This window comes from Mesoplodon bidens (assembly GCF_964165515.1).
Source record: "Mesoplodon bidens genome assembly, chromosome: 13".
NCBI lineage: Eukaryota > Metazoa > Chordata > Mammalia > Artiodactyla > Ziphiidae > Mesoplodon > Mesoplodon bidens.
Genome location: NC_138169.1, coordinates 43,156,940 through 43,733,655, shown reverse-complemented (window position 1 = coordinate 43,733,655; position 576,716 = coordinate 43,156,940). Strand labels below are relative to the sequence as shown.

At 39.6% G+C, this 576,716-nt stretch overlaps 2 protein-coding genes, 1 long non-coding RNA gene and 1 pseudogene across 6 annotated transcripts; all 4 read left to right on the top strand.

The window, feature by feature from the left end:
- The first annotated feature begins 118,105 nt into the window (after positions 1 to 118,105).
- Positions 118,106 to 362,001, top strand: CHST9 (carbohydrate sulfotransferase 9). Its single transcript, XM_081253337.1, has 5 exons — positions 118,106 to 118,229; positions 162,494 to 162,701; positions 238,801 to 238,839; positions 338,919 to 338,956; positions 360,837 to 362,001. Exons 2-5 carry the CDS (start codon positions 162,581 to 162,583, stop codon positions 361,923 to 361,925), a joined length of 1,287 nt encoding a protein of 428 aa, XP_081109463.1. The 5' UTR covers positions 118,106 to 118,229; positions 162,494 to 162,580; the 3' UTR covers positions 361,926 to 362,001.
- LOC308627332 lies at positions 157,167 to 493,599 on the top strand. Its single transcript, XR_014017393.1, has 2 exons — positions 157,167 to 157,308; positions 493,507 to 493,599. It is a non-coding gene; the product is annotated as an uncharacterized lncRNA (long non-coding RNA).
- Positions 391,332 to 409,664, top strand: AQP4 (aquaporin 4; the record flags this gene model as incomplete). 3 transcript variants are annotated; one of them, XM_081253355.1, is made up of 5 exons in its annotated part: positions 391,332 to 391,405; positions 403,586 to 404,000; positions 404,897 to 405,061; positions 405,346 to 405,426; positions 409,386 to 409,664. In XM_081253355.1, 5 exons carry the CDS (start codon positions 391,332 to 391,334, stop codon positions 409,662 to 409,664), a joined length of 1,014 nt encoding a protein of 337 aa, XP_081109481.1. The 3 variants fall into 3 exon arrangements, with proteins under 3 accessions (XP_081109481.1, XP_081109482.1, XP_081109483.1); XM_081253356.1 differs by lacking the exon at positions 391,332 to 391,405 and adding an exon at positions 400,423 to 400,454; XM_081253357.1 differs by lacking the exons at positions 391,332 to 391,405; positions 405,346 to 405,426 and adding an exon at positions 400,423 to 400,454.
- Positions 493,600 to 553,539: 59,940 nt separating the features above from the next.
- On the top strand, positions 553,540 to 554,876 carry LOC308626728 (S-adenosylmethionine decarboxylase proenzyme-like; annotated as a pseudogene). The gene is made up of 2 exons: positions 553,540 to 553,989; positions 554,350 to 554,876. The product of its transcript is annotated as an S-adenosylmethionine decarboxylase proenzyme-like (transcript).
- Positions 554,877 to 576,716: the final 21,840 nt, after the last annotated feature.

Here is a 576,716-nt window from a genome sequence, read left to right as displayed (position 1 = left end):
AAATATACCGGTGACACTTAAGGATCTGTAATATATTGTGAAAGGAGAACTAACTCAGTCTTTTTAAGTTTCTCTCACTCTTATCTTGGGATAGTCCAAATGACCAACTTATTGCAAAATAAAGCAAGCTTCTGGACATCTTCAAAGCCTGGAGTTTCATGAAAAATGTAAGTTCCACTATGGGTTGGGAAAATCTTATGAGGTTGTGTCATTTAACTGAATTCTCTCTATATTTGAAAATTTCTAACATACACTGTCTTTGCAGCATAGTATTAGACCTCAGCCTTGCCACTGCCTTTCAAGTTATATTTCTATTAACCATTAGCAGATGTGATTTTGGATTTAATGTCAAAAGAGAAATAGGATCTCTTCCTAGCTCCTGTGCCCACAGTTTTCAGCATTCTTAGAAGATACATTTAACAAAAAATGCCTTATATACATGTGGCGATGCTGTTATCTTGCTTAGCACAGTGGTATTCATTCCTTGACATCTATAGCCCTTCACAGAATAATTCAAGTTTCTGGGTAGATCTGTGTAAAGGGGAAAAGAACCCTCTGCTTTGGAACCATCCACTCAATCCAGACCAGATAGGGACACAGCCTAAGAGAACTGCATTTTGGCTAAAGGATGTGACTCTGTAACTACCCTTGGCTCAGAAGAACTCCAGAGGAGCTGATTACAGCTGGCTGTAGTCCTTGAAAATGAGAATGTTTCCCTTATTCTTGGAGATGAATAAAAACAACAATGACCAACTTTCATTGAGTATTTATTTTAGGCTAGACAATGTTCTGGCAATAATTTATACGTAACCACTCATTTAATCCTTCACAACAGCACTAAGGATTTGTTGTTATTATTATCCCTATTTCATAGGTGAGGAAACTGAGGTATAGACTCAGAGACAGCAGTGAAAATTAATTGTATTTCTATATAGTAGGAAAAAACAATTGAAAATAAAATAATACCATTTAAAATGGTATCATAAAAAATATTAGGAATATTTTGACAAAAATATGCAAGATCTCTATAGTGAAAGATATAAAATATAGCTGAGAAAAATTAAAAACCTGAATAAAGAGGGAAAGATACCCCATGTTCATGGATTGAAACACTCCATATTTTAAGATGTCAATTTAAAAGATTGATCTATGAGTTAAAATTTATCATAATTCCAAAAGGATCTTTTGTAGAAATTAAAACAATGATTCTAAAATTTATGTCAAAATACAGAAGACCTAGGATAGCCAAATCTATAAGACCTGAATTGGAAAACTAACACTCTCTGATTTCAAGGTTTACTACAAACCCACAGTAATCATAACAATGTTGTTCTAGCATAGGGATAGTAAAACAAAACTCAATGAAACAAAATAGAGATTTCAGATAGAAACCCACACATACACAGTCGATTAATTTTCTACAAGGCACCAAGGCAATTCAATGAAAAAGATAGAATCTGAGAGTAGGGTCTGGTCTTGTGATTGCAACTGTGACTAAAATAGGACTCACTATATCAGCATTTGAAGGGGAGAAACACCAGTTAACTCCCTGGGCATAAGGCAGATTTAGCTCAGATTAGAACCCAGGTCTTCTTGATGCCATAGCTCATGCTTTTTACCACTGTGCTCTACTGCATCCGAAGATGGCCTTGCAATTTGGAGTTGTTACTGAATTATAATACTGCTCACTGGAAACAAATAACTTTGTCATAGATTTCACTTACTAAAAATATTTAGGGCTTTCCTGGTGGCGCAGTGGTTGAGAGTCCGCCTGCCGATGCAGGGGACACAGGTTCGTGCCCCGGTCCGGGAAGATCCCGCATGCCGCAGAGCGGCTAGGCCCGTGAGCCATGGCCACTGAGCCTGTGCGTCCGGAGCCTGTGCTCCACAACGGGGGAGAGGCCACAACAGTGAGAGGCCCGCGTACCACGAAAAAAAAAATTTAATAACTGCTCTCATTCCTTGTCACAAAACAAAGCCACAATATAGGCATTAAAAAAATAGCGAAACACTATCTAGGATATGACACTGCCTAATATCCTCTCCATGTGATAAAAAATATGTGTGCCTGTGCTTTCTTTGGTATTTAATTCCATACTATATATTCATACTGTAGATAGGGTCTTAAATGTAAGATTTTACAATGGGAGACATGCACAAACCAGAATTTTCATATTTGTTCTTTTGGGGGGAGGGGTCCCATTTGTTTTGTTTATTGTAAAACAATGCAGTCATCACATGCATAATCAGTGACATGTTTATAAGAACTAAAATGGGTACACAGACATCAACTTTATTCTTTGTCTGTATAAAACAAATTTCCCCGTCAGCACTAGGTAACTAGTTTTTTTTTTTTACACTAAGCAAAATTCTCTGGAGACTTATCCAAGTTGCTGGGTATATCAAGACTTTGTCCTTTTTATTGATCAATAGTGTTCCATGGTACAGATGTTCCATAGTTTGTTTAACCATTCACCCATCAAAGGACATCTGGTTGTTCCTAGTTTTTGGTTATTGTGAATAATGTTGCTATGAACATTAGTGTACAGGTTTTGTGAGAACATAAATTTTTATCTCTCTGTGCTAAATGCCCAAAAGTGTAGTTGCCGGATTATATGGTAAGCACATTTTTTTTGTGTGAGAAACTGTTGCATTCTTTTCCAGAGTGGCTGTTTCACATTCCCATCAGTATTATCTGAGTGATCCAGGTTCCCCTCATCCTCACCAGTTTTTGGTGTAATCACAGTCATTCTGATAGGTGAGTAATGATACCTCATTGCGTCTACCCAAAGACTTGTACACAGAGGAGCGTGCATTTCCCTAATGGCTAATAGTGTTGAACATTTTTTTTAACATCTTTATTGGAGTATAATTGCTTTACAATGGTGTGTTAGTTTCTGCTTTATAACAAAGTGAATCAGTTATACATATACATATATCCCCATATCTTTTCCCTCTTGCGTCTCCCTCCCTCCATATGCTCATTTGCCATCTGTATATCCTCAATGTCTCTTCATGTCTTTTGCCCGTTTTCTAATTGGATATTTGGTTTTTACTGTTTAATTTTTTGAGTTCTTTATATATTTTAAATCCTAGTCCTTTGTTGGAGATATGGTATGCAAATATTTTCCTCTCAATCTGTAGCTTGTGTTTTCATCCACTTAACAGAGTCTTTTGCACAGCATTTATTTTTATTTTGATAGGTTCAATTTATCATTTTTCCTTTTAAGGATTGTGCTTTTGGTGTCATGTCTAAGATCTCTTTGCCTAGATCTAGCTCCCGAAGATATTCTTGTATTTTTTCCCAAAAGTTTCATAGTTTTACATTTTACTTTTAAGCCCATGATTCATTTTCAGTTAATTTTTGCCTATGGATGTCCAATTGCTCCAGCACCATTAATTGAAAAGGCTCTCCTACTCTATTGAATTGCTTTTGCATCTCTGGCAGAAGTTAGTTAAGGGAATTTTTGTGGGGGTCAGTTTCTGGGCTCTCTAATCTGTTCCATTGATCTATGTGTCTATACCTTCACCAATATCATACTGCCTTGACTATATAAGTCTTCAAATCAGTTAGATTGATTCCTCCTACTTTATTCTTGTTATTCAAATTTGTTTTTGTTCTTCTAGACCCTATGCCTTTCACTATAGACTTTAGAATAAGCTAGTCTATACCTATAAAAAAAATCTTCCTGAGATTTTTTTTTTTTTTTTTTTTTTTTTTTTTAAAGCGAATTCTCAGATCCTACCCCAGCTCCACTGACTTAGGAATTCTGGGGCAGGACATGGCACTATGTGTTTTTTTAAATTTATTTATTTATTTATTTATTTAGGGCTGTGTTGGGTCTTCGTTTCTGTGTGAGGGCTTTCTCTAGTTGTGGCAAGCGGGGGCCACTCTTCATCACGGTGCGCGGGCCTCTCACCATCGCGGCCTCTCTTGTTGCGGAGCACAGGCTCCAGACGCGCAGGCTCAGTAGTTGTGGCTCACGGGCCTACTTGCTCCGCGGCATGTGGGATCTTCCCAGACCAGGGCTCGAACCCGTGTCCCCTGCATTGGCAGGCAGATTCTCAACCACTGCGCCACCAGGGAAGCCCCCTGAGATTTTGATAGGAATTGCATTCAACCTATAGATCAATTGGGGTTAACTGACATGTTTATAATATTGACTCTTCCAATCCATGAATGCAGTATATCTTTCCAGTTATTTAGATTTCTTATTTATTTCATCATCACCTTGTCATTTCTATGATACAGATCCCGGAGAAATTATAAATTATATTGTGTTTTGAATTTCAAGTTCTACACATTCCTTGTTAGTATATAGAAATGTGATTGGTTTTTTTTTTGCATGTGTTGATCTTATCACCTGTGACATTTTTGAACTAACATTAATTCCAGGAGGTTTTTTGTGGATTATTAAGAATTTTCTACATAAACAATCATTACATTTCCAAATAGAGATGGTTTTATTTCTTCCTTTCTGATCTGGATAATTTACTTCCTTTTTTGCCTATTGTTCTGGCTAAGATTTCTAGTACAATGTGAATAAGAATGATGGGAGTGGGCATCTTTGCCTTGTTCCTGATCTCAAAGAAAAAGTATTCAGTCTTTCACCACTGAGTATAATGTTAGCTGTAGATTTAAGTGATGTTCTTTATCGAGAGTCCCCTCTAGTCTTAGTTTGCAGATAATTTTTTGTTTTTGGCCACACTGCGAGGTTTATAGGATCTTAGTTCCCCGACCAGGGATTGAACCTGGGCCCTGGTAGTGAAAGCACTGAGTCCTAACCACTGGACCAACAGGAAACTCCCAAGAATTTCTTTTTTTAATCATGAAAGCAGGTTGAATTTTGTCAAATGCTTTTTCTGTATCAGTTGCTATGATCATGTGATTTTTCTTCTTTAGTCTGCTAATGGTGGATTATATTAATTTTTTCAAATATTGAACCAGCCCTGAGATGACCCCCACTTGGTGATCGTATATAGTTTTTTTTATATATATTGCTGAATTCTGTTTTTGTGCTATATTCATGAGGGATATTGACCTTTAGTTTTCTTCTTATTTATATGTATTTATGGTACTGCTTTATCTGGTTTTGGCATCAGTTTAATACTAGCTTCATAAAATGAACTGAAAAGTCACACCCCTCTGCTATTTCCCGGAAAGGATTGTATAAAATTTGTGTTGATTCTTCTTTAAATGTTTGGTTGGATTCTCCACTGAAATTCTCACTGTGTAAAGATTGTTCTACTCGAACATAACTATTTTTAATAGAGGCAATAGGCCTTTGCAATGTTGGAGTATCTCTCTTTTTAGCAGTTGTGGGTCAAAATAAGAAGGAGCCAAGTGCATTGGGTGTCTTCCGACTGTTTCAAAGGGTGAGAGTTTATGAGTTCCAAAAGGTGTGGATCTGAGATTTAGAAGGACCAACAGCAGTGCTTTTGGCCAAGGTATTTGGAAGACCTCAACAAATTTTTCCAATTTAGTCTTAATAATGTCATTTGTGTTGGACTAAACAAGAGAATTGAGGGTGGCAGGCACAGTGAAATTGTTTTAAAAATCAACCAAAGAGCACAGACTTGTCAAAGTACCTGGCCAATAAAATGAATTCCTCCATCACTATGAAATTTGAGAGGAGTTCCCAAGGTAGGGATAATCTTTTCCAAAAAGATTTTAGCCACAAAAGAGGCAGTAGCCTGTCTGCAAGGGAAAGCTTCACTCTATTATGAAAATATACAGACCATGACTAAAATATATTTATAACTATGAGACAGAGGAATTTGTATGAAATCCATTTGCCAGACTTCAAATGGTCCACTAGGCAGTTTTAAATGGCCAGGAGCTGTTATACAGGCTTCTCATGGTTGCACTTCAGACAAGGGTCAACGGTGTTTCCTGTGTTTCTGGGTGAGTACCCCAAGGGCACTTCCTTCCTTTTCTGATATTAAAAAGGGGGGAATGTGATAAATGGGATGTCCAAGGGCAGGTGGGTTCATCAAAATCTCCTTTAAGACCTTGAAGACTATGTCATCTGTTTCTTCCTATAAAATTAGCATGGGGTTATTATAGTGTTGAGTAAAGCATATAGAGGTTTGACCATAAGAGAAAAAGTTGGAATAGATGGAGAGATATACCATGTTCTTGGATTGGAAGAATCAACATTGTGAAAATGACTATACTACCCAAAGCAATCTACAGATTCAATGCAATCCCTATCAAACTACCACTGGCATTTTTCACAGAGCTAGAACAAAAAATTTCACAATTTTTATGGAAACACAAAGGACCCCGAATAGCCAAAGCAATCTTGAGAACGAAAAATGGAACTGGAGGAATCAGGTTCCCTGACTTCAGACTATACTACAAAGCTACAGTAATCAATATAGTATGGTACTGGCACAAAAACAGAGCTATAGATGAATGGAACAGGATAGAAAGCCCAGAGATAAACCCACGCACATATGGTCACCTTATCTTTGATAAAGGAAGCAAGAATATACAGTGGAGAAAAGACAGCCTCTTCAATAATTGGTGCTGGGAAAACTGGACAGCTACAGGTAAAAGAATGAAATTAGAACACTTCCTAACACCATACACAAAAATAAACTCAAAATAGATTAAAGACCTAAGTGTAAGGGCAGACACTCTCAAACTCTTAAAGGAAAACATAGACAGAACACTCTGTGACATAAATCACAGCAAGATCCTTTTTGACCCGTCTCCTAGAGAAATGGAAATAAAAACAAAAATAAACAAATAGGACCTAATGAAACTTAAAGGCTTTTGCACAGCGAAGGAAACCATAAACAAGACCAAAAGAGGACGCTCAGAATGGGAGAAAATATTTGCAAATGAAGCAACTGACAAAGTATTAATCTCTATAACTTACAAGCAACTCATGCAGCTCAATATCAAAAAAGCAAAAACCCAATCCAAAAATGGGCAGAAGACCTAAATAGACATTTCTCCAAAGAAGATGTACAGATTGACAACAAACACATGAAAGAATGCTCAACATCATTAATCATTAGAGAAACGCAAATCAAAACTACAATGAGATATCATCTCACACCGGTCAGAATGGCCATCATCAAAATATCTAGAAACAATAAATGCTGGAGAGGGTGTGGAGAAAAGGGAACACTCTTGCACTGTTGGTGGGAATGTAAATTGATACAGCCACTATGGAGAATAGTATGGAGGTTCCTTAATCGACTAAAAATAGAACTACCATACGACCCAGCAATCCCACTACTGGGCATATACCCTGAGAAAACCATAATTCAAAAAGAGTCATGTACCAAAATGTTCATTGCAGCTCTGTTTACAATAGCCAGGACATGGAAGCAACCTAAGTGTCCATCGACAGATGAATGGATAAAGAAGATGTGGCACATATATACAATGGAATATTACTCAGCCATAAAAAGAAATGAAATTAAGTTATTTGTAGTGAGGTGTATGGACCCAGAGTCTGTCATACAGAGTGAAGTAAGTCAGAAAGAGAAAAACAAATACCATATGCTAACACATATATATGGAATCTAAGAAAAAAAAAGGTCATGAAGAACCTAGGGGCAAGACGGGAATAAAGACACAGACCTACTAGAGAATGGACTTGAGGATATGGAGAGGAGGAAAGGTAAGCTGTGACAAAGTGAGAGTGGCATGGACATATATACACTACCAAACATAAAATAGATAGCTAGTGGGAAGCAGCCACATAGCACAGGGACATCCGCTTGGTGCTTTGTGACCACCTAGAGGGGTGGAATAGGGAGGGTGGGTGGGAGGGAGGGAGACTCAAGAGGGAAGAGATATGGGAACATATGTATATGTATAGCTGATTCACTTTGTTATAAAGCAAGAAACTAACACACCATTGTAAAGCAATTATACTCCAATAAAGATGTTAAAAAAAAAGAGAAAAAGTTGGAATTCAATTTCTTTTTCTTTTTTTAATTTAATTTTATTTATTTTTATACAGCAGGTTCTTATTAGTTATCTATTTTATACATACTAGTGTATACATGTCAATCCCAATCTCCCAGTTCATCCCACTCCCACCCCCACGCCCACCCCGCTTTCCTCTGTTGGTTTCCATACCTTTGTTCTCTACATCTGTGTCTCAATTTCTGCCTTGCAGATCGGTTCATCTGTACCATTTTTCTAGATTCCACATATATGTGTTAATAAATGATATTTGTTTTTCTCTTTCTGACTTACTTCACTCTGTATGACAGTCTCTAGAAATGAACCAATTTCTCTACATAATGAACCAATCCACATCTCTACAAATGAACCAATTTCATTCCGTTTTATGGCTGAATAATATTCCATTGTATATATATACCACATCTTCTTTATCCATTCGTCTGTCAGTGGACATTTAGGTTGCTTCCCTGAACTGGCTATTGTAAATAGTGCTGCAATGAACATTGTGGTACATGACTCTTTTTTTTTTTAATGGATCTTTATTGGAGTATAATTGCTTCACAATACTGTGTTAGTTTCTGTTGCACAACAAAGTGAATCAGCTGTATTCATACACATGTCCCCATATCCCCTCCCTCTGGAGCCTCCCTCCCATCCTCTCTATCCCACCCCTCTAGGTCATCACAAAGCAGCGAGCCGATCTCCCTGTGCTATGCTGCTGCTTCCCACCAGCCAACTATTTTACATTCGGTAGTGTATATATGTCAATGCTACTCTCACTTTGCCCCAGCTTCGCCCTCCCATCCCATGTCCTCAAGTCCATTTTCTATGTCTACCTCTTTATTCCTGCCCTGCAACTAGATTCATCAGTACCATTTTTTTTTAGATTCCATATATATGCGTTACCATATGGTATTTGTTTTTCTCTTTCTGACTTACTTCACTCTGTATGACAGACTCTAGGTCCATCCACCTCACTACAAATAACTCAATTTCATTTCTTTTTATGGCTGAGTAATATTCCATTGTATATGTGTGCCACATCTTCTTTATCCATTCATCTGTCCATGGACATTTAGGTTGGTTCCCAGTCCTGGCTATTTTAAATAGTGCTGCAATGAGCATTGTGGTACATGTCTCTTTTTGAATTATGGTTTTCTCAGGGTATATGCCCAGTAGTGGGATTGCTGAGTCATATGGTAGTTCTATTTTTACTTTTCTAAGGAACCTCCATACTATTCTCCATAGTGGCTGTATCAATTTACATTCCCACCAACAGTGCAGGAGGGTTCCTTTTTCACCACCCCCTTTCCAGCATTTATTGTTTCTAGATTTTTTGATAATGGCCATTCTGACCAGCAGGAGGTGATACCTCATTGTAATTTTGATTTGAATCTCTCTAATATTTAGCAATGTTGAGCAGCTTTTCATATGCCTCTTGGCCATCTGTATGTCTTCTTTGGAGAATATCTATTTAGGTCTTCTGCCCATTTTTTAACTGGATTGTTTGTTTTTTTGATATTGAGATCCATGAGGTGTTTGTATATTTTGGAGATTAATCTTTTGTCTGTTGCTTCATTTGCAAATATTTTCTCCCATTCTGAAGGTTGTCTTTTTGTCTTGTTTATGGTTTCCTTTGCTGTGCAAAAGCTTTTAAGTCCCATGTGTTTATTTTTGTTTTTATTTTCGTTACCCTAAGAGGTGGGTCAAAAAAGATCTTGCTGTGGTTTATGTCAAAGAGTGTTTATCCTATGTTTTCCTCTAAGAGTTTTATAGTGTCTGATCTTACATTTAAGTCTTAAATCCATTTGGAATTTATTTTTGTGTATGGTGTTAAGTAGTGTTCTATTTTCATTCTTTTACATGTAGCTGTCCAGTTTTCCCAGCACCACTTATTAAAGAGGCTGTCTTTTCTCCATTGTGTGTTCTTGCCTCCTTTGTCATAAATTAGCTGCCCATATGTGCATGGGTTTATCTCTGGGCATTCTGTCCTGTACCATTGATCTATATTTCTGTTTTTGTGGCACTACCATACTGTCTTGATTACTGTAGCTTTGTGGTATAGTTTGAAGTCAGAGAGTCTGATTCCTCCAACTCCGTTTTTCTTTCTCAAGATTGGCTATTCAGTGTCTTTTTTGTTTCCATATGAATTGTAAGATTTTTTGTTCTAATTCTGTGAAGAATGCCATTGGTAATTTGATAGGGATTGCACTGAATTTGTAGATTGCTTTGGGTAGTATAGTCATTTTCACAATATTGATTCTTCTAATCCAAGAAGATGGTATATTTCTCAATCTGTTTATGTCATCTTTGATTTCTTTCATCAGTGTCTTATAGTTTTCTGAGTATAAGTATTTCACCTCCTTAGGCAGGTTTATTCCTAGGTATTTTGTTCTTTTTGTTGCAGTGGTAAATAGGAGTGTTGCAATGGTAAATAGGAGTGTTTCCTTAATTTCTCTTTTTGATTTTTCATTGTTGGTGTATAAGAATGCAAGAGATTTCTGTGTATTGGTTTTGTATCCTGCAACCTTACCAAATTCATTGATTAGCTCTAGTAGTTTTCTGGTGGCATCTTTAGGATTATCTATGTATAGTATCATGTCATCCGCAAAGAGTGTCATTTTTACTTCTTCTTTTCCAATTTGTATTCCTTTTATATCTTTTTCTTCTCTGATTGCTGTAGCTGGGACTTCCAAAACTATGTTAAATAAAAGTGGCAAGAGTGGACATCCTTGTCTTCTTCCTGATCTTAGTGGAAATGCTTTCAGTTCTTCACGACAGAGTATCAGTCTTGCTGTGGGTTTGTCATACATGGTGTTTATTATGTTGAGGTAGGTTCCCTCTATGCCCATTTTCTGGACAGGTTTTATCATAAATCAGTGTTGAACTTTGTCAAAAGTTTTTTCTGCATCTATTGAGATGATTATATGGTTTTTATTCCTTAATTTGTTAATGTGGTGTATCACATTGATTGATTTTTGTATACTGAAGAATCCTTGCATCCCTGGGATAAATCCCACTTGATCGTGGTGCATGATCCTTTTAATTTGCAGTAGGATTCTGTTTGCTAGTATTTTGTTGAGGATTTTTGCATCTTTGTTCATCAGTGATATTGGTCTATAATTTTCTTTTTTGTGATATCTTTTTCTGGTTTTGGTATCAGGGTGATGGTGGCTTCATAGAATTAATTTGGGAGTGTTTCTCCCTCTGAAGTTTTTTGGAAGAGTTTGAGAAGGATTGGTTTTAGCTCTTCTCTAAATGTTTGATAAAATTCTCCTGTGAAGCCCTCTGGTCCTGGACTTTTGTTTATTGGAAGATTTTTAATTACAGTTTCAGTTTCATTACTTGTGATATGTCTGTTTATATTTTCTAATTCTTCCTGGTTCAGTCTTAGAAAATTGTACCTTTCCAAGAATTTGTCCATTTCTTCGTGGTTGTCCATTTTGTTGGCATATATTTGTTTGTAGTAGTCTCTTATAATCCTTTGTATTTCTGCAGTGTCAGTTGTGATTTCTCCTTTTTTATTTCTAATTTTACTGATTTGCATCCTCTCCCGTTTTTTCTGGATGAGTCTGCCTCAGGGTTTATCAATTTTGTTTATTTTCTTAAAGAACCAGCTTTTAGGGCCTCCCTGGTGGTGCAGTGGTTGAGAGTCCGCCTGCCGATGCAGGGGATACGGGTTCGTGCCCCGGTCTGGGAGGATCCCATATGCCGCGGAGCGGCTGGGCCCGTGAGCCATGGCCGCTGGGCCTGCGCATCCGGAGCCTGTGCTCCGCAACGGGAGAGGCCACAAGAGTGAGAGGCCCGCATACCGCAAAAAGAAAAAAAAAAAAAAAAAAAAAGAACCAGCTTTTAGTTTTATTGATCTTTGCTATTGTTTTCATCTTTTCTATTTCGTTTATTTCTGCTCTGATCTTTATGATTTCTTTCCTTCTACTGACTTCAGGTTTTCTTTTTTCTTCTTTCTCTAGTTGTTTTAAGTGCGGGGTTAGATTGTTTATTTGAGATTTTTCTTGTTTCTTGAGATGAGACTGTATTGCTATAAACTTCCCTCTTAGAACTGCTTTTGCTGTGTCCCATAGGTTTTGGGTCATTGTGTTTTTGTTGTCTTTTGTTTCTATGTATTTTTTGATTTCCTGTTTGATTTCTTCAGTGATCTCTTGGTTATTTAGTAGCGCATTGTTTAGCTTCCATGTATTTGTGCTTTTTACAGTTTTTTTTCCTGTAATTGATTTCCAGCCTCATAACATTGTGGTCAGAAAAGAGGCTTGATACGATTTAATTTTCTTAAATTTTCTGACACTTGATTTGTGACCCAAGAGGTGATGTATACTGGAGAATGTTCCATGTGCACTTGAGAAGAAAGTGTACTCTGCCACCTTTGGGTGGAATGTTCCATAAATATCAATTAAATCTATCTGTTCTATTGTGTCATTTAAAGCTTGTGTTTACTGATTTATTTTTTGTTTGGGTGATCTGTCCTTTGGTGTAAATGGGGTGTTAAAGTCCCTACTATTGTTGTGTTAGTGTCAGTTTCTCCTTTCACAGTTGTTAGCATTTGCCTTATGTATTGAGGTGCTCCAATGTTTGGTGCATAAACATTTATAATTGTTATATCTTCTTCTTGGATTGATCCCTTGATCATTAGGTAGTGTCCTTCCTTGTCTCTTGTAATGTTGTTTATTTTAAAGCCTGTTTTATCTGATATGAATATTGCTACTCCAGCTTTCTTTTGATTTCCATTTGCATGGAATATCTTTTTCCATCCCCTCACTTTCAGTCAGTATGTGTCCCTAGGTCTAAAGTGGATCTCTTGTAGACAGCATATATATGGGTCTTTTCTTGTATCCATTCAGAGAGACTGTGTCATTTGGTTGGAATGTTTAATCCATTCACATTTAAGGTAATTATCAATATGTATCTTCTTATTACGATTTTCTTAATTGTTTGGGGTTTGTTTTTGTAGGTCCTTTTCTTCTCTTGTGTTTCCCAGTTAGAGAAGTTCCTTTAGCATTTGTTGTAGAGATGGTTTGGTGGTGCTGAATTCTATTAGCTTTTGCTTGTCTGTAAAGCTTTTGATTCCTCATCAAATCTGAATGTGATCCTTGCCAGGTAGAGTAATCTTGGTTGCAGGTCCTTCCCTTTTGTCACTTTAAATGTATCATGCCACTCCCTTCTGGCTTGTAGAGTTCCTGCTGAGAAATCAGCTGTTAACCTTATGGGAGCTCCCTTGTATATTATTTGTCATTTTTCCCTTTTTGCTTTTAATGATTTTTCTTTGTGTTTAATTTTTGTCATTTTGATTACTGTATGTCTCAGCGTGTTTCTCCTTGGGCTTATCCTGCCTGGGACTCTCTGCACTTCCTGGACTTGGGTGGCTATTTCCTTTCCCATTTAAGGAAGCTTTCGAATATAGTCTCTTCAAATAATTTCTCGGGTCCTTTCCCTCTCTCTTCTCTTTCTGGGACCCCTATAATGTCAGTGTTGGTGGGTTTAATGTTGTCTCTTATACTGTCTTCATTTCTTTCATTCTTCTTTCTTTATTCTGTTCCACATCAGAGAATTCCACCATTCTGTCTTACAGGTCACTTATCCATTCTTCTGCCTCAGTTATTCTGCTTTTGATTCCTTCTAGTGTATTTTTCATTTTAATTATTGTATTGTTCATCTCTGTTTGTTTGTTTTTAATTCTTCTAGGTCTTCGTTAAGCATTTCTTGCATCTTCTCGATCTTTGCCTCCATTCTCTTTCCGTGGTCCTGGATCATCTTCACTATCATTATTCTGAATTCTTTTTCTGGAAGGTTGCCTATCTCTACTTCATTTACTTGTTTTTCTGGGGTTTTATTTTGTTCCTTCATCTGGTACATAATCCTCTGCCTTTTCTTTTTGTCTAATATTCTGTGAATGTTTTTCGTTCCACAGGCTGCAGGATTGTAATTCTTCTTGTTTCTGCTGTCTACCCTCTGGTGGATGAGGCTACCTAAGAGGGTTGTGCAAGCATCCTGATGGGAGGGACTGGTGGTGGGTAGAGCTGAGTGTTGCTCTGGTGTGCAGAGCTCAGTAAAACTTTAATCCACTTGTCTGCTGATGGGTGGGGCTGAGTTCCCTCCTTTTTGGTTGTTTGGCCTGAGGCGACCCAGCACTGGAGCCTACAGGCCCTTTGGTGGGGCTAATGGTGGGCTCCAGGAGGGCTGACACCAAGAAGTACTTCCCAGAACTTCTGCTGCCAGTGTACTTGTCCCCACATTGAGACACAGCTGCCCCCCCGCCTCTGCAGGAGACCCTCCAACACTAGCAGGTAGGTCTGGTTCAGTCTCCTATGGGGTCACTGCTCCTTCCCCCTGGGTCCTGATGTGCACACTACTTTGTGTGTGCCCTCCAAGAGTGGAGTCTCTGTTTCCCCCAGTCCTGTCAAAGTCCTGCAATCAAATCCCACTAGCCTTGAAAGTCTGATTCTCTAGGAATTCCTCCTCCCGTTGTGGGACCCCCAGTTTGGGAAACCTGACGTGGCGCTCAGAACCTTCACTCTAGTGGGTGGACTTTTGTGGTATAATTGTTCTCCAGTTTGTGAGTCACCCACGCAGTGGTTATGGGATTTGATTTTATTGTGATTGTGCCCCTCGTACCATCTCATTGAGGCTTCTCCTTTGTCTTTGGATGTGGGGTATCATCTTTGGTGAGGTCCAATGTCTTCCTGTCAGTGATTGTTCAGCAGTTAGTTGTGATTCTGGTGCTCTCGCAAGAGGGAGTGAGTGCACATTCTTCTACTCTGCCATCTTGAACCAACCAAACTCTGGAATTCAATTTTGACAATAACCAACTAATCTGAGAAAACCTAACAGTTGGCACTTAGTTTTGGGTTTTGGGAAACTCACCCCATGAAATCTGTCTGTATCTAGGTGTAGTCCTTGTTCTCATCTCAGAAGCCCTATATGTTGAATCTAAGTTTGGGCACCCTGCAATTTTTCTTTGGTGAACTTAAGTCCCTTTAAGAGGAAAAACTTTAGCAAGTGTCTTCTTGTTCAGAGGCTTGAGAAGAAAAGCAAGGAGCAAATCCTCTACATATTGCAACAAGTTAGAACCTTTAGAGAACTTTGTATCCTCCAGATCAGCCTTTAGAATTTGTGAGAAGTAAGAAGGACTCTTCAGTAAAACCCTGAGGCATTACTATCCAGGTGAATTATTTTTCTTCACAAGTGAGGGTGAAAAGGTATTGGCTGTCTTCATCAGTGGGAATACTAAAGAAGACATGGCATAAATCAATTACAGTAAAGAATTTACTTTAGGTAGAAATGGATGTAAGTAGCACATGAGTTAGGAACAAACAACAGAGTGTCAAGGGATAATAGTGTTACTTATTGCTCGGTGGTCCTGAACAAATCTCCACCCTTACCCTTAGGTTTTCTCCCTGGTAAAGTAGGAATATTACAGGGGTAGTATCAGAAAAACTAAACCTTTAAAAAGACCTTGAATAAAGCCTGGAGAGCTTCAAATGCAAAGATGATGTGAGCTTGGATCCAGGAGAAAGACGTACCTTCAAACCCTGGGGTTAGTGAGAAAGCAGTGAGCAACAGTGGGCTCAGTTGTGGGTACCACACCTTTTTGCTCACTAGCCCCAAAGCTGTGAGGGGTCTTCTCTGGTTCCCATATAGGCCACCAAAATGTTGACCTGAAATAAATAGACTGCCAGATATTTCTCCTACAAAGATGGATTTATTCAGGGTCAGCAGAGAATTACAATTTGAAGTCTGCAACCACTGCGAGCCACATGAAAGTTCCTGCACAAGGAAAGGAGAACACTTTTACAGGGAGGAAAAGGACGTCCAGAGGGTATAGTCAGAAAAGAGTCTGTGGCTTTTCATTGGCTGAATCCTTGCCAGGAAAGAAGAGGAGTGTTTCTTCTTCCTGTTGGGCTCCGCTATGATCGCAGGTCATGAGAGTGCCCCCTTCTGGTCTCTCAACTTCTGTTTAACTGAGGTTTCTGTTTATTAATTTTTATAATAGCATTTCCTTATTATTCTTTTGATGTCTGCAAAATGTCTAGTGACATCTCCTGTTTCATTCTTGATATTATTAATCTGTGTCTTCTCTTATTTTTCTTTGTCAGTCTTGCTAGAGGTTTGTCAATTTTAGAGTCTTTTCAAAGAACCAGCTCTTTGCTTCATTGTTTTTATATTTTTGCTGTTGTTTTCAATTTCATTGATTTCTAGTGTTGCCTTTATTATCTCCACCCCCCTTGCTTGTTTTGAGTTTATTTTGCACTTTTTTTTTAGGTTCTTGAAGTAGAAGCTCAGATTATTTATTTGAGAACTTTCCTCTTATCTTTCTAGTGTACATATTTGTGCTATAAATTTTCTTCTCAGCACTGCTTTTGCTGTGTCCCACAAACTTTGATATGTTGTATTTTCATTTTTATTCTCTCTAATGTATTTTTTACCTTCCCCTGAGACTTCCTCTTTGACCCATGGATTATTTATGTGTGCTGTCTTGTTTCCAAGTGTTGGAGATATTCCTGTTATCTTTTTTCTAGTTTGATGCCATTGTGATAACAGAACACACTGTATGATTTCAAATTTTTTAAGTTTGTTCAGGTTTGTTTATGGCTTAGGGTGCAGTCTATGTTGGTACATGTCCTGTGGACAATTGAAAGAATGTGTAGTCTGCTGTTCTTGTGTGGAATATTCTATAAATGCCAATTAGATGCTGCAGGTTGATGGTGTTGTTGAGTTCATTTTTATTTGCTGATTTTGTCTAGTTTTTTCCATCAAAACTCAAAGAGAGAAATTGAAGTTTCTAACTATAATTGTTTATTTGTCTATTGTTCTTTTCAGTTCTATCAATTTTTGCAACACATATTTTGTGGCTCTGTTATTTGGTGCATACACATTTAGGATTGCATGTTCTCTTGCAAACCTATGAACTATAGGCTTATATAATAAGGAAACTACAAGTTATCTTGTAGTACAAGTAACTACACTACAGTTAATGTGGAGACATATGTGTCCTTGTTCAAGCAGGTGCTCAGAGGTCAGTAATAAGACCTGGAAGATGACAGGGAAGTCTGACTTTCATTTCATGCTGCCAAAAGGAACACAAAGTGGAATTCAGTAGGATTTTTGTCAAACTCTACTCATACTGTTCAGTTGATGCTCCTCATGCACTTGAAAAAGTGATTATCTCTGCAAGCACTGATGTTGAAGCACGGCGTCCTTTAACTGCTGTCTTTGTAAGGGCCATGAGGGAAAATGACATCCCCACAGTTGAAGCCTCCCATCTTCCTGAATGGACTTGATAATAGCACTTTCAGACACTCGGGAAAGACACTAATAGTGGGGCCTTGAACTGGAAGGAGGGAGAATCCCCAGGAGTTGGACCTGAAATTTGAGCCAGAGGCAAACACAGAAATTGCCCATTTGTGGAGGTGGCCCAGCCTTAGCCCTAGAAGTATGCCAGGAGGTGGGCACAGAGGTACACTATAGAGGAGCCTAAACATGGGGTAAGTATCTGATAGTAGCCACATCTAAAAACAGAGGCAAGTTCTACTCATTTTCTCTATTACTACCAGTGTATGCATGGGAAATTTCAACTACAGCTTTGATTGTACACTATTGTAGAAAATCAGCATATATGTCTGACTGAAATTTGGGCAGAATGAAAAAGGGTATGAATCCCAGTCACCCAAGGTCAGAATGTCACTTCACTTTTAGGGTTGATCTGGGACAAAGTAAACCTAAAGGAAATGATCTAAGCATAAATTGGATATTATATATTTCTGACTGCAGTAAGGAGGGAGGCAGTTATTGCAAAGGTAACATGGAAGGTGTCCTTGGGAAGCAATGTAAATAAGGAAAAAACTGGGTTAGCAGAAATAGAAGACATACTGCTCTCTTTGGGTAACACAGCTTTTGTAAAAAAAAAAATCATCAAGTATCTTTCAAATTTCATATAATGGTGGGAAATAATTTTCTCTCCTTTTAAGATGAAAGCCGTTTTATTGATTTACTTATCTGATACTTTAAATAGATCACTAGACTCTGCAGAAAAATTTAAGAGTCACAAGAAGTTCAAAAGTAAAAGGTTAACTAGCCATGGGAAGAAACCAAAGTGGAAATACCTCAAAAGCTGTAGCAAAAAAGCAGTGGCAACTGTTAAACTCTCCAAATGATGAGCATTCTACCCTTTTACCATAAATAATTCTTCTAACCAGCATTTTTCATAACTGTCCTTCATTGTAGAGAATGGAACATAATTTGGTATCAAATTTTGCTTTTGATAATGTACAATAGAACTGATTATTGTCTGCCTAATTCCAAAAAGTAAAGCAGAGAGGCTCTTTCAGAATTTGACAGTTGAGCTGGCTTTGTCTGGACTAAATATCTCCTGTGTGTGGAGAGGAGTGAAGACTTTTATGAATGCAAATGAATGACAGTATTGTTAGAGTATAAGAGTATCAACCATGTGTAGAGGGGATAAAAATAGAATGTAGAAGCCCCTGGCAGCAATCTCAGTCTCAGAATGAGGAAAATACAAAGAAAAGTGTGCAAATATGGGTGCTTTATACTAATAAAATATAGATTTGGTTAAAATTTTATAATGCATGTACTGCATAATGTCACCACTGCACCATTTATATAGTGTGTAGAACTTATAATTCTTCAAGACATAGACAGGATTCCGTTTTTGCATATGCTGTGCCTTATGCATAGAATATTCTTTCCCTGCACCTTTAGTTGGTTGAGAACTGTTCATATGTCCAGAGTATTTCCAGTGTCTTCTTCCAAGAATACCATCTGAGAGATTGAATATACACACAGACAGTGGCCAGATCATATATAACAATAGAACTATAACTCACAAGGTCTTCAGTAACCAGCCCAGGAAGCCAAACAATAATTTCTTAGCAACGGCTCCAAAACGATCAGGACATAGGCAGTGATTGCCAGCTTCCCTATTTTTTTGCCCTGCTTCCAACTTAGGACCAACAAGGTAAAGCCAAACATGCTCCCCAAACCAATCACATAGGATGTTCAGTTTCTAGTTAGCCAACCTCTAGCTTTCCCATGACAACAGCCTCTAGTCAGAACATACCTGAAACCTTCCCTTTTTTCACACCACTTCTCTCTCTGCCTTTGAGTCTCTGCCAAACGCAAATGATTGTGCTTGATGCCTTTGCTTTAACAAGCTCAGAATAAATAGCTTTTTTTGTCCTCATTCAATGATTTATTTATTTCCATATGTCCCTGCTTTTATCTTCCTAACATCAGTGTCAAAGGATTTAATTTCGAGTTATTGATACTTTCACAAATATGTCTGGCTTATGTCATAGGACTATAACGTCTCTCAATTTAATAAAGATTCAGTAAAAATTCAACAGATTGTGGAGCTGGTCTGTATCGTCATCAGAGATATTTTAGTTTTCAGCATAATATGCTGTACATCTTTTGTTAGATATATAGGTAAGCATTTCAACTTTTGGTGCTATTGCATATAGTCCTGTCTGTTAAATTTACAATACCAATTGTTCATTACTGGTATATAGAAATATAATTGATTTTTGTAATTTACTTATGTCCTGTGACCTTTCTAAACTCACTAAGTATTAACTCAAGAGGAGTTAAAACATATTCACACAAAAACCTGCATGTGATGCTTTGTTCATAATTGCCAAAAACTGGAAACAACCCAATTTCACTTCAACTGGTAAATGGACAAAAAAAATTATGATACATCCATACAATGGAATACTATTAAACAATAAAGTAACAGACATTCAATAATGTGGATGAATCTCACATGTATTATGCTAAGTGAAAGAAACCAGAATCAAAAGGCTTCAAATACATGATTTCATTTATGTGATACTCTAGAAAAGGCAAAACTATAGGTAGGGGGAACAGATCAATGGTTGCCATGGGTTACTGGCTGGGAAGAGATTGACTGCAAAGAAGCAGCCAGAGGACATGTTTTGGAGTTGATGAAACCATTCTGTACCTTGATCATGATGTGATTATGGGACTGTATGCATTTGTCAATGCTCATAGAATTTTACAACAAAAACGTGAATTTTAGTGTATTAAATTTAAAAATCAATTAACTGTGTATTTTTTTCTTAATCTATTCATAGGAATGTAGGACAAAGAACGAGGGAGATATTTCACTATATTGGGTTCCACTCTTGGTCAACTTAAATCATTTAGTCTAGATGCCATGTATAAGAGCCATAGACAAAATAAGAAGTTTCTGGTTAGAGTCTCCAGGATGTTGAAAATGATCCCCATTCTGTGCTTCTTATGGAACATTTTCTAATAATCAACTTTGGGCAAAAGGAAGGATCTGTCCTGAGAGGTAGAGTTCTCTATCACTGACAATGATCAAATAACTCAACCTGAACAACCACTCTGTGGGAATTCTGGAGAGAGGGGAATTGAAGAACTCCAAACCCTGAGATTCCAATATTCTATCAAAATAAGATAAGTGGGTTGTAAAGATAGATGTGAATCCCTGATACATGTAAAGGAAATGTTGAAAACAAGAGTGCTGGGCTTGCCTGAACCATTGAAAAATTGCATTTATTCAAGTTTTTTTTTCACATTTTGTTTTATTTTATTTTATTTTATTTTATTTATTTATTTATTTTAACATCTTTATTGGAGTATAATTGCTTTACACTGTTGTGTTAGTTGCTGCTGTATAACAGAGTGAATCAGCTATACATATACATATATCCCCATATTCCCTCCCTCTTGCATCTCCCTCCCACCCTCCATATCCCACCCCTCTAGGTGGTCGCAAAGCACTGAGCTGATCTCCCTGTGCTATGCAGCTGCTTCCCACTAGCTATCCATTTTACATTTGGTAGTGTATATATGTCAGTGCTACTCTCTCACTTCTTCCCAGCTTACCCTTCCCCCTCCCCATGTCATCAAGTCTATTCTCTTCATCTATGTCTTTATTCCTGTCCTGCCCCTAGGTTCATCAGAATCATTTTTTTTTTTTTTTAGATTCCATATATATGTGTTAGCATACGGTATTTGTTTTTCCGTTTCTGACTTACTTCACTCTGTATGACAGACTCTCAGTCCATCCACCTCATTACAAATAACTCAATTTTGTTTCTTTTTATGGCTGAGTAATATTCCATCGTATATATGTGCCACATTTTTTTCATCCATTCATCTGTCGATGGACACTTAGGTTGCTTCCATGTCCTGGCTATTGTAAATAGTGCCACAGTGAACATTGTGGTACATGACTCTTTTTGAATTATGGTTTTATAACTTTTATATATAAAACTTTTTGAAATTTAAGTCACTAAAGTTTTTCTGATGTTTTTAAGCTTGCATATGTCTGCTTCATGTATTGTTATATCCGTAATCCTATTTAGTGTTATCATTCCATTAGCTATTCAATATGTGTGTGTGTGTGTGTTTGTGTGTGTGTGTGTGTATTATCTTTTTTTTTTTTTTTTTTTGGCTGCACTGTGTGGCATGTGGATCTTCCCCGACCAGGGATTGAACCCGTACCCCCTGCCAGGGACACAGAGTCTTAACCACTGGACCACCAGGGAAGTCCTGGATATTATTGAATTTAGTTTTAATTTATTCAAAATACATTCAAATAGTTTTATATTTCTGTATAGGAAAAAAAACACTCCATTTTAAAGATGAAACTTAAGTTTTAGTGGCTAACTTAACTATAAAACTCAAGATAGCCAGTTGCCCACCTACACTGGATTAATATATCTGTCTCTCATGATATATACAGATGAATAAGTAAATAAAACCTGTATTTCTCATTATTCTTTACTTCCCTAAAAATTTTTATACAATTTTTAAAGGTTATTTTCCATTTACAGTTATTACAAAATATTGGCTCTATTCCCCGTGGTATACAGTACACCCTTGAGCCCATCTTACACCCAAGAGTTTGTACCTCCCACTCCCTCATCCCTATATTTCTCCCCCTTCCCACTGGTAACCACTCGTTTGTTCTATCTGTGAGTCTCCTTCTTTTTTGTTATATTCAGTAGTTTGTTGTATTTTTTAGATTCCACATATAAGTGATATCATACAGCATTTGTCTTTCTCTGTCTGATTTATGTCACTTAGCATAATGCCCTCTAAGTCCATCCACATTGCTATAAATGGCAAAATTTTCATTCTTTTTTATGGTTGAGTAATATTCTACTGTATATAAATACATATACCACACCTTCTTTATGCATTCATCTGTCAATGGACACTTAGGTTATTTCCATATCTTGGCAATTCTAAATAATGCTGCTATGAACATTGGGGTGCATGTAACTTTTCAAACTAGTGTTCTTTACTTCTTATTATGGGTAAATGGACCTATAAAGATCTATAAGGACAAAATAAATGGGCAATCATCAATGTTTTAGGGACATGGAAATAAATTAACTTGTGCATGGAAGGTGTTTTAACAGAGATAGGCAGAAATACCCATAATTCTGAAGAAATTCTTCCCACTGTCTTTTATATATGTAGGCACTTTGCTAGCTGGGATTGGGCTTGGCAGAGGTAAATTGAGAGAAGTTATCCAGAACATTCTTTAAATAAAAGGCAAGATTTAGATTAGATTCAAGATTCATCATTGTTCTCTATGTATGTCTCTCTGTTAGTGAACATGTGTAAGTGCACTCTTAGATGCACTTATTTCCACTTATGTTTCTCTGTGAACATCATACATGTAGACATGTGAATAATTATGATGTAATGTACACTTTTCTCCAGATTCCCACAACTTTGACTATGTCAACCATCAACTGTAAATAGTTCAGTAAAGGATTTCTTAATTATAGATGTATCGAATTCTACAACATAGCTTTGTGAGTTGTGTTACTTTTGCAAGTTAGATATTCCTTGAAGTTCCTATCAATAAAATATCCCTCCAAAATAAAAGTACGTTCTGTGATCTAACATCTAATATTTTTCAGATCATTACCCTTAAGAAAAAATTAGAAACTTCTTCTTATAGGAAGTAAATTTAGTGCCTGATTCCTAAATCATTTGAGTTGCTTGTAGAAAGTATATGCAAAGTTTTGAAATGCCTTAGCTTTGCTGAAATGGATCAGAAAGGTCATGGGCAGTAAGACGATCCACCAGGGTAGCAGCACAGATAATAGCTCATGTGTGCAAAGCAGTCCTTTGCTGTGCAAGATGATAGTGTGCGACCACATACACTTCAGTTGAGTTTTTAACAACAACAAAAATCTCAAAGCAGTCTAGGCTATAGATTTAATAGCCAGTTGGAGTTATGCAAGCTTCAAGAAGAAGAAAATGGGTTTCCTCTCTCTCTAATTATTGTACTAGTTAGCTCAGAGAGCCATACGATTCATGAAAAACTGAAATATCATTGTGGTAGGTTGAATAGTGTCCCCCAAATAGTCATGTCTGCCTAGGACTTCAGAATATGACCTTGGTTGGAAATAGGGTCTTTGCAGATGTGATTAAATTATGGAGAGAGATGAGCTCTTGTTAAATTATGGTGGGCCCCTAACCCAATGAGATTTTCTCTACGAGAGGCAGGAAGGAACACACAGAATAGAAGATCATTTGAAGCCAGGGGTAGGCAGACTTTGGAGTAGCATACAAGCCAAGGAATGCCTGGGGCCACCAGAAGCTGGAAGAGGTAAAGAACCGACTTTTCCTTAGAGCCCTCAGAGGGAGCACAGCCCTACGGATGCCTTGATCTCAGATTTTCGCCTCCAGAATTGTGAGAGAATAAATCTCCGTTGTTTTAAGACATCACATTTTCGATAATTTGTTATGGAAACACTAGGAAACTAAGAAAAATTTGAAATCTATTTGGGCTCATTTTCATCATTGTGCATATATCTTTAATTTTTTGAACCTTTTCATTATTCTGTATGTATCTTTTTTATATTGAATATTCAGATGCCAAACTTTATAAGCAGTTTTCACGTTATTTCCATCCCTATTTTACTGAAAGGCTATTTTAGATTAACTTGAATTTCCTTCAACAAATTGCTTTCATTTTTAATTGGCCAAAATGACCCAGCCACTTCTAAGGTAGAATAATCAAGATAAGTGGATGAATCAATATTTCAGAATGAGAAAAATGCTCCCTACAGGAAAGGTTCTTTTTTTCATACTTTTCATTCCTAGACTGGGTTGACAGATTTCATTTATTTAATATAAAACGTGAACATAAACACGTTGTTATTCTCTAAATGTCTTACCCTTCACATTTAGGTTTTTTTTTTTTTAACTTGCGGATGGGTGCTATCTATTTAATTCAGTTAAATTAGCATGTTATACTTGATTGATTAATTAAACCTTGATTCAGCAATTTTGTTACCTTTTTTTCAGGGATACTTTTACTGTCACTCTTAAGAACAGAAAAGCTCTCAATGTGAGAAAACTCTCCAAGTACTTAAGCAGCATGAAAACCTTTGTTGATAATTGTAACCAACTGATGTTTTACATGGAGAAACTGACACCCATCAAGATTGGCCTTTATTGTTCTAAATTCTCTCAGAAGAAAAATGCACAAAAACTTTTAAATCTACTCATGTGGGTCCACAGACACCTTGAAACTCTAGGTATAGTTCTTAAAAAAATATAAAGGACCTAGAGAAATAGATCCTTTCATTTCTGTAACTTTATGAGTAAAAATTTGAAACGGAATTGCCCAGAATAATTTCTCCGAAACCAAAGTTGAAACTCAGTTAGGAACCAACAAAGAGATTAAATCGCTCTGGTATTTTCTGGTAATAAATAGTTGAAAGACAGCTGGTTATAAAAAGACTTGTAAAGCAGAAACTTGAAGAATGATCATTTCAAACAAAGTTTCTTTTTGTCTGGGTGACATGGAGTGGTCATGGCTTATGGGTCCACTGTGGTCAGTCATTTAGAATGAATTCTTCCTACTTAATCGCTTCTCTGATTGCTTGATTGTTGTTATTGTTTGCACTGCAGTGTCTTTACTCCAACAAGTAAGATGTCATTTCCTTCTTTATTCATGTTGGCATGGATCTTCTGGAGTGGAATGTCATCCTGGCACACAGTCACTGCTGCCTAACAGAGATATGTGGCATTTATAAAGCCTTTCTAATACACAGGGTTACTTATCCAAATTGTGCACCATCTGGGTTAATACAAATAAAGTTGTAATAAATCATTCATCACAATGTGAAATTTTATATAAATTCACATGAATTGTTTTTTTTAACTTACCACATGGATGTTCCCCAGCAGATCTATGGCTCTATAAATCCAAGGAAGTTTATTTGCTAATAATCCCATGATTACAGCTTTGTTTGTTAGTTGCTTTATGCCCCACATAAAATTGTCATTTTTTTACTGTTGGCAAGAGACCCTTGATTCAAAACCGTTTAATATGGTGCCTTTTGTGCAGATGGGTTTCGTCCATCCACTGTGCTCCATCATGTCTAAATTCCAGGGCAATAGCATTTTGACAATATGCCTAGTGATAAAAAAAACTATGTTATTTCAGGTGCATTTCACCTTTACACAAGTGTGATATATACATATTCCTACTTCCTTCCTCCTAAAATAAAAGACATTTAAAAAACTTGAACGCAAAGGATTTTTGACTTTCCCAAATATCTTCCAAGAGAAAGCCAATGGCAATACTTCATATACAAAGGGAGTAAACAAGAAAAGACAGGAGGCTTGGAAAAAGGGGGCAACAAGTCCCTTCCAACTCTGCTGAATTGGGAAGGAATTAACAGGAGCCTTCTGTTTCAATGCCTTTCTCTTCCAACCACCTGAGTTCACAGAAAGCCTCTCCTACGCCATTCAGGATCCCTGCTGAATACTGAGCTTGAATGGATCTGGAAGAAAAAGATGCTGAAAGACAAATGAACAAAGGCACCTCAACACAGGGTTCTTGGGTGGTTCCCCTACTCTTATCATACTTCGGAGAAATTACTTGTTTTATGTCAGTCTTCCCCACTAGACTATAAACTTTAGTCTTTGGAACAGAGTATGTTGAGCACATGAAGCAAAAACAACAAAAGCTATTTATCTAAAGTTGCAGAGGGTGAATTTGTTATTAAAGGAAACGGGAATCTCAGGTAACACAATTGCAAGGTGTTCCTTATGAGAATCTCAAAATCTCTTCTCTTATGGCCCATAAGATGTCTCATCCTTGTTTCATATCTCTGTGTCTGCTTCCTTCTCTCAACCCTCAAGAGAAGTAGGGCAAATATTATCACATCCGTTTATAGATGTCAAAGGTCAGAAGATAGCTGCTGAAATTAGAACCTAAATTTTTTTTAATTTCAGCTCTGTGCTCCTATTTTTACCTTGTAGCGTCAAATTCTGCTGTGTACTCTTCAGCTGGTCAAGGAGTGAGTGATCTTAACCCAGTGATCCTCAAACATTTTGGCGCCAGGGACTGGTTTCTATGGAAAACAGTTTCTCCAAGGAGGGAGGGGAGATGGTTCAGGCGGTAATGCAGGCGATGGGGAGTGGCTGATGAAGCTTCACTCCTCGCCTGCCACTCCTCTCCTGCGTGCGGCCCATTCCTAACAGGCCACGGACAGGGGGTTGGGGACCCCTGTCTTAACCCCAACAAGCTGCACTTTTCTCTCTGTGAAATTATGGTAAATAACACTTGCCTTTTACATCTATAATGTTAGCATTATCAAAAATATATATAAAGTATATATATAGATAGATATTCTAAATCAAAATGTCTAGACAAATTCTTTGCTATTACATTTTTCAACAGATTTTTGAATTCCTCGCACCTTTCTCTATCCACCCTCCCACCTTTCCATCTCAAATCTGGAGAAAGTAAAGTTTTTCCACATCTGATTTCTATCTAATATATCGTTACTTAGCAGCAGACCTTAACTATGATATTCATTAAGAGCAGATGATAAGATGTAAACTGTGTTTAAATGAATTCCTTCCATTTAAAGTATATGGAAGATTTATGCTATTTTCACAAGTCAGCAGTCTTTATAATGAATCCTTAAAATAGTGATTTGTACCTTGCAAGTCAACAGATACAGTTATAATGGCATGTTGATTATCTCCAGAATTTCAAAATGCCTACCTAAAATCATGCATGTATCCATGTATGTATAGCAAATCTGTATAGGCTAAGTGTCAAGTTTCCATGTTTATAGGACTTATATTAAATGGTCCCTAATTAATTTCATGAGAAATTGAATTAATTAGTTAATAATTACAATTTCTTTGATAAACAAAATATTTTTTAAAACAGGGAGCCCATGAAGAAACAAAATGAAAGCATCTCTTGATAGTACAAAGTTGGAAAAATTCTGCATTCCAGCTTCCAAAATAAATTGGTTCTTAGCTGAAGTGGATGTGTCCTGGGAGGAGGAAACTGACATTCAGCACCATGCCACTGGCGTGGTCCACACTGTGGGAGCCCCTTCAGAGTGGAATGCTACCCATGAACTGCTTCATGGGTAAAATGTATCAATACATTGTGTAGGGTGAAAAACTGGGAAGCTAAATGTGAATGTGCCCCCAGACAGGAGGGGAATATGTTCTGGTTGGATAGTGACCCCCCCAAAATCCCTGTGTACCTAAAACCTCAGAATGTGACCTTGTTTGGAAATACGATCTTTGCAAATGTAATTAGTTAAGATGAGGTCATACTGGCATAGGGTGGGCCCTAAATCCAGTGATTGGTGTTTTCATAAGAGATTCAGAGACAGACACACAAGGAAGAAGGCCCTGTGAAGATGGAAACAGATTTTGGAGTGATGTGTCCATAAGCCAAGGAATGCCAGGGTTGCTGGCAACCACTAGAAGCTAGAAAATGGCAATGAAGGATTTTTCCTTACAGTTTTCAGAGAGAGCATGACCCCACCAATACCTTGATTTCATACTTCTAGCCTTCAGAACTGTGAGAATAAGTTTCTGTTGTTTTAAGCTACCCAGTTTTTGTGGTATTTATTATGGAAGCCCTAGGAAATTAATGCAGAGGGTTGAAGGATTTTTGAAAATGATTATGCTTACTGATTAACAAGCCCTACTCCTCTACTTGGACCCACATTGCAAGGCAGGTGTTTTTCCCCAGTTGTTTTCTTTGCTTCTTGTCAGGCTTAAATTTTCCAGAGTCAAGCAGTGAACCCTAATTCTGCATACAAATTAAAGTTAGTTGCCCAAACATTATAGTACAATTTTCCAAAGAAATTAATTTACTTAGCTCCTTGATTTGTTTACACTCAGAGCATCTGAGTCATTTTCTTGTGTAAGTAAAATGACGTATTTATGTACGACTCTCTGTGTGTGTGTGTATATTTATGCATGTTGTACACAGGAACATTATTTACTTTTTTCCAGATTGAACACTTCCTAATGTGTTAGAGTTTCCAATAAGACAACTGCCATCAGTTAAACAGCCATTAAATTGAGAAAGACTAACTTCAGCAAAAATTTATTGATGTTCATTATCGAAGAACAATAAACGCCATAAATGTTACATAAATGCCACAATGCAGTTCATGATTTCTTTTTGTTGTTGATGTGTTTCTTTTTATTCCAGCTTTATTGAGATATAATTGACATGTAATATTGTGTAGGTTTAAGATGTACAATGAAATGATTTGTAATGTGTATATATGCAAATGATTACCACAATAAAGTTAGTTAACACATCTATCACCTCATGTAGTTACAATTTTTTGTGGGTGGTGAGAACTTTTAGGATGTACTCTCTTAGCAACTTTGAAATATACAATACAGTATTCTTAACTGTATCACTGTGCTATACATTACATTTTAAAGCTGGAATTTTGTAACCTTTGACTACCTTCATCCATTTCTCCTCCCACCCCTGGTAAATACCAGTCTACTCTCCGTTTCTATGAGTTCAGTTATTTTAGATTCCACATATAAGTGATATCATGTAGTATTTGTCCTTCTCTGACTTATCTTACTCAGCTAATATCCTCAAGGTCCATCCACATTTTCGTACATGACAAGATTTCCTTCTTTTTTATGACAATAATATTGCACTGTATATAAATACATATAACAATTTCTATATCCATCCGTCAGTGGACGCTTATGTTGTATCCATACCTTGGCTATTGTGAATAATGCTGAAGTGAACGTGCGACTGCAGATATCTCTTTAAGATACTGATTTTATTTCTTTGGGATATATAATCAGAAGTGGAACTGCTGGAATATGTGGTAGTTACAATTTTAAATTTTTGGATGAACTTCCATGGTTATCTATAAAGGCTGAACCAATTTATATTCCACCAACAGTGCACAAGAGTTCCCTTTTCTCTACACCGTCACCAATGCTTATTAATGCTTATCTTTTTGATCATAGCCATTCTAAAAAGAGTGAGGTGATTGTGGTTTTTATGTGCATTTTCCTGATGACTAGTGATGTTGAGCACCTTTTTATGTACCTGTTGGCCATTTGGATGTCTTCTTTCCACGCTACGGCAGAAAAAATACAAGATGAGCTGAGAACATCTTGTTCTGACACAAATTAAGTGCTCAAGGAATTATGGAGATACATCAAAAGGACACAGTAGCCAGACTGAAGGGGCTCCCATTGATCAAATCTTCGAGAAGTTGAGCATCAAATTAAATAATAATAGTAAAGATTGTAACCCACTGACTGAAGTAAGAATGCATGAGTCCATACTAGTATAAATAAATTATAAATAAATAAATAAATGGTTTGGCGAAGGAGAGATATTTACCTATTCTCAAATTATTTACTCACAGAATAATTTCACAAAGGAGGACCCTGATAGGCATTACCATAATAAAGTGATCAAAGTTAGCATCACCAGAAATAGGACTTAGAGAAGTCACATTCCATCTGATAGAACACACTGAGAGGAAGAAGCATCACTTGTACATTATCAATATGCAAAACTGAATCAAATCGTGAGGAAGACCCCATAAGGAACATTCCACAAAATAATTAGGCCTACAGCCTTCTAGAAAGTCAAGGTCATGAAAGTCAAGGGAAAATGAAAGAACTGATCAAGAATCATGGAGACTAAAAAGCCATGATAATGTAATGCTAAGCTTGATTCTGGACTGGATCCTTTTTTGCTGTAACTGACATTATTGAGATAAAAGGATAAATGTGAATTTGGTCTGAGCATTCTATGGTAGTAAGGTTACTTTCCTGATTATGATCATTTGATTGTTAATCGTGTTATTTAAGAGAATGATCTAGAGTATTTGGTGGTTAAAGACATCATGTTGACAATTTACCCTCAAACGATTCAGAAAAAAACCTTCTTTAGACTGAACTTGAAACTTTTCTGTAGGTTTGTGATTATTTTTTTAAAAAAACAAACACTACTGCATTATTTCTGAGAATAAAAATGATAAAGTAGAGATTTTGCTTAGATGCCAAAAATAGCTTGGTCTAGGATCTGGTCCTGAGTTCTATAGACCAAAAATGTCCATATGTAAATGTATTCAGAAGTGATCTTTGTATTGGAGGGGCAAACTCATATTAATCAAATTCACAAGAGGAGACAGTATAAATCACTATGCAAAATCTTTTTTTTTCTGCATAAATGGCCAAGAATTCTTTTTAAACTTTTAAAATTTTGTACTGTATTTTTTAATTTTTATTTTGTATTGGAGTATAGTTGATTTACAATGTTGTGTTAGTTTCAGGTGTACAGCAAAGTGATTTAGTTATACATATACATGTATCTATTCTTTTTTGGATTCTTTTCCCATATGGGTTACTACCGAGTATTGAATAAAGTTCCTGGTGCTATATAATAGATCCTTGTTGATTATTTTACATATAGTAGTATGTATATGTTAACCCCAACCTCTTACTTTATCCCTCCCCCTCCACATTTCCCTCTGGTAATCATAAGTTTGTTTTCTAGTCTGTGAGTCTGTTTCTGTTTTGTAAATAAGTTCATTTGTATCATTTTTTAGATTCCACATATAAGTGGTATCATATGATATTTGTCTTTATCTGACTTACTTCACTTAGTATTATAATATCTAGGTCCATCCACGTTGCTGTAAATGGCATTATTTCATTCTATTTTTATGGCTGAGTAATATTCCATTGTATATATGTACCACATCTTTATCCATTCATCTGTCAATGGACATTTAGGTTGATTCCATGTCTTGTCTATTGTAAATAGTGCTGCAATGAAAGTTGGGGTGCATGTATTTTTTGAAGTATGGTTTTCCACAGATATATGCCCAAGAGTGGGATTGCTGGATCATATGGTAGCTCTATGTTTAGTATTTTTAAGGAACCTCCATACTATTCTCCATAGTGGTTGAACCAATTTACATTCCCACCAACAGTGTAGGAGGGTTCCCTTTTCTCCACACCCTCTCCAGCATTTATTGTTTGTAGACTTTTTGACGATGGACATTCTGACTGGTGTGAGGTGATACCTCATTGTAGTTTTGATTTGCAGTTTTCTAATAATTAACAACATTGAGCCTCTTTTCATGTGTTTTTTGACCATCCATATGACTTCTTTGGAGAAATGTCTATTTAGATTTTCTGTCCATTTTTTGATTGGGTGACTTTTATTTTATGTGTGTGTATGTGTGTGTTTGTGTGTGTGTGTGTGTGTGTGTGTGTGAGTTTTTGTTTTGATATTGAGCTGCATGAGCTGTTTGTATATTTTGGAGATTAATCCCTTGTTGGTTGCTTCATTTGCAAATATTTTCTTCCATTCTGTGAGTTGTGTTTTCATTTTGTTTACGGTTTCTTTGCTGTGCAAAAGCTTTTAAGTTTCATTAGATCTCATTGTTTATTTTTGTTTCTGTTTTCATTACTCTAGGAGGAGGATCCAAAAAGATATTGCTACGATTTATGTCATAGAGTGTTCTGCCTATGTTTTCCTCTGAGAGTTTTATAGTGTCTGGCCTTACATTTAGGTCTTTAATCTATTTTGAGTTTATTTTTGTGTATGGTGTTAGGGAATGTTCTAATTTCATTCTTTTACATGTAGCTGTCCAGTTTTCCCAGCACCACTTATTGAAGAGGCTGTCTTTTCTCCATTGTATATTCTTGCCTCCACTGTTGTAGATTAATTGACCATAGTTGTGTTGGTTTATTTCTGGGCTTTCTATCCTGTTCCACTGGTCTATAAGTCTGCCTTTGTGCCAGTACCATACTGTTTTGATAACTGTCGCTTTATAGTGTAGTCTGAAGTCAGGGAGCCTGATTACTCCAGCTCTGTTTTTCTTTCTCAAGGTTGCTTTGGCTATTCAGGGTCCTTCATGTTTCCACACAAATTTTAAGGGGTTTTTGTTCTAGATCTGCAAAAAATGCCATTGGTGGTTTGATAGGGATTACATTTAACCTGTAGATTACCTTGGGTAGTGTAATCATTTTGACAATATTGATTCTCCCAATCCAAGGACATGGTATATCTTTCCATCTGTTTGTGTCATCTTCAACTTCTTTCATCATCATCTTATAGTTTTCAGAGTACAGTTCTTTTGCCTCCTTAGGTAGGTTTGTTCTGGTGCAAAATCATTTGATCACAATTTTTAAAATATATAATGTCCAAGGGGAATCAACCACTCAAAATCATTGGTGGACTATCATCTTCCTGCAAGGAAAATATTTAATGGAATTTCTAAGTAAATCAGAAGACAATGTTGGGGAAACATGGAGCAAGAGTTAAAGGATGGTTAATGGCTAATATCATCAAACTATTATAAACATCTAAATATTTTTCCATTATGTATAGAAGTCCTGGGCTTTGAAGTCAAAAAGACTTGAATTGAAATTCTAGTTTCAGACTTTATGTGTTCTTGAGCAAATTAATTAACCTTTAGAAGTCAGTTTCCTCACTCAAAAAGTGAAGACTGTAACTTTGCAAGACTAATTTGAGGATTGAATAAACTAATGCACGTAAAGCATTTAGCACACAGTTTATACTAAACAAGTGTTAAGTTTTGGTTACTATTCTTATTTTGCCAGCTAAGTGTGCTGAATAACTGCACTGAAAGGCAGAGGCCCTTGTTCTTCTAAGAACCTTGGAAATATACTAGTAAATTCTTATTCATTGTCTTACTATTTCCAACCAACCTGATAATGTTCCACCCTGGGTTAACTCAGCATTTCTGCAGACTGGGTGAAATGCTATTGATAATCTAAAACTTTACAAAAAAATACAGCCATTCTTTTATAAGATGCCTAATGAAATGCCTGGAACATGTTAGAGGCTTAATGAATATTTGATGAATGAATAACTCCATGAATAAAAGATAGCCATGAATAGAATCTGGATGTCTTCAAAAGTCCTCAGTACTCACATATAGATTGTCAATTAGGATAGATTATGTTTATAGTTGTCTAACCTTAGTCATTACACAGAGTGTTTTTCTTAATTTCATTCTCAAATTATACTCTTAAAGTTTTAGAGTTACCTTGAAGGTGTGAGATAATTTTTGGAAATACAGTTGTAAAACTTATCCAAAAGATTCTATTCTGGGCAACTCATTCTCTGGTAATACCAATGCATGAGATGTTTCCCTACTAAAATGCAGGCCCAAGGTATACAACAGCATTGTTGATGCCTAATAATTTAATGCCATTTCCAATAATGCCCAAATTATTTCATATGTTGTTCATCGAATATACTCTATAGTATAACTTCCATTTGGGGTAAAGTATCATGTTCAATTGACATTTATAGATTCCATTGTGATTAACATTTGTCCATAATAACAAAAGAGGAAGAAAGCATTATGATTAAGAAATGCTCATATACAAATTTCTAGGTGTTAAGAAGAGTTAAAGGATATCACTTTTAACTGCTTTAAAATATAACTGATATCTATAGTAAATATGGTTTTAAACTATAGTATTTTTTCCCCAAAAAATACCCCCATTTTCCTTTTGAGAAATTGGTGTCAGATCCCTGAGCTTCTTTTCCTTTGTCTCAATCCTGTTCTACTTTCTAAGCTAAAAGGAAAGAGGGCAGGAGAGGTAATGTCAGAGAGTCCGATGATGATAAGTTTTTCTGAGTGATGGGACACAGCTAATTTGTACATCATTGTTCCTGGGGCCACACCTGAACAATGCAGTTTTTTAGAGCTCCCCCTGAAATCTCCTCTTCAGCAAGATGAGTGGTTTAACTAGCTCTAAAGAGCTACACCTGGTAGCCTTAGTTCAGCCTCCCATCAAACCACCTTCCATTTCCTCAGAAATCCCAATAAGGCTCCTGGGCTTGAAAGTCATCCATCTTTTGCTTTTGGAAGGACTAAAGCTCTCAGGGTCTCCTACGAACAGGTTTTAAGAAGCAAGGAAAGAAATCCATTTTTTTCCTCCTACAAACGGGAACATCTGGGAATAGACGCTGTGCATCTGACAAGAGAAATGACATCACAGAAGTGTTGTTCTTTTGACTCATTTTTAGTCACTTTGCATAGCATAAGTAACAGTTGTTTATCATCTCATGGACACTTCAACAGACGCTAATTTGTGATGCTAATTAATATCACTACCAGTAACCGTAAGCTCTGTGCCTTGCAGCTGGTATTGGCTAGGGGCAGAAAAGCAACATCTGCATGGAAATATTTATTTATTCAGTAGATTTTCTAGAACCCATCACCAGCATCCTTTCCCACAAAAGTGAAAACCTCCAATAGCATAAATCATTTGCAGGTTGTGATATTAAACTGAACAATTGCTCCGACTCCTAAAAGAACAATTGCTCCGACTCCTAAAATAACAGTTGCCTTATTATTGGAAGCAGCTTAAAGTAAAAAAGCAGAATGTGACTCCCACTTTCCCCCCTCCAGAGGCCTACCTCCTGTCAGAATGCACCAGAATCATGGAAGCCTGTATTGTTTCAAATCAGGCATCAAATAGAGTCTAAGTGTCCTATTAACTAGCACACCCACCATTTGTCATTGGCACAAAAGGAAAAGTTTTTTTTTTCAATTAATTATATAAATAAAGAAAGGAATTGCCATAAACTGAATGATACCTTTTTCTTCAATTTTTAGATATTTTCTCCCCTCCTGCAATCTCCTTTAATAATTTCCCGCTATGAATATTGCATGCCCTTCTTCAGTTAATTATTTATGTTGATGAAACATGGCACTTACTGTGCCTTCTAGGATTCCAGTTGAACCTGATTCTGTGCTAGCTAGGCACAGAGAGGAATTAGAGCTCACAGAGGACTTTGGTTTGTAGAAAATCTTGTAGCTATGAAATTCAACATTCACAATCCATTTTTTTGTCTTACAGGATCATTCCATCTGTCACCACCATTGCCATCCTCTGAATGTCATTTCATATATTTCAAAAACCACTTGCAACTCTCATAATAGAGGCCACCAGTCAAATTTCAAAAGTCCAGCCTCCTCTAGACCTACTTACCAACTTATATTGATTCAAGACTACAGAGACTCAAAGTTTAAGAATCTTTTTTGTTTTTAGCATAAAACTCTTTTTCAGAAAGAATCTCTGGTTATCAGAAATACTTCGTTCCTTCTAGAAGCAGTCTTCCCCAAATCATGAACCAGTTTTAGAAAAAAAGGAAACCTGGTTCTTTACTTATTGAGAGGGAAAATTTGGAGGGAACCTATCTGGAAGACTATTGTCTCCATGACTTCTCTTCATAATGTATCTATTAACAAAAAGCTAGATTGATTTCTGGGGAGTTTGAAGTCTAGTTTTCTCATAAAATGCAATAAAGAATGAAATGGCTAAAGATGACCTTCATAAAAAATAGAAGCTATTTCACTCATTGTAAACTGAATTTCTAGATACTGTAAGAATTATTGACAGGGATGGATGGGTTGGGTGCCCCTTTTAAGAAAACAAATACAAAGGCAGAAGAAACCTGGGTGTGTGTGTGTCTTTATATGCTTAAAAGAATATGAAGGGCAATAGTTTTTTTTTTAATTAAAGTATAGTTGATGTACAATATTATATAAGTTACAGGCGTACAATATAGTGATTCACAATTTTTAAAGGCTATACTCCATTTATAGTTATAAAATTCCCTCTGTTATACAATATATCCTTGTAGCTTATCTTATACGTAAGAGTTTACCACTTAATCCCCTCCCCCTGTACTGCCTCTCCCCCTTCCCTCTCTCCACTGGTAACCACCAGTCTGTTCTCTATATCTGTGAGTGAAAAACAGTAGTTTTAAGGAGCTTTATAAAAATATAAGGAAAAATGAATGCAATAAAAGGGGAAATTGCTCTCGACCTGCTGAAGCAATAGAGATAGTCTTAATTTTTTAAAATTTGCTTTTCATTGTTCAGATTTTTTTCAAAATTAAATGTTAACATTTATTTTTTTAAAAAGAAAAGGAATACAAAATTACATACAAAGCGAATAATATTTAGAGTGAGACAAAATCACAACAAAATATAAATTTTAAAAAATTAAGAAATAAATAGTACCAAAAACCAAAATAACACGTTATTAATTAATGACCTGATACACCTCTATAGTATTTTTTTTTTGTTTTTTTTTTGCAGTACGCGGACTTCTCACTGTTGTGGCCTCTCCCGTTGCAGAGCACAGGCTCCGGATGCGCAGGCTCAGTGGCCATGGCTCACGGGCCCAGCCACTTCGCAGCATGTGGGATCTTCCCGGACCGGGGCACGAACCCGTGTCCCCTGCATCGGCAGGCGGACTCTCAACCACTGCGCCGCCAGGGAAGCCCCCGATATAGTATTTTTATTTCTTACATTTTGGGGGCTACATGCTCTTTGATTACCTCTTTATACAACATGCTTTTTTAATAGGTAACTTAGTTTTCCTCTAGCATGAGTAATGGACATTTATTTATGATGACAATTTTAAAACATTTCTTTCAGTTCCAAACTTGTTTAGTAATGTCAATGTACATTTTTATGATTGCTTTCAAATTTGAGACAATCCCTGATAAATATCATATTTGTGAGCTGTACAATTTGGAAGAATTTGCCATGGACAAACTTCTGCTTCTGCTTCTGCTTCTTCTCCTCTATTATCCAAACGTTTCTGCTGCAGAGTATCAGCATATGGGAGGATAAAAATATTACTACACCAGCACAATTAATATTAGCTTAACTACAAACAAAAAAGACTGTGAACCAACTAAGTATATCCCACTAAAGCCAGTGGAAATGTATCCTCAACTCTACTTTTATTTAGTAAGGCTCTCTAAATGTCTATGGCCTTTCAGTGACACTCCATAAGAGTGAGAGGTCCTGAAACGTGATGTCATGAGCTTAGTAGTAAATGATAAATCTCTGATTATTGCCTTGGGAAGAAAGGAAAAATGGATATTAATGTTAACAAAATACAAACATTTTATGAGTATGGCCTTCTGGTGGACAAATATGGGAGATGCTATGATACTCAGTATTTGAAACCCAGACAATGCTGCATTAATAATGGAAGATAAAGATTTTTAACATACTGTGTTAAACAGTAATTAAGGAACTGATGCCACATTTACTTTTTCAGTATTTTCAGGTGACCGGAACAAATTTTTTAATGCATCTAGGGTACTGGCTGAATTATCAAAATGCTATATATGATTGGATTGATGAATTTGAGAAACAGAACAAGTTTGCAAGCAATTTCTAAAAATTGCTTAAGAAAGCAAGCAATTCTGAGAATTCTAATTGATTCTAATACAATTAACAAAAAGCAATTTCTAAGTTTACAAGCAATGGAAATAGTGTTTTATCTTTGTCCCATCTATTTCTCATATGAAGGGTATTTCTGAAAAAGTCTTTTTCTAAAGGATCCCTTCCAGTTTTCTAAACTTGGTTCCTTTGTACTCTAGATGGAGCACTTAGCCTTCTGCTTTCACTTTTTGTTTCATCAAGGCTGAAATACAGTCATGGAGGAGTCGGGAAAGGCTTTTTTTTTTTTTTTTTTAAGTTTATTTATTTATTTTTTTAATTAGTTTCTGCTTTATAACAAAGTGAATCAGTCATACATATACATCTGTTCCCACATCCCTTCCCTCATGCATCTCCCTCCCTCCCACCCTCCCCATCCCACCCCTCCAGGCGGTCACAAAGCACCGAGCTGATCTCCCTGTGCTCTGCGGCTGCTTCCCACTATCTATCTACCTTACGTTTGGTAGTGTATACACGTCCATGCCTCTCTTTCGCCTTGTCACAGCCCACCCTTCCCCCTCCCCATATCCTCAAGTCCATTCTCAAGTAGGTCTGCGTCTTCATTCCCGTTTTGCCCCTAGGTTCTTCATGACATTTTTTTTTTTTAAATTCCGTATATATGTGTTAGCATACGGTATTTGTCTTTCTCTTTCTGACTAACTTCACTCTGTATGACAGACTCTTGGCCAACTTATCTTTGATAAAGGAGGCAGGAATGTACAGTGGAGAAAGGCTTTCTTTAGAAAGCTTTATTGATAGTTCCAAAATAAGGAAGGGATTCCAACTCTTCCATACAAAATGGCTCCTTCTATCCAAAGAGCCATGTTTGTGTGTTTTAATGATTACATTTCCAAAGCTGATTGGTCTCCTGGTTTCTGGTTCATAAGTAAAGAACGAGCATGTTGCTTAGTTTCTCATTATCTGAAGTAGTTCAAGGACATTTCTTAATAAGGGTTAAAAAACAATCAAGAGTGAAGTTGGCAAGCCTCATCATCATCAGCCTATGCAGTTGTTGTGCTTGTGCCCATGGCAATGTCCTATCAGTCCTAAATTTAATGCCATGGCTGAATGTGCCAGGAGCAATGATTTTCAGGGGTTTTGCAATGTTTCCATTCTTTCTTTCTTTCATTTAAATTGGATTTGTTACTGACTCACTGATACATTAAGTACCCTGTAAATTCCCAGTGATAATATGATTTTTTTGTTTCTGGGGACATTGAATAAAAGAAAAATCAGAGCACAGGTATCTAAACATTTTGCATTAACAAGCAAACCCAATATGATAAAAACACACAGCTTTCTAAATTCAACACTGTAAAGACTCTGTATAACCAGTGACCCATTTTACTAGGTAAAAATAAAAGATCTGGAAAAAAAAAGATTCCTATGACCATACTATAAAATAATATAGGATTTAAAATAATTATTAATGCATAGTCAAAATTTTACAGCTTTGTACGTGTTTTGTGCAAAAAGAATGATTTATTTCTGAAATATAAAAGTGGGATGAAAACTTTCCCTAGTGAAATTATTTTGTGATCGAGAGGACAAGTCAGCTTCACATGCAGTAAATTACAGTGGTAAGTACTGGGATTTATTCAACTCAGCTACATAATATACACCAACACCTTTTTGGAAAACAGGACTGAGAGGCAGCAAACTAGCCATGATCAGTGTGTTCTGCTCCCAAAAGTAAAATAGCCATGAGATTAGAAAAGAAGTTTCTCTCTTCCAGCTTTGAACGAAGCCAGGTTTGCCCTAAGTGTTTTCTATAAGGCTATGAATTCATTTATCTAAGGTAATTTCTGGCTAAGGTCAACTAAAAAACAATTCCTTTAAAATAAACTGATCATTGGGCTTCCCTGGTGGCGCAGTGGTTGAGAGTCCGCCTGCCGACGCAGGGTCGTGCCCCGGTCCGGGAAGATTCCACACGCCGCGGAGCGGCTGGGCCTGTGAGCCATGGCCGCTGAGCCTGCGCGTCTGGAGACTGCGCGTCCGGAGCCTGTGCTCCGCAACGGGAGAGGCCACCACAGTGAGAGGCCCGCGTACCGCAAAAAAACAAACAAACAAACAAACTGATCATTATTAGGAAAACTGAATGCCTTCCCTGACCTTCAAGGCATTGAAACTCATCCTCTGTGCCCATTTTTATCACCCCAATCATGGCCGTCTCATGGTACTTAACACTCAGGATTGTAATTGCCTGTCTGTCTCTCCTATCAGAGAAGGAGAGATCATTAAAGGCAGATGATGTACGTTGTTTATCTTTATTTCATCAGCGCAGGGCCCGTGGAAGGCACTTGTCAAATATTTATTGGATGGATGGATGGATGGATAGATAAAGACAGATGATAAATAAAAGTAAAATCATCCACAGATATTCTAGGTTTTGAAACCAAGTAATATTCATCTTTTTATAGACATAGCTGTACCTATATTTAAACAGTGATAAATAATTCCCAAAGAGCTTACAAGACTACATCTAAAACAAATAAGAAATTTCTGAAGCTTCTACTGTCAAAAAAGATCACTTTTAGGAAAGGTGATATAAAACAATGGTTCTAAATTCTACGACTAATAACAATAATAATCCATAACTCTTGTGGGCCTCCCATCCACTGACAGAGTAGTAATTGCTTCTCATGCATTTATTTCTCACAACTCTTATATACCTATTTGCTAATGGGTAAATCAAGGCAATAAAGAGGGTCTGTTACCTTCCTAAGGTCACAGAATAAGTGGAAGAATTACAGCTTGGATTCAGACACTCTGAATACAGACTTTGTGTGCTTAATCACTAGGCCACATTCTTCTCCTTAGGTAGTGAGACTGAAAGGGAAATATTGTCAAATATTATCAAATCTGACCCACAACATATTTTCTGGGTGTAAGCCTAAATTACTGACAATGAAAAGAGAATTATTTCCAGAAAATAGAAAAGTGCAAAGTTCAGTTATTTTCATTAATTGAATAATGAACTTGTTGAAATACCATGATATCACTTGATCCTACTTTATAGCACAGAGAATAGGTTTGTCTAAGAGTCTTTGTAGACTATAGTCCCTGTGCAAGGATCAAGAATGTTTTAGACCAGGGATGGCAAATGGTTTCCAACTTTTGTGCCAAAGTGTTCACTTCCTGGACGTGAATGCTGAGGCTAGTCTGGAGAAGCTCCCACTGTCGTTAGTACCGCCTGCCCTGAGTACACAGGAGCCCTGCCACTGGACACATGCCATTCATGTGCTGTCCTTCTCCTAGGAACACTGTTGGGATACATTTCTAGCACAGTGGCTCTTCAATCAGGTTGTACATCAGAATCACCTGTGGAGCTTTTACAACCTACACATACCAAGGAAAGACACTCCTTGACTTCTATAAACATACAGTTCTGGGAGGAAAAGTCATATAAGCAGGTTGTAAGGTACAACTGAAAACACAAAGTCTCTTCCCATGTCTTCATGAATTAGGTAACCACCTCAGAATAAAGACTTGAAAACACTTCTAGTTGAATTCAGACCTGCCTATGCATTTAAGTATTTTAGCCCTTTCAGGTAGCAATGCAATATGTAATTTGATAGAAATATTGGGAGCACATATATGTACAGTCTTCATAGGAATTAATTTTTAAAAGGTGTTGTTTTAAATATATAAATTATTAGCAAATGAAAAAATAAAAGCAAGAAAGGAAAAAAGTAAACATAGGGTCCAAAATGGTTGTTGTGACTAACTAGTGATGTCTTCAAAATCTTTCTGGAATCTAGTTTGTTGGCTGCAACTAAAGAGATAAAAACAATACAACTGAAGGAGTCAACTCTTTATATTGTATTTCCATTTCAAATGGCAAAAACTCCACGTTTTCCCTAGTGAAATATTTTAAATGAAAGTTCTTTCGGTAACTGCAGAAGCACTAAAAGAATTGTAGTTACATGAAAGATGTGTTTGAGAATAAGGAAAGGGAAAAATACTGAAGAATCTTGAAAGTTACTCTTCCCTTTTACCACCATGCCAAAATAATAGAGTTCTGAAATATTAACATGTGAAGGGTAATCTCTGAGACCTTTTGCCACTTCCTAAAATGAAGAAAGGTTGCATACATTTTTGTCTTGCTGCTATGAATAATAAGAAGCCATGGGATTCCTTGTAGCAATCCTGGAATAATTATGAAACAGCTGATTAAGTTCAAAGTTAGCATGGAAACCTGTTCTTTTAAAAGTCTTTCATAATCTGTCTCTAGAGGGAGATAATTCTAACAAATTTGAATTAATCCATAGATAATGGCAAGACTATTGTCCACTATTATGTGTCTATATATGAGATATGCATACTGCATGGATTCTAAGATTTCACAGTAAAATAACTCAGGGCCAGATTACAGAAGGGATTAATTGTAAATAGTACAAGTTATGACAATCACCCCCAGAAAGGGATTAATCAACTTCAAACACAAAACTTGACCTAACAATAACAGTATAACCATAGATAATTCTTTGGAGAGTGGATTTTTAAAATGCAGGTCACACAATGATCCCTTTATAGATCCAATAAAACATTTTTAAAATTACCCTATCTGGTATCATTATAAAGTATAATCAGGTCCCAGTATTATCATTACTACTGAAGCCTATAGTAGAATTAATTGTTCTTCATTTCAAGTCAAAAATAGGCTTTTTATCAAGAAACCTAAATTAAAGCCTTCAAAAAGTTTCCATTTTGAATAGTTAAGCACATTATTAGTAATTGGGATGTAAGCACTCATTCATTTTATCTTTTGTTCATGCCTGGTTTCTATTCTTTCAGTTTTGAATCCATATTTGTTCTACACATATAGCCAAAGTACAGAAAATAATGGGGCTTTCTGCATATGGGGTTACATTGTTCCTAAGGTGTGTGGACAAATGATAATAAAATAAGTTTGTACTTTATATAAAAATAAATTAAGGTTTAAAATTTTTTAGCAATACTTACATACGTGTATATGTATATCTATACATATATATAATAAAAGTTACCAACTGAACAATTTTTAAGTGTGCAATTCAATAGTTAAGTATAGTCATTGTTGTGCAGCCAATAGCCAGAACTCTTTTCATCTTGCAAAACTAAAACTCTATGTCCATTAAATAACAACTTCCCCTTCTCCCCTACCCCAGCCTCAGACAACAACAATTCTATTTTCTGTCTGTGAATTTGAGTTCTCTAGCTGTCTCATATAAGTGGAATATTACAATATTTGTCTTTTTGTGACCAGCTTTTTTCACTTACCATAGTGTCCGAGTTTCATCCAGGTTGTAGCATGTGTCAGAATTTCCTTCCATTTTAAGGCTGAATAATATTCCATTATTCCAAGTGCAGTGTATACTGCACTTGGTTTATCCATTCAGTCACTGATGGACACTTGGGTTGCTTCCTCCTTTGGGTTATTGTGAATACTGCTGTTATGAATATGGGTGTACAAATATTTCTTTGAGACCCTGCTTTCAATTCTTTTGGGTACATGCCCAGTAGTGGGATTGCGGGATCACACGGTAATTCTAACTTTTAATTTTTTTGAGGAACCGCCATACTGTTTTCCATAGTGGCTACGCCATTTACATCCCTACCAATAGTGCACAGGGTTCCAGTTCTTCTACATCCTCACCAATACTTGTTATTTTCTGTTTTTTTAAAAATATGAATTAGGCTTTACCTAGCAGCCTTAAATGTATTTCAAATGATCTATCTATTATACCTGCTAGGGCTGAAAATCTGAGCTTTTTACTTTCTATAGGAAAAGATTGTTAAAGTTGAAGATACAGAAAATGAAACTTTTCTAACAACTATGGATCAATGTTAAGTCCTGATCCCCTCCCCCTCAAAATATCTGACATATTCTTTGTACAAAGTATGCACTTAGGAAATAATTTTTTAAATAAATGAGATAAAATGTTTTAATTTCCCACAGAGTTTTAAAATCCAAGGTGAATTTCAAAATTCCTCAGGGTGAAGGACGCATACTTTTAGGTTATTACTCTATCCTCATCTGTCTAATGGACATTGCCTCACTTGGTAAACTATTTCTTTTGGTTGTTATGAGGATTAAATGAATAATCCAAAGCACCCAGAACAACCCATTATAAATTTAATAAATGTTAGCTATGATCATTTTTATAATTATTTAAATACTGTAAAAAGTAGCAACAAATTAGCAATTAAATGCAATTACATGTTTTTAGCAGTATATTAGGCACAGTGTTGAACATTGTCAAAGTACAAATAATAATTCATGCCTGAATAATATGGAAATATAGTTTAATTTCAAAGAAAAAAGATAAACACAAAAAAATGTAATGTATAATGCAAGGCAGGATTAAACCACTTCCATTTGAAACTCCCTTTCTTTAGCATCATGACTTTGTATAATTCTTCTTCTCGTAATACATCTTCCTCATTTCTTTCCAACCCCACCCGTGTATGATTTTTACCTCAGTCTTCTAGTCTTCTCTTTTTACCTGTTTTCTCCCTTGATGATTTTATCTGCTCTCATTTCACCACCATGGAGATGATCACAGCCTGAATATCTCTCCTTCAATGTTGCTGATTCATCTACCTGATGAACAATGACATACCAGTGCTATTTTGAAAGCAGATCTAAAACTCAAGTGCCTGTTTCAATTATTATTGTTACTGCTGCTCCTTGACGTAGTCCTGTCAAAATCCTGTAATTCTACTCCCTTATCTGCAGAACAAAATCTAGAAATCTTAGTCTGTGATTAAAAACCATTCACAATATGGCTTAAAATTAGTTTTTCTACTTTAGCTTCCCTATAAGTACTCTAAACTAAGTTACATATACTTGTTCTTGTAGAACTTACAGTTTTCTTTTTTATGCCTTGTGAATTGAGTTATCTTGTTGCTGAGTTGCCCTTTTCTTCATCTCCATCTTTTGAAATCCTATTCAAACACCAAGAGCCAGCTCAAACCCTGATTCCTGCACCCCAACCAAAAGGACAGTCTCTCCCCTCTGAACTTCACAGTTCACTGTACATAATGTACATCTATTCTGAGGTACCTGGTTTCTAGGTATATGTCAATATGCACTAGATTTCCAGTCGCTGACAATGACTTCATTGCCTAAGAGTCTCCCAAATGAATGAATGAATGTATAAATAAATAAATAAATAAATGGCTGAGTGAATGAATGAGTAAATGAATAAAAGTAAATGTAGATTTTTAAAGGAAAATTAACTTTGTAATTGTATACAATGTAAGAGAGTCCAGATTCAGGGAGTCACCCTAAAGACTGTTGTATTGTTACAAATATAAGATCCAAGCTGGAACTACCTCAGCAAACTGGATAAGTAAGTGATTTAAGCTACTAAAAAGATACTAATTTTTTAATTGTAGAATGTATGTCTCACATGGTACACTTATTATACTCAGCTGTCTTTGCGTATTTCATTTCGGAAATTATCTATTGTCTTAGACTAAGACCAGTGTCTTAGTCTGCTCAGGCTGCCATAACAAAACACCATAGACTGGGTAGCTTAAACAAAAGAATTTTTTTCTCATGGTTCTGGAGGCTGGAAATCCAAGATCAAGGTCCTGCAGAGGTTGAGTTTGGTTCCTGGTGAAACTTTCTTCCTGGCTTGTAGATGCCACGTTCTCAGTACATCCTCACCTGGTGGAGAGCAAGCTTTCTGCCCTCTTCTTCTAAGGGCCCTAATCCCATCATAAGTGCCTCACCCTCATCATCTCATCAGATCCTTATTACCTCCCAAAGGCCTTGTCTCCAAATACCATCACCCTGGAGGTTAGGGCTTCAACATATGAATTTGAGGGGATGCAATTCAGTCCACAGCAGCGGGGGAGGTGAGGAGATGTTTTACCTTTTAAACACATCTTTTCAACATTGTATTAGTCATAGAGAAATTTGGCAAATTACCAGAAAAACCTCTGAGAATTCCAGAACAAGTCACATTATTTTCCTGTTCAAACTTCCATGACTTCACCCACACATCAACAGGGAAAAAAAATACATATACATAGATATATACATATCTCATGACTTCCTTACTGATATAATTTGAGGTTCATAATGTTTTGACCAAGGTATGAAGTTCCCACTCTATCAGTCAATTCTCTAGTTACTACATCTTAAAACTTCCTGTTAAAATTTACTTACCCAAAGTCAGAAGCAGTGTGACCATGAAGCTAACGGCACTAGCTAAATGGCCCCTCACTTGCATGGATTACTTGGAGGGACACTGGCAATGTGTTACTGTGGTCTTATGTTTCAGTGAATTTTATAAAAATGATACTTTAAAAATTCTTTTACTTAAAGATAACCCCTAAAAGTCTATAAGCTTCAAGCCTCACAACACTTAGATAAGCCTCTGCATAAGAGGTGTAAAATAACTACAGAAGATTGGATCAGATTAACTAGACATCAAAAAGCATTCTGAGATGCAAGCTAGTTTGTGAGGAAAGCACACCTGTAAGGGACCGTTACTATAACCAAAAGTGGGGTCTGGCTACTCCCGGCTCAAAAGCCAATAAAGAGGCAAGGTTGGTGGAAAGGAAAGTTTGCTTTATTCTGGATGCTGGCAACAGGGGTGGGGGGAGAGAGGGGAGGGTGGACTCCTGTCCAAAGGCCGACTCTCCCCCTCCTCACTGACAACCAGTGGGCAAGAGCTTTTAGAGACGGAGGGGGCAACATGCAGAAACAGCAAGGTCAGCTCTGACAGTCATCTTGAAATTGGTCATCAGTGGTCTGATCAGTGTCATCTTGATTGTTTTAAGTACACTTGAGTCTTCAGTTCCAGGGTCAGTTTGTTCCCATTTCCTTGAGGCCAGTTCTCAGAATTGTGGCACCTTATGTCATGGCTAGCGTCTGGCCATCATGTAGTTAACTTCTTCCACCTGATGGAGGGTTTCAGTACCTACAAGACAGATCAAAGGATATGGCTCAACACATTATCTATAGCCCTTGAGAAGGAACTAAAAGTCCTTGACTTTGTTTACTATTATTGTTTTGTCCTGTTTGACTGTTTTCCTTTGCTTTTGTGTTTTTTTACTTCTCTGATTAAACTTATTCTTTGCCTAAAGTTTTTTCACAGACAAAAGGCAGGTGGAAGATGTGGTGGGGGGGGATGGACCATAAGGTCCTGCTCCATTTCATTACCACATAGGCCCCACAATGCTCCCACCTGTTTCATCTGACCCCAAGCACTATGAATGATTCACTATAATACTTCATTTAGTCTTTCAAGATGTTTTTTCTTACTGAAACTTACTTGGATCTGGTTTCCTAATCAGTGTCCTGCTTTGAGACCCCAATACTTGTATTCCTTGCTTATAAAATGAGGGTGAAGAGAAAACCTATTCTGTAGTGTTATTGTAAACATAAAATGATATGATATACATAGAAATGCTTTGTAAGCTATTCTTTCTATATGAATTTGAGGCCTTCCATGATCTGGTCCCATATGAATTTTCCAGTCCTGTATTCCACTAGAGCCCCTTGTTCTGGCCAAGTTAGATTACTCATACATCTCTGAACTCAGTTTGCAATTTTTGTTAGATCAATAACCATATCAGAGATTGAAAAAAAGCTGAGAATTATCTTAAACAAATAAGACCTCAGGGTCAGATCATTTTACCTATGAATTCTTTTAACTTCTTAAGTAACAAACAATCTATATGAACAGTTGACATCATAAAGAAAATCTTTTAAAAGACTCCAATTTATTTAATGAAGCTAGCAAAACCAGAGAACAAAAATACATCAGAATCTTCTTAAAATAAAAACAAACAAATAAATTGGGTTAATTTCACTTTTTACATTACTGCAACAATAAAAAATGCTAATAAGTAAAACTCAATATTCATTTAAACCATGTTTCTCAAAATTTGTTTTGTGCATCACGTGTTAGAATCATGGTGTGGAGGGGTTACTTCTAAAAATTCAAATTCTCAGCCTCACCCTACTGATTATGACCTACTGAATCAGAATCTCCAGGGGTGTCCATAGAATCTGCATTTTAGCATTTGTCCCAGGAGATTTTTTGCAAACTAAAGTAAAAAATACTACATTGACATAATCTGTCACAACCATGTAACATTTCTATCAATTAGAAATGCAAGAAATGATTAACATCGACACTTAGTGATGTAAAGATTTATTTCAATAAACCTCAAAAGAAAAAATCCACAGAATAGATGCTAAAATGGTAGTCAGTAAAATTCATTACCTATTCCTGTTTAAAAAAGAAAACATAAAACCAAGAACAGAAGAATGCATATCCTCAAAACGATAGAGAATAACCACTTTAAAGCAGTGTTTTTAAACAGAAAAAAAGAAACCAACATAAAAACAGTAGTGGGCTTTTTTAAACAAAAAACATTAGCAGCATTATTATTAATGAACTAAATAAGGGTATCAGAAACCTCCTGTATCACTTCACATAGTTCTAAAGTTCTGGTGTAGACATTAAGACATCAGAGGTAAAAAGAACCTTCATTGTTGGAAAGAGGGAAACCAATTATAATTATTTTCAGAAACCATTATTCCATCCACTGAAAATCCAAGAATACATACTGAAAAATATAAAGTGAGAATGTAATGTAGCTTTGGACCACCAAAAATAAAAAGAGTCTATGTACCAAAAATAATCAGTTAGAATATTCATTGATTTATTTAATGAACATTAACAGAACACCAGGAAAATCACCAAACAATTGAAGAATATATTGAATATAAAATTTATAGAAATAATAAAGGAAACAGCAAGCTTTAAAAGAGAATGGAATAGATAAATCCCAGGGAAATCTATAGAAGGAGAAATAAAAATGCTGACTAAGAGCCTGTGCTGAGGAGCACAGAGATGTCAGCTCACATCTTGCCTGGTGACCTTGAACTGACACTTAACCTCCCTCAACCAAAGGTCTCCCTGGCTCAGCAAATTCCCACCTACACAGCAAATCCTGTTATATTGTTTCAACCTGTCCTCTATCTGAGAACATTTGGATTGTTTATGATGTTTTTGACAAATAAAGCTTTAAAATTTTTAATTAGTTGGATCTCTAAATCTTTTTTATGTGTTTGCCTCTTGGCATTACTTTCCTTCACCCTCCTTGGAATCTTCTTTTTTTGGCTCCCTTCCTAGGTTATTTTGTCTGGGATGAGAAATCTTTATTTGTCTGTTCACTTTTCTCAAGAGAGGCTTTTCACCATCTCCTCTTCTAGTAAAGATATAAGTTTGCACTTTGTCAAATTAAAAGTCATATTTTTTTTATTGTGATAACCTATGGAAGGAGGGTTTAGGCTGAATAAGTAACTAAATGACAACTCCTGTTTTTAAAGTATTTATCAAACTCAAAGTCTCTCTCTCTCTCTTTCTCTCTCACACACACACACACACCCATAGGTTTATTTTCCTGAGCTTTTTTTTCACATCTATTTATGTTGCATAGACTATGAATTTTGTAAGATAACTCAAATCATTTTCAGAACAAGACAAAATAAAAATAAATAACAATATCAGAATATTCTGCCTGGAGAGAAGTGAGAAGCAGCTCTAGCTGTTATTATCAAGGGAATAACCTTGTAAAGTTTCATTACCACATAACTGTTTATCAAGAGATACAGATGAGCTCACTGGGAAGGTACTTCATCCGAATCGTGATGGGGCTGATAGCACTGATGCTGCTTCCCCTGGTCCTTTCCATGCCTTTTCCCCCTACCCTGCTATTATCTTTCAATCTTCTGAAGATTGACACAGGTCTGCACCAAGTCGCTTGCATGGAAGTCCTTTCTGAGACTAACTTTTATAGTCTTTTTAATATTCATCTTCTTTCCTTTTCTTATGCAAAGCTCTCCTTTATTCACAATTATCTAGTTCTGCATCCTAATTGTCAACTTTTTGATAGAAGAGTATTAATTCCTGTCTGATGCTATGATCACTGGTATCATCCTTAGCTACTCCTTCTGTGGTCCTTGTTATAGTAGGACATCACATGGGGGAAAGCTGGATCACCAGCTGCCCCATTAGGGCAGTCATACAGACATGTAAGCACATTGGAAATTGACATTGGAAGTGGGTCTTTTTGGTTTCAGTGTGCATCTTGTTATTGGAAGGGTCTTGTTATACAGCCCCTGAGCCTGACGTGTCAGGAAGGCATATGTGACAGAATTTGGAAGGAGGGAACATTCAGAGCTTTTGACCTGCTCACACCTGCTCAGGCTCCTCAGACCGGCCGTGACGACCACTGTGTCTCCATGGAGCTGAGGGAGGCGAGGAGAACTCTGAAAAGAACCGTGGTCTGTTCTGGCCGAGTGTATCACCCCTGCGCTAAGTAAACTCTCAAACTAAGCTGAATATGACTCTGAGTTCTAAATAAACTGCAGGCGTATGGTGCTTGGATGCTTGCATGCAATCCAGTGAAACAGAGAATAGCTTGTGACACTGGCCAATTCCTTTTTCTGTCCCCACAGCACAAGATTCTCTCAACGTCCCACTCGTCTGTCTAGGTGGGAAGCAGTCCGCTCCGGTTTCAAGTTCTAGCCCTGGCACTTACTAGCTCTGTGGCCTTAGGCAAGTCACTTAACCTCTCTGGGCTGGTTTCCTCCCTCCTGGGATTTTGTGAGACTTAGAACTGAGAGCACAGGTACAGAGCCTAGTACGGGGTCTGGCACATGAGCACTTAACACCTACGGGCTAATGTATTCATCACCAGCAGCAGCAGCATCTCTCCCTATAATCTACCCCTCCCGACTCACATAGCGAGATGCCTCTGGTGAAAGTTCTTCCCTCAGTGCCTCCCAGGAGCCTGTCCATCTCCTCTGAGACTCTCCGTGGTCACTGAGCCCTTATGTTTCACGTCTCTTTCACATCCCTCTCTCCCTGAGCCTCCCTTTCAGGCTTATAAACTTGTACTAGACTTTTCATCCTCAAACTAATATACAAAACAACAAAAATACTTCCTTGGCGCTTTCTCTGGTCACTGGCACCTTTCTCCCACCCTCCACAGCCAAGCCACTAAAAACAGGCAAATAGGCTTCACAGACTCCATGTTCTTCACTTTTATTTCCCTTCGATTGCGTCCGGCTTCCACTGCCACCGCGCCACCGAAATTGTCCTTTGCAAGGTCGCTACTGTAAGGTCAGATCTTAACAAACGGCATCGCGAAACAGAGGAAAGCTTCAAGTGAGCTTTATTAGGGGGCGCTCCCGGGCGAGGTTCACTGGTCCGAGAGAAAGGGGCCAGAGAAGTCGCACCCGGGCGAGGGTTGAGCAAGATTTTATGGAGGAAGAAGGGAAAAGGGTGTGGTGAATCTGGGAGGGCGCAGGGTATTCCTTATTTGGTGGTCTCTTCGGGTATCGTGGCAATACCTGGTGCCGGTTACATCAGTCTTGGGACCGCTAGTCCCGCCCCTCGAAAGGCAGGAAGACTGGGCCAGGTGGAAAGTCCCCAGGTCAGTTCCTGGAACTGGGTGGTCCGGAGAGTTTCGGTCTCATGCAACCTGTGAATCTGATTGCGTTCCCCTGCCTCGGGGGGGCCAGTTGGCCTTACAGCTACTAATTGACAACTTACCAAATTCCTATTTTCCAGTCCTTGTTTTTTTTTTTAATTTTTTGCTTTATAACAAATTTAATCAGTTATACATATACATATGTTTCCATATCCCCTCCCAGTCCTTGTTTGACCCAACTTCTCTGTAGCCCTTGCACCACCCTTCTCCAAAGCCATCTCTTCCTCTACTGTCTCTTCAGTCTGGTTTTCCTCCTCTCTCTCTGACGCTTTTGTTTTGACAGTTATTAGGTAACTCCTTTTCTCCACAGCCCTTAAATGTTAGGCTGCTCTAGCCCTTAGCTCTCATCTTTCCTGACTTTTCACACCCTCCGGGCAATGTCACCTACATCATCAAATCATGCCCCACCCCTGCCCTCTCTGAACTGGAAATGGCCTCAGATTTCATCCAGGTGTCTTTTCCCAACAGCAAAGCAATGTTTGCCGCTGTCCAATAAACACTTGCACGTGGATACCTCTGCTACCTCAACATCACCTTGTCATCCCTCCTGAATCCTTCTCTTCAGGTCTCTCTTGCTGAACGATACACTGTCACTTGCCACGAGTTCCACTCGAATTTAAACCCTTACCGTGGAGTCCTCAGATCTCAGCTCCAACATTGTTTCCTCAATGAAGCTTTCTCTGAACTCTAGCTTAGCCCATCGTCCTTACAGTCTCACTTTAAAAAAAGGAAAAGGTGGGGGGAGTTTTCCTTCTATTCAATAGCAGTTTACATTGAAAAGCGTGATTATTTAACTAATAAAAATCTTTCCAAACAGAGTTATAAAACTGAGGGCAAAATCCTGTCTTTTTTCACTAAACATTATAGTCTAATCCGTTAATATGGTGTCTGGAATAAAGTATCTGCTCAGATATATAAAGGATAAATGATTCAACCAAAGAGTCTAAGAATCTTCCCAGACTCATGTATTACAATGACTCCTGATAACCGGTTAGCTACCAAGTCCTGCTGATTTTATTCCCTAAATATTACTCAAAGTCTGTCTTATCTTTCCTAGTTCCTTTTCAAATGCTTTTATTTAATGTTTAAATTACTTTTCATCAATTTGGCAGCAGCCTCTTTATTATATAAGTGTTGTATTTAATTAAACAGATTCTGCATCAGACTGCCTGGGTTTATATCCTGGTTCTGCTATTTTCAAGCTATGTGACCTGCAAGTTACTTCACTTTTCAGTGCCTTCATTTCCTCATCTATGAAACAGAATCAGTAATAAAATTACCTCACATGACTCTTGTGAGCATTAAGTATTATATTATAAGTGATTCAAAGAGTCCCTAACCCATGGTAAACAATAAATTCCAGCTCTTATTTTTATTACTATTTCTTCTCTTGGTGTTGGCATTTCCAGAGTAACCTCAACAAGTTACTAGAAACTCTAAAATGCAAATTCCAGAATATGTCAATACCTGAACATCCTTTAAAGGCTCCTCATTAACTGAGGATGAGTTTATGTGTAGAAAGCTACATGAAATCTAATACTTAGATGATTTTGCTCAAAATATTACCTCTATCTGGCATTATTATCTCATTTCAGTCCATCTGGTGAAGTCCTACTTAAGTTTTAAAATTAGTTCAAGCATCTCCTCCTCCAAGAAGCCTACTTCTTCTATCCTACAAAAAATTTGGTATCTTTCTCCCCACTCAAATGGCGCCATGGTTCTTCTTCCATACAACACTAAACATGATTGTTCTGTAATGATCTGCTGACTTGGATACACCTTTTACTATCTGTGAATTTCCTTGAGGTCAGGAATTGTGCATATTCAGATGTGTATGTACAGATTTTGAATATGCCTGTCACAGAAACAGGGCTCAATAAATATCTGCTAATTGAATGAATAACTATTCACCATCAGCGTTAAGCATGTTGTTTTGTTAAGGGAATTATCCATATTATATACATGCCATTTCCTACTTGTAATTGAAATGATAGAAGACCACTTCAGGACGGTGAACACAGGAATCACTCTTTACACAGGTAACGGGTACATCCAGACCATAGGAACCTGTTCCAGTTAGATTTGTTTCCTTCTCTTTGCATTGTCATTTTTATATTTTGAAAAACAAAACAAAACAAACAAACAAACAAAAAAACCAAGCACCACTTCTCTCCCTCTCACCGTATATTTCTATTTTGAATTTTCATTTACTCTGTCACTTCTTCCTCGTTTCTTAGTAAGTTCTTCCTATCTGCCCCATCCATCTCTTAGAAACAATGCAGCCCCCAGCCTTCCATTCTTCCACAGGGGCCTCCCTGAATCTGTTCACCTCCTTGATCAAGAGACTAGTTGGGGAAAACAAGAATGTGTCTTTCGATTATCTCCAGGTCAGTGCTCAGTGTTGGAATCTGAGAAGACAAGAAGCAACTTGAAAGCTCTGATCCCTCATATTAAATATCTTCATAAAACTTGATCCTGCTACATAGGCACGTGTGTCCCTCACATAGCATATTCAATTCTCATAAAATTTCCTCCAATTAAAATCATAGAGTGGGGTGTGCTGTTGCTTAAGTCTTTTGAGTAATTATGACTTTTTATATTTATAACACATTTATAACATTTAATTACATTTTATAACAAATTTATAACATTTTGAAATGTCTTAACTATGTCAACATCCTCTCTGTAGGAGCATTGTCATCAAATCAGATAAATAGCACAAAAGCTAAGGTGAGAAAACTTTAACTCTCTGCTTTACAACTCCCGTCAGTTTTTTTTACCAGCATTATTTTAAAGGTTAGTCTGTACCAAGGGGTGTCGTTTCCAACTTTGACAGTTTTGCGCATTGCAGTGTTGCTAAAAAATTTATAATGGAAAATACTATTCTTACAACAATAACAATATAAATATACCCAGAGTTGAGAAGACATTAAGCGTATGATAAGAGAAACAAATGGGCGGAAGAATAGGTAGTCGGTCACATAGGACGCTTGTTCTGATTCAAAAAGATCATCACAAGTTTCTCCTCGGCCGCTCCAAGGAGAATAATCTTCATGCTTAATAAGAGAGATAGTAGTGAAAACAAGGGAGATATTAAATTATACTATATTTATATTTTTATTTCTTTTATTTGGGGCTTCTTATTTCACTGATGTTTACCCATCTAAATAGAGCCCTGCTATAAAAAATAATTTAATAGAAAGCAATATTCTGATTTAACCAGTAGGCTAAAACACAAGCCTTCCATTTTATCATGTTGACAATAGCCAATATAACAAAAACGCCATCTTCCCTATCTAGTTGAGAGCAGACTTGCACAAGAATGTTAAAGGTTGTGTTATTTACATAGCCCCAACTAGAAAAGCCCACCTGGCCATTAGTACTTCAATTGGGTAAAACAAAGTGTGGTATATTCATGCAATGGAATGCTGTTCAGAAATAAAATTAATGGATCACTGCTACACACCATGACATGAGGTTGGATATGGGAATCATGAATATACTAGTAAGAAAAAGAAGCCAGGGGTGGGATAGGGAGGGTGGGAGGGAGGGAGATACAAGAGGGAAGAGATATGGGAACATATGTATATGTATAACTGATTCACTTTGTTATAAAGCAGAAACTAACACACCATTGTAAAGCAATTATACTCCAATAAAGATGTTAAAAGAAAAGAAAAGAAAAAGAAGCCAGATGCAAAAGAGTACAAACTGTATGATTCCTTTTATTAAAAGTTCAAAAATAGGCAAAGCTAAGCTATGCTATTTATTTATTTTTAGTTTTTGGCTGTGCTGCATGGCTTGCAGGATCTTAGTTCCCTGACTAGGGATTGAACTTGGGCCCACGGCAGTGAAAGCACCGAGTCCTAAGCACTTGCCCACAAGGGAATTCCCTAAGCTATGGTATTTAAAGTCAAGATGGTCGTTGTCTTTGGGTAGGAGGGAATGGTGATTTGAGAGGCCAATGAGGGGGGCTTTTGGGAGACTGAGAATGTTCTATTGCTTGCTTGGGTCATGGTTACATAGTTATGTTTACTTTGTGATAGTTCTAATGAATATTCAGGAGGTGTGCATTTTTCTTTAACTTTGCTTTATTTCAATAAATAAGTTTAACACACACACACACAAAGTTCATTGCCTTATTTAAGAAAAACTTTGTTTCTTCAGTGATTTTTTTTTTTTGTTCAGTGGGTTGATTCATCAAGATTTCTTCCCAGAGATACATGGTGTTTTGAGAGAAGTAAAAGCAAAAGCAGCTTTGGAACTGAAAATTGAAATAATCTCAATCACTTTATTTTAAAAATCAACACTTCATTTGTTGGTTTTATGAAATTCCTCAAGTCTTTGAAGAAAGGAAGAGACACCTAGATGGCAAAGCCACAGCCATGGGCAAGATGTGAAATTTTATCAACTAATCATCTTTACAAGCAGCATCTTATTTTTAAAAAACATCAGTAAACACTTTGATACATTCTGTGGACACTGAATCAGCAGCACTGAGTCTCTTAATGATGTTTTTAACTGACTTGTGTTTTAGTGATATAAAGTCTGGTTAATTAAGGGATTGTATAAGGAACACATAAGAAAAACCATTTTAAAGCCTCTACTGAGTGTGCTGCAGTCTGTTGTTGAAAATATCGCTCATTAATTTGCTCAAGACACTTCTTGAGTGATGGAAATTTATTTTAAAGTTTAGTGCCAGGAAGTAAGTTGTTTCCCCTAAAAAGCTAATGTGTTTTTTTCAATGGAAATCAGGTGAATTCCTAAATTTCCCTTTCCTTTGATCTTCAGATAAGTAGAACCAGAGGGACTTATCTCCCTTGCATTCTACTTTCTCTGGACTGTTTACTACTTTTTATTCTGATTTGTATTTTTCTGTTCCTGATTTTATTTTTATTTTATTGTTTATATTTTGTGTAAGTTGAATCATAGATGGAAACGAGAGGACAAAAAAACATTTTTCTTATGAATATATAAACAGTCCCATTATTCACTTTTTGTGCAAAAGAGGGAAAAAATGTTTTTAATAGAAAACTCTCTGTAAAGAATACCCACATACAAGACAATAATACAGTAAATATCAAATAAATGAAACAGACTATAAAAGCTATCAGTTCAGAAAATGAAGTCCTCACAAGCACACTGAATTTGGTGAAGAAGAGGAGAAATTTGACCTGGGATCTCAAGGGCTTCTACAAAACAGATAAACAAGAAAGATTTAATATGACTCTGAATTGATTGATAACATTTGCAAGAGACACTTGTACTTTAAACTTTGTCACTAATTATTGAATGAAAGATATGACATATTTTTCCATGTTAGCAAAACGTATGTTGAACAATAAATATTTAGGAAACAGCTTAGCAATAGTAAAATTTAAATAAATGTTAGCTACTAATGAAACTATGAAAATCATAACTATTAGTATTATCAGTAATCCAACGGGAGAAATATTTTTCGTTAGGATAATGAAAGCAACTAAAATCTCTCCGAATGGACAATTGCCTGTTTCACCGATGGGTAAACACAGGCTGAAAATATGTTTTGTCTCTGTCTTTCCAAACTGCAGTAAATCAGAGTGTGTAGCTGGAATATTGGTCAAGACAATGGAGCTAATGGAGAAAAAAAACAATAAAACTGCCTTGAATCAAATCTGTGCCTCTTATAATCTAGTGATCTTGAATAAGGAAATCATCTAAAATGAAACCATTAATTTCTATCTATAGGGTTTGTAGGGTAATTACATATGATCATATGGATGAAGGATTTTTTGCATATATTAAAGGTGCCAGTGAGAGGATATGAATGTATCATAGAAGACAGAGTTTTATAAATGACAATACCAGAGAAATATAACTGCTGCACATGTGGAGAGGCTACTAAAACTGTCCCAGGTGAGGCAAAACCTTTTCTGCCGAGTTTAATGATCCAAAACTTGAGGGCAATGTTCATGCTGCTTGAACTTTGATAATTTCTTACTTGATTTTCAGTCTTTTTTGACCCATTAATGGCCTTTGTCACCCACCTTCAGTTTTGCCTCTCAGATTATGGACTTTACCTGCCAACTGCTTATGGAAAGCTTACATAAGCCCTTTGGGTTTTATTCATTCAACAAATATTTACTGAGTACCTAGTATATGTCCTGCAGTTTTCTGGGTATATAGCCAAGGACAAAACAAAATCCTTTTCATACAGAGTGTACATGCCAAGGAGCAGAATTTAATAATAAAAATATTTCACTCACACAACACCAAGGCTGCTGCAATTATGAAGCAATTTAAGAGATGTGAATAAATAGCACAATAATATCTAAGCACAATTAGATTTGAAACAAGTGGATTCATTATAGTTGGATGTGGAGGAATGATTAAAGCCTATTTCAGTAGATGTGAAAATAAAATGCCATCATAATAAAGCCTGGTAGATTGTGTATTCCAAAGGTGACTGCGTCAATTTATATTTTATCCCTAATATACCTCTTTTCGTGACATTGATTCTTGAATCTGGATGGACTTGTGTAACTGTCTTAATCAACAGAATGGGATGGAAAGGTTGCTGTGAGGCTTCCGATAATAATAGGGGACAAAAGATGGGTCACAAAGCAACCCCTGTCCCCAGTGGAGAGTCATTCCACGGCCCATTCTCCCCACATACAAACAAATGAGTTGAAGAACCATGATTCAGTCACTCCAGTTCAGGATTTGTTGTTAAATTTGATTTGCCCTTGGCAAATGGATTCTTACAATAAAAGGAGGGTCAAAATTAGTTTGCATTCACATGGGATAAACAACAGCACACATTCATGGTCATGCCTCACAGATCTTTGTCTCTATTGCTATTTGTCACAGTATAATTATGGCCTGGATTATCTGACACTTTCCAAGCAGTATCACATTTGTCCACTATACTGATGACATCATGTATAGCAAGTCCAATGAGAAAGAGGTGGCAAGTATTCTGGATTCATTAAAGAGATGCACGTGCTTCACAGTTTGGGGAAAAAAACCCTACAAAGATCAAGGTGCTTCTTGCGTCAATAGAATTGTTGGGGATCTAGTTGTCTGAGGCACTCTTAGGACATGCCCTAGAAATACAAGTTATTGCACCTTGCACCTCTTATCGCTAGGAAAGAAGCACATGTTTAGAGGCTTCTTTGTTTTGGAGCAAAGATATCCCATATTTGCAAATACTGGTTGAACACCTGTGTCAGGTGACACTGAAGGTTGTTGTATGTGAGTGGAGCTAGAGAAAGAAAGGGCTTGGTAACAGGACCAGCCTGTAATAGGTTCAACTCTGCCAGTTGGGCCATTTAACCCAGTAGATCTGAGGATACTTGAGGTATCTATGGTAGAGAAAGATGTCATATAGAGCTTCAGGCAAGCTCCAGTAGCAGAATTATAGCACAGACCCTATGGAATCACATCAGAGAAACTGAGAACCATTAAAAAGCGTTCCTAGAGGAAGAACTTCCAGAATAATGATTTCAGAAAATCTGCTCATCCATAAAGCCACAAGATCACTAGCAAAATTTTTTCAAAATCGGCTTTTTCAGAGCTTGGAAATTAACCAGAAACTTGCAAAACTCCAGGAGTATGTATTCAAGAAAAATGACAGAATCTTGGTAACAACAACAACAAATATCAGCTATGTGATATTTTAACTGGCTTATTGCCCATTCCAGTATCCTCAACACCACAGTAGCCTGGAAAATCAACAGCTTCAGAAGCACAATACTGTGAAAACCAGGCGCTCAGCAGCCGTTAGAGGGGGCAAAACAGATTTGCAATCTCCCTCCAAAATACTCTGTTTTCAGAAAATTGTCACTATTTGATCTGTCTGGAAGATTCCTAGAAAAGCCATATTCTCAGAGCTTGGCTTTATTTGACTTGATTCAGAGCTCAGGAGCAGCCCTATACCTGAGGCATTTGTCAAAAACAATCAGTGGCAATTGTTTAACATCATATCTGCCTGAGGCAATAATACCAGTTGGGACTAACAAGAGACTGCCTAAATAATTTGAAAGGAAAAGCTGATGAATGAGATGCCTTTAGAGGGCTTTGAAAAGCTCTAGCGTATTTCTGGGGATCTAAAAGACTATACACAGGTTCAAGGCTCTGCACCTGGCCAGGAAGTACTTAAGAAGACCTTATTCTCTCACCTCTGGCTGACTTTGCGGCTCTTCACAAGCAAGTAGTAAAGGCTAAGGCTTAATTGTAAACTGTCTGCTGTAGCATTGAAGCCATACCACCAAATTCAAAAGCCTTCAGCAAAGACTGGGAAACTTACTGGTTCAAGGCATTTAAGAAAATTTCTATCCAATCATTAGCTGACTACTAAGTTTACTAAGCTAACTAGGTTGAGACTTCAGTGGCCACACATAATAAAGAATGCACACTTGTCAATTTATCCAAGGAAAGTAACTAGAGAAATAAAAGTAACAACAAACCATGGGGAGATGAGTAATCTGGTTTCCAGAGCCATCACATTTTTTTTTTTTTTTTGGCTGCATTGCGCAGCATGGGGAACTTCCCTGACCAGGGATCAAACCCATGCCCCCAGCAGTGGAAGCACAGAGTCTTAACCACTGGACCACCAGGGAAGTCCTGTCACATTATATTATTTAAAATGTAGTTTTCAATAAAAAAGTATGAATCATGTAAAGAAATGAGAAATTTGGTCCCTATACAGGGGAAAAAAGCAATTAATAGACACTGGCATGGAGGAAGCACAGATGTTGGCCTTAATAGACAAGGACTTTCAACAGCTGTTATAAATATCCTTAAAGAACTAAATGAAACCATGACTGAAAATTAAAGGGAAGTACAAGAACATTATTGGACCAAATACAGAATATCAATGAAGATATAATAATTATCTTTTTTTAAAAAACAGAAATTTTGTAGTTGAAAAGTAAAATAACTGAAATTACTTGACCTGAGGTGTTAAATAGCAGATTTGAACTGGCTGAAGTGAATCAGTGAACTTAAAGATAGGTCAATTGAAATTATCCAATCTGAGGAACAGAAAGTAAAAGAATGAAGAAAAAAGAACAGAGCCTCAGTAATGTGTGAGATATCACCAAGTAAGTCAATGTACAAATAAATCGAAGACTGCAATAATCTGAATGTGTCCTCTCAAAATTCTGTTGAAATCCTAATACCCAATGTGATGTTATTATGAAATGGGGCTTTTGGAAAGTGCTTATGTCATAAAGGTGGAGCCCTCATGAACGGAATTAGTGTTATTATAAAAGAGACCCCACATAGATCCCTTGCCCCTTCCACCCTTGAGGACACAGTGAAAAAGTACCATCTATGAACCAGGAGCCATGCACTGTGGCTCGTGCCATGATCTTGGACTTCCCAGCCTCCAGAACTGTGAGAAATAAAATGCTCTTATTTATAAGCAGCCCAATCTAGATATTTTGTTATAGAAGCCCAACAGACTAAGACAAAGACCCAGAAAGAGAATAGAGAAAGGAAGGAGCAAGAAGAATATTTGAATAAATAATGACCAAAAACTTCTCAAATTTGACGTAAAGTATTAATCTAAACATGAAGTTCAAGCAAATCCAAGTAAAATAAGTTCAAAAAGATTCACATCTGGAAGTATTATCAAACTGTCAAAAGACAAAGACGGAGATCTTGAAAGCAGCAAAAGAAAAGTGACTCATCACAGAGAGCTACAATAAGATTAACAGGTGAATTTTTATCAAAAACTATGGATGCCAGAAGGCAATGGGATGTCATATTTAAAGTGCTGAAAGAGATGGACGACCAAAAATTCTATGTCAAGCAAAACTATTCTTCAAGAATGTAGAAGAAATGAAGACACACCCAAAGAAAAACTGAGAATTTGTTGATAGCAGATCTACACTACAAGAAATGCTAGAGTCCTTCACACTGAAATGAAAAGGTATTAAATAGATACTCACATACATGTGAAGAAATAAAGAATACCAAAAAAGGTTATTGACATAGGTAACTATAAAAGACGGTGTGAGTGTTTTTGTTCATAATGCTTTCCTCTTCCTATCTGACTTAAAAGACAACTTCATAAAGCAATAATTATAAACCTGTTGATGAACTTAAAATGTTAAAGATGTAATTTTTATGACAATAATAGATGAAGGAGGGAAAAGGAACAGAGAGACATTGGCTAAAAGTTTTTGTATGCTATTGAAATTAAGTTGGTATTAATTCAAAATACATTATTTTAAGATGTTAATATTAATTGTAATCTTCAGGGCCACAAGAAAATAACCCAAAAATATATTAAAAGAAAACATAAGGGAATTAAAATGGTACAGAAATGGAGAAATAGAGTAACATAGTGACATGAGACATAGAAAACAAATAGCAAAATAACAGATGTAAATCCCACTTTATCAGGTATTACATTAAACATAAGTAGACAAACACTTTAATCAAAAGGCAGAAATTGACAGAATGGATTTTAATAAATGATCCAACTGTATACTGTTTATAAGACATACTTCAGATTCAAAGATATAAATAGATTGAAAGTAAAGGGTGCAAAAGATATACCATGTAAGCAGAAACCAAAATAAAACTGTAGTGGCTCTATTAACATAAGAAAAAATAGACTTTAAGATAAAAATTGTTACTAGAGACAAAGAAGAATGTTTTATAATGATAAAAGTGTCAATCATTCAAGCAGGCATAACAATTAAAAACATATATGCGCCTGGTGGCGCAGTGGTTGAGAGTCCACCTGCTGATGCAGGGGACATGGGTTTGTGCCCCGGCCCGGGAAGATCCCACATGCCGCGGAGTGGCTAGGCCCATGAGCTATGGCCACTGAGCCTGCGTGTCCAGAGCCTGTGCGTCCGGAGCCTGTGCTCTGCAACAGGAGAGGCCACAACAGTGAGAGGCCCGCGTACCGCAAACAAACAAACAAACAAACAAAAAACCAAAAAATATATGCACCAAACAAGAAAAGTTCTAAAATACATAAAGCAAAAACAGACAGAAGTGAAGGAAGAAAAAAACAAATCAATATTAACAATTAAGAGACTTTAATACTCTACTTTCAATAACAGAAAAATCAACTAGGCAGACGATAAATAAATACAAGACTTAAACAACACTATAAACCAATTATACTTAACAGGCATCTATAGAACACTCCACCCAACAACAGCAGAGTACACATTATATATCATACAATAAAATATTGTTTGTACATAAAAAGGAATGAAGTACTAATACACACTACAGAATGGATAAACCTTGAAAAGTTTACACTTAGTGAAAGAAGGCAGACACATAGGCCACATATTATGTGGTTCCATTTACATGAAATTTCTAGAATAAGCAAATCCATGGAGACAAGAAAGAAAATTAGTGGTTGTCTAGACTTAGGGGACTTGGAGGGAATGAGAGGTGACTGCTAATGGGTATAAGTTTCTATTTGGTGATGTTGAAAATGTTCTAAAATCAGATAGTTGTGATGGTTGTCCAACTCTGTGAATGAACTAAAAAAACACTGAATTATACACTTCAAAGGGGTGATTAGAGTTTGTGAGTTATAAAAACCAGCTCCTAAAATGCTACTAGGCCATGATCAAAACTAAGCTTCTGACCACTGGATAGCAGAGGACCATGTGGCTGGAAGTTACCATTATGACCCATCAAGTAAAAGGTCAGATGAGCCCAGCAGCAATCCATTGGACTCTATGAGCCCTCCAGCATATGCTTCCTCTCACTCAGACAATTCTAGCTACTGCCACAGTTGAGTATCTGACTTGTCAGCAGCACAGAATAAGGCTGAACCCCAGAATCATACCATCCCTCAAGGAGACCACTGAGCCTCTTGGTGGCAAGTTGAGGAATGTTTTGAATTCAAGTGTTTCATGGGAACATCTCCTGGTACTTCCATATCTGTTTTTAACCAAACGGGCTTATGCAGACATCATAATCTGATAGAGCTCGCTAAACAGAGCCTATACCCCTCAGGAATGAAAGTCTGTGTCAACCCACCAGACAAGCTACCTGGACCAGCACATGTGCACATTGAAGAGAGGAGAATCTAGAATGGATGGAGAAGCAATGAAATGATACATGTCACTGACAGCAGGGTTTCTCAACCTCCATACTGTTGACACTTTGTGATGGATAATTCTCTGCTATGGGGCTGTCCCGTGCATGCCAGTAGCAACCTCCAGCTATAGCAACCAAAAATGTCTCCAGACATCGCCAAATATCCCTGAGTCGGGGTGGTGAGGGGGGGGGATCTTGTCATTGAGAACCAATGACTTACAGCCTAAGGAACAATGGCAGCTGCAGGGGTTCTATTTTGTCCAGCTAACCATCCCCTTTTATAAGTTTCACCAGAAAATATGAACCACCAGAACCCTAGAGAATCTGTGCCTGGATAGATGAACTTGGAGTGAGAAGCAAGCTGATCTAAGCAATGTCAGGGGTAAGCTATAGTGGTTGTTGTGGGTGTCCCAACCAGATCCCCTTTACCAACAGGTGCACCTCTCTTCCATTGCTGCTAGTGTTATGATAACTCAAAGGTGCACCCTTCTCTGCAGAATTTCCCTCTGCCAAATGGGAGTTCTGGTGCTGGAGAGACTACACCTCTACACCCCTCTGAGTGGAACTGACATGCATTTTGAGCTGCAGAGCTTCCTGGGGATATCAGACTGAAGTCAGTCCCCAGCTGAGATCTCTTTCCCCTCCTGATTTTTTCACTCTTCTGCTGAGAGCATTCAACCAATAAACCTCTTGACCAAGAATTTCCAACTCAGGCTCTGCTTCTTAGGACAAAAAAAATCATTTATTTAATGCCTGTTATGTGCCAGCATTTAACTTAGATTTTTTTCATTCTTAACGTCATTTAATCTTCAAGATAAGAGCTAAACATCATTAATCCTATTATACAAATGAGGAAAGCTCCAAGGAGTATGAGTTGTTCAAAGTTACACCCTAAAAATGGCAGAGCCACCATTTGAATCCATTTGAATTCATGACTTCTAAGACTATGTTCTTAACCAATAACTAGTCTATCTTTGAGGTTAAAAGGTGCTGAAGATATTTATAGTCTTCTCCTAGGTGGACTGCTCCTTTCCTTGCTGGAGGGATTCCAAGGTGTGTAAAAGACTATGGGCTTCCATTTTATGACTCACTTCACGCAAGGTTTGTGTTGGAGATATTCATTAAATGTTGAAAACCCCATTCCTCAGTATTGGATGATCTGTCCTCAGGCAAGAGGGTGTTTCTGAATTCCTATAAGGGAGTTCATATACTCTCTGGTTCTCTAGGGAGGAAAGGGACTTTGACATTCAGAATTAGCTTCTACAGCCCCATAGCACAGGGAGACCAGCTCGGTGCTTTGTGACCACCTAGAGGAGTGGGATAGGGTGGGTGGGATGGAGGGAGACGCAAGAGGGAAGAGATATGGGAACATATGTATATGTATAACTGATTCACTTTGTTTTAAGGCAGAAACTAACACACCATTGTAAAGCAATTATACTCCAATAAAGATGTTAAAAAAAAGAATTAGCTTCTATTTTGAAGAGTAGGGGGAGGATAATACGAGAAATTGCTTTCAAAGGCCACTTGCAATGGAAAATAAAAGTAAAAAAGCAACAGTAAATTGTGTCAACATATAACTTTATAATCTATTTTCTTTAATTATTTTAATAAGAACTTGAAAGTAAGACACATTGTACATAAATCCCCTGGCAGTTGAGTGAGAGCCAAAGGAATTATAAGCTTTAAAAAATAAGTTATCTGGGAATTAGCTCTAGGCTATATAGGCGTTTTGGTGTTGGAGAATATATTCCTTTCATCTAAAGAGAATTGTAATACACTTTTTTTTTTTTTTTTTTTTTTTTTTGCGGTACGCGGGCCTCTCACTGTTGTGGCCACTCCCGTTGCAGAGCACAAGCTCCGGACGCGCAGACTCAGCGGCCATGGCTCACGGGCCTAGCCGCTCCGTGGCATGTGGGATCTTCCCGGACCAGGGCACGAACCCGTGTCCCCTGCATCGGCAGGCGGACTCTCAACCACTGCACCACCAGGGAAGCCCCGATGTAATACACTTTTGCTTTAGTGAGAATTTGTGTTTAATCTATGCATTTAAAACAAAGAGAGACCACTAAACATTACCATGTTACCTTGGGTAGCTTTTGTTTTAATTGAAATACCACCAAGAGATATAAAGTCTTTAGCTAGCAGGGTATTTTGTTGTTGTGTTGGTGGTGGTGTTCTGTTTCGTTTTGTTTACCATTTATGATTTGGTGAATATTTTTAGCATTATATGTAATAGAATTGGTGAGGTATTATGGAAGAGAAAATAACAATCAAGGTCAACACAGAGATTCCCCATTTATAAGGCCAATTTATTTTGAGGAAAGTATTTTTCAGCAGTAGTGATTTTACAGATTTTTCTAGATTTTTCCAGATTTTCTTACTAGAAAACTGATACTTTTTCTATGAACCACATCATGGACCTATGAAAGCAAACACTGATGTAGTACATATAATCACAGTGGTGGGGGGAAGAACTTTAATTTACAAGGTCAATCTCTCCATGGCTGCAGATTTCCCAACTTTCTTCCTCTTTCCCTCCCTCCTTCCTTCAGCCTTACTACATACTCCTCAGGGTCACTGATGTTGGATGCCACAGCTCCTGCTATTAATGTCTTCCGTTCTCCACTGGTTACAAGACTTTCCAAACTCCCATCAATGAAAAAATTTTTTTTTAAAAATCAACAGAAAATGAGACATGAAGACATCAAAGTGTGACTTCTTTTCCATTCAGAAATCCTAATAATTTGAATGGAAAGGCAGAGAGTCAAGTCAGAACTGTAAATAATTTGGAACTTTCAGATTAATGCATTGCAATGCATAATTGCATATAGAAGATGGAGGAGAATAAAATGGGAAATGAAATATACAAAACCAGTTTGACTAGGAGAAGTTGTTCCAGGAAGAATAGATACCTAAGCAAAGCCACCTGCCCCAACTTATTTCTCCTCATAATTCTTGACATTTTTTTTTTAACCAGCACCTCCTTCCTTCTCCCAACGCCTGAATCTGAAACAACATTAGAACTGACACCAACAAGTATCTAAAAAATGGTACAGATGAACCAGTTTACAAGGCAGAAATAGAGACAGAGATGTAGAGAACAAATATATGGACACAAAGGGGGGAAAGTGGGGTCAGTGGGGAGTGGTGGGATGAATTGGGAGATTGGGATTGACATATATACACTAATATGTATAAAATAGATAACTAATAAGAACCTGCTGCATAAAAATTAAATAAAATAAAATTTTTAAAAAATGTGTTTTTTCTGTCTTTCTTGGTGTCTTGAATCATGGTTCTATAATTTGCTGGCTATGCTCTTGGAACAAGTTCTTTAAACAACCTAACTCCAGCATCCTCTGTAATAAATTTTATAAAGATGGGAGTGAAATAATAGAGCTAAAAGCCTAGCACAGTTCCAGACAAACTGTGGAGTTTTAGTAAGCTTTCTCTGTCTACCTGAAGTGCATATTTGCTTTCAATCATTCACACTTTATTGTGAATTAGTTTAATCAGAATGATTTCTTCTCTAATGCTTACTCTTATTGAAGAAATATGAGTTGTGGTAGAAGAACCTGAGGGAAAGCTTAATGTCCCTGCGAACAGCTAGAAGGTGCTGGATACTTGGAGGAGAAAGAGAGGGACTCTTGGAGGTGGGGAGCAAGGCAGAACAGAGTTACAGAATGGAAAGGGGAAATTTCATCTACTTTTGACTTTTTTGAGGCTAGAAATGGAGAGGAAATACATCCCTTCTAATCCTTCCCTGCTAAAAGCCCTCCTGCACTCAGAATCTAATATTTGGGCATTTCATTAATATCACTCTTTTTTTTTTTTTTTTGCGGTACGCGGGCCTCTCACTGCTGTGGCCCCTCCCACTGCGGAGCACAGGCTCCGGATGCGCAGGCCCAGCGGCCATGGCTCACTGGCCCAGCCGCTCCGCGGCATGTGGGATCCTCCCGGACCGGGGCACGAGCCCGTGTCCCCTGCATCGGCAGGCGGACTCTCAACCACTGCGCCACCAGGGAAACCCAATATCACTCTTTAGTTACACTTAGATTTTGTAAGTTTCTCTGAGCAATCTGATAAGGAGTCATCATCTTGGTGGAAAGAAGCATTTTTCTTTACAAATACCTGTTTTCCTAATAAAGTTTAGAGCATAACCTGTTCATAATTGGAAGCTGACTATAATTAACATAGAATATGATTAAAATCCATAACTCCAGCGCTGACACCATTAAGTGATAACTTCTGCATTTCACAAGTTTTTTTAGATTAATTGTATCGAGATTAGTTTTAATTTGGATTCTGTATGACTCATTCATGAACCATGGATATATTTGGTTACACTGAACAGCTTCCATCCTGTTTTTGAAATTATTAACTCTACCTTCAGAATCTAAGTGAAAAAGTATCTCACGTGTGTTTCAAATGTGACCACCAGGGCCTCCCTGGTGGCGCAGTGGTTGAGAGTCCGCCTGCCGATGCAGGGGATACGGGTTCGTGCCCCGGTCTGGGAGGATCCCATATGCCGCGGAGCGGCTGGGCCCGTGAGCCATGGCCGCTGGGCCTGCGCGTCCGGAGCCTGTGCTCTGCAACGGGAGAGGCCACAGGAGTGAGAGGCCCGCATACCGCAAAGAGAAAAAAAAAAAAAAAATGTGACCACCAAATAGTTTAGAAAATTGAAACAAATTATTCTGCCACTCCTCACCATTCTAAGGCTAAAACTGAATTAAAAATAGTAAGCAGGCCCCATGTCCTCATAACTACTCTAATTCTGAGGATAACATTTACTCTTGACATCATGCCCCAAGATGCTGAGAATAGAGTTCAATGTTTCCGCCCCACTGCCCATCTTCTCCATCACAATCCCATGGGAAGCAGGCAGATTCTCATATGATAGGACATTAAATAAAATAATCAGTAGTTGACAACCCATTTTCAATTTTTAAATGTCTTCTTCAGAATTCCTACCCTTTATAAGGTTTTTACTTTGTTCCTTCTCTGTTGCTGTCAAGAATCTAATTTTATGAAGAATCCTTGACAGTATTCATGTAATGTTGCAAATTCATTCAGTGATGGTAGAAATTTCATGGAACAGGTGCCAGCAGAACAAGCAAAGTGCCATCATTTATTGTCATTACATTTATAAGATACATGGAGCGTAAGGAGGAAAAAATCATTGCACCAAGTCCGGCAGAAGATTGAGACTTGTTGAGGTTCTGCAGAGTAAGAGTGCAACATCGGGTCACAGTCACAGTCAACTGAAACGTTCTCTCCCTTTGGGAACAACTGCACATGACATAAATTGAGCACTCTATTTTTTTTTTCAGCTATTAAATGAACTTGAAGAAACCTGGATTATTTAATTGTTTTGTTCCAGCGCCAAGGACTATGGAAGGACTATGGAAAATAAGAACACTGGAGGATGGGATAGCAATTCAGATTTTTTTTAAGGTTTTAAAAATATGACTCCATGGAATATACTAAATAGAAAATGATCTTGGTGGCGTGGATTTATTTTTTGTTGGCAACAAGATTTTATTTTAAACAGGGCACCTAGTGGCTTGGCATGCTGCCAATATTTGACAAAGTGGCCAACCAAATGGCACTGATGGGAGAAAACCTCCCTTAGACTAGGGAAAATAGATCTCAAAAAAAAAAAATAAGGCCTTTGAGTACAAAAGGGGAACATGAGCAGAAAACTAAAAGGGTCCGCAGGGGGGAAAAATTACTGAAAGATATAAGTATAAATCTTGCCTAAGCCCAAGGTAAACAGAATGCCCCAAAATCAGTTCAACACTTTACAGCAGCATCAATAGGAAACAGTCTAAAGTGAAGGAGAATATGAACACTCAGATTCTTTTTTGTTACATCTTAGTTCTGCTTTGGCTACCAACAAAACAGCTCTATTTATTCATTGTCAGTCTGTCAGTCAGTCAGTCATTGTCGATTTACATGTCGAACTTTGTGCTACACATCAAGAATGCAGTAGTAAACAAGAAAAAATACAACAGTGAAAGAAACAGAGACAGGAAGATGCAAGACTGGTTGTTAATGACACACTGAGAATAAATAGAGGATGCTGTGAGGTAGAAGAAAGCATACGAACCCTAAGTTTGGGGTGTCCGAAATGTTTTCTCAAAGGCAAATTAGTGAAGAATGGTCCAAGCATCTAGAAACACATGTGTAAAGGTACAAGAGACAGAAGGAAAGAGAAAGAGAGAGATGAAAGAGTGTATTATGGCCAGAGCTTTGAGTTTGGTGAGAAAAAGAGGCAGAAGAAAAAGCAAGAGATAAAGCAGTGCCAGGGTAGCTTGGAATTCTTTACTTGTAAGTCTCAAAAGCCAAATTCGAAAACAATTTTAGCAAGAAAAAAAAGAGAGGGGCTTCCCTGGTGGCGCAGTGGTTGAGAGTCCGCCTGCCAATGCAGGGGACATGGGTTTGTGCCCCGATCCGGGAAGATCCCACATGCCGCGGAGCGGCTGGGCCCGTGAGCCATGGCCGCTGAGCCTGCGCGTCCAAAGCCTGTGCTCCGCAACGGGAGAGGCCATAACAGTGAGAGGCCCGCATACCGCAAAAAAAAAAAAAAAAAGAGAGAGGAATCCATTAAAATTACGTTGGGGTATCTCATACATAAATCGAACAGTCATACTAGGGAAAGGGAAGGAATACATCTGGGTCTCAAACAACTAGTAGGAGAGTTGAATACCAGCGAAACTGTCTTTAGCTCTTGTCTCTGCTTTTTCTACTGGCTTTTTATTCTCATTGACTTGTCCAAATAGCTTTTGAGTTTTATTGTCTAGGATTCAAGTTTTAGAGATTGAAATTGATTCTGTGTCTTAGCTTCAGCTTCAGAAATTGGAGGGAAATCCATTGATACATCCATTCTTTTCTTCTTTTGGTTCATTCTTCTATGTGTCTACCAAGTTCCAGGCACTGTTTGATGTGCTGGGTTCATGTGATGAGCCCGACAGATAAATCCATGCTCTTATGGAGCTCACATTCTAGTGGGAGAAAAGAGCAAACTAATACATGAACAAAGCAACTTCAAGTAGTGCTGAGTGTCTGTAAAAAAATAAAACAGAAAGGTGATGAAGTGACGGTGTGAATGAGGGAGGGGGAGATGGGTGAGTATCACCAAGGAGGGGATGTTTGAATAGAGCCGAGTTGAACAAGTCAGCTTCTCAACAAGAGGCAGAGATTTTACACAGAGGAAACAGTAAGGTCCAAAAGAGGAGACATTTGGCACATTCAAGGAGCAAAACGAAGGCCTGTGAAACCAGGGTAGTGAATGAAGAGAAGGATGGTAGGTGATTGGTCACAGACAAAACCAGGGGCCAGAAAACGTACAAGCTTATGAGGCTTTGAAAAATCGATTTTATTCTGAGTGAACTAGAAAAGCATCATAGGCAGCAGGATGGGGAGAAAAAGCAAAAGCAGGAATACCAACTATAAAGCTCTTGCCGTAATTCAAGTGAAAGGCGTTGGTGGCTTAAACTATGGTAATATTAGTAGAAATGGAGAGAAGTGGAGAGATTTGTAAAACATTTTGGAAATAGAGCCAAAAAGGCTTGATGATGGATTGGATGTAAAAGGGCAAGGGAGAGCGAAAACACCTAGGTCTGGAGTTTAAGTGAGCAATGGGATGGGTGGTGATACCCATTGAAACCAAGGGCAGCGATCAGTTAGCTTCCTTAAACTATAACTTGCTTAATAAATAATATCCTGTAACCCGCCTTCACTGACCAAGCTCACTTTAATTATTCTTGCAAATTGCATACTCTCCAAGCTTCACATAATTTAGATAATCTATAACCAGACTTTTTAACTGTCCCCTATAGATAACACCTCTGATGTATGGGTTGTTATAGTAACGGTTGCCTAATTGGTTTTTAAGGATCATGGAGCTACTCTTGCCCAGTTCAAGCTGGTCGAGACCACCCACCATTCGACTGAAGCTGCACAAGTGTCCAATGGATGACCTTTTGACATCAGAGGGCCAAAAACCCCACCCTCATATCATGCTAACGTTGCCATTTGCTGAACATGTCACATGAAGAAGCACGTAACTCAGATATGCTGGTGCAGAGCAGCCATTGCCTCACCTTTTTCCTACCTCCAGTCACCTCCCCCTGCACCTCCAACCACTATAGTCTTTACCCATCAATATTCTAAGCCCCTCGCCTCCGGGGAGGCAGACCTGAGATTTGTTCTCCTATCTTCTCGCTTGACTGCCTTGTGAGTAAACCTTTCTCTGCTGCAGACCTCAGTTTCTTAGTGTTTGGCTTGCTGTGCATTGGCCAACAAACCTGGTTCAGTAATACTGTTTACTAAGATGGAAAATTCCAGAAGGTGAACAGGGTAGTTTTTAGGGGGTGGGCTGATAGATCTACCCCAGGAACCTAATAGCTGTGAGTGGATGTTCACATTTTCCTGTGAGTGCTAAATCTAAATTGATAGTAAGTACACCAGTTGGGGTAAGGGATGGGCAACAATTTACAAAAGAAGGGTGAGGAGCTGGCAAATACCTATGCCAAATAGAAATATATATATACACACACTGTACACATGTATGCATGTATATATACACATATATATTTGTTTATATACTCCATAGATACACACTTATATTATGGCTATCTACCTATCTATACAGATGTATATGACATGAATTCAGTTTGGACTATGGCAGGAGCATGGGTCATGTCAGAAGCAAAAGCAAAGGAGGTACAGACTCCTTTGAGTCCAGTGATGGAGCAATCCTACCCTCCCCCTCTGGCAGCTATTAGAGTTGGCAATTCACCCTTAACTCAGAAATTGTCAGCAGTGATGGGGGAAGGGGTGTTAGATGGAATAAATATATATTGAACACCTACTATGTGCTAAGTTGTGTGCTTACCCTTTCCTACCTGATTACAGGTAACTGAAAAGTTCTGTCCTTCACAGTTTTTAAAACATCTCCTGTCATCTGAAAACAAAACCAAAAAAACCAACCTAGCCAAAAAGATGGTTACCATTTCAAATCCTGAGGACTTGTCAGGAATGTCCTCCACAGTCAAATCTTTCTGCCTCATGCACCAAGGACATTTATAATTCTGACAAGACGTCTCTGTCTTTCAGAACATCCCTGCAGGAGGTTGTCAACTTTAAAAAAATGGTGCCCTAAATAGAAGGGGGAAAAGTAGTTAATGTGCTTGTTTTCATAAACTAAAGTTCATGGAGAAACTCTGGACTCCTTCCCAAACACCGCTGACAGACAGCTGGTGTGATATGTACTTCACGCAGGCACCTTTTATTTTCAAGAACATTTCTCTTCCTTAGAAATCGCTTTAACGAATACTCTCCTGATTGATCATTCTCTCTCCTTGTGATCCTTTTTGCATTGGTGTAATTCAGTTAGATGACATAAGGATTTCTATTTCTGCTTAATGCATAATAGATGTTCAACTGATGAGAGCAAATTGTTAAACTTGTGTGGTTAGTGTCACTTGCTTAGATTTAAATTTTTAAAATTTTATAAAAGCTGATTCCCCAATTACATATTTTATGCTCTATGCTATGTCATAAACATTGGAGATTTATAATTTCTGCCTATTTTGAATCTATAGATGTTAATCATCATTGTTCTTTCTGAAACTTTCCTGAAGCAGCCCGTGGTGGTAACCGAAGTACATCTATTTTGCATGCACTGATCTCTAGTGCTAGGTCAATGCCATACCAGAGAGAGCACTAAAATGATTTCTTTACCTGGAAGGAGCCAGGTAAGGATTAGTTCTTTCCTTAAATAATTTTGTAAACAGTTTTTTTCTTTCCTTATGACAAAAATATGATTTTGATCGTATTTTGGAATAGAATCTTGTCATTCCCAATGAAAGGAGCTTTTCTCAATATAAAAATAATAGATTATCACCATAAGAAACATGGAAAACATTAAATATGAAAATCTGTAAGTACAATTTGCACCTTGTCTCTTCTTTTTGAGGGTTTAGCACAAGTCTTCCTGGTCCCTATGCTTAGGAACAAACACAGTGGAACGCCACGGGATATATCACACCTGTCTTTTGACAGACAGACAACTGAGTAACTTGTACCTTTAAGTGTATTAACATTACAAAGCCATAACTCCTGTTTTGACAGCCAGGATTTGTAGCAGTCCACTTCAGTTGTCATATTAGGAGTTCATTTGTGACCTGACAGTCATGCCAGTGTTTAGTTTTTGTCAAGTTTGGATTGGCAAAGGGAAAGTATATCAAAACTCTATTAATAAAAGTGACAGCTGTTGACTTAAGAATGATTCTAATTTGTGATACATTTTGCTTATATAAAAATGTATAAATTAAAACATCTTTTTAAGAAAAAGTAAGATCATAGTAAGACTATATACTTAATAGTAAGCCTATAGTTAGTAACACTGATTCGTGTATTTGAAAGTTGCTAAGAGTAGATCTTTTTTTTTAAATTTATTTTATTTTATTTATTTTTGGCTGCGTTGGATCTTTCTTTGTTGCTGTGCGCGGGCTTTCTCTAGTTGCGGCGAGTGGGGGCTACTCTTCATTGTGGTGTGTGCGCTTCTCATCGCAGTGGCTTCTCTTGTTGTGGAGCACGGGCTCTAGGCGTGTGGACTTCAGTAGTTGCGGTTCGTGGGCTCAGTAGCTGTGGCTCGCGGGCTCTAGAGCACAGGCTCAGTAGTTGTGGCACACGGGATTAGAAGATGTGGGATCTTCCCGGACCAGGGATCAAACCTGTGTCCTCTGCATTGGCAGGCACATTCTTAACCACTGTGCCACCAGGGAAGCCCAAGAGTAGATCTTAAAAGTTCTCATCACAAGAAAAACATTTTGTAACTAGGTATAGTGAATCATGTTAACTAGACTTATTATGTTGATCATTTCACAATAGATACAAAAATGGAATCATTAGGTTTTACACCAGAAACTAATATAATGTTACATGTCAATTATATGTTAAAAAATAGTAAAGCAATAATAAATAAAATGAGATCTTTTTTTCAGACATGGAAAGGGGTAACAGAATGCGTGATATACATAGTCCCAAAATAGCAATTCCTTGCAAATATTAAATGGCTAAATGATTTAAGTATATTTTAAAGATTTTTTCTGTTTGGATTTGTGCATATTTATAATAATAAACATTTAATTTGTGTGAATTGTATGCATCTAGACTTGTGGCAATTCTGCATCAAGAGTTTTCATTCCACCATTTAAAAACAAACAACTGGGGAATCTATAACCATAGTTATAGAATCGTTATATCAAGGAAGCAGTAATAATACATTTAAAATACATTTAACTTTTTACTTTAACATACATGTTACTATTTAATGACCCATCTGTGAATTTGCCAGCCTTGAAACTACAGGGCAAGTTTTGTTCTGCAGCATTTGAATTAGCCTCTTCTGCTGTAATTGGCTTCTCCTACAGGGAGTGAAAATGAATTGTGCTCTGGAATGATAACCCCTCTCATGGATAACAGTGAGAACAACAAAAATGCTTTCAGGATTAGGTCACTGGGTAGGATGGTGCTTGGGGATTAAGACTGATATCTCATTGAAGGTGAAGGCAGGGGCTGGGGGTGGAGGGGCTCCTTCTCCAGCAGAATGCATTTGAATGAATATTTATCAAATACATGAATGCTATGTAGATGTTGTTTTTCTTGTTTTTGTTTCCTCTAGGTAGTTTGTATTTTTAGGAGCAGCACAGATAACAGTCATTTCTTAAATTTTCTTTGACTGATCATTGCTGATCTTCACCAGGAACACAAAGTGGGAACAAAAGAATAGTCATTATATTTGGTCATTCAGAATTTATGCACTAAAAACAGACTACCATCATGCCCAAAGCAGGAACAGGTTCACAAATTATCAGAGTGAAGCAGTTTGAAATTGGCATAACTGTAAGAGAACCTAAGTGTCAGCAGAAGCACCAAATACAAACGCTGCAGAAGGAAACTTTTCCTGTAGCCTGACACAGTCATGCACGGGTCACCGAACAGTAACAATGCACTAAAGTACAGTAGAAACTAACACAACATTATAAAACAGCTATACCCCAATAATTATAAAAAAGTTAACATGTTATTACTGGTTCCGTAAAACAACAGTGTTATAACTATAGCTCTATGTAGTTCTATAGCTTGGACATAAAAAAGAAAGAGAACGTACTTTATGTATTTCAGGAGGTAAGACTGGTAAAATAATTAAAAGTAAAAGAAGATGAGGAATAATGTGGAAGGATAATATCATTGTAGAATTCTATTCAGAATTCTATTACATTACTTAGAATTATATTCTATTGTATGTAATACATATATTCTATTGTACATATTCTCTGAGAATCCCATTTTATATAATTGGGTTTCAAAGCACATCTTAAGTTTTTCTCTTGTGTCGTAGAACCAATCTATCTATTTTCTCCCTGTCTGGGATATAACTACTCCAACACACAGCCTCTAGGCACTGCATAATACAGTGTTGTCACTGGATGTGCTGGCTTTGAAATGATACAGTCCAAATCCTGATTCTGCCACTTACTATGTATAACTTTGAGCAATTTCCTTAAAATTCTACTCAAGTCTCCTCATCTGTAAAAATGGGAATATGTAATAATACCCATAATTATATGTGATTATTATTACATGTAATATTATATGTGATTATTATTACATATAAAATTATATGTGATTAGCATTACATATAAAATTGCATGTAATTAGTGTTACATATAAGTAATATATCTAATAATAACTCTATACCTCCCAGCATTGTTGGGGAGATTAAATAATTAACATATCAAAAGGTTTAGAACCACTTAAACATATATTAAAAGCTCAGTGATTGTCCTTATTTTACAGAAATAATTGGGTGTTATTTTCATAGAATAAAGGAATGATTAAATTTTAAATTTATATATAATGCCTAGAAACACTGTTTATATTACAATACTTTTGGTAATACTTGGCCAACATTTTATGGTAGTTTTATACTGTAACTCCCTAATTTGACATTGTAGAATGCAGTATTTGACTTATTACTTCTGTCTATAAAGCAATGTTTGATGCTAATTGCCATTGGTAAAATAAGGATCAAAACCCACTCTCCAAAAGTTAATTACACTTAATGTAAAAGGTAACAGATTTGCAAAATGATAGGTCACATGGTGATTTCTATTGAATGAATAATTAAAAAAAAAAACCCAAAGTCTAATAAGATGAAAGAGTAAAGCTTTTTCCTACCAGTTAGTCCTCTTGAGTGTTCTCCTCTTTTTGAATGATTTCTGTTTATTTATATATTTAACCTGCTTAATCCACCACAAACTGTTTGGAGTACTTTTGTTTGTTTGTTTGTTTTTCCAGAACTACTCTTTTTTCCTTTTAATTTTTTTTTTATTGGAGTAAAATTGCTTTACAATGTTGTGTTTGTTTCTGCTGTACAATGAAGTGAATCAGCTATAGGTATACCTATATCCCTTCCCTCTTGGACCTCCCTCCCACCGTCCCCCATCCCACCCATCTAGGTCCTCACAGAGCACCGAGATGAGTTCCCTGTGCTACCTTTTGGAACATCTGAATCAATTTGCGTTCCCACTTACAAACAAGCCTGGAGTTACTTGTAGAGAAATGCCAAAGAGGGAAGCATGGTTCGTGGGCTCCTGGCAAAATATTTCACAGTATCACAATATGATGGTGCTACTGTCTTACACATTTTCACAAGGGTTATTTAAAATTAAGTCTTACAGCATTTACAAACTCATTACAATGGGGAAAAAAAGTCCTCTGTGGTTTTTAGAATTCTAAGATTAAAAGGGTCCTGCAGAAATTCATCCGTTGTTTAATAGAGGTATTAGTAAAAAGAAAAAAGTCCCTGTGTCAGAACACAATAATACTTTAAGAGATACATGAATCATACTGGTCACAAAATAATTTTAGTGTCAGATGCAGAGATCAGATCCAACCCCTTAATTTTATAAAGGAGGAAACAGAATCAGAGAGATTCAATAGCTTACCCAGAGTCACTCAGCTGGTTACTGAGAGGCCAGCCGTGTGTCAGTTTATTAAGAACATTTTATCACTACCTGGGTGACCTCCAGCAAATTATTCAACCTTCCTGAGCCCCCTTGTCCTCACTGGTATATTGAGTAAAACTTATAAATATGATAATTGAAAAGATTAGAATAATAGATTGCATGGGTAATGCACAGGCAAGCTTTAGTGTAGCCTCATGACCTCCCCAGTCGGGGGCGGGGTGGGGGGGGAGTCGGGTGGGGTGGAAGGGGAACATCCCTTGCCAAATAGAGAAATAAATGAGTGAAGGTGATCATCATCACTGCAGAAAAGGAACGCTGCACTCTGTCAGCAGAAAACGGCAGGGGGTAACTGGGATGGTGGGGCATGGGGGAGGTGTATGGAGTGACTCTAAAGCTTTGTATCCCCAAGAAACTAGACCCATTCACATTCTTTCAGCAGACACTGATTGATCACTTACTACTAGATGCTGGCAATACAGCACTGAGCAAAACAAAAATCCTTCCCTAGGGAGCTTGCATTTTGGTGAGGGGAGAGATAGACCAGAAGCAAATAACTAAGAAAATTAGATAACATGTTAAATTATGATAAGTGCTCTGGGGAAAACAAGACAGAGAAAGGTAATAAGGACTTACTGTGTCTGGGGAGGAGGCTGAGATGGATTTTAAACCAGATGGTCAAGGATCAGAAGGTTCCTTGAGCAAAACACTTTAGAAGTCATTGTTTTATATCGTATATTAACGCATATATGTGGAATCTAGAAAAATGGTACAGATGAACCATTTTGCAAGGCAGAAATGGAGACACAGATGTAGAGAAAAAACGTATGGACACCAAGGGGGGAAAGCAGCAGGGTGGTGGTGGTGGTGGGATGAGTTGGGAGATTGAGATTGACATGTATACACTAATATGTATAAAATAGATAACTAATAAGAACCTGCTGTATAAAAAAATAAATAAAATTCTAAAATTAAAAAAAAAAACAGAAGTCATTGTTTTACAAGGGAGTGAAAATCTCTCTCCGAAAGATGTAAAAATTCCTGACTTGCAATGTATTTAGAGTTTTATCTACAAAGGTGTTTATCACAGCCTTATTTATAATAGCAAGAAAATAGAAATAACATAAAGCTCCAACTGAAGAGTTTGTTGCATAAAATACAGATGAAAAAAATGACACAATATTTTAAAACTGTGTTTTGGAAGAAAATTTAAAAGCATGGGTATGTGCTCTATAGTTGCAAAAACATATATGCCATATGCTTCCTGATTTCTTCGGTATATTTTTCTCCAATTAGGAAAGAGGGCAATGGTATTCCATAAAATATTCATAATATTACTATCCCAGAGATGTGATAGAGATTTTCAATTTATTAAAACTTTTCTTATCTTTTTACATTTTGTACTAGAAACAAGTATTACTTCTATAAAAAAAATTAAAATAAACTAAAAAGCTCTAGAAACTAGAATGCTTACAAATGTCTTCATAAAGCATAGAAAGGATGCTTATCCAATTGAAAGTGACAATCTGAAGAGTTGAAATGGTGTAAGAAGAATCAAAATCACAAATTATTTTGACAGACCAAAACAAGGGCCAAAGACATCACGATGAACTTTATTAAAAATCATTTGAAATCTCCATTTGGGCTTTTAAAAAATCAATTTAAGAGTTACAGAGCTGGGGGATCCATCTGACAGCAGCTCACGCAAAGAAAGACCTGAGGGTGTTAATGACCACAAGCTCTACAGGAGTTCATAGTGTGACACAGCTGCTTAGAAGCTAATAAATTTTTCCATTAATTAATATGCTTCTGGAGTCAGCACAGGAGACATAATTGTCCCTGTTTCATCTACACTGGTCAGACAAAATCGGGCCCCCAGACTGAGGGAAATATTCCCACTGCATCTTGTTTTTCTCCTTTAGAGCCCTTGTCACACTTACGACCCACTAATTTAAGCAATGCTCACTTAATAATCTGTTGTCTCTGCTGTCCTGAAAGCTACCTGAAGACAGGGACAGTACTTTTATTATTTACTGCTTTATCTCCAATGTCTAATGTAGGCGCTCACAAAAAAAAAAAAAAAAAATTGCTTGCTGTTTTGAGTATTGTCAGTTCCAGTAACCTCATTTATTTATTCTATTTAACAGCACTTAATATCATGTCTATTTGTGCCAGGCATGAGTCTAAGACCTTTAGAGACAGATATTTCATTAATCTTCACTGCACCCAAGTGAAGCAGGTAGACAAGAACAATGAGTTACAGAGAGGTTAAGAAACATGCCCAGGCAGGTAAGGGGAAGAGCTGAAATCTGAACCCAGGCACCCTACACTCTGCTGACTTTCAAAAACAAAACTTTGAAAAAACTATGCCCTATCTGTATGAGGTCGACCAGGAAAAGGAGTCTAAAAAATATATCGTCTTGAAAGGTTTGAAAGAGATGGACCAATTCAGGCTAAAAACAAACAAATAAAAAACAGAGTTGATATGATCACTTGACTTTGAATTTAGAGCACTTCTATGCTTCTATGCAAAATAAGAAGTAATGATGAAAATTAATGAACTCTCCTATGTTGAGTATGAACCTGCAGATTCATGCTAGGGCAATCCCAGTTGATGCCTATGGTAGCAACACAATTATCAACAGCACCCTCTTTCACTCTCAAAAATGTTCCAATTTGGACAATCAGTTATTACACGGTCACCATGTTTATGGCTTAAAAGAAGGTTTCACATCATTTGTACATTTAATTTTTACAAAAGTCCTGGGTAGTTGGTATTAATATTAGTTTACTATTCCTCATTCTTCAGCCTGAAAAACACAGACTTGTTCCAAAATACTTCACCAGTTAGCAGCAGAGATGTGACTTGAACCAGATTGTCTGATTCAAACTCTACATGTTCTTCTCCATCTACTCTGCTGAGTAATTCAACTTGCTCTGTATTGCTACAGAGCTCAGAACTAGGACAAATAGATAGAGATCCCTAAGAAAAGATTTATCCCCAAATGAAGCACCATATGTATGTAACGTGCTTATATATTAGAAGAAAAAAACTGACTTAATGAATGAGCTGCCTGGTCAGTTGGAAATCTGACCGCTAGAAACTGCCCAAACCCAGGACTGAATGGGCAAGGGGCAAGTTTTTTACCAAGGGGACCTCCTGCACCAATAGGACCTTGAACCATTACACATGAGCATCTCAGAATGTGAGACATAGATTTTTGGAGGTAAATGAACCATTAGCGGGTCATGAAATGAATTTTGGCACTGCATGGACACAGCATTCCAAATCACCGACATACATAGTGAGACATTCCGATTCCCTTTTAAAAATTAATTAATTAATTAATTAATTTAACGTCTTTATTGGAGTATAATTGCCTTACAATGGTGTGTTAGTTTCTGCTCCCTTTTAAAAAAAAATATATATATATATATAATGTTGGGGGTAGGAGTTTTTTTATTGATTAATTTATTTATTTTTGCTGTGTTGGGTCTTCGTTTCTGTGTGAGGGCTTTCTCTAGTTGTGGCAAGCGGGGGCCACTCTTCATCGTGGTGCACGGGCCTCTCACTATCATGGCCTCTCTTGTTGTGGAGCACAGGCTCCAGACGCGCAGGCTCAGTAGGTGTGGCTCATGGGCCTAGTTGCTCTGCAGCGTGTGGGATCCTCCCCGACCAGGGCTTGAACCCGTGTCCCCTGCATTAGCAGGCAGATTCTCAACCGCTGCGCCACCAGGGAAGCCTTCTGCTCCCTTTTTAATTATAGTTTCAATCCTTCCATTGCTGCCAAGGGGAAAGCCTGAGTTGGTGCTAATACACTTTTAATGCTACTCAAACATGCTAACCCACCTTTCAACCAAGAGTGCAGTATATTTTGAGCCTTCAGAGGCAGTAATATCCATTTAACTAGATCTGATACCATTGTTCTACCTTCACTGAACTTATTCTGATTTTGGATTTCCTTTTATGGTAATGATATACATTTTTCTTTAAAAAATAAATCTAAGTGAATGTGGGTCAACCTAAATAAAAACATTAACTAATTTATATTAAAAGCTGTGGTAGGCAGAAAAACAGCCCCCTAAAGATGTCTATATCCTATTCACTAGAACCAATGGGTAGGTTATCTTACATGGCAAAAGGGATCTTACAGATGGGATTAAGGTTAAGAACCTTGAGATGGGGATGTTACTCTGGAATATCTGAGTGGGTCCAATCTAATTCACATGAGTCCTCAAAAGCAGACCACTTTTCTCAGCTGTGGATGGAAAGACACATGAGGACAGAAGTAGGATCAAAGAGATGGAATATTGCTATTCAGAAAGTGGAGGAATAAATGGTGCAGATGAACCGGTTTGCAAAGCAGAAAGAGACACACAGATGTAGAGAACAAACATATGGACACCAAGGGGGTAAAGTGGGTGTGTGGCAGGGTGGTGGTGGGATGAACTGGGAGATTGGGATTGACATGTATACACTGATACGTATGAAATAGAAAACTAATAAGAACCTGCAGTATAAAAAATAAATAAAATCCGAAAAAAAAAAAAAAGAAAGTGGAAGAAGGCAGACCATGAGCCAAGGAATGTGGTGGCCTCTAGAAGTTGGAAAATGCGAGGAAATGGATTATCCCCTAGGGTCTCCAGAAAGTAATGTAGCCCTGCCAAGCCTTGATTTTAGCCATGAGGTCCAGGTCCACCTTTTGACTTACAGAATTAAGACAACAAACTGGCCCTTCCAGTTCTGAGAGCCTCTGATAATATTCCATCACCTGTCAAATTTCTGTCCTTCCCAATAGCTAATTTGGTGTTTCCCGCCTTTTCATAGACATTCCAGGAAGAAATTTAAAAACAGAATTATTGAAGAGAAACAGAATCTTGTTTGGGAAAAGTAGTTTGTTTTTCAGGGATGCAGTGCTAGAGATGTAGGTATGACATTCTTACTTATGATCACATCATTTTTAGGTGGATTCCCTTGATGTTGAGAGCAATCTGCTTGTCCCAGATTAGTGAGTTTTATTATTCACACATTACAGTATTTTTCTTAAAAAATATTGGAACACTCAATTTATAGGTTAATTGAAGGAATTTTCTACACCAGTTGCTGTGAAAAGCAACCAAACAACTCATCCCAATAAAATGGAAGTTGAATTTGATGGCATGTGGTTAGTCCATGTTATACTGAAGAAGAAAACAATTATGATTAACCAAGTCTATTTGCTCCAAGTTGTTTTATTCTGCCATTTTGAAAATTCACAGCCTACAGACTCATGTTTGATTACAGTAATACCTAACCACTCCCCATTCACCATATTCTCCTTTGACTTGATTACACATGTTGAGATATATGAGGAGAAAAATAAGGAGAAAAATAAGAGTTAATCAAAGACAGAGGGAAATGTGAGCACTCCACATCGCATGATTGATTATACATTACACGTGTAATCTGTAAACTAATAAAGCAGGACGAATATAGCCAGTGAATACATAATCAGAGTCATTAAAAGAGAGCTTGTCATCTCATAATGTTAGTCAAACGCTATTTGACCAACTTGCTTCCAGCAAGTAATGGGGCAAATTGATATCAGCTAATCTTAAATCTAAAGAACAGCATATTCTAGAACTAGAGGGTTTTAAAAAAAATTTTCCTCTTTCTTAGGTTGAACTCATTTATCTTGAAGAAATGTATTTTCATGCTAATGTCAATGAAATAATACCCGAGAGCGGATTTGAAAATGGCAAGCTGTAATTTATCGTGGCTATGGAGGAGCGGAATGGCCACAATATCTCCAAAAATGCCTGTTATCAAATGGTTAGAAAAGTGTTGTGTAGACACCCCTCTGATTCATCATCTTCAGGCTACTAAAGTACCATACTTCACTGACATGCCACAAATTGAAATAAGAATGGAAAATTGATCTTCTTCTCCTGAAAAAAAATCTTAATTTAATCGATTTCCAGCTTAGTTTTAAGAAGAAAATATCATACTCTTATCCAAGAGTGATTTGGTTATGTATTAACCCTGACCCATGTTACAGGAAATATATTTTTGGGTTCTTTAACGAGTGATGACTGTTCACGTGATACAAAGCTAATTTTGAATTATTGTGCTTTCACCACTGAGAAGAATGTAAAATATCCTTTTTCTTTTTTTTAAATACATTTAATTCCTGACATAAGTAGGAATTCCTTTGAAGCCATTTGGTATTTGTTTTAAAGCAAAACTAATATTACCAGAATCCTGGGTTCTAGTAAATTGTTAATTAGTTGGTAATTAATATGGATTAATTTTAGCAATCCTACAAATTAATTACTTCTGGACTCTTTAATAAATTGAACTTTGTAAAGGATATATTTTATATCCATTGCTTCTTTCTAACATATCCCCAATTTCAAATAGAACTGAAAGAAACCTGATAAAATCACATAGCACTGTCCCATCCTCACCCAGTTTAAGTTATATTATAACATTAGACTTTTTGTTCCCTGGAAACAGGAGCTTAATGTCTAGAGTTAGAAGATAGGGACCACATTCCTTGTTTTACTGAAGCATTTTCAGTGAATAGTGTGCAAGAAACTGATGCATACAGTCATATATACTGTATATGACTTTAATAATGCCAGAGAAAAGTGTTTATTTTATATTTAAAGAGAAAAATTGAGTTGACTCTCAAGTGAGCATGTAAACATCTTCTCAAGTCCTATAATAAAGTAGCTGATTTTGGCTCAAAGACTGAAACTCAGTTTCCCTAGATGGCCACTTCTTTCATCCCACTTCTGTAAAATATATTTAGTTCCAGGAACGAAGCAATACTAGCTGGCATGGGGAAAATCTGATCCAAGCATATTTTTCTCTTTAAACATGAAATTGGGAAATATCTTAAATGTTGAGGTACTAATTAGAGTCAAGGGACCCTTTACACTAATTTCTAACTCTAATATCATAAGCCTGTCTCAATAACCAAGTTTTTTGAGCAGACAACACACAAATACTCAGACACACAGTATTTGATGTTTCTATTGATATTTACCCATTTTGAAGCTCAATACTCAAAGCCTTTTCCAGAAAAAAAATCTCGAAGTACTAATATCTTTGATATGACCATAAAACTCTTATAAGCCTTAGAGATATGTACTTATGCTCTTTTTTTAGTAGAAATCAATAATTGTGTTTTCAGTGAGGATAATAGATACATGGTACATTTGTAAACTATTAGCACTGTTCTAAAAAGGAAATAAATAAAGTCACAGTTTATTCCAAGACAGTATATTATTAGATCTTAATATTTAACTTTGCTCACCAAAATCGATTTGCTGTTGCTGTTGTTATGACTGCTTCCAGGTGGTTGTCTGCCTTAAAGAAATACACAAATTAGTCCAGGAATGTTCTACACCTAAACTATATTTGCTGATTTTATTTTTATTTTGAAGTGCATCATTTCATGAGGGCTCTGAAAACAATTACGTGGCTTCTCCTTGCCATGTGTCTCATTTCTCAAGATATCAGTCAACAGGGAAAGGAACGAGATGATTGGACCTTCTCGGTGGAGATGGCTCCTGCACTGATATTCTCCCCACACAGACTACTGAGCTGAAAGCTGGCTGCTTTTTTTATTGAAAAAAATATATTTCTTACCTTTTCCCTGGAGTCCTCCCCAGTTTTTATATTGAGAATTCCTCCTTTTGCCAGAAATGGGGTCCTGTGACGCAAAAGAGCCATGTTTTATCATCGGAGCAATTTTAACATTATGCTTCTTACACTGACTTTTGACAACTCTTTATTCAGACTTGAAGTGAACATTCCAAAATGCAGTATTTCCTCAAATATTTCAAATTTCTAAGGCTCATTCTATAATCCTTTACACTGGATTCTTCTTAAATTTGGAATCTCTAAAACCAGATCGACTGAGAATCCTTGAATGATTTCCTTATAGATCTGCTTTCTGCTTCCATGTGTAAAGCTGGGTGTCCTTTGGTAAAACAAATTTCCAAGCTTCAGTGTGTCCTGTGTCTGTTCCTCCCTAAAAGGAAAAAATCTTACCACAATGAGCTAATATTACAACAGCTCAGTGATTGAGTGCACAGTGGCTTCTAAAAATTTTTAATTTGGTTTGTTTTCCAGGTTTTGCTCAAACACGACATGTTGGATTTACCACATGCACCATCTTTACCAGGACTGTCCTGGTTCATAGTCTGAACAAGCAATAGCCTAAAAGGTGTGGCTTCAGGGACCCCAACATGACTGCCCTCCCATCACCAAAATATCCTTCTTTCTAGCACCTCACTGCCCAATTTCTTTATGACTGTCTGAAATACTTTTTAGCAGAGGATGAATTTTTTTCAACACACTGTAAAAAATAAGTTGGACATTTAAACACTCTTCCAAAGAATTGCAAATACCTTAAGAATTGGGTGCCTTCTTGTGTGTAGATTTTGATGGGAGACAAGATGTGAAGGCATAGAATACATATTACTTAGGTGAGAAACTGGCATTTCATGGATGAAAAGGGAGGCTAAGAGTGAAACTCATGGCCTGCTTCCTACCTTTGCTTATGGTCAATCCTTGTGATTTTAATTCTCCTAAAAAGAGCAATACTTGTCATAAGAGTTTTCTATGCTACTTATAGAAAATCCTTTATTCCCTTCTTTGGTAGCTAATTTCTGAGCACATGTAGAAATATTTTAACATTGGCGTTTCTATGTTCTGTTACAATTTAGAATGCTTCTTGCCTCTGTTTCATGGTCTTATTAGTATCACTTCTAGTAGTGGGATCCTTAAATAATTTAGAAGTCAAAGGGAAACTATTGCTTTACATGGGGTTCTAATAGAACTGTACCTCCAAAGAGCTATAATTTGTAAATCTTAAGATATTAATTACTATCACTATTGTTAATGATTTACACAATATAGACTAATTAATATTTATTCATCAGCAGTGTTCAAGTAAAAATACATGTATCCATCTCATGTTCCTAGAATATGCCTCATGCATTTTGAGTCTAAAATTCAGAAATGATATTGACAGCACATGAACCTTTAAAAATTAATATTTCATTTTAAATTTAACATAATCAATTATGAAAAACAGTTAATTTTTTTATTCATGGATTTCATGTTTTTATGATAGCATTTATATTCTTTTTTAAAAAATAGTTAAGATGTACTATTGTACTTTATTTATTTTTAAAAATTTATTTATTTAATTTATTTATTTTTGGCTGCATTGGGTCTTCGCTGCTGCGTGCGGGCTATCTCTAGTTGCGGTGTGTGGACTTCTCATTGCGGTGGCTTCTCTTGTTGCAGAGCAGGGGCTCTGGGCGTGCAAGCTTCAGTAGTTGTAGCATGTGGGCTCAGTAGTTGTGGTACACGGGCTTAGCTGCTCCGTGGCATGTGGGATCTTCCTGGACCAGGGCTCAAGCTGGTGTCCCCTGCATTGGCAGGTGGATTCTTAACCACTGCGCCACCAGGGAGGCCCCAACATTTATATTCTTAAACATCTAAAGTAGAACTCACTGATAAAGATCATCATAGATTTGGAGGCAGCAAACTGTGGCCTGCTGCCATTCAGCTGCTACCTGTTTTTGTAAGTCATGTTTTACCAAAACACAGCCACATCCATTTATTTATGTACTGTCTATGGTTGTGCTCCTACAGAAGAGTTGGGTAATTGTCACAGAGACCATATGGTCCTCAAAGCTGAAAATATTTGCTATCTGGACCTTTACAGAAAAAGTTTGCCAACTCCTGCTGTAGATTATCAAAACTTCATCAGTTTGAAAAATCTTTAGCAACTCAGGAAATTATTTCCCTGGTATCAAGGAAACAATAAAAGTTATACCTCCAGAAAAAGATAACTCAAAGTTAAGTGTTTGCCTAATGTAACATGATGCTATAAAAATAAAATAGTCCATAGTAAACATCTAGGATTTTGGACAATACCACAATTTGTTAGATTTCACTTTTCTGGAAATCACTTTTTAATATCTCAGGTGGATTATATGGTGACTCTAAATTTTGTCTTTTTAAAAATGTGATGGAAACTACCAGACAGGAGAGTATAGCGATTTCACATTTAGACAATCCTGTCTGATCCAAACACATAGCGATGACATATAAAATACAAAGAGAAAGTCAAATGTACATAACCACGATCAAAAAGAAGATAACATTGTTAAGGACTAGAAACAAAAATATGACTCATTCATAATAAAAATGATTATCATACTAATATAAAAGGTATTTAATAAAATAATGCTTAAACTTTAGAAGTATTCCAGTAAGAGTCAAGAAGACAAAGATTTCTCTTATATTCGTTTCTATTAAAAACTGTAAAAGATTTCTGAGACAATGAAATAAGCGATGAAAAAGAAATAAGCATAAATATTGGAAAGAAAGATACAGTTTGTTTCTCAAAAGATACTCATTTGCAAAGAAAATCCATAGGAACTAGAGAAATATAAGTGCTAATTAAACAAATCAATTGACCACAATTGTTAATTTAATTTACCAAATTTGTTAGAATTCACCAAAATTGTTAGAAACAAGATCAGCATATAAAAGTCAATGATATTCCTGTGCTCCATTAGAATTGGAAAATGTAATCAATTATAGCAAAAATAAAACTAAAAGGAACTTGGAAACAAATCTAAAAATGATAAAAGACTTTTTTTGAGAAAATTACAAAATATCATAGGACATAAAAGAAGATCTGGGAAAATATTGCATACTTAGGAATTGGAAATTTTGAATTTTAATATCTGATTTCACCTAAATTAATCTTTAAAGTAATTTCAATCAAAATTTTCACAGTCTTTTGCAAATTGGACAAGCTATCATAAAATTAAGGGAAAAGTGTAGAACATAAATTTAAAAATTTTAAGTATTTAAAGAAGAGAAGGAAAACAAAACTGTGTGCTGTGGGAAGTGGGAGAAGAGCTTGCCCTTAAAGATGAATAAGGTATATATTATAAAACTAGAGTAAAACAGAGTGTGTGGTATTGGCAGAGCAACAGATAAATAAACCAATGGAAGCACATAGAGTCCATGTATGCAAGGAAACTTGAAATATGATGTAGAGGGTGTAAAAATTATTAGGGAAAAGGATGAACTTTTCAGTAAACATTGTTGGCACAATGAAAATAATAATGAAAAATAAAGTTAGATTCTACCTCATATCGTATGGAAAATGTATTTTTTCAAATTTATTAAAGCCCTAAATATGAAAAGCAAATTTTAAGTCTTCAACATTTAAAACAATAATAAAGGAGAATTTTTATCACTTCAGGGTAAGAAAGACTTTCTTAAAAATCAGACAAAAATATCACAACCATAAAGGAAAAGATTGATAAATTTGACTAAATTAGAGGAAAACAAGACTATTCAAAAAGGTACCATAAATTAAGTGAAAACAAAACAGAAGGAAACAAACAAGTCATATACCTGAAGAAGATATTTGCAAAACATATAACCACCAAAGGATTTGTATCCAACATATATTAACCAAGCAAAACAAAACTCCTACACACTGCAGAATAATAATCAGTATTGAGGCTACTAAGTACAAAGAGCTTTATTTGGGTTCTTAAGAATTGCAGTTTGGGAGACACAGATTTGGGTAAAACCAAAAGAGTGTTCTGGGGAAGAAAAAGAGTCAGGGGCTTATAAGGGTAAGAGCCACAGGCTACTCAAGAATTACGATTGAACCTGATGCAACAAAGGAAATACTTGTCCTCAAGGGATAGGCTGTCACAAGTTATTTCAGGGTAAGGGTCATAAATATCTTGAGTTTCTGGAACATTAGACAGATGTTCTGGATGGGTATGTTAAAACAAGAAGTGGTCAAGGACTTCCCTGGTGATGCAGTGGTGAAGAATCCGCCTGCCAATGCAGGGGACACGGTTTCGAGCCCTGGTCCGGAAAGATCCCACATGCCCTGGAGCAACTAAGCCCGTGCACCACAACTACTGAGCCTGCGCTCTAGAGCCCGTGTGCCACAACTACTGAAGCCCCCGCGCCTAGAGCCCGTGCTCCGCAACAAGAGAAGCCACTGCAATGAGAAGCCTGCACACCGCAGCAAAGAGTAGCCCCCATCGCCACAACTAGAGAAAGGCTGCGCACAGCAACGAAGACCCCACACAGCCAAAAATAAATAAATTAAATAAATTAATAAAAAAAAATAAGTGGTCAAAGTTCAGAATCCATCTAGCCTGAGACATGCGTTAAGTCCTACTTCCTCGATGGCCTCCTGGCTCCATTTTAAGGAGCTCCCTTAGCAACACTGACTCCATTTTGATTTTCTTTTCATAACACCAATGAAAAAAAGTCCAACAACCTAGTAGAAAAGTGAGCATAGAATATGAACAGAAAACTTACATTCATGAAAATCTGAGTACCCAATGAATTTCTGAAAAGACGGTCAACCTAATTAGAAACTAGAAATAGGCAAATCAAAACAAGAGATTGTGTCATACCAATCACACTGGGAAAATTTTCAAAGTCTGATAGTACCAAGTGTTGGTGAGGCTTAACACAATGGAAATTCTTACACTGCTGGTAGGCACTTAAGTTGGAACCACTGCTTTGGAGGACAATTTGACAATATCCAATTAAAGAGAGAAAAGATTTATTTCCTTTGATTTGGACATTCAACTTCTAGAGTCCAGAGAAACTCAGGAACCAGTATACAAGGAGATTTATACAACAATGTTCAGAGCCCTTGTAAGAGCAAAAGAATTGGAAACTATCTAAACACCCCATCAACTAGAAAATAAATAGTGGTCTACTCACACAATGAAGTAGTTACTAGAGAAATTAATAAAGCATGTCTAAATCTTAATAATGTGGGGGGGGAAGGTCACATAACAATATGTAAAGTGTATCACTAATATAAAGTTTGGAAAGTACAAAACTGTAAATACCATTTATGAATGCTTGTTTCAATGAGCTTAGTAGTAACAACATAAAAGCATGCTTGGAAATGAAAAACGCATATTCAGAGCGACACTTCTCGTGGGGAGGTATGGAGCTGGGTAGGGGTACTCAGGTAGTTTCCACTTCATCTCAAATTTTTATCATTTTCAATCTTAAGAAAATTGTAATAACAAACATGTATTGAATAGTTATCATATGCCAGGCACTTCCCTAAGCTCTTGACATGTATTATTATAGTTAAAACTCATAAAAACGATGTGAGATATTATTATACTAATTTTATATTTGAGAAACTGAAGCACAGAGAAGTTAAGAAACTTACCCAAAGTTATACAGCAAGGAATTTATTTAGGTAATAGACCAGGGACTGCATCCAGGGAGTATTAGTTTGGCATCTGGACCCTTAATCACCATACTATACAGCCCTGCTGGCATGCAAATATGGGAAAACACTGATATTTGATAAAGCTAGAGTATGTGTGGTTTTTAAAAATTATATTACACTGTAATAATTTTATGACTTAGTAAACATTTTAGTTTGAAAAAAGTATATAAGTACTTTAAAAGAATTGTATTTATAAGAATAAGGGATCCCAGTCATTCAATCCAATTACAACCTTTTAAATCTAATAATAATAATAATGTGACAATAAATGATTTTGAATCTTCACTTACTTTATAAGCATTCTTTTTTTTTTTTTTGGTCTCCAAAATATTCCTAAGCAGAACTTCTTAAAAATAGGACTCAATAGTACCATTATGTGGAAACCAAATTTGGCTATTAATTCTTCTCTAAGGGAAGCCATTATGCTATTTTTGTGTTTGTATTCTCTTAATCACTACCATGACATTCAGAATTCTCTGCAGGAATGTACAAGAGCAGCTGTGAGGGGACTTTTGTGCTTAGGGAATTATAAATACATTCAATAATAGAGAAAGAAAAACAAGGAAATTGCCCATATACCTTAGTTTGTAATACGTTGCTTTCCCAATACCAGAAGCTAATTCACAGTATTCATAGGCTCTGAAAAACAACTAAGATATAAATTCTGTCCTGTTTACGTGAGATCTTTGTGAAGATAAACAGATAATCCTGATTTTGTTGATGGGAGTCTGAGTCTTAAAGTGTGGAAATGACCTGGCCCAGATAGACATTTTAGATGACCAGCAGATCCTTACAGGCAAAAGGAAAGAGTCTGGGGTGAAAATCAGACAACTGCTGGAACTTACAAAAAATTGTGAATAAATCAAGCTTGCTTCCAGGTCTGCCATGGCTCGTCTCCCTGGAAGCCATTCTATTCTTAAATAACTTTTTTCTAGATTAGCCATCAACGGATCCGCATCTGAGGAACATGGTTTTACTCTTGATCCAAAAAGACAAAGTCCATAATCCTAAATTCTAGCCTCAAAACCCAAAGAATAAAGCAGCAGACAGTAACAAGAGAAGTGATCGTGCCAAGGTTGGGGGGGTGTGGAAGGAAGGGAGTTGGTGAGGCTCCAACCCTTCCGCAGCCTATTTGTGGTCCCCTCCCCACGACTGTACCCACCAGTGTGATTTTGACCATGAATTCTGTCCTGTATGATTGGATAAAGACTTAATGGGGGAAATGAGTAATGATAGCAAAGCAAGTGATGTGCCTCTTTATCTGTAAATCCAGAGGTTAAATGTACTGTGATGCTTTTGCTTCCTACCCAGCAGAAGAAAAGCACTTCCCTAACTTTTCAGTTGCTGAGCCTTATCTGTTTGTTTTGAGAGTAAACGTGATATGTTTTTGATTTATGTCATTGAACTAACGCCAAATTGAACATCATTATTGTGACAACTTACAGGTAGATGCTATTTCATGCTGTCATTATTTTTGGATATTAAAAAAATACTTGCTTCTCATTCCTAGGCAACTCTAGAATACATTATTATTTTATTGATATATTAAATACGATCCATCCGAAAATATGGGAACTGTTATGTATATGCCAATTAAAGGTAAAACCAGAAACCCCTCTTCTCACCAGATTGCAATCCTCAATTCATCCCACTGGCCTACGAAACATATCTGACAACCAAAGCGGGTCCTATTTTAATACCCTTTCCTCTGTACAACAAAGTGATTTTCAGTAACAATCATGAAATGATCGATTTCAAATACATTTGACAAATGAACCAAAAATTTTACTTACTGAACTGAAATAATACATTTCACATTTTACATTTATTATTTCACTGTTTTACATTTTAAACATGAATGCTTTTGGGGAGGGGGAAGTTTCCTCCTCTACGCCTCTTGAGTTTTTGTGGCTGAACTAATACTAAAACTGACACAAGACAGATGAACAGGAGAAAAAGAAACACATTTTAATTTATGAGCATGGAGGTCTCATAGAAATAGGACCCAAGAAGTGGCCAAAGCAGGCAGCTCTTATACTTTTTAGACAAAGGAACAATACAATTGTGAGGAATTGACAGGACAAAGCAATTTAGGCTTTGGGTGCTCAATGAGTGAGGAGTTTAAACAGAGTCTGGGCTTGGGGTGGTAAATTAAAGAAGTAACAAGGTTTGTTGATAAGGGCTTTTCGCCTCAAATTCCCTATCTCTGGTGAAAAGAGTCTCCTTCTACCTCCAAATGCAGGGAGTGTACTTTTCACACGAGATTTATATCCTGCTTTCAGGGAGAGGAAGGTCAGAGTGTCCCTCTTGCATTGGCCATTTCTTGAGTAACTTTAATTCAAAATAATCAGTGTACTATTGGGGCACATTTTGGGGAGGCCCACCCTGAGCCCCAACATTGGTCACATAGAATGACAGAACTGAAATAACTCTAGTTCCATTTCTTCTTTATAATCTTCCCTGGGCTAGCATGTTTATTTCAAATCCACTGTTTAAATGCAGAAACATATAAAGAAATATATAAAGTACCACGAGGTTGGAGCCAGGATGCTGAACTGAATGCAGGTAGCTGAATCCCCACATATGGCGGATGGGAGCAACGGCTCAACAAATCAACCTCCATGTAGAATGCAGTGTTCACTAAAGGATCAGTAATAAAAACACCAAGAGCACCACAGTAATTATGGAGTAGCCCAACAAAAGATTTTTTCAGAGAGGAGTTTTTAGCACTAGCATGATGTAGAATTGTTGCCATGTGATAATAAGAAAGAAAAAAGAGAGGACAACTTTTGATCCATTTCATTATTGCTTTTAAATTTCCTACAACCAATTCACCTCGTTCTTGTCACCTCCACTGGGCCACCCTATGTTGACATTCTGGAGCCTGGACCACTCTTCTGAAAGCCAGAGCACTGGATGGCCATCACTGACCATGGAAATTTGTCATGAGAGGCCACATTGTCACTCTGGCTTTCATCCCTGATCTCTTTATTCACACCCATCTTTCTAAGAGAAATGCATAAAAATGGAATTGCCTGGCTTGGGGGAAGTAACCTCCCCAAAGGATCCTTTTCAGGTGAAGGGAGAGAAATGGTATTCATGGCACCAAGCCAGGTGACGAGGGCAACCTGGAATGAGGATGGAAGTGTTCTGTGCATGAATTGCTGCTCTAGAAACAAAATGGCTGGGACTGAGGTCTAATGGAGGAATACACTGTTCTTCTCTCCAGTAATGACTAGATAAAGTTGTTGTTTGAAAGTCTGACAATTAAATGCAGATAGAAATAATGCTATGTGGGAAAGGGACTAACATTTCTTGAGCACCTACTGTGTGTATCAGTACTCTCCTCACTTATCTTCTTTAATCCTCCTAGACATTATTTCTAGTCTATAGTATAAATATTTTGAAGGTTAGAAGAGGGAGTTTACACACATCAGAAGTTATCACTTCACTGTCCAACTTCTAGTACCAATTGTCTTCATTTGGACTCCTCCAGAAGCAAACCTTGAAATGAGGATGAGAGTGCATTTTAGAGTTTACTTAGGAAGTGATCTCAGGAAACTGGGAAAGGAGTGAAGAAGTGAAAGAGAAAAACGAAGGCAGAAAATAAAGGATGCTTTATCGAAGATGTCACCAGCTTCAGCAATATAGCTGAATTCCAGCGTAGAATTCACGCCTTGGTGTTCTATCTGAGGGGCTAGGGAGCTGGGATATTGACTCTGTAACCCTCTTCAGTGGTTGGCACAGGGCATTTGTTCTCTAGCACTTCTGACCTGCCCCTTGATGAAGCAGAGCAGTGATGCAGACAGATGCTGGCAGTTGGAAGTTGGTGGCTCTCGCTGAAGCAGTGAAGCCTAAGGAGCTAGGAGTGGGCAGCAACAGCATCTTCCAAAGGTACCAGAATTTTCAAGGACCTGACTTAACCCAATAAATCCTGGTCCCCTCGGAGGCTGGTGTGTATATATTTTTTTACCTTTTATTTTAGAAGTTACTTATTTACTTTTTTTTTTTTTTTTTTTTTTTGCGGTACGCGGTCCTCTCACCACTGCGGCCTCTCCCGCCGTGGAGCACAGGCTCCGGACGCGCAGGCCCAGCGGCCACGGCCCACAGGCCCAGCCTCTCCGCGGCATGCGGGATCCTCCCAGACCGGGGCACGGACCCGCGTCCCCTGCATCGGCAGGCGGACTCCCAACCACTGCGCCACCAGGGAAGCCCACTTATTTACTTTTTAAATATTAAATCTATCTACATGGTTCAAATATAAACTTAAAAAATTTAAATGGGGACACAGAGAAATGATTTCTCCCATTTCTCTCTTCAGATACCTATTTTCTAGCTCACTCCTTACAGGGTACCATTATTACTCATTTCATAGTTTCATATATATTCTTCCAGAGATTATATTAAATATAAATATATAGTCTACCTCCCTCCTGTTTGTACAAAAAGATAAAAATATGTATTTATATGTATTATATTTTTAAATTATTATTATTTATAAATATATATTTAGATAATGATATTAAATATATATATAAATATATCATTATTCTCTATCAGGTTTTTTCTACCTAACAATATGGTGGTTACCTTTCTGTATCAGTATTTCAGCATATCAGCTGCATAGTAATCCAACAGCTAGTTGAAAAATAATGCATTTAAGTAGTTTACTAAGAATAGACAATTAGTTTTCCATCATTTGTTATAACAAAGATTATTCTGGGAATAACTTTAAAGACAAGTCTTTTCACATATATGAAAGTGTATCTACATGGGTAAGTGTATCTATAAAATGAATTTCTAGAGGTAGAATTGCTGTGTCAAAGACAGTAGGTATTTTCAATTTTGATAACTATCGCCAAATTGTGCTTCTAAGAGTTTTAAGGAATTAAAGCTCTCTAAATATTTGAAGGAATTTTCTATTATCCCTCCTTTCTGTAAGGAAATCTTGACTTCTTTAAATTGGTGGGACAGCTGAGTTAACACTTCTAGAAAATATCCTTAGTCTCTAAAATACTCAATGACATTTTAAAATTATCAGTGGCATTCTTTATGCTAAAGAACCATCCAAGACAAAATTAAAATAATTTAGTTGCTACTGTGCATAAATATTTGACATGACCCTTGGGGGGAAAAAAGCATTCTATTTTTAGAGGATAAATATGGAAAAATTTGACAGCTTTTTCTTAGAAACAAAAGTCCATTTTGGCATGTCTGTTCTGACAGATCATGTGTTAGTTTGGTGGGATAAAACCATCTGTGTGAATCCTCATATTTTGAACAGCACCCATAATAAATACTGCAATTGGTAACAATTCTGAACAGAACCATTTCTTCATCAGGATTTGAGTTTAACAGCAACAATAACAAATCAGTTGCTATTTTGTTGCTGCCAAAGAATTATTTTCCATAAACTTAAGCATTCCAGAGACTTTTCTTTATGATGCTGTTGACATCATTGTCAGAATCTATCAAAAAGCAGGTGGCAAAAGGAAACTTTTAATGCGTTTTCTTTGATTTAGATGAGTCACCCTCACTAACCACTTCTTTCGGAAAAAGGAAATTATTTTTTTACACTCTCCTCAGGATGAAAAGATAGTCTATAGCATGCACACCAAAATCTTTCTCTTTCCACCTGCAAGACTGATTAATCTACAGCATAAAAAATGTAAATCTTTGGGGATCTTGTCACTTTTATGGTCTGTAGAAGATGAATTCAAGCAGGATTTCAATATTGCTTAGGCCTCTGGCCCCAAAATAATATAGCCGTGTCACCAGGGGAAAGTCTGAGGGAACAGGCTGTGCTATAATAGTTTACAGATTCATAAAAAGTATTGATCAAGCTTTGTCTCCTGTAGTTCTAAATAGAGTATTAAAGGATTTTATCTTCTAGACTAGAGCAGCCCAATAATGCTAAGCATGGCAATGAACAAAAGCATGAAAATCAAATACAACCAACAAACACAAAAGCATCTGGCTTTATGTTTAACTCAACAAGTTAATGGTGCAGTCCTGTAAAGCTTTTCCTTTTAATTAAATAATTAGCCCTTTTCTGAAGGACAGCTTTATGCTTGGCCACACTGGCTCTTTGTAAAAGCAGAGCTGACAGCCATGCCAAGGCAGAATAATTTGTACAGCTTCAACAAGATTCCAAAAAGCCATCCACCCACTTCCTTTCTGGTTAGAATCTCCTGTCCATTTCCCTAAATTTCTACTGGTGGATTGAGAAGTGAAATACTACTGACAACATCAACACAGCAATGGTGTTGACATTTCAACCTGGTTCCAATTCTCAAGTTCAAAGATAAGACAATTCTGGACTCATGTTTTCTGAAAAAGTCTTTCAACAAAGCACAGTAACGTTTAATTTTTATTTAATTTTCTGAAATTGTAACTCTGGGTTTTTTTCCCACAGGTAATGCAATGTAACTTTTGCCATTGACCCAGAAGTTCACTGCATTGCTAAGATTTTATTTCTCTTTGGTTAACTATCCTTTGAGTTTTAGAGGTTTTTGTAGATATTTTCTTTGGGTGGGAAGAGATCCAGATAAGAAGGTTAAAGTTCTCTCACCATTCTGTGACAAGAAAACGTCAGATATACGAGGGAGATATTTCAGATCATATAATATTTGAACTATTATAAATGGATATAAATTCTGTAAATAAATTTATAGTGTTAGTTATTGCAAAAATCCAGAAGTCTCTGATCCTCTTGATGTGGAAGAAAATAGAAAGACATCAGTCTACTTGCAAATATAACACCTAACACCTAATTTACAAAGATGTGTTTCCTCACATGAAGATAGTCTTGCAGAAGAGGGATGATTCTATAGTTTCTTCCTTCAGGAGGGATTGGTGAGTAGGGGAGGTCTGAGGTACTGGGAATTCTCTAGAAAAGGCACATCTCCTTATTGTTTTGTCAGTCAAAGACCTAAATCCTAATTGCTAAACAAGTTACTTGCATTTTTGCAACACTTACTATTCAATAGTGGTTAATGGGTATTTAAATGTTTCTCTGATTAAATTGGGAAAACAGTCTTCATTATAAATGAATTTCTGAAAGAGGCTTTCAACAGAGCATAGGGGCAGGTAGTGACAGCTTGTTTACCCCCACAGACGACAGAGATGTCATTTTTTTCAATAGTCATTTTATGGTAAATTCAGGTTATAGTTTTTATTTTATTGTTGATGAAACCAGGCTTCTTCCTGGGTCCACATGAAAGAATAATTTCTAACTACATTGAGCTCAGAGATTATCTTTTATCCTGAAGAAATAAATTTGCCATCAAATAATGCTTTTTTTTTTTTTTTTCTTTTGCGGTACGCGCGCCTCTCACTGTAGTGGCCTCTCCCGTTGCAGAGCACAGGCTCCGGACGCGCAGGCTCAGCGGCCATGGCTCACGGGCCCAGCCGCTCCGCGGCATGTGGGATCTTCCCGGACTGGGGCACGAACCCGTGGCCCCTGCATCGGCAGGCAGACTCTCAACCACTGCGCCACCAGGGAAGCCCAATGCATATATTTTTAATGGAAAAATAAATATTACTTCAAGAAATAAATCCTTCATTCTTAACGACATACTCTGAACTTCAGGTGAACAATGAATTAACAACATCCATAACTTTACTAACATAAAAAATTACCGTAAAGATGCTTAAACAGTGCAATAATGTGGTATACAGATTCCGTAGAAACATTTTGCTTCTTTCAATCAAGTTTTTAATCATTTCTATGAAAGTAGCTACAGAAATGAATATTTTTGAAAAGATAGCTTTTGAGTTGTAGATTGTACACACACTATATAAGAAGACATATAACCTGGATTAAGTTTCCTTTGCTGTAAAATGAGAAAGTTAAGCTAGAGATTTTCCAGGATTCATCTAATTCTATGACTAGTCTCATCACAAGAACATTCGCTATTATGCTTTATGGTCCAGGGACTTGTCTTGGATATCTCAGAGGAGAAGGTGTAGCTGTGTTCCTACTTGCCTTTTGGCCTTTGGAGGCAAAATTAATCAGGTCAAGGTCAGACCACTAGTTCCATAGGGGAATCCATGGTTCCACTGGAAATCTGCCTTGAGGAGGTTCTGTATTTTCTCATATTTCAGGAAGACATCTGTCCAACGCACAGATGTGTAGAAATCCAGAGCCCTGGGCACACATTCTCAAACCAGGCTTCTGACTTTCAATATCCCTCCCTTGACTGGCAGTGAACATTCTTGGAGGGGAAGGTAGGGAATTATGCACATAGTTTGTTGGCTGTCCATGGCTTCTTTTGAAATGTAATCACTAGCAGTGCACAGGGGGGACAAATGCCCATCAATGGACACCAAGGGCTCCTAGAACATGTCCAAAACTAAAAGAAATGTGATCTCCTGCTTCCAGGAAGTGCCATGAAGTGACAGCAGAAACTGCTAAAGGACTAGTAGTTCCAACAACTTCTTTCCACCTGCTGAGCATTTTGATATTTTAATTTATCCTACCTGCTTGGCTAGAATTTCTCTGGCGTAATCATTAGGAGTTGTTTAATTCTGTGGTTAGTTACTAATTTTATTACTTAAGTTTCGGAGAAGCATAGACCCGTTAGCCTGAGTTAGAAGTCACAGCCTTTTCAATGGGTTTGGATTTCTCTGAAGGTTACTTATGGATGGAGAGTTCCTTTTGTTTCATCCAACATCCTGACGACTTATGCTAAGCCACTTATGGGAAATACATATCATTCTGTGTGATTGCCCTCTCAGTAGCTAAAGCGAAGGCAAAAAGGGAAATATTTGATATGGTATTCATGTGTCCTTTTTGGTAATTATTATGATTTAATAGTAATTTTGACAAAAAGATTAATTTACTACTTGTTTTTTCTGGAATACTTTCTTTCTATAATAGACTAATTCCACACTGCTACAGATAACCTCTACCTGACCTGTAGCTTCTCCTTTTTACATATCCAAGTGAATCACTCTTTTACTGTTTAGACTGGAAAGTGGAGGAAACACAAAGATTTTTACTTTTACTTTGTTTCTTTTGCATCAGAAAATTAGTATTTGGTAGATACAGCAAATAAATAACAACAAAACAAAAAAATACATATATGTGAATATTAAACCTTAACAATCTAAAGTTACAGAAGATTAGAGTATAAAACCAAAACAATAATTTTAACGGAAGTTTGCAATTGTTTATTCTATTTAATAATTATAAAATATAACAATGCAAGACAAATTTATTTAGAATGCAGAATATATCACAGTGAAAATAGGGTCTTTTCTTTTAGCACATAAAATATTCCCTTCCAAAAGTGCAAAAGAATTCTAACTTAGAAGAGTTGCATAGGGTAAATTGGAAGCTAAATAGTTTAAAATATTTCAGCTTATATAATCAGGAGGGAAAAGATCTATGGCTGAAGAATGATCAATACCATTCAATGGATTATCAGAATCCTGAGTCATTTGTTCTGATACTTTATGTACATGCCAGCCTTTGTCAGTCAGCAAACATTTGTCAATAAATAGATTGCAAGAAAAAACAGAAAGAGAGAATAACAAACCTTGGTTTACTTTATTCATTCTACTTTCTGGCTTTACTCAAACTTCACTTTCATTGTTTCATAAAGGAAAATCCTTCCTTATCTTTCACCTGCCCTCACCTGTTCCATCTTTACATGACACATGGCACTCCTATGACTTGTCTTAAAATCCTGCAATCCTGCTTTGAAGTTAAAGAGAGACAGATAGAAAGAGACAGGGAGAGAGACTGCTTTTCTAAGACACTATATGGGGACTATATAGAGGAGTTTTAAGTATTTGATATAGGGATAAATTTTTGAAACAGTACATAAAGTATTGAAATAGGTGTTTTGTGTTTTGTTTTTATCCATCTATCTTCTTACCTTTAAAAAGTTTTTCTTTCTCTCTCCAAAACTAAAAGCTTAATTGAATTGAAGAAGCTTATGAGAAAAATAATAGGAGAAATAAGTTTTTCTTTGGAAATGGCCTCATGATTCCCATTTACTATTAATAGCATAAAAGAATTTAGCTCCTTAAGGGAACAAGCCATGCATGCCTATGTTTTTAGGATGGGCGTGGGATTTTTTTATGCACCATTCAGAGAAACATATGTCACTTTTTTTAAGATGTAAAGGTGTTTTATGGTGTGTGCCTGAGCTCTAATAATATCCAAAGAATTCAAGACAAGTAGAATGTCAAGACAATAAGTAACTAATTAATTACTTTAGGTATTTCTTAGATGTCTACTCTGTGCTATATTAATTTCTATAACAGCTCTCTCTGAGATAGTTAGCAAAGTTCTAATTTTCAGAGTAGAAAGCTAAACTTTATCTAATTTCACTCTTTCCATGAAACCATGCTGCTTTCCTAAATAAGCAAAACTTCAGCCTATGCAGAAGGATAGGGCAAAATATAGCCTGTGCCAGACCCAAACAGGGAAAAGACCTCCTTCATATAGCATTTTGCTGTGAGGGCACTTAGATATCTGTCCTCCTTGAGGTGCTATGTCTCTAGTGTAAATGATGGTTAGGCTCCCTGAGGTCACATAGCATTACCTTGCAAGAGATACTTGCCGGAAATTTTAAAAACGCATTAAAAGAAAATGCTGTTAGAAATTCAGTTCGCACTATGGACCATATAATTTACTCTCCAACTAAACTAAACATAATATCAGAGCCAGATCTCAGAAGGCAATAGTAAGATGCCCCTGAAACATGGGAATAGGTTGTTAATATGTAGCTGAGGAGACAACTGATCCAGTATCCATAAGTGTATCTATCATTTGTGACCAAGATTAATTGGTAAAAGAGGTTGCTGGAGCTTAATCAATGATATTAATCCATTATTAAAAAAAGGATGAGTCAGTAGAAGAAGGTTGTGTGCCTAGAATTCAGGAGGAAATTATAGTGGTGATAGATGAGGGAAGGGGAAATGAGAAAGCCTTAAAATTTGTATCCCAGTCTTCAATAATGGCCCAGTTAATATGATAAAAAAAAAAAGAAGAACGATGGGGATGATTTAGAAGAATAAAATAATAATAATAATAATGGCCCAGGAAAGAGGGCATCGTGATAAACCTGAGTCCATGATTCAGGCTATTTGTCAGGTGGATGCCTTTTTGATAAATCAACTCTCACAGCATGGTCCTGCACTAGCCACAGGGAGAGTGGCTAAATAAACCACTTGGCTTCTTTCCATAGTTACCAAACAACAGCCTGAAAATAATATGAATTACTTTGTATGCTTTCCTAGCTTTCAGTCTTATTCTGTCTGGGCAGCTATATTTCTTGTTGAAAATAAATAGAGTTACATTTGAGTTTTTACAGGCACACTGTCCTATCAACTCTCGATGCTTTAAAGAAAATAAAATTTCTGGATGTAAGCTCAGGACTAGTATAACTATGATCGTCATTTCAAATAATGCCATTCTGAAAGGTCTGACTTTATATGTCTGGTATATAAAGCATGATATATATATTTTCAGACCAACATTGTTCTTCCTCACCTATATCTTATGTGTCTTTGAAGCTCAGCCATCAGTCTACACCACATACCATCAGTCTATACCTCCTCTATCCCTTCTCATCGTTTCCTCCTGCTGATCTTCCAGAAATTTGGTGTTCAGCTGATAGCCTTCCTTTCAACCATACATTCTGCTGCAGCCTGACACAGTGCTCTTTGGATAAGAACGAGGCAAAACTAATGATCCAGGCTCAGTTTAAGGTACAGAAGAACTTTGCTTAAAAGAAAAATGTAACCAAGCAGTACAAAAATTGTAGGTGAGAGATATAGATGAGATGCTTTGGGTACCTGATGGAGAGCCAGGAACCTGCCTTAGGTTGGCTGGTTTGGGGGCTGCAAGGCTGGAGCAAAGAAGACACCAGCACTCACTCTACATCCATGGAAGACGTGGGGACTGTGTGTTCTAGTTCCCAATGTGTCAGCAGGATGGCTGTGGCGTGGCTTGCCACTTCATACACCCAACAGCCACTTCATTTCTAAATTGTGAGAAATAAAAGTACAGTCTGAGATTCCCCTATGGTTCCTGCTTTAGTCTTAGCCAGAGAGCATCCATTCAGGTGAGTGTAGGCTGAGCTCTTCTTACTGCAGTTGCAGCCTGATTTGGGAAGAATGTAGCTCTATTGGCACCTCCAGGGTTGAACTGATATAACACCAATGTGTCCCAATTTTCCCTTTTTCCAAAAGTTAATACAATACATAAGGACATTGATGTACCAACTAAACACCCTTAATATTGAGAATTAAATAGAAATTTACTCATCCAAAGCTGGAAAACGGCACGTATTACCCACAATGCGATTGCCAATCATGCTGCCTGAAGAATGGGATCACATAAGTAGTAAAAACAAACAAACAAACCTTCTCTGATTCACCTTATTAAAATGCCAGTTTTGATGGCCATTCAACTATTTCATATCTGGCCATTTGCTGTGCAGATTTTCAGTCCACCTGCTGTTTGTGGTAAGCAGAATTCTAAAACAGCTCACAAGATTCCTAGCCCCTGATATACACACACCATGTCCCAGTTATTTTTGAAACACTAATTGAGGTAATGCTGAGAAAGGGATTTTGCAGATATAATTAGTTCCAAAATGAGTTGACAATCAGATAAAAAGATTATCTAGGTGGGCCTGCCCTAATTTTATGAGCTCTTTAAATGTGACTCCAGAGGTCAGGTAGAGAGAGAAAGGGAAGTCACAGGGATTTGAAATGCAATAAGAAATCAACATGGAAGAGATTCTCTGATGCTGGCTTTAGAGATTAAGGGGACCACATGTAAGAAATGTGTGTATCCTTTAGGAACCAACAGTGGCCCCCAGTTGAGAGCCAGCAAGGAAATGGTGATCTCAGCCCACAGGGAACTGAATTCTGCCAATGGAAGTGGACCCTGAGCTCCAGATGAGAATGAAGCCAGGCCAACACCTTGTTATCAGCCTAGGGGACGCTGAGCCCAGAACCCAATGAGCCAGGCTCAGACTTCTGACCTACTGAACTGTCAGCTAATAAATGGGTATAGTACCAAGCTGGTAAATTTGTGGTAATTTGTTACACAGCCATAGAATATGGTTGAACTATTTTTTTCCTACCAATTTATCATGCAGATTCTATAGTTTGCCTTTCAGTTTACTTTTTAAAGCTATTGCCAGGAATTGAGTTCAAAACTGAATTCTACACGTGGAAGATGGTGGTAGAGTGAGAATGTAAGGAGAATATCTTGAGTCCACAGTATTTCCATATAAGACCTTATAGCTCTTATAATGATTCCTGAGAACTTCATTTTTAAAGGCAAGAGAAATCATGACCTAGTCTTTTCTGCAAAAATAAAATATAAACCAAGTTTTTAATTTATTAAATATACAAAAGCTTTCTCTGAAAGCTTTGGTAAAATGATTAGTTCATCATATGGTTCTAAGTATTTGGCCTATTTATATTTAACAATTTTTAAGCCGTATATTTCCTTTTCTAAAATATATAATATATTAACTATAATTCTGTATTATATGTATATTTGGGGTTAAAATTAACCATATAAGAAGTGGTCAGTGGAATGTTAATTTAGCACATAATATTATTTATTGTTGAAACTTTTCAATTCAGTGGGGAATATATATAAATACTTTTCTTTTTGGCCATGCTGCGCGGCTTGCCGGATCTTAATTCCCCGACCAGGGATCGAACCTGGGCTCCCTTTGATGCAACATGGAGTCCTAACCACTGGACTACCAGGGAATTCTTTCTGGGGAATATTTTAGATACTAATGTAGGTGAAGGCATATATAAGGAAAAACTGATATTACCAAGAATTAAGACAGTAATGAGCTAGTACTCCCAGGATATAACCATTGATGGCATAAATGTTCACGGATTAAAAAAAAATGAAAAAAATAAAGTCAAGAAAAATAAATGGTTTCTTCTACTAGTGTATGGAAAAAATAAATGTTAGTCACCAGTGTATTATGATAGTAAAAAAATAGAAGGATAATGTCATCAAGGACACAACACGTTATCCACTGATTAAACCCCTTTAGGGACAAATAAACACACAAAAATGAGCAGAATAAACTCTGAGAGAGAAAAAAATGTGGATGAAAACATAGTAACTACCTGCAAACATTTGAACATTAAACCGGAAATGGAGCTGTTTATCACTTCATGCCAGCTACAACTGAAAGATTATAGGAATTTACAAAGGAGCATTTTTTTTTTTTTTTTTTTTTTTTGCGGTACGCGGGCCTCTCACTGCTGTGGCCTCTCCCGTTGCGGAGCACAGGCTCCGGACGCGCAGGCTCAGCGGCCATGGCTCACGGACCCAGCCGCTCCGCGGCATGTGGGATCCTCCCCAACCGGGGCACGAACCCGCGTCCCCTGCATCAGCAGGCGGACTCTCAACCACTGCGCCACCAGGGAAGCCCTACAAAGGAATATTTTAATTTAATCTTATGTAAGTCTTCAGTAGATTAACTATTCTCTTTGGGATTTGAGGAACTTAATGATACAGATTTGCTTAGGCTGAATACCTTTATAATCCTAGTCAAATTCAGTGGTTTTTAGAAGTCTTTACTGCTGTCATATCTTAAACATCTCTAAAAATGTTATTTCCCTAAACACATTCTTTCCATTAAAAAATATTTTTGCGGATCTTTTATGTTTCTCATAACCCTTTTGGATATTTCTGGAACTAGGGCAATTTTTTTCAGGTCACCAAGGTGATAATCAGTGCAAAAACTTAGAAATTTAGTAAATAATATCCTAAAAAAAACAGATAATATATTTCTTTGTACCAAACACTGCTATCAATATCATTATCAAAAGAGAATGTAGTATCTTACTCATAGTTCAATGCATACTGGACTGCCTGAAAAGTAGATAAAGGAAAACATATTTATGTGCTAAGGATCATAAAGATAGCATCTGCAAGAATTTTTCACTTGTATTACAAGTGTGAAGAACTGTTAAGTTCATTACTGGAGTACCATACCAACTATAAGGGGTTGTTGAGAATTATTAATTTTTTTACATTGTTATGTGATTTTATTCTTGCTTAAGACTAGCATGATAAAGCGAAGTTGCAAACATATAACGGAAATCTATTATCACTAAAGGTAAATTATTTTTAAAAGGCAGATGATGAATTCACCCAACAGATATTTATTTGGGGCCAACTAATTGACAGGCCCCATTCAAATCACTATAAAAACTACGTCAATCTTCCATGAACTTTCTAACAATGGCAGTTTCAGCGATAACCAAAAGCTTGACTGAAATTCCTGAAAGGTTATGACAAGTTTGAAGTTCAACTTTTGTTGACAAGCTGAAGTTCAGTCTGATGTAGCACTACCTGCATCGCACTGGCAAGTTTCCTGTAGATTACATGTCTCCCTTTTCCTACTTTCCCCCATTCCCACTGCTAAGGCATTTGTTCAGGCCACTCTCATCTCTTGCCTAGATTAGTGCAATGGTCCCCTCCAGCCTTGAGCATTTTGCACCCTCTACCAGCGTGTGCTTTCTGGGGTGTTAGTCCCTTGCTTATTACCTCATTCTCCCCATTGCTTTTGGAATAAAGTTCAGATTCCTTAAAACAACACACAAGACCCCTGCTAACATTTGCCACCTCATATTCCTCACTCCACTGAGCTGCTTTTTGTTCTGCAAACACACCATGCTCTTTCTCAGCCCTGGACATCCTCCGATACCTTTTCTTTTGACAAAAAAGTCCCCCTTTCCTCATTCCCCCTCTTTGTTCCCAATCCTACTCTCCAAATATGAATTTAGTCACCACTTCTGGAACTTTCCTTGATGCTCCCTGACCACTCTCCCAAGGTTAGGTGACCCTCCAGTCTTCCTCCCTAGCATTTCTTACTAACACGGCTGCTTCCCTTTGCTCTCCCCCAGAAGACATTCATTTCCTAGAGACCCTGTCCTGTCACATCCCCTACACCAAACATGGTGCCAGGACCACAGTAGACATCCAATAAAGATGTTTAATGTGAGAAATAAATGACTGAATCAAATCATCAGGGTGGACTCTGCTTTCTTTTTTTTTTTTTTTTTTTTTTTTCTTTTTTTTTTCTTTTTGCGGTATGCGGGCCTCTCACTGTTGTGGCCTCTCCCGTTGCGGAGCACAGGCTCCGGACGCGCAGGCCCAGCGGCCATGGCTCACGGGCCCAGCCGCTCCGCGGCATATGGGATCCTCCCAGACCGGGGCACGAACCCGTATCCCCTGCATCAGCAGGCGGACTCTCAACCACTGCGCCACCAGGGAGGCCCAACTCTGCTTTCTTATCTGCTAAATAATGTGATCGAACTGGGAATAGATTTATCCTTTGGGAGGTAAGTCTGTCTAGGTACAGAGGAATCCAGGTAGGATGGCATACTAATGGGGAACACTGAGGAAAGTTGAATAAGTGGATGATTTACAAAGGTGTGGACAGCTTTTAAGAAGATCATCCAGGAAGACAGTAGAACCCCAGGGCTAGTGAAGAGGATTGAAGAGGTATGGAAGTATCACATTTAGGCCTAGAAAGGAGAAGGGACGGAATGGTCCTAGGGTCCAGAGGGTAGAGGGTTGGGTTGTGACCTTTGGAAGAATATTTTAGTGACCCCTTGACAACCTGGGAGGGGGGAGTCGAGGGTATAAGGCTCTTCTCCTCTCTTGGCTCTTCCTCTCTGACCTGTGCCAGCATCTCACTGGCAGAACCCAGCTGGAAGCCAGAGGACAAGGAGATCTGAAGATGTGGTCCATACATGCCTGCCCTCTGACACTGGGCAGGATGGGGAGGTGACATTTGGATGTGGAGCGGCAAACAGAAAATACCCACCACAGTGATCTAATATTTCAAGAGTTGACAAATAATAACAATGTTTAAACCGTGAATCGAGACAGTGAACTATTTAGGTGGGAAAAATTCTGCCAGATGGGAATAATTAGTAAATTACTGTAATTAGTAAATTTCAAATTAGTGATTAAATAAATAATAAAAATTATTTAATAATCTGACCTTATAATGTACAGGTTAAAGTGACTTTGCTCCATATACTCCTTTTCCACGATGCATGTTTCTAACCTTTTCATTCCTGGTCCAAACACCACATGGTAAGATAATTCCATCACTCTCTTGAAGTCTTCCTTGAAACCATTGCTATGCCCTTGCATTATAGAAAAACAGGGGTCTGTAGGTATCGCAGACTTTATTTAAATTGTTACAAGAAACTAGAGATGTTGAATAGGTCAGTTCAAAGGGGCAGACTATGGGATTCTGCACGTTTATATTGCATGAAAGTTGTGAGGTTCAAAGTTGAGTGGGGCTTAGTGAGGTTCAATCTGCATAAATAAAATTTTTATTATCTTTTCTTTTAATTTTCAGATTTCTTACCCTCTGTTATGGGCTGAATTATATCCTCCCCAAAACCTATAGGTTGAAGTTCTACCCTCAGGACTTCAGAATGTGCCTATATTTGCAGATAGGGTCTTTAAAGAGGTAATTAAGTTAAAATGAGGTCAGTAGGGTGAGCCTTAATCCAATAAGACTGGTGGTTCTTTTAAGAGAATATTAGGACACAGATACGGAGGGAAGACGATGGGAAGACATATGCAGAAGATGGCTACCTACAAGCCAAGGAGAGAGGACTTAGGAGCAACCAACCTTGCCAAACCTTGATCTTGGACTCCTAGCCTCCAGAATTGTGAGACACTACATATCAGTTTAAGCCAGCCAGCCTGTGGTACTTTGTTAAGGCAGCTCTAACAACACCCCCTCACCCCCCAGGCCACCATCACATCTCCTGCAATTTTTAAGCTGACAAATTTCCTGCATAACTCTAGGATTCATTTTCTCCCATGAATTATGTCACCTCAGGGTCTTGGACAGCCCACAATTTTATAACATGATTAAAGCAACAGCAAAATGGTGAAAAAAGATCTCAAATACCAGGAACACAGCCAACGTTCTTCAGGCCATGAGCTAGGGCCTGCTGTTTCCTGTCATCAGGGGGTCTGTGGGATCCAGTTCGTGGGTGTGCAGCACCAGCTGGGTACTTTTCTTTAACAAATAGTAAAACCAAGCAAGTCTCAGAGTTGCTATTTTTCAAGGTGTAAAAGCCCAGAGAGGTCCACAATTTCAGTGGGAATGCCAATGATAATGCTTGAAAGAGACCTGGAGAAATCTTCCCTTTTCAGATCACTTTAGCCAAATCAAAGATCCATTCATAATCATATGCAAAACCTCACCAGAATTAATTATAGGATTGATCCTAAATTTAACCATACACTTATATGGTGGTTTATGATTTTTGTTAAAGACGTAAGCTAGACACAAAAATAATTGACTTGCTATATTGTGTGTGCGTGTATGTGTGTGTGTGTCTCTGACATAAGGGGTTCTCATGTTATGATTAATAATCTATTTCCACACACTTAAAGGTAGGCCCACATAGAGAGCATTCTTCAAGGAGAAATTACTCTATTTTAAAAGATGTTTCAGTCCTTGAAACAATAATACAACCTCTGTGTTAATTCGAACTATTGTTTACTTACATCCACTATTAAGAAATACAAATCTGACTATTCTTAAAACCATTTGGCAGCTTCCCACCACACATAAAGAAAGTGTGAAGAACCTAGGGGTAAAACAGGAATAAAGACACAGACCTACTTGAGAATGGACTTGAGGATATGGGGAGGGGGAAGGGTAAGCTGTGACAAAGCGAGAGAGGCATGGACATATATACACTACCAAACGTAAGGTAGATAGCTAGTGGGAAGCAGCCGCATAGCACAGGGAGATCAGCTCGGTGCTTTGTGACCGACTGGAGGGGTGGGATAGGGAGGGTGGGAGGCAGGGAGACGCAAGAGGGAATCGATATGGGAACAGATGTATATGTATAACTGATTCACTTTGTTATAAAGCAGAAACTAATACAACATTGTGAAGCAATTATACTCCAATAATGTTGTAAAAAAAAAAAGAAAGAAAGAAAGAAAGTGTGAGTGCCTTATCATGTCCACGAGCTCTCTATGAACTGAGCTCTTTGATTTTTAGCCTTAGCTTATGAGGACTCATCCTGCCACCCACAGCCCATTTGGCTTTCTTTCTGTCCCCTAAATACACCAAACTCTTTCCCATCTCAGAGCGTTTGCACATTCTGATCCTTCTGCCCAGAAAACTGTTCCCAAGGGTTTTGACTTAATTTACTCCTTCTCATCTTTGAGGACTCAGCTCACACATCACCTTCTTTCTTGAACTTCTACCTCAGTGCCCTTTTCCCCCTATTAACTATCATATAACCGTTGTTATTTCCTTCATAGAAACTTTCAGTCTTACATATCATGTTTATTTATTTTGTGTACTTACTTAGTATCCTCTTCTTACTAGAGTGTAACTGGCATAAAGGCAGAGATCTTATTTTTCTTGTTTTCATACTTATCCAAAGAGGCAGCTGTGGACACAGGAGTTGCTCAATAAATATCTGATAAATAAACAGACAAAAGATATGGTTTCCAAATATACATGTGTGTAATATTATATGATCCTTGATGCTGTCAATCTCAGCCCATTTTTTTTCTTTTTCTTTTTCTTTTTTTTAAGATGTTGGGGGTAAGAGTTTATTAATTAATTAATTAATTTTTGCTGTGTTGGGTCTTCATTTCTGTGCGAGGGCTTTCTCTAGTTGTGGCAAGCGGGGGCCACTCTTCATCGCGGTGCGCGGGCCTCTCACTATCGCGGCCTCTCCTGTTGCGGAGCACAGGCTCCAGACGCGCAGGCTCAGTAGTTGTGGCTCACGGGCCTAGTTGCTCCGCGGCACGCGGGATCCTCCCAGACCAGGGCTCGAAACCGTGTCCCCTGCATTAGCAAGCAGATTCTCAACCACTGCGCCACCAGGGAAGCCCCTCAGCCCATTTTCTTTAAAATATTTTTCAGTGTTTAAAATTTTGAAGACAGCTTAAATAATGCTAGATTACTTGGTCTTTTCCATAAATCTTATTTTAAGTTTAACTTGATTCTGTCAATAAATAAATCATGCTTGCCTATAGTATGCCAGGCACTATACTTGGCACTTAATGTGACCATGTAGTGTTCCTTCCAATTCTCTTTCCATTTTTCAGAATTCTCAGAGATTATGAAGCTATCAGAGATTATGAACTATCAGAACAACTTATAAGAATCTTCCCAGAATTTGCTGACCCTCAGTACTTTTGCCTTTAAATTAGAGATAGTCAATACCAAGCCTCCACACCTCTAATTCTATTGGTATTGTAGTTCTATTTTCATTAACTTATGCTCCTAGCACCTCTTTGTATTTATACAGTGGATAAAAGTCATCAATGATGATGCCACATCCTATTTAGTCCTCTCTTTTATTTTCCTGCAGACAAGAAATATACAGCAGGAAAGAGATGGTTTGAGGAAAAGCATTTTTTCTCATGCAGGTACAATTTAAATTTTAAAATGAATGTTTAAAAGAGTCCAGTTTAATCTGCTGAAGAGACAGGCTACCTAAGGTAGGTAATGGTACCTATAAATATTTACTAGTTATTTCCATCAACAGACATGTTTTCTAAATATTCAAGAAAAGTAGGAAGGAATGACAAACACTGGGCTTCTCCTTTCCTCCCTAATGAGGCTTTTTCATTGCGTATAAGATCATTTCTTGGCTGCTCTCTGCTCATCCCACAGGCTCGAGCTATTCTGTGTTCACCATCTATGATAAGTCATTTCAACTAAAAGTAATACCTTTTTATTGCACTTAATCCAAAGGGTGATTTAAAAATTTATTCATAGAAAGGGAGTGCCTGTCAAACATTATTTTTACACATCGATTCCTGGTCTTTACCACATTTACAATAAAGTCGTCAAATTGAGCCATATTTGTTTCTATATCTTCCTGTAAAGTCTTTCCCCTCCTTCCTGCTTTTTTGTCACCTTGAAACACATTTCACTTTTCTCTCCCATGAAAGACTCCGGTGAGCATGAAAAACAGATATGGGCGAACGCCTACGCTGGGGAAGAAGATATTGGCACATCTAACCCGGAGGTAGAGACAGCGTTCCAAAGATAGTATACTGGTATTTTACTCCTTTGCTGTCAGTGGTGGTTGAAAAACAAATAATAGGTGAGTTTTATAGTTTCTGGACATGTGTATCATGTATAAGTGATTTAGTACTTCCTGAACTGCAGTCAAATATGTCTGAAAAATGCAGATTGAACATCTCTGTGCAGATTTGTTAAATAGTCCTTCCGATCAAAATGAAAAATAAACCATAAAGATGTATCAGATATGATGTTGTGAAAGCTTCTAAAAGGTGTCACTCGACACTGAAAAATTACATGGAATCAATAAGTATACTACAGACTTACTCTGTGCATGGAGAATTTTTCAAAATATTATCGGTGTTTTGAAATTAAGAATTAAAGTGCTCAGCACAGTGGCTAGAACACAGAATGTGGGCCAAGAGGAGAGAGAAAAGATGATGCAGGTAAGAGATTCTGAGGTAAGAGTGATATCATATCACTCAGGTATTTTTAATATTCTAACAATTAACTCATCAGTGCTTAAATCTATAATTCCCCATGAACTTAAATTTGACAACTTTTTGAGGGAGTTGCAAAAAGTCACATTCTTTCTTGGAAAGTTTATTCTTGGATGTTCCCATGTGTTAAGAAATATGTTGAAAGATGAATTTAAGCAAGAGACCATATCCAGAACTAGTTTACTTTTACCTTAGTACTAAGGTTCAAGTTACTTTCAAAATTATAAGCCAGAAATAGTGTCCTTTTTACCACTAGAAAAGGCAGTCTTTCAAGTTTTAAATCCCGCTGTCATTAGCTCTCACAAAGACAAAAGCAAGAAAATACATATCTAATCAATATTAACTTCTGTCTTCTCCTCTCTTCTAAGTACTATGAGAAAAAAATTTAATTCCTTTTTTAACACAAGCGAAAAAAAGACTTTTAAATATACTAAATACCCAAATAGTGTTAACAATAAATATGTGCTGACATAAGGTGAGATGTAAATAACTAATTAAATCACATGAGTTTAATGATACTAAGCTGAGCTGGTTCTGTTTTCAGCTATTTTGAGTATCAACCTCAGAAAATAATATTTGCAATACATATGCTACATTTTATGAGGCTACCAGATATAAGATTTCTTGAATTTTACACTAATTTTTCATTATATATGTTAGTTTCAAAAATCACTATTTACCTTCATTTTTACAAAAATTCTCTTGTTAACAGTATTCATTTTGAATGAACAGTCGACAAGAAGTTCTCAAAAAAAGCTAGGACAGTCACCACAGCCTGTGTCCCTCAGGGCTGAAATGATATTAGATTTGGTGAGGTGAACCGTATATCACAAATACTCCCAGCACTGGAAAAGGAAATATTTCATTGCATGGGAGAGGTGGATTTAGAATTACTCTCTGCCCTCAAATGCCATATTTTATCTTAGGATACATCATTGACATACTCTCTTGATTTCATCAAATCTCTTAAGAGCTTGCTTTCTTCCTTCAAATACGAACTCACACACACATATGCATACACATCATTGAATAAATATAATTCAAAGCGATTTCAATTTTGCCTTTTTCTAAACTCTCAGCGAATCTTTCTTTTTTTTTCCTATAGGCTTAGCATTTCTAAATTTAATGATATGTGATTTGAATTCATTAGCTTTCACCTTATTAAAAGGGATCATATCTCGTTAATTTTTGTATCCAAGGCACCAACAGAGAGTACCCACACTGACTAGACAGCCATGCTTGGTGAATTAATTAGCAAAATATTTGTCAAAGAAGGCTCCATCACTAGCCCACTTCTAGACACTGTTGAAACTTACAGTACAGAAGGCCCCTCATCAATTCAGGCCACTGCAAATGATTTTTTATTTTGACTTAGGGTCTTGAAATCATCTTCAAGATCACTTCATATCTTAACCAACCATATCAAAAACTGAACCCATTTCAGGAAATAAAAATGTATGTGTCCAAATATTGGTTTAGAGGAAAGCACTGCATTTTTCCAGTAAGTTGTTCGCATAGAATTTTCCCTATTCCAACCACCTATCAAAAACCATCAAAGCTGTAAAATAGAATTTCTTTATACAGAGGCACATTTATAGTTCCACATGTTGTATGTTTCTAATTTAGGTTTTTCTCCATATAAACACTGGCTTATAAGATTTTTATAAAACTTCATTGCTTAAGACTTAAAAGTGACTATTTGAAAAGGTTTTGTTTTTGTTATTTTTTAAAGGAAATTCATACTCTCTTAGTTTAAAAAATTATAGACATAACTTCCCTAGTGACTTTGATTTTCCTAAAATAACTGCAAGCTGTTCTTGTTCAACCAATCAATATATATTTATTGACTTGTTCTATTTACCAAGACTATTAGGTTCTAACTATTCTATTTGACCTTGAATCATTGCTTTACTTGGGCAGCAGAAAAATAATAAAATGGTAACACATCTTGTTTCACTTTTGTTTATAATTATCTTTTAGTTTTTCTGTTTGACCAATACTATCTTGTTCTCTATTTTAAAGTTTTTAATTCTTTAGGGATTGTAGTCCTTCCTCATTTACCATTAATCCTGTGTTTTGTCCCATCATGCAATTTTTTCCTTTTTCTTTTTCAGTATTCTTCTGGACACTTAATTTGTGCTTTAGTTATATACATCTGGTTCTTGATAATTTTTCTTAATTTTCGAAGAAAATAATTTCTTCCCTAAAAAGTGTTAAAGACAGAGCTCACAGAGCCAAATCTTTTTTATTTCCCCATCTCTCAATAATTTTGGGCAACCTCAAATAGCAGACTTTGCTTTACAGTGCTGGGTATAGCGGGAAGTAAATAAATCATTATGCTTCCAGACCCCTCCTAGTCTGTAAAGTTTTAATGCTTTGTCTTTGTCCTATTTATCCCTAATATTAAAATGATAAGATGTTTTCCTCTGAAACTTCAGAGAGGAAGTGCTACTTTGTACCATACCATATCCTGCATCCTGTAGATCAACGTTGGATAACCAGTACCACAGTCCTCTAGTGTGCTCTCATTTTTGTTTTGAATTTCTTCTACTGAAGAAAAGCCAACCCCAGGCTTTTATTTTCTAATTAGAGTTCACTTTGGATGTCACTATGCAGATCCATTGATATGTGAAGTTGAATAATCATCGGAATAGCTTGATCAAAATAAGTGATCTTGATCAGACATCAGGGAAGTTTTGAATTTGGAAGGATCATCAGGGACCATCCATTCCCATGACCTCATGCACTACAGGTGATAAAACTGAGCCCAGAGAGAAAAGACTTGCCCAACTTCGTGGAAGCAAATCCAGTTCTCCAGTACTCTTGCCATTTCATCTCACTAGACTAAGTTTTTTAAAAATGGTTTCCAACCTCTTTTTCCTTAAGAATTATTTTTATTCCCCTCCCCCAACCCGAAAAGTCTGGATAAAGTGGTTTCTGTCATCTATTACAAGAGTCCTGCCATTCTCTCCTCTGGTTCAGTGGGGTAGCTTGTGTTCTCTTGATCGTGAATCAACATAAATGATGTTCTTTGATTATTTTTCTTGTTTTACTCTTGTTCTGCAGAATAAGAGCAAGAAAAGTTAAAGGGAAATTACAATTGCTTCTGGCCTATCCTCTGTTGACTCATGTAAAAATACTTCTTTCCAGGTAAATACATCTCTGCTTTCCCTCAACAAAACAGCTGGAGCTATAAATAAGATGATTCAGAGGTATTTGTAACCCCCATATGGCCTTGTACATTGTGCTTAATGCATTTCAGCTGAATTATTATTTTGGCTATTTGTTAAGCCAAGTCATCATTTGAAACTGCATGGCTAAAGACAAGCACAAACTCAAAAATAGCAAGAACTATCCCGTAATAGTGTTGTACTTGTACCTTAAAGTAGCTTTTTTTTTGTGCATAGAGACACCGGAAAAATATCCTTCCCGACTCTTTTCCTACTCCTCTACCCGATCCTCCTCACACACAGCTTTCATAAACTATGAGCCCCTCACTTGGCTCATTCTTTATATTACTAGTTACACTATTCTCAAAGCAAGGTTTGCATTTCTTATACTTAATCCAATGATATCTACACTGTGTGTGTTTCACAAATAAACTTATGAATGATGAAGTCCTCTTTCTACAAAGGCACTCTTGTCAACGAACGTACCTTGGGATTTGATGCAGAAACTTCTTCTATGACTATAATTGTTACCAACCTACACATTAAAGGATCAGTGATCTGTAAGCTTCACACTTGCCCAGAAACAATCAATAGTTAAGCACTTTAAGAAATTCAAAGAACTAAACAAAAATTAATAGACTGGAGAGTTTAGAAACATGCTGTGAACCAATGTTTTAGGAATAATGCACTACGTAAAAATTAAACTAGTTTAATTACAAAATTTAAGAAGGTGCTATTTTCACTTATCCATGTAACTCTCTTACCATACCATAACCATGTAATCAAATGCCATGGGAAGATACATCTTATACCGATGCTTTGTATGCTTTTTAAGGTGATTCTTTGATCCTTTATTCATCAGTGTTGAAAATTCAATTTCCTTAGTCACTAAAATATTTTTAATGGGTTTGGACAGAGATTTAGAAATGGAAGACAGTTCACATTTCGAAGTGTTTGATTTTCTATAATAGACAAATGAAATAGATTCTAAAGACTGGAAAATTCCACAATGGACGGCAATGTCTAGAAGCACATCAATCACACAAATTCCATGAGAACTGGCCTGACTATGCCCAGTTTCCCCCATGAGCTACAAAAACTTTAAGAATTTAGAAACAACAGGGTTATAATGATATTCTTGCTTGACTCCTTCATTTTACAAATGAGAAGGTAGAGGCCATAGAAAAATTGTATGACTTGAAGTAGCCAAGAAGTAGAGTCCAGGTCTCCTGACCCCGGCTGGGATTTATTCACTGCTCAAGTGTAAAAGATGGTTACAACCCCAAGAGCTCATAGAATATGGAATGACACCCATGGGACCAAACCAAAAATGACTAAGTTAAATTGGTTAATTCATTCAATAAGCACTCATCAATTTCCAGTTAAATATAGCTCAGGGACACTACCTTGTTTCTTTAAAACTCCAACAGCAGAAAAAGAGGTTCATTCTAGTGGTGAATAAGGCCTTCAGTGCAGTATCCAAGTTAGCCGTTAATAACAAACCAGCAGACATACAAATTAAGATAATACTTGTGACAAAAATCAGGCTGTGTTTAAAAGAAACCAGAATCAGGCAAACAAGACCTATAATAGTATTTCTTCACGGAACCAGAGTTTATTACCACCAGATGTGTTCTTCCTAACCCACCTGTAAGAATAAGACCTACTGAAAACGTAAAAGGTTGATAACATCTCCGTTTGAAAAAATATATACTCTAATATAGCAATGAGGTAGGTTTAGACACTTACTACTTTTTTTTTTTTTTTTTGCGGTACACGGGCCTCTCACTGTTGTGGCCTCTCCCATTGAGGAGCACAGGCTCCGGACGCGCCGGCTCAGCGGCCATGGCTCACGGGCCTAGCCGCTCCGCGTCATGTGGGATCCTTCCGGACCGGGGAACGAACCCGCGTCCCCTGCATCGGCAGGCGGACTCCCAACCACTGCGCCACCAGGGAAACCCGACACTTACTACTTTTAAAAAAATTAGTTTTTCTTTGTTAACGCATAGAAACTACCTGAATGCAAAGTAAGTGATCAAGGGTTATGCTAATTTTGTTTGCCCTAGTCTGTTCAAATTCTTGCTAGTATAATATTTGGAACTAACGTTTAGATTTCAACGCAGTTTCCTTTAACGATAAGAAAAAAAAATCCGTCCTGACCTTGGTCTGCCAACTTCAGCTTGCTGGATTTTGAAATGTGTGGCCTGAGAGAGCTACAAGGTCTTGGATTATTGTACAGGGCTTTTTAAGGAAGTCTTTGCCTTACGCAAACCTGCTACCAAACTAGCCGGTGGCGCATATATCCTTACTGGAATTTACTGACCTATTATTTCATATACAGATAGAGATATAGGTATAGATATAGATCTATTTATATAATAATATATATAAATAATAGATAAATCTGTCTGTAAAGCAAAAAAAATTCTAAGACTTTGGAGTCAATGTTTGCTTGTCACAACCTACTAACCTATAGATTTGTCCATCAGGTGTTTCTAGAACACTTGGGAAAGAATCTGAGACAGGGCAGAGGTGAAGAAGAGAAGGTGACTTAGGAGACAAACGCCGGAGATCACCACTCCCTGGACCAGGAGTGGGTGGCACCAGAGCCCTAGGGCTGGGAGGGAGGGCGAGTGGCCAGCAGAGGTAAGGCCAGAGAGTGACAGCCAGAGAGCGACAAAGGCGGAGACGGGGAGGCCGGCGGGCGGGCGCGCGGCTGGGGGGAGTGAGGGGTTGGTGGGGGAACCGGGGGGCGGAGCAGCGGGGCGGGGCGGTGGCGGGAGCGGGAGCGGGAGCGGCCGGGAGCCCAGGCGGCGACGCAGCCCCAGTCGGGCGGACGGGCGAGGGTGAGCGCCGCGCTCAGCGCCTCTCCAGCTCCGGCACCGCGCTCCTGCCCACCGCGCGGCCCGCGGCGGGCGGAGTCCGCGAGAGTTTGCCCCGGAGCTCGTGGAAGTTTCCCGCCGAAGCTCCGCTCCTGTGAAAGCAGCCCCTGCCGGCACCCTCCGCTCCCCTAGCCGCTCGCCAGGTAACCGCCGGGGGTCGGGGCGTGGGGGAGGGGGTCCGGGATTGGAGGGGCCGAGATTGCGGGGGCGCCGCTTGCACCCTCGGTAGGAGAGGGGTCTGGGTGGGCGGGGAAGCGCGTCCTCACCTTTCCAGGTACTTCACCTCTGATGACTGACTGCAGAAGGCATCTTTCTTCTCTTTCTACCCTAATCCCCTCCCCCCCCCATTTGAACCCACTCCCGTTCACTTTATTGATTGTGCTGAGGGGAAAGGGGGTCCGGGAGATGGAGGGGGTGCGAAGACTTGGAGAGGGGCGGCGGAGGAGGACGGTTGCCTGAACTCGGGAGCTACCTGTGTTGGATTCCTGAGCCCCGGCGGGGAGGGGCACCCTGCACCCCAGGATTCTGGTGCCAGCCCCCACTCGGGGCAAGCCAGCCGAGGTTGGAAAGAAGACGCCAGGAGGAACGGTCTTGAGTTTCTGATGGCGGTTTATCCGGCCCTCCAGCGCGTTGGGCAGAAAGATGAGCATCTCCGCTGTGATGCCCCTTTTTGCATCGGTCCCAAACTCCGAGACCTCTCAGAGGCTCTTGCTGAGGATGCGGGCCACGTGGGAGGGAAGTGCGGAGACTCGGAGCCCAGGTTCCATCCGGGCCGGGCAGAGGGGTTGGGGGTGCCCTGGGGAGGGGGCCCGAGGTGGGTGGGAGAGAGTAGGAACTGCGTGGTTGCTTTGTGGCCGCAGCTGTTACTTTCACACGGTTACCTGCTCCCCGCTTCTGCCCCGTTTCAACATCCTGCCTATCAACGTGTTTCTGTTAGGAGGCTAAAAGGTGTTATGTTTGATGTCTGTCAGGAGTTATTTCCAACTAAGTTCACAGGAGCGATGCTGGAGCGGCCGCTGGTCCTCCCTTCTCTTCCTGCTGGTCCACCCCCAACTCCCTCCCATCAGCAAACCCGTCCTGAACAGTTCCCAGGGTTTTCAAAGAGACAGGAAGTAAATCATACAGAGTGTGTGCTTGTGTGACTTTTCCCCCATTATGTTATCACGAGCAAATCAAAACACTGTGGATGTTTAGTAGGACTCTCCTTTAACAGTTTTTATAGTAATTAAGAGTGTTATTTACCAGTATTTATTTTTCTTTAGTTTAACCCCAAACATTGCGTTAATCTCTCTGTATACAGTTTTATCTGTGTTTGTCACTATTCCATTGGGTTTAAAGGACATGGACTTATTTTAGACTGACATATATATATACACACCAAAATACAGTGTGACTGTAGTTAATATTTATCTGTCTTCCTAGTTCGGTGGTCTGGCACCTGCCAATTCCAATACATAATTATAGTACAATATGCCAGTCTACCAAATTGAGAATAAGGAGATTGTTATTGCTTTTCATGGGCGAGAGTACCCTGGACTACCAGATTTTATGATTGCTCAGAGGGTTTTTAAGGGCTTCAATCAGCATGAATCAGATACACAGAACAAAATTACAGTTCTTCCCCATGTATCCAAAAAAGGATACAATACCCGGGCCCTGGTAGTTGACTCATTATTGAGGAAAAATTTAAGGCCTCTCATCACACAGAAAACATTTTGATTGAATATAGTCAATAAGAAATAGCACACATTGAATGACTTGAGAAAACAAGAAGAATTTTCCTCTGGCCTCATTTGGGTTTTATCTCTTTTATTACAGTAGCATCCTCCAGCAAATGAGCCTTGCAGATAGTTGTTGGTCTGTGGTGACTACAACACCATATTTTTTAATACAGAGGCTTGGTGACAGTCCAAAACCATAAATGTTTTAAACCATTACCAACCATCTGTTCTCTCCCACTCAAAGCGTAATGTTTTATTTTCACAGGTATCAAGACATACATCCTCACTTTAAACATTTCCATGAACATCCCAAAAGCTGTAATGGTATCTGATCTTGACCCAAGTTCAGCAACTGTTGTGTTTGGCTTATTACACTATAAGCTCCTCTCCTTTTATTTTCAATGGAAAAAGAAATCAAAAAAGTTTTAAAGCCTTTGGCCAAGGCTGGTGTATACTCCAGTGAAATCTGATTGCTCTTTTTTCCCCCCATCTTTTTATTACCAGAGAAAAGCTGAGATTAGTGCAGCTGCAGGCTCCTCCTGATGGCATTCTTTCCCTTTCTTCCTGGTCACAAGGGTAGTGTTTGGTGCTCTGAAGCAGTGCATGAAACAGCCCTATGACTCCAGAAAATTAGTGTGGTTTCCAGAAGAATGTAACATCTTCCCAGGAAGAATTGACAAAATGGGAGACTAACCTAATATTTCAAACCCCAAATTAAGTAGACCTAAGACATACACATTCTTTCCCGCACAAGTATTGGGCATGCGTAATATAGGGTATTATATAGGATACGAATAAAATGTCTATCTACATAGTATCTTTATATTTGTGTTTGGGAATCTAGATGAATTTGTATGTAATCGGCAGATAGATACACACCCTTCATTTTGTTCATGTTGTCATTAAAGCAAGATTTGAGGTTTTGAGTCCTCCCCCCATCCAGAATGCTTTCCCATTTGGGAATGTCTGCTTTATCTGGAACTGCAATGTTAGGATATTTTTATCTCTTAAAATTAAGTCACATAATAAAAATATTGTTCCTTCAGTGTGGCCAGAGCATTGGGAAATTCTTTTTACTCAAATCTGGGTGTCCCAAAGCACTTACGTATTTTTAAGGAAAAAGATATTGGCAATCTTGCTCACACTTTGCAAATAATGGTTATGTACTTGAAGACTATCAAGAACCAAAGAAAGGTGGGGCTTCTCTCTTCTTACCTGTTACACTGCTTTATACTGCCCTTGCCTTGAAGGCACAAGATTCTCCTTACTTGCTGCCAGGATAGCATTGAAAAGAATGAACCTAAGCTATAGATAATTTTGAAAGTAAAGTTGCATTTTAAAATATGGTCTAATTTAAACCTTTGGAAAAACATAAGGATGCGATTTTTCTGTGTACTAAAAATGAATTATTGAGGGGAGACAGTTTCATCACGTATAGGAAGCACTCTGAATTATCCATGTTAATGAGAGGAATAGAGGCAAAGATAATCCAAAATCATGGTTATTTACGAAGTCATTTGTGTTTGTCTTTGGAATGTATTACGCGTTTGATTTGAAAACGATTTTCATTGTTAATTGTGGGCAAGTTGCCTTTCTAATTATTTTGTTTTGTTTAGGTTAATTTTTAAATGAGCTTGCATATCTCAAACACCAAAACTGATTTATGGGGCGGTGGGGCATGTGGGCAGCCTGCCCAGAAACGAGCTGGGTGACAGAAATGGCAAACCTGGTATGAAAACTTTGAAGTAAATTATATATAACTCCCAGAGAGGTAATCAAGACTGGATTCTATATCTACTTAATGAATTTGTGTTAAGGATTAGATGTGTTCCTGGAAAAATAAAACTCCTTCAATCAAAATTTGAGAAATTCAGTCCCACTTTGCATATGACAGAGGTGATTAATATGTTTTTTAAAAGATGATAGTGCGGGGTGCTTCTGAAAACCAAATAGGAATATTCTAACTTTTAAGTCTTTTTTTTGTTTGTTTGTTTGTTTTTGTCTTATTAAGTGGAAGATTTTAAGCATGAGGTTTTCCTAAAGCATACACATGTGTATGTGTTAAGGTGATACTCCTAAGCCTTATTTATATATGTATGTTCCAAAAGCAAAAATAGCAAGTTGCCATCAGAATAAGGGGTTTGGTCCATTTGCTTTCTGCACCTAGGCTCCAAATCAAGTTTTATCAAAAAGAAGCTCTCAAGTATCTATTGTTACCAAGGACCTGATTAGATAAAGTAGCTGAAGTTCAGTAGGGCTGCCAATTTAACAGATTTCTATTGTGTTTTTCAAAAGCTCCAGGGCAAAATTTGTTGTCGATGAAATAGTTACTTGGACAAGAAGTTGATTCACAGCATAGCACTTGCTCTTGAACACCTTGTCTGTGGTCAGTGTTCAGTTGTGTATAGATTTTGTTGAATTGTTTTTGCTGTGGACTATTAGAATTTAGAAGACCTCTGTGGAGAAGGTTAGAGCTACCAAAAATATATGATTGGAAAGGCAGAGAGATAAAGTCATTTTTACTTCAAGAATTCAAAGCAAAAAAGAAAACTGTGACTTTTACAACAGGGAGCAGGATGGTACTAGAAAAGTAGATGTCCCCTTCAGATTGGTGACTGTTCTCATAATAAATGTGCTCACTCCATAAAGTGTAGGGGGACTTCTTTTTTGAGGAAACATTTTAATTTTTTTATAAGACATGGCATTTTTAAAAGACTTGACTAGACTGAGTACTTAAAAATATATTGTGGTTGGAAATATAATTGCTACCCACAGGATATATTTTATATACATTTATTAAAGGAATCAGTTTCTTCTGATCAGCGCCTGTCTTAGAATCAAAATTATGCATTTTGTGATAGAGCTGGAAAGGACCTTAAAAGTAATTTATTCCAATGCCCTTATTTTACAGTTAAGGAAATGGGGGCCCACAGTGATCCCAGTGAGCTGCTAAAGGTCACACCGGTGGTTAGTGGCAGAGTAGATACTAGAAACCTGATCTGTGCGACTCCTTATGCAGCTCCCTTGACTTAAGTTGGGTAGCTGGATGGGGGAGTTAACTCTTCCTAGCCATGATGGTATCAACTGTACACGATAGTCATGAACTGAAGTGGTACAGAAGTACACGCAGGAGGCTTGTGATTTTTCTGTCTTCTGTCATTCACTGTCATTTGCTGTGGACCAAACTGTGGTTCTCAACCCTCTTAGACTCTGTCCTCTTCTTAATAACAAATATTTTGTGTCACCCTCTTAGTATCTTGAAATGTAATTCATCAATAATATAATCACTGAATATATTTGTCATGAAAAGGAACAATACAGTAAAAGTAATTTTTAGTACAATGTGCATTTCACTATGCTAATGTTTGGGGGTGACTTCACTGGAACACATAGTAAAGAAGTCAGAAGCTTGCTTGTGTGTACATACTCTATAACAAATAAATTTGGATTTAAGACAGGAATGTCAGAAGACATTCCATATAGGAAGTACAGGAAAATGAATGGAGAATAGACTAAAAGTAGTATTAGGATAATTACAGACCAGACATGTGTATTTGGAAAGAAGGAAATGATGGTCATCATTGTAGGGAAACTATGCCAAAGTCAAGTTATAGAAAGGCAGAGTGGAGAAAACGTGGAAATATGATATTTTGCAAATGAGAGAGTAAATACTATTAATATAGTCCCACCAAAATCCCCAAACTGCTTTATGCAGCATTTTCCTGTTGTTACTAATGTAAACTCAACTTCAAGGGACTCTGCAGGCTACCCACCATATCATCAATAATAACAAATCAAATATTTCCGTGATGGAACTTATTGACAGTGCTGATACTGCCTTTTTCAGTTTATTTTCTATTAATGTTGTAGTCTATTAAGTCTAGATTTAAGAGAAGGACTATACAAAATCGTTGAATTATTCCCCACAGCAACCTTGTTGTAAACCACTGGACTTTTTGGTGCAAATTCTTAGAAAATGCTTAGTTATGATTATATACCAGATTCTACAGGTTGATATTCATTATAGGTTTAGTTCAGGGGACACTGCATGTTGTTTGGGATATTTGGGAAAATTCTTCACCAAAAAAGCCACTAAAAACCAATAGAACTCCCCTCCCTTAATGATTGTGACAAACCTGAGCCTCCCCAGTCCTTTGCAAAATATTCTCTAGGGGCTGTCTGGCCCTGATGAGAGTCAGGGCTAGATAAGCAGGATTTCTTTTAAAAATTCTTATTTATTTATCTTTTATTAAAATATAGATGATTTACTATGTTGTGTTAGTAATAACCTATAAGGGAAAAGAATCTGAAAAAGAATAGATATAGATAGACAGGATTTTCATGTTGATGTGGGTTATTTTTCATGCCCCTATGCAATCCTTACTTCTTTTAAGTGGGACCATCCCACTTGTCCGTTGGTCTCTGCCTTCAGTGGACCATGATTACAAATTTCACTGCCCATCAAACTCAAGCTCATGTTCTGATCTTTTTCTCTTTCTCACCTTTATAAAAATTTTACTTCTTCCTTATTTCTCCTAGGAATCTATCTTTCATGGATGACTATGAGTGTTGACAAACTAATGTGCAAGCTGGATAATATTTTACTTCTCGCAGGCCTTAACCTTGTGCATATCTCCAGAAAGCATTGAAGGCTTTTATGTATAGAGACAATGTATACATGCACACATATGTATGTATATGCATGTATATGTATAGATGTACATGTTTTCTGTGTCTACGTCCATATATACATACATAATTTCAGGCACTGAAAAAACAGGAAAAGGAGGCATCAATTGAGATTATATCATCAATGCCCTTGAAATAGGCTTATGCAAAGAACTGCACGGGTCCAATACTGGAAGTTGCACCATGAAACATAATGTTGTGAAGTATGTTCATAGCAGAGGCCAAAATCTGTTACGAATGCAAATAAACTGTTATATTAGAATGTTTTTGTGTTACTTGAATTAAGTGTGTCCTATGCTGGCATATGGGAGTTGGAGGGGGAGAGGTATAGACAACTCTATTGTCTGTCTCAGATGTATGTATATAGTCTGTGCACTGTTGCCACCAACACACCAACAGCTCTTCTCTTTGCATAATATATAGTCTTTGCAGAGGGATTAGAGGATTTTGAAGATTGCCCATATACACAACCTATATATGGGCAAGAGAGTATATAGAGTATAGGATCCCAGAAGCAAGGAGGAAATTGAGAGCGAAACTCAAATTTTCTTACTTATAATGGTTTGTTTACTAGACCATAATGTAAGACCTGCTCTTGGGAACTGAGTTATTATAAAATGTCATTTCAGTATTAGCTACAGCAAGCATCTTGAATTTACCAAATTGTAAGGAAGACTTTTTCTTACATTACTTTCCACAGTGGGTCCACCTAAGATGTCTTTTATAACATCATATGACTTCCTCTTTTTTCTTATTCTTTTTAAAGAAAGAAGCTTTTTAATGTAAAATCTTTTTAAAATTTTATTTATTTATTTATTTTATTTTTGACTGCGTCGGGTCTTCGTTGCTGCGTTTGGACTTTCTCTAGTTGCAGCGAGCGGGGGCTGCCCTTCCTTGCGGTGCGTGGGCTTCTCATTGCGGCGGCTTCTCTTGTTGTGGAACACGGGCTCTAGGCTTATGGACTTCAGTAGTTGTGGTTTGCAATTAAGATTGAAGTCACAGTATGTCTGTGTGTGTGTGTGTTTGTGTGCGCGTATGGGAATAACCAGTTGCTTTGACATAATCATAAGGTTTTTGACATAGAAGAACATGTTTTACTCAATCAAGAGAGGCAGGTTTTATACAAAAAGGATGCAGCAATTGTACAGAACACAATTTGATCTATGATTGTTTTGCTGTATATTGTTCATCCTTACTGGAAGCTTCTTGGTCAATTGAATGGCCCAGCATTCAACCTCAGACTGATCCCAAACTTGATTTGGTCCACTTTTGTTACAATTTCTAATAAGAGTCTAGTGGGGCAATGGGAATTGAGGGAAGATAAAATTGAGGGGGTTGGATTGTGGAGGTGATAAGGAAAATAAGGAACTTCTTTCATTTGAGCAGCACAAAGATCTATATAGGCAGTGAAATTTTATTGGAATATCTGCCTTTTCTTGTTACGCTTTTTACTCTTGCATGGAATGGAGGCAAAGATTGTGAAAGCAAAGCCCTTCTTCCTCTTTGTACCGTTGACAATGCCACACAAGAGAAAACCTTCTTTGTCAGAATAAACAGATATGACACATTCCAGTCATAGTGCCTCCTTTTTCCATAGGACCTCAATACTCCCCTAAACTGAAATCTGAAACACTAAAGAATGTAGGTATGAAAGGGAAAAATGCACCCAGTTAGTGTAGTAATGTAGTAAAAGAAATGTCAGAAGCCTCTATTGGATACACATGAAAATGGAGAACGGAATAAGACAACTTTGTCAATTCAAATGAAGAACACAACTCTTACTACTGCATTAGTTTCAGGAGCGAGAAGCTCAAAGCTCACTTAGCTTTGTGATCATTTCTGTTGTCTTTTTTGTCACCAAGGGGGTTAGAGCTGTGATCCAAAGTTACAGGTTACTTTATGCAAATACAGTCTGTGAAGATTTAGATAAAATGATGATGTTGATCGTATACTTTAAAAAAGAAGTTTCAAAATTAAAATGTGGACACAAATTTTTAGAAACATATCTCTCAATAAATTTGACTTTTCCACAGCACCCTTGGACAGTAGATTAGAATGAGGGTAGTTTCCTCCCTCCCCCCCAAAATCAATTTTCTCAACGTATTAAGATATGCTTAGGTGTTAGTGACATTATTGGACTAAAAGTAGTAACTACCAACACTCTTTTACCTTCTAGTATTTGCACTTTATTTTCAATTAGGAATTTTTACCATCAGAGGATGAGATTCTATTACTGTGACAGGATTGGCATTCAGCTGGGTGCACTGATGTGGTCTTACTGGTTATTTGTGGCTGGAGCCCAAGTTGTACAGATTATTAAATACTTTAATATTAATTCTGTACTTACATGATCACTTTTGTGACTTCAATATGGATACATGCATAGCTCTCACTTGCTAAATGTGTGTGTGTGTATATATATATATATATGTATATCTCACTTGCTAAAATGTCTAGCAAAATCATATTTTCAGATTTTGCAGATCAGGAAATTATAACAGCATTTAGAATAGAAATGGATTTGCAAATTACTGAACTCTCAATTAGCAGAGGTTGTTCTTCTAGTACCTTAGAACTTTGGTTCACTTTGACTTTTCCCAACATACTTACACCACATACTGTCCAATAAGATTCCTTGAAATTACGGGTGTATGTTTTATTCAGAGCACTCTACAAAACATGATTATGGCTCAGAAAGTCTCTCTAAATTCTCCACTTGTAGATCCAGCTCTGTGCTTGGTATTTCTTCTTGTCAGTCTTAAACATCAAATGAAACATGTCAAAATCAAACTTGTGATCTCTGCCCATCTCACCTCAACCTCCAGGATTCCCCAGCTCCCAATCCAGATTTTATCTTTGACATTCCCTCTCCTTCCACCGCATATCAAAGCCCTCACCCTGTCACTGATGTTAGGCGTCTACCTTAGGGCATCACCTAAGTCTCAGCTTTCACCATCCATTGTATGAGGGCTACTACAGGGCTTTTATAACTCATCCTCTGACATCTGATGTTGCTCCCCCTCCAAATCCATCCTCCAATAAGGTGAGAGGAGCCTTTTCAAAATGCAAATATGACAACTATCACCCCTTCAGCTACACATGCCACTTAAATGGATTACCACTGCTTTAAGATAAAGACCAAAACTGTGCACCTGATTTTTTGAAACCCAGCGAGGCTCCTCCAGTCTCATCTCTTTTGGTAGCTCCAGTCCTTCCTTCTACTTCAGCTACCTTTCTTCCAGTTTCTCTGACTCTCCCTGCTCTCTCCCATCCTCACACCTGTAAACACAGGTACCCAAACATTGCCTAGTGAACTCTTAGTTAAACCTCAGATATCAACCCAAATGTCACTTCCTCAAATGAGCCATGTTGTCCCCCTAGACTGAGCCAAATTCCCTTATAATACACACACACACACACACACACACGCACACACACATCTTTGTATGCATACATGTGTCTGTACTTGGGTATCCATATCCCTTATCACAACTAGTTGCAGATTCACATTTATTTGTGTAACTGTTTAATTAATCCTAAGGGAGGGACCTGTCTAGTTTTCTTGGTCCTTATATTCCTGGAAGATACCATAGTTCCCACTCAGAGTGGGAGTGTAATAAGTATTTGTTGAATAAATGTTGATTTGGTCATCCTGTCTTTAACCCCAAATGTGCACATGCATACACATATACTACACACAAACACACACATCCACCCACACATTCTAAGATAGATAGATAAATAAATAAATAAATAAATAAATTACTTGGAAGTTACAAGGCCCCATTTTTTACTTTCTTTGTGACCTCTCCAAATATCACACTCCTCTTTCTTCAGTTTCTCTTCCCTATCAGTGATTCTTTCAGAGGTGACTTCAGCAGTGCTACATTTGCTTAGAGAGTAAGGTTGGTCTATTGAATTTTTTACCAAAAAAAAAAAAAAAAAAGTCCAGGCATTTCTTTACATTATTTCCTCTGACATGTGAAATCACTTGATAAATTCATGAATCTTAAAAGGCTTTACTATATCAGGGATTTATGCTGTGCTGTTTGTGCATATTTTGGCATTAGTTAGTGATCTAAGATTATACCATGTTAGAGAAAAAAAAAGAAAATCCTTTAGAAGTTTTCTATTCGTATGATTTCCATATAGAGATAAAAGTAATGAAGGAGAACAAATTAAAGTAAGAAAAATAGATGAATTTGAAAGAGTAACATAAAAATCTATGTTATAAATTAAAAGTCTATATTTTTAAGAATTGCACAAAGGCTTCAAACTATGGCTAAAAAAGTTAAGGAAGCGACCTATCATACTGACTGGCACTTACTATGTTCTAGGCACTATCCTAATTATTTGTTCCTGAATTCAAATTACTGCATTAAAATTGAGTTAGTCTCCTTTTTATTTAAAGCCTTCTTGGTTGAACTAGTGTAGGGGAGAATCTGCTAAGCCTGGCACATTTTGTGCCAGAAAACAAGGAATTGTTCAAAAGGTAGTGGAGACACATCAGAAAGACATAAGAGCCAGATTTCAGGGATACCCACTGGCCCAACTTGGGATCATTTGAACATAAAAAATAATAATGTATGTTATGGGTTACAGCACATTAATAAGAAGAGCATCCATGAGCCCATAGTGTGTGTAGTATGCAGACGGGGGCAGGTAGAAGGAAAAGCTCTGTTTCACTGAAGAGTACAAGCAAATGAATAAAAGAAAGGATAGAATTATAAAGTCACTTTTTGTGACTACTATTACAAAGGATAATCCACCACTGGGTGAATGGTTGATGGGGACAGGATAGTCACAGTAACTCTACATGTCAGCCCACAGATTGCCTATTAGTTACAAAGAGGGGAAGTCCCTTTACAGGGATAACCAAGTGACCACACTTGCCATCACCGATAGTGGACAAACTGACATCGTGTACCTCCTGATACACACGTGAAGTAGGATAATCCCCTCTGAAGTTATTTTGCCAGAAATGATTCTCCTGAATCTAATCTTGAGGAAACAATCAGACAGATCCAAATTGGTAGATATTCTTCAATATAACTCACCTGGACACTTCAAAAATGTCAATGTCACTAAAAATAATCCTGGAAAACTGTTCAGTATTAAAAGACTAGAAGAAATGGCAACTAACTGAAAGATATCCTTCCTGATTAGATTCTGGATGAGAAAAAAAAACTATAAAGGATAATATTGGGACAATTGGAAGGAATCTGGATATGGGCTATAGATCATGTACAGTATTACACCCATGTTAAATTTTCTAATCATATTGGAGTCATGTAGGAGAACGTGTTTTGGGAGAGATGATATACTTAAAAGTATTTAGAGATGAAGTCTCAGAATCTCTGCCATTTTCTTTCACGTGGTTTGGCAAAAAAAATTTTTTTTTAATATGGGAAAGAGAAAAAAAATGTGGCAAAATGTTAACAATTGTTTAATCTAGATAAAGATTGTATAATGTTACTGCTAATTTTCTGTAGGTGTTTTTCAAAATAAAAATTGGGTAAAACATTCTGTGATTTTAAACCAACTATCCAACAGTTGCAATCATTGTCACGTTGTATTGAAGTGAGCTTTTGCGCTTGAAAGTGGTTTCATTGGTCAATTAGTAAAGTGTCCTCTCCAGAGTATCTAAATATCTTCATCCAGCATTCCATAATACTCACTAATTTATATTTAAACACTTAAGAAAAAGCTATCCTTAAAAATTATGTTATAGGCAGTATAGGAGACAATACCTAATAGGATACTATTAGTAAATATTAGATGAAGTAATATTTTTCCCGTTGTTCAGTTATATATGAGAACTTTTCAACATGTGAAATTTTATAGGGAAATTAGGCAACTTGGTAATACGTTTTTTCTTCTTCCATGTCTTTGCCTAACATTTGGTGCTTGCCTATAAAACAAAGTGTAAGATTACTGATGATTTTCACAGAAAGATCTACAACATAGCAGAATGCAGTGTGCAGTGTAGAATAGATCTGGCCAAGGCTCCAATGAGATTTAGGATCCAGTGTGATTCTCAACTGTACATCGTCTAGAAGGCAGGCAAGCACTATCAGTACTTGTATATTAGAAACAAGTACTTAAAAGCCCAATACCATAGATTTACAAATATCAGAAAACAGAGCTCTCTGTTAGGTCAAAAGTGAGAGTCGATTCTATATGAAGCACAAAGTGAAAGAGATTAAATTTTTAAAAAGTTACAAAATTTGTAATAAAAAATTATCTCTTTGGAAAAATTTCAACTTCAAAATAAGTATTTAAAATACTCCTCCTACCATTTAAGTGTATGATATAGTATTTGCAGTCAGGTCCCTGTAAGAATACTTTGCATGAATACTTTTCTGATAACATTTAGGGCTGCTTCGATATGTACCTTTCACTTATCCAGAACAAGTGGAGCAGTGCTTCTCGATATATGATAAAAAAAGAACTTCTAGATCTTCTTGTATCTTAAGATACAATAAACCAAAGGTAAGATTATTAATAGAACTCTTTCCCCTTATATTTCATATGTTAGTTCATAAATTATTATAAATTATAATAAGAGAAGAGGTTTGAGTTTTTGAAAAATCTGAAAGAACCAGTTTCTTGATACTGCCAGGTTATACTGTCTTGAGGCTAAATTTCGCTATGTTAGGAAGTTAAACTTCATCTTCAGCTTATATTGAGACAGACAAGTAGTTTAAACTTGGAATTGTTTTTAATAAGGGAAAAATAGTAAATTATTATGGGGAGAGAGTGGTTCTTAAAAAAGTCTTGATTATCTTCAGATAAAGGTAATAATAGCTTTAGTTCTTATACCCATTGTCCCACTACACACACCTCTGCCCCAAGCTACTCATATACATGTCTACTTATACAATGGATACCCATACTACTGTAAGGGGGACAGAATTTTAAGACGTGAGAACTGGGTAAAATTGAATTTTGTGATCTCATTAATATATTTTAATATATTGTTAATATATTTTTATTTCATATTTTAAAAAAAATTTCTAAGACCATGAACAACGTAAGTTAAAAGTTTGAGTTTATAGCAATAGGAGAAGTGAACTTTCATATAGAATTTGGGTTTAAAAGTGAACAGCTATGTGAACAATTTGTGTAGGTAATTATTAGCTGGAAGCTGTTTGTACTCTAAGTTTATTGAATATACACATATGATAATAAGACTTTGCACAAATAGAACCTTTTGATAATAAATACATGTGAAAGATTGTGCCGTGGGGAATAATTCTAGATATTATAAGTATATGGAATTCCTTGCACACAGAATGCAGAACCCTCGACCAAGTATGTAACTATTTTTTCATTCATGAAAAATAGGTCATTTTACCTAAACTCTCAGAAAGGATCAGTGTAACAAACAATGGAAAATGGTGTTGTTCTATTTATACATATATCCCAAACAGCAATCACAGAAGAAGTAGCAAAGTGGAGCCCTGTATCCTGTCACCAGTAGTGAGCTAAACTACGCTCAAAATTACAGTTATCAGAAACAAATAAATACCTAATCATTACCTGAGAAGTCTCCCCTGTCATTGTGTATTGGAATCCCTGATTGTTCGCTTTTGTGGGATCTACTCACCTGCTTAGAAAAAGTACTTTAGCAGTAAAGTAAAATATAGAAGAGCTGAGTTCTTTTTATGAACCTTGTACATTTATAACACTTCATGGAACTGTACACTCCCCCAACAGTTTTACTGTATGCTAACAAAAATAAAATGAAGTATCCTTCCAGTTCCCTTCCCTCATTAAGATTTTTTGTTACATTTTTATTATTATGCCCTATTACCTATTTCCATATATAAATGAAATTAGTGCTCAGAATCAGTCCTTTCATGCCTGTTTCCTTTTCTGAGCTACCTTGATTTATTTCGTGGATTGCCAGATTTCACTATTAAGGAGTTTATTCTAGGAGGGCTCGTGTGCACTATACTTCCTGAATTTTTACTTGCCTGATCCTCATTCCCCACCCCCTTTTCCCTTGCCCAGCACGGATGTCTTTCCTCCATAAGCCATTTTCTGATTTGCTTTTCATTTTTCAAGGGGGCTGGCAATGTGGAATGGCAGGAGCTGGTGTAGTGGGCAGTCTGCAGCTCCAGTATGGGTCTTGTCTAGAATACCCTCTCTCACCATGCTTGTTCTACTTACCCTCGAGTTTAAACAGTCAAGCCCCTAACTCAATGTTGTGATTTAGCAATCATGGCTTTCCTCCCATTGTCTCCAATGGTACACTCAGCTGGGAGACCAGTCCATAGCTAGTAAAAGTAGAAGGTGGGTGTGTTATTTTCTCTAGCCTACCATCCCCAGTCATTCTGACTTTGAGTAGGGAAGTTTCACACTCCCTAGAACCTTCTTGTACCCTCAGTGTCACTGTGCCAATCTAAGGTTGGGGACAGCCTGTTGGGACTATGATATTATTTTTAGGAAAGTTTATATCCACCTCAAGGTTTGAGAGCATATGTGAATTCTCATCATCCTCTCGTTTCTCTCTAGATTTACAGAATTTAGCAGATATGCCATGCAGTTAGTGGTTTGAAGTTGTGGTTCTTTCCTCATTTAATTGAAGATGGAGTACTTTTTCACTAATTTTTAATAGACTTTATTTTTTAGAGCAGTTTTAGGTTCACAGAAATATTGAGTAGAAGATACAGAGGTTTCTCATATACCCTCTGTCCTCCCACCCCCAGCCTTCCTCGTTATCAACTTTCTCCACCAGAGTGGTACACTTGTTACAACTGATGAACCTACTTTGACACATCAACATCACCTGAAGTCCATAGTTTACATTATGGTTTACTCTTGTCCTGTATATTCTGTGGGTTTGGACAGATTTTAAATGACATGTATCCACCATTATAGTATCATACAGAGTGATTTCACTGCACTGGTGAAGGACATACCTCCCTCTCCTCCAACCCCTATCGACCATAGATCTTTTTACTTGTCTCGATACTTTTATCTTTCAACAATGTCACAAAATTGAAATATTACAGAATGTAGCTGTTTCACATTAGCTTCTTCCACTTAGTAGCATGCATTTAAGTTTCCTCCATGTCTTTTCATGGCTTGATAGTTCATGTCTTTTCAGCCCTGAATAGTGTTCCAGTGTCTGAGTGTACTACAGTTTATTTATCCATTCACCTGGTGAAGAACATCTTGGTTGCTTCCAAATTTTGGCAGCTGTGAATAAACCTGCTTTAAACATCCATGGGCACGTTTTTATGTAGACGTTAAGTTTTCAGTTCCTTTGGGTAAATGCCAAGGAGCATGATTGCTAGGTTGTATGTAAGGGTATATTTAGTTTTGTAAGAAACTATCAAACTGCATTCTGAAGTGATGGTATCATTTTGCATTCCTGCCAGCAGTGAATGAGAATACCTGTTGCTCCACATTCTCACCAGCCTTTGGTGTTGTCAATGTTCTGCACTTTAGCCATTCTGATAGGTGTATAGTGGTAACTCATTGTTTTAATCTGCATTTCCCTGATGACATATGATGTGGAGCATCTTTTCATATGCTTATTTGCCATCTGTATGTCTTCTTTGTTGAGGTGCCTGTTAAGATCTTTGGCCCTTTTTTTTTTTTTTTTTTTTTTTTTGCGGTACACAGGCCTCTCACTGTTGTGGCCTCTCCAGTTGCAGAGCACAGGCTCCGGATGCACAGGCTCAGTGGCCATGGCTCACGGGCCCAGCTGCTCCGTGTCTCTGGCCCATTTTTTAATTGTTTGCTCTCTTATTGTTGAGTTTTAAGAATTCTTTGTATATTTTAGATAAAAGTCTTTTATCAGATATATATTTTTTGAAAATATTTTATCCCAGTCTGTGACTTGTCTTTTCAGTCTCATGACAGTGTCATTTGCAGAGGAAAATTTTTTTAATTTTAATGAAATCCAACTTATTGATTCTTTCTTTCATGAATCATACATCTTGTGTTGGATCTAAAAGCCATCACCAAACCGAAGGTCACCTAGATTTTCTCAAGTTGTCTTCTAGGAGTTTTATAGTTTTACATTTTACATTTAAGTCTGTGATCCATTTTGAGTTAACTTTTGTGAGGGGAGTAATTTCTGTGTCTAGATTCATTTTTTTGCATGTCGATGTTCAGTTTATTCCAGCACCATTTGTTGAAGAGACTGTCTTTGCTTCATTATATTTCCTCTGCTTCTTTGTCAAAGAACAGTTGACTGTATTTATGGGGGTCTACTTCTGGGCTTTCTATTTTATTCCATTCACCAATTTAAAAAAATTGTTTTTCACCAATACCACAATGTCTTGATTACTGTATCTTTATATTATATTATGTCTTGAAGTTGGGTAATGTCACAGTTCTCCAACTTTGTTCTTCAATATTGTGTTAATTATTCTGGGTCTTTTGCCTCTCCATATAAACTTTAGAATGAATTTGTTGATATCCGCAACAAAATAACTTGCTGGGATTTTAATTGGAATTGCATTAATCCATAGGCAAGTTGGGAAGAACTGACATCTTGGCAGTGTTGAGTCTTCCTATCCATGGACATGGACTATCTCTCCGTTTATTTAGTTATTTATATTCTTTCATCAGAATTTTGCAGTTTTCTTCATATGAATCTTGCACATGTTTTGTTACCTAAGTATTTAATTGGGGGGTGCTAATGTAAATTGTATTCTGTTTTTAATTTCAAAGTCTACTTTTTCATTGCTGATATATAGTACAGCAATTGACTTTTGTATATTAACCTTGTCTCCAACGACCTTACTATAATCACTTATTAATTCCAGGAGAGTTTTTTTGGCAGTTCTTTCAGATTTTCTACATACACAATCATGTCATCTGTGAATAATGATGATTTTACTTCTTCCTTCCTAATCTGTATACCTTTTATTTCCTTTCCTTGTCTTACTGCGTTAAGCAGGACTTCCAGTATGATGTTGAAAAGCAGTGGTGAAAGGAGACATCCTTGCCTTGTTCCTGATCTTACTGGGAAAGCTTCAAGTTTCTAACTTATGTTAGCCATAGGTCTTGTGTATATTTCTTTATCAAGTTGAGGAAGTTCTTTATTCCTAGTTTACTGAGAATTTTTCGTCATGAATGAGTGTTGGAGTTTGCCAAATGCTTTTTCTGCATCTGTTGGTATGCTCTTGTGATATTTCTTTTTCCGTCTGTTTATATGATAGGTTGCATTAATTGATTTTTGACTGTTGAATCAGCCTTGCATACATGGGATGCATCCACTTGTCATGGAATATAATTATTTTTATACATTGTTGGATTTGATTTGCTAATATTTTGTTGAATATTTTTACATCTATGTTCATGAGAGATATTGGTCTGTAATTTTTTTGTAATGTCTTTGTTTAGTTTTGGTATTAGGTTAGTGCTGACCTCAGAGACTGAGGAAGAGATTATTTCCTCTACTTTTATCTTCTGAAAGATAATGTAGAGAACTGGTATAGTTTTTTCCTTTAATGTTTCGTAGAATTCACCAGTGAACCCATCTGAACCTGGTACTTTCTGTTTTGTAAGGTTATTAATTATTGATGCAATTTCTTTCGTGGATATAGACCTATTCATATGTCTATTTCTTCTTGTGTGAATTTTGACAGATTCTGTCTTTCAAAGAATTGGTCCATTTCCTCTAAGTTATCAAATTTGTAGGCATATAACTGTCCATAAGATTTCTTTATTATCCTTTGAATTTCCATGGAATGGGTACTGTTGTCCCCTCTTTTATTTCCAGTAATAGCAATATGTGTCCTCTCTTTTTTTCTTGATTAGTCTGGCTAGGGACTTATTGCTTTTTTTGGTTTTTTCAAAGAACCAGCTGTGGTTTTGTTGATTTTCTATCTTGATTTCTTGTTTTCAATTTCAAATCTAATTTTTATTATCTCTCTTCTTCTGCTTACCCCGGAATTTATTTGTTCTTCTTTTTCTAGTTTCTTAAGGTAGGAGCTTAGACAATTGATTTTAGATAAAATATGCATTCAATGTTATAAATTCCCCTCATCTCACAAATATTGATAAGTTATGATTTCATTTTCATTTAGTTCAAAATATTTTAAAATTACTTGAGATTTCTTCTTTGACACATGTGTTATTTACAGGTGTGTTGTTTAGTTTCCAAGTATTTCAGGATTTTCCAGATATCTTTCTGTTGTTGATTTCTGATTTGATTTCATTATGATCTGAGAGCAGACATTTTATGATTTCTAGTCTTTTAAACTTTTTAATGCCTGTTTTATGGCCTGGAATATTTGCTATCTTGGTGAATGTTTGTGTGAGTTTGAGAAGAGTGTGTATTTTTGCTGTTGTTGGATAAAGTAGCATAGAGGTCCATTATATCCAGTTGATGGATGGTATTGTTGAGTTCAACTATGTCTTTACTAATTTTCTGCCTGCTGGATTTGTCCATTTCTGATAGAGGGGTGTTGAGATCTCCAACTATAATAGCGGATTCATCTGTTTTTGTTACAGTTCTATCAATTTTTGCCTCCCATAGTTTGACACTCTCTTGTTAGACACATACACATTAAGATTTATGTCTTCTTAGAGAAATAACCCCTTTATCATTATGTAATGTTCCTATCTCTGATAACTTTCCTTGCTGTAAAGTCAAAAACAACCTAATTGAATCCTCTGCTTAAGGTTCCACAAGGCTGCAATCAAGTAGTTGGCTGGGCCCCATTTTTCATCTGAAGCCCAGGGTCTTCTTTCAGGCCCGTTGAGTTTATAGGCAGAATTCTGTTCCTTACAGCAATAGGTCTGAGAGCCTCAGCTCCTAGAGACCATCCCTCTCCAAAGGAAGTTCACAGCTAGCTTTTTGCCTCTTCAAGGCCAGTAGGAGAGCATCTCTAACTTCAGGGAAGTCCTGGACCCTCTTTTAAGTCAGGCCCACCCAGGATGCTTTTATTTTATTTTATTTTATTTTGGTTATCTTTTTCTTTGTGTACAACATGATGATTTGATGTACATATACATTGTGAGATGATTACCACAATCACATTAATTAGCATATCCATGATCTCGCATAGTTACCTGATGTGTGTGGTGAGAATACTAAGACATACTCTCTTTGCAAATTTCAAGTAAATAATACAATATTATTAATTATAGTCACCGTGCTCTATGTTAGGTCTCTAGAACTTATTTATCTTATAATTGAAGGCTTTTACCCTTTGGCCAGCAACTCCTCATTTCCTCAACTCCCTAGCCCTTTGTAACCACCATTCCATTCTCATTCTCTCTTAAATTCCACATATAAGTGAGATCATACAGTATTTGACTTCCTCTGTCTGGCTTATTTCACTTAGCATGGTATCCTCCAAGTTCATCTATGCTATAGCAAATGGCAGGATTTCCTTCTTTCTCATGGCTGAAGTAATCTCTTGTTTAATTAACTCAAACACAGTTGATTAAGGGCATTAATTAATTCTGAAGGTTTTTTTTTTTTTTACCTTTTTCATATACTATTCATTAAAATCAAATTACAGGTCTTCTCCACACTCAAGAGGAGGGGATCATGTAGGGCCAGGCCTGTTAGGGTTCACCTTAGAATTCTATCTGCCACAGAAATCTTGCATATTGACTTGCATATTTAATTTATTGTCTGGTGCCTTGACTTGGTGTTGTCATAAATACCTAAAATTCAATATGATCAAAACTGAGCTCTTGATCTTCTTCTTTGAAGACGTCCCCTATCTTGAGTATCATTTCAAAAGATAATTTCAAGTTTTTTCACTTCTTTCCATCTCTACTGCTGTTACTCTGATCCAAGTCATCATCATTATCCATATTTGTAGACTACAACAGCCCCCTTCCTGGTTGATTTCTTTATTTCTCAGATCATGACTCACATGGCAGCAAAAGTGATTTTTTTATAACAAAGTGAATCAGTTATACATATTCATATGTTCCCATATCTCTTCCCTCTTGCGTCTCCCTCCCTCCCACTCTCCTTATCCCACCCCTCTAGGTGGTCACAAAGCACCAAGCTGATCTCCCTGTGCTATGCGGCAGCTTCCCACTAGCTATCTATTTTACATTTGGTAGTGTATATATGTCCATGACACTCTCTCACTTTGTCACAGCTTACCCTTCCCCCTCCCCATATCCTCAAGTCCATTCTCTAGTAGGTCTGTGTCTTTATTCCTGTCTTACCCCTAGGAAAAGTGATCTTAATACATAGATCTAATCCTTTCTCTCCTCTGATTATAAACACTCTATAGTTATCTGTTGCTTTTTAGAATTGCCCTTATGGACCTGATAGGCCCTTGCCTATCTTTCCAAGATCACCTTAGGCCACTTTCTTTTATTCATTGAGTTCCAGCCATACTGTCTTCTTTCAGTGCCTAGAACATGTTAAGTTCTTTTCTCTTTCAGAGTATTTTCACATGTGATTCACTCTATGGGGAACTCTCTCCCTTTACCAGCACAATTTTGCATGAGACTGGATCCTTCCTGTCATTCAGATCTGCTTAAACATCACCTCCTCAAAGATGCATTCTCTGATCAACACGTCTAAAGAAGTTCTGCTGGTCCTTATACCAATATTCAATATGTTGACCCTTGCTTTTAGTATTTGTCACACTTCTTAATCATGTTTGTTTTTCTTGGCTCACTTTTGTGTCCTAGTATTTAAACAGTGCCTGTCAAATAACAGATCATCACAACATATTTCATGAATGACTGAAGTGTTGCTATTATCAAAAAAAGGGGCTAGAGTAATTCAAAGAAGCCTTTATGGGAGAAGCTGGGCTCTTTTTTATACATGGATGTATAACTTTTAAAAAACATTTTTATTTATTATTTTTGGCTTCGTTGCTCCACGTGGGCTTTCTCTAGTTGCAACGAGCGGGGGCTTCTCTTTGTTGCCATCTGCAGGCTTCTCATTGTGGTGGCTTCTCTTGTTGCGGATCATGGGCTCTAGGCGCTCCGGCTGGACTCCAGGTGCTTTGGCTTCAGTAGTTGTGGTTCGTGGGCTCTAGAGCACAGGCTCAGCAGTTGTGCAAGGGCTTAGTTGCTCCATGGTATGTAGGATCTTCCCGGCCAGGGATCAAACCCTTGTCCCCTGCATTGGCAGATGGATTCTTAACCACTGCACCACCAAAGAAGTAGGATGGAGAGTCAGAAAGGAAGAAAGTCCCAGACAGATGGAGTAAAGAGCAAAAACAAATTGATGGATGTAGAGATTAGCGTGGAATGCTCAGGAATCAGTAGACAGAGAGAAGGCTTCACATTGGGGAACAGCAGGAAATTAGGTTGCAAAGGTATAGTTACCACCTTATGAAGAGCCTAGTAGACAGACCTTCCACTATAGGTTATTACATGATATTGAATATAGTTTCCTGTGCTATATAGTAGGTCCTTGTTGGTCATCTATTTTATGTATACTAATGTGCATATTTTAAGGAAAGGAAAAACATTGAATAAGCAATATTTAAGAAAGATTAGTGAGGCAGCATTATTTGTATTGAATTGAAGAGATTATCTGGAGATAAGTTGTTTATCCAGAAGTATTTTTGTTCATTTACGCAGCACATATTGATATCCCATTCACTATGTCTAAGGCAGTGTGTTTGGCATGAGGGTACCATGAGTATCACTTCAAAGTTGAGTCCTAAAAAACAAAGACCAGCTTGAGGTTGGTGGAGGGTCTGAAAAAAAGAAGAAAATATTCATGTGCCCAGGGACAAAAGAGAATGCAGTTAGTTCTTAGGAATTTATATAGTTCAGCCTGCCTTGGGAGTAGAGTTTGAGTAGAGGTATGAGTGATAAAACTAAAAAAGTGGTGTAGAGCTAGATAAGGATGGGCCTTTTTAGTCATTACACTTGACCCTTGAACAATAGGAGGGTTAGGGGTGCCAACCCCCGCACAGTCAAAAATCTGCATACTGCTATCGCTGACTCAAAAGTAAAGGAATTGATGAATGATTCACCCAACGGCAGGAAGCTGAAACCATTTGGATAAAATCAGGACTGAAACTCTACTTCTTTTGATTCCACATATTGGGATCTCTAATCAAACAAACTTTCCCCCACACTTTGTTAATTAAGATCTGTAAAATGAAAATACAGGTACTATATTTATTGACAAAAATCTGCTTGTAAATGGACCTGTGCAGTTCAAACCTTTGTTGTTCAAGGGTCAATCATATAAGAAACTTGGGCCTGTTAAAAAATGTGAGGAGTGGTAGAATACGCAGTCAGCATTTAGAAAAAAGGGACCAGAACAGGTGAGTTATTAGAACTGGAAGCATGGATTAAGCTTTCATCTTTGCAGAAATTAGATCATTTCATGGGGGATGGAGCAGAGAAAAGAGAGTAGAACTCCAGGAAAGAAAAAGAGAAGTGGGTGAGATCATTGAAGCTTGAAAAAAGATCACAGTAAGGGCCAGAGATGTGAGACGTTTCAGAATGGTCAACAGATCATGGCATGAAGAGGTCAGGAACTCAGAGGATATATTTTGCAGCGGCAAGAAGGAAATAACTTGTAACCCTAAAAAAGGCATTTTCTCTGTGGTTGCTTGAATGCCCAGTTAACAGCTAATCAGAATATTTCAGTGTCGATGTACACTTTTGTGAGTTCCTAAGATATGTGGGTAAATAATGTAAAAGTATTTGTCAGTGCTGGAAAATGGAATGTTTTCTTAAGACAAGTAGTCCCTTATAGCTTACTTAGGTTTTCAGTTTATTTAGTCAGCTCCGACTTTTGGTAACTAACTAATAAAAAAGTAAATTAGCTTATTTTGAGCAAATTTTAATAAATTTCATAATTTTGGCATCACTCTATGTAAGTGTTATTTGAAGTGTACACTTAAGTTTAGTGGAAATCATGCAATTTAAAGACAGATAAACCTGAGTTTGGATAATGACTCTACCTGTTGTGAGTCACGTGAACTTTCATATTTTGGTGTTTACTTCCCTAAATTGTCTCTAGACAGCATCCACATTTTAGAGCTTGATATTTTAGTGTTAGGCTTTACCTGTTGACTTTCCACCATGATAGAAGAGAATTTAGTCCTTTTTCCTTCATCTTACCACACATATTCATATTTGTCCTTCCCAACCCTTCTGTCCTCCCAATAGTGATAGTATTTTGTTTAGACACATATTCAGTGTTTTTGTCATCAGGACTCTGTAAATGTTAGCCATAGCTTAGCCATGCAGTTTAATCTGTTTTTTTTTCCTTTCCTACATTTTCTGTTTTTCTGAAGTTAATAGTATCTTGCTCTTTCATTTGTCTCATGTTCTAAATTTTTGTCACTGATTCAGGCAAACTCTTCATCATTGTTTAAATATTCTGTCAGGATGTTCAGACAGATCAGCTAGACCAGCTTTCTGAAAAGTTTCTCCCATGCCTCTGTCCTACTCCAGTTTGAACTGCTCACCCTCTAAACCTGTACACAGCTTTCATCTTTTCATTACTGACCAGAAATTTCTCTTATGTCATCCCTCTCCTTTTCTGGGCCTACTGTTTCCTGTATCCTATTTCTTCCTCTTATTTTATTACCTTGGTTTGTGCTTTTGGGGAGGTGAATTTTTTGAAAATTTATCTGAAACTTTTTTTTACCCACACCTTTGATAGAATTTGGTAGCATTTAATAATATTTTAAGTGAAAATAATTTTCCTTGAGAATTTTGAAGTCATTCTAGCTCCATTGCCTTATTCTAATTCCACTGTTGCTACTGACAAGTCTGATGTGATTCTGATTCTTGATCCTCTGGATGTGATCTGGTTGTGATCCATTTGTTTCTCTCTGGCAACACATAGAATCTTTTATTTATTCCTAGTGTTCTGAAATGTCTATACAATGTCCCTTGGTGTGTTTATTTCATACCCATTGTGCTAAGTACTCAGTAATCCCCTTATATCTGGAAACTCATGTCCTTCAGTTCCCTGAGATTTTCTTGAATTATATCACCAATGATCTCCTTCCTTTTCTCTTCTCAGTTCTTGCTGCCTGGAATTCCTCTGTTATTCAGATTTTGAATCTCTTAGATTAATCCAATTTTCTGGCTTTTTTTTTCTTGTCCAGTTTTCCATCTTTTTGTTCTTCTGCTTTACCTTCTGAGAAGTCATCTTAATGTATCTTCTGACCTGTATGTTGAGTTTTCAGTTTGGTTATGTTTTTCATTTGCAAGAGCTTTCTTTTTTTTTTTGCTCTCTGATTTCCTTTTTTTTAATTAAATATAGGGTCCTGTGCCATTTGATGGAATCAATTTTTTTGTCTCTCTAAAGATGTAAATTACAGTTCTTTTGAAATTTTTGTTTGTTTAGTTTAGTTAGTTATTTTCCTATTCTTTGCTCTGCTTCTCTTCAGGTTATCTATTGCTTTCTCTCTTGCCTTCCCTCTTCTGGGGAACCTAGTGTACCTTTCCTGGGTTTTATAACACAGAGTATCTTGCTTCTTGTTAGTATCTATGGAAACCCTTTGATTTCAGCATTCTTGATCTTTTAAGTTGGTTATCACTCCTCTGCCTGCATTTATCTTCTAAAACATTTTATTCTTTCTCTCTCTCTCTCTAGTAATCATCTCTTATATCTTTGCAAGTTTTTTTTTCCTCTAGTGTCTTTGCTTTTGTTTTAAAGGAGATTGAGGAAGGAATACAATAAGTCCCCTACATACGAACAAGTTCCATTCCAAGAACACGTTCATAAGTCCAATTTGTTCATAAGTCCAACAAAGTACCTAGGCACCCAACTAACACAATTGGCTATATAGTACTGTACTGTAATAGGTTTATAATACTTTTCACACAAATAATACATAAAAAACAAACAAAAAATAAAGAAAACATTTTTAATCTTACAGTACAGTACCTTGAAAAGTACAGTAGTACAGCACAACAGCTGGCATACAGGGGCTAGCATTGAGTGAACAGGCAAGAAGAGTTACTGAGTGGAGGAGGGAGAGGAGGTGGGAGATGGTAGAGCTGAAGGATCGTTAGCAATAGGAGATGGAGGGCAAGATGCAGTTTCACTCATGCCTGATGTTGATGGCACAGGTTCTGGTTCCTTGCTGGATTCAATTCTATCTACCCTCTTGAAAAAACGATCTGGTGATGTCTGGGTAGTAGCACTTTTTTTCTCATCATAGATGACATGGTAGCACTGGATTGCATTCTGAGTGGCTGCTGCAACCTTTGTGTATCATTCTACATTTGGGTCCTATCCTCAAAAACTAACAGTGCTTCCTCAAATAAAGAAAATCCCGTTGCCATTTCCTGCGTTGTGAATCTCTTTGGTTTTTCAGTTACTTCTTCCTCTTGTCTCTTTCTGTCCTTTCTCTGGGCCTCCAATTCCATCAGATTTTCATTAGTAAGCTCCTCGTGTTGCACAGCAACAGTACTGTACAGTAAAGCACACAAAAGCACAACCACTTGTAGAGGATGGACGCATGTGACAATGTACACCAGACGCGTGAACTAACTTACATGATTGGACATGCAAATGCACGTTTGCATTTTTCAAAGTTCGCACCTTGAAGGTTTGTATGTAGGGGACTTACATGAGTTCATGAGTTCAGTCTGTCCCTTTACTAGATTTAACTAGACATACTCTTCATTGATTAGTTAACTAAATTAATTTAGATTAACCAATACAATAATAGCATTAAAAGCATCACTAATTATTCATAATTTTGTAGTATCCTTCAGGCTCACAATTCTTTTTTTATATATTTTGTTGTATTTTCTGACATTCTTATGGGATGTTAATCTTCAGAGTTATATATTATTCCTACTTTGCTTTGTTTGCATCATTTCAGCCTTCTCAATATAGCTATACTTATTTCAATGACTACCTTCTGGCAGTTACTTTGATGTTTTAATATGAGCACTGTTTTGCAGTATGTTCTTTGAAAATGCCTTAAGAGCTTACTCTTTGATTTTTGTCAGTAGATATTTTTGCAAGTTTAATTTATTTTTCGTTTTTAAACCAAGATTTGTAGATTAGCACCTTTTCTGTTTTACTTCATGTTGTTTCTCTACTAAATGGTTGCAGGCGAAGCACAGATGGACTAGAATGTGAAACAAGAACAAAGAGATGGGGCATGTAGTAAAATTTAATAAATATTTGCATGAGATTGCTTGAAGCCAGCTTTGAGTGCTTGGCTCACAAACTTTGCTATCCCTAAGAAACAAATCATATTTATTTTAAAATATACACATATTTCTAGTGTTTTATAGAGGTTTAGGTTAGCCTCAGAATTTTGCTATTTTATGTAAAGTAATGTCATCCTTTCTACAAGAGACATTATACAATGGCAGCATACCAGATGTCTAGATAATATATAATGAAGGGGAAAAATCAATCTTCTAAATAGTTATTGACTGTCTAGCTAATCATTAATAGAAATAACTAACCAACATATCTGGCATAAGAAAGCAAGATACTCTATAAATATTACACCCTTACAAGGGTTTTATTGTTACTGTGATAAGCAGAAAAGGGAATATAGAAATAATGTAATATATAGGTAACAACATAGAAAAGATATTTTATCCAGGTAACAGCAAGTAACATAGTAATAATAAAACAATCTATGTTTTATTGTCTCATCATAAAAATACTAATTTGAAAATATATCAGGACAGTTTGTTGAATATAAAGCAATGCCAAACTTTTTGTCTAAGTTATTTGTCACAGGAATTTGTCATTCTAGAAGTCGTCTTAACTATTGGACATTAATTAAGTACAGATACTGCTATTTTATTGTAAAAAGTAACATTGCAAAACCAATTTGATCCATTCTGTTTTATGTTGTAGCTAACATTCTAATTTGAACTACTGCTTACTCAGAAGAACTGCAAAGATCAAAATGACTTCCTAACATTCTGTTTCCTCTTTTTTTTTGGGGGGGTGGGGGCGGCTGCTCCGTGCAGCTTGTAGGATCTTAGTTCCTTGACCAGGGATCGAACCCAGGCCCCAGACAGTAAGAGCGTGGAGTCCTAACCACTGGACCGCCAGGGACGTCCTTGCCTGTTGCCTCTTCAGTGCTGCCAGCTTGTTCTTGTTTGTTGTTGGTTTGTTTTGTTTTTTTTTTACTAGTGACACAACCTCCACCAATCATAAGGAGGGCCAGAACACAATTCTACCCATGACTGGGGCGGGGGGGGGGGTGAACTGCAATGTTTAGCAAACTGCATGTTCCAGCAGTTTTATAGCTTGCCCTCTTCACTTAAGAAGGTATCGTGATATTTTTCTGTGATTTTAATGATTCATCTTCAATGTCAGTGTTATATCTACATAATAGTTCATTATTTTGTTTATTTTCTGAGGTCTTTTGGAAGTAAATATATTGCTATGAAGCTTTTAACATTCTCTGGCTTTCTCTCTGTCTGTCTCTGTTACTCACTCACTCCTACATTATCCTATTTTTGAATCATGTCACTTTTTTCAGCTATAATGCCCCACCAAACTCACTAGATTTTGTAATTCCTTTATATATTGGTCTATCTCCCTGAAAAACAACTTCTTCCTTTACTTGATATGAAAAACTCATATCCTGCTATCACTGAAACCGAAAACAAAAATTTAAATTAGCATATATTGCTTGTTTACATAGTACTCAAAGTACTTGATTATTATTTAAGATTCAAGGGTGTGTGAATGATATTTGTATATGTTAGAACTATTTTGACTTACTGTGCACTACAGTAAAACACATATCCTTTTTCTCTTTTGACACTTCAAACTCATGGTTGGAATAAAAAAATTTTCATCTTCCGGTTCCTCTCCCCAAAATCCTTTAGTCCTTTTTGATCTTCTCTTAATAATTTCACTTTGGTGTAGTCATCTTTTCTGGTCTCTTCTTTTTCCACTTTTGGGGGGACCATATTTCATAGTTAACCTTCATGCCTGCTATTTCTTAAATCCTTGCCCTATGTTTACTTATTAAACTAACTGTTCATTTACTGTCTTCCATGTAATAAGATCCTGTCTTAGTTTCTTAATTGCATGTTCTTTATGACAAGTTTCCCACTTCATAATCCTTTCTTTCAAATTTTTATAAAGAAGATATTTCTATTACCCTGCTGTTTGGACTGAAGGAAATCCCTCAGGCTCTAACCTGTAACCTGTTTTATTCTCCCACTTTATCTGTGAATGCCCTCACGTTTAGCTATTATTTTTATGGTGCTGATGCTTATAACATTACCCATCCGTTCAATCACGCTCTACTTCTGAGCCCTGCATTTAAAGAAAAGCATTAACAAACACAAATATGTCTGGAGGAGGATGGTTAAATTGATTGAATACTCCTAAACCATGTCCCATAAGGAATGGCTGAAGGAATTGTGCATATTTATTGTTTATCTGGGAGTAAAAAGATTAAGGATAGACAGGATAATTGTTTTCAATAATTGGAAAGTCTGTCATGTGAAGGAGAGAACAGATTTGTTATGAGTTGTTCTAGAAGACTCTACTAAAACCAACTTGTGCAAGTTGTGAAGAGCTAGGTTCAGCTGTTCTCTGATGAGGATCAGAGATTAAACCTTACTCCCTTTGGCTTTGCTTACAGTGTCTGGCACTGAGCCTTAGTCATATTCCAGCCTAATGGATGTTTATTGATTGGGTTGAATTGGCTTGAATTGAAAGAATAAACCTTCTAACAGGAAAAACAGACTGCCTTTTGAAGTAAAAATACCCTATCTTTCAACAAATATTTATTGATTAACTACAGTGTAGCTGCCCCTGTGCTGGACATCTGGAATGTAAAGATATTAACATTTTAATATTATAGACAACCTCTATAGGCCAGGTATTCTTCTAAATATCTTTTATGTATCAACATTTCACAACGTTGACCTCACATGGTAAACACTTTTATTCTCCCCAATTTAGATGTGAGGAAACCGAGGTACATAGGGGTTACATAATAAGCCATGTGACTAAAGTAGTCAGTCATCAAGCTGTGATTTGAACCTGGCAATCAGGCTCCAGAATCTTCATTCTTAACCACTATGATAAACTGCCTCCAGTAATGAAAGACAAGAGGATGTGCGTGAATGGAAGGACAGAAGGATTTTCGGATTGGAATAGAATCCAGTCCAATCCCTGCCCTGGGGATTCCTGGCCAGCAGCTGTCCTCTTCCCAAATGCCTGTGGTCTTCTTTACCTTCCGTCCTGTCTCCACACTGCCTCTGAGTGATCCTCCCACAGTGCAAACCTGATCCTTCCACTCCCTTCAAACCTGCCGTCGGTCCCCTGGTGTCCACAGGACAAATGTCACCCTAGGTTGACGCTGAGGCCCTCTGTGGTCTGTGTCCACCTCCACCTCTCACCTCACCTCCCACTGAACTCTGCATCAGACCATGTGGTTATGTGAGCCAGTCCTGCAGATTTCTTGACTGGGGAGATAACAGAGTTATTGTGAGAATTAAATTAAATAATCAATATAAAATGCTCAGAATAGAGCCTACAATGTATAACTGCTCAATAAATGTTAGCACTGTTCTTTTCATTTATTTCTGATTATCTTGCTGAAATTGTTTCATCCAAAATATAGCTTATTTCTAAGTTCTCTCACTGTACTTACAACTGCTTTGTAGTACACTGAAAAATAAAGGAACTTTATTAGGAACTCCTAATTCACAAATTCAGAGGCAGAGTGAGTACCTTCAGGGCCTAGTCAGAGCTGTTCCTCTGTTTCTCTGCAGGTTTCTCAGCTTTGCCTTCCTCTGTGCTGCCTTGTTTTTTAGGCTGGCTTCCATCAGGGCTGCCAGAAGACTTCCAGCAACAGCAGGAACTGTGTGCTTCCTTATTCACAGTCACTGAGAAAGAAAATATCACATCTCATGACCATCCATCCAGAGCGCTAAGTTTGGTTCTGATTAAACGGCCTCCAAAACAGTCACCGTGGCCAGACAAAGCCTGGTTCAGTGGGTTGAATGGTGACCCCATTAGTTTGTGCCCCCCACCCTCACCCCTGTATTGCCCCTCCCCCCTCCCCACTGGTAACCACTAGTTTGTTCTCTGTATCTGTGAGCCTGCTTCTTTTTTGTTATATTCACTAGTTTGCTGTAGTTTTTAGACTCCACGTATAAGTGATATTATATAGTATTTGTCTTTCTCTGTCTGACTTATTTCACTTAACATAATACCCTCCAAGTCCATCCATGTTGCTGCAAAAATATTTCATTTTTTTTAGTGGCTGAGTAGTATTCCATTGTGTGTATGTATACACAAACACACACACACACACACACACCCCGCATCTTCTTTATCTGTTGATGGACTCTTAGGTTGTGGAAGCCATCTTTTATTTAACACGTCTTGGGTTATATTATTAACTACTATGGTAACTAAAACTCAGTCATTTCATTTGACTTGCTGACCATCCTCTCCCTTATCCAATTTGTAGTTATCACTTATCTCATTTGACATAATCCCTCACTGATAACTCCTTCAAGTCATCTTAGAAATGATCACTCAAATTGCCATTTCCTTGTTTCAGGACTCCAAAAAACTTTTTAAGGACTCCCTCTATCTTCATAGGACCCTTTAATGAAATAGAATTGGATGGTGTATTTACCTTATGTTTTCCTGAATGTGATCCTGGTGATTCCTGACTGACATATAAATACATGCTACAGATTCTTGTGACTGTGCTTAAACAAATGTAAAAATAACACTATTTCTGTATCATCCATATTTAACACTTAGACATCTTTAGAGTGGGGAACAAGTAAAAATGAGAAATGAGATGAACAATCCATTCAACAATAATCTGTATGGGTATTTTTATTTTTCCCCTTTTTAATACAGACAAATATTTGCAAGGGCCTTTGGTTTTAGTCTTGTGCAGTCTTTAAAGACAGACTATTGTTGCAAAAACCAAACTAAAACAAAAAACTCTACACTGAACACTAGAATATAAAATATGAGTTTAAAACTTTTTCTTCTAAAACAAAGAATATAAGGGCAAAGCCTTGTTAAAAACCTTAATTAAAATTAAAGTTTAATTACAACAGCTAAAAGTAGAAGGTACCTGTTAAACAAATTACACAGGAAATCAAAGCAACAAAATTCATAAGGAAGCACCTACAAATTAGTGTCTAGTGAAGGAATATGTTTCTATGTTCTGTATGACAAAACACGTTGAACAATGGAGCTATTACAGGAATAGACCATGAAGTACTGGGCCTGAGAAACCATGTGAAAACTATTTGAAAAGATCAGTATTATTGTACCCATTCACAGTAATTTCGCAAACTGTCTTCCTTTAAAATTACTTTGTAATAGTAATGTACTATATTAGTTTTCTTTGCTGCTGTAACAAATCATAGCAAATTTAGTGGCTTAAATAGCACAAATGCATTGTCTTACAGTTCTGTGGGTGGAAAGTTTGACACAGGCTAATTAATACTGAACACAGAAATTGATAAAATACCAATAAGTTTAATTATTTAATAATTAATAATAAATATATTTTTTAAATGATTGAAATTAAATAGAAAATCTCAAACATGACCAGGGTGAGGAAACCCTGTTCAATGAGTATTTAAAGCATGCTAAAGTTCTTGTGAAAACTGTAAACTTTACTAGAAAAATTTATTGTTAAGGAGGTAGTTTTAAAAAAAAATTTAAAGTGCTGCTTAGCTAACAGAAAGAAAATTTGTAGATTCAAAGAAAGCAGAAAGAGGAACAGAGAGGATTCGAAAATTTTAGGGAAACTAAAGAAGAAGGAGAAAACCCATTTTAAAAACAAACAAGAGACATAAATTTATGATAATTTAAATTACAAAATATTTAGAACTGGATGACAATGAAAATACTAATGTGAAAATATGTGATATGCCAAAAAAGTAGTTTTGGAGGAAATTAGTGGGCTTACATAAATGTGCGTTATAAAAAAGATCTAATATACATGAATTAATTTTCAATTCAAAAACTTTGGGAAAAAAAACAACAGATGTCCCTAAAGAAAAAAAGTAGAATGAAGAAAGAAATGAAGGTAAGAGAAGAAATAGAGAACAAGAAACAATAGAGAGGAATTACAATATACTTTTAAATAAAACAGACAATTCTCTAACAAGAATGTTCAAAGAAAGTAAGAGAAAAGGCACAAATACATGTATTGAGAATGAAAAGGGGGCTATATTTACAGCTATGAAAGATATCTTTAAAATCATAAGAAAATCCTCTGAATAACTCTGTGCTTATAAATTTGGACATTAAAAGGAAATGAGGACTTCCGGGTAAGATGGCGGAAGAGTAAGACGCGGAGATCATCGTCCTCCCCACGGATACACCAGAAATACAGCTACACGTGGAACAACTCCTACAGAACACCTACTGAACGCTGGCAGAAGACCCCAGACCTCCCAAAAGGCAAGAAACTCCCCACATACCTGGGTAGGGCAAAGCGGAGAGATTCCCGCACAGAGGATCGGTGCCGAGCGGCACTCACCAGCCCGAGAGGCTTGTCTGCTCACCCCGGCGGCGCTGGAAGCTGAGGCTCGGGCTTCGGTCAGAGCGCAGGGAGAGGACTGGGGCTGGCGGCGAGAACTCAGCCGGAAGGGGGCTAATGAGCCACAGCTAGCCGGCAGGGAGTCCGGGAAAACTCTGGAGCTGCCGAAGAGGCAAGAGACTTTTTCTTCCCTCTTGGTTTCCTGGTGCGCGAGGAGAGGGGATTAAGAGCGCTGCTTAAAGGGGCTCCACAGACGGGCGCGAGTCACGACTGAAAGCACGGAGCCCAGTGACGGGCGTGGGACGCTGGGGCTGCTGCTGCCGCCGCCAAGAAGCCTGTGTGCGAGCGCAGGTCACTGCCCACACCGCCCTTCCGGGAGCCTGTGCAGCCCGCCACTGCTGGGGTCCCGGGATCCAGGGGCGGCTTCCCTGGGAGAACGCACGGCGCGCCTCGGGCTGGTGCAACGTCACGCCGAACTCTGCCGCTGCAGGCTCTCCCCGCACTCCGTGCCCCTCCCTCCCGCCCGGCCCGAGTGAGCCAGAGTCCCCGAAGAGGCTGCTCCTTTAACCCTGTCCTGTCTGAGCGAAGAACAGACGCCCTCCGGCGACCTACACGCAGAGGCGGGGCCAAATCCAAAGCTGAGACCCAGGAGCTGTGAGAACAAAGAAGAGAAAGGGAAACCTCTCCCAGCAGCCTCAGAAGCAGCGGATTAAAGCTCCACAATCAACTTGATGTACCCTGCATCTGTGGAATACATGAATGGACAACAAATCATCCCAAATTGAGGAGCCCGGAGTCAGTGCTGTGCCTCTGAGGTGGGAGAGCCAACTTCAGGACACTGGTCCACAAGAGACCTCCCAGCTCCACATAATATCAAACGGCAAAAATCTTCCAGAGATCTCCATCTCAACACCAGCACCCAGCTTCACTCAACGACCAGCAAGCTACAGTGCTGGACACCCTATGCCAAACAACTAGCAAGACAGGAACACAATGCCACCCATTAGCAGAGAGGTGGCCTAAAATCATAAAAAGTCCGCAGACACGCCAAAACACACCACCAGACATGGACCTGCCCACCAGAAAGACAAGATCCAGCCTCACCCACCAGAACACAGGCACTAGTCCCCTCCACCAGGAAGCCTACACAACCCACTAAACCAACCTTAGCCACTGGGGACAGACACCAAAAACAACGGGAACTACGAACCGGCAGCCTGCAAAAAGGAGACCCCAAACACAGTAACATAAGCAAAATGAGAAGACAGAAAAACACACAGCAGGAGAAGGAGCAAGATAAAAACCCACCAGATCTAACAAATGAAGAGGTAATAGGCAGTCTACCTGAAAAAGAATTCAGAATAATGATGGTAAAGATGATCCAAGATTCTATTTCCCAGATCCAAAATCTTGGAAATAGAATAGACAAAATGCAAGAAACAGTTAACAAGGACCTAGTAAAACTAAAGATGAATCAAGCATCAATTAAAAACACAATAAATGAAATAAAAAATACTCTAGATGGGATCAATAGAGAATAACTGAGGCAGAAGAACGGATAAGTGAGGTGGAAGATAAAATAGTGGAAATAACTGCTGCAGAGCAAAATAAAGAAAAAAGAATGAAAAGAACAGAGGACAGTCTCAGAGACCTCTGGGACAACATTAAACACACCAACATTCGAATTATAGGGGTTCCAGAAGAAGAAGAGAAAAAGAAAGGGACTGAGAAAATATTTGAAGAGATTATAGTTGAAAACTTCCCTAATATGGGAAAGGAAATAGTTAATCAAGTCCAGGAGGCACAGAGAGTCCCATACAGAATAAATCCAAGGAGAAATATGCCAAGACACATATTAATCAAACTGTCAAAAATTAAACACAAAGAAATCATATTAAAAGCAGCAAGGGAAAAACAACAAATAACACACAAGGGAATCCCCATCAGGATAACAGCTGATCTCTCAGCAGAAACTCTACAAGCCAGAAGGGAGTGGCAGGACATAATTAAAGTGATGAAGGAGAAAAACCTGCAACCAAGATTACTCTACCCAGCAAGGATCTCATTCAGATTTGATGGAGAAATTAAAACGTTTACAGACAAGCAAAAGCTGAGAGAGTTCAGCACCACCAAACCAGCTTTACAACAAATGCTAAAGGAACTTCTCTAGGCAGGAAACACAACAGAAGGAAAAGACCTACAATAACGAACCCAAAACAATTAAGAAAATGGGAATAGGAACATACATATCAATAATTACCTTAAATGTAAATGGACTAAATGCTCCCACCAAAAGACACAGATTGGCTGAATGGATACAAAAACAAGACCCATATATATGCTGTCTACAAGAGACCCACTTCAGACCTAGAGACACATACAGACTGAAAGTAGGGGGATGGAAAAAGATATTCCATGCAAATGGAAACCAAAAGAAAGCTGGAGTAGCAATTCTCATATCACACAAAATAGACTTTAAAATAAAGACTACTAGAAGAGACAAAGAAGGACACTACATAATGATCAAGGGATCGATCCAAGAAGAAGATATAACAATTGTAAATATTTATGCACCCAACATAGGAGCACCTCAATACATAAGGCAAATACTAACAGCCATAAAAGGAGAAATCGACAGTAACACAATCATAGTAGGGGACTTTAACACCCCACTTTCACCAATGGACAGATCATCCAAAATGAAAATAAATAAGGAAACACAAGCTTTAAATGATACATTAAACAAGATGGACTTAATTGATATTTATAGGACATTCCATCCAAAAACAACAGAATACACATTTTTCTCAAGTGCTCATGGAACATTCTCCAGGATAGATCATATCTTGGGTCACAAATCAAGCCTTGGTAAATTTAATAAAATTGAAATTGTATCAAGTATCTTTTCCGACCACAATGCTATGAGACTAGATATCAATTACAGGAAAAGAGCTGTAAAAAATACAAACACATGGAGGCTAAACAATACACTACTTAATAACAAAGTGATCACTGAAGAAATCAAAGGGGAAATTTAAAAATACCTAGAAACAAATGACAATGGAGACACGACGACCCAAAACCTATGGGATGCAGCAAAAGCAGTTCTAAGAGGGAAGTTTATAGCAATACAATCCCACCTTAAGAAACAGGAAACATCTCGAATAAACAACCTAACGTTGCACCTAAAGCAATTAGAGAAAGAAGAACAAAAACATCCCAAAGTTAGCAGAAGGAAAGAAATCATAAAAATCAGATCAGAAATAAATGAAAAAGAAATGAAGGAAACGATAGCTAAGATCAATAAAACTAAAAGCTAGTTCTTTGAGAAGATAAACAAAATTGATAAACCATTAGCCAGACTCATCAAGAAAAAAAGGGAGAAGACTCAAAACAATAGAATTAGAAATGAAAAAGGAGAAGTAACAACTGACACTGCAGAAATACAAAAGATCATGAGAGATTACTACAAGCAACTCTATGCCAATAAAATGGACAACCTGGAAGAAATGGACAAATTCTTAGAAATGCACAAGCTGCCAAGACTGAATCAGAAAGAAATAGAAAATATGAACAGACCAATCACAAGCACTGAAATTGAAACTGTGATAAAAAATCTTCCAACAAACAAAAGCTCAGGACCAGATGGCTTCACAGGTGAATTCTATCAAGCATTTAGAGAAGAGCTAACACCTATCCTTCTCAAACTCTTCCAAAATATAGCAGAGGGAGGAACACTCCCAAACTCATTCTACGAGGCCACCATCACCTTGATACCAAAACCAGACAAGGATGTCACAAAGAAAACTACAGGCCAATATCACTGATGAACATAGATGCAAAAATCCTCAACAAAATACTAGCAAACAGAATCCAACAGCACATTAAAAGGATCATACACCATGATCAAGTGGGGTTTATTCTAGGAATGCAAGGATTCTTCAATATACGCAAATCAATCAACGTGATACACCATATTAACAAATTGAAGGAGAAAAACCATATGATCATCTCAGTAGATGCAGAGAAAGCTTTCGACAAAATTCAACACCCATTTATGATAAAAACCCTGCAGAAAGTAGGCATAGAGGGAACTTTCCTCAACATCATAAAGGCCATATATGACAAACCCACAGCCAGCGTCGTCCTCAATGGTGAAAAACTGAAACCATTTCCACTAAGATCAGGAACAAGACAAGTTTGCCCACTCTCACCACTCTTATTCAACCTAGTTTTGGAAGTTTTAGCCAGAGCAATCAGAGAAGAAAAAGAAATAAAAGGAATCCAAATCGGAAAAGAAGAAGTAAAGCTGTCACTGTTTGCAGATGACATGATACTATACATAGAGAATCCTAAAGATGCTACCAGAAAACTACTAGAGCTAATCAATGAATTTGGTAAAGTTGCCGGATACAAAATTAATGCACAGAAATCTCTGGCATTCCTATATACTAGTGATGAAAAATCTGAAAGTGAAATCAAGGAAACACTCCCATTTACCATTGCAACAAAAAGAATAAAATATCTAGGAATAAACCTACCTAAGGAGACAAAAGACCTGTATGCAGAAAATTATAAGACACTGATGAAAGAAATTAAAGATGATACAAATAGATGGAGAGATGTACCATGTTCTTGGATTGGAAGAATCAACATTGTGAAAATGACTCTACTACCCAAAGCAATCTACAGATTCAGTGCAATCCCTATCAAACTACCACTGGCATTTTTCACAGAACTAGAGCAAAAAATTTCACAATTTGTATGGAAACACAAAAGACCCCGAATAGCCAAAGCAATCTTGAGAACGAAAAAGGGAGCTGGAGGAATCAGGCTCCCTGACTTCAGACTATACTAGAAAGCTACAGTAATCAAGACAGTATGGTACTGGCACAAAAACAGAAAGATAGATCAATGGAACAGGATAGAAAGCCCAGAGATAAACCCACGGACATATAGTCACCTTATCTTTGATAAAGGAGGCAGGAATGTACAGTGGAGAAAGGACAGTCTCTTCAATAAGTGGTGCTGGGAAAACTGGATAGGGACATGTAAAATATGAGATTAGATCACTCCCTAACACCATACACAAAAATAAGCTCAAAATGGATTAAAGACCTAAATGTAAGGCCAGACACTATCAAACTCTTAGAGGAAAACATAGGCAGAACACTCTATGACATAAATCACAGCAAGATCCTTTTTGACCCACCTCCTAGAGAAATGGAAATAAAGACAAAAATAAACACATGGGACCTAATGAAACTTAAAAGCTTTTGCACAGCAAAGGAAACCATAAACAAGACCAAAAGACAACCCTCAGAATGGGAGAAAATATTTGCAAATGAAGCAACTGACAAAGGATTAATCTCCAAAATTTATAAGCAGCTCATGCAGCTCAATAACAAAAAAACAAACAACCCAATCCAAAAATGGGCAGAAGACCTAAATAGACATTTCTCCACAGAAGATATACAGACTGCCAACAAACACATGAAAGGATGCTCAACATCTTTGCTCATTAGAGAAATGCAAATCAAAACTACAATGAGATATCATCTCACACCAGTCAGAATGGCCATCATCAAAAAATCTAGAAACAATAAATGCTGGAGAGGTTATGGAAAAAAAGGAACACTCTTGCACTGCTGGTGGGAATGTGAATTGGTACAGCCACTATGGAGAACGGTATGGAGGTTCCTTAAAAAACTACAAATAGTGCTACCATATGACCCAGCAATCCCACTACTAGGCATATACCCTGAGAAAACCATAATTCAAAAAGAGACATGTACCAAAATGTTCATAGCAGCCCTATTTACAATAGCCCAGAGATGGAAACAACCTAAGTGTCCATCATCAGATGAATGGATAAAGAAGGTGTGGCACATATATACAATGGAATATTACTCAGCCATAAAAAGAAATGAAATTGAGCTATTTGTAATGAGGTGGATGGACCTAGAGTCTGTCATACAGAGTGAAGTAAGTCAGAAAGAGAAAGACAAATACTGTATGCTGACACATATATATGGAATTTAAGAAAAAAAAATGTCATGAAGAACATAGGGGTAAGACAGGAATAAAGACACAGACCTACTAGAGAATGGACTTGAGGATATGGGGAGGGGGAAGGGTAAGCTGTGACAAAGTGAAAAAGCGGCATGGACATATATACACTACCAAACGTAAGGTAGATAGCTAGTGGGAAGCAGCCGCATAGCACAGGGAGATCAGCTTGGTGCTTTGTGACCGCCTGGAGGGGTGGGATAGGGAGGGTGGGAGGGAGACGCAAAAGGGAGGGGATATGCGAACATATGTATATGTATAACTGATTAAATTTGTTATAAAGCAAAAAATAAAAAATAAAAAAAATAAAAAATAAGGAAATGATAGTTGTCTAGGCAATATAATTGTCTAAAGGTGACTCAAAGTAAAATGAATAAACAACCATTAATAAAATCAAATCAGTAATCAGATTCATTTTCCATTCCTCAAAGATAGGCCCATATGTTTGTACAAACATATATAGGAACTTGCTATATAACAAAATCAGCATTAAAAATCAATAGTAAAATAGTAAGCTGTTATTATCATGTGAAATGAATTGCCTACAACACACACAAAAGTACACTCCAGGTGGATTCAAATTCTAATTATGAAGAGTAGAACTTGTAAACCTTTGGAAGGAGATATGAAAGAATAATTGCGTTATTTGAAGGTAAGGAATATTATCTTAGAAAACTCCTCAAGAGCACAAACTGAGCTTGATGTTGTCCATCTCCACCGTCCCCTCCCTGTGCTGTGGTTGAGGAAGCTCATGGGAATGTGCTACATAAAAAAGCTCTCTGGTCCTCAGGCTGTCAGTCTGGTTTGCCAAATGGATCACTGGCAGGAAGTCTCAGGATAGGAGGAAGTTGAGGATGGTGTAGTTATTCTTCTGGTTCCCATAACACCTGGCTACAGTGTATTGTCCGTGTCCTTGTACAATAGGCCACAGCTCCCCCTCAGCCCTCCCCCACCTCCAGCCCCCTCTCGAGGCTCAGGAATAATAGCTCTACTTCCTGTCTTCACTTCTAGGAGTGGTTGCTGTTCCTTGCCCTTGAGGACTGCTCTACACCTTGTTGGTTTCCCCAAACCCCGAACACATCTTTGTAAATTGTCCCTTATTAGACTCTCCACAACTTCATGATTTTGAATACATCACGTGTTTTCTTTCAAGACTCTAGATGATAAATCAACAAGGAAAAGAATGATAAAAATTGATTTTAAACTTCTGCATAATAAAACAATCACAGCACCAGCAAAGGAGGGAGGGAGGGAGGAAGGAAAGAAGTTGCAGACAGGAAGATTTTTGCAACACATAACTGATGAAGAATTTCCATCCAATGAGAAAAGAAACAAGAAAAATGGAAAGGGCTATAAACAGGAAATTCATAGAAGAGGGAACTATTGGGTTGGCCAAAAGTTTCGTTCAGTTAGTGAATACGTTGTTCAATCAAGTTCTTCGTGAAAATGAAAAATGTGTCTTTTATTATTAGTTAAAACTGAATGAACTTTTTGGCCAACCGATAGATTAGCAAAAAGACAAAGTGAAACAAAAACTCAGGGTATTTTAATTTTCCATCCCTACACAACTTTGGAGCTTCATCACATCTTCTCCAGCCTCCTGGGCAGCTGGGGGTTGAGAAAAGGCTGGGAAATAGGCACCTGAGGCCGTCAGGGCAGAGTCCTCTGTCTTCAAGCTTGCCTGGGAGTGACAGCAATGGGGCAATGACTGGAGGGGTTACAGAGGGAGAAGTCATTGCGTAAAGAGGTTCAGGATAAGACCCAGGCTCCGGAGGGTGATGCAGCTGCGTTTCACAGCAGCACAGAAGAGAGGGAGACAAGAGTGAGGACTCTTATTCATCAGAGGTCATCAGGGATGTGGACGGGGCCAGTGATAGTGAACTTGGCGAGGGGCAGGTAGTAATTGAGGGAGTTTGTCCCCGATGGTCTGTGCTTGGAAAAGCCATGGAGAACCGGGCAGCTGCTATGGGAGAGGCAGGAAGCAAGGACTGTGAGGTCCTGCGGAGGCTGAGGGCAGAGACAGGTGGTCCCTTGACTCTGGGCTTTTTCAACACCAAACTGCAGAATGAGGTCCAAGCTGGCCTTTCTAAAATTCCATAACTCCCTCCTTAAAATCATAGGCTGCTGCCAAACTGGACAGCTCACAATTTCCTCTTACATAACTTGCCTCCATCTTGTAATCTTTCACTAGACTGAAGTCCCAAAATGCTTCTGTTGGTAACCATGGTTATTTGAAAGAATAATTTTTAAAGTGTTGGAAAAGAGATAACGGAGCAAAATAATTATTTTTATATTTTTGTATTTATTAGGGACAAATCCATAGGATATGCAAAGAAAAAGAAATATGTACTTTTAAAAAAAGTCATATAGACCCTTTCAGTATTTTAATAGTCTGTATTTCTCCATTCAAAATTTAGGACTAAGGATTTACAAATACAACTAGAAAATTCATTACCTGTATTTTGTTATTGGAGCTCCAAATTCAATTCAGTGCAACCCATTGTTGGGTACCTGCTAGGTACAAGGTATTGTGCGTATGAGCGGGCAGAGGAAGGATTGTACAAAACAGGAAGACTTTGACCATGGAAATTGTATAATGCTGGTACCTAAAATAGCATTATTCCAAGTAATTTCCATCTCCAGTAGTCTGCACTTTTTCCGCAGGCATGGAGGTAGATGTATGATCTCCAAATAGGTGTGTTTTCCCATCACAGCTGACCTTCAGGTTTGCTTAAAGCAATACTGCCTCTCCTAGCGCCTCACCTCTGTTTAATGAGAGCCATTTCCGAATGCCAACGTTGGGTTAATGGACTGAGATGGGAGAAAATCAAACGTATCTCTCCGTTTTACACCAGATTGCCTTTCTGCCTTGTGGCTTTAATCGCTCAGTTCTACTCACATCTGCCATAATAACAATTACGGGTTTTCTACCGACTTCTTACCCAGGAGGGTATGTCAGAGTACAGCAACATCTCCTGAAGAAAGGAAGGGCAGATTCTTAATCTTTTTCCAGCATCGTAGGTGATAATTTTCCTCTGCAAACCCCCAAGGAGTACTTCTTTTGGCTTTCACACCCACCATTCCCACAGGTCTTTGGCTCTGTTCTGATTTACGATTTTCCTTCTATCCTCTTTCATCTGGGTTAAGTTTTAATTATGTAGACAGATTGTCAAAGTCTCTTTTTTCTTGTAAACAACTATTTCTTTGTTAGTAGTAGATTTTGTTTAACTGGTTTTCTCCTATCTGAATCTTCTTGTGGACTCAGGAATTGTGTCTGTTCATTGTTTAACTGCAGCATCAACAGAAGAGAAAGCTGGCTTCCCTTCGGAGTTTTCCGTGAGGGATTCAATCTTGGAACACCTCAAATTGCAAATCTCCCTCGGGAACTGTTCTTTGTTGCATATGTTTGGAAAGCCCATAATATTTCAGTTTTGAATCAATATAAGAGCAGAGTATCACCCACCCAGTAAGCAGTATGATAATACTCTCAGTTCTTCTACTTATTTAAAAACTTCCTCTACTACCCAAATCAAGAAAGTGCTTGAAATCCTCAAAAGCACTTGTGAAAACATTAACTGTTGTCTCTTCATCAAGGGACTCAGAGAAGTGAATTCGAGAAAGCTCCTCAGGTAGTGCTGACAACCACTGCTCTTACTCTGGGACCTTCCGTGTATAATTAAAATATGAAGGAAAAAATGTATTTATAATAGGTCTTTTCACTGTTGTTTTGCATAAATACTTTTACCCATTTGGTGGATTTCTTTTTTCTGATCACGAGATCATGCTGCCACATCCACATCTAATTCTGACCTCATAGGTTACCTTTGAAGCCCGACATCTGCATGAACATTGATTTTGCCAAGCATAGCTAAATATTATCCTTTCACCAGCCTAGCAATCTCCCACAGCATTTTTTTTGTTGTTGTTGTTGTTGTTGTACGCGGGCCTCTCACTGCTGTGGCCTCTCCCGTTGCGGAGCACAGGCTCCGGACACACAGGCTCCGCGGCCATGGCTCGCGGGCCCAGCCGCTGCGCGGCATGTGGGATCTTCCGGGATAGGGGCACGAACCCGTGTCCCCTGCATCGGCAGGCCGACTCTCAACCACTGCGCCACCAGGGAAGCCCTCCCACAGCATTTTTAAACTTTTACCTGGCACCTCACCAAACGCCTCTTAAAAAGGCTAAATCCATATTCTTTCAGAAGTTTTTGAGGCATCTTTGAAGAGAAAGGAGAGAGAATTTTTAGACACAGCAGTGTATGTAATGTCCTCGCAGTGAGAAACCATTTATTCAGCTCATTCCAAGGCGGGGGGTGTGGTCCGTGGCCAAGGAACAGAGCTAAGGTCTTTGACCAGCCTTAGACACAAAGCCATGACCTTGGCCTCATTAGCTGGGCTGCTAACTATGTGAGCTCACCATGCAACCTACTGCATATTTGCACAGCTGTTCATAGGGAGCAGGGTTTCTTAACTTGGGTTGCAGTAAGTGTCTGTAAACATACTGATTTTTTTTTTTTTTTTTTTTTTTTTTGCGGTACACGGGCCTCTCACTGTTGTGGCCTCTCCCGTTGCGGAGCACAGACTCCGGACGCACAGGCTCAGCAGCCATGGCTCACGGGCCCAGCCGCTCCGCGGCATGTGGGATCTTCCCGGATTGGGGCATGAACCCGTGTCCCCTGCATCGGCAGGCGGACTCTTAACCACTGCGCCACCAGGGAAGCCCAACATACTAATTTTTGACTCTAGATTTTCTGTATGTTTATATTTTTCTAAGGAGAGGGTTTATATTTTCATCAAATTCTCAAAAGTGGATGGAGCTTAAAAAAAAAATGTAAGGTTAGGATTCCACTAAATGAGATCATTCTAAAACAATGTCATTTCAATATTTCTTTAAGTAAAGTAACCTTTTATTACTGAGGTAGATTTCTATAATCCAAGGTAGATTTCTCTACTCCATGTTATTGTGGGAGAGGCCCTTGAACTCTGACCTTTTCATTATTTATCCTTTTATGCCTTTGAGGGAATTTAAGTGTACTCTTTAAGTTGGAGAAACCTACTACTTTTCAAGGAGAGGGAAATGAGAGATTGAACCCTTCATTTTTGAATTTTCGTATATTTTTAAGACAGGAAGTGGTGTTTCCCCCCTTTATCTACAAACATGTTTTTCAAAATCCCTTCCTTAACAGTCTATTCTGAGAGTCTTCTTTCCCCTCAAAACCATTCTAAGATAACTTGAACCTGACTTTACGATATAGGAGAGCTGAAGTCTGGGATGCTTCCCCTAATTAAATGTTAGACTGTTACTTATTAACTGTAGGATAGCACATTCCTTAGGTAAGATAAAGGTAACAATAGAAAATTGCCATTCTAGGACCATCAACTGCAGTCTCTTCTGTCTTCAGTGTTAAAGTTCATGTAAATCCTCAGTATTGTTGATAGACTGTATATCTGTACCATATTTGGGAAGAAATGTTATCAGCAAGGTACAATGTGGATTTTTAAAAAATTCTAGGTTACTTCACCGAACGAGCACTTAAGAAGAAAAGAAAGGATTGAAACTCTGTGGAAAACCAAACTATGTGGTCTTCAGAAATGAGAGATGCAGCCATCTGAAATGGTCATGAACCCCAAACAAGTCTTCCTCTCAGTGCTGATATTTGGAGTAGCAGGGCTACTCCTCTTCATGTATTTGCAAGTCTGGATTGAAGAACAACACACAGGTAACACCTCAACTTGTTTTTCCTCTTTTTAATTATAATGGTCATTTTCACTTAAATGAGCTATGGTGTTTATAGATATATAAAAAGTCACAGTATTTCCAACAACACAGAGCATTAGACATAAAATAAAACCTCCAGCTCCCCAGAGAAAAGATGGTTATACATTTCTGGGGAGCATTTGCTTGGTCCCTTGGGACCACTCTTGGAATTTTTGTTACCATGGCCAAGTGGCTCATTAGCCTTTTGGGTCAGCAAAGACTGCTTGTAGAGAATTTGTCTACTCATTTATCTGACCTTTGATGTGTCTACTAAGCATTGAGCACAAGTCTAAAGAGAGCTGAATATACAGCAAACTCTCTCTTTTAATTCCTTTTTAGTTTTTGTGTTGATACTCCAGTTGGTGTAGAAATTCTTTCATACCTTTAATATAAAGCAAGAGTTAGCAAACCTTTTCAGTAAAAAAATAGAAAATATGTTAGCCTTTGCAGGCCATGTCGTCTCTATCACAGCTATTCAACTCTGCCAACGGATCAGAGAAGCAGCCAAAGATTATTATGTAAACAAATGAATCAGGGTGTGTTCCAATAAAAGTGTTATTTACAAAAACAGCTGGTAGGCCAGCTTTGGTCCACTGGTTGCTGCCTACCCTACTTATCTTGTATACTCATCATTCAGTTCGTAATTGCTGTCCTTTGGAGGCACTCAATTACTGTTAAAATGGATTATGTTTATCATGATGCAAGGAAATGTTTTAGAGCATCATAGAAACATATACACATAGGTGTTGTGAAATTTGGTTGTTTTCCGTTAGTAGAAATAGCCTATGGCTTATGACTGTTAAGAAAAATAAAATAAAAATAGAACTATTCCTTAATTGTTTTCAACTGTGGCCCATTTTAAAATTATTCTAGATATAAAGCACTTTAGAATCTACCCTGAATGGACTTGAGGACACAGGGAGGGGGAAGGGTAAGCTGGGACGAAGTGAGAGAGTGGCATGGACATATATACACTACCAAATGTAAAATAGATAGCTAGTGGGAAGTAACTGCATAGCACAGGGAGATCATCTCGGTGCTTTGTGTCCACCTAGAGGGGTGGAATAGGGAGGGTGGGAGGGAGACGCAAGAGGGAGGAGATATGGGGATATATGTGTATGCATAGTTGATTCACTTTGTTATAAAGCAGAAACTAACACACCACTGTAAAGCAATTATACTCCAATAAAGATGTTTAAAAAAAAAAAAAAAGAATCTACCCTGAAAGATAATTCCATACTAAGTCTTAAATAATGATGATTTTAAAAGTTGTTTCCATTTTTAAATTCCTATCCTTGGTTTAGCCTCATAGACACTTTGGAATTATTTAATTTATATGGTAACTCTTGTGAAAAGAATTTGCATATAATTATTTTCTAGAGAGTATGTAACATATTGTCCAAACTTATTCTTAATTCCCATTACAGTTTATAGAAACTATAATATTTTCTGTTTTCTATATTACTGCAATATTTTATCATACTAACTGATAATATTGAATGAGACCATCTGTGATAAAATAAATAGGCTGATTCCTTTTGCAATATAATTCCTAGCATAGATCTTGTCACATAGCCTTCAGTAGGTGTTTGTTGAATGAGTGAATAGATGAAAAACTCACTGTAGACTATAGACTGGAACGCGGCAAAGAATGAAGAATCAAAGAGATCTCATTATTGGGAGGTTTGTTAACATCATAGTCTCATAATAGATTTCCCAAGAAAAGTATCACAACAAAGCTCCAATATGTAAAAGAAAATATATTCCTATATACAGACTAATGGAGAAATGTGATTTAGTCTGCCAGTAAGAAACTACATGACTTCTGAGGAAACAGCCAAGTCATATGATAACCTGACATATACAATGCAATTTACAAAATGTGTCCACAAACATCAGTAGCTACAATTGATCGAAAGCTTACTAAGTGCCAAATGTTTACATGTATTTTCTCTTACCCTGTAGACATCTCACTGGATGTGCTATTCTAAGTTTGTAGATGAGGAAACCAAGGCTCAGGTGGATGAGGAAGTTAGACAAGGCCCCACATGAGTGGGCTGAGGTACGGAGAGAAAGCTAGGATTCAAACCCAGGTTGTATGTCTCTGAAGTCCGTGCCTCTACCCTATGTATTGCTTCTATGAGGGGGAAAAGGTGGATATTATTACCCCCTAGAGCACACATGAAGCAACTGATTAAACTGAAACTTTAAGTGACTTGCCAAAAGATACAAAGCTAAGCATTTTCAAAGTATGATCCATGCCCAGGTTCTCCTATGCCTCGTGAGCCCTGAGAGAGCCTCCTAACCAAAAAAGTCAGATAAGATAAACATATATGATACATGCTGTAGCATCAGTACAGACATTTTAAAATCACTGACTTGGTAAACCTAAGCTATGTTTACAAGTTCATAAATGTATAATCTCTTCTGCAAGTTGGATTCTTTTTTTTCTAATTTTTATTTTTCTTAATTGAGTTCATAAGTTTTCCAAGTTGGGAAATTATTTTCCTCAGTGAATATGGGCTGGTAAAACATTTACCATTTATTCTCTTAATTTTTGTGATTTGCTAGAAGTACTTTCTCTGATTCTCAATATGTCCTAAATGAATTATGTAATATTTCACAATCTACTCACGACAGCGAGTATAAACGTTAGAACCAGGATTCCTTTAGATAACTATTTTACTGAAGAAACATTTTATTATTCTTCAATAAGACTTCATCTGGAGTTTTGCCTTATACTAGGCTGGTGTCCTAGGTTGTAATTCTGTAGTTTTCTAGGTAGACAGGTCCCTATGTATTTTATATGTGTTTCACATAACATCAGGCATTTTAAAAATAAATTTATTTATTTATTTATTCTTTTGGCTGTGTTGGGTCTTCATTTCTGTGCGAGGGCTTTCTCTAGTTGCGTCGAGCGGGGGCCACTCTTCGTCACGGTGCGCGGGCCTCTCACTGCCGCAGCCTCTCTTGCTGCGGAGCACAGGCTCCAGACACGCAGGCTCAGTAGCCGTGGCTCACGGGCCCAGTTGCTACGCGGCATGTGGGACCTTCCCAGACCAGGGCTCGAACCCGTGTCCCCTGCATTGGCAGGCAGATTCTCAACCACTGCGCCACCAGGGAAGCCCAACATCAGGCATTTTTAAAGGCGGTCTCTTTAAATCAGAAAATATCTGAATGTATGCTTTGATGTTAAGTTAAAAATTGGAAAATCTGAGTTTTGGACACTTTAAAACTGTCACTCACAGAACTCTGAAAGATGTTTTGGTTCCAGAGATCCTCTGTAAGTGGAGCAGATTTTAAAGCTTTGGATGGTTTGATCTCATATACATTTCAGTTGTACGTAAGAACTCTTAGGTTCTTTTCATACCTTTTTTCTTTTGAGGTTTTAAAATTCAGTAAGATACAGATTGTTTTCTATACCTCCCTAGTTTTCCTGGGCTTCTTCTTATTAAAATAAAATGCTTTAGGATTACAAAAAAAAGTCTTAAGTATGCTCCGATGTGCTAGTAAAAGATTATGAATAGACAAGACCTTTTTGGAGGCAAAGAGGAAAAATGTGTCACAGAGAAATGAAATTCTATCCAGTTATAAAACAGTTTCATATGAGCATCCATTTCAATACCATCATCAATTAAATTATGCCTTTCTCTGCTAATTTTCAGTATGTGGTTGTATTATTATGAACTTTATTTTGTATATTTCTTTTCCCTAGTTGTTAGGAGTGCAAGTTTTACATTCAGAGGAAACTTGAAAATCTCAGATCTCCTTGTTAACTCTGGACAAATCACTTAGCCTCTCTAAGCCTCGATTTTCTCATCTGTAAAATGGGGATAATAATGTTTTCCATATAGGGTTGCAGTGAGGATCAAAGGAGACAATGCCTGCAAAGCACTTAGCACGGTGCCTGGCAAGCAGTAGTGCCCAATAAATGTGAGCTGTTATTATGATCCTGGAAATGATGCAGAGCATCTGCAGACTTGCTTTTTCTGAGTTATCCCAGTTAAGACTCAGCCACAATTCAGGAAAACAACCCCAAGCTTGTGCCTTGACTGATTAAGAGGAAAAAAGAAAAAAAGAAGGCTCAGTTCCAGCTCTGGTTAAAATAGTTGGGAGACTCTAACTGGCACAGAGCCATCGTGTTTCACAATGTAGACACTGGACAGGGAGAGATGGGATTGAGTGGCAGAGAGGAGAATTCGGGCCCAGGACGCTCTCAGGTCTGTACAGGCTGCCCAAGGTCAGGGTACTCATTCATTCAACAGCGTTTATTGAAGACCTAACAATCGGAGGTGCCAACAGAGAACCAGATATAACCCCTGTTCTCAAGGAGACTATAGTCTCATGGATTGTAAGGGAGAAAATGGTCTTGAGTCCAGGCCAAGGCTTTGGTACAAAAGGACAGTCCATTGTGACAGGAAGGAAATAAGCCCTTCTTTATGAAGTAAAGTAATGAGTCAAGACCAGGAGAAAGAGCCCAATCAGTTGTCAGTAATGGGACTGCTGACCAGATAAAAGTGTTAAAAGGAGCGGCATAGGGGTGGGGGCAGGGGCAGCAGATGCAGAGGACCAGATCCAAGCAGAACAGGTACCTGTCTGGGGAAGATGCAGCAATGAGGAGGGCCATCTCAGGATAAATCACAGCACTGGCTCATTTTTTTCCCCAGCTCCTGTTGAAATTTGCAATTCGGTGCTCTTTCTCTAGGTAGACTGCTACTGCTAAACAGAACAAATACCAGAAGGTGTGGTACATAATTGTTCTGTATATGCAATAAGACAGGGTGAAGACCCTGTCACAACAGAGTTAGAATCTCAGCTTTAGAAAAAAATTTAAAGATTATCTTGTACACCACCTTTTTAAAAAATATATAAATCCAATGACATCATTCCCCTGTTTAAAACTTTTCTGTGATAGCTCATTCCCTTTAGCAAAATCTTCTCCCTGGGCCCACGAAGCTGTGGGTGGAGCCGCCTCCTGCCCCAGAGCCTCCCCTTCATTCCCTTGCCAGTGTTCCCAGCTTTACCTCGATTTTTCTACCAAACTAAGCCCTGGGCTAACTCAGCGCTCTCACAGTCTCAGAAGGTGGGATGCTCTTCCAGCTGTCACCTGTCAGGGCTTAGCTCAAATGTCACCTACTTTGATCACCCCACGATCCATCCGTCACCCTCTCCCACCATCTTATTTATTTCTATCGGAGAAATGGTCATAATTAGCAATTGCCTTGTTTAATTATCTGTTGATTTACTTATTAATTGTCTGTATCCATTAACTGTTTTGCAACCTCCACGAGGACAGAGATCTTGTCTGTTTCACTTATCGAAGTGTCCTCGTTCCACAGCATGGAACATGTATTTGATAGGTGCTCAATAGTATTGTCGGACAGGTGCATAAAGAATGCCTCTGGGGCTTCCCTGGTGGCGCAGTGGTTGAGAGTCCGCCTGCTGATGCAGGGGACACGGGTTCGTGCCCTGATCCGGGAAGATCCCACATGCCGTGGAACGGCTGGGCCCGTGAGCCATGGCCGCTGAGCCTGCGCGTCCGGAGCCTGGGCTCCACAACGGGAGAGGCCACAGCGGTGAGAGACCTATGTACCGCAAAAAAAAAAAAAAAGATGTATTCTATTATCGTATGAAACCTGTGTTAGAAATACATATATCTAATAAAATCCCCTGTCAAGTAGTGAAAAGTTATTTACACATATTTTCAAATATATAAAGTAGTGAAAATTAAACATCCCACTGAATAGCTTATTTCTTTTTTTGAGATATTCCAGAATCAAGTTTTGTCTCGGAGACACTGCTTTGGGAAAGATCCCCAGTATCCTCCTTACTTGCTGCAAGTAATAATAAATCCTTCTTTCTACTGAAAAAAAAAAAAAGTTTAGTCTTAACTATTCCAAACTAAAATTGTTGCCTGGATTTATATACATTGTAAAAATCTATCTGACAACTTCTGAACATTATTATTCAGGACCAGTATTTTTTAGTTTTTAAATTTTTTAAAAGGAAACAAATTTATTTAAACAAAAACTAAAATACAGTTCACCCATTTCTCCCACTGTTGCACCCCCCACCTCTGGCAACCACCAATCTGTTCTCTGTCTCTGTGAGCTTATTCTGTTTTTTGTTTATTGTTTTTAGATTCCATGTATAAGAGAAATAATACCGTATTTGTCTTTCTCTGTCTTACTTACTTCACTTTATATAATGCCTTCAAGGTCCATCCACATTGTCACAAATGACAAGATTTCATTTTTTTATCTCTGAATAATATTCCATTGTATATGTATACAAATCTTCTTTATCCATTCATCTGTCAGTAAATGCTTAAGTTGTTTCCATATCTTGGGTATTGTAAATAAAGCTGCAGTGAACTTACGAGTTCCTATATCTTTTTCGAGTTAGTGTTTTCATTTTCTTCAGATAAAAACCCAGAAGTAGAATTGCGAGATCATATGGTAGTTCTCTTTTTAAGGTTTGTTTTTTTTGTTTGTTTGTTTGTTTGTTTTGCGGTACGCGGGCCTCTCACTGTTGTGGCCTCTCCCATTGCGGAGCACAGGCTCTGGACGCGCAGGTTCAGTGGCCATGGCTCATGGGCCCAGCTGCTCTGCGGCATATGGGATCCTCCCGGACCGGGGCATGACCCCGTGTCCCCTGCATCGGCAGGCGGACTCTCAACCACTGCGCCACCAGGGAAGCCCTCTTTTTAAGTTTTTGAGGAACCTTCATACTGTTTTCCATAGTGGCTGCACCAATTTACATTCCCACCAACAGTGCATGAGGGTTCCCTTTTCACCACATCCTCACCAACGCTTATTTCTAGTCTTTTTGATGGTAACCATTCTAACAAGGGTGAAGTGATAGCTCATTGTGGTGTTGATTTGCATTTCTTTGATGATGAATGATGTAGAGCATCTTTTCATGTACCTTTGGCCATCTGTATGTCTTCTTTGGAAAAACATCTATTCAGATCTTCTGCCCATTTTTTAATCAGATTGTTTGGTCTTTGCTATTGAGTTGTATGAGTTCCTTATATATTTTGGATATTAGCCCCTTATCAGATATATGATTTGCAAATGTTTTCTTGCATTCAGTAGGTTGCCTTTTTCATTTTGTTGACAGTGTCCTTTGTCATGCAGAAGCTTTTTAGTTTGATGTAGTCCCACCTGTTTAGTTTTGCTTTTGTTGTTTTTGCTCTTGGAGTCAGATGCAAAAAATTATCTCCAAGATCTATATCAGGGAGCTTACAGCCTATGTTTTCTTCTAAGAGTTTTATGGTTTCAGGTGTTACGTTCAAGTCTTTAATCCATTTTGAGTTAATTTTTCTGTATGATGTAAAATAGTGGTCCAGTTTCATTTTCTTGCGTGTGGCTGTCCAGTTTCCGCAACACCATTTATTGAAGAGACTGTCTCGTCCCCATTATATATTCTTGGATCCTTTGTTGTAAATTAATATGTAGGGGTTTATTTCTGGTCTCTCTATTCTATTCTATTGATTTATGTGTCTGTTTTTAATGCCAATACCATACTGCTTTAGTCACTATAGTTTGTAATATAGCTTTGTTCCAGCTTTTTTCTTTTTTCAAGAATGCTTTGGCAGGACTAATAATGTTTTAGATATTGATAGTATTTTTACATGTTTACCTTAAGCAGAAACTTATTTGACTTGTCTTTCATACCTCTAATGACATTTTTTTTTGATTCCTACTAGTTTATTTCTGATTTACACTAAATAAGTACTGATATCTGAATTTAGTTTAGAATTCAACATTAGCATCTAAAGTCAATTGTTTAGCTATAAATTATCATACCTAGCATATGAAAGAATCACATAGCTATAATCCCACCTTTTCAAAACTCATTGTCACCAATCCAGGCTCTATAGGATAGGACTCTGATCCCAAAAATAGTTGGCCTGAGAAGTATGTTCATTTTGGTCAATGATGTGAACTTTCTGTAAGCCAGGGCTTTATTCAGATCTTCAATGCTGTTATCAATGGCAAGATTGCCAAAACAGATGGCTACTTTTAATTTTTTTCTTTTGCAAAAGTTCAATAAACATCAGTAGGCTCAGGTTATGTTTTAACCTTCTTGTGTTTGTATGAAAATGATAAGTAGTAGCTACAAGCTTCTGATTTTAGGCAAAGTAAAGCCACCTTATTGTTCTCTTGGACAGTTAATTGATTCAGGACCTCATAGACAAACTGGCCTCCATGCTTTGGTATAATATTTCTAACAAGATTCCATCTTGCTTTTTTCCAAACTAAATATATTTTGTGGCCTATAAATAAGTTTTGCTTTTAGACTGGTTTGGCATAATTCTTTTCTCTTGAGCCTCTCTGATGAGAAAGTGTGTTCTTTTCCTCTGAAATCAGGCTGTTTTTCCTGATTTTGATGTTGCTGTATTGAAATTCTATTTTCCCCCAGGGGATCTTTGTATACCTGACCTGGAGCAAAGGCACTTATAACATGGAAGGACTTTATGCTTGCTGTCAATCATATCCTCAGGAAAATAAAATTGCTTTTCTTTTAAAAGTCACTTGTTTGAGTTGCTTCCTCTGGTTTTGATGAAGGTTGCAACCATTTTTTAATCAAATAAACACCTACTCCCTCTGTCTACCTCTGGACACCGCCATCTCCCATCTTCCTTTTACATGATTTTTCCTATCTCAGTTGACTTAGCTGTTCTCTCCTCCTGGAACATGTTTTCCTTCACTGTTTCCATTGCTGGCTTTTCCTTATCCTTCAGGGTATAGCTTAAATATCACCTTCTCTCAACTTCTTATGTAAAGTTGATATCCTCTGATGGTTTATGTCCCAGTACCTTTTATTTATTACTTCTTAAAATTTATTTCATGGCACTTATTCTATCTGTAATCATTCTTTTCATTTATTTATATATGCTCTACCTCTCACAATGCAAGTTCCCAAGGACAGGGAACTTGTATGTTGGTCACCAGTGTCCATTCAGACACCCATCACCCACTTTCAGATCCTGATGTCAATTCTCACTTCATTATGTACTCCCAGTGCCCTCCAAATTCCATGTGTGTTCTTATCCACTCAGCTACTTATAACTTGTCCCTCCCAGTGGACTCTGTTTTAACTCTCTACCCTGCCTTCTAAGTCTCCTGTCTTCCTGGGAGCTGCCCCCTGCATATGCCCCACACCCCAGAAGCCATACTACTAGAAATGAAGGAGTAATGGTCAAAGTTGCTTAAAATCTTCTGAATTTGAATAACGTTCAGTGGCCAAGCTTTGCTACAGAGTTGATCCAATCAATGTAGATTTTTTAAAAAATCTAGTAATCAATTGAATGCATTTGTTCTCCAAATATGTTCTGAGTACAGGTAAAGAATAGTGCTGTTGCTTCAGCCCAGCACTCACCCTTCTTCTGGGTGCCACCTCTGCCTCTGTTTCTTTTGTTCCTCCTCTCCCACACCATCTACAGAGGGTAGCAGAAACTGCCACTTGACAATGGGACCCTTCGTTTGGTCCATTGGCACCTGGCCAATGCTGGGCCCATCATCCATAGGACACCACACATCACTGGTCACCATGAATTACTAGTCTAGGGAATGGGTGGCTGATTCAAGCTTAGCTGATGATTCCCTTTCTTGAAATTCTGGGAGAATGGCTCTGAGTGCCTGGACGATAAGATGCAAAACTCAGAAGCTCAAGTGGCTGTTTCCTACCACGTGGGCCAGAGCAGCTGAGGAGATCAGGCTGGAGAGAGAGCAGAAGGGCAGTTGGGAGGAGAGGAGCCGAGCTGAGGGGAGAGCCTCAGAGAGCGTTTGGGTTCCTGTATCAGCTTCTCCCAAGATTCAGGACTGTTCCTGCCTGGGGTATTTAAGGTGGCTTGTAGGGGTGGAAAAATTTCCCCTCTGCCTTTCTTGTTTCTTTGGCTGTTCCAATAAATTGACATGAGATGGATTAATAGGAGAAAAATGAAGGTAATTTCATAAAAATATGAGACTCTAAAAGAAGTGGCCAAAGCAGGAAGCTTTTACACCTTTTAGACAAGTAACAATACATTTAGAATTGACATGAATTGACATGAATTGAACATGAAGAATTGACATGACAGAAGTCTTTGGGGTTGGGGTAGTAGACTGGTAAAGAAGTAACAAGGTTTGTTTATACAGCCTTCTCTGCACTGAATTCCCTGCCTCTGGTGATAAGGATGCCTTCTGCCCTCCTGGGACAGGGAAGGTACCTTTCACAGGGGAGATTTATTTCCTGCTTCAGGGGGACAAAGGAGGGTCAGAAGGTCCTTCTTGTACCAGCTGTTTCTCAAGTACCTTTAATTCAAAATAATCAACATGCCAAAGTGACATATTTTGGGGTGACATATTCTGAACCCCTACAGGCTCAACTTGGGCTTCTGTCACCTGCAGCCCAAAGAGTCCTAATAAATCCACACCAGCTCTCATACCTTCCTTCCCACCCTCTGTAAGCAGCCATCTTTCTCAAAGTGGGGTTACTGGAGCTTAGAGGGGCCTCATAAAGAGCCCCATTAGCTTTATTCATCTCTTAGGGTAGGGTAAGGGGCAAAGGGCACAGACCAATCCTTCTTCACTGGTTTATCTTACACCGTGGACCACAGGGTGCTGCCTTGCTCACTGCTGTGCCCCTAGCACGGTGCCTGGCAAGCAGTAGACACTCACTAGATCTTTGCTGAATGAGTCAATCCACATGAAAAACTAGACTCAACTAAGCTAAAGAAGGCACATGAGGCTGGTGCTCAACGCTGGGTTTTCCAGAGGTTACAGTGTTTGGTTTGCAGGGCATTTTCTCCAAGGATATCCTGAAATGTCTTCCTTGAGGTTAGGGATGTGTTACCTGGAGAGGCTTATTTTTTCCTTTTGCTGTGTTTTGTTTCTAATAAAGGCTGGATCATCCTTTAACAGACATGTTGTTAGGAAAAGTCAAAAATTGAGGGAGGAGTTGTATAGGATGTCTTTTTAAGGTCCCTTATAATGTTAAATTCCCTGTGACTATCATTTTGTGTCTGAAAGAGGTATTAACAAATAAACTTGGGCTCAGAAGTGCTCCCTTTTGGAGGTGGTATTCTGTATTGGAAAGCACTGGACTCTAGTTTCTAGCCTGTTTTGTGTCCTTGAGCAAGTTGATTAATCTCTCCAGATTCTGGTATCTTTTCTCCTCTGATCAACCTCCATACCTTCTTCCTTGTTCTCCTCAGGTAACCACCATCCTAAATTTGATCTTTATCACCACATTCCTGTGCATGTCTCTATAATTTTTTAACACTTATGTATATTCCTTTTTCATATCTTTAGCCTTACATAAAAGGTGTCTATCTGTATATACCCTTTTGCAAACTTACTTTTTCACTTAACATTAGGTTTTTGAGATTTATTTATATTGCTATATATAGCTTGATTTCATTCACCTAAGTGCCGTGTAATGTTTCATTATGTGAATCTGCTGCAATTCATTTGTCCATTCTTCAATTGATGTACATTAAAGGTGCCTCTAATTTTTTGCTATCACTCACAATCCTGTTGAGAACATTCCTGTTCTCAACAATAACAATACCATTGTTCACATATTTGAGAATTTCTATAAGGTCAAATTTCATGTTTTCCAAAATAACATCATCTTCAAGATTCTATGATTTTATATTATATCTTCTCTTCTGCTTTCACACATCAAAATTAGGACTTCTTAAAACACTACAAATGTTTAATGATAATCCTTATAAAATGCATACAGAAATATTTATTTGGACACACGTTTCCATTCAGAATTATGAATGGAAGGATACAAATATGAGGCACAGAACCGGCACTCACAGTGCTGCCTGCTTTATTGGCAGGCATTGCCATTGGGGTGGTTAACAGTTCATTAAGAATCAATGAAAATAACTACCGGTCATTAGTGTGGACTTGGAGTATGAGTGCAAAGATCTCACTCACTAAATAATTCATGGTGACAGGTAAGTTATAGCTCCTGTTAGGGAGTGTTGGTTCAGAATGTAATACCACCTAGTCCAAACTCTCTGATTTTCCTCATAAAAATAAACTTCAAATACCAAAGCATCATTTAGTCCCAGCCTCCTTCTTTTACAGAGAAGCAACCAAAAGGCTTAAATTTGCATAGCCAGGAAGTAACAAAACTGGCACTAAAACATGATTCCTGATAACTGCCTATTTCCCCCTGCAATACTCTTCTCCTGCCCCTTGAGGTACAAGAGGATTCAAGACACTTTGCATTTTTGGTTTGTTTCCTAAAGTGGTTTGAACATAGCCATTCTCAAACCCGGTCTAGAAGTCTAGCAACCAGATGCATCACCAGAGGCAAGGATATAGTTTCTGTTCTCCAGTTGAAAAATCCGCACAAAGGAGAGCTTACTGTTGTAACAGCCCCAGACTTCAAAAGAAAGTTCAACAGTACAGAGCCAGTGTCTTTGGGAACATACCTTTCAAGAAGAAATCAAGCAACTAAGAGGGTTGGTGGGAAATTTCATGGTATCCAGGTCATTACAGATTAAAGGGGAGTAAAATATGAAAAGAAAACATGGATTGTTTTCAAATAAAAGAAGAACCTTATTTTTCACTAAGTGTTCTCTCTGTTATGTTTCCCTGAGTCACAGATTGCCAAAAGTTATATTGAGTTTTATGTAGAGGATTGAAAGTAAATGTTTTTGTGCTAATCCAACAGACAGAATTCACCACTAGTCCCCCCTTACTATTCTCAGGCTTTTATCTCCATCTCCCGTGGTGTGACTCAGCCTGGGTTGTAAACATTGGCTTTCATGCCTGTCTCCTCAGCTGGCAACCCACTGAGGGTCAGGACCACCTTGCCTGGGACACAGGAGAACCCCCAGTAAAGAGCTCGATGGGAAGAAATGGGAAAGAGATTCTGGAGACAGAGAGCAGTTCATCATTTCTGCAGGGCTCACAATGTATCAGCCAATCTTCAGTGTGGTCACAACCTTCTAGGTGTGTTTGTGAGCTTGGTAGCTCTAGATACTCCATTGGGCCTCTTGTGAAGAATTAAACAACTGTTGTCTAACTTTTGTTACACAGTCACACTGGTATATATGTATAACCCAGAAATGGTTTAATTAATGATTATCATATTAATGGAGCTGTATCTTCCCAATAGTTAGAGTGACTATAGGCACTGGCCAGTCTCCCCCACTTTCCTAGGCTCAAGGTGTTGGGAAAAAACTGTACTCTTCTTGGGGTTGTTTAATCAATTTGGAATATTCTTGTGGGGATGTTTTGTTCAAGTCAGGAAGCCTCATAAACTAACTGTTTAACAAAATATTACATTTTATGATGTCATCCCTTCAAGATCAGCCTGGCTGTCTGTTTTTATATCTGGCAACTGTAGACTGTGATAGAAAATTCCAGGAGACAGATTGGTAGAGGATAAACTGACGGCTCTTCATGTTGCCTGGCAATCCCATGTTCCCTAGTGAGCTGTTTCTCTCCTGTTTTCCAGAGAAGCAGTTTCTGACATGTTACTTTCTCCTCAGCACTCCGGGCACATGTGCTCCCCCCGTGTCTCTCTGCAGATCCCCTCTCCTCCTACTTCACAGAAAAGAGATGAACATCAGAGAAAACTCTCGGAACTTCCTTCTAACAACATACAGGCTGATCAACTTCCACCCCGTCTCCGGCTCTCCTCTCAGCTTCTTCCACCTCCCCCTCTCCTCCCATTCATATTCTGTCTCCCGAGGGGTCTACTTCCTCAGTGATCTTGCCCATCTTCCATTTCTTCTCTTCTCCTATATTTTCATCTTTTCTCTATCACTTCCTTGTATCTGTATCTATGCATGATCTATACGTGTATCTATACATGATCCTCACAGACCTCACTGATCTAAAAATAACCTAACTCACATATCCAGTTCTTTCAACCACATTTTTCCTCCTCCCCCAATTTATCCCTTTCCTCCCCTTTCTCTTCTTAAAAGACTTTTGTGTAATCACTGTCTCCACTTTGTTATTCTCTACTCACCCTGCCCTTACATCCTGCCGTCTGCCGCCGTCAACCACTAGTCCTGTTCCCCCCAGCATCCTGCCTGCCCTCAAATCTAGCACGTCCTTCCCAGCCCCCATCTTAGATCGGTGCAGTTTTAGATACTAGTGGCCCTTCAATGCCACCTTCCCTTGGTGTCCCTGACGACAGACTCTTCCACTTTTCCTACCCTTCTCTGGCTGTATTCTCAGTTCCTTCTTCAGACTACTGTGTTTCTTTTTCCATCCCTTAGATGTTGGTGTTCTTCCGAGTTCTACCCTTGGGTTTCTTTTCTTCTCATCTTCATGCTCTCCCAGTGTAATGCCATCCATAGAGCCCTGATGCCTCACACCATCTGCTTCCAGGGCATCTGTAGTTGAATGCCCCCACAGATCCCTTCAACTCAGGAAGTACAAAGCTAACCTCATCGTTTTTCTCCAAAGTCTGTCCCGTTTCCCGTTTCACTGTTGAGGCAATGGCCCCACCTAAAGACCTTGTTGCCATCTGTGATGTCTCCATTTTCCTTTTCCCTCCTGCATAAATCTCTTCTTGGCCTCCAGTGGCTCTTGGGAGAAACCTAAACTCCATAATTTGACTGTCAAGTCCCTTCATTATAAGACCTCTACTTAACTCTCCAGGCTCGTTTCTGTCCACATTGGTCATGTTGCACTTACCCTTCAGCTGTGCTAAATTTCTCCTGGTTCCTTGAACCAGTCATCGGGCCTCTCAACCCTAGGCCTCTGCAGGTGCCTCTAGAAGCATTTCCTGTGTTGCCCGCCCCCCCCCCATCGTGTGCTCCCTGTACTCCCTATGAAAGCACTGATGATGGTGAATTTGGAGTGTTTGTTAAAATCACACCCATCACCTTCAACCCACCAGGTCACCAGATTTGTGAGGGTGGCACTAAGCAGGCCATTTCACGGTCGTGTCCCCTGCACCTGGCACATGCTTCCCTTGGCCATGACAGGTAGGATTTTGCCATATTTTTTGCAAATACTGAGTTAGAAGTCTTTGGAAAAAATACAGGTATATGCCTCCTTGCTTAGGTACATACATGTCAGCCTCCCAGCTTGCATAACCATGAAAATGATGTTTTCTCTCTCTGTGAGAATCCATCATCTGACTGCATGGAAAGAACAGTGTTCTCTATCATGGAGACATACTTTTGTAAAACTTCTTTTTTATCATGCAGTATTTTAGTGATAATCTAGTTAACTTTTAGTGTATTATAATTTTTTGGTTTTTCTCAATGATAAAAAAATTTACTTTATAGGTTAGTTATTAAATTTCTATCCTTTTACTCAGAACTCTTACTTCTGTTATTTTCTCAATCTTACCCTTCTGAAATTTCTTTGTTTTCCAGAACATTTTAAACTCACTTGCGGGGGACTTCCCTGGTGGTCCAGTGGTTAAGACTTCACCTTCCAATGCAGGGGGTGTGGGTTTGATCCCTGGTTGGGGAGCTAAGATCCCACATGCCTTGCGGCCAAAAAACCAAAACATAAAACAGAAACAATATTGTAAGAAATTCAATAAAGACTTTAAAAATGGTCCACATCAAATAAATAAATAAATAAATAAACTCACTTGGGTAGTCCATATGTGTGTGACCCTCAGTGCAAAATTATTGTCCAGTGTTAGTGTGATTTTTTAAAAGCCAATAAAGAAGAATGCAGGGGCAGAGTTGACACCAGTGACATTGACAGCCATCATCTTGGGAAGTTTCCCATTTGTTTGGACCCATCTCAGAGAAAAAACAAAATACATCCTGCCCAGATGCCATTTTCTTCTTTGCAGATGACATCTAACTGTTATGTGGGTGGCAGCTGGCTACATATTTAGTAAAGATTCTTGATGGAGAGAGAATTTTCCTCATTAATTTTTTTTAAACAGAGAAGGCCAGAAATTGACATCAAAAATGGTTCAGATCTAATCAGAGTAGAAACAATAACAGAGGTGAAATGTCCAGCTTTCCGTGCTGTGGCCGAGCACTGAACACAGTACTTGTGGAAATGGCTTACCATACTCTTAATAAAAACATCACAGTGATAAATGTAGAATTCCAGAATGCTTACCATGTGCTGTATGGGTAAGGTGACAATAGTTGTTTGCAAATGAAAAGCAATTAGACCTGAATATTTATCTACTTCATGGTCCTAGGAACAGCTTTCAAATTACTTTTATAACCAATTTATTACGAATTATTAGCTCATATAAACTAGGCTCACACAATTTTGCATTTCTTGTAATATGAAATACTGCTTTAAGATATGAATGATTTTTATCATAAGGTAGTCTCCATGGTTTCTACATGACCCATCACAAAATAATTAGGTAAGAAAGGTATATTTATTAATATTAAGAAACTCTACTTTTAAACTTTCAAAATTCAGTTTTAAGATTCTCTTCAGATGCATAAAGCCAAAGGATATCTAGTAGAAGGAGAAAAGAAGAGGGGTAGCCAGCTCTCACACACTCAAGAAACCAATGGAGGTTTTATTAAGCCTTCTTTTAAGTTTGCTCAGGAGAGAGATAAATCCATAAAGCAGTCAGGCCGCTTATGATCATGTTGCCAGAAATACACTATAAACAATGGAATTGCCATCGAAATTTGGACTCAGAATTTTATGATTGACATTAAGGGTCAGTGCCTGCATTTTAGATCCATTCCCAGAAGCAATTTAATAATCAGCAGAAATCAGAAGTCCATTCACTGAACCACTGGCAGAAAATTAGGTAGAGATTCCCAGTCTCCTTTGAATCAAAGGTATGTCCAATAACCCAAAGCTAGGGAAAAAGACATAACTGCAACCTGAAATCCCATATCCAAAAAGTGAGATGCTCTGTTTTTGGTAGTGCTGTGAAGAGTTATGAGCACTAGATGGGGAAAATCACAAAATGCCCTTAAATGGAAAACTGGTAGAATGGAAAAAAATTAATAGGTTTTAATTCTGTTTCTCATTCTTCTGAAATATTTTTTACATCAACTAGATTGAGCTTGTAATGGCAGGTGTCCCTTTGAAAAACTCTGAACAAATTCAAATTCTACTAAGGCAATACCCAGTGAAATTTAAATAGCATACGTCTCGTTTATTTCACAGGAACAGGTAGGCAGCTTTTCTTCCTCTGTGTCTCCTACATTTAAATTGCATGCTCTCTGTTTACAATTGGCAAGAGTCAGGGGTTATCCTCGATTTCTGCCAAGATGCCAAGTAACTTGGCTGATGTTGGATTCCAGAAGGCAAAGAGCCTTCTTCCCCGAAGCAATTTCTGATTAAGAAGAAAATGAGATCTCAGGTGTAGTTTTAGCATCTGGAATTCTTAAATATTCATTTATTCAGTTTTGACTTTGGGATTTGGGTTGTTACATTTTTGGTGTGTCCAGTGAATAGCACTACTACGTGAATCATTATATCAACTTCAAACAATTGTGTTGCTGTTCCTTCCAGAAGGCTCCCTTGTAAGGTTCATATAACTTCATAAGGGCATCCGTCTGTGTCTGTATTCTCTGAATATTCATGAAAGTCATTGAAGGCCAAGGACCGCAAGGAGGAGGGAGGGTTACTGAGGGAGGGGGTTTGTGCAAACATGACAGGATAAGATTTCAGCTTCCTGGTCCAGTGTGAAATGCACAGACCGAAGGTTTCCTGGGGGTGTTGGTGATGATTTGCAAAGAATAGCCTTGTTGCAAGGCTTTGGCTATCTTGTCAGATCCCAGCAGACCACATGCTTGATGTCAGTGCATAAAAATGGCCTCTTCTCTTGCCACAATATTTATGTATGCTTTGGAGCAAGCTGCTCCCCAGCAATTCTGAGAACTAATAGAGTGTCCTGGAGAAATGAGTAAATCTTCCCTTGTTTTTGACATTTCTCCCCATTACCTCGTTGCCCTCCCCAGACTTCTCACCTCTTTCGTTCTGATTCTGTAGGATTTAACTAAACCGAGGACGTGATACTCTATCTTTATGGCACGAAGGACTATCTTTTTTTACAAATGTAAATTTCTATTAAAAAAAACCCACATAATTCCAAAAGATTCATTAAGATGCCACTGAATACTATGGCCTTTTACCAGGTGACTGTGCATTAGGGAAAAGGAAATTATCAGTCTTTTCGGGAATTACTGGACACTGGCCCTGAATTGACACTAATTTCAGGAGACCCAAAACATCACTGTCAGACTAGGGACTTATGGAGGTGGTGATCATTGGTTTTTTTAGCTCAGATGCATCTCACAGTGCGTGGGTCATCCCCAAACCCATCCTGTGGTCATTTCCCAAATTCTAGGAGGCATAGGTGGAAGAGACATACTCAGTACCTGGCAGAATTACGTTAGAGATCCTGAGAAATATGTCTAGTGGAAGAACACTATCTGATCTGTGTGTTATTTCCTAATAGATGTATATTTTAGGGAAGGAAATAATCACTGATTAGCACCGAGGGAACTCCCCCTGAGTAGCTGTGTGGCCTTGACTGAGGCCCTCAGCCCACCCAAATATGTCTCCTAACCTAAAACACAAAGAAGTGATAATAGTCGTTTTCAGCTCTAAAATGCTGATATTTTTATTTGCTTACAACTCACTTCTTCCAGCATTTTTTCCTTGAGTAGTCACACTGGAGATGTATTGGGTTCATATCTATTTCTTTTGTATTATGACCAAATAAAGATAGCTTGGCACTCCTGCACATTTTTAGTGATAGATCGTGCCATAAACGCTGATGTTTTCCTACATTCTTTTGCTTCCACGTGCGTCAAATTTGCCTTTTTCCTCTTCACTCTTGCAGCCCCACCTCCTCATTTTGGAGTTCTGGCTAGTTTGACATGAAAAATGTGCATTAGAAAGCCTAATGGATAATTACATCAAGGAGGGAGGGAATGATCTAAATTTCAAAATCAGAATAATTACCTAAGTGTTAACTGTAACTAGCATAATATAATTACTTTTTTTCTTCAACTTTTTTTTATTGTTCTGCATATACAAGGATGATTTTTCATTAACTTTTAATGCTGTTTGTAACTCCATTCCAGTGCATTCGATGCAGCTTTGAATAGAAGAGTTCTACTCACAATAGAACACAATGTCGCTAAGCTTTACCATAAGACACAGACTGCTACGGACGCTGTAGAAACAGCATTTTTATTAAGGTTGTTTTGTTTAAGGGAAGGGACAAGCCCACTCATATCTGGGATCATATCTCAGCAGTAGCAAACTTTTTGAGCAGTGCAGGGTAGTAGATACAGTTTTAAACTTTTAAATTTATCTGAATCACTCATTTTAAGTATGTTTGCTCTTCAGTAATTGTAAAACCTGGCAAGCTTGAAAAGTGACAATCCTGCCTTCATCTCCTATCTATGCTTCTGCTCTTACTTCTCTGGGTTGTTAGCTGGAGATAACCTTAGCTTTTCTCATCAAACACAACTTCACAGGACTTTGGAATAAGCCCTATTGACTACAAATATGGCAGAAAAACACCCAAAGGTATTATGCAGAACGCTGGGTTTTAAGTGACAGAAATCCATCTCCATGTAGGTTAAATCAATAGATAAATAGGTAGATATATTCCACAGGAGACTTCCTTAGTCTCTGCCCAGGCCCTGGGAAGTCCACAGTGGTGTCAGAACTATAGCAGGATCCAGAGTTCCAGAAGTTTCATCATGAGGACTCCCTCCATCTCTGGCTTCCTCTCTTGGCTTTGCTTTCTTCTGGACAGTGGCTTCCTCAGCGGGTGCCTGCATTTGATGGCAAAGATGCCCATGGGAAATTCCAGACTTTTATCATCTTTATTGGTAGCAGTTACAAAGAAGAGACCCCTTCCTCCCCTGGTGCTTATGTCAGTTACTGAAAATGGACCCTGATCCATCCTGCAGGGGTCTTCTGCTACAGTTACTGTCCTCGTGGAAATAAATATTCTGACCAGCTAACCTGACCTTCCCCTGTCTCACAGAACGTATGGCCTAGCAATTGACAGCTTTGTGCCAATCAAGGAGGTGGGGTGGTGGAGGTAATACTGCAGAAGAAGGCATGAGGACAGGTTTTTAAACTGTAGCTGATATTCATGCTACCACATTCAACTCTGCAGCGGTGGAGTTACCCAGCTCCTAAAGGGGCTCACAAAGTGACCTCTAGAGATGACTCAGTGGAAGTCCTCCTGTCTATGGGACAATCCGGAGTTGTGAAAGTCCATAGAACTGGCATTTCCTTCAGTGATTGTCTTTCTTATCCAAATATGTTACATGAAGTCAGGATTCTCTACCTCTTTTTATACTCACAACAACCCCATAAGATAGGTACCATTATGATTCTCAGTTTGCAGTTGAGGAAACAGTCACAGAGAGGGTAGGTAACACACAGCTAGTAGTGTAACAGGGTTGCTCAATCCTTTTTTAAATTATAATCACCTGAGAAGCTTTTTTAAAATGTGGATTACCTGGGTCTCACCCTAGGACATCCCAATTCAGTAGTTCTGGAATTGGGTGGTGAGCCTTACAGTTTATAATGGCCAAAGTGATTCTGGTGAGTGACCAGGCTCAAGAGCCACTGATCCTGAGAGCAAGAAGGAAGCAGAATGGCAAAGGGCTGGAGGATTTTAGTTATGAGATAAGCAGTAGTAAAGAACACAGGAAAAATAAATAATGTATTTGAAATCATTTGTGGCAACCTGGTCGTGAAACTCTGGTCCTGTTATATCAGGAAAAGAGCATCTGGGAGGAGGCTGAGTGATAGTGACTCTAATCTCTCCTTCAGCCACTGCTTTCTCTACTCATTTCCAGAATTTACTCTTAATATAGGCATCTGTTTCCTCTATATCTGTTTCAGCTCTAGTGGAAAAACGTGTTTTTTCTTTGGCTAACAAACGTTCTTACTAGTGTGAAATGAACAACTTAAAACCTCACAGTGATTCTAGAGGCTGTTTCTTCCATTTGGAGTAGTCCTGCCCATCTCCTCCCTTCAATACCACTTACACTTCAGTTCTCAGGTTTAATATCACCACCTCCATGAGGCCTTCCCTGATCTACCCATCTCTGCTAGGTTCCCTGGACACACTGTCTATCAGCACCTTGTACCTTTCCTCCAGAGCAGTTACCATAATTGGCAATTGTTAATTTACTAGTGCGACTGTTTGATAGTCTGGTACTCATCGCCCCCCCTAAACTATAAATGAGTGACGGCATTTGATTTTTTACTGCTGTATTCTCAGCATGCTGTACTGTGCCTGATGACACATACTAAATATTTGATAATTCTCTGTTGAATGAGAATAAGGATAGTCTCCTTTAAAAAGCCAGTGATGCCTGGAATAAGTCCTTAAGGAGACATTCCCCCAAGTGGAATTTCTCAAAAGAGAAAGAAGTAGAGAAAGGCTAGGAGAAACTAAGAAAACGCTTTGAGAGCAAGTAGCAAAAAACTGATAAGGAGGCAATTATCACCTGCAATCTAAGTACAGACTTAAGCAAACAGAGCCTTAAGCTGTGCAAATAGCTGGGGAGCCACAGGAAAAGGACCACTAATCAGGCCATTAGCTAGAGAAACAAGAGCTAAGTACAGGGAAGAGGATATAATGTTCTTGGAAGTATTTTGTTGTTGTTTCTTTTTTCACAAAATGTTACAACTGAAAAAGACTTTTAATAACACCTACCCAGCAGTCCCCAAGCTGGGGTCGCCATATTCCAGAATCTTAGATTACTGGGAGCTCTTAAACTATATTCAAAGTTTCTGACAGTCCAGTGAATGGCATATCTTTCTCTATAATGTGGCTGAATGACTTAACAGAAAGCAAAAGTCCTTTCATTTGCTCCCAGGCTTATCACCTCCATGAAGTTATGGGTGTACCTTGTTAATTAAAACAAGAAGGTAGATGTAGTTGGTTGGGTGGGTCAGTCATTTAGAAATACTGGGTCCAAGAGGAGATATAATAGAGTCTGATGACTTTATCCAAAGGCAACTCTCATCAGCCCCATACCCAGAGTCTATGATCTTTTCAAGAACTCATGAAAATGTTTGAGTGATTGACAGACATAGTTTTTGGTTCCCAAATTAAAAAATAAAATGAAAGGAAACTGCTAAATCAAAATCAATGCACATTCACCTAAATGCACATAAAACATAACTCTTAATCAACTTCATTAATTATCTAACAAGTCATTAACATTTTCATTAAGCTTGAAAAGTATATAATGGTTAGCCAGGAGATTTTGATGTGGGTGGGGGGATGGTGGGGGAAGGAGAGGTCAAGAGGAACAGTGACCATTCTGACAAGACTGAGGGCTCTTTGGGAAGAACTAAGGGCCTCTTCCATGGTTAAGTGAAAGGAGTCCAGTGGTGGAGGTGGTCCAAGGCAGTGGTGACTGGGGACAGCAGTGCATAGGTGAACAGGGGCTCTAGCGTACATTGTGAGCTGCTTTCTCCACAGTCAACTTTAGATCTACAGGTGTTGCTATTATTTTGTTTTCTGTTTATTAAATCTCTTCCTAAGGTATTTTGCTAGTACTCTTACTTGGAAAGAGTTTTTGAGTCTGGCCTTGAAGTCAGACAGCCCAGGTTCAGATTCCCCACTCTGTCTGCAGATTTCAAATTCCCTGATGTTGAGCTCTCCCAGCCTCTGTTTTCTCATCCATCAAATGGATTATTAATACTTGCTTCCAAGGCTGGTGTAATCATATTAAGTAATGTAGGAGCACTTAGCATAAGGCCTGACATAGAGTAGATAAAATTTTTCCTATCCTAAATATCCAAGTAATTTTAAAATAGCATGCATTTTACACATATTACTTGAGTATGTTCCTCATCCTTTGGTCATTTAAGAAAAGAGTCTTCAAAACTGGGTATGAAAGTGGAAAGTGAAGTCTGGTATCCACATTTAAAACTGGAAAAGGTATCTATTTACAGATGATATGATATTAAATATGGAAAGCCACAAAAAAATTAAGTGAGTTTGGCAAGGTTGAAGGATACAATCATATACAAAAATAATTTGTATTTCCATACGTGCAGTGAACAATCCGAAGTGAAATTAAGAATCCCACTTACAGTAGCATGTGGTGACCTAAATGGGAAGGAAATCCAAAACAGAGTGGATATATGTATACGTACAATTCACTTTGCTGTACAACAGCAACTAACACAACATTGTAAAGCAACTATACTCCAATAAAAATTAATAAAAAGAGGAAAAAAGAATAGAATAAATAATTAGGGATAAATTTTGCATTTTTTCTGTTACAACAGAAGAAATGCAAAATTTATGCTCTAACTACAAACCAGTATTTAAAGAACTAATGACTTCAGGAACACAGTCTTCTTCCACGAAAGATATTGGAGAGGGCATAGTAGTAGACTCCTAAATCCACTCTACCCCAGGTGAGTGGTGGAAATCAGACTTGAACTTGAATCAGAATCACTGAGGTGTTTGTTAAAGCACAGATTGCCGGGTCCCACCCCCCAGAGTTTCAGATCCTGTATGTTTCCGGTGGGGCTTGAGAACTGGCATTTCTAACAAATCCCCAGATGATGCTGATGCTACTGGCCTGTAACCACACTTTGAGAACCACTGGTCTATGGTCGCCATTGTCCTGGTTGTTCATGGGTGATGGAATGGGCATCTGCTCTAAATTTAGCCCTGGAAACCTGAAGGGATGTGTGCTGCAAGACATGACATACCTCACTGGAGAATGAACAGTGCCTCCCCACCATCCTTTTCCCCAGAGACATTCTGTTTCTAGATATGCAGCCTAGAAACAGCAGAGGCCATCCTGTGACCATCTGTGACCATGAGGGCACACACCTCATCAGGACACCAAGGCTGAGATGGCTAAAGCAGGGAACTGGAAGAAATTTGGGTCTGTGATGACATATGGCCCAGATGGTACTTGGCCTGGGGCCTGAGCTTCCAGTTATGTGAGAAAATAAATATCTTCATTGTTTTAGCCAGTTTGAGTTGGACATTTCTGCTCATTATAGCCCCAAATATCCTAATTAATATAGAAATGCCAGAGGTCATGAAACCTATAAAGGGAACAGAAAGATTTTAGGTAGAAAAAAACCCCATCACCTGCAAACAAGAGGACGTGTTAGACGCTGTGTGAAGCAAGAGGAAACAGTAGAGCCCAGATCTAACTAAGTGGGAGAAAGCAAGGAGGCAAAGGCCAGTAGCAGATTAGAAAAACAAGACTTTTTTCAAGTGGCAGAAACGAAACAATCCAAACCAAAAACTAGACGATAAAACTCTACAGTGAACGTTTACACTTTTGCAATTCGATTTATTTTAATGTGTTTTAAACCCTCAGGCAAAAGCTCTGTCTTCCCCCCTCTGCCTTCCCAGACCAGCCTGGTAATAAATTACTCAACTCTGCTTCCACCTTAATAAAGAAAATTAGACTTCCCCATTTCTCTCCTCAGCCAGGAGCTTCCCCTCCCGATAATGGGTAAGACATGGAGACCTAACTTCTCTTAAATGTGCCAATGGCTCAGAGGCTACGGTCCTGAACCTTCCCTGATTATGAAGAGAAACATCAAATTGTCAAACTCACCTAGGTAACCAGGGCACAGCCTTGAGGTTAAAAACAATAGTTGTCAGAATCGATTTTAAAATTTACTAGGAGCCGCTGTCAGACAAATGAAGTGGTGCTGATGAACTGATTCAGATAAGAAGTGATGGAAGTCAAGCAGCTGGCCTCAGCACCGATTAGACTCTGGCACTGGAGCAGCCAGCCACACACATGGCCACGTGCTCCCTGGGAATCAACAAGCCGTCAGGGCTACATTGGGATCGAACAATTAGATAAGATACAGATCTCAGTTGGATTAGTCAAAGGCTTTGCCTAGTCTTCAACTGTGGCCACATGCCCCTTCTTCCCTAGGTCCAAGACAGGGATCTATCACTCAGTATTTTGCTGTCTAAATCCAAGGCAAAAATGAGCAACTTCTCAGCAAAATTTAAAATAATCCAGCTCCTTCACACTATGAACAAATGACACTTGCCAGGGTAAATAGGGACATCAAATCCCAGGAACCAGTAGGCTCTGTCCCATGTGCTTGTAAGAGAAAAAAAAAAAAAGGTAGTTGTGCCTTGATTAAGGACTGACTTAATGAGATCCAGCTTTCAGGTGACCAGAGGCCATCCCAGGTGTGGGCACAAATTCATGATACTGTAATATTATCTGCTTTCACATGCTCTGTTTATTTGCTACATAAATCTTGCTGTGTAGTGGGATTTGCTAGAAACATTATTGGCATTTTATTATGAATACAACTCAGCACTTCTGACCTCCTCATCCTGTAATTATTCCATAACTGCCTTGAGAATTATCATATGATATTTTGGCATATCTATGAATGTAAAACAACATTGTCCTATGCAGTGAGGATATAAAATAAAGATACTTATTTTTTAAATGTCTGGGAAAAATAAAGTTTCTGCCCACTTGGACCTGATAAAGACCAGAATTGAAAAAGAAGAATGATTTATATATCCCAATATGAAATACATTAATAAGTATAATACCTTTATGTTACATCATATATATAATTAATAGTGATTTTTCTGTTTGGTAGGATAAGAGGTGATAATAGGGGATAATTTTTTCCACACTTTCTGTGACTCCTTCCTCTCCTTTCAACTTTTCCCAAATGATTCAGATATTTCTTGGTTAAAAAAAAAAAATGAAATAGCATTATCTTGAAAAAGAAAAGTGTTCTTTGGAACAGAAAAATTCATATTTCTATTTAGATCCATTTTTTCGTTTCATTTTTTGTTTCCCTCATCTATCTTCCATTATCTGTAAATATGTAATCCAAACTCTCAGTCTTTTAAAGCAATTGTCTGTATTTATCATACAAAACTATCTATCAAAATGAAACATCATTTAATATTATTCACATATAATTTAAATACTTACCCACACTAGAAAAAGCTCATTTGCTTATTTCTATAAAATAATACACCTTTTTCTATCACTTTATATTCAAAGTTGTAAAGAACTATAATTTAACTGATGATAAAAAGCCAAAACCAGGGAGTTTTGAGTCTTAGCACTCAACACATCCCCTAAGTGGGAACATGCATTTGGAAGTAGCTCCAGCCACAGCTATTAGGGGAAATCTCAAAAGACAGGTGGAACATGATTACAAGAGAATCATACAGGTCTAGTAAAAATAATCAGTGGGTTTTCCAGGAAACATAGAATAGATTAACAGGGGACTCTGGGAAGAGGCAATAGGTAGTGTCTGGTGGGTGGATGGTTGACATCAGGACATTTCAGAGAGAACTTCCAAGAAGAGAGAAAGACTTCAGTCTCTAAGGAACTGGAGAAGTTGACAGGGGACCAAGAGAGACAAGCCCCGAGTGATGACATGGACATGAAATTTGAATGTACTACAACATAAAGCAGAAATGCAAGTGGTAGGGAATCTACCAGTATGCTTCATTCTTGCCCACAATCACCCTTCATCCAGACTCCTATCCTCAAACGCAGCACATTTGGAAGGAGAGACATACCATTAGAATTGAGCCCTGGAGATACTTATCAATTCAAGAGAAGTATCTACTGAAATGACAGCAGAAAAACTATGACTGTCTCCGTGGAATTTCCATTTTTCCTCTTCACCAGTACTATGAGGACTGGGGGCTGAGGACCGTCTACACTCCAGAGCAGCAACAGACACTTGGTTAAGAAGCACACAATAAATCTGAAATTTTCAGCCTTTTTATCCCAGCTCCAGCTCGTTACTGAAAGCTGCATGTCCACTATAGACTTACAGCATCTGTTGTAGCTCCCTTCTTGTGTAACTTTAGAGAACATTTGACTGACAAAATTGACTCATAAACAATGAGACTTTAGGAAATTCTCATCACTAGTCTCTGTGCTATTTATAAATAAAAACTGGGGGACAAGGTGGTACCCATGCAGCAGTGCTATACGATGAGCTGAAACTGGGCAACCCATAACCAGAGGGGCTCTGAGCAGATCTGCTTCCTTAGACTAATTTTGATACTGTTGCAAAGGTTATCTTCCTAAAATAAGTCCCCGTCATACCACTGCCCAAAACTCCAGTAACTGTCCATCGCTTATAGACTAGAACTGAAACTCTGTAGGCAAGTTTTAATACAATTCAAGGTGTAGCCACTATCTACCTTTGGAGACCAGTCCACTATTCTAATCATCACACACTTCATCCCCCCAGGGACCTTCTACCTTTCCTTATCAAAGGCTTTTGTCACTCATGAAATCCTCTTCATCTTTTAATGTCAGCTCTAAGCCATACCAGTCACCAGTTATTTCGCTTGATCTTCAAATACAAACCCACCCACTCAGGCACGTACATAACCTACTGTGATATTTAAGTGTAACCAAAGTCCCAGGATTATTTTTTCCTTTCAAATTATGAGAAAGACCTACGTAAGTAAAAAGGTTATTTAATGGAAATAGGGTATTGAATATTAGACAAATTTGTCAACTGCTTTAGATAGTTGATAAATTGTCAATCGTGGAATTTATCAAAATTAAAAAAGAAAAAATTTTAGTATATTCTTTCAGTTTTTTGACATAGAATTTGCATAGCAAAAGGATGTGTTACATTATGTAAATAAACAATGCTTTAATTTAAACTATAGTCCCACATTTTTTACCATTAGCCAGAAACCAAACTATAAATATTAAATGTCTCGTTCATCATAGTTGAAAATATATGATCATATATGCAAAATGTAGAAGAAGAGAAGTTTTATTATACAAGTTTTCAGTGTGTTTTCCTAAGGTTATATGCAAAGTCTCAGGGAATAAGAAGCTGTTATAAGACAGCAGTTACAAACAAATGGGAACAAATTGGTTAAGCTGGTAGGTGAATTTATCCAACTCCAATAATAGCATTAACAAAATTAGAGGGCTAGTTTTCAAATGGAGCTAATCATTAAGAGGGGAAACTAAGAAGAATGATCCTTAGTTAATGATTTTGTTCAAAGTTTAGGCTCAGCGAATTTTATACTTAGTGTGGGACTGTCTCTGCTTCCTCAGAGACAAACAAAACTGCTGGAAAAATACACAGTTCAGTCAATCAATACTTTGGGTGATGATACCAACCAGTCACTAAGAACAATTGTGTGACTGAGTTTCCTGGATATTTATGCATTGATTAATCTTTCAAAAGTTTATTTGAGTTTCTAGCTACGTAAATTGGATTTTTCTTCTAGACATTCAATTTTTTTTTTTAGTTTTATGAGCAAAATAGCCTGCTTCTATTGAAGTAAAATCTAAAATTTACAAAGTGAGTTGGAATGCTAAACTTTGGAGATATATTTTTGACAACCTGTATCCATTAATGTTTTGAAATTTTCCTACATTTGAAAAATGTTTTATCCTTATACCTTAAAATCTCATTCTAACTTTTAGTTGTCTACTCTGAGTAGCGCATTGAATTTGGAATTGCAGATTTTTATATGTATAAGGGTAGAGGGCTAAAGAACATTTCTCGTCCAAATAATCAGACTTTAAAAGTTACTGTAGGGGCTTCTCTGGTGGCACAGTGGTTGAGAGTCCGCCTGCCAATGCAGGGGATGCGGGTTCGTGCCCCAGTCCGGGAGGATCCCACATACCGCGGAGCGGCTGGGCCCGTGAGCCGTGGCCGCTGAGCCTGTGCTCTGCAACGGGAGAGGCCACAACAGTGAGAGGCCCGCGTACCGCAAAAAAAAAAAAAAAAAAAAGGGAAGAAAAAGAAAAAAAAAGTTACTGTAACTGCACATGTAATGGACCAGGTTTTGCATAACATAATATTCAAAAGAGTAGCACAAGAAATTAAAATAGAACTGAATTGAGTCTTGAATTGAGTCTCTTACATGAAAAAGGTGCTAATTCATTATACATAGTGGTACTTCTCAAAAGTTTCTGTCCTCTCTCTCCTCCCTTCTCTTCTCTTGCACCTTGTGGCTGCTTGAGAGTTTCTCATACACCAAACCTCCAAAACTTTCTCCCGATAAACACTACATAACCCTTCTGTCTGTCCCTTCCTTTCTCTTGGTTCTTTATTTAATGAGGCTCTCCATCTCTTCTCCAGATTCAAAATCACAAAGAGTACTCACATTGTTCTGACAAAGACAGAACTCTTCTGAGAGAGAAAGCAAGGGGAAGAAACTAACTGATCAAAGAAAGATTTTCTTCCTTTCTTTGTTTTCTTTAAAGCAAACAGAGTGAGTGATTTCAGGGGAGGAAGAGGAAAAGGACCTTGAAAAACTCAAAATTAATAAAGTGTGTCTTTGTTGAGACTTTCCTGGTGGTCCAGTGGCTAAGGCTCCATGCTCCCAATGCAGGGAGGCCCGGGTTCGATCCCTGGTCAGGAAACTAGGTCCCACAAGCCGCAACTAAGAGTTTGCATGCCGCAGCTAAAAGATCCCACATGCACAGCGAAGACCTGGTGCACCCAAATAAATAAATAAATAAATAAAATTCTGTCTTTGTTTTACAAACTTCAGTGATTCAAGAGAAATGGAAGTCCATGTTTATTTTCATGGTCATAATTAATTTTTTTCCTTAAAATATTCATTTATGTTACTAAGACCCCAAATGATGTCTCCATTTCAGATATTATTAGCAAAAGAAAAAAAAAAAGAAAGAAAGAAGAAAGAGCAAGGAGGGTAGTGAAGAGAAGAGAAACCTTGAGGTAGTTAAACCTCATTCCCATGTGTTACTGGAACATGACAGTTCCTTTGCTAATATGACTAGCAATTGCTTCTTTTATTCACTTAACTATTTCTTGAGTTCTTGGCTGCCTACAGAGTAGGCATCCTGCTGCTTGAGATTCAAATGCTGGACGAATTTCATTTTTCTTCAGGGAAGCAAGATGAAAGCACAGAATAGAAGGACGACATATTCTAGATAATATATGGATATAATTATTTGTCCTAATATGGTTCCTCTGCCCCTTGCTTCACCTTAGTTGACAAAATTAGATTTGAGAGATTATGGAAAGTACATGTCTCAAAGCACAATCAATCATTTTTCAAAGTTTAAATAAACAGTCAAAATCAGTAGCTTAGCCAAAGAAGCTGCTTATTCTGTAGAGATAATCCACCCAAGTCAGTAACCAGTACAGTTTTGAGACTTGCTTAATGACATATTCCAAGAATCACCCTTTATATGCTGAGTTAATGCTTCTCAGTAGCATCTCTGGCCTGAACGAAATTCGACTTTAACAATAGCCTAAGGAGAAGGTCTTCATTAAAGCTGATTTGTTACCACACAGGACACTAAAGTAACAATTTCTGGTATAAATTTCTCCCCATGAAAAGAGGTCAAAGAGCCTGTACCAGTGAGGTTAGCAGAAGGCAGGAAGTTTTGCCTCTGTATACCTATCAGACACACAACCCCTTTCTCAGACACCGTGAAGCATCACAGCAATGCCATGACTACATATTCCAGTATATTCAGTCCTGCTACTGTGATTTAAAAGACCGTCTTGGAGGGATTTGGAATTTAATTACAGTATATGGAATGAAGCATTTTTGTTGGGTACTCAGCGCAATGCCTGGCTCTTAATAGGTGCGCTGTACACGGTCGTTGTGATGGTGGACGTAGGGGTGAGGCAGTAGTTATTAGCTTTTAAAATGATAATAGTTATTCAAAGTCTGATAGAAAGAAAAATTTAAATGTCAGATTATATTGTTCAAGGAGCATTTCACAAAGTATGCACTCAAGGTTTATTTAAATAAATTCTATTCTCATTCCGTTGCATCAGGTGGTGTTGACAAGGGATCAGTAAAACCTAGAAATCATGTAATAGTCAAAGTTCAGGGTAATGAGCCTCTGGCTTCTTTGTACTTGTTAAGGGAGTGCTTATAAACAGCCATGTGAGAGCAAGAAGAACACTAATCCTAATTATTTACAGTAATTTATTGCCTTGAAGTCTGTTAGTGACCAGCAGTTGATGATTTAAAGAAATCTGTAATACAAAAGGCCACCTGGCTTAATTCACCAAAGGCATCTATATACTCCCATGTAAGGAGTCCAAGATTTTTCAACAAGTCTTATTGATTGTAAATGATCATGTGAAAGGATGAACTTGAATTTGGTCAACCCCACTTAATGGGCTCTTTGTTTGGTCTTACACCTTTGTGGAAACCATCTCAGCCCCATGCAGATTATTTGCAACATGGATTACCACCACCATGTTTTTCTGACAGTGGGTTTCCAATGATCTCGGTTAGGTTGTAAGAGTTTGTAAAGAGGGACCTGACTGAGCCCTTAACCTTGTGCTTCAGCATCTTGAAGGGAGCAGTGAGGCTGAACCAGTGGTGCCACCTGTCCCCGAAGAAGGAGTTTAGCAGAGACTGATCAGTGAACAAGGGGAATCATGGCCGAGAGGCAGCCCAGAGCAGAGGGACCGAGCACTGTGAGATACTGGGACCACAATTAGGCACTGGCTGTTTCCACTGTCTTGTTATATGAACTTGAGAGAATCACCTACTCTTTTCTATACCTCAGTTTACTCATCTTTACAAGAAAGGGAAAGGGCAAGAGAAGGTGTCTCTAAGGTGCATTCAAGACAAAGAATTCCGAGCTTCTCTTCATCATTCATATGGCCATTTTCCAATTATTTTTCCACTGTCTGTGTACGCATTCAGTTGCAGAATTGGCCAACAACGGAACACGTTTGCCTTCTATCACATTAGCAGGACTAATGATTCCGCTTTTCAAAGAGAGACGAATACCCTTTATACAGACGGATAACTGCTATACTTCACCTCATCACATTCAAGATAATCACCAACAGTACCTTACAATCTAGTACGTTAAAAAAAAAGCGTGGAGTCCCAGCTATGCATCACGCATTATGTTAAGCACTGGGGCATAGCTTTGGCTAAAACAGACACAGTTCCTGTCCTTAATGAAGCTTTGAGTGGGGGGAGGGTGGGATGGCAGACGTTAAACAGCTAATCACGCAAACAAATATTACAGTTGAGACCACTTCTGTGAGGGAACAGTCCAGGGTGCTATGTGAGTATATCCAAGGGGAATCTAATCTCACCCAAAGGAACAGGAGTACTTTAATGTGAATAAACTTATCTAAAGCTTAACATAAAACATTGATGTGATAGTATGATTGTCCAAGAAGTTGTTAATTATTATCTGAACAATATCCTATATTTTATCAACAAAGAATGCTACATACTTACAGAAAAAAATCCACTTTTCAGGATGGAGTAAAAATAATATAATCTTATTCTTTTTTTATGCTTGAGGGTAGTCAATTTCCAAAAAATTAATGCCATTGGACAAAAGTAGACTGAATCCCCAAAGAGGGAAAAATCATAGCCATTGTTTCTCAAGCAGTAATCATCACAAACTTTGCTCTAGCAAACAAATGTATGATCTGTACTATAAATTACTAACACTTTTCCTCACATTCATTTATAAAATGCTTACTTAGGGTCATCCTAAACAAAGATATCTGTAAATTAGTACAGAAGTCTTACTATGCTAATTAGATTGTTTAATTGACTTTTAAAATGAGTACATATCGGGGGAGGGATAAATTGGGAGATTGGGATTGACAGAGACACACTACTATATATAAAATAGATAACTAATAAGAATCAGCTGTGTAGCATAGGGACCTCTACTCAATACTCTGTAATGGCCTATATGGGAAAAGAATCTAAAAAAAAAAAGAGTGGATATATGTACATGTATAACTGATTCACTTTGCTGTACACCTGAAACTAACACAACACTGTTAATCAACTATACTCCAATAAAAAAATTTTTAAAAATGAGTACATATCTATGCAAATAAAACTTGGTCATCTATCTTCTAACATTATCTTGAGTACCACACTTTAAGAAACACTGATCATAACCTGTGGCTCCACATACAGACACAGACACAAACTATAACGTTGGAAAAAATGTTCAATTAATGTGAATGATGCCCGAGCCCAGTTACAACGCAACATCTGTGCCTTTCAGCAGAGTTTTCTTAAATGTCCCTCATGAAGCCATTTGTGATTTCTAATAGATTCTAATTTAATCAATAAGTAATTATGAAGAACCAACTGTGTAGTATGATTTCTAAATACAGTGATATCCTCACTAAATATTTGGAAATTTAGAGCTATTTTGATTTGACATGAAGACTAAGAGCATTTTATACCTTCAGTCTAAGAATGTCTACACCTAATATAATTTTGCAGTAATACGCTGGAATATAGAGTTTCTCAGAAAGGTGATTCAAAGCCTTTGCAATGGCAGTGAAAAACCTTGGGAATTCTGATAGCAGAAATGTCATTTATAATGGTTATCACCTGTGCGATGAAAGCATAGGTATTTAAGAAGAGGATGTTTAAAGCCAGAAAAATAATTTATTTTTTTACCTCTGTGGAAGTGTTAGTTTCACTCTATGGTATTCAAAAATAATTATTCATGTAAAATAAGATAATTTCTTGAACTTTCAGTACCATTTCCCCATTTCTCTGAAAAACTTAATTATGCTTTAGCTGTATCTCCCAAATACTGTAACTAGAAATAATTTTTTTTGAGTCACAAACTTTGTGGGATATTTTACATCTTACACAGTGATGTACTTGGGGTTTAACAATAAGTTAGAGATTAGTGTTTTCTAGTTACTTGAAAGCAAGGAAAATCAATTATATTTGTCTTTTCAGGGTTTTGGGTTCCTGCATTAATAAATCACCAGAGATTAGGGCATGTAGAACAAGCGTTTATCTGTGTCTGGGAACCAAGTTTTCCTCTAGTTCTCTTGACAAGTGTGTGAATGATTCTTAAAAGAGGTGAATTAAAGTAAGCAGTGTGCCTCACAGATAGAAAAGTATACCTGACTTGGCTGCTAAAGGTTACCTGCAGCAGTCTCCTTTGTACCAACCAATGGGAGATGCTAAAATCAATTAGGATGAATCCTGGACTATGGCAAGGACTGGGTGTATTTGTTGCTGTTAAAGCTCCACAACTTGGGTCTGAATGATGTACTGTGGTTTCTTCCTGTTCATTTTAGCTGAAATTATTTAAAATCTAAAATCGTGGGAAAGATATTTGAGGCTGCCATATTGATTTCCTTACATGTTTTGATTTCACATTTATTGCCTGTAGGATATAAACACCAGGAATTTCACTCATGAATGAATTCCATTCAGCTTAATTTTAGTTAAAAGATTGTTCTATTGGCATTTATGTCAGACTTGAGAATCATGAAAAATATTATAACAGGCATTGCTTTTCCTTCAGAGTAGCTCTTGTTTCTTAAGTGTAAATACGTGGTACACATTTGAAAGCTCCTGGTCCCACTGTTTATCCAATGCTTATTCAGTGCTGGAAAACCAAGATTTGCACATTTCATATGCCCCTTAAAGTTGTGAGTTAGTAACCTTTATGTTAAAGGAAATCCACCCCCAAATTTTATTTTATAATGTAAATTAACCTCCATATTTACTGTAGTAGATAGATTGCAGATCTTAGAAATAGAAAACCTGGGTTTTAGTTGTGCTGTAAAAATTGTAGAAATCACTTCATCTTACTAGGATGAAATTATCTTGTCAGGCACCATGGTATATGGAGACAATCATGGGCTTTATATCAGAAAACAGAGGTGTGAGTCCTGTCTTAGATACTTGCTAGCTGTGTGACCTTTGGTGAGCCACCTAACCTCTCTTAGCCTCATTTTACTCATTTGTAAATTTGCAGTTGTAGCTTGGATTTCATTGGGTTGCCATGAAGGTTAACTGAAATTTCAAAATTTCAAGCATTGTGTCTGGCCCATAGTATAGATGTATGACTTGGTAGGTCCCTTCTGCCTATTCCTTTATCTCTAACTTCCTGAAATCCATATCTGGCATATTTAAAATGAAATGTCATCTGTAATTTCCACTGCTTACATTCTGTATAAATACACATCGAGTTTGGTAATTGCAGTCATTGTTGCTTTTGTTGTGGTCATCCATTTACAATGCTTGGTGTCAGTTTATCTCTTGTAAAAATAAAATACAGTGTGTGTGTGTGAAAAAAAAATAAAGAAAAAAAAATACACATCGATACCAAGATAAACATACCCGTAAGAGGAGATTGCTAAATCTACTTAACAATTTCGTAGTGGAAACTGAGAACTCAGTCATAGGCATTTTGGGGCTGTCTCTCTAATGTTACCACCTGGCAGATGAGGCTTCTAAATTTTTCTCATGTCAGTATTTATTATGAATCTTGGAATATAAGAAGGGTCTTGTTTGACATATATATATATTAAAGTGATAATAGGTGGAAATGGAGTACAGATGGTTATAACTCAGTATATTAACAACATGGGAAATGAAACAAACTAAAAACAAATGAGAGTAAAGATTTTCTTTGAATAAGATTTTTTGTTTTCTTTACCGAGTGTTAAGGAATTTTGTCCCCTGCTCCGCACCCCACAGTGGATGTGACAAGATGGCCCAGCTCTGTCAAGGGGTCTCAGTTTTTGATGATTGTGTCTGTCCCCACCACCACTTCATTCTATCTTCTAGAGCAAATAAGACTTTTTCACTATGTATATATAGTGCCCTATAAAAATGGGAAAGAAAGCATTTTCCATAGCATCCCTTAATTCTCCCAGTATGAAAATAAATTCCATTATGTGCTTAACCTAAAATCTACATGCTTCCATATAAGCTTCTTTACCTTTGATTCTGACTTAGCATGAAGAGAAAGAGTAAAGGCATTAGCCTTTTCATGTTTGAAGAGCATTATTTAATCATGTCACAATCTCTTTGATCAAAGAAACACAAAAGAGAGAAAAGACAGAGAAAAGAGGAAGAAGGTCTTCTTTAACAATTATATGGAATATTGATGTGTTGCAAATAGCATGAAGTTGGAAACTGGAAAGTGAACCAGACTATTAATTGATATATTTTAATATCAAGTAAAATAATGACACTTTATTGCAAACAGTGACTAAAGAGTAGCCTCTTCTCATCTTCGTGTACAGAGGTTCTCAAGGGCTTACTGGTACAGCCATCAGCCCACTGTCCTAGGCATTAGAATTCAGGAGGATCCTGAACCACAGTGCCAGGTCTGGGAGACCCTGCCTGGCAGTTCCTCCCTGTAGCAGCTTTGGAAACCTATACATCTCAAAGGTGGCATTCAATTTAGAAGCAACTTGCAGAGGTAGCCCCCTTCTATTCCTAATGGATGTTTCCCAGCCTATAGGCATTTAAAAAAGTGATAAAAGCTGGAAATGGGGTACAGATGGTCGTAACTCAGTATATTAGCCACATGGGAAGTCAAATGAGTGAGGGACAGAAGTGTAAATTATGGGTAAATGTAACTCAGATGGAAAGAAAACATTTCTCAGGAGCTCGTGTCCTTTAGCTTTGCCCAGTAGACCTTCCTTTTCAACCTCTTCATTGCTAATATGGTTCTCCTGTTTCCATAGGCAAATTCTTCCATGCTTTCATTTACTGTGGAGTCCAAAACTTTGTACACAGTAGTCTGCAAGATCCTGGGTATCACATATTCTGAGATGATGGGGGAATCATCACTATTATAAAGTGGGAGCCTATAGTGTAATATTTTACTTAAAGGACACAAGTAAGTTTCCAAAAGCTTCCCAAGTCTTTGAAGAAGAGCATTTGTCCTTTGAAGAGTCACCAAGTGGGAGGAATTGAAGAGCTGAAGAATCTCTAACATGATTGTCCTGTGATACCTGAAATTGTCAGGAGATTGCCCAGTAACACAGAGATCGCTTTGGGCTCTATCTGGGACCAACCAAGGCGTTGATAGGCTGCCATGCCCTCCCCAACAGAGTCTTTTTTCACGAATGCCATTCCCTAGGGACTGCTGTGTACATTAGATTCCTTGGGAAAATAGTTGCTAGTAAAGTTATCTGGCTAGTAATTATTATCTAATAATATTGTTAGATACTCATGGTTTTTCCCAAAGTCATTGTGGGATAATGTCCCTAGCAATTTAGTGGAGTCTTGGGAGCAGGGGAGAGGGGGAGGGCAGGCACGTATGAGGATATATTCACTCTAAGTCATGGTTCTGCCCATTTCAACTTCTTATACATTTGCAAAGCAGCATCTATTAAGAATATTGAAGTGAAATATGCCTAGTACACTTTCCTTAGAAAAAGAAGGCACTCGGTAAATATTAAGAATGAATGATTGCGTGACTTGCCCCAGTCTGCTATTGGAGAAACCAACCAAAAGAGCAAGGACACTCAACAGAAAGGCAAAGAAGCTCATTTAGAAAGGTGATTTTGCCAGTGTTTCTGCGAACGTTGGGTCCAGATGAGAAGTGAAAGTGACGGATTCTGACAGCAGGGATGATAAGATGGAAAAAAGCTTCCTGACACCTTCTTGAAGTATTTTTTTCTCCTTTTCCTACTAGCTCCATGCTGACATTTCTGATGTCAATGAACATAAATTTTTAGAATAGCCTCTGGGGAAGAGAATAGAGGCCAATCCAAGAAAGCTGACTTTCAGATATCCCAGTAACTGTTCTGCAGTTTTATTATGGCAGGAGTAGAAAGTGTGGAGGGCTCCCACCCTCTTTGTAGACTTACTTTCAAGACAGCGTTACACACACTTCAATTCTTGCTTCATATAATAGACATGCTCTCCATGAATCACTTTTTAAGTGTCTGTTTCTTTTCCATTTAAACCTTTACAGAAACTTTAAGAGACTGACCAGCTCATTTTAAGAGCCCTTACATTCTGGTTAAGCAAGACTATCCAGCTCTCATATTCTGACACCTTCCCTTTCTTTGCAGAGATCGTTGCAGAAACTCATTAGAATTTTATCTTACCTGAGTATTGATTAAGACTTTGAATCTCTGCAATTGTATAAAGTATACATCCTTTATCCAATTTTAGGCTTCTTCAGAGCTTCCCATCAGGAAATAAGTCAGAAATTATTTTACTTTTTTTTTTAAGTAATTGTCCCATGTATTAAAAACACTGTGTTTCTGGATGTGGTTTAGTTTAATATAAGGCACACTAGCTTTAGAGTCTGACAGGCTAGATTCAAATCCTAGTTTTGCTGCTTAATAGCTCTGTGACCTTGGGCAAATTATGTAATCATTTTAACCCTCAGTTTTCTTATGTGTTAGAAAACTCTTTCAATTACTGTCAGAATTCAATGAGGTGATACTTATGAAGGGCCAGGCATAAAGAAAGGACTCAATAAAGGATACTATTATTTTTAGATTTTCTTGGGTAGTTTTAGGGAATTCCAAATCAATTTGCTAAAAACCATTTCCCCCAAGTTAATTGGTAAAAGCCAGTTCACCAAATTTTCAGTCCAAGAAAAATTTGCTTTAAAGTGTTATACAGGTATTTCAAACCAGGTCCGGGACAGGTTGGTACAGCCAGAGGCAGGAGTTGAAGCAAATGTAAGGGCTGATAAAAGAGCACAGGTGCGGTGGGGACACATGAGACCAGAGGCAGAAGTTCCAGAAATTCTAGACATCTGAATTTTGAAACATGCCAAATGGATAGTAGCTAAACCCAGCTGATAAGCCAGTGGGAAAAGAGGTTAAAGAGACGTGATGAAATTAACGCTTGGAAAAAAACTGGCAAATTGGTTATTCAACAGATTGATTTTTGGTGACTTGGCTTTGTGTAAATTAGTCATTTAGCAAATTGGCCTGCTTTTCTTTGAGGCCTATTTTTCTAACAAATAGAGAGGAATGAACATTTTCAGTCTAATGTGTCTTTAAAAAACGTATTTATCTTGGAAATAAAAAATAATTTATCTCAGAAAAATGCATCTCCAGAGACAATGGAATCGTAAGTTAGTGCATGTATATCAACTGTGTGATATAAAAATAAATGTTTCACCCCACCTGGAGTTTGCCTGTGCCTGGTCTCTCTCAGAATGTGCCTTGAACAATTCATGACAAATAAGTTATAATTGATGTCAAATTTTAATCATGCATCACAAGTTCGTCACAATTCTGCGTGTGAGGGTGAGCGGTAAATAGAAAGGATACCGCATTACTTCTTTTCCAGTATCTATTTAAATAAGCTTAACGCTGACCTAAGCGGGAGCTGATGAGTATATAGAGCTATCATTTTTCAGATTCAATTTAACACCTCTCCTTGAAGCTATCTCTTCATACCGGTTCTACATTTCTCTCAGAAGCCTTCATCACCATTTGGGTTGTAAATAAGCAATACCATATGATTTGACAACCTTTCTAACATTTGATCCAATATACTTACCAAAGAAGCATGATATGTTTCACCCTGAAAAATATCCATTCCCTAAAAGGTATGTGAAAATCTCCTGGTTCCTAGAGGGATTTAAGCAACAAATTGCACACAGCCCACAAAATAAGCATTTAGAGAAAATTCTCTAGAGCTTGAGTGCCCTTTCAACTGGACATATCAAAGCCTAAATGTGTTCCTCTTACACTGTCATCTTGCTCCCTCAAGCAGAAAGACTCCTGAGGTTGTCTTTTCTCTGTAAATTGCTAAAAACTTCAAGTAAATGACAGTAGGAGCCAGCTGTGAAAAGCTTTTGAAATTTTTGCCCAAAAGTTTTTCTTAGAAACTGGCTTGCTTTGGAAAATTAATCCCAGTTCCTGAATAGTGTAATTCACCCATTAATTGTATTTTTCAGTTTTATTGTCATTCACAGGATTGAGGCAGGGTAAGTGCCACATTGAGGACAGGGGAATCAGCTAAAAGGGTTAATGGGCCAGTTGGATGGTTACTGCCACAGAACATGCTTGGAAAGATAGAGGCATGGCTGGAAAGGAGATTGCACTTACCCGGATGTGGTAGAAACACAATCTGCACATTGTATGTTTTTCCATCCAATATTTTCCTTAATGTAAATCAATGCTAGATCTGAGAATTATCTGCTAGTAGGACAACTTACTGAAGTTAATAAATCGTCACTTCTTTCATGCTTAACTGTAAAATATAAACATTTTGATGAGTTTTTCAAGTATCTATTATTATGACTATACCAAAAAGCAAATTTTCATTATCTACATATTCAAACATGTGAATGTCCTTTGTCTTAAGTCTTTTGAAATCCTGGTCTATGAGATGTGTTAGTATTTAACATATTTTCTGAGATCCACTTTTAAGGGAAACTTGGTAGATCTTTTGTTAGAGCTACATTTCTAGTAACTTAAGAACTGATTACCCCCGGGAGGGAGCATTCGGACTGGCTGATAAACCCGTTGCAGGTGACTTTTGGATTAAATCTCATCCTGGGACAGAAAGCTCCTGTTTATATTTTTAATTAAGTGCAGGCTTCTGTCCTTTATATGAACCTGAGAGGTATCATGTAGCAGGAAGTTTCAGCTGAGCACCGTCCAGAGTATTTTTCACACAGTTCCACTCTGCAGACAAGACAGAGAATTAACACAAGGTGTGATTTAGCCTCTGGCCTGTGCATAGTGTCTTTAAACTCCTTTGTAGCATTTTTTTTTCATTCCAGGACCTTAGGCAAACAGGAGAAACTAGATAAAATATTAAGAAAAGCAATACCACCACGCCTGAATCTCATTCATTTATTACTCTCTTGATCAACATACGAAGTGTGAAGAACAGAATCCAGCACCTGGGAGGCATAGAGATGCAAAGATAAAGCCCCCGCCCTCGAAAGTGTATCATCCAGGAGGGTGGGCAAGTCCAATACCCTCCTCACAGAACAGTGATGCAAAGTACACACACTGCTTTGTGCCATCTAGCGGCTCAGAGATGGAAGGAATCACTCACCTACCATCAGAGGATCAGTCCTCTGAGAAAAATTGCTCCGTCCTTCATCTGTTGTTGATTTCTTTAAAAAGTGCCCTTTTAGCTGAATCCCTCAAAATATACTCACCGTCTGTCTCTGATTCCTTTCTCTTCCCTTCTGACAGTCTTTCTCTTCAAGCCACCCTTCTGGCTCATACTTAACTCCTAAAGAGACTAATTCCAAACACTACCCCGATTTTTCTCCTAAATTCCACCTCGTCATTTCCTGGTTATCTCAGTCAGCTGTTGCCTTAAACTCTTCAGATTCATGGAGCTGAGAAAAAAGTCATGATCACTGCACACCGAACCTCCACCTCCCCACCTTTGTGTATTATTTCTGTTATGGCCATGACCGTCTTTCTACTCATCCAGGCTTCCAAGTGGAGCTTCATCCTAGACTTTTTTTCTCCCAACTTCCCTCCCCTCCTCCTTCTCCATCAGTCAGTTGAAAAGGCCCTCTTTACCCAGCTCCAGTATGTAGCTGACCTTCCCACTGCACGTGACATCCTCGCTGCCCTAAAGGATGTAGTCAGTCATCATGCCCTCTGTGCACAGTGCTCGCCCCAACTAATTCATTTATGAAATATTTCCTGGGTGTCTATTATATGCAAATCATCACGATGCGTTGAGGATACAAAAATGAAAAAAGAAACTGGAAGAGTTTCTTAGAAGACAAGAACTCTTTCTAGTGAGTGAGGCAATTAATTAAACTATTTTTTAATGTGATAAGACTACCATCTCTGCTTAGGGTATCAAAGGATGCATCCCAAAAGAAGTGACTCTTGAATTTTAAAGAATGAGCAGGAGTCAACCAAGTTTAAAAGGGGGAAATGGCATTTCCAGATGAGGAACAAATAGGAGAAAGGAAGGTATTACCTACGCAAGTTGAGATTTTTCCAGTCGGTTGGTGACCCATCTCTTCCTTCTCTGAACTCCCATAGGATTGGAAAGCAGCTCTGCCTTGTTGTATGGCTATTGTAGTATTTACCAGCTCCTGCCTAGATTACAGGTTTTAAGGGTAGAGACCATGCCTCACTGTCTTTGAACTCACTATAACACTTGTACCCAGGTTACTTTTGTGGTAGGCTAAAAAATGACCCCAAAGATGTCCATGTAGTAATCCCCAGAACCAGTGAATATGCTACCTTACATGACAAAAACGACTTTACAGATGCGACCTTGAGATGGGGAGATCATTCTGGATTATCCAGTTAATTTGCGATTACCCTGATAATCACAAAGCTCTTCATAAGAGGGAGGCAAGAGGGTCAGAGTCAGAGGAGATGTAGAGACAGAAGCAGAAGTCAGAGCAATGTGACTTTTAACTGTGAAGATGAAGGAGGGTCCACAAGCCAAGGAATGTAGGCAGGCACTGGAAGCTCCAAAAGGCCAGGATTCTCCCTGAGAACCTTTAGAAGCCATGCAACTCTGCCTGCATATTTTAGACCTCAGAACTGTAAGATAATAAATTTGTGTTGTTTTAAGCTACCAAGTTTGTGATAGGTTGTTACAGGAGCAATAGGAAACTAATACAAGGTTTAATATTCGTCCATGTTGTGTAGGCCGTGACATGATTTTTAGTGTTTTCTATATTAGCACAACAGTTGTAGAAGCGTTTTAAAGAATTTTTGTATAGGGAATTCTAAGTGTAACAACCACTAGATCATGCTGGCTTGAAAAAGTAAAGCAAATGCAAAATTTTCATCATACAAATTTGAGTCATCAAAGAGGATTAAAAAAGAAGACTGATGAGAAGTTCCAGATGTTGTGATAAAGCTACTTTCTTCAACTAATGATATCCTTTACTTTGGAAGATAATTTCAAGAAAAATTTCTCTGGGTGCAATTATCAGAAAACGTGAATTTTTACTAAAGTTCCCACAAAATACCATCCTACATTTATCTGTAACTAACTCTGTAATTTAGAGTGTGAAGATAATATTTCATGTGCATTGAAAATCTCTTAATGTTTTCTGAGAAGAGAGTCCATAATCCATTTTGATAAGTTTTGGTAGACAGTGAAGGTAAACATGCTATCGAATGCAAACATTGGTAACAGGGGTCAGGACGGTCTCCAGAGCACACCCAGAGGCTTTGCCACTAGCAGGTGGTGGAACAAATACTTGGGGAAGCTCAAGCCTATATAGGACATTAGTGTAGGAACTGAGCTACGCTGAATTTAGTCCTAACGTTAAATGACCTGTACTGATACAAGGTTCACAAATACAGTCCATCCTCATTATTTTGAGATTCTAAATATGTAAATTTGCCTACTTGCTAAAATTAATTTGCAATCCCCAAATCAATACTTGTGGCACTTTGACAGTCACACGCGGATGAGAACAGAGTGGCAACTTTGTGTCACGCAATGCATACATTCTCAGCGGAGGTCAAAGAAGGCCATACTCTGCCTTCTTGTTTCAGCTCTCCGACAGAGGTGACCAGAGGATGGAGACTGTAGCGGGCGGCGCACTGCAGTGCAGGAAGCTCTGGCTCTGGGGCCAGTTGGATGAGGACTGAATCCCCACTTTGGCACCTGTTCTGGGGCGGCCTCAAGCAAGCCACTGAACACCTCCAGAGGACTAGACTCTGGTCCAGCTGGCCTGTGTACCACACTCTAGTACCCTGTTTCTCACTTGTACCAACAATAATGAACAAAATAATGAATGCCTTCTGCCATGTAGTACTGTTTTCTGTCTTTATATGAGCAAGATACATTATTTACTTATTTGTTTTTAGCAAGTTACAAATTTTTCTACGGTATTACATTTTAGACACGTGGACTTAAAAATATACAGAATTCATAGAGATGTAATGACTTTATCACTCCCCACTTTCCCCAAAGAAGTTTATTTCTTTGTTGCGATAAGAATCTCCAAACCAAGGCTCCCTCCTCTCCTATCCACAGCATTCTCTATTATGAAACAGAATTTTTGTTCCCAAGACTCACTCAACAGGATTGATTAGGCACTGCACTGAGTGCTGTGGAAGATCCAGATAAGGACGGTGTCTCTCCTTCTTACCAAAACATGGGAGGAAATTCGGTGAACATACAGAAAAGAAAAAGAAAACTATATGATCAAATAAATACAATTATATTGAAGTCTATGTGTTTAGTCTCTAACTTAAAGCATTCCAAGAGTCTGCCAATCAGAATTTAAGCCATTTGGAATTTTCCTTATTTTCATCCATTTTGTAATTAAAATTACCATAACACCTCTCGTTTCTGTCAATGTGATGGGTTCTGAACATTGGTAAAGATGAAGGAAAAAAACACCACTGGCACCACCAACAACTATTAAAAAATTTTTCCAAATTTCCATATAAATGAGTCAATAAACTCTAGCTTGGTAGGTTAAATGAACCATGTGAAGCTATAAATTCAGAATTTTATGCACCTCCTAAGAACATGGTATAAACATAGATGGACTGCCTCTTCCAGTACAGTGAGAACTCCTTGATCAATGTCTGCAGTTATGCTCTGTATTAAGGCCACTAGAGTCCATTTGATGAATCACTGCTCCTAAGGGCTAAATGTATGGCTAAATGATCGGTTCCCCTTTCTGTTCACCTCCTTCCCCCTCACTGGCATGTAGTTCTCGTCTCCTTTTCCCATTCTGTGCAGAAAATATGGAACAACCTCTGTACTAAATTTTCTGTCAGACACCTTATTGGCCTGATTGTGGGTGAAACAGCGATTGGTGCCTAGGACTCAAAGCTTACACATAGGATTCACATCCTCAATGGAATCAGATTCGCAAGACCCTAAGGTCATGTCCAGGGAAGCATGGAGTCCCTTGTGTTAACTGCAGACAGGATGTCTATTCAGGGTTTGCTCTCCTAAACACAGACAAAAACCTCACTGGCTTTAAACAGGAGTCAGCACAGGACTGCAGGCCTGGAGACAGCGTCTGTTCATTCTGATGTCCTTGGCATTCGGCTCTTGGTTGCCACACCGACCGACCCACACCTATCCCCAGGTTCACCTATTGGTCAGGTACCAAAACATTCCAAGCATCCTTGAGACTTCCTCTTTTGAAAATAATTTTAAAATGGGACCTTCGAGGCCTATGAAAGCCGAGCCTACTAAAGTGAACCAGTATTACACACACATGCATTCATTAAAAACAAGCTGGCCCCTTAAATTAAATAGGGCAGTTACTGCTACTGCTTCTGAATTGTTCCATATCAGAAAGAGCCTAAAATGTCTAATATGTCATTTAACTAAACTCTCAGGAATTTAATCCTTTTCAAATAGAGCCTATTGTCTTGAAATTGCACATTTAGTTAAGGGACCTGAGTCCTTTTACCAGAGTACTTCATGAATATTGAGAAATGTCAGATTCAATAATTTATCACCTGGATACCGCATGCATTGAAGTTGAGGACACAGTAACAGTGGTAATGACACAGTGAATTATGTTACCATGGCAGGACAGCCTCCAGCAGCTACTCGGGTTTCAGCTCTGTGGACTTCACATCTTTATCAAGACCTGGGTCAGAGGGGCATGGTGTTGGCACACGTGTTAAAATTGTTTGCTCTCATGGAATTTTATAATTTGCTCCTTGGATTCAGACATCCATGACGATCTTTTAGGTACCATAAGAAATCCCTGAATATGACAGATCTTTAAATATTTAGGTGTTTTGTAATTAATTTTAGTCATCCTCACACTGTACATTTGAAAAGAGTGTTTTCCAGCTCTGATAGGACACAAAAGAAGTTTTGTACTTGTGAGAGTAGGTAAGTATGTGGAAGAGCTACTTCATCGTTAGTAATTGATGCCTAGTAAATGAGATGTTTCAGGTTTGTTAGAAACAAAAAAATCACCCCTGGTATGGTCTAATTTTACATGTTATCGTGGTCCAATAATCTATGTTCTCATGAATTCTACCTAAAAAAGGATAAGTGAAGTAAATTTGTAAGAATGTCAGACCATTTGGTCAGATAGGATGTATTTTCTCAATATTGAATCAGAGGCTGAGAATGAATGATTAGATACGATCAATTGGCAGCCTGGAGTTTGTTTTCTCCTTTCTTCTTTGGTATCCTTCTGGAAATAAGGATTTCTGTGTGTGTGTGTGTGTGTGTGTTCTTTGCATTTGTAAAGTTTTGGAAATTTAGTATGCTTGCTATCTATTTGGACAAGTTTGTAAAGTAAGTATGACAAATATGAGTCACCCAGTGAAGCTTCTTGCAACTAATAAAATGTATCAGCAAAAGAAAGAAAGAAAGAAAGCACCTCTCACAAGAGCTGCAATATATGCTAGTCAGAGAAGCAGTTGCTGCACCAATTTGGGGACACTTCATTTTTATTTATCAATGATCCACAGTCTATACTTCCCGGCTTTTAAAAATTAAAAAAAAAAACATGGTGGGTGAACATTTTCTTTAAAGCATTGTTTTTATTACTTATATTCAATGACGAAGTTATAGCTATCAAATCATGTATTGCTGTACTCTCAGTATATAAATATATAAGATTTACATATATATTAGATATTAGATAGTATTATATACGACCATATACAGTACATATATATTATATATGACCATATTATACTATGTATACTATATACTATATTATATAGATATATAATTATATATAAATTATGTATTATACATTAATGTTATTTATCTTATATTAGGATTTACTAAGTCTTATATATTGGTATACTGTCTTCTAACCTTAGCAATATGTTAAAAAGCAGAGTGTAATAATTGTTGCTTATGCAAAGCTAGGAACAGAAAATAGCGTCTGTGTTTTGTACAAATACCAACATCAGGACACAAACCACCCTATTACTCAGAGGAAGGCTGATAGCACTATGTGAATGTCAAGGTTGCGGGTGTAGAGGTGGAGGTCAGGAAGGTGGGAATCTCTTGTAGTCATCATATCCCAGAGAAAATCACAATTTGTCAGATGGAGAAAAGATAACATTAGTTGATTCCATTTTATTCGTTTCTACAAAAGAACACACAAAAACTCATACCCCGCAGGCTTTTTTTAAAATGCCAATTTGTTACAAGTCAGTCGGATTAACTTGATAGCATTTTTATAGTTTTGTCTTGTTTAAAAATTAGTACCAGTCATTAAAGACTCCGTTGTTTACTGAATAGATAGTATACATGTGGATTCAGATATCTGGGGTAAATAATAAAGAAGAAAATGAGATGAATTTTAGAAAGGATCCTTCAAGCTAAGCTGACCAAAATAAATCACAGTTTTCAAAATAACATACCTCTTGAGAGAAAGTTGCTTCCATGCTTCATAACTTAAGGATGTTAGTCTCATAAAATTTCACACATTTGAAGGGAATGGTAAACAGCTAGGTGTCATATTCAAAAGCGCTAGGATAAAATATGAATATCTGTGTTCTATTCTTAACTTTGTTACCAAATATGCTACCTTAGGTGAGACAAGTGGTTCTGTGTCACAGTTATAACTCAGCTTCGACTTATCAAGGCTGAATTATACCTGCACCTCCTCATAGAGCTGTAGACACAACTGAGATTAGAAAAAATAAGACAAGATGAGAGCATAAATGCGAACCCAGAGAAATAGAAAATATGATGGACTGCCCTGTATACAGGGGAAAAAGATAGATTTAGTCATGAAAAATAAGTAAAACAGTGTCGAAAGATATACAAAGGTCAGAAGCCACAAATAGCTTCCTGGGGAGGAGGACCACAGAGGGAGCGGAAGTGGTGACTGAATCCCGGTCAGACCAGCAGTGGCTGCCTGTTCTCCTTCCTGCAGCGCCCTCTCTGCATCAACCCTAGTCACCCCTCTAAGTCGCCCCTAAGAACTTGTCTGTCTGGGCTCCTTCTTCCCTTTAGTCCCAGTGCTAGTTTTCCTGACTACCTGTGTCTAATGATGTCACCTCTGTGTACCTATAGTATAGTTGTAGACACTCTGGGCTACTGAGTCTGAGGGGGGTCCGCTTCCCCACTGAGACCCTGTACCTGCCCTGCCCCTCGGCCGGGTGCTCCCCTTGTTCTCACCTAACTTGTTAACCCAGCAAGGGCATCTTTCTCGGGGTGTGCTCATCTCCCTAGGAGATCGTGGAAGACCTGTGAACCTGGTCTCCACTCCACCTGGCTAGCCCTGTCCCTCCAATACTGGGGCCTTGAGTGTCCCCTGCTGATTGGAATTCTCAGAACATTGTGAGGCAGATCATTGTGAATTCCAGCTTCCTCACCCAGCTAGGTATTTACCTACAAGTGCAAAGTTCCCGTTGCCAGTGAGGAGGCCGGGTGCTCTTTTTGAGCTAGTCACCTGTTGATTCAAGGCAGTGCTTCTCAGACTTCACTGTGCTTATGGATTACTTAAATCTTGCTAAAATGTAGCTTCTGATTCACTAGATCCTGGAGTGTGGCCTGAGATGCTTCACGTCTAATGAGTTCCAAGGTAATGACAATGAACTTGTCCCCTAGATTGAGTTGCCAGAATCTAGGCAGAGTTGGGTTGAACCTCTCAAACAGAAAGGGAGTCCCCTGCAGGAGCAGTAATTATGCTTCTTATGGAAAGTTGCCAGCCACTCATGCCATCTATTGCTTTAAGGCTGTAAACTGGACCAGAGTCTTCTGCCAAGGCTCGGGTTAGAACAGCACAGCCTGTTGTACCTGTTAAGAAAAGGGCTGTCCCTCTCTGCCAGGAAGGGCTGTCTTGACTCCCTGAATCTCATCACTGTGGGTTTGGGTCCAAGTGAGACTGAAAGTCGGGCTGGGCAGCACTGGCTTATCTGTGAGGCAGGGTGTCGAGGCTGTATCTTAGTTACAGGTCACATATATGGACACCCACGTCTGCAGCTTCAGCCTGTGCATCTCAGATGTCCCCTTACCGACTTAAACCATTTCATCAGCTATGGTAAATATTGCCACGAAGTTGCTAAGAAGAAGCCTTCTGGCATTTTAGAGGTTCAGTGCTTATCCTTCAGTGCTCATCCTTCAGTGCCTTCAGTGCTTATCCTAAGTCCAACAGGAACGAGCAGATCACGAAATTGTTGTTGACAACCCTGGTCGTACAGCATCCCAAAGTGAGGGAACTGCCGACAGTTATGCCAGAAGGAAGGCTTGAAGAATGTTCTGCATCCAGGATTCAAACAACAAAGCTTCGCTGCCGATTGCCAGAAGGCGGCAGGGACAGGGAGGTGAGGCTGGCACATTGCAACCCACAATGGAAGAGCTTTTCTTCTGAACGGAGACTTCACAAGCTTGCTGTTAGTTTAGGAGCAAGAATTGCAAATAGCCTCTCAAAAGCCCAGCTGTAGCCCAGTCAAAGAACAATCTTCACACTGGGCAATATGGAAATAACTACTGAGCCGCCCTGTATCCTGACAGCCACGCTCATACATGATGAATGAAAATCATGATGCAGGAAAAGCATCATCTTCAAATAGAGGAGCTCTATTACCATGCAAATATGTAGATGCCCCATTGATAATCAAATATGCCATATATAAATGTATGTCCGGCAGGAAGAAGGCAAGTTGAGAGACTGTTTCCACTAATTGTGAAGATGTCTATAATTGGTAGAGTTTTAGAATCATGAAAATATCGACCCCCCCCCAGTACTTCTATTATTATATTAATGCTGTCCATTATTTGTATGTCTTCAAGCTATGATGTCACTTTCATCTGAATAATACACAGTCCATTTTGTCCTGGCAGTTGATTTCTCAGCACTATATGCATATGAGAAATGCAGATATTTCCACGGAAATATTGGTTTCTACACAGAGAACTATGAATTAAATTTTTGGACTGAAAAAAATGCAGTATCTAAAATTCACCGCTATATTTAAAGAATTACAACAATGAATTTCTTGAGCACCTGGTATGGGAGCGGCATCGTCTTAGGATAAATCTCACTTTGCAAGTGTGATTCCTCACTTACCCTAGACTGTGTTCCTGTGCTCAAGGACAGTAAACACATCTGCATAAGCGTTTATCAAATAAGTTCGAATGTTTTAAGTATTACAAAAGAACTATAAAACGTGGATTGGACTTGTGCCCCGAAGGGTGAATGAAATATTGACATGTGTCAGTAAATGGAAAGCTAGGTAGAAAGGAGGCACAATTTTAGAAAAAAAAGAACAGGATCCAATTAGAAAAAGAGAAACTACTATGGTGACACAGGTGCTGGAAGAGCCAGGTAGCCCAGCAGTGGATAGTGGGGCTCCAAGATCAACGAGAGCGGAAGGGCACTGCCACCACCAGCGCTGAGAAGACAATAATGTTACTGGAGCCCAGAAGCCAGGACCAGTCAGCAGATACTGACCAGCAGGGTCTGGGACTGTGGGCGGGAGGAAGTGTGGGCACATGGGAATGGCCCCATGGAGCTGGCACAGGAGCCTGCAGGGTGGTGGTGTAGAGCCTGCCTACTCTGCTCTTTTATTCTACAAACTTTCATCAGTACCTACCACTGGCCCAGCCTACCAAGGAGTACAAGAAAATCTGGGAAATTGTGTTTCTGGTTAACAGGGAACAAAGCAGGATAAGGATGGGGAATGAATCTGAGAGCAAGCAGGCATAGCTGGCAAATGCAAGGATTGCAGAAAACAAGGGCTAGTTGGGAATTTAATGCAATTCCAAGTTTAAAAGTAATGCGATTTATCTGTAACACACGATGAGTTAGAACAAGTTCATACTTCTTCACAGTTACCGGAGGACTAGAAATGAATCTTCATTAAACAAATGCATGAATGAAGGAATGGATGAGATCAGGTAAATTAAATATGGAATCATATATTGGAACCACTTCTTGGAAAGTATTGAATGACAGGCTAAGGAGTTTGATGTTTACCTGGTAGGCAATAGGCCATTTAAGACTTTTATGCCTGGAAACATGATCAAAATTTTATGCCTCTTACTGGACAAATATAGAAATAGGCTTATCATATTTAACCCAGTCAGGACTCGCTACATAATTTATGGGTCTCGGTGCAAAAAAATGTGAGACCCCTTGTTGAAACATTATTAAGACTTTTTAATAAAGATATAAAACTTTTAAGACAGCAACAGCAGGGGGTATGAATCCCTTAAGGCTGATCTGAGCACAGTGCATTATATCAGATGCTTCTGAGAAATAAATTTACTGGGATCGATATTAATTGTCAAATTTTTGGTAGATCATAGCTATAAGAGAGTTCTAAATATAATTTAAGATAACTATCATTATTTGATTTATTCTCAAAGAGACATTATCTTTTCTGGTATCAACTCTTTATGTGCCAAGCAAGGGCAGACAGGGTATTGAAACAAAAATTTTCTTCCCATGAAATAATTGATTTTAAAGTCACTTACATGTGAAAGGCGCTGTTGCTTAAGTTCCAGACTGTGTTTTCATACTTTATTTAATTCATCATTCTTGAAATAATTTATTTCGAACTTCTTCCTAGGCTGAAATAGGAAATATACTCTGCTATTTGGTATATCTGAGCTAGAATAGTATTCATTTTGCTGCAATTTGTGTCTGTCGGTGCTCTCTTCAATCCCGGAAGTGGTTTTTCATGTATCTGCTTAATCTTTATTTCCTGTCTTACTTCTACTTGTTTTGCATTGTAACAATCTAAGACAGGTCTACCAAAAAGATCACAATGAATTAATATAGCAGGAATTTAGAAATCGGAGTCTAACTGCATATAGCTCCTAGGATCTCAACAGATGTTCTAGAGCAGCTGTCCCCAACCTTTTTGGCATCAGGAACTGGTTTCCTGGAAGATAATTTTTCCACGGATGGGGAGGGGGCGTGGTTCAGGCGGTAATGTGAGCGATGGGGAGCGGCAGATGAAGCTTCGCTCCTCGCCTGCCACTCACCTCCTGCTGTGTGGCCCGGTTCCTAACAGGCCACAGACCAGTATCAGGGGTTGAGGACACCCTGTTCTAGAGTACATTCACTACCTTACAGCAGATTTATTGTCCTACAATCTGTATAATAGTTGGCATCTATAATCTATCATGACTTCATGCTCGGTGAAGAAGGAATGTTGATTTTGAACTTAGTATGAGAGTGGGGAGATTGGTCTTTTGGAAAAAAATTTCTTTCATTCTGTTTTTTTAAAATTGTTTTACTGAAGTATAGTTAATTTACATGTTGTGTTAGTTTCAAGTGTACAGCAAAGTGGTTCAGTTATACATATATATATATTTTTTTTTTCAGATTCTTTTCCATTATTGGTTATTACAAGATAATGGGTATCTTGTGTGATACAGTAGGTCCTTATTGTTTATCTATTTTATATATAGTAGTGTATATATGTTAACCCCAAACTCTTTAAAAAGTTACATATTTTCTTATTTTTCCATGTGAAATACTTATAAAAGAAATGCTTAGAAGTGCTTGCAATTGTCTCACAAACATATCGAGCCAGATAAATGGAGACAAGACTCTGTGGAATCATTGCTTCTTCGAACTATAAAGATATATTAGGGGACTGCAAGGCATATTAGAGAGCATAACTGAGCCTGTGCTCTAGAGCCCTTGAGCCACAGCTACTGAAGCCCACACGCCTAGAGCCCATGCTCTACAACAAGAGAAGCCACTGCAATGAGAAGCCTATGCACCGCAACGAAGAGTAGCCCCCGCTCGCCGCAACTAGAGAAAGCCCATGCGCAGCAACGAAGGCCCAAGGCAGCCAAAAATAAATAAGTAAAAAAATAAATTAAAAAAAAATGAGCCCTCACTTATATTATGATGAGAAGACCGGTGGTGAAAGAGTTCACAATAAATAAAGGTCCCAATTCCACAAATTAGTTAACTCATATTCATTCATTTGCTCATTTGGCAAATATTCACTTAGCCCTTACAGAACTGTACAATTAGGCTGTCCTGACATCAAGAGCTTACAATCTACTGGAGGATAAAACTAAGTAATAAAAGTAAGCAAGGATTCCCAGTCAATTTGGCAACTGACGTGATGTAAAAAAAAAATTTCTCTCCAACTCCAAACACAAAAAATATCAAATAAAATACAAGAAAAGCTTTCAAGGTTAGCATGAAACAATGGAAAACCTTTGTATGCTAGAATCAAAGAGTAATTAAAAGTAAGAAATGTGAACAGGAGCTAAAGCTGATATCATTCTCATGTCCACATTTGAAGAACAATCCAAGCTACGAGGCCCCATGCAAACAAAAATATGGAATTACGGCCACGTTTGTGAAAGGGACCTAGAGGAACCTGGAAACTGCCCCAGAGTTGCAGCCTTAGCAAATAAGCCAGGGGCCTCAAGAATAAAATTAGTCATGAAAAAAGTGAAAGGAATGTTATTTAAACTGATAGCATCCATCTTCAGCAACAATGGGTGTTAGAAGACAATGAATTAGTCTCTTCAAAGTGTTGTGAAAATATAACTTTTATCCTAGAACTCTATCCTCAGCTAAACTATCCTTTTAGATAGTTTAAATATATATAAAATAATAATATATAATAAATTAAAAATGAATATTAATTTTAAAAATAAATATATTTTCAGGCATACAAAGACTGAGAGAATTTACTCCACAAAGGCCTTCAGTGGAAGACTGAGATAACTCCTCTTTTTCTGGCTTAGGCAGCTGGTGAATATTGTTTCCATCTACTGAGATACAGAATACAATAACTGTATGTTGACTTTTAGAGGTTTTAGAACATATAAATGGAGATGTTCAGTAGATAAATGGAGCTGACAATTTTGCTAAGGATATAGATTTGAGATTCAGTGACATTTAAAAGATATGGGAATGGATGTAGTTGTCCAGGGAAAGAATTTAAAATGAGAATAAAAGAGGTAAGAACCCTAATAACCCATCATTTAGAGGATGAGCAAAATAAGAACATGACAAAAAACTGAGAAGGATTTATCAGAGAAAAGGAAAACCAAAAGAAAATGATACCATGTGAACAAAAGGAAACAGAAGTGGACACCAATAATAAATGTTGAGATATCAGAAATGTCAGAGATGAAATAAAATCAAGACTGAAAATCTTTCCACTGGATTTACCTAAAAGGAGATTTTTGATGATTTAGGCAAGAAAAGAGTCTTTGAAGTAGTGGAAACAGAAGACAGTTATAGTGAGTTGAGGACCGAATGGGGAGTGAGCAAGTGAAGGCAGTGAACATGGGCAGCTCACAAATCCTGGCTGTGAAAGAGGTGAGAGAGAGAGGAGGAGCTGGAATGAAAAGAAGGGTAGAGGGAATTTGATTTGTTTTGTTATAAAGTGGAGACTTCATCGCATTAAAATACGGACAGTGAGGATCTAATGGGAGACAAATAAGAGAGAAAGAAAATAATCTGGGGACCCTGGAGGGTACGGGATCAAGAACAGCCTTGAAGAGGGAAGGGCTACTTCGTCCATCCTGACAAAGAGAATGAGAATTGCATGGTGGCAGGTGCGTTGCAGAACTTTGGGAAACCCATGTAATGATGACGATTTTAATCTGCAAAGTAAGAAATAGGGTGATGCTTTTTATCTTTGGATAAAGGAGCAGGTATGAAGTGCCCATAATGAAGGATAAGAAAAAGAACTGACTAAAGAAACCAAGAATTTCCAGGCCCCCTGACAGCCAATTTGGGTTGGATACCATGAATTTGTGGTTGTGTGCTTGTGAAAGTAGGTATCTTGCTTGTGAAATGTGCATATTTGAGTATTTGATGCATTTTCAGTTATCAGTCAAATGAAAAGGTAGAGAGTTGGATTGATCCTAGAATGTGGTTTTTACCAGATAGTTAAACAGAAAGGCAAGAGAACAGAGGTGTTAAGGCAATGATAAGAGAGGGTTTAAAGTGACAGACTATAGGGAAGTGGCACTAATTTACACACAGTATTCATTTGTAGATCTAAAAGGAGCAGAATATCTTTAGACTACGTTTTTAAACAATTTTCCACTTCTAATAAGAGAAAATAATGTTTCATATGGTGTGACTGGCATAAGTTTGTTCAATGGTCAAAAACCACTTTTAGGAGTAAATGATTGAAAATGTATTTCATAAAGAAATAATCCTTGCCTCTTTTTATTCCTCTTATTTTCTCCAGATTAATTTCCACAAAATATTTGTATTGTCTTTTTTTTTTTTTTTTGTCTATGGGATCTTATCATCACTTGATTATTGTTCCTTACAGGGGCATGATTGAAGTTGAGGGAGAGAGAGGAACAGGCAGGAAAAGTTGGAGAAGGAATCATTTATGAGAGTCTTCTTTGCATGGAAGAGAGGGAAAATGGATCATTTTTAGAGTGCCCAAACTAATATAATATGCAATAGTTATAACTTGCTTGTTTTCTCACAGATTATAAAAAAAATCTGCTTTGAGTTTCAGATCATGCCCTAGTGTTGCTGCAATAAAATGCGTGAGGGGCAGCGGGGCTTAATAAACTAAAAACTGGATAGATATTCCCAAAATAATCAAGTGGCCTGTCAATATACATGTATTAGATTTAACACTCTAACTACACTGTAACTACTCCTTTTTAAATTCTACTTTTACAGAGGGGTGCATAGGGCCTATAGAAAAATGGAGGTAGGGTGTAGGACTAGAAACACTCAAAACAGTCCACTTTTTCATAAAAAATAGATAAATGGAAAAGAAATATGTTGAGTACTAGCCCTGCTTTGAAATTGACAGAATTTAGTAGTTGAGTTCCTTGACCCTGTTACAAGAAGGCTTTTTATTTTTCTTTTAGTTTTCTTTCTTTCTTTCTTCCTTTTTAAATTTCTAAAGAGAAGGAAAATGTCAGGTAGTGGTATGTTGTTACTGCCACAAAATATTATTAAAGCATAACTACCAAACCAGAAAGCATCACCCTGTAAATTTAACACAGTGTCAGTTTTGATCTAGGTATTCTGCGCTCCAAAGAGATGCTTAATCTCCTAAACAAAAAGGAACTGAATGGATTTCAAAAAAAAAGTCTGTAGTGGTAAGATGTCAGTACAGTTTGCCAGCCAAATAAGCAACTAGAGACATTCCCATAGGTGAGTATATGAATTTGTAACTTTGGTTGAACAATGAAAATATTGATTGGGTGGTGCAGTGATAAATGGTACCACTTTACCTTCAAGAGGCAATTAGAAAATTGGATCATACTACTTGAATTTAAAGTTTGGAACGTAGAAAATTTGGCCTTGACAATAACAACAAAAATCAGAGGCATCAAGATCAAATGAGATCATACACGTGAAAGAGAAACCACTACAGAAATGTAAGGCTTCATTGGAGTAATCATTAGCAAGACTTGAAGATATTTATTGAACATGGTGATTTCCTGAAAGTCATGATATTTACAAAGTTTAATGAGACCTATTTAGTTAATCCTTTTAGAAATGACTTTGTTTTTAATAACCAAATAAATATACATATGAAATTCAAATAATTTGGAATATATAATGAGACATCATTAATGAAAAAAAGACAACTAGATTTGCATGAAATTGTATGTAAAATATCACCAACTAGTTAAGACACTTCATTAAATAATGAATGTAGGAGATATGTAAATAATTTAGGCTTTTTGGGGATAGTGGGATCCTGCCAGGTTTACGGAATCATATTGATTTTTATTTTACTGTGGTTTGAAAGTTGTTAATTTAGAGCCCTCATTTATTGAGAACATGATATTCAGTATTTCTTCTCATTTTTATAATAACCCTAATATTCAGTAGTTTAGTATTATTGCTTCTATCTTGAACATGAGGAGCTGGAAATACATAGGGGAAAGCAATTGGCCTAGATCTTGTAACTTTTAAGTAGAAGAATGAGGATCCAAATGCAGGCCCTCCCTTTACTTGTTAATGCCTAACAATTAATATTCAAAACATGCAAATCAGTAAAAGCAGTCTTACACAGTGCTCTTTTCCTTTATTTTTAAATTTTATTGAGGTATAGTTGATTTACAATTTGTATTAATTTCTGCTGTACAACAAAGTGACTCACTTATACATATATATATTCTTTTTCATATTCTTTTCCCTTATGGTTTATCACAGGATATTGAATATAGTTTCCTGTGCTATACAGTGTTATCCATTCTGTATATGCTGGGGCGGGGGGCGGTTCTTGTAGTTTTTAACCTTTTTGATTTTCTTGCCCAGATTCAAAATTCTTCTACCCTTCCTGAGTCGACCATTCTTCTGATAACCAAATAAACAGACTCTTCCCCCATCCCCTGTAAAGTCCAGTGTCCTCTGTCCACCCCAGTGGGCTTTTCATTTCTTCTGCTCATCAGCTATTCCATTTTCTGCTTATGCTCCTTCTCCATGTTTTATCTCCTAGAACAAAATGCTCTGCAGTATATCAGTCCAAAACCTTTTGCCACACTATCATGCCTAACCAAAATTATATCAGTCCAAAACCTTTTGCCACACTATCATGCCTAACCAACTTTCGTTGATTTGGGAGGTTCAGAGAACAGTGTTCAGCACATTACAGAATTGGAAACAACTTACATTGAAAGTAGTTATTGTGGTTGCAAACGTTTGTTGGCCATTTTCTAAAAAGGGAATTTCTTATTGGTTGTATCTTTCCTTCGGTTCTAACCGACTACCATATTCATATATAAACCTGAACCCAGCCCCTCCCTTTTTAGACCATTTTTCCCCTTACTTTTTTCAGAGTTATTTAACCTCTCAAAAAAATTAATGAATAGCTCCACAATTCCTCTTATTTTATTATACAGAAAAATCCACCCTTCCTTTTCTGCACACTCTCTCAACTAAACTATCCCAGGAATCTCACTTTCATAACCAAAGTGGTTTTTTAAGGCACCAGGGAATTTTCCTGAAGAACAGTTTCCCTAGCGATGGCATTCTGCCACTCCCCTAGAAGGCAAAAAGTGGCTGCCATTTGTTTTTTTTTTTAATAGCAAACCCTCTTTCTTGTTAGATTAGTATATTCAATGCATATTTATTTTCACACAATGGTTATGAAAGATACCAGAAGGGCAAAAATAAAATTCTTGGTTTTCCAGAATTGGGAGAAAATATCCCAAAGGCCCTTGTATTCCTTTGAAAGCAGACTAAAGTCCGACCAAATGTAACTGGCTATGATGTATACTTCACTCAGCAACTTTCCTTAAAATGCATGTATTTTAATTCTGTTCCATGGAATTATTCAACCTTAAGGTTGAAATATTAAGATGCTTATTGAAGACTTTTCTGTCACTTAAACACAGAAAGAAAAGCTCCAGGTGGTGGATCTCCTTTCTCTCCCCTTTGGTTAATATATTACAGCCCTTATTGTGTGCACCAAAACTAAACATCTTGCCAGGGGACACATACCCCATGTGTCCTGCTAAGGAGGTGGTGTGCGATGCTTGAAATGTTTGAGATGACAAATAGCCCAGCGGGTCTGGCCTCTTCTCCTCCTGCCCTGCGCTGCTGGCAATCTATTTCAAATTGTGTGTGCATTGTCGGGTGAACATGTATCCATGAGTGCCAACTTCACCCCAAGCAATGTCCTATTGAATATGGGATTAAGTGAACGTCTCTGGAGACCAGCCAGAGAATGAAAGTGCACTTGATCACCAGAGGCACAATCAGCTGAACAGAAGAAACCTCTATGTTCCATGCTTCTTTCAAATGTTTGTGGTGTCATATGCAATTCTGTGAACTATTTCTGAAAAGGCAAAAAATAAAAATATGCACCAACCGCATTCTTTAGATGAATAGTTCACCCATCCATGGGGCCATCATTTGGACACCAAGAACAAAATCTAGGTTTTGAATGATATTGAGTTGAAGCTAGCCTTGCCATTTTGCTTAAAGCCCAAATAGTACTTTCCACCACAAAAATGTCCCCTCTCTGAATCTCAGGAAACAGAGTGTGGTGACTGTGTTAATAATCTTGGTGGCATCCAGATGGGTAGATATTGTTGGAAGCCAGACACAGCAACCTGGCTACATCAGGCTGAGTCCATGGAAATGATGGCAGAGTTCACAACCTGCTTTTTTTTTCACTTTAAGGCTGAGTTATTGCAAGTGTGTGATCTGGATTTTGTAACATCTTCCTCATCTTTTTGAAATGATTCTTTTCTATACGTATATGTATTATCACTTTTCCAGGATTTCCTACCAGTTTCTCAAGAACTGATGTCAGCCTGCCTATTAATGCTCAGGCTTGATTTTTTCCCCCAAATATTTGGCAGTGTCACAACACAGTTAAAAAAAATTATCAAAGTGTTTTCTATAGATATTCAGTATTCTGAGAGAAATCTCTTATGTGTTTGAGAGTATAAGTGAGTCGTATACATGTGGAAATGACATCTCCCCTTCCAGAGCTACCCCAGGAAAGATGAAAGGATGAAAGTAATATTACAAAGGTCTACAACCCTCCAGGCCTCCCCTCCACTGCCCTCGGCCAGATTTAAATACAGTTGGTTCAACTGGAAGATAAAAAACTGAAATTTACCCAAAAAAAATATGCTAATCACCTTGTAACTTTTTTCAAAAGTCTGTAGCAAATAGTGAATTGGGGAATTTAAAATCAAAGTGACAGATTGGGGCTATGTAAGCAACCAGTTCAGATAATTTTATGGAAAATAAAACTTACATACTTCGCACAACAAAGGGAAAAGAATAGATTTGACCCATATCCAAAAAACTTCAGAGAACATTTTATACAAATGAAAGTGGATCATCTCTATCCTGTAATACCATGTGAGAAGGAAAGGCTTACCCTGTCCCACTTTATTTACTTTATACCAATATAATGTTTTCAGTTTTTAATAGATAAATTTAACAATGATTCATTTATAAAGAAATTTGATTGAATTTCATTTATTTGTATTTTACCCACTTAGAGTAAACATTGCTAAGAATTTTTGAGATAGGAAACTGGAGACAAATAAAAAGGGTAATTTAAAACAATCTGTGTCTTTCAGTTTTGTATAGAAATTAAACCAACATCACAGAAAAATCTGAGAGAGCATATGCCGTAACCAGTATGATCTTCAAAGGTCCTGGATTCAGATCCAGATTCTAACACTTACTGGGTAATCTTCAGCGAGTTCACCTCTCTGAGACTTTGTTGTTTTCTCATTTATCATCTGTGGATAAAATACTTCCCCCTTCCTTCCCTTGGAGTGTTATGAGAATTCACTGAGACACTGTTTATGACCCCATCATTTCCATGCATTCTTACAGGAGCTACCCTCAGTGTTTGTGTCATGACAGACCTGCCCTGTAATTGCTGGGTCTGGGGCAGGAGAACCAATATAACCCCCTTTTCTTTCTACCTTCATCACAGCCCTCCATCACAGCCCTTCCAGCATCATGAGGGGCCTCACTAACATGAACTGGGACCAGTCTGCACACACATCCAAGCCCCAGGCATCCTTTGAACATCCCTCTACAAGCCTAGTACCAGTGGTGCAATATGGTCCCCCCTTCTAGAGTTCTGATCGGGAGAGAAATCCCATGCAACCCTGCAGGGCCTCGGGGATGTTTGGCCAGGGAAGTCTGGCATCCCAGGTACCCAGTGCATGGTCCAGGTAAGGCATGGACTCCATGGGCAAACATTTTGGTCCTTCTCACCCTCTGTGAAGTGACATGTCTGGAAGAGCTCAAGACCGGATCCTCTAAAGTGTAACCCCTATAGCCAGGGAGTAGTCTCACCCCCACAATTCCTGGGGCTCTCTGAAAGGCAGTACTCTTTCCTTTCCTTCGGGTTTTATTTCTAATTCTTTTCACATAGAAGGTGTAATGAAATAATTATTTTGCATTCCCAGTTTATTTTGCATAGAATACTACTGTTTTGCTGTTGACCTGTGTACAAGATACACAATGCTTTCAGCTGCAAGTAACTAAAAACTGTCACTTAAACATTAAAAGGTTAAATAATCCATAACAAGAAATCTCAGGGTGGGGTGGTTCTGTGGCACATGAATTCAGAGCCTTAGGGACATCCTCCTGGGGTCTGTTCCCTTTAGTCATCCTTGCAGTGCGTGCTGTTCTTCTCCTGTTGCAGGCATCATACCTAGATGTGACAACATCCACTGAAAGAAAAGAAGGTACATAAACTCAGAATGGATTAAAGACCTAAATGTAAGGCCAGACACTATCAAACTCTTAGAGGAAAACATAGGCAGAACACTCCATGACAAATCACGGCAAGATCCTTCTTGTCCCACCTCCTAGAGAAATGGAAATAAAAGCAAAAATTAAAAAATGGGACCTAATGAAACTTAAAAGCTTTTGCACAGCAAAGGAAACCATAAACAAGACGAAAAGACAACCCTCAGAATGGGAGAAAATATTTGCAAAAGAAGCAACTGACAAAGGATTAATCTCCAAAATTTGCAAGCAGCTCATGCAGCTCAATATGAAGAAAACAAATGACCCAATCCAAAAATGGGCAGAAGACCTAAATAGACATTTCTCCAAAGAAGATATACAGATTGCCAACAAACACATGAAAGGATGCTCAACATCATTAATCATTAGAGAAATGCAAATCAAAACTACAATGAGATATCTCACACTGGTCAGAATGGCCATCATCAAAAAATCTAGAAACAATAAATGCTGGAGAGGGTGTGGAGAAAAGGGAAGCCTCTTGCAGTGTTGGTGGGAATGTAAATTGATACAGCCACTATGGAGAACAGTATGGAGGTTCCTTAAATGATTAAAAATAGAACTACCATACGACCCAGCAATCCCACTACTGGGCATATACCCTGAGAAAACCATAATTCATAAAGAGTCATGTACCACAATGTTCATTGCAGCTCTATTTACAATAGCCAGGACGTGGAAACAACCTAGGTGTCCATCGACAGATGAATGGATAAAGAAGATGTGGCACATATACACTATGGAATATTACTCAGCCATAAAAAGAAACGAAATTGAGTTATTTCTAGTGAGGTGAATGGACCTAGAGTCCGTCATACAGAGTGAAGTAAGTCAGAAAGAGAAAAACAAATACCGTATGCTAACACATATATATGGAATCTAAGAAAAAAAATGGTCATGAAGAACATAGGGGCAAGACGGGAACAAAAGACACAGACCTACTAGAGAATGGACTTGAGGACACAGGGAGGGGGAGGTGTAAGCTGGGATGAAGTGAGAGAGTGGCATGGACATATATACACTACCAAACGTAAAATAGATAGCTAGAGGGAAGCAGCTGCGTAGCACAGGGAGATCAGCGCGGTGCTTTGCCACCCCCTAGAGGAGTGGGATAGGGAGGGTGGGAGGGAGACACAAGAGGGAAGAGATATGGAGATATATGTATATGTATAGCTGATTCACTTTGTTATAAAGCAGAAACTAACACACCATTGTAAAGCAATTATACTCCAATAAAGGTGTTAAAAAAGAAAGAAAAATTAAAAGAAAAGAAGGTGTTTTCTCCAATCTGTTGTTTTTTATTGGCATGGGAAACCTTTCAATGAAATTCTTCAACAGAATTCATCTGACATGTCATATCATTGGCCAGAAATGTCAAATGACCATCTAAAGAAAGGGGAGTGGGACCACGATGATGAGTTTATGTCAGTCATGTTTCATCCATGTCATCCATGTGATTGGAGGGTCAGGTACCGGCATGGAACAAGAGGAGCAGTGACTGGAGGGGAGGCACTCAGCTGTGTCTGCCATAGTAAACACAGCTAGAAAGTCACTCCCCTCCCCTGGGAATGCCAGATTCTCAATCTTGTGCAAATCTAAGCTTGCAGTGGCTGAAGTCGGTGAGAAGACTCTCCTCCATGCTCCCACTCCCTTCCTGTGCTCACCTGCACCCTCTCCGGGGTGGGGGAGTGGGGGGTGCTCTACTTCCTGTCTTTCTGGGTAAGCTGCAGCAGAAGGACCTCCCCTCTGCACTGTGTCAGCCCTGGCTGGCTTTTTCCGAAATCAGCATCTCACACCAAACACCAATAAAAGATTTCACCAGAAAATAACTTATTGCCTTAGGTGTTCAGATGATATTTATTTCTCTTCCCTCCTGGAGCGTCTCCTCTTCTGTCTCTATTATTAGGTAAAGGCCCACTTCCAGCCCCTGCTGGAGGCCGCATCCATTGAGCCAGTCAACAGACTCTGCTTTCCACAGCCCTTCCCTTGGCCAGGAGTTTCTTGTCTACTCTTTACAGTGTTGCAGACATAAAATGCTGAGCTTTCTGCCAGTCATGTCATAGGGGCTTGGCAGCATTTCTCTCTTGTTGCTTTCTCTGAAGGACCCAAGTGTTGGTGAGCCTCTTTCCCTATACATAAAATGGACTAGATCATTAACAACTTTTCTAGTAAACTCGGGTAGTCAACCAGGTTTACAGAGGATAGTTTTACAAGATCACAAAGTACACTGCAAAGTCTGAAAGCAGTAAATCCATGGCCACTAATCTACGCACACTTTCTTCATCGTCTTCCCTCAGTCTATGAAATAAGAGCTTCCCTGCATGTCTAAGGCCCAAACCTTTGATGCAGGTCAATGTGAAGGAAAGGATAAGTATGATGAGCATTTTTTAAAGATAAAAAAGGAAAAACTTGGGGCTAGTGGGAATGAAAATGGTGCTGACATCTCAAAGAGTAAATGAAGCTCACCTCTGGCCCCTAGCAGCTTTCTTCACAGGCTAATGAGGAGATGATTAAGAACACAGGAGAGAGCAGTGAAATGTGCTCTTTTCCTTCAGATGAAAAGCTGGGCTGGATTGTCTGTCTGTGAGCCAAATAAATTGTATTTAAAGTGAACAAACTCCAACTTCACAAGCATAGTGTCTGACTGGACTCAAATCATTACCTTTCTTAATGAAATGTTTCCCCTTGTCACCTTCATACAGAAAATGAACCCTAAATAATATCAAAGCTCTTAATTCAATATAGATTCTACTAATTTATCCTTTAAAAGTAAATCTACCCAGGGAAAGTAAGATAATTTTAAATTATTTAACAGAAATTGCTGTTGAATCTTTTCAGTGTTTCAGTTCAGAGGGTTTCTGTATAATTTCCAACCATCAGCGATAAAGTTTTTGAAGCCTGGATGAATATTTAAATGTTGTTTCAAACGGGTGCCTCATTTGATGGTTGACATGTTCTGAAATGCTACATAATTGGCAAGTCTCCACTTTACTTTTGATTGATAACCTGGACATAGGCTAATATTGTAATACTTTTATTAAACCAAAGTACATATTAATCTATATAGATTGTACATAAATTAACCATACTCAATAATAACAGGTTTCATTCTGTGTCATGAAGAGGAATAAGTTTAAATGCTAAAATGCTGGATAATAGAACATATTTATAGGTATAGTTGAGCAAGCCATCTTAGGAAAGAAGGAACCTAGGTGAGCCCTGCTTTAAGGGGAAAAAAATCAATATATACTGGTATGTATTGATAGGTTTATCAATAAATATTCTTACTGTGAAAACAGAAACAGGAGATTTTTTTATTATCTTTTGATTAAAACAAAGTATGCCGAAACGTAATGGTATAAAACAAACATTTATTTAGCTTTCAGTTTTGTAGGTTAGAAATTTTGAAAAGTTTCATCTGGGCAATTTGTCTAATCCATATGGTGTTTGCTGAAGCAACTGGAGCTGGAAAATCCACTTCCAGGATTGCCTCATCATCCACACAAGTTTGGCGCCTGGGTTGGGATGGCTGGAACAGCTAGTTGTCAGTCATGTATGATTCAGGCAGCTCACTTTCCACAGGGCCTCCAGGTGTGGCTCGCTTGAGCTTCCTCACAGCATGGTGGTCTCAGGGTAGGCTTTCTTACATTATGGCCAGACTTCTCTCAGAGCAAGTATTAAAAGACTCGGGAAGTGGGAGCTGCCTGATTTTCAAGGCCTAGAAACTGACATTTCCAGCATATTCTACTCATTAAGCAATTTACAAAGGCCTGGACAGTTCAGTAGGAAGGAAACTGACTCCACCTCTTAAAACATGGTCATTGTTATTCTAGCACAGGACTGAATAATTATATTATGAAAAGATTCTTTATTTTGCAAAATAATTCATTCCTATTTCTTTTATATAATGAAGATTCCAAGGGCACCTAGAATAATATGTCACTTAAGAATAATTATTAGGGGGCTTCCCTGGTGGCGCAGTGGTTGAGAATCCGCCTGCCAATGCAGGGGATACGGGTTTGTGCCCCGGTCCGGGAAGATCCCACATGCCGCGGAGCAGCTGGGCCCGTGAGCCATGGCTGCTGAGCCTGCGCGTCTGGAGCCTGTGCTCTGCAATGGGAGAGGCCACAACAGTGAGAGGCCCGCGTACCGCAAAAAAAAAGAAAAAAAAAAAGAATAATTATTCACGGGGCTTCCCTGGTGTCGCAGTGGTTAAGAATCTGCCTGCCAGTGCAGGGAACACGGGTTCAAGCCCTGGTCTGGGAAGATCCCACATGCTGCAGAGCAACTAAGCTTATGCACTACAACTACTGAGCCTGTGCTCTAGAGCCCGTGAGCCACAACTACTGAGCCCACGTGCCACAACTACTGAAGCCCGTGCACCTAGAGCCCGTGCTCCACAGCAAGAGAAGCCACCACAACGAGAAGCCTGCGCACCACAACGAAGAGTAGCCCCCACTCTCTGCAACTAGAGAAAAGCTTGTGTGCAGCAACGAAGACCCAACGCAGCCAAAAAGTAAATAAATAAAATAAAATAAATTTATTTAAAAAAAGAATAATTATTCACATCTAACGTACAAGGAACATGTTATTGCACAAAGGAAAGTACAAATGCACACATCCCTGCTTTGGTCAGTAGCTGAAACATACATTAGTAAAACTAGCATTCCCATTTTACAGAGATATTTAAGACCTGGGTTTGGGTTGATTGGATATTTTTTCCAATCTGACTTCAACATCTAAAGGTCTTCCAAAAAACTCTGCCAACAAATGACTGCTTCAGAATGAGGTTCTGAATATCAAAAGGTTTACTTTAAGATTTAATTCACCCAGGCCAATGTTGGGAATCTGAAAGGAACTGTTGCTTGTCACATTAATTATGTGCTTGTCAGGTGGATCTAAGTCGGAAGAAATTCTATACTTGAGAATTTCCAAGAGAACACAAAACTGTTGTTTCTCCTACTGATTTTCCTATTTCTCTGTAGAGGGGTCAGCCCAGGAAAACTCTTTGAGCATTCAGTTCTTCTCAGGCTTTTTACACGCGATGATGGATGGCAGACCCCAGGGCTAGGGGGCACAGATGGAGTATCAGCTCTGCCAGGGCAGATGGCCAACCTCAGAGGCCAGAACTATCGGTATCGATACGTTTCTGAAGGGTGTTTTTCTGTGGCTCAGTATACACTGTCTGGAGCTCACAGCATGCAGGTGTGCTCATAATGGCTCCGTCTGCCTAAGCATCATAGTGACACATCAACTCAGCAAATAGAAATGGACAAAAGAGCAAGTGGAGTTTATCTAAACGTGCAGGAGGGCAGTGAGGGTCCACAGCCATAGAGGCTCATCACAGTGTCTGCTGAGGCCAGTGCCATTTCAGCATCAGCATAAATCCAGATATCAATAATAAAATAAACTCCTCTGCCTTTTTGTACAATTGACCAAAGAGAAACTATGCAGTTTCTCCAGTCTATTTTTTTAAACTTTTTATTTTATATTGGAGTATAGTTGATTAACAACGTTGTGTTAGTTTCAGGTGCACAACAGAGTGATTCGGTTATACATATACATGTATCTATTCTTTTTCAACTTCTTCTCCCATTTAGGTTGTTATATAATATTGATCAGAGTTCCTTGTGCTATATAATAGGTCCTTTTTGGTTTTAGACTAGCTGGTCTTTACAGTGGCTTAGTTAGGTGTCTCTGTTCCTGCCCTATAGTACGGTACTTAAAATCTTCTCACATCCCTGTTTGTACAACTTCTTTTGGTATTATTGAAAGATAGTATTTACCTATCTAACTAAAGAGACCTGTGAATCTTGGAAATGTCAAGTTACTTGTTCAAGGTCTTACCATTTGTTTCAAGGAATAAGTTCTGGTAATGAGGTCCTCTGGTTTCTAGAAAAGCTCTCCCTTTCTATTTAGACCGTATCACACTGTTGACAGTTCCATAGCTGCTGGTCAGTACAAAATATGGATAGGGATTTGGACCACACATGCTGGGTTCTAAAATCATGTCATCTGAACTCATAATTGGGGAGAGTTTTGCCATATCAATGTATTTTATCAAACCAATTTGTATTTGGAAAAAGTTACGAGGAGAGGAAAGGAATTCACTAAAGTGAAAAGCTACTTCTCGATTAGAAATTCTAAGGGAAAGCAAGAAAGAGATGTGATGGTAAAAATCTGAAGTGTAAACAAAGCCATTGACCTTGAGAATATGTAGAAGTATCATATGTTACCATGGACCACCTGACATGGAACATTCATAAAGAGAAGCACCTGGCAATACGCTATGTTGCTATTTTCCAGGCACTGAAGTGAGAACATTATAAATGTGATTGCATTATGCACTCAAAATATTTAGGATTATTATTAAACACATTATTTTGTTTAACCCTCACAATGACCCTGTGAAGTAGGAACTAGTATTATCCCTATTTCCAGATAAATACAATTTAGAGAGGTTAAATGATGCTCCAGTGTCCCACATTGATTAAGTGGAAGAGCTCTTTACCACTCTACAGACCTGCCTGTAATCACCGCAGCCAGTAAGCTCAGAAAGGGTACAGATCTCAGCTTCAAAGTCTAATCCTGCTAATCACTAACTGGAACCTTGTGCCGTTTCAGAGAATTTTCTGAGCCTCCTTTCTCCACTGGAAAATGGAAGTAATTTTCATCTACTCCATGAATTGGCGACTGAGAAATTGGTGTGCAGTGAGGAAAGCTTGATAAGATTCCATGACAGACTTTATTACACAATGACGGAAGCAGGTAGAAGAGTGTATATTTTGGAGATTAGACTATATCTGATTGTAAAATCACAGGACACACACCACATGTACATACATGTAATGCATTATGTATATGTAGATATATAAATATATATACACACATATATACATGTATACCCACTATTTGTATATGTGTATACACATAAATACTTATATATGTGTGCACAAAATTTTCTCTTCATTAGAAGTGGCATAAGATACTGACTTGTGATACAAACACCCTGCTCATTATTAGTGAGACATCGTTGGATTGCCATGTATGTGTCTGTGGTTTTAAAAGATCAGAAAAAATCACTTCGATTAAGGGACAACTTCAGTACTGAAATGTGCTATAAGTGGATATATATTTAATGTTTCTCCATGAAACCATATCAACCCCAAGTCTAAAATAGCTTTTAAAAATACCGACTCAGTTAATTGTGAAAATTAAAGTAAATAATTTTTAAGTGTTATTAGGGTGCCCGACTCATAGTAGGTACTAAATAAATACGAAACTACTAAAAAAGTTCAAAATCTGAAGGTCTTTTTGGCATTCTACTCCTGAAACATTATTATTAGGTATTTAGCAGCTAAAATAAGCAGTTCATTTATTCAAACAAATAATTTGATAAATAATGAAGAGCTAGTTTTTAAAAGTCTATGGAAATATTTTAACAAAATAATTTATTCAAGTAACCCTCCAAACCTAAGGACTGATTATATACAGCTTATGGATAGATATCCAAATCGTTACTCCTCCCTACCTTTCACCGCAACTATTTTTTATCCTCTGGTTATTTATTTGCCACTAAGTAGTTCAGTGATTTGGTAAAGTTATTTACCAAATTTCTACCAAGTTTTCTTACCTGAAAACCGGTAGAATGTAAAGTCTCATAATACTGTGAAGATAAAATGAATTAACACATATAATATGTTGATTACAGTGATGAGCACATAGATATTGTTTAATAAACATTAGCTACTATTATTAGCATGATTATAAAAACAGCACTCTGCTAATACCACTTGGAAACAATATTGGAAGTAAAACTCAAATTGTTTATGTTTTCAGTTGAAATACAAGAGTTAGGTAGAGATAGATACAATAGATAAATTTAGATAAACAGATACTATGTATATGTATGTCTTGTGTACACACACACACACACACACACAAGCACTGGAGAGAGGAGAGGAGACAACAGAAAGGAACATGTATTGAGGAGATACTCTATGCCTTGTTCCCAGGATTACATAGCTCCGAGGGACCAGTGGTTAAGACAGGAAGTCACTCCATCTAACTCCAAAGTCCATGTTTATTTCACTATATCATGCTGTTTCCTGTGGGAAGAGATTGACTAAGAAAAACCTTGCATGTAGGTGAATTTTATTTGCATTTAGGTGAATATATAAAATTCATATTCTCTCTGATTACAATCAATAAGCAGGAATCTTTGGTATACTAATACCCAAAACAACAGTAGTTTTTTTTTTTTTTTTTCTTTTCTTTTTGTGGTACGCGGGCCTCTCACTGTTGTGGCCCCTCCCGCTGCGGAGCACAGGCTCCGGACGCGCAGGCCCAGCGGCCACGGCTCACGAGCCCAGCCGCTCCGCGGCATATGGGATCCTCCCAGACCGGGGCACGAACCCGTATCCCCCGCATTGGCAGGCGGACTCTCAACCACTGCGCCACCAGGGAGGCCCAACAGTAGTTTTTTAAGATATTGATAAAGGCATTTTTCCCCCATTACCCAAATGCACATTCTGAAGGTTACTTTTCTCTTAGGTCTTGCATTAAAATAGCTAAACATGCAATAGTGGTGACCTGTGTATTAGGCTGGCTCTACAAATCAGCTAGCACTGTAACCTAGTAACCCCGTCTGTAACTGACGCATTTGAAGTGAGTGAATCTTAAAACCCCACCCTCTCTAAGTCCCTATAAAGGAAACAGAATTAAAACCCTACCTCCTTCTACTTTTCCTAGTTAACTCAGAAGTAGAGAAGTACTACAGATTCTCATTATCCAGAAATATTGCCAGCACTTTTCCATTAAAGTCTAGGTGAAACAAACGGTATTAAAAAAAAATTCATGGGAGTTCACATTATATTATCTGGTAGTTATGTTTCTTTCCCCCGCTGCCTTTTTAAAAATAAGTAGCATGTGCACAGTAATTTTCCTTGTCATGATTCTATGCCATCTTCATAGTGCATTTTGCCAAAGAAACATCAGACATAAATGAACATTCTCAGGTATCCTAGCAACAGGATGTGATTAATAATACCTCTCAGAGCAGGGCAGATAAAATGCCTGTGACTGAATGCACACTCAGAATTGGCACTGAGAAATTGGTAGTGCAGTGAGGGAAGCTTGATAAGATTCCATGACACACTTTATTACACAATGATGGAAGCAGGTAGAAGAGAGAGTATGTTTTGGAGATTAGACTATGTCAAATTGTAAAATTACAAGATACATATCACATGTACATATATGTAATGCATTATATGTATGTATATATGCATATATGTACACACACATATGTGTATACCCACTATTTGTATATACGTATACACATAAATACATATATATGTGTGCACAAAATTTTCTTTTCATTAGAAGTGACAAGATACTGAGTTGTGGTACAAACACCCTGCTCATTATTGGTGAGACATCTTGGATTGCCGTTTACATGCCTGTGGTTTTAAAAGATCAGAAACAATCACTTCGATTAAGGAACTATTTCTGTACTGAAGTACTGAAATGTGCTATAAGTGGATATATATTTAATGTTTCTCCATGAAACCATATCAACCCCAAGTCTAAAATAGCTTTTAAAAATATCAGAACTCAGTTTATATAAATAAATAGTCATGAGATGTGGAATTTTAATGTTCAACTAAATACATTTTCTCAGAAGAACAGTTGGACCCTGAAAATTCCATTTTTATGAAATTATAGTTCATTTTGTTTCCTCACAGGTGGAGTGCTACATCCAGGCTTAAAGAGAAGTAAGATGCAAACCATACTTTAATGCTTTGTTCTTAAAGTAGAATCTGTGTTACAATAAAGCACAACTAGAGCAAAATGTATGTTCATTATTCTGATAGCCTCTGTTATTTTATCACCCACTTTTCTAATATAATAGCTTTCTAGTATCTACCAATGTAGATACTTGGTAAAAGCTCTGTTCTTGGTTGTACTTGCGCTCAATGTTAGCAGCACTAAAATAGCGTTCATGTTCTTTAGCATTTGAAGGAGTGTTGGGATGATACATAAGTCTCCCGGTGCCCACTCAATCGCAAGCATTTGTGTTCCAGGCACTGTGAGGCGTGAGGAGACAGAGAAGCATAGGATACACCCCTTGCCCTAAAGGAGGCCGCAGTCCAGCTGGGGAAATAAACACACAATTGATTATAAACCAAACACTGGAGTTAGTGCTGTAGCAAAGGTACAAATAAAGGACTAAAGGAGCATAGAAAGAAGGATGATTAATTCTGCAGAGTGGACCATTGCGGGAGGTGACACAAGCCGAAGGCTTCACAGAAGGGCCAGCATCTGAGCTCAGCTCTGAAGGATGAATGGAGTTTTGATAGGCCCAAAGGACATGACAGGACATTCCAGGAAGCAGAATCATCATGCACAGGGAGTTGGAGGGGGAGGTACAATTCCTGACATAGTTGGTAAGTGTTCTGTATGGTGTTTCAGGGGTGGTAGCAGAAGGTAGGCCATGGCCAAATCTTCCAGGGTCATCAGTTTCATATTAGGGAATGTGTATTTTAATCTTTAATAGAGATCAGAGTGCAAGGATGGAAAAATGATCGCTAAAACCAAAGAAATCAGTTAGGAGCCTGTAGAAAATAACCCCAGGAAGAAATATCAAGTTTATGAAACAGGACAATGGCAACGAGAAAGGAGAGGTTAGATCTGAAAGGCCCTGTAGAGGGAGAATGTAGTGGTCTGAGGTTGAGTGAAAGGGAGGAGCTGATGATTCTTAGGTTTCATGTTTGGGTGCCTGAGCAGATAGGAGGATAGCACTAAAGATAAGCAGTTTGGGAGGGGAATATAATGGTTTACATTAAGGACTTGTGTTGTGAAGTAGAAAATACAGATAGAGATTTCCAGTAGACCTAACACCTAGGTAGATTTTGGAGCTGGAGATGTAGGTCTCACATCATCTTTCTGTGAAGGTGAACACCGAGAGATAAGATCACCCATACAGAGCAAGATAAAGAGACCAAAAAAGAAATCTAGAGGGTTATCTCCAGTTAAGCAGTGCAATCTCTGTGTCTCTTGATCAATATAAGATTGTCTTATTTATCCAGTTTTTATTTTTCTCATTTGAAGTTTACTGTATACGTAACTAAGAATAGAAATCCAAGTGATTCCTATAACAGAACTAATAGCATAATAAAACGAATGCAGAAGATTTATACACCATTCCACAGTTTACAGAGCCCTTTCATACAACACAAGGGCAGAGAACTGTTTGAGATCTCAGTGAAAAAACATTATCAGCAATGCCGTCCAGGCTCCCTTCTAAAACCTCGAACCCCAGTATTTTGTGTTAGTTTCCTCCATTTCTTGCTGGCTCTGCATATGGACTTATTTAATCCTCACAGCATTCGAGAAAAGCAGGCTCTGACCCCACCGTACAGATGAGAAAGTCAGGGTGACTGACTGATCTGCCACAACTAACATCACTGTAGGTATATCCTATTAAGTGGTAAATTAACCCAAACTTTCATAATAAAATTATCCCATAAGTATTAGTTATGTAATACTGTATAATAATTTACCCAAAACTTAGCAGCTGAAAACAACAGTAAACATTTATTACGTCACACAGTTTCTGTGGGGAACTCTGGAGTGGCTGATTGGGTTGTTCTGGGTCAGGGTCTCGCAGGAAGTTGCAGTCAAGGAGACAGCCAGAGCTGCGGCCATGTGAAGGTTTGAGAGAGGCTAGAGAATGGGCTGCTCGTGTGTGGGCAAGTTGATGCTGACTGCTGGCAGGAGGCCTCAGTTCCTCATTGGTTGTTGACTGGAGCCCTTGGTTCCTCACTGGCTATTAACAGGAGGTCTCAGTTCCTCTTTGGCTGTTGACGGAGGCCTCAATTCCCCATTGGCTGTTGACTAGAGGCCTCAGTTCCTCATTGGCTGTTGACAGGAGGCCTCAGTTCCTTGCCACATGGGTCTCTCCTTTGGGATGCTTGGGTGTCCTTGTAACCTATTATCTGGATTTCCTCAGAGGAAGTGCAAAAATGGAATGGAAGCCACAGTGTTTTTTGAGGCCCAACCTTGGAAGTCACACTTGATTATTTCTGCAAAATCCTACTGGTTATAAGTCAGTCTAATTCAGTGTGGGAGCAGACAACACAAGGATACAAATGCCAGGAGGCGGGAAGATGAGGATCATTGGGGTCACCTTGGAGACTGGTTACCACACTCTGTTATTAATCTTCAATACACTCATTGTCAACTTTAAGGATTTATGATGCATTCTTAGACAAGATAAAGGCTCTCCAAAAAGATGGGGTTTTTTAAACATCTTTTTAATATTTTTTTAATAATTCAGGACTTAAATAGCATTTTTTAAAATTCATGAAAGTGTTTGAGGCCCCTAGTATATAAAAATTTATAATCAAAGGTACATAGTGTCTTGCCCAATAAAAATCTTAAATGAGGAGGTACCCCATCATACTTGGTAATGAATGAAACCTTTAAATGGACCATTCATGCCATTTATCTGTTTGTATCATTGAAATAAATTGCATTAAACAAGTCCTCTGGAAATCACCCAAATGAATAGAATGTGAGATTAATCAAGATGCCAGTTAAATGAATTCTACACTTTGGGCAGCTGCACAAGGGAAGGATTATACGTTTTCCACCTTACAGTCTAGGATTTTATTTTATTTTATTTTATCTTATTTTATTATTTTTTTTAAATTTATTTATTTATTTATTATTTTTGGCCGTGTTGGGTCTTCGTTTCTGTGCGAGGGCTTTCTCTAGTTGCGGCAAGCGGGGGCCACTCTTCATCACGGTGCACGGGCCTCCCACTATCGCGGCCTCTCTTGTTGTAGAGCACAGGCTCCAGACGTACAGGCTCAGTAGTTGTGGCTCACGGGCCTAGTTGCTCCGCGGCATGTGGGATCCTCCCAGACCAGGGCTCAAACCTGCGTCCCCTGCATTGGCAGGCAGATTCTCAACCACTGCGCCACCAGGGAATCCCCAGTCTAGGATTTTAAAAGACACGAAGCGCTGGTAGAAAAACTTAAAGTTTACGTGCAGCTTCCATAAACTCTCAGTAACTAGCTCCATCTGTGACAAGTTGATAAATGACAAGAAGGTGATGGCTGGAAGGGTGGCCCTCACTTACTCATCACAAAACCAAGGCTCTCACCTCAACTGTGGTGTTTACACACACCACTGCCCTGGTGCAACGTTTCTGATCTAAGCCTGTAAACATGCTGAAGTGTCCCAGAAACCCTGACTGAACTCCTGCCCAAACTGTTACCTCATCTCATTCATGTTTGTGCTGGCAAATGTCATGAACAAGTCATTTCCTCCTCAGCCTCATCTTCCTCATCACCCACTGCTCTTCAGACACTCACAGCCCCTTACTATCCCCTCTCTGCTAAAACTTCTCATTCATAGTCTAGCAACAACCGCGTGAACTCAGTGGTATCGGAGGCTGTTGGCACCCCTGATACTTCTTAAAACTTTATTTATGGTACATGACTTTGTGTTCTTTTGATCTCCGTGGAGGTCTGCTTCTCCTTTTGTCTTCTCATCGTCCTTCATCACAAAACAAGAGTAGTATTTTTGTTCTCTTGGTCACTGTCCTCAGCCCAGCCCTCTGTTCTGTCTGTCTTTATGTTTCCATTTCCCCCCTCAGCTCCAGCCATCTTCTCAAGATGGACATTTTCTGCATCTATAATTTCAGTTTTGATCTCTCTCCCAAACTCCGTCTCCTGGAAGCACTTCAAACTCATTAAGTCTAAAACTGAACTCATCATTCCCATGCTCGCACCCTATTTTACCATTTCCCCAAATTGCATCACCACACCCAAAGTCAACTAGCAGCCATTCATCTTGACCTTTCCTTTTCCCGTGCACTTCACATTTTGTAAATTCCTGGGCCCTATAGGTTCTGCCTTCCCACTGTCTCCTACACCCCTCACTTCCCTCCTCTCTGCTCCCACTGTCATACTCAACCAATTACCTCTTGCCCAACCTCTGGGACAGGGGTCCCCAACTCCCTGGCCGCAGACCTTCGGAAACAGGCTGCAGGAGGTGAGCGGTGAGTGAGCGAGCAAGGCTTCATCTGCCACTCCCCATCACTCCCCATCCCTCCCCACCACTCCCCATCGCTCCCCACTGCTCCCCTCCACTCCCCATCACTCCCCATTGCTCCCCATCGCTCCCCATCACTCCCCATCACTCCCCTCCACTCCCCACCGCTCCCCATCGCTCCCCACCACTCCCCACCTCTCCCCATCGCTCCCCACTGCTCCCCATTGCTCCCCATCACTCCCCATTGCTCCCCACAACTCCCCATCACTCCCCATCGCTCTCCACTGCTCCCCATCACTCCCCATTGCTCCCCATCGCTCCCCATCACTCCCCATCACTCCCCATCACTCTCCACCGCTCCCCATCACTCCCCATCACTCCCCATCGCTCCCCATCGCTCCCCACCGCTCCCCATCGTTCCCCATCACTTCCCATAGCTCTCCACCGCTCCCCATCTCTCGCATTACCGCATGAACCATCCCTTCCCTCCCCCGTCCGTGGAAAAATTGTTTCCACGAAACCGGTCCTTGATGCCAAAAAGGTTGGGGACCGCTGCTCTAGGATACTCCTCCTATGGAAAGTTACTCTCATTCAGGTTTTTAAAGCAAGCCCTAAACATGACCCTTCTTGCTCAAATAGCTTTGTCCTACATAGCCCATTACTGTTTCCTTTGCCACGAATCAATCCTTTCCCCTTTTCAAATTCCCCAAATCACATGTATCTCTCAAGGTCCAAATCAAATACTACTTTCTCCATAACTTCACGAGCACCCTTTTATTTCTTAAAATAATCCTTTCATCCTCTCATATCTTTAAACATTTATACCCTTTGGGGGCACATCTCATTTCATGTTATATTGTCTGTCCTTTACCTTCCCAAGTAGGTTGTAAGAGACCATGGTCTTATCTTAGTCAGGTGTTTACCCCCATGTAGAACAGTTTGTTCTATGGGGATTTGCACCTTGTAGGTTTATTGTTGAGTAAATGGCTCTTACAAGATTTTTTAAACCCAGAAGCATGTTTAATGCATATTCATTAATTTTTGACTTTCATAAATTGATTTGAGAATATTTTTCACCCTTTTCCTCTGTGCCCAGTCATCTCTAGAGGAATGTTGGACATGGCTGACCTAGTGACTGTGTCTGGAAGTTACCAAAAACTGGGCTTTCATCTTAGTTACATCATATTCTCATGGCTGCACATTGCAACTGATCTGCCACTTCTTATTTCAGGGAGAGTGGAGCAGAAAAGTGAACAAAGAGCAGCTTCAGGTAAGATGTTGACTAATTGGCCTCAGCTTTATGTTGTGTTTTTACTTCCACCTTGAAAAAAAATCTATTTGCAATGTAGTATTCAAAAACTCACCTAAAAATGTAATAGTTTATAATCCTAGACTTGACTGATTTTAAATTAATTAAAATAAATGAATGCATTTAGCTTTTTCACTTCCACATCAGTCATGTCCTTTTCATCCTATCTTTCTATTCAAACAAAAATGAGATGGCCTGTTATTTAATTTTTCCATGATTATCCATTTAAAAGGTAAGTGTTGCAAGCACTGATTTCAAAATATGAAGGTTTAATCATTGACAACTATTTCATCTTCCCAAATACATATGAATCTCAATTATTTTTCTTAAGCCAATTTATGTAGCTGATGTTTTTCAGGACAGTGTCAACTGCTTAACCAAGAAGAATCTTTACATTTTGGAGAAATTTTAAAAAACATTCCACTTCTAAATCCTAATATATATTCAGAAGTGAGTGATGCTTTGGCACAATGCCATTGCACATAGTAAGGGCCAATATTTGCTATCTAATACAAAAATGAGTCTTTACATTTCCATATTTTCATCACTTGGCTTTTGGCTTAAAGTCATAAGGTAAGATAAATTTACCAATTAAATCTTTGCATAAGGGCAATCTTCCAGCTCCCAATGCCCTAAAATTGTCAATATTTGTAGAGAATTCTAATTTGGCATATACATCTATGCCCACCACCCTTCCGAAGTCTTCACCAACCCACTATTTTATGATATGTGAGAGCACCCAACATAAAGACACATTACTCCCAAACACTATCTTTTTTCATTTTTTTAGTCTGGTAACAATGTATTTTGTGTGTTTCCAAACAGTGAAGTCAACAGAAGACCAAAATCTGTGTTAATCAAAAAATGTATAAACAGCCTAAGCCCCTGTCTCTTTTCTCCTTCCCAACCTTAGCATTCATCTCAGACAACTGGGCAACTTATTACCTGCCTGATTTCCCTCTTAGATGTTATTGTTTGCATTCTCCTTGTGTCTCTTTTAAAACCTGATCATGAATACCAAAAAAAAAATGTGAAGGCAAGCAAGTATCTGGTGTCCTCACAGATGTGCTTACCTCTATTATTGCTCCTTGGGGGAAAATTATTTATACTGTTTCTGAAATGCTATTGCTATGATCCTGTAGGTATGGGCTTAAAGAAACTTTATAGTTGGGAAGAAAGCTAAATTGGCCAAAGTGTTAAACAAGATGCCTCTTTAAGTTCCCTCCATGCTCATAGATTCTGATATGCTGTGTGACCAAGGTGACACAAAGGACTAGAGAGAGAGGCAGGAAATGAACTCAGATTTCTTCATTCCTTATTCTTCCCAGTGTCCCCCATTCCTAAGCTTTCTTTTTAAATCAAAGTGCTAGTCAATTTGACACTGTATTAAGTTTCTTGCTTAATAAAATATTTTTCAACAGTTGGAAAATCTTTTTAAGGCAACAGGAAACACTAATCATCAGGGTTCTGAGGAAACTCCCTTTATTAATGGAGCTAATTTTCCCCAGCTGATTCACAGCTTGTCAATGTGTCCCATTTCTATGAGAAAGTGAAAGAAACTTTCTATGAGAAAGTGAAGTCAAGGAGAACTAATGGAGAGAGCTCAAATTATTGGGAAAATTTTTTTTGACTCCTCATTTCAAAGAACACAAATCCTGCCCTCGGGAAATCTACATTTGTAAAGATAGTCTGAGTTTTCAAAATTGAAACGTAACCTTTGCCAGTGTGGTCCTAAGTATCACCATGTTCAATTTGTGGTGCTAGAATGAATGTCTGCCTCTTTATAAAGCATGTGCCTGAGATACCAAGAGCATCATGGGCATCCCTGCTTCTCACTTCCTGCCTGGACTTCTTTATATCATTTGTTGTTCATTCTGCTCAGATTCTATGTCTTACCTGCTGTATTAGACAATACACCCCACACCCTTTTGCTTATATTGGGTCTATCTCCCAGTATGGGAGAAAGAATTTAGAAGAAAAATATTGTAGACAAAAAAAAAAAAATTCCCCATTAAAATAGGGACTTCCAGGACCCTCATTTTTTGGGTAGGTAAAGTTGGTTAATTCTTCGTTTAAAGAATCTTGCACTAAGATGAAACTTACAGAGGTAAGTTTTTACTCAGAAAAATAAATAACTTTCTAACAAGGAAACCTCTCCAGGACTGGAAAGAATGAGATTGTGTGAGTAAAACTGTACAAAGGTTTTGCCATCACCTGCAAGGGATGTTGATAAGAGATTCATGAAGAGTTTGGTTGGATCATTCCTGAAGTTCTTTCCAATTTTATGTCTATGATTCTACTTACCATTATTAATTTATTGAAATGGTTCTACTGTGTGTGTATGGATCGATACAAAATAAAGCCTTCTAAATGGCTCACATTATATAACTGAATGAATCATGTTCCAAAACTTAGCTAAATCAGTTTAGACTGAGTTGCTTAGTAGAGCATATAGCTAATAGAGCTAAGACTATGAAATAAAATTGTTCTATAGGATATTTAGCTTCTTTGCAGGAAAAAGTTGTTGTTTGCACCCTGATTGCAACCCCAGCTGTCATTTCAAGTGTGATGCTGTTTTTGATAATCCAGGAATGAGTCACGAGAGAATATGTATAATCTGATATCAGTTTTGGAAAGCTATGGTAAGCTTAGTCATTTTTGAAAAATAATTCAAAGCATATGCCTCCTGACATTGGATTTGGAAACCCATGTCAAATTCATAAAACATGGCCAGCAATATCAAAGCTAAATTTGGCTAGTTGGGTTGGTAAAGAATATTAAAAATATGTGGTGGTGTAATGGTAAACAGACAAATATTAGGAGTCGTTACTGATATCATCAATTACCTATTCGCCCTTGATTATTTTAAGGACCCAATGTCCTCACCAGAAAAATAGAAAGAAAAAGAAGAAAAAAACCCAGCTATATTCCATAGATTTCTGCCTAAAACCTTTATTGAGTTTGAAGTGTTTTTATCTTATTAGGAGAAAAATCCCTTTTGAGGTCAAGGAATTCTTGCTCTTTAAAAAACAACACAGCAAAAAATACAAAAAATTCTCGCAGAGAAAGGTGCTCCATAAATTATTATTTAGAAAAAGATAAATTAGAAGGCTTACTAGGGTAGGCTATACAGACGCCATCTGTTAAATATATATTGTTCCAATTTTTCCAAAAAGGAGAACACTTTCAAATCCAGTTAAGTATTAAGTAAAGAATAGCCCTAGTGGACCAGAGAATGGAGTCATCAGTATAGATGATAATAAGTGTTTCAAAATGAATTTGCCTTCTTTTCATTTATGACATTAGAACATCCCTAAAGTTCAAGATGTTTTTTTTTCATTTGCATAATTTGCAAAAAGTAACCGGTAAAGAAGAACAATGCTATTTTTTTCTCAACTTAAAAGGTGGAATTTATTATTGGAAATTCAGCAAATGGTAGAACACCTGCTTTGCAAGTTTAGATCTTGCTACTTACTCTTTGACTGGGCTTTTCACTTCTGTGAAATGTTCTAAAACAGAAATAGCACCTCCATTTTAAAACTTTTAAACGACATTGAACATGCAGTCATTCAGGTTTTTAAAAAGTTAGATACTGAATAAATCCTTCCATCTGTGCGGGAATAGCATGTTCATTTTCTTAAATGTTACTCATTTATTGAACGCAAATTTTCAAGTGGATGCATATCTAGCGTGATTTTCATCTGTGCTATTACTATTTTGTAATGCTTTTTGCCACAGTTTTGATATCTAAAAAAACCCTCAAAAATAAACATGAGAAGACCTAATTTGTCATTGTCTTCATTACTGGTGACCAACAGTAAACATGAAGTTAGCAGGCAGGTTGTGTTGCAACAAATATGCTTAAGTAAACTATCATTCTTGAAAAGTCTATCATTTCTTGGATTTTAATATTTTTTAATATTCTACATGTTTTATTCTCACTTTGAAAATCATTATTCCAGTTAGAATCAAGGTTGAAAATGCATACCATCCTAACTTGTTCATAGCTTACAAAAGCTCTTGTCACTTAATACTATATAACATATTTGAAGGTTGCTAAGAAAGTAGATCTTAAAAGTTCTCATCACAAGAAAAAAGAAAGTTTGTGACCATGTGCAGTGAAAAATGTTAACTAGACTTACTGTGATGATCATTTTCTGATATACACAAATATTGAATGAATCATGTACACTTAAAATTAATATAATGTTACATGTCAATTATATCTCAATTAAAAAAAAAACTCTTGTCTTGATTCCATATCATCTAGCACCACAAAGAGGGCAGAGAAGGAATCTGAGGAGGCATTTAGAAGTTGATGCATTCAATTTGCTAAACATTTTTGCAGTCCAGGCTTTGTGCTTGATACCGGAGATGCAGTGGTGAATAAGATATGGCATTAATGTTCATTCACTTCCTGGGGGAGAAAAACAAATGCATACAGATGATTATAATCCAGTGTGAAGAGTGCCTTCTAGAGAATCATGTACTAGGTGCCCTGAGGATTTCAAAGAAGGGTTCATGGAAGAGGGGAGACTTGAGCTGATCCTTGAAGAAAGAATTGGAATTCACTAGATGGAAAAGGGGAAGGGCTGGCTTTCCAGAGAGGTAAAGACAAGAAGAAGCATGGCCTATTGAGGGAAAGGTTTGTGGTTAAGTAAGACTGGATGGAGTATAGTCATAAATAGGCAAGAGGCAAGAGATGTGGCCAGAAAAATAAGCATGAGCCAGAATTAACAAGGGCCATTTTGCCCTTCCGTGGAGTTTGACCTTTATGCTGTAGGTGTGGGGAGCTAATGAAGGGCAAGGAATTACATGATCTATTTGCATTTTATAAAAATCCTCCAGAGGAAGTGTGGATTGGAAGGGGAATTGACTGAAGGCAGGAAAATCAGGTGGTATATCACTTTAATATCAAAGAATGACAGGATGAAGGTCTGAGGGGTCTTTACTAAGACAGTGTCATTATCGAGGAAGCTAAGGAAATGAATGCAGATATATTTACAAGGTAGAATTGGCCTGTTTGATTGGATATGGGAGGTAGAGAAGGATGACTCCTAGGTTTCCAGCCTAAGAAATAAGATGAATAGGTCATCCTGTGTAGGGAACACAGGAGGAGGGACAGGTCTGGTGGGGAAAATGATAAATTGAATATATCTTTGTTGATTATAGTGGGACCTATGAGATATAAAGGCAGAAATGTCAAGAATGTTAAATAAGCAGCAGGCATTACAAGCCTGGAGCTCCAGAGAGAGGTCTGAGATGCAGGCTTGCCTTTCAAGTTGGTGCCTGGATAAGAGTTGAAGCCTTGGTTATGAACGAGCTGCCCAAAGGGACAGGGGGGTGTGAGAAAAGAGGCAGAGATGAGTCCTTGGAAAATCCCTAACATGAACAAAGAACACAGTAAGAAGAACCAGAGGCTACAGCCTAGGAAAGATCTAGGTTGTCTTGTGAGAATCAGCAGGATTTTCTGTCTCTGAATCCAAGAGAAGAAGAAAGACAGAAAGAAGAAGAAGGAATTGGTCAAGTATGTCAAATGCCACAGAGCAATCAAATAAAATAAGCACCTAAGAAACGTCCATTGGAGTTGGGGGGAAAAATCTGCTGGTCACCACAAAGAAATTACTTTTTAAGAGTTCTATTAGTGAAATCCAGATAGCGATGGGTTGAGTGAGGGAGTAGAGAACAAATACGAACTGGTTCTTTTGAAGGGTTTGCCTGTGAAAAGGAGGAAGGAGAAAGACAGAATCATTATGTCAGGGAATCAATGTGTACTGAGACCTGCTATTTCAGGCTCTGTGCTCAGTGCCTTCCATTTTACCCTCAAAATGGCCTTGTAAACTCTGGTTATGGTCAACATTTTAAAAATTAGAAAACCGAGATGTAGAGAAGTTAAATAACTTGCCTTTGACCCCATGTGTTAATTGGTGGAGCCAGAAATGGCACTGAGGCAGTGGCATTGAGCCTGTGTTGTCTGGGGAGATGTCTGGAGTGAACTGTTTGTGCTTTTCTTGTCCCAGCTCTGTGCTCAGTGAGGTCATGTAGGTAACTTCAACTGGCCATGGTGGGAGCATTTACACCACGGAAATTGACAAACGTTACAAACCAGAGTTGGTTGATTTGTTTGCTTGTTCCTGGAAAGCCAGTTGTTAAACACTGACAAGCACAGCACTGGGTCTCCGTCTGAGTGACAGCAAAGCCTCAGCATTTCCCACTGCCTAGTATATGTGACTTGGCCAAGGTCACGTGGCTAGCTAAAAACAACAGAGTTGAGACTGGAACCCAGAACTGTGATTCACATCCAGTCCTACACGGGCCCCAGGGCTTTGATGAAAAAATAAGTAAAATATTCATTCCTCACATTCTATACCCAAATGGTCCAGGTTAGTATAAACGATGTCTCGTCTTTATCCATGCTCTGGTTCTAAACTACCAGTCTTCTGCTTCGGCCTCCCAGGCAATCCGTCTCTAAGATGTTTGCTTTTTTAAACAGCTTTCCTGAAGCATTGACTCTCTGAACTATGTTAATGAAATCTATTTAAAAAAATAACCGGGCTTCCCTCGTGGCACAGTGGTTGAGAGTCTGCCTGCCGATGCAGGGGACACGGGTTCGTGCCCTGGTCCGGGAAGATCCCACATGCCGCGGAGTGGCTGGGCCTGTGAGCCATGGCCCCTGAGCCTGTGCGTCTGGAGCCTGTGCTCCACAATGGCAGAGGCCACAACAGTGAGAGGCCCGCGTACCACAAATAAATAAATAAATAAATAAATAAAATAAAAAAATAACCAATCTTCTCCGGGCTTGTGGTTTCAGAACAGTATTTGTCAGTGAATGAAATAAGTTATCTTAGATGCATTTTTCCATCCACAAAATGGAAGACAGACACACGGGCGTTTCATTAAAAGGAGTCCTGAAGAGTTTATTTTTAAACAAACTTCATTTTCCAGCTAGTCGAATTTATGATAAAGAATGAATAGCAGCACAGCTGTGCCACATTATTCAAAACTCCCTTAAATTTCATTGTATAACACTGCATTTAAAACAGTATGTGTATGCAAACTAAACAAATCTAAAATGATAAATAGCTAATGTTGGAGAAATAGCCATGTCACCCCACATGGTCAAAGTGCAGGTATGAAAACGTCTCCGGGAAATTCCCTCCACATGTTTAATTTGGATTGCTGTTATGGTGCACAGAACAGGATTTATTTGCACAAAATTGAGGCCTGAAACTTTCTTTAGGTGTTAGAGGAGAAATATTCTTTTTATCTGCATCACAATAGACTTTACCTTAAAGCAGCGTGGCTTATTGTAAAACTGAAAAAGAACTTTTATCTGGGTTGATTCTTGAACAACATATATGTGTTCCTTTTATCCACAAGATAAAATAAAGAAAAGTTTTGTAATTTTGTTAGCCAAAAATTACTTCAGTCTTTCATCTTAAATATTCTATAAGAAAGCCACAAGGAATTCCTAATTAAAATGGAAAATAACTCAAATAAAAATGGACTTTCAGGAGGTATATTATTAAGGCAGTATAAGCCAAAGCAGTTCTCAACAAAATTAGGCTCACACTAATTTGAATTTATTGTGGAAGTTGCACCAAAGGGCATCTGAGGTGTGTATATCAGTCAATATAATAGTAACTACACTTTTGTCTGACCTGATTTGCTCCATTCCCGAGCATTCTAGGTCAATGCATATTTTGATTAGTTAAAAGTTGTACTTACACTAACAAAGGATTAAAAATGCCCACAGAAATAGAATATAGGTGATCCTGTGGCTTTCTTGTGAAAGGAGTCTTAAGTCATACCTGATTTTCCCACAGAGAAAACAATGAACTTGTATTTCTAACCAAAGGAACAGACGCCCAACTTTTTTTTTTTCATAGAAATGATCACAGACATTTTAATCAACTGTAAATGATATACTTGTACACGGTGTCACTGAAAACCTTCTAAAGGGAATGTAGTCATTTGAGCTGAGCAATACAGTAATCAATTGTATAAATGATCCTATTATCTCACTGAAAATTCCCGATAAGATGATTTGTAGGACAGGAGAGAAGCCAGGAGACTAGGAGGAAATAAGAAACACCTGCAGACTGCTCACCCCAGAAGTGAGGTTATGACTTGAGTGGCAGTTGCAGCAACTCTGAACGGGGCAGAGCCTTGGTTGAAGTAGAGACAGCCAGGAAGGGGAAGACCAGAGCCAGGGGATGCCTTCCGAAACAGCTGAGTAAACTGATCACGCATTCATACTAAGGGATTACTACACGAATGACTACATTACTGATTCGAGAAAGCATATTTAATCTGTGTTCCACATGACCATCAGTGTCTTGGCTTCTTGAACCACCTATAGACGATGATCCTGACCACGGCCCATGCCTTTGTTTGAACATCTTTACCTCGTTTGAGTCCTCACAGAATGTCTCTTGAATCTATCTTTGCTTACCTGCCTTTGCTTATACATCTTCACCATGGAGTTATTAGCGTGACTGTAAATCTGTAACACATTTCTTACTGCACAGAAACAATCTGTATTTCTCTGTCAAATGTGGTCCTTTCCTCCTCAAAAATATCCCTGAGATGCAATTCCACCCAAGCCTTCTCTGAAAACACAGTTTTCTATTTCGTTGATAATTTGAGACAAAACGCCACATTCAAACCTGACTTTATTTAATGCATTTTTCTCTTGTTTTCTTTGTCCATTTGTGCACCTAATCTGCTGACTTCCCTGCCATTTTAAAATATTCATGTGGGAACATATAGATAAGCAAATATGGACTATGTTAAATTTGATCTTTTTCATTGACCCCACAATACCTAGAAATACACTCAATCTTACTAGAGTAATATAGCTACTTTCCCTATAAGGTTTTAAAAAAAATTTTTAATTGCAATAAATACACAAAACAAATGTTACCATCTTAACCATTTTTAAGTGTGCAGTTCAGTGGCATTGAGAACATTCACCTTGTTGTGCCAGCATCACCACCATCTATCCACACAGCTCCTTCCATGCTGCAAAACCCAAACTCCGTACCTGTTAAACAACTCCCCATTTTTCCCTTCCCCCAACCTCTGGCAACCACCCTTCTGCTTTCTGTCTGTATGAACTAGACTACTCTAGGTACCTCATATAAATGGAATTATGCAGTATTTGTCTTTTTGTGACTGGTTTATTTCACTCAGTATAATGCCCTCAAGGTTCATCTATGCTGTAGCATGTGTCAGGATTTTCTTGCCTTTTAAGGCTGAATAATATTCAATTGTACATGTATACTGAAATTTGTTTCTCCATTCATCCATCAGTAGGCATTTGGGTTGCTTCTACCTTTTGGCTATTATGAATAATAATGCTGCTGTGAACATGGGGGTACAAAGATCTCTTTGAGACTCTGCTGTCAAATCTTTTGAGGATATACCCAAAAGTCAAATTGCTGGACCATACGGTATCCTATAAGGTTTAAACTTAGGCAGAAAGAATGATTATATTTGTAAGATTCTCTAGATTTTATAGTTATTTGCTTGCTTATAGTTGTTTGCTTGCTTTTGTTTTGTTCCCTCTCTCTTGCTTTCTTCTAGATTAGCCATATCCCATAGAAATACAATTCAAACCCCAGATGTATATTTAAAATTTTGAGTAGCCACAGTTTAAAAAGTAAAAAGAAATAGATGAGATTAATTTAATGATATGCTATTTAACCCAGTATATTAAAAATATTATCATTTCAACCTGTAATCAGTATAAAAGATGATAAATGAGATACTACAAATTATGCATTTGCCAGACATGCAATGAAGATTAATAGAGTACGTGGTACAACAGTTAAAGAAAAATTGTAGTCCCACCAAAACAACAAGGTGTGTTTAATAGAAAAATGTTTTATCCTGGTTTGGTTTTAAATTAAAATTTAAATTAATTAAAATTTAAAATTCAGTTCCTAAGTTGTCCTAGCTGCATAGCAGGTGTTCAGTAGCCACATAGCCACATGTGGCCAGGGGCTACTGCAGTGGACAGTGCAGAGATGAGCATTTTCTTTTTTTTCTTTTTTTTTCTTTTTTTGCGGTACACAGGCCTCTCACTGCTGTGGCCTCTCCCGTTGCGGAGCACAGGCTCCGGACGTGCAGGCTCAGCGGCCATGGCTCATGGGCCCAGCCGCTCCGTGGCATGTGGGATCTTCCCGGACCAGGGCACGAACCTGTGTCCCCTGCATTGGCAGGCGGACTCTCAACCACTGTGCCACCAGGGAAGCCCCTGAGCATTTTCATCATCACTGGAAGTTCTATTGGACAGAGATGCTCTATTCTCTGATATCCCTGAGGGCCAGGAACTTGGATCTCTTTTTTATCAGCAAAGCTTTATCACCTGGTGCCTAGTAAGTGTTGAATATTATTTGTTGGATGATCTACTAAATGTATTTAGCAAGCTCTGCATTATCGAATGCTCTCCATCTACCAGGGACTGTCATGGCACTGGGGCCTTACTGAGTGAGTTTATATCAGCAACATGTCCCATCCTGGAATGTCTGTCTAGAGATTGAGGTCTTTGCAGGTTCTACGTTCTGTTTGCTTGGTTTCTGAGCTAGATTTTGAATGAAATGGGAAAATGTATTGAAAACAAATACAGAAGTTGCTTGTATGGTTCTGTTTTGTTCCTGGGGCCTCCCGCAGGGCCTGAAAGAATTAAATATTGGTTCAACAAATGAAGGAACAAGTGGCCTTGTGAAATCATCCCACACAGAAAATGGCCCTGTGAGTTTCCTGAGGAAAGAAGTCCCTGAGAATGCTGGGAAGGAATTGTAAGGGGAAGACAAGAGAAAACCAGAGAAATGGGAACACACAGGAGAAGGGTATGAGCATCCTAGACGGTATATTTGAAGTAAGGAGAATTATCTGTAACCAGCTCAGAGCCGTGAGCACTTCCTTATCCATAAATTAAAAGGCAAAATTTATTAGTTCTGCATATAAATTTCTGCAACCTAATTCCATTTGGAAGCGAAGTCATTCATTTATTCATTCATTTGTTGAACAAGTGTGTGCTTGCCTTCCAGTGTCTGCTGTACCCAGGCCTTCTCAGCAGCGACAAACAGTAGTGCTCATTGTGTGCTAGGGGGACAGCTGTGCATGGACTTCCTAGCAATTATAAGGGCATTTGTGGAAAGTCAAGCAATAGCATTCGAAATATCCTTAATCAACGTGTTTATAGAATCATCACTATAAACTAAAAAAAAACAACTGCCTCATATTCAAAACATGTAACTCATACTTAATTCATATGTAACTATGTTTTTTTTTAATATTAAGTAACAATGTTAAAAAATCATTACAGTGGTTTAGCTAAAATAATTTTGGGCCTAAAATACCCAACACATAAAGTGTTATGACTATATCATTTAGGATGATGTTTTTGATTGTTGAATATATTAGAAAGTTAGCATCTTCTTTCTTTATTTAACCTGATACAAATGTACAGAATTTTTTAAGGTAAAATGTAAATTCATTCCTAGAATTTAATTTACCTTTATTGTGTTTATCAAGAAAACAAAAAAAAATCATTTTCCTCCTCCACATGAGGAAGAAAATCAAGAGAGATAATCAAATGAATACTTTTTAACTCCATAGCAGAAGTCTTTAAATAACAACTTCCTAACACATCTGGATTAGATCCTGGTTTCACACTGAGGAACCAATAATGTCCTATTCTTAGTATTCTAATTATAGTCACAATGTCTGAATTTCACTGAATTTTTCAGGAAGCATTTAAACTTGGCAGTAGTCAAAGTCATTGAGATTGTAAAAATCGATCAAACAAAAGGCCTGAAAGATGGATTTCGTTATCTCCTCTTTTTAAGTAACATGCAGTGATTGTTGGCAGAAATAGATAAAGCAAACAGATGTCTCTGATCAGCTTGCATTTTTAATCTTTTCACTCCAAAGACCACCCTGTTGTGTCCAGGATCATCACAGTAGGATCTAGTGCAGCATAATTTAGGGATCATACTCTTTTTTCCACTAGTAAGTTATCAGATTTAGCATTGTCACTCATGAGATAGTGCCAGAGGAATATCTTTGTTGGTGAAAAATAAAAGATTTGCATATAAGATGGCAGATACGATTAAACTTTTAGTTCATATTTGCCGATAGAAATGTAAACACAAAGGCTAAGATGTGACTCATTTCGATTTTTTTTTAACCATTTGACTTCAGAACTTGTATAAGTAGCACAACACAGGCAGACCTCAGAGATATCGAGTGTTTGGTTCCAGACCACCACAGGAAAGTGACTGTCACGATAAAGTGAGGAACTGAGGCTAAAAGAAGATCCCTATTTTGGATACCTTAAGTTCGAGATCACTATTACCTACTCAGCTAAGACACTTCTTGACCATCTATTGCAGTGACAGTGGGGCTGGAGGAAGTGGGTGGATTTGAGAAAAGTTTGAAGAAAGAATAAACAGCACTTGGTTATTAATGGCAAGTGAGCGTGAGGGAATTTGAGAGGAATTCCAAGGCCCCTGATTTGGATGACTGAGGCTGCCAGTCCCTGAGAGTGAGCACTGGGGCAGGTGCATGGTTAGAAGAGGAGGACTTCATACTGAAGTAGGCGCGGTTTTAGTGCTTTGGGAAGATCTACAGCCATGTGCTCTGAACACGTTCGTGTTTCAGTCTGGAGCTCAGGTGAGAGACACAGTTTAGAAATTTGGGAGTCAGTGATGTAAACATAGTCATCATCAATGCCAACAAAGTAGATGAGATTACTCCAAAAAAGCCTGTAGGGTGAAAACATAAAGAGACTGTATTTCAGATGAAAAGAAAAAGCTTGGCATGGATCATGCTGCTCAGCAAAACAATCCCGAAAATGCAGAGAAGGGAAAGAAGGATGTGAACACCCTTCCAAATCAGGTGCGTTATTTTATGGGCATAGCTCCTCTTCAGCTAGAACTTACAACGAGGGAATATTGGACCTGCGTGCAAGTCTCACAGTCAAAGAGCAAAACCTACAGCCATAGAACAGGGCAATAAAGAATTCAGAAATGGAGACTTTGATCTTGAATTCTTAGGTAGTTACATACACGGTGTTGGTGAGAATGCAAAATGGTGCAATCACTATGGAAAAGCAGTATGGAGATTCCTCAAAAAATGGAACCACTATGTACTCCAGCAATCCCTCTTCTGGGTATTTACCCAAAAGAATTGAAATCAGGATCTCAAAAGAATTTGCACTCCCATGTTCATGGCAGCATTATTCACAATAGCCAAGATGTGGAAACAACCTAAATAGCCATTGACAGATGAATGGATAAAGAAAATGTGGCATATACATACAGTGGAATGCTATTCAGCCTTTGAAAAGAAGGATATTCTGCAACACACAACAACACGGATGAAGCTTGAGGACATTATGCTAAGTGAAATAAGCTAGACAAATATTATAAATATCCACTTATATGAGGTACCTGAGATAGTCAAAGTCATAGAATCAAAGAGTGAAATGGTGGTCACCAGGGTCTGAGGAGAGGGGGAGATAGGAAGTTACTAATCTACGGGCATAAAATTTCAATCAAGCAAGATGCTCTCCAGTCCTGCAGTACATTGTACCTATAATCAACAATAACGTACTGTGCACTTAAAAATCTGCTAAGAGGGCAGATTTTCAGAGAACATCTGGGCTGGCCGATTATCTTCCAGGCAGCTAAGGTCAACAGGAGACAAGCCAGAAGTGATGGATGCAGGGCCCTGTGACGGGGGCTGCGATGAGGGTGCCAGTTAATAAAACAAACCTGCTTCTTCTGACTCCAAAACCGGAGAAGTCGCTCTGCCCCACAGTTGCCTCTTTAGAATAATGGACGATCTGTGTCTGGGAGGAAGTCTGGAGATGATCTGGTGCTAATTTTTTATTTTACAAATGGATTAAATAAAACCCTGAGAGAGTAACTTGTTCAAAGTCACACACCTGCTTTTGGGTGAAGTCTGTGCTGACATTGGGAGCATCCCTACTGGACTCTGATACTATTCGTGGGACTCTTTTCAAAGGAAATGAAACCAATTTTGCATATGCCCTCTGCATGCCATGTGGCTAAATCTACTCCTGGAAGAAGTCCAGGATTAAGGTTAACAGTATAAGCTCTACGGCTTCCCTGGTGGCTCAGTGGTTAAGAATCCACCTGCCAATGCAGGGTACATGAGTTTGAGCCCTGGTTGGGGAAGATCCCACATGCCACAGAGCAACTAAGCCCGTGCGCCACAACTACTGAGCCTGCACTCTGGAGCCCGTGAGCCACAACTACTGAGCCAGCAAGCCACAACAACTATGAAGCCCATGCACCTAGAGCCCATGCTCCGTAACAAGAGAAGCCACTGCAATGAGTAGCCTGTGCACCGCAATGAAGAGTAGCCCCCGCTCACCGCAACTAGAGAAAGCCTGTGCACAGCAACAAAGACCCAACACAGACAAAAATTAATTAATTAATTTAAAAAAAAAGAGTATAAGCTCTAGTCTCAAATGACCAGGGCTGGAATCCCACCTCTGTCCCTTGGGAGTCATATGATCTTAACCTCTCTTGACTTATTCCCCTTATATGCAAAATGGAGATAATAATAGTATTATCTTATAGAGTTGTTATGAGGATTAAGGGGGAAAATACCTGTCAAGGCCCTGATGTCTAGCTCATGGTATGTTCACAATAAATTTTAGCAGTCATTTTATTGCTTTTGATATTACTTTATATTACTCACCTCCATCTTTCAGCATCTGGGGTGGAAATGTTAATAACACCCACAGAGATTTGTTTTTCTGGCATGTAGTGTGCATAAAACAAATATTTGTGGAGAGAGTGACAAAGGAAGGAAGAAAAGAAAAAAGAAAATGAGGGAGGGAGGCTATGACATTAGAAGACCTTTCTGCATTGTCTGACCCACATTCTGAAACGTGGAAATGTACAAGGTATTTTTATTATGAATATTACCCCTTTTCTGATCAGCACAACATGTAGCCGTGCTTTTAAGATAATGTAGGAAAGCTCAAGAAGGAAGGTGTGTGTCTCCATGTGTTTTAGCGAGCTTCCTGCATCTCTTAGCATCTCTGTTCGCTGGTCAGAGGTTCAGAGAGAACAGAGACAAAGTGCTTTCCCTTAACGAGCTTCCATGTGGGACAGACACTTGACACGATGATTTCTTTTTTAAAATATTTATTTATTTATTTGGCTGCATCAGGTCTTAGTTGCAGCACACAGGATCTTCCTTGCAGCATGCAGGATCTCTCATTGTGGTGCATAGGCTCTTCGTTGTGGCATGCAGGCTCTCTCTAGTTGTGGCATGGGGCTCAGTAGTTGTGGCGCACGGGCTTAGTTGCCCCACGGCATGTGGGATCTTGGTTCCCCCACCAAGGATCGAACCCGCGTCCCCTGCATTGGAAGGCGGATTCTTAACCACTGGACTACCAGGAGAGTCCTGACATGATGATTTCTGTAACAAAAGATGCTTCTGTAGATGGTGTGAGGGCTAGGAGCCTGCACTATATGGCTGGACTGCCCAGGTTTGGATGCAGCACTTGGCAACTTTGTGACCTAGACAAGTTAAGTAACCTCTCTGAGCCATGCTCTGACCTGTAAAGTAGGAATAGGCATTGTACTTACCAGATAAGGTCAAGGAACAAGTGAGTTTTTATACGTAAGTGCCTAGCCTGGCATGCTGTTTATTCCTGGGCTTTGCCTGCCTCTCAAATGAGTGATAACTACTAAAGTTCAGAAGGCGACCACCCAGAACATGGAGAGATGAGGTCATCAAGGTTAGATCTTGAAGAAGGAATGGACTTTGTCAAACAGAAGGAAGAGAGTTGGCTATTTCAGGCTTGGGAATAGAAATGGACTTGGCCTTGTATAGGCAAGTTCTGAGTTGCTCAGGTAAGCAGTGATCATATTTTAATGAGCACTGAATGCAGAGTTAGACAGGATCTGGTAACAGTGAGAAGCAAATAGAGATCTTGAGGAGGAGATTAGCACAGGCAAAGTGGTTTTTTAAATGATTAATTTGGTATATTAACATTAGGATGGAGATTGAAATCAGGACATCAGTTTGGAGAACATTGCAGTAGTATAGACTTTGATGTGCTCAGGATCTTGGAGGGATTGATGGGAGGTTAATATAAAAAAGAAGAATGAGTATGAGACATAGAAAGAAAAGATCAGAAGGTGACTGGAAACAGGTGTGAGGAGGAGATGAGGGGAATGTTAGAGTCGCAAGCCTGAGTGGCAGAGAAGTCTGTGTAATAGACACACATGTGCAAGTTCAGAGGGATGGGTGGTTTGTGGAAAAGGATTACAAGTTTCTTTCAAGTCTAGTCACATTTGATCCAACAATAGGACACCCATGTGGAAGCTAGAATTTGGAGAAGCAGAACTGAAGTTCAGGAGAGGTCAGAGCTAAACGTCTATATATACTTGGGACTGAATCAAGTATAGGTGAAAGTGAGAGACAGGAGAGAGGGTGAAATTTCTGCGGAGATGGTAGGGCGAGAGTGAGGCAGGATAACATGACAGCAAGTAATAGCAGTGAGGATCAGAAGAGGTGACATATATGACAGCACGTATGGGAGTGGGGGTGATGAAATACAACATAAATAGGAAAAACTTGGTGACTACCCCATTTCCTAGAATCTCAAAGCCAAAATGGACATTAAGACATTTTGTAGATGAGGGAATTAGGGCTCAAGGAGGCTGAGTTCATTGATTTCCCCTGAGATAGCTGCAGAATCGGACCTGTCCCTTTTCAGTGCTGTTCTCACTTTACAGGCTCCCGCCTGGCTCGTCCTGTCTCTCAGTGCCCAGCTGCATATGGTTCAATCTGTACTTTGTTTTACATAAAGCATACTGTAGAGTGCTGGGTCCCCCTGAGTGGGCAGCGTGCACTTGGCCAAGGGCAGAGCACAGAAGCTGCGTCAGCTTAGCAGGATTCCATGAAAGGGCATGTTCAGTATACACACTGATGTTGGATCTTGCCCTATTTCTCTTTTTCATGTGTACTTCCTTTAGTTAATTAACTAATTTTGCAATCTTTAGAAAATGAAATAAGCAGTTTACCCATACACTCCTTACCTTTGCATGCATGTTAATTAAATAATTATTCCACTGCTTATAATATTGCTTCCCAAAAGATATTAAACTGTTTTTATATGAAGGAGGCTCTAAATCTCAACCGCGTTTATAGCTCAATGATTGCAATAATTATTTTTTAAACCACATCAGTTAGAAATCGAAATAGCTGCTTTTGAAAATGCATAAAAGTGATGTCCCATGTCCAAACCGTTTGTACAACTTAACGTAATTTTATTGAAGAAATAACCATTTGAGATCTTAACCTTTTTATGAATTTATTATGAAGTCATAGAAATCTTAATGCCTTTCTAATTTTCTTCTTGAAGGAAACAATTTGGAAAATGCCAAGGACAAAAACATAGGAAGCATTTAACATAAACTGAAATCATTAATACTGAATGGAAAAGCATAATCCATTCCGAGGCATTTTAAAACATCTTCTGTAAAATCATTGCTTCTAGGAGGTGTTAAAAAACAAAATTCATCCAAGTAAATTTGAAGATCTAATTGGCCTGAATAAATGCTTCATGAATCGATCAGCATCCCATCTAGCAAGTTGAGAGGAGCTCTGAGGAGGCTGTACAAGATGGAAGGCTTTTATAGGCAGAAAGAGGAAAGGATAAGGAAAGATCGGATTACAGCATCTTCCTTTGGTGGATAAAAAGGGTCTCTGTGGCAGATTACCTCATCGGTGCTGACCAAAAAATTCCAAACTGACCAGTTAAGACTACGTTCCTGGGAGAGATTCAAACTGCAGTTAGGTTAAGTATTAAGTTTCTGTTTGGTGACATGGGCTTAGCACAAGTGACTCCATTTTGGACCTGTTGTTTCTTTTTTAACAGAGGCTAGGTGGTTCTTCAAAACTGGTGCTTCAATAGTCTTATTCAAAGAAAGACTTGATGGAAATAAAAGCCATAAAACCCAAGGATTAGAAGGAAGTGGGGGTGAGATTCAAATGACCTCATTTAAAATGCTATTTGTCATCACAGATTTCTACTAAGCTTGCTCCCACACCTGGCTTCCCATGGGACCCTTGGGTCAGAGGTTCTTCTGTGTTGTTTTTTGTTTGCTGGAGGGGAGGGATGCCCTTTCAGGGTTTCTTTAATTTCAGAGTTGCAAAAACTGGTTCTGAAAATAGTTGGCAGTATCCGTTGGCCAAACTTATTTGCTGAAAACCCTTTTGTTTTGAACCAGTGAGGCCCAAGGTCAAGAAATACTTGGGTTAACTTAAGGTTAACACAATAACAGGGTTCTTCTTTTGCAAACTTCCAAGACTATTTCATTACTTTCTGGCTTCTTCTCTCTTCTGTTACTGTGTTCTCTTGCTGACCACTGTTGAGCTGTCTCAAGCCCCCTTCCTTGGTGGCAGCAGCCCACCCAACCCTCCAGAGTTCTCTCTGTGCTGAGGCTCATGGGATGGAGGGAAAGAGCACTGAAATGCTAGACTTGGATGCTGAATTCTGGAGCCAAATCCAGTTCGATCTCTAGTTTTGTGATCCTGGGCAAGCTACCTAAACTCACTCCCCTTCTTCTTCTGCTTCCATTTTTTTAAAAAATTCTTTTACAGTAATTTTATCAAAGTAATGCCTATGCAGTTAAAGTATCAAATACAACAAAAGTTCTTTTAACTAGCCTTCTCTTAAATGATTTCCCTGACTAAGCAACTCTCTCCCTTCCCTAGATATAACCTGCTGACTGATGCTCCCAGCCAGCTCACACCCAGGGCCTCACCTGCTGTCTCTTGAGCCCTCCTATAACTTCTGACCCCACCTGTGGGGATGAATATGGACCAAGAATTAGTTGTGTTTGTTCCCATTGTACTTGTTAATATAATTGTTCAATTATAAATTATATACAACCAATGACGTATGAATGCATAAAAGAATTTCTATAAAAATGTTTTGGAAAGACTCAAAGTTGAGTTACTAAAAGTAAAAGCTACAGAATTAGGTGTGAAAATAAAATGGTAAAATATTAGGAAAAAACTCAAATCTAAAAGGATTCCGCTTTGTGTCTTTAAGTTCTCAATCCACTTTAATGGAATAGAAACTAGGAAATATAGATGATGGTGATGGGTGTGATTTATGTAAAAAAGTGAAACACATAGTTATATTCCATAAGCAGAAATCCAGGTCATATTCCCATGGGATTCTTCTGGTATTAGATTAGATGAGGTTCACATAAAGTGCTCAGCATCATGTCTGATATTTAATAAGGATTCAGTACATGTTAGCTGTTATTGTGGTTACTATTGATTTAATAACTGTATATCCAGGTGACATTAAAAGGAAACAGGAAAGAAGGTAAGGTGAGACCAAACCAATATTACAAAATAAAATATCGGGATAAACCTAAACCCAGCAACCAAATGTTATACAACAAAGGACCTAAACTTCACTGTGAAAAACTTTTTTTGTATCAAAATATCTTTATGTTAAACTGAGTGTATTGATAATCACATTTATGACAGGTATAGCTGGAGAAAAAAAACATTCATTCATGAAATGTAACCCTGTTTCAATTTTAACAACAAATTGCCGCATGGCCTTAGGAAACTGCCCAACATTTTCCTGTCTTTTATTCTCTGTTAGGCAAGGATGTTGATAACCAACTAAACAAATTTATCATGCTGCCAGAAGAATTACTTTCAGAAAAGCACATTATGGGCATATTTGTGTTTCGTCACTTGAATGTGAGCTCTGCTTGCCTGTGCTACTCATGCTGCATAGAGCTCTCGAACCCTCAGAAGAAGGATCAGTGAAGTGCCTTTTTTTAAAAATTGATTTCCGGCAGCATATACTGTATGTGGAGCAGTATACAGTGAAGCGGAGGGAGAGCGGCTCCGTGAACTCCTCTCCACTTTCCCATAGAGAACCCTTGACTGCCTGCTGAGGGCCAGCCACACACATTCCCTCATGCTCAGCAAGCCTGCAAGGTCACTATCATAGGACAAAGGCTTTGCTGCAGTTCATCTTCCTCCCTGTGTACATTCCATTTGCTTTCTTGGAATCCTGTTGCATCACAGAACCTGGAAGTTCTGAGTTTCCATTGAAATCACAATGGAAAGTCTTGACTTGCCACCGTGTGGCAGACAGAGCCTTGGTGCTCGAGCCAGGCGCCAGGGCTGTGCCTCTGAGGTGGGAGAGCCAAGTTCAGGACACTGGTCCACAAGAGACCTCCCAGCTCCACATAATATCAGATGGCAAAAATCTCCCAGAGATCTCCATCAATTCCAAGACCCAGCTCCACTCAACCAGCAAGCTACAGTGCTGGACACCCTATGCCAAATAACTAGCAAGACAGGAACACAGCCCCACCCATTAGCAGAGAGGCTGCCTAAAATTATAATAAGGTCACAGACACCCCAAAACACACCACCAGACTTGGACCTGCCCACCAGAAAGACAAGATCCAGCCTCATCCACCAGAACACAGGCACTAGTCCCCTCCACAAGGAAGCCTACACAACCCACTGAACCAACCTTACCCACTGGGGAAAGACACCAAAAATAAAGGGAAGTATGAACCTGCAGGCTGCAAAAAGGAGACCCCAAACACAGTAAGTTAAGCAAAATAAGAAGACAGAGAAACACACAGCAGATGATGGAGCAAGGTAAAAACCCACCAGGCCAAACGAAGAGGAAATAGGCAGTCTACCTGAAAAAGAATTCAAAATAATGATAGTAAAGATGACTCAAAATCTTGGAAATAGAATGGAGAAAATACAAGAAATGTTTAACAAGAACGTAGAAGAACTAAAGAGCAAACAAACAGTGATGAACAACACAATAAATGAAACTAAAAACTCTCTAGAAGGGATAAATAGCAGAATACCTGAGGCAGAAGAACAGATAAGTGACCTGGAAGATAAAAGAGTAGAAATAACTACTGCAGAGCAGAATAAAGAAAAAAGAAGAATGAAAAGAATTGAGGACAGTCTGGGAGACCTCTGGGAAAACATTAAGTGCACCAATATTTGAATTATAGGGGTCCCAGAATAAAAAGAGAAACAGAAAGGGACTGAGAAAATATTTGAAGAGATTATAGTTGAAAACTTCCCTAATATGGGAAAGGAAATAGTCAATCAAGTCCAGGAAGCCCAGAGAGTCCCATACAGGATAAATCGAAGGGCAAACACGCCAATACACATATTAATCAAACTATCAAAAATTAATACAAAGAAAAAATATTAAAAGCAGTAAGGGAAAAACAACAAAAAACATACACAGGAATCCCTATAAGATTAACAGCTGATCTTTCAGTAGAAACTCTGCAAGCCAGAAGGGAGTGGCAGGACATATTTAAAGTGATGAAAGGGAAAAACCTACAACCAAGATTACTCTACCCAGCAAGGATCTCATTCAGATTTGATGGAGAAATTAAAACCTTTACAGAGAAGCAAAAGCTAAGAGAATTCAGCAGCACCAAACCAGCTTGACAACAAATGCTAAAGGAACTTCTCTAGGCAGGAAACACAGGAGAAGGAAAAGACCTGAAATAACAAACTGAAAACAATTTTTAAAATGGGAATAGGAACATACATATCGATAATTACCTTAAAGGTAAATGGATTAAATGCTCCCACCAAAAGACATAGACTGGCTGAATGGATACAAAAGCAAGACCCATATATATGCTGTCTACAAGAGACTCACTTCAGACCTAGGGACACATACAGATTGAAGGTGAGGGGATAGAAAAAGATATTCCATGCAAATGGAAATCGAAAGAAAGCTGGAGTAGCAATTCTCATATCAGACAAAATAGACTTAGAAACAAAGACTATTACAAGAGACATAGAAAGACACTACATAATGATCAAGGGATCAATCCAAGAAGAAGATATAACAATTGTAAATATTTATGCACCCAACATAGGAACACCTCAATACATAAGGCAAATACAAACAGTCATAAAAGGGGAAATTGACAGTAACAAAATCATAGTAGGGCACTTTCACACCCCACCTTCACCAATGGACAGATCATGCAAAATAAAAATATATAAGGAAACACAGCTTTAAATGATACATTAAACAAGATGGACTTAATTGATATTTATAGGATATTCCATCTGAAAACAACAGAATACACTTCCTTCTCAGGTGCTCATGGAACATTCTCCAGGATAGATAATATCTTGGATCACAAATCAAGCCTTGGTAAATTTAAGAAAATTGAAATCATATCAAGTATCATTTCTGACCACAATGCTATGAGACCAGATATCAATTATGGGGGAAAATCTGTAAAAACTACAAACACATGGAAGCTAAACAATACACTACTAAATAACAAAGACATCACTGAAGAAATCAAAGAGGAAATCAAAAAATACCAAGAAACAAATGACAATGAAAACACAATGACCGAAAACCTATGGGATGCAGCAAAAGTAGTTCTAAGAGGGAAGTTTATAGCAATACAATCCTACCTTAAGAAACAAGAAACATCTCAAATAAACAACCTAACCTTACACCTAAAGCAATTAGAGAAAGAACAAAAAAACTTCCAAAGTTAGCAGAAGTAAAGAAATCATAAAGATCAGATCAGAAATAAATGAAAAAGAAATGAAGGAAATGATAGCAAAGATCAATAAAACTAAAAGCTGGTTCTTTGAGAAGATAAACAAAATTGATAAACCATTAACCAGACTCATCAAGAAAAAAAGGGAGAAGACTCAGATCAATAGAATTAGAAATGAAAAAGGAGAAGTAAAACTGACACTGCAGAAATACAAAGGATCATGAGAGATTACTACAAGCAACTCTCTGCCAATAAAATGGACAACCTGGAAGAAATGGACAAATTCTTAGAAAAGCACAACCTTCTAAGTCTGAACCAGGAAGAAATAGAAAATATAAACAGACTAAACACAAGCACTGAAATTGAAACTGTGATTAAAAATCTTCCAATAAACAAAAGGCCAGGACCAGATGGCTTCACAGGAGAATTCCATCAAACATTTAGAGAAGAGCTAAGACCTGTGCTTCTCAAACTCTTCCAACATCCAACCTATAGGAGAGGGAGGAACACTCCCAAACTCATTCTACGAGGCCACCATCACCCTGATACCTAAACCAGACAAAGATGTCACAAAGAAAGAAAACTGCAGGCCAATATCACTGATGAACATAGATGCAAAAATCCTCAACAAAATACTAGCAAACAGAATCCAACAGCACATTAAAAGGATCATACACCATGATAAAGTGGGGTTTATCCCAGGAATGCAAGGATTTTTCAATATATGCAAATCATTCAATGTGATACACCATATTAAAAAATTGAAGGAAAAAAACCATGATCGTCTCAATAGATGCAGAAGAAGCTTTTGACAAAATACAACACCCATTTATGATAAAAACCCTCCAGAAAGTAGGTATAGAAGGAACTTACCTCAATATAATAAAGGCCATACATGACAAACCCACAGCCAAAATCGTTCACGATGGTGAAAAACTGAGGCCATTTCCACTAAGATCAGGAACAAGACAAGGTTGCCCACTCTCACCACTATTATTCAACATAGTTTTGGAAGTTTTAGCCACAGCAATCAGAGATGGGAAATAAGTAAAAGGAATCCAAATCGGAAAAGAAGTAAAGCTGTCACTGTTTGCAGATGACGTGATACTATACATAGAGAATCCTAAAGATGCTACCAGAAAACTACTAGAGCTAATCAATGAATTTGGTAGAGTAGCAGGATACAAAATTAATGCAAAGAAATCTCTTGCATTCCTATGCACTAATGATGAAAAAACTGAAAGAGGAATTAAGGAAGCACTCCCATTTACCACTACAACAAAATGAACAAAATACCTAGGAATAAGCCTACCCAAGGAGACAAAAGACCTGTATGCAGAAAACTATTAGACACTGATGAAGAAATTAAAGATAATACAAACAAATGCAGAGATATACCGTTTCAACATTGTGAAAATTACTATAATGCCAAAAGCAATCTACAGATTCAGTGTAATCTCTATGAAACTACCAATGCATTTTTCTAGAACTAGAACAAAAAATTTCACAATTTGTATGGAAACACAAAAGACCCCAAATAGCTAAAGCAATCTTGAGAAAGATAAACGGAGCTGGAGGAATCAGGCTCCCAGACTTCAGTCTATACTACAAAGCTACAGTAATCAAGACAGTATGGTACTGGCACAAAAACAGAAATATAGACCAATGGAACAGGATAGAAAGCCCAGAGATAAACCCATGCACATATTGGCACCTTATCTTTGATAAAGGAGGCAAGAATATACAGTGGAGAAAAGACTGCCTCTTCAATAAGTGGTGCTGGGAATATTCGACAGCTACATGTAAAAGAATGAAATTAGAACACTCCCTAACACCACACACAAAAATAAACTCAAAATGGATTAAAGACTTAAATATAAGGCCAGACACCATCAAACTCTTAGAGGAAAACATAGGCAGAACACCCTATGACATAAATCACAGCAAGATCCTTTTTGACCCACCTCCTAGACAAATGGAAATAAAAACAAAAATAAACAAATGGTACCTAATGAAACTTAAAAGCTTTTACACAGAGAAGGAAACCATAAACAAGATGAAAAGACAACCCTCAGAATGAGAGAAAATATTCACCAACGAAGCAAGTGACAAAGGATTAATCTCCAAAACATACAAGCAGCTCATGCAGCTCAATATCAAAAACACAAGCAACCCAATCCAAAAATGGGCAGAAGACCTAAATAGACATTTCTCTAAAGAAGATACACAGATTGCCAACAAATACATGAAAGGATGCTCAACATCACTAATCATTAGAGAAATGCAAATCAAAACTACAATGAGGTATCACCTCACATCAGTCAGAATGGCCATCATCAAAAAATCTACAAACAGTAAATGCTGGAGAGAGTGTGGAGAAAAGGGAACACTCTTGCACTCTTGGTGGGAATGTAAATTGATAAAGCCACTATGCAGAACAGTATGGAGGTTCCTTAAAAAACTAAAAATAGAACTATCATATGACCCAGCAATCCCACTACTAGGCATATACCCCGAGAAAACCATAATTCAAAAAGAGTCATGTACCACAATGTTCATTGCAGCTCTATTTACAATAGCCAGGACATGGAAGCAACCTAAGTGTCCATCGACAGATGAATGGATAAAGAAGATGTGGTACATATATACAATGGAATATTACTCAGCCATAAAAAGAAACGAAATTGAGTTATTTGTAGTGAGGTGGATGGACCTAGAGTCTGTCATACAGAGTGAAGTAAATCAGAAAGAGAAAAACAAATACCATATGCTAACACATATATATGGAATCTAAAAAATCGTTCTGAAGAACCTAGGGGCAGGTCAGGGATAAAGATGCAGACACAGAGAATGGACTTGAGGATATGGGGAGGGGGAAGGGTAAGCTGGGACGAAGTGAGAGAGTGCCATGGACATATATATACACTACCAAATGTAAAATAGATAGCTAGTCGGAAGGAGCTGCACAGCACAGGGAGATAAGCTGGGTGCTTTGTGTCCACCTAGAGAGATGGGATAGGGAGGGTGGGAGGGACATGCAAGAGGCAGGGGATATGGAGATATATGTATACATATAGCTGATTCACTTTGTTATACAGCAACAAGTAACACAGCATTGTAAAGCAATTATACTACAATAAAGATGTTTTAAAAATTGATTTCCCATCAAAGTTCTAGACCTATTACTTAGTATGGTGCTTACACCAAGTTTCAACAGGTGAAACATGCTTTCCCACCGAAAACAAAAATGACTCAGAATAAAGTAATATGATGATGGGGAAAGATCTTGTTTCATTATATTGTCTATGCCACTCAATTAAGTCTTTAATATTGTAATCAATCTTGTAAGTGCAATATAAGAACAGGTTCACTGGATGTGAAGTTTGAATTCTTATTAACTTTAGTGGCTCTGGCCAAACCCAGTTAATTTCCGCTGTGTTAAGCAAGCCCGTATGCTGACATTTAAAACCATTTCCACAGTTGACCATGGGAAAACATTTATCGTTATTTAATACATGATCACATAACAAGAAAGTCAGCCTATATTGATTATAGAGACTGAGCTCAACATCCTAGTGAGTCATTACATTAAAAAAATATATAGGAACAGCAATGATTTAAAAGATATAGTCAAACCCTCTAAAGGGCTATGCATGCTATTACTATTATTGGGAGGTGAGAGAGGAGGCTTTTTTTTTAGGAGACGGTTCATAAATTCAAAAATAAATGGCATTTACTTTCCTGTCTTTTTATCAGATCCTTAAAATAAACATTAATTAATATTAACCTTTGAAAAGAAATATTACAGTTTAATTCATTACTTATTTATATACAACACTAAACTAGATTTGGGGAAATTATAAAGAGAAGTAAGACTGAATCATCTAACTAACTTGTTTTCATCTAACTTGTTTTCAACAAGTTTACCATATAGTGTAGGACACGCATTCATCTAACTACATACTTCAGTCTGTGACAAGTGGAAAGCCAAACTAGACCATCAAAGTGTATCCAGTCTGGGAGTATAATCTTATTATTATGCCCCAGTGTCAGGTTTCCTGAGACCCTTGAGAAATTGACAGATGGTAGTTTCCTGGGGATGGGGAGAGCGGCATGGAGAATTGCTGTTCCATAGGTAGAGTTTCAGTTATGCAGGATGAAAAATTCTAGAGATCTGCTGTACGACATTGTGCTTACAGTTCACATACCGTCCTGTACATTTTAAAATTTGTTGAGGATACATCTAATATGTTTTTTACTACAATAAATTTAAAAAAGAAGAAATTGGCAGAAGTCCTTGCACAGCCTTTATAGTTGAGCCTTCGTGGAGATGGGGAAAAAGCCTGTCATATCCATGTTTTTAAAGGAAATGACTTGGTCATTATAAACCTGAGAGCTTAGAGGCAACACCTGATGAGAACAATTTCTCATGCAATCTGCAAGCAATTTAGCAGAATATCATAAGAGATAAGGAAGCAGCTGCATTTGACTCTTTGAATAGCCATTTTTTTCTACATCGATTTAATTTCCTTCCATGGTTACGTGACAGATTACATAAACAATGAGATGTGCCAGATAAAATCAGTTTTGTGTAGAGAAAGATTCTGGGTCCTAACCTAAACAATATTGTTATCACCAAGGCACAAAGGTGTGACCTTAATCATGCTATTGTTACATGGGTGACCAGTAACAATATTTATATTTATAAAGTTGCAATTACATCAAAATGAGTTGAAGCAGTGGATTAAATATCAAGTTCTAACCCGTGAGAGTCAGTTATACTGTAGGACCTATAACTTATTGATGAGCTGTACAAATGACTTACAAGTACCTTCATCCAAAATGCAGAAATTACTAAATCAAGTGGAGCTGTTGATACCTTATCCCAGGAAACTCATGACAATACAACGCAAAATGCCCTTGGATATATTTTTTAAATCATTCTAAAGATAGAATAGCATTTTTTTAAAAAACGCTTTTTTTAGTTTTATTTATTTTTTATATTTTTTTATTGAAGTATAGCTGATTTACAATGTTGTGTTAGTTTCAGGTGTACAGCAAAGTGATTCAGTTTATATATATATATATACATATTCTTTTTCAGATTCTTTTGCCTTATAAGTTATTACTAGAATAGCATTTAATTGACATAAGTATAAACTGGTATATTCTAGCACAAATGAAATTTAGTGATAGATTAATTAAGAAAGCAAGTGCCAATAGGATCTTTGTTTCAATTAAGGTTAGGAAAACAATATTATATATGAAGCACGCTGATAGTGGGTTTTTTAAATGGAACACAATAGCAGGACAGAGAATTAATCCTACCATTGTTTAAGCCTCATCATTCTTAAGTAATTGTTCAAATTTTTATCAACATACTTTGAAAGGGATATTTTGAAAAACAAGACAATACGCAAAGAGGAAAACATTACATATACATATGTATAAGATATATATTAATATATAGTTTCACATGTAGTATATAATATATATTAAAATTATACAATATATAAAATATATTGTATAGTGTACTGTATATAATATGTATTATATATTATATAGTTATATAGTTGTAATATGTTTTTTTGAAAGAAGAATTGGACCGGTGTAATCTAGAAAGCAAAAGTCTGAATAGCCGTCTTGTGGTTCCCTAGAATTGTTCTCAGAATGAGCTGAGACTCACCTCTCCCAAGAGATGACTAAACCAGAAGAAATATTCTATGTTACATTTGGTAATTTCATCTGGCAGAAAGAGGTCGTCTTTCTTGATTATCAGGATGGAAAATCGTTGGCTCAAGGGAACCCCCCAACATTAGAGCTCTTCACTATAAAGTAAACCACCAGTAGTTCTGGATGATTTAAATATCCATGGGATCGCTTCCCTCAAAGAGCTTTTGTCCTTTTATCCTAGATTTCAGTTCATTTACTCTTCCAAGCTTCACAAACCAAGTTATCCAACAGTGGGTCACTGGATGTACCACACTAGGAGATGTATCTATCCCAAGTATCAATTTTACCTAAAGAGATTTATCCTAAGTACTCAAAAATTTTAAGCAGAAACTATAATTGTGTATCAACACCTTGAAAGGTTATGGAGTAGAATGCAAAGAACCCAAGGAAATTTTCTTCCTTGTGATGGATGTTTTCCAGCTCCACCTACCCCAGTAGTCCCCAGATCTCTTTCTCTGATGTAGACGGTATAGGCACAAAGCTGTCTTTTCTGTGGCAAAATTTGAAGGTAATGCCAGGTTTCCTAATAAGTGACATGAAGCCTGTCACCACTTGAGTAGCCCAGAAACACAGGGATGACATATTCTGTTTCACGATCCTCTCCCTTCCCATGATTTTCTTGGCTAGCAATAAATATCAGAGACTTGAGGTATATCAATGTAGACTGTTTCTTAAATATCTTTGCATGTGATGGTAATATATGAATTTCCTCTCTCTTCTTTTCCAGGATGGGGGCCTGTAAATTACTTGCAGCCTATAGCCAGAAACAGAGAGTAAACTCTCCGTGATGTTTGGGTCTCAGGTAGTTTTAGATAAGCAGAGCAAAAACCCACAGTATCTGAAAACCCCGTAATGTTGCTTTTATACACCTGTTCTTATGTTGATAACCATCATCAGAAAGCACAGCCTAGGTGACATTGTTGGGGTGTATAAAGTCTTGGAGGGTGGGGGAGAGAAGCGAACAAACCATGATCCTTGCCCTCAAGAAATTTACAAAGGAAGCCAAAGACTCTGAAGATGGATTTCACTTATATCTAGCTTAATGAATAATTAACGTTCATCTTATTTGAAAAAATTCACATTTTACCTATTTTTATTTTAAAAGTATTTAACACTTCCCTGGGACATTGGACTCTATTCATTATTTTCCAGAAATGTCTTCCTCTAAGAATTCAGTAAAACCTTATTAGTTCAGATATTACTGTTATGCAATTTTTGACAATTTGACCAAGACCAAGATAAAATTTACCTTTGAATTCTCTGCAAGGAATGGATTTGTTAAGAGAAATAGAGGGAACACCTGTAACTTACTTTAAAAGAATAATTATTTTCATGGCTTTAGCATATACGGTGGTCCTTAGGCAAAAAGATTTGGCTATAAAATAAGGATCCATGTCATTAGACAGACTTTATTGGCAGATCATAGTATTGAAAGTAATAAAACTGTATTGCTTTCAATAATTCTGACTTCCATAATTCAGGCTAGCATCCCCCTGTTCCTCCCATCTCCCCAAACTCATTATTCCAATCTAATGAAAAGTACTATTGTATTATATGTGAACATAAACATTTGTTAATAGAAGAGGATCAATTCTTATTATCTTATTTTTTTAATTTACAAATATAAATTTTAATTATTTGGATGCTTATCTGGTACATTGATCACCTGGATGGCAGTCGTGTGTTTATTTTTACAAGAAAAATGATGTATCATTTCCTTTCCTTTTCTGTGATTTTTATACAGCAGGTAATTTTTTTAAATTTAAAACTCAATATTTTCACAAAACAGGCTAGAAAACTTCCCAAGTTGATAGTGAAGATTTAAGGTGAGAAAAAAATAACCCCAAAATCAGATCATGCCCTCCTTGGGGCATGTTGAAAAATCAGAGCAGTAACTAAATCACCATTCATTCATTCAACAAACACTTAGCCAAGGGCTGTGCTTATTGCTTCAAGGTGTGTAGAGATAAATAAAACTGTCTTCTTGTCTACACTGTGCCGGCAGCCCATAAGTTGAAACAGAGATGAAGACAGTTTTCTCATGTGGTAAGTGATGTGTTATTCATCCTTGTAAGCAAAGTGCTTTGGCAACACAGAAAGTATACCATTAAATCTGACTAAAAAGTTGGGGAACTATTTGTAGCAGGTATAACATTGGAGCTCATTCTTAAAAAAAATAAAAAGAATTTCTACAAGTAGAGAGAAGGATAACGTTTCAAATCAGTATGAGCAAACATATGGAGATAGGGAATACATGGATTGCTTAAGAAACACAGAGCAGACGTGTTAGATGTGGAGAGCTGAGGAGGTGGAGGAACAGTATATGGTCTATAAAAAGGTATATTACTAAAAACTATGCCCTTCCTTAGTGATTGGAAACAACAGTTGGAGCTCACAGAAAGATTTGAGAGTCATGTGCAGAGACCTGAAATGTGAAGAAATGGGAATAGATAAGACTATTTGTGAATAATTGAGAGAACTTTTAGGAACACAGGACAGAATCAGCTTCTTCCTGCTGTAGGAGAGAAGGGGAAATTAATTAATTAAAATTTGTAGTTGCATATAAAGAAATTTGAGGGAGTTTATATCTAAGAGCTTCAATTTTCTTTCCGTTATACTGTTGGATGAGCATGGGATATAGACTAGGAGGATACAAGTTTGAATCCCAGCTCAGGTGCCCATGAGTGATATAACATGAGCAGGTCATGTAACCCATGTACATTTCAGTGTTGTCTTAACCTCACTGCGCTCTTGTCTATAAAATGAGGATAACAGTACATAGCTTATATGGGTTGTTGGTATTATTAAAGACAAGCTATGTACACTGTATTCACATGAAAGTGCTCTACAGATGAGAGCTGTGAGATGATTATCATCTGTGAATAGGAGCTTATCCCCAGGGAGAGAGAAAGAAAAATTGGAATGAGGAATGAAAATTGGAAGGGGACATGTGAAAATGTTTTTAGGCAGCATTAAGAATCCTTGCGAAAACATGACTTTGCATGTACAGTCACACTTAAGAGCTCCAGAGCAGCCAGTAGAGATGATCTGATGGCCTGGGGTTGGGGAAGGTCAAAGCAGGCACTGTGTCATTAAGGGAACAATTGAGAATGTTGATCAGTGCAGATCCCAGGACCTTGGTGGCTGGTACTCCAAGACCTGTACTCCAGCCTCTACACTGGGTTGGCAGAAGGCAGTGTTTTCTCTTCAGGGTCAGCTGCCTGTGATCCTAAGGCTCTTGTCATTATCAAGTAAGAGAGTTGAGTTGCCAAAGTTCCCAAGGTTGTCTGCTCTCCTACCAGCTGAGCTCCAGACACAGGCTGCTACTTAGAGATCCGTCAGACCCTTTGCCCCCTCCTCCCCTCTCACTGACCACCCTTGGCTCACAATACCTACCTCAGCCTTTCCTCCACTCGAGTTTTAGTTCTTCCCTAGCACACAAGGCAGTGAAAGAGGTTTCTGCCTTCTCTGGGATAAAAAATTGGCACATGAACCAAATAAAAAGGAGCCCAAGGGCATGCTGCTGGTCCCTCATGTCACCAGCACCCTTTCTAGACCTCAGTACAGACTTCACTGCGTGCAGCAGGCAGGACCACGCTTCCGCTCCCACACCTGGACATGGGTTATCTCACCAGCCACTAGGATGATGTCCAGTGTTCTCTTAAATGCTTAGTGAGCCTTAGGGACCCCAAAAGAGAGCTGCCAAGATCTATCTTGATAGTCAGCTTAACTTCCCTCAGAGGGAGATTTGAAAGGCTGGAGAGCATCCTTCATATGCCAACTGGCAGTAATAAAGAAAATATAGGCTATATTTTACCCATTATTGACTCCTATTTTAATTAATGGGAGACACACTCCTCTTTTGGGAACTGGGTTGATTCATTCAGTGAGTAATTATTCATGAGGATATACTAATTCAAGGTGCTAGCTACTATCCAAGATCTTTGAAGATAATGAATATAAGCACCTTAGGAAAACGTTGTCAAATTCAGACAAAACTCTAGGTTTCTGTGAAAATACAACTGCAGAGACTCATTAGGGGTTGGGAAACCCCAGAGCTCTTTCTTCTCTCTCCTCAGACTTGGTTCCCAAAACCCACTCTTCTGTGAATGCCAACAGGGGGTCCCACAGAATTCACCTCTAAGCACCTTGCTTCCTGTACATTCTGTTCAGTCATTTGCGGTCACCTGAGGATGTATAGATTGTTCCAGATCATACAACATCTTCACTCCCCACATGTGGTCCTTCCCTACATGGCAGGAGCCATGCTGAAGTGCAGCCCATCTTTGCCTCCCCCAGGGTAGGAAGCACCATGTCTCCTGATTGGGTCTCAGGCTGGGGATTCTCCCACATGCCATAAATGTACATCAGCCCTTTCTGGAATGTGCTTTAATCACCTGGTGCCATGCCAGCCAGACGAGCACTCCCTCTTCAACTGCCATTCATTCCTACCTGGTTTGTATTCCGGTCGATCCAATATGGTGAGCAACTCACCCCTCATTAAAAACAAACACAACGATTTGCAAATATTTTTTTCCCAGTTGGTAGGTTGCCTTTCCATTTTGTTGATGGTTTCCTTTGCTGTTCAGAGGCTTTTTAGTTTGATGTAATCTCACTTGTTTATTTTACTTTTGCCTTTGGGGTCAGTTTCAAGAAACTATCACCAAGACCAATGTCACATGGCTTACTGCCTATGTTTCCTTCTAGGAGTTTTACAGTTGCAAATCGAATGTCTGGTAATGAAATAAAATGTATATTTTAAGGCAGGACAAGAACATTTAAACATAAGATTCTTCTCTCTGTCTGTCTGGGCTTCCTCCTTCCCTCCCTAATGTGCATCTGCCTTACACATTAAACAGATCTCCTCAAAGGGAGAAATGTTTCTCAATTGAAAGAAAAAAAAAACACAACAGCTACCAATTATAAGATAAGTAAGTCACAGAGAATACAGTCAATAATATTATAATAATTTTATATGGTGCACAATCTATAAAAGTATTGTATCACCCTGTTGTGCACCTGAAACTAATATTGTTAAGTCAACTATACATCAATTAAAAATTAAATTTTTAAAAATACACAAACATCTCTATCTTTTTCCTTTCTTTAGTTCTAACTACATCTTCCTTCTATTTCCTCCTCTAATCAGTATTTTTCCCATTTCTGGGTTCCATGTATATTTTCTCCTTTCTACTTCATCTCTACCCTTTGTACCTCTCACAGGTTTTAGTTAACTCTTGGGAGTTAATTTTGGTTTATTTTCTGCTTAGTTGGAAGAACACAAGACTCATGTCCATTAGGTGGCAAACTCAAAATTAGGACCAAGTGTGCTGCAGCACTTCATTTCTATATTTTTCTCATTCTTCTTTAGAAATCCTTTGCTGCATAGTGAAATGATGCTCAGTGTGGGATAAGCCAGTGAATCCTTGCCAGCAAAAACACAGTCCAGATTGTAACAGCACAGACTTGGGGGTCTGGAGAAAATGTTCAAGGCAGAGTCTAAACTTGCATCTTCTTACTCTGGATCCTATATTTCCTTGGACATCCATGTATAGAAACTGAAAAAAAAACCTGATTTCCTTTTATTTCATGAGTGGAAGTAATTCCAAATCGTTTCTTAGGGACTTTAAACTGAGAAGTGTTCTGTGGATTTCCATGAGGAGAATATTCTGGCAGGGTTTATGTCCCAGCAAAGGGACCCACATTCATGGGTGATACCTTTTTGCATGTTACTAGCATCCGCTCTCCCAGAGTAGAGGGATGCCTTTGTGGAAGGGCTGCAGTGGTGTGTGATTTTAAAGGAAGAGTTGCTCCTGGCTGCCCCTGCAAGTGCCCATGCTGAGTTAGCCTACACACTTGCTCATGTTCTAAAGCTTTGCATTCTGTAGGTGTGTTCTACACGGTTCCAGAAGGGACTCTTGCTTCTGTGTACCAAGTGTCCTCGGGCTCAGCTGGCTCCAAGGGAGGAAGGCACATCTCAGATTCATGAGCACTACAGAATGTAGAGATGTGGCTTTCCTACAAGTGGGGATTCCAGCCCCCCCACTGGGCATGACTCAGGGCATTTTCCAGGGCACACAATGCTGGTTCCTCTGTGCTCAGCTTCTCTGGGGAATGAGGAGAATTGAGACTGTGCTATGGTGTTAGAATCAAGGTTAGTGTTATTACAAGGTTAGCGTGTAAAGGGGGCAGTTACCCATACTCTAAGTGTCCCTACTGGGAGCCCTGCATTTGCATGTGCCTGGGGACATGCTTGCCACTGTCAGCCAGAACATTCTTTTCTGTAAATCCAGGATTACCGAACCTGGCAGGAAGGGATAGTTAGAGATTTTTCTACAGCCTTCCTGAGCTTATGTGAGAATTAAGCCTTACAAATCTTACAAGAATTGATGAACATGATGATATATATAAAAAATGCAACATAAACCTTCAGATTCGCAGCCTAGCCATCTCAACTGAAAAGCCCTTATGCTTCAAGATTTTTAAAAATTACCATTTGCCAGTCTTACCTACGCTCAGACAGACTCCAATATTCAAACAGCTTGCAAATTCTGTACAAACGGATGCTGTTATTCCCGCATCCATCAAAATAGTGGAGTTGTTGAGGTCTTCTTTTTGTGGGAGAAGGGGATTACGTACATTATTATTCTTGTATGGGAATAATTAATCAAGAAAAAGTGGCATCCCACAGTTAATTTAGTTGTTCTTTTGTTTTCCAGGTATCTGAATTACGTGAACATATTCTTTTAATAAACTGATCTGTTTTTTCCCTTCTCACTGAGGTGCAAAGTAATCTAGAGGGTCAAGGTTTCCAATCTTTTTCTCTTGCATTAAAATGATCTGTCATTTCCAATGTGGCTACACCCAAAAGTCAATTTTTGGTCTCGTTAAAGTGCCTATAGAATAATTCAGTCGTGTTGAGGATGAAATTCTTCTCAAAGTGTAAGTGCTCCCCTTGCTGGTGTACTGTAGCAATGACATTCATCTTTGAAAACTTAATCCTGATTCAGAGCAGGGGTTTTTTGTTTGTTTTGGAGGGTGAGTTTTTTTGTTTCGTTTTTTTTTTCTTTTTTGGTACTTCTTTATCTTTATGGTTTTGAACTTCACAGTAAATTGAGGCTTAACCTAGTGAAACCGGATAAATTACTGTAGTCATCCTATATTGTAAACCAGGCATGTAGAATTCAATAGAAGAAGAATTTTTTTAAATGCTCCCCTAGAAAGTAGAGAAATATTCTGAATGATGTTTAGTGTTAAAGTTTTTTTAAATAGTAGAATATTTTAATTTTTTAAATTAATGTGCAATTTATATGCAATAAAGCACACAGATAATTTGTTTGTTTGATCCAATGAGTTTTGACTCAATCCAAACATTGTTTGATCCAATGAGTTTTGACAATTGTATATGCCCTGTATAATGGCCACGCAAAATACGACACTGAATCTCATACCCTAAATATTTCCCTCATGGCCCTTTCCAGTCAATTCCAGTTCAAGAGCCCACCATTTCCCTCCCACCCATCTCCTCTCTACTGCCCAAGCAACAACTTTCTTATTTCTATCACCATAGGTTAGTTCAGTCTATTCTTGGTCTTCAAATGAATGGAATTATACAGAATAAACATTGTAAATGCTCCATTCACTTACCGTGGTATTTTTGAGATTGTTGCATGTATCCGTAGTTCATTCCTTTTTTATTGTTGAGTAATATTCCCTTGTATGACTAAACTACAAGTTATTTATCCTATTTTTGACATTTGAGTTGTTTCTAGTTTGGGACTTTTATGAAAAAGACTGCTCTGAAAATTCCTGTACAAGTCTGTGAATAACTTGTTTCATTCCCATTGGACACAGACCAAGAAATGGGATTGCTAGATCATAAGGTAAATGTTTAGCTTTGTAAGAAACTGCCCCACACTTCACCAGCAATGTTCAGAGTTCCAGCTGCTCCTTACCCTCACCAACAGTGGGTAGGAAATGGTATCTCTCGTGGCTTGCATTTGCAGATCTCTGATGGCTATTAATCTGCACCATCTTTTTATGCACTATTGCCCATTTGTATATCTTCCTTGGTGAGATGCATATTCAAGTTTTTTCTCAGTTTGACCAGATCACTTGTCTATTGCTGATGGTAGGAGTTCTTCCTATATTCTGGGAAGCCCTTTGTCTGGTACACGTATGGTAAATATTTTCCCAGTTTGTGATTTGTCTGTTCACTTTATTTACAGTGCCTTTTGATGAGTTGAAATTTTTTAATTCAATAAAGAACAATAAATTACTTTTCTCCTTCATGGTTAATGCTTTTTAGTGTCCTAAGAAATCTGTGCTTACCCTGAGGTTGTGAAAATATTCTGCTATTACTCAAAAAAGTAGTGATAGCAACTTTTAAAATTGAGAATAATAATAAGGACAGTTTGCAGGCAGAGAAGGAGGCGTGTTTCTAATGACTGAAACACAGGGCTATCTCTGCACTCTTATAAATTTGTGATTATTTGTTAATTTTCAAGTGTCTCCTTGATTTAGCCTCCTTTCCTCTGAGAAATAGAAAGTAAGTCTGGGTGTTTTGAGAATTGTCAGGATTGAAGTACGAGGAAAGAAAGCTCAGTGTGAGGTTTGAATGTCCTGTGTATGATAATGACTTTAGATAATGATCTTTATAGTACAAGTGATTTTATAGCATTATTCACTGTCCTTGAGCAATGACTTCAGCTCTAGGGAGCCCAACCAGGCTATTTCTCTTCTTTATCCTCATCTCTGCAGTAAGGGTATGATTGCAAATTATCAGACTTTCCTAAAAATATCATTTGTTGCATACATTGATTAAAATATACCAAATTTGTAACATCTTAAATATATGTGCAATATATAAATATATTATTCTCATCACCTTTACTAAGGTGATGCTCTAACATTATCTAGAGCTAAGGAAAGCTCTGATAATATTTATCCCTTTGATTAATATATATTGACCCATACTATGTGCTGTGGTGGTGATTAATATATATTGATCCATACTATGTGCTATGGTGAAGAAACAGACCAGGTTCCCACCTCTAGGGGCTTCCTATCTAAATGAGGAGAGTTAGCCAAGTAAACAAAGGTACTCTTCAGTTTTTGTTAGATGCTCTGCAGGATATTACAGGACATCAAGAACGACAGTAACAGGGAGGACATCATGTAGGAAGGCCTGCCTGAGCAGGTGACAAATAACCAGAGACTTGGGTTGACAGTGACCCAGCCAAGTGGGGGAACAGCAGTCTTGCAAGAGAAGCAGCACAGGTGACAGCCTTAGGCAGGTAAGAGCCGTGTGATCCAGGTGAGGGTAGGGGGCAGTGAGCAGAGGAGAGAGACAGGGTAAGGTGGCAGCGAGGTCATCGAAGGGCCTCACTGACCATCATTAGGTGTTAAGTTGATGAAGACCATCCTACCATATATGCAGAGCCCACATTCATCACAAAATGAGCACGGGGTGTTCATAGATAGAATAAGGGATATTAATTAATGCTACTTTTGTTTAGAGTCCCTGAAGAGTAGCTTATATATATAAGCAGATGACATGTGGCCTGGATGAGCAAGTCACTCACTGGTGTTCATTGAATAGAATTCTCAAGACAAGAGATCCATGGACACGTGGAGCAGAGAGGGGGATGCTGACCTAGGGGATTTGGATTTAGAACCCACGTCGGGGCCACTGGGTGCTGTGCACAGACACAGTGAACAAGTAGGGAGAAGGCCAGCAGTCCCAGTACTAGGTTGAGGCAAAGTCTTGAAATAATGTCCAGAAGTTAGGATGAGACCATATGAGGGACAGCACATCTCACATACACCAACTAGTTATAGATCATTCTCGAGCAGGAAATGTGGATTGAACAGAGAGAAACTGGAAGCAGGAAATTCCACTAAAAAGAGCTTCAAAGAATTCATGTAAATTGCGCAGAGTGGTAAAGGGAAGGAAGACGAAACCAAGAATTCTTGTGCAGAGACCTCTATCAATTGTCAGGTTTGCTATGGGGTATCGGAGCCCCTGTGGGACTCTCTCTGTGACTTGAAGTTATTTACAGCCTCTAGGAAGTATAGACAAAATATGCCAACATGTATCCTTCCCCACAGAGTCTTCTAGAGAGGCAGGGCTGTGGCTGGAAGCTACCAGCATGGCTCTGGGCAGGCAGATGAATGAGCTGGGTGTAGGGTCAAGGCCAGCATCCTCTCCCTGCCTCTGTGCCCCAACACCAGTTGGGCAGCATTACCCTCTCCTCTTCTCAGATAAGCATTCCCCTTACCCTGTCCCAAGGGTGCACAGTGCCTGCACAGGCAAACACACAACTCCTTCTCTGGTGATGGTTGAAACTTGGAAAAATTAAAGGTAATGTTCCCTCACACTGAGGAGACTGGAACCCTTAGAAAGAAAGGTGTCAGATTGACCAAACTTGGGACAGATGTGGAAGGTCGACTGTACTATGCCTTTTTATATAACAGACTTGAGCATCCTCAGATTTTGGTATCCCTGGGGACCGTGGAACCAATCCCGCCTCGGGTACTGAGGGATGACCGTACCAGGATGGTGAGCTTACAAAAGAGCCAGAATGTAACAGTTACAAAAGTGTTTTAGCAGGAAAGTAAGGAATTTTAATACCTCTTTTGTTGTTATTGAGCTTGAGGGTCAAATTGGATATCTGCAAACAACAGTAAATAAAACCTAGGCTTGGGGGAGAAGCTCAGATGGAAATAGATATTCAGGAACAATTAGCTTCATAGATTGGAGACAAAAGACTTGATGTGAAGACTTGATGTGGAGATAAACAAGTAAGGGATGAAGGAAACAGTCCTTGGTGACACGCATAGTGGGGATTGATAAAGAAATAAACCAAAAAATGGAAAAAAGAGAGACACCAAAAGAATGATGACAACTGGAAAAGCAGGGCGTCCCTGGTGGCACAGTTGTTGGGAATCTGCCTGCCAATGCAGGGGACACGGACGTGTTCGAGCCCTGGTCCGGGAAGATCCCACGTGCCGCGGAGCAACTAAGCCCATGAGCCACAACTGGTGAGCCTGCGCTCTAGAGCCTGCGAGCCACAACTACTGAGCCCATGTGCCACAACTACTGAGCCCGTGCACCTAGAGCCCGTACTCCGCAACAAGAGAAGCCACCGCAATGAGAAGCCCATGTGCCACAGTGGAGAGTAGCCCTGCTTGCCGCAGCTAGAAAAAGCCCGTGCACAGCAACAAAGACTCAGTGCAGCCAAAAATGAATAAATTAAATAAATAAAAATTCTAAAAACTATTAAAAATAACTGGAAAAGCAAATAAGAAGAGTATGGCAGAAATAAAGATTTGAAACAGGAGAAGATCCCCTATGGTCTTTATAATGTGTATGCAGAAAATAGTTTTCAATCAATCACTGTTCAATTTAGTTTTTGGGGTGTTTTTAGGAAATGAACTGTATTTCTTACATAAATCCTCTAGTTCTTGTTTCACTGCTTTTGAAATCTAGAAGTAAATCTATAGATAATCTCAGTCATTTTGTAATAGAATTGTCTGAGGGCTCTTTTACAACACTAAATATATTTTTGTCGAGTTGGTTGCAAAAACATTCGTTTCAACAGATCTGTGATTCTTTAAAAGGTTTTCCATTCATTGTATTAGATATTTTTTCATACCTCCTAAGGCTAAATTTGGCTGGTTGATATCACTATGGAATAGGAACATGGGAGTGTAGAACTAATCTCCTCATTTGACTTTTAAATTAGTTTTGTGTGTGTGTTAACTAAAATTGAAATGTTTCGATTATGAATAATGCTAAGATGAATGGGTACACGCCATTGACTTTAATGAAGTGTACATGTTCTTGCAGACTTGTGAATGATGGCATGGTAGCACAGTTCTTGAATCCTAGTGTTTAATATTTGCTGCACTTACATATTTTATTTATGATACTACTTACCACAATCACAGCTTTTTACTTTCATGAACGCAATTAAACTTAAAATTTTTGTTTCATCAACTTTTCCAAGGGATTCATATTACCAAGGGTGTCCTTTTTTTTTAATTACCAAGGGTGTGCTAATAATTGACAAACAGTTTATTACATTTAAATTAGCTAACATTTACTACATGATTATTGAAGGCCCTGTACTAAGAGATTAATTTTCAAGGAATAAACAAGTCACCTAAATAATTGAAACTTTAAAATGAGGGACTTCCCCATTGGTCCAGTGGTTAGGACTCTGCGCTTCTACTGCAGGGGGCACGGGCTCGCTCCCTTGTTGGGAACTAAGATCCTGCATGCCTCGTGGCCAAAAAAATTAATTAATAAAATAAATTAAAAATAAAATAAATTTAAAAAATGAAATTTTTAGTCTTTAGTGATCAACAAAATGTACATAATAAGTTAAATATCAGACAACACTTGCTGCTAATATATACAAAAGAGAGGAACAACTAGGAAAATTTTGAATAATGAAGTTAATTGCATAGTTCCTTGAATAAGGGTCTTTGCTAATTTTTTTTAAACCGAAGAATCCTTACTTGAGTTAAATCTTTAGTGGCTGTTAGAAGAGTAAAATATGCTCAGATACTTATAAGTGCATTTTAATTTCATGTCATATATCCAGGGCTTCAAGCTCGAGCTATGGTTTTCTTGTTTGAATACTTTGCTAATTTATTCATGCCAAACAAGAAATCAAATTATAAAAATATATTTAAATCAACAACTGTTCATTCAATATTAAAAGGGTAAACAACTTAATAATTTATGAATGTACTAATGTTGGGTGTTAAAATGCTTTGAGATGAACAGTGGATTCAACATGTGTAACATGCTCTGAAAATTAACTATTGCACAGACTTGGCAAGTATTATATGCTGCACAGATTCATGAAATGAGAAATTATGAACACCATTTTACTTGTTGTTATTAGATACTTCATATGTGTCATACAGGTCCTTACTAGTTGAATCATACAGTGCTGTATTTCACTAACAACAGCGATTAAATGTCCGTGCCCAAGCTGGTACACTAAATGAAAGAATTCGATCTAGAAGCCAGGACTCCCCTGTCCTAGCTTGATGGAGGTGTATTACAGGGGTAACATCTTACATATTACAAGGGTGACCTACATCTTGCATGCTGCAGTTTCCATGGGCACATGATCTAGTTTAATATCCAGTTCATAATTTGCAGTTCTTTGACAGATAGTCACGAGCTACAGTTTTCAGCCCCATATCCAAAACTATTGAGGGTAAAATTTACCTATATCATTGCACCTTTTTGTTTTATTTTGGGTTCTCAACTTGGCAAATATATGCCCTGGACTAGGGTTCTAAGTCTGTTATTACATCCTGTCTGTGTGATCTGAGGAAACTTGCTTTACCTTTCTGAGTTTCCAGCTTTTGTTTTTTGTTTGTTTGCTTGTTGTTTCCATTTCCATGCCAAAGAGCTCTGAAAAGGGTAAAAAACTATGTAAGTTACAAATATGAATTTATAAATATATTTGTTGGTTTGAGGGCTTGGCTGCCTACTAGAGGCATCAGAGTCTGGGCAGGTGTGCCTGCTTCCACCAGAAACCTGTAGAAAGGCACGAGCCAAGACACAGCCGGAAACACGTGGGTCTGTGCACCAAGAGAGAGGAACACCTCTTCTTTTTACAATTTTCTTCTTCTAAAGGGCAGAGGCAAGAGTGGCCTTGCCAGTAGAATGCAAGCAATCTAAACCTAAAAGTCAGTGTGCAGTCAATTGTCAGGAAATGCCAGCTGCTAACACCCGCCAGCCTTGTGGGAATTTGGATCCATGAGCTACCTCTTCTGATGAGGGGGAGTTGGGAGCAGAAATCTTGAGTCTGGCTGGTCACCTGGCAGCACAGAGAGACCTTCTGGATCCTTACTGGACAAGTCTGTTTGTCTCCCTAAGACTGAAAGTTTGGAAGCATTTAAATAAGAGAAATAGAATCAATAGACAGTGATTTCAGTCACTCAAGTGCAAATGCACCCCAAGCTTGCTTCTTTGTCTTTCCGCTTAAAGGCTCTCCCTTGTTGGTTTGCACCCTCCGCTGTGCTGTCTCTCCTCTTCTCCCCTGGTTGTATTTCCTAATTCTGGCCACCTCCACTCCGCTAACCCCTGGCTCTTCCCTCCTAGATGGAGTGTCACACAGAGCTGCCTTGCCGTATTAGTTCTCTGCCTGAGAATGGCACTGAGAGTTTTCGCAATCCGGCGCTGGCTTTCCAATTCTACCTGGGTTCCATCCTCTCCCTTCTGCTCATACCAGGCTTCTCATGACCCCGCATTGTTGACCCTCTGTACCTTTTAAGCATGCCTGTGCTACACCAGTAAAGCACTCTCTGCCCTGTGTGTTCTCTGAGATAAGACACAAGTTCTACCACTTTGGTGGTGGGTTTCCATGCAGCTTTCCTGATGATTGCAGTATACACTGGCCTCTCATTTATCCATGCACATGCCATATTAGTTTTTTGTTTGTTTGTATTTGGTTTTTTTTGAGGTACGCGGGTCTCTCACTGTTGTGGCCTCTCCCCTTGTGGAGCACAGGCTCCGGACGTGCAGGCTCAGCGGCCATGGCACACGGGCCCAGCCGCTCCGCGGCATGTGGGATCTTCCTGGACCAGGGCACGAACCCGTGTCCCCTGCATCAGCAGGCAGACTCTCAACCACTGTGCCACCAGGGAAGCCCCCACATTAGTTATTAAATGATGTACGGTTTGGAATTTAATTGCCCAACAATTGTTCAGCTTCCTGTCTTCCTAGATGAGTCAAAAGAATGTACCATGAACTTCTGTTGTGTCATTCCCTGCCCCTCCCACATCATGCTTGAAAACCACCTGTTTCTGGATTAATCGGTGACCATGGATGAATACATGTAGGTGAAAGATGGACAATGTTTAGATCTATTTCATTTTTCCCACCATCAACCTTCCTCCTTTGGCTTTGAGATCGATTCTGGCTCCTGTTCCCTCCCTCAGGTGTTACAAGCCTTTGGCCTCTGGAATCTGATAGAATGGGACTCAAGCCCCAGCCTGTTGTAGGACCTTGGGCAGGTTGTTTCACCTCTCCAAGCCTCAGTTTCTCTATAAAATAATGATGTGTTAAGAGTTGTAGGTGGTTTATTTTGGAGCGGGGGAAGTGTTTTGTTTTGTTTCATGGATGTTTTGACCATTCTAAATTCTTGTAAGGAAGTGTTTAAAGATATATATGTAAAACATGTTTCTAAGAGTGTTACTTGGGCACCACATTGAGAACAGCTATTTCAGTGAATGATGTGCTCTAGATGAGGAATTACATTTCCTGTTTTCAGGTAATAAGTGTGGGTTTGGGGTACAAATCTGAGGCTGTGGGATCCCAAACCCCACACTCCTCCCATTCCACGTGCCCTGTCTCTGTGCCTGCGGAACATAAGAGAATATCTGTCTTGAATGACACTTACAATTACTGCAAGTCGTGTCCCATTCATACATGTTCAATAACTGACATTAGTCAACTGCACAAGGAGAGAGGGACTTCTTTCTCCATATGCTGCTAAAACAATAGTAGTCTAAAAGAGGACAGATGAAATGAGAAAAAACATTATAGACCATGAGAGATGACATCACTTAAAACCCTGGGCTAAAAGCCAAGGATAAAAGGTCCTGCTTTCAGCTGTCAAGTATCATTTTGTGATCATAGATAAATTTACTTCATATGAAAAGAAAGTAAGTAATGTATGTTCAGACATGTTATAGATGAAATTAATTACTGAGTCATATGAAAAGAAAGTAAGTTATGTATGTTCAGACATGTTATAGATGAAATTAATTACCGAGTATGATATAATTAGGTGTAGGTAAAGAATCTAGCAGCCATAGAAATATCTGCAACATCTAAGACATATAAGCCTGCACAGAAATCTAAGGTTAAAGTGTGATATAAATGAAAACAATAAAAGTATTACCTTGTTACTTTTTCTGGTTTAATTTAGGACCTAAGCTTTCAGGTTTCACCTTGAAGCCCTCTGGTGCTAAGTGTGTATTTCTCAGACAACCCAAAGTAAGTTACCATGGATTTGATCCTACCAAAGGCAAAAAGAAAGGAAAAGGAAAACATAAGAGAGATGAGAAAATACTTTTTCACAGTTCAATAATGTGAAAGAACTTCAGAAGTTGCTTTCGGAAGAAATGTTTCTAAAAGTATTTGATGGTACCCTTTTCAACAGAGCCACAGAACAATAAAAGCTTATTTAATTTAATTTTCTACTTCATTACTCCCCAAAGTACGGGACCAAGTGAAGGAATGCCCTCACAGATTGCATGCCACATGTCAGAAATTTATTACCATGCTCAGTGACGTTATTTCACCTATTTTTCTGTAATATTTTCATTCTAAACTGAAGGAAGGGAAATTACATTAAAACCTAGATCTTAGTCGATGATGACTTGGCAACCTCCATTAATCCAAAGATCTGTGCTCCTTTTGTTACTCAAGGATCCTGAACAACAAATTCAAATTACCCAGCGTTCATTAAGTAATAATGCATGAGAAGCGCCATGCTAGAGTCTGTGGGCAAAGAAAAAGATGAACCCATCTCAGAAGGGTTTAAATGAACTAACATCCTAGGAGTAAGTTCTATACCCTGTTCACAGATGACTGAGGCCATCAATTCAAGGAATGGCCTCCTGGGGCCACAAGCTAAACCACTGTAAGTTTCTCATCCATAACATGGAGTGCGGTCCAGGCCAGCGGGGAGATAAAATGGTTTCTAAGATCCTTTTCAGCATTAAAGTCTTAAGATTTCATGACTGGATCAGAGTTACACACCCACACAAGTTGCAGCAGAATGTTAAGTAGAACCCAACAGAGCATTCTTTCTTCTCCTGATGTTTAGAGCAAAAACCTATCTCAAATTTAGGAGTATGTTTCTCTACGTGTGAGAGAGAAGCACAGAAAAAGAGGGAGAGAATGCTTGCAAGTGATTCCCTGGGTTTCCAATCTGGAGTTTCAGTATTTTTGACAAAGGGAAAAAGAAAACAAACAAAAAAGCCCAGAGCCTGCCATAACCCTGTGTCTCGAGATTGAAGAGCCATTGAAGATTGACTCTTCATGGTGGCACAAGAGATACGGTTAGAAGTACCGATGTTATGGATTCCTTGCTGCAAGTTCAGCACCATGCTGGGTGCTAAAGAAGTAAGAGAGCAAGGAAGGAAGGGAGGGAAAGAAATAGATATAGGAGAACAGGTCTGGCGGGGTGGGGAAGGGGGGGCGGTGGAATGAAGGCGTGGCCCCTGGCCAAGCAAGGAGCTTGTTTCACAGATTCTTTTTTTGCAATTAATTTTCACTTTTTGCAATTCAGTGTTTTCCATCTAAAGAAACTTCTGCTCAAAACACACCTTTTCAAAGCCGAAGTGTTTATTAAGTTGTGGTGAATCACAAATGCGCAAAGAACTAATGATTGGTCTTAATATAGCATGTTTAAGAGAGATAAGTATAAGTGGGGAGAATGATACTTTTGGAATTTCTACCTGTTATCCTCCAATTTCCGACTGATTGATTGTTGTTGCAACTACTTAAAAGGACCGCGTGACCATTCCGAATTCTTTCTCTAGTTAGGTCAGTCTCTGAAATAACCTCCTCTGCTTTGAAATTTCATCCCCCAAGCCCCATCTTCCACATCACTCCTTGTCAGTGCAGGACCTGGCTTTATGTTTCAGAGAAGTTCACAGAAGCTACCCACTGAGAACTGTCTCAAATACCTACGCCAAATCCATCAGCCAGTTTGCTTTAGTTCCCATCCGCTTCTCCTGTTACAGTGGAGGAAGTGGACCCACCTGCCATCAAGGTGAGCTCCACCTGTACTGTGGGTCCCCTCTATTCTCTCCTCCTGTAAACCTCCCTGAACGGGTGACTCCCTTTTTCTCCTGGGTCTTCAGCCTCTTCCTCTCTGTGGCTGCTCAGTATCAGTATTCACGATGCTCTAGTTTCTCCTTTAAAAAAGAAAAATAAAAGAAAGGTTTTCCTGAAGCCTGTATCCTCTTCCAGCTACAGCTCTTTCTGCATCTCAAAACAGTGATCTGCATCTTTCCCCACACTGCTGTCCACACCAGTCTGGCTTTTGCCCTAGCCACTCTACTGGCTTGCTCTGGCTAATGATCTCCGAGTTGTGAAATTCAAAGGACACTGGGGTCCATCAGACTTGACCTGTCTTCATCTTATTACTTCCTCCTTGAGAAATGGCTTTTCCTCCTCCCTCTCTGTTCCTCTTCCATCCCTTTGAGAGGCTATTTTCTTCCATCTGAATTTCACACACTAGATTCTTCTTAGCTTGGCCCTGGGTCCACTTGGCCTTTTAATCTACAGTCTTTCCCTCGTGATTTCATCCACTCCTGTAAACCAGGCTCTCTTCTCCACTTGTCTTCAGAATCTCAGAGCCATCTAACCGTCTGCCTAGCAAGGTGCCATTGTTGTATCCGTCTCAAACCTGCCCCTCCTCCAGCATCCCCCATCTCAGTAGTCTCAGTAAATGTCACCTAATTGCTCCTGCTGGAACCGTGGGACTTGACACTTTGCCTCTTCTTTAGCTCTCATATTCAATTATCATTTGTATCGATTTTACCTCCAGAATATATATTGTACTGTCTCTTTCTGTGCTTCTCCACTGGCCACCTTGCTGGCTATGGAAACAGCCCCCTAACTGCCCCCCACCACATCCACTCGGGCTCCTCTCTATCCCATTGTCCATATCACAGCCAGAATGAATTTTACCAAATGCAGATCTGAGTGTGTTGCTCCATAGCGTTAAATGCTTCAGAGGCTTCCCACTGTCCTTAGAAGAAAATGCAAAGTCCTTTACGAGATCTTATGCAATCCTCCCTTTCCCTTCCTACCTCTTTCTCCCTACTTCCTGTTACCCTCCTCTGACCCATCCCTCTGTTGTACTGAGCTTCTCTCAGCAGCTTCATCGCAAAAGCTCCTTCCTGGCCATGTGCTGTTCTTTATCCCTGAAATTCTCTCCCCACCTCCACCCAACCATCCCTCCCCACCACCACGCTTTGCCTTGGGCTTCAGATGAAATCCCACTTCCTCCAGGAAGTTCTCTCATCTCCCCAAGTCCTCTTGACTAGATTTGCTCTCCCTGCTCTTTCCTATTTCCTCTACGCCATTATGTCGGCTACCACAATTGTAATTATGTAATTATCTGGACAATTTTGTGTCGTATCTTCCCCACCAGACTGTATTTATCCCTGAACGTCCATCAGCTAGCATATATTCTAATACATAGAAGGTCTCAAAAATGTTTGTTGAATGAATGAGTGATGTACCTTCTCTTTTTCTTGCTCTCTTCTAAAATCTACTTCCCAGCCACTCAGAGTTTACCTTAGGTAGGTTTCCCGTCTTGTTAGGAAAAATCTGAATAAAATGTAGAAAAACTTTTGATTCTATTTTGGTTCTAGTCTTAACCCATCCTCTTTGAGGCTGTATGCTCTCTGCTTTTTTCCTTTTTTTTACATTATTTTTGTTATAAACCATGATGAATTTTTTAAAATTTTTATTGGAGTATAGTTGATTTACAATGTTGTGTTAGATTCTGCTGTACAGCAAAGTGAATCAGTTATACATAAACATATATCCACTCTTTTTTTTTTTTCCTCATTACGTGGGCCTCTCACTGCTGTGGCCTCTCCCGTTGCGGAGCACAGTCTCCGGACGCGCAGGCTCAGCGGGCATCGCTCACAGGCCCAGCCACTCGGCGGCCTGTGGGATCTTCCTGGACCGGGATGTCCCCTGCATCGGCAGGCGGACTCTCAACCACTGTGCCACCAGGGAAGCCCCTCTGCCAAATATCTTTAAAGAGAGAAGCAAAGACACAGGAATGGCCTATATCAATTAATGGGCTGCACATCGTAATGTGTCATTTATTAAGCCCTAAGTATATGCAGGTATGCTGCTAAGAGCTTAACTTATTTAATCCCCCGTAACAGTCTTTTATTATTATTCCCATTTTGCAGAGATAAGACTGACATTTAAAGGAATTACATAGCATGCTCCATATTCCACAAAAAGTTAGTAAGTTAGTATTTAAGCCTAAATTTTTTATGATTGCAACGTTTTTCCTCTTAGCTACGACACTAAGTTTATGGGGCTATCAGAAGTGATCACAACTGGAAGAGAGTTGTAGAGAAGCACGTCATTCTTCTTAGCTGTGCTGCTTTTTAATTGTTTCACAAGATGAATGGAAAGAAACTATGTCAGGAATCTGAGTCTTAATAAAACTTAACAGAGGAGGAGCGGGGTGTGACAGATCACATTCCCAAATCGTTTGTTTTGTAATAATATAACTGAGGGAAACCTGCTCTTCTAATAGGGGACGATCACTTTTTCCAGTTATAAGTTAAGTTATAAATAAAAACAGTAACTCACTTTTATGGTGTCCTACAGCTACACAAGAAACTTTCCCCTCTGCCTAATTAAAATAAATTGATAATAAGTCACATGCTTTGTCCCTGAGACGGCCACATTTGTACTGGGAAAAGGAACTGTTTAAAACAGAATTACAGTGAAAGCAATTTTGAAATTGGACCTTGTCACTAGGGGGCACTTAGGGATATAAAATCAGCATCACCAAAAGTACTTTCTGAAATAGAACAATTACTGACATATGCCTTTTCAAGGGAGGAAAAAAATACCTGATTAGAGACGTAAGAATTCAGGACATCTTCTGATGGACTATTTTCAGGTACCCCATTGGTTAGAGAAGGAGCCTTTAAAGTGGGCACCGTTTTGAAGTCAGGAGTCCAATCTTCTCTCTCCCTCTGTGTTTCACCACTGGAAGTATGAATGTGATGTGAAAGGGAAAAATAAGAAGAAGAAGAAAGAAAGAAAGAAAAACCAATGGGGACAAAATCTTTGTCTTCCTCAGCTCCTTTCATGGCTTCCTCTTGGTCTCTTTCCCACTGTCTGCATCCCTTTCTTTAACCTGCCCCTGAGGGCATTTGTCCCCCTCCCTCTGTGGCTCAGAGTTACTTGGTCTTCATTTTTACAGGCCTCCCTCTTTCATTTCACTTTTCCTCCCATTACACCTGGCTTTGTTCTTCCACTTTATTGCTCCTCTTTGTTTTCATTAGCTGTTAGACTGAGTTCCAGTTTTAGTTTTGTTCCTGTTATGTGGCTTATTTTATTTTCTCTCCCTTTTAAACACTCACATCCCTATTTTCTTAAGAAATCCATAAAATGTGTTTCCAGGATCTGTTTTACCTCAGTGTGATGGTAATAGAGAACATGTTATCTGGTGCCAAAGGAGAATCATTTCTCAAACTGATCAAGTAAATGGGGAGAAACTTAAGAGTGAAAAAACACATTCTTACATGCTAGTCTCTCACAGGACAAAAATAAGCAGAAAAACCTTTTCATGGTGTGTGTACAAGGCTAAAACCACAGATGGAAGAATGAAAGGGTGGCCAAAAAAAAGCTTGGTTTGGTCCACATGTCACCGAACAACCAGTTTAATTGATTTTCTTTTCCAAACTCACCATTTCTTTTGCTTGGCATGTGAGGAAGTTGTAAACTATACTAAATCATGGAGTCTGTATTTAGAGGATTTGGATATCTCAGCAACATCTTAGAGCAAAGATGGGAGACCTTCAATTGCCCTTAATGTGAAGGGAAGAAAAATCTTTCTATTTTATGCACCCTATCTGTGGAAATTACCCTGCAGTTATAATTAAGAAAATAATTGCAAGTACAGTTTACCAGGTCCATGCCCATCATTTCATCCTGTAAATTGAAACACTTCACCCACCGACCTAGTTTGTGAGCTTTGGGCTAACCTCCCATGAGCAGTAGATCTGGTTCTTCTTGAATAGTGAAATGGTGGTCTGGGACTGGGAATCATGAATTTGGTTCCTTGCTCCCCTGACTCACCATGTGGTCACAGGAACGTCTACACATCATCAGTTTTTCTGGTAGGAAAATGATTAGTGTAATTGTTATGCAGATTACTCTAGAGCTTTGACTTCAATCAGCCACTTGTGGCACCCAGCCCTGCCCTCAACCTATAAATAAACTTTTTATTCAGATCAACAAAAACTGTTGCTTCAGATGCCAGTATTCATAAGATTATTATTTCAAAATTCTTTTAAGATACGTTCGTGTTTTCACGTATTTCAAGCCAAATCAAATCATAAGACATCCATCCAGTTAGTCAACTCCCATGGTTGAGTTATAGTAAATAGATAAATTAATTTTAATTTCAGTTTTTGACTTAGGAAAAGATTTTTATTTTTCTACATTTTTGCCATTTGTCTTCTCCTACACAGCCCTACTCCACTGACTTCACTTCACATTTTATATATTTATTTACACAGTCGTTAATGTTGTGCGATTCCTTAACACTTCTTCTTAGGAAGATAGAACATTTGCTTTTCTTAATCACTGTAATCTGTTGCATTTCTATATTGCATACACTTCCTGGCTTCTAAAAAGACCAAGATGTTCCATGAGTTCAAAGAGCTCAGTGTTTGTAGCAGGGGCCTATAAACAGATTATCCTAGTGCAGGACACTGTAATGTGCTATAATATATACAACAGCAGGAGCCAACACTGTATTCAGTGGAGTGGTGATTTCCTCAGGGGATAGATGACCTCCATGGAAGATTTTTTGAAAGTCTGTGAGGACAGTTTTTTGTTGTCACAGAAATTGGAGGTCACTGGCATTTAGTCGCTAGGAACCAGTACTGCTAGACACCCATTCTATGCCCAAGTAAGTTCTGCCCAGCAAGAAACTGACCCCAGTTATGCATGGCTTTCTGAAATCCCAGTGGACATCCTTGCAGTTAAAAAACATGTTTATCGGGCTTCCCTGGTGGCGCCGTGGTTGAGAGTCTGCCTGCCGATGCAGGGGACACGGGTTCGTGCCCCGGTTCGGGAAGATCCCACATGCCGCGGAGCGGCTGGGCCCGTGAGCCATGGCCGCTGAGCCTGCGCGTCCGGAGCCTGTGCTCCACAACGGGAGAGGCCACAAGAGTGAGAGGCCCGCGTACCGCAAAAACAAAACAAAACAAAAAAACATGTTTATCATTAGGTGGTCCTAGACCCTTCCTGTCTCTGAGATATAAACACAAAGAAATTATTGCTATCTTTTTTTTTTTTTTTTTGCAGTACGCGGGCCTCTCACTGTTGTGGCCTCTCCCATTGTGGAGCACAGGCTCCGGACGCACAGGCCCAGCGGCCATGGCTCACTGGTCCAGCCGCTCCGCGGCACGCGGGATTCTCCCAGACCGGGGCACGAACCCGTGTCCCCTGCATTGGCAGGCAGACTCTCAACCACTGCGCCACCAGGGAAGCCCAGAAATTATTGCTATCTTAAGAGACACTAAATTTTCCGGGGAAGTCAGTACCTCATAAACCAAGGGAAAACTCTTTTATTTTGTTCAGAACTTGACTAAAAAATATTCCTCTGAAAAATTGTCACCAACTGCTGATTTGGACATCAGGAATACTAACACATAGTCTGTGTAAAAATAGGATTTACACAACATTCAACAGAAAGGGGTTAATAATCTTAATATAAAGAGCTTTTTAAATCAATGAGAGTTGAAAATGAACTGGTTTATGGGATGGGTAACATTAAATGTTGATACCCAGTTTTATATAAAACACAGCAAACATGTTCAATAATAATGTATGTATAAAGGTATAATATATAACAATATACAGTATACAAGGGAGTACATATGTAAAGTATAATTTCATAGTGATTTGTAGTATTATTATTTGACAATCACACATTAATTTTTATATGTGTATGTTTGTATGTCACTCTACTATATTTAACTGCCTACTTTCTTTCACTGGATCATAAGTGAGTTTCAAATGTATTCACAGGAACCAACACAGGCGCCTGGAAGAAAGCAGGCATTCAATAAATGTTTGTTAAATGAATAGATTCTTATGAAATATAATTACTACTCTGTTTACTCTTATCCCTTTGAACTAGAGAGGGAAAATATTTTACCAAATCAGATGCATGTCTAAATTATAAATCTCTACTTTCAGTATATTTTTCTCTATTTAGAAACTTCTAATGGAAGGTGACAGACAAACTGGAAACTTGGCATTTAGACTGGTATCTTGTGTGCCATAAGTAAGTAAACAAAAAAGCAAATACAGCCAAAGGAAATAAATTGATTAAATTTAACTTCCCCAAAATTTACATCAAAATTATACTCGCCAACACTTTAAAAAATATAGTAGAGAAACTCATTATTTAACGAACTCTCTTGTCTAAAATAGTGGCTTTTCACAGTACTTTGGAGTCTTGAGTTCCACGGAGCCTTCTCGGCATTGAGCGGGCATTCTCTCTGGACTCCACCTCTTGTTTCAACCAGAGCAATTCTGCTTTTATTTATATTATGTTCTGGGCTTCCGCGTAGACTCTTAATGGAATAAAAACTTCAATGACATTAAATAAATAATCAAACAAATATGAAAAACATAGGTGTCAAAAATAATCCACTAGTCACGTGCACACACACATCATCACCTCCTGTATTATCTGTTCTGTATCCTACTCATTCTTGAAAAAGCCAATTGATAAATCTACTTCCTCTGTAAAGTCTTGCCAGTTCCCCCAGCGGGCTAGTTACTTCAGTCTCAATGTCTTCTTATATTATCTCTTCACATGACTTCGTATCCTTTCCAGGCAGTGATATCCAAAGTAGGTTGCTAGTACCTCAAGGGGTATGCACCATAATATATTAGGGAAGAAAATATTAGAACTTCCATTTATACTTTTTTAAAAAATCTTTTTAATTCTCTGTTTTGGGGTGGAGTAAATTTTATGAAATGAAAATATTCTACCACAGTGGTAGATGATAGATAGGTGATAGATGATGATGATAGAGATAGATAGATAGAACAAATAAATGAATAAATGATGGGGAAAGTTTAGTGCTACACAATGAAAAAGGTTTTAAGACCACTTCTCTAGGCTTTGGACTTCTATGATAGGGTTTCTTCATCCTGGTGTCTTCAGGTTAAATATTGATTGCTCAATAAATTAACTTTGAAAGAATAGATGAATTATTTTGGATATTCTACATTTGAGTTCTCTGAAAGCAATACATGCCTGGACTAAAATTTTGAAAAGTCCCTTCATAAATGAACATCTCTGCCACAAAACACATCATGTTTTTCTCAAAAGACTCCCCCATGACTACAGTTTTTTCTTCTGAAGTTGCCAAAGCCCCAAAGTGCCCGACAAATCCATACTTCCATGTGCAGAAACTGAGAGCATAGCAGATGTGGTTAGACAATTTAGAAGTCTGGATGAATCTAGAGAGTATGGTTAGATCGATACATGACTTTGGAAATGGGGTGGGAGGTGAAGATGGGAAAGGGGGTGTCGGTAGTGTGATCCATCAAGCATGGAGGGTAGGAGGGAGGTGGAAGGTGTCATTCTGAATTTGCTTCCCAAAATCAACAAAGACAGCCTGGATCTCTGTGATTTGCAAGCATATTATTACCAAGTTACATGAGTCCACCCTCATTTCATTATGCTATTCTCTTATACATGGGGTTCTTTTCTCCCCTATTTTAACTGATGTATTTTTTAACCTGCCACTAAATAATTAGCTTTATGTCATTACACACTGTTCTTACTTAACATCTGAGTATCCAATTAATTATATGTATTTTGAATTTCTATTTTAATTTTATCAATAGACTTCCCTAAATATTTAGATAACGATAACTCTACTACTACTAACTCTGTGATATTTTATAAATTATAATACTTATAAAAACCCTGAAAGGCAAGTAATTTTTATCCCTTTGGTTAAAATGTAGGACGTTAAAGAGAAAAATACAGCTTTCTCCAGATACAGAAAATGATATACGATAATGAAATCCTTTCATTTTCTCTAACTTCCAATGTTTTCTTTACATAAACCCTTAACATTTTTGTTGTTTAAATTTAAAATTAAATATTGAGTTTGATCTTATAAAATATTTAATTACTTTTGGAAATGTACTTTATGAGACCCAGAAAACTCAGTTTCAATGATATGGAATAAAAATCTAATATCATGCTTGGAACACAATTTTTGAGAGTGCAATGCATCACTGGTGGTATTTCCTTTGGAAAATGAATTATTGTATTATGGGCTAAATCCTGCCAGGATTGATTTTGAAAATCCAAAGTGGAATATTTTGGATACTACAGTTTCATATGAAGTGAACAAGCAAATAGTATTTTTATCTTTTTAAAAAACAAATAACATGGTTTCAATAAAGTGTGATACTCATATTTAGTACCTACTCTGTGTCTCTGAACCATAAATCTGATGGCTATATCTGAAGTGTAAGCAAATCCTGTTCTGCAAAATCTAAGCATTTTCAAATCTCGTTGCACAATCTCAGTTATTGCTTTTCTTCCCAAGAAAAGGGTTGCCCATCCTAATTTAGTAGTGAAGAACTGATTTTTATTACGTTCTCCCAGGTGAAAAGTCGCTCCAATTTTTCAAATGGAATGACAGCCAGATTGACTTATGGAGGGGCTGGGGCTGGGGAGTAGCCAGAACCTGCAGCTACCCAGAGAAAACCCCACTGGTGCTGTGGGCAGTGCACCCCGTCCCCTCAGGGAAAAAGCATGGCCTAAAAAGTCCTCCCTGTACATTCCCACATGATAATCAGGAATTTCCAGCAGTTACAGGAAATGCTTTCCCATTTGATATGAATGAAGAAGAAGACTAATACCTAATCGTCTCTCTGGATTTCTTTATTCAGACTTATCTTGTTTTATTGTGCTTCACTTTGCTTCGCTTCACAGATATTTTGTTTCTTACACATTGAAGGTTTGCGGCAACCCTGTGGTCGAGCATGTCTGTGGGGCATCATTTTTCCAAACAACGTTGCTCACTTCGTGTGTCTGATTCACGTTTTTGGAATTCCAGCAATATTTCAAACTTTTTCATTATTATTAAATTTCTTATGGTGATCGTGGTCAGTGATCTTTGATGTTACTATTTTAATTGTTATGGGGCGCCGTGAACTGTACCCATATAAGACAGTGAACTTAATGGGTAAATGTGTGTGTTATGATTGCTCCACTGACCGGCCGTTCCCCTGTCTCTCTTCCTCCCCTTGGGCCTCTCTGTTCTCTGAAACACAACAATATTGAAATTAGGCCCATTAATAAACCTACAGTGGTCTCTAAGTGTTCACGTGAACAGAAGAGTCACACTTTAAATCAAATCTCTCCCTTTAAATCAAAAGCTAGAAATGATTAAGCTTAGCGAGGAAGGCATTTCAAATGCCGAGACAGGCTGAAAACTAGGCCTCTTGCACCAGTTAGCCAAGTTGCTATCGCAAAGGAGAAGTTCTTGAAGGAAATTAAAAGTACTACTCCCATGAACTCACAAATGATAAGAAATCAAAATAGTCATATTGCTGATATGGAGAAAGTTTGAGTGGTCTGGCTAGAAGATCAAACCAGCCACAACATTCCCTTCAGCCAAAGCCTAATCCAGAGCAAGGCTCCACTCTCTTCAATTGTGTGAAGGCTGAGGGAGGTGAGGAAGCTGCAGAAAAAGTTTGAAAGAGAAGTTTGAAGCTAGCAGAGGTTAGTTTATAAGATTTAAGAAGAAAATAGCCATCTCCATCACATCAAAGTGCAAGGTAAAGCAGCAAATGCTGATGTAGAAGCTGCAGCAAGTTACCTAGTTTACAACATGGTTTACTGAATATTTTAAGGCCACTGTTGAGACCTAATAACTCAGAAAAAAAGATTCCTTACTGCTCATTGACAATGCACTTGGTCACCCAAGAGCTCTGGTAGAGACGAACGAGATTAATGTTCTTTTCATGCCTGCTAACACAATATCCATTCTGCAGCCAGTAGTTCAAGGAATCATTCTGACTTTCAAGTCTTATTATTTAAGAAATACATTTTGGGGCTTCCCTGGTGGCGCAGTGGTTGAGAGTCCGCCTGCCAATGCAGGGGACACGGGTTCGTGCCCCGGTCCAGGAAGATCCCACATGCCGTGGAGCGGCTGGGCCTGTGAGCCATGGCCGCTGAGCCTGCGCGTCCGGAGCCTGTGCTCTGCAACGGGAGAGGCCACAACAGTGAGAGGCCCACGTACCGCAAAAAAAAAAAAAAGAGAGATACATTTTGTAAGGGTATAGCTGCCATAGATAGTGATTCCTCTGATGGATCTGGGCAAAGTCAATTGAAAACCTCCTGGAAAGGATTCACCATTCTAGATGCCATGAAGAACATTTGTGATTCATGGGAAAAGGACAAAATAGCAGCATTAACGGGAATTTGGAAAAAGTTGATTCCAACTCTCATGGGTGACTTTGAGGGGTTCAGGACTTCAGCAGAGGAAGTAACTGCAGATATGGTAGAAATAGCAAGAGAACTAGAATTAGAAGTGGAGCCTGAAGATGTGACTGAATTGCTGCAATCTCAGGCTAAAGCTTTAATGGATGAGGAGTTACTTCTTAGGTATGAGCAAAGAAAGTGGCTTCTTGAGATGGAGTCTAGTCCTGGTGAAGATACTGTTGAAATGACAACAAAAGCTTTAGAATATTACACAAATGTAGCCGATAAAGCAGTGGCAGAGTTTGAGAGGGTTGACTCCAATTTTGTTAGAAGTTCTGACGTGGGTAAAACGCTTTCAAGTAGCACTGCCTGCTACAGAGAAATCATTCGTGAAAGGGAGAGCCAATCAATTCATCAAACTTCACTGTTATCTTAAGAAATCACAGCATCCACCCCAGCCTTTAGCAACCACCACCTGACCAGTCAGCATCCAGGCAAGACCCTCCACCAGCAAATACATTACAACTCACTGAAGGCTCAGATGATGGTGGGTATTTTTTTTAGCAATACACAATTTTTTTAATTAAGGTTTGTACGTTGTTTTGTTAGACATGATGATATTACACTTAGTAGACTACAGTATAGTATCAATAGAACTTTTATATGCACTGGGAAACCAAAAAAATTTGGGTGACTGATTTTACTGTGATATTCGCTTTATTACCATGGTCTGGAACTGAACCCACAATATCTCCAAGGTATGCTTGTACTCTCATTTCCTTACTTTCATCTTTTATTTTCTTTTTTCCCCTTGTCCGTTGGTTAGTTATCCAAATATTTTTTTTAATATCTGTTTTGTGCTAGCTCAGTGTTAGAGCCTGAGGTTGCAGAGACAGAGAAGCTATGCTCTCAGAAGGAAGACAGATATGGAGACCAGTAAGTGGGACCCAGTGGTACAGGTGACACAATAAAGGTCTGAGCAGGGTGCCATGAGGGCAGGATGGAGGGAGAGGCAAGGCACACTTTGGAGATCTGGGCCAGCTTCCTGCAGGTCACCCTCATGCTGCACCTTGAAAGATAAGAAGCTGCTCTTCATGTAAGACTCAGGTTCGGCCCTGAAGCAACAACTGCTCTGGCCGTGGTTACTAGTGCTGGTGATACAGCTGCTTCTGATGATGACAGAATTAAACATATAGTTATGAAATAACCAACCACCTAGGATGGAAATTTAAAATAAAAATAATGCCTTTTTAATTCCATAATTCAAGATTGTATTTGATAGTATGTACCCACGTGCTTTGTGGGAAAATTAATGGCAGAAAGTGTGTGTACTGGACCTTTCCAGGCCTTGACCAGAGGCCTGTGGCACAAATTCATATCAGGTCAGAAAAATGATGTTGGGCCTTGTCTTATAGATAGTAACATAGTAAAGTGGCAATGTGCTAATATAAAGGGGAAAAAAATAATTAGCAGTTGGAGATTAATTTTCAGTGCTGTTGTATGGCTGACTGCTGGAATGGCCTGCAGGCTACAGGATGACAGCCATCATAATCTTTTCCTCATCAAAAGTTTCCAACTCAGTTTGCAGGAACCGTTTCCCATAGAATCACAGCTACACTCTAATGGTACAAGTCAATGGGACAATCCCTTACATGTAGCTTAGCTGGAAACCTTCCCTTGTGTAGAGATGTATCTCTATTATATAGTGGTTCAATGGGATCAATTTAAATGAGATTATTGTCATAATAAGTAACTAAACCCTCACAGATGGTTTAGAAAGATGGAATGCATTATAACTACTGTGCTTTGTAATAGATGACATTGGAACATTTTGGTTTTATAGCTGAAGACTAGACTTTCTCAACTTAGAATTTTGTTTGTAGTTATATTGTGGAGAACTACTTACTTTAGGAAAATTTCTTCAACCCCTCTGTGGACTGCTAACATTTATTGAGCAATGGCTGTGTGGTTGGGTCCTGAGTACCCTACAACGTTGCCAGTAAAGTCTGCTATTATTCCCTTTTAGAGACAAAAAAATGTGACGCTCACAGAATTAAACAACTTGCCCACTTAGCAAACAAGTGGTAAAGCAAAATTGGAACTCAGGTGGTCAGAGTTCAAGATCCATGCAATGACATCATTTTGCTAAGATGTTTAAAATACTTATAAAAAATACTGTATACTTCTCTGACAGTTGGGGGACATTTGTTTAATGATACAAAGGATTATTGTTGACAACAGAAAAATATGGCCCGAATCAACTGATTTTCTATTGTTTTTCTCTAATAAGCAGCATAAAGTCAAATTAAGAGATTAGATATAGTTTATACACCTATATGTACACACAGATATAACATCTGACATTAGATTGTACACACGTATGCACACAGGTATGTACTCACACACTACACACACACGCACACTGTAAAGGAACAAGAGACACTTAGACAGAAATTCAAGGCTGTCCTTTGACTTGAGTTGATATCCTTGAGTCTGTCTAGGACATTATTGGACTGCCCAGTCTCTAACATCTTTGGGGGCAGTAATTAAACCTCCTCCCTTTCAGCTTCTCTAGCCCATGGAGTTTAGGTCCTGTCCTTTTTCCAATATTGCTTCCATAACTCTAACCAATAATTATAAAAGCATTGATGAAGAACAGACCTTTCCTCTCTTTCACTTCCTGTGTCCAGAGCCCTCCGATAAAAGGATGTTGCTGGCTAAGAGTCACGTTTACAGCGTATAAGTGATGAGAGCATAAGTACAAAGCACGAGGATGTATGGACTGTGCACCATGAACTGTCTCTTAGGGCTGCCACCCAGGCCTGCCCACAGCATCCTGCATGGACAGGGCTTGTGAGCATCACAGGATGCGGTGCTGCACAAAGCATGCTGAGACTCAAGTTGGGTCAGACCCAGTCCTTGCTGACAAAATGCGTAAGCAGAGCCCAGAGAATCTGGCTTTATCCCCAGATGGGCATTGCATATTAACTATATAATTTCTTATTATTAAAACTATTAAAAACTAGGTCTTTGATAATTCTTGGATGTTTTTAAGTTCTTTCTTTAAAAGGAAACTGAAATTTCAACTGAAATAAAGGAAACACAACCTCAACTAAATAATTATAGAACTAAAATTAAATGCAGTTAAGATACACACTAGACTGTTTTCATTTAATAATAGGAAGACAGAGCAAAGCAGGGTCTTCCTTATGTTAAAAACTGTAGCATAGACCCAGCTTGGATTTTTAATCTCAATTTAAAGTTTTTAATAAAAATGGTCTGAAGTAGATTTTTTTTAAACACTTGCTCATTTTTCATGTATCTATGAGCTACAGCTTCAGAAGGGAATTTTTGTCTGATGTTTGTAGGCTGAACTTGTATTAGTTATCTATTCCTAATTACCAAATTATTAATTAGCTGTTAATAATTATGAACAAATTACCCTAACATTTAGCAGCTGATAACAACAGACATTTATTGTTTCACAGTTTCTGTGGGTCAGGAATCAAGTCAGAGCTTAGCTAGAGAGTTTTAGCTTGGGGTTTCCTGTAAGGCTACGTCATCCGAAGGCTTGCTACTTCCAAATTCATTCATGTGAACAGGCCTCACAAGATACAAGATCTGCCTCCAAGCTCTGCCACAAGGGCCTCTCCACAGGACTGCCTCAGGACATGGCAACTGACTCCCCCGAGAAGTGAGCAATCCAAGAGAGAGTGCCCAGGATGCAAGCCACAGCCTTTTTATAACCTAAAATTTAAAGTGGTATCCCAACACTTCTGCCATATACTATTCATAAGAAGGGAATCCATAAATCCAGTCCACATTTGACGGGAGTGAGATTACACAAGGGCATGAGTACCAAGAGGAAGGGACCATGGAGAGCCATTTTGGAGACTGCCTGGTATAGTTGTTTATCAGAAACTAGAAGAGAAAAGGGATTGAGAAAAGGAGATTAAGAAAAGGGATTGAGAAAATATCTCTCAACTGTCTCTCTCTCTCTCTCTTTCTCTCTCACTCACTCACACACACACACACACACACACACGCACGCAGGCATACACACAGAGTAAGCATTTGACTGATCACAGCTGTTATAAATTAAGATATTTTAATGCTCAGAAGAATTGTAAGAGAAAAAAATTTTTCTAGCATTATTTTTTAAATTATGCATTAATACATAAATTTTTTTTCTGAAGACTAGTGGCTGTGGACTGAATTGTGGCCTCCCAAAATTCATATGCTGAAGTCCTAACATCCAGTCCTTCAGAATGTGACTGTCTTTGGAGATAGGGTCTTTAAAGTTAGGTGATTGGGTTGAAATGAAGTCATAGGGCGGGCCTTAACCCACTCTGACTGGTGTCCTTATAAGAAGAGGAAATTTGGACACAGAGAGACACCAGATAGACACGGACATAGAAGAAAGGCTCCGTGAAGACAAAGAGAGAAGACGACCATCCACAAGACAATAAGAGATACCTCAAATGAAATCAACCCTGTGACACCTTGATCTCAGACTTGTAGCCCCCAGAACCATGAGGAAATAAATTTCTGTTGTTTAAGCCACCCAGTCTGTGGCATTTTGTCATGGCAGCCCTAACAAATTAAAACATCTAGTTGTTTTACAACCAGAATCCCTGCACACACTCTGGATTTCACAGTTTCTTATTGGCCTTGTACGAACAAGGTGAACAAAGTGAATATTCTATTTTATTTTCTTTCAGTTTCCCCTAGACATAGTTCTAACCCTTATATTTTTAGGAGTGTTGGAAATTTTCCAAAGAACACAGTTAAATTAACTTTATCTTTCTATTTCTCTTTCTTTAGTTTTTCTCCTTTTACTCATTTATCGTATTGTTTCCTCATTTGTCTTTGCCTCATCTTTACTAAGACAATATTAAACTGCCTCTATCGTGGCTTGGTAGTAATACTTATGGCTTGATAGGAATCTTGACACTGTAGTGATGGCATAAAAATTCAGAGATGATGAACATTTTTTGGATCCTTTTGCTATTTTTTATTGGACAACCATTGGCACAAGAATACTAACACCATTCGTTATCCACCTTTATTTCTAGACTTCAAAGTTATGACTTTTCCCAAGAGAATAAAATTTAAAGTTTACATTCTCTTTAATGTCTATGATTTTTCTATTTAGTGGGAAAGGCATATGCTCAGCTTTGTTCAATACTAACTACCATAGAGTTTTCCAAGGTGGTTATACAAATTACACTCTTCCCTTAGTGTATGAGATTCCTTTTGTCCAATATCCTCATCAACACTAGACATTTTCTGCTTTTTTATTTTAGCCATACTGGTGAGCATGTATATAGAATTTTTATTTCCTGATGACTGATGAAGTTGAGTAGCTTTTCGTGTTTTGGGTCATTTGATAATCCTCTTTTATGAAGTGCCTTTTCGAGTCCTTTCCCATTTTTCTGAGTGGTTGACTTTTATCTTATTGATTTGTAGGAGTTCTATATAAATTTGTTTGTCAGATACATGTATTGCAAATGTCTCCTTATTAGTGGATTTTCTTTTTACTTTATTAATGATGTCATTGGATAAGCAGAAGTTCTTAATTTTAATATAGCTGAGTTTATCATATTTTTCTTTTATGGTTGGTTCTTTTGTGCCCCGTTTCAGAAACTGTTGCTTGCTCCAAGTTTATGAAGATATTACCCAATGTTTTGTTCTAAAAGCTTTATTGTTTCCCATTCTTAGTCAGTTCCATGATCTGTCTGGAATTAATTTTTTATTGATGTGAAGCAGGGGTCAAGATAGGAGTAACCAATTGCTGCAGCATAATTAATTGAAAGGACCATTTTTTCTGGGCTGGCACTTTTGAGCATTGATTATGCTGTGGGCACTATGCAAGTTGATACTTCATTTTATCCTCACAAAATCCCTATAAGATAGATGTTGCCTTACTTTATAGATGAGTAAATGTGCAATTAGATGAATTAAATAAATTTCCCAGATGTTCATGGCTAGTAAGGTATGAATCTGGGTTTTGATCTCAGGTCTTTTGACTTCAAAGCCTTGCTTAAGTCATTGTCATCAGAAGGAATAATTATATTTTGTTAGTGAAAACCAAAACGGTGAATGGATTGGGAACCACTGTGAAAGAAGAAGCATTGACCCTAGAAAACAACAGGCCCTTGAATAACACCTCGCACATAGCAGGACTTAGTAACTATTCACTGCATTGCAAAAAACATCCACTTTGGCATAACTATGAAGCTTTGTAATTCTATGCATATATGTATGTATATATACATGTGTGTATGTATATACATGTATACAAGTGTGTAGATGCATGTGTATGCTTACATGTATGTATATAGGTATGCGTGTCTATATATGTATTATATATATACATATGTATATATATAGTTTTTTATATATAGGGCACATATGATTTTTATATACAAAACTTTTTGTGATTTGTTCCTTAATTTTCTGTGGCAGTGGTTTTCAAAGTATGATTTCCCCAATTCAATAACATCAGCATCACCTGGGAACTAGTTAGAAATACAAATTCTTGGGCCCCATGTGAGACCTACTAAATCAGAAATTCTGAGGGTGGAACCCAGAAACAACAGTGTGTTAACACGTTCTTCGGGTCACAAAATTTGAAGCACACCACTAGTCTAGGGCCTATACTTTCTCCAGTCACACTCCACTACAGAAGTTTCCTCTAACCTGCCATGCTTGGCCGTACCTCCAGGTGGGTGCCTCTGCCTGGATGCCCATCATGATTGGTAGCCTGGCTGATACCTCCTCCAGACTCAGCTCCTCTCTCCTTACACATACACACACACGCAGGGGCCCAGATTCAGTCTATCAGTCACTCTTCTTGTCACACTGCTTTGTCATTGTCTGTTTGCTTGCCTGTATCTGCCACTCGGCTGGGAAGAGCTTAAGGCCAGAGACTTTGAATTTCCAGAGTGTGGCATATAGTAGGAGTTCAATATAATTTTTTGAGTAAATTAATAGCATTTAATTTTACTCTTGAAGGACTATTATGTGGAAGGGAATTCTGTAATTTTTGAGTAAATCAAGGTAAATTTGAAGGACTCTCTTGTGGAAAAGGAATCATAAAACAAGGTACAGGGAATAGAGACTTCAAGGAGACAAGGAGCACTGAGGGACCTGTCACAGAGGTGTTCAAGAAAAGACTGGAAAATCTCAAGGACTCTGTAACCCCTCTCCCCTTTGCCCTTCTAAACTGTGAGCTCCTTAAAGCCAATGACAACATCCCATCCCCTATCCATCCCCAGTCCCCAGCAGGAGCTGGTACAGTGCCTGGCACACAATGAATTCACCATAAGTGAATGAATGAATGAATGGATGAATGAATTAATGAATGAACAAACAAGTTACTTAATGGCATGTGTGGGGTTTTCTTGTCGCTACTGTTTTGTGTGCTTGAATGTTTTTTGCTGGAGAGACATCTATAGTTCTAGATCATCCATTTGGCTAAGTATGCAAAATTTTAGGAGCAGCAGTAAAGCACAGGGGGAAAAAAGTGACAGATATTTAGCTTTGATAAATTTATCCAACTTTCTGTAATCAGAAATGTTTTAAGAAAGCATTTTAACTACAGCATCCATATGTGTTTGGTGTTTTTTGGCTTCTTCCTCTCTTTTCCTTAATTATATATGGATGAAGAAACCAGGAAATGAGGCACCATAATCTTTTCAATGCTTAGAGGCTCTGAATCTAGCCCCTGGGCAGAGGCCAGACCATGAAAAGCCTTGTGGGTCTTGTTTACTCTGTGTAGGAGTTTGTACTTTATCTTGAAGGCAGCTGTAAGCCATTGAATGATGTTAAGGAGGGAAAATAACATAATAGATTTGTTTTTCTAAAGGTCACTCTGACTGCTGTGTGGAGGATTGATTGGGAAGCAGGAAGGGGAGGATGGAGACTGCAGTATAGAAGACCAGTTAAAAGAAATGTTGAAACCAATCAAGAGAGAGTTGTTGAGAACTTGTATTAGGGCTGTGACAGGATGGAGGGGAAAGGGACTGGCTTCAACAGATATTGAGAACATTGGCTCAGCCCACTGAATTTGCTGACAAAGATAAGGGGCTTGTCAAAAATTATTAGAGTTAGCTTTCAGTGTAATAGTAATAATTAAATTGTCAGACCTCCGCTTCTACTGGATCTTCGAGGTTATGTCATGGAAGCCTTTGTTAATTACAAAGCACTGAACACATACAATGTGGGATAATTACCCACAGAAATCATACCTTCAAATCCATGTGCCACAGGCAAACACTGAGAGTCTGAACATGAGTTCATGTTTACTGGGGCTCACCAGCAGGATTGTACATGTATTCCTGAACAATGAGCTTACTGTTCATTCTCAAGTGCTCATTACAATGGAAATTAGTAACACTTGAAAGATTGATGTCGCTCTACTCTAAACATGCCACTTAGCAAATACTTGGCTACAGCCCAGTAAGTCAGCAATTCACATGCTGATTAATGCCAGACATGAGTGACTATTTTTTTGTGAATGGAGTGAAGATGGGTACCTCACCGTGAAGAATATACATCATATCTGCATGAGTCACGAGCAAGATTTTGTTTATAAGTCAGCGTTTAGACGTGAAGGACTTGGCCTGGTTTTGCATATTTATGTTTTTAGCCGTGTCAAAAGGAGCATTTAGCTTCTTCTCACCAATACTTATTTTTTCAAAACCAAAACCTTTTATTTATTTATTTTTGCAGCTTGGTCTTGAGGAAAACTATTCTTTCTTTTTCTAATTTGATTGAAGTATAGTTGATTTACAATATCATATATTTCTTCTGTATAGCAAAGTGACTGTTATACATATATAGATTCTTTTTTATATTCTTTTTCATTATGGTTTATCACAGGATATTGACTATAGTTCCCTGTGCTATACAGTAGGACCTTGTTGTTTATCCATCCTATATATCATAGTTTGCATCTGCTAATCCCACACTCCAATCCTTCCCTCCCCCTAAACCAAAAGCTTTTATTTAACATAGAAAATTCAATCTGCAACCAATTCTCATTTTCCAATCCACTTCTTAATTTGGGAAACTAGAAAAAAATGCAGTATTCCAACTCAGCTCTGAGAGTACGTGTAAAAATGAAGGAAAAAGGGGCCTCCTGGCCTTAATCTGTTTCCATCAACAGCACAGAATTCTCCTTACATATTTAAGGATGATTTTTATATAGATGACGATTGATCAACATTTTGAAGAAAGGCAAAAAAAGTGAAAGGCACTCCCTATATTCTTTAAGATCCCTTCATTTTATGTATCCTGGTGCTGGGATTTAGGACATAGAATATTCAGGCTTCTGTTTGGGCCAATGGGTCGCTACGAGATAATGCTATAGCTTCTTTCATACCACTTTGCTCATTTTCTGCCCTTGGTAAAATATCCGTTATTAACTGTTATAAATTATAAGATCTTTTTTTCTTCTCAAGAAAAATGTGGACTTTCTTTTTTTTTTAACAGATTTGGAACTGATAAGGCTGCTTGCCTGCCTTAAGCAGTTGTACCAGTAACTGAATCTGCATGCTAAAGTAGTAAACCCTCGGAATGTTTAGGGAAGGAAGTCTGATGTATGAAACGGAGTAAAGGCAGGTTGATGGAGAAGGGAAAATTCACTATTGTGAAACTTCCTGACTCCACTTTGTGAACTGTTGAATAACCAGACATTATAGTCTGTATTGAACATTAGTTCTGTCAAGATTTCCCGAGTGAAGAATTCCATTAATTCTATATCTCTCTGGCCTCCACCTTATGCTTGGTACATAATAATCATCGCCATTATTAACTTTATTCATGGATTGATTTTATTATATAGTTGGATTAAACACTAGCTACTTGCAGTCAACAAGAATATATTGAGAACTGAGGATTATAAAAATTAGTAAAACTTGCCTTTTTCCCTCAAAAAGCTTATAGTCTTGTCTGGAAGAAAGAGGAGTAAGTACATAACTGCAATAAAGCATCATAAATCTATGGTGGAGGGTTATATAGAAGTACAGAGGAGGCATACCTAAGCTTGACAGGTCAAAGCGGTAGGGAAACAGAGGTTTCCTGGAGGAAGAAACATCTGTGCTGTCTTAATGGAGCCTTAGGATGCTAGGATAGAGACTGGAAATGTGAAAATAGATGCAACCTCTTCAAAAGTAATTGGACGATACATGTCGAGTCAAAAAAAATGTTTATACCTAAAATTTACATTCTTTGAGTCTTTAGTTTTAAAAATATCTGAAATAGAGAAAGAATTATATTTAAGAATGTCAATTACTTAGTTATTTGTAGTAACAGTATTGAAACCAGCAATAGAAGAACTTTAAAGGAAATTATGGTTTATCCACTAAAGGACTATAGAGCAGACATTCATGATTTTTGCCAAGAATTTATCTCGACACTCGGCCCTTTATTCTACAGATATTTATGGAACAGCCTATGCCAAGCACTGATCTAGGCTCTGTGTATACAAAGTCAAATAGACATGTTTTCTATTTGAAGAAGCTCATGGTAAACTGGGGAATACAGATGACTGAATTAACTTATGGGAAGGAAATGGTCTGGTCTCCATTAGTGGCTTTAAACATGTTATTAGAATGTAACTGAGACCCACGTAAATCAAACTAGCTGGACATGTTAACAACAGTGTCCTACAGTACAGCACAGGGAACTATATTCAATATCCAGTGATAAACCATAATGAAAAGAATATGAAAAAGAATGTATATATATGTATAACTGAATCACTTTGCTGTACAGCAGAAATTAACACAACATTGTAAATCAACTATACTTCAATAAAATAAATTAAAAAAAAACAAACTTGCCAGACATGCTAAGCTGCCTAAAGGGGATGGTGCAGGGCTTGAGTTTTGAATGACAGGAGGGGAGAAAGGAAATGGAAACATAGAAAATTTCTTCTTTGATAATGTTAGGTGGGAAATAAAAGCAGACTATAAGATTGGATGTGCAGTTTGACCACAACTATATAAAACCAACCAACCAAAAAGATTATATGCATAGGAAAAGAGAACAAGAGAGACAGCAAAGAAATAGAGTGTTAGTCATGGTTGTCTAAGGACAGTGGTACTATGGGTGATATTTTTCTCACTTCCCCCTTTTTGTTTTTCTCAAGTATCCTATTATGAACATATTGCTTTTATAATGAAAGAAAAAGATGCAAGAGGTTGTCAGCAGAAGGATAAAGGGCACAAAGTGTTCATATTTTACAGGAGAAGTATTCATGGTCAAACTCTCATAACAAAACAGGGTGGCCACATGTCCAGGACACAATTTCACAGGATGACATTCTCAAGGATAAAAGACCCTTCTGTTCCCTCACATACCAGCCCATTCTTTAAAAAATCAAAATACAAAAGTAATACATAAGCATAGGGTGTGTTACATAAGCCACCAAGAAAATTCTTACCCTCTCTTGAATTCCCTTCTTTTTATAGAGAGCGCACATTGCTTAGCACTGAGCCAGGAACTGAATCTGCCATTTACTAAATGCATTAGTACCTTAAATTTGCATAACACTGTAAAATTTATGAGGCATTTTCATAGTTTTTTCTTTTTATTTCTCCACAGCCCTGTGAGGTAGATAGGACCGGTATTATCTTTCTCATTTTACAGTTGAAGAAAGTAAGACTTAGATGAAGTTTCTTGCCTCTGGTTACAAGGCTGGTAACTGATGGAAGCAACACTGGAACCCAGATTTCTTTCTGAACATTGTGTTTGTTCCTGGATCACAAATACCAAATGGTAGGCAACTCTCTCTTCAACTAACAAAAGCAAACCAACATTCGTGAGGGCAGACAAGGTGGTTTATTTTTAACTTATGTGTGTGCTAGTGTCTAGAAGGGTTCTAGCACACGATAGATGTTCCATACATTTTTGTTGGGGCGAAGAACAAAAGGATTATTAATACTCTGATTTAATACTTAATAAACATACAGGTCCTAAATAAATCATCTGAGTAGATATTGTCATTGTCCTTAACGAATCTACTCTGAAGTGCAAGAAAGCAAAAAAAAGAAAAAAAAATTATATTAACACAAAAAAATCAGAAAAAGGGGAATGGAAGAGGGGTTGGTTAGAAAGAGTGAAAAGGAAATATTTGAGACAGAGATTCCTAATTAAATAAAGCAGAATAATTTATTATTAATTTCTGCTTTAAATCTGAGAAAAATAAATTGATATTCCACATTAAACATCAATTTTTTTTTTTTTTCGGTACGCGGGCCTCTCACTGTTGCGGCCTCTCCCGTTGTGGAGCACAGGCTCCGGACGCGCAGGCTCAGCAGCCATGGCTCACGGGCCCAGCCGCTCCGCGGCATGTGGGATCCTCCCGGACCGGGGCACAAACCCGCGTCCCCTGCATCGGCAGGCGGACTCTCAACCACTGCGCCACCAGGGAAGCCCTAAGCATCACCTTTTCTTGAAAAAAAAGCATGGGAGAAGGGAGTGTCTTTAAGAATCATCAAAGTATGTCTTATTTCTAATGCACGCACATACCTGCTCTCCTTCTGCTGTGTTTGAAAAGGGGGCTCATTTAGCATCACCGATGAACAGGAGAGTATTTCTGAGCTCCTGCTGAGCTAGTGAAGAATTTCTTTACACTTATTAAGGTAGCACATGTAATCATGCCCTAGTGACTTCAGTTATGTATGCCCTTTGAAAAATTTCTAATGACGTGTTGGACACCCTGCATATAAATGTCACCCTTTGGAATGAGAGTGAGAGTTTTACTCATTGGAATGTTCTCTGCTTGGCTTCAGTGTAAGATTATCCCTGATCTGATGAAAGCAAATAGTTCTCAGTAACTCCCTCCCAGATAATACTGCATATTCTTTTTCTGCCATCCATAAAGTAGTGGTAAATAGCTTAGCAATACACACAGGGGCAATTCTACCGATGGATAAGAAAATTAAATTGCGGTCTGTGTGGCCCTAGACCTTTTAGATTGTTTTCAAAATTCATCACTGCAACAATGCTTTCCCTTATATTACTTTTGACCAGCAGGCCTGGTTTTCTATGTATATGGGACGCATCTTTAAATCTATATTACTTTTTTTTTACAAATGACCTTTGGAAATGATTTCCAATAACTGCAGCTGACTTGAAACTCATGTCTTGGTAGTGAAAGGTCACTCTCCATTTAGACTAAGTGTGGGTAGATTTGTACTCCCTACAATAGGCTACTGCTTTAGGACCTGCTATTGTATTTGACCCAATCTTCTCTCTAACCCAAGCATTTAGACAGTTTCCAGCTGGGTTTTTTTAAACTTCTTTTTTTAACTTCAGTACAAATTAAGTGGCTTTATATATTAGCACATAACATATTTTCTTTAGAGATGCACATTTTCCTTAGAAATTTACAAAAATAGAACGGGGTATTCTTGTTGGACTTCTCCTAAAACAATTCTGTGACTTCACACGGGATACTCGTGGTCTAGGCCAGCCCTGCACACATTGATTGGAAGGGCACGGAGAACACACTCCGAGGCACAGGGCTCGCCAGATCTCTCCTCTCCCTCTCATTCGCCTCTTCAAATAAGACTATTCCCTTATAAGGAGGGCAGGGGGTGCATGCAATAAAGCCTCTAACCCAGGCATCTGTGCAGTAACCCTTTGTAGGGCTGCATGGTGGAGAATGCAAGGAGATGGATATTTTTTTCCTCTTCTAGACTCAGGAGCAATGCCCACTCCTCCTGCCTACAGCTTCCCTTTCTCACCAGCTCTGGTGGTTTCCCATTTGAGCTCTATGTGGATTCTGTACCTGTGACTGTCACGCCATGCAGCCTCTGCCGATGAGTCACAGAGGTGCTTCTCTTCTTGTCCTATGAGATTCCATCTGTGGTGGAGGCCTCAAAGAACATGCAAGAGAGTCAATCTCCTCCCTGTGTCTGGACAGGCTCTAGGACTGCTGGCGGCCAGAGTCCAGGGAGGGAGCACCCCCCTACCCCTTGCCCCCCACCCCTGGGTCCTCGCCTCAGCACTGCCCAGCTGGAAAGCAAAGTTGCTTCTATTGCTTGCCATGTAAGGACCCAGAAAAGACTCTGGACTCGGTGTCAGGAGACCTGGGTTCCCATTCAGGATCTGCCATTCACCAGTTTTATGACTTGGGGCTAAATCACTTGTTCTCTATGCTTGATCTTCTGTCTGAACAGGATGAGTTAATAAAATTAATTTCTGTATGTTCGGTGAAACAACATCCAGGCTTGACACCCCTCTTTTCTAAATGAGTGTCTTTGTATCAGACTCCTCAGGGAGAAAGTAGGATTACTGCAGCTCTAATTCTGATTTCAAAGAAAGTGTCCAGATAATTCAGTCTGCCCTAGGAATGCACCGGAATAAAATTATTTCTTATATTCGTATAGCATTTTTTAAATTCTAAGTTGCTTTCATTGATCCCACTTACAGTAGCTCATTTAACCCTCCTGATTAGCATAGGTTTGGGGTACAATGTTGGAGTCCCTTTAGCATGCTTGACTGCTAACAGCCCCCTTCAGAGGGCTGTTCCCAAGCACCAGGTGTTTACCTAAGGCGGTGGGTGCAACCCCTTCTTACGGCCAACATGGAAGTGTGTGGGAATACAAAAGGCCAGCTCCTTTGCCTCCAGGTGAAATAAATTCGGATATGTAACTTATGCTCTTTGGCACCCCTCCCTCAAAAGTCAGCCTGAGTCTGGCCCTTCTGGAATCACCCTTCCCCATCTTGCTTCCCCACCCCTTACTGGCTTCTCCTGGAAGCCCACCCTTACTACCTCACTTGCACCTGAAACCGTGGCTCAGGAGAACCTGATCTAATAAAGCAGCGGATTTAAACAGAAAAGTCAGGCTGACGGGACACAGTAGGTGCGCTATCAGGAGACCCATGTTGGCACCTCTGCCACTTTACAGTTCTGTGGCCTGGAGCAAGTTGTCTGAAGCTCAGAGCCTCTCTCTCCTCGTTTGTAAAAGGAAAATAATAATCCCCACTCTGCCTACTGATAGGGGGGATCCGACGAGATGGAGGATTGTGGAAGTGTTGGAGAGCCGCCAGACACCGTACAAGCATAAGGACATTAATTTTTAAGCTAAAACAAAAATTCAACCCAGTACTAAAACCATTAACACGTGTTCAGAAGAAAGCAACTCAACAGCAGTTTGAAGAATCAGAAAACATGCTTCCCACCTTGGTGTTCTCCCTACCTTCTTCCTGCCTCTCTCATCTAAATGTTCGCTCTTCTTTTAAACAGTCCAGAAAGTCACTGGAGAAAGTGGAAATTAACTGTGTCTCAGTTATTAACCAGCCTCCACTGGTCGGAGGAATTTCCCCTGGCTTCTAATGCTTACCAGTGTCCACTACCTATTCCTAAACCCAGATTTTCATTTTATTAGTTCCTTATTTCTTTCATTTCAAAATATATTGGCTTTACAACTTCAAAAAGGAAATAGACATCTCAGGGAGATCCAGGTCATAGACCGTAGTTCCAATCCTCTACTTCAGATTTGGTGGTGTTGGCATGAATTGATGGCACACAACAAAACAGGGTTAATAAAACATATGGCCCAGATGGTGGCTTGATTAGAAAGATCTCAATGTATTCCAAAGATCATGGCATGTGTGCAAAGTTATTTTTTTCCACAAAGGCCCAACGAGATTCATGATAAGATTTTATTTTAATAAGGATCTAATTAGAGAGCTCAGCATGAGTTAGAAGACATGAGTAGTCAGTACAGTTTGGTACAAGAAGTATTTGTCAAGCACTTAGGCACCGGGGATAAAAGAAAGAATAGTACATAACCCCTGGTAGAGGAAACAGATGTAAAAACAGATCATTTAAATAGAATATGTTAAGTGCCCAGTAAGCTCAGCACCAGTCTGGGGTTCCAAAAACAATTCACCATCTAAAGTATCACCTCCTCAAGTTTTTACGAGTTACTTGAAAGATCTCTTTAAATTCCCCTGGAACCATTTATCCTTTGACCTGCATCCTTGCCTCACTGACTCCAGTTTACCCTTTGGGACTCTTCATTCATTCGTCTGTTCATACACACATTCATCAGGTAGCTAACTCTGCCAGATACTATTGTAGACACTGCTTAGAGCAGGACAGACCCCCTCCCAGCTGTCTGCTCTCGGAGCTTACATTCCAGTGGTCAGCAACAGACAGTGAACAAGGAATTCAATAAGCAATAGAATTGTGGATTGTAATGAGGCCCATGAAGGAAATGGAGGGATGGGGTACCAGGAAAAACTAGGAGAGGCCTCCTTAAGCTACCTGGTCAGGGAAGGCCTCTCTAACATGAGACATTTGAGCTGAGACATGAAAAAGGAGAGACTGTTCTGGGTGGAGGGGGTGTTCAGCAAGGCTAGGAAGAACTTGGGGTCATCAAGCGAGCAGAAGGAAGCCAGTGTAGCTGGAGTTCATGAACAAGGAGCAGGTGGCAAAGGATGCAGCTGGAGCAAGGCAGACGCCATCATGGGGGCTGTGGGAAGAGACCACATTTCACTCTCAGTACCTGTGCAACCTTTGAAACTAAAACTGCATTTGAAAGCACATACACTGGAAAGGAAATCTGAAAACAGAGCCCAGGGAAAGAAAAAGTGCCATCAGCCCATGTGAGCTGCCATCGGCTCTCACCTGGATGACAATGGCAGCCCTCTCATCCCTCAAGAGTTCGTTCTTAACACAGATCCTTCTTAAGGTTAAGTGAAATCATGTCATTTTTCTGCTCAAAACCCCACCACGGCTCCCTGAGTCATTCAGAGTAAAAGCCAGAATGCTTACAGTGGTCTCCAGGATGCTACATGGCCTGGCCTCAGTTCCAAGGTTCCTGCCCATCCTCACCTGCCCTGGCCACACTAACTTCCTTGCTGCTCCTCAAACACCCAGAGATGCTCTCAGTTTTGAGCTCCTGCTGGTCCCTCTGCCTAGAACCCTCTTTTCTGAGTAGCCCCAACTAACTCCTTCACCTCCTTCAAGTCCTAGTTCAGTGCCATGGCCTCCTGGACACCCCAGTTTACACTGCAGCTCTGCCACCATCTCCACCACAGCCCGACACTCCATCCCCCTGGCCCCGCTCTACTTTCTCCTTTTCTGTAATGCTTATCATTGTCTAATATGTTCTACAGTTTACTTACCTATTGTCCCCGTAACTCATTGTCCGCCTCCCCCTCCAGAGTCTAGAAGAAGCCCCAGAGCCATGAGAGGTACCCGCTGCCATGCAGGTCTGTCTCCTTCCAGATCTAGTGTAGGCGTCACTATTTTCCTGACTCCTTGGATTTAGATGAGACTCTGTGACTTCTTTGGCCAGTAGACAGTGAGCAGAAAGGATGAATGCCACGTCTGGCAGAGCCTTTCATGGCAGACCACTCTTTCATATCCCCTCCTCCCTCTGACCCGGCATCCCACACCTTTCAAGGTGGAGGTTGCTCCATCAGGCTCGGTCCCTGGGTGAGTAAGTTGAGCAAAATCCCCCTGGCAGCCATTAAAGAACGTACAATGAGATCAAGAAATCAACCTTTCTTTAGAAACCACTGTGAGTTGATGATCTTTGTTATTGCAGCATCACCTGGCCTAATCTGACCGACTCATTTGTTCAGCGATGCATCACAGGGACTTAGAGCAAAGCCTAGTGTACGGCATGTGCCCAGTACATGTTTGTAGAGTGAATTTCTGTCTTTACTCATAAGCTTTTTTTTGTTTTTTGTTTTTGTGGTATGCGGGCCTCACACTGTTGTGGCTTCTCCCGTTGCAGAGCACAGGCTCCAGACATGCAGGCCCAGCGGCCATGGCTCACGGGCCCAGCTGCTCCACGGCATGTGGGATCTTCCCGGACCAGGGCACAAACCCGTGTCCCCTGCTTCGGCAGGTGGACTCTCAACCACTGCGCCACCAGGGAAGCCCCTACTCATAAGTTTTTATGTGGCATGTTTTCAATTTAAATATACTAAAGGTATCAATAATATCTGGAAACAGACTTTATTCCAGACCTGGGCAACAATCAACATGAAGCACCTACTGTGTGAGCTAGGATTTTCTCAGGGCTCCAGAGGAATAAGCCACTGTATCTGATGTAGTTGATGAGTCTGCAATCTAGTAGCAGAAACAGCACCCTTATCTGCATATACAAAGTCATGTGCAGTAGTAGGTGATACATCCTAGAATTATCTTAATTAAAATTATCCTGAGAATTCAGAGATGGGGGCAACCACTGAGAGGGAGACTGGTTAACGAAGGGATGGGAGGCTACCTGAGCTGGGCCTTGAAGACTTGGACAAGCAGAAAGAGAAGCAGGGAGTGAGTACCCCTGCCTGGAGGAACAGTATCCATCACACACAAGCAGGAACCAGTTTTGAAATATTAGATGGTAGCATATACTACCGTGGTTAGAGGCCAGACTGTAGGGCTAGACTTCCTCGATTGAAATCCTGGCTATCAATGTGACTCTGTGACTCTGTGGCTCTGTGACTCTGATAAGTCTGTTAACTTCTCTGTGCCTCGACTTCCTCATTTGTAAAATGACAATCATACTAGTCCCTACCTCAGAGGGTTGTTGTGAGGATTAAATGAGTCAATACATGCAGTGTTTAGGATAGTCCCTTGCAGAGAGGGAGTGTTGGTTTGGAAAGAAGAGTTGAGAATTGTGCAGACCTCAGATTTTGCAGGATCTTGAGTCTGAGGTGAAGATGTCTCTTGTTTCATTCTGTAGGCAGAAATACTTTCCACTAGCAGATCAAGGGTTTTTATCAGAAAGCGATAGACAGTGAATATTATAGCCCGGTGAATAGGAGCTGAAAAGCGGAGGCCGAGAGCCTGGTTTGAAGGCAGATGTGACCATCTCGTTGCAGGAAACTGGAAGTACATGCCCCAGTCATGGCCGTGGCAAAGAAGAGACCAATGCTGAAGACATTCTGGAGAAGATGCTCTTGTTCCACCAACAGACAGGCTAGGAAAGAGAAGAAAAGCAAAAAGGATCCAAAGGTTTCAGGGTCTGGTGACTTAAAGATATAATGATAACACTGGCCAAAATGATGAAGAGCAAAGGGGAGCAAATTTTAAAGGAAAGATGACAAATTCTATTTTCAACACTGCAGTATCAAGGTCAAGCTATTTAGAAGGAAATTGGATACAATAAGCTGAAGCTTAACTAACTTGGGGCTATGCTCAAATGTCACTCCGAAAACCTTCCCCAAATAGCCTATCTCAAATATCTCTCTCCTCCCCTCACTGTCTATCTTATCACCTAATTTATTTTCTTCATTCCACTTCACGGCACAATATTACATTACATATTTGTTGATTTGCTTATTGTTTGTTTCCTTCCACTTTCTATAACGTAAGCTCAGTAAGAACAGGGACCTTTTCATTCTTCTCCATTGCTCAATCCTCAGAGCCTAGGACAGTGCCTGGCCCTGTAGTCTTTCAGAAACTATCTTGGGGAATAAAATCATTTTTATCTGTGAGCCCAACTGCCAAATATATACTAACATTCAGAGGTCACCTTCAGCCTGTGTAGAGGCTTTCATCCTTATATTATTTAGGAATTAACAGGAGAAAAAAAAAGGGGAATAAAGAAGGAAGGCTATATAAAAAAAAAAAAGAAGGAAGGCTAAATAGTAAAGCATTAAAAAGTAAAGGTGTGGGAATTCAAACAAGAATAGACAAAGAAATCAACAGAGCATATTTGAGAGGAGATCTGAACTCATGTGGATATTTTGTGTACATGAAGCTGGCATTTCAAATCAGTGGAGGAAAGATGTGTTCTTCTAACAATAGTTTGGGCAAAACTGGTTCGCCATCTAGAAGGAAAAATGTATTTGGGTCTTTTCCTAAAGCATTGCACCAAAATAAATTTTAAGCATATCAAAATTGTAAATATAAGATAAGGAGTCATCAAAAAATAATAAATCACAAAAGTACTGGAAGAAAATAGCTGATTTATTAAAACAGCCATGAATTAGGAAAAGCCTTTCTAAGACTGGCAGGAAATGCATGCAGCATAGTAGAACGTTTAATAAATTGACTTCAAAAATAGTAAAAATGTGTACACAAAAAAGTATTTCCCATGATCCAAGTTAAAAGACAGCAAAAAGTTACAAGTCCTTCAGAATTTGGCACACAAATATCTGATTTCTTTAATGTGCAATGAACTATCATAGGATATGATTTTTTTTTTTTTGCCATGCTGTGCAACATGTGGGATCTTAGTTCCCCAACCAGGTGTCAAACCCTTGCCCCTTGTAATGGAAGCACGGAGGCTTAACTACTGGACTGCCAGGGAAGTCCCACAATGAACTATTATAAATGAAAAGTAGATGTGTGGAAAATTCACAGAAAAGTAATCATAAATGATTAGTATACATTAAAAAATCAACCTCACTCCTAATTTTTTAATGCCAATTAAAGCCACGGAATAGCAATGGCAAGGATCTCAAAGCTTGATAACACTCAAGACTAAAGGATATGGGAAAGACACACTCTCATACATTGCTGGTGGGAGTGTAAATTTGTTAATCTTTTCTATGGTCATTTGGCAATAGCAACCAAAATTTTTAATTTACATACCCTTTGTCCAAGCAATTCTCATTCTAAGAATTTAACCTACAGAATATACTTGTATGAGTACATGAAGATAAAAAAAAGTTCATTGACAAATTGCTTGTAATTAAGAAATTTCTAAACACATACCATAGCTACCTGCTAAAAAGTGACAGGACTTCTATTCAGTAGAATACAAAGCAATTACTAAAAACAATGGGGTATGTCTGTGTGGATTGACAGAGAGATTTTACAATATACTATTAAATAAAAGAAAAAAAAAGTAGTCGCTTAACCGCACATATAGCATGGCCCCATTTGTTAAAAGCAAAAAGACAAATGTAAAAATCCTTGTATGTACAACAGAAACTTTCAGAATACTATACAAAAAGCTATTAACTGTGGCTGCCCAGTTAATAGCTTTGGGGAGAGAGTAATACTGGGGATGAGGCGACACTTTGAATTTTCACTTTATTTTTTTCTCAATATTGGAAATTTTTTCACAGTGAATAAGCCTACCTTTAGAATTTCATAAGAGAAAGGGTAAAACCTTCAATACTTAGGTCACACTATTCTTATGACCAATCCCTCGAAAAAGTGTACCTGTAGAGTTTGCTTGATTATTCCTGAGATTATGTGAATCCTCGGGCTAGTCCAAGACATCTGCCAACTAGAACATTAGAAGACTGTGTAGATTTCCAGAATCTTTTAAACTTCCGCAATAACTTCTGTGAATCTTTTTTAGAGAGCAAAAATTAAAGTCTTGTTTTTATATCACCGGCGATCACCAAAAATCAGCCAGGGAGAACCTAAAATACTAAAATAATTCATATGGCTCAGAATAGCTAACTGGCCTTCACTTGTCCAGTTGATACCTAGGCAGGATCATTTCCAGCATTGCCGAGGGAACTAGGAAACTGATGGGACAGCTGAGAAGACATAACAGGAAGATTTGTGATTAATTCATTGGAAAGCCAAACAGTTATAAGCAACTATATAAATGTATGTGTGTATGCACGTATATGTGTGTGCAAGTGAACATATTTGTGTGCAAGAGAGTGAGATTCTAAACCAGTATTAGCATTTTATCAAGGATTTTGTTTCAATCAAAAAGTACTGTATGCAATATTTATATTCCTGCCTTGTCGTTTCAAAGAATTGAAAACTGGGAAATGAATTGTTTTAAATCCCCGAAGTACTAGATTACTATTCTTGCAATTTAAAACAAATGTATATTTCTGGTTTAGAGTGCACCACAAGAAGAACATACTTTTTTCAAGGTTTGACTCACTTTTGCTGTGCCTGATCTTTTCCAAGGACTTAAAGAGATTTCTTTAGAAAAAATTAAAGTATCCTATCAATTATAGTTATTCTTTGATTTTTTTTGCAATAACTGTCGTAGCAATAGTTTTTATAAAGCATTTCACCTTTTCAACTCACCAACAAAATTCTTATTCAAAATGATTAACAACATTGAATTTTTTTAACTTACATTTCCCACCCTAAATGATCAGTTGGGATTATCAATTAGAAATGCTGGAGACTTTAGAAAGAAACAAGACAATTCATTGAGAAGAATGAAAACATCATTATGAATATACTAGAATATATTTTTGCTAAGCATGTAGCATTAGGCGTACAGACGAAGATAGACCATCCACAGGTCTGTTGTGTTTTCATTGCCAGCGTCATTACACTGGGTGGTAGAGTCAGGATTCCAGAGGGCTTTTGTTCTTTGCCCACTTCTTCAATGCCATTTGTTTTCTACTAAGAGGTGTTTCTTTCCTGGGTCCCTCAATAGGCCAGCCACTTGGTCACAAGACCCTCGGATCCCTGTGAATTTATTCATCATCTGCTGATACTCATAGAAGAGTTTGTTACCAGGACTAAAGAGTGAACCTATTTTAAGCTCCCCCAGGCCCTTGATACACTTTATTCATTTAATCTTCACAACAATGTCTTGAAATCAGTTCTATTATTATCCACATCTCTCTGATTTGCAGTCCTTCGCTTAGAGATGTTAAATAACTTGCCCAAGGTTGCACAGCTAATCAATGGCAGAGCTGGAACTTGAACTCAGGTCTGTGGATGCCAAAGCTCATGCCACAGGCCAAGGCCAAGCCAGATGGCCCGCTGCCTGGGGATGCTGGTTTATAAAATGCACAGAACGTCACTGAAGTAAACGGATAATGTGTCATCAGTTCACTCATGTTTCCAAACACAAATCTTCATGTAATTATAAGTTGGTGGCCCTCCCACCAAAACAGACTGCTCTTGCAAGTGGAAGTAACACTCCCTGGGAACAAGGACATGTTACTTAAGATGAGGATTTTTGTGAAACCCAAGGCAAGTTGCACAGTGCCGCTTCAGGCTGTGAACCACCAACCACGTGACATTACCTGAGGGTCATAGTCCAGCCACAGTGAAAATTCTAAACACAAGTAATGCCTAGCCGGTGCTGTTAACCGGGTGTGAGTCCTTGTATTAAGTTTTACATTGTTTAAAAAGTTTCCCAACAAGGTGCTGACTTTGGCCAATTACGGGTAATGAAGGGAGACAACAGATCACTCTTCTGAACAGACAAAAGGAGATGTGTCTCTTATTTTCTAGACCAAAGAGCCTGCCATCTTGACCTGGCCTTACCTCTGACCATGAAGGAAAAAGACCTCCTATATTACGCCTCTTCTTGCACATTTGTTTGCTGCACCATTTCTTTCCCATGATGGTACCTTGTGCACCACTGTGAAATACAGGATCAACCCTGCACAATTCCTTTGCCCTAAAAGGGCACTGCTCAAAGTTTCCCCTTCTCCAAGACAGGGCTTTCCATCCTTTTCCTATCTCCACACACCTGCTATCGGTGGTACTGGTGTGGAATGCACATGCACTTGGGTGGTGAGCAGATAGATGGGGATACTGGAGGGGGTGGGCAAAGGGCCCTGAGACCTGGGAGTGGGAGTGGGTCAGCATCCTGGCACAGATGTTTCCTCTTCATGGCACCCTGCCTGAGAAGCTCTGCCATCAGACACACTAGATTTTCCATTACTATACTCTGGGCCTGGCTTTGATTTTCTTGCTTACTGCAAATGCATCAAGAAAAATAAAACACCTATAATTAATGTGCACTAAGTGGGAAAAAGAAATTTGAAATCTAAAATAATCATATTTGTTTCTGGAGGAAAAAAAAAGTGCCTTCTCCCCACCCCTTGCCTGGGACTGGCGCAAACAGACCAAAACACACCGAAGCAGAGATAGCCTGTCCCTGAAGTACCAGTCCAGTAACCAGATGGGCGGTTGAGAAAGAATGGACACTTTATGTAACAATATCTTGTTAGGGGGTTAACTGAAACATATAAGAAAAGAGCTGCCTCTGAGTATATCCATAAATTATTGCACTAGTTTCTGAGTGGCTAAATTAAATGTGAGTGATGGAGTAAAGTACATGATATGGATTTAGATTTGGTCTCCAGTTTTTATAGAGCTTTGCAACTTTAGTAAATGTCAGACTTGTGTTAGTTGCATCAAGATCTCAGTTCTGCTTCTCTGATATTAATGTAATTTGTGGTTTCTCTCTCAAATTACCTAAAATTTTCTTCTTATAAAACCAGGACTTTGCTGCACTGGCTACAAGTACTTGGATCTTGTAAGCATTTCCCCCTCCCTCCCTCATGTTGCAGTAAGTCAAAGAGATAATGCACATAGTAATAGTGAGTACAGTTATTGAGGAATTACTATGTGCCAGGCACTGTGCTAATTATGAACCATGCATTATATCATTCAGTCCTCAGGAAAACCTCACGAAGGAGGTATTATTCTGATAACCCCATTTTAGAGGAAGAAATCAAGGTTTAGAGATGCTAGGTAAATTGTCTTAGGTCACACAGCTGGTAAATAGAAGCATGGGTACTGAACCCCAGGTCTGTCTGACACCCTGTCTGTGCCCCTAATCATTACATTCTGGGGCTACAGGATATTCCTTAAGTTGTAATAGGTGCTTACATATGAGGAGACGCAGAAAGAGTTGTTTCACTTATTATGATTATTTTTTAATCCTCTTTAAAGCTACAAGCTTGAATCTGTGCCGCCCGGCACCCTAGGGCTCTGTGAAGTTTTTCCATTTGAACAGCTGGGGGAGCTTGTAGGCAGGTAATCTTTTCATTCTCTCTGTTCTTACAAACAGACCCAATGGCTCGGTAATAGGCAGGAGCATCCGCTTTTACGTCTAGTCCCAGTAATGACTTACCAGGCTGCAGGGTTCTAGAAGCTTTGAGGCTTAACTAAAAGTATGCGCGTCTAGAGGAAGACAAGATGCAGAAGCAGCTCCTCGGTCTGTGGTGTCCCTGGAAGTGGCAGAGGAGGGGGTCTTTGAAGTAATGTTTTGGCGAAGTGAGACTTTGTCAAATACTTTAAAAGGAGGCAGCCCGAGGCCACGGCAGGCACACTGTGTATAAAGATAGCCCAGCCTCGGGCTTCCCTGGTGGCGCAGTGGTTAAGAGTCCGCCTGCCGATGCAGGGGATACGGGTTCGTGCCCCGGTCTAGGAAGATCCCACATGTCGCGGAGCGGCTGGGCCCGTGAGCCACGGCTGCTGGGCCTGCGCATCCGGAGCCTGTGCTCCGCAACGGGAGAGGCCACAACGGTGAGAGGCCCACCCGAGTACCGCAAAAAAAAAAAAAATAGATAGGCCAGCCTGGGTTCAAGCCAGCACACCTGGCTCCCTCACGGAAGGGGTTTGGGTTCACTGTGCTCACTCTTTATCCTCAACAAAGTGTCTGGTACTTAATATGCCCTCAGTATTTGCTGAATGAATGAATGAGTAAATCAACTTATTGAAGCCTTGATTTCCTCATCTAAGTGATGGTGTTTCCCTAAAAACATCAGCCCTTGAGTTTAAAATAAACAGACAAACAAAAAGCCTTATCATCGTAAGACCAATTAAGTTTCTCCAGCTCCATCCCATCTCAATAATGATTTCTAAAAGTCTTCAGAGTTTGTCCTACCTGACGCAAACACAGTACCATCTATCACTTGCCAGTTTTCTCCTCGTTTTATCAGACACCTGTACAGGTGTGATAAAATAAATTAAGGAAAACAATTAAAATTTGAGTAAAGCACACTTTTTTAAATGGCAGGAAACCAAAATTGGACCCCTCACTGACAAAAGTGCCTTCAAACTTCTTCTGATGGAAGTTGGAATAAAGGCTGTGCTCATCTAACTGTCACACTCTGTGGTTCTGGGGACACTTCATTGCAACCTTGAGCTGAATCTCTGCTCAACTTCAGCCACAAGCTCCCATGGCCACAACTTGACCTTGACCTATGACTGCTCTACTTCAAAAACTAGACACTTAAAGATCTTGGACTGCATCTTGCTATTATTATCTCAGGGCACTTCTTGCCCGCCTAACTGTTCTTTGACCTCATAGATATCTCTGCCATTTAAGCTGCCATTCTCTGCACTTTTTTGAGCCCCTTTCTTTCTTAATCCATCCCAAGCCTTCATGTCCATCTTCAGATCTCCCCTTCTTCAGGACCGTGGAGTCCTTGTACCCTCTATTTTCACATCACCTGCTAGAAAGAAGGAGAACTTTCCACAGCGATGCTGATGAATGCCACTTAGAAATCATGTTCTCCAACATGAGGAAGGTGCTTACATCACCCAGTATTCTAATGTTCTGATTCCCATTGATGATGATTCTAACCCTTCACTATCATCTTTAAATCCACACTCTTCTCGCTTTTTGCAGGCTGCCTTGCTTCAGGTTTTTTGAGGCAATGGAAGCCACAGGCATGCACTCCCTCAACTTCTCACTTTCCCAACAAACTCACTCTACACCCTCCATACCCCTTTCCTTCAGTATCAGAGGATGTGCATTCCTCCTCCAGGTCAAACCCAATCCTTTGCTTTGGATATATTGCCCAATTGCCCAACCAGGACCTGTTGCTCAGTTTCCAGGTCTGTCTCCAATATGTTCAACCTCTTGTCATCTGGCTCCTTGGTCTCGGCCAGAGCTATTTTTAAGTCCTTTGGTTCCATTAATATTTCTACATTAACTCAATCTTTTGCCTTTCATTTTCAGTCAGATTTCTCATATGAGGAGTCCTTGCTTCCTGTTTCCATCTTCTCACCTCCAAAGTAACTGACATTTGGCCTCAGCTCCCACCATTCTTTAGAAACTATTCTTACTCACTGCTGGTCAAAAAATGAACTTTTCAGATCTTATCTCTGCCATCTTTAGCACTGAATTCAGTTGCTGCCTTCTTCTTTTTTACCTCAACTATGTATTATGAAATTTTTCAAACCTTTCAGAAAAGCTGAAAGTATAGTACAATAGCACGTAAATAGCCATCATCAAAATTCACCAGTTGTCTACGTTTTGCCATTTTGCCTCATTTACTGTCCCCCACTCTGTGTATATGTACATACACATTTAAGAGGAAGTTACAGACATCATAACACCTCACCCTAAATACTTCAGCACATATTGCCTAAGAATGAGGGCGTTCTCCTACATAACAATACCATCTTCATACCTAAGAAAATTAACAATAATTCTGTAATGTCTTCTAATATCAAGTCCATATTCAAATGTCTCCAATTATCCCAAGAATATCTTCTACAACTACTTCCTTCCTGAACAAGGATCTGATCGATGTTCAAACATTGGTTTCTATGTTTCTTTATTCTTTTGTATTCTAGAATAGTATCCTAGCCCTTTTTCCCCCATGACATTAAATTGTTTAGGAGTCCAGGTCAGTTGTCTCTAGGATGGCCTGCATTCTGAGCATTCCTCATAGCTTAGTTTAAATTGTTCCTTTCCTCGGTAAACTGACAGTTAGTCCAGAAACCAGGTTGAACATTTTTGGCACTGATACCTCATATTGTGTTGTCACTTTTCCACTAGTAGTGATGCCAAGTTTGATCACTTTGTTCAAAGTGTGGACAACAGATTTCTCTATATTAAAAGTATATTTTTCCTTCTCAATTACTGAGAGATCCATGGAATAATATTTTGCATGGTAGTAATATTCTGCTTGAGAATCTGTTAACAATTCCTGCCTGAATCAGTTATTGGAGATTTTAAATATTTTTTCTTAATTCTGTCACTTCCTCTACATTTATTAGATGACATTATTTAGTAAAGAAACTTTCCCTTTTTTCGCTTTCTCTCCCTTTTCCTTGGGCTCTCCCTTTTCCTAGGAACTCGCTGACTTTTATCTATGAAATCTATTACAATCAATTCTAATCATTCTTCTTTTTGGTGTGCACTTTTCCTAATGTGGAAGCGAAAAACTGTTTAAGCCAGTTCCTGAGTCTCTTTGGTATGACCTCATTAGTTTTGAGTACTTCTTTGGACTGCTAGCAAAAAGATATTTTTTTTTCTGCTCTAGCCCTGGAATCAGCTTCTCTAAGGAGCACTGGTTCCTTTTAACGAGGAATAGCACATAGAAACTAAGACCTGGGTATTGGTCTTAAATGATGCCTTTATATGTTTTCAATTGAAATTTAGAATTCCTCTGCCTTTGTCCCTTCTCTTTTTTCTTACACTGAAAACTTGAGTTCCTAATACTATTAATATACTTACTTATTTTCTTTTTCTTACAATATACTTTAAAAAGTTTCAAAATATAATGACAATATTACTATTAATGATAAATCTCCTGGATGTTAGGCTTATAATTACTCTGTGATGCTTTTTGTTCTTGGAATGTAAACCATAAAGATAAATAATGAAATGGACCCTTCCCAGAGTCAGGGTTGTTACAGAAGAAACATAACCTAATCCAGCTATTGGAGCCAAGAACCAGCATCATGTTATTATGCAAATATTTTCTAATGGAAGAAAACAAATTTACTATAAGTAGTGAATTTAATCAAAGTCAAGGAGAAAGGATTTTCTAGTTGTATAAGATTGTGATTCGTGATTCAAACTACCAAAATATTATTGACCTTAACTTCATTAACAGAGAAGCATGGAATGTGCAAAACAGTAAGAGAGTTAAATCAGCACCTTAAATTCTTATTTATGCCACTTGGGTGTGCTTAAATGTAAGAAGAATTATAGTAATGTTAGCACTCAGTATAGCACTCTAGTAGAATTAGTATTATTTGCCTTTACCATAAAACTCTAAAGGTTTATGCTCTCTATTCTTTCAAGGAAAAAAAGAAGAGTGGGAGATTTTAAAATAAAAAAATATTGTATAACAATTAGTGTATAAAATGGTTTAGGGATTCATGAGTTTAAGTTACTTACTTAAATTATTACTTTTATGGGAACTACCAGATTTAATCAGAGATACACATTTTCCAAATGGAAGGGAAAAAATAAACCAAAACAAACAAAAGAAAATGATTCTGTCACCACTGTGAAACAGAATAAGCAACACATTTGCCTGCTAAGTGAAAAAATGGTGAACTTTACAAACACCAAAATCTTTTTTCACAAAAAGTAAGAAGCTAGGAATCAATTATAATTCAAATGACTCTTCAATGATTTCCTCCTAATTAATTTTAATGATGTAAAATAAATAAGTATCTGAGTAAAGAAGAATTTGATATGATACAACCATAGATCGTGTTCATCTTTATCTCTACCTTTTCCCACCACAGAATTGATTTTATGAGACCTCCCTATGCTACTCTACCACCCTACCCACACCCCTTCAGCCCTCGCCCCCTACCTTGGGCAGGGAGGGGTGATTAGAATATACTTAGAACCTCTGAAATGTATAAGCAAACATGGCAAAATTCCCCCAAATGCCAAAAAATATACCAAAATGTAAGGGAGATGAAATAAAAGGATAAAAATCACGAGTCTGTCCTCTCCTGTGGGTATTGTCCAGGAAAATGTCTGGTGCATTGATACTGGGAAAAATGATGTTACATGGAGCTACCAGGAGCTGTCTGTTTACATTCGGTCTCTGCCGCCTGAACCACAGGCTGTCCCCATGCCATGGCGTGACCCACTGGTCATACAGAGGGACCACTGACAAAGGCACAGCCTTCACTTCTCTCCACAGAACTGTAACCTACTCAATCCAAACAACCTCTCTGGAGGTATGTTTACATCATGTACAAAGAGCTGGGAGATTGACTAACAATTACAGCCCGTTAGCAATCCTTTTAGCTAGTTCTAGCCTTGAGTGGGTAAGCTTTGATGTATGGAAATGAGGCAATTGAAAAACATCCATATATACTGTCTGTAGTCTCTAATACTCTAAAAATTACCTTTAAAAAATGAGCTATCCCAATTCAGTGTTTTTTAAAAATATATTGCTTGAATTTGAAAGGAAAAGGGGAATCCATTTCAAAAATAATTTGATTTTTCAAAAATAAGCTAGTATTTCCTGCTACTTCCAAAGGTGGGCAGGGCAGAGGACCTTACTTTTAATAAGACTGTGGACCCTACTGTAAATGACATTGTGAAGTCCAGGGTCTGGAATTGAGCGATTGTGTCATTTACAGTTTCCCTGATTGCATACTAAGGCTTTAAGACATCACCAGGAATAATTAGAAGTTGAGGGTACATGGGATCTGCAACCTTAATAAAGAGTTAATAAAACTCAGTCATTTTTCACAGCATAATGGATATAAAAGAAAGAAATGAATTTAATGATAAGATGTTAGGTGTGTTGAAGAAAAAAATTCCAACACTTGTTAAAATGGTAAAGAAGACTTTATTCAGGACTGTCGCAATAGGGGTATGTAACAGAGGAGAGAGATGGGCTCAAATACAAGGACAAGTGGGGACTTACAGCCAATGAGCAGTGTGGAGTCAGTGGATGGAAAATGACTAAGAGGGAACCTTAAAGAGTAGGAGGATTCTTGCTAAACTGACCTAACAGAATTCTTGCTAAAGGATTACCAAAGACTTACACATCAAAGGTGGGGGATGAGGAACTTGATCACAGATCAAGTATGGAGGGACTCTTACTCTTAGCAGGATGCTTGCTAAGACTGGGCAAGGCTGGCAGAAGACTGGACCGGGGTCAAAGTCAAGGTCAAAGGAACCTGACTAAAGTCTGATCAAGGAGAGAGTCTTTGTCAGGTGCCATATTGTAGTTCACCCTAAGAAGCAGCAAATGGTGACCAGGAAATTGCGCACATTCTTCTTCTCAAAGCACATGTTACAGGAGAATGAGAACTAGTTCACTAGAGGCACTGACTCCCCCAGTTCTCGAGGGAAGTCCTTTGTGTCAGCTGGTCCCTCTACCCCTACGGCACTGGAGGGAAAGCTGCAGGTTTCGTTGTCCTGTGCCTCCATGTGGCAGGCTGGGGACTGGAAGCCAAGAGCAGGACTTGGATATATGCCTGTGCATTTATTCCTTAAGGTGAAAATAGGATTCCAAGCATTTTCATTTTTATTAATTGGCTAAGCTAAAGTTCTTAAATGTTTGACTACTTCTTAATCATTTAAATTGGACTAAATTTTTTTTTCATTTTTTTGACACTGAAAATACATATTATCCCTAGTTTTCTCCCACACTCCCTGGTTATTCCAGAATAGGATATTGGCTGCCTTGAAAGTTGTTACTCTTCTTAACCACATTGAAGAACAGCTTCCATCTGGGTTGTAAACAATCTGGTTTTGTTATCCTTAGCTGGAGCCTCTTGTGATACGAGTCATTACAGATGCCAGGTATTGTGCTAGTAATCCCTTTATGTTAACTCGTTGAATTACCAAAAATGATCCTATAATATACTTGTTATCCTTATTTTACAGATGAGAAAACTCACAGAGGTTGTTATTTGCCCAAGGCCACCCAGACAGAAAGTAGAGAAACTGAGAATCAAGCCCAGACATTCTGAATGCTTAGCCTCCACTCTTGACCATTGCTAAAATCTGTGTGGTTGGTGTCCTTAGGAAAGTCCCACACTTTCATAAGCTTCAGTTTATAAATAAGGAAATCGGCCTAAGTTTCTTTTACTAGAACTTGTGATTTGCCTTGATGATATTGTGATTTACAATAAGAAATAGATCTATAATATGTGGTCTTTGTCCCCAGTTTCTGGCACAGAGCTACGAAAACCCTTGGAATTTCCTAAATGATGAGCATGATGAAGGTGTCTTTTTTTTTTTTTTTTTTTTTTTGCTGTACACGGGCCTCTCGCTGTTGTGGCCTCTCCCGTTGCGGACGGAGCACAGGCTCCAGACGCGCAGACTCAGCGGCCATGGCTCACGGGCCCAGCCGCTCCGCGGCATGTGGGATCTTCCCGGACCTGGGCACGAACCCACGTCCCCTGCATCGGCAAGCGGACTCTCAACCACTGCGCCACCAGGGAAGTCCAATAAAGGTGTCTTTCGTTATCTTAATAAGGTGACTTTTGGACCCCACCTAAGGGTGGAGGCTGGTTGCCAAGAGAACCAACCCTGTGATTAGAGGATTGGAACTTTCAATCCCACCCCTGACCTCCAGGGAGGGGAGAGGGGCTGGAGATTGACTTCAGTCACCAATGACCAATGATTTAATCAACCATGCCTATATACTGAAACCTCCAGAAAAACCCAAAGGGTTGGGGTTCAGAAGGCTTCCCGCTTGGTGAAGGAGTGGAGGTTTAGGGAGAATGGCACCCCCAGAGAGGACATGGGGGCTCTACGTGCCTCCCCCATACCTCGCCCTATGCATCTCTTCCATTGGCCGTTCCTGAGTTATATCTTTCTGTAACAAACCGGTGATCTAGTAAGTAAAATGTTTCTTGGAGTTGTGAGCCCCACTCTAGCAAATTAATCAAATGCAAGGAAAGGGTCATGGGGACCTCTGATCTATAGCCAGTAGGTCAGAAGCCCAGGGGACAAGCTGGACTTGCAGCTGGCATCTGAAGTGTGGTGTGTGTGTGTGCACGTGCACGGGTGTGTCGAGGGGCAGGGCTTTGTGTGCAGGCATCTAGGACTAAGCCCTTAGCCTGTAGGATCTGACTGTATCTCAAGGGAGGTAGGTGTCAGAAGTGAGTTAAATTTGTGGACAGCCAGTCAGTATCTGTGAAGAATTCGGTTAATTATTTAGTGTGTTAAAGGAAAAACACACCAACGGAATTGGTGTCAGAATCAAAGCCTTTGACTCAAATCTAGGACCAGAGAGAACTTAAGCTCTGAAACCAAACTTCTAACTTGCTAGTTCCTGATAGGGAATCCTGTTAATAGCTTAGAGACAGCATCTCTTGTTCACCACAGACGATGTAAAATCTGCATTCCATTACCTAAAGAGGTATCACTGAATATACATTAAAAAAAAACTGTTTCCCAAAGTTCTAATTTGGTCATTATTTCTCTGTATAGACTTTAAAAAGAGTCTTGCATTCTGTAGCTTCCCCGGGCATCTCTCTGCAGAAGGTTGCCTGATACTGACCTCTTTCCTGATCTCACTTACTGCCCTCCTCCAGGATGTCTTTCTGGTATTTTAAACCTAACAAATGTTGAAAGGAGCTAATCATTCCACCTCCACCATTACTCGCCAAATTTACTTCTTTAAACTGGCCCTATTTCCTTGTTTCCATCTTTGCATTAAGATCGTCTTCTCCCAAGCAACCAAGCTCAAGATCTTGATCATCTTTAGTTCCCTTCTTTCCACCACCTGCCCTGCCACCCCAGCCCCCATCTGAATGAAGTCCCATTCTACTCACACAGTGTATCTCTCATTCACCCACTTTATGCCATCTCCGTACCAGCACCTCTCATGCTCAAGCCATAGAGCTGTTAGATTCATCTTCTTCAAACACTGTCGATCACTCTCTGGCTCAAAAATGTTTTAGAGCTCCCTTACCAAATAAATGTCAAAATCTCTCCTAAAGTATTTAGGACTCTCCACGATACTGGTCCATGACACACATTTTGCCTTGCCTTTGATTACTCGCTAATATACAGACTTCACTGAAGTCAAGCAAAACTATTTACTACTCCTCGTACACACCCCATGCATTTCCTGGTTCTGCGCTTTTGCTCATGCTTTTCCTTTCAGGTGAAATATCTTTTCTCCAATCTATTTTTATTAATATAACTACCCAGATCAAATGCTGTCTCTTCCATGAAGCATCCTCGGGATCCCCCACCAAACACGACCTCTTTTTTATTTGTGCCACTTCTATGGAAATTTTCAATCTCCCTGATCTTTTCATGGCCAAAGAACTTAAACTATAAACAAACTTAGAGACCATCTGTACTTGCAGCATTGTCATTATGTAGTGAGCATAAAGCAAGGACTACAGGAGTGAAGTTATTTGCTAAATGTCATAGTGGCAAAGTCAAGATGAGAAAAGTGTGAAAGTGAACCCATCACCATTTCTACTATATCAAGATTTAAACACCTTTTGATCTGACTACCTATGCAGTTTACTAGTAAATCTCTTACAGCTCCATGACTTCATGTTGTTATTTTTGGGGGGTGCTCATCTTGCTTCCTTTACTTCTGTACTTCCAGAACACCAAGCATAATGTCCAGAATAGATGCTCATTAAAATATTGCTGTAGGATTAGATGAGTGAGTTTTGCTTGGGGATAATCTGAAAATTCTTTAACATGAAGACTATGGCTGTTGAGAGCTCATCGCTCTTTTCTTTACTTAACCAATATTTTTTGAGTGGTTCAAGTTACATGTGTAAGCTCATAAACTTTGAAAATTTAATTGAATCCCCAAATATGTTTATTGACAAGGAAAAGAAGTCAACATTAATGCATCTATCAATGAGCTGAATAAAACCCCTTTTGACTCTAGATTAACTCAAACTCAGATTATTTAACTGTTATTGAGCCATCCCTCAAACACTTTGTAAAATGAGCTAAGTAATAAAAAATCAGCAATTTTAATTTTTCAGCTCATAACCATAAAATGTATCCAGGTACTTTTCTGCCTTATTTTTGCCCAGGTGTGTGTGTATACACACATACACGTACACTCACATGATGCAACCCATACATACGCACACGCTCCACCTGCACCGCAGTTACCTTTCAAAAATGGATACTGCAGCTCCAGAGGCAAAGTCTCTGACAGTGGTGAAGAATTAAGTCATTCGTTATTATGACAATGATAGTTGCTATTAGTGTGGTCATTATTACTTAAAGTCCACATTTGGTGCCTGACTTTTTCTGCAGTAGAGTTATAAACAATGAATGCCAATTTTAGAAATATCAAGGAATCAAGGTAGTAGCTACAAATGACACTTAAAGGTCCCTCTTTCTAACTCACTCTCAGCGGGAGATAAAAAACTATTGAGAGCACTCTTTGAGACAAAGTCGTGAGATAACATGTCTCCACTATATTTATTAGTACATGGTCTTATTAGCCATCTGTCACAGAAATGGACTGACTTCAACCAACAGTTTACATCAAACTCATTTTCTGGACAAAGAAACTGAGGCTTGACAGAGAGTGAAGCATCAGCCCAGAGAGGGGATCATGAGCTCCTATAATTCACTTGGTCCCTAGGTTCCTACACCCCTCATCCTTTTCCTCCTCAGTGTTGCAGGGCATTGTTCCTTCACTTTGCACTCAGTTGGTTGAAGGTAGGCACCATAGGTTTGATTGATACATCAATTTGCATCTCAAGGCATCACTTGATAAAGACAGTGCCATGAAAGGCTACTCTCTCACAAGCCAATTTCCCCCTCTGGGCTGACTTTAGAAGCTCATTGATGTCACTTCCTTCCTCAGTCAGCAAGTGAATTTTCTTTAATTCTCAAGACCAGCTGTCCATGCTGTCAACAGAAAGTTATTAAAATTCCTTTAAAGTGAATAAAAATAGCCTAAAAGCAAATGTACTTGGAAACAGGAAAGAATCAGTATGCAAAGTCCACAAACCTCTGAGCAAAATAATGTTGATCCAACCAGAGATTTCAAGCATTGTATATTCAAGATGCTAGAAAAAATAATTAAAAGATGCTAAACCACATACTTCTTAATCTTTTATTAGCAATGGCTTATGCAGTTACCATTTATCCCCTAAATTCCATTCCTCTTTCTCAAATATGATTTGAATAAATTGAGGAATGACTTAGGTTTTCCTTAAGTGGGATTCCCTCCTCTTTTCTTGTCTCAGCCAGGGAACATTTACATCTCCATCAGGCTAAGACTATCCGTGAGCAAGAGAAAAAATTATCATTAGCTGCAATCATAACCACTAGAGCCACAAAATAATTATATATTTTAATTTATTAGGGTTTTAATAGCTCAAGGGAAGAGATCATTTTTCTCATATTTAAATTGCTGTATCTCACAGAAGTGGTCCATCTGGCTCGAGTGCCCATGATCCTCAACAGACTTTCTGACCTTAGGAACTGGAATCCAACCCTGTTACCTTCTAAATCAGCCCTTGCCTTACCCTTCAGTCCCCAGCATGGCTTCTACCTTGTTACCTGAGTTGTTCATGAACTGGTCCCTAAGTCCCTTCAAAACATGGATATGTTCCCTGCCACTTACATCACCTAAAATCACCTACCTCTTCCTTATTTGGACAGAAACCACAAATCCTGGACTCACTGTGACCTTTGGCCAGGGAAATTGTATCCGACCTGTCTGTCTTATCATCCCAAGACACAGCCCAAGTTTGTGTGTTGGGTTCCTACCCGTAACTGGGGCACTCAGGTGAAGTCTACCCCAGTACTGCTGCACCACCCAAGGCCCCTAATTCTGCAAACTCCACAATTCAATTAAACAGAAGCTTGAATCTTCACTGTAACTATGCTAAGAAGCCCTATTTTAGTAAATAGCAGTTTAGTGAAAGAAAATGGTGGAAATTTGAGTAAATTCAAACTAAAAGGACAATTAAAATATTGTTAACCTTCAGGAAAAGTATAAAAATGGTGTTTTGTAAGTTATCTAGAATTAATTCTCAGCCTTTCACTTCAATTTCCACAGTTTTGAACACTTATTATGTTTGTAATACGGAACTAGGCTACTACAGATGTTGTATAAAATAGGTGGGAAAGAGGACATTAGACATAATCACTATTACTTGGATACTTTAAAATCCTTGAAAATCCATTGGGAACTAATACAAAACTGGCTGCCATCACAAAACAAAGTATTTGGTATGGGCCAGAATTTATCAGTAGTCAACTTCAGGCCTTCATGTGTTCCATCTAGTGAGTTTTAACCACTGAACCTTTCCTTTCACTAGGGAGCAAGAGCCAGAAGCAGCCGCCCTTCAAATATGGGAACTGGTACAAGCTACCCCCAACCGATACTGTCAGTCATTCTGTAAATTTGTGCTGAACACTTAGAGTATGCCAGCACTGGGCCCTGGATACAACAATAAAAAAGATGGATCAACTATACTCCAACAAAAATCAATTTAATAGAACTACCATATGACCCAGCAATCCCACTACTGGGCATATACCCTGAGAAAACCATAATTCAAAAAGCGTCATGTACCACAGTGTTCATTGCAGCTCCATTTACAATAGCCAGGACATGGAAGCAACCTAAGTGTCCATTGACAGATGAATGGATGAAGAAGATGTGGCATATATATACAATGGAATATTACTCAGCCATAAAAAGAAACAAAATTGAGTTATTTGTAGTGAGGTGGATGGACCTAGAGTCTGTCATACAGAGTGAAGTAAGTCAGAAAGAGAAAAACAAATACCGTATGCTAACACATATATATGGAATCTAAAGAAAAAAAAAAGATTCTGAAGACTCTAGGGTCAGGACAGGAATAAAGACGCAGACATAAAGAATGGACTTGAGGACACAGGGAGGGGGAAGAGTAAGCTGGGACGAAGTGAGAGAGTGCCCTGGACATATATACACTACCAAATGTAAAATAGATAGCTAGTGGGAAGCAGCTGCATTGCACGGGGAGATCAGTTCTGTGCTCTTTGTGACCACCTAGAGGGGTGGGATAGGGAGGGTGGGAGGGAGACGCAAGAGGGAGGGGATATGGGGATATACGTATATACATATAGCTGATTCACTTTGTTATACAGCAGAAACTAACACAACATTGTAAAGCAATTATACTCCAATAAAGATGTTTAAAAAAATCAATTTTAAAAAATAAATAAAACATAGAAGAAGAAAATAGATTTTAAAAAAAGGTACAGATTCCTTTTTGTGCAGTGTTGAATTTATAGACACTTTATAAAACATCTTTAATAAATAACAAAAGTATAAGCAATTGTCATGATATTTTAATTTTTATTGATATTTTAAAGGGACCACATTCTTTAAGTGTTAGTAACCACTGCTATAAGATCTAGAAAATTAAACCTTTTCTTTAGTGCTCTTACACTTATAATAAAATCAGCCACCTCATAAAAATGGTTATTACTTTTTCTTGTTCTATTTTTAAACGTAGTTTCCTCATAAGAGATCTTGTCTTGTTAATAAAATGTTATTGCCAGAATTTTTACTTGAAAACTTTAAGGATTATGTACTGTAGTCTCAAATCAGAAAATAGCAAAATTTTAAAAAGACAAAATTAAAAAAAAAAAAAAAAAACAAGATAGGCAGGGTCCCTGACCTCAGGGAGCTCACACTATAGAAGAAGAAATGAGCAAATAAGCAAGCGAACATACAAACGAGAAAACAATCACAAGTTGTGGTAAGTGCTGGGAAAGAAAGAAACGAAGGGCTGAGATCAAGAATCACAAGAGGAGATGGGGTGACCAGAGAAGAGCCCCTACGGTCTTAATATTAAACTGAAACCTGAAAATTTGCAAGAGTTAGCCCTGTCAAATTGGAAAGACAGCAGCATGCACAAAGAACCAGAGGTCAAAAGGACCAGAAATTCACATAAGACCAAAGTGATTGGAGGGTGGAAAGGGAGAGGGAATGGAAATCAAGGCGAGGTTGGAAAGATGGGCAAGAAGCAGATGGGGCAAGGCAAATAGGATGTAGTAAGGAGTTTAGGGAGAGCAAGTGTGGAAGCAGGGACCAGCAAAAGGCTGATGTCACCATCCAGGGGAGAGCTGTTGATGGGCTGCAACAAGGCAGGGGCTATAAAGAGACGGCATGTCTTGTAGATAGATTCTGAAGACACTGAGTCCCTCCTGCCTATGGACTGCTCTGAAACCTCTCCCCTGCTCCCATCTTTGGCTCCCTTGAACTATTCCTGGTCCCTGAGCCTTTGCATAAGCAGTGTTTACAGTTCTGTGCTCTTTTGCAAGATAAAGACAGGGCCCTAGTTCACCAAATTGCCAGATCTGCCCTGTTACAGATCACCATATTGGTCCTCTTTCCCAAATTGTCATGCTCCTTCCTAAAATACCCTTTAATGGAGAGGAGGGGGGATGTGATATTCCAGAATCTGTCAGCTGTAGGATATCAAATTACCGTACGAAATACACAGAAATACAATGGGCGTATTTGCACTCCAAGAAAGAGGAAGAGATTTGTAACCTCACCTTCTTTTCCTTGTCTTAAGATTTCACATCTGGTATCTTCAAAACAGCTTGAGCATCACTACAGAATGGATAAGGCTAAAAGTACACTATAGTCCAGAAGTAGACAATGTCAGAAAAGCAGGGAACCAAGCCAGCAAGCTCTTTGGGAGTAGCCAGGGACCAGGCCTGTGTTGGTCACAGTTGAATCCCCAGAGCTTTGTATCCATATGTGACATATGGTAGCTGATCAGATATTTGTTGATTAAGTGACTAAATAAGCCAGATATGACGCTTTCCAATCTTTATTCCCCTTATCCATTTGTTACCAATTTCTCTCAAACATTTCTTCCATGTGCTCCTTTGATTTTCCTCTCTCTCTCTCTCTCTCTCTCTCTCTCTCTCTCTTCCTTCCCATTTCGACCTCCCTGGTCTAGGCCCCAATCCATCACCTAGTTTATCCACCCACCAAAGCCCCCTATGTATTCTCCAATTGCTCTCCCTACTCTGTCCACTGTATTCACCAGTTTAATTTTCCTTCATATTCCACCTCTGCTGCAGAAACCATCATTGCCCACAGATTGTCTACTGTTGCAAACATAAGGCAATTGACTTGTTTCCAGGTCACCCTGGGCAACAGTATTTCTCCCAAGACCCTCTCCTCTAGTCAGAGCTGTCATTCTCATGATGCCTTCCAAATTCCAGCCATTTCTGAAGATCTGATTCAAGTTCCACCTGCTCATTATTCCGATTCCTGCATCCCAAGGATAGGTCCTATCTCATCTTTTTTTTTTTAAGCTCTTGTATTCATCCTCTCTCTAAGAATTTGTTCAAACATGCCTATATCCAGAAGATATTCTTAAACTCCATTAATTAAAAGGCCAATAAAAAATCAATAAGAAGTGTGGTCCTTGGGACTTCCCTGGTGGTCCAGTGGTTAAGCATCCACCTTCCAATGCAGGGGACACAGGTTCCATCCCTGGTCGGGGAACTAAGATCCCGCATGCCGCAACTACTGAGCCCACATGCTCTAGAGCCCACACACCACAACTAGAGTGAAGCCCATGTGCCGCAACTCGAGAAGCCCGTGTGCCACAACAAAGAGCCCGCCTGCCACAATGAAAGATCCCACATGCCACAAAGAAGATCCTGCGTGCTGCAACTAAGACTCAAAGCAGCCAAATCAATCAATCAATAAATATTGTTTTAAAATGGGTGGTCTTTGGTTGTTTGTGAGATATTTCTGCATAAGCCAAAAGGGAGGATAAGAGTGGTTGTTGGCAATATTTTTCCCGGAAACTTATTTGTTCCCCAAGATCAGCCACACTGGTTGCTCTTCATTTGTGTTCTCACACGGTGTCATTCATAAAACTCTGTTAAAACACTTAAAATGCAGTGTTGCCACTTATCTCTACTTACCTCTCTCTCCCACTTGACCTTGACCTTGAGGGTGGGTGCCCTGCTGTGTGCGTCTTTGCACATCCAGCATTCAGGAGGTATCTGCCATCTTGAAGGGATCATATTTTTTTAGAATAAATATATTAGACATTGAACTCATACTTTCAGTTCATTAAGTTAGGGAAATGCCTGAACAGCTGATGAGTCTAGTTGTGAGGGACGAAAAATGGTCCAGAGGAGCTGGAATCTGAGAAATTTTTATTTCATGTGTTGAAATAAAATAGACTTGAAACTGCAGATTCTTGCAAATCTGTGCATGGCTGCAGAGGTCTCCTAGCCTCCTGCATTGTCCCATTTTGCTGTGTGTTGGCATTTTTCTGAGGAGCAGATTCGTAGCTGCTCTTGGGTCCTCTTCCTCCCCATCAATCCATCCTCCATCCCACCTCTCAAGTCATCTTTCCCAAAGCTTGTGTCTCACCTTCTTCCCACACCCCTTCCTTCCCACCTGCTGTGCTACGTATGCTTATACTATATAAGCCACTCAGAATGTCTCACAATTTACCCAAACACACCCTCTCCTTGCCTCTGAGACTTTACTCTTCCTGTCCCAACTCCCTGGAATGCCCTTCTCTCACCCTTTGCCTGCAAAATTCATACTTATTTAATCTTCACAAATCTGGAGAGGGGTAAATACTGTTAACTCTTTGTTATAGATGGCCAAACAGGACCAGAACGTTGAGTAGCTGGCCCTGAATCAAGCATCTAGTAAATGACAGAGCTGTAAATTAGATGCCAGGTTGTCACCTACTCCGTTTTCTAGACTCCAGTGGGCTGCTGCATGATTAGGTTATGATTATTTGATTGTTTGGGCTCTTATTTTTCACTTGAATTCCTTCAGATTTCCCTTGGTTCCTAAGGAAACAGAACTAAGACTTTGTGCTGCTGCTGCCCCTGACGTCACCTCCAGCCTATTCCCCAGGTAGCAACCAGCCCCGAGTGGTCCTCTGAAAATGCACGTCTGACCAAGGCATTCCAGTGCCCCTACTCACATCCTGGGCTACACCCCCGTAATAACTGACTTCCCTCTACTTTGGGGAAGATCATAAATCTCCCCCAAACGGTCTACATGACCATGGCTGTATGTTTCTTGACTCATTTCACACCACGCTGGCCTCCCCTTACTTTCCTCCGGCGATGCTGGCTTCCTTTCTGTGCTTTGGACCCGCTGGCTCTCTCCTTGCTGAATGTTCTTCCCCCTCTTCTTGGCCATACTGGTGATTTAATTCAAAAGGCAAGTTTTTTCCCCACAAACCATTAAACAGGCTTCTTTAAACACTCTGCATATTATCCGACAAGGGAAATCTAAATATTAAAATGTATCAAGAGGTCCGATTGGGCAGTACCGTTTTAAAAAATGAAGAAAATTGGTTCTTATTATCTAGAAACTCCAAGATTGGCCCCTGGTATTTCGGGACAGTGACTAGATTTAAGATCCCACTCAACAGAGCCATTCCATTCTCTGGACTCCTTATTCTTCTACTGCATCCCATGTAACACTTAACCTGGTACTGAACACTCAGTAAAATTTCAAGATATAATTATTATTAGTTGCTCAACTGACTGGTAAATATCACTTATTCATTACAAATCTTTTTTTGAAAACAGTTTTGACAGTTTCTTAAACAACTAAACATGCAACTACCATACAACCCAGCAATTGCACTCCTGGGTATTTATCCCAGTGAAATGAAAACTTATGTTCACATAAAAACCTGTACATACATATTGATAACAGCTTTATTCACAATAGCTAGAAACTAGCCAGATGTCCTTCAGCAGGTGAATGACTGAACAAACTTTGGTATATCCTTACCATGGAATACTACTCAGCAATAAAAAGGTAGAAATGCACAGGAATGCACATAGCAACCTGGATGACTCTCCAGAGAATTATGGTGAGTGAGAAAATCCTATCCCAAAAGGTTATAAAATGTATGATTCTATTTACACAACATTCTTGAAATGACAAAATGATAGCAATGGAGAACAGATTAGTGGTTGCCAGGAGTTAAGAAGAGGGTGGAGGCGGGAAGGCAATTGATGTGACTATAAAAGAGCAACGTGAGGGACCCTTGTGGTGATGGAAATGTTCTGTATCTCAACTATGTCAATGTCAATATCCTGGTTATGATATTATTGTACTATAGATCTTCCAGATGTTGCCGGTGTAAAGGGTACAGTGGATCTGTCTGTATTATTTCTTATAAATGCATATCACTACACAATCATCCTAATTAAAATTTTAAAAGGACACATTTAATAAAGTGTACGTATCACACCAAGATGTTCCCAAGCACGAAATAACTGCAGGGCCACAAAATGTCTTCTTTCCTCTCTTTCCTGATGGTTTGTTGGTTATTGATTATTCCTAAGGATTTTTTTCCTTGTATGTAAGACACGATATTGATCACTTTTAGGCTATTTTCGCAATGACTGAGGTTTATTATTTTAGAGTCTTTATTATTTATACCCCTGTGTTGCTTTTCATATGTTATGTTACTCTGATGTGTTTCTGTCCTGACCAAGATACCATTAATAGAACTGTTGGTTTGTACTTTAGTCTCTGCCAGTACCAAAACATAAGGACGTCTTTATCATCTTCATAGGTCAGAGAAAAGTAGCACCTCTGCCATCCACCACTTTAAATCTCCTGGCCTGGTCCTCAAGGTTCCTTGAGTTCAGTGTTAATATTATGCTTGAACAGGTTGTCATTGTTTGTAAACCTTCGACTTGACTGGCTGTGGTTCAAATTTTTCTTTGGTCCTTTCATCTCTTTACCATTTCTCTGCCAAAGTTTAATACATTCTCTGGTATCACCCTTCCCGGATTTCCACTCCATTTTCTGTTATCTTTGCCTAATGTGGTTTATTTCGGTTTTGACTTTTTTTTTATCCCAATTATTGGAGTGATTATAAATGTCCCTATTGTGATACACATTCTTGCTCGGAGAGTTCTTTTGGAGTTTTGAGTGAGAACAGAGCAAGACCAGTACAGTATTTTATTCCTTTTCATACTTTAATGTTGAATTTCTTTTTTGCTCTCTCTTTCAGTGACCAGAGAAAAAATCCAGGACCATATCACCAACCAGGTATTTCCTCACTTCTCGTAAACTGTAATGTAGAATTTTGCTTTAAATATTAATAATTATTTGTAAATATTTAGAAGGGGGGCATTGCTAGTTCTTGGGTATGAGCAATACACGTGTTATTGGTTCTGAGAACAAATAAACTGATCCTCTGTAAACAATCATACACTTTCCTTGTCTCCCTCACCTCATTCCTTCCCTCCTCAACATCCTCCCCAAGGGTGGGAAACAGTGAGAAGTGGGCTCTGCCAGTTCTGACATAAGCATCCCTCGGAGCGTATCATGATCTCTCTTTGATTCTATCATGGCTGCAAATAGATACTTTTATCTGCTTCTCCCTTAACTAAGGTGACTCTCCTCTGTGATTTTCCCAAGTTCTAATTCGCCCAGTCACTCCCTCCCAGACAAGTTAAGAGCTAAACCCTTAGCAGTGGAAACGTACAAGTTGATTTTCCATTCTGGTCTCTGATTTCTACCCACATTTAGCCAGTGTCTTCCTGCCTGCCTCACTAGTTCTTATCCATTCCTTTTTGATTAATTTTTCATATATACCAGTAGATGGAGTCATTCTGTACAACGGTTTAAGGGGTTTGAGACATGTAGCCACACATCCAAACCAAGTTCGGCCTGTCTTGCACCATCCCACCCTCTTCCCATGGGCCAGCTGAGCTGCAGTTTCTCCCAGTGCTGCCTGTGTCACTAGACCCAGGGAATTCAGACACTGGCCTATGGCAAAATATGCACAGCTTTCATTCACAGACCAGAATCTCCAAGTCTTTTGTTGTTGTTGTTCTCCTCTGGCATAAATTATAACTCACCCTTGCCAAGGTGAAGAATGGTGCGTCTACATTTATACCAGTCAAGGGTACATTTTTCAACATCTTCTCCTAATGGGCTTCAAAATAAATTCCAATTCTGGTCCTCATTGTCATTCCAACCGAAGTAAGTTCTAGCTCTACCTAATCTGTGCCAGATGCCCTGTAATTCATCGAGCTTAAAAAATGGTTCTTTCATTTGGCTAATACAATATATTGCAAATTCAGTAGGCAAAATTTAAGGCTTATCGGGTACCATTTTTCTTTTGAATAAATTGTAAATACTGTATTGACTCTTTGTAGCAGCCATCTTAATACTTGAAAATGCCACCCCTGTGCAACGTTGAAGTCAATTAGTCGTTTCAAATAGTTTATTTGCCTTTTGAACTTAGTCTCTTTAACATTGTATTTCAACTATTTGTATATACTCAAGTAGCTTGGTAAGGCTGAGCAACAGTTAACCAGTAATGTTTATTGCTACAATTTTTATTTATTTAAGTCACAGAGGGAATACCTTTCCTTATAAAGACAACTGTTTTCTTTATTAACTTAACAAGGTAAAGCAGTTGGTCAAGAAATAAAGACCACTTCTCTGGGGCAGATTTTCATTTCCTGTATTTTCCTTCTTTTTATCCTTGGCTAAACTAATAAAGTAGGTAGACACCAAAATAGAACACCAAATATTTACTTATAATCTTAAACCTTGATTTGGTGCCAGATAAAATCATAATGGTTTCCAGTCCCAGTAAGACAGCAAAATCCTTTGGACTTTAGCTTAAGAGGTAAGGGTCTTAAGTATATTAGTTATATAGTCATTCTCAGAATAGATAGTTGTATTGTTCAATCAGTGTCTGCCAGCTGTATTTCTAATTCTACAGTAGAATTTCTATTTTTTCTTCTTCTATGTAGGGAGGCATTCCCCACTCTCAAAAATGTGCCGGGAATACAACTCTACAAGGCATCTTCTAATTTATCTGAAATCTGACAAAGAGCCACAAAATGAAGTCCCTTCCTTTTTAATTTTTTTTAAATTAAGGTATAATTGACATATAACCTTATATTAGAATCAACATAATGATTCCATATTTCTGTACACTGTGAAATGATCTCCATAGTAAGTCTAGTTACCGTCTGTCACCATCCAAAGTTACAAAACATTTGTTTTCCTCGTGATGAGGACTTTTAAGATTTACTCTCTTAGTAACTTTCAAATATGCAATATGCTAAGATTGACTATAGTCACCACGCTGTCCATTACAGCCCCAGGACTTATTTGCTTTATCACTGGAAGTTTGTACCTCTTGATCTGCACTCCCCTTCTGCCACCCAAAGAATCTGGCTCTTGAAAAACATTTCTGTATACTCACTTTGGATAATCAATAGTGTTCTTTATCAGAAAGGCATGTAAAATAGAGCACTGGTGAGTGTTAATCTTGCCCCGAAATCCTTCCCACTAGGCACTATAGATTGTGTAATTAAATTGAAATTGAAAATCAAGTCCTTTTTTTTTTTCTTCCATTAAGCAAGCTAGGAGTTGCACGCCAATGTGAGAAATCAGAGCTGGAGCGGAGGGAGGGTTCTAGCCTACTGGCCAATATCCAGCGTGCATTTTTAGCCCACAGCTATTTTACCACACCTGAGCTCTGAGAACAAACAACTATTTGAGTTCTCTGGAGGGAACGCCGAATTCTTTCCTGTGTAATTCACTGGGGAGATTAGTATGCTATTTTAAAGTAACCTGTTAACGCAGTTTGTTTACGGGAAGAGGACAAAAATGAGCAGTGAACCGCTAGGCAGCTCATGTCCCAGAATGAGATGAATGCATGACCCATTTTTTTCAGCTGTCCCTTTGGCAGTTCATTGCTGCAACGATTTCCTCTCCGAAAAATGTGCCTTGTAGACATGAAGTCTCCTGTAGGTTTTTCTGAATAATTTTGACTACGATAGATTAAAGATAATACCTTAAAATACTACCAAAAATACCTTCAAAATCAAATTAGCATATTGTCAGTACGAGAATGGGAATACTGAATATAAAAACTTTTGACTTCAGTTCTGGAAACTGCCTTCTTACATAGTAGGCAATTGAAACCTGTAGTAAATGAATACCTCTGTTTATGCCTTTTGGGATAGTAGATCACTGGAACCCATAGCGAATTAATAGGGGCTTCCCTGGTGGCGCAGTGGTTGAGAGTCTGCCTGCCGATGCAGGGGACACGGGTTCGTGCCCCAGTCCGGGAAGATCCCCACGTGCCGCGGAGCGGCTGGGCCCGTGAGCCATGGTCGCTGAGCCTGCGCATCCGGAGCCTGTGCTTCGCAACAGGAGAGGCCACAACAGTGAGAGCCCCGCGTACTGCAAAAAAAAAAAAAAAAAAAAAAAAAAACATAGTGAATTAATAGTTTGTTTTTAAACAGCTAGTTGATGAAGAGGGATACCGAACCTGGGGCTCGGTTCCTCGTGGGAGGGATGTGCATGTTGCGGGGGGACATCCCCAGTTCTGGTGCTGGTGATGAGAAAGGCTCGCCTTCGCTGATTGGCCGGTTCAGAGAGGGCCAACGCCATTGGCGGCTGTTACAGCTTATGGATCTGTTTCCTGAGACTGCTGCAACAAACTCTCACCAACTGGATGCTCTCAAACACACTAATGTATTGTCTCTTGGTTCCGGAGGCTAGAAGTTCAAAACCAAGGTGTCGACAGTGCCAAGCTCTCCCTGAAACCTATGGAGACGGATCCTTCCTTGCCTCTTTGCTGGCTTCTGGTGGCGCCGGCAATCCTTGGGGTCCCTTGGCTTGTAGCTGCGTCTCTTCAGTCTCTGCCTCTGTCGTTGCGTGGCTGTCCTCCCTGTGTGCCTCTTCTCTTCTAATAAGGACAGCAGCCATATTGGCTTAGGGCCCACCCCCGTGACCTCGTCTTGATTACATCTGCAAAGACCCTGTTTCCAAACAAGGTCACACTCACAGGGACCAGGAATGAGGACTTCAACGTATCTGTGTGGGGGACACAATTCATCTCATACCAGACTGGAAACTTTAGAGTCATCCTCCGCTCCATATCTCCCTCTGACCAGCCAGCACTTGACATGCTCTCCCATAGCCCTGTCCAATCCAGCTCCTCTGCCACCACCCAGCCCTTGGCCTCTGTTCCCCCAGGCCCTCATCTCGTTTGCTCTATATGGTGGCTCCACACGGCTCTTCCACTGCTTCACCGCCATCCCATTCATCTTGCATTCTGTTCCACTTTACTTTCTGAAATACCAATCACCTGGCATCTCTCCTCTGCTGAAAAACAATAACTAAACAGAAATGCCTCCTGCATTTTTAGCAGTGATTATTAACGCTGCATGTGCATTATAATCACCCTGGAGCTTTGTTAGCACAGATCCTGAGACCCGCCCCCCCTCAATGTCACATGCACCCCCAAGAAATTCTGGGCCAGGGGTTGGGTTCAGACAGGGCCTCACTATTAGACCAGGCCAAGAGGGCTCATGTGCTTTCGAAGGCCTCAAGCATCACAGGCACAGAGAGACAAACACTTTTTTTTTTTTTAATTCATTTCTTTTTGGCTGTGTTGGGTCTTCGTTTCTGTGCGAGGGCTTTCTCTAGTTCCGGCTAGCGGGGGCCACTCTTCATCGCGGCACGTAGGCCTCTCACTGTCGTGGCCTCTCTTGTTGCGAAGCACGGGCTCCAGACGCTCAGGCTCAGCAGTTGTGGCTCAGAGGCCTAGCTGCTCGGGCGGCATGTGGGATCCTCCCAGACCAGGGCTTGAACCAGTGTCCCTTGCATTGGCAGACAGATTCTCAACGGCTGCGCCACCAGGGAAGCCCGACAAACACTTTTTTTTCCTCTCCAGCCTCATGTTATAAAGTTTGATGACCAATTGAGCACACACAAAATGTTGGAGAGGGATAGAGCAGCTGAATTGGACACTCTGGTCCTTTGGGGTGCTTGGGAAATGGGTGCAGTGGGCAGGTGTAATTCTGGGCAGTACTTAGAGCTGCCTGGCAATCCCAGGTCAGAAAAGTGAGACATGAGGTGAGGGAACCTGCCCTTCCCAGGAATCCTGTGAGCTTTACTGAATCATCCCATCCTTGACAGGGGCAGGTCCAGCCACTGCCCAGGAGTCCCCAGCTGTGTCTAGTTTCTAGCCTGTCCTCCTCCTGAAGGTCCATTGGGCCACTCAGGCCTCTGTGGCAGGGTGGCCCTCAGGAGACAGGGTTTCTTTAGCTTCTAGGCCCAGAGCACTCCCTTGAGACAGGCTGCAGACCAGAGGTGGAAACACGGACGGGGTCTTTGTATCACTTACTTTAAAACTTCTGAATATTTAGACATACAGTGTGTGGGCTTCCATTCATCCTCCTGCTCTAGGCCCTGTAAATGTTGAGGATGATCCTGATCAGACATCTACAACTTAAAAACTTAACATGTGATTCCAATAAGAAGCCAAGATGGAACCCACTCACCTCTTGTCTATAGGATAAAATTCAAACCTGTGAGTACAAAATCCAAAGCCCTATGATCTCCTTTGGAGAGCATGCACCCCGCCTCCCTAGACTTATTTCCCATTCTGCTCCTTTATGTAAAACTACTGTGTCCTATTTAAAACTCTTCTATCAACATACTCACCCCTTTCTCTGCAGGTACAAAATTTACTCATATTCCAAGACCTCACTCCAATATCACCTCTTCCATGAAGCTTTCCTCATCACAGAGCTAAGAGTAATCTCTCCTTCTTCCGTGCACCTATATTATTTTTCCTGCCCCTTTGCTATAGACCCTTGCATTTTCTACTCTATATTCTAATTATTGACATTCCTATGTGATTTTGTAACTAGATAGTATTGTCCCAAAGGGAAGATACCACGTTTGGCTCATTTCTGATTTCACTGTTAGACCTTGCACATCATAGGCATCCAACCAATTCCTGGTCCCTTGTAAATTCTTCCACTCACTAAATTATTATCCTAGAAACCAGAGGAACTGCTGGTTGCAGGCAGGCTGCTCCCTGTACCCCGGACCGCTCACACCTGGTGTGCCATTGACTCTTATAAGGCAGGAACTAGGTGTTGTCCTTTGCCCTCCCAAGTGAGGAGTCTAAACCAGAAACAGAAGACCCAGCTAAGGCTGCACGTGGTCTCTATGAATAATGGTCACACAGCTGGGGAATGAAAGAATCAAAGGGCAGGGGGACCCACACCTTTATTTCACCCTTATGTCCACATACCATAACTGCCTGTAGAGTGCTGAACCATTTGCTTGGGTCAAGACTTGGCACCTGATTTTTTTTTTCTCGAATGTAAACATGGAAATGTCATTCACTGCTGCCTTTTCAGTGTAGCGTGAACTTTACAACTTCTAAATTTAAAGTGGGATTGCATTACCTTGCACTATTCTTATCAAAATGACAATGCACTCAGGGAGACAACTTTGACCTAAAGAGAGTTTCTCTTGGCAGGTTCAGCATAAATAGAGCTAGTAAAAATCCCATCCCCCTCATTCTCTTTTAAGATTACCTTCTAGAATTGGGAGTTGTGCTTTTAAAAAGCTACCCCATTTATGAGTCTTTTTAAAATACTTGAAAGCAAGACTGAAATGATCCAGAAGTGGTGGCACTAATGGTGGTTAACAAAGAAGGATTTGTAAAAGATGGGCTTTATTAAAGGTCCGAAGGCTTCATAACTAGAAGATACTCAGGTCTAAGTGTCAAAGGGCTGGCACTCGCCTCTTTATTCGGAAGCCAAGAAAGTTAAAACGTTGTGTAAGGATCTCTATGGAAAAAGACAATAGACAGTAGTCTCTGGAAATATATTGTCATGACAAAGGGAGGGAGGAGAAGACAGCCCTCAGGTGTTTTAAAAGCGTGAACACCAAGAGGAAAATAATGGTTTATTAGCCTCACTGCAAGAGCTGTTAGCAATCAAATATGCAGATAATTCTCACTTAAGCATTCCCACTCAAGATCATTCCCACTCAGAATGCTTCTGAATAATTGTGGCCAAGAGTTTTGCTAGTCATGTAATGCACCATCTCATTTATTTGTCACAGCAACCCCAAGAGGATGCGTATTTTAACCTCCTTTCTATACAGGTGGAAACTCAAGCTTGAAAGATTTAGTAATTTTTCAGGTCCTGCCATGCTTAGCACTAAATTAATAATAATAATAGTTAGCATTATTGTTGTTTAATAAACTTTCTGTGTGTAGGCATTATGATAAGTTTTACATAAAATTATCTCATATAAACCTCACAGCAGTAACCTTGGGAGGCAAGTACAAATCAAGGGAGTCAATGTTAATGAGGTTAAATGCCTTGCCCCAGATCACACACCAGGATGGAAGCAGGCAATCCAACCCTACCGTGTAAGCGCCAGCCACTGTTCCCTGCTGCTTTAAATACCTTTATTTAAAGGCACACAGATGATGAGTGGCAGAGGTGGAATCTGAATCTAGGTGGATGGATCTCATTCTGAAATCCTTTCTCTTCACTATTATGCTGTCCTACTACTTGTTCTGGAAGTTTTTCTATTAATTAAATGATCCCACTTATGACCACCCTAACCAGTACTCCAATCTTAACACCAGCACTGAAGCAATTGGTTGTGAGAGTCTAGAAAACAGATATTTATGATGTGGTAGGTCTTTTTTAAAAAACATTTTAACTATCAAGATAGCATGCACTGGGCTTCCCTGGTGGCGCAGTGGTTGAGAGTCCGCCTGCTGATGCAGGGGACACGGGTTTGTGCCCCGGTCTGGGAAGATCCTACATGGCGCGGAGCGGCTGGGCCCGTGAGCCATGGCCGCTGAGCCTGTGCGTCCGGAGCCTGTGCTCCGCAGCAGGAGAGGCCACAACAGTGAGAGGCCCGCGTACCGCAAAAAAAAAGATAGCATGTACTTACTCTGGGGTTCCTGATGAGCATTAAATTACTTTTTTAATTAAGTGAAAAATCAAATGAATCTGGTCTAAGAGAAAAACTATTTGTCACCTGAAAAGAGATTAAAAACTAAAAAAAAAAGTAAACATTAGGATAATCTCTTTTGCCCACTGGCAAGTTAATTCAGCAGAGCCCAGACCAAATTATTATGGACATAAAACAAGAATTGAAGTAGAAACCTTTATTCTCACCCACTATAAAATCTTTTCTTGTTCTTCTGTTTTCCAGAAAAGCACTTACTTCTAAAAACTCTTTCATAAGTTCTTCACTATTAGTAATAAGGTGTCACTGTATATGTACTCATGTGAGAAAATATAGGATTCTAAAACGATTGAAAATGTAGCATCTATTAGAAAGAATAAAAATAAAGAATTTACCATCTAAAGTAAATGAATCGCACCACCTAAGATGTTATCACCAACAGGCCAGGGAAATCTATTCCACAGATGATTTCTAGTCAGTCTGTTTCTCTTCTTTTTCCTCCTCTCTTTTGAGATTTCTAATCACACCCCTTCCTACTTGCTAGCATCTGTACCTGAAGATGAGTATAACTGCGTAACTGCAGTTTTTCAGCTCAACAGATGTTATGAGCAAAATGGTCAGCACCATCATTTGGGATTTCTCCTCAATACATAGCAACTCAGTATCCACTTTCTACAAGCCAGGAACCCAGTTAGTAGAGACCTGTCAACATTCGGTAACTCAAACACCTCTTCCCTATAGAAAATATTTCTTTCACTTCTTGGGTTAAAGCTATGATCACACTGGTACAAAGAGCCCATTTGTCATCACGATTGAATACACATTCTAAAATACAGTATTTTTTAAAATCTACCTTTAAACTATTTTACCCATGTTATTCTTTCTTCTCATGATAAAGAACTGAATGAAGGACTCAAGTGAAAACTTGATCTCTTCTGGAATTGTGTGAAAGAGGCACAAGGGTAGTCATCATTTTGAATAAAAGTTGTTTGTGGACATAAAAAAATGTGTTTTGAGAAGTAGTGATCAAGCAAAATGGAACATACTACATGGTTTTGTTTATATAAAATTCCAAAAAATGTAAACAACCTATAGTGACAAAAAACATAAGTGGTTGCCTTATCTGGCTGGGGGCAAAAGAAAGGATGGATTGCAAAGGTCCACAAGGAAAATGTTTGTTGTGATGGAAATTTTCTGTATCTTTATTTTGACAGTAGTTTCACAGGTGTGCACATTTGTCATAATTCATCAAAATGTATACTTTAAATTCAGTTTATTGTATATAAATTATACCTTAATAAAGTTGATTTTAAAAAGAAAAAAAAGAAATAGTGATCAAGGGATCAGAAATATTTTTATAGTGTATATAGATCATTGCTTAAGTTGAGCTCTATTCCCTATAATGATGCTAAAATGGCTATTTCCTTTGTATTTATAAATTGTAATCCTTTTTCATTTTCATCAGTTTGAATTTCACTATTTCCAACATTAGGCCACAATAAATATTTCTAAAAGCCCCAAAAGAAAAAAAATAACAAGTAGTGGTCATTAATACAAGGCCAATTCTGTAGAATCCATGCTATATAAATGGTTTTGGCCCCTCAGGGCAGATCCCATGGGCATCCCTGATATTGTGTGTAGACTTTTGTGTGTATCTGAATTTGGCTGAGGAAACAGTCCTCATCAGAATTTCAAGAGTGAAAGAAAGTGTCCTGGAGAGTTTTTCTACCTCTCACTGGAGAAAGAAAGTGATCAAACCTATCTCTTTGTGCATAAATTAAAACCAATTTTATTGAAACTTTCTTTTGAAAAGTTTTTTAGCACTTATCAGAGAACAAATTTCTGGGAAGAAAAAGATGCACAGACAAGTAGTGAAAATTCAGAGTACCAATAAGGATCCCACTGAAAGCTACCTTGCTTTATTTTCCTTAATGTGGAAAAAGTTATTATCCATGGAAGTCTTATGTTATATTCTGTGGTCGATCATCAAACAAGGGTGGAATAAACAAGATTATTCACTGTTTCATCACTGGTATGTGCCTTGCTCAAAATGTATTAAAAGGAAATATTTCGGTCATACTATTACTGGATAATTCAATTAGGCCAATGTTCTGTGGATGCGGAATAATGTAATTTACTATGTTGACTAATTAGCCAATCAGATTTCTCTCATTTTCTAAGGCAATGGATTGACTAAAATGTGACCATAAACAAAATAGATTTTATTAGGCATAATCTGCTTTGTAAACAAATGAAATTAATTCTTTGCCTGACCTAAAGCTTTGAAAATGAAAGACCAAAATTGAACACATGCTTCCAATTTTGGTTCTGTTACTAAGATGACACAGAATATAAAAGTTACAATTTAACTTCCCCTCAAGTATTTCATACTTGAGACTAAATGACTCTTAGAAATATGTTCATCAACAGATGGGAGCCACTTATGGCCTCATAAACTCCAAAGCAAGTGAAATTATCTCAGCAAAATAGAAAGATTACAAGAAAGCCTCATCTGCTTATCTCAGAGATGATTCATGCATCGCATATTGGCTCAATGGTGCAATGAATATTGACAGATAATCACCCTTCTTCATACAAGAGAAATCCTGAAAAAACGAATGCTCAGGATGCATGTTTGTCATCAATCAGTAAGCAATTTCCACACATACCCTGTGTTTTTCCTTTTTACTGCTTCTCCACTGATACCAACCACCAGCCTCTCTCCAGGCTACTCTGTTTCCACTCTTAACAGCCCCCAGTCCGTTCTCCACTTGGCCAGCAGAGTGAGCTTTATAAAATGTGCTTCACATCATGTTATCCACCGTATAAAACTTCCAGTGGCTCACATTACACCTCTGATAAAAGCCTACATTTTCCCATGACCTAAATCCTAAATCTTACATTCTCCATGACCTGGTATTCCTACAGCACGTGGTCCTGCCCTCCTCTTTGATTTCATCTTGAGTCCCTGGACCCTTTGCACTTACACGACAACCATCTGCCCTCTGTCCCTCCACTTGACCAGGCTCATTCCCCTTTGAGGGCCCTTTGCCCTCGTTGCCCCAGCCTGCAACACTCTGCTCCCAGAACAGGGGCTTCTTCTTGTCATTCAGGTCTCTGCTCAACTAGCTTCTCCCAAATAGATCTTCCCTAGACACCTAGTTCGTGTGGTCTCCCCACTCTCCACCTGCCACTCACGCTCTGCCACATCGCTGTGTTTTAGTGTTTGCATCACACGTATCATCATCAAAATTTTTGTTCATGTATCTGTTTGTTATCTATCTTCACCCACAGGAAGGTAAGTACCATGAGAACAGGACCCTTGTCAGAGTCGTTTGCCCCTCTGGCCCCAATGCCATTAAACAGGGCACATATTAGATGCTCATAATAAATACCCATCAAATGAACGCATCGCTTGATCCTGCTAGCAGGCTATGACAATAGTCTGGGTGTGAAAAAAAAAATGTGTCTAAGTGATACATTGATAGTGGGAATGAACAGTTTAAAGAAAAAATGAATAGAGCTTGGTGTCTGAGTATGAGAAGCGAATTAACAATCTGAGACAAAGATTAATGCAAGGTCCCCAAGGTTACTGCAGGAAGGTGATACTCTTGGTAGAAATGTAAAAGTTGTGGTTAAAAGCTACATGACAGGAATTGTGTATTTGTTCCATTTATTTTTCACAACTCCATAAAGTCAGCATCATTATCTCTCATTTATACATGGGAGGCTGAGTCAACTACCCCAAGCTGATTTGTTAGATATCTTATTCCAGTGAGTGAGGTTGATTTGGCAGAAAGTACTAACTTAAGGTCAGTTGAAAGTTGCAAGTAAAGCATGAATAAGAGTAAAAATTTACTAAGTCTGGTCTCCCTCCCATTTCACAAGTTGTTGAGCTGAAATGAGTGTGAAATGTGTGTCTCACAACCTACCTTGGCACTCAGGCGTTCTTTTGCAAATTGGTCTGGGCACCTGTAGACCACCACGATTGTCTTCCTCGTTCTGTAACCATGCGGGGCTGGGGGCTGGAAATACCTTGAAGAAGACACCCAACAGGAAAGTGACTGGATGGAGGTAAGAGATGAGATCAGTAGAACAGAATGATACCAGTTACCTTGGAGACAACCACCTGGAGGGTGATAGGACCCCAGAGAAATTAACCAGGATGCAATACACAAAACTTTTTGGTTTCTGTCTTTTGGGCCAACCATCTGATAAGTTACTAACCTAGAACATGGAAACTAGACTTTGCTGAAAATGAGTTCTATACTAGGGTCTGGAGGAGACACAGTCCTGATGATGAATCTGGGGTGGTAGAAGATGCTGCGACTCAGCACTCAGGGGTCCTATTACTCACAGCAAGAAATGGACATTTTTTTCCTCAGCATATAAATCCCCATGGAGATGGAGTCATAGAGCTAGTGTCTTATTGATAAAAAGCCATGGGGACCAGATTCACTGGTCACTGGGAGTTTATCAGGGATTGAAAGATACCTTCAACTTCCCTCATTTCATCCCTGATCCAGACACACAGCTCAGAAGTACCCACATATTATGTGTTTTCCCAGATTTGCAGCCACTGAAATACCAAGATGTAAAATAAGTTCTCTTGAAAAGGCCACCAGAGATGGAGTGAAGACATCATCACTCCATAACCACCAAGTCTGGATAGATGTTTCTAACAGGAGTGTAGAAGCAGGAGAGGAAATAAAGATGCCGTGAAAATAAGGAGCTTTGTTCTGAGGCATAAAAGCTGAGTTGATGATCACAATTTCTGTGTGGTTTATGCAACATAACAGGAAACCCAAAGTCCAGGCAGCACTAGCTCAAATCATGGTTTTCTAGAAACAAGAGCCCAGTACCCCCTCGGCCATGCTGATTATTTGGGACTGTCCAATAGAGCATCTGTTCTTGGTACCCAACATATGTAGTTTAAATTGCAGAAGAGAAGCAACCAAAGGTTTGGCAATGTCCACTGCACACTCTAGAGTTGACTTCAGCACATGTGGCCATCTCAAGGTAGCTCGGTACAAAGGATAGTATCCAAGTGGACCAAAGGGCAAGGGAACACTCTTCTAATTACAGATGTGATGGCACTGAGAGCCCTGTAGAGTAAACATGTGCCATATGGTAAGAAACACAAGCTTTGGAGCCAGACAAACCTGAATTGTAATCCCAGCTCTAGGAGTTGCCAGTCGTAAGACACCAAGTAAGTTTAATGGAAATGTGATTGTAACCACCTGACAGAGGTGGGGTGAGGATGAACTCACTGAAGCAGTGCCTGGCACACGTGAAGCACTCTGTCGATATTCATCCCAAACCCACCCTCACCACTCATCCTCTCCCTACGGCCTTGGTCCAGCAGCTGTGCTTTAACTAAAGGAGGCCGGAGCCCTGACAGGGGCCAAGACATGAAAACCAACCCTCCCTGCCAAATGGTATAAATACATCCTTCCTTGCCCAGGAGGGAGTGTGCTCTGGACCTGGGAATCTCAGTATATGGGCCATGAGTTGCAGGTGAGGCAAGAGTCTTCCCACTGGTCTGAGAACTGATCCAGAAGTGCGCACCTTTTCTTTAGTTTTCACAAGTGCGTGGTGCTCAAATCCATGCACTTTCATCTTGTTACAGTATAGGCTGTAGTCTAGTTGCTAGTGGCTGCAGTTATGGGCAACCCTAAGAAAATCCCCTGTGTGAAGCCTGAGACATCCTTCCCCCTACTGTAGGCAGTTTTCTCTTGTGTGGGAAGTAGATGGAGTTAATAGACTGTGATTGTATTTCTGAGCAAGGTATGTCAAGATATGTTTGCTCCTTACAAGAAACAGATTATAGACTCATAGTGAGGAAAGGGGGGTGATCATGCAGTGTCTGCAGGACCTTTAGAGAATTATGCTTGCCTGCTTGCTGATGATAGCTCTATAAATAGAGCTGTCTCTATAAATAGATTAGGCAGGATCCTGTCCATCAGTGTCTTGATATAAGAGAATTGTGGTTGGTCAACACGAGCCCTGCCACTGTCACTACCACTCTCCCAGTTGGCGTTGTGTTCCCAGGGCTCAAGTAACCTTGGACCAGTAAGTAATGGGTGGGGAAGAAACAGTTCCCCAGGTAAATGCTGCTTCCTGGGACTGGAGCTCTGCCTAAAGAAAAGAACAGGAAGGATTGGACTGTCCCTGGCTTCTCCATTCGCACAGTTGCACTTACTGAGCCTGGGCTGCAGGGGGCAGGCGGCCCTCTGTGATCTTCCCATGTCCAGCATGGGCTCATTCTATACCAGCTCTGGGGAATGAGGTTGTACAGACACTGAAGGCTCCCAGCCTCAGGCTAAGGGATCAGGACCAGTGGCACTCATACCTGGCCTTGAGAAGAAAGGGAGACCAAAAGGAGTTGGCTATGGCCATTGATACTTCTCAGTAGCCATTTCAACGACACCTTGAAACAAACTGTCATCTTCAGGAGAAAGTATCTATCTTGGAAACCCTCAAAAAACTTCAAAATTTATTATTAATAAAATAATATTCTTAAAATGAAAGTGATGACATTTATCTTAATGCATGAAGAGATAAGACTTTGCAAATATATGCTGGATCATCACTTTGTTTTGTCAGTCATCTATTCCCTCTGACCCCCTCTGACCCGACCCCCCACTCTACTCCTCCTTGCCTCTCTGTCTTGCTTTGCTGGGAGTTTATGTCATACATTCTTCCTTTGCATTATTTCTCAGCCTGAAATCCTGAAAAGAAATCCCTCTCAGCACGGCCCCAGGTTCCCCAGGGCACAATCTGGTGCCCCAGGCCACCTTCCTATCCTAGCGCAGGCCCATGGTAGCACCAAAGAGTGAGTCACCTGCTCTACACTGAGAAGGTTGGGCCGACACTGAAGAGGCAGCCCTGAGTAAAGCTGAGTTGTCAAATATTGCAGGCGACGTAAGCCAGAGGGGTGTGTGTGTCATTCAAAGGTGCTGACACAGGCGAATCTGATCTGGGACTGGCAGATGCTTAACCAAATAAGACAAATGGAGTGTATCCTGCCAGTGTCACTGCTGCTCTCACAGTTGGCATGGCTGTCTCAGGGCTCAAGTAGCTCAAGTAATGGATGGCAAAGAAACAGGTCCCTGAGTATACGCTGCTTCCTGGGACTGGGTTCTCACCTGTGCTGAAGCCCTGTGTGCCTTAAACAAGTTAAATGAAGAGCCTCCATTTCTTCATCTGGAAAGTGGAAGTGAAAGATTATCATGGCAGCAAGAGCGCCTGCTACGGGTCGGCACGTAGCAGGCACTCAGTAAACAGCAGACATTGTGATGATCTCTGCCTCTCTGTCTAGGAAATGCCTTCAAGGCCCATAAATTCAGCTAGCACCTCCACAAGCCAACACCTCCCAAATCTGTATACCCAGCTCTGAAGTCTCGATATTGACTTCCAGATTTCCCAAGGTACCTCAAACTCCAGAGCTCTGAACTTGAAGATAGTGAGTACCCACACCCACTCCCTAACCTCTCATAACACCTACTGCTCCTGTTTCATCTCTCTGGGAGATGGGAATCCATTCTTTCTACTCCCTTCACTCCCACTCTCCCAGTCTGATCAATTTCCTAAATTTGCCTCAGATAATTCCCTTTTGACCCCATTGTCTTAGTTCTTCTCCTAAGAATTCCTGATGGACAGTCACAGTTGTCTTTTACATGATCCCCCTACCCCCAGTCACACCTCCCTGATGCTACTAGAATGTTCATTCTAAGTCCCTGCCTTACTGAAAATCCCTGTCACCTATGTGGCAAAGTCTAGACTTTTCATATGGGCACAAGGCCCTCCGGAGTGAATCCCAATCTGCTTGCCTCTCCCTCTCATCTGAATCTGGTCCCTCAAGTGTCCCCTTGATGGTACCTTCCCATCCTGGTTGGTCCACCTGTCAGCTTCCCAGTCATCCTCCCAGACCCCTCTCAGGCATCTACCTCCTCTCTGAAATTTGCCCCCAAAAAAATCTCTTGAGAAAAATTAAGTACTCTTTTCTATATTCCCCAAATACCCTATGCATTCTTCCATTATAACAATTTTCACATCTTTTTCATAAACTGCTTTTTTTTTTAATCAACCCAGTTAAACTTTGGCTTCCTCAAGGGGCCATAAATTTGATCTACTTCATCCATTTCTACAAGGCCAAAAACAGTATTTAGTGGTAGTTCAATACATGTATGTTGAATGAATGAATGATCAACAACCTTGAGTTACATAGTTTCCATCAGCTCCACAATAGCAGATCAAGTTTTGCAGAATTACAACCCTTGTCGACAGCATAAAGCCTGTGTGTGTTAGTTGCCTGAAAAGGGGGCAGTACAGGAATGATATTGCTTTTGCTTCCATTAAATTCAAAACATATATTTATGCAAAATACTATTCTAGATGCTAGTGGAGACAATATAGATTTATAAGCCTTTACACTGACCTTTAATAAACTTAAAATTAATTGGAGAGCTAGTCACCTAAACAACCAACTATAACAACTAACTAGAGTAAAACGAAAAGTGCTAAACAGTGGACTTAACACCCAAACTGAGTAGACTTGTCTTTGTACCCTGCAGTCTCATTTCTGCACTCCCAGCCTCCAATAGCTTCCCGCTGGAGCCTTTGCCACTATGGTAATAGATTAATTAATTGTGTAATTATTTGATTTTTTTCCTCTATGTATATGAGCTCCAAGGGGGCAAGGACCACATTTGTCTTATCCACAAAGCCACCCCTGGCATCTAGCGCAGTGCCTGATGTGTAGTAATGGCTCCATGACTTTGAGGGGGAGAGAGGAAGAGCAATTAATTTAACTGTTGACGATCAGAGAAGACTTCACAGGGGAGGTACATTAGGCCTTAAAAACTAAGATGAGTGAGGCTTTCAAATTTACTGCAGAGTTCATAAATATTCCACAATTTTTCTTCTTTAGGCTTCTTTGAATACTCATTTTTTTTCATCTGTGGTTACATGTCTTTCAGCTAATTTTGCAATAATATCCACTCTTTAAAGGCATATATGGAAGACTATAGCTTTCTGCCAGAGTTTACAGCTTAGCTGTGGCTAAAAGGGTTTCTCCAGAAAGAAAATCAAATAGCAGCGTAAGCTGGAATAAAGTTATTTTCCTTACAGGTGGTACAGACTAAGTGCTGAAGTTGTTTCAAAGAAGGTGGAATCCCTCACTGGAGACCTGGGTGGTTTTCATGGGGACAGTGGGATTTTATATCAGCTTTGGAGATTTGGGAAGTCCCAAGAAAGGAGGAGAACATGGATGGGGGATCCTGAGAGACTGATAGAAGCAAGTAGAGGACAGAGAATGCATCAGGAAAGGAGCAGAACACAAAGTGACAAGAGGCCTGGTGGTGACAGGCTGCCCATGCAAGCTAAGGAGTCGGGACTTTAGTTTATATGTAGTTGAGCCAGTTCCAATTTTAAGGGTTGAAAAATAAAGTATTTTAGGAAGACTAATTTGGCAGTACTTTTCAGGAAGCCTAATTAGGAAGCTACTAAAGAATATCCAATTAAGAAATAATAAATAAAAAATAAGTTTTTTTTGAAAGTCATTATGAGATGTAAACTAACCAGTTTACTTTCTGATTGTTAAAGCATCCCACAGATTTTGTCAGTGGGGACCAGAATGTAATAGAACCATTTCAGAAACAGAAGAGAGTGCAGGAAGAGTCAGTTTTGGAAGGAACAGGATAAGTTTGGCTTTATATGCATTTGCTTTAGGGACAGTCTGAACAAAGTACCCTGAAGGAAAATGGGAATGTAAGAGTTTACTCTAATTATTATTGTTGTCATTATTGTTATTATAACAATCATGATGGAAATTCATTGGTATAAGCCTCCAATTTAAAATACCATTAACCTTGATATTAGTAGTCCAAACCCCTCAGTCTTTGCTGTGATTAAAAGGAAGTGCAATGGGGGGCTGGGTAGGAGGAGGGATGTTACCACATCCTAGTAACTGGTTTTTTTCACCTTAAATATATACAATTTTTATTTGTCAATTATACCTCAATTAAGCTAGGGGAAAGGGGAGGTTTGTCTAAGATGAGTCAGAAATGAGATTAACTTGGTTCAGCTGCATTGGAAAAAATATATACCATGAAGTCCATATGGCTGAATGCATCAAGGTAACAGCCATGTTCTCTAGTAATTGTTTTTGTAAGGTGAGTGATGGTGAAGTGAGGCGTTGCTTGGAGAGGGTCTCATGGCCATCCAACAAGAAGGCTCATGGGGTATCATTACCTAGAATTAAGCCTTTGTCCGTACCTTGATTTGGTCAGAGCTGAGGAAACAGACTGGTACTCAATAAACTAGTAGGAGACTGAAGTCAAATTTATGAGCAATGAATTTTTCCCTTGTGTAGTAATCTCCCCAGTCAAACCAGTGATTGGAAAGTAGCTTGGGGAACAGGGACCTCCAGCAAAGGGAAGTGGATGAAGGTGAAGGGTATTTCATCTGGTCCGTGTGAGGCCTGATGTGACACCCTGCCTATAATAGAGCATTTGTCTCTGCTTACTGAAATATTCATGTCCACCATATTTGGAGTCTTCGTCTCCTGGATGGTATGAGATGGACTCTTACTTTTTACTTTCCTTTGCTATGCTCCGGTTCAGTGGACCCCAAATGCCGTTATTGACTGTGGAGTACCTGGGGAGCTTGTCTAAATTAGAGTCAGGACCCATCCCCAGATTCTTTTTGGGGTGTCCACAGTGATGCCTAGGAGTCCAGATGGCTGGCAAGCCTCCAGGAGTTACCAGGCCGCACTGAGTGACTTTGAACCAATCTGACTTCGCAGACAGGTAAGGCTCCCACCTACATGCCTACTTTAGCATGAGCAGTTCTACCTGTGCCTGTTGTATTTGTCTTCTCTTCTGCCAAAGATTTGTTTGAATACAGATTTTCGGCACCTTAAAAGAATCGGTCAATTATTTATCTAAGTTAACCTTGATCTTCTGATTAGCACTGTTTTTCTTCGACAAGGTCATAAAACAACTGCTTAGAGGCCCATCATTAAATTGTAATCACATTCACTCATTCAACAATTATTTATTGGTCATCTTCTATGTGTCAGGCAACGTGCTAGGTACCAGAGATCCAACAAAGAACAAGAAAGGTTAGACTTCTGCAGTCATATTCTAGTGCAAGAGATGAGGATGGGGTGAAAATAGACAACTTAGAAGTAAAACAATCATTTCATATTGTGATAAATGCTATGAGCAAAATAAGCAGGGTTCAGTGGGAGAAAATCTCATAGGGGAACATAATTTAGACAAGGTAGACAGGGAACAAATCCCTACAGAGGTGACTTCTGAGTGCCACCAGGCATGCTGGCTGCTAAGAGCTTGAATAACATAGTGACAAGTGGTCATAGAATTGCAAAACTGGAAGCAATTATGTACTGGAAGGTTAGACAATGAGGGTCAGAGAGGTGATGGAGGTGGTGCAGCCTCTGTCAGTGGCAAGGTCCATGTGAAATGGAGAGACTTCTACGAAAGGCAAGGTGGTCAAGAAAGCAGAGAGTTTACTGGGTGTCAGAATCACTACACGTGATGACAATAGTGGAGATGAAGAAGCAGAGTCTGAACCGGGACCTAAGCTCTTCAGTGCATGAAGATGAAAGGTCAGTGGGAAAAGCAGATGACAGCATGGGAAGAGGAAAAGGGAGGTTGAGCAGGACACACATGCTTCACAGAAGCAGGAGGGTTTTGCTGGGGGGTGTCCTGGAAGCCACAGGGAAGGCCAAGGAAATAGCTCCCTATCTTCTGGCCTGAGGGACAAGCTGCCCAAAGAATTGAAGTTTCATCTACTTGAAAAAGTGCAAGGGAAGCAGAGGTTTGGGGGCCATCCAGGTTTCGTTAGAAAAAGTCATGGAAAACAAACATTCCAGAAGTCTCTGGAGATTAAAGAGGAATTTGATGACCACAAGCCGAAGATCCAGAGGGCACAGTGGAAGGCTGATTTCGTTTTTCTTTTTGTTAATGGGGCAGGGAGAGAATTAACTGGGGCGTATGTAGAGACACACAAATAACATTCTGGATAATAATGGACAACCAGCGAACCTTGAAATTCACTAGGTCACTGGGATAAAATACTATTATGATGAAGACTGCTATTAAAACCATAATAGCAATTATTATTTATAGTTGGAGTTGTTGAAGAAGTAGCAGCAGAAGTGTAGTGGCAGTTTGATTTCAGGGCTGTGCTAAGCACTTCCCATGCTGTCTACCAATAACCCCATGATCTTTCAAACCTCAAGTCAAATTTTACATTATATGTGAAAATTTTATGGACTACAAGTTGTTGATCAGGGTAAAGAGGGATTCAAGGCTTTCAAGTCACCCTGGCAGTCTCTGAGAAGACCGCAGACAAATGCTTTTAGAGTTGAAACCCCAAGTAGTTGGCTCAGTGGTGTGGAGGAGCTTGGTGGCTGTTTAATGGGGCTACGCAAGTTGGTGTATGGTGATCAGGGGTTACTTAGTCAATATTCTTCCACTAGAAAGAAGCATCTCTCCTTAAAGCTCAGCTAGTGGAAGGACTGTGATGCCTGGAGGTGGCTCCATACACAGTGCTTCATTCCTCTGCTCTTTTGCTCAATTTGCTAGAAAATTCCTAATCATCCTTGAAGACCTAATTTGACTCATACATTCATTCCTTCATGTAACAAATATTTGAGAGCAATAACTAGAGATTACAGACTGTTCTTGACCCTGAGAACATAATAGTAAATAGATCTATATCTATAGCTATCTACCTCTGTCTATGTATATACACACATCTCCTCTAGGAAACGTTCCCCAGCACTTCCTCCACATCTAGGCTGGTGGCCCTATGCTTTACTCCCTCAGAACGTCATTTATTCATTCATTTTTCCAATACCATGCTGACAACCCTACATGTATAGCCTCAGTCCAGTCTCCTCAACCATCTCTTTCTAGTCTAAGTGAGATCATATTACTTCACTGCTCAGAACACTCCAAAGCCTCTGTAGTTTATCCAGAGTAAAAGTCAAGGTTCTTACAAATTTTGTCACTATCAGAGGATGCCACCTCGTAAACCCCATCTCCCATGTCTTCCTTTATCCAGTCACTTCCGAGAGTTGTAGGAAGGATATAGTCAGATGAAGAGCAGACGGTAAATGGGTTGATTCATCCCACTGACAAGAGAAGTAAATTCTCATTCCACTTTTGATACAATTTTATGTAGCAGGACATCAAGTAGACTTTTTCGGTTTCCCTAATCTTTCTTCACTTGGGAAAGAGGGAAGGGCTCATACATGAATGAAATTGTATGATAACATGATTATAGTTATGAGATTATTGTGATAAATGAATTTAGAAAAATAAAACATTTTCCAAGGGAACATAATATATATCACTTTTTGCAAGTGCTTGGAAAACTGAAGTGGTCACCAGAATTTTATAATTGGCCTTGTTACAATTTTAAGTTGTAATTTATTGCTTTGAACTGTTCTGCACATTACAGAATGTCCCCCAAAACAACAAAAATTTCAACCCAAATACAGCTACATTTTGTATCTACATTCAGATGCATTAAATCAATGTTTGAAGGTAACACACTCCTTAATAGCTCAAGAATCGTTGACCTACAAAATGATGGAGTTATATTTTATTACATTATAGGCAAAGCTTAGATAGAAAATTCAGGGCCTTTTTCCTTTCTATCTTGTGTATACTTTTTTTCTTTTTTTTTGCGTTTTGTAAGATTATATAATTGATACCCACAGATGCAAAGACGGTACAAAAACAATAACAAACTTACTATGATCATAGATTCATATCAATAACTAGTAGTTTTATCCCAATAATATTCAGATAATTTAGTATGAGAGTATTAATGTAACGCAGCACATGAACATTAAATGAATATCATAGTAGCCCAAATATATATACTATAAAATGTGAAGCTTTGGTTCAAAGTGATGCATGGATACCATTTTCGTCGTTACGTTTTCTATGAAGAAGCTTATTACAAAATGTATATTCCACATGCTTTGCTAAATTGTTCTGGCAGCTTACACGAAATGTGTGCCCCTTGATAGCACTTTAAAATAAATATTTTAAGTTCCTTATCAAATACCCACATTTGTGAATGTGCTTTCAACATTTCCCCTTCTCTATTTTAACAGAACCCCAAGTACCACATGTCCAAGGATCCCAAGAATAAAGAGGAAAATCTACTCAACTCTGAGAGGCCTACCAGGGTCTTCACAGATAACAACCACTCCCAAGGAGAGGCTCAAGTTTTGAGTAGGATCACAGGGTCACCAACAATTCAGTTGATTGAAACACATCAAGGGACTAAGACCCTTTTCAGGAAGTTCAGCGAAATGAATTGGCCGGTGGACATTCGCCCCTTAAACAAAAGCTTAGTCACAGATAGCAAATGGAAGAGAATTGATGCAACTCAAGAAAAACGCAGGTCTTTCCTTCAGGAATTTTGCAAGAAGTATGGTGGGGTGAGTCGTCCTCAATCCCATCTTTTTCACATGGTCTCCAGGATCTATGTAGAAGATAAACACAAAATTTTATACTGCGAAGTACCAAAGGCTGGCTGTTCCAACTGGAAGAGAATTCTGATGGTACTCAACGGATTGGCCCCCTCCGTGTACAACATCTCCCATGATGCTGTTCACTACGGGAAGCATTTGAAAAAGCTTGACAGCTTTGACTTAAAAGGGATTTATACTCGTTTAAATACCTACACCAAAGCTGTGTTTGTTCGTGATCCCATGGAAAGATTAGTGTCTGCATTTAGGGACAAATTTGAACACCCCAATAGTTATTACCATCCAGTATTTGGAAAGGCAATTATAAAGAAATATCGGCCGAATGCCTGTGAAGAAGAATTAAATAATGGATCTGGCGTCAAATTCAAAGAGTTCATCCACTATTTGCTGGATTCCCACCGTCCAGTAGGAATGGACATTCACTGGGAAAAGATCAGCAAACTCTGCTATCCATGTTTGATCCACTATGATTTTGTAGGAAAATTTGAAACTTTGGAAGAAGATGCCAATTATTTTTTACAGCTGATTGGAGCTCCAAAAAAGCTGAAATTTCCCAACTTTAAGGATAGGCACTCTTCTGATAAAAGAACCAATGCTCAGGTGGTGAGACAGTATTTAAAGGATCTGACTAGAACTGAGAGACAATTAATCTATGACTTTTATTACTTGGATTATTTGATGTTTAATTATACAACTCCATTTTTGTAGTGTGCATTCATTTTCTAAAACCCTGGATGTACTTCATGATGATGGCCTCAAATCAGCTAGCTGTAATTTTCCTATAATTCTGTCTATGAGAAAAATTTAACTAAGTGCAGTTGTCTTGATTTAATGAAGATTTCTACCAAAGAGTATGAAACCAATTGGCACAAAGTTATAGGAAAATTACCACAGAGACATGTAAACAACTTCAGTTGCTCTAAAATGTTTGGAAAAGAGCTGCTTTTGCATTATGGATTATATTATAGAAGCGATAACCTAGCCAGCTGCTACATTAGGTACAACTGCCTCTTGCAAGGGTAGGAAAAGCGATCTAAAATGGCATGAGTGTATGTCTCCATCCTGGAATCTGTTGTCTAAAGTGCATGGAGATATTTTTAGCAGTCTGTGGCATATGAATCAAACGTTGCATAGTCTTCTTACATCCCTGGAAATCTTTCCATCAACTGTAATGATAAATCAATTTTGAAATGGTGTTTTGGACCTGAACATTTTACTTTAGATTGGAAGGCATTATGTGATTTACAATATGAGAAGATAGCAGAAAAACCAGATGAAGCTATGGCTTTTTATATTCAACAGCCAATAAAAAATGCACAACATGCTAAGATCAAAGCAACAAAAGTAACCTTCCTCTTCCAGAAAAACTTAAGGGAATTGATTCTGTTTCCTTTTGAGCCCTTTTTGCAGAGACAAAATATGAATGTAACCACTAAAGGTCTTCACTTTTGAAGCAGGCGACTGAGAAATTTAAGCCTCATCAGATATAAATGTGCTCCTTATTCTGGTTTAATTGGGCAGGGGGGAAATTGTTTCAGGATGGAATAATCATCAAAAACAAAAGTTGCCACTCTGAATATAGACCTCAAACAATAACAAAGTTTTATAAGAATATTATTTGAATCAAAGCACCATATGCATAGCTTTATATGTGGAATGTACTCTAAGAATAGCTTTTGTCTAATTATTCAGCTTGGGAATGACTTTTTAAAAACTAATATACCACTTCAAAGATAGGTTACATTCTAGAGAATAAACATAGAGCCCCTAGAAACGTTTTTTTAATAGGCTTATGCATAAACAAAATAAGGTATTTTCTTTTCAAGTTTAAATATTCTATACTAACAGAATCAAATACTATTGTATTCAAGCAGTCAATCAAAGCCTTTGGAAAATAGGACCATGTGTCACCCCTATGGAAAGTTGTAATGCATTTTGGAAAATTTTTCCAAGGAGCCCTAAATCTGTAGACGCGTTTGGATGGGAAATTTATTTTAATTGGTTGACGGTTACTCTGAGTTAAGCAAACCACACATTCAAACCCTGTTTAAACACATTTCTTGAATATGTTCCTCTTCTCAAATGGTTTTTTGTGTTTTGTTTTGTTTTGTTGGCTGTGTTGGGTCTTCGTTGCTGCACGGGCTTTCTCCTGTTGCGGTGCGCGGGCTTCTCATTGCGGTGGCTTCTCTTGTTGCAGAGCACGGGCTCTAGACGCACGGGCTTCAGTAGTTGCAGCACGTGGGCTCAGTAGTTGTGGCATGCAGGCACTAGAGTGCGTGGGCTCAGTAGCTGCGGCACATGGTCTTAGTTGCTCCACGGCATGTGGGATCTTCCTGGACCAGGGATCAAACCCATGTCCCCTGCATTGGCAGTTGGATTCTCAACCACTGTGCCACCAGGGAAGTCCTATCATTTTTTCTTGTCAGTAAATATTCAGTAATGCCTCTCAAAGAAAAGTAGGTATTAATATATGAATATTAATAGACCAAGATAGTTACAATTGTGCTTATTTCATTTTGACTTCCCATTTCATGGCTGAGTTTTCATGAATTGCTTCATTCTTTACACCCGTCTGCCGCATCCCATCTGTCTCCCGAGGAGAGGGGAATTGCAGCAGGCCTCCAGATCATAAGTATTAAACCTTCTAAACCAAACTTTTACTACTTTTCCACTCCATCCACTCTTGCCTCTAAACCACACACTTAAGCTGTGCTCTCCGTTTTTAAGTAGTTTCACTCTAGAGCAATCTAAATTGTATAATTTAAATTTTGCTATACCCTGTAGAGTGGATTCCTAGTCAGTTAGAGACATTGAACTTATCTTTTCATGGAGAAAAAGAGAGAAAGAATAGAAAATATGCCAAGCAGCCTGACATTTTATTCCTAAACTACACAAAACTAGTTTTAGATGGGATCTGCTATAAAGGATAGGGGAAGTTTTATCAAAGTTATTCCTAAAACCATATAAAGAACAAACAAAAAACCTTTCTTTTCATAACTTTGGGGAAGAAAATGGAAACGAGCATCCTCTCTTATTAACATTTCTAATGCACTTAAGAGGATGGAGTTTATATATATATATATATACATATATATATATAAACAATCATATATATGTATGTATATGATTGTTTGGCATTGGTGGTAGAGAAGAAGGGTGAGAGGAAGTAAACAATACACAGTGCTCTCTATCAAAGCCGTTCTGTATCTTACATTGTAAAAGCTCCTTTCCCGACCCTTTCCACAGACCCTATGTAACCATAGCTAGCCCTTCCATCATTCTTTTCCTCAGTGGACTCTCTGATGCCAGCTGGCATCCTGTGTGGTTGATTTCCAGGGGCCATGTGTGTTTTTAGGTAGGAAGAACATTTTTAATGTACCTGCTCTCCCTTTTAAATGATGTCTTTTCACATTAGGACCAAAGAAGCCATCATCATCCTGGATTCCTTGGGATTTTAAATACATTTCCCATTTATCTCCCCTGAATTACTCTATTTCTTAGACCAGCTCACGTTCACCTTTGTCATTTCTGCCTGAGTATAAATGCCAAGTGTGAGCATCACTGTTCCATTGGACACTCACTATTTCTTGGATTTAATTTCCTAAAGGCAAGTGACCAAATCTGGACTCATCTTCCAGATGTCCAGTGTTCCCATTTTAACATTAGCATGCTTTAGGTGTAAATGTTAGTCCTCTAATTAAACCCTAAGGATCTTATTTATTTTTATAGACAGCAGTAACACAGACCCCTTCACTCTGTTATTCTCCTGTCTGGAATTGCTATTAGGGTAGCAAGTTGGCAATTAAGCCCAAAACCACAGTTATTTAACCTGGTAAACTACCCATGGATATGCATTATTGATGTAATTGCATCCAGAAACTGCTGTAAACTTCAACGGAGACGTTTTTGCACAGGACACCCAACTTTCTGATTTTCACATGTATTTGGAAATATCCATTGTCAATGGGAACATGGGGCCACTTGCTAAATTCTCTGACTTCAAGGTCTATAAATATTATCTAGCAATTCAAGAACTACTTGGGCACCATTTATAATGACAAAGAGGAAAAAAGACTGTTAATTACACTTTTTTCATGAATAATTACTCTTCAAAAAGGTGTTATCTCCTAAGCACTGTATATTAGTGCTTAGCTGAAGGGAATATATAAGCAGATACAGAGAATTTTTGAATATTAAAGCTCTCTTTGAAAACATCACTTGCTGAATTCGTATAAGTTGGAATTAGTAAGCTGGGGCTGCAGTAAACATCTCCCTACTCTGAATTCTCATTTGGCCCCTTGGGGCATCTTTAAAACTCTAGGCCTTTGTAGAATATGGTGAAGCAGAAACCTTGTCCCTGGCTAACATCCCCCGTGTGTCCTGATATTTGAAGAATGGTTGACCAAGGTGTTTAATAGTAGCTCAACCACCTGAGGACCTTAGACCAGCGCTAACATAATTTAGTTCTACCATTAGGGTCATACCGTCTCAATCTTAATCATAATCATTATAGTAATATTCATAATCATAGCTAACAGCTATTCAGTACTTAAGCGCTTTTCATGCATTAATTTATTTAATCTCCATAGTCAATCTAAGTTAGGTGTTATTATATGCACCCCCATTTCCCATGTGTAATAAAGGAAACTAAAGCAGGGTGTGCTTTAGTTAAATTACCAGCTAAAGAGGCATAGCTGGTAATTAGGTGGGGAGGCAGAATGAACCCAAGCAGCAAATACCACTACCAAACACTCTTCTTCTTTTTTTTTTTTTTTGTGGTACGCGGGCCTCTCACTGTTGTGGCCTCTCCCGTTGCGGAGCACAGGCTCCGGATGCGCAGGCCCAGCAGCCATGGCTCACGGGCCCAGCCGCTCCGCGGCACGTGGGATCCTCCCGGACCGGGGCACAAACCCGCGTCCTCCGCATCGGCAGGTGGACTCTCAACCACTGCGCCACCAGAGAAGCCCTTCTTTTTTTTTTTTTTAATTAATTTGTTTATTTGTTTTTATTTTTGGCTGTGTTGGGTCTTCGTTGCTGTGCGCGGGCTTTCCCTAGTTGTGGCGAGTGGGGGTTACTCTTCATTGCAGAGCGCAGGCTTCTCATTGTCATGGCTTCTCTTGTTGTGGAGCACGGGCTCTAGGCACGCAGGCTTCAGTAGTTGTGGCATGTGGGCTCAGTAGTTGTGGTGCACGGGCTTAGTTGCTCCGTGGCATGTGGGATCTTCCCGGATCAGGGCTCGAACCTGTGTCCCCTGCACTGGCAGTCTGTTTCTTAACCACTGAACCACCAGGAAAGCCTCAAACACTCTTCTTAGAATAGTATAAACTTAACTACTTACTTTTGGTTTCTCTTACCTATATTCAGAACAGCCAAAGGCAAGAAATATATATTGGCACCTGAAAACTTTTTTGACATTTCAAATCAGCTTATTTCTTTATTCCTGTTGACTTAAACTGACAAATTCAAAGATTTTATAAAATATTAGGCTTCCTCTACCTCCTCCTTTTTTTGTTTTCCTAGTTGATCATGAGACACAAAGTTTTCAAAAAGAGAAAAAAAGTCCTTGGAACAAATTTAGTCTAACAGAAACAAAATGTCATTTTGACAAAAAGTCCAGACAGATACAGCAGTGGGCAAGGTCACGGGGGATATAGTTCAAGAGGAAGGGAGTTCGGCCAGTTTTCCGCACGTCAGCACTTGATGGACATTGAAGATGCTTGTGACTCAGCAAGTCAGCCAAAGGGAAAGCTCCATGACTACTGTTAGAAACTAAGCAATTGTACTCGTATCTTTTTCCTGAGTTCCCATCCCCAGTACTAGTTTAGTAGTTAGAGAACCCTAAACTCAGGAAGACTGTAGAAGAGAATAGAGGAGCAGCTTGACTTAAACCAACTGAAAACCACCATGAAAAAAGTCAGATTAAATAAGTGCTCAGCTAGAAGAAGGCAGACTTTTCTTAGGCCTGAGGACGCTCTACCTGAGGAAGGCCAACTCTGAGTCCAACAAAAGAATATTGCTCTGCATCATTTAATTCTCAGGATTGCCTAGTTCCTCCCGTCTTGGTTTTTCACCAGGATCTTATTCTTCCAGGTGAATTTCTTCAAATCCACTTAAGCGATCATTTTTTCTCATTTCTAAGCCTCTGCTCTAAGCCTCCTCTATTGAAATACTTTCTCTCTGGACATTCATTTCATGTTAACTCACCAAGGAATCTTTTTAGACTAGTCAATTTTCAAATCTTATGTCTTCATGAGCTCTCTCATCAATGGAAAAAGGCAGAATGATCTCCTCCTGATACGACATGCATCCGATTCTTCTTCTCCTGCCAATGAATGCAGGCATTCCTTCCCTTACTTTTTTTTTCTTCATTAATTTATCTGTTCATTTGCTATATCCCTCTTTATATGCATACAAAATCTCTGTTGTCATTGGAATGTGTCTTAGGTCTTCCAAAAGTGTTGTTTATTTCACTTTGCACAGTTTCTAGCAAAGCATTGCATGGAAAGAGTTCCTTTAATAAATGTTTTTGTGATGTTTTGTGTAAAGGTTCCCCTACTGTTTCTCTTAGTGTATAATGTGTATATTTCTGCCTATGACTTTCAGGCATCTATAGGCCCAGTGGATCTAAAGAGGAGGCTCCAGAGCAGGGCAACTGGGGGAAGTGAACCAAGCCACATGCCTTTTCTATACTAATAGTCACACTTTAACCTAAAGTATAGCTGTGGACACAGCAATCTTGTATTGCTACATTTCTAAGGTGACATATTTGTTTATGAAGTTTTCAGAGGAAATGTGAAAAAATGCATAATTCTGGTCAATATAAGAGCCATTTACTGAGCACCTACTGGGTAGCAGACGCTAGAAAAATACATACATTCACTTGACATGAAGAGTATGTTTCATACATTCCCCAAAATATGAAAGTTACATATTATTCCACCCATCATTCTATAAATGAGAAAACTGAGGGTCAGAGAGGTTTAATGACTAGCTCCAGAGCCAGCTTCCGACCAAGGTCTCTCTGGCTCCAAAGCTAAGACCACACTAGCCGCCTATGGGCCAGATCTGGCCACAGGTATGTTTGGTTTGACCTACAATGCATTTTATTTAATATTTGGATTAGTTGGCAACATTTTAAATTGGGACTCTTTGGTCAGTGATAGGGAATTTCTGTTACCCTGCATCCTACCTGTCTGCCTGAAAACATGCAGAATCAAGGTCAGCCCCTTCAGGTGAGGCCAGAGATCTCTCTTGTTCATGCTCTCCACCTAGCCATCATCACTCATTTACCTTACCTGGCTGACTCCTAAGTGTCCCACTTTTCAACCCCTGCTCGAAGAGTATGTTCTTCCATCCACCAAGCTTCCAAAGGAAAAGCGATTTCTGAATATTTTCTTTGCTTATATTTGTGCTGTGCAATCCATGAGGTCATCACGTTTTGGGTTTCCTTATCCTCACTCGAAATGCTGCTTGTCCTTTGGTCTTCTACCCAATGTGATAGCCAAACAATATTTCATCGTTTAAAGAAATCTCTTTTGACCAACAAAAGAGATGTTGGGAGAAATCCAGTACCTTTCGTTGGCATCCTTCTGTCTTAGCCACTGGGTACCCCTGGAAATAACCGTCCTTCCCGTCCCCTTCAGCAGAGATGAGTCATTCTCCCATGTCCTCAGAACCTTGGCATCTAGGGACGAAAACTGGTTCACACTGATGTATCCAGACTCTTATTCGATAACCTTCCTGCAAAAACTCCTCCTGTTTTGAAGGTGTACCTACTCTTCCTTAACTCTGAAAATTGCCTGTTTCCCAGATTTCTCTGAGGATTTCCCTATCTGGATCATAACACTCTTCTCCACCCCCTTCCTGCAATTATCCTGGGTGACATTAGCATTCCCGATGACTTTCCACCAGCTTTGTTTCTCAGTGCTCTAACCTCTCTTTCTCCCACTTCAACTCTTGGACAGCTGGAGAAAACAGAAACACAGCCATGAAAATCAATAGCCACAACTTTTGTCCCCAGAGAGCAAACCAAAACTGTGGTAACCGATATAGTACTTCATTTTATCCATTCATTTCCTCAAAATATATCCAAGGCTTAGAAAAATGTTCTTTGGAAATATTTTGAGTTGAAATGTACTTAGCACGCTAGAGTAATTACCGAATTAAAATGACAATATTACTAGGGTGACTGTAATTATCCTTAGGAAAACATAAATCCTGATTTAGTTTATCAGTTCTTCAAAAAAATAATGTATGGGCCACCTGGACCAAATTTTTGTTAGAAACAGATTTCTGTAGCCCACCCAGGATGCGCTGAATCAGAATCTCTTGAAACCCACTTGGGAATTTTTTTTAACAATCTGCTGGGTTGAGTCTTACATACAGCAAAGTTTGAGCACCACTTATATGTGTGTGATTTTTTAAAAATCCTGGTTGATTGTAAGCGATAATAAAGCCTGCTCCTTTCATTCCATTGCTCTGTTGAAAAGTTAAAAACTCTCAACTGAGAGACGGGTCAGCAGGTGTTGGTACCAAAGCCCGGCATGGGATTTTGACCAGTGTTGGAGCAGAAACTTGGCATCTGAGGCTGCCAACTGCAAGAACTAGAGCTGAAATGAAGTGAGTTATGGGGACAGCGCTGGGCACTGCCCAGGCTTTTTGAAAGCTTTCAGGATAAAGTGGGGAGATGGAAACTTTCCCCTTTTGAAATACAAAAGACAAATGTGTACTGAGGGCAATTCTGGCAACTCAACTTCACACTAAACCAAGTGAAGACAGGATGAGTTTCTCCAATAAAAAAGAAAAAACCTTTTTCAAATTGAGCTAAGATGATTGAAAATGGAAAATATTTGCTATTTGGGTTATTAGTTTGAAAGCAAGTGCCCCAGGAAATATTTTGCAATTAACTTAAATCATAAGAATGTACATTTCTTGGGCTTCATTAAAGAATTTGTCTCTCCTTTCCTTTCTGTGAGGTTGAATCACATAACATTGTCAACATCTGAGCACTTCTGACATACAATCACAGCATTTTTAATGTTTCCACTATGAGTTCTACTGCTCCCTACCAAATTCTAGCTACACTAGCATTCGCCTGGACTATTAGAAATCGCCTCTGGCAAACGCCCTACCCCTCACCACTCTTCCATTTTCTTTTCTCTTTTTTCTCTTTTTTCCTTTTTACATTTTTGATTGAGGTTAAATACACATAACCTAAAATTTACCATCTTAACCATTTTTAATTCATTATGCAACCATCACCACCAGCCGTCTCCAGAATTCTTTTCATCCTCAAAACTGAAGTGTCATACCCATTATTATTTAAATAACTCCCTCTCCCCTTCCTCCAGCCCCAGTAACCACATTCTACTTTGCACCTCTATGAATGTGACTACTCTAGGTACACCATATAAGTGGAATCATACAGTTTCTGACCTTTTGTGACTGGTTTCTTTCACTCAGCAAAATGTCTTCAAGGTTAACCCATGCTGGAGACATGTCAGAATTGCCCTCCTTTTAAAACTGAATAATGTTCCCTTGTACATATAACTTCTCCCTTTAATCCACTCTGCACACTTCGAAAATAAACTTCCTACAGCATCATTCTGCTCCCAGCTTCTCATTGCCTGTCTTTAAGACCCTCAGCAACATAACTTTTATCCAGTATTACCTGATAATGGCATCAGACCCATTATTATCCAGCCAAATTGAACTATCACGTTCCCTGAAAATATCCTTGCTCTTCTCCCTATTTTGTTCCTACTATTTGCACTGCCTGTAGTGTCCATGCTTCTGTCTCTTAAATGGCCTCCTCACAGGCCCCCTCCAGCATGATGCTGACTCCCATCCTCCCATTCGAACCCCATCCCTCCCTCCCCGCCCTCACCATCCCTCACTCAGCTGCTTCACCCACTCTGCCTGGGGAATCTCTTCCGTTCCCCTTGCTGTAACTCCACCCATAGACTGATGGCTCCCAAACCCCTGTCTCTAGCCCACATGTCTGTAGTGGACCTTGACTCAGATTTCTAACTTCCTGCGTGACCTCTTCACCTAGATGGCCCATGGGCACTCCCAGCTCCACATGACGGAAGCTGAATTCATCACCTAACCCCCAAACCTGTTTTTTCCTTATTTGATGCCATCACCATTCATCTCCTCTGTCTCCCATGACAGGAGCCAAGGAGTCAAGCCAGACCTCTCCCTGTGCTGAGCCCCCATAGCCAGAGGCAAGCCCCTTAACTTCACCACCTACGTCTTCCTCAATATTCTCCTCTCCTCCCATCCATTCTGCTACTTTCCTAGTTCAAACCCTCACCCTGTCTGCCCTGCAACACTGCAATACTTTCTAACCATCCTCCCACCCTTGTGCTCAACGCCATCCTCCATACTGCCATATTCACTCTCAGATGTAAACCCAAGCCTGGCATTTCTCCACTTAAAGCTCCTTAGTAGTGCCAATCATCCAATTTTGTCTCCTAACATATGTGCAGTGTCCTCCATTATCCTAATTCTTCTCCAGCCACATTTTCTGCCAGTTCCTACCTCCCTGCTTCCTCTCCAATGACCTAGAATGTCCGTGATCCCCTGACAGTGGGTGGTTTCCTGCCCCCTGCCTTTGCTCATCCTGTCCCCTCTGCTGGAGCATCATCTACCCTCCATTCACCTCCTGAGGCCTCCTAATCCCTAACCTCAGCTCGGACAGGCATCACTTGCCGCTGCCTTGGCTCGCATGAGATGCCCTGCTCCTGTGTTACTGGGAAGCAAAATCCTATGGTGGTTAAGAGCTGGGGTTTGTCATACATAAGAACTGAGTTTGAATCCCATGTCTTCAACTTTCAAACTTTGGGACTTCTCCAATTTATTTAACTTCTCTGAGTGCTAGTTTTCTCATATCAAAAATGAGGATAGCAATGCCTACCTTGTAAGGTTATTGTGAGAAATAAGTGGGAAACTTGTATAAAGTGTTTAATAAGTGCTCAATGAATTATAACTACTGTTATTATCCCATTAGACCCTTGCGTATCTCTATCTTTGCACTTATAGAATTCTAATTATTTCTGTATATGTCTGGCTCCCCCAGTACACTGAGTTCCTGTAACCCCAGAGAAGGCACTCGCTAAATATTTGTTGAAGAAATGAATGCAGAAACGAATCTTGCACACCAACCCCTATGTTGGCATTGCACTGTGTCCTTCCCTTATGGCATTATGACTTGTATTATGACAATATGAAAATGTGTCTTAACTTTTCTGTTAGATTCTAAGTTACCTGAGGGCAGAAACCATGTCTCGCTCAATAAATGTACATGTAATTGAATTTCAGACTTTCAAGTGTTGATTCTTTTTAATAAGATAATCGTTTAAAATAGTGGGCTTTCTAACCACAATGTAGAAACAAATAAGAAAAACTTGTCACACCTGCCATCTTCAGCCCCTTTCTTTCCGTTACCTCTACATCCTGACTGGGCTGAGCCTCGATCTCCTCAGATAAGCACACTGCTCCCCATCTTAGGGCCTTTCTGAGCATCTGGTGCCAATGCACATGCAACCTGTAGGTAGAGGAGAGTTAACACCTGATGAGGAGAGCTTTTGATCAATGGGAAGTGGGACCAAGTGGACATATTACTCTCCCTTTATTTCCTCAACAGACAGTACAGAGACTTTTTTTTTCCAGTGGTTCTACTGGCAGCCAGCTAGACATTGCATCCTCACAGTGGCCATCCTCCCATCCCTGATTCACTCCACTGACCCTCACTTCAGCTCCCTGGGGTTGTACTGATTGTACTGATTCAGGACGAGCATGTAAGACGTCTGCCTCAGATGCTGCCTTCTTGGGAACTGGGGTGTCATAGTTTCCTACAGCTGCTATAACAAAGTACCTAAAACTGGGTGCCTTAAAACAACAGAGATTTAGCTTCTCACAGTTCAGGACGACAGAGGTCTGAAATCAAGCTTTCTGCTTGGTTGGCTCCTTATGGAGACTCGGAGGGAGGATTTGCCCCATGCCTTTCTCCTAGCTTCTGGTGATTTGCCAGAAAACCTTGGCTTTTCTCATCTTGTAGCTTCATCCCTCCAATCTTGGCCTCCATCATCAAATGGCATTCTTCCCGGGGTGCTTGTGGGTCTCTTCAGGTGGGCTTCTTGTAAGGACACCGCTCACTGAATTTAGGGCTCACCCTAATCCACTATGACTTCATCTTAACAACTGATTTCATCTGCAAAGACCCTATTTCCAAATATGGTTACCTTCCAAGGTTCCAAGTGGACATGAATATTCAGAACGCTCGCCCAGTGTACTGGGCTACAACAGTGGGAGCCAAGAGTGACGTGATGGTAATCCCTAACAAGCAGGGGCATCACAGTTACTAAGGCTTTTACCTGTGGTTAGTGAGTGGTTAGATGAGGTTTAAGTGGAAGGTGGAAGGTGATTCATTGAAATATGCAGTGTCTGGACCATGATAATTGTAAGGGCTGTGGAGTAGGCTGGCTTCTTCTAACAGCATTTGAAACCTTGAAGAAGGACGATATAGGCTCAGGGTGGACTACTGCCAACTCAGGGTATTCTTGCAAAGCCAGAGAGCCTATGACAGCTTTGAAGAAGACTTTCAACTCCTGAAGCATTAGGGCAGATTCTGCTGCGAAATCAGGCCCAGGACCAAACTGTGATGGCGGCTGAGTTGAACACTAAGATCTGGGATGGGAGTTCTTTAGATAGAAGAGTCTTGAACATCCAGCCTAGCAGGAGCAACCCCCTTCCCCTTGCCTGAGAACAACCTCACCTTCCATGAAGGTCACACAAAAACACACCGAAGGCAGGGATAAGACGATGCTTATTTTCCTCAAGATCTTCCATGACCTCCAGGCTGATACTAAGATCAGTACAGCCCAACAGGGGACATTCTGGTATAAAATAGTTTGCATGCCGAAAGCATCACCAATATCAATCAACAGGAATCAGAGGGAACACATGTGAGAGTGAAATTTGAGGGTGTTGGTTAGGTGGGGACAAGATGAAATACGAAGTTGGAAAGGGCACAATTTATGGACATGGTGGAACTACCCATGTTGTTCTTGCAAAGATCCCTGGAGCTAATCCTAATAGTTGGTTGGTACGGTTCCTTGAATGTTGGGTATGATTATGGCCTACAGAAAATAAATGGAGATGCCAGAACTTTGGGCACAGTACCAAGGAAGGGATCAGACACCTCCAGATGGGAAATTGTCAAAATGGACTTAATGTGTAAAACCGTGGAACTCACCACTGGACCATGATAACCAGGACAGATCACAAAACACTCCTTTCTCTAAGGCAATACGGAATGCACTAGTGAGTACAAGCTCATTTTTGAGAAGCTCAGCAAATTTTTCTGTAGGGCAGGATTGACAGTTGAAGATGCTGTAAGAGAACTGGACACTATAACATGACTGGGGATGATGGTGTGGCGATGGTAGAAGCCAGGTGTACACTGGGCTTTCTGAGACAAGGTAGATGTGGTTCCCATAATGAGTGAGAAGACTGGGGTGGTAATCAGGGGTCTGGATCTGCAGTGATCTGTGGCAATGGTTACTAGATCATTTGAATCTGGAGGCAAGACAGATGCCAGCTGATCATGATGTTGCTCAATTTATGTAATCAAAACACTTGAGAGGAGAGAGCAGATGGTGAAATCCTCTGCTTCAGTGGAAAATCATGGATGTTCATGCAGTTTCCAGACCTATGCTGGTCAACAGACAGAGCTCCTTGATTGAAACGAAGATCTTATCCCCTTGAGAAAGGACCTTGCAAAACTATGACAAGAGGACATGGTAAAAATTCCCCCAGTCTTTTCAAAAAGGGACTTGCCACCATTTGTTATGATAACTACGCTTTGGGAAGATACCCAGACTTTTCCAGGTCTGTAAGATATAGGGTCTGAAATAACATTGATACCTAAGGATGCAAAACACCATCACGATCCTCCAGTTAGTGTTGAGGCTTATGGAGACCTAGTGATAAATGGAATTTCAACCTGTAACTATTTTTCAGTGAGTCCAATGGGTTCACAGACCTACGCTGTGTTTGTTTTCTCTGTCTCTGAGTTTGTAATTGGGATAGATATACTCTAGAAGTGGCATAATTATCACATTGGTTCCCTTAGCTGTGTGGTCCTGGCCATTATGATAGGAAAAGATGAGTGGAATCCCATAAAACTAGTTCCACCCCTGGCCAAGATGCTAAATCAGAAACACCACATCCCAGGAGTACTTTCAGATTTTAAGTCCTCAAAGACTTAAAAGATGTAAGGGCGAGACTCTCCATCACCTCCCTATTCAAGGGTTACTGTAACCTAAACCAAAGGATAGCTGGCCAGACATGGTGTCTTTGCTGCATCAGATCAGCACCGCCTCTGACATCTGCTTTGTGGATTTTGATCTAGGGAAAGCATTCTTCTCTTTCAATGGAAAAGATCAAACACAGATCACCTTCACACAGAAGAGAGAATATTCACCTTCTTGCTCCAAGGCTATGTTAATTCTGTTGCCTTTTGTTGGAGTATGCTCCACAGAGACCTTTTTACCTTGACATTCTGCAAATAATCACATTGGCTCACTCTACTGATAACGTCAGGTTAATTTGCCCTGCAGAACAGGAAATGGCAAGTTCCCCAGATGTCCTAGAAAGATACACGTGTGCAACAGAGTGGGAGGTAAACCCCTTGAAATTTTAAGAGTCTCCCACATCATTAAAGGTTTTGGAGGTATAACACTCTGGGACATGTGGGGCATTGCCTCTATGGAAATGACAAGTTGTCGTACCTTGCATCTCCCACCACTAAGAAGGAGGTTGAGTTCATGGTGTACCTCCTTGGATTTTAGAGGCAGCAAATACTGTACTTGGGGATACTGGTCTGATCCATGTTGGGAGACACTCAGAGGACTGCCAGTTCAGGGGCGGCTCAGACCAAGAGAGGACCCGGAAGCAAGCCCAGGCTAGGGTGAAAGCTGCTCTGTCACTTGGCAACATGACCCAGCATGTCTGATAGTACCAGATGTGCCTACGATGGATAAAGATGCTATAGAGAATTTCTGGCAAGTCCCAACAGAAGAGCTGCAACACATGCCTCTTGGGTTCTGGAGCAAATCCATGCCTTCAGCAGTTTAAGACTACTCTCCTTTTGGAAAATAGTTGTTGGCACCTAAGAGAAAATACCTGACCATGGGATACCTATGGAACTCCAGTAACTGGAGCTTCCTATTAAGAATGGAGTGTTGGGCTTGCCTGCTGGCGCAGTGGTTGAGAGTCCTCCTGCCGATGCAGGGGACACGGGTTCGTGCCCCGGTCTGGGAAGATCCCACGTGCCGCGGAGCAGCTGGGCCCGTGAGCCATGGCCGCTGAGCCTGTGCGTCCGGAGCCTGTGCTCCGCAACAGGAGAGGCCACAGCAGTGAGAGGCTCGTGTATGGCAAAAAAAAAAAAAAAAAAGAATGGAGTGTTATCAGATCCACAAAGTTATAAGGTCAGATATGCGCAGCAGCGATCCAATATACAGCAGAAATAGTCTATTTATAATCAGGCCTGGCAGTTCTAGAAGGTGTGAGCAAATCACATAAATAGGTGGTAAATAAGCGGCTTATATTCCCATGCCACCTGCCTCTACTGCATGGATGTTTCTCCATCAACTCACACCTATGGTCTGAAGGTGACCAACTGATGGAAGAAATAACCTGGGCCTGGTTCACAGCTGGCTTAATGTGATATGTTGTTTTCACAAAACTAGACAGCAGCCCCATTATAGCCCCTCAGGGTGGTTCTTAAGGACAGTGGCAAAAGTAATTTCCTGCAGATGAGAAAGCTCTAAGAAAATATATTTGGTAAACCGCTTTGCATGGAAGGAGGAGCCTGAGAGGTAGACATGCAAGGGTCTCTAGGTAGAGACCAGTAGTATCAATAGCTCAGCTCTGTTCAAGAAAATGCCTGAAAAAAAATAAGCTTGAAAGAATAAGGAAAATGAGATCTACAGAGAAGATGTGCAGACCTATGAGAATGGCACAAACAGTGCATGAAGATCTTTGTGTCTCAGGAGCATCCATCCCAAGGGAATCTCTCAACAGTCACGTACACAGAAGGGCTATCAGTTTGCCTCTCAGCTTTGCCTCCTCGGTGTTGGTACAGCGGGTGCATGAGCAGAGTGACCGTGAGAGCAGAGATGGAGGCATTGCATGGGTCCCACAGCGTGACTCCCTGTCACCAACACAGATCGAGCTCCTTCCACTACTGAAGGCCCTCTCTGCTTGCAGCAAAGACTAGGCAGCTAGTTGGCATCCACTGATTCCACTGGACCTGTTCCTCTCTGGAGGAAGCAGCAGTTTGTCCTACTGGAATCTATATCTGTTCCAAATGTAGGTTTGCCCTTCATTTCAGGACACTCAGAAACACTGATCTACCAACAGGTGTCCCAGCCAACACTGCCTCCAATCAAGAGATTCAGGTTTTGGCAAATGAGGTATGACGGTGGGTACACAACCATGGAATCCACTAGACTGACCATGTATTGCTTTCCCCAGAAATAGCCAACAAAAGATGGAATGGCCTGTTAGAGACTCAGCTAAGGCACCAGCTTGAGAAATACACCTGTCTACGTTGGGTCCTCGTCCTTCAGAATACAGTATATATACTGAAAGATAGAGCTGTGTCCCAATAACTGGAATACGAGGCTGTTTCTCTCTTCATTACTCACAGCAAATGACTTGCAGAATGTGTGCTTCCCACTCCTGGAAACTTAGACCGCTGGGTTTGATTTACTAGTTCCCGGAGAGGAAATTTTCAGCAAAGAGAAATTATAAAGTCCTGTTAAGTTTCTGAACACTTTGGACTCCTCTGCTACTGGGAGTGGAGGAGGGGGGCGCGGGGGGAAGGCAAAGAAAGGAGTCACTCTACTGTCAAGGGGATTTGACTCTGATTCCATAAGAAACTAGAGATGCTACTGCCCAATAGGGACAGGAAGAAGGAAGTCTAGAACCCAGTGGACACTTGGAAGGTCTCTTAGTGCTTTCACACCCAGGGAGAACAGAAAATAAGCAATGGCAGCAATCACAGTCCTCTGAGCAAAAAGCAACTAAGTGTCTCACATCCCTGAAGGATGCCAATCTGGGTGGTGACACCAGACAAGTAACCCAAACAAGGAAAAGTGCTGGCTGAGGATCAGGGGATTTAGAATGGGGAATTGAGGAGGGAGGTGATGAATATCTATTGTGATTTTGGAGAAAAGCTGTACCAGAAGGGAGCCTTCTTTTTTATTCTCTTAGAAATTTTGGTTTTGTAGGAGACCTTCTGTGTGATTAAATTTATAACTCATCTCTTGGGGAGAAAGTGAGGACAATAGATTTCTGACAGGTTCCCCTGGGTCTCTCAGTATGGTCATTAGAGTTACCTTCTTAGAACATAAACACCATTCTCTTGTCTAAACCTTGCTGATGGCAGGAGACACAACAAATGAACTGGGCTTATAGTAAAATACTATGCAAGCTCCACAAGTCACACTTTTGAGGAATATTCATGAAATGAAAATATGCTCATGACAAAGGGGAGGGGCAAATCATAAATGAGTCTGTACAGTAGGGTTTCACTTGTTAAATACTGTATGTATGTTTTCAAATGTGTATTTCTGGGGTAATGTTTTTGAAATACAGTCCGATCCTTTTTCCTTGCATTTCTGTGTCTGGGACCCTTCCACATTCAAGGGCTGGGGCTGGGCATCTAGGATGAGACCTGTTCTTGTAGAAAGAAGAAATGCAAAGAGGAGGAGAAATACAAAGGCAATATTCAGCTTTTGGTTATTGAAGCAGAATTTTTGAAATAGTCTTGAAATCTACTCTTTACCAAGACAAGAATTGACTTTTAGAAGTTCTTTTAGCTCCCAACCAAGCTCTAAATATATGAAACCATACTGATGACCAGATCACAGGATTGCATCGCTATGAACAAAAACTCAGGGTCAAAGAGAGAGCAGTGGTTCTCGAACTACTTTGTGAACTAGAACCCTTTCACAATTCTTTAAAATTATTGAGGACCCTAACCATTTCTATTTTAACTACTGATAGATATTTGTTTATGTGGGTTATATCTAATGACAGTTACCATATGCCATAGACTGAATGCTTGTGTTCCCCCCAAATTCATATGCTAAGACCTAATTTCCAATGTGATGGCATTTGGAATAAAGTCATTGAGTGTAATTAGGGTTAGGTTAGGTCATGAGGGTAGAGCTCTCATGATGAGATTAACGTCCTTATAAAAAGGGAATAAGACATGAGAACTTTCTCTCTGTCATGTAAGTATACAGCAAGAAGATGGCCATCTGAAAAGCAGGAAGAGAGTTCTCATCAGACACTGCCACCTTGATCTTGGACTTCCAGACTCTAGAACTGTGGGAAATATATGTCTATTGTTTAAGCCTCTGATAATGTGTTATCGTAACCCAAGCTTAGATACCATATTAGAAATTAAAACTGAGAAAATTTTAAAATATTTATTAATACACCTAAGATAAAAATAACTCCACCACATTAAGTCAACTACATAGTTTTATGAAAGAAACCTTTTCCAACTTCAAAAGAATGAGTAACAAGAGTGGCATTATTTATATTTTGGCAAATCTATTTAATGTTTGTCTTAATGGAAGACAGCTGGATTCCCCTGTTTCCAATCTGTTGTGGTATTATTGTTTGGGTTAAAATATAGGAAAACAAATCCAGCCTCACACAGATATGTATCTGGCAGAAGAAGTATTTTAATAGCCTTTTCAGATAATTGTGGATATTTTTTGATACTATGCCAAAACTCAACAATTAATACTTTCTTAAATGTTAGTTACAACTTGGAATCTGAAACCATATCAGTGAACATTCATACTGCTATATTAGAGTTCATTCATTTATCCTGAACTCCAAGTGAATCTTTAACCCACGCATGATTTTAAACATTATGCATTGATCATTTGGAGAATATTAGTTCACTGAGTTATGTAGATTTTCTTAATGTTTATATACTTCATTATACAATATCAAAAACCACCATCATCACAAATCTCATCAGAAAAATGTTGAAGTATTGGGAAGCTGTTAACTTCATATGGTGGTGGATACACATTTTCTAAACTTCTACTTTTGGTTTGAAAGCTCAAATTATGTTCTTGGCAACAAATACTTCCAGTTTTCCTTGAAATGACAGGCTCACTTCATTCATTTTTGAGAAAATGTCCACCAAAAATGCAAGTCTGACTCCTCAGAGTTTGTCTATCAGTTGTTCTTTCAAGTAAAAATGGTGTTCCATGAAAAAAAATTGCTAATTCAGCTCACAACTCAAATAATTACATAAGTGCATTTCCTCAAAATACCATTGTGTTTCAACATAAATTAGAAGTACTTTATTTGTACTTCCTAGATAGCCACACAGAAAATTCAAAAGATGTGTAATCAAAAGTTGAGATTTTTTATATATATTGTTTTACCAAGGACTTTCCTGAGCGAAATTAGCAGGTTACTTTTGTTTTAATTTCTTCTTTGTCTCTTGAGGTTGTGTGTGTGTGTGTGTGTGTGTGTGTGTGTGTGTGATGGATACTGTATAGCACAAGGAACTATATTCAATATCCTATGATAAACCACAATAGAAAAGAATACGAAAAAGAATATATATATGAATAAGAGTCACTTCGCTGTACAGCAGAAATTAACATTGTAAATCAACTATACTTCAATAAATTTTTTTTAGAAAAAAAAGAGTAAATTAAGGTAAGATTAAAAAAAAAAAAAGAAAGAAAGAAAAGAAACCAGATGAATCAGGGGCATCTTGCAGTCACTGGTAAGGAGTAAATCAGAACAGCCCCTCTGCCCCTGAGGTCAGGGTCACTGCCAGAAGGGTACAAGGACTTGCTTCATACATTCAGTTGTGACCTTGGAAAGGGGAGGGGAAAGGAGCAGAAATCTGGAAGACTGAGCATTTAACTAGAGTCTAGCTCATCCAAACAAAACTATCTAAACTAGCCTTGAAAGAGGCTGAAACTCAGAAAAGATTGAATATTGAAAGAGAAAGTAAGTATTTCTAAGACTGAGATATAACTCATGATTGAGCAAAGTCCCCCTATTAGCCATCAGGATAGGACCTCCAAAGGGACCATAGAATCCCCTATAGAAAGCAGTCATTGTCTGAATAAATCAAAAAACTAGGGTTTCCCTGGTGGCGCAGTGGTTGAGAGTCCGCCTGCCGATGCAGGGGACACGGGTTCGTGCCTCAGTCTTGGAAGATCCCACATGCCGCGGAGTGGCTGGGCCCATGAGCCATGGCCGCTGAGCCTGCGCGTCCGGAGCCTGTGCTCCACAACGGGAGAGGCCACAGCAGTGAGAGGCCCGCGTACCGCAAAAAAAAAAAAAAAAAAAGTATGTTCATTGTTACCAGGGGTTAACTCTGGGTGGTGGTATTATGGATGGCTTTATTGTCTTTTCAGGCTTATCTGAATGCTGTTGGTTTTTTATAATAAAGAATCATTTTTTAATCATCAGAAAATAGGAGGTGATGTCATATTACCTGAAAGATATTGTTCACATTTCTGAGCCTGGTGGAAAAACACCCTTCTTCTACCCTGCTTTACCTCCTCATCTTCCTCTCCACCCACTGCACCTCATTGCCAAACAACCCCCAGGGCCCCACTGGCCAAGTTTGCTCAGGGTTCTGAAAATTTCTAGCAATATATGCATACTTAATCTTAAATGGAGAAATAGACCTCTATAGCAAAGGGTAGGTCAAAGCTCATACAACATTTGTATTACCGCCCCAAATATCTTTACATAAAAGAATATCAGTAGTCACTTTCCAAAATTCATGAGGTTAGCTAATCAAAACAATAAAATTACAGCATAATAATTTTTAAAAATTTAGCAACTTCTTAGAGCTGCATCATTTAATAAGCAGCCACTTAGCCACATGTTGGCTACTGGGTACCTGAAATGGGGCTGGTAAAACTGAGAAATTGATTTTTCAATTTTATTTCATTTTAATTAGTTTAAAATAAAAACTGTTAATTCAGTTGTTGGAAATTTTTAAAGTATGTTCGTGAATCTACTCTTTCGAATGTAAGTATTATGATATCTGAACACCAGTCAAGTACAGTCTTCCCTCAGTATCTGCTGGGGATTGGTTCAAGGACCCTCTGTGGACACCAAAATCCATGGATGCCCAAGTCCCCTAGCTAGACCTCCATATCCATGGTTTCACATCTGGGAATTCATCAACCCAGGATTGTGTAGTACTGTATGTTTTTATTGAAAAACATTCATGTATAAGTGGACTTGGGCAGGCAAACCTGTGCTGTTCAAGGGTCAACTGTATTTCCAATGAAAATTTAGCTTCCAAATGGAAAGAGACTGTAAGTGTACAATACTTACAAAATTTAAACACTTAGTAAGAAAAAATGTGAAGTGTTTCATTACTAATTTTTTATATTGATTTCTTATTGCAGTGATAGTATGTTACATATATTGGATTAAATAAAATACAGTATTATAATTAAGTTTACCTGTTGGTTTTTACTTTTTTTATTGTAGTTACTAGAAATGTTTAATTATACATGGCTGACATTATATTACTACTGGACAGTGCCAACTTCAAGCTTGTTGAGGTATAATTAGACATAAAATAATTTTGTTTACTTTTGACTGTTACTATAGGTCTATTTAAAAATCCTTCTGTATCTCAACTGGAAATATTATTCTTTTTCTCAAAAGTTGCCTCTTTTAAATGCTATTATCTCCAAGCTACCTAACCAGGTACCTGTAGTGTGTGAAAGATTAATACTTAAGATGAGTATGTACTTATGAGGAGTATGATTACGTTATTGCAATGTTGTTGCTAGGACATTTCTTTAAACCTAGAAAGTGCTGCCTTTCTTTCCAAGCGAGGCTAGTGGAAAATGGCTCCAGACATTGGGTACTTTTGTATAAAGCTAACAGTAGTTTTGTTTTCTATTTGTCATTATGACTCAATCCTCTTTGTCTTGGCTTTGTGGTGAAGGGTTGAACAATTAATATTTCCCAGAGGTCCCCTTTTTAACTCTCAACAAAGCCCTAGCAAATGTTTCTGTGTCTTATTCACAGCAATAGTTTTTGCCTTTCAATGAAAAAGTAAAACTGGGAATAGTTTTCAGAGCTTTCAGAACTTTTTCCATTGAAATGCAAACACTCCTCTGGTGCCTCTGAAAGTTCTGAGAAATTGTTGGGTTTTGGCGATGTTTCCAGAAAACCTGGCATTCTTCTCCTGTTCATGGCTGGTTTAAGTCCTTCTCTTTCCAAGTACATTCAAGCAAAGTCAGCAGTTGAGATTGTCTCTGGCAGGGCAAACTCCCAACTTGAACACTGAACAAAAGGGTAACTTTTTCATTCCAAATTTGGGATTGTGACCAGTAAACCTCGCAACCTTACCTTGGCACTTCTCTCCAAATGCAACTTAGCTTCTCACATGCACCTTCTACTTAATCCTGTCCATGAACTGCCTTGTAGGCAGTGTTTGCAATGACTAGGCACACACCCCAACAAGTCACTCATATGTTATAAAGGTAATGACAGATATTGCCTTGGATTTCTTGGATTCTCTAATGCAGCCATCCTAACTTGCCTAAAAATTCTTCATCCATAATTTTCAGCATGCCACCCAGCCCATGCTCTCTATTCCAAAGTATCAGTGTAAAATGAAGCCACCCATCTTTTCTGTCTTCATTTCCTCAATAGCAGTAGTCTGAATAGGTAAACCAAGAAAGTGATTGCCAAGCATTCGATTAACGTATCACCAGACTCTGATCTGATATAGAATCAATGCAGATATGTCCTCCTTATTTACTGTCTATAATATACAACCTTGCTTCTGTTATGCCATCATATAATAATAATTTGAAAGGTGATGTTATTCACTGTTCTGCATGTATTTATCTTAACTCAAGAGCAGGAATCATGTCTGGTTTTCCTCTCATGGGTCATAGTTTAAGTCCAGTGGATACTTATTTAATGATTGTCGCTTAAGAAACAGTTAACCTAACAGCTCCTAGCATGTTGGGGAAACAAACAGGGTCAATTCATGCTCAGGTAGAAAATAAGAAGATCTCATCTGGGGTGGAGCTAAAAGTGGCTAATGCATATGGAAGAAAAGCAAGAAAAAACTAAGAAGGGATAAGCTCTCTTCTATTAGATGCCCTGCAACCTTTTGATTTAGTAAATCATCTTCAATCTCTATATTCACCAAATATCAGATACTTAATCATCATAACAAAACCCTAATTAAAATGTTGAAGAACAATTCTGTTATAAAATATAGTTAAAAACACAACTCTCTCCATTTATCAACAAGTCTCTCTGGGACTCTATTTCACCTTCTGAAAAGTGAGGGAATTAGACTAGATATCCAGATTCCAGTGGTTCTATAAATCTGAGCCATGGACCTTTAATTACTGCAGTCCTAAAGAAAGCTTTGCAAGCCTGTGACCCAAAATAAAGTGAAAAGACCAGCACTGTACTAATTCTTAACAACAAAATTGGTGTATATGGGTAATAATGATTTTCTTGAAAATGCAAACATTTTTTTAAAACCAAATGGCAGAAAAGATCAAAATACAAGACAACTTTTAGCCCTTAGACTATGGCTACAGTTCACACTCAGACACTGAGGGCTCAGTCACAGTACTGGGCACAAACTATGTGTTCAAGAAATTTTTTCTCTATGACTGTGTAAATATACCCCAGAGCACTCTCTGAAAGCCAAGGTAGCAGTTCTGGAAAACTACTGACCAATTAGCACATCTTCTGGATATTATGTGAACAAGGAGAAAGTGGCATCACTACATGAGCCTGGTTGACCTTGCCTGTGTTCAGGGAAAGCTCTCCTTCCGGACCCTTCCTCCTTACCATCCCATCCTCCCCAACTCTCCATTCCATGCCATGCTGGCCAAGAAATATTTTTCAGAGCATCTTTCATATACATTTATAGGCTCCAGGATATGGCTTTACTAGGGGTTCAAACTTGAGGCTGTAACTAAAGTTCCAGTATTAACAGCAATGTTCCTGTATACAGATTTTAAATTGTAGTAAATTTAAGAGTTCAAAGTATTTTAAAACTATCACTTGCAAGACAAAACTTATTATCTGGAAACTAACCATACAGCACAGTGGATTTCCCTTTTATTTCACTCACACTCACACATACACACACACACACACACACACACACACACACACACACATACAGCTTTCCATATTAAGCTAATCTTACCAGACAGGAGGACTAGAGAGATGAGCAGAGGCTACCAATGATCAGTGTTGTGTTCTGTGAAATGCAGTGAACTTAGTATTTATCACTAGGAGAGAAAAACATTTTTCTTACAGTTGTGAGATTATCCAGGGACATATAACACATTAGTTAGAAAACAATTTAAACTGGGAAATAAGATTTTGAGTCAGTGACCTACATATGTAAACAATGAAAATTCTTTAAAAGCCATTTGCTGAATTCTTACAATCTTCCAAGCAATAAAATTGACCAAAGAATCAGTGCAATCACATAAGTACCAATACTGGGGAAAGAATCTCCTTGGTTAACTCATAAATTCACTCAATTTCTAATCTGCCACACATCTCCTATTTAGAAAGCCATCTTGGGGTTGTTTCTACCATATGGCACAGAACAGTCTAGAGGGTCAGGGGATCCTGGGTAGAAGAGGCAGAGAGGGCTAGCCATAGCAGCAAACTGCTTTCAATTGGCTCTTCTGTTACAAAGCAAATGGAGTGATATGTCAGTTTGCAAAGAAATAAAATGAAAAATTGCTTTCAAAGGCCTCAGAATGGACCCCGCTTTGAGGCGTTGGAAAAAATTGATTTCAGTAATTGAAAGCAAGTTTTGCGGTGCATGAACAATCAGCTTCACAGACAATTCTGCCTACACAGCCTGCTGACTTTCATGATATCTGAATTAAGATTGTTCCATATCCACAAACAAGCAAACAAGCCAGGTGGGCTCAAATCTGTGTCTTTTTTTTCTACATGCCTCTAAACATAAGTCTAAAAGTTAGTTATGACAAATGTCAGTTAAGATCTTCCACACACGATAGCAAATTTCTTCCCTGATGCGGCCACGTTACCAGATCTTAACCAAATGAAAGATGAACCCGATCCAGATTGGATTTTTTTTTTCACCTTATCACAGACAACCACAGCTCTCAACCACAGCACAGGTAGCCAAATTATTTGTTTGAAAATCTATCTTCTCAATTCTAAATAATGAGATTAAATCCTCATTATTCTTCTATCAGTCAGAGCCTAAATTCAAGCGAAACAAAAACATACCAAGCTTAATTTCACTTCCCTAAAGATAGGAAGGGTTTGGGGTGATCATCTTGATTATAACCCACTTCCAAACAAGACCACATCTAAAATATTCCAAAACAGCTAAAATGATACATTCAATTTTTTAATGACCTTCAGAGAAGATCACTGTACTCTGTTTCAGGTGTTCATTCTGGAATTGTCAAATCATCAAATCCCTCATACTGAAATTCCATTCATCTTCAGTGTAAGTTGAAGCAATTGGACACAAATTTCTGGAATCTTCATCAAGCCCTGGAATCACCTTGCCCTTCCATTCTCCCCAGCTTGCTAACCTTCTTGTGGTCACAGGACTCCTGCCAAGTTCAGAAATGATGCATTTAGACTTAAGAACAGAAAATGTTATATAGTAAGAACTAAAAAAAAAAAAGTTAGTGATTATGATGATGACAGTTAGCCCAGGTGGCATGGCAGCCACTGTGGTGCTGCTCTCACCAAACACTGGATTTTGTTTTTAAGCAGTCACTGTGCGAAGCTTGATATAACCCCCTCCATTCACTTTTCCTGTTCCTTCCCTGGACTGTGATCGTTGCTAAAGAAATTTATAGAACTTTACTGACCTTTCTACAAATTCGTGCTAACTTCTACTGCACTCCTAGCTAACCAAAACCTTATTGTTTATCTCATGGGCCTTCCCTAGCACACTTCCTAAACAAACATCCAAATCTTTGCTATCTTCAATCTTTTCCACCTGAAGTCTCTTCTCCCACATGATTGATTTTCCTACTATTGATTGATTTTCCTACTATTGATCTTCAGGAATTGATTTTCCTGCTATTTTATGTACACCAGCGCCTTGCAAAACACCTGAAAGATAGAGGTTATTCAATATATATGTATCTGATTGAAACCAAAAACAGTATTTAGTGTAGTTTCTTCACAAACTTCTACTTCCTTTTTTCTAAAGAATTAGGGAAAATCTTAGCCAAATGCAGGTAAGGGACAATTTTCTGTGTTCATCCCATTCAGGCCCCTTTCTGTCATCCTGTTTCCATGACTGTTGCTGTTGTTCTGTGTCCTACATTATCCTGTTCCAACTGGATCTGTATCAAAATGGTCACAGTGGTGACTTCTATGACTCTTGTCTTGGTGCTTATTGCACATAACGCTCCATGTCTTGGTCTTAAGTTGACAAGTTCCCAACTTGATGGTGGAATTTGCAGTACACATTCCCTTTGAACTGATGCTCCTGTTTCCTGGGGATCGCTTCTCTCTCCTTGGCTCAGTTCTCTGACTCGGGGGTAATCAAGTCCACTCCTGATAGTGGCATGACTGGGTCCCCCTTATTCTTCCCAGTCACAGTGCCACACTACCCCATGGGGAGCGTCACATGCACAAGTGTGGACACCCCAATCCAAGCTCCATACTCACGCACCTGTAACAGCTGTTCGTTGGCCACAGCTGGGACCAAGGCTGTGCACATCAGCTGTGGGATCAGTGGGGTGGGGGAGGGATGCCAAAGAAGAGGCCAGTCCAGGCCCCGAGAACAGAGAATTGCAGAGTCCCAGTCATGGGGCGTGTGGTCTACAGGGGCTCTAAGTACCGGAGGAGGACGATGCACTCAGTTGAGGCAGAGCCTTCTAAAGCAGGGGTCCAGGGCAGGGCCCCACTGCCAGGGTCTGAGGACGGCACTGCTGCCACTTCAGTCGTTCTCTGATCTGCATAACAGTTTCCGAAGGACAGTAGAGCCCGAGCTTTTCACTTGAAAAACACCATCCTTTATCGCGAAGTAATTAATTCTGTAATGATTTCTGTGCTGCTCTATCAAGCATTCCTTAATCTCTGTGGCCTGAAGGGCCAACCATTTTTTACCACCATCAATTGAGATGCACACAAATCTTCATTTTCCTCCTCTTTTCATTTCATCTTGACAGAAGGCATTTCCTCCTTAAGTCCTCTCTTCCTTGCCTCCTTTCTCAAAAAGGGGGTCATTCCTCATGATGGAAACAGCATATACACACTGATGGTGTGCAAGATGGCTTGAGGTGGTATATGGAATAGACTTTTCTGAAAATTACACATTGAATTTAATATGCATTATAAAAATCTAACCAGCGTATCAGACCGATGGTATTGTTGCATAGATTGACGCTGAGTAAAAATCTGAGTTGACTTTACATACAGTTGACCCTTGAACAACTCGGGGATTAGGGGTGACCACCCTCCGAGTAGTCGAAAATCACTGGACATATAACTTATAGTTGACCCTCAGGATCCACGGTTCTGCATCTGTGGATTCAAGCAACCTCGGATCATGTAGTGTTATAGTATTTACTATTGAAAAAAGTCCGTGTATGGGGAGCTATGCAGTTCAAGCCCACATTGTTCAAGGGTCAACTATATACATATATATTTATATATTTATATTTATAAAATTGTAGAGTTGACTTAGATATGGAAAAAATGGTGATGGTGGAACAGAAATGATAGAAGTTCGAAAAACTGATAACAACAAACCTGGAGAATGATGTCATGGGAAAGGGAAGGGGGTGTTTCTAGAAGGGGGTATATTGTGGTGCTCATGACCTGTGGCTTTGGGGTCATGGAGACCTGAGTTTGAGACTCTGCACTTCTACTTGTGAGCTGTATGACCTTGGGCATTTTTCTTATTTTTTTTTAAATTGTGAGATGGAATAATAATCGGAGCTTCATCATCGGGATGCCACACAGATTAAACGAGCTGTCTCATGCCAAGCACTTAGCACAAAACCTGGCACATATGATGATGGACGAGTGGTCAGCGGGGTCAGGTGCTGCAGAGGAAGGTAAGGGCTGGGGCATTTCCTCTAGAATCACACAACAGAGAAGGCCCGAGTACGTGAAGAGAGCATTTACAGGAAGTGATAGGGACAGAAACTAGGCTATAACCGGTACCAAAGGATAAAACATGAGAAAAGAGACAATAAATGGAGATTTTTTTTTTTTTTTTTTTTTTTTTTTTTTTGCCGTATGCGGGTCTCTCACTGTTGTGGCCTCTCCCGTTGCGGAGCACAGACTCCGGACGCGCAGGCTCAGCGGCCATGGCTCACGGGCCCAGCCGCTCCGCGGCATGTGGGATCTTCCTGGACCAGGGCACGAACCCGTGTCCCCTGCATCGGCAGGCGGACTCTCAACCACTGCGCCACCAGGGAAGCCCCTAGTTGTTTTTTTTTTTTTTTTTTTTTTTTTTTCTTTTTGCGGTATGCGGGCCTCTCACTGTTGTGGCCTCTCCCGTTGCGGAGCACAGGCTCCGGACGCGCAGGCCCAGAGGCCATGGCTCACGGGCCCAGCCGCTCCGCGGCATATGGGATCCTCCCAGACCAGGGCACGAACCCGTATCCCCTGCATCGGCAGGCGGACTCTCAACCACTGCGCCACCAGGGAGGCCCCCCGTAGTTGTTTTTTTTTTTGTTGTTGTTACTTGCCTTTTTTACTGTATGACATTTGTACTGTCAGCACAAAAGCCATGGTGGGTAAAATTGCTGACACCTTGGCAGGAATCAAGGCATCAAGACCGTCTTAGCAGGGGTGTCCTCACCATCACATGCAGTACAGTCAGTGTCAGTTCCACTTAAGAATGTCTTTGATGTAGCAAAAAGTTACTAATTTTATTAAATCTTGACACTGAGTGGAGGTCTTTGTAATGTTCTCTGTGACAAAATGAGCAGTATACATAAAGTACTTCTGCTACAGATGGAGTGTGATGGCTATCTTCAGGACTGATGGATTCGTGAGCTGAACCAGCCCCTTTGTTCATGGAATACCATTCTTCCTTTAAAGAATGGCTGACAAACTACGGCTATTCAAATTGAATGATTGGCTGACATTTTCTTGGAAATGAGCAAATGAGCCCATCATTTCCAGAAAAACTGACAATATTTGTTGCCAATAATAATATTTGAGCTTTCAAAAAAATTATCATTTTGGAAAATTTGTGTCTGCCACGGTGAGGTTGACAGCTCTCAAAACTTTAATACTTTTCTGATGTGATTGGTGGTGACACTGATGAATATGATATATTTGATATTATAAAATAAAATATGCCAACATTTGGAAGATCCACATAAGTCAATGAATGAACAGATTGCAAATGACCACACATAATGTTCAAAATGATGCCTTATTAGAAGACTAGTTCAAAGTAAAAAATAGATGAATAGATTTTAAAGTAACAAGGTATGAAAATTCATTAATATGCCTTCAGCATCTACATTGACACTAACCTTTAAAAAAACAACCGCTTATTGAGTTTTGGTGTACTATCAAAGAAAAATATCCACAATTATCTGAAAAAGTTATTAAAATAGACCTCTCTTTTCCAGCTCCATATATGTGTGTGGCAGGATTCTCTTCCCATACTTCAACCAGACAATCATTTCACAACAGATCGTACGGAGAAGCAGAAAGGGAAATCAGCTGTCTTCTATTAAACCAGACATCAAAGAGAATTGCAAAAACATAAAACAATGCTACTCTTCTCACTAATCTTTTTGCTTTGAAGAATATAAATATATTTCTTTTTCTTTGAAAATTTGATTTAGTTGACATATGCTGGGTTTATTATTGTTATCTTTAAGTAAATTAAAACAATTTTTAAATATTCTGTTTCAGTTCCTCATACAGTAAGGGTCAATACCCACAGTTCACATAAACAAAATGTTCACTGGGGGGTTCAGTAATTTTTCAACTGTAAAGTCTGATCGACAAGATGGGATTAGAGAATGGTACTAGGAGGCAGAAATGGGTGGGATGCAGAACAGGACTGAAGGAATCCCTCCAAGACCCTGGAGGGATACTTCTCCCACAGGAAACAGGTAAGGAGGAGAGGATTAGCAGATGCAAGGCATTTTTAGGTTTGGTCAAGGGAATTCAAAGAACTTCCCATCTGAAGGCTTGTTTTCACTGTGATGCAAGGGTTGAGGTCATACCTGGAAAGAGAGGGGAAAGAGCAGGAAGGGGAGGAGTTCGAGGGACCCATGGAAGAGCCCTGGGGCACCAGAGAACACTGGCCAGAGCATGAGGAGGGAAGACTGAGCAGCACAGGGCCCCAGGGTGGGTTTGCACTGCGGAACCAGGGAAAGCCCTGTGCTCAATACCCTGCCAAAGCCACTCCACAAGGGCAGTCACATACTACCAGCCAGCTGGATTTATGGTAGTTAGTTAATTTCTTATCAATTGAATATTACAACCATACAGAAATAGAACAGAATCTCAAAACGTTGTAAGCCCACCACCACCATTTTAACAGTTATAATGTTTTGCCATAGGAAACGTAGACTGACTGTTTAAGCTAACTTATTTCTAGATACCTCAAAATGTCCTAAAATATTTGATTAGTTGCTTAGTTCACTCTTGACATTCTGATTTTATAAACACACAGTTTTTAAATTCTGCTTCCAATGCTGATTTTGAAATGTAACTCTAGAAGATTGGACAGTTGACAATCTTGCTGTCTTATTTTAGCTTTATACAGACAACAGCAATTTTACTGGGGAAAAATTGTTAAATGGGTTCATTTTTCACTTTCTCTTTTAAAAGGTATTATATGGCCTGTTGACTCAGTGTGTTACATAGTGAGGCTCTGATGCAACTAAAAAAATCAAAGCTCAGCTTTCTTGGAGAAGTGAACAAATTCCAAGGGTTAAAGTGAAATCTTCAGGACCCAAATTATAGGACTGGATCATGTCCTCAACTATGTAACTTTTTATGATATTCAGTGATTATATTTATTAGAACATTTAATGCAAAATTAAAAAACAGGACCATAATGACAAAAGAAATTAATAAAAAGTATAAATGGTACACAAGACTATTACTACTATAAATTAGAAAACCACAAGTATATTTGAAACACCTATGAGTGTTCTAAGAGCATTATTCGATACAACACATGCCAATTACACAGATGTGAAGATCACTTATTTTACAAGTAGAAGATCACTTCATGCATAATCTGGTGTAAATCATTTGGTCTCTGGTGCTCTAGGCACCAAGAGTCTTATTTTATTAGCAACTATTGAGCACCTGCCAAGATTCTGTACCATGGATGCTACAGGAGTACAAGTAACTATGACATGGTCTCAGTCCTGAAAAAGCAAGTATTGTAAGATAACCATTGGCTGACAACCAGCCACAGAAGCTCAGAGCCTTTGACTGTGTAATTGTGACAGGTAACTAAGCTTTAGAACTTCAGTCTCACCAACTATGGAGACACTTGTTCTCCTTTCACCAAAATTAAAGGTTCAGAGGATTACACAACACTCTGGGGCATTTGAGGAGCTATATACCCATGTTGGGCTGCAGGCGGGCCTAGTGATGTCAGCTGAGGTCAAGGTATTGAGAACATCACAAGTTCTGACACGAACAATCTCTGTCTCTGATGTCCCATGAGGCATATGGTACCACAATTTTTCTACTCAAAATGTTGTGCAGAATGAGAAGGGTAGTATGAAGTTTGCATACTTATTCTGTGAGGTCTTCCATGTGATCCGCTATTGAAGGGTATAATAACGTTGGTATTACCAGGACATTATAGAGCTCTTCCATTCACTCAACCAGCTCTCATTTTTTAAATGGAATTATTAGCAGTAATAATAACAATGAAGAATTGTATTGCTCTTGAAAGTTTATAAAGTGATTTTTGTATGTCCCCTTGGGTGATTATAAAGACTTGTACACAGAAAAGTATCACAACAAAACTATGAACTATACATTGAGTATGTCTATAAAACTGTTTAGACCTTGTTACAATGCTCTGTTGTACTAATCCCTCTCAGATAGCAGTGGGAATCATAGTTCATTATGTCAGTGTGTTCCTGGTTCACTAAACTCCTCTTTTAAAAGTCCCTCCAATTAGAAATGAAAATGTTATTTAAAAAAATATTGGGCTGGCCAAAAAGTGCCTTCGGTTTTTAAGTAAAAATAAAAGACACATTTTTCATTTTCACTAAGAACCTTATGGAACAATGTATTCACCCTTTTGTTCCACTACCTTCTGCCATTTATCAGGCAGCTTTGTAATTCCATCTTTCCAAAACTTTTTATCTTTTTGAGCAAAGAACTGTTCCAAGTGCCTTTTACAGTCTTCCAGGGAATGAGACAGATGATTCTGGACGAATAGGATTTCTGGGTGGCATTGAGGAGTAAGTTTACTTTGGAAATTATAAATTCATAAAATTATCCATCCTCAATGGTATTATTTTTTCCAGCAGTACTCAGTGGCCTGAGTGGACATGTGAGAGCCATAAATGTCTTATCATCCCCAAAGAGCTAATGAGGAGATGACATAAAGGCAGTTTTGTTTTTTTTTTTTTGCGGTACGCAGGCGTCTCACTGTTGTGGCCTCTCCCGTTGCGGAAACACAGTCTCCGGACGCACAGGCTCAGCAGCCGTGGCTCATGGGCCCAGCCGCTCTGCGGCATGTGGGATCCTCCCAGACCAGGGCATGAACCCACGTCCCCTGCATCGGCAGGCGGACTCTCAACCACTGCGCCACCAGGGAAGCCCAGTTTCTTAATTTTTAAATAAAATTTGCTGAGACATTTTGGATTAATCCATAAGACAGAGGTTTTTTTAAAATGTTACTTCTGACTTAAACTCTGAAATATGGTCTTGGAATTATCTATGTCCATATGAAGTTTATAAATTTTTATCATTAATGTTAATATTTTGCAATTATCTATATCTTTATTTCAAATGACTTTTTCAAGGTTTGGCATAGATAAATTTCTTGACTTATAACTGAATGCCTTTTTATCACAAGCATCAATATCATCATTATTTACATTTATCAATTATGTTGGTAAAGCACTTCTGCTAGTATCACCCTATTTGAGCCTCATTCACTTATTTATTTATTCCACAATGTTTTTCAGTCTTCAGAATGTGTCTTGGATCTATACTAGGTGCTGGGGATACAGCAATTAATTACTAAGTCTAATTAATTACTATGATTATTGAGAGTGTTCTCTGCTCTCATTTCCATTACAGACTAGTGATGCAGTTACACAAGTAAACAGATGATTCCAGTATGCTGGGGACAATCCTATGATGGCATTTGGGGAATTCCCAAGTGGAATTCCCATGCAAGCACACATGAAATGGTTCAAAACCAGAACAAGGTCAGGAGGGCATCTGGCCTTAGCACAACTTTGCAAAAAGACAAGACAGAGAACATGCTTTGTTTCATTTCACAGATGAAGGACCAGGGTTCAGAAAAATCCAGTGCCCTACAGCCAATAAGAATTATGTGATAGAGCTAAGACTGCCAACTCTTACCCCTTCTCCCTCCACTGCACAATGGGTATCATCACCAAAATCATTACTGTCCCTTTGTCATCATTATCATCATCATCAACACTGTAAGAAATTTAATAGAACATATATAGCCCACAACCTCAGTTCATATCCAAAAAGAGAGAGTAAACTAGCATCCAAACACTGGTGAATGATACAGAAACATAACCTAGTAATAACTGTAGAGTATCACATAGGTTCACAGGCTGCTATGGGTATTTCTTGTGACTAGAGCCCAGCTAGTTTGCGAAGGGCAGGCTTCTGGGAGGGGATAAATGTTGAGGAATTCTCAAAGAAGAATCAGAGAATCGTGTGGCAAAGATAGAAGGGAAAGGGATTGAAGATGGAAGAATCACTTTTGGTGGCTCCCTAGAGGGGCTGACAAGATGTAGCCATGGTGTGGTTCCCTGAAACAGGCACACAGGCCAAGGGTAGCCAGAGATAAGAACATTCAAGTATTGGGCTTCCCTGGTGGCACAGTGGTTGAGAGTCCGCCTGCCGATGCAGAGGACACGGGTTCGTGCCCCTGTCCGGGAAGATCCCACATGCCACAGAGCGGCTGGGCCCATGAGCCATGGCCGCTGAGCCTGCGCATCCGGAGCCTGTGTTCCGCAACGGGAGAGGCCACAACAGTGAGAGGCCCACGTACAGCAAAAAAAAAAAAAAAAAGAATATTCAAGTATGGTGAAACCATCAATGAGGCTTGACACTTCTAAGAGGTCCTGTGAATTTCTTCACACGTAGATTTCTTCTGATTGTACAAGAAAAGGAAATAAAGAGGTTAAAGAGAAGGATGTATGATCATTTAGGAAAGAAGTAAGAGAAAGTTTAGTCTGAATTATGAGAAAGGTCATCTGAGAAAATTCTTAAAGAACTAGAACGTTGAGAGTCTATCACATTTTTTTTATGATCACAGATTATGACCCTTTCTTCTCCTTTCTTAGAAAATGTTCATTTTCTAAGAAAAGGCAGCATTTCTTTTAACTGCCTAGTTTTTCCATCTACTCCTCTTGTCATAGCCCCCTTACACACAGAATTTTAAGTATTTTGCCCTTTCCTTGAAACTGGGACTATTTTTCTTAATCTATTAGAAACATAAAGATTCCAAGCCTTTCTGTATAAGTGATAATAATTGCCAAAATGTTGATTTGGCTTTTAATATCTTCAAATTTAATTTAAATTTTGGAACAATTACTACTACAGACTACACTTTACAGATTACTGACCATTCCAAACATTTCAGTCCAACCCATTAGATCCCAAAGTCCTTTGCTTCCCAGAAAACAGATTTTTGACTGTGGATGTCTGAGCAGCCTTTAAAACGCCCAGCCAAACTCTGAACTGTCATAGTAGCTGGGTAGGAGATAAGGGGTAAGAAAAGTATCCAGTCATCCAACCACATTTCTGCTTTTCTGTACAAGCTTCGGATGAAATACAGTCACTCAATACAGTCCTTCTGTTTCTCTTTCCCTCCCTCCCTTTCTCTCTGCCCATTGGCCTAGAGAGGGGAACCCTAAACCTTTTGGAACCCTGCCAGCAGGACCAAAAGAATCTCTTGACTATTTTCCCAGGGAATTCCTGCCTTAAATGTCAGCAGAGTACAACTTGCCAGCCAAAGCAGAATCCGCCTGGACCTGAATCAAGAAAACTGCGCCTGCTATAACCAAACGGGAAAACCTGGCCCCATGGGGCAAGGGGACAGGGGCAGCGATAGAGTGAAAGGGTCCACGTCCATTGCCAAGACCCATGTTTTGTCAGATTCACCTCACTGAGGAAAGGAAGCTAAGTCAAACTTTTTTTGGTTCCTTGCTGGTTTTTGATTGTTATTTTTTATTTTTCTCTTTTGGTGGTGAACCATATCTCCAGCAACCACTCTGAATTACTATAACAGTGATGAGGTAACACCTCTCTGAAAAGGGAACAAATCTCCACTGAAGCCCTTTGTTGTGGTGCTGGTTGTTGCCTGCTGCTGCTCTTGCTGTTTTGTTTATTTGTTTGTTTTTAATGAACATAATGACATATAAGTGCTCTGGGGGAGGATTCATATCACTGAGATTCATGAAAAGCAAGATAAGATTTGTGAGATGCGACTGAGTGTGTCCCTGCCAGCCTGGAGACACTTCCTGTCTGGTCCTGAGGTACTGCTGGCATTTTTAGTGTGTTTGAGTTAGTCTTCGATCTCCAAACACATGAAGGAATACTAAAAGTTCTGAGGGCCAGGATGGGAAAAGGGGTCTACAAATCCCACAGATATGCATCAGCTCCCAAGGATAACAATGTGATATAGTAGATTAAAAATTAGGAGCAAAGTGCATCAATCACTAGTTTTTGCCGAGTACTCGTAATTTTCATTTACCCTTCTTTCATTTTTCTCATATGTTACTGACCCACAACTTCACAAAGCTATTCAACTAAAAACTCACAAGCTTGCCTGACACACAAGATTGATTTTAAATCAATGTGCCATGTCACTATCCTTTTCCTAAAGATCAGAGCACTATATAGTAAGAAAGTCAAGAAGATTTCATCAATAAATTGTTATTCCATCTTGAAGTGAATTTAGGCCCTTGCAAGGTTACCAATGGGAAAAAAAATTTAGATCCCGAATCTCATTTGGCTCTAGGCCTAGGCCAGTTCAAAAACAGGTCAACTCGGGCTTCCCTGGTGGCGCAGTGGTTGAGAGTCCGTCTGCTGATGCAGGGCACACGGGTTTGTGCCCCGGTCTGGGAAGATCCTACATGCCGCGGAGCGGCTGGGCCCATGAGCCATGGCCGCTGAGCCTGCGCATCCGGATCCTGTGCTCCGCAGCAGGAGAGGCCACAGCAGTGAGAGGCCCATGTACCGCAAAAAAAAAAAAAAAACCCAAAAATAAATGAAACAAAAAAGCAGGTCAATTTAGAAGCTATTACTTATATTCGCCAGGGCTCCCTGCCTCATACTTTTTCTACCATCACAAGTGCATTATAGCTGATGTCTTCCATTATCATATGCTGCATGCATTGCCACAGACAATCCTATTGGAATTTTCTGTCCCTAGTTTAAAGAAAAGCCAAGGAAGTAGGTGGTTGTTGCACAAGACTGAACGTGTCGCTGGAAGACCAATAAGACCATCTCAAATATAAAAAGGATAATAAGGAAGACCTAATAAGAAAAACTACTGCCAGTAGGTGAAGGGTTAATCCCTGGTCAGTTTTGAACCTCTCTGCTGAGAGTACTAATAAGTTTGAGTTTGTGCCAGTTAGGGTGGCCCTTCCCTGGATGGGAACAGCCATCCCTTAGGAACTGGACTGTCAACACATTCTACCACATTCTGGCAGTGATCAGCCAGCCAGAAGAAAGGGAAAGGGCCTGAGAAACTGTGGTAACCAAGTTCTGCTGGCACTTTGCAAAATGGTGCCGGGAACTGCCAAGGCCATGGAGTGAATGCTAATGAGCTGAGCTCAACTTACAAAGAGTGGACCTGAAAAATGTCCCCCCAGTGACCAGCAGCTGTAGGGATTGCCACTTTTGGTAGGTTCCTGTGGATAGGACCACGGGCCTCATTCTTGAGGACAAACCTAACTAAGCCTTGCAACATTGTTCCTTGGGTTCAAAGACCTCACAAACACTTCTGACTCAATGTCAAAGTTTTCAAAATAAAAAAAATTGTTTTGCACCTTTACAAAAAATCTCATTCTAAAATCTGAATGGTAAATAGCTTTAAGAATCAACATGAAATATTTTGAAATATTTTAAGTGTTCTTTGTGGAGTCCCATAAATTCCTCCCTTCCCCTCTCATCAGAGTTTGTTCTGACTTTCAGGGAGCATATTTTTAAAAGCCTGAAACCCCTGATGGACAGCCATCAGTGTGCAGCCGCATTCTTAAGGATGTAAATTCAATCTTTGTTATCTGAGAATGCTTGAAACGGGATTAAAGAGCTCCTCTGCAATTCACACTCAAAATTGTAATTCCTCTTTCTCATGAGCGCTTTTCAACCATTCCCAATTCTCAAGTACCCAAAGGAGACAAGAAAACAAAAAATTGTAACTATGATGTGAAAATATAACTATTTTCTTCTTCTCTCTCCTGTATTTCTTTCTTGCCACACCTCATTCTGAATAAAACTCTTATGTGAAATGCGATGGTAGGCGGAGAGGCAGGGCAGGGAGAGGGAGGGTCCCATAGGTAGATGTGAGTTATTATCACAGGTCTAGTTGTTGGATTGAGTGGTGGTTCATGGATGTTCATTATATACCTTAAAAGTAATCAATTAATGAATGAATTAATCCCTGGTGGGGCAGTGGATGAGACTCCGTGGCGCTCCCAATGCAGGGGGCCCGGGGTCCAATCCCTGGTCAAGGAACTAGATCCCACATGCATACCGCAACTAAGAGTTCGCATGCCACAACTAAGGAGGCTGCTAGCCGCAACTAAGGCACACACGTGCCACAACTAAGGAGCCTGCCTGCCGCAACTAAGACCTGGTGCAACCAAATAATTTTTTTAAGTAATTAATTACCTATTATAAAATAAAACAGGGCCATACATATACTAGTGATGACAGAGTGTCATACACCAAGGATTAGGATTATTCCCATTCTAGGTACCTGAGGTCCATTTAAAGAAAAAAAATTAATGAGATGGTGACACAGGCACTAATTCTTAGACCTTCCAGAGTTCACCAAACTCCTCAGTCGAGGATGCCTTCATGGGCACACACGTATGCACTTAGAAGGGTCCCACACTTTGTTTCACGTCCTGCTGTTGTGAGCTTGAAATTCTTATATTTCTTCAACAAGGAGTCTTGCATTCATTTGGCACTGGATCCCACAAAAGATGTAGTCAGTCTTGTCCCTAGGTTTCTAGATATTAAATTTACCTAGAGTTCCCAATAATTTTGTGCCCCCCCCAACCTCTATATATTTAAAGTTTGCCACTTCTCACCCAACAATTGTTGTTAACATAACAGTCAGGTGAGACTCTACAGCAGCCTTATTTCCTGTTATCCAAATCAGTGCTGCACAGGCTACAAGAGACCTGCAGTTACCTGCTGTGCTTAAAAAGCTGCTTCTCAGAACAAAAACTTCACATAGAACCCACTGGATATTTTGCCACTCAAAAACAAATGCACCTCAGCCGAAATCTCAATTCATCTCAACTGCTGGATAATGCAAATCCGTGCTGTAATAGTTGCCCAATTTCAACTATACATGTAACCAAAAAAAAAAAAAAAAAAAAGACAAATTGTCAGCAATTCTCTGTGGTGGAAGGAACTCAAATAAAGATTTAGGGAAATCCTCATTTTCAAGGGTCACCAGCTAAAGAAACATTAATGTGAGCCAGCGTTTCGTGTTCCTGAAATGCCCTGTGTCTATAGCGATCAGGTAGAAAAGTCATTTCAAGTTCAAATATAACTTAGCGATTGCCACATGGTGCAAAATCTTTCCACCCCTAAGACTCCACAAACCCAATCAGACAAGTGGCCGTAATCTGACTCCCAGTGCGCTGGGAGCCCAGACGCAGGCAATGAGCGCTGCCCTCTAGCCAAAGGAGGCATGAGTGACAGACCCGCAGCCTGGCAGTGGGGGTAAGTCCTTCTTTGCCTTAAGGGAACAATGCTCTGACGAAAGATGAGACTCAGACTCTTTCATTACAGATACGTGTGCCTTCTCAGGCAGAATCTAGAAGGAAACTCTCGGGCAGGTGGGTGGTTCTTTCAGGGCTGGGTACCGGGCATATTCATAAGAGAGGAGAGGCAGAGAGAGGGCAGAAGAAAAGGGATGCTTTGGAGCAAAATCCTCCAGATACTGGAGACCTGTGAAAGCACAAGAAAATGACCCTATGGAGGTAAATCTATCTGTAGTATTTTTCATCAGAAAAATTACTCACCCATGGCCTCAGCTGTCCAGAAGGGGCTCAGGCTGGGTGTTCAGCTAGAAAGTAATGTGTCCGGCTCTGTACAACCCGGTCACATCAACAAACCCCCTTTGTTCTGGGGCGAAAGAAGCAAAACAAATGGCGATGATGCATTTCCAGGGAGTGTGAACAGGGAAGGGAACACTGACGATAGATAATTAAGAGGGGCTGTGAGAGAGCTGGGGTGAGCGCTTGTCAAGCCAGAGGTATGTATGTGCTGCCAGGGGACTTTGGGGTTCACAGGCGACGGAGGTTGATCACTCTGCCCTGGAAAGAGATCAGCATTTTGCACGTTTTCAAAGAAAGCTAAAGGCATGCTTAAGGAGTCTATCTGTTTGGGGGTTTGGGGGGTTGGGTTTTTATTTCTCTGGCTGATAAAAGCTTGAAGTTGAAAGAGCAACTGAGCTTCTCAGATTAGGTCTCTGGAGAGGGAGGCAAATGCACAGAGAATGATCAGGGAAGGTGAGGGACAGGGTGAAGCAGGAAGGCGTCTTGTACACAGGGCCTGCCTCCCCCAGATCCCTGTGCTGAGAATGGGACCTGCCGCATCCTGCCCACCTGGCTGCCTTAGCTTCCTGCCTTGTCCTCTTCCTTTTTCCCACTAAATTCGGCCACAGAGGACCATCGCCTGACATAGCACCTTGCCCTTTGCCATCTCGGCTACAGCCGTGGGCCACTGGTGAGTTCAGAAGCCAGCCTCCTTGTAACTTCTTTTTCAATTTGTGAGTTTCTCCCCCTTTGGGATACTTGTCATTTCTCCCCCAGGGCACCCTGGCTGCCCTGCTCCAAGTGCTGTTTTTGTCTCTTTATTTTCTCTTCCTCTAGGGAGTGTGATGTCATTGTCCTCCCAGCTGGGGTTTTTCGTAATTACATGATTCACTTAGAGGAGTTCACTGGGGCAAGGGACCGCTGGGGACAGGGCTGGCTGGTCCCCTTCTGGAGCCACCTAGGCTTGGGCGGAAAATGGGTTTTTCTTTCCAACTCTGAAGCAAATCCCCACGTCAGACCAGGGGCTGAGCCGAGATCCTAAAGGTCAGGGCGGCATTCCTCTGGTCCTTGTTGGTACAGCATGTCTCCACTGCCCAACCAGCTGGACCCGGGCTCCTGGGGACTGTAAGTGACTGGGGGCGGGGGGTGGGGGGGAGTGCGGGGAAGGGCCCGTGCTCCGTAGCCCGTCAGAGGGAAAGCTGCAATAATTCTAATCTGTTAAAACACCTGGCTTTCTCGTCTAACCCTTTTCACAGTCCCCTGGGATGAGAGTCTCCGCTAAATGCTCTCCACGCTTCTCCCCTCCCGCACTATCACAGACGAAGGATAAGGGCAAATGCCTTGAATAATGGGGTAACTGGGGCCATTGCCTCCCAAGGGGAACCCTAACCATTTCTTGCCATTAATATCCTCAAACCCCACCCCTTCTCAGCTCTAAAGATCCAAAGACATTAAGAGGAAGAAACGGTCTTCCATCCCAAAGGCTGCCTCGCTGCCCTACCCATCCTCCCCCTCCCACCAGCCCACAGGTGCGCAAGCTCTCCCCCGCCCCGCGCCCCCTCCCCGCCCCAGGAAGAGGTACCAGCAGAATTTAGAGAAGGCCGTCAGGAAGACACTAGAGAAAAACCGCTCTCCGGAGCCTCCTGCTTTGAGACAATGGTCTCCCTGGCCACACTCTCCTTGCCCACCTTCCTGCCGCAGCTCTGACCAAGTCGCTGTCCCCCGCACTTGGTGGGCAGGGTGCCTGGGGCGCCGCTGGTACACACTGGCCTCCAGGATCCCCTTTGGGAGGTTTTATCTGAGAGGTAAACGTCAAGGGGTGGAGAGTCAGGCCCAAGAGAGGATGGTCCCTCCACCCTGCAAAAGTACGCGGAGGCCAGGATGCACTTTCCCGGGTAAGGTGCCTGCGCCTGGTACCCAGCGGGCGGGGCCGCTGCGTCTGCGTACCTGGCGCTGCCTGGAGCCCGCCCCGCCCAGGTGGCCGGTCCCCGCCCTCGGAGAGGCGCTCCGGCTCCCCTGGGGCCTGCGGTTGACACGGCTCCACGCCGCCTCCGGGCCCGGGCGGGCTCCCGGACTCCTCCCGCTGGCCGGGGAGAGCATGGCAGCGTCCCCTTCCCAGTCCCGGGTCCCAGGGCCGGCCCTGCCAGTCACCACGAGTGCCCCTCTCTGCCAAACAAGATTCACCATCTCCAAAGACAGGCTTCCAGCCTTCCAGCCCTCCTGGCTTCCTAGCAGGACTCGCCTTCATCCAGAGTCTCCAATGGGGGAGAGGAGGGAGAGTCAGCTCTACAAATCCATTTCCAGAATGCCATTTGAACCATAAAGGACAAAACTGGAAAAGACCTCCCTTTTTTATGGCTGTAGGTTCCAAGTAGAAATGACATGTAAAAAGTACCTTGAAACGTAGAAACTTGCTCTGAGGGAATTGACTACAAGGTAAATATACTTTATTCTTAATTCTTTAAGGAACTTGATTTAGACATTTTCCTTTCTAGGGACAATTCAGATAATTTTCCAGTGAAACTGGATGATCTTTGGATATTAACTCAAAGGAGATTAGAATAACAATCTCAATAGAATAACATAACAATATTTACTGTTAGAATAACCATAACAGTAATTACTTAATTATCTCCTTAAGAGATAATTAAGTAATTAAGGAGATTTTCCAGAAGCATTCTTTCTCTGTATGCAAATAACTTTTGGCTGGGTGGCCTCCCTACTGTGGGACAAGACTGCGGGCCTGGACGTCCTCACCTAAAGGCATAAACCTTGGATTGGTAGCTTCTGATGCCGATTTGTTTTTCCTTTCAGTAAGTGTGGACCTTTGTGTAGAAGAGAGAGTATCATGGTGGCCTTCAAAGGGGTCTGGACTCAAGCTTTCTGGAAGGCAGTCACCGCGGAATTTCTGGCTATGCTTATTTTTGTCCTGCTCAGCCTGGGATCCACCATCAACTGGGGTGGAGCAGAAAAGCCCTTACCGGTCGACATGGTTCTCATCTCCCTCTGCTTTGGACTCAGCATCGCAACTATGGTCCAGTGCTTTGGCCACATCAGTGGTGGCCACATCAACCCCGCCGTGACAGTGGCCATGGTGTGCACAAGGAAGATTAGCATTGCCAAGTCTGTCTTCTACATCGCAGCCCAGTGCCTGGGTGCCATCATTGGAGCCGGGATTCTCTATCTGGTCACGCCTCCCAGTGTGGTGGGAGGCCTGGGAGTCACAACGGTACCATCTTTAGCTCTTGTTTTCAAACTCGGACTCTAGGCTTCTTATAGACTACTAAGTGACAACTGGTGGCTTAAGAGACCTTCCTAAAACTACTAATTTATTCCCAGGGAATGTCTGATGACTCTTGATAGGGGTGAAAACTGATTCTAGCCACGCTGACTACATCATATGAAATCATTATGTGCTATTGAGTAACTTGAATAGCACTAAGTCTGGGTAGCACAAAAATTGTGTTGGTTTTTTTTCCTCTCTCTCTCTATCCCAGTGACTATATTGACTATATATTTAACTTAAGGCATTTTTGTTACAATTATGTGTTGGTTCACTAGCAGAAGGAACAATTTTGTTTCATGTCATGTGCCTGAGATTTAAAATGATCTGCATCGAGGGTCACACTTAAAAAAATAAATTGGCGTTTGATCCTAGTTTTGTTCTAAGCTGATTAGGAATATCATTTGTTAGCTCAGCACCAGGGTTGATTAAAAAAACCACACACGGTTTAAATTTTAATTGAAACATATATTAATTAATTTAAACCTAATTAATGGATTTAATCATTGCCTTATAAAATTACAAGACTCTCAAGAAACTCTTTTATAAGTTAAGTGCAGCAGTGGCATATTTTGCTTCCTTTGTAGAAAAGGACATTCAGCACAAACTCCCTCTTGGTCATTGTAAGAGTAATTAATTATCTGTGATGGTCCAAAATGAGTAGAAATTTATTTCTTCTTTTTTGAGGGGGCAGGGGTGCAAGTGTCTCAACTAGGGGTGGAATAGAAGACTCAAACTAATTATCAGTTTTTGCAGGGATAAAATGTGCCTTTCACAATGATATGTTATCATAGAAAATGTTCCCTTGCCTTAATTCAGATGGAGCATTTTTCTCTCTCCAGGTTCATGGAAATCTTAGCGCTGGTCATGGTCTCCTGGTGGAGTTGATAATCACATTTCAGTTGGTGTTTACTATCTTTGCCAGCTGTGATTCCAAACGGACTGATGTCACTGGTTCCATAGCTTTAGCAATTGGATTGTCTGTTGCAATTGGACATTTATTTGCAGTAAGTTTCCAAGCCCATTTAAGTAATTGATCCATGTTGTTTATCCTCACCCTAGAGCTGGATGAAGATGTTATGTTTCACAGCTGTAGTTCTTTAGTATCCAGCTACGTCTGTCCATTTTAGGTGATTTTTTTGCTAACTTTGTGATGAGAACATTGATATGGCTGCTAACATCTGGACAGTCCCTCTAACTGACTTGGCAAGTGGTAGCACATTGCAATGAAGTCTACCTGTTAGTAGCCCTATTTCAGCAATGTCTGAAGTTGTGTTCTTCTTCCCTATAGATCAATTACACTGGTGCCAGCATGAACCCCGCCCGATCCTTTGGACCTGCAGTTATCATGGGAAATTGGGAAAACCACTGGGTAACCACCATGTTCATTGTGCCTGTTTTCCTACAGTTGAGGACAATTACCCAGAGATCTCTTTTTTTCCCATTATTTTGCTCACTAGTTTCTCTTCCTCCCAACTCTGAACCCCTAATTTGTTACATCTTTCATAAAGACTAGGGAGAGACTAGGACAGATCTGCTACAAAACACCTCGTATCAGTTCTGGACCTTCAGTGACAGTCTTTTTTTTTTTTTTTTTTTTTTTTTAAAGCACTGCTCTGGGCACTGTATCTGACAAACTTCAGCAAAATATATTGAACATGGAGGTTGCCTATCTGGAACAAGTTAAAATCAGGGTGGTGAAGTGAATATGGTGTTTAAATAATTGAAAGTAAATCCTTCCCAGCAATGACGGAAAATATGCTTGCAAAAAAAATAATTGAAAAGAAGAAGAAGAAGAAGAGAAAGAGAAATGCTTAAAAGCATAGCCCATTGCAAAAATATTTACCTTTTTTGTTTACAAAAGCATGAACCCAGTTAATAGTATGGGAGTTGGAAGCATTTGAACTGCAGATGGTGAGAAATAATTAGTGCAAATATTTATGCTATTATCACCATAACCATAGCTGGAAAAAGAAATGACTTTCAGAAAAGACACACTTCCCAGCCTCATGCCTACCCTACTTATTAACGTGGGGACAATGCTTCCAAAGAGCAGTGGTATCCATTGTTAAATACCACAGTCAATTTCTTTTCAATTGTCTCTTACCAAAAAGAAATTTCAATCTGTTAAATGAATAATGTGGCAGTTTTGAAGACCTCTTACACACTAATTTACAATAACCAATAAAAATAGGTGTATGTCAGCCAGTTTCAAATGGAGCTTTTATTTTCATGTATATGTTGTGAATGCTCTTTTACATCTTTTATTTTTAAGTCATGAATGTAAGAATAAGTCACTTATGTTTTTAATTTATGTTCTTATTGTAGTGAGGGGATTTACAATGTTGTGTTAGTTTCAGGTGTACAGCAAAGTGATTCAGTTATACATACTCAGATTCTTTTCCATTGTAGGTGTCGCTTTTGTTTTAATCTCATGCATACAGTGGTTATTGACACAGTCACACGCACTCAACCTTGATGTACGTTGCAAATGAGAAGAAATTGCCCCACTGCTATATGCATTCACTTCTAAGAAAAGTGTACCTATCTATCCCATTAAAGTAATCTATCCCATTAAATAACAGCATGAGAGTCAGTGATCAAAAGCAAGGTTTTGGACCCAGATATGAAAAACTTAGTCAACAATACCACCCATGAGATTGGTTACTTTGCCACTGATATTTCCATGTGTGTCTCTAAAGATTTGCCACTTTAATGGGAATACAAATTTGTAACAGGCAGTGTATAGATCTTATGATAAAAGTACAACTTTTAGGTCATCTTATTCAAACGATTTTTATAAGTAAAATTTAGAAAAATTACAACTTTTAATCCATGAAGACTTTAATATGCGAAGGAAAATATATGTTTTTATTAATTACTTGAGTTGTGGTACACTAGTTAAAATTTACGTAGCAAGAAAATCTTTAGCTGTTGATTGAATCCAAGGTTTCCCGTTGTTGCTATTTTATAACAAACTTAATCCTACAGAAAATGAATGTCCATTTTGTAGCAAAGCTTGTGTGAAATTAACAACTAATTTAAAGTATGTCTGTAGATAGATGGATAGACAATAAATAACAAGATATTAATGATGAATTTTGTGTGTAGTGTAATAACATTTTTTAGTCTTCTTTTCTGGATTTTCTATATTTTTAGCAGTAGAACTTCTTTACCTTTATGAATTTTAAAAGTTACTTTAAAGGGCATTATGAGTTTGGGAATAGCAACTTGAAACTGAGATTTGTTTATTTTTGAGAGCATGTGGCTAGACATCTTCTTCGTAGGTGTTTTGGGGGAAGTGTCATAATGATTTAGCAGTCCCTTTTCTCCCTTGCGGGATTTGTAGCTTGTGGAATAGAACATACCAAATGAGATCTTACCAAGGGACAAAGCACAAAGACATTTAGAGGAGGGCTCTCATTTCTCCTTTGAAAGGGCACAGAGAAGGTAAACTCTGACATGGTTTCTTTCATGTTCAAGATAAGGAACTTGAACATAAGGTTCTTGCAGCCACTTTGTCAACAATTTCCCTGTACAGTATATGTGTTCAGTTTCAGCTTAAAGTTTGAATTTTCTTTAAATTTTGCAATGAGGATGCTAAGTGAGCTTCATTTCCAGAGAGTGTTTTAAGCCAGAAGCATTCATCAGATTTTTTTCAAGTGAGCGAAGTGTAGCATCGTAGAAAGCAGTATAATGATTCAAAAGAGAGGTCTGAAATCAGACAGACCTGAAATCCCAGCTCAATCACTTGCTAAGCATGAAGTCTTAAGCAAGCTTCTCACCCTCTCTGCATGTCCATTTTCTTACCCATAAAATGAGATAATAATAATATCTATCTCAAAGGTCATCATTGGAATTAAATGAGTTAATACAAGAAAAGCACTGAGTATAGCCAGCTGAGAAAGTGTGCTCAATAAACAGGGTTTTTGTTGCTCAAGTCTATCTGTTGAATGAATGTCTAATATTCTACGGCCTACATGTGCTCTAAAGCAAGTGTTGAAGTTTATCCAAACTCAAAACTTGTTTCATTCTAGACACATAACTAATATGATAGAAACTTCCAGTTATTGAAATAAAATCCTATGGAATGGCTAATCCTTAACTAACCATCATCCATAAATGCAGTACAGATTTTTCCACCAAGTCATCAGCGTAAGAACCATGAGGATGAAAGCATTCTGCAAGAAGATGAATGGGCAAACCATGAGGTTTTCTCTTAAATCAAACCATCAAGCTTGAGAGAAAATCATGTAACATAAGGAAAGTGACTTATAGCCAGCCTAGTCCCATACATCTTTAAATTGTCTAGGAAACGATGGAATGGAGCAAGTTACAATGAAATTGGAACTATGAAATACTTTACAAGTATTATTTCAATTTAATCCTGACAACCCATGAGGTATGTATTATTATTATCCCTGTTTTGCAGATGAGGAAATTAAGGTTTAGGAAGTTATGTAACAGATTCAAGCAGTAACAAGATTGCTAAGTGGTCGAGCTCATATTCCATTTATCATGCTGTACTGAATAATTAAAGCACCAAGTGATACAATCTGTACTATGGTTGTGATTATGCAAAAGACCAATGTAAGATGGCAATATTAAGAAAAAAAGTACTCTCCAGAAAATGTTTCCTCTATTTCAGCTGAAGAAGTCGTACCCCCAAAGAGGACCTATCTTTACTATAAGGATTATCAGAAAATGGAAAGAACATAATTAATGAAATCAGGAAAAGAGAAGAGGAAACAGTCTTTTCTTATTTTCTGTTCAGATGTTATTTAGCAATATATGGATCTCTGATGTAGATTTAATGTATTCTCTTATTTTCTTTCCAATTCTCTGTCTCCTTTTTTTAAATGCATGACTCATTTGCTCTCTCTCTTTTTTAAAAAATAACCACTTATGTCTTTTGTTTGTTTGTTTGTTTGTTTGTTTTTTGGCTGTGTTGTGTCTTCATTGCTGTGCACAGGCTTTTCTCTGGTTGCGGCAAATGGGGCTACTCTACGTTGCAGTGCGGTGGCTTCTCATGTTGCGGAGCATGGGCTCTAGTCACGCAGGCTTCAGTCGTTGTGGCTCGTGGGCTCTAGAGCTCAGGCTCAGTAGTTGTGGCACATGGGCTTAGTTGCTCTGTGGCATGTGGGATCTTCCCAGACCAGGGCTCGAACCCATGTCCCCTGCATTGGCAGGTGGACTCTTAACCACTGTGCCACCAGGGAAGCCCCACATTTGCTCTCTTAATTTAAACCAGCTAAGTTCTATATCTGTGCCTTGTTCAAAGGAATAGTTTTACTCTACTTACACTCTATAACTCTTCCATCTTTCCCCCAGATATACTGGGTTGGACCAATAATAGGAGCTGTCCTTGCTGGTGGCCTTTATGAGTATGTCTTCTGTCCAGATGTTGAACTCAAACGTCGTTTTAAAGAAGCCTTCAATAAAGCTGCCCAGCAAACAAAAGGGAGCTACATGGAGGTGGAGGACAACAGGAGCCAGGTAGAGACCGACGACTTGATTCTAAAACCTGGAGTGGTGCACGTGATCGACATTGACCGGGGTGAGGAAAAGAAGGGGAAAGACCCATCTGGAGAGGTGCTATCTTCAGTATGACTAGACGATAGCACTGAAAGCAGACAAGAGCCCTTAGAACTGTCCTCAGATTTTCTTCCACCCATTAAGGAAACAGATTTGTTATAAATTAGACATGTGCAGTTTATTGTTTCATGTCATATTACTCAGTCTAGACAGTAAATATTTCATTATTTACCAAGGAGGAATGAAAGAAACCTATCATGAATTTCAAATCTAAAAAAAAAAATCTTTTTGAAGTATCCCCAAAGCCAATGTGTATCTAGTTTATCTATTTGCTATTCATTAATAATCAATTTAAAATGTGTATCAAGATTTGTTAAGGCTTGCCTGACAACTTACAGACATACCTATCAGCTTACTCCTCCTCTCCCACGAAACCAGTATTGTCAATCCTCATTTGAGTATTTATTCTGTTAAATCAAGTTAATCAATGGCAAAACACAGAGTATGTCATAGAGTCATGCACATTCAAGAGAGCAAATACAACAAGCTCTTTTATAACCAGCCCCCTTAGGTTAAACTACCTCGGCAAAAGAATATTAACAAGAGTCATTGCTAGTGAATTGTTTTCATTTATATTTCAAATATCCAACTTTCAACCCAAACTCCAATTCATAATGTTCCTTCCTCCTCCTCACTGCCCAAGGTAATATGGAACTAAAGACCAGAAATTCAAAGAATATTCAGAAATCCTATATGTGTTCCACCTAATAAAACATCCACATCATAAGGCACCTACTGAGATTCAGGACAAACAGACTTGTAAGATCTTATGGGGGTGGGTGGAAATTTACCATCATACAAAACTCATAAGGAAAAAGGAAATCTGCATGCTGGTTTCAAATAGTTGATCTGTTTTCAGTGCACATCCTCAAATACACCGCATGAGGTTAACAATCTAAGCTTTTAACCACTTAACCATTTTGCTTATTTTTTTAATTTATTGGCAAAACTGGGGGTTTTGTTTGTTTGTAATTTTGGTTAACTATATTTAAACATTAGCTGAGACATATTTTTGATAGCAAGAACATAACCAGTTGAGTCCTGACTTTTTGTTAATTATTAAGCTCTGCTCATTCCAGAAGGTGTAAACTGGTCCTGCCAGTCCCAATCATGGCTACTCTCCCACTTTTCATGACATTTGTTGATAATCTTCATTGTGCGCATCAATATTTTAATTAATTAAAATGCATGAGAGACAAGGAATGGCATGACCACAAAATAAAAGGGCAGGGGCATCAAAATGCTCTGTATTCAAAGCTGACTAGATGACCAATCTTTCATTTGTAGAGATACTGTAGGGTTTTTTTTAAGCATTTTCATTACTGACTCATTTATTTTTCAAAATAACTTGTTCTTTCCCATACTGCTTTGCCTTATGTCAGTAAAATGGTCTCTGTAAACCCCAGTTTCTATCATCTTAACTGTCTAGTCTAGCCTTTACCTTAAAGAGCTGAAAAAGTCAATTTCACTGAACAAAAGCTAATAGTAAAGCAAAACCCTATCACTGCAAAGAGTGGCTTGTAAATAGCTGATAATCAAGGGCTGTCTTCTCCTACTCACAGTTCCAACTGTGTGCCACTTTTTGGTGTTAATGGCAGTTGTGTGTGTGTGGCAGTGAGATAATGGACCACTGATTCTCTTTGGTGCTAAGAAAGTAATGAACAAGGTTCCCAGAGAGACATCACACCAGTGGAGTCCCTGGGAGTCCCCCTGACATCTTCTTGGCAAGTGCCTAAATCCCAGGTACCTTTGGTGGCTGGCCACACCCTCCACCACTGAGACACATTGCTTCCTGTTTGAGGCACCATCCATAGGAACTAGGGTGTATTTCTAATGATGGATCTTTTCAAGTGTTTGCACAATATACCCTTAAAGGCTTAAAACTGGGGGTGGTTCAGCTCAAAAGATAATGCTATCAACCACCAGCAAACATGTCAGTTCAAAAATAAGTTAGCAAGGAAAAAAAGAAACATTTTCCAAATACGCTTACAATTTACTAGTTTATGATCATTTTTATTCAGCCATATGGTTTACTTCTAATACCCTCACTTTTATGCTCATTTTAGTTAGAGCATTCAATAAATTAGTGCTGGGGAAAAAAAAAACCCTCATGAATGATGTTTTTGCCATTTGTTTTCCAGCAATGAGCAGAGTGCCTGGCACATAGTAGGTATTCAAAGCAAGTGTGTTAGTTAAGAATATATATATATATATATATATATATATATATATATATATATATATATATATATATATTTCATTTGTGATTTAAGGATATAAAAAATTTTCTTTTAATCTTTATTTTACTCCATATTTAATAAGAGCGTGAGTTCAAGGACTACTAAGGAAGGCCACCTAAATGTAAAAACCATAAAATATATTTTTGCATTCTCTTATTTTTAGGGGCATGCAGACAATGAAAGCTTTTGCACTTTTCTTTCCCTGCATATATTTCACTCAAGGCTCTACCAGTAAAAAGTAATGAAATTGTACCTTTCTGATGACATCTATGCAGCAGGGGTCTTTTGCCTTGTGGATGGCACCAAATTATCCAAGTGTATTAGGAGACTGGGGCTTTTTCCTTTAATCCCTTCTTATTAATGAAGTGCATTGTGCTACTCCCAGGAGAGTGCTGCTGACAGATATACAGAAAAGAGATCAGAGAGAAAAAACTGGAAGGACATAAATGAATTATACCCAGCCAGGAAGCAATGCCAGCCATCTCTTCCCTAAGGAAAAGTACAACAAGCACCCCCCAAATTGTAAGGTGGTCTCTACACTGCAAATGTATATAGTTTGTCAAAAGAGTACAAAGGGTAAATGTCATTTTTAAGTTTTCAGGGCTTTCTTTAAAATTGGGAGCCCAGAATTTGAATGTATGTTTTCATGATAGAAGAGGACATTTTCTTCAAAGAGTCCTCAACTTTTACACTGGAAGGAAGTATTTTCTGGTATCTAAATAGTTGCTTAAATGTAAGATTCTTACACTTTGTCTCTGCCACTTGATGTTTTCATAAATTCTTATACTTTCTATCGTCTGACCCTTTTCCTAATGCAGTTGGTAGGTGCTGGCTTAAACTGTGGCTCAGTCTTGAAGATTTTACAAGATGAGAAATATGTCGCTAACATGTATGATGGAATTAAGCTCTCTAATTATTAGAGGTCTGATTCCAAACAGCACAGAATATTCTTCTTAAGTCGTGAAACCAAGCAACTCACTTACCGGTTTAAACTCCATAATGAACCAGAAAATTCCAAAATAGAATAGCAAATTCAAAGGCTAGAATCAGTCCCAGTGATCTGTTGTAGCCTGTTGACACTGTTCCCACATGTTGTGAACATTTGAAAAAGAAATTGCCTTTGTGACAGCTGAGGATGACGGTGCAAGCCCAGCAGACAAACTTATCAGACAAAAGAAAGCCAATGTAAATTCTCATCATAAGCATTATAGAATATGAAAACAGAATATTTTATACCTGAAAGTAATTTTGTCTTTCCTAATATCCTTATGGCATCAAAATTATTAGAAAGATGTATTTACTATCTGGAAAGTGTAACATAACAAAACTCACTCTCTTTACCCCAAATCACGTACATTGCATTGGTGTTGTAATACTTTACAGATCACCCCGAAATAGCAGTAACTTTTGAAACCCTCTCTAAAGTACATGGAAGACATTTAATTCGGGGCTTAAAAACTGTGACCACTCACTTTGGCAAATGACAATAACCTATGAAAATAGATATCAAATAAATGTTATACAACCTGTACAGTAAACATTAAACTTAAGAAAAATTATAGTGTTACCTATGCATGTTAAAATCCAAGAGCTAAAAAATACACTGAATTTATATAACCCATCGGAATGTATTTCTAGATTCTCTTCAGGATTAATTAAATAAACATGCAATTATGAAACTATATAAACAATTATTTATCACTTTTATGACCCAAATCACAATAAAATTGTAATTCATGATAAACTAGTGAGAGTAAACTGAACATATGGTCATATTCACAATTCTTTATTAACTGAAATGTTATTCCAACATTAGAGCTAATGTTAAGGAGATTGAAACTGTAATGTTTAATATTTGGAATAATCTATTAAAGTCTTAGCACTGTGGTTGATTTCCATGAATGATGTTGTATCTCATATTACTAAGCTTGTGCAAATAAACTGTTTAATGTTTTAAAATGTGTTTGATGATTTTGAAAATTCATCCAGAGCTTTTGCAAGTCCCATCCTAGAAGCATCATTTAGAAGGACCAGAGGTTTAGATATTTGAGTACAATCAACACCAAATGAAATGGTGGTGGAATCCATATAATAAAAAAAGTTTTGAGAGCCTGCAGAGTACACAGTGTGGTAGATCCTCATATTGACAGTGAAAATTGTGTTTTCATGAGTTTAATTCTAAATGTTCACATCTATACAAAATAGACCATTGAATATCGACTGTCATTGTAGAGTCAAAAAGTGAAGACATAAACAACTGTGACTCAAATGAGGCTGGTATTATTAAATAGATGATCCATCCTTAGGGCATTTGGTAAATTCTGCCTACCCAGTTGGATAATGTAGGCTCAATGAGCACTGGTTTACTCCCTTGGGCTCTCGGTTTGAACCTCTCAATTTTGAGAGGTTACAGACCCACAGGGAAGGATTGAGGACAATCATTTATGTAACATGCAACCCATTGGAAGAGTGGAGGACGCTGCCTTAAGAGCCAGGTGGATGTGTACATCTCTTATCACCTTTGTCACATTGTAGTGAAATCATCTGTGTAGGTTTCTGTCTCCCCTAGTAGGTTTTAAACTCCATAAGGGCTAAGACTGTGTCTTATTTATTCTGTATCCTACACCCTCAGCACTGAGAACTAGGCTTGACATTTCTCTCAATAAATGCTTGTTGCATAAATGAATAAACAGCTTGTGGAATATCTCACAGTCATTAGGAAATACCACAAAGCAATATACCTTAATCTAGTTGGTTTTTACTGTATAAGTGTCTGCAAAATATTTGAATGCATGTAGTTCCAGTTAGGAGCCCAAAATTAGCTCAAGCACTAAAGAAAATAAAAGGGAAAATGCGCAGAAAGCATGAAACACTAATTGGCTTTCTAAAATTTATACCTAACGTGTAAGCAACAAGACATGTTTTCATTGCTATATTTATACGATGGCCAGATGTTAGATGAAATTTAGCTCAATAACTATTTCAGCAAGAAAAGTATTTTAACAAGCATGGGAAGCTAGTGAATAAATGTCAGCCTGATTTTATAGTTATCCTGCTGGAAAATGTCCAAAACAATATTTCACCTGAATTAAATCTTACTATTTTCTAGTTTTTTCTAGCTCTTTACTCCTTGGGTTTAAGGAAGACATAAAAGATCCTAAAAAGCCAGGTTGAGTTCTGCTACCTCCACATATTCAGAAGTCTCTGAGAAACCATGACCATGATGTTTGCAACCTTTGTGCATAGCACAATGACAGCATGTAGCTAGTGCTCAATAAATGTAAGATGGATGGATGGATGGATGGAAGAAACTCTCCAGTCTAGAAGAAATAAGTTAATCTGTGAACAGATGGAGATCATAGCCTGTATTCCTTCTTCCCTTATAAAAGTATTGGCCAAGGATCAGAATGCTAGAGGAGGAATGTATAGATTAGAATAATTACCAATTATGAGTATATATGGGGTTTTAGAACTTATAAATATTAATCTTAATTAGTTAATTTTCAAAGCTCATTGTGGGGCATGCATTGCTATCATTCTCATTTCCAAAGATGAGGAAAGCAAGTGTCAAAGAGATTAAGTAAATTACCCAGAATTATACCTAGTGCTAAAGCAAAAACTGGAAACCACATCCCAATTAATCCCAATCCCTTATGTTATTTCCCTAAATCACACAAAGTTCTCCCATTCATCCATCAGCCTAATTTCCCATCAGCCACCTTTCCTTAGTGTGAAGAAATATATTCTATCCATACTAGGGGAAATCTTTGTATACAACACCAACAAAGGGCAATAAATTAAGTACTACAGATCAGGAGTAGGTATTGTAAAACTTAGAAAAGATCCCAAGTAAGAGAATAGGATTGAATGCTACAATGGGTTTACTTTAGGATACTTTGGATAATTTAGGAAATTTTTAATTGACTTTTCTTTAGGAAAACATTATAAAGACCACTATTGAAGATAATTTTTATTTGGTCCATAAGAGAGAGTTGAGGATTAATTGCAAAGGTACTGATAAGGTTTTCCACATTTCAGTAATAATAATAACTTTAGCCCTCAATTAGTCAACATGCACTGTGCACCAGACATATACTTTACACTGTATAAAGAAACCTTATGAAGTAGATACTGCTATTTATTCCCACTTTACAGGTGGAAAACTGAGGTCTAAGACGAGTAAGTAAATAGTTCAAAGTCAGCTACTAATTGGGGGAAGTGAGATTTGAACCCAGGCAGTCTATCCACAGACTCTAAGCCACTGTCCTGTGTTGTCTCTTACCTGGGGTGCTTTAGGCCCCCATTCATTCCAATGTTCATATCTGCTTTTTCCAAGCCTTTGATTCTTTCATACGCGATACAGATTGCAGCGTGTTTGAACCTCTCAGTTGTTCACAACTTGACCTCTGGTTATCATTTTGACCAACTCCAAAGGAAGATTTAAACTCTCAAGTGCAAATGCCACAAAGATAAATCAGCTAAACTTAAAGTATTTTTGAAAGGGACTTTGAATGGCCAAGAAAACACTTTCTTTTCTTGAGCAGGGTTATGGCAGAAACTTGTTACACAATATACCTTCCACTTTTTAACTCAAATTCTTAGCTGGTCTTTAAGTTACCTAATTTGACAATTTCTCTCTGCCCTACATTGAGACAAGTAATATGTATTTTAATTCTTCTTTACCTATTAATCACCCAATCAATATATATGCTTAAGCACCTATTTTATTCAAGGCTCTATAGAAAATTTTAATAAATTACATTTATTTATACATTTTACTTAAATAAAATAAAATTTTAATAAGGGAAGCAATAAAACGGTGTTTGGCAATAAATTGAACTAGTGTATGATAACTTATCTTAGATCAGCCTATAAAGTTGACAGAATGTATTTGTAAAAAAATAAAATAAAGGTGGGAATTCCCTGGCAGTCCAGTGGTTAGGACTCAGCGCTTTCACTGCTGGGGCGCCAGGTTCAATCCTTGGTTGGGGAACTAAGATCCTGCAAACAAACAAATAAATGAATACATGTAATAATGAGTGGGCCAAGTACTAACATTGTTACAATGACAACAGCTTTGGGAAATGATTGAATGGAATGATAGTTGCCAGTACTTACCTCCTTGTGTCCAAACTATAGCTTCAGTCCCCAAGTATTTTGACTCAGACTCTCAGAATACAAAAATCTTTTAAAATACAATATAGAGATGTACAACCAATGACTGGGGAACTATTTGTTTAAATTTGGGGCTCCCAGAGGGGAAAGGAAAAAAAAATGAGGAGGATGGGTGAAGGAGGGAAGGCAGGAGTTCCTCGGTAACAGCAAAGTAAGAGGACAGGGGCTCCTAGCTTTCTTATTCCCACCCAACACAGGAGTTGCCAGGACAGCCTCTGCCCCTTTGAAGAGAAGAGTCCCTGTGCTGAGTTAGTGTGTTCTTATCATCCTGTATGGTAATCAGTGCCCCAAAGAGAACTAGGCTGTGCATTGTACAAACTTAAGCCCTCATCTCAATTTTAATTGTCCAAACCTCACACTAAAGGGAAATAGACTCTTCCCGTGGAATAAAAGGACTCACTGAATCTTGATTTTTAGCAACAAACGCCGGATGGAAGCAGGATCTCCCCCATCTCGTCAAGAAACCTTGCCTTTAAAATGTATTTCTTTCAAAGGGAAAAATGATGAGCCTCATCTTAGCTCAGGGTTCTTGGAGACGATTCACCATATTAAAGCTACTCCAGGATTTCAGTGTCAAAACTTATCACAAAAGACGTAAGTTTGATCTTGCTGTTTCAAAAGCCGATCTTATGGAAATGGTGGCAGGAGAATAGAAGGAGAACCACTGGGATTTCTCTAGTGATCTTCAAGAAAGAGTTGAGAAAAACTGATACAGAGTATTCAGCTCTGTGGTGTTGGTACACTGTAGTTAAATCATTCGTATTCTTTGAACTCTAATAAAAAATTCTCATCAAACAATGATGACATTTTCACCTCATCCAAGTTTAATCACAAGAGTATTGTAATTCTGATTTTCTTCACCTCAGTTCAAATTGAAAGTAATTGTCAGACGTCTTTTTTTTTTTTTTTTTTTTTTTTTTTGCAGTATGCGGGCCTCTCACTGCTGTGGCCTCTCCCGTTGTGGAGCACAGGCTCCGCGGCCATGGCTCACGGGCCCAGCCGCTCCACAGCATGTGGGATCCTCCCACACCGGGGCACGAACCCGCGTCCCCTGAATCGGCAGGCAGACTCTCAACCACTGCGCCACCAGGGAAGCCCCAGACGTCATTTTAATTCTAACCACTACATCCCTTCTTACATGTTCTCTCTCACATTATTATGGCCCATTTTGTTCTATAAGAGGCATGACATTTTTTTTCTATTATTCAAGCAGTTTTAAAAGAGCTTTGTCACCCACCTACAAATAGGACATTTAAGGCTTATTTTAAAAAGAATTTGCGATAACAAATTAACATAAATGGAAAACTTTTCCTTGAAACACCGAGAGACACGAAGGGTAATAAATTCTGACTATTGAGTTTCCTGAGGTTGGTAAAACACTTAATTGCCTGAATTGTTGTGTTTTTTAAAAATATTTATTTATTTATTTATTTTTGGCTGCGTTGGGTTTTTGTTGCTGCCCGTGGGCTTTCTCTAGTTGCGGCAAGAGGGTTTCCTCATTGCAGTGGCTTCTCTTGTTGTGGAGCACGGGCTCTAGGTGCATGGGTTTCAGTCGTTGTGGCTCACGGGCTCTAGAGTGCAAGCTCAGTAGTTGTGGTGCATGGGCTTAGTTGCTCCGCGGCATGTGGGATCTTCCCAGACCAGAGATCGAATCTGTGTCCCCTGCATTGGCAGGCGGATTCTTAACCACTGCTTGACAATGTCTGCAGGTATATTGGGTTGTGAAAACTGTTACATCTAATGAGTAGACCCCAGGGATACTTCTAAACATCCTACAATGCAAAGGACAGTCCTCCACACCCTAACAAAGAATTATCTGGCTCAATATCTCAATAGTGCTAAGATTGAGAAACCGTATAACTGGTCTACCTGCCTTCAGTCTTGTTTCCCTCCAAGCAAAAAGAATAACTTGCTTTTAAAAACTGAATCATATTTCAAGGTTATCTTTTAAAAATGAAATCATATCTTTTCATCTTTTAAAGGTTACCTTCTAAATTAAATCATTATCTTTTAAAAGTTATCTTTTAAAAATGAAATTATATTTCTTTAGTGAAATCTGGGAGATACTGTTTATTTTTCTATCCAAATCCCACACACATATTTCTTTGCAGTAAGACTTCTTTCGCTCCAGAGAAGGATGGGTCTTCAGTTCCAGGGAGTCAACATTTATTAGGCTTACCCAGTCAGGGTGATTTAATTGCCTTCTTCAGTGACTGGTTTAGGAAAGGACCTGAGAACAACTGATTTAACCTCATCTGAGAAAATATTCTCTACTCTTTAAAGGAGGCTGTGATAGATATATTTGCAAAGATAGACATAATAATACCATTCCTATTCCTGTGTACATTCACGATATGACTTTGCTGGTCTTCCTGTCATGGGGTGAAATCTTTTTCTCATCCTTTGAATTTGAGCTGTTCCTATAACTTGCTTTACAAATAGAATGCAGCAGAGTGGTACTTGGGACTCTTGAGACTAGGCCTCGAGGTGCCTTGAGCTTCAACTCTCATTTCCTTGGGACACTGCCTGGAGACTGCCATGTAAAGCCCAGTCTAGTCAGCTGGGAGCTGAAAGACCACTTGCAGCAGGAGGTCATCTGTTCCCGCCATCCTGGCTGAGGCCCCAGACATGTAAGTGAGGTCATCCTAGACTATCCACCTCCAGTTCAGCCACCAGTTGACTGACTACAAGTGAATGTGTGAGGCCAGGAGAGAGCAAGCAGCAGAGCTGCCCAGCTAAGCCCAGCCCAAATCCCTGACTCACAGTCATGAGCTCACGGTGACTGTTTTAAGACAAGCGTGATGTGGTTAGTTATGCAACAATAAGTAACTGATGCAGAGACAGAAGGCGGAACATGGCCTTTCCCTTCTGTCTATCCTTCACATGCTATTGGAGGAAGAAGCAATATCCAGCTTTTGCAGCTACTCTGAGAGACATACCCAGCACACTGAGAAGGGCAGAATAGAAAGAAGAAAAGAGCCTGATACCTCATGACGTCACCAAGCTGCTTAAGGACCACCTTACCTCTAGGCTTCTTGTTATGTGATACAACATAGTAAAACTCCCTTAATGTTTAGACTACTTTTATTTGATCTTTCTCTTGCGTGCAGATAAAAGTGGCGTTCATTGGACTTCCTTTGTCTTGAGGATAGAACTGAAATCCATTCATGCCCTGGTCCCTGTTAATCCTCTGGCTTTTTATCTCAGCACTGCTCACCTTGCCCCTCTCACTCCTCTGCCCACCACACTTACCTGGACCTTCTTTCAGCCCCTCAAATGAGCCATGTTCTCTCTCTGTCTTGCTCAGGGCCTTCACATGGCCTTTTGTTCCGCCTGGAGCTCTCTATTCACCCAACCACCACAGTGCCAGCACTCCACCTTTCACCTGAAAGTAATGTAGTAGTTTTTCATAACCTTGTAGCTTCTCTCTCTCTCTAGGAAAAGTAAATCCTCCTCCCCTTGCCGGTGTTGTTGCTCGGTGAGCTGTCAAGGTGATCTGGGAGTCTGACTCCTTCAAAAACTAACTTTCAATCCATCCTCCTCGTTTTAGTTTTTCTAACTACCCCACTTTGGGAAGTTAGTAGAAAGGGGACCCATTTCTAAGCTATGGATTCTGAGTAATGAAGCTGGATTTCTTCTTTGGAACTTAGCTTTCACTTCTCTCTGGTCCTTTATCACTCCCCATCTGCTTTCCAGTTTACAAAATTTTGCAGTTATTGCCTCCTTTTCTGTTCTTCTTATGCTTGGGGGCTTAATACTTTTTAAAAAATAAAATAAAATCACTTTAGACTTGTTTCACGGGGCTCTTGAATCTGCCATTTAATCTGCACAGAAATCCTCTACACTCTTCTGCTCTCTGTTTAATGTTAGTTCCTTGGAGACCCGCCCCCCTCGAGCCTACATGATGTACCTCTGCTATGTCTCCTCTCTGTGCTCCCCCCATCAGACACGTGGATGGGCGTGTGGATGGGACCAAAACACAAATGTATTTTTGTCTCTTTCTGTCCCTTTAAATTTTCATTTAGTGGAGATATTCATCCCCTGTTCCTGGAAGGAAATCTGGCACATGCCCATGATTTTCTGCTTACTTACATGAAAAAGACAGTCGTGTGAACACTTTAATTCACAAAACCAGATTCACTAACATAGAAAGTGTCCTGCCCAAAATATCAAGCAGTCCCTCGATTTTTCTCCCCAGTTAGGAGTGTGTCCCCTCCCCTTTGCTAAGGTCTGTAGTTGGCAGCTGCCTGACTTCCAGAAAGGGGGTGCAACTAGCTTCTGCTCTGTCCTTCCCTGCTCCCCTCTTTCCCTTTGGATAGTGGCTCATTCAGCTGTAGGCAGAGGGCAAAGTAAGCAAACAGAGTTGCCAAATTTAACAAATACAAAGGCTGGTTAGGTAGCTTTGAGCTCTCTGAAACTGGCAAATGATTACTGCTGACTCTCTCATAGGTTGTGTTTTGGTTTTATTCTGTTTTGTTTTTTAATTCTTTGGTGGGATTCCCATCCCTAGGAACTCCTCATCTGTAATCGAGCTGAAGAGGGTGTATTCCAGCTTCCAGGCCTGCAGTCAGCCCTCTGTCCTTGGCGCAGTAAGAATTAAGATGGTGCAGCCTGGCCCTTTCTCCCAAGGGAAATACTTGTTGTGTGGCATCAAAGCAGCTACCAGGCTTTCTGTCAGCCTCTAGATTGCCCAAGGAAATCTGGCACCCACGTGTCACCCAGACAGCAACCTGTAAATATTTATTGGCTGATGACCAAATGAATGAATGAACGAATTGGCCATTACTGGTTTTCTGCACTGGGCTGTTACACAACAAATTGTCACCAATTCTTTCCCCTCTCTCTACCCAGTAGAGGTATGAGTTTTAGCTTCAATTTGCAGAAAGAACAGAAATGCTAAGTCTTGATCGAAATTACCGGTGAAGATCTTTAAAATGTCTTTTTTGAAAGATTTTAAAGTGGGATCACTATCCTTCTATTTCAAGTGGTTGAGTGTTGACCTTGATAGGGAGTCAAATGAAATAGGCAACTGGAGAGATGCTCCAACACCATAATTCTATGAAAATACAGTAGCTTTGTCTCATTTTTAAGAAGAAATTGAAACTAGATTAACAGAAAATTAAGTTGGTTGGTTTGGTCAAGCCAAGTGAAACATGAAAAGTAAACAATATCCTGTTCTAAAATTCTATGATTCTGGGATATGAATAGTGGAAAACAATTTGTACTTTTCAAATACTTCCAGCAATCATTTTGCAATTTCTAGTTATAAACATTTGGAACATATTATACTAGAATTTCTGTAGTGAATCATTCCCACAGTAATACTGAATTTCCTTTTAGTTATTCAAATAGGAGTGGAAACCTTTATGCAGGGTTATAGAGAAATTTCAAATCACACAAAATTTATCTGACATAAGTATCACCTAAAATGTGTTTTCTTTCTAACCTCTTATTATGAAATTCATGAATTTATCATTTGTAACCCCACCTGCTTCCCAAAAGGATTTGAGGTGGATTTCAACTTTTAAAAAAGATATCCAGGGACACAGGATAAATACAAGAAATAACAAAGGCTATAGACAGAATGGTGCTTATTACATCGAGTCAGAGATGAGATATTTGCTACACTTAAGCACTAAATTTAACTGTAAAGTTTCTGATTTCAAGTCAAAAAAGGAAATGTAATGGCCTGTATTAAATCTGCCATGATGTAAAAAGAAAAATACCAACTCTTTAAGGGTTACTATTTTAGTTTTTGTACTAAATTCCAGGAATAATTTATCCTATGAGTCCTTATAAAATAATAGCTAACATGTATTGAATGTCTATTATGTGCCAGACATTCTCCTAAACTCTTTATGTATCACTAATTTAATCATCACAACTGCCCTGTGAGATAGCCAGCTCTCCCTGCTGTACAGGTTAGAAAATAAAGGCACAGAGAGATAAGTTGCCCTTGGTCACAGCTAGAAAGAAAAAGCCGTGCTCTGGACCCCCAAAGCTCCTGCTCTTGATGGCCACAATGCATAAAATCTTCATCAATGGCTCCACAAATGACCTCCAAAGTCTCCATTTCTTAAATCAATGCTCAGTCAAAGCCAGGGGCATAATATTGAACTTAATGAAAGTATTTGTACTATTAAAACTTAGGGAACAGAACCATTGGAGCTTAGCTGAAGACATGCAAATTATTCATTACTCAGTTTAGGAGTAAAGAACAGGACACTACAGGCATAAGAATAATTATGATAGCCCGTACATATTAAGTGCGTACCATATACCAGGCACTGTGCCAAATCGCTTAAATGCATTATATAATGTAGTCCTTAGTCTTACAAAGAAGGTACTTATTTACCTATTTGCTCAAAAACGTTGATTGTATATCTTTTATGTGACAGACACTATGCTAAACAATGGGCCACAACGGTGAACAAAAGAGTATAGGGCTGGAGGCTTATGTGAATTAAATCATGAGAAATAAACACATAACTACAAACAGAAATACAGTGAAGAAAAGATACAGCATGCTGTGACATTGTTTACAAGGAGATTGAACCTAATCTGGGAGGACTCCCCTGTGGAAGTGGCATTTGAAATGAGATCAGAAGATTGTGTCAGAATTAATTAAGTGAAAGGGGAGGAGGAAAGGGCTCTGGGACATGAGGAAGCATGAGAAAACACGAGAACGAGAGAGATTAACTTGCCCAACATTAAGAATTATTAAGAGAGAGAGCCTGAATTCATATCCAGGTGTCTGTCACACCTGAGTTCACCGTATTAACCCCTACATTACAATGCCTCCCACCCTGAAGGTGTTTCTCTTAGACATTCTTTGAGAGCTAAAATAGTAGTTAGCCCAAAACTTAGTTCTTAGAGAGTACTGGAAGTACAAATTGTAGGTGTTCTGCAGGTATTTGGAAAAGATCTTTCCATTGGAGCTGCATCATCCTTTCATTTAATTTTCACAAATTCAACTATAAACACTGGCACTAAAATAAAAAATAGAACAAACATATATTTAATGGCAACCACAGTTGCAGCCAGCATTCCCCACAATGAATGTATGTCCAAGGACGAGGATGTCCCAAGTCCTAGGATGAGTCCGTGTGAATCAGCTTGTCCAGGCAGCTCTCCTCCGTGAGCCTCTCCCATGACAGCCAGGGCCCTGGGGTTTCCGGATACACGTTCTGCAACCTCTTCCCTAATCATAAGCCTCGTTTCCTGAACACACATGTCCTTCCCACCTCCGTGCCCAAGTGCAGTCGTTTGTGTCCTCTACCTGGGCTGCCCCCTCCCACCCTTCAGATTCCTTGAGCTTCTGCTCTGAAGCCCTCTTCTCTGCACTGTCCACTCTATGCCCTCATCAGGCTGCATGAAGTTGCTGGGTTTCACATTTGTTCCCCACTGTACCTTGAGTTCCTCAAGGACACTGACAGTGCTTTAGTGACAGGATGTGTGTCTCCCTGATGCCCAGCATACAGTAGGTCTTCAATAAATTTTTGTGAATTGGGCTTCCCTGGTGGCGCAGTGGTTGAGAGTCCGCCTGCCGATGCAGGGAACACGGGTTCGTGCCCCAGTCCGGGAAGATCCCACATGCCGCGGAGCGGCTGAGCCCGTGAGCCATGGCTGCCGGGCCTGTGCGTCCGGAGCCTGTGCTCCGCAACGGGAGAGGCCACAACAGTGAGAGGCCCGCGTATCGCAAAAAAAAAAAAAAAAAAAAAAAAAAAAAATTTGTGAATTGATGAATAAAAATGTATTTTAGATTGATGAACTGTTTATCTAGGGGATTCACTGTCTTCATGTGGGCCAGAGAGAGAAGCTTTGACAGTGCCAGGCACATTGACAATGAGCTTCCTTTTCCCAGCCAGGAAGGATCCCAGTGTTTTAAGGAATTGTCTGTCCATTAACGAGACTCTGGTCAGAAGGTTCATAGTCCAAACTCCAGTCTCTGATCAGAGCCTGACAGGGCACCCCCACCAGTGTTCTCCCTGCACGTCGGCATTGGGCACACCCAAGACCCTGTCCCCACCCCATCCTTGCAGTGGGTGAAGCGCCGACATTAGAAATGACCAAGAACTGCCTGGGAGCTGGGGGTGGACATTTTGGAGTTTGTGATAAGAATGGATACTTTGTGATGAATTTTACACCTAAGAGTTCCCCATCCCAGTCCTCCAGAGGTTGAGATTTTTAAAAAAAACACCGAGGGTTGAGCTATCCAGGTGCCAAGAGAGAGAAAAAAGAGAAACAACAGTAATAAGCGCCCTCATTCCTTCCCCTGACAGTCGACCAAGACCTGGAGGAAAGGATGCACTCTCTCCTCTCCTAGCAACTGGAAGACCAAGATGGTGAGAGGTGATCCTGAAGGTAGAGAAAGTGCGGCAGAAAATCTAGGCTGGGAGTGATGTTTGCTTTCGATTTACCCTCAAACCCTGATGCCAGTGTTAGACTCGAAGAGCTGCTTAGTCCCCGAACTACAAGATCCCTTGAAATTTATCCTAATGCGGATGAGCCCCCGACCTGGCTGGGCTAGAGTGGGGATGGAATCACGGAGGGGAGGGGAAAGATTGTTTTGCAATGTCCAAGACAGAAGAAGCAACCAGAGATCGACGGGCGAGGTCTGCCCCTCCCATGTGACGTATTGACCAACAAAATATTGTCTTTCACTTTTTAAAAATAGCTGCCAGGAACTTCCCTGGGGGTGCCGTGGTTAAGAATACACCTGCCAATGCAGGGGACACGTGTTCAATCCCTGGTCTGGGAAGATCCCACATGCTGCGGGGCAACTAAGTCCGTGCACCACAACTACTGAGCCCACGTGCCACAACTACTGAAGCCCGAGCACCTAGAGCCCATGCTCCGCAACAAGAGAAGCCACAGCAATGAGAAGCTCACGCACCACTACGAAGAGTATCCCCTGCTTGCCGCAACTAGAGAAAGCCTGCATGCGGCAACGAAGACCCAACGCAGCCAAAAATAAATTAAATTGAAAAAATACATTAAAATAGCTGCCAACATTGGAGTTGGGGGAGGGGGAATTTTATAAGCTTCTTAAAAATTGGAAAAGGAGTCATCCCTGGACCTCCATCCTCAATGGCAGCCATAGGCTAGAGCAAAGTAGCTTCTGCTCTCTTGGGATGAACTGTCTCTGGACAGGTGCCCTCCCCATTCCATACTGTCGCTCCCGCCAGATCCCCTAGACTCATGTATGTCAGTCACCTCCCAGGTTCCCGGAGGCTGTGAGAGTGCGTTCCCCATGACTAGAAGGCAGAGAGGCAAGACTTCGTGCAATGAGTTAGAGCAAGCTCTGGTGTACCAAAAAAATTAACCAGTGTCAGGTTTTGTCTTTGTCTTTTATGTGGGAGAAAGTTTGTGTACAGATGGTCCCCAACTTACAATGGTTCCACTTAAGATTTTTTGACTCTAAGATGGTGTGAAAGCGATACACGTTCAGTAGATATCGTACTTCGCATTTTGACTTTTGATCTTTCCCCCGCACTAGCGAAAGGCCCTACGATGCTCTCTGGTGTCACTGGGCAGCCACAGCTCCCAGTCAGCCACATGATCATGAGGGTAAACAACAGATACGCTTGCAATCAATCTGTACCCAGACAAGCATTCTGGTGTTCACTTTCAGTCCAGTATTCAATCAATTACCCGAGATAGTCAACACTTTAGCATAAAACAGGTTTTGTGTTAGATGATTTTATTCACCTGTAGGCTAATGGAAGTGTTCTGAGCACGTTTAACATAGGTTAGGCTAAGCTGTGATGTTTGGTAGGTTAGGTGGATAAAATGCATTTTCAACTTAACAGTATTTTCAATATCAGGGCGTAACCTCATCCCAAGTTGAGAAAGATCTATCATTGATTTGCAGATGCTGCAAATTTTTCTGTGGGCAAAATGAAACCAAGTGGAGAAACCTGAATTCCTTCAGGGACTGCTGCCTTATGGGAGACAAGGGCAAGTAATTCTTAAGTGTGCTGGTGGAGAGGAAACAGGAAGACAGGAAGAAAGGAGATGAGAGAGTGGGGCTGGTAGCCAGGTGATGGAAGGCTGTTCCCCTAGCAGGTGACTCCCCCTAGTGACTGACCAAATCCTCGAAGCCCACCCCGCCCCCCATCGAAAGAGCTAGGAAAGGGGGAGTGAAGGAGGGAGGAAAGCCAGAAGGACGAATGAGTGAAGGAAGGGAGGGAAGGAGGGCAGGAGGGCAAGATGGCAAGCTAGCTCGATAGCAGTTTCTTCTAGAGACTGGTGAAGACACTGAATCCTGCATCCAGTGTTTCCCTAAACCTGGCAGGAGCAGCCAGCAACAACACAGGGGCCCAGAGATGCAATGCACAAAAAAGACATCTATGGGGACTTTCAGAAATTAAAATGAGGGTTCTGGACTCTCAAGACTTGGGAGGTAAGGTTGCAAGCCAAGTTTAAGCAGATTTCAAAGGTACAGGGTGTCCCAGCTGACCTGGGGTCTAGCTGACATGTCACCCAAAGGAAACCTGGTCCCCACTCAGCCTCGAGGAGGGTCACAGGGTTGGTGTCAGCTGTAATAAAATCAGTAGATAATTGTCTGTTAAAACTAGGTCCCAAAATAACTAGTTTCCAACATCTAATGAAAGTTTCCTTCAGAAACATTAGAAAGCTTTGGATGTATAATCTCCCCAACGCGCGCACACACACACACACGTGAACGCATGTACATTCCTTCTCTAAAAACAAAAAGTGGTAGTAACAACCACATACATCTTGGTATTATGACAAACTTATACACATATATTCTGGAAGGATTAGATTGACTTTGTGGGACAATTAAAAAGGAAAGGAAAAAACTAAACCCGATGTGGGATAATTGCCCTTCTGGTAATCTCTTGGAATTTACATTCTGATTTTTTTTTTCACTTTTCAACTGTTTTGAAAAGATGCTCCCTAGAGGCCAGGTGTTAAGGATCAGAATGTGACAAACTGACAGTCAAAATGATGTTGATGACAAGAAGCAACAATAGTAATCAGAAGAAATAACTGTGATGGTGGCAATAATCCTGGAGGTGCCATCAGAGCAAAATGTTGCCATGGCAACTGTGAAAATGGGGTGGAGGGCGTAGAAAATCTCTTACAATGGAATGCTGTGTTCCAGCAACTTCTGAGAATGAGCTTGTATATTGCATCCTAAAGAAGATTCTGATAAATAGCTATCTTTTGTGATTATGCACAGCAGAGTTAAGCATAAAATGACTTGCTGAGATCGGAGAGATTGTGTGGGGTGATGGGTTGATACTTGCCCTCTGGTTCTGCCTCAGAGAAACAGCTGCACAACATCTTTTTAGAGACAATTCAGACCAGCTGCACAACAAGCAATACACACAACAAAATGAAAATGATCCAAGCACGGTATTTCATTTCCATCTTCACAGCTGTCCAGACAGTTCAAGTTTAATAGTGGCACACGTTGCTCTTTAAGGCACAAGAGAGAAACTTTCCAAGTCCCAATATTGAAATGTGAATGGATATAAAACTCTCTCCAGCCATTTCCAAGAACATAAAGGAAATGTTGGTGCAGAAGGAGGTCAGAAAATCCATCTGGATTGCTTTTGAGCTTGGCAGTTCTGTTTTCGGGGTATATTTTTGTGTAGAAAGATTTATCACAATGTTATAAAATTATATAGAAAATCATTCTTCATCTTAGGCCACACCCTGGCAAATACTTGCAAAGAAAATTGTTCTCATTTCTTGGGATAGCCAGCCTGTCTGAATATGGGCTGTGAGAGTGCTTCAGAAAGCAAGCCCATGGAGAAGCTGGACCACAGAAACTGTACCAGCCCCTGCCGGCCATGGAACTCACTTCCAAAGGGACCAAAGGAAACCTCACTGGGGCCGGGGGTCTCACCAAGCATTGTTCGCCATTAGCACCCAACAATTGACATTTGCAATGACCAGAGGGTTGCCAGTTATTGCACAAGCAAGAACAGTCTTCTTTCACTTGAGTTTATACTTTATATTATTCTAGAACGTTCTCCCTTCTCCACTCTCTTTCCTCTCTGTGAGACAATAGTTACTAAATTCTCTCCCTTGTCCTTACACTGAATAAATACATTGTGATGATAGAGGTATGACATCTGTTCCGCAGCATGGAAGACGCTCTAAGAATACAATAATGAAAAGTATTCACCTTTTCATTTTGCTCTCCTTCCCAAGAATTGAAGAAGTTAGATGGAATATTGTTGTGCTTTCATTTCTCTAACTTGAAATGAAGAATACTGAATAAATCTTCCCAGCAACACTCTGAGAGAGCCCCAAAATGAATCCTAGTTAAAACCACCATTCCTGAAACCATATAGAACTGCATTGAAGTCCCAGCTTCACCACTTACCAGCTGTGGAAACTTTATCTTTCTAAACCTCATTTTCTTCATTTGTAGGAAGAGGATGATAAAATCACTAAAGATATTGGGGAAATTCACAGAAATATACATGTGCCATGCCTTGTCCGTAGGAAGTCCTCAGTATTTTTATTAGAGGTGACAAATGGACACCCGGTAACTTTTGCTGCCGTGAGTCACTGTAAGACCTTTGTTTACTCTGACGGAAAGAATGAAAAGGCTACATCATTCTATAGTTTTATGCTGAAGATTCCTTTTCTAACCAAGAGAAGGCACATCCATCAGAGCTGGACCAGCTCCAGACGGCTTGCAGATGGAGGAAGTAGGTCCTGCATTCCCAGTGCCAGCCCAGCCCGGAGGGGAAGGGTCTTCTACCCTTCCTACATAACCCCTAGTAAACTCCCCGAAGTCACCACCACTTCGAGAATTGCCCCAAAAGTAAATAAGGAAAAAACCCTCTAAGGACAAGAAACACTCTTATTGCCACAGCCCGAGGCATCTGACAACAAAGAATATACATCGCCCCAATTTGAAAATATTCTAGAATCACGGATCTGACTCCAGGTTGCTTCTGAAGTCTCAAAAAACAGCCACTTCCTCTGGCCTTCCTGGTGCTCATTTAGAATTCTGCAAACAATCTAGGACACAGGCCTCAGCCCTCTTCACCCGTAACGATTCAGTTTTCACATTTATCCCATCAAGTTGCAAGAGGAACCCCTAAAGTCGTATAAAACACGTATTCCATTACCAAAGTTTTGCTCCTTGAGTCACTTTGATTTCACTAAAAGCAGTCATTCAAAGGACATCTTGTAAGCGGTGTCCCAAACAAACAGACTAGCATGAAGCAGGAGTGATTTGAATTCTAAGAGATTTTCCCTTGAAATGAGCTTTGTAGTAAAGGTTGTGATGCCAAGAAAAGATAAAAGGGAACAGAGTTGCAGATAAAGTTCAGAATGACTTAAAACTCAAATATAATCATCAGATGTTAGGAGTTTAGCCAGATGAGCACACGGCATCATCTCAGTCCTCTTTCTGTCCCTAAGATTTCTGTATCGTGTACTCTGAAGGTGGATGTCAAGGGATGAACAAGCATGAGGGCCCCTGGGGGAAGGTTCAGAGGGCTCCCAGTCAAGGTGGCCCTATCATTAGGCAGAACAGGCAGTGGCCTAGAGCTGTGAAATATTAGAGCTGTGAAAACACATAGTAACTGAATATTCTGTGACCGACTAACTGCAGGCTTGCAGGCACCAACATTTTCCAGTCCACCCAGGGCCATAAAAGTCTCCATCTCCACCTCTCAATTCAATCAGGGACATACAGTATTGATCTCCAACCTTAAATTACACTCATGTTTTCTTTTTTACTTTTATAGTTGGCTACAGAGATTTCCCATTGTTTATAACACATATGTCTTTTCAGAAAAAAGAAAGAAAAAAAACCTAAAAGGAGTTTGAGATATCCTGCACTCAGAAGTGTTTTAATGCACAGACTCCATTCACTTATACATTTCTATTGCCTGAATAAAGACATCCTGACTCCCAAAGGCAAGACCAGATTTTAAAGGATGCTACATTGCAACTGTTTAATGGTAAGAGGCATTAGCTAAGAGCAACCGTTCTATGTGTTGATGCAATAAAAGAATATGGAAGAGTTGATCATTGATCTACAGGAACCTACATACTTGATGATAATATGTCAAAAACCCTCTCTTCACCAGCCTCCATCTCACCAGGAAAAACTAGCTGAGGCTCTCATTGCCCTCAGTAAAACATACTGTTTGGTGCCCATGGAACACCAAACTCTCACAACTAACAGACCACTCATCAGCGTACGCGTACTAGTCTGTCCAGGCCCCTGCAATGGATGCTTAGCAAGAGGCTGCTCCTAAATCCAGTGTTGCCAGTTGTACCTGTTACTGTAATTATGTAATTTCATTGAGGATCTTAAAAGGAATTAATATGAATACAAAGAGCAAAAGATTTCTTTCTACAAAACCATGTCAAATGTGTTGGAAAGAAACAACAAAAACGGGTCACATAAAAAAACACTTTTGTGTTAAATGTGAACAAAACAACTATAAAGGATTGAGGGGAGTAGTCATAAAAATCTAGAAGAATCCTAATCTCAGATTGCCTTGTAACTTTCTGTAAGTTCTCCCTTCACTTAAGGAACTGAAGCTGAACATTGTAAAGGATGCTGTGTGGGTGTCACTTGTACACGAGATCCAAGGAAGAACATTCATCAGCAGGACCCAACTCAATGACAAGGTCTTGACCTACTTCACAAGGTTGGTGAATTAGTGTATAATTATGGGTTTCAAGTTGAAATAAAGCCTATAAGATTTGTGTAAGCTATTGTGTTTTTTTTGAATTTTATTTTATTTTTTTATAGAGAAGGTTCTTATTAGTCATCAATTTTATACACATCAGTGTATACAAGTCAATCCCAATTGCCCAAATTCATTGATTAGCTCTAGTAGTTTTCTGGTGGCATCTTTACGATTCTCTATGTATAGTATCATGTCATCTGCAAACAGTGACAGTTTTACTTCTTCTTTTCCAATTTGGATTCCTTTTATTTCTTTTTCTTCTCTGATTGCTGTGGCTAAGACTTCCAAAACTATGTTGAATAATAGTGGTGAGAGTGGACATCCTTGTCTTCTTCCTGATCTTGAGGAAATGCTTTCAGTTTTTCAGCATTGAGAATGATGTTTGCTGTGGGGTTGTCATATATGGCCTTTATTATGTTGAGGTAGATTCCCTCTATGCCCACTTTCTGGAGAGTTTTTATCATAAATAGGTGTTGAATTTTGTCAAAAGCTTATTCTGCATATATTGAGATGATCATATGTTTTTTATTCTTCAATTTGTTAATATGGTGTATCACACTGATTGATTTGCATATATTGAAGAATCCTTGCATCCCTGGGATAAATCCCACTTCATCATGGTGTATGATCCTTCTAATGTGTTGTTGGATTCTGTTTGCTAGTATTCTGTTGAGGATTTTTGCATCTATGTCCATCAGTGATATTGGTCTGTAATTTTCTTTTTTTGTAGTATCTTTGTCTGGTTTTGTATCAGGGTGATGGTGGCCTCATAGAATGAATTTAGGAGTATTCCTTCCTCTCCAATTTTTTGGAGGAGTTTGAGAAGGATGGATGTTAGCTCTTCTCTAAATGTTTGATAGAATTCACCTGTGAAGCCATCTGGTCCAGGACTTTTTTTTTTTTTTTTTTTTTTACTTTTTGCGGTACGCGGGCCTCTCACTGTTGTGGCCTCTCCCGTTGCGGAGCACAGGCTCAGCAGCCATGGCTCACGGGTCTAGCCACTCCGCGGCATGTGGGATCTTCCCGGACCGGGGCACGAACCCATGTCCCCTGCATCGGCAGGCGGACTCTCAACCACTGCGCCACCAGGGAAGCCCCTGGTCCTGGACTTTTGTTTGTTGGAAGATTTTTAATCACAATTTCAATTTCATTACTTGTGATTGGTCTGTTCATATTTTCTATTTCTTCCTGGTTCAGTCTTGGAAGTTTATACCTTTCTAAGAATTTGTCCATGTCTTCCAGGTTGTCCATTTTATTGGCATAGAGTTGCTTGTAGTAGTCTCTTAGGATGCTTTGTATTTCTGCGGTGTCCGTTGTAACTTCTCTTTTTCATTTCTAATTTTATTGATTTGAGTCCTCTCCCTCTTTTTCTTGATGAGTCTGGCTAATGGTTTATCAATTTTGTTTATCTTCTCAAAGAACCAGCTTTTAGTTTTATTGATCTTTGTATTGTTTTCTTTGTTTCTATTTCATTTATTTCTTCTCTGATCTTTATGATTTCTTTCCTTCTGCTAACTTTAGGATTTGTTTGTTCTTCCTCTAGTTCCTTTAGGTGTAAGGTTAGATTGTTTATTTGAGAATTTTCTTGTTTCTTGTGGTAGGCTTGTATAGCTATAAACTTCCCTCTTAGAACTGCTTTTGCTGCATCCCATAGGTTTTGGATCATTGTGTTTTCATTACCATTTGTCTCTAGGTATTTTTTGATTTTCTCTTTGATTTATTCAGTGGTCTCTTGGTTATTTAGTAGCGTATTGTTTAGCCTCCATGTGTTTGTGTTTTTTACGTTTTTTTTCCCCTGTAATTCATTTCTAATCTCATAGCATTGTGGTCAGAAAAGATGTTTGATATGATTTCAATTTCCTTAAATTTACTGAGGCTTGATTTGTGACCCAAGATGTGATCTATCCTGGAGAATGTTCCATGCACACTTGAGAAGAAAGTGTAATCTGCTGTTTTGGGATGGAATGTCCTATAAAAATCAATTAAATCTAACTGGTCTATTGTGTCATTTAAAGCTTCTGTTTCCTTATTAATATTCTGGTTGGATGATCTGTCCATTGGTGTAAGTGAGGTGTTAAATTCCCCCACTATTATTGTGTTACTGTCGATTTCCTCTTTTATAGCTGTTAGCATATGTCTTATGTATTGAGGTGCTCCTATGTTGGGTGCATATATATTTATAATTGTTATATCTTCTTCTTGGATTGATCCCTTGATCATTATGTATAGTGTCCTTCCTTGTCTCTTGTAACATTCTTTATTTTAAAGTCTATTTTATCTGATATGAGTGTTGCTAATCCAGCTTTCTTTTGATTTCCATTTGCATGGACTATCATTTTCCATCCCCTCACTTTCAGCCTCTATGTGTCCCTAGGTCCTAAGTGGGTCTCTTGTAGACAGCATATATATGGGTCTTGTTTTTGTATCCATTCAGCAAGCCTGTGTCTTTTGGTTGGAGCATTTAATCCATTCACGTTTAAGGTAATTATCAATATGTATGTTACTATGACCATTTTCTTAATGGTTTTGGGTTTGTTTTTGTAGGCCCTTTTCTTCTCTTGTGTTTCCCACTTAGAGAAGTTCCTTTAGCATTTGTTGTAGAGCTGGTTTGGTGGTGCTGAATTCTCTTAGCTTTTGCTTGTCTGTAAAGCTTTTGATTTCTCCGTTGAATCTGAAAGAGATCCTTGCCAGGTAGAGTAATCTTGGTTGTAGGTTCTTCCCTTTCATCACTTTAAGTATATCATGCCACTGCCTTCCGGCTTGTAGAATTTCTGCTGAGAAATCAGCTGTTAACCTTATGGGAGTTCCCTTGTATGTTATTTGTCATTTTTCCCTTGCTGCTTTCAATAATTTTTCTTTGTCTTTAATTTTTGCCAATTTAATTACTATGTATCACAGCATGTTTCTCCTTGGGTTTATCCTGTATGGTACTGTCTGCACTTCCTGGATTTGGGTGGCTATTTCCTTTCCCATGTTAGGGAAGTTTTCAACTATAATCTCTTCAAATATTTTCTTGGGCCCTTTCTCTCTCTCTTCTCCTTCTGGGACCCCTATAATGCGAATGTTGTTGCGTTTAATGTTGTCCCAGAGGTCTCTTAGGCTGTCTTCATTTCTTTTCATTCTTTTTTCTTTATTCTGTTCCGCAGCAGTGAATTCCATCATTCTGTCTTCCAGGTCTCTTACCCGTTCTTCTGCCTCTGTTATTCTGCTATTGATTCCTTCTAGTGCAATTTTCATTTCAGTTATTGTATTGTTCATCTCTGTTTGTTTGTTCTTTAATTCTTCTAGGTTTTTGTTAATCATTTCTGGAAACTTCTCAATCTTTGCCTCCATTCTTTTTCCGAGATCCTGGATCATCTTCACTATCAATATTCTGAATTCTTTTTCTGGAAGGTTGCCTATCTCCACTTCATTTAGTTGTTTTTCTGGGGTTTTATCTTGTTCCTCCTTCTGGTACATAGTCCTCTGCCTTTTCATCTTGTCTATCTTTCTCTGAATGTGGTTTTTGTTCCACAGGCTGCAGGATTGTAGTTCATCTTGCTTCTGCTGTCTGCCCTCTGGTGGATGAGGCTATCTAAGAGGCTTGTGCAAGTTCCGAGATGAGAGGGACTGGTGGTGGGTAGAGCTGGGTGTTGCTCTGGTGGGCAGAGTTCAGTAAAACTTTAATTCACTTTGCTGCTGATGGGTGGGTCTGGATTCCCTCCCTGTTGGTTGTTTGGTCGGAGGCAACCCAACAGTGGAGCCTACCTGGGCTCTTTGGTGGGGCTAATGGCGGACTTGGAGGGCTCATGCCAAGGAGCACCCCCCAGAAACTCTGCTGCCAGTGTCCCTGTCCCCATGGTGAGCCACAGCCACCACCCGTCTCTGCAGGAGACCCTCCAACACTAGCAGGTAGGTCTGTTTCAGTCACCCCTGGGGTCACTGCTCCTTCCTCTGGGTACCGATGTACACTCTACTTTGTGTGTGCCCTCCAAGAGTGACATCTCTGTTTCCCTCAGTGCTGTCAAAGTCCTACAATAAAATCCCACTAGCCTTCAAAGTCTGATTCTCTAGGAATTCCTCCTCCTGTTGCTGGACCCCCAGGTTCGGAAGCCTGACGTGGGGCTCAGAACCTTCACTCCAGTGGGTGGACTTCTATGGTGTAAGTGTTCTCCAGTTTGTGAGTCACCCACCCAGCAGTTATGGGATTTGATTTTATTGTGATTGCGCCCCTCCTACCATCTCATTGTGGCTTCTCCTTTGTCTTTGGATGTGGGGTATCTTTTTTGGTGAGTTCAAGTGTCTTCCTGTTGATGATTGTTCAGCAGTTAGTTGTGATTCTGGTGCTCTCACAAGAGGGAGTGAGAGCACGTCCTTCTACTCTGCCATCTTGGTCACTTCTTTTTTTTTTTTCAGCTATTGTTTTACGATCCCCTACTTTAACTGGTTTTCGACTGAGTGACCAACTAAAGTTTTGATTTTCATCAAAGAAGAGTAATGTTATGATATTACATATGAATATGGTATTTGGGGGGTTATATTGAGGTAATTTTTCCTTTCTTTTATTGTCAGGGGCATCCTCACTTTGAAAGATGCAGGAATACTGTGTATATTCTTGTCAGTGAACTTGCCAAGAGGTGAACATTAGTATCTGTTTCCAGCTCAGATGACATACAATTCCCTCCTCTGCTAAGAGTTATCATTTCTGTGTCTCTCCCAAAAGATACAATAAAATAAGATGGAATGTGGTCTTTTAATCTTGGAGTCATAAAAAAAAATGTTGAGGGATGGGGGCTCAAACCACGCCCAGACAAGCTATCGCAAGTTGAGAAGTGATAGAGCATATGGTTTTCCATGTGTGAGGCTTCCTCTTGCAGAACAATAAAGGCAAACCACAGACAGGATCAGGAACACCAATTATTGCTTTGGTTTAATCTACTATATCTTAGACGCTAAGAAACAAAACATGGTGACATGCTTCACTCTCCATCTTCATTCAGAGAAGCCATGACTATTTCTTTGTAGAAGATCAGAGACTGTCAGCATAATGTTGTGAGGTTGTCTGGCTGCCACAATGAAAAATGCCCCCACTGTGAATTGATTTCCAAGTAGCCAGTCCTAATGGGCCACCTTCAATGATTAAACAACTGAACCAAACATTGTTCTGTTGTAGTAAAGGTGACTGGAGCATGTCAGCCATGTATGATCTGATCACTTACTCATCAAAGAGAAAGTTGATTTGTTTGTTCTAATATCTGTTGCCTGTGTCATGTATATGTTCTAGTGACACATCAGAAAAAAATTATGTTAAATAACTAATCATTTTATAACTTTTCCCAATAAATAGAATAAATTGCTATTATGATGTGCTTAGGAATAGCCAGGTTAAACTGCGTCCCCTGCAAACACCTGCTAAGTGTGAGTTCTGTAATATGATCTTACTTTTCCTTGCCTCCATCTCAGGCTTCATCCTCTCTTTTCATACCGATGATCCCTCTGGTTCTATTTAATCAGCAATGATTACTGCATCCATGTTTCTTAACTTTATGGTCTTGGTCAAACTACTGTCCCTGTAAATTCTAAGAAAGATCCACCCTGAAAAGATGAGCCACCTTGAAACCACACCATTAATGGGATCACTTCCGGGATCCCCATAGCTTCCTGCCATGAGACATGGTCATCGTTGTCTCAGCAGAGTTCTCCAAGGCAATCTTAGCACATGCTTGTACTACAGCTCACTGCTGAGAGCTGACAGCCCCTGGAACTCCACTGATCCTTACCTACTAAAAAGGGGATGGTAGAGAACTAGCATATTGGCCACCTGCTTATTTTTATTTTACACTTAGAATTTCCCTGGGAAAACAATGTCATTCCAATGGGAGCTTTCCAAATAGGAATGCTGTCTGATAAAGTTGTGCTCTCAAAGTGAAGGAAAGAAAAAGGATGGAAGGAGGAGAGAAAAAAAGAAAGGGAAGACATGGAAATAAAAGAAAAGCATTGGCATGTTTTCTACAAACAAATTACTGTTAAAAAGGGAAATATGAAGAAAAGAGGTAGGGGGCCGCTGACTGAACAGCTATAGCTTTCTTGAGGTGATGATTATGTAACACTCTCAGAGAAAACTGTAACAGTTCAGTAGAATGTAAAATAGTGGGGAGTTATGGACTATCTCCCCCCATCACCACACTCCATTGACAGGAGGTTTTTAAATATGTATTAGTCGGGGCTTCCCTGGTGGCGCAGTGGTTGAGAGTTCACCTGCCGATGCAGGGGACACGGGTTTGTACCCTGGTCCGGGAAGATCCCTCATGCCGTGGAGCGGCTGGGTCCGTGAGCCATGGCCGCTGAGCCTGTGCGTCCGGAGCCTGTGCTCCACAATGGGAGAGGCCACAGCAGTAAGAGGCCCACGTTCTGAAAAAAAAAAAAAAAAAAAAATTAGTCATCCTCTGATTCCTGTTCAAAACCACAAAGGGTGATCCACAGTGTAATACCAACAAAGGCTTAAATAAATGTTAGGTACTATGCCACACAATTTTCCTCATGTACAGCAACACCAATATAAAACTATCCATAGAATGCAAAGATATCTGCATTTGGATGTTAGTTGCAGCAGCACTTATAACAGCAATAAAAAAGGGAATATTACAAAAGTGATCATCGATGTGAAAATGGTGAAATAAGTTGTGACACATCTGGGCAACGGAATAGTCTACAATTTTGCGTATAGCCAAAAATGGGTATAGCCAAAATGGTATAGCCATTTTGGGTATTAAAAAAAAGAAAGAAAAGGGACTTCCCTGGGGGTCCAGTGGTTGAGACTCCACGCTTCCACCACAGGGGGCACAGGTTCGATCCCTGGTCCAGGAACAAAGATCCCCGCATGCCCCTTGGTACAGCAAGGAAGGAAGGAAGGAAGGGAGGGAGGGAGGGAGGGAAAAAATGTGTGTGTTACAAAGGCAGAGAAAACAAGACAAAATTTATAGAACTACAGGAAATGTAACAGTATAGGAAAAGACTTGGAAAGGATACACACCAAACTTAGCAATGTCTACTTCTGATAGAGAATGAAATCAGAAGAATGGACAAGGGATACTTTCTAATTTTCATCGACATAATTCAAAATTTGTAAAATTGTATACTTTCTTTTTTTGTGACATATGAGGGGTTTTTTAATTTAAAAATGTAGATATTTTGCAACCATAATCCTAGGCCCACTCTGTGTAGAAACCACAACTTCCAGCATCCCATGGGGTTTTAGTCTAGAACCCTAAACACAAAAGGGGCTCCCTTTATAGATCAGCAAGCCCTAACAGAAGGTGAGATAAGAATTTGTGAGCACACCTAATCTCTTGGGGTCTTCAAGAGGGAAAGCTGCCTAAGACAATTCCTGGAGCTGTGACCATGTCAGGCTAAAATGCCTAGCATGTGAAGCTCAGAATTGAAAGGCAGAGTACCAAGGATTGCACTTCCTTCCCAAGAATATACCACGTGGAGGAGTTTTTAGAAGCTAGTCACAAAATACGTCAGGAAGTTGCATTGCTTATTTAAATCAAAATTTGTGGATTTCATGGGGTAAGTAAGGCTACTCTCCAAAATGGTAAGAGAAACTGCACAAACTGCCTTTAGTAACTTTTTACTCTGCCTGCTCTCAAAAGCATTTAGGAGGATTGCAAAGTAGTATGTCCTATGCAGCAATATGTAATGGAGAACAAAATCTTTAATCTTCCGTTAAGGAGTCATTTGAAAACAAGGGGAGTATGAGAGTATGTTCTTAATACAAACTGTTGCTGTGGTTGTTTCTACAGTTTCTATTTTGTACTAACAAGGTAACTTCTATAACACCTGCCCCTGCAACAGACTGATTATGTATCACATTTGTCAATACTCATGTACTGACAAATACATGTCGTATCACAGAAACACCTGCCTCTTTTCATAAACTAACTTTGATGTGCTTTCTCTACATTATCAAAAGTCAATGTCTATTAGTCAATTTTCTCTCCGTACAGTACTTCATTTATTCATTCAGCAACTTTTTTTGAGTGCTGATTGACTAGATTCCAGGAACTCTGATATGTGAAAACTCTTTGGGTTTTCTTTTTGTTTGTTTTTAATTTATCTTTTTTTTTTTTGAAGTTTGGTTGATCTACAATGTCGGGTTAATTTCTATTAAAAGTGATTCAGTTACACACGTATAAACATTCTTTTCTTATACAGATTTTTTTCCATGATGGTTTATCACAGGCTATTGAATATAATTCCCTGTGTGACACAGTAAGACCTTGTTGTTACCTGATATGTGAAAATTCTTTGTAATGTGGAAAGTGTATTCAAATATCAATGGTTGTTTTCAGTCTGATCAGACACTCCCAGTCTGCCGCTTCCTCAGAGCAGTTATTGGCTACTCTAGAGAAAGAAAAACAAGAGAGAGAGAGAGAGAGAGAGAAAATCTGATAAGTTTCACAGAGGTGATAGAGATATCTCAGCCACTTCCCCCTTTAAAAAGATTATTATGTAATATTGTACCACATTAAGGGCAAAAGGACTCATGTCGGCATCCTAATAGAGTGGGCAGTGTTGATTGGGCAGCATCACCTAATGGCTGCTGGACAGAGCTTGTGTCCTCTACCTGGGGAACACGGGCTGCTGTTTCACTTTCTCCTGGATGGGTTTTAGATATGGGCAATGTAAGTGGCAACCCTTTTATTTGCGCCAAGGTCAAAAGAGACCTACTACCTGGCCCACCTCCTTAAATGCTGCTAGAAAGATAGGTAGACACTTTCCGGCTTATTTAGAATCAGTGGTACCACTCAGCCTACCCAAAGCCCATAAACTCAGGGCACCACAACTCATACGACAACAACTTATGTTCTGTTTAAACGTACCTCTTTTGATTCCTGCTACAGCCAAGTAAAGAAGAAATAAAAACTTAAGGGGAAAAAGATCCTGCTATAACTTACCATATGTCTAAAAAGAACTTCAGGGAAAATTCACACTGAGATTCTATTTCCCAAGATAAAATTCAAAGAACATCATGATTGAGATGAAGGATAATGTCCCCTCCCTTCTCACTGTTACACGTAGATCCAGACGAGATGCTTTCTTCATTGCTTTCTGCTCTGTGAGTTATTATCACCAGGAAACAGTAATGTATACTTGTGCACCAAAAAATACAAAGAGGTATTATTTATTGGGTTAATGCATGAAAACATCCAACTTCATTACTTCCACATTTTTTCTGAGGAGGAAAAAGAAGAAAGGCTGAATCTGAAGAACACACCAAACTCTCCACCTCTCCTATCCTCTCTCACCTCTGCTGAACCTGGTCTTTGTTTTTGAGGCTTTCAATTCCTTCATCTTTACAGTGTCACTCAATCCCTTACTTCTCTTGCTCCATTTTTTCAGATGTACTTTCAAGATGCGAGTTTTCAGGAAGCCATGCATCCTTCATCTTTTCTACACCCTCCCTTCCAATTTGTAATCTCACATGATTCCAGTGACCATTTTGCTTTTGATCGCCATTTTGATCATTGAGCATTGTTGGGGGGAAGGGGAGAGGGAGTCACATAACAAAATAGTCGGATCTCAACACAAGTCCCTGCCTTCTAATTCCACCTCACCTGCGTCCACAGAGCAGCCCTGTCAATGTCTCTACTGACCCCTAGTGAGTTTCTGGTTCTTTTCCACCTTTCTCGGGCCCCCACCAATCCACCACCAGGTTGCTTGTTACCTATATCACTGAGAGGATAGGTGACCCCCGTTTGAACTCCCCCAACTGTCCTCCCTTAAACCTCAAATTCCCTGCTTTTCATGGTTTTCCCTTTTTTGTCCTCATTCAACCAGAAGTGTCCTCTAAGGCTAATTTTCCCCCCAGGGTTTTATCCCCCTTCTTCCCTTTCAGGTACTTAATCTATGGATCATCGCCTCTGTTCACATCTTCCAGTTCTCCTTCGCCTTGGGCATCTTCCTTCCTTGGTTTAAAAACACAACTTCTCCCTTGAACATTTTTTGCCCTCAAGATCAAGCCCCATCCTGTCTCTCTTCTTTGCCAAACTTCTGCAAACAGTAAACATAACTCGTCACCACGTTCTAACTTCTCTTTAACTTCTAATCACTGACTATCAGGTTTTTCTGGCACTTTCCAATGACATTCGGGCCCTCTGAGACAGCAATATCCTCCTAATTACCAAAATCCAATGATTTTTCCTTGGGTCTCACCTCTTTCTATCTTTCCTCAGATTCCAGCCTTGTTCACCATCCCTTTCATGAAACCCCTTCCTACATTGTCTTCCAGGACCATCCCCCAACTTATTCCCCTTCTACTTTTCCAATTATTCCTGCCCACCATCTCTGCTTCCTTTACCTTGGAGATCCCTCCAACGTAACTATGTGCCCAATACATGGGATACATCAGGGAACAGTGCAAATAAAAATCTCTGTCCCCGTGAAGCTCACACTCTACGGGGAGACAGAAATTAACACAGTCATTAGGCAGATTATTTCATACGTTAGAAGATGAAGCAGATATGATTATTATCTCTATCTTAAGATGAAGAAGTGGAAGCCTAAAGAGAGTAAATAATTTGCACAAGTACACATGATCTGTATTGGGATTGCTCCAGCCCTCAAGACTCTGACTCCCAAACCCCTACTCTTATCCACTGTGCTACACAAAACCTCTGATGCCTAAGCAAAGGCCTTTGGAAGAGGAACCCCAGGTAGAAAAGGATTCTCTGCAGCAGATGCTGACTTCTCCCCCAGACTTTGCTTTCCCATAGTGCTAGTTTCCTTTCTGGACCCTGCTTACCATCCTGCTTAGCCCCTGCAGTATGATGCTCTCCATATAAAGTCCAACCCAAGAAAGAAAAGAATCTAAAGGTGGTCTTGTTTTCCTTCTCTTACCTAACAAAGGCAGACTGGAATTTGAAAAATGTCAACACCTAAGGAACAAGTTAACTTGAAAGTACAAAGAAAATACAAGAAGTATAAATACATTTAATCTTATAAATTACAGGCTCCTGACTTAGGCATAAATACCTAAGTGACTCATTCAGCTCCCATTCTATCCCTCCCCCTGCTTTTGGAAAATGTCTGTATATAAGATCTCTGCGGCTTTTGTGTTCATCATCCACTTCCAGGCTGAAAGACCCAGCAGAGGGCAGGTGGACACCCTCGGCACCTCCATGAGTGGCCCTTACAGATCGAGGCTATGAACTCCACCCTCCCATGGAAGAGGTATTCTGTCTCCACCCCTACATCCCATCCCTGTGAAACTAGTAGTCTTACTAATGTCTACCAGTTAGTGTTCTCAATATAATGACAACTCAACTGTGTCGGAATGCATAAAAGTCTGTTTAGTTCAGCTTAACAAACAATTGTTGAGCCTCTACAACATGCCAGGCTCTGAGCCTGGTGCAGAGTGGGCATTTAGTCAATACTGGGTGAATGAATGAATGAGCAAATAAATGCTTTGCTTTGTGCTGAGGCTGAGGTGAATGAGACATATTCCAGTCTTCAAGGAGCAAGTATAGTTCTCTTGCTGAATATGTACACATACCAAATTCAGCATATTCAAAAACAAGTTCTTCCTCTTCTTATGAAATTAGATCATGTTCCCTTTCCTTACTTCCTTTAGGTTCCACATTGTTTTGTTTGTTTGTTTTTTGTTTGTTTGTTTGTTTTTTGCCACGTGGTATGTGGGATGCTAGTCCCCAACCAGGGATCAGACTCGCACCCCCTGCATTGGAAGCGCAGAGTCTTAACCACCGGACTACCAGGGAAGTCCCCGTTCCTCATTGCCTTTAACCTCAGAGTTACTTGTACCTCCCTCTCCCTGGGGCCCTACACATCCTGAGTCCACAACTTCCTCGTCCTTTCCACGATCACTTTCCTAGCTCATGGTCTTACCAGCTCTCATCTGAATGATTGCAGTAGCTTCCAGACAGGGCCCTCCAGCTCCAGTCTGTCCTGACCCCTGCCTCCCACCCATGTCACCCATTCTCCACTCTGCCTCCAGAATTCTCTTCCTAAAATCAGTATAACCACATCAACTCGGTTTTTCAAAGATGTTGATTGGCTCCCCACCTTCCTCTGATCTGGCAGTCATAGCCATCCATGGTCAAGCCCAGCCTCCAGCTCCAATCTCCCCTAAGCCACACCCTCTCACTTACCTGACCTCCACACCCCGACACCTGGTCTCATTGGATGATTCTCTGCTCTGGAGCAGGCCTTGCTCTCTCCAGCCTCTGTGTCTATGTCAGGCTGTTCTCTCCTTCTGAAACGCCCTTTCCCTAGTCTGTGTCTGTTACGAGTCTACATCTCCTCCAAGGCCCGACTGATCCCTTCCTCCTCCAGAAGCTTCCTAAGTTGGAGACCTCCTTTCTCTCCCTTGTTTCTCGTAATGAAATCCATTCATCCTTTTATTATAGCACATTTCATAGTCTTTCCCATGTTAGAATCACTCCTTTCTGTCTCCCCTGTGGGATTTTGAGATTTCCAACTCTATCTAACTCATCTTTATAATTCCCATAGTACTCAGCTCAGTGGTGGCTGATTGACTTGGGAGTGAAACGTTTTGTCTATAACTAAAATGAGCATAGCATGGTACTATTGAGGAATGACTGAGGTTAAACCTGGTATAAAAAAAAGAAGAAGAAGAAAAGAAGCAGCTTTGCATGAAGAGAAGTTAGTCCCCCAATTATAGACTGTGTCTCAACCTTATCAGTCCTCCAGCAAATATATACTCTTCCAGGAAACCTCTGTAATTTCTCCACAAGTGCAAAGCCATATTCACAGGGGAGCCTGGTGAGAGGATTTCATTAACTCAAGCTTAATTCATCACACTACTATAAATAAAACTCAACGTACATGCCCTGCAGATGGTAGGTCAATAACATCAACTCACATGAAGGATGACCTAGCAAAGGACAGACTAGGCTGGAAAAAAATACGAAAACAAACTTTTAACTGGTCCAATGCCAGCTTCTGAACCATACCAGAATATGGCCTCTTGATGACTGGAAGAAATTGGAAGGGGAGTAGGAAGAGGGGAATTTCAACTTCAAGGGGATTAAGACAAAGGGGAGGACACACTGCCACCTGCTGGTCCCCAGCCAGGGTCTTACCATGTTCTGCAACCAGATATTTGCTTCTTGGATGCTTCACTAGGCCCCTTCACATCCTCCTGTCTTGACCTGTAATTTCTCCATCCCATCCTTGGTTACACACACTGATGTTTGGCCTGTTCCTTTCCTGGATAACTATGTATTAGTTTGCTAAAGCTGCCATAACAAAGTGCCACAGACTGAATGGCTTAAACAACAGAAATGCATTTTCTCATAGTCTGGAGACTAAAAAGTCTAAGACCAAAGTGTCTACAAGGTTATTTCTTCTGAGGCCTCTTTCCTTGGCTTACAGACAGCTGTCTTCTTTCTTGGTCTTCACATCATCTTCCCTCTGCACTTGTCTGTCCTAATTTCCTTTTCTTATAAGGACTCAATTCATATTGGATTAAGGCCCACCCCAATGTCCTCATTTTTATTTAACTACTTCTTTAAAGAACCTGTTTTCAAATACAGTCACATTCTGAGGTGCTGGCAGTAAGAACTTCAAGATATGAATTTGAGGCGAGACACAGTCCAGCCCATAACACTCCATGAGATGTTATGTTGCCCTCTGATCTCTGACTCTGGCTATTAATCATATCTCTGATGGGAATAAAGGAACTACTGGCCTTGATCCCAAATCCCTATAAAGGACTGTTAAGTCCTCTACAGCTTATCAGTCTAGTAGTGAAAAGGAACTAGAAAGGATGAACCTAGAGAAGATACTGCCAAGAACAGTATGTATTTGTTGGATGTGTTCCCTCCATGTCAAACTCTCTACATAACCAACCAGAGTTGGCTGCAGCCACAGGATATGTGAAGATCTGCAAATGCTGGGCCATCATTCTGCAAAAGAAACATGACAAGAATTGACCATGGCTCCTACTTGCTGGATACCCTGCCATCAATATCTAGCTCATTCCTTGAATTCACTGCCACTGGTCAGCTTGTGTCATTTCTGAGGCTTTATACAATCAAACTTAACCTGCAATATAACCTCAGCATTGCCAATGCCAGGTCCCTTTTGTCCCATATTTTCCCTAACGTCCAATTTGAATCTTGTCCCACGTTAGTAATTTTACTGTGCAATTACAGATGTCAGTGTTTAAATGGCTTATAAAAACATTTTTTTCCTTAAGAAGAGTCCAGCTATCCAAAATCATTGTTAAACTTTTTGCACAAATTATTTTTTAAAGAAAAAGTCCAAGGACAAGGAAAACTAGTAAATACTGGAGTTTTTGAAAAATAAACTTCTAGAAAATATCCCAGGATCAATCCATATTTAGCCCAATTTCCTTAATTTCTCTATGTAAGATATTGTACAATGAGAATTTATACTCTGATAACCCTGAGGCACTGTAAAATTCTTAATCATCAAAAATGCAATTATGCTCACTATACTGTAATTACTAAGGAAAGAAAGTGCATTTATATATTTTACAAAGATTTTCTACAGAGAGGAACTAGTAGGTTATGTGTGTTGAAGGGCAGAGTTTTAATTAACTTTCAATTAATCAGAAATTCAAGTAGCCAGAAAACCTCATCTCTTAGACATTCCATGAGCACGAGCTATGTGCCACACATTGAATTACTTTACTTTATTTATTTTTTATTTTTTTATTTTTGAGGTACGCGGGCCTCTCACTGTTGTGGCCTCTCCCATTGCGGAGCACAGCCTCCGGACGCGCAGGCTCAGCGGCCATGGCTCACGGGCCCAGCTGCTCCACGGCATGTGGGATCTTCCCGGACCGGGGCACGAACCCGTGTCCCCCGCATCGGCAGGCTGACTCTCAACCACTGCGCCACCAGGGAAGCCCTGAATTACTTTACTTTAGAAAAGTGCAAGAAAGGCCATTTCCCAATTGATAGATGGAACATCTTTCTGGAAGTACAATTTAACAAATGACTCCACTCTAGATTTGCATATCGAGAGAGGTCATATGTAAATATACAAAGCTTTGAAATGTTTAGATATTTTAGGCGTCTAAATACAAATGAAATAGCAATAATAGTTTTCAAATTTGATTGTAGGAAACCATGAAGTGTTTCTCCCTGCCGTAGGAATGTTTTAACTAAGAGTTTCAGTAGGGACAGACCTTTTATGGTGCAAGTGACCAAAAGCTCAACTCAGATTGATTCAATAAAGGAAATTTGTATGGGACTTCCCTGGCGGTTAAGACTTCGCCTTCCAATGCAGGGGGTGCAGGTTCGACCCCTGGTCAGGGAGATAAGATGACACATGCTTCAGGGACAAAAAACCAAAACATAAAACAGCAATATTGTAACAAATTCAATAAAGACTTCAAAAATGGTCCACATTAAAAAAAAAAATCTTTAAAGGAAATTTGTTGAGTTGCAGCTGAAAAAGCCAGAGGAAACTGCAGCAAAGCTGGATCCACAGCTGGAAAGATACTGCCAAGCGCCGAGTTCTATCTGTCTTTCTCTGGCGCTGACTTCCTCCAAAAGTTGACAAATTCCTGATCTCACATCTTCCTGCCTCATCATTCAGAGGAAGAGAGAAGGTCTTTCCTATAGCGTTTGGGAAGAAGTGTTACATTTTTCTTTCCCAGAAACCCCAGCAAATGTCTCTCCGCCCTCATTGGTTTAAAAGTCCTTCCCTGAACCAATCACAGTGGTCAGAGGAGATGGAGTAATCAGATGCCTTAGGCCAATCAGGGCTACCCTGGAACCAGAGGTGGGTTTGGTTTTTTTATACAATTTTTAAAGATTACTTTCTATTTACAGTTATTACAAAATATTGGCTCTATTCCTCATGTTGTACAGTACACCCTTGAGCCAATGCACAATAGTTTGTGGCTCCCACGCCCCACTTATATATTGCCCCTCCCCCCTCCCCACTGGTAACCGCTAGTTTGTTTTCTGTATCTGTGAGCCTGTTTCTTTTTTGTTTCATTCACTAGTTTGTTGTATTTTTTAGATTCCACATATAAGTGATATCATACAGTATTTGTCTTTCTCTGTCTGACTCATTTCACTTAGCATAATGCCCTCCAAGTCCATCCATATTGCTGCAAATGGCAAAATTTTGTTCTTTTTTATGGCTGAGTAGTATTCCATTGTATATATGTACCACATCTTCTTTATCCATTCACCTGTTGATGGACACTTAGGTTGCTTCCATATCTTGGCAATTATAAATAATGCTGCTATGAACATTGGGGTGAGTGTGTCTTTTAGTGTTTTTAGGGGGTTTTTTGGATGTATACCCAGGAGTAGAATGGCTGGGTCACATGGTAGTTCTATTTTTAGTTGTTAGAGAAAACTCCATCCTGTTTTCCACAGTGGCTGCACCAATTTACATTCCCACCAACAGTGTACAAGGGTTCCCTTTTCTCCGCATCGTCGCCAACATTTGTTATTTATGTTCTTTTTGGTGATAGCCATTCTGACAGGTGTGAGGTGATATATCATTGTGGTTTTGATTTGCAATTCCCAGAGGTAGTTTTAATCCTACCCAACCCCACATGGCTGAGAATGAGAGAAAGTGGTTTCCCAAAGGAAATTCAGGGTACTCCTAGGAACGAGAAAGGGGGACTGGTGGCTAAAACATAGATAGATGGATGTCTAACTAGATCCACAAATACAAAGCAAACTCTGAGGGTTTTGTTCTTGCAGTCTTGGCCCCAGATCAACAGTAATTTTCCTATCAGTAGTTTTGAAACATGCTTATTTCAAGGTAATTTCATGAGTGAGAAGTGGGAGGGTAGAGATAGCAACTTAGAGCTGCCCACACTCCTCTAAAATTCTGATTTATGAATCAGAACATCAGACATCCTGAGCATAAGTCTCAATCGGCTTTTTGGAAAAATAGGAACTATTGGTCAGTACCTCTAATATAAAGATCAAAACTTTCTAATAATAATAAAAGTTGGGTGTGTGCTTCCTGTGAGCCAGGCCCTGTTCTCAGCCCATCACACACATTGAATCATTTAATCCTCACAACAACTCTGGAAAGTTGATCCTGTGATTACCCCCCCCCATATTGTAAAGGAGGAAACTGAGGCAGAGAGAGGTTAAGTAACTTACCCAGGATGCTTGAACTTGGGCCATATAGCTACAGGGAGAAGAAGTCATGACTCAAGGGGCAATGGCTTTATTCTTGCCTGTTGGTGGCAAGGACGCTTTTGAGTTTGATAACTGGTGCTGCCACTTAAATCTGCTGCAATCCAGCTTTGGGGGATGTGCTCCAATTCCTAGAATGAGAGGGGTATAAGATCCTGAAAGTCCAGGGTCCCCCTCCCAGGAACTCAGCAAGAATACTACCTTCAATGATAGGAGTGATGGATCACAGGAGCAGCAGGCTCATTATGGGCAGCAGAGAAGCCTCTTCTTCTTCTTCTTCTCCTTTTTTTTTTTTGTGGTACGCGGGCCTCTCACTGTTGTGGCCTCTCACTGTTGTGGCCTCTCCCGTTGCAGAGCACAGGCTCCGGACGTGCAGGCTCAGCGGCCATGGCTCACGGGCCCAGCCGCTCCGCGGCATGTGGGATCATCCCAGACCGGCGCACGAACCCGTGTCCTCTGCATCGGCAGGCGGACTCTCAACCACTGCGCCACCAGGGAAGCCCAAGTCTCTTCTTTGAGTGAGAAACTGGAGTAAAGGATGCCAGGTGGAGAGAAACCGTACTGGCCTCCAAGGAAAGGAGCCAGTGTGGCGAGAAACTGCCAGGAGTAGGGCAGGCAACTCAAAGACGATGCTTGCCATCCTGATTATTGTCAACTGCACTTTGGAATTTGTCCCTCTAGCCAGGGTGACCAGGGAAAGTAAAGGTTACACATTATAGAACATGATCAAAGGAAAAGTGGTACCTTAGCAGATGCTGAGAATCCTAGTAATTACCATGATTTCATCTTTTAAATGTTCTTTTCTACTTTTGCCCAACGTTGAGAGGCAGGGATAGGATTCTAGTACAGCGCTTGTTCGCAAAACACAGCCTCCCATTTAGACTCATTCTCTTGACCCACTGCAAATGTTGCAAATACAAAAAAAACCAAACAAACAAAAAAAAATAGAGACTTCAGTCTAAATTGAGTGCAGGTTTTGACATGTATGGTGCAGCTGCCAATGCAAATCCCGAGGCTGAAAGGAAAGCTAAGGCAGCAGGGGGCTGCCGGCTCAGAAACCGCAGGGGGTCAAGAGAAGCAGTCCGTGCAGCTACAAACCAAATGTTAAAACAAAGAGTGTTAGAGGCGCATAAAAACTCCTGCTGCTGGTTTCTACACAGACTGTCTCCTACAATCTTAAATGGTTAAAAGAAAGGTGGAAAAAAGGATCCAGGAGTTTCTGCCTTGGTGGCACTGCTTGCTTTCGTCCAGCCTAAGTGATCGGTGGCTGCAGTGCGCCACCTAATGGTGACACCAGTTGCTTCTGATTTAAAGAGCATGATTGCACTTTTTAAAACATCACGTTTCCCTTCTCTAATTTAAATGCAATGATAAAAGCATAAACACCCTCATCACAGTTACAAAGACTAGCCTTGCTTTCATTTTTTCATGGCTCTAGTGAAGATCTTGAGTATGCTTCTAAATATTAAAATCCCGATTAAGTATCAACTAGATGTGATGACAGCTAAAAAGTGTATAAGTACACAGCTATGCTTAATGAATAAAAACTGAAAAAGGCTGAGCTTACTTGACTGTGTCCCTTCAAATCCAGGAATTTTAGGCTAAATTTCCTGACACCTTTCTTTTCTCCATCAATCCTGTATTTTTAACTAAGGACCGCACGAAGTTTTAAAACCAAACTTGTTAAAGTGAACAATCCTCCCCTAAGGAACACAATTTCTGCATCATCATTTTCTCTGACCACTTAGTTCTCTACATATCATGCACATGTCTTGTCAAGATAGGTTCTTTGAGGGCTGAGTCTTTAAGCATCCGTCCCCACCAAGATCTTATATCGCAGGGTGAATTGTGAAGGAATTTACACCCATTTATAATCAGGGTACATTTACCAGGAAAGAAAAGGTCTAAGAAGCTAATACTAAATAAGGAAAAGTGATAAAAGGTAGTACTATCCATGCCTAGATCATGGATAAATGCAGTACTTATGGGATGGGAAAAGATATATCTCTTATGTATAAAATAGATAACCAACAAGGACCTACATATAGCACAAGGAATTTTACTCATTATTTTGCAAAAACCTATACGGGAAAAGAATCTGAAAAAGAATGTGTGTGTGTGTGTGTGTGTGTGTGTTTGTAACTGAATCACTGTGCTGTACACCTAAAACTAACACAACATTGTAAATCAACTATACTTCTATTTAAAAAAAAAAAAGGATCTGCCTAGATCCTGGATAAATGCAGTCCTGATGGGATGGAAAAACACAGTACCACCCGTGGTCTGTGGTTTTGCAGCTCCACCCCTTGGCAGGTGTTGAAAGTAAGTGATTTCTGCATCAACAACCCTGATTTTTCTTTTTTTTCTTTACATTATATGTGTCTACGGGGTGTGTGTGTGTGTGTGTGTAAAATTTTAAGTTTCGAGGGGTGGAGAATGAATAAAAGGGTGGTGAATCTGTTTTTCTGGCAAAGGGATCACCACAGCAACACTGTGAAAGGAGACACCCTGATGTGTTCCTTTCACAGTGCGATTTCCTGTACAGTTGTTTTCACAGCAACTGCAATGACACTAAATTAGATGCCTCAAAATAGTGAGATGATGAGGTCAAGAGATGGTAAAATCAAGCAACTTAACCACAAGCTGGCTTTTCATCCTCGCACTTTCCGGGATTTTTCTGCCACTCTGGCAAACACTAAATGCTCACATCCCTGCCAGGCACTTTTTAGCTTCTGGATGTCTGATAAACTAAGCAAATCACCCAACACATGCAAGATCCACAGTGACATCACACAAGAGTCTCATTAGTAAGTTTGTATGCAACATCCCTAGAGGCGGGAGAAATGATATTTAAGGAAAATAATGCCTTGATTGAAAATAATGATTGGTGTTTCCAATAAATAAAGGAAGTAAGGCCTATGGGGGGAGGGGAGTAGCAGAGGGAGAGAAGAGGTGGGAGCTGTGTGCCCACGTCTCCCTGCAGCTACAGGCAGCCCTGGTTGAATCTGTTCCCCACCTTCCGGAAGCAAAGAAGGCTAGGCTGCTGTGCCCGTCCTGAAATCCAGAGGCTGGGGAGGGAGGTGAGGTCAACAAGCCACCCCATCGCTATGTGCTTCTTCAAGTCACCACTTATTTTCTTGCCCTTCCAATTGTGAAAAGTAGACTGTTGGAGCCTACGATGTGTCTTCCATGAGCTTAAGAAGGCTTTGTATGTGGATGGCACTGGGCTTAAGGGTGATGAGACTTGCCATCTGGAATTACTTGCGACATTATTTCATAAAGACATTTCTGAGAATTTTAATTGTCAATTGCTTCAAAGGTTGTTCTTGAGGTCTACCTTGGAAATACTTGCTTTTTCAACCCTTAATTGTTTGAAGTTTAGATTTCAGACCTTTTTGGTACTTGGGAAATTCATTGTTATATTATAATTTGAGTCAATTGAAGGGCTTTTTGTAATGCAGGTTATGAATGGCAACTCAAGGGAAATAGTCTAATGGAATGTCTAAAGCCCAGATAAGGAGGTTAGCAGTTTGGAGGGGGCCTGTCCCCCTCCAAAGTCCCCTACAGATCTTCAACAGGGAGATTCACACCGTCCTCTTGATATAAAAGATTGCCCTTTGATTGTAGGTGCTAAGGCTGTTTTAACACTTAAATTTTAAAATATGTAAAATCCATAGTCCTCAGTAACTCAGGGAAACCCTTCAGGAACTGCCTTCATCCACTCACCTCCCATCTGCCCACCTGTTGGATCCTCTCCTACATCCACCTCTTCCCCGTGGGAAAATGCTCACAAAGTTTACATACCTAGGCCTCAACCCTAGCTGCACATCAAAGTCACGTGGGAGCTTTTACAAACTATTGACACTTGCTCCCACCCTAAGAGATTCTGATTTTAATTGTCAAGGGTTGAGCCAGACATCTGGATTTTTTTTCTAATATCCTCAGATATATCTACCGTGCAGCCAGGGTTGTGACACCTAATTTTAAACAACTAATTCACACACTCACATGACCTCTTTCAAGCCTAACCTGAGGGTTCAGTAAAGTGTTACCAATGAGCCCAAGAGGGGCCTGTTACTCCCTCAACTGAATCTGTGAGTGGTCACGGATTCCCCTGTGGGCACAAGTCTCCCCTGAGGTCGCTGGCAGAGGAAGGCTACCTTTCTTAAGGCAGTGGAGACCTCCCTATGCTAACTTGCCTCCGTAATAGTTTTGTAAAATTTGGTTCTATTTTCTATTAAGACAAAGCATTAAAAGGACTTCTGCACAGTTTGCTATATTCCTGTTCCTCCTTCTCATCCTGAGAGCAAAGGGAAACCAGGGGTCACAGTCATTTCCTGGAGGGTTTTGAGGATAAACACTAAAAAAGCTGCAACTTCTACTGACACAATAAAAACCTTACTATGTTAATAATAATAGCAAGTCCCTCAAGACTCCTAATAATAAGAAATGGACCACACAACTAACAGATCAACCTTCCAGGTTCCTCCCATTTATTTTTGAAGGACTGTCTTGAGGAACAGGAGCCAATGCAAGAGGGTCTTGGGTCTTTAGCGTGTGTTCTGGAAACAAACAGGCCAGACAAAGCTTCACATCCTTGGATTGAATTTTAACTCACAAACTGAGTCTCCTTTCCTTTGCTGTAAAATGGGGGACAAAAGATTGGCCTGATGGCCTTCTAGGGGACCAAACTCATCTAATGAGTGTAAGAGGGTGTCGTCAAATCTGAAGCCACGAAAGGCTTTCGTGTGGGGCAATAAGAAAAGACACCAAATACCAGCAGACGCCAATGACTGATCAGAGGCTACACCAGGGATGGTTCCAGCTCCCTCACATATGTTTCACAAACTATTACTTGTACATCACATAAGATAGTCTACAAGACAGGTATTAGAAGCCAAGTTTATTCCAAATACTCAAAATGAAGCTTCACAAATCTTCTAGATAATTCATATTAATTCAATTTTAGGAACATAATATCAATAATCAGACATGTGCAGAAGGACTTGTATCTTGTAATTTATTCATCAAACACTTATCCAGCACCCACTATATGATAAATATTGCTTACACCCACAGTGCTGGTTATAAAATTATTTATGATACCAAAAGTATGGGAAAATCAAGATGTCAAATATTATAGGAATAATTAGATAAAGTTATGATATATCTAAGTTATCAAATATTATACAGTAACTCTAAATAATGTTTTTTAAAATATTAGAGAAATGGGAAAATGTTTATGAGATAATATAAGCAAAAATCAATATACTAAATGAAAGTACATAAGCCATCTCAATTTTTTAAATATACATATGATTGAAGGAAGATATATAGATATATATAAATGTTTTTAAATTACTATACTTGGAGGGATAGGATTATTTTTTCATTCTCTTTATTATATTTTCTGCATTTTTCAATTTTTCTATACTAAGCGTGCATCACCATTGTAATTCCCAAATGAGCAGTATCTTATTTTTTCAGTAAATAGTGTTTTAAAATTAACGTAAATTATTGTTCTTATTAAACATGATGGTGAAGCCTCACTAATGCTCTTATTTGGCATTTTCCCACAGTATATCGCTTCAAATTTATATTCACTCAGAAAAGTTTAAAGAGATTCTCCTGTATTTAAATGACATCTTTATAAAGTTAGCCATTTCTTTGTGTGTATATTTAAACTCTTAGAACTACCTTTTAAGTTGAAGTACAGTTATTCTAACTGAGGTCTTCTGGTTGCTATGACAATTTATTTCTTATCTCTGCTACCCTGTGATCCCATCACTTCAGCATTTGGCAGCATCTTACTTGAATTGTTTGTGTAGTGATGCAGAGAAGCTTTGAACATTCTTGCCTTTATATAATATTCTTTAGTAAAGAACTAGTCCTTTGCAATGTACCCTTTGAAGAAAGTTCAGAGGGGTGAAGATAAATAATTCATAAGAAGTAACAAGAGAACCATCAGGCCTAGATAGTTCTGAGCATAGACATATATGCCACGGCTAAGCTGTAAATAGGATTTGAGTAGCAGAGTTGGTGTGGATTCCAGGAAGCAGCAAGCCTAGGTTTATCTTTTGAAATATACAGAAAAATAATGCTACCATTCCATCCTTCATGTATTCATTTGTTCATGAGATATTTAAAGACCACTTCTTCTGCACAAGGCCTGTGCGATTTGTATAATGGGGGACACAAAGGACAAGACAGACCCTGCCTGGAAGAAGCCAACACTTGGGGCAGGGTGGAGGGTACAGAGTGATGTCACTGGAAAATGTCTGCCCAGCCCAGATGACATTTTCAAGCCAACCTTGAATCCAGAGGTGGCCATGTGCTACTCACCACTGAAATAAGAATGGCCGTCATATGTCACTTTCGGATCAGTGTTTTTAAGAAGCTGGTGTGCCTTCTCCATGCTTTCATCTTCCATCTGCTGGACACTAAAGAATCTAGGTCCCAGCAGATGGCAGAGCCCCACAAAACTGAAGGAGTGTGGGTCCCATGCTCTGGTGGTTTTAAAATAGGTCCACAGGGAATTACCTGGTGGTCCAGTGGTTATGATTCTGCACTTTCACTGTCAAGGGCCTGGGTTCAATCCCTTGTTGGGGAACTAAGATCCTACAAGCCCGCAGCCAAAAAAAAAAGAAAACTAGGTCCACAGAATCTTTGATACCCCTCCCTTGAAAGTTGGAGCTTAATCCTCACCCCCTTGAGAGTGAGCTGGACTTAGTGACTCACTTCTGGAATGGAATCAAACAGGCTCTATCTTGCTCTCTCTTTGGTTTCTCCGTCTGGAGGAAGCCAGCTATTGTGCCCTAAGGACACTCAATGGGCAGAGGGTAGGGACTGTGAATGAGTCATCTTGGAAGTGGATCCACCAGCCACAGTCAAGCCTTCAGGTGACTGCAGCCCCAGCCAACAGCTTGACTACAACCTCATGCAAAACCTGAAGATCAGAACCTCTCAGTTAAACCGCTCCCAAATCCCTGCCCCACAGCATTTGTGAAATAATCAATGTTTTCCTAAGACAACAGGTATGGGGCTAATTTCTAATGCAGCTAACTTGTTATCTATATTATGGACAACTAATAGGGAAAATAGACAGATAAACCTAAAGTTGACAGATAAAACTAACAAAGTCCTGAATCACCAAGGAGAGAAGAGCTTCCAGCCAACCAGTAACACCAGGCTGGCCTATCATGTTAAATCACTAAACTTTGTGGGTTTGTTTCCTAGAGTAGCTAGCATATCCTTAACTAACACGAGGAGGTTACATTTGTCCACATGCAACCTACCATGTACTACAATGTTTAGCACTTTTAGGTGTTCAATTAATATTTATTGAAGGAATAAGTGATTATATTTTAAAAATCACACATGACCTAAAAGAAATACAAACCAATCACAGGAGACACTCAGAGGATAGAGTTTGTCTTCATTTGTGAGAAGAGAAAATTTTTCATGAAACTGGTGACATTTGAACAGTGCCTTGAAATGGAAGAATGTTGAGAGACAGAATTGGGAAAAGGTGCTCCTATCAGGGGTCTCGCATCAGAGGAGCAGATGCATAGGTAAGAAAAAAACTGGAAACAATTTGAGGCCTAATGGATCATCCAATCCGATTGAAACATTGAGTCATAAGGAGAATTGGAGTCAAAATTAGAAGGAAAACCCAGGATCAAACCCAGAAGACGTTAAATACAAAGAACTGGGTTTTCATCTCAGGGCCACTGATTAAAGTGACCTGAGTAGAGCTACAACTGGTCATCTTGAGTGAAATGATTAGGGTGAGAAGAGTCTAAAAACTGCGAGCATAGGAGACTAGTGAAATGAGAAGTGAAATGTCACAGGGTCTTTCCTCCCAGAACGGAAAGAAGGAACAGGTGTAAGGAGGGCAGGACTGGCTTAGGCTCTGTCCATGGTTTCCCAGTGGTGCTGGTGGCTCTGTCTTGGGCAGTCCATCACACACTATTTCTCTTTGTAAGTAAATCCTCCGAACATGGAAGGGATTTTCTTCTACATAAAGTTAAACCACCAGATCTCAAAAACATTTACTTTGGTCTCATTAGCCTCACGTTCTAACCAACTCACTAGTCTTTGAGAAAGACCACACGTGCATCTTGGGCTGGTCTAATAAAGGGAAGCCAAATATCCAGCTAGTGCTGCTCACTGCTGAGCCCCAAAGCATCAGCTGTTCTGTTGAAGCAATGGAGCCCGGGAAGTGGGAACTGGATTGGTACACTACACTGGATTGTTCTGAGAAATTCAAGCTTCCGTTTGGCCCAGGTAACAGAGGTAATCTGGTCTCCTCAAACAAGTGAACTGTGAAGTCCTATAGGAAAATGGGAGAGTGGCAGGCAACATGGGGGTGGGGGGTGGGGGAAGTCATCTCAGGGTATAAGGCATCCTGGTGCATCTTTAAACAAAGTCCTTTCCTCAGATATTCTCTTGTCTGCCTCAGCCTTTCCTTTCCAGGTCCTTCTGTCACCTGTGTGCCTTTGTTTACTCTCTGATTGACACATGGGGCCGTTCCCTGTGCTGAAACTCTTCCTAAAGCTTTGGACTAATTTCATCCAGCAAATCTTCCTTCCCTCTCTGTTTTGGTGCTAAGGAATTCCTCCCCATGCCTCTTCCATCTTTCTTTTGGGGGCAGGAGGCACCCAAGTCCACACTCCGGGATCCTGCAGCACACAGAAGGAGATGAGAAAGTTGCTGGTGTATTTCAGCTTGCTTCGTTAAAAAACAACTCTAGGCACTAAAAAGCATGTGTTATTAATATGCATATGTGATATCTTCGAGGCAGAGCTGCCTTCAAGGTGTATTTTCAGCAGGACATTTTCCCACGTGAGGCAGAGAACAACAGGGAATCACATGCGTGGGAGGGAAAAGCCTGTGGGTTGTGTACGAGGCTTATTCCCTTTGTGTCTCGCTTCCTTCTCCCCCTCGCCCCCTCCCACCCATTTTATTAATGGTTTCTGCAATTACTGGTAACAGTGCATTGCCAGGAAAGAAAAATCGGTGACTGTGTGACAGATTGGTGGAAGGAGGGGCAAGAGAGATATTGTCTGTGAAGAGAAACAAGGGGATTGCCACTGCAAAATGGAGTTTCTCAAACGAGGGAACTCTAGGATATGTGGAGGTCAGAGTTAGGTATAGGATTCTCTGTGTTATAGCACCTGACATTTTATAATGAAAAGGGAGATTTCAGAACAGGAGTGGTCACCCTGAGAGCACATCTAACCTTATCTGAGAGGATGCTTCTCAAGGGATTCCAAATGGGAAGCCCCAAGAAACTTAGTGGCACATATTTTTATACCTCTACTATAGGTTAAAAGAGACATGTATTAAGTGAATGCAGTGGTTTAAACATCCAAGGAATAGATTTTTTTTCTCTTTTATTTATTACTCAGTGTACAGAAGAAGGATTTCCTATTACAGCCAGAAATGGAAAGAGTAGCCAGTAAAAGAAATGTCACATTAAATAAGTAAACAAATAGATATATAGTCCCTAAGAGGAGTATCAAGAAATGTTGTTACAACTTGGTTTGGGTTAGCAGATTTGACAAGGGAAATGTCAGCCCAGCTAAATACAATGGATTCGTATTCAACATGGTCTAGCAGAATTCCAAAATGCACAGAAGTTAAAATAAATTCAAATGGTTTTGCCCATCAGAATGACTCTATTACACCTGAAACCAAAAGCTAATATTGAGATTCGGTAGAAGAAGAATATTTCTACTTATTTGTCTTTTATTAGTTAACATCCATCAAGTGTTCAGCAGATACTACCTTTTTATATTTTTTAAAAATGTTTTGAAAGGGAACTGTTGGTCATAGGAGATATTTATCCTTGAAAAGGCAGATCTCCATCATATTTTGTGCATGCAGCAATTATATTTTATTTTTTATTTAAGTGAGAACACAGTACTCATTATCATGATAACAAGTTGATATTTTTTCAACCTACTATGCTTAGAGTTTTTAGGATATGTGTGAATACAGTACTGAAATTTGATGGACTCCATTTGGTTCCATCACAAAGCTTTGCCAGGTTCAGGAAAACATATCGACGTCTCCAACAGGACTTCAGAAATCACTGAAATCCTTTAGTCTATTTCTCAGTGAACCATAAAAGAATGCGTGGGTCATGACAATATTACTAGAATCTTCTTTCCTCTTCAATTCTTTTTTTTTTTTTTTTCAGTACGTGGGCCTCTCACTGTTGTGGCCTCTCCCGTTGCGAAGCACAGGCTCCGGACGCGCAGGCTCAGCGGCCATGGCTCACGGGCCCAGCCGCTCCGTGCCATGTGGGATCTTCCTGGACCCGGGCACGAACCCGTGTCCCCTGCATTGGCAGGCGGACTCTCAACCACTGCGCCAATTGAAGAGGGAAGCCCCTGTTCAATTCTCTTGCTTCCCAAATCTGTGATTACTGACTAACTCCAAAAATTTCTCTCATCTGTACTCTTCCTTCACAGATACCTCTTCCTCATACACATACAAGTATACACACAGGCACATATACACATACACACATAGGTGCACACACATGGGTCCTCTTGCATGATGTTCTCCAACTGGTGATGATCCCCATAGCCCACAATCTCTTTAGCAGAGCAAATGCGTTCACTGTTTCTCTTGGAAGAATAAATCTGTAAGCCCGCACCACTTCATCCTTTCCTTTCCTTTCCTGCTCCCCTACATGGGAACTGTAATAATATTAACAGGTCAATATGTTTGTTCTTCATAACACACAACATACACAAACAATTGTGAGATATAGGTAGATATAGATGATATATAGATTAAATATATAGACATAGGTGAAAAGATATAGATAATATAGATACAGACAGAAGGATGTATATACACATAGAGAGAGAAAGCACACAAGCCTCCTGCACTCTGGTCCCTGGCTCTCTCAGACAATCCATTCTGTAAAATCCAATCTAGCTCTAAAATTCTGTTGCTCTAACTTCTATGGAGTTTCTGGTAAATGCAATTCAACAAGCTATGTTGCAAAACCCACCCTGAGTCCCATCCCCATGATAAGGCAAAGAAATGGAAAGTCACATATCATCTTATACCCGCTAGATTGTTTAAGGGAAAAAAAGCTAAGTCTGCCAATAGCAAGGGCTGTAGAGAGAGCAGACCCTTGGGGAATTGCGTAGCTGACTGGTGGGAGAATAAGTGCTAATCCACTTTGGAAAACAGTTTGGCATTGTCTGGCCAAGTTAACACTTGCAAACCCTATTCCTAAGTGGATACACCCCCAAATAACTGTTTTTGGTTCATACCAGTAAAGTATCATAGCAAAAGCAATAAACAAGCCAAATGCCCATCAACAAGAAAATGAAAAAAACAGTTGCAGTATTTTCACACCATAGAATATTATGTAGCAATGAAAATTAATGAATTACAACTGCATGCAACAACATGAATACATTTTGGAAAGCTAACTTTAAGTAGAGAAAAGAAACTTCCAGAAACATAAATGCAAGATGATAGGATTTTTAAAATAAAACTTAAAAACGGATACAACTAAATAGTACATTCTGTAAGCATATACACATTGAGATAAAACTGTACTTAAGATTAAATGCAATGGACTAATAAACATGAATGTTAAGAGAACTGTTATCTGTGGGACATAAGCAGGGTTTGGGGGAGGTGAAAAATATACAGCAAAATGGAAGTTTTTAATAACATTATAGCTCTTGGATCAGGTGGTTCATGATTTTTAAACTGTCATTTTTTACATAGTACCATTTTACAAATATCAAATAATAGGATAAAATTAAGTAAAATAATGTTAAAAATTAAATGTTTTTGATTTTTTAATTAGTATATAAAATTAAAGCTCTTATGAAACAATAGTTTTATTGAAAATGTACTATTATTGTTTTTTAAAAAAACCTAATCAGCATAAGGCATTGTGCTAGGCATTTTAGAAATTCAAAAACAAGAGCTGTCTTTGAAAAGTCAGCCGTCTATTGACAGGATGGCAACAACAAAGCAGAGGCAGGACGTCACTGTAGTAACAGGGGTGCATGGATTTGCTCATTCCACTCATATGGTGTCAGGCACCCAGGGATGAATGAGATAAAACCCCTCTGTTGGAGGACTCTGCAGATCAGTGTGGTTGAAAGGGTTTGGGAAATAAAGGAGGAAAGACATGACACCCATTCAATCTGGGAAACTTTACGCAGAGAAGGATGTCACAGTCTTTCAACGTGCAAGATGCCACTCAGAATTCTGACCTATCTTCTTGGTACCCTGAGCTGGCCTCATCCTCCAGGCTTTCTCCTTTCACACCTTCAGTACTTGGAGGTTAAATGTTTGCTAACAACACTACAGAGTCACCTTCTTCCTCAGAGCCTAGCTGTGCCCAAGAGTGCTAGGATTCTGAGAAGACATCCACTTAAAAATGCCCTGGCAGGGTTTCACAGCCAACCCCTCCGCCAGAAAGGCACCCTCCACACATCATGACATGGCCAGTTCCTTCCCCGGAGTGGCATCAGGAGTGATCTCCAGCTCTTGAAAATGCAAGAGGTTTTCAAAGTTGACCTGCTTTCTCTCCCATCCTTTCAATCCCAGTCTACACAACTCAACTCCAGCATCTGGAGAGCGCCTTCTGCCCTAAGTACAGCGGGAGACACACAGATGATGTGAGGTCAGCCCCACCCTCACGGAGTGTGAATTTCAGCAAAGAAGATGAAGAATAATGAGGAATAATATCTAAGGCAACATGAGGCACTGAGCCGTCTAGGAGATCCAAGGAGAGAGAGTCCATCTTCAGGATAATCAGAGAAAGCTTTGTGGGCAAAAATGACATTGGAGGGCTTCTCTGGTGGCGCAGTGGTTGAGAATCTGCCTGCCAATGCAGGGGACACGGGTTCGAGCCCTGGTCTGGGAGGATCCCACATGTTGCGGAACAACTGGGCCCGCGAGCCACGACTACTGAGCCTGCGCGTCTGGAGCTTGTGCTCCGCAACAAGAGAGGCCGCGATAGTGAGAGGCCCGTGCACCGCGATGAAGAGTGGCCCCCACTTGCCACAACTAGAGAAAGCCCTCGCACAGAAATGAAGACCCAACACAGCAAAAATAAATAAATAAATAAATAAATAAATAAACAAACTCCTACCCTCAACATATTCTTTAAAAAAAAAAAAAATGACATTGGAAATAGGCCTTGAAAAAAGGCCTTTGGCTCTCCCCAAACCCATCTAAATCTACATGTGAAGATTCAAGAACATCTGTATTCAAGCCACACTCTATAGGTAAGACGTCTTCACCACAAAATTTGCCAGAGAGAGGATGTTTTGTTAATTTTTCTAAAAACCTCAGATGTCTGCTTTCCAAACCTACCTCTCCTCTCTTTTATAGTCATAGACTCCACAGTCTTCTGTTTAAATGACGCTTTCATTCGTTTTCACACTCTTTGCTTCTGCTCATCCCTTCGGTACCCAACATCCAGATGACGGTCATCTACCGAGCTGCCCTTTCTTTGAAATGGTAGGAAAAGTTGTGTCTCCACAAAAGGGTTAAGGGGGCCGGGAGAGGAACTTTGCCATTGGCTTTGTTTCCAAGGACTGGCCTTCCAGTAAAATTAACAGCCCTACGATTACAGAGGAAGCACAAAAGTATCCAAGAAATGCCAATCTAACACTTGAAAATCAGGTCAAATTTTATTTGTACATAAAACTTCTACCATTAATGTACATCAATGCCTACTAAAAAGGCCAAGAGGAGCAATCATTAAGTAGATTGGCAGAGTCACTGCCAAGAATGGACAGAGAGGGACTTACAGATACATCCGGTACCCAGGAACCCAAGTGCCACGCATGGATCCACACCAGCCAAGTGCTACTAGCAAGAACTGCCTATCAGGGGTGAATGTAATTGAGCTGGATATGATCAGGACACCTGTTAAAACGAAAAGGACAGTGTCTAATTTAAACTGGTCCCACATCAAGTCACACGACATTTAAACCTATGTTCGAGGAATCGGGAAAAATACCCTGAAAAACTGTGTATGGAAAAAAGTCATTTGCAACTTATTTGCATATCTCTTAGTCCTTGTGGACAAAAAAAACCCAACAATGTTAATTCTCTGATGAATGAACATAGCTGAAAACAGCCAGATATCCCAAAGACTCTGAAGAACCCAGATAAAAAACGTAAGCATTTTGGTATTTGAGATATTGAACTGTGGGAATTTCTGCTGCCCTGTGGAACACAGGTAACACAGATTCCTGATCCAATTTGTCTGCTCATTAGCTGCTTATTCCATCTTTTCTCCCTTTTGTATTATCAATTTCCAAAAAATAATGTTTTCCAATAACATCTATCAGAATTCTTGACCTAGTCTTGCAGAGAAGTGCTACAGAATCCAAATACACATCACATAATTAGAAATTATCAAAAGATGTCTTTCGTGTTTTGTGGAGAGGAACCTCACCAGTACCCCTACAGGAAACTGAGAGTTCAGGGGAAAAGGGGAAACCTATTGAAGCAGATTCCATGCAAGTCAACTCAGCAGGAATTTGCCAAATACTCACTTGTGACTGCCTTAGTGCTTTGCTACCTGGAAAAAATAATTAGGATGGTCCCTTCTCTCTCTGAGATGATGATGAAAAAGAGTTCTGAGATTTGGGTGCAAATGGACCTCCATAAGTGACAACTGTTAAATTTTCTGAGCACTCAGACATTGCCCAAGCTCACCACTGAAAAACGTGATGCCCTTGCTTCATGCCATAGACTGGCTCCACTTAGTATGTCCAGCACAGGAATGGAAATCCCTATGCAGAAAGACATTTGTCAAAGACACTAGATTCAAGAAAACTACTAAGAGTAGCCTAGCCTGTTTAAGCTTAATGAGGAAATAAAATTACCAATGTTGTGTTGACTTCAAGCTTTCTTTTAAAGGGATGGAGGGCCCCAAATGGATCTAGACATCATACCAAAGAATTTTAGTTTTAGTACATAAGCTACGATTTGGGGCTTTGGTGTTTTTTTTATTAATTTCATAAAGCAAATGAAAATGACTCCAGTCGTAGAATACAAATTCAATAATTAATAGAGAAAGAGCTTGAGGGGAATGATAGAATCTAAAAGAGATAAGACCTAGGACCAGGTGTAAGATGGATGCTATAGAAAGGAAGAATTCAACACATGGGAAAATGTCCTAAAGGTATAAAATCACTTAAAAACAGAATGGGCTGCAGTATTAGGTGATGAACTCCTCATGGTTAGAAACATGCAAGGCGAGACAGCCCTTGTCAGGGATCCATGAGGTGATTCCTACATGGAGGTGGGAGGCGGTACCAGATGACCTCTAAGGGCTGGGTAGGTAGTGGCGAGGTGGGCTCTGTTTTATGTCTCCTTCCTGGCCCTCAGAAAGATGCTGCATGTGCGTGGATAAGCACAGCCACATCAAACCAGGAGGTGCTAAACCATTATTCCAGAGAGCATGTTAATTTTGAATAGCACAGGGACCTTGGAGATTAGTGAATAATAAATAAAGCATTTCTTCTTTTGTTGGTAGCGTCTGTCCCTGTTCATTAACTCTCTCTTTCTGGGCAGCCAAGGGGGTTCTGGGAGGCTTGATGCCTTTGGATATTCTTACTGCTGAGAAGAACCCCTAAACAGCTTGGAGCAGGCTGCCTCCACTCCCCAAGGGGAAGATCCAGAGTCTTTGTCTTATTCTCACCCCCCAATTCCTCCCTCGTCCTCTCTCTCGATCAACCATGATATCAACTATGATATCCATAATCTATCTACACGCTCGCAGCCCCCCTATCCATTGGCTTTCATTTGTAAATGACTTTTAACACTGGAAAGATAGCTAATTATGGCCTCATTTGTAAGTTATTCGTTTTCTTTTTCAAGCTTGTGTTGTAGAATGTCATTTTTTCATGGGTCTGACTTGAAATTTCAGAATCAGGGGCTGTTTTTCTCCTCAGAAAGCAAATGAGTCTATCTGGTTTTCACTGCAACCATTTTGTGTTTTGATAGATGAGAAAGGACTCCAGTGAGCGCAGGAGAAGAGCTCCCAGTAACTTCGTCAGTGCCATTCATTCACGACCCACCCACCGGCCACTAAAACACCACCCGGGTTACAGACAAGCCACGCCCCCGAGGGTGCCTTCTCAGCCCCGAGGCTCCAGCCTCTGCACCCACAGCATTTTGCATGCAGACCCCTCCTCCGTGAAACTCTCTTTCTTGGCTTCTGTACCACTGAGTTCTGAATCTCCTCTTATTTCTCTGATGCTAATTCTATGCCTCTTTCGTAGGTTTCAAATTCTCTTTTAATCTAAATATCACTCTCCCTTTTCTTTCCATATACCTCGCTCGCCCTCAAGTCCTCCTTGAAAATTATTCTCAAAATTGTGCTTCTCTCCCTGACCTCTCTCCTCAGCCTCAGACCTGCTTGTAAACTGCCCTCTGGACATCTCCACCTGGACACCCCGCTGACCTCAGAATCACGACAGCTCACTAACTAGTCAGGTAGTTGTCACAGGTCGGCTCCTTTAGGGCCTTCTCTACTGGAAAACAAACATAACCGAGTTATCTTCAGCGTTCCTCCTGAATCTATAAGATGGCGATTGTATCAGATATTGAATTCATCCTTTCTCCCATACTTAGCTCTTTTTCTTGTCTTCTGCTAGACTCCTGCCCCATCGCAAGTAGACTCAGAACCCCAAAGACCTGTAGGCACGGCTGAAAACTGAAAAACCAAAGTTGAACCGGGTCCCGCCTCCAGCTCAGGGTCCTTCAGGTCTTACTTGCCCCACCTCCGTATTCCTCCATCGGCCTCTTAAGCTCTGCACTCTCCCGGACACGTGATGCTCCAGCGCACGCTGCGGGGGTGCGCTCGCGGCTCCTAAGTACCTGCTCCCCAGTTGCACGCCTCTGTGGCTGTTCTCATGCTTCTCCTCCTCCTCAGACACCACCTTTCACTCCCAAATTCCTCTGCCTACTGGAATCACACCCACTTTTCAGGGTTCTTCTCAAACGCCATCTAAGCCTCTTCTGCTCCCAACCAAGTCAAAGTGTCTCTTGGACATCTCTTGGTCGCTCTTTGCCAGTGGTTCTTAACCTTGGCTGTGCTTTTGAATCACCTGGAAAGCTTTTCTGAAATCCCAGTCCCCTGGCTGCGCCCCCGACCAATTAAATCAGGACCTCTGGGGAGGAAACTCTGGTGTTTTTCTAGCTCCCCGGGTGATTCCCATCTGCAGTCAAGGTCGATAACCACTGCATTGCAGCGTTTATCACTTTCTTCCTTGTAGTTGTAATTACGCTGTATTTGTCTTATTCCCACTACTAAATTTGAAACTCCCTGAGGGCACAGACCATCTTACCACATCTGCTTATCCCCTGCAGGTCTTAGTGAATGAGAGAGGCAACAAATATTGTTGAATTGAATCTGGAAACTTCAAATTAACCATAAACTTCAGTTTTAGACCTTGCATATGATTTTAGAAGAGGAAGCAATTAATGAAGGACTAATCTGAATTTTTGTTTTTAAAGGTGCAGTTGGCCATTACCAAAAATATTCTAGTATGACTTTGAAATCAGAATAGCTCTCGTTCAAGACTGATGACCTGCAAATATGTGTATGACTGATGCATCCTTTGCTTTTTACACTTTCTTTTCTGAACTCTTCACAAATAAAATGAATATTCTATGATTCTTTGAGAAGTGGCTGCAAAATGTGACTCTGTGTGTGTGTGTCTCTGTGTGTGTGTGTGTGTGTATATATATATATACTCATGTCTCATTGAAATAAACAAAAGCAGTCAGTGACTTGCACAACGATCTGCCTTCCCCAGCTTTGAGACAGAAGGTACCACAAAGCAAAACTGCAATGTGAACTTAACACAGAGTATCTGACCTCCTTTCAGGAGCCACAGAAAATGAAATGAAAAATGAGACAAGGAATGCTTGCCAGCCTTTCATACGCTACAGTTGCTAAGGAAACGGCTTTCTTAGCTTCAACCTGTCCACTCCAGCCTGTTTCACACATTCTTCTGGGTTTTTGAAAATAAGGAAATCAAAGAGGGAAAAGATGATAGAGAATAAAATTCAGGGTTGTGCTGGTCCATACAGAGCCTCATGCCGTTTCTCCCTGCTACACTCTTTCCCACTCACCTAGAATATTTGCCACCTGGCAAAACTCTCCTGGACCTAAAATCACAGAATTAGCCGATGAGGTAAACAAAACAATAGGAAGCCCTATTTGACATGCAACAGTGGCTAAAAAACCGCTTCCTCACCCCAACCAGGCTGTCTTTCCTGCTGGGAAAGTAGAAGGCAACTCTTAACACAGCAGGAGAAGCGCCTCAGCCCTCACTTGCCCCACATATTGGGAGAAAGTGCCACCATGAGTATGACCCCGGAGCGGAGGGAGCATCCGAATTGCATATGTGGGAAGATGCAGGAAGGATACTCCGAACTCTCCAAATCAAGGGAGTGTAGGTTATCAGCTGTTCAGGGAGCAGGGAAATCAAAGGTCAGGAGGCCCAGCTTGCCTAATTCTACATCTCACAGAGGATGTAGAAACAGGAGATAGCACACGGGGACATGTGATGTATAAGAAAGACAGCATCCCATTAACAGCCAATTAAATGAGCAACTATTTCTTCAGCATCTCCTGATGAGGCACTATGCTGGAGAAGCCATTGATAGAGATTTCAAAAAGTCATTTGGCTGGACTTCCCTGGCAGTCCAGCAGTTAAGACTCCCTGCTCCCCATGCAGGGGGTACAGGCCTGATCCTTGGTCAGGGAACTAAGACCCCACATGCTGCACAGCACAGCAAAAAAAAAAAAGTCATTTGGCAATAAATATTGCTGTACTCATATTCACAGATGATGTCCCTGAGGGGTGGGGGAGGGGGAATTGGAGGAAGGTCAAAAGCTTATAACAAACTTCCAGTTATAAGTAAGTACCAATGTACAATATGATACATGTTAACACTGTTGTATGTTACATATAAAAGTTGTTAAGAGAATAAATCCTAAGAGTTCTCACCACAAGGAATAACTTTTTCTTCTATTTCTTTAATTTTGTATCTATATGAGGTGATGTTCACTAAATTTGTGATAATCACATCATGATATATGTAAATCAAATCATTATGCTGTATACCTTAAACTTATACAGTGCTGTATGTCAATTGTGTCTCAATAAATTAGAAGAAAAAACCCAAAGATTATGCCATTTTCTTCCTCCATTTGCCACCAAACACTTTTTTTTTTTTTTTTGCTTTTAGTGAGAATGAGCTTCTTCATCCTCCAATTCTACCTAAATACACTGTAAATAAAAGTTCTCTTTACAAAGGACTAGTAGCACTGTTCAAACCAAGGAAGGGGAAGTGGGTAGCTGGGAGAGGAGGGGAAAGAAAGCTTGTTACTATTAACCATTTGCATCTTTTGAATTTTGAACCATGTGCATATTTGAAAATAAGTAAATAATATTTTAAAATCAAATTAAATGCTGCTTACTTAAAATGTCCAAACTCTACTATGGATAATTTTTAGGATGTCATAGGGGAAATATGTATTGATTTTTCTCAAATTTATAGGATCCAGATAATATGTGCAAAGTTATCATCTAGTCACTAATCCTATGAAAGGCAATTATAAATATTTTTATTCTATTTTATATAATATGTATTATATATCACACATGTAACTTTTAAAATGTGGGAGTCTACTATATTATGCAACATAGCTTAATAAATTCTTTTTATTCAGACTCCTGGGATAATACAAATGAGTCAGAAATAATGCCCTAAGATCTGAAGACACTTTGGGTTTTCTCAGTGCTTATGTCAAAAAGCCTTTTTCCTGAGGCTTGGGCAGAGAGCCGTGTGATACTAAGGAAATGGACTCACTGTGATCTAAAACTACGAACAGGCTGGTCCAATCATAACCAGATAACTCTGACCAAGTTACCCAAGTACTTCCACTCCCTCTGCTAAAAAAAAAAGAAAAAAGAGAAAAAACAAGAAGCGCAATATCATCATGGTCATTTTAAAAGGATAATCAATGGCCAGTGGGATTCTCTCAGATGGAGAGTGAAACTCATCCAAACATTGATTATATTTGGTTTTCTCTTCATTTTACAGGTGAAAGAAAAGATGCCAATATGTTTTCTCAGCTGTGTGTCTCCTGACAGGGGAGTTGGTGCGGATGTTACATCACCCGCTAAACCCGAAGATTTCCACGTGGCCACATCAGATGGTACGAGCGTTTCTAACATGTATGGAGACCTGCTCCACAAAATCAATAGGTGAAACAGATTTCCTGTAGCTAAAAAGCATGACAGTAAAATACACGGTAAAATGTCAAGAAATCCTCTTGAAATACCGTATTAAGAGCATATTACAATCTGGCTTGAACTCAGAATTCTGCCCCTCGTGTTCACCTCTAGGCCCAGCAGGAATGATGCATGAAGCATGTGAGGACAGCCTGTAGATGTCAAGGCTTCTTAGCCCTGCCTGAATGTTGGAGCCACTCAAGGAGCAAGTACAGAATGACCCAAGCCCCGGACCCGCTTCTGAACAATTAAACCAAAGTCTCTAAGTGTGAGGCCCTGGGTGCTTCCCAGTCTGACAGTCACCGGCTTATATGAATTTCAAAACATGATTAGTCAAAGGAAAAAATCTTTCTGGACGTAAGTACCATCTTAAGAAGGTATTAAGGTACTAGTGGTTGGTATATTAGCTATGGGCCCAAGGCAGGCAGGTGAGTGCGTGTGTATGTGTGTTTTATACAGTAATGTATTCCCTAATGTTACTGTTCTTTCGTCTGTTTGCTTGTGTTCACAAAGCTTCCTTAGCTGATAAAAACCTGGGGCAACCTGAACACAGAAAAGCATCCATCAAAGAAGTAAAGATGCAGCTTCCCACTAGGGAATGCTTTTGTTGCCTAGGTGTCAACGACTTTGCCTGCCTAAAGAATGCACACTCCCATATAAAACCTTGGCCAACCCTTCCCGAGTTGGCTGAAAGATTCTACTGTGGGCCAGGAAGCATTTTCTGTTCCCCGCAGCGACCAGTTGGCAAAGACTTTGCTCACACACGCAGATTCTCCCTCTCAGGTCCCGTGGGCAGGAGCTTTTTGGGCACTCCAAGCAAAACTTCTCCTCGCAGGCTTCTTTGTCTCCAGAATGTGCATCTATGTTCTCTACACACATATGTATCTTGACAGGGGAGAGACTTCCTTTAGGATTTCCTTTGAGGATGCATTTAAAGTGCTGGCTTCAGGCCAAGCCGAAGTGACCTGTGGACAGAGGCATCTGCAGGGAGCCTGTGTGTTCTTTCCACCTCACGTGAAATGTGATGGAGCATCTTTGGGTCTGGGAGAAAGAAGGTGGGTGGAGAGCTGAGGAATGTCTTCATTTCCTTTCCTGTCATGAAGCCCCTCTATAGCCGGGGCTTTGTCAGCTCCAGGCAGACTCCCATCTCCAATGTGAGGCCAGCCTGCTTTGATTTCACTTTGTTTGGGATCTAACTCAACCTTGTTATATGCCAAATACCCTCCAGGGTGTCCTACTTTTCTGGATCTTCTCTTGTGTCAGAGCTCCCGGTAGCTTCATCTTTCTGTCCTTTAGGAGAAAAGCACCCCTGCCGTCACCCCAACCCTTCCCAGAGAGAGGACCCCAGGCTGCTGTTGAAACACCCGGCAAATGCGTTTGGCGATTTTAAGTGAAGATTATGAAAACATGAATTACTGTGACGAAATTATACCAGCCAGGTTTGAAAATAAATGGAGCATGCTCTGAATTTAATTGAAAGAAAAAAAAATAATTCAAAAATCATTTGAAAATTGGGCTGCGGAAAAGAAATCCCCTTTGTTCTTTTCTTCCCTCCCTGTCCAAATGCAGCTTATTTCCACTTACAGTGATTTCTTTCTTTTTTTTTTTTTTTTTTTTTTGCAGTACGCAGGCCTCGCACTGTTGTGGCCTCTCCAGTTGCGGAGCACAGGCTCCGGACGCGCAGGCTCAGCGGCCATGGCTCACGGGCCCAGCCGCTCTGCGGCATGTGGGATCTTCCCGGACTGGGGCACGAACCCGTGTCCCCTGCATCGGCAGGTGGACTCTCAACCACTGCGCCACCAGGGAAGCCCCCCCAGTGATTTCTTAAGTCTGAGAAACTAACGGAGGTGGAAGTAGGTTTGTTTTGAGAAACCAAAAATATTCCAAACCATACAGGCTCCAGAAGAAATTGTGGTGCACTGGATTTTCATGGCCTCTACAGTTAGACTGAGGATTAGATTCTTTTTTTTTTTTTTAACTTTTCTCCTTTAACACTGTTATTTCTTTCAGTTTTCCAGGAAATATTGCTGTGGCAGCATGATCTACTAAAGCAGATTGCCCCATACATTTAGTTGTTGTCATAGACACTGTACTTACTTTTTAAAAAATTGAAATATAGTTGATGTACCATATTATATAAGTTACAAGCATACAACATAGTGATTCACAATTTTTAAAGGTTATACTCCATTTAAAATTATTATAAAATATTGGCATATTCCTTGTGATGTACAATATATCCTTGTAGCTTATTTATTTTATACATAAGAGTTGTACCTCTTACTCCCTTACCCCTATCTTGCCCCTACCCCTTTCCTATCCCCACTGGTAACCACTAATTTGTTCTCTATATCTGTGATTCTGTTTCCTTTTTGTTATATTTGCTCGTTTGTCTTATTTTTTAGATTCCACATGTAAGTGATATCACACATTGTTTGTATTTCTCTGTCTGATATGTTTCACTTAGCCTAATACCCTCCAGGTGCTTTCATGTTGCTGCAAATGGCAAATTTTCATTCTTTTTTATGGCTGAGTAGTGTTCCATTTTATATATATATATATATATATACCACATCTTCTTTGTCCTTTCATCTGTTGATGAACACTTAGGTTGCTTCCATAACTTTGGCAATTGTAAATGATGCTGCTATGAATATTGGGGTGCATGTATCTTTTCAAATCAGTGTTTTTGTTTTTTTCAGATAAATAAGGGTTAGGTTCTTGATCAGCTACACAATAACCATGTACCAAATGAAATTACATGACATATTGGTGTTCATGAAATATTACCTTTAAAAGATGCAAATTGGTTGAGTGAGATCTTTAGAGTTCATCTTCCATCTTTGGAACTCACTGGCATTATAACCTGGGGCAAATTATTTAACCTCTCTAAGCCACAGATTTTTCAAATATATTAAATAGAAGTTTAAAGTTTAGCTCACAGTATAAGGCAAATTCTAACCACTCAAAAAGTCATAATTTTAGAAAACATTATTTTAAACCATTTTCAGATTTATAAATATAATTATCATATTTTTCTATTAACAAATATATAGCTCTACCTCAAAGTATTTGTTTTACTGGTTTATGGGGAATTTGTTTTAAAAAAATGTGTTTATGTTTAGTTATCCAGTTCATTTTAGCTGGAGTGTTTGTTTGGAGCAATTGAATTAAGGGTAACACTGTACTGGTCAATAAGACATGACCACAAAAATATTTCTGTCCCCAAATATAATTAAACCATGTCACCCTACACAAGAAAATCAGCTGCTCCATAGGTCCTTGGTGAGGCTTCTAAGAGCCAAAGTCAACAAGAGAGAGGTCTCAGTGCAATTAGGATTTTGGTGGGCCAGTGGGAAGCTTGCCTGGTTCTGATAGGAGCCTGGGGGTGGGTGTGGAGGTGAGGGGGAAGTGAGCACTGTAGGAGCCCCCATCCCAACCAGGAGACCAAGACCAGACAGCCATGGTGGGGGCAGCCTGCCCCATCAGCCAGCGCCCCATCAGTCCGCCCCATGGCTTTCTGTTAGCAAAGACACAATAATGACAGGCCATGAGGCGCTGTTGCCTGTACCTCAGCCACATTCACCCCAAGATGGAGCATGCTCAAGAGGTAAGAGAGTCTGGTCCTGGGAACAGAAGCAGGAGACTGGGAGACAGCTAGTAGCAATCCCTCTTCTTTTCTTTTATTTACTTGTCTGGTGTCAAGAGTTTGCATTTTGATTGATACCCATGGATAAATGAGATAAAAGTGTGCAACATTAGGCAACATCTATAAAGAATGAATTTCATGTGATGTTAAAGAAACTCTGGATTCTTCAAAGTAGGAATTTTATGTAATTATTTTCAGGAAGGAACTGAAAATTGAAGCACCGAGGCTCTCCCTCGTTCCTAAGTCAAGGGCACTCAACTCATCCAACCCTCTTTCTCTGTACCGTGTGCCCTTGGCCACCTGTGAAACTGTGTGCACACACACACACATACACTCACACACGTGCACACAGACACACCCTTTCAGCAACTCTCCTAAACCACCTCAGGTCAACAGTGGCCTATTTCACCTTTCCTCCGAGGCTAATAATTCCAGGTAGCCACCATCTCCATTCTCTTACTGTCATCCACAGGGTACATGGTGGCCCCCGCCCTCTGTGACATGTTTATTAAAGCAGGAACTAGCACTTGCTTACTGTTATTCTGTGGGCTTGTACTCTGCCTGACACGCAGTAGGCATTGATTAAAGCAGGGAGGGAAGGAGGAAAAGGGAGGGAGGGAGGGAGGGGAGGAAGGAAAAGTTTTACAGTTTAATTAACATTAACTGCCTCCACATCAGTCATTATCTTGTTTCTTTTCTCATTTTTGTTCTAATTCCAATTTCCCAAGGGGAACAAGAGAGTCAAAAGTAAGATCAAATACTTTATTGCTCAAAATAAATGTATTTCTAAAAGAAAGTCTACAGACATAAAAATAGATGCTATATTATCCATGTTCATATGAACTATAAAAGTCAGAATTCTGTTTCAATTACACCACAAAATACTGGCTGAGTGAATATGTACAGTAGACAACTGCACCACTTTAAAATAAAAACTGTTTTCATAGAATATTCAATTGCATGGAAAAATTCTCACAATATATCTTTAAGTGAAAAAAAGCAGATTGTACAACAAAATGTATAGTAGATCCCAATTTTAAATACAGATATGAAATATATATATGAAAGAATGGAAGGGTGTATCCAAGAATGTTAATAATAATTATTTCTGTGTAATGAATAAGTGATTTTTATTTTATCTTTATCCTTTATACATCATCCCCAAATTCTTGCAAAATTTGCATGTATTAAATTTATAATCAAAAAGGAAACTATTTCAAGAAAATAAAAGCCATATGAATACGAAAATGAGAAAGAAATTATTTAAGAAAATCTCTGCCTGCAAGTCAAGATTCCCAGAATGTGATGGTTAGTACCAGATGCTGTAAAGGCAAGAAGCGTTGTTATAATTATTGTTTTCCAGACCAAGATTCCCAGAAACTTCCATTCCTGGCTGAGTGATTTCTGATGCTTCTCTACAACAAACCAAGCTCTTAATTTTACTGCTCATTTTGCAAGCAAAGCTGACCATGATCTAGGGAAAGAAGAGGACTTTATACTTCTGCAAACTGCAATGCCACCACAGCTAGTTTTGTTGCTTTTGTTGTTGTTGTTGTTGTTATTGTCTGCTTATTTGTATGTTTGTGAGCCTCACACAGGGACAGGAAGCCATTAAAATAGAGACCTCACTGTTCGGAACCGCAGGAAGACACGTCTCTGGGTATACCATGATAACATCTGCTTCTAATTGAGATGATTTATCAAAGTGGCTATCAGCAGGACGGGTCAGCAAGAGCATAAATCTAATACAAACACTTTCGGCTCTGAGCCTGGAAACAAAAGTCTGGTCTTGTTCCTGAGGTTAAGTCGCTGGCTGGCTGAGCCCACGTAAATCAATTAATCTCTTCATAACTCAGTCTCTCCATCTGCAAAGTGGAATTCATATTAGATGTTGATTACCAGTTTGTATCTCTGGTCACAGAGACACTTCTCTTCCACTCATTTATTCTTCCAGTAACTATGGATTGAGGGCTTCCAATGTGCCAGGAATTAAACCTCCAAGCCCCCTGTATCCAACATTCTTCTCTCCCCACAGACAGGCTGCCTGGGGACTCCTGGGCCCCCACTAACCCTGTGCTCACACTGCCTGTCCCTTAGGCCACCAAGGTGGAAATAGAGGAGGAAAGGGAACACGGGAGAAAAGCACAGGAGGTGCCTGACACTTGCTGGGTGAGTAATAACTCAACAGATGACCGTAGTTAGGTAGAACAGGGTTGGCTTTTCACACAACATCACCAAATAAGCTGAGAGTCATGTTACCATCAGGGTGGTCGTACCTGGAAATGATTAAAGTCTTTCTTCTGTTTTCTTTTGCATCCGTTTGTTTGTTTAATTTCCCTGTCTTTGTTTTGGCTATGTCACTAGGACCAACTGAAGGTCAAAAGCAAATACACGATAAACAAAAAGATGACCCCACAAGCTGCAGCAGGGTCAAAAGAGGGATGACTTGGCTTCTTTTCAAAAATGTTAGAAATACTTCCCTGGTCTCACCAGCAGGAGATGAGAAGTTTCGCTCTCCTCAGGCAGTTCAGCTGCGCAAGGAGATGCTGACATTCCCCAAGCAACGAGGCATCTGCAAATACTGGTACCCATGGCTTAATAGCTCAAAAGAACCCTGGTCTTCAGATTTTAAAAAAAAATCAATTCTGAGATCTCTGAATTCTTTATAACAGAGCTGGGGCTGCCATATGTGCTCTGAGTCATAGCATCAGAGCAGCAAGAGCCCTCTCCTTGTAAACAACGTGGAAGTTCGATACCAGTTGAAATGGTGGCACATAGCCTGGCCCAGGGTGGAGCAAGCCGCATTTCCAGGATGTGTCTGAAGCAAGTAGGACTGTGGCCTGTTTGAAGTTTGTCTCATTTTTCACATTTTTCTTTTTTGGGCAAATCCAACCCAAGCAGGCAATTCCCAAGCTTTAATTATAAGCAGTAAGGACTCTTCCCAAATATTTCCCTGAATAAGGGGACTGGAACACAGGTGGAACAGCAACATTCACATGTGTTGTGTACACCCGTTCCTATAAGCAGGAACAACCTCATGTAGTGATGCAGGCAGAACAATGGGAAACAAAAATGGATCACTACAGGATGGTGGCCAGCACTGATCCTTACATGAAAAGAACTGAGCTAAGAGTGACACCAGCATATAATAACAGTCGACACTACTAGAAAGCAAAATGTGTACATCTGTGTTCAAACAGCTTTGTTCACAAGAGCCAAAATGTAGAGGCAACCCAAATGTCCACCACCAAATAGATAGTTAAAGAAAATGTGGTATAGACATTCCAATACAATGGAATGTTATTCAGTCCTAAAAAGGCACGAAATTGTAACACATGCCATACTATGGATGAAACTTGAGGACATTACTTTAAGTAAAATAAGCCAGTCACAAAAAAACAAATGCTGTATAATTCCACTTATAAAGATGCCTAGAGTATTTAAATTCATAGAGACAGAAAGTAGATTAGTGGTTGCCAGGGAAGGGGAGAATGCAGAGTTATTGTTTAATGGGAACAGAGTTTCAGTTGGTACAAAAAAGTTCTGGGAATGGATGATAGTGATTGTTGTACAACAACGTGAATGCACTTAATGCCACAGAATTGTACACTTAAAATAGTTAAAATGGTAAATTTTACCTTATGTACATTTACCACAATAAAAACACTTGATAGTCATAGAACATCTTTACCCAAAGTTAGAGTAATAAATTCTTTTGACCATGAAGATTTCTATAAACAAAGACAGTGCTCAATGATGATCATGTGTTGCCTGTAGCCATGATGTATTTGTATCTGTTCATCTGCATGCTTTCATACAATCAGGGTGAGAAGGTGGGAAATGACCAACCAGGACGAAGGGTGAAGTCTCTGGCCATAAAGGAAAAAGGAATTCTTTGCTCCTAAAAACTTGAAGCCATCCCATGCCCATGAAGACTGAATCTCTGAGCTTCGTTGGTTTCTTTGCACCACATACTACTACTCAACCACCATTAACATCAAGCAGCATTGAATGAGCACCTACAGTATACAAGCCACCGGTTTAACCACAGTGGAAATTATAAACAGACATGAAATACAGTCCCTGCCTTCTAAGACATAACAGAGTACTTGAGACAATGAAGGACATAGGAAATGACAAATACCAATAAAGGATAGCATTTAATAAGCCCGAATCAACTAAGCAACTCTGAGAAATAATAAGAATTTATAAAATGGGAAGGGGGAGCTAAATATCTTCTCCAAGGTCATATAGAAAGACTATATGCACTACAGTTATTTTGGCACTAATACTATCTAATATTTATTGAATCCGTCCTGTGCCAGGGACTGTGGCAGTTATGAGATTATCTCATTTATTCCACATTAGAACCTGTCCAGGTAGTTGTTATCATTATTCAATACTACAGATGAGGAAAAAAGGTTCGGTGAGGTTAAATAACTAAGGCACGCAGCATAAATGGGAAAACTGGGCTCTCATCCAAGTCCCACTCCATGTCCTGTGCCCTTAACTTCCACTCCCTACTGAACTTGTAGTATCATGCTGTAGGTCTGATTTCCTTTTTTACACCCTTTAAATGTGACTTTGAAAAAAAAATGTGACTTTGAATTGCCATTTGGCTACACAAAATATAAAATATTTGGCAGTTATAATTGCCAAGTGTGTAAACTATGTTAGTCGTCTAGAGCAAATGATGTTTGGATTTGGAAACCCAGTTACATACGGAGAAGAAAAAGAAACGAAAATCCCTAGGTTGTGATTTTGTACCATAGAATGGCAATTAGCATTCCAGGAATCACCCCTGCTAATTAATCATGGATGTCACTGATTGCTTTAGGACACATGGATAAGAAACTGCTTTTAATATCCAATTCCATATTAAGGGTAGTCCTCTTCATGATTCTAGGAGAAAAGATAGGTGTTAATATCTTTATAATGACATCCATTTATAATAGTGTATAGAGATCTAGCCTACCATTTGGAAGTTGGAATACTGACTTTAAAAGGTCTCTGGAGACTGGCCTCTTGCTTTCAAAAGATTCAGTCCAAGGTTTCTGGATTCCTACATCTCACCACCAAGAAGAGTGAGCATTCTTTCACAGCAGCTTTTTACTGTTAACATGATACCATCAGTAGTGATCACTAGAATATGCAATTCTGGTCATTTTTGTAACAGTGAGCATCCGCTTGTGCTGATTCATCCACAGATTTTCCGGCCAGATGCCCCATTGGCAAAGCCCTGGAGCTTTCCCCTCATTAGTCCTCCGCTCCAGCCATCCGAGGTAATTCCTTCCTCTCCTCTCTCCTGAGCTGCTGGTTGCAAACAGAAGCTACCCAAGAAATAAACAAACCTTTGGGAATGAATTAACCAGGCTGCTCTGAGGTACATGTGGGATGGGTCTGCAAAGGTCAGAGCTTGACCTTGGGAGGGGGCTGCCTTCTTTGGCCCCTGATGCCTTCCCTTGGGCAGGGTTGAGAGCAGGAAGGACGAGGTCACCAACGAAAGGAAGGAAATAAGGGAAACAAACACTTGCTACTGTGGAGAAAAACCATCTATGTGTTGCAAAATCTATTTCTGTTCCAATTTGGTTTAAGTACTTTGTTTCGTTTTTTATTGTAGTAGGATTCAGAGACAAGTTTTTAAGTGAGCTAGACTTTTGAGTCTCACTGCTAAGTGAACAAAGGGAGAAATAATGCAATGTGTGTGTGTGTGTGTGCAGCCATGTGTGAACATTTTTTTTAATCAGTAAAATCATGTTTTAGCCCCAAAGGTTTCAAAGGTCATCAGTGATTGGGGGGTGATAGTGAAGTGAGGACTGTTGAAAATATGCTACCATGCCTTGCATTGCTGTCTTGCAACTTTGCCATGAAAGATTCTACAGGGTCGGAGCCTGGAGAAGAGAAAGGAAACCAACTTGCAGTGAGTACTTACTGTGTGCACAGGTGATTCACTTAAGGTAGCATATTACATTCCCCCAAACACCTTTCAAGTTAGTATTGTTATCTCCATTTTCTGGTTGTGGAAATGGAATCCCAGGAAGGTTAACTTATCCAATGATCCATGGAAAGTAAGTGGTTTAGAAGGAATTTAGACCAGGTGTTTCCACCTTTACCCAGCAGGGGGAGGCTAATTAAACAGGAAGAGAGAGAAAGCCAAAAAAGATGTCCGCTCCGCTGGGCCTGTGAGCCATGGCCGCTGAGCCTGCGTGTCCGGAGCCTGTGCTCCACAATGAAAGAGGCCACAACAGTGAGAGGCCCACGTACTGCAAAAAAAAAAAAAAAAAAAAAAAAAGATGTCTACTCCTCGGTTAACAACTCGGCAAACTAAGCATGACTTTTCTTACTATGCCTTTGACAATCATAGTCAAAGAAAGCACTTCAGAGGGCTCTGAATATGAAGTCTGGCAGGATTACAGTCTCCTAGGACATGTAAAATCCCCATAAGATTCAGTATCTGATGACAGAACAAGGATTAATTAAGGGACTATTCATTTTTTTTTATTTTAAATATACAGAATCCATATGTAATTTTACAGAGACTTATATTTGATATCTGACATTTTATTCTTAGTTATTTAATAAAAAGGTTGTTTTTTAAAGAAAATACATAAGCAAGGCGGAAACATGATAATCTGTTAATAATCCTCATGAATTAGTCAAGCCATAAATTCACACCTAAGCCAGCACCTCCAATGTGCTCCAGTGTCAACACACCCTAATTATAGGAAAAATCTGCAGGCAAAAATAAATCTTCGCTAGGGCACTGGACTTAAAGATAGAAACTTATGGGCTTCCCTGGTGGCACAGTGGTTGAGAGTCAGCCTGCCGATGCAGGGGACACGGGTTCGTGCCCCGGTCCAGGAAGATCCCACATGCCACAGAGCGGCTGGGCCCGTGAGCCATGGCCACTGAGCCTGTGCGTCCGGAGCCTGTGTTCCACAACTGGAGAGGCCACAACAGTGAGAGGTCCGCGTACCGCAAAAAAAAAAAAGATAGAAACATAAAATGACAGCTTGTGATAGATCAAAGATGGCCACTTTTATTTTTTTCTTTTACATTCTTCCCATCAAGAGTTGGGCTTATGACCACACTTGGACTAGATTCCCTTGAATCTAGGTGGACTTGACTGCTTGACCAATAGAATATGGCAGAAGTGGCTCTGTGTACATTCCTCAGCCCAGACCTTAAAAAGACTGACAGTTTCTTGGAACCTAGCCACCATGCTGTGAGGAAGCCCAAGCAGCCCCATGCAGAGGCTCAAGTAGGGAGAAGATGAGGCCTTCAGCCACAACCCCAGCTGAGCTCCCAAAGGACAACCCATGTCAAGTATGTGTCAGTCACCTTAGAAGTGGATTCTTCGACCCCATCAAGCCACCTCAGCTGATGCTGTGTTCAGCAGAGATAAGCCATTCCCACTGAGTCCTACCCAAATGGCAACTTCGTGAGAAAAATAAATGACTGTGGTTGTTTGAAGCCACTAAATTTCTGTGTGAATTATAATTCAGCAATAGATAACAAAAACACATTTCATTGCACCCTTAGCATTTAATAAAATTTGAAATTACATAGATAATTGTTTTTATCTTGTTTATCATCTGTCTCTCCCACTAGAGCATCAGTGGCGTAAGGACAGGAACTGGGTCTATTTGGTTCATCTCTCTATACACAGCAACAAGCACAGTGTCTTAGCCAGAAGAGCTGTTCAGTAAAGTCATTGTTAACTGAATAAATGAATGAATAAAGCCTCTCTTCTGGGTATCTTCTGGTGTGTCAATGATCCTTGCAGAGTGTGTTAGCCAGTGCTGGGTCAGTTTACTAGGTGATATCAGAGCAAGATTTTCTGCAAATCCTTTCCCCATCTATCAGTGCAGCCCGAGATCAAGTGAGCTGTTTTGGCAACCACATTCTAAGCTTGACTCTCGTCATGCTTTCAACTCAAATCCCTGAGCCTTTTTTTCTATATGCTACTCCTAGATGTAGTTTCCCCTTTCTGTATTTATGCTAGTCCACACCTGGCAGGTGCCTTTAACTGTTCCCTCCCCACCCTTGCCTAAGGTCATTGCAACAGATAAAAACAATGCAGCAACCATGAGTACGGGAACTGCCCTGGGCTCTGCCTGCAACCTGCTTCCTGCACCCTCTTTAAGGATTCTCTGTCACAGATCTCTATCTGGCTGGCTTCGTAGTCAGATGCTCCCTCTCTCCCTAACCTCTTTGCATATTACTCTGTGGAATGGCTTGGCCAACTTTTGATTCCTTATCTCCCTGAGACAAGGTCACCCCGCCCTCTACACCCCCACCCCCCATGCCTGAATACCACACTCAAGTCCTGGCTTCAGAATCCAACCCTCTCTCTTCTAGGAGACAAGAACTACCAATAGTACAGGTGTGTGTGTGTGTGTGTGTGTGTGTGTTTATTGGACTCAAGTGTGAGACTTTGCATTTACCCTTTTTGCAATCTATCTTGTTAGATTTCACCCACCGTTCCAATATTTCTGGGTTTTTATTCTGTTATTCAATATATTTGCTAAACTCACCCATAATCAACTAAGGTGATCAGTGTGCCATGAATGATATCATCCAAATCACAGATAACAGATATTGAACAGTACAGATTAAAGACAGACCCTCTTCAAACATCTTCCATGATCCTTTAACCAGCAATCTCCAGGAACTAGTGGTTCCAACTATACTGCCGAAACACAGGATCATCCAATCCACATGATCCCTCAAATTCACAAAAGAATTTGCCAACTGTCTTACTGAAATTTAGCAGTTTGATTGCTCATGTAGTTGTTGCACCATGCGTACAGGCAGCACAGAGTTAGGAATTGGAAATACTCCTGTGAGAATTGGGACCACCATTAACTTTACCCCAATCTACCCACTAGGAAAGAATGTGGCCAGAGATCAAGGTTCAGAATAGTGTGTCCTGAGCTGTCTAGACTAAAGAGGGGTCTCTGGCGACACCTGGAAACAATCACTGCCTGCTCGATCCTGACAAGCTCTCGCCCACCTCTCAGAGAGCCACAGAGCATCCAGATGGATTCCCCTGCCTGCTCTGGTTGGATTTCTTCAGGACGACAGATTGATCACATATTCATATGGCTGTAGTTCAAAGCAGTGAGTGAAGCAGCAAGGTGCCTGAGGGAGAGAATGCCTTTCTGCCAGAGCAAGAACACAGGCAGCTATAAACTTCAAAGTATGAACCCCAAAACTCTACTATAATGGAGTAGAAATGGGGAAAACCATTCAGGGAAGTCAGTAGTAGCATTTGAAAACATCTTGCACTATAAAGGAAGGAAAGATAAAGGAAAAGATTACTTCCTCTAGAGAAGAGTGGGAAGGCTACCTTTAATCTGACCTTCCCGGGCCTCTGTCTCTAAAAGAGATGCCTCTAAGAGCTGAGAAATGAGAAAGAAAGAAAAAAAAAAAAAGCAAGCTATTAATTATATTATGGCTTATTGGTTTTATATTGACATTTTTATTGATTTTTCCCCATTGGCTAGGTCATACTGGTTAATGATTGATACATGTTTTTCTTAACAAAGATATCAACAGCCAAAGAAAAAGACTAGAACATTCTTCTACTGTTTGAGGAGTTAAAGACTTAACATACTACAAATGCATCTTCTTCTTAGGTGACCAGCTATGATGACCATTTGGGGTGAACAGTATGAAAAGTGTGGGCAAAGACAGTCAGAAAATGATCAGGACCCAGAATCTGTAGCCCAAATATATTTTATCTCACTTTCTATGGTACATCCAATTTGACTCTTAATTAAACCTACAAAAAGTAGGACCGTTCATTCTCCAAATTCCTAGAAAAAATAACTACAATGTTTGTGGAAAAAAATCAATTTTTCTTTATTAACTGAGAAGAAATAAGCATGAATCTTTTAACTACACAAACATGGAAGAATTATAGATACCAAATATCAGAAGGCATGAATCCCAACCACTTTCTGAAAATATCAAGGACAAACATACCTCTGTTCATTCATTCAATAAGTACTTAGTGGGCATTTATATATGAAAAATCCATCACTAAGTGCTTTGAGGGGGATGCCAAGGCATACAAGAAATCATCCTTCTTTTCCAGAATTGTAAAATATTTTTATAGAGGTAAGATAAACCCAAACATCTATAACAATGGAAGAATTGTAAATGATAGCACAATGTTATCAAATAATGTTTATATTATTTATCTGCTGCTATACAAAAAATTGCCACTAACTTAGCCCCTTAAAACAACACACATTTATTATCGCATAGTTTTTGTGGGTCAGGAATCTGGGCATCACTTAATTGGGCCCTCTAATCCAGGGTCTCTGACAAGGCTGCAATCATGGCTGGGTTCTCATCTGAAAGCTCATTTGGGGAAGAATCTGCTTCTCAGTTTACCTATGTGGTAGATGGCAGGATTCAATTCCTTTTGGGCTGTTGGACTGAGGGGCTCAGTTTCTAGCTGGCTGTTGACTGGAGGCCACCCTCAACTCCTTGCCGTATGGGCTTCCCAAACTAGGAGACTTGTTTCATTGAGCCTGCAAGGAAGCATGTCTTCTAGCAAGATAGAAGTCACAAGCTCTTTCAATCTGATCATGGAACTGACAACCCCTCAAGATTGAGATATCCTATTTTTTAGAAGCAAGTTACTCCAGGAGAGGAGATTACACAGGACAGTGAATATCAGGAGACAGGCATCATGAAATGCCACCTTAGAAACTACCTACCGCAATGAAAAATTGAAAATTAAGTACTAAAAAAAAAAAAATCTGCCATTCAAGTTTGGTCAACATTTTTTCCGTATTACATAAGGTGTTTAAATACAGGAGAAAAAGAGGAAAATCTTAGTAATCTTTGTTGCCCGCTGGAATTGTAAAGACAAGGATCACAGTTGTCCTAGAGGTGGCCTCACAAGGGGAAAAAAACAGGAAGGAAAGGACTGGGGGATGGGGAGGAACAAGCCTTTACTGGTGCTGCTCAGACCAAGTACTATAGAAGCACAGAAGCCACCACCTATCCACACAGCTCAGCAAGAGCATCCCTATGGACTTGACCCCATAAAGCATCTACTAGATGTAAGAAAATGGAAGCACTTCATTGCATTGTTAGAAAAGTAAATATTTGGATTGAAAATGAGAGGCCAAGACACTTTCCAAAGCCATCAGAGGATAAAAACTGTCTACCCTCTTCAACCTAGAGCAGTCATTTCCACCTAAAAAGACATATGTTGCATAGACTTCTCACGACAATTCCTTGGTGTTATTGTTGACAACTGAGTCTTGTGAAAATACAAAATTCAGAGGAATACTTATATTTTCATTTCATCTTGCTATGTCTACTATTTAAATGAATAACACTTGGTCCCCTATACACTGCTTCTTTGAAATTTGTATTTTAAAAGCTAACCTCTCCATCTCACTTGCTGCTTTCAGGAATTCTAGCATGTATGCAATGAATAAGGGGTGGTGTTGGATGGATATGACAAGCCAGATCCACAAGTAACAAGTTGAAAGCAGCTACTCCTCTATTTCCTTTAGAGGAGAGTGTAAGGGGAAGACTTTGTTTCCCTTCCTTCTCTTCTGCTTCAAGGTGAACATGCTAACAGAGAATAATGCCTCACTGCACTAACTATACCAATGAATTACTAGTGTCAGGTTGCCACTTGAGCATCTTATCCAGGTCTGAAAGGAGAAATCCTTCTGTTGGCTCCCCTTTCTCTACCAGATTCCCCGAAGGATGAAGATTTTTATCTGTATAGAGTAGTAAGTCTTGACTGTCCCTTCACATCGTGACAATTATTATCAGATGCAAGGGTCAGTGAAACATGCAGTGAAAGCAATTTCCCACAACTTATTTTTAGTGTCACGAAATGGAACCTAAATCCATTATTGGTAATATTCCCACTAAGGGTCATATGTAATTTTGTTTCTCCTTCTGTTTCTCCCCTTTCTGTTCTCCCAGTCTCTCTCCTTCCTTCTCTCCTGACAATCTTTAAGACAAAGTATCATTCTCCCCAAAGAGTGATGATGGCCCGTGGAGGCTGCCATGCAGAGTGTGTAGAGAAGTCAATGTGTCCTTTAACTACTAGGGCATAGGTCCAGGAATCAGTATTTTTTTCTTTATTTTTTTCTTTCTTTTTGGGAAATCGGTATTTTTTTAAGTTTCCTGAGTAATGATTCTACTGTGTGGCCAGGGTCAAGAGCGTCTTCCATACTTGGTCTGATTCTCTGTGTTTGGTCTCTATACTTGAAGGAGTAGAAAGAGGAAAAAGTTATGAATGTCAGAAAGACACCAACTATACCGATTTATCCTTAATACGGTTCAGTGAGAGCTGTGGATGTCAAACTGGCACATATTAGCATCACCTAAGGAAATGTTTTAAACCCTATGTCCTGCCCCACCCCAGCCCCATTAGGTGGGAACCTTAGGAAACGGGACCCAGGTTATTCTCCCAGGACGGCTCCCAAACAGACCTGTTCCTCTTCCTCTTCCTCTAAGACCAACTTTCCCTCAGTACTTTGTAAAAATCTCCAGGTGACTGTGGGGTGCAGCAAGGCTGAGAACTACTAACTGAGGACCATTTCACTTTACAATCTAACCAAGCATGACATTTTGAATCAAGTCTATCTACTTGAACATAAATGGTAACAACTGCCTAGCCTTCAGTTCTGTGCACTTCAACAAACTTCTACAGGACTCAGTACCAGTGTGTCAGGAGATGGGGATGCAAAAATGATTATGACAGCCTCTGCCTTCTAGAAACTTAGAGTCTAGGAAAGGAGACAGACATAAATACATTGTGGTAAATGCTTTGATAGACAATAAACAGGGACTTAGGGAATACAGAGAGGGGTACTCAGTTCAAGGTGGTGGTGACAGGGGAGAGGACAAAAAGAATGGCAGTAAAAGAACAACTTTAAAAAAATTTTTATACAATTTTTAAAGGTTACTTTCCATTCACAGTTATTACAAAATATTGACTATATTCCCTATGTTGTACAATGCATTCTTGGGTCTAACTTATACCCAATAGTTTGTGGCTCCCATTCCCCCACCCCTATATTGCCCCCGCAACTGGTAACCACTGGTGTGTTCTCTGTATCTGTGAACCTGCTTCTTTTCTGTTTCATTCACTAGTTTGTTATATTTTTTAGATTCCACATATAAGTGATATCATACAGTATTTGTCTTTCTCTGTCTGACTTATTTCACTTAACATAATGCCCTCCAAGTCCATCCATGTTGCTGCCAAGTGGCAACATTTCGTTCTTTTTTATGGCTGAGTAGTATTCCATTGTATATATATATACCACATCTTCTTTATCCATTCATCTGTTGATGGACACTTAGGTTGCTTTCGTATCTTGGCAATTGTAAGTAATGCTGCTATGAACATTGGGGTGCATGTATCTTTTCGAATGAGTGTTTTTGTTTTTTCTGGATATATACCAGGGAATGGAATTAGCTTCTTCAGGACAGCTACATGGAGTTTTCAAGCTGGCCACACACAGAGGGTGTCCTAGGTAGAGGGAACAGCTTGAAGGAGCCAGGAGGTGTGGAAGTCCGTGATGCATAAACCTCCAGAATGTGGTGTAAGGCTGCAGAGAATAGAAATGGGGCCAGAGCGGGAGGCAAAGCCCTAGTTAGAAAGCAAATAACAGGCCATACGCAAGGGCTGGGCTTTACCGATTGGAAAAGGGTGCACAGAATGTGCAGGGGAGGGCTGGGATCAAGTCTTGATTTTAAAGAGGAGACTCTAGCGGCATCTTGTTGGAATTTGAGGATCATGACGACTATCAAGAGATAAATTACAAGGGCTGAACTATGCCCATGGCAGCAGGAAGAGAGAGGAGAGGGTACCTGGAGATCTTAGGATTTGTAGCTGACTCAATGTGTCCTGACTTTCTGGACTGAGCAACAAGGTGAATCAGTGGTGAATTGTGTATTAAGTGAAGAAGGGCACCTCTGAGTGGGGCTGGTCCCAGGAAGAGATGAAGCCTGTGCACCTTCTTAGAAGAACTTCATGATTATCCCAGTTATAACATGTGACTGATTTTCAGAGACACCCCAAGGCCTGAGTTGCAGCTGCTACTGCAGAGAGCTTGGCTGAGTGCCTCTTTATCTCCTTGACTCTGAAACAAAACTGTAGAGCCATGTTGGGTGGCTACTGGAATTCTTGATTGTTTTAGGATGACCACCCTTTTTTCAACCAGAACTCAGATGAGCCAAAAAAAAAAATTGATCCTTTGATGATGCTGGAATGTTGCTTTACATCCTGTCCCTAATCTCAGAGTTCTAGGACCCAGGGCTCCTGTGATTCTTATCCAAAGAGAGGTTTTAGACTTTATGACCTCCAGCCCAGGGGAAAAGCAAGAGACCTATTGGGCTCTGGATCACAGCTGGGTCCACATTATTTCTGGAGTAGAACTTGGTGGCTTTGGCAGAGTAGAGAGAAAATGGGGAGCCTGAGAGTCATACACCTACATCTTTAGATCCTTCTCCAAAGACTGGTTCTCTGAAGACAAGTTACCTTGAGCTGGATCAGACAGCCCCAGACCAGTCAGTAACCCAATTTCATCTGGAGAGTACCAACCACCCTCTCCTCCAGGAAAACAATGAGAATGGTGATTTAAAATGTTAGAAAGTGAATTAACTACTCCCCAAATTCCATGCAACTTTCACATTCTGTGGTCACGTTGTATGTGTATGGTTGCTTTTTTTTTTTTTTCTGACAAATGCTAAAAATTTTGTCAAGGCAGAGAGAACTACAATTATGCCTTGTTACACTGACATTATTCACACTAGCTAATGATTAACTCCCTTTGACACTGTAATGTTGTAGACAGCAGAGTTGAACAAACAGCTTCAGGGGGCCCAGAAATGAGTTCCACTACACTGGGCCAACTGACTTGGAAGAGCTCCAGTGCTATTTCCCTAGTTTAGACTTGTCCTAAGGGGCATTTCCATTTGGGGACCTGAAGTTCTGGAATTTCTTCCTCTTCCTGGTTCAACAAAACTCTAATTTATTGACCTTCAGGGCACAGTATAAGACATCTGTTAAGTCTGGCATTTCCTTGACCTACACAGAGAATTCTACTGGATAAAATAGTTCGCCTTTTTAAATTCCAGGTTTTGTATTTACCATGTACATGCATCTAGGCTCTGATCCAAAGGGGGTGCCTTTTTATAAACCCAGGAAACAAAAACATGTTGCTTCTTTGTGTCAAAGCTGCACCCTTTGAAGTAGCAACTCATTGCAGTCCTCTCTTTCAGTGTGACAAAACTTTGGACAAATAACCAAGACTCCTTCTTGTACTGTACTTGGGGAAGGGATGAAAATTTATTGAACAGCAAATATTTTGTACTTTGCATGCAAAAAAATCAGTCCTGCAAGAACCTGAGAAAATTCCTGTATACAAGCCAAACAGTTGTTTCCTGAGCACTGCCTAAGAGCTCATGCTCACTCTGGATGAAAAAGATAATGAAACATAAACAAGGAAAGGAAATAGAAAGGCTTAAAAAGCTCCCACCCTGCACATGCTCCAGCCTGAAACTGACAGCTGGGCAATGTCAGTCTCAGAGAGAGAGGAAAGACAGGCTAAAGGTAATATTCCACTGTATGTATGTACCACATCTTCTTTATCCATTCCTCTGTTGATAGACATTTAGGTTGCTTCCATGTCCTGGCTACTGTAAATAGTGCTGTAATGAACATTGGGGTGCATGTATCTTTTTGAATTATGGTTTTCTCAGGGTATATGCCCAGTAGTGGGCTTGCTGGGTCATATGGTAGTTCTATTTTAGTTTTTTGGGGAACCTCCATACTGTTTTCCATAGTGGCTGTATCAATTTACATTCCCACCAACAGCGCCAGAGGGTTCCCTTTTCTCCACACCCTCTCCAGCATTTATTGTTTGTAGATTTTTTGATGATGGCCATTCTGACCAGTGTGAGGCGATACCTCATTTTAATTTTGATTTGCATTTCTCTAATAATTAACTCCAAATGAGGGGTCACCTGTGTAACACAATATTGTTTCTGGTTCCCTATCACCTGCCTTTGCCAGAGTGGGAAATGTCCATTGGATTTAAGCTAAGAGAAGCCTGGGGTTAGATTTCTACAGTCCTTCCTTCAGCTAAAGAAAGAAGTGGGAAACTTGCAGGGCTGGTGGACTCCCAATCCCACTGTTTTATCAGGAACAAGCTTCACTAACTTCAAAAAAAAAAAAAAAAGCCAAGCTTTTATCCCAAAATGAGAGATTTATTTTTTAGTATGTCCAGATCAAAAGGGGAAATAATTCCAATTTGTTTATAGAAAATGCAGACATGCCTGAGGGTAACGATAAACTTAGATCTAGGTTTCATGTGGGATTTGAGCCTGAACAGCTTACAATAATGCCAGACTGTTTGCAATGTCTTTAATACAGACAATGTCCTCAGACCTTTCAAAGCCAGTATAACTGAAAATCACAGGCAGGAGAAGATTAAGCTGTTTGATCAAGGATAGAAAGAGATACATTTTCATTGATGTTTAAAGGAGCCAGGAAGTTGAAAAAGATGGCAAAAAGTAGATTTATGACTACATATAAGAATTTCAGGAGTGAACACATAACCCTCTTCATGCAACGTGTTCATTATCTAATCATCTAAACTATGGATTGCATCAATGTTTGAAGAAAGAAGGAAGATATCTCGAGATAGTTTGATTTTTTCTGTATGTCAGTATTGAAAAAAACCAAAATTATATACTCTTTTTTTTTAAGTATATATTCTTAAATAAAACGTGATTATATATTTTTTGCATGTTTTCTAAAGTACAAGATAGAATCCATGGAGAAAGAAGAAAGGGAGCCTGTTGTGGTTCACATTAAATCACTAACAATAATAAAAAGCATTAAACTTAGTAAAGGGTCAAAGATACTGTCCCAGTGGGCCATTTTCATTTAGATTTCCAACAGCAGCAATGAAATTGCATTGACCTGCCCGTGCTATTTTTTTCTAAGAGCAACTGCAAAGATTGGCTACAATCTACAGAGAGAAACAGCGGCTAACTGGCACCTGCTCAGATCCGAACCATCAGATTGGTTTTCACGGGCATCCTTAATTACACCAGAGTCATCCATCAAAACAGAGCAGGGCACTTCCTCTCTCTCTCTCTCTCTCTCTCTCTCTCTCTCTCTCTCTCTCGTGGTTTTTGCTGATCGAATGCCAAGCAGTGCCAGGTCCTTCTTAAATAGTTTAGCCTAAACCTTGTAACCATTTACAGTGGTAAGAAAAGATTTGAAGCCAAGATTCATCTCACTTTCAGAGTTGTTTCAACTTTGTATGTTCTGCTCCAAATAGCAAGTTTTGGGTGGGATCAAGTTTGGCTGCAAAAGGAATGAAAACAAGGAGGAATCTGATTGTGACAGGAAAAATTTCCATGAAAAATCCACAGATGTCTCGTTGGCTACAGCTGCCATAGCACAGACTTGTGGCTTAAACAACAGAAATTGATTTTCTCACATTTCTGGAAGCTGGAAGTTCAAGATCAAGGTGTCTGCAGGGTTGGTTCCTTCTGAGTCATATTTCCTTGGCTTGTAGATGACGGTCTTCTCCCTGGGTCTTCACATGGTCTTCTCTCTGAGTGTGTCTGTGTCCTAACCTTCTCTTCTTGTAAGGAACCCAGGCATACTGGATCAAGGCCACCCTAATGAGCTCCTTTCAACTGAACTACCTCTTTAAAGACCCTAACTCCAAACACAGTCACATTCTGAAGTACTGGAGTCTAAGACTTCAACACATACATTTGGAGGGGATGCATTTCAGGCCAGAACAACAGTTAAATAACTCTAATATCTCCACCAGGGACTACTGCAAGCAAGAAAGAGAATCACAGACACAAAAACTTGAAAAACTGTATACGATTTCTTTGAAACAATTCAATATGCCATGCATGTAGCTAAAAGTTACCTGCACTTGAGGTGGAAAAATTCAAGAGCACTGCTTCCCGCACACCACCCCCATCCCAGAAAGCCTTAAATAAATCCCTGAAATTATATTAGAGATTTTCAGAATGAGACAGGGCCACAAAGAATCATGTTCCATCCTTTCTCCAGGTAAAGGAGGTAAGAATTTGTTGATCTACACAGATATCTTGTTATGGCCCTTGAGAAACATGAATGACACCTAGCCTAGTATCTGGCATGTAGAGGCCCCCTCAGTAAAATTTAATGGTATCATAAGGATCTGGTTTGAAACAAACATGGGCTTTGTAATCACAAATATTACAAATAAATTGTTTCTAAGAACTCAGAAAATCTGTGCCTCCCTAAGGTCAGATGACTGAAACCCATTTCAATTTCCTTCCCTGCTTTCCCTTTTACTATTAATTTACTAAATAAACATGTATCCAGCATCTACTAAATTCCAGAAACCACCCTAGACACTGGAGGTGGTCACAGCCTAGGAGACAAGGCAGACAGAAAAACACATGGGAAACCCAGCCATAAGCAAAAGCTATAAGACAGGTGTGATAGTTACTTTGGTGTGTCAGCTTGGCTAGGCCACAGCTTCCAGATATTGAGTCAAACATTATTCTAAATCTTTGTGGGAAGGTATTTTGGGGATGGAATTAACATTTAAATCAACTGACTTTAAGTAACACAGATTACTCTCCATAATGTGGGTGGGCCTCATCCAATCAGTTGAAGGCCTTAATAGAACAAAGACGACCTCCCCCTGAGCGACAAGAAGGAATTCTTCCAGCAGATGGCCTTTGATTCAAAGTGCTTTTTTCTGAGTCTCCAACCTACAGGCCTATCCATCAGATTTGGGGCTCATCAGCCTCCACAATGGTGCGAGCCAATTGCTTTCAATTAATCTCTCTCTCCCTCTCTGGAGAATCATGACTAATTAAGTAGATTTAATTTTCATTACCCCTTCCCCCAAAATTACATGAGGTTTCACAGAGAAACTAAGATCTGAGTTGGATCTGTAGAAGAGAATACTTTCTAAAACCAGCTAGTTATAAATTTGATTGCAGAATAAGCCAAGTATTTCTAAAACCAGTTTCTATCAACCAGACAAATACTCTGGAATCCAGAGATCTCCATAAGGGTTGTTTCCAGTTTTATGTTTCCATTTTGTAACCTTTATAAATATTAATGTGAGCATACTTGGTATCACCCAGATAACTGCATAATAATAGAGCACTTTCATGTAATTTTAGCATTTCCAATCACATTTATGTCTGTGAAAACTTTGCAAGAAATGACATTAAAATGGTATCTATAAATGATGTGCTAGGAGAATTTAGACACCACATGGTACACCCTGTACTGCTTTGCTCAGTAGTTAGATTAAGGAAAGCAGAGGTACATGCATATAAACACACACACACACACACACAAATACACACACAGATTCATTCACAGGGGTTTTTTTTAAATTACTTTGATATTTCAATGTCTAGAAAATAGTAGATTAAACTAAAACAGAAATCCTTCACCTGCAGAACCTAGAAATGCTGCATAAAAATTGTATAGTTGAGCTTTGAAAGAAGAAAAAGTGAAACAAAAATGAGAGAGGGAGGAAGAAGGAAGGAAGGAAAGAAAGGAAGGATTTTAAAGAAAATGGTAAAGATATTGATTATTTGTAGATTTTGTCTGATCAAATGGTCACTTTGAAAATTTAAGGATAGCCACTAAACAAATAGAAATCATATATGTAACAGAGGATAAAGTGAGGAATTTTAAAAAGTAGGAGAGCTAGTAAAAAAATAAAGAAAAAGCAGGCAGAAAGCATAAAAGGAGACAGTAGAAATAAATTTTAAATATCAGTAATCTCATCCACATAGTAAATATCACCTACTAATCAATGTAAATGGATCAAACTCACCAGTTAAAAGACAGAAACTCTCGGGGACTTGCTTGGTTGCACAGTGGTTAAGAATCCACCTGCCAATTCAGGGGACATGGGGTGGTCCAGGAAGATCCCACATGTCGCAGAGCAACTAAGCCTGTGCACCACAACTACTGAGCCAGTATGCCACAACTACTGAAGCCCGTGCACCTAGAGCCAGTGCTCCGCAACAAGGGATGCCGCCGCAATGAGAAGCCGGCACACTGCAACGAAAGTAGCCTCGCTCACCACAACTAGAGAAAGCCCACGTGCAGCAACGAAGACCCAACACAGCCAAAAATTAATTAATTAATTATTTAAAAGACAGAAACTCTCAAATGGATAAATTTCACTTAAAGGAAATACAGGGGACTGTAGAACAAGATAAATGATATCACAAAGGAAAACACAGACTTCAAAAGTGCAGAATACGAGGCATTCTACAGGAAACTAACTTGCTTCTGAAATAAGTCAAGAGCATGAAAGAAAAGCGAACTGCTCTATATTAAAAGAGACCAGGCTTCCCTGGTGGCGCAGTGGTTGAGAATCTGCCTGCTAATGCAGGGGACACGGGTTCGAGCCCTGGTCTGGGAGGATCCCACATGCTGCGGAGCAACTAGGCCCATGAGCCACTATTACTGAGCCTGCGCGTCTGGAGCCTGTGCTCCGCAACAAGAGAAGCTGGGATAGGGAGAGGCCCACGCACCGCGATGAAGAGTGGCCCCCGCTTGCCACAACTAGAGAAAGCCCTCACACAGAAACGAAGACCCAACACAGCAAAAATAAATTAATTAATTAATAAACTCCTACCCCTAACATCTTCTTAAAAAAAAAAAAAGAGACGTAAGAGACATAATAACCAAGTTAAATACATCGACCTTGTTTAGATCCTGATTCAAACTACCAACTGTAAGAAAGCATGAGAAAATTGGAGGAATTAAATTGTATACTGGGTATATATGATACTAAAGGATTATTATTAGTTTCCTTGAATGTGTTAATGGTATTTTGGGGAAGCAAATGTGATATAATCTTGATAATTAATGGATCTGGTTAATGGATGCATGGGCGTTCATTGTACTGTATTTTCTACTTCTGAATAAGTTTTTATAAAGTTTTAGTTCAACTATAAACTGTCCTCAAAAAACACTTCTAAAAGTAAATAAAACACAAAAATTTTAAATAAACTGATAGAAAGTGATATAACATATTTATTAGCACCCACCCAAAGGAAGCTGGAAATACTATATTCATATCAGACAACTAGATCTTAAAGCAAAAAACAAAAAATGTGGGGAGAGCATAAAGAAGGTCTTTTATAATAATAAAAAGAACAGTTAACGGGGGAGGTGCTGAACCTGCAAGTATCTAATAACATCACCCCAAAAGTACATGAAAGAAATATTGGCAGAGGCATGAGAAGTTGAAAATTGATAGGCCGAGTAGGAAACTTTAATACACTGTAGTGGGTTAAATCAAGACCTCCAAAAGACATGTCCCCATCCTGCCCCCCAAAATTTGTAAATGTGACCTTATTTGGAAAAAGAGTCTGTGCAGATGTAATTAAGTTAAGGATGAGATCACTCCGGATTATCTGGGTGGGTCCTAAATTCAGTGAGAGGTGTTCCTGTAAAATACAAGAGAGAAGACAAAGACACAGACGAAAAGGCCATGTGAAGATGGAGTCAGTGGTCAAAGGGATGCAGCCACAAGCCAAGTCAGGAGCCACCAGAAGCTGGAAGAGGCAAGGAAGGATTCTTCCCTACAGGCTTTGGAGGAAGCAGAGCCCTGCCATCACCTTGATTTTAGACTTCTGGCCTCCAGAACTATAAAAGTATAAATTTCTGTTGTTTTAAGCCACCAAATTAATGGGTATTCGTTACGGTAGCCCTAGAAAACCAATACCTCTATCAATAGTTGGCAGATTAAGCAGACCAAAAATAATGAAAATATATAAGAGATTTGAACACTATAATTAGCAATTTTTGTCTAATGGGCATCTGTGCAATCCTGCACACAATTATCCTTAAAAATACACATTCTTCTTAATTGCACAGGAACAGTCTATATGAATTTGAGCAATATTGTAACAGAAAATAATTTAAGTCAATATTGTAGAGCTGAAATGATTTTTGCCTCAAAAAGAGCAGGTGCATTGCCCAAGTGTGAGAAAAATTGGCTTAGAACTTTCTGACCCTTTAATCTGCTGGAGACAGCTTGAATTCTTTGTGCTTAGAAGAGAATATAGTTCACTAATTAGCTACAAAGAAACAACTACACCCAGGCTCTTAGTTTTATCTATTTTGAATGACTCTTACAGGAATTAAAATGTTCAAGGACACATAGATTCCATTGTTACTTCAAAGTAAGCACTCATGCTGGATTCATTGTCATTACTAGCAGGATAATTACTCTTAAAGTAACAGTCCCCAGAAGCAAGAAGGATTTTTTTCTTTTTTCCTTCCTGGTGTCGCTGATCAACCCTGAGGTTTCATAAGTAAATACATACAAAGTTAACATGCTTAAATAAATTTTGCATGAATCAGATCATACATTTTATATGCCTCTCACAAAATGAGGTAGGTTAACAAGTGTAACACATCGGACATCTGGGGGGGGAAGTAAAGATAATTTTCAGAAAATCGCCATATCTATCTTTCTTAACTACTATACCAACATGAGGCAAGAATCAAAACAGAGCAGCATGATGGGAGGGTACCGAATGTGACTGCCTTTTCCTTTCTTCTTGCATTGCATCATTTATACTGTTACCTCCTCGGGGCAAGGACTAGGTTGTTATTTTTTAGGGCACAATTCTTTTTAACCATGCAACGCATGTATACTTTCAGCTTGTAGAAATATTAGATGATAATTTTATTAAAGGAAAAAAACTCTTCGCCACTTCTGCCACCTATTGTCTCCTGGCCCCCAGTAAGGGAAGACATCTTTAGAGCTGAATCCATTTGGAAGGAGGGATGTTTGCCCAGTGAAGCATGAAGTGTGTCCTAGGATATCTGGGAGAAAGGTCACTGTGCCAGGGTTTCCATTTCATCAGCTGTACACTGTCACGGCATTTCCTGGGGGGATTATGTAATGGTTTTGGACGAAGACCTCTCTGGTTGCCCACTGTTCGTGAATAGTGAGCTTTGGAAGGGACAGGGAAGGCAGAAAAAGACAATTCCTTAGGGCAGCTTTGCAGACAGAGCCACGAAGTCTGATGACCCATAAAATACTTGAAGTTCTAACCAGCTCTTGCACAGAGCAGTGTCAGAATCACATCTAACAGCGTGAGCCACATCTGCCAACAGACGACACGTGGTGGGCTCCAAACTTCTCTTTAATTCTCACTCTTCCTCACATTGTGGTTTCTTTTCAAACTAGGTTGATTGCTTTTGAATCCTGAGCCTAGAGACTTACGCTAATGTGCGTGGCTGCCTTAAAGGAGTGGGATGATACCTGCCGAGAAGCCACCTCAAATGTTAAGGAAAAGCAAACATCTTGTGCCAAATGTTCATAACAGAAATGCGGTGCTCTAACTGCCCTTTCCGAAAACAGCGAATTGGTAAAAAATTATTTTTTCTTTTTAAAGAGATTGTCCCAGGCAATGGCTAAACAGCTGATTACAAACTGATATGTAAATGCTATTCCTTGATTTTTCAAGGAATGGAACAGTTAGAACCAAAATCTTGAATTAATTACAGCACGTAAATGTTTCATGGATACACAGAAGCACATTCCTTTAGAGGCAGACATTATAAGCCAGGTGATGTTGATGGGTAAAGAGAAATGCCTAGAGGTTGTGCTGGGAGGAACAAGTGTAAAGGGCTGGCCCACCCCTCGAATGTTCTATAGACCTGTGGCTGCAGGGGTTATCCCTTACAATGTTCTTCTCCAGTAGATTCTTAATATCACTGCCAAAGGCTGTCTTCCCCATTGTTTTCAACTATCCTCACCTTTCCGAAAGCCTTACATTCATTTCTTATGGCCCTACGCATCAAGACTTCCATCTCTCCTTCAAGAAACTGGGCCCCACCATTCTATAGAGATTTACAACCAAAATACCCTACACTTCAAAGCCCCCCAAGGACCTTTCAGTGGGTTTCCTCCCCTTGTCTCCTCCCTTTCTTTGCCTGTTCTGTGCTCCCGCTAGCCTTCCCGCCCAAAAAAAGGGAGACAAAAGAAAGATGTGCAGCATCCATCAGACATGTTTAAGCCACACTAACCTTGAACCACCAACTTGTAGGCTAGCCCAGCCCCGTCCAAAGGTAAATCGTTTCTGAATCCTCTCTGTCCTCTGCTTCCTTTGTCAATTCCCTGAGAGCTTCTGCAGCCCCACCACACACTTCCTAGTCCCCTGTTATATTCCCATCTCACTCCCACCCCACTGGCTTTCCCTATTCTTCAGCTGTTCAGAGGGGGACTAGCAGAGGGCTGGGGGGGGGTCTCCACATTCATAAGATAAACATGGCGTATCTCCCAAGGGGGACAATGTGTCTTTAACCAAAGATGGGGAGGAATTCAGTAATTTATCTAAGTAATTTGAAACACTATTTCTGTATTAAAACAAACACGGATGTGTTATGGATTAGAATGCAAAAGCCACATGAATTTTTAAAATGAAAACGAGACTTCAAAGAAGTTTAGCATCTGTGGAAGGTGTTTCCTGCCGACACCGGTAGATCTCTCTGCTCATCCATTCTCACTTTCTTCTACCTGCCATGTGAGCAAAGACACTGGAAAACATCTGCCCAAATCCCAGGCTGCTCTCAATTTATTATCAATTTCTTCATTCATCACACTGAGCACCTACTATGTGCCAGACCTTGTGAATATAAATATGGTTTAAACACAGCCCCTACCTTCAAGCAGCTCATAATTTAGAGAGATCAACATAAATAAGTAGCTATGAGAGAATGTAGTAAATTTTATAATAAAAGTATGTCCAAAAAGTTATAGTATCACACATAAGGTAGCAATTCACCACTTTGGACAGAATCAAAGAAGAGTTCAAAGTCTGGCAATCTGGCTATATTCTTTAAATTGTGCATATTTTTCTATCATATCTTCTACCATCAGCAAAGCGTGCCTTAGGCATTACATTCCTGTGTCTAGCTAATTTACTTTGCATAGTACAAAATGCATGTGGACCCTAATGTATTATTTTGATGCTGGGAAATGGTACTGGTTAAACACATTATGTGTTGAACTGCATTTCTCCCAAAAAAGATATGTTATAATCCTAAACCCCAGTGCCTCAGAATATGACTTTATCTGGAAATAGGGTCTTCACAGAGGTAATCAAGTTAAAAATGAGGTCCTTAGAGAGACCCTAACCTAATATGACTGGTGTCCCTATAAAAGGGAGAATTGTGGACACAGACATGCAAAGAGGAAAGATAACAGAAAGAGAAACTGGGAGAAGACTATGATGGGACTGGAGTGATGCATCTATAAGGCAAGTAACACCAAGTGTTGCAGGCAAACACTGGAAACTAGAAGCGGTGAGGAAGGCTTGCCTCCTAGAGCTGTCAGACAGAGCACAGCCCTGCTGACACCTTGATCTCAGACGTCCAGCCTCCAGAGCTGTGAGACAGTAAGTTTCTGTGGTTTTAAGCTGCCCAGTTTTTGGTTCCTGCTACAGCAGCCCTAGGAAACTAACACGCACACATGTTCTCCATTTCAGAGTAAGTTTATAACCTCTTTTCTGAAAGTAAACCTCAGCTTTGTCTTCCTCGGCAACATTCTCTGCTTGAAGCTAGCCTCCAAGTAAATGTCTCTACGGCAGTGGTTCTCGAAGTGCTGTCTCTGGACCAGCAGCAAGAGCATCAGCAGGGAACCTGTTCAGAAAAGCAAACAGGTCTTCCCTGGTGGCACAGTGGTTGAGAGTCCACCTGCCGATGCAGGGGACATGGGTTCGTGCCCCGGTCCGGGAAGATCCCACATGCCGCAGAGCGGCTGGGTCCGTGAGCCATGGCCGCTGAGCCTGCGCGTCCGGAGCCTGTGCTCCTCAACGGGAGAGGCCACAACAGTGAGAGGCCCGCGTACCACAAAAAAAAAAAAAAGAAAGAAAAGCAAACATGTCCTTCCCACTCCAGATCTACTAAAATCAGAAACAGTTTGAGCAAGCCATCTGGGTGAATCTGGTTTGAGAACTGCTGCTCTACTGCATGTGCTAGCCAATTTCACTTTGCCCCTGAATCCTATTCTGTTCCAGGTATTAAGGATTATGAGATATTAGTTCTCTTCCTCTGAAATATCATAAGAATAAAAAATGGCTACAGCTCTCATATGATTTTCTCCCAACTGAACCTGCAAAGACCCAACAGAGTTTCTTCGGAAGGCCCTTTAATTCTATGATAGACAAAACTGGCAAGTGCACGATGTGTAGATATTTTGTGATTTTTCCCACAGCTGGAACTGGCCTCCCAGGTGCCCTTGTACCCAGCATCCTCACCTACAGCACAGGTATCCAAATTCACCAGACCTCCCCATCCAACCCTCTCTTTTCCCATGATATCCATGATCCAAAATCCCCTTCTCTCTCTCCCTCTATAAAGTGTCCATTCACTCAGAAAACTGCTCTCAATGATGTGGAGGAAACTATTGATTAATTTATAATTAAAATATGAATGACTAACAGCCTTTCCTCTTTAATTAGCCCAGGTTGTCTGATTTTATTTTAAAGGTGATGTTTCAGCCAAAAGAACTCTACTTGGGCAGAGCTCTATTTGAAAAAGCACAATGTAGAAACAAAATAAAAATCTGTTTGTTGTATTTATTTTTAAGGGTGGGTTTGAGAAGTGGATGGCCAGTGCCCTTTAAATTACAACAAGTTCATGAACAAATACTCGGCTCACATGAGGCCAGTCCTGTTTGGCAGCTCCTACGCATTCCTGGTCACCAGCCTGCCAGCTTGTTGACCTTGAAGAAATGGCACCAGGCCTATCCTTCTACTTTTGCTACATTCCTGGGTTTTGGTTTGGGGGGGGGGTTGTTTTGTTATTTTTGATATTTCAACTTCTTTCTTTTTTTTATTTATTGATTTTCTTTTTTTTTTTTTTTTTGGCTGCATTGGGTCTTCGTTGCTGCTTGTGGGCTTTCTCTAGTTGCGGCAAGTGGGGGCTGCTCTTCATTGCAGTACATGGGCTTCTCAGTGGGCTGGCTTCTCTTGTTGTGGAGCATGGGCTCTAGGTGCGTGGGCTTCAGTAGTTGCGGCTCACGGGCTTTAAAGCACACGGTCAGTAGTTGTGGCCCACTGGCTTAGTTGCTCCATGGCATATGGGATCTTACCGGACCAGGGCTCGAACCCGTGTCCCCCGCACCGGCAGGCAGATTCTTAACCACTGTGCCACCAGGAAAGCCCTGATATTTCAGTTTCTTAACAGGAAATTTTAGCTGCTGGTTTGAACCTAATTGAAGTATTTTGTATGCACACCCTGAGACCCTGAGGCTAGGGTGTATTTTTTAATAAATCAAACAAATAAATTCCAAGCTTTGTACTAACTGAAATGTCCTCATGCCTTTAATGGTGGCCCCTGAAATGGAAATACTAAGAAAGGCAGGAATAATGTCTCTTTAGTGGCAAACAAACCTAATGAAGTGGGGGCGGGAAGTGGTCCAAGTGTAAAAGGAGAATGAAATTCATGGCATAAACTGTCCTGGAAATTGGCCTCCAGTTCTCAGCTAGCAGAGATCACTCTGAACCTAAGGCAATGGATGGGGGAAAGGGAAATTAATGTGTAATGAACATTGCGCCAGGTGTTTTACTTCTATTATGTGACAGTTGGGTTAAGAGACTTCAACCAATCGATATAGTCCCCTGAAGAGCAACCCCAGTTCTTGGTCAAACTTTAGGACTGATTTAGGTTTGCCTATATAAGGGATCAGCCAAGGTTAAATCATGACTAGATTCGCTCCCAAACTAGCTCCTTATTCTCAAACCTGAATGGAAAGCAAACCAGCCAACAGAGGGAGGGAATCCAGGCCATTGTATCAGTTAGACTATTGTTTTAAATTATAAGGGCCCAAGTTTGTGGGCTCCTATAGTTAGAATGTCAGTGGGCAGATAGGTTTCAGGGTCTGTTTGATTGAGCAAAAAGAGGGAGGAGATTTTTCCCCAGAATGCCCCAGAAAAACATTTTTTTCTTTATTCATTCAATATTTATTGAGGACCTACCACGTGGCAGGCACTTGGGGTTCATCAGAAAACAAAGCAAAACTTTCTGCCCTCATAAAGCTCAGGTTCTAGCAGACGCTTACATTTTAGTGTCCCTTGATCTCATTGGAACTGTTCCACGAGCTCTTAGGTTCTAGTAACCTCCCTCACTTCTTTACTTCTGCCCCCAGCCTCAGGTGTGGTAGCTGCTCCTGATAGTTCCTGGCCTCTGGTTAGCTGAGTGTCCCCCTTTTGCTCTTTCAACCTTGGAACATCCGTGTAACCAATCCCCCTTGTTAAACCCCCCTCTGTTTGAAGTAACAAGTATGCATCTCCTTTCTTGATGGGACCCTGACTGATAGAGAATGAAAACCTACACAAAGACTTGGTTACAACTGGAAAAATTGTGAAGGTAAGGGAAAATTCTATGTAGGCACCCAGGTGCTGTCTGTTATCACATTATTTTTCACCCACTGGAAGACTTCTGAGCAAAAAGCCATGAGTCAACACACTGAAGAGGAATTTCTGATTTCTGTAAAGGCAGCACATGTCTGGGCATAACTGGTGAATTGACCTCCAGGCGTCGATCTGCACAAATTGATTTGAGTTCAACAGAAGGAAACATTCTAGAAAACAGTTTCTGAGTAGGTACCTAGAGGCAGAGAAGGTACCAGAAGAGGGAAAGAATTGTAGGAAGACAGCATGGTGATGCTTTCTCTGTCCAGACACATGGTCTAGTTCAGTGCCCCATGGAGAGACAGGGTGCAAGCCACCACTGGGGTCAAACAGAACTACTTGAAGCTCAGGTGACAGTTGACTGGAACATTCTCTGACTCTGTATAGAACTCAGTGAGCTCTGGCTCTTTCTTTCTTGGGTCACTCTCTAACCAGACTTGCATCCCCATCATTCCACCGAAACTGCTCTTGTGAAGGTCACAAGTGACCTCTGTGTTGCCAAATGTCAGTTCTCATCCTACTTCAATATCAACCTCACTAATCTTTTGTGTTCTTTTCCAAAAGCTTTCATTTTACAGACGTTCAGCTGCTCTGAATGAATGCCAACCAGCTGAAGGAAAACGAATCCATCTAATAATTCGACTAATAAGAATGATGACAATAATAACTCCCATTGTTGAGCATTTACCATGGGCCAGACACTAGTCCGAGCACCTTATGTGGATGCCATCCTGTGAGATGAACACTGTTATCTTCATTTTTACGGATGAGGCCTCTCAGTCACAGAAAGGTTGAGTATTTGCCTAAGGTCGCACTGTCCATGTGCAGACTCAGTGGTAGAGTCAGGCAGTCTTTGTGTTTCCATGATTTGACCTCCAGCAGATCAAATTCTATATCAGAATTTGTAGAGTGTTACCCAGATTTGGTCATATCTATATCAGAAAGCTAGAGAACTGAGGTTAAGGAGGTCAGGTTCTTGGAAAGGTCTCTGCGCTACTTTGCTTCCACATGTTACCAGCATAGCTCAGGCCACGGTGTCCTCCCTCACCTGCAGACCAGTGGACAGCGGGCAGAGTACCAGGCACAGGAGCCGGGAGGGGCATGCAGTCCAGCAGGGAGGAAGGAGGTCTGTGGACGGCTATCGACGTTCAAGATGCCCAGGGTCCCCAGAGCGGGGCTGAAGGAAGCCTCAGCAGTGACTGATGCTCTGATCAAAGGCCAAGGGAGAAATCGCTGGAGGGTCACAGGGACCCAGACATGAGGTTGGGGTTCAGTGGTAGAGATCTTATCCCTGGAGAAGGAACTGGGAAAACAAAACAAGACAGCAGCACTAAAAAAGATTTTTCAGCAGATTACAAAAATTGAGTATCAGGAGCAGTGAACAAAACACAAAACTATGGGCTCCTGGGGGCAGGGGGAGGGATAAATTAGAAATTTGGGATTAACAGGTACACACTACTATATATAAATAGACAACCAACAAGGACAGTAGCACAGTATCAGTATCTTGTAGCACAGTATCAGCATCTTGTAATAACCTATAATGGAAAAGAAACTGAAAAAGAATATATATATATATATATATATATATATATATATATATATATATATATATATATATATATATACGTATATAACTGAATCACTTTGCTGTACACCTGAAACATTGTAAATCAACTATACTTCAATAAAATGTTTTTTAATTTTAAAAAAAGCTGCATGAAAAATGTTAGGTTTTTTTCCTTTTTAAGCTTGATTTGATTTGAATATTTATGGTAAGTGCATTATGAAAATCAACACCTATTTTCCAAATAAGGGAATGTATTTTTAATTAAAAAAAGAAACATAGGCTCCTGAAAGGCAGGAAACCCCTTTGTCCTGCACCATCATGACCCACACCCCAAACTGTTCAGTGGGTTCCAGTTATCTAATCTCAAGCCAAAGATCTGACATTTAAGGTATGTTCAAGTTCATAGTCAGTGGACATGGAGCATATACACAGGTTCCCTCATACTGAATCATACTGAGTGTTGGGCTACAATTTCCTGACCCTCTCCAGCCTAAGGATATATGAGTACTAATGAGTAACAACTCATATAGTACTAATATGAGTACTGTGTGTAAAGACCAGGTTGAGGCTAGGTCTGCTGTTTGGGCGTTTAGCAGACAAGAATGAAGGAATGTGAAGGACAGAAAGTAAATAGGCTGAACAATTCTCCTTTCTCCTTTATCATGAATATTCCTCGTATTTCTAAGTTTCCATGTAATTGTTCATTCAAGTCATACTACTAACAGAAAGCTAAATGTATTACCAAGCGCTCTGATAAAAACTGATGGGATAATCTGATAATTTTTGAATAACCTTAGCAATGGAATCAATTAAGATCAGAAGCAGATTATTTCCAAAAATCCATTTTTCCCCTGTAAATACCCTTTATTTATTGATTTCAACCAGTTAAAATGTTACTTAGACATTTTTGACTTGTTGGAATTCCCTATACAAATGACTAAATACTAAAACCAAATGGCATCAGTGCTCAAAACCAAATCAAGCAAATGAAAAGGGGCTCATTCCCATGAGTACAGAGGTAACCTTTGTTTTTATTAACATATTGATCTGTTATCCAAAAATGCGGAATTGTGCAAAACTATGAATTCATTACAACACAACTTTCCAGGGCTCCTAAAATATATTTTGTTTCCTTCTGACAATGATGTATCTCCTTTTCTTATAGTTTTATCTTCCCATGAACCATAAAGTCTCTGTCTCAATTATCAAAACTTTAATTCCATCAAGCCCCTGCATCATCAGAAACCTCATGTCACTCAAAAGATGGCATTTAGAGTAAACTGTTCTTGCTCATGTTCCATTTTAACATTTCTCTCTTACCAAGAAAACTTCTATCGTAAAGAATGACAAAAGAAAGAAATAGATCAAAAAGGTGGAGTAAAAATCCTGCAGTCCTGGGCTTCCCTGGTGGCGCAGTGGTTAAGAATCCGCCTGCCAATGCAGGGGACACGGGTTCGAGCCCTGGTCCGGGAAGATTCCACATGCCGCAGAGCAACTAAGCCCGTGTGCCACAACTACTGAGCCTGCACTCTAGAGCCCGCGAGCCACAACTGCTGAGCCCGCGTGCTGCAACTACTGAAGCCCGTGCGCCTAGAGCCCATGCTCTGCAACAAGAGAAGCCACCGCAACGAGAAGCCTGCACGCCGCAACGAAGAATAGCCCCCGCTCGCCACAACCAGAGAAAGCCCACGTGCAGCAACAAAGACCCAACGCAGCCAAAATAAATAAATAAATAAGTGTATTTTTTTAAAAAATCCTGCAATCCTAAATTTGAATTGGAACTAACAGTATAAATTCAGTATAAACAAAAAGACTATAAAGAAAATTATGAGACAATTAGAAATACAAACGCTGACTGGATAGTTAACAATATTAAGGAATTAATGCTAAACTTCTTGGTGTGATATGATATTCTGGTCACGTTTTTTAAAATAGCTTTTATCTTTCAGAAAACTATACAAAATATTTTCCCATAAAATGATATGATGTCTGAGATTTTCTTAAAAACACTGCACGAGTGGAGGAAGCAGGTGTTGAATTTGGACGATGAGTATATGAGATGTTAATGGTACTAATCGGTCTAGTTTGTCTATGTTTGAAGTATTCAGTGTAAATTACTGGAGGGTCAGACCTAACTTGCCTTGTAACTCAACAATGTTTTTCTTGAGAAAATGCTCTTTGCATTTCTTTGCAAATTAAGATACTAAATTCTCTTGCTTTTAAGTGACTTATCATAGGGTTTCCTGTCACAGATTTATATCCACCTCTTCCACTCATGGGGAGAAGAATACAACTGAATTCGAATAAAGAGGGCCAAATTAGAGAGCAATCCAAAAGGAAGTCAATTAGACATGTTGTTTTGGGGATGGAGCAGTAGTAAAACACAGGATTATTTTTTTTTACTTTCTAAGGAACTTGCTGTTTATTACTGGTCTTCAATACTGGAAAAAAACCTTGACCACCATATAGCCTAAGAGAGCCCTAAGTCTTCTTTGCATCTGGGAAAATGTTAGTTCTACAAACTCTACTGGTCAAAAGGCTAAGGAACATTACCATGCCTTTCGCTGCACTTCCAGAACTTTCCTCCCAATTCCCTTGAGGTACCAACAGTTAGCATTCATTAAGAAAAATAAATGCCAGAGGCAGTTTCAGAGGACTAACCTCAGTCACTCTGGAAGGAAATAATAATAATGATAGAAATTATTTCCAGCTTATATATATAAGGAAACTAATGCTGGAGAAGGTTAAGTAATTTTTCCAAAAAATCCAATAACTAGTGAGAAACAGAGTCAGGATTTGAACCCGGGTCTCATTCGGGCTATTCCAGGCCTGTTCCCAGCTGCTGAATGCCACCAGGAAGAGCTCACATTCCTGTTTCCTCTTTAAATTCATGACCACAAATCCTCAATGGGTGCTCAACTCTTCTGGGAAATCCTGCTACACTCCTTTATTTAGTTCACTCTCCCATGTTCCAAAAAGACAACTTCACTCCTTTTCCTTGCTGCTCTAATGTCCAGCAACCCCTTCCCATCCCTTCTCTCATAACAAGTGACTTTGCCTCACAATTCTTTGGGAAAATAAAAGCCATCAGAAAGACAGTCCATTGTCTCCTCCAAACAAATATGGCAGCCTGCCCACATCTGTGCCATTGATCCCTGCCCTCTCTCCTGTTACTAAGGGAAACTCCTATTGTGCGTGAACAAACCCTCCTTCACCATCTCCACTTCTGGAGGAGATTGTCCTTAATAATCACTTCCCCCTGCATCTCAAAAATGAATGGAAAGTGTTGCCTCTCCTCCTTTTCTCTCCTCCACCCACTACAATGAAGCTTCCACTCCCACCAGGAAAATTGCTATTGTCAGAGGCTCCAGTGACCTGAAGTTAGTGTGTGAGTCTCTTAAGCAACATACTCACACCCTCAACAACTCTCAGCACAGCTGGTCATGTCCTCCTTCTTGAAACACTCTTCTGGTAACCTCCATGATTCCAAACCCTTGTGTACCCAGGGAGGGATGAGGTAGGCATATTCAAGGAGCAGACAGAAAACCAGTGTGGCTGAAGCGTACTGAGTTACAACAGAGGGGGATGATATGAGGTTGGAATGCCAAGGCGACATGGCACCATGTAAGATTTTTTAGAGGGGAAGGAGTTTGGGAGATTTTTAGGGGATTTTAAACAAGTGATCAACATGCTCATAACCTAAGTTTTTACAGGTCCCTCGGGCTGTCGGTGGAAAGTGGACTGCGTAGGCGTGAGAGTAGGATTTGGGACAACAATTAGAAGTCTCCTCATAAATTCCAAATAAGTGTTTGTTGGCTCGAATTAAATTGGGAAGAAGAAAGGAAGACTCCAATGGGCAGACACGTCTGGAGGACAGAAACAGAAGCAAAGAACAAAACTCCAGGGCACAGATAAAGAGCGCTTACGATTACTGAGGAGACGATTTGGCCCGTGGGATTTGGCCCAGTTCCCAGCAAATGCAAGAAATGATCCAATCAGGCCCCCCATCCAGACGTGCCCATTGAGCACATCCATGGCCCCTCCAAGTGGTGAACCCGCAGCCTTCTTTGGCACCTCCCATTCCTATCAGGCGATGGATGTTCTGCACCAGGGAGCATCTGACTCATTCTCTTCCACTCTGTCTGTCATGTCATGTTACTTTTCAGGTCCTGAGAGAACACTCTAGACGAGGATGCACTATGCTTGACACCAGTTACCTAGTGTCGTGGTTCATTAAAGGGAGCAGGAAAGGCACGAGTGAGGGGTAACTCACTTTGTACTACCCCGACTCTCTCCACGACTTCATTAGTCTCTTGATCTCTTTGTGGTTGTCATTAGAGGCTCAGAGTTTTATGTGCTGGTCAATTTCCAAATGACAGCTTTTAGTGTCAAAGTGATCAAGGAGAGCTGCTTTCCCCTCCCTGCAGTGACAGCGGCAGACAATCACAGGAAACTGATCATGTTGGATAAACTCACCTGATCCTAAAAATGATATTGGCTTCATGCTCCAGGGCAAGACAAAAACAACTGAAAAATAATTGCCAGTATACCCCAGAGGGAAATTCTTTCCCTTCCCCAAATTTGACAATCAATCTAACCCGGTGCACCGTGACTAAAAATCATTGCTATAAAGAACGTAATTCCATTTACACACCAAAACACCGTGGCAATTTGGTTTGAATTGGAGGCCATTCTGCCTGGGTTTTTATTTTTTTCTTATGAAAGACTATATTTATAAGAGCAGCAGGACTTACAATACAAAAATGACAACCATATCTAGAACAAATAAACATGTCCTGCTGGTTAGATTATCAACAGATTATCTAACCAGATATCAATCCTGGTTAGATTAACTAGTCTCTAGCCATCTTTTGACTATTCCCTCTCAATTTTTAAAATATTTTTTAAAATGTGGCACGCTGTAATGTTCTTTTCAACCTAGTCTCTGAGTTAAATGTGCTAGCTATCTTCAGAAAACACATGACATTTTGTATTAATTTAGTCTTTCTCGTATGGGAAGTCTCTAGAATGGGTTTATTAATCTCTCTAGAAGCGAGAGGTCCAGCCTGACCAGTATGATTCAGAGAGGCTTTCAGTCACCAGAAAAAATAGTTTGCATTCCTTTACATTTAATTTTCAAATGCAACCTGGGCTTTTAATCTTTGCATCCTTTGAATTTTTAGAGAAGTGCTGGGGAAGGCACTTTGGGTAAAGTCGCTCTCTGAATTAGTAAAAGAGCCTGCAGGGTTAGGTTGTGGCTCTGTGGAGTGTGCTGTCCTTTGAAGATCTTGAACTAATTAGGGCATGTCTGCTCACCACTTAACAGCACCTGACCTTCCATGGCAAAATAACCTGGCACTCATTTGCATGTTATTTTGAATATGCTCGATTTGTAGTTTTCTCTCTGTAGGCTCTGCTCTCTCCCCAAGCCCTTCAAAGACCAGAGATCCTCAGTCACCATGCTTTCTTCTGTGGAGTCACGGCCGGCCGTGCCAATTCGCCTTTACGCATCTTACCTGGGAATTTCCAACTAGGAAAATGACACACGGTATATGGGATCTCAGTTCCCCAATCAGGGATGGAACCCAAGCCCCCTGCAGTGGAAGCACGGAGTCTTACCCACTGCACCACTAGGGAATTCCCTTGAAAAAAAAAGCCAGGTTCAGAGTCCTAGCAAAGGAACCCGGATCAAATGTCACAACTATGTTTCCTAGACTCTGTGTTATTTTAATAGTTGGAAGGAGATTCAGAAGCCAATAAACATACAAGAATCTCTAAAATTGCTCAATAAGAAGATTAATTGATAAAGGACAGGGAGACACCAGAAGACAAATGACAAGCTACTCCATGTCTTCAAGGACAGCAACTGGCTGTGAGCCCTTGTGTCAACAATATCTCCCATCCACTAAGTGTGTTCTCTTTATTTATCTATTTATCTATCTACTTATCTAGTTATTTACAAGATGGGTATCTCTGTTTTTCTTCACATCTTTTCCTGAATGTATAACAAAGGCCATAAAACTTAGAAAATAAGAACTACAATTGAAACTTGTGTGATGTATGTGGTTTATTGATTTGTATTAGAGGGCTTTGTGGTCAAGTATTTTGGACAAATCTGAGGTTAAATCTACCTGTCTACAGGATGATCTAAGATCTCAGGATGAATGAAGTTATGTCAGCTAGTTGGACAGCATGGCTCAGGTAGAATCCCAGCTCCACTACTGATTTATCACTGTGCTTACTTTGGACGGCTTCCTAATCCCCCTGCATCTCAGTTTCATTAACTTGCACTGGGCCAATAATAACACTCATAGTTTATTGTGAGGATTTAATGAATAATATATGTAAAGCAACTAATACAGTTCCTGGTACATTTTAGTTGATCAATAATACTAGTTCTTCTCCCTTTTACCTCCAGTTAGATCTCTAGAGATAACACATCAGTCTATAAAGCTCTTAGAAGTTCATCCTTACATTTTAATACGATCTGTAACAAACTTGAACATAACTATGAAGTGTTTACCTTTATTCTAGATCCCAGTTTATACCTTCCCCTTGCCTATTTGAGGACTAAAGCCAACATGTCCATGCCATCCGGGACAGTAGCCACACGTGGCTATTGAGAACTTGAAAAGTGGCTTGTACAATTCGAGACGTGCCGTAAGTATAAAGTACATACCAGATTTCGGAGACTTGACACCCCCCAAATGTACAATATCCCTTTAAAGATTTTTATATTTATTACATTTTTAAATGATAATATTTTTATGTGTTGAGTTAAATAAAATAGATCATTAAAATAGACCTGAGGGGTTTTTTCCCCTTTTTAATGTGGCCACAGGAAAATTTTAAATCTTATATGTCCACATTATATTTCTATTGGACAGTGTTCATCTACAGGATAAAGACCCAGAGGTAACCCAAAGGATCACAAAAAGTGAGTTGTTTGCCAAGTTCACCAACGTCTTCAGGGCCAGCCTCAGAGAATTCAGGTTCCATATACTTGTTTACCTCAGACCCCTATGGCACCCACGCGTGACAAAAAGTGCTCTGCCTCTGGCACAGCTGACCCTTCCCCTTCCTTTCCTGCTTTTTCTGATGATGACAAGTAAACAACGACTCCAGAAGAAGGGCTAAGCAGTGCTGTCTCTCAGTCTGGACGAGCCACATCGTCAGTGACCAGTGGCCACAGACCATTAATGACTACTGTATTGCACAGCTCACCTGCAAAGTATAATTCCTATACTATATTACGTTATGTTATATATTATACTATACTATATAGATACTATATTTCCTTATGTATGATCATTGGAGTGAATTGTCAAAACAACAGAAATATAGCCTCCCCAAGAGGACTAATCTCAAGCTAGTCCCTTAATCCTAATCAAACTCTACATTTTCATAGGTTACAATAAAAACCTTTATTTAAACAGTGGCCTCTATTCAATAGCTTTGGGTTGGCCTGGCAATGAGAAGTGTTTGTCCCATAGTAGGTTTTCAAAGCAGAAAGATACACAGTCTAAGAGCAAGCAACTTAATCTTCCACTTGCTCCTAGTTGCCAGATGCATTTTAACCCTTGAAGAATTCAGAGGCATACACCTTGATTAATTGTGAATTGGGTATGAGACAAAATAACACGGAAAAGATTAGCCACATGAGGAGTCTTGAATCAAAGGGTCTTTTTAAAGATTTAGCTGCTACTCCTGCCTTGCACTAAATGACAAAAGCCTTGTAAAAATCATAGAACACCATGCAGTGTGCTTCTCAGTTTTCTAAGGTCCCATCGGTAGAGTAGTTCTGAGTCTGAAATGGCATGTAGTCTATATGATCCCAGCAGTTTATTTTGCACTGAAGATTGTATTGGTATATATAATTTCAAAGTAACACCTTCAAAACGCTGGAAAAATAAAAGTTAACTCCATACAGAATTCTGGTAACAAATCTTGCAAAAGCATTAATTATTTACTACCCTGGGGTAAACGCACTTTGAGATTTTCCCCCAAAGAGAGAAAATTCAAGGAGAGGAAGAACAAGGAAGCTATTGTGAACTACTGTTGGGTTCGGCTCTGAGGACTAACTTTATGGCTCCCCATTTTTTTAATTTGACCAAATATCTTTTTTTTTTTTTTTTTTTGCGGTACGCGGGCCTCTCACTGTTGTGGCCTCTCCCATTGCGGAGCACAGGCTCCGGATGCACAGGCTCAGCGGCCATGGCTCACGGTCCCAGCGCTCTGCGGCATGTGGGATCTTCCCGGACCGGGGCACGAACCCGTGTCCCCTGAATCGGCAGGCGGACTCTCAACCACTGCGCCACCAGGGAAGCCCTGACCAAATATCTTAAATTGACTTATCCACTTCATGAAATGTATTCACGTTAGAAAGGCAAATCTGTAATTTTTTTCAAGAGCAGATGTCACTTAGTTGAGTCATTGGACCACACAGGAAGCACAACGGGAAGAGCAGTGGGATTAGGGGGACTGTCGTCTTCACCATCTCTCAACCCTCCCCAAGTAACCACGGACTAATCACTTAACCTCTGGGTCTCTGTTTCCCATCAGTAAATTGAAAGTAATGACTCCAACTCTTCTCTACTGCACAAAGACATTTAGATGGCTACAGAAATAGGAGTTTGACTCATTCCTCTGCCTAAGGAATGTAGACTTGACTACCCACCCCATCCCCTAGTCCCCCTCCCCCTCCTGCCAACCTATCTAGCTCCAGGAGAGAGGCAGAGACTGTACAGCAAGACTCAACAGGAAAAAGTAGTGAACTGAAATCAATTAATCCTTAATGGTTTCAAGAAAATTCAAAATTCTTAGCTAACTTGATGTCACTTCATAAGTCACTAAATGCCCAGTGCCTCTTCTGTCTCTAGCACGATAGTGGCCTCTGGAGCCAATGCAAGAGACCCTCCAGTCATGATCATCACACATTGTTCATTATCTTGTCATGGAGAAGATACTCATTCATGAAGCCAGCAGAGCAGGTATGGGCAACTTTTGGAAAATGAGGTAGCGAGTTGTCTGCCCCTGCCCTGCTGGGATGCCAAGGAAGGAGAAAGTAATCACCATGCCTGACCTCACATCTGATAAACAGAGATGGAGAATATTCTGTATAGGCCAGCTCTTGAAATTTGTTGTGTGCTGATAGAGAAGCATGATGCCATGGTGCATTCACACCCTGAACAGGAAGAATATATTATTTCAAAATATAAAAAGTATACAATTAAATTCATGAATTTTTAAATATAAAATAGCAGATTTCAACAACATGATCATAGCTTGCAGCTTCAATTTATCCTGCTCAAGGGGACATGTTAACTTCCTTTTGCCCTTGAGAGTTCTTTGGCGTACATTTCTGAGAACTTAATTTCCTGCATTTTTCTGATACTGCAAGTGATATTTGTCACCCGAGTGTTTCAACAGAGGATCCTCGTGGAGGCACAGGGAGAACATGTTAACCTTCATTCTTCTGAGAAACAAATGCAGACAAACCAAACCAAAGAATATGACCAGCCTCTGTGAAGTCCTCAGAAGCATTCAGCTGGGCTATGGAGTGTTTATGGAGACAAGTAGCACACATCCATGGGGAATTCAGCATGCAATAAACATACTCAATTCATCCTTTTTATTTTCAATCTACTTGTCAATAGAACTGAGTTCAAAAAGTCCTGGAGTTCTGGTAGACAAATGGGTTACAATGGAGATTCTGTTTGGAAGCAAAGAGATGGAAGATAAAGGATTTGCCTCTGAACTTGTTATTTTTCCAACTTTTGGTAAGAGGAAATAACACACAAGACAGGACTTCTGCTTATATATGAAATAACAGAAACGGAAATTATCTTCCCACTTTTAACAACAACAACAAAAAAAAAACAGGACAAAACTTATAACTGGTTTTCAGACATCAAGCAATAGGCAGGGTGAGACTGTGAACCCTGAGAGAATGGTGACTGACTACAATTGATGAAGCCAGTTTTCAGGCTGCAGAGGCCAGCAGTCCTGCTAGGTTAAAAAGAGAGAGATCAGAGTTCAGAGAAGCCAAGACAGCTATAACTTGAGGGACAGAGAACCAGGGGTAAGGGAACCACAGAGTGAGAGAGCTCCAGGTATTTGTAGGAGGGTCTCCTTGACACTTTGGCTCAGAACTGGTCTTCACATGTAAGAGAAGAAATTATCAGAGTTGAGAAAAAGAATCAACAGCAATGAATACACTGAACAATTTCTGAAACTCACACAGGGATGAGAATAGTCTGTGTCCCCCACCCCAGATGAAGTGGAAAGATATTGTAATATGGGGCATGAGGTAGAATCCATGAAAGGGTATTACCTTAGTAAGGGATTAAATTAGGCCTACACTAAAAGCTGCTCTGGACCAGCCATAACAAAGTTTATAAACAAATCAAAAAGACAAACTGATTTCAAGTTGCTTAGCAGTGAACCAGAACAAAATATAACAATATTTTTAAAAATACAACAGAATCCAACAAGCAATAATATAAAATTCATAATGTAATGTATCCAATAAAAAAATTACAAGTCATGAGAAGAAGCAAGGAAATATGTTCTATAACAAGAGAAAAATAGAAACAAGCCAAGAAATAACAGAGATGATGGGGTTAGCCGATAAGGATGTTAAAATCAATAAAATATAATATTAAAATGAAAAAGTATAGCTAATAAGTAAAAAGTAAAGATAAAATGTAATCATAAAAATTTAATCTAAAAGTAGGCAGGGAAAGAAGATAAAAGGAAAAAAGAACAGATGAGATAAATAGAAAACAAATAGCAAGATGGAAGTTTTAGACTCAATCAAATAATTACATTAAATATAAATGATCTAAACACTTAAATACAGATTCTCAGATTAAGTAAAAAAGCAAGATCCAATTATATGCTATCTATAAGAAACCTACTTTAAATATAAAGATACAGATAAGTTAAAAAATTAAAAGGATGAAAAATTATATACATTAAAAATACTAATCAAGTATTTGATAATCAATACTATGAAAAAAGTTATAATGACTGTATTAGACAAAGCAGATTTTAGAACAAAGAATATTATTTGGAATAAAGAGAGAAATTTCATGATAAAGCAGTCAACTCATCAAGAGGATGTAACAATCCTAAATGTATGTACCTAGTAACAGAATTTCAAAATATATGAAGCAAAATTGATAAAATTCAAAAGAAAAATAAACAAATCCACAATTACAGTTGGAGGGTTCAACTCTCTTCTCACAGTAATTGATCCAACAAGGAGACAGAAAATTGGTATAGATAGAGAAGATTTAAACAATCTTATCAATGAACCTGATCTAATTGACATTTATAGAACACTCCACTCAACAGCACCTAGAACAGTCACAAAGATAGGATATATTATGGGCCATAAAAACCAGTCTGCCAGTCTGTGTATGTGTGTGTGTGTGTGTGCGCGTATACATATACAATTTTATATAATATAAAATTGAAAGCAGAAATACTATAAAAATAAAAGTTGAATTTTTGGAAAGATGAACAAAATTGATAAACCTCTTGCCTAACGGATGAAAAATAAAGGAGAGGAGACACAAATCTCTGTCAGGAATGGAAGATAGGATATCAGTATAGATCCTGTAGCTGTTAAAAAAATAACAAAGGAATATTTTGAGTTTGATGTCAATAAATTTGACAGCTTATGTGGAATGGAAAAATTATTTGAAAGGCACAAACAACCAAAGCTCATTTGAGAAATAGATAACTTGAACAGCCTTATTTACAATAAAGAAATTCAATCCATAGTTTAAAACCTTCACATGAAAGTAACTACAGAAAATTTGACACAAGGAATTCACTAATGAATTCTCCCAAACATATAAAGAATAAGTAATACAAATTCTATGCTAATATTTTTCTTAAAAATAAAAGAGAAGTGAAAACTTCCTATCTCATTTTATGAGACCCATGTTACCTTGATACCAAAACCAGAGAGGATATTACAAAAAAAAAATAATTACAGACCAATTTCCTTCATAGACATAAGCATTAAAATCTTTAACCAACTTTTAGAAAATCAAATAGAGCAATACACAAAAGAGATAATACCTTATGGCCAAGTGGAATTCATCCCAGGAATGTAAGACTGATTTAGTATTCAAGACCGATTGATGTAACTTACCATCTTAACAAACTCAAAAAGAGAAACCACAAGTTCATCTCAGTACATTCAGAAAGAACCTTTGACATAATTCAACATCCATTCATGAGAAAAGCTCTCAGCAAACTTGGAATAGAAAGAAAATTCCTCAACTGGATAAAGAGCTGCTACAAAAACCCTACAGCAAACATTACACTTAATGGCAAAAGACTAAATGCTTTCACCCTAAAATTGGGAACAAGGTAGACTTCTTTCTTTCACAGACTGAAAGAAAATACTTGCAAAATCTATATTGGAAAAAGACCTTATATCTTTAAAACTCAATAAGAAGAAGAAAAACAAAGCAGCTGAAAAACAGGACAAAAAATTGTTAAACACTTCACTAAAAGAAGGTATACAAATGGCAAATAAACACAGGAAGATGCTTAACATCATTAGTCTTAAGGAAAGCCACATTAAATCCACAGTGAGATACCATTACATGCCTATTGAATGGCTAAAAATTTAAAAGTATGCTGACTACGATGTGGGACAGATGTGGAAAAACTAAAGCACTCATTCATTGCTAATGGGAATGCAAAATGGTAGAGCGCCATTGGAAAACAGTTTGGCAGTTTTTTATAAAAGTTAATAATACACATACCGTATGACTCAGCAATCCCTCTCAGATATTTATTGAAAAGAAATGAAAATATTTACACATTTACACATTTACACATTTACACAAAGTCTTATACTCAAATAGCAGTTTTATTCATAATAATCAAAAACTAGAAACAATACAAATGCCCATCAACTGTTGAATGTGTAAACAAATTTCAGTATATTCATTTAATGGAATACCACTCATCAAGAAAAAGGAACGCACTAGTGCTACATAAAAAAATACAGATAAGATTCATAAATGTATGACAAACAAAAGAACCCCATCATAAAAGACTGCATACTGTATGATTTTGTTTATATGAAACTCTAGAAAAGACAAAACTATAGTGACAAAAAACAAATCAGTGATTGTCATATAAGAGGTAGGAAAAGAGGAATGCTTACAAAGGGGTACAAGGGAAATTTGAGGGGTGATTAAAAGGAAATTTCTGGGTTGATGCTGCTATGGACATTTGTGTCAAAGTTTTTGTGTGAACATATTTTCATTTCTTTTGGGTATATCCCTGGGAGTAGAATTGCTGGGGGGTTTTTGTGTTTTAATTGGATTATAATTGCTTTACAATGTTGGGTTAGTTTCTGCTATACAATGAAGTGAATCAGCTATAAGTATACCTACATCCCCTCCCTCTTATACCTCCCCGCACCCATCCCTCCCATCTAGTCATCACAGAGCACCGAAATGAGCTCCCTATGCCATACAGCTATCTATTTTACACATGATAGTGTATATGATAGTTCTACGTTTTAACTTTTCGAGGATATCATGATCACAGCAGTGGTTACACGCTGTATACATTTGTCAGAACTCATTAAATTGGACACTTAAATTGGGTCAATTTTACTGCATGTAAATTATAATGCAATAAAGTTAGTTTTTAAAGCAAAAACAAAGAAAGTTGGGATCAAACAGAAAAAAATCATAATTAATCCTGAATTACACACTTTACTGATGCACAGTGCTCAGATTAACAGGGTACTTCCAAATCTCTGTTCACTGTGTGCTGTGTAGACAGAACCAAGTCCAAAGACTCCTGTGCCTATTTAAGAAGTGTGACAGGAGGGCTTCCCTAGTGTCGCAGTGGTTGGGAGTCCGCCTGCCGATGCAGGGGACGTGGGTTCGTGCCCTGGTCCGGGAAGATCCCACATGCCGCGGAGCGGCTGGGCCTGTGAGCCATGGCCGCTGCGCCTGCGCATCCGGAGCCTGTGCTCCGCAACGGGAGAGGCCACAACAGTGAGAGGCCCGCGTACTGCAAAAAAAAAAAAAAAATAGAAGTGTGACAGGAACACAGGCATTCGAGAGAAAAGGCCTAGGTTTCACTCCTGGAGCCATCACCTACCACCAGACGGGTATGTGGTATCGCTCCAAACCCCCTCTGCTTCAAGTACCTTCCACCTCCACTTAGCTGCTCTCTGTGAGCATTTCAGATTGGGGTTTCCTTTCTTCTGCTTTCCATCTTTCCAGGGTTCCTCAGAGCTTATGGTCACTGAGAAGATTTCTACTCTTGTCTTTGATGTGTGTGTGTGTTTTCTAGGTCTGCAACAGAACACTGTGTGCTGAGTCAACCTTCTTGTATCTCTCAAAACGCAGTCTTCTGATCTATAAATTATAATATAGCCTTCTCAATTTTGTTGGGAGAACCAAATACCATAATGATGTAAAAGAACTGTAAAAGGAAAGCCAACAAAAGGCTTATAATTAAAGCCAATGTGTTCTCTACAGTGAGTTAAAAACCAAACATGAGATTTCCCACTAAGAATTTAACTCTTTTTACTAATAAATTTTTCTTGTCTACATATGTTCTACTTAAGGGCTCCCACTTTTCCCAGGAAAATCCTACAGTGTATTGACCCAGAAAAAATTAAAGTAGTGCTAGATTTTTAGAAAGATGGATAGCTAGGTAGATAGATGACAGAAAGAAAGAAAGAAAGAAAGATAGATACATAGATGCATAGATAGATAGAAAAAGTTGTTTATTTTCCAATGTTTTTAAAGGAATATGAAAAATACTCATATGTGTTTTTATTTTAAAATGATGAAACTGAAGTCCTTCCCCTTCCCCTGAGTGATCTTCTAAAACTCTGCTTTAAAATACAAACGGAAATGCATCTGTCACCTTTTCTCCACCATATAACACAGATTCAAAATTCTCAGAAGCTCATTTAGCTTCTCTTAGCAAATAGAAGTGGGTTCTCTACTCCCAGTTACACAAAATGGCACCACAAACACTCACCTGATGGTGTCTGCTCAGTCAGGCTTAAAGTTGCCCAGCCAGAGGTTTTCTTAGGACAAGGGCAAGTGCCAGAAGAGAAGGGACTGGCAGGGAGCCAACGTCAGACACCAAGACAAGAATGACCTTGTGGGCAGACCCAAGTCACCCTTGCACCACCCCAAAGTATGGGTTCCCAAGGGACACTAACCATTTTGAATGTTAACAAGTAAAACTTGTCATGCACAAAAGCATGCAAAGATCAGGTCTAAATGCCAAATATATTTAGCTAACAAAGGGAAGGTTGAACTTGGCCAGAATTATCAAACACGAAAAACCAATTTGAAATCATTTCAACATTCCAGCAGATGCTGGACAGAGCCCCCAACCAGGAGCCAAAACACGGTTAGTAACTCACATCTCTGCCCCACTTCCGAGCCCACCAAGTTGAAGTGAGAGGGCAACTGTGACCAAGACATTTGCTCACAGGGCTTCCAATGCAATAGAGACGCACGCGAAGATCAAGTAATAGAGAGTGACATTCCTTATGTTGTGTCAGCTTTAAAATCCAGCAAGACGGAGATATAGATGTCAGCTCTGAGGACAGGCCAGCTTCAATGCCCAGGGACAGCCAGCACCTGTCCACTCAGCAGGTTGTATGCCTTGAAGTGGAGGAATATGCATGATTCCACCCCAGCCTCTCCTCCACGGGCTGCAGTGGCTGTAAAGGAACGCCTCCCCTCACTCTGTGCCAGCACATGGAGAGCTGTCCGGGGAGACTGCACCTAGTTATTTGCTGCAGATGGTCACTTCATTAGCATATACACCACGCAGCCCGTTACAGGGTATCACTGTGCCTACCAACCCCTCCTCCTGCACAGGCTCTCAGGCAATATATTTTAAACAAAGAAAAGCCTCTCTCACCACCATGGAGGCCCATTTTGTGAGACAGGCAAAGGTGTTTCAGGACACCCCAAGAGAATGACAAGTTCCTGGGTTTGTGTGACGTAAAAGGCAGATGCAGATGTGAAGCTCGCCCATTCCTAAATGAGTGTGGAACTTGCATCAGAGCTGGTAGGTTTCTTAGCCCCAGTCCCATGGGTTTAGACCACGTGAACTGTAGCAGGTTCTGAATTGTAGAAGCGTGCCCTCATTACAACACTGAGCTAAGACTCATCTCCAAAACTCATCAGCACAAAAGAAGGAAACCAGGTGCCCCGGAACGGCTGGAGATTCAGGTCTCCATATTCTAAATTGAGAAGGGGGACTTCCCCGGCGGTCCAGTGGTTAAGACTCTACCCTTACACTGCAGGGGACAGGGGTTCGATCCCTGGTCAGGGAACTAAGATCCCGCATGCTACGTGGCAAGGCCTAAATAAATAAATAAAGTGAGAAGGGAACTTGAGATGCACCAGCCCAGTGATTTTTCAAACGTATTTGAGTAGCATAATTCATTTGCAGGTAACACCTCTGAGTGAGTGCCCCTGTACAGAACAGGAAAAGCAAAATGGCTTTGAAGGAGGATCTGGGGCCCAGAGCCCAGGAAGCAACAGGAGAGCTCTCAGAGGAAACCTAGGTCTGCTCAGAGCACAATTTGGAAAACACTGATCAGAGATGGTGCTCTTATTGTGGACAAGGAATGGGGTCCCAGGGAAAAACACCTCATGGCCTGTAATCTCATCTCCCTCTCCTGCCTGGCAGGTGCTCCATACTGACCCACAGACTCGGAAGGGTTACTAGCAAAAGTGCAGTGACCTTCTCGAACAGAGAGCAATTCAGTTTACCCTCAGCCCTGAGTTTTCTCCTACATACAGAATGGGGTCCCCACGGAGGGGTTACAACATACAGATCATCCAGCACAGGCTGCAAAGTCCCTCAGAAAAACACCTTAACCTCACCACCTGCCCTGATTTCCAGCTCCAAGCCACCAGGAGCGCACACACCCAGCCTATGCTATGAATTTTGTGGCTAATTTATAAGCAGGTCCCACCTTTTCAGGGAAAAAGAATTGTGGAGGCAGGCATCTGAACCCGATCAATAAGGACAGACCATCTCTAAGAATCTATGGCCCCCGCTCCTTCCCACCCTCCCCTCAGCAGGATTTTGCTCCCTGAGTTGTCTAAATAATTGCACTTTGCCTGATCTTCCATAGACACAGCTGAAAAAATTCATTCCTGTTCAGAACAGAAATTTCCTCAGATTCTTATCTCTCTTCGTGCATTTTAAAATCTTTTAACAAAAACTTGCACCGTTCTTAAAAAGTGCCAGCTACCTGGAAAGCGTATCTTCATCTCAGAGTACAAACGTGATGTATATTCCTGGGCGATCATGACTAAGATACCGTTGTCCCATTTATTTAATGGTTCACATAAGGTTCCTCAGTCAACACAGTCACCATGCATCCTTCCACCAGTCAAGTCAACATCAGTGTCTTTTTAAAAACACAGTCAATCTCTTTGATTGGGACTCGAGGCTGGAATCATTCAATTTGTGTTCAACTAAACTATCTTATCTCCTCATGTGCCAGGCTGTCCCTGGCATGTCTGGAACTGCATCCTGGCATGGCCTGGGATGCCAGAGCATAGAAGCCGCAAACAGGAGCATTCAAGCAAGACAGACAGGCTCTCTCTGGCTCTCCCACTACTGGAATCCCAGTGATGACAGACAGGAAAAGGTCATGTGATCATTATTCTAAAAATAAGAAGGCTGTTCCTCCCATATAGAGGCAGACAGTGGCCAGAGCACAGATCTATTAATTTCCAAAAGGAAGAGACAGCTACACGTATGTTGCCTGTGAGTGATCTTAGGGAGAGCTTCCAAAATACTAGGAAAAATATTTCTGTTGGAAACTTTTTTTTAAGAATAGCAATTTTCCTGTCCTTTTAAGTTTCTTTTTTTTTCTTTTTTATTCTTTCATTCTATCATCTGACATCTATTGAACACCTACTACATGCAGGTTGCACATGGATGCATTTACTCCTTCCCTCATTCATTCATTTAACAATCAATTACTGAACAAATTTTATTGTCAGGAACCCTGCCAGGTGCTGGGTACAGAGAGCAGAGACACTACCCCTCTCCTGGACAAGGTCAAGGGCATTAGTGCTGAGTCAATGGCTGCTGAGTGCCAAGCTATGGTCAAGAGCTCTATGGCCATCATCTCACTTGTGGTTCACAGCAATCCTGGGCCAATTTTACAGATGAGAACACTAAGGACTCAGAAAATTGAAGGCACCATCTCTGGACTTTCTGATTTCAAAACTGAAATTCCTTCCAGCTCACTGACTAGAGCACAAGAGGAAAAGGAATGTACTATAAGAGAAATACATAAAGAAAAACATCATAGCACCATCCTCTCCATCCGAAGACAGCATGTGGTTATCATAGGATATCACTCATATGTGGAATCTAATTTTTAAAAATGATACAAATGAACTTATTTGTAAAACAGAAACAGACTCACAGATATCGAGAACACACTTATGGTTACCCAAGGGGAAACATGGTGGGGAGGGATAAATCAGGGGCTTGGTATTAACATACACACACTACTATATATAAAATAGATAATCAACAAGGATCTACTGTATAGCACAAGGAACTATACTCAAATTCTGTAATAATCTATATGGGGAAAAATCTGAAAAAGAATGAATATATGTATATGTATAACTGAATCACTTTGTTTTGCACCTGAAACTAACACAACATTGTACATCAACTATACTCTAATAAAATTTAAAACATATATATATAGAGAGAGAAAGAAAGAAAGGACAACCCCTCCCCCAAAAAAAGATGGCCTGTGGTTAAAGAGAGATAAATGATGTGGGAAAAGGAGGTTTGGCAATTTCTCAAAAAGTTAAATATAATTACCATATGACCCAGCAATCCCACTCCTAGGAATATACCCAGAGAAATGAAAACATTTCTTTATAAAGATGTGTCCATGAATGTCCATAGCAGCACTGTTTATAATAGCCCCAAAGTGGAAACAACCCAAATGTTCATCAAATGCTGAATAAATACAAAACGTGGTATGTCCATCCAATGGAATATTTTTCATCCATCAAAAAGAATGAAGTACTGATACATCCTCCAAGTGGGATGAACCTTGAAAACATTATGCTGAGTGAAAGAAGCCAGACACAAAAGGCCAGCTGATCTATGACTCTATTTATATGAAATGTCCAGAGTAGGGCAAATTATCCATAGAGACAGAAAGCAGATGAGTGGTTGCCAGGGACTGGGAGGAGGGGGTAAGGGAGAGTAACTGCTAATCGGTACAGGGTTTCTTTGCGGGAGGGATGAAAACATCCTACAATTAGTGGTTTTGGTTGCACAATCTCAGGAATATACTAAAAACCACTGAACTATACACTTTAAAATGGTGGCTTCTATGACATCTCAATTTAGAGAGAGAGAGACTAGGCTGTAAAGAGTCAAGATGCTGGTGAGGATTCTGCTTCCTCCTCTCCTCTGAGCCCAAGAAGAGCTTCACTAAAGGGCCCCTCTGCCAGCTCCTGCTGCAGGGGACAGAGTCATTTTGGGGAGAGCCTCCCCCATCCACAATGCAGAGTCACTGAAAGCGCGGCTCTTGGCAGGGTTAGGAAGCAGATGATGTTTATCTCAGGCTCTCAGCTGTCCTTTCCCTGAGCTGGCCCTGGACCAAGTGTCAGCAGATTTTGACCCTGATCTCAGCCCAGCCACTAACTTGCTTTTGACTTCAGACAAGCCTTAGTGCCCCTTTTAATGGGCTCATTCTTCCATTTTTTGCCTTAAATAAATGAATGGGAAGGTGGGGGAGATCATCCTTATCCATGTTTTTTCTCTTCTCATACAATGGCAGCTGCCTATTTGACCTTGGCTAAGACTGAAAATCAAGGAAACAGCCACTGGATGTGAATGAAAGGTCACTGGCACTCAGTGTGCCAGTGCTAAGGTGGACCAGACGCAGACCTGGAAATTTCTTGCCAAGGAAATTCACCTCCATCAGGGGCACCCGGGAGGCTGAGAAACTCACACCGGCCCAGAAGGGCTGGTTGGGTGCTTCAATTCATTAAGTCATAGATCTTCTGAGCTGGCATAGTCTTCCAGAACATTTAGTTTAGACCCCTCATTTTATAAATGAGAATGCTGAGCCCTGAGTACTTAAAGTCCTCACCCCTGAGTCACAAGCTAATAGAGGCACAATCCCATTCTCTTCTGCCTCCTGCCGGGGGCTCTTTTTACCCAGCACACTGTTTCTCTAGAGTCATCGCTTACCTGTGGAAGCCCTGAGCCCAAGATGGCCAAAATACATTTGTCCTAACACCAACCCTCTCTCAACCCGCGGTAGCCCAGACATGAAATTTCACTCATTTGAACTTGTTTGCAGGTTCAAACAAAAGAGTACTCCGATTATATGAAAGTCAAAATAAAACAAGGCACATCATTTAAGAGAAAATAAATGCTGCCCCTAAAATCCTCACCTTAATTGTGAGAGTCTTAATCCATGAAAATATTCTTCAGCATCATAACATCTGTTTCATGGGTTAAGCCTATGTTTTTTTTATATACTGTGACTATTAGAAGTCATGACTGAAAGTGAGAGAAAGCGCAACTCAAGCTCACTTATGAAAAAAAAGGAAATTTATGAGTGCACAGAGGTAGACTTTAGGCAAGCTTTGACCCAGGCTTCCAAGATGTCACCAAAGATTCGGGGTCCCTTTCTCTAGCTCCTGCCTCTGCTCTCCTCTGTGTTGACTCCATGCTCATGGAGACTCACCCCATTCCAGAACTTACACACTCTACCTTCAAGACCAGTGGAGAAGAGTAAACATTCATTTCCCTGAGAACTCCAATAAATTGAGTTTCACTGCCTCCAACTGGCCCAGCAGAGATTACTTTTCTCCTTCTATAGAAATATTATCTTATTTTCATTCTCTCTGTGATACTGCAGACAAGTTAATAAAGGGCCATTAAACATGGAAAAGAATTCTGCTACCATTTGGCCTATATTTCTTAGTAATGATAACTCTTCAGACCCCAACTTCTGAAGAGTGACTTTCTCATTCAACTTGGACACCGAAAACCCATTAAAGAGGGCTTCCCTGGTGGCGCAGTGGTTGAGAGTCCGCCTGCCGACGCAGGGGACACGGGTTCGTGCCCCGGTCTGGGAAGATCCCACATGCCGTGGAGCGGCTGGGCCGGTGAGCCATGGCCGCTGAGCCTGTGCATCCGGAGTCTGTGCTCCGCAGCGGGAGAGACCACAACGGTGAGAGGCCCGCGTACCGCAAAAAAAAAAAAAAAAAAAAAAAAACCATTAAAGAAAGAAGAAGAAGCAGCTTACAAGAATCCTCTACAAGGTCCACACAATATTTTCTTTAGATTCAGAGATTATTCTCTGGAGGTTTGCATTGCTAATTATAATACACGGTTTGAGACCTTGGAATTGATCTAGTATGAAAGCAGACTAAAGCCTCGTGCTATCTGGGATGATTCATCAATGCCAGGAAGTGTGCCATGTCACCCCACCCCCCAACAAGAGGAAATTGCTGGAAAACACATTATTTTTATAGAGTCATTTGGCTCAGCACATACAGTTGTGTTAGTCAGCGTCAGCCCCAGGGAAAATGAAGTAGGATCCTCACCATCAGCAATGCTTTTTACCCCAGCCTCCTTTTTGAACAAAAGTTTTCTCACCTTTCAGTAGCCTTGACCATTCCCACACCCCAACTAGTGCCCCCATGTTGCCCCTTGGATGCCCAGAATTCTGCTCTTTGGAGCCCAGGTATCCCCTCTCTTGGAAATACTTCATCATCATAATCAACAAACATTGGTAGAACATCTAAAATGTGAGCACATTTATGCGGTGAGTTGGACATCTGTTACTTTTTTGGCTACCCTGCATCACTTTGGGGAGCAGGCCTTGGACTGGTTGAATAGCTAGACTTGCTGTCCACAAATCGGATCATTCTCCACTGACCTAATTCTGTCAGAGTCTCAGCCAGGCCAGAACCTGACACCTAGTGTCCTGACAGAACCAGAACCTGTCTTTTTATGGCCAAAGAGGGAGGCAGAGTCATAGTGATTTCCACACGGTGGTACCTTTATCGTTGCACAGACCCGCCTACCAGAACAGAGACACAATGACCCCACCTGGCAGAATGGCCTGGCAATGATTCAGTGCTTGATGGGTAGCAACTTCTGTGGCCTCTGGATCGAGAGACTGAGGACTCTCTGGACAGTAAAAACCAAAACCAAAGTCAGGAAGTCATCAAGCTAAAGGGAAGTAGCAGAGGGCAGAACCCAGAGGATCCAGGTAAAAGCGTCACAACAGAAGCCAGGATGCTGCCTGGACAAGCAGCAGCCACTCCCTCTCCCCCCTACCCAAATTATCCTCTCTCTTCCTCCGGGTCACTAACCTGGTTTCTGAGCACAGCTGACACCAAAGTTGGTAACTTAGATGTGTATAAATGAAAAAATGACTACAACAAAGACAAGACTTGAGAAAGGAATGATACAGGTAATGAATGTCAGGAATTCAGATAGGAAGGTCAGTTCTTCCCAGGTAGCTCAGAAAATCGTGCAGGAGAAAGAAAAGAATTGAAGTGGACAGTGAGATAGAGTTGAATTTCAATGACAGCAAGGGTACATTTAAAGCAACAGAATATACATTCACAAAGTCACACAGTCAAGACAGCAGAGGGCCTATTGAAAATACTTTTCCCCAGTCCTTTTTCCAATCAAAGTAGACCCCCTATCTCCCATTCCTTGGGGCCCTAATCTCTTTCCTTCCATCTGATAAACTAATCCTTGCTAAGTGCAAATGGATTGATGAGTTGCATATTTGCATTTTAATAAGGACCTTCTAGACATAGGGCCTTAAACCAAAGAAATGGCTACAAATACTTGTCATTTCTGGTACTATGATGAATTAGTAGGGGAGAAATTATAGGGCAGGTAAGTCTTCATTTTCCTTCAAATCACTCTTTTTACGTGTAGAGCGGGTGCTCATCTCAGCAGTCAGAGTTTAATAAAATTCACTTTGGTAAGTCACATTTCTCATGGGAATACCAGTATTCATGTACCAGGCACCCAAAGCATAGCTAGCTAAGTAAAGTTCACTCACAAACGGCTGGTATTTTCCGAAACGCTCCATAGGACAAATGATAACTTTATATTGGCCAGAGTTGTCCTCTGTGCCATGGACTTGTCATCCCTGTTCAGCAGGATGGGAAAGCCCCTTAGCTACTTGAAACACTATAAATATAACATGTTGCCTTGGGATTTCTTGATTCTAAATGCTCTCAAGTTTGGGAAATCTTGTGATGCAGCGATTAAGCAATAAACATAAATCACAAAGGAAGTTTTTCAACTATTAAAAAAATTATAAATAGCAACAAGCTACTTTAATTTTTTTTCTTCCTTTCTTTCTTTTTTTTAAGTTGTAGTAGTAGCATTACTTTGGAAAGCATGTTTTATCCAGAAGCATAACATGGGAGTTAACTATGATTGTATTTACAATTTTCTTACACTAGCTCAGGTTTGTTTCTTTTAAACACAGGTACTTGTCATCAAACCAAAGTTAAATACTAAAATATCACTGATACAGAACTAAACACATTGGTGACCCACAAAACACACAGGACTCTCAGAGTCTATGGCAGAAGAATGCATGAATTGATTTTTGAGACAAGAGAAAACGGTTGGTTTGGACCCTACCTCAACATCTTTTGTGACATGAGTAAGTTCATAATGTTTCTGGACTTTACTATTCCCCTTAGCAAAATGTAAAATGTAGACAACTCCTGGTCAACCACAAAGTAGTATTATAATAGCTTCTTTTTTGAAAACCCAACTAAATACAATGTTTAAAGTATTAATTATTTTGTATTATTTCACTCATTACCATTCAGCTTTAAAATATAAGGGAATATATACAAGGTTACTTTTTAAGGCACTCTATAAAGACTTCAAAACCAAAGGATATAATTAAGTATATAATTAACTTTTACCACATCCATATGATAGAAAAATTAGCCTCCTCCAGTGGCCTTTATTGGAACATTGATTAAAGTCGAGCCCCAAATGGCTCTTGTTGGCTACAGAGCAGCACCTGATATTATATCAAGTGTCCCTGGTTCTCAACACGGTGATACTTTTAAAGAATTTTTTTTTTTTAGTTCCCAGAAGAGCCATTGTAGGTTTCTTACTTTCTCTGGAGTTTCAAGTATGTACGATTTCAGACCACACACATTTCTTCTAAAAACCCACACATCAAAATTTTGCACTGCATCTCAATGCCGTCTGTGTCCCAGTATGTAATTTGTTTGGGGTTTGCTGTTGCTTTTTTCTGTTGCCTTACTTTGAATAAAGAAATTAACCAATGGATGCCTGAGGACACACAGCACATGTTCAGGGTTTGTGACACAGGAGGGCATAAAAGCAAGGATGGTAATATCTGCTAATAGAACTTCCCATCCCATAGGGGGTTTTCATTTCTTTTGTTTGCACAATTTAAATCGGCAAAACTACCTCTTTAAATGACACGAACCTTTTGTCCCGATGAGATTTCAGTTATCAGGCCACAGTCTGTCAGTTTGAAACCATTTCCTTCCCAATTAGCTTGCAGTGGGGTGGTGTGTCCTGCTGTTTTGCAGTTCCTCTGCCTTCGTTTGACCTTCAGCATTGTCTGCAGTGCTCTCTACTTTAGCACCAAAAATCCCAGACACCTGGTGTGTTTGCTCAAGACCTCTGTGCTTGAAATCTTACAGCAAGAGAGGATTGGGAGACTGTGGTTTGTATGTAGTTGAAGTTTTCCTTGGTGACCAGGATGCTCTCTCTTCCTGGGCCTCCAGGGAATGAAAACCCAGGAAAATCTCCCAGCCATTTCAGGCATTAACAGCAGTGCAAAGAAAAACACCTTTATCGGAAGATTCTATCTCTTCAACCCTTATCTTGTTTAAACTGAGATTTGGGCTGCCTATTTCCCCTGAAGTCAATCCTCTCTAGCTCTTCTCCTGTCCCTTCCTTCCTGTTCCAGAATGATTGCCTGCAGACAGAATACAACAACCTAAACATCCTTCTCACACTCTCCTCTCTCTTCACACCACCATCCAATTCTAAAATGCAACCGACAAAGTTGCTAAGAGAGTCAATCTTAAAAGTTCTCTTCACGAAAAAAAAAGTTTGTTTGTAAATTTGGTGACAGGTAGATGGTAACTAGACTTATTGTGGTGAGCATTTTGCAGTGTATACAAATACTGACTCATTAAGTTGTATACCTGAAACTAACATAACGTTATATGTCAATTATACTTCAATAAAATAGAATAAAACTAGACAGAATAGAATAACAACATAAGTGGGGGGAAAAGATCAATCCAGTGCAAACGCCCCATCTGTCCAAAAAGATCCCAGAGCCAATGCAAAACAGCCAGCTTACCCAGCACCTCCGCAGTTTGAGGTAGAATCCTTCTACCAGTATAGCTGCTACATCTGATAAGAGTCAAGGGCATAATTAAGGAAAGCTTTAAGTCATAATAAAAAAGAGAGACCTGTTTCCACGAATATATAAGGGTATCATTAAGGTGCTAGAGGGGATGTAGGAAATGTTATAGGATCACTTCTTTTTTTAAAAATTTTTAAGTAGCTTCTTTACCTTAAAGCTTTGAAAAAATTCTTCTAAACAAAACAGAAATTTGTTTTGAAGAAATTTGTCTGTCTTTTTGAAACTTCAAAAAGACCTAAGACCTTAAATATCATTTGTTTCAGCCTTGCTGTTCTACGAGGGAGGAAACTGAGGCCCCCAAAAGTCAAGGCAGCCACTCAAAATGAATGCAATGACCCGGCAGCGTGACCACGCAGCTAAGTGCTAAGGGCAGCTCTCCTCACTCCTGGCTCATTGCTTTTTTGTTGTTGTTTCTTTGTTTTTGTTTTTCATATTGTCCTGTGGGATTCAGAAGAGCCTGGAGAAGTAACAGTACCAGAAAAGAGAGGTCTAAGTCTTCAAAATTGTTTATTCTGCATATTATTGGGAGTCTGCCTCTTTTGATCATCAACCTTTCTCTGGGTGAAAACTCTGAAAAGGAAGAGACATTGCAATCTGGCCTGAGACATTTGACAAAGAAGTAAAGCTAAGAAATGTCACAAGGGTTAAAGCTGAGCATCCAGGCTACACAAAGTCGCCCTAAGAGAGCTTATTGTCCTGGGAGCATGAGGCTAAAAATCGGTACTGCCCCGAGCACTTCCATCTGTCAATCAGAAAACATTAGGGCGGGAACTTAGAAAGCTGAAATGATGAGTTTCCAAGTGAACTCTACGGAATATCTCCTATAATTTGTGCTAGAGCGCAATATATCACTCCATCGTAACCATCATCATTGCTGTCAACGACACTGTTCTCCCTGATACCCGCCAAAATGAATGGCTCCATTTAAAAAGACAGATAACACCAAACACTGGCAAGGAAATGGATGGACCAGAATTATCATACATTGTTGATGAAGCGAAAAACTGGGGCAACCACTTTGAAAAAAGTTCTGATGTACATCTACCCTGTGACCCAGCAATGCTTCTCCCAGGCGTTTACCCGAGAGCAACAAAAACATATTCATAAAAAGACCTGTACAAGAATATTCAGAGCAGCTTTACTCGTGAAACCCGAAAACTGAGGAAAGCCCATCCGTAGGAAAATGGATAAACAAAGTATAGCATAGTCATTCAAGGAAATACCACTCAACTATAAAAAGGAACAAACTACCGATATGCACCGCAACCTGGATGACCCTCAAAAACATTACACTGAGTGAAAGAAGCCTCACTCGGGAGTACTCCGGGGCTTCCCTGGTGGCGCAGCGGTTGCGAGTCCGCCTGCCGCTGCAGGGGACACAGGTTCGTGCCCTGGTCCGGGAAGATCCCACATGCCGCGGAGCGGCTGGGCCCGTGAGCCATGGCCGCTGAGCCTGCGCGTCCAGAGCCTGTGCTCCGCAACGGGAAAGGCCACAACAGTGAGAGGCCGGCGTACCGCAAAAAAAAAAAAAAAGAGTACACTGGTGGGAAAATCTGAATAGTGGTGGTCTCCACCCGTGGGGGAGGGGAGGCAGGAAGTGACTGGGAAGAGGTACGAGGGAAATTTCTGAGGCGGTGGTACTATTTTGTATCTTTTTTATATATATATAAATTTATTTATTTATTTTTGGCTGTGTTGGGTCTTCGTTGCTGCGCGCGGGCTTTCTCTAGTTGCGGCGAGCAGGGGCTACTCTTCATTGCGTCGCACGGGCTTCTCACTGCGGTGGCTTCTCTTGTTGTGGAGCACGGGCTCTAGGCGCGCGGGCTTCAGTATTTGTGGCACACGGGCTCAGTAGTTGTGTCTCGTGGGCTCTAGAGCGCAGGCTCAGTAGTTGTGACACATGGGCTTAGCTGCTCCGTGGCATGTAGGATCTTCCAGGGCCAGGGCTCGAACCCGTGTCCCCTGCATTGGCGGGTGGATTCGTAACCACTGCGCCACCAGGGAAGTCCACTATTTTATCTCTTGAGTGGGGTTTGGGTTACACAGATATCTGTATTTATCAAAACACAGCAAATGTGCACTTAGGACCTAGGTATTTCATGGCATATAAATCTTGCATCAAAAGGAAAGCGATGTAAACAAACACTAAACTTTAATTAAATATGTGTGTTATGAAGTATTTAGGGAGGAGTATACTGATGTCTGCAGTTTACTTTGAAATGCCTCAAACTCATAGACTCATAGATAATAGAGGGATAGATAGATAGATAGATGATAAAACAAATATAGTGAATTTTTTTAAATTAGGGTATAGTTGTTTTACAAGTATAGTAAAATATTAATGGCAGAATGTAGGTGGTAAGTATACAAGTGATCACTATAAAATTCTTTCCACTTTGTTGTATTATAAAAACTTTTATAGGGCTTCCCTGGTGGCGCAGTGGTTGAGAGTCTCCCTGCCGATGCAGGGGACACGGGTTCGTGCCCCGGTCCAGGAAGATCCCACATGCCATGGAGCAGCTGGGCCCATGAGCCATGGCCGTTGGGCCTGCACGTCAGGAGCCTGTGCTCCGCAACGGGAGAGGCCACAACAGTGAGAGGCCCGCGTACTGCAAAAACAAACAAACAAACAAAAACTTTTGTAATAAAATGTGTGAGACATTTCAAATCCTTTGAGATTTAGGACTGTGCTCACTCTGTATTAGCAAATCTCTCTCCCTTTCACTCACCCTACCTTGTGCTCTAGGCGTCTCCAATCCCAGGTGTAAAGTTCACTACTTTGAACTCTAAGGGTCCTCTGAGCACGCACAGGAGCAAGTAGAATGGCCCTGCGGCACTGCGGTGCTGCCTGACCAGCTTGGGCTTGCACCCTGGATCTACTACTTAGAAGAAGTCGTCTAAGCTCTCTTTCCATCTATACAATGGCTCGTCATCACCCACTTGTGTGAGTTGGGATGAGGGTCAGAGAGGACCACGTAAAGCATCATCTGGTCCCTGACCCCTACGAAGTGCTCAGCATATGGACCTCTCATTGGCTTGGCCGCTCAACAATCAATACTCAATTTCGTTTGATGACAGATTACCTTCAACACACTAGATAGTTCTTCATGTAGGGAGAACTATGCTTGAGAAATGCCCTCTTTGGAAACACACTGTTTTAACATCCGAACCTCCTTCAGAGCTTTTCAGGTACAGCAATCTGGCGGCAGTGTGAGGCCCGGATGAGAAGGAATGTCCGTGTGCTTTGTACATAGCACAGAACTATGTAAAGCAAAGCACAAAAAACACTATTGTCAAGCCGGGGGCGGTCTGGGTGCTAGTGTTCCTTGTTGGTTTCTGTAATTTTTCTAATTTTAAACACACACACGGGCACATGCATACCATTGCCTTCACACTGTCAGAAGGATGTCTTGAAGGACTCTTATCCATTTGCCCTCTTCTTTTCTCCTGAGGACCTGCCAGCCCTCACCCTTCCACAGAGTAACTACTTCATCAGCATTTCCTTGGCCGGCACAGGGCCCTGACTTGCTAAACAATAAATGCTCTGTTTCTCACAACTGTGCTCCTGCCAAAAAGAAAAAAGAAAGAAAAAAAAAGCCCTTTATACCACACCAAGGTTAAAACCTTCCCCTTATTTTACTTGAATACCTGTGCTTTGACATTATGAATTCTTGGAGGAAACCATAATCAAGATGGTCCAAATTGTATATAGTCATCTTATATATCTTACACTTTATGAGGAATTATCATGTATATATATATCTTATACTTTATGAGGAATTATCATATATATATATACATATATATGTATATATGTACATATATATATATACATATATATCACATCATATATATCTTACACTTTATGAGGAATTATCAACACTGAAAAAATGTTGTCCCTGGAGATTCTGCTGCCATCCTTTCTTCTGCAAAGCCAGAGCACCCCTAAGCAATAAAGTCTGGCGTACGGGCAATCATAGACAAAGCCACAAGCATGCTCTGATTAACCCCTCCTGGCCTGGTAAGAACATTCCCTTGGCAGTTTCATAAACAGTCCACATTGCTTGAAGACCACTGTCTCTGACTGAAGGAGTTTGATTATGGTTTCAAAGGACAGCCCACAATAAGGAAGTCTGAGAACTGAGAACCGAGGTAGTTTGGGGTTGCCAACAAAACAGGTGACTTGCGAGCTGAATATAAAGCTGCATGTTACACGAGGGTGTAGCTGGCTGACTCTAGAGGAGACCCTGTACACTACTGTCCCAGTTCAGCGGTGGGCCTGAGTGAGCCTCTCTGCTGGGGAGCTGAACCATAAGCAGACATTATACTTTACTCCACCATACCCAGCCCACCTCCCTGCACAGAGAAAGTCCTTAGTGAGTGGAGTAATGCTGTTTTACATTCTTGCAAATCTCGTTAATGTCTGTCTTAATCAAAGATAACTAGATTCTCATATCTGCCTCTGCATTCAGTTTGTTGCAATATGTTGTTTTTTTTTTTTTTAATTTTTTTAAGATGTTGGGGGTAGGAGTTTATTAATTTATTAATTTATTTTTGCTGTGTTGGGTCTTCATTTCTGTGCGAGGGCTTTCTCTAGTTGTGGCAAGCGGGGGCCACTCTTCATCGCAGTGCGCGGACCTCTCACTCTCGCGGCCTCTCTTGTTGCAGAGCACAGGCTCCAGACGCGCAGGCTCAGTAGTTGTGGCTCACGGGCCTAGTTGCTCCATGGCATGTGGGATCCTCCCAGATCAGGGCTCGAACCCGTGTCCCCTGCATTAGCAGGCAGATTCTCAACCACTGCGCCACCAGGGAAGCCCCAATATGTTGTTTTAATTGATGGATTTGAAGAAAATCCAGCCTCACACAAATAGGTCATTGGAAAAGGGAGGGCCTCATAGACCGCCAAGATTGTCTCGGGGATCTTCAGAGGCCCCAGACCACACGTGAGAACCACAACGTCAGTACACTCTTGAAGTCATAAAGGAGAGGACTGAGGCAGGGTTCTCTCTCCCACCATCTCTCCTCTGCACTGTACTCTTTAAGCTCCATCCCTTTCTGCTTTGCGCTCTTCCTTCTCAAATGTAGGCAGTGAGGAAAAGTCACATCTAAGGGTGTTTTCCACTTGGAGGCCTTCCCAACCCATCCACTGCTGGACTGCCAAGGAGAGTGTGGGTAAAACTAAACCAGCACTTTGCCTGGAATTTTCTCTGCAACGAACATCCTCTGGGGACCAAGGGCAACAGCAGGCAGCTTATTGCCTATTCAACCATCCATACACAGGCTTTGTCTTTGCATCAGAAATGTCATTTCTTTTCCTCATCTGCTTTTCCTCTCTTAGTATCACCCAACAGTCTCCCCCGATGTGCCTGTGGGACATGTGATTTTACAGCGTCTAAGAACCCCTGGATGAGACTCATCTGAAGAGGTCAAGAAAGCTCCCCAGAAAGAGATACAGAAACCACCCTTGGAGATATTAAGCAGAAGCAAAAGTCAAGGATCCAGGAGGAGATAAAAAGGAAAGAAGCCCTTTGTGTGTGTGTGTGTGTTTGTGCACGTGCGTGCGTGTGTGTGTGTGTGTGTGAGTGAATTTTTCATGTGTTCCATTATAATTTCAAAGGAATTATCTTGAAAATATTAGTTTTCAATAGGAAATATTTTGGGCCCAGAGTGGGAATAAAATTCCACTTAAGAATTGTAGTATTCATGGTAGGGACCATTCCATCCTATAAATAAGCAATCTGTATTGATTTCACAGATAACCCTTGCCAAAAGTTAGCCAGTGGACAACCAAGTCATGTGGATTTTCCACCAGCATCTCCTAACGCTAGAATGGGTGTCTACATCTGTTGGAAGTTATTACTGATTTCCAGAGACTTGTGGATGACTGGCTTTCCCTTTTTGTTGAATATTTAGCTGAATGACTAAAAGATACTCAAATATCTCAAAGAAGGCAATCAGCCCCAGCCTCAAATTCTCAGATTCCCTATGTAGTATAGTACGATTGCTGCACTAGCAGAAGTACGTGTACACCAGCTCATAGCAGTGGTTTTGATTGCGCGCACCTCACCCCGTCACCATGATCAAACTCTAAATTGTGTGCGCTCACACAGACCTCCAGCCACACATCCTTGCTTTCTCAGAGAAGAGGAAGAAATAGCTTTCCTCCTCCTGCACCCACTTCATCCCAATCCTGTTAGAATGTCTCTTGTTTGTATCCTCTTCTTTAGAGCCCGGAAGGTTGAATCTTATAATGAATTGCTTAGGGACACCCTCCCCAGTGTCTGGCCCAGAAAGAAGTTTTTAAACTCTCAGTAAATTGTGAAAAAGCCAGCATAGGAGGTTGGAGCTAATTCTGTCACCTTTCACCACCGCTAAGCTCAGTCACTGAAGAGAATATTATCAACACCAAAGAGGGACTCACTTCCTCTCTCTCTCTCTCTCTCTCTCTCTCTCTCTCTCTCTCTCTCTCATCCCCTCCCGCTTCTTCTCTAGCTGCAAGTCATCAGAATTAAACCCTTCTTCATCCTGGTTTGTGGGTGAGGATGTACATTACACATACTTGGATGCAGGCATAAACGTGCGAGCATTCCAAGTATTTTTCTATTACACCCCACTCAGATGCGGAGGGCGGCCCCAGAGTCCCTGTGCCTCCCTTAGTAGCCAGCACCACACCCTCCAGGAGAGGAGAAAAGCCCCTCCTGCGGCCCTGCTCCGCCCCCACACAGGATACCTCATTAGAAGGGCATTCAAAGAGGAACATTAGCTGACGGGCTCTTGGAAAAATTTTTTTCCATTCCCAGAAGAGTGTTTTCCCAAAGGGAGAGTCCGATCACCGCCTCGGTTTGTTTAGTGCTCTCACTTTAGTTTGCAGCTAACCCTTTGCAGGAAATCAATCAACAAATATTTAATCAGCACCTACTATGTATCTATCACTTGGAGAGGCTCCGAGTGAGAAACAAGGGGGACTAAAGCATAATCTTCGCCCTGAAGGAGACCATGACCTATTTAGGAAGAAAAAGCTAACACAAAACAATTAAATGCTACACCGGGTGTATCTAAATAAGGGAGAGAGTAGTAGGAAACTATATCCTAGAAGAGATAAAATTTGTCTCAGGACTTGAAAGATGTATTGGATTTAAACAAGGAGAGAAGAGAGGTCGCTAAAAGCAAGCGGAGACTGTATAATTAGGGGTGCTAAGGAGACTGCACCTCTCGCTAAAAGCAAGAGGAGACTGTATAATTAGGGGTGCTAAGGAGACTGCACCAATTAGGAAGAAGATAACACTCAGGGAAGTCTTGGGAAATAGGGTGATTAGAGACCAGAGTGTGGAAAGTCAGAGACTTCAGTAAAATTGAACACAATCTTGGAGTTTTTCTTCACTTCATAATTTTTAATTTTCCCTTAGATTCTTTCCCTGGAAAACAGGGCATATTATCACTAGGTTGTGGTGACTGAGATTTCTGGAATGATGTGATGTACACTTTACCTGAAATTCCATTTAGAGCTGTGAACGTTGCCCTTAAAAAAAAAAAAAAAAGCATTATTAAAACAATCAAACCGCAAAGAGTAAAGACATTCATTTTAATGATTCTTTCGGGCGATTGTTTTCACCCTGGCTCCTCCAGCCGTTGGGATTCCACAGAGAGGCCTCCTCCAGGGCAGCCTTGGGAGATGAGACAGAGATAAAGCAATGAGGGCCTGGATGCCTGAGAGCAACCAGGCTTTGATCCCCTTGTTATCTGGTTTCCATTTAGGATTTTCAAACAAACACATAAATAAATCCCTGACGCAAAGAAATCTCTGGTGACCAGTCATTTGTGTGTCATCAAAAGTACTTATGGATGTATTGGGGTTGAATTCTCCTTTTAAGGAAACACCCACACACACAAACACACACTTGTAAGTATGATGTTATTGATGGATTCATTCTCTTGTTTCTCAGGAACTTGCTAAGCTCCTGCTGTGTGCTTTGCACCCACCCATCAACATCACATAAGGGGTGAAGCCAGATTGGTGGACTTCAGCCTTGAATGCCAGGATAAGGAAACGGATGTGACGAGACTGATTGATGATGATGATGGTGATGACAGTGATGATGATGACGATGACGCCACTGAGCACTTCCTATGTGTCAAGCACTGTGCACCACGTAATTGTCTAATTTAATTTTTGCTACAATGTTACAAGATACTATTAAACTGAACCTGACGGAGGTTTAAGGTATCTGCCCACAGTCATGCAGCTAGAAAAATGCAGAAACTAACCTGACGGGTCAGGCTGTGAGTCACAAGGATTACCTGACAAGGCTTTACAACAAAGACAAGTGACCAGGAACATTCGTTTGTTCTTTCAATATTATTTTACGTATGTAGGCATTTTCTGAATATTTTCCCTACACACTCTCTCAGGCTTCCAGGTTAAATAACCATCCTCTGGGTCCCTAACCAGGGAAGGACGCTCCCACCGTGTTTCTCCTTGCTTTGCCTTACCCTCCTGCTCAAGTGGGAGACAACAAATTCAAACAAGAAAATGGGGACAAGACTGAAGACTACTTTTAGAGAAAATAAGAATTACCAGACCCGAACACTGTATAGTCTTCAAAACATGTGACTATTAACTTCATCTCATCGCTGGTGACACACAACCTGTAACACTGTTAGTCCAAAAGCCAAGCTCAGAAATCACATTATTTGCTAACAGGATTTGGGTACTTGCTGTTGTCACACTGCAATAAAAAAAAAAAAAAAGAAGCAGCATCTGTAAATTGCTCCTGGAAGAGGGGGTTTCTCACAAAATTGCCCTGTTGCACCATAAGTAACCATTACTCTTACAATCCCTAGGAACAAAATCAGGCATACTTTGCAGAAGTCAGCAAAATTAACTGGGCCCTAAGCAACTTCTTATTTGTTGGTTTTAGAAATACTTTATCGACAGAGGCAAGAGGAGGAAAGTGAGACTATAGGACGCCACCAAGATGTTTCATTGCTGGAGTTATTCCAGTTCACTGTCAATTCCACCAGAGAGCTTTCAGAACATTTGGCTTTCTCCTGTGAATCAGGTTGTATACCATTAAAACAAAACGAAACAGAAGTGCATGATTAGCATAAAACAATATTAGCCTAAATAAACAAACAGGAGAATGGGATTTTGAGGGGTGGGAGAAAACAGCTCATCTAAGGGGCCTACTCATTTCAGTTGACTTCACTGCAGCTGATACACTGTGAAATTTCCATAATAACATAGAGTACAGAAAACAAACAGCAATTTTACTTGATAGGGAAATTGCATCCTGTTACTGGATATAAAATTCTACAGCATGTTCAATGGTATTTTCAAAGCATTCAGAATGTAGACATATGTTTTCATTTTTAAATGCAGTTATAAGGTAAATAATAAATCCACCACAATTTGGCTGGTCCAGAGACTGCTGACATCATTAACTCAGAAACCCAGAGATGCAAACGCTCTACTTATCTTGCTAGGCCCTCAGCCAGAAGTCCCCTGTAACTCTGTGGATGTTAATATATGCCCTCTGCTTCATCTACATTTCTGCCTTGCTTAAGTGTCTTCTGGAGTTCCCTATTGGTATTTGTATCACATTTTAACCACTCATTGCTCTTTTATGCCCTTCTTTCTCCCTTGCCTGTGTCCTTTTTTATTTTCTTCCTACTTCTCCAGTCACTCATTCAACAACAAATCAAAGCCTATCTTCCCTCAGCTCCTCAATAGAGTCCATTCTGGTCAATTGATTGAGAAATGGCCACACTCCTCCCTGCCCTGTATCCTTGCCTTTAGAAATTGGACTTTGCAGCCCCTGTCATCAAGCAGGCTAGTCTCGTCGTTGGCTTGGGCCAGTAAGCATGCAGTGGATGTAACAGAAGACTAGACCAAGACGGACCCTCAGGAGGCCTCATGTGTTTCCGCCTGGTCCTGACACTCTGCCATTGTTGTGGGAATCAGCTCATGATAGCCTTTGAGAGGACGAGAGACCAGGTGGAGGAGAGTCAGCCAACCTCCAGAAAACTCACCTGGCCAACCCAGGTGTTGCAAGAGACACATGAGGAAGAGTAAACCAAAACAACCAAGACTGAGCCTGGCCTAAATTGCCAACACCCAGAATCATATGCTAAATAGATGGTCATTGTTTCAAGCCTCTAAGTTTTACAGTGGTTCATTATACAGCAATGGCAAATGGATACATCTGTATTGTCTTCTTCTCCTCGTATGTCTCTGCAGTACTCACACCTGACATTACACTTAACTCTTCCAGAAATTCCAGCACACCTTGGAAAATAATACTCACCAACCAAACAAATCATATCCACCACTAACACCCATTTATGAAGGTATAGTAGTCACCAAGATGGTAGTCACCAAGCTAAAGGGATACAGATGCTATTCCCAACTTTTCCCACTACCAACCCCCATGGTCTTCTTCCGTTTTCTTTTTCTGCTTCAGTATCTTTCAGCATGGAATAGATATTTTATTTATCTACTATGGACAAATTACTAAAGAAAACTATTTTTAAAGCCTTCATAGATTACGTGACATTCATTAAGCTTCCCAATTTTAAAACTGAAAAATATTTACTCTTGTTCAAATTCACCCAGCAATGTAAAGTACCTCTGTGAGGCAAATAGAATTGCATCCCATGAATCCCATGAGTTCTGACAAATACCTGCAGAATCTGAATCACAACTATTGTGAGACAGGGGTTCTCAGGCAGTATTTATACCATTATAAACAACATTTATCCGAACTGCAATATGCATAACACCTTGCTTCTCATTCCCTTCCTAAAATACTCCAAAATTTTATCTTCGAACACGTGATTTAATTGGATTGTGACTCTAAATTAAATGTGTGTGTGTGTTACATTCACATCTTTATCATTGACAAACCCCATTGGCTTAGCACAGCACTGGGCACATAGGAAGAACTGAATCCTTTTGGCTTGCATTGAACTTAACTTAACTATGGTTACAATTATTTATATAATATATATTGAAAGACTGCATCAACATCTTATGGACTTTGCATACTTTATTTATTTATTTATTTATTTTTTGCGGTACGCGGGCCTCTCACTGTTGTGGCCTCTCCCATTGCGGAGCACAGGCTCTGGACGCGCAGGCTCAGCGGCCATGGCTCACGGGCCCAGCCGCTCCACGGCAAGCAGGATCTTCCCGGACCGGGGCACAAACCCGTGTCCCCTGCATCAACAGGCGGACTCTCAACCACTGCACCACCAGGGAAGCCCTGGACTTCGCATACTTTAACTGTACTCATGTTCAGTTTCATGGATAATCAAAAAGAGATTGAAAATATAAGTTAGTTTCTTATAAAACATATTCTTAGAACTATCATCAAGAAATAATAGGAGAGGGACTTCCCTGGTGGTGCAGTGGTTAAGAATCTGCCTGTCAATGCAGGGGACATGGGTTTGAGTCCTGGTCCGGGAAGATCCCACATGCTGCGGAGCAAATAAGCCCGTGCGCCACAACTACTGAGCCTGTGCTCTAGAGCCCGCAAGCCACATCTACTGAGCCCATGCACCACAACTACTGAGCCCGTGTGCTGCAACTACTGAAACCCACACGCCTAGAGCCTGTGCTCAGCAACAAGAGAAGCCACTGCAACGAGAAGCCCATGCACCACAACAAAGAGTAGCCCCCACTAGCCGCAACTAGAGAAAGCCCACGTGCAGCAACGAAGACCCAACATAGCCAAAAATAAATAATAAATAAATAAATAATTTTTAAAAAGAAATAATAGGAGAAAGCTTGACACTAACGGTGACTTCAAGAAGATAGAGGTTTATTTCTTTCTCAGGTAAAAATTCAGGTGTAGGGCTTCCCTGGTGGTGCAGTGGTTGAGAGTCCGCCTGCCGATGCAGGGGACACAGGTTCGTGCCCTGGTCCGGGAAGATCCCACATGCCGCGGAGCAGCTGAGCCCGTGAGCCATGGCTGCTGAGCCTGCACATCCAGAGCCTGTGCTCCGCAACGGGAAAGGCCACAACAGTGAGAGGCCTGCGTACCGCAAAAAAAAAAAAAAAAAAAAAAAAAAAATTCAGGTGTAGGCTAACGATGTCTGTTAACTGGTTTGCTCCCTGAAGTCCTTAGGGACCCAGGCTCCTTTCAGCTCATAGCTCTGCCATTTGAGCCCCGGCCTCACAGTACAAGATGGTAGTTAGATTTCCAGCTATCACATCCACATTTCAGGCAGCAGGATGAAGAAAGGAAAAAAGGCAAAGGGTACATGCCAGCTATCTTTTAAGAAAATTACCTGGAGGAGCTGCCTAAATTAAATCCCATTGGCTAGAGTTTAGTCCCATGGCCACATTGAATCACAAAGGCATCTGCCAGTCTTTTTAAAAAGTTGATCATATGACCAGTTACAATCAGGAGTTTAAGAGGGAAGAACAAATGTCAGAATAGGTAACTAGCACCTTCTCCAGAATGTGCTCTATGTTGGGGAGATCGTCTTTAAATTTTCTCAAAGTATAAAATTGCCCATAATGTGCCAGTTTTCCATTTTTGTCCTTGTTTTGCATAATAACCTCTTAATGGACAAGCTCTATCTATAACTCCCCTGGCACAGAATGGTAGAAAGAGATCCTTCCCCAATTAGGATGCTCTTCTGTTGAACATGAGAAAACAACCCACCAAAATTGGCTTAAGCCATAAGAGAATTTATGGGCTCACTTAATTAAAAACGCCAGAATGGGATTCTCTTCCAGAATGGTTTGATTTAGGCTCCATTGTTGTCATCGAGACCCATTTTTGCCCATCTCTCAACTGGGCTCTGCATTCTTCCACTCAATGGCCTAATTCTGGGTCTACATATGTTAGCAAGATGGTAACAGTAGCACTAGTCCACGTGTTTCCAGGTTCAGGTCCCTTGGGAAAGAACAACAGTCTCATTGTACATAGCTCTGATTGGGTCACACAGCCAGTGGGTGAACCCATCGCTGTAACCAAGGAGAAAGTAGTATGTTGATCTCTTTAGGCCAATCAGCACCCACCCCTGCTGCTAGGGTTGGATATGATACCTTTTGAACCATGTGGCCTGAGAATGCGTGATTTCCCAAAGGGAATTTGGATTATCATTTTACCTTAAAAATAGTAAGTGGAAATTGGGCAAAAACAAATCTCTGTTATGGAGACATATTTCACACACAATGTGGGATTCAACGGGTGTTTTTCATGACTCAAGATATAAACACTTCCTAAGATATTCGCAGGACAATGAGGCTAAAAATAAGACCAAATTCACAGGCTTGATATGATGGTTAAATGATTTAACACACTTGAAAATATATAGTATAACACCTCTAAGCAGGAATAAAGATACCATTCTGTGACTGTGACTATTACCTGCTCCACCGGATTAAGCCACTAGAAAGTTGTCATTATCATTATTGTTACTGGTATTCAGTGGTGCTCAGTTAGGGAACTGGAGAAACCCTAAGCCAGGTCTTTTTTGCCTTTCCCTGTATTCTATTCTCATTTCATCATCTGAAGTCTATTTCACCCGCTGAGACTTTTCTGTATCCTACTCTGTTATATTTCTTTTATGAAAAAATTTACACTAAATACTAGAAAATTATTAGCCCACTCTGTCTTCAGGGGCCCAAAGTTCTCATTTCCTTTACAAAGTTTTCATCACATGAATTTCTAGGTAAATTTGCTGTCTTCTACCACAGAGTCTCTGGGAAAATACTAGCTGTAGCAGTTATCTGGGATGGCTTCCCTCTGGAATTCCTACACATTCTTTCTCTCTCTGTCTCCTCCCGGAAGGAACTCTGGGAGAGGTTTTACAGGCCCCAGGTTTGGGCAGGAAGTGAGCAATTTTCAGCAGTTTTCTGTGCACCTCAGGAGTTCCCCAATATTTCCTTAGCAGCAGTGAGTGTCCCAGCTCTCCACTGCTTCTCCTTTTCATGTGCACCACTTGTGAATTCGACAGCTATTTGGAAATGGTGAATGATAATTATTATTATCTATCCCAAGCACTTCTTGCATATTGTTCATTTTTCTCTCCAACCCAGCCTATTTACCATGTATTATTCCCACATCACAGGCAAAGAAACTGAGCTCAGAGACATTCAAGTTTTGCCAAACATCCCATAAAGGTGAAAATGAAACCGATCTGAAACCAGGATTGTCTGATTCCAAAGTCTCTGCTTTCTCCACTCTGATATGCTTCTATTAAAAAGCTGTTTCTTAAGCAGACTTAACAGGTACAGAGAACAAGCTAGTGGTTACCGGAGGTGGTGGGTAACATAGGGGTGGGGGAGTGAGAGGTACAAACAATTGGGTGTAAGATAGGCAACAGGATGTATTGTACATCATGGGGAATATAACCAATATTTTGTAATAACTGTAAATGGAGTATAACCTTTAAAAATTGTATTAAAAATTTTAAGCTAATTCTTAAAAATACTGATTAGGTGGAGAGCAATTTTAGTTTTACATCTGATAAATTATTTCAAATAGAATTGTAGTTATGTGTGGCGATTTTTCATAGGCTTACTGTCTCAATACAAATCAGGATCTACTACGGAGTGAATAAGTATGTTTCAAAGATGCCTTTGACCAAGGAAAGAAGGTCAGGGATTGGGAGGCCTTACAGTTGGGAGCCTGTTTTAAGTTGGGCTGAGCTCCGGGACACCATGAAGAGGAGAGGATGCAAATCACATGAAATAAAGAGTACATAGAGCGGTATTGTTGACTTCCATATTAGGTCCTGCAAAAGAAGTTCTCAAACGTTAGTTTCTGTGCATCCCAATCATATGGACATTTGTTACACGGCAGATTCTTGAGCTGCCTGGGTGATTCTGTGGACGATGGCCCACTGATCACTTTTGGAGAACCACTGTCCAAGATCTCAAAGCCCAATTTAGGATGCAAACAGAAAGAATTGGGAGTTGGCTGAATGGGAAATTGATTCTCCTCTTGAACACACCTTAACATTCGAATCATTTATGACGGAGGATCATTCTATACAAAAATCTTCTGACTTGCAGTGTTTCTAGAAGTTTTGAGAAAGAAACACATACACACACATTGATGGAAAAGACTAGATTTAATCTTTCTATTCAATTTGCAAGTTTGTCAATTAATTTATTACTGTGGGAGGCCTACTGTGGATGATCTTATAGAAAGAAGAACCTTTTGTAAAGCAAATAATTGCCTCTGGTTTGTCTACTTTGAACCCTTGATATTCATTTAAATTGAATGTTCTCAAAGCAGAACACACCTGGTATCTAGTTTGTCTAAATACTTAGAAAGTCAAATTGTCTAATTATTAAGCTCCATCCTTATTTCCCAAACATGTATGAGTGAGCTTTCAGGAAGCATTCACAATGATGTGCAGAGACAAAAAACAAAAACAAAAAAACCTGTTCTTAAGTGCATTTTCCAGAGGATCTGTGTTTAACTTTGTCTTCTAATAGATAAAGGCAATAAAAATGTTTGAGTTCGGGCTTCTCTGGTGGCGCAGTGGTTGAGAGTCCGCCTGCAGATGCCGGGGACACGGGTTCGTGCCCCAGTCCGGGAAGATCCCACATGCCGTGGAGCGGCTGGGCCCGTGAGCCATGGTCGCTGAGCCTGCGCGTCCGGAGCCTGTGCTCCGCAACGGGAGAGGCCACAACAGTGAGAGGCCCGCGTACTGCAAAAAAAAAAAGAAAAAAAAAAAAGTTTGAGTCCAGCATTGCCATGTAGTTTGAAATTCCTTGCCTACTGAAACCCTAGCCAAAAGGCTTTCTTAGTTTTATAGTAAATTATCCCATTTGGTTGGCTGTCTTAATCAACTTAACTGACTATTTTACCATATCACGGTTTCACTCTGTGCAGACACTCTCAGGGCTCTTGTGAACAATTTCTTGGGCTCCTTTCTTTCCTTTTTCCTAACCATTAAGACTTTCTCCCATCCCACTTTTAGCCAACAACCTCAGGTTCACAAGGCTTTGTGGCTCTGTTATTGCGTTTGTCTAAAACAATTCGTAATTTCAGATTTTTCTTTCCCATTTGGGGGAGGGCTGACTGGGGTGGGGGAGGGTTGGTGAGGTGAATGAACAAAACCGGTTGAACAGTTAATGCTTTAACCTTGCGTATAATTTATACAATAAACAAAGTCACATGCTCCCCCAATAATTTAGATGTAAGCAAGTGTTGATTGATTCAGGAAGGCTAATGCCTGAAGCCAAGCCTGCAGCACTAAAATTTGAATTAAACTAGGACAGAAGCAAGCTAGCCTATAATAACATTTGTATAATTTTATTTTTGCCCTCGGCTCAGTTCATTTCCTCGTACAGTAGATGCATGAAATTGGTTCTTCAGCCACCTTTAGCTGATATTCATTGATATCTGGGCAGGCGGGGAAGCAAGAGAATGCACCTCCTCAGCTTTTTGTTTTCAATCATAAGGCCTTGAATTCCTAGGTCATTTCTGACAATGATTATCTTTCTCTGAATTGTGTCTTTGGCAAATATCTCCGAATAGCTTCATTTCACCTCGAGATACGGTTTCCCCCTCTCACTGTGAGGGGGCTCTTAGAACTGAGATTGTTAAGTAGATGCAAATGTTGTGCTGTTTTTATTCCTTTATTCAAGCCTGGGGGCATGAAATCTGAGTTCTCTAACTCTGCTTTCAGCAGCGAAATAAGGGCCTTAGGAAATTCTTTAAACGATGGTAAAAAAATAAACATTAACTTGAAACACTCAGGGACCAAACCCCCTTGTACTATTAACCTTTGACTTAAATAAAAATTAGGAACTACATCTTACCACTTACCACTTTTGTTAGGGACTGAGGTTCCTTTTGAGGGATCAGGTTTAAGCCTGTAAATAATTTGCGAGAGCTTCTGAAAAGTAAGCAAAGTTTTCCATCCAAACCGAGCGAAACTTGGTTTTTCGTAGTATTTCCCTGCAATCCGACACACACCAACAGGCACAGTGCACAAAAGAAAGCAGTCTCAAAACCCACAATTGCTTTAAATGTCTAACAATTTTTATTCAGCCTTTCAGGCAAAGTAACAGCTCTTTGGGGGTCAAAAGTTCTGAAATAAAGAATTTCTTCCCTTAGGTCAGGAAATCAAATATGCTAAAAATTCTCCCTAACCTTTTGTTTAGAGGGAGCTAAGGGGAAAAAAAAATCCTGAAAATTAGAAATGAAAGAATTGGTATTTGCACTTTATGTGAAATCTGCATTTATCTCTCCCTTCTTCCAGCTGAGAAGGTAAATAGCAGCCCTAGTGTTTTGGAGGCAAATATTGCTCTGTCCTATTCTTGGTAACAAAATCTGCTCCCAGGCCCTCTCCAGCCCTGTCTGATTGTGCCCTAGGGCTGTCACAGGCCGCCAAAGGAGCCTTTCAGAAAATCCAGGCCATGTTTTGACTTCATTAGAAATTCCAAATAGGACAAGTTTTCGCCTGGCTTAGGCTTGGTTATGAAAGTTTCCCACAGCTCCTGAAAATATACAGAATAATAAATGGCTGGGCAGAGAAAGAGCAGGCAATAGTAATTCCATCAAAGCTTTCGGGTCACATCATAGAGCACAGTTGCAGAACCGGGGGAGCTTATATCATTAGGACCCAGAGACAAAATGTTTTGCCTTCAGCTCCGAGGTCACACACTGGGGCAAGATCTTTGAGGTTCTGTCCTTTGTCCCCCCCACGAGGAAGAGAAGGACACCTCTTCCCCTACCCTGGCCCCCTGGGCTTCCCTGGAGACACGTTGTGAAACCTTCTCACCCCAAAGAGTGGCTAGCAAGCTTCAAATGTTTTGGGGGGCATTTCCAGCATAAAAGCAAAAACTGATGAGTTTCAGTGGGTTAAGCCACGAAACACAAAGGCAAAAGTCTCACGGTGGTGGGTGTGAGGGGGAAACGTTTTATTGTCTTGCTGCGGATTTTTTCTTTCATTTTTCTTTTCTTTTCCTTTTGCTAGTCTCTTTATTAAGTCAAGATGTTATAGGAAGGAACCAGTTAAATATGACAGGCAAGCTTCTTAAGGGAAGCCTTTCCTCCCCAGTTACAGAGGAGAATCCAGTTTGGCCATATTCCTGATCCCCATCCTTCTTCCTCCCTTCTCCCTTGTTCCAGATTCTTCCTTCTCTCACCTGTTTTTCAGGGCGAAACATAATGAAACAGTTTAATGACAAATTCTAGCAGGTGGTACCTTACCTTCTGAGAACTCTAGTACTGACCCTACCAGTTTCCCAGGCACGCCCTTTTTTCCCCGCATGTCTCTTTTTAGAAAACATGTATGAAATACTTCAAATAAGTCCAATACTGTGGGGCACTTACATAAATTTTTTTTCCAAAATAGTCCGTTAACATATATGTCCCTCCCTAGAAGCAGATTTCATTAGCTCATTTTTTTTGTTTGTTTGTTTTGGTGGCACCCCATGGCATGCGGGATCTTAGTTCCCTGACAAGGGATCGAAGCCACACTCCCTGCAGTGGAAGCGCGGAGTCTTAACCACTGGACCTCCAGGGAAGTCCCAGCTCCTTATTTTTGAAAAGCCAATAACAATAGACTGGCAATTCCTAACCCGTCACTCTGACTTCGGATTGGTGGGCTGTGGCTTTTTGACATCAAAGCCATCTATTATGGCTTTTACATATGTGGTTTACAATACAGTCATTGCCACCAGCCAATACATTATCCACTGTCCTCTTGGAACCACTGAAGTGATGAGAGAGACAGGAGAGACAGGCAGTGGTTGGTGCTTAAAGGCTGGAACCAAAATTGCCCCTAAACTCATTTTTGAAGTCTTTGAACATGACCAAAATTTTATTAATGAGCTTTAGCTGGGAAGAGCGCTATCGTGTCTCTATCTGTTTCCCACATTTAGTTAAACTTGTAAACTCATCCTCCAGCTGGCTTCCACTGGTAGCTGGACCCAACGGAAGCATTAGATAGAATCCATAAGAAAATGTTAATACCATTTTTCTGTTTATACACCACCTGGAAGAGAATATATACCTTAAATATAAAAGGAAGGTAAGTAAGTATTTCTAATTTGACTAGACTGGAATTATAATATGAAGAGAAACTGTTTCACTGGAAAATCTACCATTGGCAGGGGGCAGTCGGCCAGTGTGCGCGTCTGGGTGAGTGTGTCTATATTAAGATAAAGGAAGAAAAGCAGCCAAGAACAAAGTGAAAAGAAGTTCATTCATCGTCTCAAGGAAATAAAGACCTCTGACTTTTAAAGTGAAAATATACCATTGGCATCAGATACTAATCGCAAGGTAATTATTTTTAAAGAGTTTCCTGAGTAACACACAGGCACCCATGACACCCTTAGGCTAATATATGTACCCAGAGACTAACTCTGCCCGCCCTTGGTTGTATGTGCATTTGTTGTCCTTGGAGTGAATAAAAGCTGCTTTCCATGTTACTCTATCCTCCCGTTTAAAAAAAAAAAAAATGCCACTTCAGAAGATAGGGATAAAAATGCATCAGATTAAAAAACACTCCTCAAGGGCAATTTGGATGAAAAGTTAAGCTGGGCAACATCAAACTAGGCCCCTTCCTGTAAAATACATCAAATTCAAAGAAGTACTTTTCTTTAAGTTACTAATCTTTCTAATGAATATCAGATTCCATCAGCCAAACTGCTTTTTTGACAAGAACAGTTTTTACCGATGTAAAAGGCGGCAAGGACTGGTTTAACTGGAAGCACCCAAAATATTAATCGATTGCTAAAATACTTATCTATCCTTTGTCCAAGGAAAAAGGCTTTATTCAAGGAATTTCAAGCTTTGTTCAAGGAATTTCCACACTGGAGAGGATGGTCCCTGTCAATCCAGGTAAATTGTTATTGGGGGGGTCTTATCCCTGGGACCCCCCCAGTCAGTGAGACTCTGAGAGGAACCCCCTCCCTCCCAGCACATCCCCTATAACAGCCCTGGAATGAATGAAACACCAGGTCATCTCCCCAAGACCTCTGCATTAACCCACCTCCAACAGTATAAAATATCAGATGTTGTGCCTGATGTTGTAGGGATTTTTTTTCAAGTATAAAGAAAATTCCTGGGAATTCCCTGGCGGTCCAGTGGTTAGGACTCTGTTCTTTCACTATGGTGGCCCGGATTCTATCCCTGGTCGGGAAACTAAGATTCCACAAGCTGCAGGGTGCGGCCAAAAAAAAAAAAGAAAAAGGAAAAGAAGAAGATCCCTGACCTCATTAGACTACATTTTAGACATCATATACAGCCATATCTCATACCCAGCTTCTGAACCATCCAATGTTCTATAACTCTCTTTGGAACTATACTGAAGTCAGAATTCTGCTTTCATTCATTCATTCATTCATTCATTACTTACTTACTTACTTACTTATTGAAGACCTGCAATGTACCAGGCACTGCTTCTAGGAGCTGGGGAATCAGTGGTGAAGGAGACAGATAACAGCATCCCACTCTCAATGAGCGATTTTCTACCAGGCAGAGGCATCAACAAACCAGAAAACAAATGAAGACAATCATTTCAGACAATGATTGGTGAAATAAAAATAAAGGAAGATGATGACACAAAGTGGGCTAATGTGGATAAGAAGGCTCCGTGGGGTAGGGGAAGATATTGAGCTGAATTCTGAATCCCAAGAAAGACTCAGCCCTTGTGAATCTAGGAAGATGAATTCTGTCTGTTTCTTAGCCAGGACATTTACTCATATTATTGTATAGATTGTATACACCTGGAACACCCACGTGATTCCAAGCAGAACTCTTAAAACCCAGGTAAGAGAGAACACTTACCTTCTACTTACCTGCAAGGACAACCCGGAGCATTATTTCTCAGCTGAGGGCATAGTTAATTACCAAATGTTCTGCAAATGTCTTCCAAGTTGTAGAGATAAAGCCATCCAAATTGCTGACTTTTCAAGAACATATACTTCTTCCTTTATCACAGAAATGCCACCTTCCTTGACGAATTTGCAACTGCAATGATTCATCATTCATTGTAATTTACAATTATTTTCTTAAGTTCTTCTAAATGACCAGCTACCTGCAAAGCATGCTTGCTTTTATTCCATTAGCTAACTTCAGTGCTCCACAAGCAATTTTGTGCTTGAGAAAAAAATGCAGCAGTGCTGCTCTTTCACTGTTCAGGCAACACACTCACCACAGCAGCCAGATTGAGAAATGATTACGTTAGCTTGTGGCTTACAAGAAAAGACTTCAGATCACATATTAATTGTTTAAATGTTGTTCTTAAGCCCCTTTTAGCCTTATGGCAAACCCAGAGGCCAGGTAAAAATGAATTCTTAGAAGATGGTTTTGTTCAAAGGCGTGAAAGTTTACCATTGCCTTTTCCCCCCATGTCACATCTGGACACCTCCATTCTGGTTACTTAGGTGTCTGACGGTTTGTCAGAAGGCTAGCCATAACTTAGGTGGGAAACTGGACTCCATTAAAAAAACATTAAAAGCTGAGAGGGAGGCAAGTTGATGTGGCATGGCTCCCAGCAATAAGGAAGCAAGAGTGCACACTGAAGCTTAGAAATAGAAAGTGATGTCCTCATAAAAACATGGCTCCAGGCTGGTGTGCCACTAGAAATTCTTCTGTCAGTTTAGAATATTTAGCTCTAAGGGATTTCGACTTTCAAATGTATCTCTGGATGCAAAATAGGCTGCACAGGAGGATATAGCATTGAAGAAGGGAAAGAAGAATTGTTTGCAATTATGATCAGTTTACATGACGCTGAAGATTTTTTTTTTCAGGTAGCATATTTGATCAGAAGTGATCAAATGGGTCAGATGAGCTACCTCGCTGACATCAAGTGATCCGCTGGCCTTCATAACTAGAAAACGTTTCTGAGAACGGATAGACCAAAACAATATTAAAAGCTTCAGCACTACTGGTTATCAAGGGAAACTTTCAGCCTAATTGGAAAGCTCAGAGCTTCAGGCGTCTGAAAGTTTTGGTTTGGGGCTCTTCCGAGGCATTCCAGTGCAGTATTTGCAATCAATAATGGGATGCTACTCACAGCACCATCACGAGGCTTATGAAGTCCCCTGAGTTTTGTATTTGACTTGTTAAACTGTAAAAAGAGTTGGAGAAACAAACAGAAGAGAAATATCTCAGTCCCTAGCTGCCCAAACATAAAACAATCAAACAAACTCTGGCAGTCAAAGAAAACTGGAAATGGCAAAATGGAAAATATATACAGATGCATTTTCATGCACAAAACATGAGCATCTTGGGTGACCTTCCTTAGTGTGATCTATCCTTCTGGGTGTTAGGCAAAGAGATCATCTCTCCAGGCAGATTGAATTATGTGCTAAGATTGAGTTATGATGATGTAGATTATCCCCTAAAACCTACAGACATGAGGTTTTTTCTCCCCCAACCGATTATGGTATTTTCAGCCCAACTTAGCTACAAGCAGTAGGTTACGAACACCAGTTAAAGCATCCCAAGAAGATTCAGAACAGTCCAGTCCTCAGAGCGACTGTCCTCTGCACCTGGAAAACATAACAATTTTCTTAACCAACCTCTTTGCTCGGAATGGAGCAGCAGAATCTTCATACCCTGGAAATGCCGATGTTTATGGAATTGTGTGCTCCAGAGAACTTCCCCTGAAATCACCAGGGAGGGTTGAAAGGGAACAAGTCCAGAACAAGTTCTTTACTGGGTTTGGATTTTCCTTTTCCCCCAAAGGTTCACCCAGATGCCTTCATCAGAGGTTTGAAAGGGAACATAGGAGATCTGAGCGATCTAGTGAGAGACGGGCAAGGAGCTGAAGAAGTTGAAGTACACATCCAACCCAGCACCTGCTCCTGCCCTTTGGAGTAAAGCATCAACTTCTGGAACCAGAAGACAAAAGTCTCCTTCGTGTCCAGGATAAGAGAGAGACAGACCTCAGTTTGAACTTAAAGATGCATCTTTACCCACATTTTAATATCTCTGAAATCAAAATACATCTTAGAATCGCTGCCGGCCAGCAGTCGTTGGCCATAGTTGTCATTGCCTGTAGACAGGCATAAAACTTGTGGAACGGCCCAGAAGGGAATTCTAGAGATAGTCGTGGAGGAACCTTTTAGGAAATACTACATCACCCATGCTCTGGATGGCACAGAGGACGAGCCTGCACAGAAAACATGAATATTGCAGACTTCAAGTTAGAAAATAATTCATAAGAGTCACACTCTGAAAATGAAGTTTTATAAATTCCTTAGCCAATTTACTTCATTTTCAGTTTTCTTTCTACATATGCACAAGAGATACACAGGAGCAAAATCAAAGCCAAAATAAGTATAAGAACCTTTCCAATAAAAATTCTAAGGCATAAAATAATCACTGTGCTACAGCTGTAGGAGTACTTTTTGTTTTCTTAGTGGTACATAAAATCGTAGTGGGTCTTACAACCGATGACATCTGAAATTCAATGAAATATAAGATTTGTGTCACCCAGAATAGTTTACTTAACAGGCCTGAACTTCAGATCTCTCTTCTGAAAAAGATCATAACCTCTACCTCCTTAGAGAGATGGGGGCTGACCCAGTAGCTAGCTGCAGCAGAATTCACAGAAGTCTATGTGCCATAGTGTCTATTCCCAGTCAATGGAAGTAAATATTATTCTCTAGCCATTTATCTGCTTCAACCACAATACAAATACCATAAACAAACTCATTTACTCACCACTGTGTGGTTTCCTTTGTTTGTTTAACTTGCCAACTCTGTACCAGGTGGACAAAACCCCACAGATACCTATAAGGCTTGATGACAAGAGTATTTTTTGGTGATTATCTGTGAAGCAAATGAAATGAAAGAACTATTTGATCCAGTGTTCTAATGATAGAATGATTGTAACATCAAATCCAATTGTTTTTTTTTTTTTTTTTTTTTTTTCTTTTTGCGGTATGCGGGCCTCTCACCGCTGCGGCCTCTCCCGCTGCGGAGCACAGGCTCCGGATGCGCAGGCTCAGCGGCCATGGCTCACGGGCCCAGCCGCTCCGCGGCACATGGGATCCTCCCAGACCGGGGCACGAACCCGCATCCCCTGCATCGGCAGGCGGACTCTCAACCACTGCGCCACCAGGGAGGCCCCTGTTTTTTGTTTTTAATAAATTTATTTATTTATTTTGGGCTGCAGTGGGTCTTTGTTGCTGCACACGGGCTTTCTCTAGTTGCGGCGAGCAAGGGCTACTCTTCATTGCAGTGAGCGGGCTTCTCACTGCGGTGGCTTCTCTTGTTGCAGAGCACGGGCTCTAGGCATGTGGGCTTCAGCAGTTGTGGCATGTGGGCTCTAGAGTGCAGGCTCTATAGTTGTGGCGCACAGGCTTAGTTGCTCTGCGGCGTGTGGGATCTTCCCGGACCAGGGTTCCAACCTGTTTGCCCTGCATTGGCAGGCGGATTCTTAACCACTGTGCAACCAGGTAAGCCCTTTTTTTTTTTTAACATCTTTATTGGAGTATAATTGCTTTACAATGTTGTGTTAGTTTCTGCTGTATAACAAAGTGAACCAGCTATATGTATACATATATCCCCATATCCCCTCCCTCTTGCGTCTCCCTCCCGCCCTCCCTATCCCACCCTTCTAGGTGGTCACAAAGCACCGAGCTGATCTCCCTGTGCTATGCGGCTGCTTCCCACTAGCTATTTTATATTTGGTAGTGTACATATGACCATGCCACTCTCTCACTTTGTCCCTTCATCCCAGCTTACACTTCCCCCTCCCCGTGTCCTCAAGTCCACTCTCTATATCTTCATCTTTATTCCTGTCCTGCCCCTAGGTTCATCAGAACCTTTTTTTTGATTCCATATATATGTGTTAGCATACAGTATTTGTTTTTCTCTTTCTGACTTACTTCACTCTGTATGACAGACTCCAGGTCCATGCACCTCAAATCCAATTGTTTTACATACCACTCCAGGAGAGTGGAAAAGAATATATCAATCTCAAGGTGGGTAGAGGAAATTGCTTTAAAATTCTTTTAACTAAAAAAAATGTTTTAAACTTTGACAATCAGATTATAAGCCAACTAAAACACTTAAATATCTTTAAGTTGAATGGCTGAGCAGTAGTTATTTTTCTGATTCTAAAAGTCTTTCTTTATCCCCCACAGTTTGGCTGGCGACATTAGCTAGCGCTCGCTCTAATCTCTCTTACAGGGAAACAGCGGACTACAAGAGACTGAGCTGTATCTTCCCCTATTTCCAACAGACTCACGTTCAACTTTCGCTCACCAAAAAAAGAAAAGAAAAAAAGCCGGGAAAATTTTATTAACCCTTTTAAAAAAAAGTTAATATAAAATTATAGCAAAAAAGGAACCTGAACTTTAGTAACATAGCTGGAACAATCCGCAGCAGCGGGAGAAGAGATTTAATTTAGTTGATTTTCTGTAGTTGTTGGTTGTTCGCTAGTCTCACGGTGATGGAAGGTGCACATTTTTTTGAAGGGACCGAGAAGCTGCTGGAGGTTTGGTTCTCCAGGCAGCAACCCGACGCAAACCAAGGATCTGGGGATCTTCCCACCATCCCAAGATTCGAGTGGGAAATACTTCTGAAGGATGTGCAATGTTCAATCATAAGTGTGACAAAAACTGACAAGCAGGAAGCTTATGTACTCAGTGAGAGTAGCATGTTTGTCTCCAAGAAACGTTTCATTTTGAAGACATGTGGTACCACCCTTTTGCTGAAGGCACTGGTTTCCCTGTTGAAACTTGCTAGGGATTACAATGGGTTTGACTCAATTCAAAGCTTCTTTTATTCTGGTAAGAATTTCACGAAGCCTTCTCACCAAGGGTACCCACACCAGAATTTCCAGGAAGAAACAGAGTTTCTTAATGCAATTTTCTCAAATGGAGCAGCATATTGTATGGGACGCATGAATTCTGATTGTTGGTACTTGTATACTTTGGATTTCCCAGGAAGTCGGGTAATCAATCAGCCAGATCAAACCCTGGAAATTCTGATGAGTGAGGTTGACCCAGCGTTATGGACCAGTTCTACATGAAAGATGGTGTTACTGCAAAGGATGCCACTCATGAGAGTGGAATTCGTGACCTGATACCAGGTTCTGTCATTGATGCCATTCTGTTCAGTCCTTGTGGATATTCAATGAATGGAATGGAATCGGATGGAACTTATTGGAGTATTCACATCACTCCAGAACCAGAATTTTCTTATGTTAGCTTTGAAACAAACTTAAGTCAGACCTCCTATGATGACCTGATCAGGAAACTTAGGAAGTCTTCAAGCCAGGAAAATCTGTGACCACCCTGTTTGTAAATCAGAGTTCTAAATGTCACACAGTGCTTTCTTCGCTCCAGAAGATTGAAGGCTTTAAACGTCTTGATTGCCAGAGCACTATGTTCAATGATTACAATTTCGTTTTTACCAGTTTTGCTAAGAAGCAGCAACAACAGCAGAATTGATTAAGAAAAATGAAGAAAAAAATGCAAAAAGAGAACACACACAGAAGAAGGTGGTGGATGCTTTTTAGATATTGATACCAAGGGTAATGCTTTCCATAACCACCACCTTGTAGTTGCAGAAAACCCTAGATGTAATGATAGTGTAATCATTTTGATTTGTATGCATTATTATATCAAGGAGTTAGATATCTTGCATGAATGCTGTCTTCTGCGTTTAGGTATCCTGTGCCACTCTTGCTGTGAAATTGAAGTGCATGTAGAAAAAACCTCTTACTATATGAAACTTTACAACACTTGTGAAAACAGTTCAATTTGCTTTATGCACAGTGTAATATTTCTCCAGGTATCATCCAAAATTCTGCACAGACAAGGCTTTTGTCCTCATTAGGTGTTGGCCTCAGCCTAGCCCTCTGGGACTGTTCTATTCAATTGCTACCAGGATTTTGCATCCAGTTACCTCCACTTTCTAGATATATTCTCTACTAATGTTATTGAAACCAATTTCTACTTCATACAGATGTTTTTGCAGCACCAATCAAAGTTCTTCTTCCACGAGTCAAGTCCTCCATGGAAATGACTGCAGTTATCCATTTCATGTATTACTATCTCACTGCTTCCTATACTTGTGTTACTTTAATTGATTCATTCCTCACCATGTTGTCTCCCTCCCAACCACAGCCCCTTCATAAAGCAATACACTGTTACACTGTGGGTTAACCCTAACCTTACACCCCAGAGGGGGAATGGGGGGATGGATCCTGGGCTTAATTTTCTTTTAAGGTCAAGGGAGTTTGGCATTTTTCATTACCATGAGCTCTTTTGGAATAAGCTGGTGTTGACTAGCAAAGAAGGTATAGAATGATACTAGGGAATATTGGCAGAACTGTATGGAAACTGTATGCTATTCTGTGCCGCCCATTAAATGAGATTAGCTTCTCATGAGTACCATGCCTTTATTAACTTGCTAAGTAGTAGTATAAAAGAATTATCACCACATTTGTTGGCAAGGAGATTTAAGATAAAGGTTGTATTGGATTCAACAAGTCAAGTCAGCTCAGATGATTCACCTTAACTTTTACTTTCGTAGCCATTTCCACTAATTTCTATTAATGATATGCCATAAACTTTGGTTCAAGGCAGAATTGATGTCTTTGCCATCTTGTGACTTAAAAAAGTTCTGTAACGGGCTTCTCTGGTGGCACAGTGGTTGAGAGTCCTCCTGCTGATGCAGGGTACACGGGTTCATGCCCCGGTCCGGGAAGATCCCACATGTCACGGAGCAGCTAGGCCTGTGAGCCATGGTTGCTGAGCCTTCGCGTCCGGAGCCTGTGCTCTGCAACGAGAGAGGCCACAACAGTGAGAGGCCCTCGTACTGCAAAAAAAAAAAAAAAAAAAGTTCTGTGACTTTGTGATGCATGTAATAGTGTTCTGACGGTTCCTCTTACTGGTATTTCTTTCACCATGGAGTAGCATCAAGTGATGAATGAGAACTGTTCAGGTCATTCAGACATACTACACAGTGAAGCAGAATGCTATCCATAAAACATAACGTACAAAATTCCAAAATGGTCAATGGGAAATGACTAGAAATACAGGCTTAAAAGAGTTGGCATTTTAGCTGTATTTACTAATATGGACATTTAAGCAGCTGAGAAAAGAGCAAAGCTGACTCAATTTTGTATTTCTTCTTGTCCTCATACAATTTTTGATTCTTTCTGGATTGATGCAGTGATGTTTTTGTTCCTTCCACATTTATAAATGAAACACTTTTTTTAGTGTTTCTAAACATAAATTCTACTTGGTTTGAAATCAAGTGGTTGGAACACTTTTGACTTTTAAACATGTTGTTGATTCAAAGCTTCATTGAAGAAGCTTTCAATCAATGGATCAGTCCGATTGTGTAATTAGCGCACAGTACCTAATGTTTTGGGGCTATTATGAGGACCAATGCTCAAAGTGGATTTTGTTCTTGAACAGTGTCCCAGTAGATTTGATGAACATTTATTGGCTTGAGGTCTGATTTCTCCCACCCAATAGATTTAAGATTTCTATTTAATGTTGAAAAACTGCACAAGTTTGTATGGAACAAAGCCTAGAAAAATGAAAGCTATAGATTGAATAGTAATCTAAATTAATCCTAGTGTGTATGATAGAGGAGGGAAAATTTTGGTGCCATAATTTCTCTCTTCATGGTGTTGGACTTAAATCAGTTGAAATGTATTACTGTACCACAATTTAAGCTTCAATAAAGGTTTGCTTAATTCATTGTCTAGTGACAAAAATAAATAAATAAATAAATAAAAGTCTCTCTTGAAAAAAAAAGTAATAAGTAAATCAGCAATTTTCAATCTAAACTAAAATTTCTGAAATTAACTTTTATTTTTACTTGATGTTTTTTCCTTCCTGAAAATCCATTTTCAAATAGCCACTTCTTTGTCGGTGAATAAACAGAACTTACTGGCTTCCAGGGCTATTTTCTTTCTTTCCTTATTAGTATTTTCCTGCACAAATCCTCACCATGATTCTGTGGACAACTGCTTGCTGCTTGTTTGAGGTCTCCATTGGTGGAGTCAGGATACAGCGGTGAAAAAGCTAGCCAATTTAAGCCTTAACAAATGTGCAACACTGCACTAATAAAAGGGTAGATGGCTATTGAGAGGGGAGATAGAAAGACATCAAAATAGAGCATATCAGGATAAATCAGCAATAGTTAATGTAGTCTAAGATGCATGGCATTTACTACTGAATTATATAATCCCATAATTTTAGGTCCATGGACACTTCAAACAAAGAAAGCTATCTGTTTCTAACACTCGGGGGAGAAAAGATAACATAAAATATAACACCAAGAGAAAATAATTATACGCGGTAGAAACCCGTGGAAGAGTGAAATGAATAAGGAAGCGGGTGGACATCAGTCTTCACCCTGGAACCCCTTCCTTCAGTCAACTAGGCTGGGCCTCTTGGAACCGCTGGTGCAATTGCAGAATATTCACGAGACCCGTTATTTCAGGCTGTTTGCTGTTTTGTATCTTTACAAACAAATACTCTGCATGTCCCAAAATAAGCTCTCGTGTTGGAGATGTCAGCACACCCAGAGCAAAGACCAGGCCCACAAACTGCGAGCCCACGGCTTAGCACCAATCACACAGCACGGCTGCTGCTGAAGTTAAAAGGGAGTGTTCCCTACTTCTGCCCATCTCCACGCACCAGGCTCCACACTTCTAGACAAATGTAGCCTCCCAGAGTGTAAGCAGAGGCCGTGGAGAAAGATGGTGGAGGCCCTATGCTCCCACGACCTCACCAAAACTGCTTTAATGAAGCACACCAATGATGGAGAGCCCAATCCATGGGCAGTTTTCAGCATCTTTCTTTTCCTCTCTCGATCACATGCTCCTTAGAATCGTCTTCACCTGGGGACTTCAGGACACCATCTTCACTTGGGACTCTTCTGACTTCTCTGAATCCATGGGCTCTGTCTTTGGGGTTCCTTCTCACACCACCCCTTGAATGTTGATGTTCCCCAGGGCATCCTACTCAATGTGGGTTCAAGAGCCAGTCCCATGGGCACTGTTAGAAATGCAAATCCTCAGAATGAAGCTTTGCGAGTGAGTCTACCTTCCAACATCTCCAGTGGGATGCCACTTCTCTCTCCCTACTGTCTTAGTCCGTGACCTGATTATCTCTCATCAGAAATATTAATCAGTCTTTTAGCTGGCCTCCCTAACTCCCTTCTCTCCTCTTCCATTAATTGTTTAAATGCAAATTTTTTCATATGTGGAGTAGGCTGAAGAATGCCACACTCCCCAAGATGTCTACATTCTATCTCTGGAAACTATGAACATATTATCTTTTTAAAAAATGTCTTTATTGGAGTATAATTGCTTTACAGTGTTGTGCTAGTTTCTGCTGTATAACAAAGTGAATCAGCTGTATGTATACATATATCCCCATATCCCCTCCCTCTCGCGTCTCCCTCCCACCCTCCCTATCCCACCCCTCTAGGTGGTCACAAAGCACCGAGCTGATCTCCCTGTGCTATGCGGCTGCTTCCCACTAGCTATCTGTTTTACATCTGGTAGTGTATATATGTCAATGCTACTCTCTCACTTCGTCCCAGCCTACCCTTCCCCCTCCCCATGTCTTCAAGTGCATTCTCTAGGTCTGCGTCTTTTGAAAACTATGAATATATTATCTTACATGGAAAAAGGGATATTGCAGGTGTGATTAAATTAATAATCTTGACACGGGAAGAATATCCTAGGTTATCCAGGATGGCCGAATATAATGACAAGGGTCGTTATAAGAAGGAGGCAGGAGTACGAGAGTGAGTAGTAGCGGGATGCAACAAAGGAAGCAAGAGATTGGAGGTATATGAGGAAGAGACCACAAGCCAAGCAATGCAGGTGACCTCTAGAAGCCGTAAAAAGCAAGGAAATGGTTTCTGCCCCAGAGCCTCCTGAAGGAGCACAATTCTACTGACACCTTGGTTTTAGATTTCTGACCTTAAGAACTATAAGATAATAAATTTGTGTTACTTTCCACCACTAAGTTTGTGGCCATTTGTTACAGCAGCAATAGGAAATTAATATGTCATCCCCTTTTTTAAGTCTCTCATACTTACGTCTCCCATAAATCCCATTTCCAGTCTCACTGCCTTATCCTCTGGTCCAAGACCTTCTGCCTCTGAAGACCTGCACATGTGTCATTCCCTCTGCCTAGACAGGTTTTCACTACCCCTTTTCATTCTGCCAAACTCCGATCTCACTCCAGGTGCATCTCAAATGTGAAGTTTTCTGCAGGCTCGGGGTGGCAGGGTGGGGGAGGGAGAGAGGGGTGTGTCTAACCATCTTTTCTCTGCCTGTCACAGCACTCTGTCAATTCTCCAGTATGGCTCATAGGTGTTGAGAGGGAGCCTGTGTAACTGAGGGGCCTTGAGCCTGAGCTTCATTAGAGCCACAGTAAATCTGTTTCTGACTAAGAGGAAAAGGGAAACAAAAATTGTATTTAATATGTTAAAAGCAAAATGTTAAGCAGAAAAAGAGGAGCTCTGGGGAATTTACTTAAGATGCATATACCCTGTAAGTTTTCCTCTGACGAGTGGGAATAATCATGGCATCTTCCTCCTTGGATTATTGTGATAATTACAAATCAAGATAATCCGTATAAAGTGGTTGGCACCACACCGCGAACTTAATAAGTGCTCAATAATATTAGTATTAACTACTCTTTTTATTAGCATTCAGCTAAAAGTTGCTGACATTTATTGAACCTTTATACACCCCAGGTACTGTTTCGTGCTTTGTGTATAGTCACTTATTTAATCCTCATCTATCCTCTCAAGTGGATACTATTATTATCATCCCTACAGATGAGGCAACTGAGGCAGAGAGACGTTAAGTGGCTTGCCCAAGGACAAACATTAAAAAACAGAGCTAAGATTCGAACCCCAGCAGCCTGACTTATACATGAAACCACTGTGCTACATAATTTATTGATTCTAAGATGTGCATTTTGTTTTCCACAGGATGGTCTTACAATCAATGATTGTCATAGTTTAACTGACCACATTCTTTTCTGTGAGTGAGGGACATAAAATATGTCTTAAAATTGATGTCTTCTTGGATTCTATGAAATAGAGTGTATTGCTTCATTACAGAGTCAACGTGGAGAACCTCTGGTTTCTACTGAAAGTCTCAAACAAAAGGCCCCTTCACGATCCAGGAGAGTAAGGCCAATGATAGAGACCAGAGTATGGGAATTTGCAAGGCCTGAACACTTTCTTTCCTGGAATGCATTCTCACCGATAAAGTTGAAAGACTGGCCAAAGTTCACAATAACAAAAGCCCAGAAGCAAATTAAGAGTCTGGTACGTCCCTCAGATGAAAGCTCTCCTTAATTAGAGACCATCTCCTGGAAAAAGGACCAGGGCTTATCAAGACTTCCTTATAACAATACTAATGTCTCTAATCAAGCTTGCACTTAAGCTAGTAGATGGTTACATTTAGTAAGAGATGTATAAGCAGAACTGTTGTTATTTGATGATAAGGAAATTATATGCAGCCTAAATTCATGATCTTTCCTTTTCTAGGAGTCCTGAAGACTGAGAGTAAAGTTTAGAACAGGCAACAGTCTAACACTATAATTCAAGTCTAATATTCATAAACCTCACAGCCTCTCACAGACTTTTCTCCAGGTATTTGTGGACTGACTGTAAGAATGAATCCGTGGAAGAACAAATCAATGAAATGAGATGAACAGCAATATTCTCAGAAATCCAGGATGGGAGATGGTTTAGAGGAGACTGTTCAGAGTCAGGTGTTGTGAGATCATTGCTGGTCCCAGGAGCAGGGACATCTGGTTGACCTGAGGGTCTAGGAGCAGGGTCATGTTCACAACTGCAACAGATTATATACTGGACCCAAGTGGTAAGTTCAAGATCTCCAGAATGTTCTCAGGCCCTAAAAACTCCACGAAAGCCCCGAATATTTTGTATACACTTGGAATAGACTGAAAGATGGGGGGAATAAAACTTCTCACTGGTTTGGGGCTAAGCTGTTTTGCGGGACTGGGAAGTAGTGCCAGGCATTTCTGGAAAGAACGCCCTTTGTAAAAGCCGGAGTCAAACGCAGAGGTTGACTTTTCAGCTTACTTGGATGACTTGAAGAATGAGCAGAGTCTTGATGCAGTGGTTGGGGCCGGCAGAGAGGAAGATAAGGGGGAAGAAAGCCTAAGAATGATAAAGACACTTTGATTTCCAGTTAAAAGGAAATGAGGGGCAACACTCATGCTTCTAAGAAGGTAAATGGAAGGAAGGAAGGGAGGGAGAGAGGGAGGGAGGGAGGGAGGGAGGGAGAGAAGGAGGGATGGGAGGGGAGAGTTCCCCACAGAATGAAGAAGATTGTTCTAGAAGCCCAAGGTAGCAACTTACTATGACTTTTGCTACCCAGGAACAAGCACCCTTCACCCCTTCACCCCTTCCCCAATCTCAACAGCCCTAGTTGCATATGTCTCATAGGGGAAAATGCTACAAAAATTAAAAAGCCATTAGGTTTCAAAACTCAATCATCCAGAAGACTCCTTTAAATATTATCAAAATAGGCGTACACCGAGTCACTGAACAATAACTTGAGTTGTTAAAACAAGTAATAATAATAACAACAAAGATTCTCTGGGGGTTTTCCCTAGGAAGCATTCTAGGTGCCACCGGGAAGGTGATGTACTGATGCCTTATGAACGACTCCTTCTCAGTATGACTTGCTTGGGGGTGGGCTGGAGAGGAGAGGATTCATCGTCTTACAGGCCGGGTACAGTGGGCAGCTGGTCCCCACCAGAGCCAGGTTTGATGTGGTAATTGAGGGTGACTCCCAAGAGGAAGTCTGTAACGGTGAACTTGAGGGAAAAGGGCAAAATCCAGGAATAAGAAGAAAATGGTTAATAGCAAGCTGAAGGGCAAAGAGAAACTCCACGTTCAGAATCAGCTGGGGGCGAGTTAAGGCGCCGTGTAGAGGGGCTCAAGGTCTCCGTGCCTCTGAGCGCAAAACCGGAGTCTGCAAGAGACAGGGAAATGGGAGACTGCTAGACACAGAAGTTTGTAGATTTATGAAAGCAGCCTTGAGAAAACGCACACTTTATCGGAAACTAATGAAACAGCAGGATCCTCCCCCTCTTCTGCCCTATTACCATCGCTAATCAAAAGAACTGACAAATAAAATGAAAGATCGTGAAATTCTGAAGGAGGAGAAAAAAAAAAGAAAGAAAAGACAGACAGGGAGGGTTTGGTAAGGGGAGGAACAGCATTCCACATGTGAAGACAGAATCCTACAGGTAAGACTGGGGGCGAGAGTTTCCAATAACAGGGAAAGGTGAAAATGGCAGAGAAGATATGAAACATCGTATTTGGGTTTGTTCTGTACTGCAGATGAGGATCTTCCTACCTCAGGGACAGTTTTCACAGAAAGCACGACGGACTGTAGGGAGGACGGGGGCTCTTTCCGCGTGCACCCCGCAGCCCCCATCAGGCTGATCCGCTCCGGTGCACAGCGCCCACCAGGGGCCGCACCGCGCACTGCAGCCACGAAGAGGCCCGGCTCTGACCACCATGGGTCCTTCACAGACTAAAGCATTCACCCGGGGCCCAACCACAGATTGAACACACACACCCACGAAGGCCTTTGTCAGCAGCTAATATAGTTCTCTGCTTCTTTTCCCCCTGCTCACTCCAGTCCATGCTACGTTCTGATAAATCTGGAAAATTCAATCTTCTCTGCCTTTCCTATCACCCCAAGGAGGCCTCAGACTGCAACGCAGGCTTACTCTGAACTATTACACGTGATGTTAAACGACCCACCTTGGCGCCCCCCATCCCCCGCCCAAATTGTCTCAAACCCACAGCTCAGCTGCTCTGATCACATGGTCTGTGTCTCCTCTGGTCTGCCAGCTTGCTTCTCTCTACTTGTCCAAATTCCTCATGTCTTTTAAGATTCACCTCTTTTTTTTCCCCCCACAGCTTTATTGAGATATAGTTCACATACCATATAGTTCACCAGTTTAAAGTGTACAGGCATTTAGTACATTCGCAATGTTGGGCAACCACCACCAATATCTAATTCCAGAATATCTTTATCACCCCCAAAAGGAAACTCACATCCATTCGTAGTTATTCTCTTCTCAGGACCATCCACACACCATCCCCTGGCAGCCATAAATCTGCTTTGATCTCTATGGATGATTCACCTATTATGGACGTTTCACACAAATGGAATCATATGATATGTGACTTTTGTGCCTGGCTTCTTTCACTTAGATTTCAAGGTTCACCCATGTTTTAGCGTGTATCAGTACTTCATTCTTTTCTATTACTGAATAATATTTCACTGTGTGGCTACACGACATTATGTTCATCCATTCATCCGCTGATGGACATTTGGGTTGTCTCCACTTTGGGGCTATTAAGAATAATGATACTCTGAATGTTTGTGTACAAGTTTGTGTGTATATATGTTTTCACTTCTCTTGGAGTGGAATAGCTAGGTCATATGGTAACTCCATGTTTAATATTTTGAAAACCTGCCAGACTGTTTTCCAGAGTGGCTGCACTATTTTACATTCCCACAAGCAATGCACGAGGGCTCCAATTTCTCCACATCCTTGACAACTCTTGTGATTTTTTAAGATTCACCTTGAACAAGAAACACACTTATATAGCCAATTTGTTGATCTCACTATGTGCCAGAGTCTGTGCTTAGTGATCTATATATGTTATCTTGTTTAATCTTTAAAACACTCTGAGAAACAAATATTTTCTTCTTTTCGCAAATGAGGTGATCAAGGATTAGAATTTAGTGACCAGACAAAAACTACTGGTAGTGGTTTCAGGACTCATTCCTATCTGCTGCCTCCAAAGCCCACTTTCAAATACTACCCTAGGGAGCCCCCCAAGATGCCTTTCCAAGCCAAACCCAGCCCCTAGGACCATTTCTTCTGAAACGAGAGCTAGTTGGTAGCGGTTTGCATACCACCTTGTATTGTTCTCTGGCTGTTTACTGTATAAAACATTATTTTCCCAACTAGACAGTAAACACTGTTGGCTGGAACTTCTTTCCCTCCATTTTGTACTGGGGAAATAAAATATTTAATTAACACTTAATGAGTTGACGAAAACTTTCGAGAATTTTTTGTTTGCTTTCTTTATTCTGAAAGGTGAGGGACACGTTGAAGACATATGATATCCCTTTCAGCTTGTTTCCATGATGTTTGAGTGAAGCAAGAAGGAATAGACCATGACGATGCTCATACTCAAACTCACATACCCCTAGAAACTGTGGAAATTTGTGTTTCAGAGAGTGTCACCTGTTTTTTTTAAAAAAACAAACAAACAGGACTTTATAATAGAAAGCCTTGGCTTTTTCCCTTTGGAACCCAACACACACACACACACACACACACACACACACAAACACACCACCCCATATATACACACACACTCCAGGCATACACATGTACATATATGTACATACACATGAGCATTTTTTGCACATGTATTACTTACCAGGGACTTTATATATGTTATCTCTTATCCATCTAACACAACTGCAAGGTAGGTATTAATGATTCCCATTTTATACATAAGCAAACTGCTGTACACAAGTTCATTTGACCAAGGCTACACAGCTAGTCAATGACAGAACCGACTTTGGCCACTAAGCTGATGTTCTTTTCACTGCAACATATGCCTCTCTCAGATGTCCAAGAAGGAGCATGTAGCTTGGTCTTGGAACTTCACTAATTCGTCTCCTTATCTTCTTTCAGCACTTACCCCATGGCCGCCACAACCCACCCCGCAAAGTCCAGCTCGGTGTAATCTAGTTCTGCGTTCCCATCACTGCACCCTCCACAACCAAACATCCTGATCAAACCCTGGAGATTTACATAAAAACATTCTGGGAAAAAGAGCAAGTGCAGTTTGGATTTATGGGCCTGGGGCTTCTGGTTTTGAAATGATGCACTAGGACTAGACGTTGTTCAAGTAAACTCTATTTATTTGTTTGTTTGTTTGTTTGTTTGTTTTGCCATGCCGGGTGGCTTGCAGGATCTTAGTTCCCCGACCAGGGATCGAACCTGAGGCCCTGGCAGTGAGAGCACTGAGTCCTAACCACCGGACCACCTGGGAATTCTCCAAGTAAACTCTTAAAAACATGCGCAGCCTCAATGGATTCCAAAGTGTTACCCAATAAACACTGTGGGAAGGAAAAATAATAAATTCCACAAGCTAAAATGGGGTCAGCTTGACCATGTTCTCATTAGTTACATCTCCTAGACAAATGGGAATGAGGACCATCGAAAGAACCTTCAACTAAATCTAGATAGCTTGGTTTTAATCCAGTGTAACATTAGTCACTAATTTCCCTGGGCTTCTGTTTCTTCTACTATTTAAAAAAAAAGTTTGATTGAATTACATGATCCCGGAAGTCCCCTTTAAATATGAAATTATATGATTCTTTAATAATGAGCAAGGGCCTCTCTGGGGGGAAGAGGGTCAAGAACAATATAATTTACCTGGAGTCTACAGATGTGCTTCAAGGGGACAAGAACCCCTGCAGAGGAAATGCAGAAAATTTTGTGAGTTCTTATTGGAAGAGAGAGGATTCCTGGTTTCCTTGGATTCTCAATAGAATCAGTAACCTGGCAAATCTGCCAACTACTGGCTGCAGGCTGGGACTCAGAAGTGGTTGTGGAAAACTCTTTCCCCCAGAGGACTGAATTCATGTGGAGGGCAACTTCAAAGTCCTCTCCTTAACCGCTTACAAATACATAGTTCAAGACAAAATATTTAGACAATTCCCTGGCGGTCCAGTGGTTAGGACTTGGTGCTTTCACTGCTGTAGCCTAGGTTCAATCCCTAGTTGGGGAACTAAGATCCCACAAGCCAAAGAACACGGACTTAGCTGAGCTCTCTAAATGTTCCTCCTCTAAGGCGATGAGTTAGACCAGCAATGCTTGTGTGTGATGAAGAGTACATAAGTCACAGGGTAGGGACTTCCCTGGTGGTCCTATGGTTAAGACTTCACCTTCCAATGCAGGGGTTGTAGGTTTGATCTCTGGTCGGGGAGCCAAGATCCCACATGCCTCATGGCCAGAAAAGCAAAACATAAAACAAAAGCAATTTTGTAACAAAGTCAATAAAGACTTTAAAAAATAGTCCACATCAAAAAAAAATCTTAAAAATAAAAAAAATAAGTCACGGGGTCTAATTAGGAAATATAGTCAATAATATTGGAACAACTTTGTATGGTGATCAGTCTTATTGCCGTGATCATTTCATAATGCATAAAAATATTGAATAACTATGTTGTACACCTGAAACAAATATAATATTGTCTGTTAATTATAACTAATTTTTAATGTCCTTACATGACAGTTTTGAATGCAGATTTTCACCATCACGTGACAAATTTGCTGGGTGAGCCTCTTCAGGGCTGGGATCCTGGAAATCTACAGGGGATTTTTATCCATGTCGGAGAGGATCATTCTTCATTCGTTACAATGTTAGAGATTCATATACTAGCTATACTCCTTCGTGCATAATCCTAAGGAAAGTCTAGATTTGGCTTTAAACTCTGTCTTTTGGATTTTAGTTTATCTCTATAGATAAATAATAGATTGGATCTGAGAGTCAATTAAACTTACAAATTCAGAAGACGGAACGCTGAATCGGGTAAGAGTGACACTTGACTTCAGCGGCTGGATGCAGGAATGGGCCAGTGTGTGAGAGCGAACAAATGCCTGAAGCAACAACATCAAGGGAGTTGTTGACAAGAAAATCCTAATAAAAGGAAGTGATAACATGAGGAAGAATAAATCCATTTTCTATTATTTCAGAGATGTGGCTGACAGGGTCTTGGTGCTCTGGCCAGGTGTCAGACCAGAGCCTCTGAGGTAGGAGAGCTGAGTTCAGACATTGGATCACCAGAGACCTCCTGGTCCCATGTAATATCAATTGGCGAGAGCTCTCCCTGAGATCTCCGTTTCAACGCTAAGACCTCCAATCAACGACCAGCAAGCTCCAGTGCTGGACACCCTATGCCAAACAACTAGTAAAACAGTAACACAACCCCACCCATTAGCAGAGAGGCTGCCTAAAATCATACTAAGTTCACAAACACCCCAAAACACACCACAAGATGCGGTCCTGCCCACCAGAAAGATAAGATCTGGCCTCATCCACCAGAACATAGGCACCAGTCCCCTCCACCAGAAAGCCTACACAACCCACTAAACCAACATAAACTGCGGGCAGACACCAAAAACAATAGGAACTACAAGCCTGCAGCCTGTGAAGAGGAGACCCCAACACAGGAAGTTAAGCAAAATGAGAAGACAGAGAAACACACAGCAGATGAAGGAGCAAGGTAAAACCCCACCAGACCAAACAAATGAAGAGGAAATAGGCAGACTACCTGAAGAAGAATTCAGAGTAATGATAGTAAAGATGATCCAGAATCTTGGAAAGAGAATGAAGAGAATACAAGAAACGTTTAACATGGACCTAGAAGAACTAAAGAGCAAACAAACAATAATGAAAAACACAGTAAATGAAATTAAAAACTCTCTAGAAGGAATCAATACCAGAATAACTGAGGCAGAAGAACGGATAAGTGACCTGGAAGATAAAATAGTGGAAATAACTACCACAGACCAGGATAAAGAAAAAAGAATGAAAAGAATTGAGGACAGTCTCAGAGAGCTCTGGGACAACATTAAACGCACCAACATTCGAATTATAGGGGTCCCAGAAGAAGAAGAGAAAAAGAAAGGGACTGAGAAAATATTTGAAGAGATTATAGTTTAAAACTTCCCTAATAGGCGAAAGGAAATAGTCAATCAAGTACAGGAAGCACAGAGAGTCCCATACAGGATAAATCCAAGGAGAAGTACACCAAGACACATATTAATCAAATGATCAAAAATTAAATACAAAAAAAAATATATTAAAAGCAGCAAGGGAAAAGCAACAAATAAAATTCAAGGGAATCCCCAAAAGGTTAAGAGCTGATCTTTCAGCAGAAACTCTGAAAGCCAGAAAGGAGTGGCAGGACATATTTAAAGTGATGAAAGGGAAAAAACCTACAACCAAGATTACTCTACCCAGCAAGGATCTCATTCAGATTCAACAGAGAAATTAAAAACTTTACAGACAAGCAAGAGCTAAGAGAATTCAGCACCAAAAAACCAGCTTTACAACAAATGCTAAAGGAACTTCTCTAGGAGGGAAACACAAGAGAAGGAAAAGACCTACAAAACCAAACCCATAACAATTAAGAAAATGGTAATAGGAATATACATATCAATAATTACCTTAAAAGTAAATGGATTAAATGCTCCAACCAAAAGACATAGACTGGCTGAATGGATACAAAAATAAGACCCGTATATATGCTGTCTACAAGAGACCCACTTCAGACCTAGGGACACATATAGACTGAAGGTGAGGGGATGGAAAAAGATATTCCACGCAAATGGAAATCAAAAGAAAGCTGGAGTAGCAATTCTCATATCAGACAAAATGGACTTTAAAATAAAGACTATTAGAAGAGACAAAGAAGGACACTACATAATGATCAAGGGATCAATCCAAGAAGAAGATATAACAATTAAAAATATTTATGGGGGCTTCCCTGGTGGCGCAGTGGTTGAGAGTCCGCCTGCCGATGCAGGGGACACGGGTTCGTGCCCCAGTCCGGGAAGATCCCACATGCCGTGGAGCAGCTGGGCCCGTGAGCCATGGCTGCTGAGCCTGCACGTCCGGAGCCTGTGCTCCGCAATGGGAGAGGCCACAACAGTGAGAGGCCCGCGTACAGCAAAAAAAAAAAAAATTAAAAATAGTAAACCCTAGGTGTAAGAAATAAAAAGAAAATGACAGATCTACTAATATCGACCATGTTCCAGGTTCTGAGTTAGATGCCTCTTCTTTCTTGTTATTTCTCATTCTCACATAAAGATAAGTTTTAAATCAGGTATTTGTTGCGACCAAAGATTTCGCCCCTCCCACTCCACCCCCAAAATTTCTCTCAGTAGGATTTTTACTGTAGGAGGAACACCTGGGGAAATTCTTGCCCCCCTCCCCAGACTTTGGGAAATGAGGAGTTACAAGATCATCAGAATGTTTTACTGATCAAAAATCTTCAGAAACAAGCAAATAACAGAAAAGACTGATGAGTTACTATCATTATGTTCTAAGCCCTTTCACAGAGCCTTTGTTTTGTTAGGGGCAACAATTGGGAAAAAAAGAGACACACAGGCTTTGTTTTCTCAGCAGGAGCTGCTGTACATTTGGTACAATGGATATGGGCTGGTTTTTTTTTTTCCTTTTTAAAAAATTAAGATATCCATTATCTACAAAGCAACCTTAGAGGGACAGATTGAGGATTTTAGAATTTCATGTCTCTCATAGCCAGATGGTCTTTACACAATTGAAGTTCCCTCCCATCATTCATAATTGCTTCTTATCACTACTATCATTAATGTTATTATTAAGAATAATGTTGGGATTCCCTGGTGGCGCAGTGGTTGAGAGTCCACCTGCCGATGCAGGGGATACGGGTTCGTGCCCCAGTCCGGGGAAGATCCCACATGCCGCAGAGCGGCTGGGCCCGGAAGCCATGGCCACCGAGCCTGCGTGTCCAGAGCCTGTGCTCCGCAACGGGAGAGGCCACAACAGTGCGAGGCCCGCGTACGACAAAAAAAAAAAAAATGTTGAAATCATTTAAACCCCCATGTTGAATAGTCCTGTGGCTTTGCTCCCCACCTCCAGTGCCCACTTTAATGGATCAGGCTTATGCTCAGAAGGACTCTAGAAACTGCTTTCTCTTTTGATAACTTTAAAGAAAGTACACAAATTCTTGCTTCCCATAGCAATTTATTTATAGTGGCTCTTGCCACATCTTGAAGAGTAATGTTTGTTTCTTGTTTAATTATTATTTTTTGACCAGATACTTTTTGTTGTTGTTCTTGGGTTTGCTTGTTTTCAACTAAAGCATATTCACGATTCTTTTTCTTTTAAATAAATGTTATTTTTAATCATAGGATGATCCCATTGGATAAGTTTTATAGGGTCATTTTCAGGGGTGGAACAGGGAAAGGTTTCTTAAAAATTGAAATACGACATCCATATCATTAGAGTTTTAAAGTTAGTAATGTGCTTAAGGCAGATTTTTTATGGTTAGCAAAGTTGAGATGTTCTGACACCCAAAGAATGCACAAAAAGATAACTTTACATAAATGTATACGGTGCCCCCGAGGGGCCTCAGTTGTATTATGGGGTTTCTCATGAACAGTCTTGGTTCAGACAGAAGAACAGTGAAGCAAAGCTAAGTGGTTCTGTATGGGATGGGCTGTGCATGAGACGTATCACACTGCAAATAGAGGAAAATGTCAATTCCAGCTAGTTTACTATGAGGAATATGACATGGAACAAAATATCTAATGAAATGTTTATTTCGTAAAAATGTTTCCTTAAAAGAACCATTGCCTAGGGCTTCCCTGGTGGTGCAGTGGTTGAGAGTCCGCCTGCCAATGCAGGGGACATGGGTTCGTGCCCCGGTCCGGGAAGATCCCACATGCCGCGGAGCGGCTGGGCCTGTGAGCCATGGCCGCTGAGCCTGTGCGTCCAGAGCCTGTGCTCCACAGCGGGAGAGGCCACAACAGTGAGAGGGCCGCGTACCGCAAAAAAAATAATAATAATAAATAAATAAATAAATAAATAAATAAATAAATAAATAAATGAACCATTGCATAGCTTTAAAATGGATAGACTATGGAACAGTCTGAAAATGATATGGTCTACAGCTTGGGAAAGAAGAATATACATAAACTAGAGAATGTTGAAAATTGGGTAATACGATGTGATTGACTGATTGGACCATTTCTTAAAGATGTGAATTAGCCCTGAAGTTTACCTCTTCTGATTTTCCAAACTGTACTTTTTTTTTTAATTTTGTTTATAAAGCACTTGCTTATACTGATTCTGTAATTCCTGAAATGCAAGAAGCAAATAATTATGAAGAAAGAGCTTCATGGCAGAATTCTAGCTGAGTCCCGTTTCCTATACAAGCAATTATACAAAATGCTTAATTAACTGTTGTCTATGCATGAGACAGTCTTGTCAAAATCAAGGATCCTCAAAGGAACAAAAAGAGTCTTCCCTCGTGAGCAGCACCATTGATATAGGATCTTACCTAGCTAATTTCCCTTGGAGAAAATCTCATTTCCCCCATTATTTTACACGAAAAATTGAGGTGCCTGTGTGGTTTCTAGATGAGATAATAAAATGAAATTTATTCATCTTTAGGAAAGATCAGCCACAGCGATTTCAATAAATTAGGTGTTTCCCATTGCGAAACTATCCTTCTTCTGTGCTACTCACTTAAACAGTAATACTTTGCTATGGAGTATGTTATTTATTCAACAACTTCTATAAACCACAATGGTCATAATTGCTATCATTTACTGAGAACTCACTGTACACTAGGCACAATTCTAAATACTTTCCACATACTATCCCATTTAACCTCAAAATAAGGCTTCAGGTGGGGAATGTTCTTTCCTATTTTATGCCTACAGAAACAAAGGATCAGGTCACACTGAAAGTTGCAGAGCTACGACCGTAACTCTGAGTCATAGCACCTACTTGCAATTATTTATTTGAAATATAGAATGTGACTGTCCAGCAAAGAATTTTGAAGGTCAGTAATGAATACAGGTGCTTCCCAACTCTCTTCTTTACACATCGGCTTCCTTGCCAACGAATGTATTTCTCTATCAAATAAGATGAAGTGGCGGTCAGGGTATTCCATGACGCTTAAGTTTTATTTTTGCATTCACCTCTGTGTTGCTTCATAATATGAGATTCTAACCAGTGAATTTTGGTAAAAGACCAAACTGATTTAAGGGCCTCAGTACGAGGATTTGGTATCTGTTTCTATTCAGAATCATGGGTGAGATGAAATTGATGCCCGTCAGCAGATCCACCACCGTGAGAAGATCTATCTTTTCAGAAACTGAGATATACAGACTCTTAATGTGGACAGTGATACTGAAAGCTAATCTGTTTCCAGAGGCTAATTATAAACAGGTGGTGGTTGGAGCCAAACCTCCAGGAATCACAAACCCATTCTGTTTGAGCTTGTTAATGCTTCTATTCAACTCCAGGAAAATGTGTGCATTCCACAGTGTTATGGGGAGTTTCAGGTTGGCTGATAAAAAACAGGTGATTTCCTCCAAAAAACTGACTCAAAGATAAAATAAAAGAACATAATTTGCTTCCTGTGTTAAAGGGCCTGTCAGTGTAGTTATAGGTGGATCCCTCTGGAGCAATGATGGAAATATCATCGTTTAGTGACATAAAGGGAGAAAAGTGTGGTGATATCCATGCCTGCCCAGGCTGAACCAAAGCGCTGAGGCTCCTTTCCTCTTCCTAATGGAAAGTGCAGTGGAATTTTTAACTTTGATCTGGGTGCTTGGCTGCTTCAGTGGAGGGTTCTTCAATTTCACCTTTCATCTCAGCAACTAATGTCCACATCTTGTCAAATGGCCACCAAGACTGTCCTGCAGGGCTACCCCTGGACAAAGGCATGATTTCTGTGCAAACTTGTGATATGAGGGTTTGGTGAATACGAGGCGACCAAACGAGCTGTCCCCACGTTAATATTAGAAGGTGCCGTCGCTCCCCTTAAAGAACATCTCGTTTTCTCTTCCTCAGAGGTCCTAGTGCTAAACTTTTTTCCACTGAGCTCCTGGTTTCAATTCAAACTATCCTATCATAATTTTTATGCCTTTAAAAACTGGTGGAACTCATTCTGAGAGTGAGACCCCGGAAGATGGAAACAGAGGCCTGTGTTTTCTTTTTGATTGTTTCCTTGCTGACAATTTCATTGCCACTGTCTTTCATGTAGGTGATGGTTTTTAGGCTGCTGGTCTGGCTTCAACTATTTATTGAAAAAGAAGGTTGGAAGGATTTTTAATATACTTTTTCCCAGTTTCTTAATGACTGGCCAAAAAAACAAAAACAAAAACACACTGTAGAAATCACAGAATGCAGAAGTTCACTTGCACAGGTTTTATTAATTAGATAAAAAGTACTTTGGGTAACGTTATGATTGCAGGATTGACTGAGATAAAATCAGTAGTTCATATCCTATACTTGGCAAGATATGGACCCTGCTGTTCACATGCCATTTCATTAAAAATCTATTTTAAAATTTAAAATAAATTCTCATCATCCTTGATTTCAAGGTCGTGACATTGGTTCATCTGTTTATATTGCACAGGACAAAATAACTTTTCACTCTGAATCCATATTGTCTCAACTTTGAGTCTCCCTCAAAATACAAGAACATTGGGCTTCCCTGGTGGCGCAGTGGTTGAGAATCTGCCTGCTAATGCGGAGAATGAGGGTTCGAGCCCTCGTCTGGGAGGATCCCACATACCGCAGAGCAATTGAGTCCGTGAGCCATGGCCGCTGAGCCTGCGCGTCTGGAGCCTGTGCTCTGCAGCAAGAGAGGCCGCGATAGTGAGAGGCCCGCGCACCTCGATGAAGAATGGCCCCCACTTGCCACAACTAGAGAAAGCCCTCGCACAGAAACGAAGACCCAACACAGCAAAAATAAATAAATTAATTAATAAACTCCTTAAAAAAAAATACAAGAACATTAAGGTCCTCACCACAATAGAATAAGACCTTACTCTGCAGGCTATTTGCCACTGGATTACCACAAATTCAGAGATCAACTGAATAGGTTGGATCACTTTAAAATGTCACTGACCTAATGCCCAAAAAGTGCATCTTTTGGTGAGTGATGTCATTCTGAAGTAAGAAAACATCTTAAAAATGAACATTTCAGACCTCAATTTGCTCAAATAAATATTATTCCTTTCCAAGTAGCTATCCTGGAAAACAAAGCCCCAGTAATTCTACTGCTTAAAACATTTTGAGAATTGTCTTTTAATCCATTCAAGCGCTAATAAAAAAAACTGGCATCATTGTTTTTAGTCATATTTTCTTTTTTGACTCTAAATAGCATAAACTGTCTTCATCACTCACTTGTTATTCCCCAGACCTGGTACTAATTTTTTTTTTTTTTTTTTTGGTTGGGCAGGGGTGGGGGGAGAGGCATTGTTTCCCAAAGTTAAACATCAAAGGGCAAAGATTTGTTGACATCAGAGATATTAAAAAGAACAAGCTAATAGGCTTTTAGGACAATTCCAGGAAGGGAATTCCGAAAATATGGCTTAAGCCATGTCAGCAGAATTTGGAATGCTGTAAGGTTTCTCAAGGTGAGTGCCTTGGTCGGGGGAGGGGGAGCACCATTCACCTTTCTTTTGTCCTGCCTCTTGTGGCCTAGTCTTGGCCCTGTCAGTGACTGGTTTATGACCTTGGGCAAGCTGCTTTCCTCTCCTCATCTGTAAAATGATGCAAAGGACCACATGCCCTCCCACAAAGGGTCTTCCCAGCTCTCACATTCCAGGATAATGATACACAGTTCTCCAGACTTGGGTTAAAAGTCACTTTAGGCTACACCTTTAATGCATTAAGTCATATCAATGAATTGAGAATGTTTCTTCCATGGTGTCTTTTCTTCTCATGTTCTCCTGTATTAACATTTAGAGCCATTTGGGGGCAAGAACAAAGTTTTTACTCAATTGAATTTGGGGTTTTGTAGACATTAAAACATTTTTAGTGCAGATCAGAGACTATATCTACCTTGTGTGTGTGTGTGTGTGTGTGTGTGTGTGTATGTGTTAGGGGGAGATGGGGAGATTGAAAGAGAATGTGCAAAGAACAGCATAATTTTGTTTTGGGTTGTTTTGTAAGTCACCCTTTTTTTCTTTTTATAGGGTATTGATATTCTCAAACCAGATCCCTATGTCATAGGAACTTGTTATGTTTTTTTCTTTTTTCAGTCTACCAATATCCCTGATTCTCCTGATGACATTAATCTCATGTCATGATAGAACTGATCTAATCAACTATATTTTTGGAAAGCTTGGCCCTTCCCTTTCCTGATGGTATCGCAGGAGTTACTACCTTCAAGGTAAAATGATGGCTAAAAAACACTTCCTGTGAAATCCTGCCAATTGCAGGTATGTGCAGAACATGTCTAGTTCTATTTAGGGTCCCCCCTCCATTTCTTTCTTTTTTTAGTATCCTTGGCCTTACAGCCTGGTCTTTTTCATAAGAAATGTCAGCAAAGTCTTTGAATTAATGAACTGTGAAGTGCTCAAAAAAAATACCATTTCAAAAAGTATCCTGCGTGGATATAACACTAATGGGAGGTGATCCTTGAGTTAAAACCGAATATCCCACTCTAACTAAAAAGAATTAAGATAACGACCGGCTCGGGCACAATCTCTTTGAACAAAGAGCCAGAGAGGAAGGAGAAGTGATGGGGAGTGGGGGAGGTCAGAACCAGGGTAGCAATCTGGGGAAATGTGTTTATGTTAGAGTCTCTTTAGCTCTGTTGAACAAATAATGGAATTATACAACCCCCCCCCATAAAAGATACCAGGTGGAAGGAAGCAAAGACAAGAGAGCAGGGGAGGTATGTTTACAAGGTTGATCAAATAAACCTAAATGTAAGGTCCTTGGCTACACCTAATGTAGGTTTTGTTTCCTTTTAATTTTGCTATTTAAAAAAATGCAGTGTAACTCCTTCAATCTTTTTGCAATTCTGCATGGTTGAACATTTGAAATGAGTTTGTGTATCACCCCCAGGCGCTGATTCAGACTTGATTGGGGCAAAGCAGACTGCATGTGCTTATTTTTATCCACGTCATTTGGGACGTTATGTCGCCAAAGGAACCAAAACTGTGCTGCTCTATTGCCAAATTATCACCTATCCTTTGATCAGACAGGGCGGTGATCCTCATCAACAAGTTGCGCGACCTTAGTGTAACAGCAATGTCAGGTCAACTTGAGAAAGTGAAGAGAGAGCCCTAAACACAAACAAAAAGAAACAACCAACAATCCTTATAATTATCATCATCTGCTGCTTTTCCCTCTTTTGGCAAAGAAACACTCCATCCATTTGCAGAAATCGCCTGCGGAAACGTTACATCAAAACTAATCACAACGATTAAAATCAGCTTTTCTGTGCAAGAGGAGGGTAAAAAGGAAGTTGGAGGCTGGAATAAGACTGTTTTTCCACCAAAAACACAATCTGGAAAAAAAATTCCTATGTGTATTTATCTATACGTCTATGTAGAGCTTTTATTTTTGAAGGAGATCAATTGACTGCCCTGTGATCAGTTAATTTGATTTAAGTTTTATTTTGGAGATTGATT

What these genes read in the sequence shown, in the direction of transcription:
- CHST9 (XM_081253337.1), top strand. Translation starts at nt 162,581, where the DNA reads ATGCAGCCATCTGAAATGGTCATGAACCCCAAACAAGTCTTCCTCTCA. An exon ending in GATTGAAGAACAACACACAG is followed by an intron (nt 162,702 to 238,800) that starts GTAACACCTCAA and finishes TTCTTATTTCAG; the next exon opens with GGAGAGTGGAGCAGAAAAGT. An exon ending in AGGACCATATCACCAACCAG is followed by an intron (nt 338,957 to 360,836) that starts GTATTTCCTCAC and finishes CTATTTTAACAG; the next exon opens with AACCCCAAGTACCACATGTC.